The sequence below is a fragment of the Tympanuchus pallidicinctus genome, unplaced genomic scaffold, assembly GCF_026119805.1.
Source record: "Tympanuchus pallidicinctus isolate F22 unplaced genomic scaffold, pur_lepc_1.0 scaffold5, whole genome shotgun sequence".
NCBI classification, from domain to species: domain Eukaryota; kingdom Metazoa; phylum Chordata; class Aves; order Galliformes; family Phasianidae; genus Tympanuchus; species Tympanuchus pallidicinctus.
In genome coordinates, this window is record NW_026294769.1 from 65,264,310 (window position 1) to 65,817,621 (window position 553,312).

Sequence of the window (553,312 nt, forward strand, 5' to 3'; positions counted from 1 at the left end):
GGAACTCATGGGGGCCAGATGAAAGACTTGAGGTTATTAATTTTTCTGTGCATGTCTCTCTCTCCTGTTCTGCACCTTCTTCTGGCAGCAGGTGAAACAACCCACTTCAGCAGCACTGAGCTCCACAGGCTGGCACTCAGTGCCTCAGCAAAGGAGACCCAAGCTGAGGAGTGGTTACCCAGCTGGCTGCATATGAGGCCTTTTCAGCTGCTGCAATGAGAGGATGTTCTCAGTTCTGAGAGCTCCTGGTGAGCACTGCAGGACCACTTAGTGCTATGGCAGTGATACAGACACCAAACCTCTCTTCTCTGCACACTCCTTCTCCCTCCAGCTCCTTTCAATAAGGAAACTGGAATTATTTCAAGCATTTCAATCTCTTTATTTCCAATCGCGTTGCTCATCTGTGATACAAAAGTCCAGTTTCCACAAGTAGTTACTTAGAACAAAAAACCTGAATGATTTATACATAAGCAATGACACATTTATAATGTGCAGTACAAGATGTGCAGTGTGGGGATGAGATTCAGCGCAGATCATGCCAAGACGTAAACAAGCATGAAAGACAGAGGCTAGCTGATGGTTACAGTTTGGTGAGGCAGTACCTGCAGCTGTCTCAAAGCACAGAAGAATGACAATTCTTAGCAGCTGTGCCTTTCTCATCCTCAGTCCCTTGTTTTAGCCGTGGTCCTTTTCCATATTCATAGAACAGTTCTGAATTCATCAAATATGAAGCTAGGCACGTGTGCTTCAACGACCTAAAGAAAAGGAACTGGTCAGGTTCATTGTTCATTTATGTCTTCTGCTCTGCCATTAACACAGCATACTTCATCTACCACCGAGCACCCAACCCCAGTGACCTGAACAAGGAAGGAGCATGGGCCACGCACAGAATGTAAAGCAAGCCCAGGGCTGTGGGAAGATGTTGGGCCTGGAGGTACAGTGTAAGAGTGGAGGAATGCTGACATACTCTGCTGTTTCTCCAGCCAGCACCAGCAGCTGGCAGATGGATACTGGGTGGGGTATGAGGGTAACACTGGAAAGCCTCCCTTAGATCCCAAAGTACATCTAGGAATCAGCAAGTTTTCTTAGCTAAGGTACAGACTAGATCAGATAGGGTTATGACTTCTTATTTACATATGAGATTACAACTATTTCATCTTCAAATGCTGCTAAGTTGCACTTAATCCTAACAGAAAAATCTCTCTACAAGCACAAACTTTCCTTATGTGTGAAACAGAGAAGCCTCCCAGGAAGCCCTGCTTCTTCAGAAGGCAGGCAAGGGAAGGAAATGAAGGGCCAGAGACTCAGACTTTCTGAACAGCTCTCAGCCCTTAGAATATTGCTAAGCTTGTTATTATTTCATTCTGCAACATCTCACAACTTCAGTTTTATCTCTCCCTTTCCTGAAAGCCCCCCAGCAACAGACCTGAAGATTAAACAGAAACAAGCTATTCCTCCAGTCTGTTCAAAACAGAAATCCTTCCTGTATTTTTCACCCTCTCTGATTTTTCTAGAAAAATACATTTACCATAAAGACACAAGGACTAATATGAAGATAGTTCACCAAGTACAGAAGTAACACAAGTTGTACAGAGCTCTAGGTTACACAGACTCAAAAAAATCCATTCTGCCCCACTCCTGTTAGGTAACAGATTTCTCACCTCTATTTTAGCTGGGTGTTCTTTTACAGAACATCTGAAAAGGGTAAAGACTGCTCCTTGGACATTCCTACCAAGCCCATCGTTTTGGATATTTACTTACAGATGATGCCACGTTCTAGAGTAGGCATGAGTATGGTATGCAGCTGCAGCATGAACCAAACTTAGTTTCCCTGAACAAGGCTACATTTAGAATTAGCAGATTAGAATATCTGATCAGAGCCTTTTTTTTTTTCCCCATCTAAAAATATAACTACAGGAATGAAGGGAGAGAAAAATAATTAGCAGTGAATAGCAGTTGAATAGTCTGAAAAGGCAGATTCAAGCTGCTGTAGAAACTGCTGTACCATTGGCTGTCACACGGACATTCCCCAGCATCCTGAAGTCCCTTTCAGCTGCTGCCTTCAGATGTAGACACTCTGCAGTTCAGCAGGGGCAGCAGAGCCAGAGCTGTATGACACAACAGGGAATTTGTTCTTACCTTTCTCGGTAGTTTTGTGTAGCGAACGTAATCCTCCAGGAACATGAGGGCAGCCACCACATCAGCAGGCATCTCTGGCATCTTCTGGCTAGTGTTAAACAAACATGAAGACCACCATCTTATCAACAGGTCAGTTACCTGTGTAACGCTCTACAAGAATGCCAAGCTTCAAATAATACTTCTTCCATGGTGTACTGTGTGATTTCATTACAAGAAGAGACACACTTCAATCTTACTCTCAAGTCAAACAATATTATTAGTTCAAGTGTACTTTACTAAAAAAAAAAAACAAAAAAAAAACAACAAAAAACAAACACACTCTGAAAAAGCCATGGGAACCCTTAATGGAGGTGATACATAAGGAAAAGTGAAACGTGGATACCTGGTGCACTGTTCCATCGTTGAACGAATGAACTGACCGATCAGAGTCAGAAACTGTTCTGTGTACCTGGAGTGGAACTGTTTCAACAAGGTGAGGAGCCCCAGAACTAAGGGAAGCCAGTCGATCTGATCAGCTGGCCGCCTGCACACCACTCCTGCACAGAAAAAAAACAATCCAAATCTGCATGTTTATAGAACAACCTACTGTTGGTGGCAGAGGCAAACATAAGTTATGTATTATCGTGAGATTTTCTTCTGTGCCACCTGTTCTGCTTGTCCACGCAAAAATCAAAAGCCAACATAGCAACCGTGTTTCTCTCGCAGTAAATGGCTTAGTGACATTCATTAAGGCATAGGATGGAATGGCAAAGTCAGCAATTTGGATGTTGTTTCCTACACCACTTTGTTTTGCTTCAGTAAGTCCTGGTTTCAGCTAGGATAGAATCACAGAATTGCTCAGGTTGGAAAAGACCTTCAAGATCATCAAGCCCGACTGCAACCTGACCATACTACCCTAACCCTAACAACCCTCTGCTAAATCACGTCCCTGAGCACCACATCCAAGTTTTTAAACACATCCAGGGAAGGTGACTCAACCACCTCCCTGGGGAGCCTATTCCAGTGCTTAACAACCTTTTGTGTAATGAAGTTTTTCCTGATATCCAACCTAAACCTCCCCGGCACAACGTGAGGCCATTTCCCCTCGTCCTGCCACTGTCACCATTGAGAAGAGACCAACCCCGCTCTCGCTGTAAGCACCTTTCAGATGGAGTCAATTTTCCTCCTAGTAGCTGCCATGGTGCTGTTGTGTATTTAGGATGAGAATAATATTAATAGCTCCAATGTTTCTTCGCTGCAGAGCAGTGCTTATACTGAGGCAAGGAGGTCTCAGCTTCTCATGCTGCCCTGCAGCAAGGAGCTGGGAGGCACAAAGGGCTGAGACAGGACAGAGCCAGAAGTGACCCGCATGGGCCAAAGGGACATCCCACACCATATGACACCATGCTGAACAAACAAGCTAGGGGTGAGCTGGCAAGTGATTTCACATAGGCTTTCATTAGATTTAGACAAACAGTAAGCAACTTATACAATACCTAAATTTTTGCTGTACTGAAGTTTGGGAAACTGTGAAATCAGAAACAGGAAGTTGACAGTGGGAAAATATGGCAGACGTTTTGTTGTGATGTAGATCTGAGGAGAGAGGAAAAAAAAAAAAAAGGCATAGGTTTTCCATAACATGTTCCCCTTCCATTAATAACATGTGAAACAGAAAAAAGCAAGTTACATCATAGAATCACAGAATCATAGAATCGCAAGGTTGGAAACGACCTGAAAATCATCTAATCCAACCACCCTCCCATTCCTATCAGTACCACAAGCACTAAACCATATCTTGTAGCTCCTCATCCAGGTGCCTCTTGAACACTGCCAGGGATGGTGACTCCACCACCTCCCTGGGCAGCCATTCCAGTGCCTGATCACCCTCTGAGAGAAGAAGTTTCTCCTAATGTCCAACCTAAATCTCCTCTGGTACAACTTCTGGCCGTTTCCTCAGGTCCTACTATTTGCCTGGGAGAAGAGGCCAGACCTTTTTGCACCACAACCTCCCTTCAGGAAGTTGCAGAGTGCAATGAGGTCTCCCCTGAGCCTCCTCTTCTCCAGGCTGAATAATCCCAGCTCCCTCAGCCGCTCCTCATAAGGTTTGTGCTCCAGACCCCTCACCAGTTTTGTTGCCCTTCTCTGGACACTTTCCAGGGCCTCAACATCTTTCCTGTAGTGAGGAGCCCAAAACTGGACACAGCACTCAAGGTGCGGCCTCACCAGAGCTGAGTAGAGGGGGGATGATCACCTCCCTGCTCCTGCTGGCCACACTATTTCTAATGCAGGCCAGGATGCCGTTGGCCCTCTTGGCCACCTGGGCACACTGCTGGCTCATGTTCAGCTGAGCATCAACCAACACCCCCAGCTCCTTCTCTTCTTCACACTCATCCAGCCACTCATCCCCAAGCCTGTAACGCTGCATGGGGTTGTTGTGGCCAAAGTGCAGTACCTGACACTTGGCCCTGTTGAACCTCATCCCATTCACCTCAGCCCAGCGATCCAGCCTGTCTAAATCCCTCTGAAGGGCCTCCCTGCCCTCAGGCAGATCAACACCACCTCCCAGCTTGGTGTCATCTGCAAACTACTATATCAAGCACTCAAATGTCAGCCTGACCTTATTTAATGGATTGTGAATGCCAGCTGCTTCCAGATAAGCTGTGATTTCATACAGAAGAGTGTTGTCTTCTTTAGGATAAGGCAGTGATGGATTCTGATAGTGTGCTTCTATATCGGCCAGTATGGCTCTGAAAGAGAAGGAAATTGATTGCATTAAATCTTTATTTGAACTATCCAGAAATAAACTTCACATGATGGCACATCTCATTAATACAGAACCCTTCATACACTCAAATCTGTAAATGGTTACAAGTAAGAGTAAACCACTTTTTATTTTTTTTTTAGATCTTTCTATAAATACATTTTTGTTTAAAAATTAACACCACTTTCATCATTCCAATTTATCATGCAAAAATGACCTCAAGTCTAGGTAAAACCAAGCACAATTGAAACCTGCTGTCCACTAACATGCTCATACAATTTCTAGCTGAGTTGCTTACATTAACTGAGTTAGTTACAGCAGCTGTACGTTGTGCAGGACATGCTCGAGGGACCTGGACAGGCTTTGGAGGCAAGATGCACAAACCTCATGAAGTTCAACAGTGGGGCAATTCTAAGCACAAATACAGACTGGGTGAAGAACAGACTGAGAGCAGCCCTATCGAGAAGGATTTAGGGGGGTTGTCACTGAGAAACTCAACGTAAGCCAGCAATGTCTGCTTGCAGCCCAAGAGGCCAATAGTATTCTGAGCTGCATCAAGAGCATGGCCATCAGAGCAAGAGAGGTGACTGCCCCTCTGCTCTGCTCTTGTGAGCACCATTTGTAGCACTGCATCCAGCTCTGGATGGACACAGACCTGCTGGAAGCAGCCTAGAGGAAGGCCAAGAGGATGATCTGAGCTGGAGCACCTCTCCTGTCTATGAGAAGAGGCTGAGGGAGATAAGATCTCCCTAGAGCCTTTTCTTGTCCAATCCTACAGCAGCTTTCTAGTACCTTAAGAGGTACAGAGCATCAAGTTAAAAAAAGGTAGATTTAGATTAGAAATTAGGACGAAGTTCTTTACATAGGGGGTGGTGAAGTACTGAAACAGCCTGCCCAGAGAAGTTGTTTATGTCCCAACCCTAGAGGTATTCATAGCCAAGTTAGATGGGGATCCGTGCAGCTTTGTCTGGTGGAAGGTGTTGCTACCTGGGGCAGAGTGGGTTGGAACTTGATGACCCCTGGGGGTTTCTTCCAGCCCAACTCAAACTTCTATTCTTAAAAAAAAAAAAGTTTTTTGGGGGTTCAAATTCAAATCCACCAAATCCAGTCAGACTCCATGTTTTACCACCATACAGATCTCAAGACCTGTTTAACTGACAACAATCTGAATAATTACACTGCAGCGAAACATGCAGCCCTTCAATACATTTTAGTTCTTACTTATTGAGGTTTTCCAACGCAGCAGCCAAATGCTTGGAGTCAAACCTGCAGGAGTAATTTAATTCATTGGTAATCTGCCGTCTTAAGATCTGCATCTGACCAACCTGTTTGTGCAAACAAGAAACAAATAAGCGGTGTGTCATAATGAATGCAGTGGGGAAGAAGAAATTAAAATAAAGGAAATCTTAAGGAGTAAGAAAATACAATTTGCAGTAAAATACATTACATGAAGTCCTCATTACACCTCATTCTTGTTCCCCTCGTCTTTTCTTATCAATAGCACAAATATTCATAGCACTTTGAAAAAGCATCGTAACAAAGGCAAGATTAACAAACAAGTTAGTGAGACAGCTTGTTTAAACCCTCAGCATGTTAGACTGCCTTCTGTGTGAACATGGCATGTTCAGGACACACTACTGCTCAAAACTTCAGCCTTAGCACATTCACTCTACACTGTAGGGAGTTTATGGGATTTAAGCTGTGTATATAATGGGAGCTCAGGAGCTCTCATGAATCCAGTCCTGCTTCATCTGTAAAGTTACAGACTTCTACCAACATAAAAACAACACTGTAAAATAAGCAGTCTAAGGTACATAACCAAAAGCTCAAGAGTGGATCCTATGCATCAATAAATAGCGTCAGCCTACCTTCATTATGGAGTCTAAATATGCTGTCCAGATCTTCTGAGTTTTTGCAATTGCTGCAGAGTAAACCTTGTTTGAATTTGCTAACAAAAAAAAAAAAAAAGAAAAGAAAAAAAAAGGGAAAAGAAGTAAATGAAAGTTTACAGAAACACCAGCTTTCTTCCATCTTAACTAGACAGCACTTACCTATAATTCCTTTGAGAGGACTGACAGCATTCATAAGTGCTTTTAACGTATCCTGGACTGTTCGGTCTCGTAATACATTTTTCTGAAACATACTGAGGAAATTCTAAATAAAAGAAAAGAAAGACAGGTAAAATCTCACACATGTGCTATGCTCAATGGTACAACCACATTTTCAACATCAGTCTTTCACTGCTAGAGGAGAAGCAAGAACTTCCACAGATGAAGAGTTCTGGAATCCTGTAGTCAGACCACTTGCTTTTCTGAATTACACTCATTAGTGTTAGGACAACTACAGATTCACCTCCTCAATACACATACCTGCTGCAGACAACCAGTTCAACTGTCAAGTAGAAACTCTTCATCAATGCTTTATTTACAGTCTTAAAATCTTTAACCAGGTTAGGACTAGATTTTTCAAAGGAAGACTTGCTTATGCTCGTGGGCACTATGGGCCACTGCATAGAACTGACACTGTATTTCCATCATAGTGGACTCAAACAGCCCGATCTTCTCGTTGATATCTAGATAGAAAAATAAAACCTGTCCTTAAAAGGTCAACTTCTGAGCACACAGAGGCCAAAACTGATGCTTGAGGGGCATTATGTAACACATAACCTCTACTAACTCCATTTACTCTAGAGCAACAAGTCTATCTGCAACTGATATTCTACCTTTGGGTTGGAAATCATTGAAGTCAAGTTGACTTTCAGAAGTCAATAGAACGTATACTTCACCAGCAAAGTCACTAAGCAGTAAGAGCAACGCGATCTTGAGAAATTAAAGTCCAAGGATTACCTGCAGCTCCTTCACAATCATAAAACACAGCAGCCTGTCTAAACCGTTGAGACCAAAGGTCCCCAAAGTATCCTGTATCTCTGAGAAGAGACGGCTGCTGGTTACTTCCTGATGAGTTTTGACATCGTACCAGGTGTTCATCTGGTCAATATAACACGTGGTTCTAAGGAAGAGGTGAAGAAATAGCATATTTCAGAACGAGCTGCAGACAGTTTTTGTGATGATCTGAGTAACGCGTTATCTTATTCAGGCAGGCACTCAGAGCTCTCTCTCTGCCAGGGTTCCTACATTGTTTTGCTCCTTTTACTAAAATCACAACTTTCCTATTCTACTACTTAAATGCACAAGGCAGATCAAGTAAATTTTAGATAAATTTTAGATAAATATGATGATACGTCAATCAAAAACCATTCGCTGTATATTTCCTTTGAATACAGTGGAATTGGACCAATTCAATGCAAACAGCTTTAATACAGCTTGTGATGCACAGTACTTACTTTGGGTCTGTGATCCTCAGGATTTCTCTACAAAGACGACCAATAAATGTTACAGATTCATCTACAGGTGTGAATTTTGGTATAGGAATATGAGTAGACTGGTATATGCTTTGCCAGTCCTGAATCTGAAAAATAAGTTTTAGTGCATTTTACAGTGTTACCATTGCACATTTTTCCTTCACTCTCAAAACTGTTTTAACTTCAAGTAGTACAACACAGAACAACGCTGTAGGTCACACACAGCAGAACTCTATGAAGAGAAGAAGGAGTCATGACAAAGGGTAAACAAGTTGTAGGTGTGAAGGCTGAGAAAACTACTTCCACTCCTACCAAAAATTTAATCTGCTTTTTTTTTTTTTTTAATGGTAAACTGTCCACTGTTTTGGTAGTTAAGTGAAAATCTCTTCACTCCTCTAGATGTGAAATGTCATAAGACCTGGCAACTACTGCATCTACCTGAGCCTGTGTGCAGATGGCTAACTACAAAGAACACCACTGCAATTCTGTAGTTATTTTCTGTTTCCTTTCAGGAAGAGAGGAAGGATATCTTTTGTCAGTGAGTGATATCAAAGATACCAAAGCACTCTTTTTGGGGCACTTTACTCTTCTGTATAAGAGTAAAGGATGCTGAAATAATTCAGAAAAAGCCAGGGGCAGCTCTTTTTTCATGACAGGTAACATATTTAAAGACAACTGAAAGGACTGTGCATGATGGACTGACTACAAGTGTTCTATCACTCAAAGTTCAATGTAAGAGCATTTATTGACTTTTTGTTCTCGACTACCACCTTTGTTCTTAGGAAGTTGTTGCACTCCTGTTCCACATTGTAGTTAATAATACGAGACACTTCCTCTTGCCAAATTTTTAAGCCATATATATTGACATAATCCTGGATGTATTCAAACGATCGATGGAATCCATCCATTGTTGCTGCCATTTCTTTCAGTTTAGGCATCAGTTCACTCGGCTAGGAAGGGAAGAAGATGATAAAAGTAAAACGGTGAACAAGTAGAACACAAAGAAAATATACAAGACTTCTAAATGCCTTTTTGAACCACAATCTCTCCATGTTTCACTATGCTCCAGCCAGAACTAAAAAAGCACTGGGAGATGTGTCACACATCGTCTGACATTTCAAATCGTTCTTCTTAGAAACAGGAGGAAAAATATTTTATAACTTCCCTTGCAGGACACTATTGATTGATTGATCTAGGATCGAGATTTAGCAATCTGGACAGGAACAAAACAAGGAGCCATAATCCTTATTTTACTTTTTGTATTCTTTACCTGGCACGTTGCCATGAATTACCACAAGGACAGAACTGTGAACTCACAATCCATAGGACCCTCAGCGCAGAACAGAAATAGGTCTTTGAATTCTGTGTACTCCTACTGGTCTATCGCTAATTTTAACATCAAATGAGGCATTAAGAAGTTCAGAAATTCACCTTTTTGCATGAAGGAATTCTATATAGAAACTTATTTCCTAGAAGGAAAAATTATTTTCCCAGCCAGGAAAGCTGGGATACAGGCAAAATCAAATCAAATCAAGCTGTTACACACCTTGGCTCTAGGATTGAAGATGAGTCCCCTGTGAAGAGCCAGAGCCACCCGTTTTACTAGCTCCTTCCTTATTCCATCCTCTAGTAACTGTTTTGGGTCCACCTAAATAGAAGAAACATTTTTTTTCTGAAAATCAGAAAGGTATCAAAAATATGAAGGGATATTTGGTTTACCAAGAAATACATTAAATATTGATTTTGTAATAGGGAAGCAGTGCTCACAGACACACTTTCCCACCAGCTGCATGTCCAGAGGACAAATACTTCAGGTGTAATAAACAGTTCCTTTAAGTTGAATAACAAATGTTTGTTGTTCCCATATGCAAGGTTTGTTAATGATCCATTAAGAATGCTGCACGATTATAAAAACCAGAATGTATTAAGCAGTGTATTGCTTCAAGAAGGGTTGCTTTTGGAGTCCTGAAAGATATAGGAAGAGCAGTAGTTGCCAATGGAAAAAGCAGCTCTTCAGAAAAGCCTGCAGTCATTTTTCCAATAGGAAAATAAAAAATCAAGTAAGGTTGAAGAACTTATTTACAAGGAGAACTGTAGCTTCTTAATGATCTTAAATAACACAGCTCTAATCTGGATGCCATGTCAAATATCTGCTTGAAAACGCAAGCTCATTTTTATTCCAGTTTCTGTTTCTTTATACCTTCTAAGCCTTGCCTAATACGCAGAACTCTATTTGTGCTACAGTGCTAACAGTCACCAAGTGACTTTTTCTTACTGAAATAACAGAACATTACCTTGATGATTCCAACTAACGTAGTTTTCATCATGAGGATGCCTTCAGTGAAAATTGAAATTGCGTGGGTTAGCTTGGCAACCTTTAATAGAAAAAGAGGATACAAGTTACTGAAGTGATTTAACAGATTTAGACAATGACTCCAGAAAGATACACACATTTTCCAGTTGTAGCTTCCCGCTGTAGATTAACATGACTTGCACTGACATACTTCCAACTGTTCATCTTGTTCTAGTCTTATAGTACAGTAATAATTTTTCTTTTAATTAGACTGATATAGCTATGTAACCAGTAGGAGAGAACAGGTGCTACTCAGAAGCTTTACAAAGATTATGGGAGATGTGACTTGCTGTATTATTGCATGTCTATAAACATCAAGTGTCTCCGAGCAGCCTATGGACACAGTTTGAAGTAGAGGTAAAACCTGTTGCCAGTAATGAATCCATTTCAATATTTCCACTGACAAAATACTGCAGCACACTCAGTTTTAAATTATTAGGTAGGCATCTTTATGCTCAGAGTTCAGAAAAGCCAGTCTTTTGCCTTTAAGACATTTGCAATGTAATATAGAGGCAACGCAGTTCCACAGAAGCCACAAGTGAGAAGCTTCCTTAAAATTAAAAGAATATTATGGAATACTGCCTCCTCCATCCCCACTCTCCCTTCCCCCAGTAAGCTTTCACTGAGTTTAATGTGCAAGTCTAAGTGCTTGGATCTGAACATCAGCTTAATTAGAGATCACAATCTGTTTAACTAACAAGTGAGTATTTTGAGAAAAACTGCTGGAAAAAGATGGCATTCTAACTGCCACTTGGAGAACTAAAGGATATATTATTTGGGAGAATTAGGGACCTATTCAGATTTTCCTGCTCCTCATAATCTTCTATCAAAGATGCCTACGTTTGCTCACCCTCCCAGACCAGTAACAGTGCAGAAGACATCACACAGCCACAGCCAGCACTGAACAACAGCAACTTCTTCATCTGATCAAACCAACACACCCTCAGTCTCTATTCATATTTGAAAAAGCTTAGCCCTGTGCTTTATTCAGTCTAACCTTCCCTTCTCCTGGAGCACACATTGCAAATTGTGAAAGCTCCATTTCAGACTTGTGCTGTTGGTCTGTTCAGTGCTCCCTGCCCCCAGGCCCAAAATCTTGATCCTTGTTTACAAACAGATTTAACTTTCCTCTCTTTTTCCACAAGATCAAAAATTAGACTTTTACAAACAGAAGGGAAGTTACTCATTTGTCCTCAGGAAAATTATGGTATTCACATTTAATAACACACATCCATTTTAATTCTTACTCCGCTGACACGCTCAATTCCACTTTTAAAAGCATAACCCTATGGGAGCAGTATCTATTCAAATTTAGGCTGAAGGCAGCTACCCAGGGGTACGATTTGTAGGAGTTCCCTACTGTAACTGCACCTCGTATCGCGGCCCCAGCTGAGCATAATCTCGTAGCTTGTCCTTATCAAGGCGAGTTGGCACTTCAATGATGTCGTGGGTCTGAAGCTTTATTATCTTGAGAAGGGAAGTAAACATGCTCTCTGGAATTATCTGTAGAACCTTCATAAAAAAAGAGAGATGAGACAAACAGTCATTATAAATAATCAGAAATGGTGGAAAAATGATTACAGAATGAGACGACGTCTGTCCAAACGCCTACCTTTCTTACATAGGAAACCAGCTCACCAGAATAATACTGTGATACACTGAGAAGATCAGGACTGTTTGCTTGATTGATACGGAGAAGCGGCAGGTCAAGAGCAGAGGCAAGCTAGAAACAAAATGAACATTTTAACTTCACATCTGCTTTCCTAATAAGAATTAGATGACTCAACTCTTTTGCCTGGGCTCTTCAGCTACAACTCTAAGTACTACATTCTTCCTAAGCAGCAGTGTTTTATTACAGTGTCACAAAGTTCAGTATTATGCCACATTCCTCACTTTATCATTGCAGAAGCTATTTTTTCCTGTGACTTTACTCTCCTCTCTCCCCTTCCCATGCTATTTCCCATTCTTAACTCCACAAACAATACTTTTATTTGATGCCAGATCTTCATTATGACACAAAAATGGCATAACCAATCTATCTTCAGTCTCCTCTGATACACATGCAGAAAAATCAATCTTTGGAAGTGATGTCTGCAGCAAGTAGCTGTAATGTATTGAGGCTGGATGATGAGGCTATTTTGTCTAGCAGCAGCAATGTTACTGGCTCTATAGAATAACGTAAATAACTCGGTTTCATCTCCAGTAAAACTAAACTTGAGTTAATTCAGTAATTTTACTCTAACAAAGCTGGATACAGAAAATAGTGGTAAAAGTGATTTAAACTATTTGTGACTTTATAGACTTAAAGCCTATTTAACAAACACTCTGATTGACTCACACTGTTAAAATACCTTCACATACCCTCATACTTACCTTTAGAAAAGTAGCTCTGAGTTTAGTTACCATAGATGGACTGACTCTTATGCTTTCCTGCATTATAGATGTAAAGCTGAGTAGGAAATAAAGAAAACAAATCAGCTCCTTCCCCTGAAACTATTTTCAACTCATTTGCCATTAGCAACAGTGTAATCCAGAAATGGCATAGGAGATCTGGGAAACTTCACTAAAAAAAGATTTTGGCCAGAAGAGCTACTGGCTAGAAAAAAAAATGTAAGGTGGGGGAGGTGGAGGTAAAGCCAATGACACTGGGGATGGAAAATGAAGTAGCAGCTTAGCAAAAGTGCACTATGGAGAAGAAGTTCTGTACGTTTTTTCTTTCTGTGTCTGTTTTTGGTTGAAAAGGGGAAACCTAGTCAGACCAAAGGGTGCAGATAGAAACTTAACATGACTGTTACAGTTAGACCAGGGTAGAAGCTTCACCTGCAGCTCAGAACATGGATAAGAGTTAACAGCCATGCCTGAGTAAGCCATGGTAAGAGTTAAATATATTCAACAACTCACATATTTTTTAAACTGGAGAGTTTAGCACAGAATAGTATCAGTTGGATGGGACCTATGAAGATCACTGAGTCTCACTGTGCCATAATGGTAAAAACATTCACACACGTTACTCCTTTGAAGTTCCACCACTGATGACTTGGAAGCAACGGCTCCTGCTGGGATACCTGTCAATCAGTTGCCAAGCGTAAGAAAGATCGCCCACTATCTGCATGGTGATCAAGACCTCTTCTTTAATGTTGATGGTTCGGATCATCTGATGCAGAAATTTGCGGGTGTCAGCCAGAAACTGGCAAACTTGTAGGTTAGTTTCCAGCTGGTGAAACTCTTGGACCTGTATTTACAAATAAAACAGCAACAAAAATTCCCTTTTCGGTCCATTCACCTTTACAGGCGGCCACAGAAACAAATGACTAACCTGACATCTCTTCAGATAGTGATACTGCACTACACTGGCCTATTTTAGAGGGTGTTCAGTAAGATATTTTGTGAAGTTAGTGCAGCAAATGTACTGGGATTCTGTTATAACCCAGAAAGAGAAACACGACGCCGTAACAAAATATGGTATTTTTATTTTGCCTTCAAAATTACCCTCTCTAGGTTGAAGTGAATTTCAGAATTTCTCATAAACTAATAAGCAATGCTGACAAATAACATTTGGGACTGAATTCATTTCTCCATTTCATCCAGATATCCCCATTAGTACACAGCTGCAGTTAGCACAATTTTTCATGCTGTATCTCTTATTTTACAATCATAAGGGAAGTTCTGTATGTACAAAACTGCAAAGATACACACACTTAACCTATTGTTAAAATGAAAATCTGCTTTGTAAATCATTGTTTGTATGTCTTTGCCATACCTCCTCCAGTGCCTGTATTAGCTGCACAGTTTTCCTGCCCGCTGCAGTGGAATCATCATAGTTAAGAGACATTATTTGCTTGGAGATTTCTCTGAACCAAGCCTGAAGATTTTCTATGCAAGAACAAGAAAAAAAATTAATCAAATCTTTCCATGGGTGGTAAAGAAGTAATGATGCAGGCAACTTGCTGGACAGTACCAAAAAAACTCCCAAACAATCCACCAAGATACCCCAACAAAACAAAACCAAGAAACTCTAATTGCTACACATAAGGGAGATTATTTACAAAGTCTTCATCTCACTTTTTACATTACTAGCCTTTCAATGCATAGACTTTTAAAGGAGCAAATGCTCAGGTGAATATTACAAAACAATTATAGAAACAAACTGGCATTACAAACATCTGTACAAAGAAGCCCTTTAAATCATGAATTCACATTTTATAAATGGCTTTATAAAGGCAATTGTCTTGTCAGTTGCAATTTGTGTGTTCTGGCTACAAGCAGCCCTTACACTGATGCTTTATGCAGTTTTTGTGATCAGACTAGACAGCAATCTAACATTTTTACATCACCAGAATCAAAAAAAAGAGATATTTCAAAAACACAGAGCGAGAAATTCAGAAAAACAGATCCATGCTTTTGAAGAGTTGGAGAAGCTCAGAAATTTGGTAGAGAAGTAAAAAGTAGGTTTGAAAAAAAGAATATTGATACAATAAAAATCCAGGTTACAGCTAGGAAAAGAATGCAAGGAAACCTTGAAGCATCACCACGTTTAATTGGTATGATCTTTCCACTCCTTTTTACGTAGAATACAATAACATGAACTCTATTACACGTGGAAAAGTGAAATGGTATTTCATAACCTTACCTGCCACCTCTAAACAAACTGATACAAAATGGACTGAAAAATACAGCCATGTAAATATTAGGAAGCTAAACGAGGCTTACATATGGCATATACACAGTAAACCTAAGCAACACAGCATGTAAGAGACCTCAGTGGAATCTGAGGCATGTCAAATATTTTGTATTATCAATATTAACCTCATCTATTTTCTTTCAGTATCAACTTAGAAATAAAAAGCACTTTTTTTTCCCCTCTCCCATCAGTTCAGTTTCCAGTCATTACCATTTTTCTCTACTCTTGTGAGAGGCTTGACTCCTGAAAAGACATCAGCAAGCTCAGTCATCCTTTCAGATCCCTCTTTTTTGTAATTCTCCCACTTTGTCTGTTTTTCTGACAACATTTGCTTGAACATCTATTGAAAACAAAGCATTTGCTTTATGAAACTGGCAAGATGACACACTAAAGAAAACAAAATAAGATTGCGAGGTCAGATGGAACTGACTTACAGGGAGTGCTGCATAACTTCAGGACCTTACCAGAATATTAAATACGAAATTAAAAGCACTGAGAAGTACAGCCAGTGAGATGAACGTAGTGTGACAGAAATAAACTGCATATGCACACACACAGATATTGTTGGCATTCAGCCAGTTATAGAACACCCTGCACCTTTTTTTTAATATTTACAGATATTACAAGACTCTGAGCTAACGTAGACTTATACCTCACATAGTCATCAGCCTACAAAGAGGCACTCTACTCCAAACAGCACGTAATTAAAGCTCAGCACACTCTTTGATATTTAACTTGTTCAAAGAATTAGCACTGCTCACTGTCCGGATGTTCGTGCAAAGTTCTCAGTAAATACTAAGACGCAGGGAAAGAATGAAAACTGCCAATTACTGAGGAGACTGAAGAAGTCATCAGTCATTTGCAGCTCTCTACAGAAAGCCCACAATTAAATGAAAAGAATCCATTCCTTCTAACTCTTCTGTGTAATAAATGTACAACTCTGCTCGACTCTTCACTTCTGTTGTGCTGTTAAAGGGAAAGCAGTGAAGAAGGCAGTAGCACATTACCTCTTTCAGAATGAATTCAAACTGAGCTGTATCCAGAAGAAGCTGGAATAGGACCTTGGGATTGTACTTTGAGTCTGTTAGAATCTGATCCTTTATCTGGCGGAGACGTTTGTTATTTGGATCACAAGCTAAAAAAGGAAGGACAGCAGAGTAAAGAATTTGGCCAAACTTTTCAGTCTTTGTAAGTAAATTTGTATTTAATTGTTTGAAAGCAAAACCATTTTGGTCTCATAGGCTTGTCCCCACTCATCCTGCATTTACAAGGATTTCATCAGCTTTGTACAGCCTGCATTTGAACTGTAAAGGTTTCTGGGGTGCTTCAGCTTCATTAACTCTTCTGCTGGCTTCTGCAAACCAAGTGTGAATTTAGCACTCCTTATTCAGAAGCCCATAGATCAGCATTTCTTAAGACTGTAATAGAAAATGCACGGAGATACAACACCTCTCACATCATAATATATGCACATTTACATCATTAATGATTTTGGGAGCACAACAGCAAAATAACAGCTCAACACAGCACTAAAAACAGCAGGTGACATTTTGCTGACTGCACACAGCAAACTTCTCTCAGGATGTGAGATGAAGCACCGGAATAGCAGGGTAGACAACTCTGAAATAACAGTCTGGCATTACCTGGTAATGAGGTCTTACCTGTGTCTGCAGTGTGAAGCATCAACCAACGGATTGCCACATTGCAGTCTCGCAGGCAATTCAGCAGTTTGGGGATATTGTCCAGCACCAGCTCTTCCCTCAGACAGCCCTCTTTGAGAAACTGTTGCACCTGAGTGTGCACTCGCTCAGTGACTGCAGCATACCTGTTTGCCTTAGAACATAAAGTGTTTACATCAATGTAATCCTGGTCTCTAAGGGAATGCACTATGTACATCAAGGCTGGGGCTTCTAAGAACTCAATGGGGATGAGACCAGAAAAGTGTTCTCATTCCTAATACAAGCTTAGGAAGCATCATCTAAAACTATCTTGCTGTGTGCCACATTACCAACAGAAACACAGATTCTAAAACAGTTACTAAAGAAAAACCAAACACTACAGTTAGCTTAAGATATGCTAATACTGAACAACACCTTGATGAGCACCAGCAACTATTCTGTCAAGTCACAACCTTGAAACTCTCAGGGGAAACAACCACAAAAGGAGGTGAAACAAGCAATGCTAGGAGGACCAGAGCTTGAGACTCTGAAGTATTCTTTACTTTGTTATATATAACAAGTTACTCAAAGTATTCTATTGGAATAAAATTCAAACAACTCTGTACATGAGAAAAAAAAAAAACACAGATATTTGAAATGATTACACAGACTGAAATCTTGCTAAAAATACTGAAACCTGGTTTATGTACCTGCTCTTTTACATTTGCAATATCCAGCGTGTAGTTGAGGGCAGTTTTAGCAGCTTTGTATGGCTCCCATGCTTCTGCTAGATTTACAGTGATTCCCATATAAATGCTAATAACCTAAGCAGAAAACAAGAAGTGTTAGAAAGTGATATGTTATAGGCATGAACAGCAGCTGGCCTTTTGATAGCCATGTTCTTTGCTGCAAAGTAAGAAGAAACGACATGAAGCAGAGTTTACTGGAGGCTTAGTCAGTTCAGAAAGCAATATGATGGTTCCTTCTATCATTATGTCTAATCCCTGTAAGAATTCTTCAGAAAAGGACCTAAGCAAACTGGCGGACACACTGAACATGAATCAGACTAATTGTACACTAGACTACGCCATTCAGATTGTGGCCAGTGGATTGAGGGAAGTGACCATTCCTCTCTTGTCAGCCTCGTGAGGTTCCATTTAGAGTAATGTGTCTGTATTTGAGCCCCTCAGTACATGATAGACATGGACAAACTAGAATGAATTCAGTGGAAGGCCACTAGGATGGAACTCACTATGGAAGGAGAGGCTGAGGGAGCTGGGTTTATTTGAGTTACACCTCTTAAACCTTCTTTCCTCTGACTGCAAGCTTCCACTGCTTAAATGGAAGTTATGTGTAAGACAGAGCCAGATTCTGATCAGAGATACAAAGGAAAAAGTCAAGAGGCAAACATCACAAGCTAAAAGAGAAATTCCAGTTGAACAAAATGAAGAAATTCCTCATAAGGAGAGTGATTAGGCACAGCCACAGGTGCTTGCAGACGCTGCAGAACCTTCTATTTAGGTACATTCAAAATGCTACTGGACAAGTCCAGGAATAAACTGATTTAAATCTGAAGTTAGCCCTGCTTTGAGAAGAAGGCTGGACTAGAAGATGCCCTCATGCACCTTCCACTCTACATTTTTCTACGAAGCACTCTACCACGATGGTATCAGATACAGCTGGTTTAAGCATTTACAACAATTATTGTTATATTTAAAGAGCAGCTTATCCTTGCTTATCCAGAAGGACTGACTCAGAGTGCCTCATTCAAATTAAGATTGCTTCAGAAAAGAATTGGAACAGATGCACAGAGAACACTCGTTTGGTGTTTTGTTCTTTCTTTTTTCAGAAAGCATACTGTACAAATTAAGTATACTGCTTCTATAACATTAAACCCAGAGAAAAACATTTAAAACAAAATTAAATTTTACCCAATTATCAGGGAAGTATTTATCCACTATCTCTCTCATTTTTGCTTGCTGTGTGTGAAGAATAGAAGCATCAAAATACAGTATCACATAGAGCATAGCAGCCTGAGTAGCCAGAGCAGTGCTGCGGTGTTCTGGTAATGGATATGCAGAAACCTGGGAATGGAGACCAAAAGAAAGCAGCACATAATATAATGCAACAAAAACCACTTGCAGTGGTTTAAAAAGTACTGCCAATCCATCAATACACATACAACATATAGCATACTACAAGATAAGGGGGATATGCAGGTAAGCTGGATGTGCTGATACATGCAGTGTATTTAGCAGACATATTTTACAGAATGTAGAATTTGACTGTGGAGATGTCTGCTAACTTTTACAGGTTACAATAATAAGCCAATATTTGGCATTCAGTTTTAGATCCCTCTTATCTCACAGAAACTTACCTGATTATAGATGTCGTCTGACCGCAAGCGGCCAACAACCATGCTGATGAACGTTTCACTTATGGGTACCCTGCTGAAGTAACTCTCAGGGTAGTTTGGAGGTCTTTTAGCTCCAGGTTGGCTTGAGTACCCAGTGCTCCGAAGCAACTTACAGATATCATCTAAATTGGAGTCAGCAGAGGATCGGGCAGCACTGTTTTACAAAAGGAACAAACGAAAACTGAGCTGTGTGACCTCATAGTCTCCCCCTTTCACTTCCCTTGGAGCTGCCAATCTTAATCTTACAACTTAATCTGAAAGTCTGCCAGTGGACTTCAAATCTCTTGCTCCAGTTTTGCAGTGAGACCCAATAACAATAGCTCATGCTATGAGCTCTGCTGATAACCAGTGAGCTCTGCAGAATTATCAGTCTAGCTGAATGATCAAACAAGTGCAAACACTTCCATTTATCTTAATGCAATGACTCAGTGAACCGAGTAAACCATATTACATTCTTTCTGCTGTGAGTACTTCTGAACACCAAACTAAGTTACCTGTATCTGTAATAGGAAACCAACATTCTTTCTCTGACTTCTCCTTCAATTTTCTGGTCAATGACCAGCAGCATGACTCCATACAGATAGAGTGCTTCACACTGATTGGGAAAAGCAGAATGAAGGACATACGATTTGAAGGATCATTAAAAGACAAACAAGTGCTGACAAACTAACAGAACGTCAACTACTCAGTCAATACAACGTGAGAAACAGCAGGCTGTACTTTTGGTTGTTGTCCTCCTCAAAGCAAGCCACAGCATTACAGTATTCTTGGAGAATTTTAATCTTTCTCTAGTTTTGCTTTTATCAATTCATTTTCTACTATTACAACATTTTTGAATACTTACTAAAAGTTGTTTTCCATCTTCATTAAGGAGCACAGTTTCTAATGTTTGCTGGATGTAAATTCCTTCATTGAGGTCATCTAAATATCTAAGAACCATGACAAAGAGTTGGTAATAGACTACTTTAGTCTCAAAATACATCTCCTCAGAACTCAATTGACCAAATTCCTCTGAAAGTCAACAGAGACAACAGAACACCTTGCAGCAGCACAAGCAGCAGCAAAGGACAAAATGAGAGTCTGGATGGAACTCTTAGAGCCAACCAGTTGGCAAAACACTCCTCTCATTTCTAAGTGACCTAGATTCCGTAACTTACAGCTCACATCCTCTTAATAATCATATGGGAGGGTAACAGCTTGAGAACCATGTACTGAGAAGAAAAAGCTCCTCCCCAAGTGCAAAATATAGCAGAAATATCATATTTTCAAGTAATCACAAAAATACCCCCTAGAAACATGTTAAATTTATGTCAACTGCAATTTAAAAGGTGGAGCTAGAAACAGAGACTGTTCATCTGGATGAAGAGTATTTCTGCTTAGTAAAGGGCTTTCCAGTAAAATTACATGTTATCATATGACCAATGTTTCCATACAAAACCAATAACAACAGCAAATCTTAGATTTAAGGTTCTCTGGATTTTTTTTCTTTTTACATGAACTTTTCCTATTGCATTTGCAGGCAGGCATAGCAAATTTAAGGCAACCCCACTGAAGAATTGAGTTAGGAAAATAATGACAATGAAATCTAAAAAAACAAAAACAAAAACAAACAAACAAACAACAAACCCACCAGGATCTGGCATATTGGTTTGCAAGACCACAAAAATCTAGTCTTCAAGAAACTCTGCATGCACTCATGATACTGTACCTGTTTAAATCTACGATGTATTTATGTACACTCTGAAAAGCTAGATAAAATCTTGTCAAAATTTCAATGTTGTTTTCACGAAATTCTTCATCTAAATCCAGTAGCTCTGGTTTTGCTTCCAGTTTGCCTTCACATGCCTCAGGCCCCTACAAAAAAGACAATTACATTTAGAGACAACGTTTGACTGTGCCCATAATGCTCTTCACTAGGACACAAAATACACAACTACCAGAATGACAGTTACAAGAAAACTAACCTTTCCTATTAAAACAAGAACTTGCAGTTTTACAAACTGCTTCATGATTGAAAACGTATTCCATGAGGAATTTTACACTTTTTTTTTTTAAACACAATCAATTTAGATATGATTTCTTCTATGCAGACAATGGAAAAAGACGATTAACACTTTGGGTAAAACTGATGTATCTGAAGCCATAGTGCAATCACTTTGAAAAGCAGCAGTGCTGCTTTGCTTCCTTAACATTCAAAAATCTTCTGGTTTCCACAATAGTTGTATTTCTTACCAATCATACCTATCTGCTTTTCAGTTTCCGAGTAATTTGTGTAAATAAAAATAATTAAGAAAAAAAAAATCTAACAAACACATCTAAAGGTATCTGTGAAATCATTTGTGCTTCAAGTTTCCAGCATCTGAGGCTCCCAGCCAGTGCCCAAAGTTTCAGCTCCTATCAGTTCTCCTCCTCCCCAATACTGCTGTACTACTAATATGAATTTCAAATGTACAAACCGGCTAAAATCAAACTACACTGCATCTGCAGCTCCTTCTAAATCATACCGGAGAATGATAGAGGGATTAAGCTTTTTGCAAGATGTAAGGAAAACAAGGACTTTGCATGCTCACTACTCTTCATTTGTTGATTCAGCACACATGACAATTTCAGCGAGCGAACAATCACAGTACTGTCCAACAGGAAAGCACGAAGCAGCCTTCACAGCTGCAGAGAACAAGCTACAGATAACCAAAGGAACATGGGCATACTGCCCACAGTACTGTTCCAGAAACCCAACCCACTGCACAGGCTCAGAACCTGGTAGTGAAAGCAACATTTGAAGTTACTGCAGGAATAACACCCAAGAAGAAAACCCACAACTCAAGTCTTATATGACCAGTGTTTGCCAAAACTCACAGGCCAGATGACTCATCATACATTCTGAAAGACTGTTCTTCTACATACAAACATAAAATTCCCTTCTAGTACTAAAACTCTATGCAGCATGGGTACTGGTTATTACTTCTATTCTGCCCAGGTGCCTGTGAACAGAGCACGTACCAGTCTCCTTCTGCTCACTGAAATTGAGTAAGATGAGGCTAAGTATGATCAAAACTATACAAAATGCAGGACGGTCCAAAACTGTTTTTGTGTTTGTATGCAAGCATATCCCAGTTACTATCTCAGTTTGGTAAATTTTTGGTAAGCATAAAGCAAACAGCAAGTCACAGAAGCAGTAAGGTTAGATAAGACCACAAAGGTTATCTACTTCAACCATCAACCCATCACCACTGCACCCACTAAACCACGTCTCTAGGTACCACATCTACCCTGTTCTTCAAAACCTCGAGGGACAGCAATCCCCCTACTGCCCTGTACAATACCTGACCATTCTTTCTGGGATAAATTCTCTCCTAGTACTCAACTCAAACCTTCATTGGTGCAACATCAGCCTATCAAAAACCACTCAGTCTATTACTGTTACCTGGGAGGATGACTCCCACCTCACCAGTCTCCTTTCAGGCACCTTTAGAGAACAATAAGGTCTCTCCTAATCCTCCTCTTCTACGATTGAAGAAACTCAGTTCCCCCCACTGCTCTCTACTAGATTTGTGCTCCAGACCCTTCATAGCTTCACTGTCCTTCTCTGGATGCAGTCCAGGACCTCAATGTCTTTTCTGCAGGGACTGAGCACAGTACTCGAGGTGAGGCCTCACCAGTGCTGAGTACAGAGGAACTGTAGCAATAACAAGTCACTGCAGTCACTTCTGAAGCACGTTAGTAATAAACACAATAGTCAGGAATCGGTTTGGTAAGCCTTACGTTCAGGACAACAATGCTTTACAGAGAAGTCTAACAACAGAAGAAAGGGGTTTACCTTAAAGTAACTGAAATCAAAGATGATATCTCCATACTTCTGTTGATCAGCCTTGTCCTTCAGCCTGAAAACCCCAGGGATAAATTCGGAAAGTCTTAAGAGCTCTGCAATGATAGCATTTCCACAGGAGACAATCCGAAGAATTGCCTGACCACAGAGGTTATTTTCAGCAAGAAAATCCACCATCGTGGAGCTGGATGTGAACACGCAGCACAAGTCCTGCTGCCTGTTTCTGACCACCCGCTTTTAGGTCGTTTGATGAAGAAATCCTAATGAGAAAACGGGCTGCTCCATCAACAGCACCTGCAGAAACAGAACCAGGCACATTCAACTCCCGAGGGACACTGCCTAGGGGGCGTGTGAAGGGTCAGCGATGGGATTAAATGTTCTCAGCAGTCTTTTCCAAGCTGAATGACTCTACAATACTTCTGAATCTACGCAGATTTTTAAGCGCACACCTACATCTTTCACAGAGCCACAGAACTGTAGGTTCTGGAAAGGACTTTCAGAGAACATCGAGTCCGGTCCCTGCAAAGCAGGCCAATAAACTGCAAATGCAGCATTTAAAGCGCTTGGTAAAACCAAAAGCACCGCGTTCCTCCCCAGCACGCGCACGGTGCTCGACGCGCTCCCCGTCGCCGGCCGCCGCTGCGAACGCAGCGCGGGGCGCTCCGAGCCACAGCCCCACACGCCCAGCCGTGCCGCCAGGCCCTGGGCTCCGCCGCCGCCCGAGGCCCGGCTCTCTCTCACCGCCTCAACCCAACCGCGAGCCCCAGCGACGCGCCTGCTCACCGCGCCCCGCCGCGAGGCAGCGAGGAGAGCTCGGAGGGCCGCCCGAAGGGAGCGGCGGCGGCAGCAGGTGAGCGCAGGCGGCGGTACGGCTCTGCGGTACGGCTCGGCCCCATCACGTGACGGCGCCGTCGGCAAAGGCGCGGGATGATGAGGCGGTTCCGCCGGTCGCCCCGCCCCGCTGCCTCTGTCGGGCCTCGGCGGCGGGGACGAGGTGAGCTGCCGGGGCGGCGCGGGGGGCCTGGCCGCCCGGTTTGGGGACGGGGGGGTGAAGGGAAGGGCTGGGAAGCGGGGCTGGCTGCCGCTTCTCTCGGGCGCTGTGTGAGGCACCCTGTGGTACGCGGTCAGCCGTGCGTCCGGGGCAGCGCTGCTGCCGGAGGTCGGCGCTCACGGGGTCGTACGGTTGGAAGGGAGCTCTGGAGACCATCCGGTCCAACCCCCTGCTAAAGCAAGCTCATACAGTAGCTTGCACAACGAAACCTCCTGATGGGTTTTCAGTGTGTCCACAAAAAGAGATTCTACAACCCCTCTGGGCAGCCCGCGCCAGTGCTCTGTCACCCTCACAGTAACAGAGTTTTTGTGCGTGTGTGTTCTATGAAACTCTCTGTGTTCCAGTTTGTGCCTGTTGCCCCGTGCCCTGTCAGTGGGCACTGTTGAAAAGCACCTGGGATATTCGCCTTCGTCTCTGCTGCTGGTTTTGGAGGTTGAAACGCAGGGAAATTGGGTCATTTGCTCACGTGTCAAGTCACAGAGTATGAGGTGTAACTTCAGGTTTCTGCTTAGCAATCCAATCTGGACTATACCTACCCTGTGAAGACAGGCTGAGGGAGCTGGGCTTGTTCAGCCTGGAGAACAGAAGGCTGCAAGGAGACCTCGTTACAGCCTTCCTGTATTTAAAAGGTGATTAAACAGGAGGGGAATCAACTTCTTACTCTGGTAGACAGAGATAGGACGAGGGGGAACGGTTTTAAGCTCAAGGAAGGAAGGTTTAGATTGGATGTCAGAGGAGGTGTTTGCAGTAGGAGTGGTGAGGTGTTGGCACAGGCTGCTCAGAGAGGCTGTGGATGCTCCAGCCCTGGAGGTCTTCAAGACCAGGTTGGGTCGGGCCCTCAGCAGCCTGATCTAGTGCCAGATATGGAAGATGGAGGTTGGTTGCCCTGCCTGTGGCAGGGGGTTGGAACTTGATGATCCTTAGGGTCTCTTCCTTCCCAAGCCATTCTATGATTCTGTGACTCTATGACTATTGGATGTTTTTTTTTTTCTGTCAAAAAAAAACCAACTGCCTTTCTACTCTCACTTGGTCTCTTTTTCAGATAAGTTTGCCTCATTATACTTTCCAGAAGTGAGGTGTAAACAGCAACAACAGAGTTGTCTGAGTGTACTTAAATTGCCTTCCAAAAGTCGATTTGAGACGTCTACGCAGTGGTATATCTAGCAATGTGAATGACAGCTGCAGTTCCCATATAGTTTGGTCAGTGCTTCCATAAATATGAAGAGAATGTAGAGGCCTGTTTAATTTTTCACTTCTTTGTTGTTTTTTTGTTTGTTTGTTTGGTTTTTTTTTTTCTTCTTTTTTTTTCAGATTCTTGTATTTCAGGGCTAACCTGTGAAATTTCCCAAGCGAACAGCAAGTTCGCTCAATTAGTGAGATTTACCATGTTTGGGAAGTGAATTTGATTCTTGCCATTAGCTCTGATGCACTAAATGTGCCCAGAAGGATAAAGCTGCTAACATGATTTTGTGGGGCTATTTAACCGCGTATAAAGTTTGGATCATAGGGGTTTTTACAAACAGTTTCAATATGATGGCAAACAACTACTTAAAAAAAAAAAGTTAACCGTAACAGCTTAAAGCATTCATTATTAAATATTAAGAGCATTTCTGATTTAACTTTCAAAGAGGTCTGTAAGGGACTTTTTGCATGTCACCTGCTGTCAATTTGACAGTCTCTAAAGATCTCTGAAGACAACAATTGCTGTCTTTTGACAGGGAGAGCATGAGCTGAGCCAGCTGGAGCAAGTGTTGAAGCCTTCTGCCTCCTGTCTGGCAAGATGCTTGTTTAGAAAGGAGAGAGGGGAAATCAGTCATATGTAATGTAAAGTTCAAGGTGTGCTGAATGTGATCTATCAGTATTAATTAAAAGTTATTGTATACCCATGACCTAAAAACAGGGTCATAAATGATAGTCTTGAGTAGCCAAGCACATTTTTGAAGCAGAAAAAAAGAAAAAGATGCGGAAGAAAACATTGGAAGAGAAGACAAAGTGACAGCGGGTGTTCAGGTCTTATAATCTGCATGATCATGAGGAAGATGGCAATGTTGTTCACGTTAGGATGAGTGCAAGAGTTAGTTATGGAATCTCAGAGTAAGTAGTAGAGGGAGATGCAAGTATAAAAAGCTTGGGCAAAGCTTTGTCCTTTCTATTTTGACATTTTGCATATTTCTGTTGGATTTTGGCCTTTCAAAGGCTATTGTTTATACAGCAGCTCATCCTCTTGTCATTTTGTGTACCATTTTGATAAAATTTCTACTATAAATCAATTTTTGTTATGGATTCTTTTCTCTCCCTACTCCCCAATATGATCTCAGAGTAATTGTTGAAAATCCTAGTTATTATTTATATAAACTAATGGAGTATTTCTGTCTGTACAAGACTTTCTTTTATAAATAATTCAGTGTTTGAAGCTTAGCAGAATTTCTTATCTCCTGGAACATAAAGTATAAAACTATACACAAAATCCTTGTTTCTTAGAAAACCTACATATTATCCAAGCAAGTATGGTAAAGCACAGAGAAGAAAGAGCAGAAGCTGAAATGTTTGGGATGAAACCACCAGCTGATGTGAACATTGCAGACAAGGATAGTGTAAGGAAACCCACTTGAAAGTTTTGCTCACAGCAGAGGAAAAGCAGTTAATCTCAGGTTATGGGTCTGTACCAGAGAGGACAGTGGTAAAAAGACAAACATGATTCTTCTGTGACCCAGCGCTGTGCCAGTGGAACATTGGTTCTAACAACAAAGTTCGTGACAACTTTGGGGAAAGAGGCACCACTAGTTAGGTGGGCTTTATTTCAGAATTAGGCAAGATGATTTATTGTTAAACACATTGGTAGAGCAGGTGCCCTTTTTTTTATTTTTTCCAAGCAATAGCTGTTGTAACAAGCTTGTAGTTGGAGAGGCTGAATTTGATGTGAGAAGTCACAGTTCTTGTTAGCCTAGCTGATAATGTGTCTAGAATACAGGCAAACTTTTGGGCACATGGACTTTTTTTGGATCTGAAATTGAGCAGTAACTTTCAAGCTAACATCATCTATGAGGTTTTGAGGTATAGAAATAAGCAGCTGACAACTGCAAGTTGCTTTTTGTGGTGTAGCTGAACTTAACATTGAATAAGAAGGAAATAAAAAACTTCTGGTGAATTGAAGTACCACTTACACTTAGGACAAGGGGAATGGTTTTAAACTGAGACAGGAGAGGTTGAGGTTAGATATTAGGAGGAAGTTTTTCACACAGAGGGTGGTGAGGCACTGGAACAGGTTGCCCAAGCAGGCTGTGGATGCCCCATCCCTGGAGGCATTTAAGGCCAGGCTGGATGTGGCTCTGGGCAGCCTGGTCTGCTGGTTGGCGACCCTGCACAGAGCAAGGGGGTTGAAACTAGATGGCCACTGTGGTCCTTTTCAAGCCAGGCCATTCTGTGATTCATCCCTGCTCTCTGGTGTTTCAGTGGTCCTTTTAACAGTGCTTAATGGTTAGCTATCTGCAATTTGGTTTTCTCTCACAAATTCTTTGGGTGTAAACTGTATTCAAAATGTTTTGTCTCTTATTTCTAGAGTAACAAGTCCAAGATGCAGAGGGGTACAAGAATCTCATTCAGCTCTGTGAATTCCTCTCTCTCATCTCTGAGAAACTGTCAGTCTTACATAAATACTGGAATGGATATTGCTACCCACGTTGCCCTTGACCTGGTGGAAAATTTCAGTAAGTAATTCCCCTGAGTATATTCTTTTGTATTGCATCCTGAATTAATCCTGGGCCCGCATACTTTGATTTATTTATAATCATCTGTCTTCATTGTGGGATTTGTTGTTCTTCTGGTTTTACAGTGTTTTCATTCCAGTCACCTAATTGTCTTCAATAACAAATTTGATGAAAATAGAAATACCAAGCAAACATTGTTTCAGCTTTTGTAACACCCAAGACTAATTACATTCCAATGCTCCTTATCTTACTACTTTGTAAAAACTTCAATATTGCTGAACAAGATGTAGAAGACCTCTTAGGGTGAATAAAATGAACTTTCTTTCTAATACAACCTCTTTGTGTGTGTTTTATTTAATGTTCAGGGCAAGACTTTAAAAATGCTAATAATTCTGAGTGCAGAGCTTGAGACACTTGTTAAAGGATGCGATTTTTTAAGATGCTGTTTGTTTCCCTGCTGAGAAACAGGCTCTTCAAGGGTGCTTCAATTTGGGCATGTACCAAGAGGAGTACCTTAAATCTCTCATCTCTTCTAACAGTCTTGTCATTGCTATTTCACAGTAGCAGATGCAGTGCAAAGCTACTTTTCAAAGACCAATATTGTCTTTGAATACCTCCTGTTTCTCTCGTTAGATTTATGATAATGTCTTCACTGGGGAGAAAGAGGAAAAAAAAGGTAAAACCTTAAAGCTCCCAATCTCAAAAACCTTTAATCATGGTTGTAGTGTGAGTCCTCAAAGAAAATAATAGTCATTCATTAAAATCTTTCACTCAACTGAGCCAAGGTTTACGTACAGTCAGAATGAATGCTTCTTTGTCTAGTGTGAGAGTTCTCTCTCCTCTTGCCTTTTTATCCATATTGCTATCAGAGGCAATTGATGTGCTGTTTCCAAATGGGAACTTGGCTTAACAGTCAGCTGGGGATTCCCTTTGCAGTAAAACGGGTATAGCCAGTTCTGTCTCTCTCTGCTTGTGCAGCCACCTTCTCTCCTACTTTGCCTTAAGCTTCAGTATCCATTGCATTCACATTTGGAGGGGTGAAGGGCAACTTAAGCTTCACAGTGCAGGTTTGCTCTGAAGGTCTGTGCATTACACTCCTAGTAAATTTCAATTGTCTTTCTCTGTCATGCATTTCCCACGTGTGAGTCCTCAATTACAGCCTTGAAGTTATGTTGCCCACTTCATTCAGGAACCAGAAGGGCTTTACTTAATACATTGTCTAGAGGTAAAATTATTCTTGATGCAATTAGTGTGGTCATTGTTACTGTTGAATTAGATCGTGCGACTGGAAAACAGCTTCTAGATTGTAACAATTTTATTTTAGCAGGGGAAGCATCCTGTAGAATCTAGGATTGCAAGGTTATAGGGTTATAAAATAAGTCCTCCTAACGTTTTGATGTTGTTGAACATAGTCCATCCCATTCTCTACAGTAAAGCTACTACAGACTTGTATTTGAAGTTTAAAGACTGTATAGTTTGAATATGGCCTGGTGTTAGGATGTTAATTTTTCACTTACAGTGATTGTGGTCTTCACTCCTTTTCTTAGCTGATTTATGTGCATGTGAACATGGAACAAGCAAATAAGCAAAGCTCCCTCGCTTCTCTTTTACAAGGTTTGATTTTTACTCCCTTGACTTTGGGAAGTCATCTTCATCTCCTCTTCTTGGGCTTCATTTCCTTTTGTTTATACAGTGCCATCAGGAAATACACAAAGTTGCTGTGGTATGACATACTTTTAGTAAATACACACTGTGGTATTTCGGATATTTTTTGGTTGTGGTTTTTTTTTTTTTTTATGGTTTTAAGTTAGCATCATCTGGTCTGGTAAACTTGCTGTTAAGCTCTTGTGTTCAGCTGATTAACATGTGACAAGCTCTATCTCCATAAAACTGTAACCCTCCTACCCTGCTTAGCCTTCTTATTTTGAGGCAAAGTATTCATTTAATTTTGAAACGGCTTTTGATAATATATTTCTGCATTCTTGTTCCTCTCCTGTTTGCAGTTCGATTTCCAGCTTCTGACACGTTCATTGCTAGGCTCCGTAGTAGCAAAGAATTCTGTTGTGATTATTGTTTTATTTTAGAAGCATTGCTGCTGCAAAGGTATCTTGTTCCTTTGGAACTTCACCTTACACGGCTACTTTTTGGGAGTAGCGCTGGGCAAAAATTGTCTTAGGAAGGACATGAGAGAAGTTGGATTTAGATGTGAAGGCAGGCAGAGTTTGTGCAGTAAGTGCTGCCTGTTTCTTCTCTTAACTGCTACTATCCAAGAGCCTGATTCTGAAATCATTTAGTGGTAAGCATACTTACTAAATAAAACACAGTAATGTTTGCTGGACTGGCCTGTGTTTAATGAAGGGGCCTCCCATAAGTGCACCAGCTAGTAAATTAGGTTGTTTTGATTTGTTTTGTTTTTTCAGGTCTAACTGGATCTCTTTTCTCTCCTAGATTATAGTAGTGGATTTGCTTTGGCGTTGTATTTGAGATGATCTGTAGGGAGCAAACACAACAATCTTCACACCCCCTCCCCCTAAAAAAAAATAAAAATTGAAGGATGATTCATGAGCCTTCAGAGCTCTAGAAGAAAAAATAATATAAAGAAGAAATATAAATTAGCGAGCATAAATTTTCTTGGACATATTTTAAGTGTTTACATCTTATGCCAATTTGAAGAGTGTTTCCCTGTTAAGTAAAAGTATCTTTCTGCATTTTAACCCTGTCGGGCTGGAGAATGCTATTTACCTCCTGACATGCTTATTGAGAAAGCATAACGAGAATTCTTCTGAAGAATGTAGAAAGAAAAACTTGGTGTTTCAGAACATCTGTATGCGCGTGAGTTACAAAGCAGCCACCACTGCTCAGGTGGAGTGAAAATCAAAGCTCACTAGGGGGCAGGCGAAGATAGGAAGTAAGCAGCACTGCCATTAACATTTCAAAAAGCACTGAAAAGAAATTCTCTTCTTTACCTCTCTGTTGATTTGGCCATGATCCTTGAGCAGCCTCAAGCCCTCTCCAGTTAAACCATCCAGAGAACAAAGAACCCTTCTTACAGTGGCTATGGAAGCTATAAACCCGCTCAGAACAATTGTGAACTTAAGCTATTTAAACAGATGGTGGTAGTGTTAGGTGGAACAAAGGAGTAAATCTGCTTCTTAGCTCATGAAGCCCACGGGGTTGCTGATAGGAAGAGATGCCAACTTGGGGGCAAGAATTGACTCAGGATATTCCAAGATTTATAGTAGCCTTGTAACCTACAGTAACCTTTCTTCAGAGGACCTCAGATGTTTTGCAAGCACAGACAAAGCCTCTCAGCTATTCGGGAGGTAAACTGTAGTCCCAGGGATTAGTCTGCCACTGTTGAAATGAAAATCTTTTGGGTGAATAAAGACTGCTGTGTAGACTGCTTAATAATCCAGAAGGGAGAAAGTTTTCCTCTAGCTAATTTAAAAGAGCAGGAAAAAACAACTGGAAAATATAGAGGAGTTTTGAGTTGGATGTCAGGGACATCAGATTAAAATTGCTTACTCATGGATAAAGACAATAGGATTTTAATGCCTTTATGTTGACATGTGCTTTGAAAGTTTCAGAACAAAATCAGGCACTGGGTTTACATTTGAATAGAAATTTCCTTTGGAGAATTCCACCTATTGAATGAACTTATCTTTTTTCTTAGCATCATATTTCCCTTAAGGAAGCTGCCATCTTCCTTCCTACTGACTCACTTCAGTCCTTCTGAAATGGATTTTATCTGTAACTGGATGAAGGTGGCATGGCTGCAAGCCAGTGTACATACTGATGCTATGTTGCTGTAGTTGAACTTAGTCTCAAAGATGTAATAAAAGCTGCAATAAATATCAGTGTGAGAAATCTAGAAAAAGAGGGAATCAGTTTAACTGATAGAAATAACAGCTGAAATGACTTTGAAGATATAAAGATTTGTATCATTTCATCATGTTTCTACATTTTGAACTGTGAGACAGCATGTACCAGTTAATCTAATCCTCTGCATACTGGGATGTGTTAATTTTCCTTCTTTCTGCAAAATAAGAACCCTAATAAAAACAATGTTTACCCGTTCCACAGGAATATTGGAAGGATTTAATATCCCAAATTTCTAAGCAGTTTCAGTCATCTCATTTGTGTGATTGTCTTGACATTTGCTTGCAGTCCACAGTCGTAAGTTTAAGGGGATTTCTGTCCATTTAATCATTTAAATTGTCTAAAAATCATAGTTTTCTCCTTTTTTCAAAAATAGCCTTGTGTTATGCAAGTGTTTTAAAATGTTGCTACATAAAAGGCCATGTAAGCAGTGAAACAAGCTGCACAGACTCGGTTTGAGTGTGTCCTTTCTGTACTCAAAATACTTTTGGTTGTTCTGTGGTCCAGTCCAGCACAAGACCAAAGGAAAGAAATTTCCTTCAAATTTCAGAGGAATCTGCGCATTTTAAAGCTTAAGCACATTCTCATATCCTTTGGGAATTTGAAGGTAGCATTATTTGCATTTGCAACTGATTTCTGTCAAAATCATCTAAGCTCTGTAATTTACGTATTTTAAAATTTAACCTCAATCTGTTGTTTGAGCTGTCTGTATGTGACTGTGATTGAAAAAAGCCCCCTCTTAACACCTCTGCACACAACAGCTATTTGCACTGCTTGATGCACTTCTGTAAATGGCTGAACTGTCTTTACCTGAACTCAAAATCTTCTCTAGAGGTAGAAAGGGCATCCATGTGAAACACTGGATATAAGCAAATATAAGGATATAAGTAGAAGTCTTTTTCTCTGTTTTTTTTTTTTTTTTTTTTTTTAATTGGTATAACATGCCATACGTATTGTGTGATGTGCTGATCATGATATGAATGCTGTGCATGACAAATGAATGATAAGTGCATGACAAAGACAGACATCCATTCCCAGTTCTGCTCGGAGGATTTGGGTGTGAATTCTGCCAGTTTGCTGAGAATGGTGTTTTATTTGTCTCTTTGAAAGCAGGAGAACTTTCTCAATAATATGGGACTATGAAGTACACAGAGTTGTAGGTATCAGAAGAAAGAGGACTAATTCATCATCATCTCCTGGCTTCCTGCCCAGCACTTGGCTATCTAAACGGATAATTGAGGGGTAATTGCTTTTGTCTCTGGTCTGGAGCCAAAGCCATGTGGAGCTGAAAGGAATGGCCAAAACAAATTGGGAAATAATTGGAGGGACAGGAGAGTATGCTAACTATGGATAAGATGATAAATATAGATAAGCATAAAGTGTCTAAAAAGCATTTTAAAGCATTAGCACATAGGGCTTTGCCTAATTATATGAATGGGTTTTCAAGTGGACAGCAAGGTAGTTCCTTAATGTCTAGAACTTTCTTCCAACTACACATTGCATTCGCACTGGAAAACGCTGAGGCCCTGGACTGTAGAATAAGTGGGTGCAAAGCAGTTATTCCACCTCAACTCTAATTTACTTAACAGGAAAAAAATGAGCTACTTCTTTTTTTTCACTCAAAAACCTGCTTTAAAATGTCATGGCCAGCTGCTCATATGGCTGCCTGCCATCTGTCTAACACAGCAGTGATCTTCCTGTCGCAACGTCAGCATCTACGTGAGAGCTCCTCACCCCCATCCTCTCTGCTCTCTTTCTCCACACTCTGAAGGATTTTTCTGCTCGCTGCTCTGTACAGGGCAGCCCCGTGGGACTTCCAGAGTGTTACTGATAGTACGCTGTGGCATGTGCCCTGGATTAAGTTAGCCCTTTGCAGCTCTGGCTCTTCCTTCCTGCTTGTCTGCTCTGTTTCCTATTGCATAACCTGCTCCTTCTGCCAGAACAGCTTCCCTCAGTCCTGGCTGCTCATCCCATTTCTCTGTTTCCCTTTGCTGTCTCTGTACACCCTGTGGGTTATGGCCTCCTTTTACTGACTGCTTTCTATTCACCAAATGGCTTGGGATCTGCTTGTGTCTCGATTCCCGTTAAATACTAGTCTGAAAGTAGTTGGTAAAGTAGGATCTTTTAAATGTAGGTTTAGGTCTGTGAGATTTCCTACAGCACTTCAGTTTCTCTTGCTGCTGTCTTCAAGTGGAGTTAAACAGGAATCACTCCAAATGTTGCAGACTCTTGTTGGAGCAGGAAGAAGTGTAGAGAATACAGATGTACAGGTCAGCCTAGCATTGTAAAATTATTGGCAGCCTTTTAATAGGTAGTTGATTCACAAAGTTCTATAGAACATTCACTATTTTTACATGCAGTGTCTTGCTAAAGATGATGCAGCAACCTATAACAGAATGACCTGAAGATCAGAAGTTCATTCATCTTCATTCATCACTGAGAGCAGGGATCATTTCTGTGGAGATTTCTGTCTTAGACCTGAAACTTCTGCTTGGAATAGTGCAAATTCCATAATAAAGATGGAATGCCTGCCTGTGTTTAATTTGATAACAGTTTGGTTCAGCTGTTTCCTTTGTCCTTTTTATTTTCTAGCTTGTTTTCCATTGAAAATTCACATGCAGTGACTCCTGCAGTGTCATAACACAAGTCTTAACACAGGAGAAGTTCTTATGTACGAAGTGACCGTGATGTGATTGTGCTGGGATCCAGAAGTGATCCCACTGAAATTTGTGCTCCTAAAATTCTCATGCTCTGTTAGTTTCCACAGTGATAGAGATAATTCATAAAAATAAGCAAACCAAAGTACGTGGCCTTAGAAAAGGCTACAGTTTATTGACTAGAATGGCACTTTGCAATCTGCTTGATTAGAAGGCGACGTGAAGGTCTGCTGAGTGAGGAAATGAGCAAGACTAAACTTTGACTTGTTACCCTACCTGTCCTTGGCCTGGGAAGATAAGCTGTGATATGGTGTTTTCTCCTACATGCTACCATTGCATATAAACGGTACTTTTGTCAGACTGCTGTCTTCCTGTGGCCTTACAATGGACAAAACTTTGGTCTGGGTTCTAGGGACTGCGCATGAGGAATCGGGTCTTGTTTTTCTCTTGCAAACTGCCATACATGCACATACATCTGTTGAGATACTCCTGGGAAGGAAATAGCAAACAGTTTTATATACTCTGCAGGAACAGTCCATTACATCTTTATGGATGCGGAGCAGCAATCTTACCTGGATTTGAAATCCCCAAGAGTGCGCCTCAGTCTGTCAGAATTTACTTTGTCTTTAGGCTAGAGTAAATTCCGAGGAAGGGCTGTGGGATGTTTTTTTCTTCGTGGAGATCGCAGCTGCAGTCTGTCAAAGTCCATGCTGGAGATTAATGGCTTTTCACTGGCAGTTGCTTACAAAAAAAACTTTTCTAGCTCTGTGAAAAAGTGTGGTAGGAAATGGAGACTCGTGATCCATTAACTTGAGCAACCTTCAGTGTGAGCCACTACCAGAGGCTTTGTTGGAAGCTGTAAGAGTTCCCCCAGTGTAGAAAGCCGTTCCTTGGGGAAGTTTCTGACCCTGCACATTTATCTTCCAGAAGCTGTTTGTCAATGGGTCTGCTTGATTGTTACACCTGTGTCTGTGGTACTAATTGGGAGCAAGAATAGTGTGGGCACTGAATAGACTTTTTTCCTCTTGGGAAGGTTTTTTTCCCCTGTTGTTTAAGGTATAATTGTATTTTTGGGGTATTTGAGATAAAATGCTTCAGATTCCCTTTCTCAAGAATACTGTGCAGTTTTTCTTTCCTTCAAATCTTCCTCTTGAAATTCATCCTTTAGGAAATAGGTGTCCTGTGTTACATTGTGCTTTGCGGATTGTTTTATCTGTATATAACCTTTCAAATAGCAGTAAGGAAGATGCATGTGTTTTCTTGAAGTTAAATGGCATCACATATTGAAGTATTTCTTCTTCAAGCAATTTTATTATTTGGAAACTGAAGGGATGGCTGGGGTTTTGTACAGTAAGATAAAAAAAAATACATTTTTATGCATTGTGCTCTTCAATCAATGCTCTGAGAAGATAATATGGGTTTGTTTTTTTTTTTCTTTTTAACTTACTTTTGTGCCTCAGTAATTGCAATGGAAAAATGACTTCTAGCAGAAGGTGCTGAGCAGGCTGATGAGCCCATTGCTAGAATACAGTTTTGTTCTGACGGCTGACCTTCAGAGAAGCTGTGTGAAAATTGTGAATTTGGAAATACACCTTGTTCCAAAATCTGGAAAAATATGATTTGTAATGGGAGATTTGAGCTATTTTGTATTTACCCTAAATCCACCCTGACCATCTTACAGGGTGGGAAGAAATATACAGGCTTGTTGTTATTTCCTGGCTGAAATTTTGACTGTAAAAAGAACGCAGTGCAGTGAGGGGAAGGTGGCTGTGTTAAGCAGTGTGCTCCTGTCTCATTACCTCTTTTTGCCTATTCCGTACTCTAGAAGCTGAATGCATCCACCTATCTTTGTCTCTCAACTTTTTCTCGAAGGAAAAACAAACCCATTAGGTGGCAGCAAAGGCTTTCCCAAGCCCTTCCCGTTACTCATTCACCTGCTGTAGTCAGCAGCAGCTCTGCAGAACCTCATTCCTTCAATGGGTTTAGAGGTGTTGGTGCTGTATCATCATGCTCTTGTGTTTGGTAATACTAAAATATAAATGGAGGATGAAGGTTAACAGTAGGGAGAGAGAATTACTACTATCAGATCATAGACTTTTTAAAGCTGAAGCTGTTTGAGACCAACATGTATTACCAGTCTGATTTCCTACGCAGCATAGATCTGTGCACTTCATCCAGTTATTCTTGCCCGAAGCTGGTACGCTGTGGCTGAACTGGTGAGCATTGTTCAGAGTGAAATCCAATCTCAGTTTAAAGCATCTGTCCTCAATGCATTCCCGTGGAGCTGTGTAACACTGGCAGCTTGCACTTGAGCAGAAGGTCTTGCTTGGGACAGTCTTGTTTTTGTCAGAAAACCACAATTTTTAATTTTCAGGTTTCAGCAGGTGGTTTTCCCATGGGGTCCGTTTTCAGGTACATACATATATGTATGTGTGTGTTTGTATCTTTTTCATATGAATTTCCTAACAAAGTGAGTAGTTTTCTCCCCCAAAGGTCACAATGAGTTTGGAGTTACCTGCTTGGTTACCTCATGTACCCGTAGTCACTATAAATTTCTGTGTCTTAGACCCCGTAAATTTTCAGGAGTTTGCAAGATAGATCATAAGTAGGATTTAAATGCTGTGTAGACCTTTTTGCAGACCCACTGCTCACCAGTGATGTTAACCTTGAGAGAATGAGCAAGCTTACGGCTGTAAGTTATATGCTTGAAATTGCTGGGTGAGGTTCTTTGGCCTCTACTATGCATGAGATCAGAATAGATGATCCTAATGGTCTTTTTCAGCTTCAAGATACTATGAAATACTGCAGAGGTCTTGTGTGGGCTCCTTAGCACAAAGATAAATCAACTTCTTTGAACAAAAGCCAGAGAGGAATATTTTATCTGAATAATTTACTGTATGAAAATATTCTCTGTAGTATATTAATCTGTCATTTTCTTATCGTCATATTTCTGCCACAGAAAAATGGCAATAAGGAAATACAGCTACATTCTGATTAAATGTAGAGGCATACGCATATACAGAAAAAAGTGTGGGCTTTGAAAAACCCACTCTGAAAGCTTTAATTTTTATCAGTTTGAATAGATCAGAATTTTATTTTCAGTGATCTAATTGTCTGCCTAATTAACTAGGCAGGGAGGAAGAACTCATGAAAGTTTAAACATATAATACATGTGTGGTTGTCAACATTCAACATTCAGGATTAAGTAAATAAATAAATTATATATTTTTGTTCTTAATTCTTTTATTAGGGGAAAGGTTTATCTAAGTTAAAAGTAAGCTGATGTGCTTACTTTTACTTAAGAGGTGCTGATGTGTTCTTAGTGTTCGGTCAGGGCGCTAAGGAAGCCCTGCCATAGACATGAGCATTCTGAAACCATCATCCTGATCCCCTACCAAGAGTCTGTGGGCACTAACCTCTGTTTTTCTTTTTTTGTTTTCCTTTCTTTTCTTTCCTTTCTGCTCATCTTTTCAAGAATTCAAGGACTTGTGGCTGTAATTTACAGCCTTACTCTTCTGATGTTCAGAAATAATTTTTCTATCAGTGCAGGTAGAATTAATTAGGAGGTTTTCTAATACTTTCATCTAAAAATAATTTATAAAAGAAAACTTAAAATTTAACTCTGACTCAAATCCAGGTTCTGTGACATATTTCCAATTACACCAGTGTTATACAGCATACTGACATTCTAGTGAAGAATGATTACAATATGCACTAATTTGAAGAATTTAAATGGGAATGTGTGCTTCATCCAGTCAGAATCACACACAAGACTTACATTTTTCTTACAATTGTTGTCAGTGAATGCCCATCTGAAAAATGTCAGCCTTTGTAGGACGGGCAGAAATTGTTTGCCTGAACTGTAGGTTTAGAATATTTTTAATTGTAATTGTGATAGATTTTTGTTTCCCTTCTTGTGCTTTCATTTCTCTCAAGAAGAACAAGGAGCTCGTAGTAGCATTATATGAAAGAGGCAAAACAACTGTGATGCAGGTGTGATTTTGCTGAGGCCTTAAAGCTAGGAACAGCTGTGCTCTCTAGACTGGTGTTGCCACTGTGTGGCCTTGGACATGTCATTCAAGTTCACCAGGCATCCGTTTATCTTTTTAAAGAGACATGTCAGGAGTGTTTTGAGATGTATTAATGTTTGAATATAGCATATTCCCATGTAGATATTCCCTTCCGTTGTTTCTTATGTCTTGTATGCTTGTGAAAATAATGTTGCAAGAATCTAGAATTTCAGTTGTGTGTGATGGGAGTAGGTGGTTGGGAAAGGTGAGAGCTAAGTGGCCACCAAAAAATTATGTTTGTAAGGAGAAAAAGGAAGCAGAAGCCAACAGCCTAGCAAATAAGAAGTACCATATTTTCAATATTCACAGAATCACAGAAACACCAATGTTGGAAAAAACCAACAAGATCATCCAGTCCAACCATCCACGTATCACCAATAGTTCTCACCAAAAAAAAAAAACAAACCAAACCAAACAAAAAAAAAAAAAAAACGAACAAAAAAAACCACTTTTGCATCTCTGAAGCATGCATATGAGATTAAGTGAAGATTTGCACTTAGATTAGTTTTTTGAGTGGATCCTTCAGACATGTCTGTGGGTGGATAGCCTGACTTTTTATTAGTGGGTCAATAAATAATACAATGTGAAGAGACAAAATGATTTACTGATTCAAAAATACGCTGCTGCTAAGGGAAAAAAAACAACAGCAACCAAAAAAACAACCACTGAAGCCCATGGTCCAGGAAAAAGGCAGTTGAAGTGAAAGACAATCTATCTTATCTCTGCGTATGTTGTTGTACTCTAGTTGATAGAGAAACTTCTAATTCTACGTTATCTTTGTTTCAGTTTTCAGCCACTGAACTATAGTTTTGTTTGCTTACCAGAGCCCATTATGTTAAGAAATCTTCAGGATGGTTGTGGGAGGTCACGAGCAAGACACCTTTAGCATCACTTACTGAAACTAGCCACGTTAAGCTGTTTTTGTCGGTCTTGATGTAAGTTATGCTTTCCAGCCTCTGAGTAATCTGTGTTGCTCTTTCTTTTAAATACCGAAAGAGCTTATTAAAGAAAAATGCAATTAGCAGGATTTAGTCTTGTTGATCTAGAAAGACCCTAAATTATACAGCATGTGCCATATAAAGATAAGAACACATTTGCAAAGTTGTCAGCAAATTTGTACAGGGAGCAATCCCTGTACCTCTTCTGATGTCATTCATCATGGGCATTGTGAAGCACAACTTTCTGTGCAGGACACACAGCAGTAGCCAGACAGTCTGCTGTCATTCACGCTGTTGACCAGACGTTATTTTAGCCAGCGTTTATGTTCGTTCCCAAATTGTGCAGTACACAGCAGTTAGTATTCATGACAAGTGAGCTTATGTCTTACTTTTGTTGTTGGTTCAGGTTTTTGTGTGTATTAACGGACCTTTATTCCAATAATGCCAGTAAGAAAGAGGCCATAAACCATTATACAGGAGGACGTGAGAAAGCAGGAGGTGACCCCAAGGATTGCGATGACCAGAAAGATATCTCTAGCTAGTGAAGGAATCTGAAGCAGGCTAGTGAAAAAGAGCAGAAATGGGGAAACGGGTTGCAGAGGAGCAAGCAGTAAATAAATGTATCATGAAGGAGAAGAGAGGTAAGAAATAAGAAAGCCACAGCAGAAGGTTTAAGCAGGACAGTACACTGATTGCACTTGAAATGACAAAAGATTTTGAAATGCTTTCCTCGTGAAGTTTCTCATGTAAGCAACTTCTGTAGTTTCCATAAAGCTCTTATGATTTTGCAAAATAGGAAGAGTAGTCTGGCATATAAATTGTAGGAGAACAGGTTCATATAGCTAAAATGAATCACGGAATGGCTGAGTTGGAAAGGGCTTCTGGAGGTCCTCTGGGTCAACCCCTGCTCAAGCAGAGACACCCAGAGCAGGGTGCCCAGGACCATGTCCATTCAGCTCTTGAATGAGAACACACATTTGTCTTTTTATGAGTCCGAATTGGACTCACTGAGGATGTATAGATGTGTAAATCGCGTTGATTTTCTGACACTATCAACAAATGCTATGGTGTTCTGCAATAGCATGTGCTATAGCATTCAATAGGAAATGACAATCTCAAAGCGCTCCATAAATTACATATAATGAACTTTCTTATTAAAAAAGGCTTAACAAAAGGAGCCAGCTGGCTTAAGGAGAAGGTGGCAGATAAAAAGAACACAACTCAAAGAAGCGTTCACACATTAAGGAAGTATTTTAACAGGCTTTCCCCAGACTGTAAGTGGGAATGGAATTATACATTGCATGTAAATGTCAAGTGACAATAATATCTTGTGAGTTAAATCAACCTTGTAAACTCTTTCCTATTTTTTTAAGCAGATGAATAAAGTTTAACTTGTGATTTCCTTACTAATCATCTTAGTAAGCAGTGGGTGAGTAGACTTTTTCTATATGGGTAGATTAATGTGACATTTCCACAAGACTTTTTCTTTAAAGTTTATTACTTGTGGGTGTGAATCTAATTCACAGCTGCTTTTTGAGTGAGTTAGGTATGCCATCACTCATTGAAATTCTGTATTTCTTCAGTACTTTTAGATTCATCTTTTATCTGTTATTTATGGGAGCTGTACGGTCTGCCCCAGTGTCTCAAGGTAATCTGTTATTTAAAAATGAAAACTTCTCTTTCACTGAACATACCTACTTCAGTGCACAGGTTTGGCCCAGTCACTTTCATAGAAGACCAAATTAAAATTAAAATTCAAAAGTTTATTAATATAAGGGCAAGTGGAACTTCTCAGAACTAGTACATTTCAGCCACACAAATCTCAAGGATAGTGATACTGTTCTGGATTTAATTATTTTGTAAGCACAATCTCTCATAGCTATGTGACAGTTTTCCAATTCTGTTTAAGTACCGAACAGAGGGAGCCTTCCTGTATCTGATTACTGAACATTTCCACAGTCAGTCTCAATTTATATTCTTATTAAAAACAAAACAAAAGGAAAAAAAAAACAAACACCCAAACCACACCCCTTTAAATGCCACTAGGCTCTACAAAGTCATTTCTCTATCAACTAACAGGGTTGCTTAAAGAAAATACTGAGAGATCATGATCTGCAGTGTACTTTAAGCCACAGAACAAATTCCTGTTTCAAGATCATTGTGCCTGTGTTAGAGACCTGGCCGATACAGAATTGTGTTGCTCTTTTTTGCACAGAGATGTGTGCTTTCCTTCTGTTAACAAAGCAGCAGGTCCTCATAGCAGGAGAAATTCTTGTATGAAGTTGGTGAAAAATGAATTTCTAGCAGTGGAAGGATTTTGCTTTGTCACTTACCAGTATGCAAGCAACAGAATGAATGCCACATACCTGTGATTCATGCCAGAAAAGGGAGATCTGCCAGAAGAGATTCACAGAAGAGGTTTAAAGCAAAGGAAGCCTGCTAAGAGGCAAAATGAATCGCTGGTTTTCGTTATGCATAGCATTTGTGACCATACTTTGCCTTTGCCTTTTCTATGTAAGAAGATTAGGTTGTGGGTTGTTTTTTAGGTGGTTTGTTTTTCTTTCTTGTTCAAGTCATGTTGAGACTCTCAAAGCCCTAGCTTTGATGTTGCCGCATGGTGCTTCAAGGGTACCGTATCATGTGTGACGCATGCTGAATTGGACGGTGTTGGGAACATCTCTTGACCTTTGCTTATGTGAGGCTGGTGTTCTAGGCTTCTGTAGTTCAACCTCCTTGGTGTCCTACTATCAACAGAAACAAGAAAATACCCAAAGCATGTGAATCTATCGATGCAACAGCTAGCTTTGGAGAGGGTACTGGTTTCTATTTCAATCAACCTTCCCAAGAAACAGTAGTTTCTCAAATTCTAACAGATTGGTGTTTCTGATATTAAAAATAAACCCTTCTACTTACAACTGATTATGAAACTGATTCATCTCTTGTTTATTCCAGTGTGTGTGCAGACCAGCATCAGCTCTGTGGTAAGATGTATTACCACACTGTCCATAACGCCAGCCAGATTTTTCTAAATATTTTGAGCATACAACTTCTTTGTTTTTCCACCTTGCACCACTTGCTGCTAGGGTAAGGCTGGTCCCTGCTGGGTAACTGCAGTGTTCACTCTTGCAGTGTCTGGGACCACTGATAAACTTATTTGGCTTCTCAACTCAGTAGTGCCAGAGGTTGTTGAAGCAGAAGAACTTAGAATGGGAGACTGTGTGGGCTCAGGGGAAAAAAATAGTCATGTTTGAAAGTCTCTAATCAAAATATTTGACATTTAAAAGGCAGACATTTTGGCATTTCTCCTCCCCCAGCTGTTTCACTTTAGGTCAATAATGTTAAAATTTTAGTGCTGGAAGAGCATTCATTTGTGTCTGCATGACGCTGTTGCAGTTGGTTGTGGACACTTAGCTTGAATTTTGAGTTCTTTTTGTATGGTAACTATGGGCACAAACCAAGCTGAAGTAAGGCAATGCTGAATTGTCTGTCTTGAAGTGAAGAGTTCCCCTGAAATGAAGGATTTTCTTTGTTTTACTTTCCTGTATGATATCTTCTGTAACTTTTATTCCTGCCCACTGCTCTTTGAGCTTTGCCTGTATTAGAAAGCACAGCTCTGAGATTTAGCAGAACCAGTTTGTTGACTCTCTCATACTTCTTTCTGTGTCCCAGCCCTATTTTCTAGCCAAGCCATTGACGTTGCATCGTGTGACTACAATTTCTTGTGGTGCCACAAGGAGCGTGTCGCATCTGTGCAATTAGATTTTGAAACTGATGTATCTGCACCGGACTCGGATGTTATTGAGCCCAGAACTAAGATAGTGGCATTTACTGAAACATGTTTGATTTAATAAGCTCTGATGAGGGCTTGCTAGTTTATGCTCAGAGCTAAGGTGCCTCCAGTTCTGCACAGAATGCAGTGTATCTGAGAATTTTGAAAGGCGTGGGTGAAAAAGGTTTGTTTTCCTATCTTTGCTGCTTGTTGTTTCTCATTTCCTCCCATTTCCACAAAACTCAGTTTAGGATGGAAGTCTAAGAAACTATTACATTTAGTTTAATGGAAGATGCAGCTTGAATGAGCTTCTCTGATTTGAGAGCTATAATATTAATTAACAGAAGCCAAGTTTATTTTTTGAAGATCCTTATGGTATTGTTTACAGTTGGATAATAAGAAATCTACTTTTTATTAGAGACAGATTTGCACTTCACCTAAAATACTTTCACTTGTGCAATTTAAGAGAAGAATCAGTTATTCACAACAGAAAGCATTAACTGTTGACTGGTAAAGAAAAAAGGGGGGATTCTATCAGTGGGACTGGCAGTGTGCAAGCATAAATTCTGTGTTAATATAGAGGAAATTGTGCTTCTTAAAAGAAAAATCCAATATGTTGGAAATGAAGAAAATGATCTTGTTGATATTCCTTTACAGGGGGAGTGTTGGATGCAGCAGCTTGTGAACTTTTTCTGGAAATTGAAAATACTCTTACAAGTCTTGAAATAAAATTGTCTATTTTTAAGTAGCAGTTTCAGAAAGTGTTCTGAGGGATCAAAAAAGAGCAAGTAAGGGGCATCGTAGAATAACAAGAGTTGGAAGGGACCCATAAGGATCATGGAGTCCGACTCCTATTTCCAGAAGAGAAATTTTTGTCCCAGTTTTTATCTTGCCAATATCAAATTTAGAATGGAGAAATTGGGTAGAAGGACAGCAGTGGACTCTGGTTTTCAGTCTTCTCAGGTGTCCCATCTCTGGTTCTCAGGAAGGCTGGGTCAGCAGTAAGCAGCTCTGGGCTTTGAGCTCTGCGGTCTGATGCAGACGTGCCCACGCCTCCACAGGCAAGCAGCTGGTTAGTCATAGGAAAATCCTTTCCCACTCTAATTATTAGTGAATGTTGTTTTCAGCCTCAATTTCAACGTATGTTGAAATCCACTGAGAACAGAAGGGTGTATATATATAGTTAGGAAAATAGAAGATTTTAGAAAACTTTATTTTGTGATGGTTTGGGCTGAGATTTCTGTGTGAAGATAACAAATAAGTACACATTGTATTTGCTTAGAAAAAAACAGGTGTGGTTCCTTTATGTATTTCTTGGCAAACAAGTGGCTTAGGAGTTTATCCCCTCTCCAAGCTCCACTGTGCCACAGTTTGCCACTTCTCAAGTGTGCTGGTAGAGCTGTTTGCATATCTGCAATTTAAATTCAGTTACAGGAATACTGTTGTTTTGGGGGGGGCTTGCTTTTGTTGTTGATCTTTTGTTCTGGGGAGGACATAATACTATTTTTGTCTTGAATTGCTTTGTTGACTGAATTTATTGTATGACTGTGTGAAAAGTTATATTGTCCCAGCCGAGAGAAACCTGGATCTCCTTCAGAGATCCCTGCCAATCTCAGCCATTCTGATACCAGAAAACTGATACAAGACTATGAAAGAGCTTGAGATGCATCTCCAAACTCCTGTGTCTCATAAATGCTTTATCCTCCTTTCAGTGCTCCTATCTACTAGCTAGACTGTCTTTGTTAACTTTAAATTGGTTTTCTGCCAAACCACATAGATGCTAGTTGGTAAAATAAAGATTAATGTCACCATGTCTGTGGAATTTAGTAGGGAGTGTATCATAGAATTCAAAGAAGATCCTGAGTTGGAAGGGACCCACAAAGATCATTTGAGTCCAACTCCTGCCTACACATAGGACCACTCAGCATTTAAGTCCTATGTCTGAGCGCATGGTCCAAATGCTTCTTGAGCTCCACAGGCTTGGTGCTGTCACCACTGCCCTGGGGAGCTGTTGCAGTGCCTGACCACCCTCTGGTGGGTGACCTTTTCCTAACGCCCAACCTTTCCGCCCGTTCCTTTGGGTCCTAAAGAGGTGCTGGTCAGGACCAAAATAACCTGCTGACTTCATGGGCTTTAGTATATTGTCAAGCAAGCATCCATTTTCATTTGAGTAAGTGTTCTTGTACTGCCTGCCTTTGTGTCTTGGTACCATATGTGTGGCATCCAGTGTAGAGGTTACAATAGTACAAAATATGTATGTATGATACAAGGACTTCTGTTTCTCTCCCACAGCAAACTATGTTTACCTTGTGGAAGATGTCTTTTTATTATTTGTGTCTCTCAGTCTAAGTTAAACTCTATTTTATAGTTTAACTATATAGTTAGTTTAAATTGGATTTTATACAATAAAGTATGTCAGCTCATGTTGGAGTGTTTGCTAAATCAAACTCTCTGTGAGAACCCTGTTTGTTTTATTAGGTATTACCACAGGGTCAATAGGAGTTAGGAGGTGTTGTCCTTTCTTATCTGTGTGGATACTGTGGCAGAAATATTCAGTAAGATAAATCTTCATTACTGCTCTCAAGTCTGAACTGCATCATTATGACTTTTTGGCCTTCCCCTCATAATCTTTAAGAAAAGTAAGCACTGTAAGGAAGTAACTTTCAGAAGGACTGCTGGCCTAGTTATACTGGCAATAGGGTTTAAGGAGTTTCATGTTGAACACAAGTTTCATGATTACTTTATTGCAGAATAGTGTAGCAAGTTCTTCTTAAAAGTGCTTAGTGATACTGGGTGCCTCAGCATCCCTGTGCCCATTCCGAAATGACTCTTTTCAGAACGTGTGCAACGCCCACTCCCTGAAAATGCTGGCCTCTTGAGGTGCTTCAAACTGGGCATTCAGAAAGGAGACATCATGCGTGGTCCATTTCTGTGAAAATTCTGACTCTGCAGTGTAATGTGTTTGGGTGTCATTTCCATGGGACTGGCAGGAAACTCCTGGGTCACTGAATCTTGTCACTTCCCATTTCAGACAGTCACAGCCTACAGGGAAATGACTTGTAACACAGGATGAGTTTTCCTGTCAGGAGCAGTTTGTAATTTAACAGATCCTATTGGCTCATCTTACAGATTATAAAGAAAAGAAAATTAATCAGAGAATACTGGAATACTGGCTAATTGAAGAGGTTGTTTTTTCTTTTTCCCTCCAGTCATTTGCTAAATAAAATAAATGTTTCAATCCAGACTGGAAACCAGTGCCCTTTCCTCTGCAAAATAAAACCTCTGAAGACTTGATTTAGGTAAAAGCAAAATGCTTGATTGCTTGATGATCTGAAGCCAAATACTGTAATTTGATTTGAAGTCTACAACAAAAGCCAAATAGAAAATAATGTGAAGTTTTAGGAACCATTCACAGCTGATAGTTCAGCTGGAACCATGGGCACTGTCTGACGGTTTTCTTTTGCTGGTCTCCCCTTGCAGTTACTAGTAGTCCTGTCTCCCATGCACCTCCCATGTATAAGTCTGTAAGATCACTCTTACACCATCAGTTTGTAGCTGTGTGTGAAAGCTTTCTGTGCAAGTGGAATGGCTTCACCAGAGAGCAGTGAGGGAAATGCAGCTTGAAATACACTGCAGCCCAGTTAAGGCATTTCCTGAGAATCTGGAGCTGTCTTTAGGACTGATTTCAGCTGTAAGTAGCTTCTGACTGTTCAGTGACAGGAAATTTTGCAATTACTGGCTTGAGTTCCCTTTACTTCACCAGTTATCATTCCTTCTCTGGTTGTTGGCATTGTGATCAGCAGTATTTTTTTCTTCTCTTACTAAAAGCAGTGGTTAGTTCCCTATCCAAAGGTCTTCATTGACACTGCCTGGACTTTCCAGTTTCAACTGTTTATTTGGTTTTCACATGAGGACACCTACATTCAGGAGATTAAATTAGTTTTCTCTGGCCTTTTGCTGTTCTTGTGTCTTGCTTCTAAATTCTGTGTTGGTTTTGTTGTTGTTGTTGTTTTTTCCATTTTCGGTACCATTTTTCTGTATTAATAAATAAAAGGTGTTACAGGTTAGAGGGGTGAGGCTTAGAGTAGAAATCTTCAATGAGAGTTTTCTGAGGTCTGTGTACCTGGAGGGGAAAAATCGAAGAATCACCCACAGTGCTGTAGAAACAGCCTCTTGTTTAAGTTCCTGTTGGTCTATGTGGTCTGGAATACCAAGGCAGGATTCGAGAACGTACAGACAGAGGAGAGAATTATGACTGTGGTGTCCTGCATAGGATCTAGAAAGTAGGGGCACATCTGTCTACTGTCTTCTCCAAGCATTTTGTGCATCTGTTTAGAAAGATTCACAAAGTGTAGGTTGGTTGATTTCGTTTCCAGATGTATTATCCAAGTTGAGTTATCAGTTTGGATACAAGAGTGAGGGGAGGAGGGGCAGGGAGTGTCTTTGCACTTTTCTGTTTTGAAAATGAAATAGTTGCTAAAACAACAACAAAAATGCTTAGCTGTATCCTGAATTGAGCATGCACATTCTCCTCCAGAAGATGAAACTAAATCATGAAGCTCTAGAGCCTGTATTCCTCTGCTGTCAGCAGTTACTTGAAGCCTGCTGGCAAAGCATGTGCTTTTTCTTGCTGCTGGTGCACATGAAGACTATTGCTATCATTGTTGGCTCAAGTGACAGATGTCTGTGTTATGTATGTTTTAAAAGTCTGAAATCTATAGGCAATGGTTTACCATTCTTCCTTTGCCTTGTACAGTGGCAGAGCCTGATGGTAAAAACATTGCATAGCCTTAAAATTAAAAAGAGCCTAATATGAAGTGCAAGAGATAGAATTCACAGTGTCTTGCTATATGGCAAAAAAAAAAGGCAATGATGGTTCCTTCTAATGGAATACAGGCACTATGGAGCAATAGCAAGTCACAGAGAAGGAAAACCCCTTCCAGTGATAGCTCAAGAGGAGCATGATCTCTACCCAGAGAGTTGCTGCTTCCTCAGCTGCTAACCCTTTAATGAAGGTGAGGAGATTTGGATCCAGGCACCAACCCTTCTGGTTACTCAGGTGCTTTGTTTGCACCTGCTGCCTGGCTTAGCTACACCTTCTCACCTGGTGCTCAACCACTGGCCCAGGCTGTGACCTGGCAATTCTGTTCCATCTGTTTTGTTTAAAATTGACAGCTTTGGTTTTTGTTAGCCAATAGCATAAAGAGATGAATGTTGATTCTGCCATTAATTCATTCTATGTGTCCCTAGCTATTCATTTTAAGTACTGCTATATTTTGAGGCTTGGAGCAGTCCTATAATTTCATGGTATTCTGTTTTGCATTTTGTATAGTCTGCTTGGAAAAGAATGATTATTTGAATTGGTATGCGTTGGCTGTAGGACAGCTCTTGTACCATAAACCAGCAAATAATTATGTTGTTAGTAGCATTTGCACAAAAAATTGATAGCTGTGAAAAATCTTTAGCAATTTTGCTAAGTTGTGGATGCATACCTGGAAATAAAATGAACAATAAATATGAATTCAGGTGTAAGTTTGGGGTGAAATATTGTCATTTTAGGCAAGTGTTAATATAGGAAGTGTAAAAATAGTCCTGACTTGACTACCCTGTTATTGTAACTTCTGTTTCAGCACCTTGAGTTCATGGTGTGTAACTGCCCTGATTGATTACAGTTTGAATCAGCAGTGAGGCACCTGAGCATAACCAGTTTGATCTCTTACTAGGAAAGAGAAATGGAACTCTTGCTGGTCTTTACGTTTTGTTACCCAATTTTCAGGGAGACTTTTCAGCTTAATAGCACTTAAATTCATAATTGTGAGATGTGGATATTCAGCCAGCTAATTTTAATGTGATGCATATGGGCCTTTGAAAAATAAAAATTACAGCTTTGAACTGGGCTTTCTGTGAGTAAAAGATGTAATATTGCAGAATGTGTAATCTCTGGGCGGTGAGGGTAAGCACTTGTAGAGAAATGCTTACTGAACTCAACGTGTTTAGCCTAGATAGCAAGGAGATTTAACTACAGTATGCAACTTTGATGGTATGTTGTGGCAGTAGCTATAAGTATATGCAGAGAGTTTAGAATGCATTCCTTAGATATAAATTAGAAACAAGATTAGAATAAAGTTTGATTAGATAACACAGTGGCCCTGTTCCAGCACTTGCAGAGCATTTGATTTTGATGTTGAGCTGGGCTGGCTTGTGGAGTGAGAGGTCTGAGTGCTTTGGAGAGCTAGCTGGCTTTGCAGCTGGAGTCTGGCTGGAGGGTGCTCAGCAGATAACGCTGTCCCTGTCTGATGGAAGAAGGAACGTGCCTTGAGTCTCTTTGCCAGGAATCTCCACTGCCCTCCTGACAACTGAAACAAAAGTAGCAGGGGGGCTTGCAGAGTGAGCAGTGGGCAATGCCATCTGAATCTTTCAGAACCTAATATCAACACTAAAGTTTGATTCTTCTTGTAGTGCTTATAGTGCATTAGTTGTGTTAACGGATTGGTGGAATTCGGGACAGTGAGTTGTGGGGGTGGTAATCAGGATAGATAGTGAAATCTTTCCTAATTTCTTATTTCCTGTTAAGGCCAAGTCAGCTGGGGTGTTCTGACTGATCTATGGCAGTATCTGTCATAAAGAAACATTGAACGTGCTGGGATTCCTGCCATGGTGAACTGTAAAACCTTGCATCCTCATAAAGAAACCCAAAGCTTCTCATCAGATATATGTAAGGTCTGTTCTGCGTTAGCTTCTTACTAGGATGCCAGAGAGATCTTAGCTCACCAGGGGAGTGAGCTAGGAGCAGAGGAACTGTGTGCATAGGGTAACTGCAGTGTCCAGTATAGGATTGCAGCTGTTTTCTAAAGTCAAACAGAACAACCTGTAATGTAAGTTTTCTTTTAAATCTCCTTCAGGAGCTGGGCACATGAGTAGCTGGCAACAAGGTGGGAGACTTCCTCCTAGCTCTCAATAACTAGAGCTATTGTTTGATCTGCAGGTAGAAAACGTTCTCCAGTATCTGTCAAAGATCAGAAGTAGGGGATGGACATCACTGATGTATATACAGTTCATCAGACTCACCTGTCCATATGTAGTACCTTCAAGGGCAAGCTGTCAGCATGTGTTACTGACAGAAACATTCAGAGTTTTCACAGTACATATAACATATGTACCTTCATATGCATGAAAGATCAAGAGCATAGAGATGACTGTGAACATCACTGAGACTTAAAGCAGGCTGGCAGATGGGCAGAACCGTCAGGACATAAAGAACGTAGGGTAGAATGTCTTTGCAGATAACGTCCCTCTTGCCTGAGCTGTGTTCCATCTCTTTGTGCTTTATTTTAATGCATTTCTCAAGTGCAGTAAGATCAATTGAAGTGTTATTATTCTTTGTCTAAAACTATTTGAGCTTAGGAGAGACGGCTTTATTATACTCTTGGTGTTTAACAATGCACTTTTCTTCCCCTAAGAAAATGATTTAGGCCACTGTAGTTTCTTTATGTCATGGATATGATTCATTTTGGCCATGGGAGGAGAATGACAGTTACTTGCTGCACAGACCTTTCCTGTGATTCATGGAGTGCCATTTATGTCAGCCTTGAAGGAGACACTTCATATGCATCCTAGCAGGAAGGAAAAAGAGCCTGAACACAGTTACCAGATAGGATATGGAAGTTGAGTGGGAGGGAAGGGAGAGGGGAGAGGGAAATGTTGCACGGATGCCAAAATTCTGTGTTATCCATTTACCTACTTAATGGAAAATGGATATGTACCAAGTTTATGTATAATTAAGGGAAACATCGTAACTGTAATTGCCATGTTCACAAAATAGTACGGCTTATTATATAACTTTTTTGGGTAAGTGTATCTTGACACTCTTCCTGCCATCTCTGGGATCCATCACTGTTTCATACAGTGTGCATGCAGTTCCTAGCCCTGAATGTTGCAGCTAAGCTGGGATGGCCATGGACAGTGCTTTGTCTTAGCTTTGTGCTCTGAGAGATTTTTGTGCTCCAACATGCAAATGCAGTTAGCAACTTGAGAAAGGCACTAGCTTGCCAAATAGGAAATGATCTTCCTTTATTTGCACACACATGCACAAAATTTAAAGAGCTATACTGTGATTTTCTTCCTAAAAATAACAGTGCTGATTGGCTCTTAAGCTGCTCGTAAAGGAGAATTCTCCACTAAATGGCTTTTCCTAATGCTGCATGAGGACTGTGGGCTCTATTGCATCTTCCAGCTGCATCTCATGGTTTTCTTTATACCTGGAAAGTGCAGATAAGAATAAATGAGGGCAGGAGAATTAGAAATCTATATATCCTAATTCCTGAAGGCAGAAATGTAGTTAATTTCCTGAACAGGTTAGGGGCTTGTGGCTGTTTGTCCTCTGCTGCTGGCATCACCTGTGTCAGAAGGCAGTGCTGTGCCTGTGGCACCTGCAGTGAGTCTTTGTCCAGCTGAGGAGATGCACAGCAGCGTCAGAATGGGAAAGCAGCGGTGTAGTTCGAGATGAAAGGAGTGACAATAGGGACAATAAAGAAGAGAATAGAAGTGGATGAGAATTGCTAAGCACATGTTCTGTGTGTTCATTGATTTTTCCCTGGCAATTAAAATGTTACTGTCTGATTCACCGGTGTTACTCAGTTTTCCCTTATGGCTTGGCTTATAAAATGCTGTCTCAATTTTGATTTCATGTTAGCTGTGTTTATTGGGGACAATAGGGTCTAGCTATAGCTGTGGACTATACCACACTGAAAGGGCATCTAAGTTTCTTGTGAATTTTTCTGAAGCAATGTGATGAGTCATGAAATACAACTTTTGCAGAAAATATCCTGATTGCCTAATGACTAGGTGTTGGTAGCTGAAATTACACACACTCTCTCTGGTTCACATGAAACCTGGGAAGTGTCCTTCTGAGTAAGCTGTTTGTTCAAGTTACCCAAGAAATGTCAAGGTTTACGGTTGCAAAATAGGAAAGAAGTATGTGTTGGAGGAGCTTAGAAACACCTGCTGTGCCTTGTGGCATTAACAGCACCATCTGTAAAGAAAAAATGCCTCCTGAAATGTGTACAGCTGATCATCCATGTGCAACATGCTTTGTTTTGCAGATGATGAAGAGGATGTTAGAAGTATGGAAAATGTCATGTTAGAGTATGCTGCACTGGACAGAGAGCTTAATCATTACATGAGAGCGTTTGAAGAAACGGTAGATCAGGTAAACTATCAACTTCTGTAAAGGTTACTAAACTATGTCCTTATTTAAGTATTGTCCTGATACAAATTCTACATCAAAGTGCTATAGCGGGAAAAATAGGCCCTTGAACAGTATAAAATACTGAGGTCAGCAGTCTAGCTGTTCCCCCCTAATGACACATCTGTGTGCTGCTGCTTTCCACACTACTGCAGCAAGGACAGCACAGGGGGAGCAGCGCTGCGGCACTCAGCGTGGCTGTAGGTGCTGCCATGGCTCTAGTGGTGGCAGCTCCGTGCTGTGAGGAAGATGGAGGTGGCACAGTGAGGGAGGTGGCCCATTTCAGGGACTACTAAGCGGCTGTGGCAGCAGAGGGACTGACGATGCCTGGTTTCCACAGTCTTTTGGCCCACGTGGGTTTGCAGATGCTTAGTAAGGGTGAGCTTGTTAATTGTTCTCCCAGTTTGCCGCCTGAACCCTCGTTTTTGCAAGAGCCGAAGCATGTCAGTGTTTTCAGTGGTTTCCAGCTCAGTGCACGGCAGTTGCACAAGAGGTGCTATGAACCCAGGGGTGCTTGCGCAAGCTCCTCTCCAGCGAGCTGCGCTCATCAGCGGATGCCGCGGCCCAGAGGAGGCCCGGGCCCGCCGCCTCCGCTCGCCACAGCCGCAAGGGGGCGCCATGGCCACGGCAGCGCAGGTACAGAGGCAGATCCACGCATGCAGAGAGCGTGTTTCACTTCTGCCTGATGCCTGAGGGCAGGAAGGCCCCCCAGAGGGACCTGCATAGGCTGGATCGATGGGACCAGGCCAACTGGATGAAGTTCAGCAAGCTCTAGTGCCAGGTCCTGCTCTTCGGTCACTACAACCCCAGGCAATGCCATGGTCCTGTGGCAGAGTGGCTGGAAAGGATTTGAGAGCGCTGGTTGACAGCTGGCTGCACGTGGGCCAGCAGTGTGCCTGGGTGGCCAACAGCATCCCTGGCTTGTATCAGCAATAGTGTGGCCAGCAGGAGCAGGGAGGTGATTGTCCTTGTGTACTCTGTGCTGGTGAGCTGCACCTGGAGTGTTCAGCTTTGGTTCCCCCACTACAAGACAGACACAAAGGCCTTGCAATGTGTCCAGAGAAGGGCAGTGAAGCTGTGAGGGATCTGAAGCACAATCTTATGGGAAGTGGCTGAGGGAACTGGGATTGTTCAGTCATAGAAGAGGAGGCTCGTGGAGACCTTATTACTCTCTACAACTCCATGAAAGCAGGCTGTGGCGAGGTGAGTCTCAGCCTCTTCTCCCAGGTGACAGTGGTGGGACAAGCAGGAAAGGCCTCAAGTTGCACCAGAGGATGTTCATGTTGAGTGTTTCTTCTCAGAAGGAGTGGTGAAGCATTGAAATGTACTGCCCAGGGAAGTCTCTGGGGGTGTTCAACAACCGTGTAGATGTAGCACTGAGGGACGTGGTTTAGTGGCATGGTAATGATGGGCTGATAGTTGTACTAGGTGATGTTAGTGGTCTTTTCCAACCTTAATGATTCTGTGATTCATGAGGGGAAGTTTAAGCTGGACATTAGGAAAAGTTTTTGTGCTGTGTGTACAGTCAGGTACTAGAATGGGCTTCCTAGCATGGTGGTTGATCCCGCATGGCTGTCAGTGTTCAGGAGGCACTGGGATACTGCCCACAGTAGTGTGCTTTGAGTTTTGGTTAGCTCTGAAGTGGTCACATTGTTGTGTTGGAGGAGCTCTGAATGACCCTTCCAACTGAACTGTTCTAATCTACCTCTACCATACCCTATCCTATCTCAATGCTTGGAGAACTCATCTTTCAAAGTAACCCATTTTGATTCTGCTAATAGACGCTCGGGTATCAATTCTACAGGGACTTCTCTGGAGGAAGCAGAAGCATGTCCCTAACTTCCCTTCAAGAAATCTGTGCTTCAAAGCATTAAGGCACTGGAGCATGTCGTTTGTTTGTTAGTTTTCTTGCTCTTTTTAAAACGAAAGGAGGAGAGAAAAGCTATGCAGCCTTGCACTCGTTCTGTTCTGAGAAATGGCTGAATATTTTCTTTTGTAGGAAGGTTTTCTTTTAAGTTTTAAGCATCCTGAGTCAGATGCTTGGCTGAAAAATAACCATTCAAATAATCAAATATTACATGTTCAAAAGGAGCTGGAAAGTGTGTCTACATCAGCAAATGTTGAACAGCATACTCACTGTATGCCTTTAGTCATGTAGCCTTTAAATATGTATTTCAACGTGCGTCACCTTAGCTGCAGTCCTCCTAGCTTATATTTCTTAAGAATGGGACAGTTAAGAATTGTTCCCTTTTATTGGAAGTATTAATGATTCTTAAAGCTTTCCTAATAAAACATAGCATAGTCCTCACATCGTTAGAGATTAATGGTGTATAACTGAAACATGGTAGGTTTATATTTTAATTGTAAACTGTTAACTAATTGATGTGTTGTTGTTGAAACACTATAGTAAGAATTTTCAGTAATCTCATGTTAGGATTATAAAGATGAGGAGTATAAAGACCTGTCCCTTAACTAGCAAAGCGCTCAAACCCTGCTTACTTGACAGGCATTTGCTCACAGTCCTCAAGTTATCCATGGGCTGAAATGCTTGCTGCAGCAGCAGTAACGTGGGCCATGTAGGTCAATGATACACGCATGACTTTTATGTCATCATCAAATTGCACTCTTGTAAAAATAAATAAATAAAAATCCTGGAAGGTTGATTTTCTTTTTTCTTTTTTCTTTTTTCTTTTTTTCCTCCCTCATTTAGTTCATTCATATTGTGTCATAGATCCTTGCTTGCTAAAACAAGCTCCTGTCCTGTTTGTTCATTCCTAAGACTTTAAATGTGCAGCTCCAAGACATTTAGCACATGTAAGGGTCTGTGTGGATTACAAAGCCAGTGAGGGTTGATCTCAGCCTCTAGCCACACTTCTCCTATCTCTGGGCGCTACTTCACTGGGAATTTTCTGTACTTTCCACTGGCAGTACACTGAGCAAACCTTTTGAGTGTAAAGAGAAACAAATGTGTATAATGTAAAACAATATATATGGAGTAGAACAAATATAGGAATTGTTCTCTAAATAGTAAAAGCCTGTGCTTTGTGCTGGAGGACAGCTGTATGCAATGCCTTCAGAACTGTACAGTTATTTCCAGTTAGCTGTCAGAAACCAATTTCAAATTTACTTTTGGGAAACAAAGACACTGTTGCTGAATTTAGGGCAGCACCTGGAGGTAGTGTAGAAAGGGCTGGGTTTAAAATAGCCTCTGCTGGCTTGCTCCCTGGTGCCATCTGAACTCCTTGCCTGAGGGCATTCTGCGGGAAGCTGCAGCAGGTCATTGGGTTTCATAACCTGACTGCTTTTTGTATACTGTCTTAACAGTATTTGTCTCAAACTGGAAAACGTGCTTTATCTAATTACTCTGTGAGTTTGTCTGCTGTCATTTTATCAGATCTGTAGTTTCTTCAGGCAGCTGTGAATCTGGAAGTGTTTTACCTTCTAATCACCTGCTTGTAGTTCATGTCCAACTGGAAGTTAGAAAGGTAAGGAGACAGCATCAGTTAAAATCCCAGATTTATTATTTCATTATGCATACGTTTAAATGACTGTCAAGCAGATACTGCACAAAAGAAGTATGTCATGTAAATGACAAATGGGGATATGGCTGCATGTTCTTGAAAGCTGAGTTTTTGTTGGTTTGTACTGCAGTCGGTAGAATGCAGAAGGTGAAACATATCAGCATCTTCTGGTTGAATCAGCAGCCCGCTGAGTAAGAAATGAGCAATTGAATCGCAGTGTTTCCAACAATAGGCTGTGGGAAACCCTTGGTCTGTGGAAACTCCCTGTGCCACTGGATTTTCTTGTACCTGTGGAATGATTGGACTCCTACTGCTGCTGCCTTTTTGAGTTTTAACAAATATATTTTTAAAAAGTTACCTAAGGTTTGGGTCCTTTCCAAGCATAGTCAGGACAGTACTCATATTTTTCATGTAGCAACAGCTGCAAGAGAAAGACGGATGGGGCTGGAGTATATCTTGCTGACTGCTTTATGTGTGGGAGTGCACCAGAGTGATTGGGACCAAGGCTGACTTAGCCATCTCAAGTGTTCCCTACCCTGGGAGAGCTCCCAGGTGCTCAGTGCCAGCATATTGTGCCTGCTCCCTCGTTGCTTTCTAGGTTAGAAAGGGTGTTGGCTGCGGGCTCCCACTGCTCACTCTTCTTTTCAAGCATTTGACTCTTTGAGGGGTTTCAAGAGCTGGGGTAAATTTTCTGAACTTCCCCGATTTCTCTAAGTGAATCACAAGGTATTCTAGATCTGTTTAGAAAACAGGGAAGACTTAACTAGTTCTCCTAATGTAGCATTATTCCTGCCTCTCTTTTCTTCTGCACTCCCATCTCTCATCATCATCATCATTAAATTTGGCAGGAAAAGAGAATCTGGCATTTTTTTGCCTTCTGCAAAGGAGAGGAGCATTGATTTTGGTGGTGGCATTGCTAGCAAGGTTCACAGAAGTACAAGGTTGGAAACGACCTGCAAGATCATCTAGTCCAACCACCCTCCCATTCCTATCAGGTTGACTTAGTTCTTCTTACTATAAGTTTCTGCTTTGCCAAACAAGCATTTGTCTTGCTTGTATTGTATTTTCCTTTTGCTAAATCTCAGTGCACATTTGAAATCTAAACCTGAGTGATGTGGAAGGAAAACATAAGAGATGTGTTTAAGAAAAGTTTTAAGGGTCATACTTAAGGAATGGCTGAGAACAGGAAGAGAAAGATAGAAGGGTAGAGGGTGTGGGCTTGGGAAGTCTCGAATTCGTGTAGAGGGATCACTAAGTGGCTGACTGAAAGAACACTCAAAAAGCTGTGGTATTAAGTTAGGGGAAAAAAAGGAGGAGAATATTAGAAGCTTTGTTGATGCTTTGGTTTTATCCCTTCTTTCACAGCTTTCCCATGCTGTTTTAGGTCAGTGTCATGTATATCAGCCTGTCAGCGGCTGCTGATGTATGTCATCTTTGCTTTGATTGCCCTTCATGGAAACCAATGTGAGCACTTGAGCTCAGTTTGTTAATCAAGGATGACTATGGTTTGAACATAGGAACTGAATTAAACATGTTGGTTTTTTGTGTTTTTGTTTTCCTGGCTTTTGTCTGTAAGGGAGCATACAGCTTGCATAGGTGTGAATCTTGCACAAGAGTTGAAGTCTGGGTGCTCCATTCAGCCCTATGTGATGTTATGTTTTTTCAAGTGTTCAGTCTTCCCTTGACAAAGACAAGCAGTGTTTTGTCTCTACGAAATAGGCAGGAAGTACTCTCAACTCTTAACATTTATTTTGTATTTTTGGTAATAGTTCCCTTTTAGAGCAGTAACTTCTTTGCAGGGAATGGAGGAGATGCTTGCTCGCTTTGTCCGTATTGTAGAGCAGATCACTTTGTATAGGGATCTGTGGTCTACATGGCCCAGAGCGTATGGGTTTTAATCCTGCAGAGCTTTAATTGCCTTCAGTGATGCAGGCCGTCTTCGTTCTGAGAAGCAGCTTCTAATTGATTTAAGTACATGTGTAGAAAAGGAAAGAATCTTACGTAAAACTATACTGTATGGGAAAGTCCATGGGCTTTGTTTGACACAGAAACTGTTCAGAAGAATTCTGATTAGGACTCTTAGGACATAATAATTTTCTAATGACTAGGGCAGTCCTCTCTAGTCTGAGCAAAATGATAGAGATTTGAAAGTATCATCAGTGACACCAGCTGCCTATTAACAGGCCGGGCATCACATTGTTGCTTTGTCTTCTGTAGGGCTAAGAGGATGACTATGAAACCCTCATATATATAGATATAGATATATATAAGTTAATTCAGGACTCTAATGCACTGCACAGTGCTCAGCCATGTGATAGCCACTGAAGTGCTGCCACTGAGACTGTTTTTGACACTAAACTTCCTAGGGCCTCTCTGGATTTGACAGAGGCTCAAGAAGCAGCCTGGTTTGACACCGATGCTTTCTTAATGAGCACCTTGCTTTTCTTTTTCTTCTTGCTGCACTGTCATGATGACAGCACACTTCAGGGCAAATGCCACAGGTTATGTCTGTATCTGTATCTATGACCTTTACTATTCCAGCTGACTTCAGAGCATTTGTGCTGTTTGAAACGTGCAGTGCATCAATGTTTCTTAATTCACAAATATTATATGCTTGTCCTGACAATTTTGAGTTGCGCATTTCCTCCAAAAAGTCCTCTGCTGCACAGATGCTGCTGAGAAAGATGTCTCTGAAGTCTGATCCCATGCAAAAAGCTTTGCTGAAATGGAGAAATCTTCTTTGAGCTGGTAGGAAAAGTAAAAAGAGGTCTTGCAGTCCTTCTCTATGTTTATTCTGACTGTCATTGTAGAAGCCAATGAGTCTGTCTTGAAGTGCACTTGTAGTATACTGAACTGCACCATCGGCAGCAACAGGTCAATCCTTTGGTGAAAAATGCTTTTCTCCCATCAAGCAAATAGATTTCTGGGGAATTTCTTTCAAATTTCTTATGAAATCTTTTATAACACTGGATGGCTTTTATTTTGGTACACTGGACGCTAATTAAAATTGTTCTTTGCTGCTGCTTGTTGACTTGCTGTCTACTAAGGAAGCCATTTCAGTCTATCTTATGGAAGCTTATAGACGTTCATAGAAGAAACTAAGAGCATTGTGCCAAATCCTTCTCATGACTCGGACAGGCCAACAAGAAGGAAACAGTATGTGACTGTAGTTGTGCCTCCTCATAGGTATAATGCCGTAAGGCTTAATAAATCTTTTGCAGACACACTTAATCCTGGCACTTCATGGCTTTGGAATTCTTTATCATTTTTAAGTTTATTCTTTGCAATTCCTTTGATGTAGTTTTATAATCAATAGCGCAGTGCTTGTAGTCTCCAAACAGCGGTTCAGACAGTATTGCCCTATTGTAGCTGTGTACTTAATTCCTGCAGAAACTGGGACAAACATGCATTTCAACACATTCCTAGTGTTTACTTTTTAATATTTGCTTTACCTTTTGTGTCTCTCTCTATGTGTTGGGCTAAGCATTTGATAGAAGCCGATTTTTTATTTCCCAAGAGTTGGTAATTCATGTGTATAGTTCATTACAATATTACGCTGAGAGTCCACATTTAATAAGCCGCAGTAGAAATACTTGTCTAGTAAGCAGTATATAAAGCAGTAGGAGTAGTGTTCTTTGATTTATGTGGGTTATACAGCACATCTTCAGTAGTGTCTCGTAACAAGCATAAAAACATGCCCTGCTTTTTGGAGTCTTAACCCTGGAAGCCCTTGTGCATGAACATCTGTATGTTTGACTTCTCTGTGGTGACATTTGTCAAGCTAAACATGTTCTTAAATATTTGCAGTGTCAACTCTGTATTGCTGAAATGTGTCTTGGCTTCATGGGTAGGGGTGAAGCAGCAGGGCCAAAGCTGGTTGCAGAGTGAGGATTTGGGTGAAAAGAAGTGCTCCTCATGTGGAGCTGGGACCTCTGTAGATGGGGTAGCAGCAGCGAGAGTGGTTAGAACAAATCTGCAAAAGAAATCCTCAGGACTCCATCTTAATTTGAAATCTATATTTGCCATGATGGGCAGTGGTTTTGTCCTGTAGGTAGCAAACTAGCCTGGGATGAAGGAAGGCTGGATACTGTTTTCAGGTCTGCTGAGAGCTTATGTGGTTGACCATGACAAATTGCTTTGCTCTGTGCCATGGGCTACGGTCCTGTGTTCATTAATGCCACTTTTGTGCAGTACCAAACTACCTGATAGAGAGTTTTCATCAAGTAAGGCAGATCACAAAATACCACACTCTGCTGGCTGCGTGCTCCTTGCAGAAGGACGGACGCTACCTGGTGGGCATAATTCAGTGCAAAATTAGAATTGGCAGAGTGAGTTGTGCTTCATCAGTGCATCAAGCAGCTGTGGTGTTTTTGATCTTGTTCTACACATACTGAAACTGGATTTACTATCTAGCCCAACCACGATCTCTGTTTCCACATCTGTGAAATGTGAACGGTATCTCAGTCTGTAAAGAGGGCTTTTTTTTTTTTTCTATCTGAAGATTTCAAAGTAATTTGTGTTTTGCTCTGTTATGATTTTATTTTAACGCTAGGGATTATAATTGGCAGTCTGAACTGTTTCTGGGATTCCAGAGGGTCAGAACAGAGAACAACTGAAAGTCCCTGTGGTTTGAATCCCTGCTTTTCTAGGCAATGTCTGTGTTTCAGAGGTAACATGAGTTAATGCTGTCTGGCTGAGCTTACTCTAGTGGAGGGAGATAAAATTATGAAATGTTCTGTTGGGTAGGTGTTGAGGTAGACAGCCAGTGCAAATTAAAAGGCCATCTTCATCTCCCATCAGGGATTATTATTTTTTGTTGTTGATGAAACCTATTGCTGGAAACAGTGGAGCCGTAGCTTCGGTTGATCAGCAGTGAAAACAGTCTTTCAAATTAACCACCTCATCTAGAAAGCTCCTGCTGACAGCACAAGGATTTAAATGCTGGGGCCACTGTTGAGGGGAATGCTAAGGGCTGAATGATTCCCAGCAGTGGGGGGTTTTGACTTGAAATTAATTTCTCCTGTTAATTGAACACACCCAATTTGATCAGTGTCTTTGGGGAGACAAGTTTGGAATGTTTTCCATAAAATGTCTCTCTCCAAATGTTCAGTATTGTTTTAATTAGTATAATTGTTTCCAGATAGTTTGTGCGTATTTTAATATTCCTCCTCCGAAGTTTAAATGTTAGACAACTCATTTAAAAACATGTGCTTTCTCCTCGTATGTTTTCCTGACCTTATCAATAAAAGTATTAAATTTCACAGATCTTCCCTCTGCTAAATTCTTAGCAGCTTTATGATAAATCACAGATGAAGCGTTGCTTACAGCATTAATAAATCACACTTTTTTTTGGTGCTGATATTACCGTGAATGGTTTTGTTTTTGTTAAAGAATGTCACTTAGATCTGTTAGAATTTGTTACTCTCGTTTGTAGCTTCCTCATAGCTTATGTTATTAGGGAGTTTGGTGAGTTATCCAATGCCGCTTAGCAGCAGGAGTGTACATGTAAGATACTACGTGTAGTTCACAGAATCACCAAGGTTGGAAAACACCTACAAGATCATTCAGTCCAACCATCCACCCATCACCAATAGCTCTCACTAAACCATGTCCCTCATCACAAAATCCAAACGTTCCTTGAACACCTCCAGGGTTGGTGACTCCGCCACCTCCCTGGGCAGCCCATCCCAGTGCCTGACCACTCTTTCAGAGAAATGGTTCAGAATGTACTGTACGCCTGTGACTTCGTAATATGCATTGTATTGAATGTTTATCCCTTAGAGAACTGCATATTTAACGCCTTTGCTACAGTGGGAAGAACGGAAGGTTTGTGGAGCATTTTGTTGTTCTCTTTAGTGTTGGGAGGTTAAAAGCAGCTTTGTGTGGTTGCTTTTATTTCACTAAATGATGACTTTCTCAGGATTTTCAGCGCTTGCGCTCAGCCTGTTCTGCAAATGTTGAACTGTCTTTCTTTCTCACCTTTCTCTTTACTCCTGTCGATGAGAGTTAGTGCTTGGAAAGGAAAAAAAGAAAGAGCATGACTTCTTTGTGGTTTGCTGCAGTATGCAACTCTGCCTACTTTAATGCCTATTAAAATTAGAAATATATACTGCTTAAAAGTGTGTATACATGTAATTATCTTTCCAGCTTGAGATAGATAGGTTTTAGGGAAGACCCAAATCCTGCCAGAAATCAATACCAGATGGCACAGTATCTCCCAAGTGTGGCCCTGCTGTTGATAACCTACTGTGGGTTACAAACACTACGCTTGATAATAAAGGTTGGCAAGCTGAACTAATTTCTGGGCTCTCATCTTATTTGGCTAAGTACATAACCTGAGCTGAAGCATTTATTTTACCCTTAGATTTGTGCATTAATGCTTAAGGATGTCTTAAAAGGCACTGTGCTCGAAACTTCCATGTAAAGTGTAATGTTCACATTAATGCTAACACACATTGCATCTGATAAATTCCAGAAACACACAGGAATGTGATATTACTGTTAATTCTGACTTTTTTTTCCCCATATGTTGTGCCTTACTGCATTGCCACTGCTTCAATATGAATATTTCACAGCGTTCGTTCAACTAGATGCTCATCCTTTGTTCAAAGCTGTTACTACGCTGTTTTTTCCCCAGCAGTCTGTGTAGGGCAAGGTGAGTTTACAAGGGTTTCTGGAAAGATGGCAGCTCTCGCAGGGCAATCTCACAGGGTGTGGTTTTGTGGTGTGTGGTAATTGTTGTAATGGTGATGTGTGGGCTGTGAATGAAATATTTCTCCATAGATATTTTTATGCTTACTTGAAGGTGATTAAGGGATACAGGCAAAGGCCAGCCTGTGCTAGGGGCAGTTTGGTCCAGTTCAGTAAAACAGTATTGAAACAGAGGGTTTCTGGACTCAGCTATTAAAATCCCTGCTGCACCAGCTTTACGCTCCCTAAAAAAAACCCACCTTTGCCATCACTGTTAAACTCTACTAAAGGAGTCACAGCCCTCCTCCTCACCGCCTCTTTACCCAGGAGTCATAGAATCACCTAGGTTAGAACAGACCTTCAGTATCACCAAGTGCAGCCATCATCCCATCACTAAACCGTGTGTAAACCATCACCCTTAGTGCCATCTCCCATATATCTCTAAGTACCTCCAGGGACACAGACTCCACCACTTCCCCGGGTATCCCATTGCAATGCTTGAACACCTTGGTGAAAAAATCCTTACCAGTGCCCAAGCTAAACCTGCTCTGGTGCAACTTGAGAGCATTACAGCATTACGTCCTGTCCCTTGACACCTGAGAAAAGAGTCCAACACCCTTCTTGCAGCAACATCCTTTCAGGTAGTTGTAGATTGCTGACCTCTCCCCTCAGCCTCCTCTGTACTGAAAAGCCTCAGTTTCCTCAGCTGCTTCTCATAATTTTTGCTTCCTGATCCCTTCACCAGCTTTACTACTGCTGTCTGCACAAGCAGCTTGAGTCTGCACTCAAGCAACTCGTCATCATTCTTATAGTGAGGAACCCAAAACTGAATGCAGTATTGGAGGTGTGGTCTCCGTGAGTACAGATGAACAAACCCTTCCCATGTCCTGCTTCCATGCTATTTCTGATGCAGGCCAAGATGCTACCGACCTTCTTGGCCACCTGTGCACACTGCTGGCTCATGTTCAGCCAGCTGTCGAGCTGTACCCCAGGTCTTTTTCTGCTGGGCAACTTTCCAGCCACTCTGCCCCACGTGTGTGCTGTTATGTCCCAAGTGCAGTACCCAATATAAAGACTTGTTGAATGTTACGTGATTGGACGTGGCATATTGATTATATTTGTTCTGTTGGGCAACTGCACTTCCTCTCTCCCTGCTTCCCCCCTTACAGCCTGAGGATTTAGAATCCTTTTCTTGTCCTCTTCTTTCAGCCAAAACTGGAGCTGGCTGTTACTAATCAGATGGCATGCGCTTGGAGAAGGCTTACAGAAGCATTGGCTCTTCCCCACCCACAGCAGTGCGTGATATCGCCTGGCAGACAAAATCCAACAGAACAGTAGAGATCCTGTTGAGCAACGTCTTACAAGAATCTGACCTACTAGTCAGATTTGCACAGTACTGTCCTAGTCAGTTATAGCGATGTATTCCTCTGCTAACGCTGTGTGAGTTAATTAGTCCTGAAGGTAACTAGTCATGCTCTTTAATCTACCACTTAAGTTTGCATATGCCTAGCCTCCTTCATCAGTCAGTCTTAAAAAGATATATACAGACAGATGCCATCAACCAGCTTTCTACACACAGCATAGAAAACTATAGTTTTAAAGTGTATTAGTGCCCCAAATGAGCCACAGTACTCATAAGTACTTTAAAGCGTTCTTTTCAGTGCTTTTAAGTCTGTTAATTTGTTAATTGAAGAACAATTTCTTATGGTAAGTAGAAAATCCAGATAAAGTAAAAAGCACCCAGAGGATCACAGGTGTGGCTTTACTTCTGTTCGAAGAGAAACTGTCAATTATTTCAGATAAGAGATGACTATAATAGCATTATGTACAGCCACGGATGGAACAGAAATGCTTATTCATTATGTGTCATATAAAAACAAAGGGCCCTTTAATGAAATTATCTAGCAGCAGCTTTTAAACCAGAAGAGGAAGTAACATTTTACACAGTGAATAATTAAATTGTGGAATTAATTACCACAGGATGTTATGGAGACCAGAAGCATCAAAGGGTTCAAAAATCCACTGGGCAAATTCATGGAAGAAAGAACCACTCACAGCCATTCGACACAAATACAGTCACAGACCTGGGAAACCCCTAATGTGCAGGTTGCAAGGAGTAGGGGAAATATATGTTGGGGAACAGCTGGATATCTTTTTATTCATCACTCTTGTTATACTCCTTCTCCAGGTTTTTGCAGCTGCCTCTGTTAATGATGAGAATGTGCTAGGTAGATCTTTGGTCTGATGCACTACTCACATCTTTCAGCAATAAAAATCAAACTAGGTAAAAAATACAGAACATACATGCACTACCACATTCTGAAATTGATGTTGGCTGGCTGGCTGCTTGGTTTTAGAGGAATAACATTTGCACTATTTGGGAACATAGTTCTATCTAAAAACTACCTTTCGCCTCCAAAATTGTAATAAATAGAACATTTTCAGGGTATCTAGTAATTTATCTTTGTGTTCTTGCTCTTACATTTGATGATTTAAAAAATGAGTAAATGAACATCTCCTGCTCAGGGCATTGTTACATAATTGAAAATTTCTTAATCTGAAAGCTCACTGCAAATCCGTGTCATATAAAACTACACAAACCATTTAATAATTAGGTAACAGCAGATAAAATCCTCCTTGAAGTTAGCATAGCTACACCCACTTGAACCAAAGGAAAGAGAAGCCTTCAGCTAGATCCTTGTCATGCAGCCAGTTTTCTCCCTTAATGCCCAAGAAAACTTAATAACTTGTTCAAAGTATTGAATCAGGTATGTAGCACTGATGAGAGAAGATGAACTACAGCCCTGGGTGAGTGTCTTACGGGGCCGCTTAGACGTGATGGAATTCCAACTTCAGTACCTGCTCTGATCTCAGGCACACCACATGGGATGAAATGTTTTCCTGAGCAGTTAGGATCCATACAGAGTAGGTTTTCTACTTATTTTAATGGATGACAATCTGAAAGTTTTAAGAACACTCTTTGATATTCTTGGATCAGTGAACATAAAAATGCCTTTTATATACTTATTAGCAGTGTTATACACTAGAAAGGTGATCCAACCAGGACTATAAATGTGATCAACAAAGTTCTGGCATGGTGGCATTTTACAGAAGAAAACTGGGAGCCCACAAAGCATGTTATTTATTTGTTTGTTTGTTTGTTTGTTTTCTAAAGAAAGTATTAAGTTGACTTTCAGAAAAAAATGTGTTTTTATACCTTTTCATTTGCTGAGAAAAGCTTGGGTCCACCATTTTGTGACTGTTTTGCAAGTAGCTTTTGCCTCCCTGCAAACTCCAGTTTCTCCGTGTCAGCCTGACCTCAGTGCCAGGGAAGGTTCTGGAACAGATCATCTTGAGTGACATCACTCAGCATGTGCAGGACGACCAGGGAATCAAGCTCAGCCAGTATAGGTAACGAAAAGCAGATCCTGTTTGACCAACCTCATCTCCTTCTATGATTGAGTGACCATCCAGGTGGATGAGGGAAAGGCTGTTGGTGTGGTCTACCTAGCCTCCAGCAAAGGCAAGGTGAGAATCAGCTTCTTCTCTCACATGCCTAGCAATAGGACTAGTGAGAATGGCTTTAAGTTGTGCCAGGGGAAGTTCAGGTTGGATGTTAAGAAAAGTTTCTTCTCTGAAAGAGTGGTCATGCGCTGGAACAGGCTGCCCAGGGTCGGTGAGTCACCGTAACTGAAAGTATTCATGAAACATTTAGATGTTGTACTGAGGAACAGGGTTTAGTGGGGAATATTGGTAGTAGGTGGGTGGTTGGACTGGACGATTTTGGAGGTTTTTTCCAACCTTGGTGATTCTGTGATTCTATTCTCTGATTCTGCAGTAAAGTGTTTTGCTAGGTACTGTCTGCCAGTTAGATTTATCGTAGGTGTTATCCTCTCAACAGAGCAATCCCACTGATTTTCAATCTACTGACTAGACCATTTGATTATATTCACCACTTTCCCTATGTCTGCCTAGCAGGTCATTTCATCACATAGAGCAATCAGGTTGATCAAGCACTATCTACTAATTGTAAGTCCATCTTGATTAATGCTGACTGACTTTTTGTTCTCTGCATGTTTGGAAGTGCATTCCAAAAGTATGTGGTACATAATCATTTCAGGGACTGAGGTGAGGCTAATCAGCTTATAGTTGCCCCAGTCCTTTCTCATGTCTTTTTGAAAGGCAGAGATAGCACTTGCTCTTCTCCTGTTGTCATAGAATCATAGAATCACGAGGTTGGAAAGGACCTACAAGATCATCTACTCTAACCATCCTCCCATTACCATCGCTACCACAAGCACTAAACCATGTCTCGTAGCTCCTCATCCAGACTCCTCTTGAACACTGCCAGCGATGGCTACTCCACCACCTCCCTGAGCAGCCATTCCAGTGCCTGACCACTCTCTGAGAAAAAAAGTTTTTCCTTATGTCATGGAACTGTCCTGATAGTTATGTTTTTTGTAGGTAACTGACAAGGCATCTTGGAGTCACATCAGCCAGTTCTCCCACAGTATTCTAGAGAAGGTGGCAACCCATGGCTTGGACAGCTACACTCTTTGCTGGGTGAAGAGCTGGCTGGAGGGCTGGGCCCAGAAAGTGGTGGTAAATGGAGTTAAATCCAGCTGTCGACTGAGCACAAGTGGTGTTCGCCAGGGGTTGGTACTGGGGTCTGACTTGTTTAATATCTTTAATGGTAACTTGGATGAGGGGATTGAGTGCACCCTCAGTAAGTTTGCACATGTCACCAAACTGTGTTGATCTGTGTGAGGGTAGGATGGCCCTACAGAGGGACCTGGACCAGCTGGATCATTGGGTTGAGGCCAGTGGAATGAAGTTCAACAAGACAAAGTGCCTGGTCCTGCACTTTGGCCACAAGCAACGCTAGGCAACCCTAGGCAACACTACAGGCTTTGGTCAGATTGGCTTGAAGTTTGTGTGGAGAAATGGCCTGGAGATGTTCATCAACTGTTGGCTAAATATGAGCCAGCAGTGTGCCCAGGTGGCCAAGAAGGCCAATGACATCCTGGCTCGTACCAGAAAGTGTTGTCAGCAGGAGTAGGGAGGTGATTATTCCTCCATATTCAGCACTGGTGAGGCCATGCTTCAAGTACTGACAGCGAAGCTGTTGAGGGGCCTTATTGCTGTCTGCAACTCCCTGAAAAGAGGTTGTGGTGAGGTAGATGTTGGCTTCTTCTCTTGCAATAGGACTAGCAGGAATGGCCTCAAGTTGCACCAGGGGACATTCAGGTGAGATGTTAGGAAAAATTTCTTTTCTGAAAATGTGATTAGGCACTTGAATGGACTTTCTAGGGAGATGGTTGAGTCATCATCCCTGGAGGTGTTCACAAATTGTTTAGAAGTTGTGCTAAGGAACATAGATGATAGGTGAATGGTTGGACTTAGATGTTCTTGGAAGTTTTTTCCAACTTCGGTTATTCTAAGATTCTTTTGTCACTTTCTGATGATTCTTGTCTAGCAGTATGGATTTGAATACATTTAGTGTTCTTCTTCAACTCATTCCTAACTTTTCTTCCATAGACTGCTCCTTCCCAACCAGTCCTGGTAGAACTGGAAATCTAGGAGGAATCATTGCCTCTGACGATTTAGGCAAAAATATGATGAGTACTTCAGCCTTTTCCAACACAGCGATCACTAGTCTGTGTACCTCATTCTTTAATTTCCCCACATTTCTTCTGATCTTACAGGATTTCTTCTTGCTGTCATCACTCGTTTTAACTGTAAAAAATACTTTAGGGTTTCCTGGCTTTGTCTTCAAGCATCAAAGCACTGCTTTTGTATTTCCTTTTGTTGCCTGTTCTTTTGCATTTCAGTTCATTAAGGAGCTCCTTGCCTGTGAGCCTTCTACTGAAATGCTTCGTCTTCTTTTACAACAGGATGATTTATTCCTGATTTGTCAGTAAGTTTTCTGTTAGAATTCAGCACCTACTGTTGGCATCTTTTGTGTCAGTTTCCCAGGAGTTTCAGCTAAACGATTCCTAACAGTTGGTAGGTTCAGTTGCTTAAAGTCCTGAAAGCACCTTCTGCTTGCTTTCTCAGTCTTTTTCTGGATCCTCAGTGCAATCAGTGTGTGGTCACTGCTCCCAAGCTAATACTGGTGGCCGCATTTGCCACTTGTTCTTCCCTGTTTATGCTTACTGGTTGAGTATTGACCTTGTTTGGTCTCTTTAGCATCTGTATTGAAAAGTTATCATCAGTGCAGTCTGGAAACATTGCCATGGTGCTCACATGGTTGAAATCTCCAAGGAGTACCAACTCCAATAAGTGGGTTATTTTAGATTATCCACTTCTTCCCATTGTTCATGTGGTCTGTAAAAGGTCCACAATGCCATGTGACCAGTACTGCTCTTGCCTTTGCTTTTGATGGTAAGATTCCTGGTGGATCTGTTTTACACTGGAACTCCGCGTGGACAATGAGATACTCTGTAAGAAAGTGCAGCTGCCCTTCTCACAACTTGTTCTTCTTGACCAGTCTTTATGACACTTTTCCAGTCATGCATGGTTTCCCATTTCATCTTTGTGATCCTGATCACAATCGCAACTCTGACTCTGCACGGACTTCCAGTTCTTCTTGTTCATTGCCCAAGCTTGATGCATTAGTTTCCAAACCTTGCCCAAGCTCTGTGCATTTGTATTCAGATTCTGGAGGTAAGGCTCTGCAAGCCCTCCCTTCCGAGTAGGAATGTGTAATTTTCCCTTCTAGGCTTTTCTCACACATTCTTTCTGCTCCATATGCACTGTCTCCTTACCTCTGGGCATAAGTACCCATCCCTCAGCGAATTTAATTTAAAGCCATCCCCACTAAGTGAGCAGATTTCTTCACAGAGGATTTTTTGTCAGGTGGCTTCCCTATCTTCATAGCCATCCTTCAAGGCATCAGTCTCCTGGCTACATCTGTTAGCCAAACTTCTCCCTTGACTAGAAGAGTTGAAGAAAGCAGGACTGGGATTTCCGCCATCCCATGTTTGCTCAGATCTCTGTGCTTCATTTGAGCTGCTTGGGATTTCCCTTGGCTGTGTTACTTCTGTTCTACAAAGATTAGCAGCAAGTGGCAAAATCTGGGAGACTGGATAAATGATGACAGTCTCTCTGCACTGTCGGTGACCTTGGCTCTGGATGAGGAGCACACCTGCCTGGATAGCAGGGCTGAATTCATCTGTCTCACGTGGGGGATAATCAACAGTCACTAACACGGCTGCATTTCAGTGCTCAGAATAATCCAAAGACTTGAGATACCCACTCAGTATTTGCTCCCAAAACACCCAGTGCTTTTCCAAACTGTGAGGCGCAGCTGGAGAAGGAAACAGCTTTATTCCTGTTACCCGAAGTCACTGGCATCCAGCTTCTACACTCTGCTTGTTCCTGTTCTCTTCCTTCAGTCATACTTTCCTTCTTATCCTACTGGCCTCAACCTGGTGCCTTGGAGAAACTTCTTCAAGTCCGTTGTTCTCCCTCGCGTCAGCCCTGATGTGGCAGTGTTATCTCTGTGATTTCTTATTCTCCCCGCAGTCTGTCTGCCAAGTTTACTGCTTTGCTTCTGTATTCACTTCCCGATGGCAGGCTCCTTGCTGCTGGGGCTCCCCTGGTGGGCAGGAAACTGATGCAGGAGAGCTTTGCCCCTCCTGAGACTGTCACCTGGCAGCAAGCTGCTCGCACTGCCAGTTAGTTCTTTTGTTCCTGCTGTGTAGGGCCTTGTGATTGCTGGTACTGTCATGCATTGCTGCTTATTGCACTGCTGTTCAAAGCCAGAGCTGGGATCTGGGGATGAGTTAATTCTGCTGCTTTACGAATGGAATTAGCAGTTCTAGTTTAGGGGCAGACAAATTATTTATGATTGTTGATTTATGTAGGATTTATTTTCTGTGCTTTCCACAACAACCATGCAGTAAAGTAAATATATGTTATTTTTCTTCTATGAAGTATTTTTAGTAAATCCTCGGTGCCTGTTTTATTGAATGACTAATGAGTTTTGGTACATCTGTATTACATCTATACTGAGTCATTTTGTTTTGTAATGGTGCATTTAAATGTTAAAATCTCTTCAGAAATTAAGTATTGTAAAAGACTTTAACCTTTTGTTCTGAGGATTGGTTTGTGCTCGCATGATGTCACCACTAGCCTCTGCTATGGCAAAGAGCTCCTGTAAGCTGAAGGCTCTGGGAGTGGTGTATCACAAAAACATTTCTGTAAGCCATAAGTGAACCAGTATGTTTTTACACAGCCAAAATTTTGTTTTCTTGAATCAGATCTTCCCCTCTTGCTGTGTGATGTTGTCACATGTAACATTTCACAATTCTCTGTTGGACTCTTAGTTTTCCTAGGCCACTGCTCACCCAACACTTCTAAAATTTTTCCTTCTCTCCTCTCAGGCTGCCATTAATTCACATTTTGAAACTGGAATTTTGTTCATGGGGAAAGTTTTACCAACATCGTAAGCAGAATAGTTACATCAGTGTTCCCTGCTTTCTTGCTGTGAGTTGAGTGTTATGGTTTTTTCTGTTTGTTTTTCTTTTTTTTCTGTGTTTTATTTTATTGAACTCTCATATAGGACATGTAACCCAGAGTAACAATGAAAAAAAAAGATTTGTGCTGGATAACTGCTTGCATTTATTGCATGTGTCGCTCAGTTGAACAGCCTTCCTTGAATTCCTTTGTCATGTGCACTTCTTGAAATATTTCTTCCCTAGTCAGCAATCTTTCTTATATCAGCTCTTTATGCCCTTTCAGTCCTTGAACAAACACCTGTTACGCCAGGCTGGCATTATTTTGAAATACCTTACAAGCTTTCACTTGTGTTTGGTTATCCTGGATTTGTAATCTGTGCTTTTCCTGATGTGTGGTTTATATTGCATTGTTGCTTGTCTGCCAGGTCCGTCATTTACTTTGTGAGCACTTTAGAGCAGAGATCTGTTCATCACATCAGCTCTGTCTGAAGCCCATACAGTATTTTTAGAATCCAACGAGTGATTATCAATCATTGTGAAAGACCAAGGCTCCTTTATTCTGCTATCTATGAATACTGTTGGAGGCTTCTCATTGCCTTCTCCAAGCAAGAAATCAACACTCACAGGAAGAGTTGGTTTTGTACTTGCAAAAATGGGTTACATTATGATAAAATATTTGAAGTAGCATCCATCTGTCCCCCAACAACAACCAAACAAAAACTGCCTAGCTTTTGCCATTGAACAAGTGAGCTGGTACTGTGTGTTAGAAGAATTGGAGGTCTGTGCTGTAGGAACTCTGAAATGAATGTGATTGTGTTCTGTGAATCCTTGTATGTGAAATATTGAGAATAGGGTTTTCAGAAGTGCTTACGTGATTTAAGAATCTTTAAGAGGCAAAATGAGAGAGTGATTCTTCAGCTGAATAGTTAGGCAATAACCTGGGATGTGGGAGAGTCAGGTTCAAGTACTTGCTCCAATTACCTTTTAATTAGTTATACAAAGTGGAACGACTTCAAACAGGAGAGACCGAGATGTCTTACCCCTGAATACCTAATAGCCTATGGGCTGGGACAACTCACATGGGATGAGCAAAGATTTGAAAACGGGTCACTTACCTTACTGATGACTGTTTTAACCACTTAGATATTAAATCTGATAGCATGTGGGTCTTTCTCATCGTTGTTTGTGAGGAAGGATTTGGCTGGCTTAAGCATCTGACTCAAGGAGAGGGTTTGCGGTGGAGGCACCCATCCCCATTAAAGGAACAGGACTCCCTGTCCTACTGAGTTGCTCAGACATCTTTTTGCTTAGACAGGTGACTTTTTCAGTTGCTGCTTTTTGACACTTACTTTTCTTCATCTATTTTATAAAAAGTCCGAGTGCTTAATTTAGGGAGGGGATTGCATTAGATATCATTTTGTCTGAAGTTTACGTGCGGCAAATTCACATTTCTGCTACAACTTAGTCTTTTTGTGAATCTAATGATTTGCCATAAAGTAGGAGTTTATTATGATGCTGACAGACCAAACAGAAGGGCAAAGAAGGCTTTTAACAGAACTGATATATTAGACATAAAGGCTTTACACATTGTTAGAAATCTATTTACAGCTAAAGGAGGAAACCATGCTAATGTACTAATTACATCATCTTGAAAGACTTATAATTATCTCTGCAGGATTTCATGAGTCTGCATCCATTTGATTTGTCCTAATTCAGAGTCTTGTCATCCCCATCTGCAATCTCATACCCAGATTGAGCATGGAAATCTACACAAGCGTTCCTAATATGCAAATAGAGATCTGCAGTTCCACTTGAAAGCAGTAGCTTCTGAAGTGGGATTTTTAATTATTCCATTCTGAGTTAGTGACTGCAGAAGACTTTATTTTTTTTTTCTTCTGCTGGTGAGTTGAGTATTCTTCTCAGTTTTGTCACGTTTGTTATGTCTCAGTAGACGTCTCATTCTCTCTTCCATGTGAACAATGAAATGACTGACCAGCTAATGATCTATCTGTTTACTGATTGTAATCCATAACTTCCTCAGGGAGTTGTATGTCCTGTTCTTGGGCTCTTTTGCAAATAGTATCTTACATAACATTCCTCATTCCTCATCACTGGAGTCTGTCAAGATCTTAAAAACAATGGTAGGTATCAGCTGCCCTTTATTTCGTAGAGATGGTGTCTGCTGTCAAAACTAAGATTCCTTGGACAAGACAATATACTGGAAAGGTTAGTGGAGATGAGAAACTCATGAAGGAGGAGGTAGTATTATCATAAGACTGTTTATTGCATGGCAGAAGGCAGAAACAAAGAGGCACAATTATGATGCAAATTGATAAGAGTAAATGTCAAGTTACTCTGTCCAAAATTGCAAATGGTTGGCTGAGTTGTGGATGAAATCTGATTTATAGTGAATAATTATTTTTAAGTTGAATTCTAAGTGTTTTCAAGCCCCCATTGAAAAGTGAGATGCAATTATGTAAGGTTAGTTCTTTAAGATAAGTCATACTGTTTCACTTTCTATGTGTAGTGAGACGACTTGAGATGATGGTGCTGGAACAGGCTGCCCAGAGAGGCTGTGGATGCCCCGTCCCTGGAGGTGCTCAAGGCCAGGTTGGATGGGGCCCTGGGCAGCTGGTCTGGTATTAAACGGGGAGGTTGGAGGCCCTGCATGTGGCAGGGGGGTTGGAGCTTCATGATCCTTGAGGTCCCTTCCAACCCTGGCCATTCTGTGATTCTGTGATTCTGTGACTTCCACTGGTGGAAGTGTGCAGCAGTAGCACTCCCAAGACAAAACACTCTCAGATAACTGCACACTTGGAGGCTGCACTTGGAGAGCACATAATGTGATACGTTCCAGGTTCAGCATAAACTATTGGTGACACAGGTGAGCCCTGCATGGCAGAAGGCACAAACTCACTCCCTCTGCTTCCCAGCTGCTTTGCCAGTGACACAAGAATTTGGTGAGAATCTAATGTAGAAAGGAAGGATGGAGGCACCCCGTAATTAGTAATAAGAGAGGAATCAGTTTAATGTGTGATATACAGTGAATGAATCAGAGAAACGAAGGAAAAGTGAGTTTGATAGATATAAATGGGAAAGTGCAATACTGATAAATTGTGGTGAGTAGTGATGAGATCTTCAAAAGGCATGGTAAAAAAAAAAAAAAGGAAAAGCGTTGTAATAAGGCAAGAAGGATGAGTTCAAAACCCAGTATTATATACAAGAGTTTGGACTGTAAGTTCGAGGAAGAATTTGGAATGACAGGAGAGGCGTGATCAGGAGAGGTCTTTGGCCTCTGGGGAGACAAATTTGATAGCACTGCAGAAGCTGTGAAAGATTAAAAAACACATCTATTGAGTTTGAAGATAACAGAAAGGAAATTTGTGAATTTGTAAAAACTCTTCTGTGCTCTCTGTTCTATGCTCAGCTATCAGATTGCATCTCCTATCCATCTTACACTTAGATATTGCTGTCAGTAGTATTTATTTAATTAGAACTTATTACTGTATTCGCAAAATTTGAAGCTCCCTTTACTGCAGAGAGTAGTAAGGTATTTCAGCAAGCTGGTGTTGAGCTAAGATAAGGAACTCCATGTAATAATTTGTAATAAAATAGCTGTTCAGGTTTCATAACGCTTCTCTGTGGAGATATTCACAACTTTACTGGACGCCTTCCTTTGTGACCTATTGTAGGGAACCTGCTTTAGCAGGGGGGGTTGGACTCAATGATCTCTTGAGGTCCCTTCCAACCCCTACAATTCTGTGATTCTGTGATCTGTAAGCAGAGAGAAGTAGAAGAATTGCAGTTAAAAACATCATTATCTGTCTGATGTTATATGGCCTTCAGGAAGCCTGTAAGAACTGGGGAGACCTGTATAGTGAAGAGTATCTTAGCATTCCAGAGTGTCCTGTGCAACCTGTCACTCCTGTGTGTACTAGGAAAGCCCATGGTGTTTGCTAAGACAAGGAAAGAGAAGCAAGCTGTCAGCTGGAACTGGTAAATCAAGAAGGATAATAATGGAAATAAGACCTGGGATTTAGTGGCTAATTACTGTACGGAGGGCTGTCCCAATAGGAAACCAGATAGGAAAACATTATTAATGATTGAAGAATGTGATATGTGGAAAGGCTCAAGGGAGAGATTCATCTCTAAGGCATTCACAATAAAAGGCAAATAAAGGCAATTTGGCTCGAGGGCACAAACTAGGACTGTCATGTAAGCGAGGTACACCCACTTTTGCACCCATTGCAGGTACAGGGTAGGTGCTATCTGCTTATAAGTAAATCTAGGTACAGACTCTAGTTCACACTCAGCGATGTTTTTCTTTCTGGTTAGCGTGGCTCTGCACCATTGCTGAAATCAGTGTTAAAGGTAGAGCTGGCTCTGTTGGACTTACTGCCAATGTTGATCCTGATATTTATATGGATATATTAATTCAGTGAGTCTAGGCTGTAAGTGTCAAACAGGATATATGTTTTTCAACTTATGTGAATTCAAGTAAAGCATGAGTCTGTACTTAGAAATCTTGCTGCTGATTCCCACAGGTTTAAAGGTTATGTTCAATCTTACTGAAGAATGACAGCAAGACTAACGTTGCTGTTTTGTCGAGTGTGAAGAAGAAATGCCGTCAGTAAAAAACTTCTGAGGGACAAGAATTTAATCCTTGGAACAAAAAAGATTCAAAAGGAATAAAAAATGAAAAAATTCAGCTTGACTTTCACTGAAGGCATACTTGGGGAATGTGGGAAACACCTCTAGAAAATCAACAGATTTTAATAAACATAATGTATGCAGTTCTCCAAAGGATAAGTCACACTTTGTATTTAATCAAGGATCAGCTTCACAGGTGATATAAATCAACAGGATTTTGTAGGAGCTGATGAAGATAACACTGAATTGTGCTTGTTTTAGGATTTAGTCCTTTTCACACTATGGAAAACATGGATTTTAATGATCTCAACCAGGCAGCACCATGCAAGAGTAAACAAGTTGTTAATCTGAAATCACCTTAGGGCCTTTTTCTTCTCCCACTGAAATCAATGTCTAAATTCTCATCAGTTTGAATAGGACATTAAACGCACACACACAAAAAAAGGTAATATCCATGTTAATGTATTTTCTAAATATATGAATTAATCAGCAACTTGGTAAACTGGTTCAACAGCCCAATGCACTTGCTGAATCAACCTTGCTAAGAGAGATGCACCATCTGCCTCACAGTCTCTACCATGCTACTGGAAAGGCAGCATTTTTATAAATATAGTTATTTTTGTTATTAAAGGCCCTAATCTTTGCTCAGGCAAAATTGCTTAGAACAAGATGTTTTGTGTCTGTATTACACCTGCATGTAAACTCTTTTTGTGGCAGAGCATTAGGTAGGGAGGAAGTCAGTACAATTACGCTAGTGTTCAACTGTCTTAAGCCGTAATTCTTAGATGTGTTCATAAATATTTCCTAAATACTCTGGAATATTTTGTGTATTTATACATCACGTATTGAAAAAGCAGAGAGAAACAAGGTGAAGACAGAATTCCATTCTTCGTAATAAATATCTACTAACTTTCTTCACTTTAGTATCTTGGGAGAATCTCATTTGTAACACAATTATTGCTGTCTTTACAAGCCAGTTTTACAGTATTGGTAACAAATGGTTCCAGTACTGGTATTTAAATGCAATTCCCTTTCCTTGCTTCCTTTTACCCCTTTGTACTTTGCAAAGCAAGACACTGGGGGTCTTGGAGAGAAATGGAAAGATGTTCAGAGTCCTGTCTCTGCCATAGTAAGTAACAGGGTAATTTTGTACCTTTATCGGGTGCTCACTTTGATTCCATTCTGTATATTCAGTTCCTTTCCAAACAGGAGAAAGAATGTAAACAGAGTGGGCTGAAGGCCATTTCTAGGCTTACCAAAATGGCTCCCACATGTGATGACTTCTGAGGAGCTGGGGTTTGATATACCCCTGTATGCACAGCATAAGCCTACAGAATTTGTGCTTGCTTTCTTTATAAAGGTTAAACATCTCCAGCTGTGTTTGTAGTAGGGAAAAGGAACTGTGTTGAGAATGTACCTTAGCTGCAGCCACCGTATTGGCATGCTGCTTTTGAACCCCGGCAACTCTACTTCCCCTTTAGACTGTTATTTTGGCAGTTTGGGGCTATTTGAAACGTGCTGACAGCCATTTTCTGTTGTGCTGGCCCTGTTTAATAGGCACTATGTGTCATAAGTATGGGTCAACCCTCATAAATATGCCTCTCTTGGCATTTCACAACTGTCTGCGAAGGTGTTGCTCAACCAGAGTCCCGGCCCTGCAGCCATGGTGTGCAGAGGTGTTGAATCTCCTGGATCAGATGTGGGCCCTGAGGCGATCCTGACTGCAGCAGCCGTGTTCAAACAAGTGCTGATCCTGCTGCTGAATGATGATGTCCTTTTTGACTGCCTTTGCAGATGTTTCCAAGAGCTGCGTTTTATTTGTGCATCAACAAATGATCTGATGTTTGCTAAGGATTTGAATCCAGCCATTGAAGAATAATAAATGACTGTTTAGGTTAAGCTGAAATTTTGCAGCCTGATTCAGTTACAGTGGTGACTCACTTCGAGTTGGTTCTCACATGATTCACAAAGAGTAAGGGTGACTCAACCCACAAATTTACTTAGCTCCCATGTTATTTTCCCTCTCAGTGAAAAAAAATTGGTTGTAATAAATAATCACAGCAAACTTTGACTTGCCCCGAGGTAAAATAAGTGTGTGTGTTGAAAGCCTGCATATTTGTAATAAGAAATTATTTACTGAGGTAGGGATGAAATAATAGGACACATGGATCGTTAAACAAGAAATGTACAGCGCGTTTTTGTTTGATTCTCTTGCATAGCAGGTCTAAGTAAAGGAAGAATGATTATTCTTATCTAATGACAGTGTCCACCAAGGCTTTTCTGTCCATGTCCGTACTTACATAGCCAATAATTCTTGGCATTAGTTCTCTGAAGTAAATAATGTATGTCTGAATCCAGACATTTTTGAAGCTATACCAATTCAGAAAGTGCGAGTTACCCAAGCTATCCAAACTGGATCTTAGAAAGGTTTCATTGGCTGGTCACACAAAGTCCTGAACTACTTGACGTCACCTGTGTGAAAAATGCTGATGGTGTTCCAGTACAATATCAAATCTGCAGAGGTAAGACATTCTCTCCCAGCAGAAGCAATGAGACACTTGTTTTCTATTCAGAAGTCACAACTGCTATCAGTGTTCCATAAGCATATGCACAAACACATGGATGAAGTGTAAATGCAGTCTAAAGTACTATGAGTTTTGGGTTTAGAGTTAGTTGGAGGCTGTCAGCCTATACTTTTTTGGGTTGTCTCAAGAGGATATAAGCATCTAGGTAACCTCAGAGCTCTTAGCACTGTGTGAGTAATCACCCTCCCTTTCATAAGTGAAACAACAAAGAATCTGGAAAATGAAGAAATTCTGCCATGTCAGCTGACTTGATCATTAAAAAGGTCATTGGCAAACAGGATTGTTTCTTAGCCTCAGAAATACCTAGTGCCAATAATATCCGTAAATTAAACTTTAAAAGTCCATAGCTTAACGGGATTAAATTACAGGGAACAACTAATATGTGGCTTGAAGGAGAAAAATTGGAATTCTTTGAAAAGATAGCATCACTGTACAGGAAATGCCACCGTGGTTCAGGCGTGGCAAGAAATTTCAATGAAATGGCAAATTCCTCAGTACTAAGGGACCTAAAAATGACCCTGAGAAAGAGTACATAAGAGCAGCGATGAGATATAAGACATGCAGCTAAAGAACTTAGAGAGAAGGGTTCAAGAGAGACGAAAATGCTAGGGAATAACCATGGAGCATCACATGCTGAGACACTGTAGTGCATATCCAATGGGGCATTTTTGTGGCACACAGAATGCCACCCTTTTGTCACAAAGTTTGCCAAGTAGCCACAAGCTGTTGTAACGTTATTTATATGCGTGTATTATTTCGAACTTTCCCTCAATTAAAAGGGAAGGTAGAAGGATGGCTTTGTGCTCAAAGTAGAGGGCTGGGAATTATTCATTCTTAGTCCTGCCACAGTCTCCTTGTCCATCCTTAGGCTAAGCTATTCATCTCTTTGTGCCACAGTCTTACTATTTGTAAAATACAATTGATAGTATGTATGTCACAATGGATGTTTGAGGCTAAATTCTTTAATAGTTGCAAAATGCTTTGAGATCTAACACTGGGAAGAACAAATTACTTAACACTGTAATGCTGCATGCATGCTGTTATGCTAATTAGTGCCTTTTTAGGCACCGATCCCTTATTGTTTGTAGATTAATGCTTAAAACTGGTCCAGTTTTAGTCAGTGGTATGTCTGACATTTAAGTTCTTTACTATGAGAGTGGTGAGGTGCTGGAACAGGCTGCCCAGAGAGGCTGCGGATGCCCCGTCCCTAGAGGTGTTCAAGGCCAGGTTGGATGGGGCCCTGGGCAACCTGGTCTAGTATTAAATGTGGAGGTTGGTGGCCCTGCATGTGGCAGGGGGTTTGGAGATTTATGATCCTTGAGGTCCCTTCCAACCCTGGCCATTCTGTGATTCTGTGACCTAACTGGCTCTGGGACTGATCTCGAACAGAAGAATTCCTTTCCTTTTGACAGTGCTAATTGATGAAATAAAAATTCTCCAGACTGGCTCTTAGAATACCTGGAGTTTACAAATTTCTTAGGCTTGTGCAAGCCTAAGATTGTGCAAGATTGGCTAATGGATTTTTGGAGGCAGTCTAACTGTTTATGTATTTAACACACACGTTGTGCCAGTGAAAGAATCTACAAAAACAAGGCTCATTCCTGTGGATGTATGTTGACAGAAGTCAGAGAGCTGCTGTGGGCTGGCTCATTTCATAAGCATTGCCCGTTAAAACACAATAAGCTATTTCCATGAGCAAATGTTTCTTTTGATAAGTAAATCATGGCTGTGTTTCCTTGAACAGTGTATTTTTGGGGCTGTATTTCTCAGTATGTTTTCCTGTCAGAAATGCTGTTAGATCATGTATGGTGTACCATTAATGATCTTATATAACATGTCTGTTCTTCTTATTGCTGAGCTTCCATGTAAGTACTCATGTGGTTCATTGCTGCTTTGGGACTGTCATAGCAGATCCTTCTGCTTTTTCTTTTGCTGTAAACAAGCTGTTGTGACTGATACTTCTTTTCACCATATGTCCTTAACACTCCCAGTTCATAGTTATATGTCATTTCCAGGATGCTTTATAGGGTGTGTATGCCTCCACCCCATTTCAAAATCAATGTAACTCTCAATGGATTGACTAATGACTGCAAGGTGTTGCTTAGCATGCTGGTTTTGGCTGACAGTGCTGCATGAACAGCCATTTGCTTAACATGTCTTTTCATGGTTCCCATGTGAAGTAATTTTTACTGACAAATTGAACATACTGATGGCTTTAGGTTTGCTAGTGAGCATCTCTCTGATAGGCTCCTGAAATAAAAAAAATATGACCCCAGCTTGTTACCTTGAGTACTAACAGTTCTGTTCCATCCCTTTACCATATCCTGTATTTATATTGGCCTCCTTCATTTTGTTTTGCTGATCTCATCACTACCTCTGTCATGAATCTGTACATTAGGCAGTGGGTGGTGAGAACTAAAGAAAACTGGAATGTACCTGTAAGTGTGGTGTGCTGATGCAGTGTAAGATGTTGCAATTCTGCCCCACTCTGAGGAGCTAGGTTTGATGTCATGTTTTTTTTTTTTCCTTTTGTTGTCATGTGTTGTTGCATGAGACTGTTCTTAAACCTATTCATGGAGTAGGACATGCGGCACCAGAGAGAAATTGCTCATGCACAGCAAACGTATTTACTTGTTATTACAGTGGGTGGACATGCTTTATTATTCACCTACGACATGCAGACCTTCCAGAAGGTCTACCTGGCATTTCAGTAATAGCATGTGACAGTGCAGTATTGAGTGCGGTCAGGGATGGTGTCCCTGTTAATCATGTTAATGAAAGCAATCATCTGGAGGTGAACAGAAACTGAATTCAATCTTGTAAACACATGAAATAAGTTAAACTACAGGAAGGAGTGTTCTTCAACCATCTCTCTCATCTGACTACAGATTTCTACATTACGTGGTTGTCTGAGCCTGTGTCATGCATGCTGCATTGCTGGACTGTCTTTACTGCTTCACATACTGCTGATGGGAAAATAACTGGTATGAATGACAGTTTTTCCTTGGCAACTGGGGATCTGTTCATGTTGCCTTTAAGAACATGACATGCATTTACCTTCTAGGATCTGGCAGCGAGTTGTGTGACTCTAATTTGCAGGCACTGGGTCCCTTGAGGTTAGTGTAGATGCCTGCATGAACCTTTTTTTAGTCCCACAGTGGCAGGGCCAAAGTTTCTTTGCATACATACAGTGCGGCTTCTCAAACATCTGTCCTTTTTGCTAACATAATGGTGTAAGTTACAGTTCCTGCTTCCTGCTCTGCTCATGTGTGTTGAGTCCTTTAATTCTGGAAATTGGACTCAAGGGTATTACTGGAGACACTGCTTGATGAGCTTCTATACTGAAATCTTTCACGAGTCAAGAACTAGATATAAAGAGCCTGATCTAACAGTCTTGATGTGAAAAGTTAATCCCTATGGAGAAGAATAGTTAATTGACATTGTGACAAATAGACATATGTAATGAACATCCAGATTGTTTCTTTTTTTCTTTGTGTGAGTATTGGCAACTTGGAAACTTGTTTTTTTTCAGTATACACAGCTGGATCTTGTACATGTTATCTGGTCATAGTGCTCTCATTCTTGATGAGAGTAGTGACTGGGTATTATTTGTTCAGACATGGTAGTAGGGAGAGAACATCTGTACCGGCCTGAAGGAGCTGTGGCAGGAAGGAGTGTGTCTGCACTGTGTGCTGTCCAAATCAAATCATTATTTTATCATGTGTTGGATTTAAAATGTATTTTGATGTAGTAAATGCTTTCTGTGTTTGAATACAGCTGACAGCCAAGTTTCTTCTGCAGCTGAGTGCAGAACAATGTTAGTTTTGATTACGGTGGGTTCTCTTTTGCAGCAGTGCTGAGACAGACAAATCATTCGAGTGCATATGATTGCCCCATTGCCCGAGGCATAGGTTGGCTTTTTTTCTTTGCTGTCTTTGCCAAGTGTCAGAGGATGAGGCTGCCTGGTTTTATGCAGCGGTCTGAGCACCTGTGATGCTGCTGCTGGTCTTTCTTAGTGCTTATTGTACAGTGTCTGCCCCATTTGCAGCTGGGTGTTGTGGTTGGTGATCTTTTGTCTCCAAGCACCTTCGAAAACTGCAGACTATCACCTGGCTGTTTGTGTTTTTTTCTTATTCTTATCCTTGCCATAACTTGCACCTACCTGATATAAATGCACCAAACTATCTTTGCTCTTGAAAGAATACTAATAGTTGGTGGAATTCCTATTATAAAATGTATCCCATAGGGTTCCCTGCCTCTCTGTGAATGGTGGAACACATAATCAATTTAATTAAAGGCTCCTCAGTGGGCTCTATGCTGTCTGTCTGGTGAGGGGCAGGATTTAAGGTGTGCAGCTGGAGAAGAGCATAGATGGTATTACCTCTTTGTTTCAGATGGATGTATTTTGCCCTATGCTTTGTATAGGCTGGAGTAGAAATAATCTTTGGTTCAGAAAATGTTTATGATTACAGATTTGATAGATGCTGCCTTCTTTCAGAGGCTGTACTTCTGCTGGCCGTCAGTGCATAACATTGTCCCCAGCCCACCACTATAATTCATATGAAGACCTAGCAAAGGTACAGTGCCCTCAAATTTAACGTTGGCTTGAGAAGCAGAAGGGAAAACTCGTATTGTTTTTTAAGGAATTCCCAGAATACTTTTACATTCTTAGAGTAGCTTTTCGTTGCCTCTGTCATGACTTCCATTGTTATTTGCAGTCAAATTTTTCATTTATTCCAGAGGCAATTACTGTAAGGAAGTGCTTTTAAAGTAGCGATCTTTTTGCCTAACTGTATGGCTTAATGCTTGTTGTTCACATGGCACAAATAAATTGAGGTGGTTTCATTTTGTATTAGCTATCTGTACTGCATATTCTGCTGTTTTTACATCAGTCACCATATAGGTTATAAGCCTCTGAAGAGTTGATTGAAAAAAATGATGAGAAGGGAATTAAAGCAAGCAAAACTAGAGAATGTGCTTGCTTGCTCGCTTGCTTGCTTGCTTCCTTCCTTCCTTCCTTCCTGCATCCCTTCCTCCCTTCCTCCTTTCTTCTCTCCCTCCCTTCCTTCCTTCCTTCCTTCCTTCCTTCATCCCTTCCTCCCTTCCTTCCTTCCTTCCTTCCTTCATCCCTTCCTCCCTTCCTCTCTTCCTCCCCTTCCGTCTTCTCTCCCTCCATCCCTCCATCCCTCCTCCCTTCCTCTCTTCCTTCCTCTCTCTCTCTCTCTCTCTTCCCTTCTTTCTTTCCTTCTTCTTTCCTTCTTTCCTCCTTTCTTCCTTTCTTTTTAATTTCTATTTTTCAGCCATCTTTTTACCCTTTAGGACAGAGTTAGATTCTTTGTTACATTCACATGCAATGCTGTGCTGGTTGTTGTTGACCTTTGCCACCCACAGAGGTAACTTTGACCACAGAGGTTCAATTGTCCTTATTGTTAAAGTAAGATACGCTCTGCATACAGCATCTGAGTTAAATGACACTGGAAGACAGTCTATACATTTCATAGTTAGTTTTTCTTGGATAAATAATTACCAGCAGTTCATGGTTTCATAGCAGAACCCTAACTGGTGTCAAAGGGAGATTATGCTCACGAATTTGTTGGCAAACATTTGTGTATTGCCATGTGTGTCACAGCGAATAACAGCGTTCTGTCTCTTGTTCCTTACAGATAAAACAAGACAAACCAGAAAAGATACCAGATCTGAAATCACTAGTAAAAGAAAAATTTACTGCATTGGAGAGCATGAACAGTGACTCGGATTTGGAAAAAAATGAAAAATATATGTATTTTAAGGATCAACTTAAAGACATGAAAAAACAATGTAAGTCTTATTTTTTTTACAGATTATTGTTAAATGGTGACATATGTACTACATGTCTTAACGTATAGATCTGCCAGTTGTGGCTGAAGCTGAGGTGACTGTTCTGAATTGAAAACTTACTTAAACTGGTATCTGTGTAGCAGAAAGCTGATGTAGCTACCTAGGTAGTTTTAGTTAGAGTTGCAATTCCTGCCTTGCTTGGGTACAAGTACCATGGGAATCTCGTTTCACATCCCCTTTTGTAAGGTGGGCTTTTTCATCTGAAGACAGGGCTTTTTCTTTAATTGATGGGATCTTCTAAAAGGATTAGGTAAGCTGTTTTCTTTTGTCACTTAAACAAATTGCTCCTATTTCACAACTCGGATGTGTTGCAACTCTAAGAAGACCTTTGCTTTAATCAGAAGAACTATATTGTTGGAAAATGCTTACTGTGTGTTTTCTCAGGTTTACAACTTCTATGCACGCACTGTGTAATACTGCAGTGTATTAAAATATGTTTTTCTTAATTTCCATAGCTTCATCAAGTGTAAAAATTCTAAGTTATTTGTGCTTGAGTTACAGGAAGTGTTGGAGACTTAACAGCTCTAGTATTTATGCAATACAACCAAGTAGTATACTTTTATTGCCCTGCACAAATAGCAGCTATTAAAAAATCACTCAGATTACTGTTACTGGGAAAGTTCACGAGCTCTAACACTACTTGTGCTGTTCTTCACCAATCGTGGTTATGTTTTGAAATCATATTATTCTGCTTACTGTCCCTTGACCCCTGTACCTATTCCCTCCCACACCACATTTTGATTTCAACATAAACTGGTATCTCAGGAACTTCAGGAGCCATAGATTAATGATTTATAGCATTGGAAACCGATATTCTGGGTTCTCTCCTGTAGCTCTCCTTGCATTTTTTTTTTGGAGGCCACTGAAAACCCACTGAAACTAGCGGAAACAATTTTCCTGCTGACTTCACTGGACTTTCGATTACTTCCCTACAGAGATTTATGCAGTCTGAGGACATGCTTGACAAGGTGAATTTTGGATCTGATATCTCAACACTCACTAGAACTAGAGCTTGAGGGCTTAATACATTTGTTTCCCACCTTTATGTTTTTTCAGATTTTGAATTTGAGTATTAGCACTGATGTCTGAGTTTAATAGAACTCTGGGCATTACTTTAAGAATGAACATAGCAAGTCGCAGACCACAAAAAAAGTGTAATTTTCACTCCCTACATAACCATGCAATTATTACTGCCCTGCCATCATGTTGTAATTCCTAATTTCCAGGTGTTTGTAACTGGGAAGATAAAATCTTGATAACTGACTTTGGATTTACTTTCCAGTCTGTAATTGCCTGAGGAGGGGGTGTGTGCCCTAGTGATACAGTCAGTTCAGGCTGTGTGACTGAGCTGTAACTGGCAGACCCAATGAAAAATCCTCAAATTAAATAAGCACAGTAAGAATTATTCTTTTTTAAAAAATAAAAGAAACAAGGATATCATCAAACTACTACTGCCTGAAATCCAAATCTGTCTTATTAGCAACTTGGACTTCTGTTTTGATTGTGCATAGAGATCAAACAGTGGCCATCAGGATATGCCTGAAGATACTGCATGGACTGATGTTCTGTATTTTGTGAACTGTGTTAGGTACACAGACTGCTCATCAGCTTGGTCAGCTTAGGGTTAGTAGGATTTGTATTGGTTCTGATAAGGTAAAACCATCAGATTTTCTTCTGTTGCAGTCTTTAACGGGATTCAGAAGGTTGAATGGGAAAGAGTTCATTGATTTTCACAAAGTCTTGAATGTGGTACAGTATTCTTGTATTCAAAATAATAATCTTGGATTCAAGTAAATAATCTGGTTCAGCCCGCCCTCTCTTGAAATGGTAAACTAAATACTACCTCTGTCTGCAAAGAGAGATGAGTTAAATTTCTCAAAGTAAGCCCAATTGTACTGCCTTAAACATGCATTCAGTGCTGTCTCCTTTGCCTGAATAATCTCTTCATCCTCTGTAAAATTACTTTCTTCAAAAATGCTCCAGGAATGCTAACAGACATTCTTGAGTAATAATGGGTAACTGAAGATCAATGGAGTCTGCTTATGTTTACACATATAAATTTGCTTCCATATGAGGTAGTGTCCTGGAAGCAGGAGGACTGCTTGGTTTCTCTATTTCATGTAGTAATGCGATCTTCTTATGATTACCCTCCTCTTTTCTCCTTCCTTCTGTGAGTTTTCCCCACTCATGGCTAGCCTTTAAAAAGGCCTCAAATTCTAAACACAGAATTGACTATTCACAAACGTAAAAATTACAGATATTCACATCTTATAGGATCATGGCCACTGATTTTAACACCTCTGTGAGAGGCTAAACTGACTTGCGATTTCCATCTAGAGTAAAACGCCTCACTGATGGCCTTTACATAGTAAATCAGTATACTGATATGTGCAATAGAACACTGTCAGTGTTATCTAAGATACCACCTATGCCAAATAGAAGGCAGTGTTACTGTACAGAGTGAGCTCAGAGGCAGAAATGTCTGCATTGCAATACCAATTGAGCTGAAGGGCCTTGAAATCTGTAATGTTGGCTAGTTTCAATAAACTGCTGATTTACCTTGTAGCACCTCTGTTACGTGGTGCTTTTTGTTTTGTTTTTTCTAAAGAGAACATGAAGGTCACCCTGCTGAATTTTTAACATGATCCATGTCTTCATAAGGGTTCATCAATACAGATCTCATCATTAAGTTTATTATAGTGTGTCTGCAAACTCTGGGACACACTTTAAAACTACTTTTTGTGAGTTATGTATGTCAATATCTTCACCAACAGCTAACTGTTTAATATTTTCATTTCAACTTGAAGTTTTTCAGATTTGGGCTCAATTTCATGCATAATCCCTGACCCATTTAAAGCACTATGGGCACAAATGCAGTACAGTCCAGTTTTTACTCTTTCTTGGGATTTGGTTTTATTGCCAGCTCAGATGAAATATCAGAACAGCAACCAAGTTTTCTCAGATGAACTTTTGTGGAGTTTTCCTTTGTCCCAGCCTTTTCCACCTCGAAGGGGCAGAGGGGTAGGTACAAAAATAATTTACCTCCCGTGGTGAGTTACCTTTAATCCCTGCATGTCTTTTATGCAGGGTTTAACATTTGCATTCTGGAATAGCTGAACAGGGACATGTTGTGTTCTCACATCGTCTTGTTACTTGGAAATTAACTTGGCATAAGGATTTTAGGTACAATGTGGAGTGTGAAGCAGTTAAATATAACCTTGCTTTAACAGAAAAGAGAGCTAATGCATTTTCCATCTTGTTCTTGAGATTTGCTGCCACAGTAAATGAAAGGGGAAGGGAGCTGCCTGGTTGTTACCTGCCACCTGAGCAGTGACCTTTGCTTTGGAGGCAGCTCTAAGTCCCAGGAAGGGCAAAGGCACTGCATCACCTTCAGACTGTCCTCATCTCTAGGCAGTTCTGCAGGAAGGAGACCTCCACTTTAAACTCTGGCAGCAGCAGGTGATACCATGCCTTAGAGCAGTTTCTGTTCTCTTCAACTTTCAGACAGTTTGCAGGCAATCTGTGAGCCTTTATTGTACAGCTGCTTTAGCTGGAATTTGTGCAAAATGATGCAAAACCCCCACCTCTGATGGTATGTGTCAAAACACTGTCAGACATGTTTATGTGAACAAGTGATTTCTCTGAAGTCTCTTTCCAGAGTTGTGTTACATGCCTAAATGCCCACTTCTTATTTTTAAGGGAAAACAGTTTCATTCTTCTGCTCAAAGCTGATTAGACTGTAAGCAATAAAATACAAGTTTTGTATTTGTTGAGGTTTTGTTTATTATTTGTTTATTTGTTTTTTAACCATTTCTTGTGATTACGTTGTCTTTTCCAAATAATGCAGCATTTGTAAGCATATTTGCTCAATCTGGTAATAGGAGAAAAATTCAAAATGATGGCATGCATGGGTTCTACAAACTTTTTTTTCTGACCTTAACCTTACATGACTGATGCTCTCCTTAATGTAAGGGTCCCAGGTCTGCAGTGTGCTTAGTGATCTACTTTTCATTAAGTGAAACATTTAAGCAAATTCCTTAAGCTAAATTGCATAAATATATCCTTTGAAATGGGCGAAAGGGTGAAATTGCTGGCGTGTTTCACTTCCTTCTTGGAGCATGTAACCACAGAGCAGAACTTTACAGGACTGAACTTATAGGAACTAAGTCATGATTACTGTAGGAATTGTAACTTTGCATTAGTATCTTTTGTAAATTTAAAATCCCCCCTTGTGTTTAATGTTGCATTAGCAAGTCTTTTTATTTCATGCCAGTATACATATCAAAGGCATCTTCTGGCACAGAGTATGAGAATTTTGCCTTCACAAAATGAAAGTAAGTGCTGTCTTTAATCTGTATGTATCAGTTTAAGTTTCTGATACCCTGTGAAAAGAACTAATCAGAAGCTATAATCTTTACTCCTGTGACCCCAGCTGCCACTGTAGTATTTACTGAAGGTTATTTAGTTTCACATTCAGTGCACAAAGTGGGACAGGTTTCATAGCCCTGTTATAGTAGCTGGCAACATGCACTTTGGAACCCCTGCTAACCACCTCCTGCACAAATGCCCAACAGATGCATACTTTGTTAGCAGTCATTTTGTAGAAAGTGCTAAGATTTGGGTGAATGACAGTATTGCTGGCTATGCCAAGCAATTTAAGGAGAGAATTTGTCAAGTGCAAGGATACTTTTTTTAAGGGAACAAATCACTCTGAGACACAATATTGATTTTGGCAGCTATTTTGTCGTAGGAAACCAGTAATATAGTTCAGAAGGTAGCAACAGTGTGGTTGTAGTGCTCTTCTGTGCCCTTTCTACTAAGGAAACAGATTCTTGAGGCAGATTTTGCAAAGAAAATGTGTGTGTCATGATTTAACATTCTTCTAGGATGGGTTCATAAGATGGGTTCAGCAGATGTTTCCAGAGGAGAAGATTTCAATATTTAATGTTCAAGTAGACACCGTTATACGCCATTGATGCATGTATTTTAAAACCATGAATTTGCTGAGTGAAAATTATGTGAAAAATGTTACTTTTGATTCAGTTTGGGTTACAGAAAGACAACATTGTAAAAGATATTCTCTTTAAATTCCTAAAGCAGTCTTCTTAGAGACTTTAGGTAAAACTAAAAGTCCTCTATATGCTTTTAGTAGGATAAGAAGAAAAGCTGCAGCATGACACTGTGTGGTATAATGCATGATAATTTCATTCAAATAATCCTCACAACATCACAGTGAGGTAGGCAGGTTAATTTTTTTCCTTACCACGTAACAGAGGTGAAACTTGAGTAAATAGTCAGTTGTGTAAATGAATAAGTAAATAGAAACTTGAGTAAAAGTTACTTGTACAGAGTTGTTACTTGTACATCTCTATACTTTGCTTTTCATTTTTATTCTTACATGTATTGGCAGAAGATCAGCTAAATAATAAGATTAATTTATTTTTTATTTGTATTGTTAATAGAAAATAATCATTTAAGATCCCTTTACTAATTATAGTTGAGCAACTGCAGCACCCAAGTTGAAAATGCTGACTGAAGGTGGGATTGGTGTTATGACAGTTCAGTGCTGTGTGTGGGATATGCACTTGTCATTTATGTAAAGTTCCTTGTAGACAGCCTTTTAACTAGTAAAGAAATGAGAGCTGATGTAGGACTTCAGAAGGTAGCTTGCAGTTTAGGAGACCTCGGTTCAGTTCTTTGCTTTCTTACAGTCTTTGTATGAGTTCAGGTCATATAAGTTCAAAGCAGCATAGATTTCACTGGGAGTTTTGTGTCTAGAATCTTTGTGAGTCTGAACATTACATCTGTGTCTAAATTCAGTTACGTATATATTGTGTTTGTGGATTGTTTAAGGAGAGAGTCATGAGTGTGGATTGGCTCGGATCTATGCTGCTCAGGGCTGGTGCCCCATGGAGCAAAGTAGCCACTCTGCAAAATGTTCAGTTGCCATCTTTTGTAATGTGGCTCTCCTGTAGCACTAGATTATCATTATTATTTTTTCTGATTTTTCAGTTCAAAGAGCTGGAAATAATAACATAACTGTGTTTTAGCCTGCCAGAGTAAATTTTTCGTGGCGTGATGCTGAGGGAGCAAATTGCAGCCCTTGAGGAGTGATATGAAGATGTTTAGAGGCATTTGTGTGAATGACACCTGACTTTTGGATAGGGTTAGAGGAGCACCCTGAGTGAAGAGAGAGAAACTAGCAGGGACTCTCCTGTCAGGATATTTTTTTGGAAGGAACGAGGTGGCTCATTCAGGAAGGACCGGGAGTACAGTGCCCGGGAATGAAATGGAATGAGTTAGAGTGATGATGATTACATCTGACATGCAAACCTTCTGTTTCACTGAGCTATTGGAGAGAGAAACAAGCTGGAAAAACAAGATACTACAGCATTAGCAGTTATGGAGTACCTAAGATGAGTATCCAGACTTCAGAATTACCATCAAATGTTGGTATCCTTGACAGCATGCAAAAAGGGACTGTTTCTAGAGTGACTGACCAAAGTATGTGATTGACCAATTGTCTCTGGCATCAGACTCCTCCTCTCTGTGTTCAGTGTGCATTTAAATATATGTAAAGATGGAAACTACTGCAGAAGGAACTAGTGTCAAAACATCGCCCCTTTAGCCCTATGGTAAAAGCATGCAGCAGAGAGGGCTATCTAAATCAGGAGGAGGATCAGATGTAGGCTTTTCTTATTATAAATATCTGCCTTTCCAATCAGTGAACGCTTAAGGGTAAACTCTTCTTATCTCTGTGTCTCTCATCTGATCTGTAAACATATTTTTAAAAGATCTATGTTTCACTGCATTGCAAAAGTTCTGCAAGATGTAACTCTTGCTTTCAGATCAGCGCCAAAGTATATGAAATCTAGAAAGGAAATGGAGTGTTGCATAGAAATGATTTTTATTATTATTATACTCTTAGGGATAATACCATGTTTGGGTAATTTATTGTTATTGTCATCAGATAATTCTCTTTTAAGTGAGCACGTTGATGGCTACCAGCATGGTATTTTTACCGTTTGTAAGAACACAGATCAGGAAGGGAGGGAGCTTCTGGATGTTGATTCAGTTCCCTTGATGTTGCAGTCAATCACATCATCTAACAAAATGCAATCGATCACATCATCAAAATTTTTCTAAATTCTAGTGGAAAAGCAATAAAGAACCTTTGAACTTCACTCAGGTGGTGAGAAATATTTAGGGAAGGCAAATCTCTGGTGAAACTTATGCGCATTTGTTCTTCTGCCAGCACTGCATCATAGCTAGCTTATATAGATCTTCTCCCTTGGTGGTGTCCAGCTTAATTCAGTCAGTTCCTGTATTTCTTGACCGCATCATAATCCATTCCTGCAGCATGGAAACTTTTAAAAGCTTATGTCTTGTGACCATAAATGAGTTCATCAGAAATATTTTATAAATTACAGATGAGTAAGAAGCATAGAAATTGATCTCAAAGTTTGCCCACAGAATTCTGAAAACTTCAATAAAACTTCAATAAATGAATTATACTGTATGGAAAATCTGATTTCCCGTAATAAAACATAATCAATTTCACTTCTTTCATGGTCTAATAGCACATATTATTTTTATTGTAAAAATCTGGGCAATGAAAATGCAAAACTGCCTCTGTCATCTCACCACAATTTTTCTCACTGTTTTGTCTTTTGTATGTCATTCAGACAAATTTCAAGGACAGAGAATGGAGGACTTCCATGCTTGTGCCATGAGCTTACAGCTTAAACTTCAAGTGTGATCATGGAAAAGAAAGTGAATAACAACCCAAGGAGATGGAGGCAAACAGAAAGGGAAAAAAGCATCTTAAAGATTTTTGAGTTGAAAGGTTCTCTTTTGGTCATTAGGATATTGAGGAGGATATTGAGGAGGAAAACCATGGCCAGTAGAGATTTAAACTTACGGAACATTGTATTAATCACTCATTTATGATACTTATTATTTGTCTTACTCACAAAGAGATAGTAGTTTCCTTTGCCTTTCCTATGTGTTCATTTTAATCAGTATGCACAGAGATCAAAAGAAATTCTACAAGAATTCTCTCAAATAAAGCATTTGGATTGAATGCCAGCAGAAAAAGCATTTGAGGAAGAACAGGGAAGTAGATCTGAGATAATGCTGACTAAATAATAATTCATCATTTCATATCACATGCATAGTAACTTCAGAGTACTCCAGTTCAGAGAAAACAAAACACTTGGTGTTGTTATGGTTTGTGAAACTATTTGCCAAGTAGCTCTTCAGAGTCTTCTTCAGAAGAGCTGCAGGTTGAACTAGATCTTTGTTTCTTAAGCATCTGTGTAGCTTCTGAAGTCAATGGAATTTCCCTGATTTATACTTGAAACATACAGTAACATGCGAACTCGTAACGTGCAGGAAGATGAATAAACATCCTTTAATTCTTTATCAGAAGTTCGCGTGCATTGGCTGCCTACTGTAATTTTTTGTAACCTTATTGTTTCATTTCCTTAGGCTTAGACATCAGTGAAATCATGAAAAGCACGATTTCTTTCCATCTTGAATTTTATTCCATTAAGTTTATTGGAAATCTTCTTTACGCTACCCTAAATGTGCTAAACAAATTTAGCTGAAGAGAACTGGGGAAGCACAAAAAGATTGCAAAACCCATCTTCTAGGCTTGAGGACCTCAGGCTGACTGCCAGAGCCCTGAGCGAGGTGCCTCGACTCCCACGAGGAGAGTACATCTATGTGAAAACTTTGTTCAGTGAGGAATCTATTCTGTCAGCATAATGCACTTTACATCTCTATGTCAATCATAGTATTGCACATGATAGCTAAAAGTGTGCCAAGTATCAAGTAAAACAAAGGGAGTGAATTAAGGGCTTTAACCGTAAGACTGAGTGGATATACAGTGTAGATGGAGGGGAAGTGAACCGTGACTCTGATCTGCAGTTTGGGGAATTGCAGGTGCTCAAACACTTACTGACGTTGTCTGGGAGCTCAGGTGGTAGTTGTGTAGGGTAACCTATGATACACTGCTTTCAGTCACCATTAACACAAAGTCAGAGAAGACAAACGTCTTTGGTGGCATTTATACTTACTCTGTAGCAGGCTTAGAGTGTTTAGACATTCACTCACAACTGAGGAGAGGCTTGTCACCTTTCAGCTGTTATGAGCGCTCATTTGAAACACACCATCAGACTTTACACGTGTGGATAGGTTTATCATGTCTTAGCATCTCAAATATGGATGCAGATTTGTTGTGTTACTGGACTTGCTGTGAATGATTGCAGGATTAAAGGCAAGTTGCTTAACAGGTGTTCTAGCAGTCACCAAAAATACCTCATGAGGGAGAGAAGAGTCACCCAACGACAAAGCAGTCAGTGGTGCGGTGGTGGGAGTGCTTGTTTTATCTAATAGCATTTTGTCTGCAGCTGTTGCCAGGAAGTAAAGCAAATAATTAGAAAATTCACTCATGGGCTGTTAAATGCGAAGATGTCACTTTTGGCTTCTCTGGATCCTCCAGGATCCCCTGATGAAATTACAGGTGGCTTGGCAAGGATACCAGGAAAACATTGCTGTAGGCTTTCCCAGCCTCGTGCCTTCTATAGGTATTTGCTATTATTCATCAGAGTACGACTGCTGGATGGGATGGGCCTTACATCTGACATCATAGAGTTGCTCAAATGCTTTTAAGCAACCCCTTGGATTTAGGCTAGTCTGCAGAGGGCACTCTTCAACCCTTTGGCTTGCACAGTGTGTAGCTGGGAGAGTAAGGGGGCAAGGAAAACCAAGAGAAGGAAAGCATATGACTCTCCCATGTTTGGCTCACTCAGCAAGGAGCAGGAGGTTGGGCTTACTACATCTCCATTATCACCTTCTCTTTATCCACCTGGGTGGAGCTGTGCCTGCTTTCAAGAGCTAAGGGATTTACAGAGCAAAGCTGTATTCCTCATTACTGGGGTAGCTCTGGGCAAGAGCAGTAGTTTGAACATTAGATCCCTGGAGAATCTGAAAGAGATGTAGCAGATTTAGATGCTTTTGGACCTAGGGGGCCACTGAACAGGATTTTTCATCATTTTGAGCTTCAGTGTCTGTAGTTTGCTTCACTTCTTTGGATTTGGTCCAGCCTTAAGTATTCTCCCGCCTCTCTAATTGAATGTTTATGGGTCAACTCAAGACTTCATGGAATCGAAAGAAATCTTTCCAGGAAGACAATTTGTCAGGATCTATCTATAAACTTCTAGCCCAAACTAAGTAACTAGTTTACAGTCAGATAGGAAAACAGGAAAAATAAAATCTTGTGTATAGCAGCATGAAAGGCTTTATACAGAAAAGCTGAAGAGAGTTTTCTTTGAGATGAAAACTGTAAAAGCTTCCTGATTGCTTTATCAGCCTCTACAGTAAAAATAGTAATTACTGCAATTTAAGACTAATGAATAAATCACTGTATTAAAATGGGAACAAAAAAGTTTAACAAGCAATCATACGTAATCATTTGGCAGCTCTGTTATTAGTGTGGGCAGCGGTATTCACCTAACCTTTGCTGCAGCACCATTATTCGCTCACCTGCAACACAGATAAGTTCTCCCTTCCTGCTCTCCAGCTCAGTTTTGTTATGGCACGTCAGCTGTCTGCATAGCTGGGCTCACACTCCACAATTCCACAAATACCTGCCCATCTAAACAACACCGCTGTGCAGATAGCTGCAGCATGCGTGCCTTGTGGCTCTTGTCACATCGCGGCTGAGTCGCGGGCAGTTACATTCCAGCTCTGTTGTACTATCGTTACCACTTCCCTCATTTTACCCATCTGCTCCTCAGCCTGAATCTGCATCCTTCCTGGTTTTTCAGCAGTGCTTTCCCTTTCCACATGATGCCACAAAGGCTCCATCTCCCCTGTAGCTTCCTGCATGCTCGCTCCTCCTCAGTGCCATGTCACTCGTTACCCACGACTGTTGGATTCAGTTTCACTAGTGAGACCAGTCTTGTTTTGCCCTAAAAAACCATCTGCAGCGTAATTGTCTTCAAAGTGGTTCATTTGCATTAGTGTTTGATTACAGGGCTGCTGATAGGCCAGCATGCTTCAGGTCAGCTGTGTGCATGGTACAGGCGGTCATTCAGGGGAAAGCAGTGGCTGCTGACCGCTATTCGTACCACTGATGGTTTGCTTGCTGTTGCTTTACATTTTCCTTAAAGTTGGGTGAGTCATGAAGCCCAGTGTAGCAAAATTTAGTCATAAATGAAAGAGGAACATTTCCATACTCTTCATTTGGATTAATTCCTGTGCCTAATGGCTGTGTATATACCATAAACATTGTGAAGGAGCGGCCATGGAAACACTTGTTTTCTTGCATTGCTAAATTTACTCTGGGTTGAATATTAACACAGCGCCTGGCATTACTTTAAAAGCAAAAATAGCTAAAGTGTGACTCACTATGAGTCATTTACTGCTAGTCCTGCTATACTGCCTAGAGCTTGACATTGAACAAGTTGGCAGCCTGCGTTGCTACATTTTTTTCTAGGAACTTTGAACACATTTCATTCTTGTGAATTCTCTTGTGCAACGATATTAAACACAGCAGTGTGTTTATTTTGCTTCCAAAGTCGAATGAATCAGAAAATGGTGAAACAGAGAGTATTTTTCTTGGAGATTCTGGAAGAGCTGGGTTCTGAGAATTATTTTTTAGCTGCAATAACGAAGTGATTGCATGGATGCTAAAAGTTAATTACACTTTATCCAATTATGTAACGTGGATTTTAAACATGTTAATATTTTTTAAAATTTATTTATTTACATTTTCAGCAGAGACATATGTGAGATCGGAATAGAAAGTGCTTGAGAACGTGTTCCCTTTGGTTGGCAGAGGCTTTACGATGGGAAGTCAGTCGGCAATACAGGGCAGACAAAACGAGGCAACTGTGCTCCTATTGGCCTCTGTATTTAAAAGGCACACCCTAAATATGGTGCTTGGTGTCTGCCAGCGAGTAGCTTGCTGGCTGCCTGTGGGAATGCCTTGGAAAGATCACCTGATTTCAGTCAGATGGGAAGGGGTAATGAGAGAGGGCTGAAACCAAAAGCAATTTGCTGAGGCAACCATGTGATGATATCCTGAAATACACTGGCAGGGCTGAGTATCACTCCTCAGTATGCTAACATTTTGTCTCCAGCTGAATGTCATTTCTAACTGCAAGTCACTTCTTAGGACAACAGATTAAAAAAACTAAGCATCCTTTAATATTTTCCATATTTCTTTTTTACATTTCAAAATTATTTGCATGGCTTTTGAAGAGGAAGAAATTCATTGTAGAGAAATGTAATGCTTTCAGCATGTAACACTCTGCTCGTGTTCGGAGGAGTTACCAGAAAGCAAATTAAAATATCAATAAAGTAAGTTGAAAACATGTGGGCATGGTTTAAAAGCTTGCTATCTACCTCTTCCTTGAGCCACAGATGATGAAAATGGAGACTGTTCAGTACGTTTGTACATTTAATAATGCATGCTGCTACAGGATCTTTAAGCCTTTTCTCTATCTAATCTGTTAGAACATCTTCAAAAATGTCTCGCAGTGATTTCCCTATAAAAAATTCTCATTACAATGACTCAAAAGAGAAGTAATAATGGCTAATTAAGCTTAGCAGTGGCTTTGTTCTGATAAGCACTGTTCTGCATTATTTTAATGCGGATTTGTGAGTAAACTGCACTGAAGAGAATTCTTTAAGAGTTTAAATTGTTCAGTAAATTTAAGTAGAGTAAGATTAAAGATGTTTTTCTGTAATTTTTCTTGACTAACAGTCATAGCGTGCTGTTTTCCTAGAGTACAAAATAAGATTGTGTTATGTATCAGTGTAAAGAGGGACATGGTTTTGGGTTTTTCTTCTGTTACCTTTTTGACAGTGACCCCCAAATGACTGTTATTAAAATGGTTTCAGTAGTTACTCATGATATATGCTCTTTAGCAATCTCTTCAAAGCAACCGAATAGGCAGTGCCTCAGCCACACCTCCAGACATGCTATGCAGAATATAGACACGAGACTTTATGTTAGCAGTAAGACTGTGCCTTTTAAAAGACAGCTCTGTGTAGGAGGCTTTTCTGCTCTGAGGATCATCAGAAAGATTGAAGCTGCCTAAGGCATGATATCTCTTGGGCATCTCTGCACACACTGTGTAAGTGATGTCTCTATTAAGCTGAGCAATTTGTTCCCCTAACGTGTGTGTGTTTCTGTGCATGCGTTCACAATTGTCAACACAGAGTATGGGCAGGGCAGTGACGTGGAGTCTTTGTCTTTAGGACGTAACAGAAGATGATGTGTAGAGCTCAAGATTAGGCTCACAGGAGCAGGATAGTCTATCACTGAATGTGAACTTTATTATAGAGCGTTAACTGTTTTCCATAAATACGTAAGAAGGAGAGTGCTGAAATGAAACCAGTGTCCTGTTACATGTGGATCTTAAAGTGACAGGTGAATACTTTTGGTTCTCCAGTAACTTTTTGTAGAAGTGATGAATTCAAGGTGATTTTCTTTCACATTTTCAAGTGATAGAACAAATAAAACATGTTATTTAAACAGCAAGTCATATATACAGTGCTGAAAGAAATCATACCCACTCAGCCTCTACAGGCTGTGAGTATGCCCACCTTACTCCATTATCCTGGGTATTCAGGGGTGTTTGAAGTACAGTACAGGAACCAATATGACTGTGAGATGTCAATGGAAAAGTACTAACAAATTGTGTTTGATGGAAATATTAAGTTCCAGCATTTCCTTCAATGGCAGGATGAAGGCTTTTTTCCCTAGTCTTCCAACTGATTTTTTCAGGTATATCTAACCTGAAGAACTCTTACTCACATATAAGATATGGATGCCTAGAATATAATTCCTTATTGCTTTGTGAATATTATTTTTTTTAGGAAAATTTGATGTAAAACGTAGTATTTGCATGAGATATAGATGACAAGAAAAAAATGTTCTTTGTTCCACTGTTTTTTGTAACTGTACCTCTGTAGAATCAACCTTAGTGACTGAGGTTGTCCTAAGAACCTTTAATCTAAAATACAGCACTTTTTACTGTGCTGTGTCTGAAGCTGACTCACATGCATAGTCATACAGGATCCAGCAGCATCATTAGACTGACTGTTAATCACTGTCACATTTGAGAAGAACAGGCTGTATGTTCGGCTGCACATTTCTAAACAGCTGCCCAATTCTTTTTCAAAAGCCATTAGTCTAAAAGCAGATGTCACCGCTTCTGTTTTTTGTTCTTCCACATTTCTTAAAATTTATGGCAAGACTTTTGTATTAATGGTGACAGTTATGAGTGGACAAATTTCCCTGAAATTAACTGAAGATGAGTGACTGTTCACAGATACTTGCAATTGAAGAGATCTTCCAGTCATGAAATTCCTTACCCTTAGAGAAATTAAGCCACCGAAGGAAATGGGAGCAAGGAGAAACGCAATTCATTATGCACATTAGAAGCTCCTATTTTAAGATGTACCTAGCTTTTGTATTTCAGATTCAGAGCTAACTGTGTCAGTTGAAAAATTCAAGATTCTGAGAATTGGGTTCTTGCATCAGCATTGAAGTCCAGAAATCCCTGTTTAGGAATCTAAGGAATCATTTAGGAGCCATGCCTTTGGTTTCTATATAAACTCGGAGTATCACAGAATCATAGAATCATTGAAGTTGGAAAAGACCACTAAAGCATCATCTAGTGCAACTGTCAACTAATCCCCACCATGCTCACTAATCCATGTGAGCTAATAGCACTAATGTAGCACTAATCTCAGTGCTACATCTCAGTGTTTCTTGAACACCTCCAGGCACAGTGACTCCACCACCTCCCTGGTGGCAGCCTGTGCCAATGCCTCACTCTTTTGAAGAAGAAATTTTTCCTAAAATCCAACCTGAACCTCCCCTGACACAACTCGAGGCCATTACCTCTCATCCTATCTCTGGTTACCTGGGAAAAGAGGCCAACCCGATTTTGCTCTGGTTCCTTGACTGGGAAGCTTGGTTATCATCTTTATAAAGTTGCCCTCGGTATATCAGGGAAAGTCTGCATGCAGCTCAGTGTGAGTGTCTGCAAGCGTGTACAGACACATTGAGTTCCTCTGCCTGCCTTGTCTTTACATCTAGCCAGCACAGTGCCATGCAAATGTGGCTGTACAAATTCTGAATCAGCAGCAGTCTCCATCTGTTCACCCAAGGGAATGGGCGAAGGAGCTCTGTTTACACCTACCTATGTACATATGCCCTCAGATTCTTCAAAATTCTGGAGAATGACAAGCATAATTAGAACAATGTGCTAATACATTTTAAAGATGTCTCTACATGTGGATTCATTTGCTTTTACTGCTTGTTTCTTCTGAGCAGAGGTCAAGCCCCTGCTTGAGACGTCAGCATGATTAATGTGATACTGGGTATCTAACACAGCATCATTACTGTATTTTTAAGCTGATAAAAATAGGTAGCAGGATCAGAGAAGTGAACCTCTTGACATACCTTCTCTTCAAAGAGGAACAAAAGAAAAAAAGAGAAGAACATTCTGTATGTAGGATGCATGAAAATTAAACCAAAATTGTTTGAACAATGTTGTTTAAAGAAAAAGGTCATGATGTTTTCAGTTCAGGTATTGTCTTAGACCTTAGTAAAACACTGCAGAATGTGAATCAGTTGATGGTTATCTGTGATGAGCAGGTAAACAAAAGATTTATTTCCCAATGGCTTTTTCATATGATGGTGACAAACTCCATTGCACAACAATGGTCACATTCCAAAGTTGCAACCAGGTTCTGGAGGGCTTAATTTCACAACTGCTTACAGTGTCCTATTGCATTACAATGACCTTTCAATAAAGAAGAGAGATTGCTGGTTTGTTTTCTTGTTTTTCACTTAAAAACTGAATGGGATATAGTGCAGTGCCCTACTTCTACATAGCAAATCTTGTCTTGGACATTTTAAACTGTTTTCTAGTTCAGAAGCTTTTTAGGTTTTCTGTATTTTATTTAATCTTATGATGTCTAAATCTGCTTAGGGTTTGCATTTACAGTGGCAATGCAGTCAACTATTAAAAAAATCAGTATGTTTTGGTATAAAGAGGCAGACCTTAAAAGTATGTATTTTCTGGTATCTAATTACATTTCTGACAATCAATACAATCTGACATCATACAGTACAATTCTGACATCAATACAACAAAATCATTTATTGTTTCATTTTGTTGCTACTGTTTTTAAATCTACGTGAGATAAGCTCATGAATCCCTGATTTCTAAAATGATTTGTTGGAACAAATAACTACAAGGCAAAAATTAGATCGTATTAATATGGGAACAAATATGAAAAGTAATGTAATTACTTAATTCTTGGCTTTTACAATTGATTTTGTTCTCATTCATTACACAAAGACTTACTTTGGGGGTTGAATTTTAATAACATGAAGCAATCTGCTAGAAATACCCTCTTCTTAATGTGAAACAGTTATATATTCTTCAAAATAACTTCAGTGATAAATTGATGAAGACAGTATCCAATAATCAAAGGGAGCAAGCTGAAAAGGCTAGGGCTCAATTAAGAATGTTTTACTGTTGGTCCTAGAAAGGCCACTTAGAGAGAAGCCTGAAAGAAACTTGCTGTATCAAATCTATAAAGGACCAGGTAGATGGTTTCTTTAAAAAGTTGACTCTTGATTGTCTGTGGCTCAGTGGACTGTGAACATTACGTTTAGATCTGAGCAGGTAAAAGCAAATGGAGTATAGATTCTGAAGTTTGCTTAAAGCTTTTTCAAAATAACTGAATAGTAAGTCCATCCTCAGTTGCAGCCTTGCCCATTGTCTGCATTGTTTGTGTTGAGTGTGCTCAGAGACTTGGGGCTGACTGGGAGATGCTCTCAATGAAGAAAGCTTGAGGCTGCCAGCGCTGATCCCAGGCTGCGAGTCGTGTGGTCTGAGCCGATCAGATGTGAGTAGATCTGAATGCAGAACGACCGCAGCTCCCCAGCAGATCACATAACCTCTGCTGTTTGTAATCATAATTTGGATGCCATAATCCTGAGCTGTGGCTGTGCTGGCAGCTGTGACACCTAGAATGCTTTGCTTCCAAACTGCTTTTCATCTTTCATTACAGATGAAGGTCAAGAATTTTCCCCCAGATCCAGTGAGAATTAAATTGAATATATAGCACAAGCTTGTCAGTGGTCTGTATTGTTAGTATCAACAGATGTCTTCTCAAGAGTCCGTAGCTGAAATGAAATTCCTAGCTGGGAGGAAAAGTCTCATCCAGACAGAACATCTCCCCCATTTCCACCCAAGAAGGAAGCTTCCCATGGTGCCAGTAAGTCTGAGAGCAGAGTAAGCAATTAGCAAGAAAGAGCTTCAAAATTCCTAAGCAAGAAGCAAGGCTGCTGAGTAGAAACGCTTGGGATTTTTCAGCCTGATTAGCTCCACTGACAGAGAGATGATGTATGCTAATTACAGCTCCTTACCCTCCTTAGAAGAAGTTGCATAAAAGCGCACAACATCTCCATGTTGAAATGTAAGGCACTACAGCATTCCCCGCCTTCTCTGCAGTGCTTGGACCATCTGCACGATCCATTGACCAGCCTGGATGATGCATAGAAAGGTGTGCCTGTAAGCCGAACCATCAGAGGTTGTGGGTACAGGAATGAGAAAGTTTCTCATTAAGACATGTGGCTGAGTAATATAACCCCTGATAGTGTCTCTTTGGGTCAGTGAACCTCTGAGAGTGGATCATCAACACTGTGGTGCAGTATGTAGTCAGTGTTTGGTAATGCAGATCTCATCCAGATATAAAAGGTATAAAAGTTCTTCGTGAAAAATAACATCTCAATTTTAACAGGTGATGTTTTTGATTCTAATTTGTTTTATATGCCATAGCTTGAAATAATGGCATTTGATCTATAATAGGCAACATAGTGAATTCCGATGGTTCAGCATTGGAGGCAGAAGCAGAGATCAACACAGTATTTAAGTTAGATCTTTGTAAATACAGAAGTTTCGTCATGGGTAATGACTGTCACATATTTTCCAGGAATTATAATAAAAGGATGTTTTTGCACTATTTCTCAATGCGTTTTTTCAGGTGGTTCATGAAACTGATTATTTAAGGCTTAAAATAGAAAAAGCAGTCTTCAGGAGGAAAGTGGTTTAAAGTTATTCTCTTATAAAATAAACAACCGAAGACTTGAAAAACAATCTAGCTTGGAATGATGCATTCTGTTCCGCTTATTTTCTAGACAGTTCTATTCAAATTGATGGTAGTGTTGTAACACTGTAATGCAATTGCCTTATGGAAATTAATTCATAAACAATAATTATTTAATAATGGATGTTTCATACATGTAGCACTACAATTTAATCTGGAAAACCTTGCATACTGCTTGGACTTGGTTGTATGAGACATTACGGGAAATATGTGCCACAGCAAGCCCTTCACACTAACATAAAATATGCCAAGATTTTATGCAGGTCCTCAGTATTGAGGCAAATGCCATTCTTGATGTACATTAAACTTTCCCAAAAGTTCTGTAAATGTTTGATTTGGTTTTTCATTTCAACATTATTTCGGGTGAAAATGAATATTTACGTGGAAACAAATGACTGTAAACGTGGCAAAAATGCTAGAACGCTTTTTTTTAAATACGTGGAGAAGTTGCATCTTTTAACTGACTACAGTTTGAGTGAAGGGAGTTTCTTTTTCCCCAGATCCTGTTGTAGCCATTGACATTGACAGTCTTTGAACTTCTTAGCTTCTCTTCAAGAGCTGAGCTGGAATCTGTGGGGTTGCTCTCTCTCCGAAAGGTACCAGAAGTACAGAATGCTGATGCAGCAGTAAATATACAAATGGCTTGCTACTTCCAGATGAGGTACATGAAAGTTTATTTTCAGAAATAAGTATTTTAAGTTCTCTTCATAGGAACTACCAGAGAGCACTTGAAGTGCTGTTATTGAATTTGAACATATTGTCAACTAATCAAAGTTTGTACATAAACATTTGTGCATGCAAAATATATGATATAGGCTTCAACTCAGTGCCACTGCTGGATTTGGCTCAGCACTGTTATTCTTACAATGTGTGTCTTTTTTATTTATCAGTGTGGTGAATGTAAGCAGGAATTTTTCTCTTTTAGAAACCTTTTTGGGGTACCCTGTTTATTAGACCCTGTTACATGGTCTGTGTGCATTCATTTCTGTAACTCTGCACAACCCACTTGTGTCAAGCTGCATTCCCGCCATAGGATTTTCTGTTTTGAGCCCTGTCTCACTCCTTACAGTGCCTATAGCTCACTTCCTCATTGACAGCCTTGCAGTCTTTCCTTTTCTGGTCAGTGGCTGATGGATGGTGTTCTGCAGTTCTGCTGTAGTGTGGCAGTGCCATCTAACCAGATCCCATGCAAAGAAGATTCTCTGTTTGAAGAACAGCTTGGTACCAGAGCCCCCTCCAGATGTGCACTCTGGTTTGACCCCCTGAGGGTCTGGATGCCCACTGTCCCTATGCTGTATCACCAGATACATGCAGGGTCACACATCTGTGGGGAGTACGTGGGGAGGTAACCAAAGACAAGTCCTAAAGCCTGGCTTTTAAACCTTGCCTGCTGTTGAAGTAGAAACAACAGGAGGTGTTTCTTATTCTGTGATTCTACAAGGTGTGTTGTGGGTGGTTTCTGCTAATTCAGCTGTTAATCCAGCAAGTCTTTTAACTGCTATAGAAAGCCTACAGTAAATGCTGTCTAATCTGCACAGTAAATAAATCAAACTGCTTTGGTAGTGGAATAGTGACTACACTTGTTTAGGAAGGAAAACAGTGGATTCAGAAAAGTTAAGAAAATGAAACACAAAACCTTTGCTGCTACTTTTATTAAACTCGTGTTGTTGATTTACTTCTATGAACTAATTTTCCTTGAATTAGGTTTTGTGTTTAACTTCCTGTTCAGCATCAGTTATGTTTGTATGCTTTTCTTTGTAATTCATTTTGATTAAGCTGTGTTCTGATCAGCAGCTGTTTAGAGGTGGCATGGGGAGGCTGCCCAGCACAAGGCCCGTGTGCTAACAGAGTTCCTTTTGTTTCTAAGGCTTCAGATGGCCTTGGAAGTGCTTCTCTTTACCTAAGGCACCCCTTATTTTCTTTTTCTTAGTTTTCATTATTTTCAAGAGTATTCTTATTTTTCTACATTCCTTTTCCTTAGGATATTTTTAATCCTTGATCAGTATTTGGCTTTGTGGTGCTGCAGATGTAAGCACACAGCTGTCTCCCACAGATTCGGTCTTAAATACAGCAAATCTCCTGCTATCTGTACCTGTCCTGAAGTAGTGTTATCTGTTACATACTACAGGATAATGGTTGCAGCCATTCAGTGCAGCCACTAGAGATATCCACCCAGACCATGAGCAAGTACAGCCTGAATTTCTTCGTAAAATCTGGCTTATCCTTACATGATTTTGCAATCCTGAAGTCTGAATTTCAGCGAGCTGTTTTTCCTGTCTTAGCAGAAACTGAAAATTAGTTACATTTCCAGAAAGGACCGTGTAATCTTGTAGAATCTTGTATTTACAGAAAATGTCATAATAGAAGTCAGAATTTTTGCATCTTTATATTCAGTAGATACTTTGCAGTGCTATTACTCTTTTTGCTAAACCTGAATTTCATGACTCTTTAACCCTGCTTGTACAATAGTGTGACATACCAGAATCAATTGAAAGTGAAATTTCAAGATTTTCATTTCAGAATTTAAGGGCATGAATCTAAATCCATAGAGTGAGTTCTAGATCTGCAGGCATAGAAAGGTTGAAAGTAAATCGTAAAAGTCTACCTCACTTCAGCTGTTTAAACCAGAAGTCTCTGGAGCAGGTGAAAGCAGCAGTTTATGTATTCCGGTTTCCTGTCCTCACAGACAGAAGTGCTATTTTGGAAGGACAGAACCCCAAGCAAGGATCATTGTACCTCGGGAAAAAAAAAAAATCTCAACTTCCTCAGTTAGAGGTTCCTGTATAACCCTGAAGTCCTTCTGGTTGCCTCACAAAGAATGTGAGCGATATATTTAGGCACTTCAATTATGCATTTTCAGTTCTTTTTACATTACTCGCTTAGTGTTCACACTTCCAATAAAGATGTCTTCATTTCACTGCAGATGATCTCAGTGCATTCTAAGAAGTACGAAGCGACTCTTCCATGCCAACAGGTTGAGGTTATGCCCTGTCAGCTAAGACACTGAAAATGGAAATAGCAGTTCTCAGTCTGTTGTAAATGAGAAAGAAAACTGGTTAGCTTAAACTACTCTGAAGACCACTTTTTAAGACTGTGACTATGTTAGTCAAACTGAATACACTTTTATGACCATTTAGTCCTTTCTGTGGCCTAAATGTTATCTCATCACATGCTTAACAGCTGCCTTTTTGCTGGTCTCAATCTTCCACTTCTTAAGCATCTTCATCCTTGCCCTCGTGACACCTTATTAAGGCTAGGAGAAGCTTCAGGACAAAGTCCTGTCCTCCTCCACGTGTCTCTTCAAAACTGCTCTGCTGTACTGCATGGAGAGAACTCTAATCTAATTACGGGTGGGCAGATGGTGTGTTGGGATTGTTCTTCCCCATTGGCTGCAAAACCTGTGCATCCTATTATTTGTTACCCCGTCTTTGCTACCACCCCCAGACCAACCCACTTGTTTGTCTCCTCCACCTGGTTTGTCTTGCCTTTTAGACTGTGTGCTTTGGAGAAGAGATTGTCATTTTGCCTAATACCGTGCTGCTTGGACCAGGTTGGCATTCAGGTTCTGCAATATATGCATTATATAATTGTTAAACTTTTGCAGGGATGAAGAAAGTTTATATAAAAAGAAGCTAATTCTCTTCCAAGATGCACCACATTTAAACGATTTGTAGGCTTAACGATGAGCAGAAGCTTATATCACATACATCTAAATAGAGCTATTTTGGCAGACTCCCTGTGACAAGAGCCAGCTTTCTATGAATGCAATTTAATCAATGAACTGTATTTAGACCACTGAAATTTATTCAGTCTAAACAAATCCAGACTCCTTCATGACAAATGTTTAATCCTTCAAGATTGCATAACTGGGGGATTTAGGGATTAGTTAGCTTTGAAAACAGGTCAGGGAAAACATCTACATTTGATTAAAAGCTAATTAGGCAAGGAAATAAATAAAGTAGTATCAAAGGTTTAGAAAAAGTCTTTTGCAAAATGAATTTTATGTAACGGTACAAAGAATATTCTCTATTTATGTAAGAGATGTAAAGCCTTGTCACCCACTTTGTTTACACTGGTAGAATTCAAGGGAAACTTCACTAAACAATTGGTGCAAGTGGGAGCTGGGTGAGGAGATACGTTTTTCATTTCGTATTTGTGTGGCGTTTTGGAGTTACTAATGAACTTTATATAATTTTATAAAAGCCTCAGGATCACTATCAAGAGCTATGATTCTGAAATGATATCAGAAGTTGCAGTGAAAATGGGGTTGTAATCCTAGAAGTGGGATTATGGTAGGAAAAGCTTAGGAATGCCCGTATTAGGACCGGCTGAAGTCTGAACTCTTTCAACTACTATTCATTCAACTTCCTCACTTCACCTCCTTTGCCCTCTGAAAAAGACCATCTGCTTTCTAGGGCTGCCTGGCATCACAGAATGGCTTGTATTGCTGAGGTTATGCAGTCTCCATGTCTGGGTTTCTAAGAGTTTTGTGCTCTCGGACTATTGGAAAACTAAATTCCAAAAACATACAAGCATATGATAGCTGAAAGGCTCACTGTTTTGATGCACAGAGAAAGAGGTGCTGTCTCTCAGTGCACTGTGTAACTGTGTAAATTTTTACATTTCATTGTAACAAGAAGCAAAAACCACAAAAATATCTTCAGAACTGCAGCATGGACAACACGAAATGTGTTTGTTCCCATTAGCAGAAATTGCAGAGTACATTTTTTCACCTGTGTAATACTCTGAATGCTTTTCAGCTTAACATCAGCAAAGCTAAAATCCAGCATGGTGCTCAATCTGCGCTACTGAAGAATTTTGTTAAAACAAGCGAACAAAGCATTTTATCTTGGCTGCAGTGTCTCTATCTCCAAAATATCCACATGAAAAAAGAGCTTTCTCAGCCATTATAGAGTTTCTGTAAAATTAGTAGATATTGTGTAGTTCATTTGAATGCAATTTCTGCTACTTTGTCTTTTCTCTAGTGTATGTTCTCATACATTTGCCCTGAGTAACGACTGGGGAGGCTTAGGCTACTGGCGGGGTGTGTTATTACTTATTTCATTTTTTTAGCTTTCTAAAATTTCTCAGTTTTGAGGTGATATGAATGTAACTAAATAATTTGACCCTTCCTTAAAAAAGTCATTCTTGGAACACGTGCTTTATTTTATACCTGAAAAAGAGTTTTGGTAAATGACGGTTTATATTGCAGGCATTTAATATCCAGATGGCAGCTTTGTTACAGAAGCATTGAAAAGCATGCTTGTGGTTGTGCTGAACTTTCAAATTAGGTAAATTAATCATGGAAGATCCTGGCTGGCCCAGGAACAGAAAAAAGGAGAAAAAAAAACCCAGCAATGCATGAATATTTCACTTGTGATCCAAAGCTCAGCGTCAGTGTCCCTTACAACCCAATGGAAGTCATTATCTTCTTTGGTTCTGTAGAAGTTATTTCCTCTTTGTTCCCTGCTGTTTTCAAATCTCAATTTAGAAGCTATTATCTTCTATGCTCTGCTTCTTGGTTACCTCATTCTGTGTTAACCACCTGATCAGGTGTTTCTGTATACATCTATTTTATTATTCAACAGAGTACATGAATTTCTGATTCAGATGAGAAGCACAACTATCCAGCTGCCTTGTGGTTGTCTGAGGGTCCAGTGAGCAGCAAAACAAGTGGAATGCAAAGGTGGCCCTGGTTGCTCAGCTCCTCCATGAGCCATGCTGCCAGCACAAGAGCTGGATGCTTGTGCCTTTGTGAGGAATGGCTTTGTTCTGAGACTTATTGCGATTTTTGGAAAACTGTGGAGTCTGCACAGATCCAAGCTTTATAGTGTGTAGCGTTTCTTTATTTTATGATTCATTTGATAACTGGAATTTCTTTGTGCCTTAAATGTCATCTTTTGTCAGTGTGCTCGACAGAAATACCAAAAATAGCCAAAAGTAGGGCTTTTGTTTGTTGAACATATTAAAAAAAAAATTCTATGTATGGAAAATTTTGAAAATAATTGAGAGAACACTGGCAACTGGTTGGTCTGAAATTACATCCAACAATTGACTTGCAGTGTGTTCCTGTTTGCCTAACCACATGAAGCTGGTAGAATGGCACTTCCAGCTTCAAGAACACTGAGTCAGCTATAAGGCATTCCCTTCCTGTGAGGCCTATCTCCTGCCTCCCTAACCTGCAGTATTACAAGTCCTGAACACCTGCAGTCCCTTGTTGGTGCAGTAAGAGAAACTGGTGGTGATGGAGCCTCACCTTCACCACTCCTTCTGAAATCTGGGGTATCTGCTGCAGTGAGACTATTTTGTGCTCACAGAAGTTCCTTTCCCACAGCAACTCTTCACAAAATGATGGAGAAAGATGTACAGATCCCAGACAGTTTTCTCAAATTGTGAAATTGGAGACTTCTACTTTTTTCACCAAAACTCTCTTACCTTACTTTTAGCTTTAGTTGATAGTCACTTTCTAATGAATTTAATACAAGCATGTTCAGAGCCGCATCTGCTTTGCAGAACTTTTGTGTTAGCATCCTGCATGAGCTGGCAAGATCTACATGAAAGTGCAGAATACCAGAGAGGCAGCTAACTGCTGTTTAATGGAAAGGGCTAGAAGACATATTTTTCTGCTGTTGGTGATTTTATTTCAAAGTCTGTACTCAAAACTGAATTTAGAAAGTACCACAGAGAGTTAAGCTGCTCCACCTTTGTCTTTGGTTTCTGTAATTCACCGGTTGAAAGCAGTTTTTTCTCAAGATCCTTCAAATTTAGATTAATTGCAATCATTACGTTTAACCCTGACATTACGTTTACCCCTGGTGTAACTGTATGTATAAAAATGTAGATATTATAAAATATTTACTCATTCTGGACTATTTTTACAAAAGCCAACTGCTTGGTCTTTGATAGGGGCATTAAATCAGAGCAGCAGCGCTCCATTTTATTATGCAGTAATGTGTGCTTTTGATGTTGACTTTCATGCGCAGTTGTTGATGACCCAGATTTTGTTTTCAGCTTTCAGTTTCTGTAGAGTTCACTGCATCATCTAAGGCGAACCAACATAAAGGAATAACTGTTACATTAATGGGGGAAAATGAGACAGCAGACTGGCTTTTTTGGTTCTTCATATTCGAAAGACAAACAAATCAACACAAATGTGTTTGATACACAGAAGGACTCGTGCTAGAATCAACAACATGAATCACAGTCCCAAAGCCAAGCTGGAGCTGTCGCTGTTTCAGTATTGACTTGAACAGATACTTGTGTTTTATTGTCCTCTGAGAAATAAGGGAACACAATCACAGTGACAGGTCAGTCATAACTAAATGCTGTTTGAAACATAATAGTCATTTTACAGTCAACTTGTTATATTTGTTGCGTCACAAAGATTTATTGAAGAGATAAAAGTGGTTATGGAAAACACTGTCCAGTAACTATGGTAACAGTTATTTGATCTCACAGTAATTAGCTTAGCATTTGGTTGCACAATACTTTCACAATACCTCCTCGGTTAGTTCATTAAACAAATTAGCTTTTGTTTGTACTTTCATCATCTGTTGTCTTAAGATTAGTTTAAGTTCAAAAGAATTGAAAAATATATTTTCAAGCTGCTGTTGTGCATGACTAATTTATGCTGTACGAGAATTTTTGATGCTTTTATGCAGTAACATTGGGTAGATTTGTTCTGGAGATATTTTGTTGGTTTAAGTGAAAATCATTTACTGTATGGGTATAGCTGTACACACAGTGTTAGTATAGAAGCTTTGAGTAATAGCATGAACACAGACGTGCACATAACACAGAGTTCAGAGACTATCGTGAAGGCTGCACAGGCAAGCTGAAAAACTGAAAAATGTCTGAATTAGAAGTTGATTACTTTAGCTCCCCCCAGCCTCCCATCCTAAGCAATCAGATTGTCTTTACATTACATAGTCATGGTTTAATTTTATGCCTTGATTCTTAATCAGAATTTTGTATTCTTTACCTTGTTGGGAATAGGTTAGTGCCTTTTCCTTACTGCTGCTGTGGGCATTGCTTTCTGTCTATACGTTATTAAATATAATGATTTCCTTGTGTTAAACTCAAGACAGAAACAAAGAACAAAAAGCCAGTTTGTTGTTTATCAATGACCAATCGACCTTCTTCTTAATGCAGAGTTTGCTGCTCTGTTCTATTGTGCTTTATTTAGTGGCAATCATTACTGCAGTATCTGCAAGCATTAATGAAATTGTTTTTACATTACCCATATGAGAGGATTATTATTATTCCCACTTAACAGATGGAAAACTGAAATCCAGAGAGATAAACGTAAATGTTTTTGGTATCTTTAGAGAAGTCCAGGGCTTGGTTTATCAGAGCTGTTAAATGGCGTGCAGTTCCCACTGCCTTCAGCATTTATGCTAGCAGGGTGCAGTCTTACACCAGGTTTCATAGGTCATCTCAATTCTCTCCTTTTCTAAATTTGGAATAAGGAAACTCCCTTTCTAACTTTCCTTTCCCTTTCCCTTCCAGTCTTCTGTGTATGCCATCGCTGTCAGGCTGCTTTTGCCAGTCTTCCTCTTTCATTCCCAAGGCTTGTTTCTTCCTCCATTTGGATCAGAAGGGCACTTCCTCCCCGTAGTTGCCTTAGTTTAGGCAAAAGAATGATCATCTTTCTTCCTTCTTTCTGGACTCACATCTAGTCCAGATGAAACCTCAGTATTACTAAGGACAGTTTTTTTGGAGAGATAAGCAGATGTTAGGTTTTCAAATAGTTATTGATCTGTCAAGTGGACAGATTCTTACAAGAAAGAAAGAATGCTTACCCGACACAGAGATGATTTGAGCTTCACTTCAGGTCCCCATTTCAGCACAAAGAGACGTTGGAGCTGTCCAAAGAACAAACTATTAGAATGACGGAGATGAAACTGCATGATTTTCCTTAGCTTCTTTATGTTAATGCACTGATGCACTTTTTTTGACTGAAATTCAGCCAATCCATCTGTTTTAGTCCACGTGAGTAGCATTTAGCAAAATTATAAGCCTAATATTACTATATTACTAACACTACAATTTCTAACATCTTCTGAATTTCGCCTGTTTGCGCGTCATACAAAGAACAAGGAACACAAAATATCAATAATTTACCTTATTTGCTACTAGCTTTGTCAGGCAGCTTTAAATTAGGGCTTGAAGGAAAATTATAGATCTCTTTTTCTGTAATAATCACATAATCACAAAATTCTAGGTGTTGGAAGGGACCTGTGGAGATTGAGTCCAATCCCCTGCTGAAGCAGGTTCCTTACAGTAGTTACACAGGAAAGCATGCAGGTGGGTTTTGAGTGTGTCCGTAGAGACTCCACAACCCCTCTGGGCAGCTTGTTCCAGTCACCCACACAGTAAAGAAGTTCTTCCTTGTGTTTGTATGGAACTTCATAAGTGACAGAGCTGGTGTCCTTGGGCATTGGTCCGGCCAGAAGTAGAAAGCAAGCTCCATCTGTAATGAATGGCACATATGTTTCATAGTAATGAAAACTGAAATCTTACTTGTCAGCAGTTCTTGGCTTCTGAACTCAGAGGCTGAATTGCTGTCTTGGGTTTTGTTTTTGCTGGATGAGAAAAAGGATGAAATGAGCAGGGTTTAATAGAAAAGTAGTCTTTCATTTTTATAACTGAAACCAAACTGAAAAGAGACGTACGTGTAGGGATAAGGGGAGTCCAGGGAAGCGACCGGTATCTTCAAGTACAGAGATCTTTTTCTATTTTTGGAAGCAGAAAAGAGGAAGTAGTGAAATTTTTGTGACAAACAGAAGTCTCAACCTGTCTCCAAGGAGAGCTTGGTGAGCCAGTAAATCCAGTAGGTGGTATGGACTCAGTAATGAGAAGTGCATTAGGGGGAACTCAGAACACTTGGAACCTCATACAGAGCTTCCTGCTTGCAGGGGAGCTGCTCTCTGAATCCAGCCCTAATTGTGTCTGTGTGATTTCTCTGTTGCTAATGCAGTAGTTACCAATTTGGGTTGCAGGCTTCAAGCAGTGAAGGTGAGGTCCTTAGAAAACAAGCCTAAAGCTCATGAAGGTTAGCTTGCTGCTATTAGAGCTTAGTCTCCCAGACCACAGCCTGAAAACCTTTGACTCTGGGCTCTTTAATGAATGGGAACTAAGCTTTCAAATCCTAGAAGCCAGAAATGGCAACATAAAAACATTTCTTGAATGGCAGAGGTGTACAAGGCACTGCAAAAATAAACAGCATTTGAGTTTTATTATAAATAGTATTAAGCTATAGAGGAACTTTCAGAATTGAAAAAGTCTTCAATTGAAAAATCGAAAAAATGTTTTTTACAACATAATTATAATATATAAAAAAGACCAACATTGAGTCTAGTTGTCCAATTATTACTGTGAGATTTTTAATGGAAAGTTATGTCCTGTATTTGCTAATAACCTAAGGCTTGGCTGCTGACTTCCTTGCTGGGCAGACCACTGTTGGTCAAAGTGTTTACTTCTGAAAGAGCATTCACGGTTGAGATCATTCTCATACAGATGCTTTTGCTCGTGACTGTATTAGCCCAAAATGAAGGTTATATATTTATACGCTCAAGAGTATTCAGTTCCCCTGGGGAGTGTTTGTGTTTGGATCTTGACTTGAATACTGCAACTGTGGTGAGAGCTGAGTGCTGCAGTTGCTTGAGAAGTGATGGATTTGGAGGTGGAATGGGAGGGTGATAAGAGCTGCAGGAGTGGAAACCCTTTGTTTACGTAAATTAGAACAGAGTCTCACTTTGCTGCGTCCCCGTGAAGACTCATATTTATATGAGAAGTTGATTTCAGGAGATAAACAATCATGGATTTACTCGTACATCAAAGAGCCTTGTGTTTGGTACTTGCTGTTTTATCCTCTTAGGAACCTCAAAGGAAAATATCTAGGGAAAGTCTGATCACATCAGATGTTTTTTTTTTGCTCTGGATATGGAGATAATGTGTGGAAGTGCCTAATAAAAAATTTTCATTGAAAAACTTACATTCACGGTTACATTTTTCTGAGATTTGTTTGCACTTTAGTTCCTCTTTTCTTATTTTAAATTGCATTTCAAAAATATTTTCCTTTTGGATTGACTCCTTCAGAGTTGGATATTGAAAGATTCAATGTGGTGAACAGCATGGGGGGAACAATAAGAGCACAAATGATTTTGTTCATGTTGTAGTCATTTTCTTTGTCCTCAAAAAATTGGTTTTCAAGTTAGCTGTGAATTTGGACATCTGGAAGATTTTAACTTTCTCTTCTTGAGTTTTAAGGAAGTTTGTATTTATGTTGCCATGTCTTTCTAAGAAAAAAATAAATGTAACCCGAAGTTCACCCAAAATGTTGCCTTCTGTTAATTTTTGATTCTGTAGTCATAGAATCATAGAATGGCTTTGGTTGAAATGGACCAGTGATCATCTAGTTTCAACCCCCTGCTGTGTGCAGGGTCGCCAACCAGCAGACCAGGCTGCCCAGAGCCACATCCAACCTTGAATGCCTCCAGGGATGGGGCATCCACAGCCTCCTTGGGCAACCTGTTCCAGTGCCTCACCACCCTCTGTGTGAAAAACTTCCTCCTAATATCTAACCTCAACCCCCCCTGTCTCAGTTTAAAACCAGTGCCCTTTGTCATTCCCCCTCCTGTTCATACGCTCCCTTCAGGTGCTGGAAGGCCACAATGAGGTCTCCCCGCAGCCTTCTCTTCTCCAAGCTAAACAAGCCCAGCTCCCTCAACCTTTCCTCATAGGAGAGGTGCTCCAGCCCTCAGATCATCTCAGTGCCCTCCTCTGGACCTGTTCCAAGAGCTCCACATCCTTCCTGCACTGGGGGCCCCAGGTCTGGTCGCAGCACTGCAGATGGGGCCTCACAAGAGCCGAGTAGAGGGGGACGATCACCTCCCTCTCCCTGCTGGCCACCCCTTTTTTAGTGCAGCCCAGAACACAGTTGGCCTTCTTGGCTACAAGCTCACACTGCTGCCTCATGTCCAGCTTCTCGTCCACCAGGACCCCCAAGTCCTTCTCCGCAGGGCTGCTCTCAAGGGATTCTTCCTTCAGTCTGGCAGTAAGTCAGTCCACAACACAGTTTGTGATTCTGCAAAATATTTTGATCAAAGAGATATTTTCACCCCTTGATGGCTGTGAGTGTAGGTTATAGCTGAGAATATGTCCAGAACATGTGATCCTGAAAACTCTGTTAGGTATTATGCAGGTCGTCCAGCTGTAGCAGGTTGGAGATCTTGCCATGTGAAACACTGAAATATACTGCCTGTCATTTACATTCATGTAAATAACAAATAAATTAAAAAAGAAAATGAGATAATAATCGAACCAAAGGTATCAGATATTAAAATGTGATTTCATTTTCTATTCTGTAACCCTTATCTAATAGAAGAACTGGAAACTCAAATCTGCTCTTTGAACCTTGAGAAGAAGAAAAATCTGTAAATGCAGTTCCATAAATGTATATAACTCTTAGGGTCTAATTCACAGTGACAGGTCCCCGCTCCAAGCAGCTTACAGTACAAATACTTGGTGGAATGTGATGTGCAAGAGAAAATGCACATTGTTTGTTAATTCTGGAGTATTCGCTTTGGTGCATTTATATAGGATTAGCTATGGATTCTGTATCCACACTGTAGTGTGCATTTTCAGCTTCTTCTTACAGCACTGTTAATAAGCCTCTTATTTGAAGGAAAGCTGCTTAATTGAATTTTCTATAAGATGAATTTTTCTTCTCTTTTGTTTCCTTTGATCAGGAGCTCATCTGGGACTGCATGAGCAAAAAATTCCACATAGAACACCTTGCATATTTTGTGTGCTCCAAATAAATCCAGAAAGTAACAGATAGTAAACTTGCTTATTCCTTTCCAGCTGCACAGAATGATCAGAGAAGATTTCATCTCATTGAATGTCCTTGTGAGAAGCGTTACCTGCTTGTAATCAAACTCAACCTGTAGCATAGACTGTGGCTGGCTAGGTAATTGGCTGTTCAACATCACACACTGTGTACTCCACACTTGCTAGTCTTATTAGTCTCTTCCTTGTTAAGGCTCCCAAAATAGGAGTATAAGCATATTCCTGACACGAACAGCAAAACTGAATGTCCAGCTGTTGCACAATCGGGGAAACGTTTTTGTTGCCCTATAAACTGTAGAGTATGATAAGTGAAGCAAGGCACTAACCAGCATTCCTCGCTGTGCCACTTGCTCAGACTGTAGGTCCCTTACTTTGTACTCTGCCTTGGTTTCTTCAGTCTTTTCTTGTCTCCGTACTGGATGCCTCATTACAGGAGTGCAAGCTTATAGAGCAAACAGAAGTGAGTCGAGCTCTGAGTTCTGGAAGAGAGTGCTGAACATCAAAAACCAGTTAAATAATGCATGCTGCTTAGTCCTGATTTCATCACAGCTTTATCCTAATCCTGCTTTTTTCTCTGGTAGAATTACATGTTTATTCAAGCTATTGCCAGCTGAAAATGGCTTTGCGTCTTGCCAAGTACATCTGTGAAACAGTCTTTTGACAGCTGACTTGTCTGTTTCTAGAATCCTGGTTCTTAAACAGAAAGTGATGGAGTACTTGAACAATCTGAAGCCACTCCTCACTTACTAATAGCTGCAGATGAGGAAATATGAAATGCCCAGCCTGGAAAAAGGACGTCCCAGTAGGAAATTTCTTTTCTAAAAAATAGAAGGAAAGCCAAAAGATTATTGTCCCATTACTTAAAATGTAGATAAATACAGTAATGTGGAAGATTTGTCAATCTTTATCTACAAAGAGGAAAACTAAACAGAGATGCTGGTGTCCTACTGCACTTCTGATGAATGTTTTAAGTGTTACCCAAAAGACAAAAAGCTTGAAAGCTTGACAGTTAATTTCCTGCAGAGAAATGCAAGCACTGTTAAATGGAGAATTTTGCTTTGCATTTCAGTAAGACCAAGATTTCATCCATTTCAAGAAAAAAATAATAGAAGTTCGTTTTTTTTTTCCCAAGTTTGCTTGTCGATGGCATTTGGAGAAGTTCCAGGCCAAGTTTGGCTTCCCTCGGTGTTGTGTGCGAGGTGTGTTGGTTGTGCCTTCATTTCTTCACCCCTAGATGTAGGTTGCCCAGTCATCGCTTTTATGCCGAATGTCTAAAAGAACATTTGATTGTGGTTTATTGCTTTGGTGAATGAAGGACATTGCTGATACGTCGGAGGCTATTCTTTGTGCACCTCACCACGCTTCTGAGAGAGTGTGCAACAGGTACTGGCAGACAACTGTATGTCATCATCAACTGTTTTGAAATGCAGCATCCCTTAAGGCCGTATTCTGCTTCCCAGGTAGTTTAATAGGATGCCTTGTAGAGCCACTGCTTCAGAATTTAGAAAGGAGACTCATCAGTATGCTGGTGAAATTCAGATGTGTCTCTCTTTCCTCAGAAGAACCTGAAAGTTCAGCATCTCCTGTGAAGTAATGCTTGGATGATGCTGCCAGCTGGCTGGGTTCGAGCTACCTTCTTTTCAGCCTTGGGAAAACTCAAGTGCTACTTCTCATTAAAGGTCATTGATATAAGGAGGTTCATTCTGCCTTTGTCTCCCTGTTTATCCAGGCAGTGTGCTCACCAGTAACAAAGCAGAGCTAAAGATCTCAGAATCTCCCAGGACCACGCGCTTTTCACAGAAATCCCCATGTTGGATTGTTAGGACAGTTTTCTCACTGCCCAGTTTGTGCTGCTGATGGTTTATTTTGCCTGTATTTATGTTGGAACAGCAGCATGTACTTTACGTATCAGTGCTCACAGATGGGCTTTTCTGTTGCCTGTAATTTGTTTTGATTCAACAACGCAGCTGCTCACCAGTTTGCACACACCTTTAAATGTCTGGTTTCTTTTTGGATTCTTTATGCTGGCTTCTACTAGAGTAACAGCTTAACCTTAGTTGCATCATTACTTTTTGAAAGTTTACAGTGAAGCTGATTCTAGCTTGAGATCTCCTTTTCCGCTCTTCATACTGCTATCTATTACTCTCACATTAGTATAGCTAACACACAAAACCTTCTTTAGCTTTGTCCTTGGAGGCATATGTGCTCATGCTGCCTGCCACTTAGGCAGCCTTTTGTGATGTCTTCTTAAATCATCAGCTTGTTCACAGTTTCAGTGCCTTGAGACAGTTAGCATCAAATGCATTCAGTTGACAATTTAATCATGAAATGAGAGTCTCAAGTCCTAAAAAGCCCTAAAATAAAAGACTTTGGCACTGCCCTAAGCATGCTGTATTAATGTGTTTCTTTGAAAACTGGATTGGTTTCTCTTTAATTTACAATCTTGCAGCCTTAAAATTCCAACTGTTCTTGCAAACTGTTTGACCCCACACAGGGTACTTTCCATTGTATGTTACTGAACTTTTGCATAACACACATTTTATTTTCTAGCGGAATGTGGAATTTCCAAACTCTCTGAACTCCAAAGTATGACTTTTCAAAAACTGCTTTCATCAAACCTAAGGCCCATTTTAAACTCTTTGTTAGATAAGAACGCTGATGAGTTGAGCGTACAGCAAGCGCTCTCCCCAAGCGTTCATATGGAGCAAACTCTTTTCATATCTAATGAGATAACTCATGCAGCGTGATAACTGGATGCAGCAAAAATGTCTCACTTGGCTTCACATCTCTATGACATGCTAGGAGGCAGCTGCACTATGGTTTCTAAGTGAGGCAATATGTAGCAGGATCTAAAAATAATAACTGCGACTCCGTTCTGTCTTTAGCCTCAGATCCTATACTAAAGTGTCCAACTGAAACTGACAGGCATCTTCCAAACTATTGTCATGTGTAGGATTTTATTTTTCTCTTAAAGTATCTATCAGTAATTATTTACTATAAATAGCCACTAGAATCAAGCTGCTGGAACACTTAATGTGATTTTGATTATGTGCCTGCTGGAAAGGAGGCTTTAAATGAGAACAGCAGGAAGTGGTAATAAATCAAATGCGTGAAACTTAATGACAACAAAGTTTTGGCAGAAAACCTTTGATTCTCTTTCAAATGTAGAAACATTTCTCTATTAAGCCTTGAAAGAAAGAGAAGCTTGCTACACCCATGCTGGTTGTCTTTCTTTTGCCTGTGAAGTGATGCTTCTCAGAGCTGTGTTGTGCTGGCATCTTCCTAGCAGAGCCACGTGGCAGAGATCAGTGGCACTCGGATGGCTGACATGCTGAGGCTGCTTGTTTTAAAGACAATACAGCTCTGGGCTGAAATGTGTTTTCTATGTCTCTTTTTTCTTCTATTTGTGTAATATTCCACACAGCCAACGCATTTAAATCCTTCTGTACTGTGGATACTAATGCAGAATGCATGAACTGCCTCTGATGAAACTCTCTTCCTCTTGAATACCTATTCCACAGATGAAGAGACACAGAAAACCAAGACTTAATTCCACAGAAGTATTTCTGGGGGCACAACTCCCATAGGTGTCAGTGGAAGTTGCTCATGTCGTCTTTGTGAGTCTAGATTTAAGTGATCTTTCAGGATCTTTCAGAAACTGTGTCAGAAATGAACTTAGTTCTCTTCTATCAGAGGCTAATTCTTCTAAACAACATCTTTCCCTATTTTCCCTGATCAGTCTGTCTCTATCCACACCTTACATCAGAACTTGTGCTTGTTTCAGTAAACCCTTCTGCAAGCAGCCCTGGTGCACCATGGCTAAAGGAGTAAAGCCGTGCAGATGAAACTTAGCCCTAATGATCAGGGATGTAATTTTCAGAATTAGAGTGCCTGACCCCAGAAGGCTTTCAGAAAGCCTTTAAAGTATTTCTGCTCAGGTAGTGAACAAGCTGACATTGTTGAATTTCCTTAGTGTGAGAATGAGTTCAACAGACGTACTATTCAACCACAGAATTAGCGTGGTCTCCTGACCCATGGCACAAAATCTGAAATTGTTGTGGGTGGTAAAGACTTCATCAGATTTTGAAAAACTGAGTCTTTTTCTGTGCTGTACGAGAAGTCTTTTATTTCAAAAAACAACACAAATGAGGAGAAGATAAAATAAAGAACAGGAGTGACAAATTCCATCATAAAGGAGAATGAATTTGAGGTGATTTAGGGATCCATTCAGAAAAATGGGTGTAACATAGTAACTTGTACAGCAGGAGGAAAAGGATCATTTTACAAATGAGCAGAGAAGGTGAAGAGATGATAGACGAATTAGGTATCCTCTCCATGAATGCTGTATTCATCCTCGGGGATCTTATCTTCAAAGGGAAAGTAGTTGAAGTTCAGAGGGAGGCAGAAAAATTATTAAAGGCACAGAAAACTTGTTTGTATGATGAAATCTAGACTGAAGTGACTGAGGAGAGGCCTGTAAAATAATGAATTGTGCCAAGAAAAATGATTAGAGATTACTATTTATTCTTACCCCTTATTTCAGGTAGAGATAGTCTCTACATCGACTCTACATTAGACTCTACAGTATTGAAATAAATACTTTTTATAAAGTGTTTTTAAACCTGCAGAGTAGAAAACTCTTCCTCATTTTAAATCATATAATATCCCAAGTTTGGAGGGACCCATAAGAATCAATTGAGTCCAACAATGCAGCAGCTTAAAGCAATTGCATATAAAAAAATAATGTTTGAATATCACCTCAAATAAAAGCAAAAGGTATTCTGAAAACCCAGAAGCAAAACAGCAAAGATCAAATAAAAAGGAGTCTTATAAAAAAGGACGTTTTTTTTTTAAACACATAAGGACTTCAGTCATAAGTCTACCGTGCTAAGTAGCCAAATATTCAGACTGAAAAACTTCAACATTTATAAGTGAAAAGAAGAGTTCTGAAGTAATGCTAGCAAGTTTTGTTGATTCAGAAATCAACACATGCGTGAGTCTGGATTGCGTTTAAGAAAGCATCCACTTTATTGAAAGCAGATAATATTCAAAAAGAATTATTGGAAGACCATACTGCAAGGAAATTATTCATGACTATTGTTAACAACAGTACTGTAGGGAAAAAAATTCTTCTGTAGTGAATAGAGAAAAAACTGTAGCCATTGACAGCGAATAAAGATGACAGAAATAGATCTTGCTCAGCAAGGTGTGTATGCATGCAGTCATACATGGGGTGAGCTCGGTAACAGGGTAATGATCACCTCCAATTCAGCGATGATTTCTACACTGCTGACAAGTGTGCAGCTGGACACGGTTACAAAAGCGTTCGATGTCCTTTCAGTCCACAGAGCAGCAGGCTCAGGTGACACGCTGAGTCACAAGTTTTACAGGAAATCAGCAAGGAAATAAATGAACCTTTAACTGACGCTGTAGGTGTTTGCTGGATTAAGAGCACTGTTGGAGGATTAAAAAGAGAAAAATAACTGTGCTTTTTTAAACTAGGATGTGACTTACAAGTTATAAATAAGGGGAATTAAGTCAGTGTTTGGATTTCTGCTATGAAACCTGCAAATGCTGCATACATCTGTGGTGTAGAAATTCTGCAAACGAGGTCCATAGTGTACACAAGCAACGTGCTGTTGAAAAAAAGAACCAGAACTGTTTATATTCATATTTCCCTTTGTTGAAACGCAGGCCTCCTACCTGTATTTTGCAGTCTGCTTTCTTATTAAGCACATCTTGTATTGTCTGGACATTTTTCTTGAGTGATTGCTTTGTTGTTCCTATTGTGTTTATTTTCAAGTTTTTCCCCACCTACCAATCTGTTCCCATAGCTGTACTGTTCAGCTTTATGTATGCATTTATGCTCTTTGTAGGATTCAATTAAAAGGGGTATGCCATCAAAATGAGTACTGCATATGCATGTAATGAGAAATAGCACCTGCTCAGAATAACATACTGTCTAGATGCAGAAGATAGAATGAGAAGTTCAGCACTATTCCTCATTTCTGAATAGGAAAATCCCAAAGATTACACAAAAACTGTGATAATAGCCTGATCTCCTGAGTAATGAACTAGTCCTATACCACAAGACTGATGCATGCTTGGTGTGCTTCTTGAGAGAAATATTGATGGCCTCTGCTCATTGTGGTTTTAATTACTATTATTATTATTACTGTAACTGTGTGATGCTTGGAGGTGGAGAGGGTGGTGAGAAGGGCTCCTGTTTGTTTTTGTAAGTAATTGGTATTACACACTCTGAGTCCTACATTAAAATAATATTTTTAAAACAAGGTAGGTGGTGAACGGAAGGCCCAACTCTGAATTAACCAAGTGAAAACATCCTGAAAGAGATGAGTAGTGAGCACTGAGGATCACAGAAGTAATTTTTCAATTAAAGTCAACTCATTACATTGAAGAGTTTTTATTAAAATAGAGAAGGAAAGTGTGATCATGTGCTATTTACTCATTTTTAGCAGAAGTTTCATTAAGCAGACTTTATTTCATAATTACTTGGAAGTGAGGTTTCACATCCTTTCTGAGACTTTTGTAATGTGGGCTCCTTTTTATGTTATTATTATCTAGTAGACCCTTTTTTTTTCTAGCATTTTAGTGTACAAAAACTATTTGAATTAGGAATTATGTTTTGAAACAGAAAGATGATCTTCTATGGAAGCATAATGGAGGGTATCTGTAAAATTTTACATGGATGAAGATGAGCAAGTTACTGCTCTTCTAGACAAGTCTCTGCTTTTCTAACTTTATCCAACACTATTGATTGGATCACAGAATGGCTTGGGTTGGAAGGGACCTCACAGCCCAGCCAGTCCCAACTCCTACCACCAGCTCAGGCTGCCTAGGGTCCATCCAACCTGCCCTTGGGCACCTCCATGGATGGGCATCTGCAGCTTCTCTGGGCAGAGAAACAGCTTCTCTGGAGTTGGAAACAGGAAAACAATAAAGTAAATTTAATTCCTCAGCAGATTCATTCAGAGCTTATAGCAGATGATGAAGGTTCTTAAAGAAGTCCATTGCTCGTAGCATCCATGTTTACATGTTGTTGAATTTCCTCACCTTTGTCTAGTATTTTTTATTATCTATGCAGAAAATAGTTCATCTGCTACTCTTAAAAAAGAACAATGGTCATTATCACGGGTACTGCTGTGTTTGGATGGTGACTTGCTGATGACTTTACAGTTCTTTGCACCATAAATACACAGTGACTAGTTTTTATTTTATTATTACTGCATATATACCTTGCTTTGAATCAGTAGATTTTGAAGTGTGCTACCAAGAAAACCATCTCAAAGTCAGACACTGGAAGAGAGCCTTGTTTGTCAGAGGTCACCCCAGCAGTTCCTGCAGCCTCAGGAATACAGCCGAGTATCATGGAAGGCCTGTAAGGAAATGGATCTTTCCATACTTCTGGTTTTGATGACTGTAGTGAATGAGACATTGAGCCACACTCTTGAGTCATGATGACAGAATCATTAACAGTGATCTGTTACTGCACTCTTGACAATCTTGTGCTGCCAATGGTATCCCCTCCCTCCTCTTTTCTCTTTCTTTCTTTCTTTCTTTTTTTTTTTTTTTTTTTTGTAGGAATAAAAATATGTATTTATGAAACTATTTTGTTAGGCATACATGAACTTAGCTTCAGGAAAGAGTGATATTTGTTTCAATATGTAAGAAAGGTAGACTTGTAACTGCGCTATGATTCTTCACAAGATGGAAGTAAAGCATTTCAAAATTTGTAAACCAAAACCTAAAAATTAATTTTGTTTCTAGTCCAGTATACAAGAACTAATCTTGACAAATTCACATTCTGCAAGTAAAATAGTAAAATCATTTTTCATCATTTAAAGTGATCTAATATTACAGTGCTTCAGGTTTTTGTATTTTTTATTGCAGAAAAGCGAGACAAAAATACATTACAGAAAGAAAACGCAAATATTTTTCCTGGGGGGGAAAAAAAAGAAGTGTAGAACAAAGCTCTAAAAGAAGCTGAATAAACTAAAGCAGGGCAGAAAATAGGGCTAGAACTTAAATTATTGGCTTAATAAAAGCATGTAAGCTTACACAGAAGCTTTTAATATGAAAAGCTCCAAACAAAACCTGAGAGCATAGTTGTGAAACAGCTCGTGATGAAGTTATGTCCAAGGCATTTAGAACATCAAAACCATTAAATGGATCCTAAGCTATCCTCTTAAGAAATGATAGCCTTGTCGAAGTTAGATAGCTCTTCACATTCATCTATTCAATACGATTGTGAAATACTTGGACAGTAACGGGAACTGAGCACTGGAGGACTTCTATGTAGAGAATACAGCGCAACTGTTAGTAAGATTTATTTGATGTTATACATCACTGAGTTTTAGATGATTTTTAAAGGCACAGGAAGAAGGGAGAACTTGACCATATTTGTAGTTCTCTTTGCAGCAACAGAATAGATTTCTCTTGATGCCTTAGAGTTCTGTGACATGTAGAAATATGCTAAGAGAAAAATGAAATACTTTAAACAGTTAATATCTTGTTAATGAATATTCTTGATATGATGTTTCCCACTCTTTGAATTCCAAGATTTATGAAAATGTAATAAATGCTAGGTAGTATAACGAATCATCGTTTGGGAAGAAACATATGGAAAGGACTTCATGTTGGCTCCTTGGGGTGGGTGTCTTTCTAAGTGAACATACAAAAGCACTTAAGACTGTTTGGAAGAAGATTTATATGAATACTTCTTTAATTGCATGTTTTTCAAAAGAAGGACAAGGTACAAGTGGTGTCAAGGAGTTTTGTAGCAAGATGTTTTGGAAGAATATTGCACAATTCCTGCCCTTCAAGGTGGAAGTATTTAATCACACTTGCTGTTATGAAATATTCTGTTATTCAAGTCAAAACTGTGCATTTGAATGAATATGAGTGGAATTATATTTGGATGTGGCTAATAAAAGATTGTTTTTTAGTTTGATAATATCTTGAATAAAGATGCTTATTTGCTTAATCCGTGAGGTCAAAAGAATAAATTCTAAATGCCTGCAGAAACCACAGATACATTTATAAAGCTCAACATTTTAAAATTTCCCAGCTTTTTGATTTCACCTTCAGTAAAATTTTAAGGTTACATTAAAAATGTTATTATTTAAGAATATTCTCTATTAAAGAGTAAACAGCAAATAGAATTAGATTTGTCACAGTTTTGTTCAGAGTTTGTTTTCTGTTCTTCTGATGAGAAAGAAAGTGTTGGGCTCTGTAACGTTGTGCCTGGTGCTTTGAGTTTCATGTTTGCAATGTTTCTCTTTTACAATACCGTTTTCTTTTCCTACCATGCTAAAAGCATCTGTCTATTCAAGGTGGCTGTAGTGCATTTACTGCCTCCTGCCATCAGATACACGAGCAGCGTGCAACTGGTTGAAGTCTTGTCGTTGTGGTTATATGGTCATCAGAAACAAAAATAAAAACACATCCTTATGTCATAACGTTATACCTTGTAATTGGTGGGTCTTGTGCAATCCTTTCGGAGGGGATTTCCCTTTCTTTCCTGTAAACTGAAATCTTTCATGTAAGCACTGTGTAGACATACTCTTTTGTAAAACTGATCTTATCAGAATTATTCAGAGGTTCCCAGTTCTCTATAGGTGCTAAGAAGTATTTACCACGCTGGTATTTTAACTGGAAAAAGGAGATACTTTGAAAAAGAGGTTTTGGTTTTTTATGTCTTAATTTTTTTAATTATTATTATTATTTTTTTAATGGGACAAAAGCCATTGTATTTCCATGAAGGCAGTAAGCTGAGTAGCATATGTGGATTTAGACAACTCCCTCCTAGGGATGTGAGGGATCCCTTGTTAGTTTATTATCCACTATTGCAACAGTTTATAAACAGGCTGTAAGTATTTTGTAAGTTTTATTGATGTTGGAAAATGATTCATTGAAATGTCACAGAAATAGCCTTATAAAACTGCAGAAATATGTCTCATTGCTATGCCTTACTCCTCCCTTCTTGTCCACCTACCAACCTTCTGCCAGCCCACTACCTCACTTCGTAGATACTGTCATATCAGAAAGCACCAAAAGCCTCACCAGACTCGCAAGATGAAAATTCTAGCACTTATTGTTGGGCATTGCTAGAGCTGTCACTGGTTTTGTCATTTTTGGGGTCTTGGTTTTATGTATTGTTTTTGATCTCAAATCAGATCTAGATTTGAACAATTTTGTTCCACTGTAAGCAGTAAAGCACAGTGAAGCAGCTAGTTTGTCCACACCTCTTGAGAAGACACCCCCAGACCTGCTGTGAGGAATAGAAGAAAAGGATTTCCTTTTAGTGTGTTACTACTGGCCATTGAATTCAAGTAGAATGAAACAAAAGGATTGAAAAGCTAAAATTGTACTTAGCCCATATGGTTATTAGCTGCTTTGGAATGTGTAAGTATATGGTGTCCCCTACAACAAAGGGGGAGAAATATCAGCAAAAGCAGCAATTTATTGTTCTCTGTTTTGGCTAGCCACTACTGAGAGGCTTTCCCAGTGCTGAGGTTCTGGAATTTCAAGTTTAATCTCAGACAGAAGGAAGAAAGGAATTTGTAGAAACTCTCCTTTTGCAGCCTCAGATATTTTTCTTTGCTTCTCTTTCCAGACTTTCCTGTCATTCTTCATCCCTGCCTCTCTGCCTGTCACTCCCACCCCTTCTCCTTCAACCTGACTGTTGCCATATTTTTTTTATCTTCCCATCCTAATTCTTGCCCAACTCATCCTCCTTGTGCATTCCTACCACTTATCCGATCTGTTACCCAAAGCTTCCTCCCTTCTCCTTCACAGGAGAACTTTCAGACTTTTAGTACCTCATATAAAGTACCCCTTTTAGTGCCTCATGTAAAGTTTAGTACCTCTTCTTCATTTGAGTTGCCCTTTTCTAATTTGACTTCGTTGTCAAGGTGCAAAAACCAGAACTGCTCGCAGTACTCTGTGTGGGTGCACTGTGTTTTACACAGAGGCAGAAAGGCACCATTCCTTTTGTGACCAGCAGCTTGTTGCCTGTTTCACTGATGCTGTTTCATGATTGCTAGTGGCAAGTCCAAGGTCTCTCTTCTGGTTTGGAGCCGTGAGTTCTGAGGTCAGTACCATGCGGTTGCGGTTGGGTCTATTTTTGCCTGGATTAATCATATTACACTTACCTGCACTTAAGCTTTCCTGTTCCCTCTTTGACCACTTCTCTGAAGTTGTGATAGAGTTCCTCATCACCAAGGCAGCATTTGGCCATTCGGAAGCTGAGGGAGCTGGGCTAATTCAGCCTGCAGAAGAAAAGGCATCGAAGAGACCTCATGGTGGCCTTCCGAAAGTTAAAGAGAGCATGGGAAACAACTATTCACGTGGTCTGATAGTGATCTAATGACAAGGGTGGATGATTTTAAACTAGAAGAGAGTAGATTTAGAGTAGTTGTAAGGAAGACATTCTTTATGCAGAGGGTGGTGAGGTGCTGGCACAGGCTGCCCAGAGAAGTTGTGGATGCCTCACTTCATTAAAATATGAGCAAAATTATTTTTTTCCAAAGCTTTTAACATGCTTCGTTTTGTGTAGGGATGTCAGGTGTCAAATCCATGATGTTAATGTGTCCCTTGCATTGCCAAGTATCTGATACTGGGGATTCTTGAATTCATCAGTTGCAACACAGTTCTGCTAATCTTCGAAATTCTCACTGTGTGGCTTGGCCTAATTTCATCTCAGAACACAGTTGTACCACGTTTGCTGGATTTGTTATCAACACAAACAAAGCCAAAGTCAGGCATCTGGTTCAGGCAATTTCTGTTTGAACCCCTAAAATTTAACAGCATTATAGCATCTGAAATTTGCAGTCATTCTGCCCACAGTTTCTGTTTAAGTTTGTTCTGCGGGAGAGGCTGCCTTCTGCTGGGAAGTGATACAAAGGAGGAAAGGTACACAGTTTTGAGAACGTAATTTGTGAATCAAGTTACAGAGATAGAGTGAGGTTTGGTTAATTTAGATAAGGCATCATTCTCAAAAATGGTGCTGGTCTAAGGGAGGCCAAGAAATACCTGCAAAGCCATCTATTGCTTGAATTCAGAGTTTTAGAATGGCAGACTTTTGTGTTTGAATTTCAGAAAAGTGGCTTCCACGGTTCTGTCAATACAAATAGAATACACTTCTAATACTGCATTTAAGCCCCCTCCTTGTGTACCTGCAGGGTAAAATGCACAGCCAAGCTTCCCTCTCCCTCTCCACCGCTTCACCCACCCCAGCACGTCATTCTCCAAGGTGATTTATGACGGTATGCAGCCAAGAGAGCTCACTGGGGAGCTGCACGGAGACTGAGCCTTGTTTAAATCAAGTCTTAACTCCTGTTTGGCCTCTGCTGGCAGCTCTCCATGAACGGCAAAGCGAGATCACTGCGTGGCCTTGCTGAGCTTCGCCAGAAACAACTGGCAGGATGCAGAGAGCAGATCCTTGGAGAGAAAACCATTAAGAGCAAACAATGCTAAGACGTGTTGGGAACCAAAATATTTGAAAGCTAGGAAGTGCTTCAAACATTTTGAACCGTGCTTTTAGAAATATGGCAAGAATACTTAACTTCTTTGCAGTTTTCCCTTGAACTTTAGGAATGATCTTAAGCCCTCTGAGATCAGTAGTTTCTTTTAATCTTCTCTTGCATTGCAAAAATACTTTGTTAACTGTAACTGTTTCCTTTCAAAATTCTGTTTCGTTGTCAGGAACACTAGAATTTGTAACCTATTCCAGAAGATCTAGCTGTTAAGCCTTACTCTTTACTTCTCTTTGTAATTGGGAACAGCCTACCTTTCTGCTTTTGAGCCAAACTCTGTATTAATGCCCCAAACCTTTTTTCAGCACTATCACAAGGTTGGAACTTTTTATGATTCCTGTTTTACTTTGGGGAAATAATGTCTCAGAGAGACTGATTATTGAATAAGACAAAAACATTCTGCAGTATGGTTAGGAATGGAAGCCATAGTAGCCTGAATCACAGAGTCCGCTATTCAACCAAAAGCCCTTTTTGGAAGCATGAAATGTGGCTTCAGTGATTGGGTGAAATCAAAACTGTGTATGTTATGTGAATGTGTTTTCGGACATCTCCACTAGGTTTAGAGTTGTCATATCTAGCCTTTTTTTTTTTTTTCTCTGCTTATTTTGAAAATTGAACTATGGAAATTAATCTGATTTTTTTACTTGCCAGCTGCTGCAGCCTGCTCCTTAAAGTCTAGACAAATTTGGGTGAGTGTGAGGAGTAAAGTGTACAATATACGTTAGTATATTTCTAGCCCCAAAATACTAAGAAGCCAGATTTATTAGGTCAGCAGCTTCTGTCTTCTGGGAGAAAGGTAGATGTACTGAGGAAAGGTGCTTTAAAAGGTGCTTAAAATTGTTATTGGAAAAACACAAAAGCAAGTCTATTTCATTCTATCCAACTGCTTTACTGAAAAGATTTCTGGATGTCAAAAGCTACTTACGTATGCTTCATTTGAAATTTGTAGTTACATGCAGAATGTGAAGGTCAGGTCTATGTTTCTCAGAAGAAATCAAGATCTAATCAGTAGAAGAGCAAAGCTGACTGTGTAAACCTTGAATGCATTTGCCTTAGAGGATTTTGAACAGATTGACTAAACTGAAATGGCGTGTAAGACTTCATTACATCCTCAAAGAATACGGCTATTTTCATAGAGTCATAGGATCACCAAGGTTGGAAAAGACCCACAGGATCACCCACTCCAACCTTTCCAACAATTTTATATCCTTTGTGTTTATTTCTTGCCTAAAAATAAGCACAAAGGATTTGTTTTGTACATTAGAAAATGTGGACTTCTGGAAAGTAAAGGTATTTTGGTAGCAGACACTGTGTTCCTTCTGTGTAAATAATTGTATTTTATGTGGATAAAGAGTTTTGTTGGAAGGGTTTGTTTGAAGACAGGAAAAATAACAGAGGGTTACCTCAGAGCATATGGATTACTGATGTCCTCGTCTGATGGCCAGTTTAACATTCAGTTTCATTTATTGCATGAGGTAACAAGCAATGCTGCTTCTTAGACGTGATGGTGGTTCACTGTTACGGCAAGCACTGGCACAAACTCAGCCAGTGGTTACATGTGTGAGGTGTCCTGATTTCCTAGAAACAATGAGGCCCAAGCCAAAGGAATTATTTGTAATGACCACCTTGAGAATTAGGGTATTTCTGTTTGCCAGTTAAATGCTAAGCTGATTTTGAGATGTCTTTCTTCTATAGATTTCCTATTTATACATATGCTTTTCATTTCCTTATAGGCTCCCTATTTGTACACTTTTCTTTATGTTTTTCCTTTGTTATTCCTCGTTCTGTAGGTAGTTGTCCAAATCAGAATGGTAGATTCGGGGCTGAGCCCTTCTTGTACTTATCTTAGCATTGTGGTATGTGAAATGAGGTGGCAGAGACGGGTTGAGGTGCAGAAGCAAATGAAAAGAGGGAAGCTAGAAATGGGAGATGTAGGAACTGCAAATAGCAGTTGAAGTCATGTGAATAGTTGAGATCACTCACTGAAAAAGGTGTAGTGACAAAGACATGAATTGTCTCTGACACAGAAATATTGTACTAGCAGTGTTTTGTAAATATAATCTGTGGTTTTAAAAGAAAATAGGTCTAAAAGGTCCATCAAATGAAGCAGCCTAAAAGGAAAAAATGATTTAAGCTTTGGAATAAATAGCTTAAATAGTTAATACATATTGAATATGTAGAATGCAGAAAAGGGAGTTACAGAAAGGAAATAACTGAATAAATTTATCAACATGGTAAAAATGTTGAAAAGCTTGGCTGCTGAGTGTTTTCCACAGTCAGCTTCTAAGCAAGTATAGTTTAAGACAGTGAGCTTTTTTTTGTTCTTCTTCATTCTTTTCTTCATTGCAATGAGAACACAAAATCCGCACTTTATTTGAGATTTATGATAAAAGAGGGGTGTTCCATGGACTCTGTGAAGTCCGTTCAGGATTTAGGGCTTGATTGGGTCAGACTGAAAGCAGAGTTTTGGGAGACATTTGTAGATTTTGAAATACGTTCCTTAGAAACATCAGAAGACTGCATCATGTTGTAGAATGCCTTATGCTGAGTAAGGCACCTACCCATTTTGTGCAACAAATGAAAGCACCTTTAAGGACAGGATTTACAGCACATAGCAAGCTCAAGCAGTAGGATTATTGAAACACCTCTGTCACCTGGAGCACTAAATGGAGGTTTAACTGCCTCAGATGGGGGTACCTTGTTTGGGGTGCAGTGGGAGTGTTGTTCCTGGAGACCTTCATTTGTTAGTTTGGGTGTGGGTCCCTGCCTTCCTCTTCAAAAGAACAGGGGTGACAGGAGGAGACCAAGCAAAAGGCAATGTTGGGGCATGCAAGCTGAGCGTTGCCACTGGTACTGCTCTCAGGATATCGAGGACAGCTTTTTACATGAGACAGTGTGCATGCACACTAGGAATAACCCATTTCCCAGTTAAATGCCCCACTCTTGGAGCTGAAGATTGTGCTCTGGACTTTTGGCTGTCATTTTCAACTCCAGCTGCACTGTGGTGCAGTGTCAGTCAAAGACATCAGTGTCCCCTTTCATTTCCCTTAGTAGGGCTGCAGGCTACCCAAGAGTAGTTTATTTGTCTTTGTTATTGAAAGAAATAGCAGCACTATTGCTTTCTTCTCTTCCTGCCACATTTTGAAAGAATATTTTCTGCTGTCGTTTTGAAGGAAGGAGCTTTGAACTCCAGAGGAGCCTCCGATGTCCCAGTCTTTGGTGACAGGAAACTTTTCCTGAATAAGGCTCCAAGCTCCCAGATATGAGGGATTTGAAATGCTGTCAACAGCACGTGCTGTGTGATAACCTCAGCAAGTCATGGTTGGTAGGAGCTGCTTTGCTAGGAAGCTCCGGCACCAGAATCCTTCAGTGGCATTGCCTCTCCCAGTCCATGTGTACATGGTGAGGTAGAGACCCACGCTGCAATTTGTGCCCCCAGAAGTGACTCTCACTCAGTAATTTAGCAAAGCCTTATAAATGGTACTGCATGGCAAACCGGTGTGCCGTACATCTGATTGCAACAAATAGTAATTATAGGCATGCTTGAAGCAAGACTTTCATAAAACTGAATGAAAAGTATGATTCATCTCACAGAAGACCCACCCACCCATTTAGCCATTGACATGTCTGTTTTCTTCTTTTACTTCTTCTTTTTTTTAAGTTTCAAAGGGAAATAAGATGTCTGAAATGCAAGGCCTGCCTGAACATATTCCTCTTCGGTATTTAATTCAATTTGTAAAATAATATTTTGATTATAAGGTTTCCTAATTTCTGAAATGTTAATAACTTTCTGCCTTTCCACCCATCTATTTGTGTAATAATCGCAAGTATTGCTCAACGTATTAAATCTGATGTTGGCCCCTGATAAGGAAGTTTTCATCATTTTGAGTCATATTTGAGCATAAGTTGCTAATATTTTTAAGTACTCTATCTCAAACAGTTTGACAGATGACATTAGACCTGTGCACTGTCTCCAGATAGTTCATTTTCTTTTGGAAAGAAATGTGTGATGTTGTACTGCTTCCTAAGATTGCAGTTAGAGACTCACTTTTACATTATAACGCTCAACCCACTCTGAACGTTCAAGTGTCCAGTAACTAAATCTCTGTGATGCTGCACGTTAGAAAAGATGCCTGTGGCTGCCTGTGCCAGACAGGTTTGCAGGATGAAAGCAGAAGTGCAGTGGGGTGGTGCTTGTGCTGCTGGTTTATACCAGTTTCAGTGTGTCAGCTGCTCGATTTCTGTACCTTTTTCAGGGTTTCAGGTCAGTGTGGACACGCTTACCTGCAGGATTCAAATCGTATCCTCCAAATAAAGTTCCCTTGCATCTTCATCAGCATTTTTGGTGTTATTTCATATTTGTAATTGCCTTATTTGATTTTTCATGCTTGGATGTGCTTTGTCTAAGCGTTACTTAAATTCTAAACTTCATGTGCCCAACAGACTAGACAAAAGTCTTCTCAGGACATGAGCCATGACCGCAGCAGCATTGGGATAACAAGATGTCTTTTGAGCACAGTCTACAAGATAGCCCTCGTGGACCTTATTTCATCATCAGGATCATAATGTGCAGTAAGATTCCCTATTTAATAAAAACAAGAGGAGAAAAAAAGTTGTGCTTAAAAATTCAGACTTACAAAATTGAAAAGAGAGACAGATAGATATTGCAGGGTCAGTTGCTGTCATTATGCAGACAACAGAGTGCAGAATTATGTGGCAGCATGATTTGTTGTATATGGTCTGTACAGATTCCCAAATGCAGCCTGAGTTTACCAATTCCAGGTGATAGAAATCTGCAATTAGTCAAAGGTATTTTCTTGTCTCCAGAATGAACTCAGCTCTTGTGGAGACCTGATTAGCGTGTGCTGGAGACCTGTAATGAGGGAAAACTTAATTATTCAGATTCATCAGCATGCAAAGGTGTTGGATGATGCCACATAAGTCATGCTCGATCAGCATTCCAGAACATGTGCAACCCGGGTGTTTAATAGTGGTCGTGGTTTGCTGTAGGCATACACTTGAAGGTTAATGCTGAGATTTTCAGTAGTGCTTTCCATTTAGTGCAGAGATCTCCTTCTCCAGACAGCTTATTGCTAGTGCTGCTCTGAGAAGCTTCACTTTTTATACTGAACAGATTATTATTAACTGTGTGTGTAGTGCCATAAAATCACTACCTCTTCACTCTATAAAGACGTGTTCTCTGCCCCAGAATGCTTGCAGTCGAAGACAAGTGAGGCAAGACAGTGAGAAAGCCATAAAGGAAAAGGAGGGTGTGGTGTGAAACATGAAGCAGATAAGATACAAAAAAAGAACCTGACAGATAGACTCCTGCAGCAGGAGGTTGTGAGTGTGCTTTACCCTTGGGGACCTTCAGAGAGCTGCCACACCCGCTGATACACTGTGTGATTTTATGGATAAAAATCACCCACTTCCCTTCTGCTTGGGCAGTGCTGGCTAACTCAGTGGGCATCCCCGCTTCCCACAAAGTGTCCCTTTGCTCTGTGTGTCTGTATGTGCCATCCCTTAAAGGGAAGGGAGCCCTGTGAAACAAACTGGCTTTCCCTCGGCACCCCCTGTAACGACTTCTGTTGTGGAAACACCAGTAATCCCTGACCCAGTGCTAAACTAAAGCTAATAATGTACTTCTACCGATTAAAAGAAACTACTGAAATGCTCTGTAAGTACAAGCTGTGTGCACAGCTAATCTTTAGAAACAAACATGCTGCATGTACCCCATCTCTATCGCTCCGCCATCTGTTAGCTTCACACATCCATTATGTTTTGTCTTTAGTGAAGTGTTTCTTGGCTTTTCTAGACAAAGCTGTTTTTAAACTTAAGCAGCTTGGCAGCTGGGCACGTAACGTTGTGGCAATAAAACCTGTGAAGAAGAAGAGTGGATGGTGCATTTGACAGAGAAGTGAGATGTGTTCTCAGCCCAAAAGAAGCGTACCCCAAACTGGTCACAGAATTGAAAATAGCACTAAAGAGGTACAGGAAAACTGAAAGTTGGAAGGAAAAAAGCAAGCTACTTTTCTACTTCCGACCGAAATCTGAGGAATAATGAACCCAGCAGCTCCTCTTTTATGAAGCTCCATTTCTATCTCTATGAGTTTCCATTTCTATCCATCATGCTCTCTATCTGAGGAGCACTGGGCAAAATTTTCCTGTGTCTTATCAGTAAGATTCCCAGTGTACAACAAAGGGAATTCAGAAGTCTTCTGTGATTGTAGACAGCATTGCGGGGTCAGAGAGAGCTGAGGAAATGACCCTCTCCTCCTTTTGAAGAGCTCTTCCAACATCAACCTGTGCAGTCTATTACAGGAAAGTAGGCTATGGTCTTTGATGGTAAAAAATATGAATAGAAATACTAACCTACTATTCTGCCTTTGAAAAAAATAATGCCAGGTTTTAGCAAAGTGTGTTACTCTGACAGAAGCTGCTGCAGACACCTGCTTTAGCTTTTCTTGACCCAGAGGGTGGTGAGGCACTGGCCCAGGCTGCCCAAAGAGCTGTGGGAGGCCCATCCCGGGAGGCACTCACAGCCACGTTGGATGGGCCCTGGGCAGCCTGAGCTGGTGGGTGGCAGCCCTGCCCATGGTAGGAGGTTGGAACTGGATGGTCTTTAAGATTCCTTCCAACCCAAGCCATTCTATGACTGAATGATTTGTTTTCCATGGTTCTTCTAATTTCCTATATTCTAACGTTCTTGAGATGTCTGAGTGGTTCTTTGAGGAAAGATGTGTCAGGGAAGATGGTTAGAAACTCTGCAAACCTATGGATGCTGCTGAATCCAAGGAAAATGTGGAGAATTGGATGTTCCAGAAGGAACTTGTGGACTGCTGAAAACAGTGCATCTTAGGTGTTCCACAGGACCAGCAAGAGAGGTACTGAAGCAACCACATATACATGCAAAGTAAATAGTTTGCTCTGCCACTGCATTAGCAAGTAAACCACTTCAAACAACTCTCTCTACCTAGGGAAAATGTAGTAATAATAAGCAATAGTGTAAGTCTCCACTCCTTGCCCCAGAGGGTGTCTACTAATCCTTAGGAGCCTTTGCACTCTGCAGGCTTCCTTTTTCTACCCTCGTTTGTCACTGGAAAAGAATTTGTATGGGTCAGAGGCATAGTGCATGTAGACGGAAAACATTATTAAAGAAAAAATGAACAGTGCTCCAATGAATCCCTTTACAAGAAGTAAACACAAGCAGTTTATCTTCTTGAAGGGAAACAGAAGCTTGTAAAAAGAAGTTTGAAAGCCCTGATGCTTGTGAGGTGCTGGAGGTCTATCGCACTGCTACTTCTGAGAGGAAGCTGCATGCACTCGTGAGGGCTTTCATTTGTTTCAGTTTAAAGCACTCTGGCTCGAGATCTGCCTGTAGCTAATTAAAACAGAAAGCAGAGCGACATTAGTTATGCACTAGAGTGGGAGTCAGAAGATGTAAGCTCAGTTCCCAGCCCTGCTACCGACTTCCTGGGTGACCTTGGGTAAGCCTCTTGATGTAGATTTTCAAAAGACCTCTGGGCCAAATTTTCATATTGAAGTTTGATTTTCAAAGAAGCTCAATATCTAGTGATTTCCATGATGTTGATTACGGCCAGAATTTCGAGCGAGCTCAGCAACAAATATGCTGAGCTCATTTGTAAATTGAGCCCTTAATCTTTTGCTGCCTCAGTTTCCCATCTCTGACAGTGCCGGCAAAATATTTTCCTTGTCTGTCCTGATTGTTTGGGCTGTAGCTCCTCAATGCAAGAAATTGTCTTTTCATGAATGTGTATGGTGCGTTGTACAATCTTGTTTGATCTCTGTTATGGTTTTTAGGCATTACTGTAATGATTGTTACACCTGTGCTCTGCTTCAGAGAAGAAAAAAATTGCAATCAGAAAAAAGCATAATTATTCTCTTGTTTCTCAGTGAAGAGATGTACTAATTTATTTAGTTTGCTTGGCAGAACGTTGTCTGGAGAGCTGTATTTAACATTAGCATGTATATGTTAGCTGATTTCTTTTGTCCATGAAGGACAGACAACTTATCAGAGAGGCAGGTTAGATTAGTTTGGGATGATTTGATCTGCAAAGAAACATATTGACGGCCTCTGACTACCTTGTTATTCTTTTGTTGCTTACAATTGAATCGTTTCATAATTCACTGAAGAATATTTTCAGGTGGAATTCCTTGTGCCTTCCTACCCCCAGGCCAAACACCGTCACCCCCCTCGTTGTTACTGCTGCACCAACTCTGCACAGTTCCCACACCGCATGCGTGCTCTTGCAACATGTCTGAGCAATATAACATTCTCTGTTGGCAAAGGTATAGAGTGCTTCTTCACTTCATAAATACTGTTTGCTTCCCGGGACCCACTACAACCCATTCCTGAAATTCCAGATCAGCATTGTCAGTGATAATCGAGCTCCTGGTTGCAAGCCGTGTGCTGTGCAAGCCAGAGGCCGAATGTAGTAACCCAGGAATGCATGATTGCAAAGACTGTCACTTCCCAAGGAACTCTGCTTGCTGCTGAATGACTGCCCTGTCTGCATGCCTTTGGGTGTCACTAACACAGTGACTCTTTCCTGCTGTGTTTGTCATATAAGGGAGGACAGCACCTCAAGCAGCTGAAAGTTTTGAAGTGATCATTTCCTGTGCTGACAAAATGGGCATGCGACTCACTGCTGTTTTCCAGACTGCCCTGTACCCTCTTGTTAGTTACTTGTTGATCCAACTGTGTACCTTCTAGAGTGCCCTTTTGGCACTTGTATGTTTTCCTTTACATGAAACAGGATGCTGGAGCATCATCAGCCTTGCAGTGAGAAACCTGGCAGGACACCCCTAGAAAATCGATGGTTGTGGCAGTTCTTCAGTTTAAGGTTGTGTTTGGTCATGGGAGAGCTTCCTTGTGTTTTTCATCTCTGACTAGTATCTTCTGTTGCATTTTTTTTAAGTATGTTGTTCTATTATGATCTGTACTAAAAATCCTTTTCATCTTCTTAATCTAATGAAAGGTTTCCTAAATCGTGTTACGTGTTATACTGTTGGCATGCAAGGCATATCAAGGCACTACTCGATCCTGAAGAGCAGCCAGCAGAGCAGAGTTCAGAACTGGGGAAACAGTGCTTCTGTCCTTACTGGCTTTCCGCTCCTTCCTGCCCTATTTCCATGCATTTTCACTAGCTGTAGCCAAGCTTGTAGGAAAAGAGGAATTTGAACTACTTATACAAACAAGAGTCTCTAACACTGATCTAACGTAAATTCTGGGTTGCAGGGCTGTGCTTAATTTCTGATGTAAAAGAAGCATTGAAAAAAACAGACCACGCCTTATCTTCACAGCTTTGAAATGGTGACCCCTTAGAGTGACTCTTTCATTCCTTTTCATTTTCGTTCCTTAGCATTTTGAGATACAAAATCTTGATCTTTCTCGGCATACGTGCAGAGGCTGTGCGTGCTCCTGCCAGCACTGATGTGCCAACCAAAGAGTAGCAAGGGAAGTTAATAGTTCATTAGAAGAGCAACTACAATGTCACTCCATCCTGGTAATAAATATAAGATTGAAAAGGTGAGCGTAATATAAACTGCTTTGCTAGAAAGATGAGAACTGCACAGAGTTCCATGTGATTTAGTTATGTGCTCATCTTTTCATTGTTGCTATGGAGTGCAAGTGACACCCATAACTGCTGTCCCATCAGCTCAACACCTGCTTCCCCTACTCCGTCTGCTCTGCTTAGCTGTTCTTGCTGCTGCTGCTGTACATCTGTGCTCAAGTCCTCTCTCTCTTCCATTTCATGACCCTATTAAACCTGATCTGGGTGGGGAGTGTTGACATGAAGAGACCTTGAAGCCTTAAAAGACTTGGCCTCTTGCTTGTTCTTAGCTGAGCCCATCACAGTGTTCCCAGCACACTTGCCATAAAGCACAGCTGTTTCCAGATTCTTTATTTTCTGCACTATGCAAAAATGTTGAGGTGAAGTCTGAAACGTGTGTGTTGCTATATAAATGACTCCTGTAGCATGGTAATGCTTTTCTGACCATGTAGCATTAATGAAGGTGCACTCTTCCAGCTACTTTCCTGGCAAATAAGAATCTGCAGAAAGAAATTTGAAATAACTATTGATCAGGTTTAAAGTTAACTACTAATTGCCATCAGAAAGCACTAGGCTGCCGCAGTTATAATCCATAAATATTTATAGCTCTGCACTTTCGCATTGGATTTCTTCTACTGACTGCCATTCAAAGAAGCCTAATCTTACATCACAGGACAGGTTGTGAAAAGTAGCTGATCAGCTGTTCCTAACTGATGATAGTGTTATGTTTAGTCCCTCTGACATTGTTTTGAAAGATTCTGTATAAATTGGGATTAGCAACATTTTTTATTTTCTTCTAGGAAACAGCTTACTGAGTATTATTATTGTGAAGACCTGCTCAGTGTGCACAGCATGGTTTGTGCAGGATGTCTTAATACAACACATGCAATGTCTTTGCCTTAACCTCAATGAAAACCTCACCATATTATGGTTGAGCAATGGCAGATCTGTAAGTTCTTCTTAAGAAGTGGACTTTATTTCTTAACTTGTTTCAATATGATGTTAATTGATGACTTTTTCCCCCTTTTCTCATGTATCTCAGTTGCGTCATATTAAAAAAAAAAAAAAAAAGAAATAAAATACAAAAAACAAACAAACAAAAAAAAAGCCAGAAATTGAGCAGGCAGCTGTACCTTCTTGCCCATCCCAGAGGTCATTTCAGCAGGGGCATTCCAGACAGCACAAGGCTGCAGAATAACTAGTGCTTGCTCATGGTGATGCATAAAATAGAGAAGAAATTCATTTCTTCATAATGTAACTCCAGTAAGTTATGTGAGATATATACAGTGCTTCACTGCACATTGAATTGTAATCTCTTGAAGTTATATATTTGCAAATGAATTAAATACATTTTGAAGTGGCTAAGAGTTTTAGAAAACACTCTGAAGGACTGAGATGCATCACTAATAACAGAATTGCAAATGTTGCTCTAAGCATTCATTAATACTCATTCTGAAATAACATATCTTGCCTAACAGTTTCTTTTGAATATCTTGACATCCGGCTTTAGGGGATAGGAAAACAAATATTCACTTTTTCTTCCTTGTGCACTCACATCTTTCTTCATGAGCCAACTGTCTGTCCTTGAAAGAGGCAGCTCTGGCTCTCCAGCTTCCATAGGGTGAAAGGGGCCACAGAGTGGGTTGCCTGACCTGCAGCCTCCCCATTGCCTGTCAGTGAGGGGCTGCTCCTCCCCCTGCCCTCCCTGCAGTCTCAGGCAGCTCTAGGTCAGTGCCATTGTAACCCACCCCAAAATCATCAGGAGGAGGACTTGAAGAGACAGACTGATAATCAGAAAGATAATTTTATAGGGGAATTTCTGCTCATCATTTGGGTTTCTCTGCCCAGTGGCTCCTCACTTCGTTTCAACCCCTCTGGTATGATCCAGTGTTTCTGTTCACAGGAACATTTTCTAGCAGTAGCATGCTCTGTCAGGAAAGCTCTCACCAGTGCAGCTTTTCAGATGTGAATGACTGCAAGAATGCACAAATGATGCAATAGCAGGAGCAAAGTGATCTCCAATCATATAGGTTACAAGATTGTCCCCCTCTGCTATGTGCCCTTGTGAGGGAAGGACATGGAGCTGTTGGAGTGGGTCCAGAGGAGGCCGTGGAGATGATTAGAGGGCTGGAGCACCTCTCCTATGAAGGCGAAGGCTGGGCTACTTCAGCCTGGAGAAGAGAAAGGTCCAGGGAGACCTCGTTGGAGGAAGGAAGCTTGTAAGTAGGAGGAGGATCAACTTACATGGGCAGATAGTGATGGGATAAGGGGAAACAGTCTTAAACTAAAAATTAGGAGATTGAAGTTCAGTATTAGGAGGGAATTTTTCACTCAGGGGGAGGTGGAGCACTGGCACAGCTGTTGTGGATGCCCCATCCCTAGAGGTACTCAAGGCCAGTGTGGATGGGCTCCTGAGCATCCTGATCTGGCTAGGGGCAGCCAGTCCATGGCAGGGGGGACTGGGTGGGGGACTGGGTGGGCTTTGAGGTCCCTTCCAACCCAAGCCATTCTGTGATCCTAAGAATAGTGATGGATGAAGGTGCAATGGACAGGTGCAGGAGAGGCTCAAAGATCAGTTTCTGCTTGTGAGCTTATACATGGGGTATATTTGTCATGGAGTTTTTTGAGAGGATTTGAATTAAACTGAATTAAACTGATAGAACAGACTGTCTAAGGACTTGTATGTAAATAGATGTAGCTCTGAGCTGCTGTTAATAGCTGATAGTATCCTCTCAGCTCTCTTGTCCAGCCTTAACAGTGCCTTTCTTGAGTCCACTGTGGAAGTGGATTAGGGTAAACAGCCAAAAGGCACTCCTTGTGCAGGATAGGAGCAGGGAATTACTGCCAAGTAGCTAATGCATTCTAAATTCACACCCTAGCTTATTTTGCAACAGCTTCCCTGTGTAGGCAAGCCCTACATGTTCATTTCATTTGATGGTTAGCATTGCATCAGTGACATTCCAGATTCTGACCACAATGTTAGTAATGGAAAGTGGTTCATCTTCTAATGAAATGGTCTTTTTCTTTTTTTTTCTGGTTGCAGCTTTTGCAACTTTTTCTTTCATGTGTCTGGGGTGAATTTCTTCATTTTTTAAATGAGCATGATATTCTCCTTCTAATCTCTGATATGCCAAATGATGCTCTCTAAGCATGGAAATTACCTTTTTACAGATTCTGGATGAAGCAGTGATTGTTAAGCCTTTTATATTCCAAAGAGAAGGTGAAAACCCAAAATAATAAATATGTCCATTTCATTTATTTGTAATTTAGTAGTTTGTGTCTGTTTATTTTCTCCTATAAGATATCCCAGTGTTTCTCTTGCTATGCTCTTTCTGTGGCATCTCCAAACTTGTGCTCTGTAGTCATATGCCTGGCATTATTTCGTTCAGACTTAGAGTTTCCTGGTCATTTGAGGAATTTGTTTATTGGTTGGGTTTATTTTCAGCAAGCCTTTGGTGTTTAACTTGCTTATTAAGTTTGCACGTCATTGTGGGTGATGATAGTTAAGATGGAAGAATATGGCCTTCTTAGATTTTCCAGAAATAGTGGCTCCTCTGAGCTTACTGATGAGCCCTCATGACATCTTTTTAGGTAAGCTTCATCTCTCCCAGGAGCTCCTTCAGATCTGGTCCGGACTGTAGGGATGAGGAAACTGCTGTTTGAAATGTCAGCCACGGACTTTGAAGTGTGGATTTCTCATGTTAGTATGCAATAACAAAGTAAGCAAGAAAGCTTCCTCTCTCTGTTTGCCTACCAAACTGTTCCAGTTGCACAATTTACAAAGATGCACTTTCTGTTCACATTTCTAGGTATGCAGCTCCGCTGCGTGCAGTCTGAATTTCCCAAAATATGAAGGCAAACTTGATGTCTTACTTCTCACCCTGAGTAATATATGAGTTGAAGGTTTCACAAGACAACTCTCTGGTGTTGCTGTTGTATTTTTCCTAGGTGGGTTTTGTAGTCACATTCTATTCATTAATGGGTTACACAGTAATTTTTATCTGACTTGAAGTGTTGTTACATCTCCTTCACTTAATTTCTGTAACCGAGTGTCCCAAAATACTTCCATCAAATCAGTCTGCCCTCATTATAAGGCTGTTCTGGAAAACTGACATCAACCAGCTCTACCCTGCAGTGAAAGGATGAAATGGGAACAGTATTTCCATAAGGAATAGTGTATTTTAAAAGGAGTGTAGCTTAGGGGGACAAAATATTGTAAAATATGCATGTGCTGTGAATTTGATGGTGTTTAAAAGGAGTTTTTAGAGGATAGGTGCTTTGCACAGGATATTGTCCTTTCCTTCCCCACTCTTATTATGTAGAGGAACTAACAATTTGCTACTTCATTCATCTAATTTGCTCCTCACACCCCCAGGAAAATTGGAATGGCTTATATTCACAAGATTGTCACTTTATATCAGATTTACCAAGTCTGTGTCTATATAATTCTTGCACAAGGATGTTAAAACAGGGCATATACATAAAGGAACTGTGAGTAAATTTACAGCAAATTGCTTGGCCTGGGCAGGAACAAGTAGATTTGCAGTTGCAAGCTGGAGCAATATGTTAGAGGCCACCTTCCTTAGATCAACACATGTATTGCAACACCAGCAAGTAATCAAATTGTAATGTACTTTAATGCAAAGCCTAGTTTGCCTTGGTTGGCAAATTAAACTATCTCTCGCCTCTAGCTAAAGCAGGCAGCCTTTGAACTTTTTGACTGCAGCTGTAGCTTGCACACCTTATTTTCCCTTTAAAAATCAAATTAAACTATAACCTGCAGCCTCTGTGGTAAGTTTCAAGGAAAATTAAATTGTTGCTAACCTTTCTAGCAAAGATAACTGTCTCTAATCAAGCTGAAAAGTCCAGTCCCAAATTCCCCACTCCAAGTTCAGACAAATTCATTGGAGGAAAACTCCAGGGGCTATTAAGTGCAAAGTTATTACCTCTGACTCAGGAAGTCCTTGGGCACAAATAGCTAGAGGCTGGGAAATTTTATCAGGAATGCATTACTCTGTGTTTCCCCTCTTCTTTCATTCTTCCTGCAGCATTTACTGTGGATCTATCCGGGACTTCGAACACTGGGCAGCTGCTCTGGTTCTGGCTCTGAAGGCAGCTCAGGCTCTCAGCACTGGCAGGCACCATCCCACTCTTCAGCACGGCCCCGAGTGATCTCAGCAGTGTGCTCTTTTCCCTCCTTTTGACTTGTCCCTGGCCCCTTTAACATTGTGCTAGCAGTGGCCCAGGTCCAATCACTGTCCCTTTTCACCCTTGGGTGTGACGTCCTTCACCTTTCTCCCTCTCAGTATTTTCTTTGTCCTGCTGGCAGGAACACTTGGCTCTTGATTTACCCGCACAACATTCATGTTTTTCTTGGAGCACTCAGAGATAGGACTTTTCCCAGCCTGGATGAGCTGCTGTTATTTCTATAGAGTCAGCAGTACAATAGACCCTCTTGGGAGCCAGGACCATGTCTGGCTACTGGCTCAGCCTCACAAAGCCTCAGTCCTGAGTGCTTAACATTGCTCTTTGATTCCCAGGATTGGCGTCTGACTGATGGCAGGTGAGAAGGCAGAACACTGCAGCACGAAAGGAGAGAAATCAATTAAGTTGACATTGCAACACGTGCTTTCTCGTGTCCAGGTTATGGCAATCTTCCTCGCCTTAGAGAAATGGGAATTGGGTAGAAGACATTGTTGGCCTGGGAAGCACTGAGCAGGCAGTGGTGTGTCTGTCACAGAAGTGGAAATGACAGCAGAGAGACGTTTTCCTCTCTTTGGTTTTAGTATGTATACTCCCCATGCTAAATATAACCCTCAGTACAGCAGCTAAGATCTCTGCCCTGTAGCTTTCTCATTCTTAAAAGTTGTCTTAAACATTCCCAGTCTCTCAGCAGACTCGGTAAGAAGTGAGCTAGGGCATATTAGTCACGTTTTTATCAAGAGATGAAAGTGATAGAGATATAAAGTACTACCCGCTTTTAATTAAAATGGAATAAGTCAAAAACAGTTGGCAGTTGCAAAATTCATTATGGTGTGTTACCAAAAATAGATGTCTTCATGAGAATGCAGTTTTGTTACAACAGTGGGCACTAATTAGCAGTAAACATAATTGCTGAGATAGCCAGATAGAAAACGTGTTACTAACACTTGCAATAGATGTCAATTGGCTGGAAAAGAAGACTGGAAACTCTTAAGTCTTAAAATGCAATGTGTTAGAGCATCAAAACAGATCCATTGGAGTTCTGTTGCTTAAGGCAACATTCGAATTTCAGGAACAATAACTTAGTGTTTTCTGCATCTGGTGTTAATTTGCAAGGAATACCCGGTTTTAGAAAAATATAACCTGACTTAGCTGAAATATGTACGACCTGGTGTTCTGTTACTATTTCTTCTTTCCATAGAGAAGCCCTACTTTGAAACTTTTGTAATTTCATTTGGTAAAATTCCCTTTGACCTTCAGAAAAAACATCTTCCAGAGTGAGTTTGTGGGCATAGATCTGTGGTTGATAGCATCCTGCCATCCGGTTTGGGATGTATGCATGTCCGTTCTTTTTGTGTCATCTCTGCAGATTTTACTGGAACTGAAAAAGTTATTTTCCTCTCTCCTTCTGTAATCTCAAACACCAAGCAATAACAACTAATCTGTGGGTGTTTTATCTGACTTATCCTAATTTGCAATTGACATGTTTGAGGTATGGCTTACATAATCCCAGTCTTACATATTTATTATTAAAAATATTAGCGGTTTATGAAAAGGAAATGCCTTAATAATTCCTTTGTGCTGTGATAACCTCTTGAAGGCAGGACCCTGCTCTGGTAGACAGTTCACAGTCATTGCAAATAAAGACCAAACAAGAAGTGTTCAGGACCTGCTCGAAGCAAGAGGACAGAATCCATGACGGTTCATATATCCCACCTACCAGAAATGGGTCTTGGCTGACCCAATCTCAGCCATTAACTATGAGGCTTCTAAATCACCTCCGAAGCCAGTAAGAGAGAGAAGTAAACTCACACTGTGATTTATCCCATATAATTGGAAGACTTCAGACATTCCATGTAGAGTGAAGCTTGGTATCTAAATATTATTGATTTAAAAAATCAGTCATCCCTTGTAATCAATCACCTGCCCTAGATCTTGCTGCACTGCTGCATTCTAGCTTCATTGGCTGGCACTGTGCTGGTCTGCTGTGTGCTGAGTTCCTGAGTTGAAGCCAAGTACAACATACTGAAATGCATGCTTCCAGATGTTTCTAGCAGGAAAGATTGGAGCTGCAGGATGTCAAAATTTGCAAATGCATGAATTTAAGGAAATTCTGAAGCTCCTATTCTTTGTTAGTGTGAGTCACGGGAAAATAATCAGTGTGGTATTTACAGAAACCAGCCCCTGCAGAAGCTCACACCTACTGATAATCTGGCATATTCTTTAGCCTTACTAACCGAGATTTCATAAAATCATAGGATCACAGAATGGGCTGGGTTGGAAGGGACCTCAAAGCCCACACAGTCCCAACCCTCTGCCCTGGGCTGGTTGCCCCCACCAGCTCAGGCTGCCAAGGTCCCATCCAACTTGGCCTTGAGTACTTCCAGGGATGGGACAACCAAGCCCCTTTGGGCAGCTGTGCCAGTGCCTCACCTCCCTCTCAGTAAAGGATTTCCTCCTAACATCTGATCTAAATCTCCCCTCTTACCTGAATGCTTGACAAACTCCTGTCATGAAATGCAGAGTGGGGCGAGTTCTGCTAGGGAGGAAGGAAGGAGAAATGTGCAGGCTGTGGGGAATGATGGTTGCAGCGTTGATGTCAAAGCATTCAGAGCAAAGCTGGGCCTGCTTGCCTGGCAGCCTGCTCTGTTTAGACTGGGTGTGAGAGACTGCATTTGCTTCCAGGGTGATGTCTTCTGTTATCATGCGGAAGGTGATGGTACTACACAGGCATGCAGGGCTGACCATAAGTTAGGAAACACCAGTCCTTAACAGATGTGGAGGGCTGAATACCAGGGATGCAAAGATCAGCTGATAGCATGTGGTAGCAGCTGCAGCAAAGGGAACCAGAGCTGAGGCTTTGTAGAAGGCAAATCATAACTAAGACCCTCTCTGTGCTGTTGTGTTTCTCAGTGCCCCGCTGGCAGGCAAAGCCAACACAGGGCCCTGAATGAAGTCATCCCCTGCAAACACTGTGCTCCTGCATTGCTCCCACATTTTTTATGATAAGAGTAATGTAGCACTGGAATGGGTTGCCCAGAGAGGTGATGGACATCCTGTCCATGGAGACACCCAACATCAGGCTAGCCAGGGCTCTAAGCAGCCTGCTTTAGCTGTAGATGTCCCTGTTCGTTGCAGGAGATTTGGACTAGATGGCCTTTGAGGGTCCCTTCCAATTCAAATGATTCTGTAATTGCAAACTAGCTAATGCAGTCAAGAGAAAAACGTTCTGTTCAAGCTGGCTACCTTGGGAGGATGCTACAGGGAACTGCTGCAAAATACTGCAGGCTCACCCCAAAAGATTGGAAAATTATGGCAGGTGTTCAGTTTGCTTTTATTAGCAGGTTGAAGATAGCCAAGTATATTGGACTAAAATCCTAAGTTCATAATAACTAAGTTCATAATAACTGAACGAAGTTAGGAAAAGATAAAACAGTGCTAGACCTTTATTAAGGCTACATTTAGCAGTAAGGAATCCTCCTCACCTGCTCTGTGTCTCACTCTTGGTTCTGACTGATGGGTTTCTGCACAACACTTGGCTGCTGTGTCCTGAGTGTGTGGTCACAGCTCACCTCGGTGCTCTGACACAGGGGAACCTGCAGCTCCTCTGGCTCTGGGGTATTTCCCCGTCTGTCTGCCCTTCACTTGCAGGTACTGATCCACCAGCTTATTTCAGTAACTTTTCTGCTGCCTATCTTAAATAACAAATCCCTGGCTTTTGTTTTTCAATTGTAGTCTCATTAAAATACAGTGGCATCACTTTACAAATTATGTTTTATGATAAATAGCACGAATTGCATGTAATTGCCCAGTTATGACATTCAAGCACAAACTGATCTTGAGTGCTGGACTGCCATGTCTATAAAAGCTCCCCCTCACCCTGTGTTAGATTTTGGGTGCATGTCTGCAGGCTGTTGGTTTACTGTGAACTTGAACAGGGAGAACAAAAGACTTTGAGTATATTCAGGCCAGCTTGCTTTCCTTTCCAGCTCTCCTTTCTAGCAATGGCTATAAATAGCTACTAAAAAAAAATAAGTGGTTGCCATTTAAAAAAGGTAAAAAGCTACACATTTTGTAACAGATGCTGTAGTAGAGTATTTTTGCTTTATCTTGTTCAGGGGGTGCATACAGAAACAGGCTGTGGCATCTTAGATATCACTGTGAGATAACACAGGGCAAATACTAGATCTTATTTGCTTATTTTAGGTATTGGCTATCTAAATACTGAATGGAAATTGTCTTGTTTCCCATTATAGTTCGTCTTCAATCAGATAGCAACGATAATGACGACATCGAACAAATCGATGAAGATATAGCTGTGACTCAGAGTCAGATGAACTTCATTTGTCCCATTACACAGGTATGCTATCACGCTATCAGAGATTGGGAAAGAGCAATTTCATGTCCTTCATTGGGATGTTTATTGCAAATCCCTAGTACTTGTTAAAAAGCAGGCAAGTATTATCAGAGAGGAACGGCATTGCTTAGGGAAAAAAACAATCACACAAGTAGCAAGGCAGTTTCCTATGCAGGATCTGACTCCATAACTTCAGTGCAATGTCATGCATGAGTGGCAAGAAGACTTCCTGCTGTTTTACATGGGTTTTGTAAGAAGCACTTTCAGTGGACGTTCTCAGTTCCTTTACATCAAACCTGATTGATTACAGGCGGAAATGAAGAAGCCAGTTCGAAACAAAGTCTGTGGACATTCCTATGAAGAAGATGCCATTCTAAAATTCATCCAGACTCGAAAGCAGCAGAAGAAGAAAGTCTGGTAAGCTATCAGGAATGTGTGGAAAAGCTATTTGCTTTGCTGTGTAAGTGGAATTTTACTCCACTTGTTCTAGGAAATGTGTTTGGATTGGCAAGGCTACAGGAAGTAATACCTCAGCGTCTGCCCAAGTCAGTCTCCTCGTTAGTACAGTGCATGAAGGATTTTTTTCTTTAATGAAAACAATGTGCAAGGAAATATTCAGGAAATTTGTGGGGAAGTTACAGTTACTCATGGAACCTGCACAACAGAATAAAAGAGATTTTGTATAGCTGTGAACAGTAAAGAGAAATTTCAGCTTCATAAGGTTTGGTTGCTCATTGCATTCCCATTGCTTATTTAGGAAGCCTTAAGGTTAATGAAAAATTAAATGTCTCTGCTGTGCATCCTCTTCTGCAGTTAGGTTCCAATACAATTAACAACGAGAAGTATTAAAATTCAACCTTCTAGGTAGCACAGAATTTAAGAATGACCAGAAAGAACTGTATACTTTCTACTACAATGCAGTGAATTGATTTTTACTCTACAACACCAAAGCAGCTTGCTGCTTTCCATGTAGGATACATCTTCACAGAATCACAGAATGGCCAGGGTTGGAAGGGACCTCAAGGATCATGAATCTCCAACCCCCCTGCCACAGGCAGGGCCACCAACCTCCCCATTCAGTACTAGACCAGGCTGTTCAGGGCCCCATCCAACCTGGCCTTGAATACTTCCAGGGACGGGGCATCCACAACCTCTCTGGGCAGCCTGTTCCAGCACCTCACCACTCTCTCTGGAAAGAACTTCCCCCTGACATCCAACCTAAATCTTCCCTCCCTCAACTTAAAACCATTTCCCCTTGTCCTGCAGTTATCTACCCTTTCAAAGAGTAGATTCCCCTTCTGTTTGTAGGCTCCCTTTAGGTACTGAAAGGCAGCAATGAGGTCACCCCGCAGCCTTCTTTTCTCCAGGCTGAACAAGCCCAGCTCCCTCAGCCTGTCTTCGTAGGGGAGGTGCTCCAGTCCCCTGATCATCTTTGTGTCTCTCCTCTGGATCCTCTCCAACAGCTCCCTGTCCTTCTTGTACTGGGGGCTCCAGACCTGGACTCAGTACTCCAGGTGGGGCCTCACAAGAGCAGAGTAAAGGGGGACAATCACCTCCCTGTCACCCCTCTTCTGATGGAGCCCAGGACACCATTTGCATTTTGTTGAATGAAAACATGTAAAAGTTGAATTATTAAACCTGAAATTCTTCCTGATGTGTTTCAAATTTTGAATTGTTTTGACTTTTTGAAAAACCAAACAAGAGGAAGAGGAGCTCAAAAGCTCTTCAGAGAAAATTTAGAGGACATATTTTGTCATCCTTACCCATCATTACTGATGCGTTTTCATGCCAGATAACCAGAGTTTCATGCTTTTGTGTTGATGACCTCATGGAAACTTACAAGTTGTGGACTTTTAAATAAATGTGCAGTTGCTCAGGAAGATCTGTAGAGACTAGCAACCTGATTTCTCCACAGATAAAGCCACAGTTAGCTTACTTCCTCTATCTGTAGCTCTTGCATTTCTGTCAGACTGTACACACTGCCACATGGATACAAAGTGGGGCAGAACTTCTACTTCCTGACTGCAGGAAAGCACCGCTACAAAATCAGTCGTCCATTGTGATGGCTCTCAGTGGCTTTCTGTACTCTGGACACCACCTTGAAGAACAAGGAAGAAGCACCTTGTCTGAGCACCTTAGGAGGGATATAGAAAAAAGATAGAGAGCATGCAATATGCTGTGAATGACAACAAGCCAGCAACAGAAGAGACAGGAATGTGGCTAGAAGAATGAAGAAGAGTTGGGAAATAGCTCACAAGTTGAAGAGAAGAGAGTAAGAGTTCTGGAGGGTAAGAACAGGGCAGGAAAGTGCTCAGCAGCCTAAACCACTACACAAAATACCTCCTGACTCAGCAGGAGGCTCTCTGATTCCTCTGACTTACACTGTCCTCTGTGCAGTAAATAGCCCAGAGAACCCCACCGTCGTTGAATCTTTGTTACATCACATAAGCTTTGTCAAATCACTGCTTTATCCCAATAAGCCACATTGCTGCTTCTCTCTTCCAAGCAAAGAGAGATTTCCATCTGCAACAAATGGAAAAATGTTGTAGTAAAGACAGCTCTGGTGGATCTGAGAAATTTCATCGCTGCTGATAAAACTGATGGGGTTGTAGAGCTGAATTTTTATTTTCCATTTTAAGAAATTAATGCCTTAGAGGAAGTAGAGAGTAAAAAATATTATCGAAGCTGTAAAATGCCCAGCTTTAAAAGCAGCTTTATGCTCAAACTGAAGTTATTTGTGCAGTCTGAATCCTGGTGGATCTTAATCCTGAGTTTTGAGCTTGCACCCTTACCACTTGGACAGCAGTTATTGCAACATGCCAGAAAAGTAAGAACACAGCACTAACCAGGTTTCACTGTAACTAGATTGAGAAAGGTTGCCTGGTTTTCTCTGCCCAGTCTCACCGATCTGCTGTAATTTTAACCTTTCTCAAGAAAATGCTGTCAATCTTTGAAAAACCATAGTCTGCATCGTGGGAAGACAGACGTCAAACACCAAGTTCCTCATTCTGGAACCATCCTGTTTGTGTTACTCAACATTACCCAGCTTTATTCAAGTAGGAGTAGGTATCCTGAAAGAGCACAGTGCTGGCTAGGGGAGTCCTTTCTGTCTTTACTCATCAATCAAGGCCATTGCTCATTGCAGAGCTATAGAAGCAGCTGTCTTCTCACACATACTGTATGCAGTGTTTGAAACCACTGGATGTCCTTGGTGCATTTGCCAGTCCTTCAGCTGACACACACACACAGCCACTGGCTTTGTGCTGCTGGACTCAGCCACAGAAGACTTGTGGCAATTGTGATATATCTCAGTTTGCTCACTATTTTCCATTGCCTGGAAAGACACACTAACACTTCATGCTTACAGATAATGTTGGAAGCTTTCTAAGCACTAGTTATTCATTAATCTGTTAAGTTATTGCTCTTATAATAAATTGTGATAAATGGGAAAAATGAGGCACAGAGCAATTAAGTGACTTACCTATGACACACGCAGCAGGCAGCTGGCAAGTCTGGAATAAAAGCTATGAGTACTGAATGCAAATAGGTTCAGCACCTGAGACAAAAGTTATTCCTAAAGAGGAAAAAAAAAATCAGAAAAAATGTCATTTCTGATGACAGGTGCCATCTGTGAATGTTTGGGCCACTGCCTAATGGGAATGACCTCTGGACCCTGAATATTTTTCACCCTGTTGTCTTTCTCTGATTGTTTCAAGTAGTTGTAAGCCATTTTGTATCGGATCTTCGTTTAGAGGCTGTTCAGTTGACTCCATCTCTTCTTTCTCTGCTTCCTTAGTTCATAACAGGACAGGTAAATTTTCACACCAACTGGATGTTCCAGTGATTCACTAGTCAGCTTCTGCAAGCCTATATAATCTATTTATTTCCCTGTAAGTTAATTTCCCTATTTATCTATCAGTGAAGATTATACCACTCCACTGCAGAGTAATGGGGTAAGAGGTAATTACCTGCAGTTTACAGAGGACTTCAAAGAGAGAAAGCAACGTAGCAAGACTTGGGTGCAGCGTTACAATCATTGCTAATGCTGTGTGCAGGGAACAAGGGAGCAATCTACAGGTGAGAGGCTCCGTCTCTGCGTTCCTTCCTTCAGCTGTTGATTCCCACCCATTTAGATAAATGGATTTATTTTTCACCACAGAGAGCTGGTGAAGAGGAAAAGAGGTAACGGGGAGCTGACTGAGTGTGAATCCCAGATAAATGGAGTAAAGCAGCAGATGTTATGTAAAAACCTGTGTCTGACTAATACAACTCTTCTCACTTACTGGAGTCTCTCTCTTTTTTTCAACAGCTGCCCTAAAATTGGCTGTAGCCATGATGATGTAAAAGGATCAGATCTCGTGCCAGATGAAGCACTTAAAAGAGCGATTGACAGTCAGAATAAACAAAGCTGGTCAGCGCTGTAGGAATCGGCTGGAAGTGCCGTTGCCACAAAGAAAATTTGTTATTAGAGGTCTCATGAGATAAGCTGCTGATTGTAAGCAGGTTGTGTAACGGATTGTTATTTAAAGTGTTTCATTTGTAAGCAAAGTTGAAGGTCTCTGCTGTAACTGGAAACACTTTTTCATCCGCCAAATATGAGGAATTCTTGGTGTTTTTTTTCTCTTTCTTGAAATTCTAAATGTTGCGTTTGTTAAATAAAATGTGGCTTTCAGCCTTTAGCTTCCCTAGTCAGCCTGTTAATTTTTTCAGCCTATTAGAGGTGCGGATTCCACCAGCACTAAATTGTGAGTGCTTTGCTCAGTATTGCAGACAGTTGTTACTGTCTCTAACTGCTGGGAATACTGAGTAGGGCACTCCCACCAGGATGCACGTTGCTTAGCAGTGCTTCCCTGCTTCAGTGCAAACCACAGGAAACTTCATAGGAACAACAATTGCTACGCATCTGTACCTTGTATATGGACACACCACGTGACCACGCGCCTTAAAGGATCTTCGCCTTGTTCTTAAAGTTATCCAATGCTCTGCACTAACTTAGGCTTTTCTCATGTTATATAAACTTCATTTTCCTGTACATTTGGGTACAAATCCAGGAAAGGATGTAAGCTTTGTAACACTCAGTAGTTACTCCCTGGATCCATCTGCGGGTGTCTAGCAGGTAATACACTGGCTCTATGCATCGCAAATAACTGCTGGTAAAAAGAGCTGCCCTGGTGGTCAGGTGGCAATTTTCTTCTATCTGAAATTCAAAATACAGGATTCTTTGAGCTTTGGGAGCCTTAGTGAGTTAGGTTTCTCCTAAGTCATTTTTCTTAACGTACAAGCTGATGTTCAGTACAAAATGTAGCCAGGATACCCAAATGCTAAGCTTTTCATTCTGGGTTGCTGTTTGCTAACAGCTTTCCTTTATTAGACTATTATTAACCCCAATTGCACTTGTGTGCAAACCACTTCAAGCTGAAATTATTATTTTGTAATTGAAGAATATTAATCTGCAAGCTGATTTCGTAGCTAAAAAAGGGAACTGGGGCATTATTACTTGCACTGAGCTTTTGTATTCAAAACACTTCGTGAGAATTAGCTGAGTAATTTTCATAATGTGATCTAACCCCAAAGGTCTATCTTCTCAAAACTCCGTAGTGATCAGGAGTGCTTCTGCCTGTAAGCCCAATTGAAATACTGGAAAGAGATTTGAGAGCAGTTGAGCACTACGCACTTTTTTGTCCACTTAGGTGTGAAAATCAATTCTCTTTTAAGACATCTCAGATCAAAGACTGTTCAGGAGAGAGGTAATTGATTTTCAGAGAAGTGATAGAGTTAAATACCACAAGAGAGGAGGTTAACTATTGTTTGTCTCAAAAGCGGTAATGGTGGTGGTGGAGGGATCCCTATGTTGTAGCTTTGTCTTTCATCTCTAAGTTTGTGGTTAAGTTTTCTCTGTCATCATTTATAGGCAGAACACTCAGAAACAGAAACCTGTGTGAAACTCATGTTGGTTCAACAATCTCTGCAGGGGTGCAGTAGTGTTGTCCTCGTGGATCTAAATCAGTCCTTACCAGTAATCAGGCTACCAAGTCTTCAGATGCAGAGATGTAGCTACACATTCAATGGCTGCAGTTTCTCACCTCAAATGTGGTTCACGTGGGTGTCTGGATGTTTCAGATAATATATAACATTATAAATGCTAAATTATGCCAGAGCAATTCATACCATTAAGCTGGTGCCATGATGATGGCAAAATACCTGATCTTTCTTTCCTCCTTTGCTGCTGCCTCGTTGGGGTGGCTGTTCTTACTGACAGCTCATTGCTGCTTCATTGGGTTTTGTGTCACAGCTGCGACCTCGCTGTTCCCACATGTCCTATGTCCTGCCTAAACTCTGCTCTGGATAGAAGTAGCTTGCAAGGGTTAAAGAATAAAAATAAGTGTCTGTGATGAATAGGCTGATCAGTGTGACTCACAGAAGTGGAAAGAACAGCAGTTGAAGCTCGAATCTTAATCTGTTTTGGCTATAAGATATCGTATGTAAACAGGCATATGTTAACAGTTCACAGAGTAATTTGTGTCTCATTGCTTGACGTCAGAAATTTTGCAATATTTAAGGAAAGAAACTCATAGGTGAGGCTTTTTTCTGTTCCATGAGGAGTCTTTTACAGATGCAGCAAACCTAGGTGGAGTTGGTGAAGATGTGACACTGAAACCTGGTGAGAATCTGTCTCTGCCAGAGAAGAGAAGTTCCATATAGTATTTTGATTAAAGAAACGTCTAATCAAACAAATAAAAGGCAGTAGGGATCCGTATACAACAGTGCTCAGCGGTGCCCTGGGGCATGAGACATTAGCACAGCTCTCACTGGAACAGATCTTAAAAGCAGACACTCCCTCTGTCTTCCAATCAGTGGAGCCACAAAGTGTAAAAGAAGAACTAATCAGGCAGGCATCTCATGGAAGATTTAGCACACTTGTGCTAAAAGGAGCATGCACTGCTCTGAATCAAGGGTACATTCATCATTACTGCTCCTGAGCTGTGATCTTATTCATTCTAGAAGAATCACAAAGACTGGGCTAAGTCAGTGCTCCCTTGAGAAACACGCGGAGCAAGAGCAGGGGCTGGAGGAAGTGAGATCGATGACTCAACACCAAGGCCAACACACTGCCTTATTTTAGACAATGTCCCCTTGGATATACTCATGTTTCCTCATGAGTGGCTGCTGACAAAGGTCTTACCTACCTGTGGTCACAAGCACCTCATGACGTTTTTCTCAAGAATAGCTCCAGCACTGTGGCTGAAACCAGTGCAGAATTCACCGTGGAACAAGATTAACTTTCACTGTGGCTTCAAGTGAGCGTTAATCTCCAGCTTCCCTAGAAATCTCCCTGTATGGATCGGAGGTGCAGCGTGGCCCTACTGACAGGGCTCTGTTACATAGTAAAGATGCACCTGGGAAACATGTTTCCTGGAGTGGGAAATTCCTCCTTTTCCTTGCTGCAGCCAAAGCATTAAATCAAGGGCACCTCATCACAGCTACAGCGAAACGTCGGTCATCCAGTTTTTTTGACACAGTTCTGACTGCAAACAGTGATTCCAAATCTTCCATAAATAACATTCTGTTTTCTGGTCCCAGAGGTCTCACTGCTCATACATGTCATTTAAACACGTGGCACGCTCACAGCAGTGTCCAGAGGGAAATTCTGTGTGTGTATGCCAGTGGGTTGTAGGCTGCTGGCCAGCAACTGAGAGAAGGAAGAATATCCCATTGATTGCTGAGCAGGTGAAGTGCTGGGATGCGTGCAAGTCGGGCAGTGGTACCCATGGATGTGCTCAGCCTTCTCCTGCTCGAGTAAGCTCAGCAGCATAACAGGACTTATGTACAACTTATGTACAAAGGCATGCGTTTTATTGTTTCTAAACACTGCATACAAGGTAGCAGTGGGGTGGAGGAGGCTGTGCCTCGCACGGTTCTTCTGCATTTAGTCCAGACTCGAGGACAGAGCTTGAAAGCACGCACATGAATTGAATTGCATGGGAAGCTTACCAAAGGAAGTGTTTGCTTGTAAACTCGGCATGAATAGGATCCTCTCTGACCGCAGGGGAAGCGGAGAGCAGCTCATTCACTGCCCGCTTGTGCAATCGGCTTCTGAAGTAAGAACAGGGTTTGAGGTTTAAGACCTGAACCTCCACACATCTCCAAGCAACAGAAGCAGCTTTCATACTCTTTGGTCTGAAAAGGGACAAAGTCAGGAGGTGCTGCTCATGAGACTCCTTGGGTTTGATAACAACGGGCTTGTCAAAAGGGAATTACGTAGCTATCCCAGCAACAGCAGCCCTCAGACAGGCTTCTGGGAGGGCTCGAGGGGAAACATCTGAACACCAGCACACTGCAGTCCCTTTGATGTCACTGCGCTCGTGTCATGTGTTTGATATCTCAGCACTGAATCCAGCACTGAATGTCACAGAGCATAAGGCTGATTGTAGCATTACTATGGGTGTGATTCCTGCCACAGAATGGGAGCTTTAGTTCTCTATCACTGGAGCACAGGTTTTGGAGCCTTTTCTGTGCTGGGGGATTCTATACAGCAACTCTGCAGCAGACCATATGTTGGCTGCTGGGTTTGCACTGCTGGCGTTAAATCCAGCAGTTGTGTAAATGTCATTAGAGGTCTTGAAATAGCTCGTAATGTAATAGTATTTATTTTTCTGATAGTTTAATATTTGCCTGATAGTTTAATATTTTCTCAAGTACTGGTGTGCTATGCATCTTCCAATATCTAAAACAATGACTTATTAATTTCTTCCCATAGCAAGCAGCCAGTTTATTTATAACTGGCCCAATCCAACAGAGTCACTCTGCATATCCCACGAGACACACTGTCAGAGTAACTGGACCTGTCCCAGGCACTGGGGAAGTGGGGAGATGGTTACACAATTCCCATTGCCACTGGCTGCTCCAGTTACAGAGATAAAGGGTCAGAGAAGTGGAGCAGTGCAGACAGATAACTCTGTGAGCATCACAGGGCGAGCAGCTGAGCTCGCAGTGGAAGCACTGCTGAGCCTGAGACAGATGTTGGAATGCCATGGGAGAAGATTTCCTTAAATAACACAGGAATGAAATGGCAATGCCCAAAGTTCCCTTAGGGAGCACTTCAAATTGCTATAGGACTTGGGAGGTGCTCTTCACAAACCTCTCCTGTTTTCTGCATGGGTTCACAACAAAATTCAGCTCGTGCACCAGCACTGGCAGAAGTGGCCAAGGGGAGATGAGTTTCAGCCCTCTGAGAAGTACCAATGTGCACTCAGCAACCAGCCAGCCCCGCTATCCCCTGCTTTGTTATTTTTCATTCTGGGGATCAGATAAAATTAGAAAAGACAGAAGCCCCAAGCAGGGAATCACTTCTCCCTTTAGACTAGATATCGGGAAGAAATTCTTTACTGTGGTAGCGGTGAGACACTGGAACAGGTTGCCCAGAGAAGTTGTGAATGCCCTCTCCCTAGAAGCATTCAAGGCCAGGCTGGATTGGGCTGGGAGCAACCTGGTCTAGAGGGAGGTGTCAATGCCTGTAGCAGGGAGTTGCAACGAAATGATCTCAAAGGTCACTTCCCACCCAACCATTCTATGATTCTGATTCTTGTTGCACTCTGCAGCATGTTGGAAGGAATTTGGTGATGGTGAGTCCATATGTGGACCTTTCATTGCGATCCATACCTAAACAATAAGAATGACAATAGGGTACAGAACATTATTTGGTCACAACTAACTTTGCTACTACATGTTTATTCATTACATTAATGCCATGAGTACACAAAAGCATTTTGAAGGAGGAGGGAGCTGGGCTGGTTCAGCCTTGAGAAGAGAAAGATCCAGGAAGATCTTGCGGCCTTCTGGTACTTGAGGGGAGCTTAAAAGCAGGAGGGAGGCTGACCTCTTACAAGGTCAGGTAGTGATAGGACAAGGGGGAATGGCGTCAGATGAAAATCATGGAACCACCAAGGTCAGAAAAGCCCACAGGCCCCTTGCCCCGTGCTACAAAGATGGCGGCTGCAGCCCGCGGAGCAGAACCGGGCACGGCCCATCTCAGCAACAGCCGGACCGTCAGTGCGCCATCAGTGCTGTGCGGGCTGGAGCCGGGGCATGGGGAGCACAGTGCTGGCTCAAGTGAAAGCACATCCCTGTGTGCTTGTCAGTATGTTGGCTCAACACGGGGCTCTGGACAGCAAAGAATACGCAACTGTGCTTTCTGGCTCCATAAAGGGCTTTGAGAATAGGTTTCAAGATTGCCAAGAGAATCGATTTATGTTTGTGACACCATTTTCAGCTGATAAAAACACATGGCCTGCAAGTGTTCAAATGGAATGCATAGAGTTGCAATCAAAGATTGAGCTAAAAGATCTGCTCAGTTTCAGAATCCCTGCTACCAGAGAGAAATATCTGTCCCTTCTCAATCACGCCTTGTTTATGTAACCGCTGTTTGGCACATTTGTGAATGGTTATCAAGGATGGGTAGCACTTTGTGAAGATGTACTTTGTGAAGTACACAAAGAACAAAATTTCATCCAGAATCTCTGATGAACACCTTGAGAGCTCACTGAGAACTGCAGCCACTGCCATCAAACCAGCCTGGTGTGTTAGCTTCACAAAAGCAGGGTCACATATCCCACCAGTTTTATGCTTTTGTTCCTCTCTTTCTTTCAAAATGCTTTAAGACAAATATTAAAAACTAAAATGTTTTTTAGTTATATATTAATGATATTGTATATTTTACAAGGGATGTTCTGAAAGTAATGCCTTCTGTTTTACAGCGTTGGGCCATAACATGAGAGGCGGATGTTGGTGGTACAGCAGTAGAGGTGGATCCTTCCCACCAATACTCTGTTCCATGTTGTTGCTGTGCGGCAGATTGCAGCAGAGGGGCAGAATGGCATCTGACATGGAAGTGCATATGAACCAAAAGTGTCACTGAACAACTCCATGCACAAAAAATGGCACCTACTGTTGTACGCTGACACTTGCTGAATGTTTCTGGAGAGCAAACACTGGGTGTGAGCACAGTGGGGCAGTGAGTGGTGGTTCAGCAGTGGTGACAACAGGTCACTTTGCTGGTGCAGATTGGGCATGGAGGCTCTTGTTTACTGCTGGTGAGGATGCACAGCTAGTGGTGGTGATTGTGCTGAAAAAATGTGCTCTGTAGCTGAGAATTTGCTCTATCAAACAGTGTTATTGTGCTCTTCGTAGGTGTTGTAGCTTCCGTGGAAATAAATAGGAGGCATGAATTCTGTAGCAACTTACGTGTATGCAGCCAAAGGCAATTCCTCCTCACTCACTGCGGCCCAGGCAAGCCAAAGGGTTCCAGTCCAACCATCGGCCCACCCCCACCATGCCCACTAACCATGTTGCTCTGCCACATCCACACGCTTCTTCAACACCTGCAGGGACGGGAGTCCCCGCCCCCCGGCAGGCTGAGCCACTGCATGACCAAAAGAAAGGGACAGCGGGGCACAGCTGGGCGCCCATCTCGGGACACCTGTACAGAAGTACCGACGGGACGCAGCCTTCCAGGAGGAGCAACACGAAGCAGAAAGGCTGACGGGTCCGTGCGTTCTTTGCCTATAAGGGGAACAAAATACAACGGCGCGTTCCGAGCTGCGGTGAATCGCTCAGAAAAAATCTGCACACGTTCTCCGAATTGTTTGTTAAAGGGGGAAAAAAAAAAGAAAAGGCGAAGAACGGAAAATGCAGCCCCTGGGATATCCCTTTATGGCATATGCATTTTATGTTTAAACGCATTAATGGCTCTGCTATGCCGTGACTCAGCCAGCAGCACAGTTTCATACGTTTCTTAAAATACACGGCGAACGCTGACGGCGGAGCCGGGGCTGGAGGGGACGGGCGGGCAACCCGCGGCACGCGGAAGCCTCAGCGCCGACCTCCTGGAAGCGGGCGCCGGTGTGAACACAAAAGCCGGCCGTGCTTCCTCCTGAAGCGCTAACGCTGCAGCTCCCCGCGCGTTTTTCTGTTTGCTGCCCGTTTCTCTATCGCTTTCCTCCCACTCGGCGGCTCCCCCCCCACAGCCGCTCCGGGAGCGGCCCCTCGCTGGCTGCCGAGTTTCACGCGGGGCTGAGCGAGCCAAGGAGCCTCGTGGCGACGGAGCCGGGCTCCGCGTTTCGCTTTTATGCGTCGGAGCACCGCGCGGGGTCGGGGTCGACCGGGTGCGGCGGGCGCTGAGGGAGCATCGCACCGAGAGGCTCGGGGGCACGGCGGGGCGGGCGGAGAGCGGGGCGGGGAGGAGCGGGGCCGGGCCGAGCTCCCTCCTCCCACTTCCCCGTGCGTCAGGGGCCGGGAGGAGGAGGAGAAACCATCTTTTTTTTTTTTTTTTTTTTTTTTTTTTTTAAAGCCTCCAACTACTTTAGCGCGGAGTCGGCAGCAGATGGTGGATACGGCCCGGGGCTGCGGCGGGGACAGCGAGGGGATGCGCCAGCCGCGCTCCGCCCGCCCTTAGCCCCCGGCCCCGCTTCTTCTTCTTCTTCTTCTTCTTCTTCTTCTTCTCCTGCTCCTCCTCTTCTTCCTCTCTCCGCGCCGCTCCGCTCCGCGCCCCCCATGAGCCGCCCCGCGCCGCCGCCGCCCCGCCGCGCCGCCGCGCTCCTCCTGCCGGCAGCCCGCTGCCGCAGCGCCCCGGCCAAGCGGCTCCCGCCGCTGCACGACGGCCCCGCAGAGGAGTCTCCGGCCGCCAAGTGCCCGCGCCTGGCCGAGTGCCCCGGCGGAACCCCGGACTGCCTGAGCGCCCCCGGATCGCCCTGCGCGCCCGCCTCGCCCGCGGCCGGCGGAGGGGCGGCGGGGAATGTGGGCACGGCGGGGCCCAGCCTGATCGCCTCCTATCTGCTGCTGCCGCTGGCCGAGCGCGAGCAGGTGTCCCGAGCGCTGAGCGTCAGCTCCGGCAGGGAGCTCCGCTGCAAGGTGAGCGCTGGGCGTCCCGGGGCGGGTCGGAGGGCGGCGGGGGCTCGGAGGGGCTCCGAAATGGGACGAAACGCTTTGGGGCGGTTTGTGGGTTCCGTTGGTTTGGCTTTTGCTCCCCGTCGTCCGTGCGGAACGAGCGGCGGAGCCGCGGGGAGGGTCTCGGTGCCGCTCCGAGTGGAGCACGGAGCCCTGGCGCTCCTCCATCCCCGGCATTGTTTGGAAAGAGTCGCTGGACGCGATTCCGCTCCCGACGGCCTCGAGGACGAACGTTGTGCTCATTTCCTCTGCACAGGTGTTCCCTCTCAAACACTACCAGGACAAGATCCGGCCCTACGTCCAGCTGCCCTCGCACCGCAACATCACCGGTGTGGTGGAGGTGATCCTCGGAGACACCAAGGCCTACGTCTTCTTCGAGAAGGACTTTGGGGACATGCACTCCTACGTGCGGAGCTGTAAGAGGCTGAGGGAGGAGGAGGCCGCCCGGCTTTTCCGGCAGATCGTGGCGGCCGTCGCTCACTGCCACCAGTCGGCCATCGTGCTTGGAGACCTCAAGCTCAGGAAATTTGTCTTCTCCAATGAAGAGAGGTGAGCGGCTGTCACCGGGCGGGGAGTGGGGCAGCCTCATTCAGAAGGGCAAAGAGCATCCTTAGGGCGGGGTGGGTCCGTGCCCCATGTGTGCAGTGGGGCACCCAGGGGCTGCGGTTGGGTGTTGGCTGAGGGAACGAAGGGAGCTCTCCATCAGCCTCCACTCCTCCAGCACAAGTTGAGTGAGATCCACTGGTAGTCATGGGGCAGCGGTTGGGTCTTGGTGGTGATGGATGAGTTATAGGGCCAAACGGATGAAGGGATGGGATGTGGAGGGAACAAGGACAGCACAGTGCTGCTCGGCATCTCCGTGCTGGTGGTGGTGCTTCTGCTGCTCTGTGGATGTGGGCATGCATGGCATGGAGGGCGGCACATGGTTAAATGTCCCGTGGGGGGGGAAAAGTGGTAGAACTTGACCTAAAGCCTGAGTTATAGCAAGGTGCTTCCAGCTTCCCCCATCTGCTGGCACGCTGTTGGGATGAGCTTCTAAATTTAGACCAGGGAAAGCATTCAGTGTCTCCCCGGAGAGCTGGCTGCTCTGTGCCCCGTGCTGCACGTGGCAGAGCTTGGAGTGTGGTGTCAGCCCCAGGAACTGACCATGAGTGGCCGCTGTGCTGTAGGAAGCTCAAAAACTGGGTACAGGCTGCAGCGGGGTCGTGCTTAATGTGATGAAACAGAAGAAACCGCTGTCTGGCTTTCTTTTTTAACTGCTTCTATGGGATATCGGTTATGAAGGTGATAAGACAACGAACCAGTACTGCACCTCTTAAACAGAAACAGCCCTATGTTGACATGCAAAGAAAGTAATTCCTTTGAAGGAAACTATTGCAGCTTTTCCCGCCCCTAGTGAGATGAAACATTTGTTGAAATGTTACATTGCACATAGCCTGGCTCGTTTGGAAATTGGTGTTGCACAGGCGAGTGTCATGTGCATTGCGTTTGGCAAGAAGAGGGTTAAGCAATGGCAGGCGGGCGCTGGGGCTCACCAGCACAGGTGCAGTTTCAGTGCTCCCGCGGCCAATCCCGGGCCCACGGTTCGCATTGAGTCACATTTTCCGTTTACAGAACCGATGGGTATTTTGCATTGCAGCGGGAGGTCACGCCGAGGACAGGCTGCAGTTAGCACATCCCTGCGGCACGTGAGCGGTGGCTGCTGGTGGGAAGCTCCCGGTTCGCCACCACGGGGACCGGGGCACCACCTGGAAAGGCAAAAGGGAGAAAATAGGGATTGAGGAAGCTGGAGAGCACGGAGAGTGCAGAACAACCGGGCTTTGTGTTGTGAAAATGAATGCTGGGACGGCAGCAGGAACCTCGCTGCCATTCCTCGAGAGCCCGGCACTTGCTGACGTCCCAGCAAACAACAACAATATGCACGTAGCTACACTTGGGTCTGGGGTAAGCATCCCCGGTGCAAATTAGGAAGTTGTTGCCTCTCCTTTGCTAATGCGTGGAATGGAGTGGTGATTGCTGCACGGAGCTGTTGGTCTTGCTGCCCTTTGTCTCTAACCCAAGGCTTCCACCCGTTGCCCCCCGCAGGACGCAGCTGAGGCTGGAGAGCCTGGAGGACACGCACATCATCAAGGGCGAGGACGACGCGCTGTCGGATAAACATGGCTGTCCCGCCTACGTCAGCCCTGAGATCCTCAACACAACGGGGACGTACTCGGGGAAGTCAGCCGACGTGTGGAGCTTGGGAGTGATGCTCTACACCCTGCTGGTGGGACGCTATCCCTTCCACGACTCGGACCCTAGCACTCTGTTTTCCAAAATCCGCCGCGGACAGTTCTGTATTCCTGACCACGTCTCCCCCAAAGCCCGATGCCTCATCCGCAGCCTCCTGCGGCGGGAGCCCTCTGAAAGACTCACAGCCCCAGAGATCCTGCTCCATCCCTGGTTCGAGGCGGTCCTGGAGCCAGGATATACAGACCAGGAGACAGGGACTTCCGATCAAATCGTTCCAGAATACCATGGAGACAATGACGATATCAGTTCCTTCTTCTGCTAACCCTGAAATCTCATGAACCTCGTCATTCTCACCTCTGGCATCTCCGTAGGGTTTCATTATTTTATTTTTATTTTTCCACGTTATAGACTCAAAGCATCTTAAAGTGCCAGTATGGTCAGAAAAGTGACCTTGTTTCAGATAAACGTCGACCCACAGATCTCTGCGTGATCTCCCTGCCGGCAGCTCAGTCCTGCTGCCCGGAGGAACCACATGGCTCTGCTCCTGCCTCCTGTGACCTCTGCCCTTTCCCACTGCATTTTGGCTGCAGAGCCTTATTGCTGGCAATGTGGAGAGAGGCAGAGCCAGCCCTCGGCTTCCCCATTTGCCCCAGGTTGTATGGACAGAGATTTACAGCGGGTGAGGGGCACAGGACATATCTCTAACTGAGCAAATCTGACAAATTAGGGTTTTTTTATTTTCTTTGTTTGTTTTTAAAGTTGGGGGAGTTGACTTGGTGTCTTGCAAAGCAGTTTTCTGACTGTAAGTGCACTTTAGAGAGGGAAGGAGGTCTTCATCAGCACATCAGCTGCCTGCTGGTTGCTCCAGTCAGTTGTATTTCCATAGGGATGAAGCTGTAAGATCCTCCCATAAGAGAGGTCCCTGCTGCAATTGCTGTCAGGACCTTTCTGACACGGGGGGAAGGGGGAGTAGCTGATCTCCAGCTGGATCCCCTCTGATGCCATTCGCTCAATGCAAAATCGTTTTAAATAGCCTTCAGCCTCGAGTTACCGCAGCGTGTCCTGTGCGACTTCATGCCCTCAGCAGGCTGGTCAGGCAGCAAGTCTCAGCTCCCAGTGCCAAAATGTATCTGTTTTCCCAAACGTAACACTATCAGGAGGGCACCTTGCCTTGGACAGCGATAAGGGGCATCTTGTACAGTATATGTAAACATGTTCATGTCTTCCTACAGGCTCAATTCTTCTTCCCCCCCTTGCTCCTAGAAAGTCAGTCTTAAGAATAAAATCTCCGTACGCCCTTAAGTTGATTATTCAGGTATGTTGTTGGCCTGTGGCTATGTGTTTGTTGTTGTTTTTTTTTCCACCCCCCCCCTTGAATTTTGTTCTTTTGTTTTGCATGATTATTCATAGTCTTTCCAATGTGCGTGGATAACAAATAGACCTAAATCATTAGCTTCCCAGGTTGGGGGTAAGCAAAGCTTAGCCCTGCCTCAGATTCCTCTGTTCCACACCTTTGTGCCCAGTGGCTCACACAGAAGTGGCCGTTTGCGTTAGGGAGAGCGCAGTGCCCAGTGGATGTGAGGTGGGCGATGGGGTCATCCCTGGGGTGGTCTGGTGTTGAGCCGCTGGTGCACTGCAGGAATACCATGTATACCTCATGGACTGTGTGCTTTGTGCATACCTTACATGTGGGGGGTTGTTTTGTTGTCGTTGGGCTTTTTTATGTTTCGTTCCATTGTTCTTTGTCCTAATAAGAGGTGTCAAAGAGCAATTTAATGTGAATTATTGTTGGCAATACTAACTTGACAGAATCATGAGCATTAAGAGCAGGGCACTACAGCTCTCCGTTGCACTAAACCTCTCATGATTGCTTGACATTTGTATCTGTGATACAGTTTAACCCTTCTATGAAAAAGAACGGTGAATTTGTATATATTGGTAGAAAAATCTGCTAGAAAAGCTGGAAACACTATGTCCAACTTGTAAATATGTAGATATCTGTGGAAACCTGGATGATAAAGTCTGACTTGTAGAAAGTTTTAATAAACTTGGTTTCATAATATTTGCTCCCATTCCTGGTGGTCTCTCAGGGTGAACGTTGGGCTTTGCCTCAAATGGTGGGGTTTGGCCTCAAAGCACCTCAGCTCGTGGCCATTGCCTGCAGGTGGCCCATCACCCCCTGGTTGGAGGTGAGAGGGGACTGGGGAGGTGGAAAGGGCATGGCTCCCCCAAGAGCTATATGGGACAGGGCGTCCTGTTTGGTAAGGATGGGGAAGATAAGTGACTGCTTCGGAAGAGTCAGCCTGATTTAGCTGTTGGATTTCTGCTGCCCAACTTAAGTCACCCTGCTGCCTTTCAGCCTATGCATTCTTTTATAACTGGATGCAGATGGCAGCAAAAGGTTGTCCTCCTGCACTTGCCTGCCTGGCTATGGGATGTGCAAACCAGTGAAAATTGGGTCTCAGGTGTCTCCAAAGGAGCAGCTCTGAGAGCTGCTGGAAGACTGGAGGTGGGCTCTGCTGCTGCCGGCGGAAGCACAGAAGCTGCCCTGTGCTCTTGTTAAAAATGAGCTGAAAGCTGACAGAGCTGCTGTGCTTTGTGGCTGGGAGCGAGGCATATAAATAGCAGCAGTATCAAGGTTAGAGAATGTGCTTTCCTGAAAGAGCTCGAGCCACTCTTGTAATCCACCCTGAGCAGTGAGATCATCGCTTGCAAGTACAGAGGAGGAGGAAGAGAAGCTCGGTTTTTATTTATACTTTGCCTCATGCTTAACTTTGTCCTTTTTCTTGAAATCTGTTCACCAGAGCAACTGCTTCCTGGCAGGTCTTGGAGCCAGGGTGGCTTTGAGAAAGGCTCTGCTCTTAGAAAGTGAGCTGAGAGCAAGGTGAGGGGATGGGAGCTGGTCAGTGACGAAGAGCGGTGCGATGGCTGTAATTAGGTGCCTTGCCTCCCACTCTGACAAACCAGCAATCTGTGCAGTAAGCATATTTTCTTGGAGCTCTCTGAGTGAATGTCAGACACCAAAATATCTCAAGTTACTTGACTGATGTTATTCTTGCAAAAGTTGTAAAAATACATGCACAGCATCGCCCAGCTGATTGAATTACCGCTGCCCTGCCATACCTTCAGCCTTGGATCTGAGCCCTGATGCATCTGCTTAGAACAACAGCAGGAGGTTCATAGGTTCATGCTTCAGTGAAGCTTTGACAATGTCTAAAGCATACGTATAAATATATATATACTTTTTTTTGCCTGCAGTGAAGTCACCCTCAGTAGGTGAATGAATAGGTCACCCCATGACTTTATTTCACAGGAGTGACACTGTAGAGCAATTAAAATAAATGGCAAATGGTAGTAACATCTGCAAACAACCTCTGTGTTGCTTTAGGGATTATAATGCAACATCCGTTTGTATAGCAGAATAAATTGCTATTGCTTTGTAACCTCGTCGTTTGTATCATTGTATACAAAGTTTCTGAGCATGTTGAAAGACTAGCATATTAAGTGATTAAACTCCGGTGGTGGGTGTGAGAACTTTGATTTATGCAATGCATACATTTCTTCCCGAGTCATAATTTGTCTATTTTTAAATGGTCCCTTTTGACAAGGGTTGCAGGAATCTCTTGTTTATTTCTCAGCACTGCTCACCATTTTGTACTGAAGTTGAAAGAAGTTGCTGCCCTCTCCGGAAGGTGCTGGGATGAGTAGTCATCCATCTGCTGCTGGAAACAACTGAAAGTTGTGGTTTTTCCACGACATCCTGGGCTCCTCCAGCTGCCTCCCTTATCTCCCAGATACATATTTTTATCAACACTGAATTGATACTTCAGCTGCTTTTTATCCCTCCGTTCGATAATTTTTCAAGCAATAGAGCAGAGTGTAAGCCAGCTTCCTCCTGGAGCGCCAGGTGAAGCAGCCAGCTCAGCGTGCTCAGACTGAAGGTCAGCATCTCCTTGCCAAATGGGTGACGCTGCCGAGCGTATGGGCAGTTCGTTATGAAGCACTGGTTGAGTTCCAGTTCCACCGATGCAAACAACGACCCTCATTTTAGGACACCTTGAAATCGGTCTAAGACACTCCTCCATCAGTTATTTATGAAGAAAAGGAAAAAAAAAAAGCCAAACACTCTTACAAAGATACGTAGAGAGATTCACTGCAGTTGGCTGAATCACAAAGGCTGAGCAGTGCTACTCTCAGCTCTGTGTTAATGGATTGAGGGCAGGCCCCAGAGATAGCTTTAAACACACAAATTATTCAATCAGCGCTGAGTGCACTCTGTCAAGCAAATCTCTTCAGATTATCTCTTTATACAAAAGCAGATTTTTTGTTCATTTTTTTTTCGTGCTACTGCATTCTGTCTGGATGAAAAAAGCCATTTAGCTTTAGTTCTCTTTAAACCAGAAGAGGGGAGATGTAGGTTAGATGTTGAGAATAAATTCTTTACTCAGAAGGCGGTGAGGCACTGGCACAGCTGCACAAAGAGCTGTGGGTCCCCCATCCCTGGAGGAGCTCAAGGCCAAGCTGGATGGGCCCTGGGCAGTCTGAGCTGGTGGGTGGCAGCCCTGCTCACAGCTGGGACTGGGGCTGCATGGCTCTAAGATCCCTTCTAACCCAAATCATTCTGTGATTCTAGGGTTCTGGCACTGCACAGGTTTGGCAGCATGAAGAAATATCCCGTGCAAATGCTTCTTACGAACACAGTGTTTCCCTACAGAGCACTGAGAAGAATAGCCTGACATACAACCATGTTCTGAATTAATCTCTTGCAAAAATGTCTTTGTTAAATGCAACATCTCTCAGAACTATTGTTGGTGAAAGTACCGTGAAATTTGCAACAGTTCTTACGCTATATTCCTCTGTAACTTGCAAAATCCCACTCTCTGAGTGAAACCCGGGATCCATATTGCAGCCAGGATCCATTTTTGTTACAACAAAACTACAAATCCTTTAGGATATGAGTTCCCAGCTGGAACTTTTTTTTTTTCTATTATGAACCTGGCTATTTAGAAAATGCCTTAAAGAGAACTCATTAGTTTTCATTGCACTGTATGCATTTAACCAGCTAAACAAGCTAATGTGCAGCACTTCGTTTCCTAATTTGGCTTTGAAGCCGTCGCAGCAGAAGTATCAATTACATTCTGTTCAAATGCAAACATTAACATAACTGTATGAAGCAATCATGTTTCTAACAACAGCAAGCGCTGCCCAGAGGACCAAAATAAATAAAATTCATAGAGCAAGAGGTAACGCTTTTCTTTATGGCGAGATTAGAGCTGGCCAGCGTTGGTTTGTTTTCCTCTCCGGGGACGGGGAGCAGAGCCTGTGTGGCTGCCGGGGCCAACCTGGCCCCATAATGCAGCTATCAGCAGCTCAGCCAGGGCACAGCCTCGTCACTGTGGGTGTGGATTTCTGCATGCAACTCCCGCTGTTATTAATGGTTAATTAACATGCAATTTGCAGAAAGAGATGAAACTCGGACCTCGGTGGCGCACCATGAGCGCTCACGCAGGCTTATCGTTTGGAGAAATATCAGGGTGACACAAAGGGTGGATGGCAGAAAATAAGTGCGGCGTGAATCAGCTGCCCCTTGTTTATCTCACGGCGCTGCGGTGGGAAAACATTCACCTCCAGCCACTGCAGCCTCCAGCCAACAACAAAAGTCGCGTTTGATAAATTATTAGAGGAGATGTTCTCAGTGGCTTTGCTTAGATTTTACTCCTCTTGCGCAAATTGCAGATTAGGAAAGCATTAAGTAACAACAGTGTGGCTAAAGTATTACACATCGCCCTGGCTATTAGCCAGAGAATGTAGCATGCAAAAGCTGACATTGCCTAAGAAATCAAATATAGCTCTGGTCAGCACAGAAAATGACTCTTCCCTACTACCAAAGGTAGTTGCTCAGTTTCTGTTGTGTCACCCAGTGTCTTGCAGCAGAAAACTGTTCATTCCGGGGCTTTCTTTTTCTTTTTCTTTTCTTAACTTCCAGGTAGTGACAAAGCCACAAACATTTAGATGAATCACAGAAACCATAAATGTAATTGAGTGTAAAGCCATTGTTGGGCCTTGTGATGATATCCCCATCCAGTCTCAACTTGTCAGAGTTGTATTCTTACAGAGCTTTATATACTGCAAGGTTTCTTTGCCATGCCATCAACTGGGGGCAAAGTACTGACATAATCATGGAATCATAGAATAAAGTGGGGCAGAAGCACTGGCATAATTTGGGACAGAAGCCTGCACACTGCTCTCTAGCCCAGTCACAATGACTTTGCTGTGAAAGGCCTGGTGTGAGTAACTGCTTCCCCCAGTGAGTAAATACAGCAAGGTAAAGCTCGCCATGTTCACCCCTGATCCTTAGTGACAAAGCAGAGGCACAACAGCACCCGAGCTCCAGGTGAAAGCGTGAAACCCACCCTGGTCCGTGTGTGGACTGTTACCTGAGCAGCATGGTGATGAATCCTTTCCCCTCCACACCAATATATGTGCACAAACTGCCTGTGTCTGTAAGGCCAGAAGGCCCACTTGTCCCCTGGAAGCACTGGCAGATGCCTTTCAAGCTCCCCCTGTGATGTCCTTGCTGTGGCACTGGGACAGCATGGCTCACTTATGTCCAACATGGCGGTTAGCCATCTTCCAAGGACCTTCCTTTGATAAAGGGTCTTTGACTGTCTGTTCTTTCAGGTCTCAAGATCCTGCAGCGATGAGCTCCAGAGCAGAATGCCACTACTGGCCTTTTCTTGGAAAGAGAATATTCTCAAAAACACAAGAAAATGACAGGAACTCCTGCAGAGAACCAGCTGGCCTGTGTCCATGGGAGGTCTCCCTGGGAGATGGCTGTGGAGCCTGGGGTGGTGGACGCCTGGCAGAAAGGCTTAATCAGCAAGCTCGTGGGATTTTGTATCACAGGTCTTGTGATCCTTAATATGTGAGAGCCCTGTCTGCCAAAGTTAATGATCTCCAGGAGATTTCCAGTTCTCATGGGAGGAAGAAAGAGCCAGTGCTCAGTCCTCGTTGTTGAGGGATTTAAAAGGATGTGTCCTGTGCACCCTTTGGACTGTTCTCCACATGTCACCAGTGTCCCGACCAGATGCTCTGTGCTGTACAGGCATGCTTGAGCGGCTGCCTCATTACAGCAGGCAGAGCTTTGTCCTTTTATCTGAGCAGCTGGCAAAACAATAAATTAAAAAATAAGGCCAAGTCAGCAAATAGCTTTCTTTCCACATACACGAGGTTAGAGGAACTGCTCCCCCTCCTCCAGAATGATTTCCTGACTTAGTAACATTTTTCTCAATCTTCTCTTCTTCTTTTTCTTCGGGTGTGTGAGGAAAAGCAGGACGTGTGTCTCGGCCGGAGGGGAGGACCTCGCCACACCACGATGTGGCCCAGCCGGCTTGTGACCGTGTGCTGACCGCAGCCATGGCCCTGGAAGGCCTCTCCCCATCGTGGAGCGAGGACTGTGCCACTGCACCACGGGGAGAGGGTCTCAGCACATCAAGGATGGGCCCCTGACCGTGAGGGAACCCCTCCCTGTGCTGTGTGATGGTTGCGTGGATGTGCTTGCAGGCATGTTGATAGTATGGTCCACACTGGGTCGTCTTGGAGCCAGGACTTCTATGCTAGAGGGGGCCGTGCTGGAGGTACATCTCACTTCAGTTCAGTGCTGCGTGTGGTTTGGAGTCCTTCAGCTGCTGCCCTTGGGCAGGGCTGTCCTCATGGGGCTCAGTGGGCGAGCAGGGACCGGGCCGGCCCGTGATGCACATCCTGCTCACGCATGTGGGCATGAGTCAGAGCCTGAGAGGAAGAGGCCTCGCCCAGCGCAGAGCGGTGCCGGGCACTGGGTGAGGTGCTGACAGAGGTGGCCACCTGTCACTGCTGGCAGCACTGCACCTGCAGCATGGGGACGGGGTTCGGAGTCAGGGTTTTAACACATGTGCTACGGGATAGGTTTGTAGAGATGTTTTAGGGATGCATGCCTTGGAGTTGGAGGTGCTGCTCAGGGCTCTCAGAGTCATTTGTAGAACCATAAGGGTTTAAAAGACCACTGAGATCATCTGGTTAAACTGTCCACCTACCACCAATATTGCCAGCTAACATTACCCTAAGTACCACATCTCCATGTTTCTTGAACACCTCCAGGGACAGTGACTTCAGCACCTCCCTGGGCAGCCTGTTCCAAAGCCTCACTACACTTTCTGAGAAGAAATTTCTCCTAATATCCAACCTGAACCTACCTGGCATAACTTAAGACCATTACCTCTCATTCTATTGCTGTTACGTGGGAGAAGAGGCCAACCCCCACCTCACCACAACCTCCTTTCATGGGAGTTGCAGAGAGTGATAAGTTCCCCCCTGAGACTCCTCTACTCCAGACTAAAGTTGTTGTGCCTAAAGTGCAGGACCCAAAACTTGATCTTGTTGAATTTCATCCCACTGGCCTCAGCCCAGCAGTCCAACATATCCAGATCCATCTGTTGGGCCTTCCTGACCCGAGGCAGAGCAACATTTCCTCCCACCTTGGTGTTACCTGCAAATGTACTGAGGGAGCACTCAATTTGCTCATCCAGGTCATCAATAAAGATATTAAACAGGATGGGCCCCAGTGGTGATCCCAGTAGTGGGGAACACCATTTATGACCACTCATAAACATCCCAAGCTTCCTCCTGCAGCGCTAGTGTGTGCTGGTCCCCACCCATAACAGGTAGAAACCTCTGGAAAAGTGATGCAGTCTTCACTTCTCTTCTTCCCTTTGGCTTGGCCTCCGTCTTGCTATTTTCTGCAACCATCAGCTGCTCTTTACCCAGGTGCTAATCTTGCTGGGGCACTGGAACAGCTGAGATGGCCCCGACAGCCGCCCGCTGCCTTCCCAGGAAACAGGTGTACAGATATTTTGACCCCTGTGAATGTTTGTGTTTGATTATTTCTGGAAATATACCACGGTGGCCTTAGTGCAATTTCTCCAGAAACGAGATTCATCTTTGCTAGGAAGCTGTCATATGTCTCAAGCAAAGGTCAAGCTGAATAGTTTTGGAAAGCGCTCCAGCTGCAAGGGGCTCCAGTGCCATGTGAGTGGAAGCGTGTCTGTGGCTTGGCAAGTAATCAGAAAGCCCCAAATGTCCACTGCGCTTCTCAGAGTCAATGGGATGACACACAGGGAGTAATGCTGGGTAGGACTGCAGCCAGTGGTAGACAGACTGCAGCCTCGCAGCTGTGGCTTTAAAAGGGCAATTGATTCATTTGGAAATAACTAGCACGTGTGGCTTCATAATAGGCAGGAGAACTTAGTCTCCTCACATGCCAAAGTACAGTAGGGCAGTGAGATTTTTCCAGTGCCCACCACATCATACAGCCAGCAAGACACTGCAGCAGTGCTCCTTCCTTAGGTATGTCTGCAGGCTCCAAATGTGTAGCCCTCAAAAACAAAGGGAGAAATCCTTCAGTTAAAGCCCTCATAGGGAGGGGTTAAGTTCGGGAAGCAATCAAACAAAACAAAATAAAGTATGCAGCTAATGATCCAGGCTGCTGCAGCAGTTCAAAGTAAGGCTAAATAAATATCATTCTTAGTAAATGTTCTAGAAAGACACCAGAGCACCCTTCTCCAAGGAGCTGGATTTTCCCTTTATAGGCCAGATGAGGATGCTCCTTGCAACACAGACATGCAGCACAAGCCCTCTGAAGCAATCTCATATCATAGAATCATAGAATCATTAGGACTGGAAATGACCTCGAAGGCCATCTAGTCCAACCATCAACCCACTCCCACCATGCCCACTAAACCACGTCCCTCAGTGCCACATCTCCACTTTTCTTGAACACCTTCAGGGACGATGACTCCGCCACGTCCCTGGGCAGCCTGTGCCAATGCATCACCTCTCTTTTTATCCCAGTTGCCCCTCCTTTGCTAGGAGAGCGTCAAAAAGCGCTCCTGTGGGTCCTACCCCACTGGTGCAAGTTAGAAAGGCTTCACTCAAACCAGATGTTGCTGTTGCTGAATAGCAGGGAGCTGCCATGAAGCCCTGGCAGCCTGTCCATGTCCTCTGTATATACAAGCCAGGACCCATTCATAGGGCATCTGGTCCTGCAGATGCCATGACAGATCTTTGGGGTATATGAGGAAATTACTCTGGCATGAACTATAGCGCAACCATACTAAGAATGCATTCAGGGGTTCTTCTCTGACATAAATTATAACACAACCATTGTCACCTGGAGCAAACCCAGTCTCCTCCTGCCAACCAGCTGCACTACCATCCTGCTTGCTGCCTGCTGGGTCAAACCTAGAGATCCAAACTCTTTTCTCTCTGTGGACACAGAGCATCAACTCAGGGAGAATTTTCCCAGTGCATGCAACATTCCTGTGTAAATCAATGGGAACTGCAGAGTCTGGCCTGAAGTCAGGATTTCAGGATTTGACCCAATTTAACCTTGGCATAAATAGTTGCCCAACTCAATTTTTTTTTTTTTTTTTTTTTTTGAAGCTCAACAATTAACTTTCAAAACAGCTTTAAAGAAAAAAAAAGGCTTGAGTTCAGAAGTGCTGTGCTAGCCAGCAATGCTTTGTTAAAGTTACTTCCACTATTATGGTATTTGTTGGCATCAGCACTTTCTGTAAGTAAAGTGCCGCCCTGGGCTCTCCATCGAGGGCAGAGCTGTTTGAGCCCAGGGCCGAAGTCTGACTCTTCCCATATTCAGTACCCAGGCGTGGTAGTTCCTGTTATCAAATTCAGCCATCAGGATTTGGGTTTTTTTACTCACTGCAGCAAAACTCAGCCACGTGCAAAATGCAAGCCTTGCTCGCTGCTCACATCCATGGATCCTGGTGGCAAAGCTTTAACAGTAAGGCTCTGGGGGGAAATGGAAGACAAGAAGATGTAGGTGGTCATTACAATCTTGCATAGGGTTGAGCATGGCCCAAGGACTTACCTCTCTCTGCCCCTTCTGGTTTCCATGCAGTGAGCAAGGTCCTGCTTCTCCAGCTCCTTCCAATTGGCTCCTTCACAGGGCTGATGCAGATGAAAAGCTTTTATTCCCCTTGCCTTCCACCCACAACAAAAGGCATCATCTCAACCTTAAAAATTTTATTGTTTTAATTACTCCACTTTACTTAGGAGTTCACTATTCCATTACTTGTTAATACATTTAATAGAGCACAGGGGATGCCAGCACCTTCCAAGCCTGATGTCTCATTTCACCCCGATGCTCACTAGTAATCCTGCACTGAGCAGCCCCATGGCTTTGGACCCAGCCCAGCAGCACTGCCACAAACCAAGGTCTGGCTCTGGTGGCCGCTGCTACAATGGGAGGATAAGCATCAGAAGTCACTGCTGATCCTGCTGTGCCTGTTGGGCTAATCCAAGTGTATTTCTAGGGAGGGGAAAAACTGGTTTTATTACCTCTAGGGCAAATAAGCGCATCATTTCTTTTGGGTTTAGAATAGAATTGGCAGAATGGCCACTCGCAGGTTGTTAACCTGGAGTGGGTTTTAATAAATACTTAAAAGTGCTTTTGCTCAGTTGTGATTACAAACTTTATTCCGTCATGGAAGATGAATATAAAAAAAAAGCAGTTTTTGAGATTTAGACATAGGGTCTCAATTTCTTTCCCCACAAACATTATCCTCAAGGTTTGGCTCCAGACTTTCAGCCCTTCCAGCTATGTAACACCCTTCCAGGCTCTCCAGCCATGCCTTCCTTCACAAAGAACTGCAAAAATGAGAGCAAATGGTGATTTCAGCAACAGCAAAAAATCTCAGCATTTTCCAGATGCTGGAAATCCTTTACTTTTAGCCTTTTACTTCCCTGCTCCTGCTCTGCCTGTGACTCAGTCACAACGCAGCAGCGTAACTCTTGGCGCACCACCTCTCTCCAAATATTACAACTGTTGGGCAAACAGATTGCTCACTGCTCCCCATGCGCAGCTGAATGGATTACAATGTAGATTAGGATCAGGATTGCCTTCCTAAATGTTCTCAGCCTCAAAACAGGTGTAAGGCGAAAACACGTGAGGGAAATTATTTGCCACTGGAGAACCTCTCCGGGAGGAATTGTTGGATAAATACTAGCTGGAGATTGGGATCAGCAGCTGCCGAGCTGGGCTTTTCCCACTGGAGGCAGCTTGGGAGCTGTGTTATGGGATGCAGGCCCATGCAAAGCAATAACGCCGTTGCATGCGTGCGCTGTGGTAATTGCCCATGCACTCACATGCTGCGTCCTGGGAGATCCTGGTTAAATGGCAAATAACAAAGGAATGGGAAAAGAGCTGCCCCTGTCTTTTGCAGGAGAAGCAGGCAAAATAGGGCACTCACAGCTGGAGGACGAATTATAGAATGGAATGAAAAGCAGTGCGGCATCCGCAGGATTGATGCATCTGTGCAGCCTTTTGTTGACATAATCCAGCGTTTGCTGAGGCACAGGACAAGCCACAGGTCCAATGGCAACGTGTGCTATTGGCATCTTTGTTACAGAGAATTACCTCTAGCCCAAATGTGCGATAGATCAGTTTAGATTCTTTCCTTCAATGCATCTATGCTGGCTTCAGGTTGGGGCCAGCATGCATTTCTTGCCTGCTTTTTTCAGCTGGATAGACTTAAGCAAATGGAGATCATGTGACTTGCCAAAACCACCCAGTGAGTCACTGGTGCAGCCTAGATTAGATCTCAGGAGCTTTCTAGCTTTGATCTAGCCACAAGACCACATGGCCTCTTTCTATAGTCTTTGATGAAAGGCTACATAAACACACAGAAGGGAGTTTACTAAATTTTTGGGAGGTTCGAGTGTTGCCCCTGAGGCAGGCAAAATTGGAACGGGCTACAAACGGGCGCTTTGTGTGTATGTGCTGGAATAAAGAGAGAAAAGTACACATCTAGAGAGCTGTGAGGAGAGCCCTGCAGAGAACAAGATGCTCAGGAGGCTGTGCCATACCTGCCATCTGGGCCTTTCCACAAGAGCTGCTTACCTTATACAGAGAGCTCATTGCGTCATCCTGCAGAAAGTATAAACACATTAAGCAATGTTATTCTCTAAAACATCAACACATGAGCTACTTACAATGGACTAAAAAGTCATTGTTGCTTTGAGGATATATTTGTCCCAAGTGATTCATAACAATCTGTGGCACTGAGGCTACGAAGACTTCTAAAGGATGCCTCCACTTCCAGGCAAGTATCCACGGAAACAAGCCCACAAGTTTGCTTTGTTTGCTTCTTTTTACCTAGGATAACCTTTTAAGCTACTTTGCAGGCAGCCAAGCTCCCCGGACAAAGTCAGTGTTGATCCCCTGAGAGCGCTCGTCTCTGCTCTCTGTACCTGCTGCCCAGGACTCAGAGCAGCTCAGGTACTCTCTGCTCTCAGAATGGGCCCTGTGGTTGGGCAAGGTCTGTCCTCTGCCCTGGGAAAGCTCACAACCACTCAGATCACTACGTTTAACTTTGTAAATTGCTTTTCTTTTCTTATTTTTTTTCTTGCTCTGACCCCACTGTCCCTCCAAACTCAGCTCTGACTTGCAGGGAGACCTTCTGAAATATTCTGGATCCCGTGAAACCTCCACAGCCACCTGGCACCCAGCCCTCAGCTCTCAGAGAGCCACGTCACGAGGGTGAAGCAGCGTGTGTGTCTGTGTCAACACATAACAAAGCACATTGTGCGTACCCTGAGCTCAGGAACTAATACGTGCTCTGGCAGGAAGACAGCTGTACCAGCAAGAGCACAGGGTCATAAGCAAAGGCAATATTATCTCCTAGGGGACTAATAAAGACAAAAGACAAAGCAACTGTTTACTGTACTACTGAGAAGGCTGTGTGGGACAGTGCACTGGGGAACACAGCAGCTAGTGTCACACGGATGTTAAGCACAGGTAAATGTTCAACCCAAAAAGCATACAGAAACTCAACCTCAACTCTACCTAGCTGTCCTGGGCAATGAGACAAGAGTGTAACAGGCTCACCAGAGAGACTGCCTGAATTCCTCCTCTCCTGCTGCTCTTAACTCATCTTGTCTTCTTGATTTGAATACCTCTAACAGCATGACCACCAGTTTGGGCCGCCTGTTAATGCTGGTTGTAGAGGTGCAGGGTCAGCCCCTGGGATCTCTGTGCTTCTGCACCAGGACTGGGAACTGTATGTCTGCCAAGCTCTGCAAGCCTGTACTGCATTAGTGCCCCATACCAGCAGGAAATGTCCTCCTTCTGGTACTGTAAGCCACGAGATGTGATTTATGGAGTGAAGTTCTAATTAATAAAACTGGAAATGAGATACTGATGGGCAGCTGTGAAAAGACCACCTCGCTGCACAAGAGAACAGTGCATTCAGTCCTCCAGTCACCTCTTCATGGCTCAGAGGAGGAAACCCCACCAGGATTTTTAATCAGTGCACTGTTAGTTTGGTCACTTCACTCAGCCAACAGCAGCTCCCTGGAGCTGAAAAAAACAAAATAGAGGCTTGTTCCTTAGACTGTGCACAGCTCTGGGTAACCCAAAAGAGAGCCTCCTTTTTGCTGAATTGGAAGGACTAATCTCTGAAAATTAGGAGTTGCTGTTGTACCACAGATCATAATCAAATTAGATTTATCTCATCATGTAGATTAGAACACTAATTGCCAGCCTATGCATGCAGTGCGCACACACATCTGTGAACATAAACACACATCTCTGTACTCAGGAGTGCACACAAGGTTGAACCCAAATTCCAAATGGAGAGGATGTTGCTACCTGGTGTGGAGAGGAGGGTCTCCACGGTTGCAGTGCTGGACAAACACTGCTTCATCATCATCTTTGACTGCTTCAGACATCTGGGTTTGTCCATAAAGATGGTATCTGGGAGGTAGAGGATTGGGCAGAGCTTGTGGTGGAGGAACAACAGTTAAGCCATAGACAAGTGCATGGCCTGGTAGGAGTGGAAGAGATTGCGCTGGAGATTGGGTTCCTGCCAGTGAAACTTTAGTAGCCGAGGGGCAAGCTAAATCCTTGTGACCTTGTGGTCAAATTTCTAGCCACAGCTTCTGCAAGAGAGAATCCAAGTGGTGCCCTTGCTGAAGTCAGCAGACCTGAGAAACATGTATCATTGTCAGAATCCCAAGCACAGGCTGACAAACTTCGTCACTTCTTGGAGACAGAGGCTGGTGCATCACATTACTTCACTGTGACTGATGGAACTGAGACCTCTGCGGAGCAGCAGAGAGCACCGTCCTGGGGACACAGATCACCGACTTTTTTTAGTTATGACATGACTGAAGGCGTGCTCACCATACCGAGGGTGGGCTAAATGCACTCTCCCACGTCAGGGTCATTACAACGCCTTGCCAATGCTGTTCTTTGGTGTTCCCACTTCATACAAATTAATGGTACCACAACTGTTTGGTTGGTTTTTTTTTTGTGATCTCCTTGCGTCTCAGTTTTGTGTATATATGTGTATGTGTGTGTCTACATGCACAAATTTAAAGCTGGCACAGTTGGCTGGAAACATAAATGTAAAATAAGAAGTGTAAATGAAAACTGGAGCTTAGCCGAGAATACTCTGCTGGATGGAGATGGAGATGGAAAATAGATCTGTAGGGTAAGAAACAGCCTGTTTAGAAAAAGATGTAGAAAGAAGAATATAACTCAAAGAAGCAATGTATAAAGCAGGGAAGACAAGAGGAAACGGAATGGCAATGATTATAAACTACAAGCTAAAACAATGCAAGGGATTGATAAAAGGAAGCCAAAGGATTAATAGACTATCAACTGCCAGTTGAGTTAAAGAAATGTAGAAAGCATTCCAAAAATCCTGTTAGGAACAATGCTGCCTGCTGTCCCAAACACATCCCCATGGCAGCATAGGCCAATTGCTAAATGCAGATGGTAAAATCATAAACAGTGGTGCAAAAAGGCAGAAATGTTCAATAGCTATTTCTCCTCTGCATTTGGAAGTGAGCAGGATATTCATCCCATATGATGTTGCGGATGGAGTAAAGCGTTTACCATCTGGAACAAAGGAGGATGTGAGGCAGCATCTGCTAAAATTAAATGTTTTTCACATCATCTGGCCTGGCTATCTTTGTGTCTTAAAGGAACCAGCTAAAGCACTTGGTGAAGTTTTATATTTACAAATCGGGAAATTCCAAAGACATGGGAGAGTGCCAGGGCTGATCTGGGACTTCAAAAGCCTCAGTGGGACACTCCAGGGAGCAATCAGCTGCTTAGCAGGGCAGCATCCCTTGACAGACCAGACGTTAAGTCAGGCCTCCAACAATAAGGAATTAGAGGCTAAAAATAAAAGCAGCACTAATCAGCTGGGTTTCGTGGAAGGTAAGTCTCATTAGATAAACCTGTTGTCTATTTTTTCAGACAAGATTAGAGATCTGGTTGACACAGTACTCTTGGCTTTCTCCACCACATGACAGCTTGATTAATGAGCTCACATTATGCAGGATGAATAGGGCACACATCACCTGGATTAAGGCTTGGCTGAATGACAGATGTGAAAATTGTAGCTATTGATGGGGAAACAGCAACAGGCCAAAAATGTTCAACAGGGTAAAGCCAGGCACACGGAGCTCAGTGCTTCTGTAGCTGCATTCTCAGTAGCTCACCCTTCTCTGTTCTACAGTAGAGGGTTTGAGAGCCCAGCATTGCACGTGTGCCTTGGCAAGGTCTGTCTCATCTGTTTGCAAAGTACTGGGATGTATCTGCACAGTTACTTCCACTAATCAGGTGGAAAAGCAGGGAGGCGACGAAGATGGGCTGATATTTCAGGAAGCTGTGAGAAATGATGGACGATGAGAAATCAACTGCTGTCCTCAGGGGCAGCCTCCACACGCAATGCCATACTTCTGGCCTGACAAACCCACTGAGGCCAGCAAGCAAATCAGTAGCAGAGCTGGGAAGAGAGCTCAGCAGTCACTGGCTCTGGGCCTGACCCAGGCTGACTCACTTATCTTACACATGTTGCATCTTTTCCATGCAAGGAGCAGGCACTGACATCAGCAGAGCCCAGAACTCCTCCCGCTGGCCAGCATGGGCTCTTTCTTCCCAGCCAAAGCTCTGACTTCCACCGTCATAGCACTGGAGCAGCACCTCATAAAGCAGACAAACAGACACTGCTGAATAGAACTCTGATAGAAGGTGGAAGACGTAAGTTCTTGTATGCTCATTTTTGCATATAGAAACGATTGTATGCATGTATGATACATTTGCTCCTACTTTATCACTTCATGGTCCCTTCTGACAACTTCACTCTTCAGGAATTGGACTCAGTGCTTATGGGTTCCATCCAACTTGGGATAATCTATGATTCACAGGTAGGTCAAATTGTAGGTACTGCACAGTAGGAAGAAGACAGGTAAGGAAAACTTCTTTATGTGCATTCTTATTTGTTCCCACACTTGGCACAGGAAAGAGCTGGTGTCTTGAAGCTGCTTTAGTGCTGGGGCTGCTGGTAGAGCCTTGACCTGAAAAGAGGGCAAAATGATCTTTACAGGAAAGGGAAGAGTGAAACAAGGTAAACTAACTGGTTGGAAAACATTTTATATCCTCTGGAAACCAATAAGATTCATTTCATTTCCTCTGCAGTGCCTCTGCTTGATGTGGGATTGCTGCCAACTATGACATCTCCCCTAGGATCAACAACACAGAGACCAGGGATAACCGACAGCTGGACTCATTTGGGCCTTCCTTTCAGGAAACAAATTACACTGTGATTAATGAGCAAAGCAGAGGGCAGAAAGCAAGGCTTTGGGGGTGCTCCAGGAAAAGGCTGGGCTCCTATGCCTGTCCCTTTGGCCATTCCCCACCCATGTGGGGAATCGAGGTTGTTCCCCACTGCTGTAGTGGTGCACTGGAGACAGAGAAGGAACAGGAGTGTGGAAGGAAACTGATCCCCTCTCTGTGCAGGGGTCCCTGGGCAGGGAGCTAAACCTACAGTTGTATGGGGCAGGCAGGGTAGGCAAGAGCCCAGTCTGGCTGCAGAGCTGTAATAATTTGTTCCGGGGCTGTTTTCATCTGGAACAACCCTTTCTGAGCTATAATTACACTCAGTCACCCCAGAAAATCAGCAGAAACTCTAATCCTTTTAGCTGTGTGAGTACAATGAGAACAGGCACACAGCCAGTACACTGCTGCTGCCAATCCTGCAAGCACACCGCACTGCAAGCACCGAGCCCCCAACTATCTCCTATGGCTAGCTCCTTTTTGGAGACCTCAGCATGCAGCCATGCAATCATAGAATCATTGAATTATGGAGTCATAGAATCAGTAAGACTGAAAAAGACCTCTAAGATCATCTAGTCCAACCCATCACCACAATGGCCACTAAACCATGTCCCTCAGTGTCACACCCACATGTTTCTTGAAAACCTAGGTTCCACCATCATATGCACAACCAGAGTGAGAGGAGATGGTGTTGGGATGGGATTGCCTGCAGAAGATCCTGCAGGTCGGGCCCTGCATGTAGCTGTAGCATCCTGGAGCAGCGTGAGGCTTCCCCCAGTCACCAGGAAACCCCAGGTGGGGTGGACAGGGTCAGAAGGCCTTACTGGCCCCATGCCAAGGACCAAAGCGCTTGCTGAGGTGTACCAATACCTCATTTGTTTATTTGCCACACCCGTGGGTGAGGAAAACTGTATTGTTCCTGGTTATCTTGAGATCAATGCCAACCAGCATGACATGAGGGGCAGACAAAAGCATTATGCACAAAGGAAAAAAATTACCCTGGACTCAGTTCAGAAGGATAGGGGAGGAGATCCCTCTGCTCTACCTGCTTTTGCTGGGACAAAGCTGCACACGTCACCTTGATGCTCAGTGAGAAGGTGACAGTGCTGCCATGCTTTTTACTGCTCCGGAGCACCCAGGAAACACCACTTGCCTTTCTGGTGGATCTGCATAGCTTCGGAATTCACCTGCCCCTGGACATCCCCTAAGAGAGAAGAATTTACTCATTTTCCCAGAAGATATTTAATGGGAGAAGATTGCAGCTCCTTGTTGAGATGAGCACTGCTTCACCTCTTTGGAGTTCCAGTGGATATGCCTCCACTATACAGACTGATTGCAAATCTGCCTCCCTACCCTCAGGTGCCTATTTCACCATTTCCTAGAAGCACCCCACTGCAGTCATTGGCATCGTGCTGCACCTGGAACTGAAAGTTCAACAGAATCAAAGCGTATCTCTCAGTGGTGGTTGCTGATGGAGATCACTGAAGCAGGTGCTGACTCACATTCAGATTCTAGGAAGAGCTGAAGCAAAGTTTCAAGAGCACCAGAGCAGAACTCAGATGAGAGGAAACTTCTCCTGGTGAAAAAGCAGCAGGATTCAGAGCCTTGTGGGGAGACAAAAGATGAGATTAGGGCCGACAGCATCACAGCTGCAGCAGAAGGCTCACAGGGATGTGAGCTCTGCAGCTGGGATCAGGAATTTTGCAGGAGAAGAATCATGCATCAGTGTGGAGGATGTTGTGATGCTCTTGTGAGACCATGTACGGGCTGACAGTGGTGACAGCGGTGCTGAGCTGTGAGCACATCAGTGCAGGAGGTGCTACAAACAGGCTGTGTAGTTTTTCCAAATTGCTTGGTGCTGCTTTTTCTTTTCTTTTTTTCTTTTTTTTTTGTCACAAAGAAAAAATTCAATAATTTTCAAAGAGCATGACAAAAAGAAACAAACACTTTTTTTTTTTTTTTTGGTATGAAATATATTTTGCAATCTGAATATATATCTAATGCTTATAGAAAAATACCATTCTTATACAGCCATGAGTCAGGCATAGTTCAGTCTGGTTGATCCCAACAGATTCAACATTAATTTAGGTTTGTGCTGCTGAACGTTTGGTGCTCTCTGCTTTGGCCTGCATTAACCACAAGTTCCTCCAGGCACCAACACATCTTCATGGCTCAGTCAGTGTCACGGGCTGCCCATTGCACGGAAATAGCTGCAGGAGTGAGTTGAGGAGCTGGGGTGAGTTGTGCATCCTGTGCGGAGCTCTGGCACCTGGACGCAGCCTATGGGTCACACTGTCCCAGCCATGGAAGCTGCATGCCTGGAGAACACCAACGTGGAGCAAGGGCACATATCTACGGCATGGAAAGGGATGCAGAATGGGGCTGGCTGGCTCCAGGCTGCAGAAGTCAGACTGTATTTACGTGATGCTGCCTACGAGCTCCCAAGCCCCAGTTCTTGGCAGCTACAGCCTGATTTGTCTAGACTACATCTGAACTCAAGCTGGCTCCTGGCCAGCACAAACGAATCTCTCAACACTATGCTTCCCACATGTCCAATCTTGGGATTAGCATGGGCAGAGAGAGCTCCCATCTATCTGCAGCAGCCAAAGCAGTTGGATTTGCTAGAACACTTATCTCCCAAACTCTTTGACACATCTTATTTTGTATTTGCAGCTCGTGCAAGGGTCTCTGTCCTTGACTGGAGTTCCTTGGAGATACTGCAAAATAAATACTAACAATTTGCACTATAAATATATATGTTTTCTATCAGTTGAGCCAAAAGTGGATGAAGTCCATGGACAGCTTTCATCGATTTTACAGTGGGACATTTACTTTTGTTCAGAATAATTAAAAAAAAAATAACATCATACGGTTGTATGAAGCATACGGTTCATACGGTTAGTATATGAAGCAACACACATTCCTGGGCCCTGGTACACAGTCATCCATGCTATTTAATAGTGCAAATGTTCCATTGTGAAGTTCTGGCTGGCACTAACTAGCAGGCTCCCAGCAGCCTGCAGCTCCCAGGCAGGGCTGTCTTGCAGTCTACAAAGGCTGTTCAGCTCACAGTGGGCAGGTTGGGTACAGCTTTGTTATGATGGATAAGGGAATTAACTGTATGGACGTGGTGTTCCGCACCAGCTCACCTCAGGGCCAGAAATGGTCCCGGGCAAATTTATTTCTTACCAGTATAGACATAGCCTTTGGTTGTGACCACTCATTTAAGTGTGTGTAAACAGGTAATTAGGATTGCACAATTGTTGCTTGAAATAATTTAGTATGCCAGATCTTTACAAGAGAGTGGGTGCTCAGCACCCAATATGCAACATCTTTTAAGAAAGCAGCAGTAATTGTGTGTAATAAGCACTTGAAAACCTGGCCCCAGGGGTCTATATAGAAGGCTGGCAGAATTCAAGAGGAGTAGTTGACTTGGCTATTTCCATGGTGGTTTGGGTTGAGTTTTTGTTTGTTTTATCTTTATGACAGGTTTTGAAATTTGTGGCTTATTGTGGATGGCCAGATGGATGCAAGAGTAAAGAAGACTGTCTACTCAACATTTTCACAGAGAAAACTGCCGAGCTGGAATGTGAAGTCTGTGTAAGTCCAGGAGGGAAAAAGAACAGGAATGGTCAAAAACGAAGTCCTGCGGCTATTGGAACATCATCAGTTCTGGCTTCTGGAGGCCTGGTCCACCAAATTACAACCATGGAAGAAGGTGTTTTTAAAGTAATTATTTAAATAGTGTTAATTAGCTCTATAAAAATGAAAAAAAATGAAAAAGCTTTTTTTTTTTTCTTTTCTTTTTTTTTTCCCATTGAGGATCATAATAGGATTTATTTCTATGAGAAAAAATAAGGCTTTTTCATATTTCTTTAGCTTATTAAATTACCTCATGTTCTTTTAACCCACATTAGATTAATAGCAAGGGAAATTTCAAATACAACTTGATGTGATTTAATGTTTTCCCTTCATCAGCCTGATTACTGAGACCACATTCCTCAAACTCTTTCCTGCCGTGCCGATCATTCAGCACAGCCCCCGGACTGGGATAAATCCTGGATTACAGTGAGATTCTGTCAGACTCATGACCCTGCTTACAGCTGCAGCCACTCTTGCTGGGCTTTTGGCCCCTTTTATTGGGAGTTGTGGTGTTTGTGTCAAATTTTTGACACTGTTCTTCAGTTGCAGTTGGTTCTATTGTAAGTGGGCGGAAAAAGTCGAGAGCTTTCTGATTCAGGTTATCTGTTTGCAAAATGAATGCACGCTAAAACTGCATGCTAATTAGTCATGCAAAAAAAGAATATATGTACAGTATACAGATAGAGACATTCCCCCTCCTTGTAGGATCTCCAAACCTCTTGAAAATGTAACAAATAGTTCCCAGAGGTCACTTTATCTCCTCCTGAACTGCAGCCAGTGCTGGAGTGATCTGTGGCAAATATTTAACATTCCAGAGAGACAATTTAGGCTAGGAAGTGGAAAGGAAAGCCTTGTTCAATTGAAACTAGACGGAGATTTCAGATAGGCAGGATGTAAATACCTAAATTGTGTTTCGATTAATTACTCTGAGGTAGTCATAAGCTTGGTCACCTTTTATAAACAGTCATAAGAGGAAAGGAAAACTATAGAAAGGGAATTTCAAAATCATCCTTCACAAACATGAATGAGTTAAACAATATCTGATAAGAAGGCAGTGTCTTGGGTTTTATTTTCAAAACATCCCATGTGTAAATGAGTAATGCAACGTTCAACTCTTGAGCAAGTGGCCATGTACATAACAAGCTGTTTACTCAAGATACTTCCATCAAACACAATCAGGTTGCCTAACTAAGTTTGCAAGCAAATTTTACAAGACCCCCATTGCAACAGGTACTGACTGCAAAGACCTCACACAAAAGGCTAAGAAAGGATTAAAGCTAAATGTGACACTGATAGTGAGCATTGACGTACAGAAATGTTATCTCTGGGAAAACAGGAGCTGGTGACAGTCGGGCTGCTGGAAAATAAAGCCTGTCAGGGAGCCAGCAAGTGTAATGCTGGAGGGGAAACCTGCCAGTCAGGGGAAAAGTGAGAGAGGGGAAAGGTTTAGTGGGAGATTTTGTCCTCTTCTGAGATGCTTCACAGCACACAGCCTGGAGCAATTTGATTTGATTTGACTGCTTGAGGCAATGTGCCCTGGAAGTACATGTGCTCTGCAAGAGCACACACCATTTGCTTTTAAAGCTACATCTGATAAACGAGACCCACAATGAAACGTACCATTTTATCTCAGAAAAAAAAACTGCATAAAGGTGAACAGTAATCAGGAGGAGGTTCATATACTATTATTATTCTGAAAACGATTACTCTTCAGTACTGGAAATCTAAAAAACCTGCATATTTCAGTTCTCTGTCTTTCCAGGTTTTGGCACAGGAGCTATCAGTTTCTGTTAGTCAGACATTATACCCCAAGACCAGTGATGAGTGGCAGTCCTCAGGGATTGGTGCTGGGACTGTTGCCCCTCTGCTCTGCTCCTGTGAGACCCCATCTGGAGCACTGCATCCTGTTCTGGGGCCCCCAACACAAGAAGGACGTGGAGTTTTTGGAGCAGGTCCTGAGGAGGCCACAAAGATGATCAGAGGGCTAGAGTACCTCCTCTGTGAGGACAGGCTGAGAGAGCTGGGGCTCTTCAGCCCTACAGCAGCCTTCTGGTACCTGAACGGGATACTAGAACTGAACTATAGAAAGGTGGGGAGGGAATTTTTTAGAAGGACATATTAGCGACAGAACAAGGAGAAATGTTTTTAAACTGGAAGAGGGTAGATTTAGATTAGATATTAGGAAGAAGTTCTTTACTGTGAGGGTAGCGAGACACTGGAACACATTGCCCAGTGAGGTTGTAGATGCCCCCTCCCTTGAATCATTCAAGGCCAGGAAGCTTTGACATACTCTCCTGCATCATTTCCCTCTAGACTCCTTGACAAAGTAACCTTCCTTTGGGCAGCATTAAGATCAACTAAATGTTTAAAATGAGGAATTTTAAAGTTTATTTTTAAGTTTAAAGTGAGAAGAAGGAAGAGATAGAATCATGACCACTTTCTAAATCTTGGAATATATCTGGAACAAATATCAAATAAATATTTGAAATCCCAAAGGATGGGCAGCAGACAACATGTAATACTTCAAAGCAACTAATGTGGAATCAAACTTTCATTTTACAATATGGTAAAAGATTTATGGGATGAAGTTCCATCTCAGCTTTTATCTTGATAAAGTTCCTCTGACAGCCAAATATTGTCCAGATTAGTTACTGATATAGTAGTTAGCAAAAGAACTTGTACTTGGAAAGTATTAGTTTAACTGTGAGTTAATCACTCCCAGTATGGAAACTGTAGCTAGTGGAGTTCTGCCAGGGTTTGTCCTGGGTCACACTCTTCTAGAATGACTTGAGTAGTGACAAAGCTGCACATATGCTATTAGTCATGGTCAGAATTCAAAATGATTGAGAATTATAGAAATGGGCTGAAAAAGGAAGGGTACAGTGATGCAGGTGCAAAATGCTACGTGTGTGCAGAAATAGAGTAACTAGACAGATCTGGGACAGGGAACAGTTGTTTAGCCAGCAGTTCTCTTTCGAGAAGACTCTAGGTTTATAGTAGATCACATGCTGAACATGAATCAGCTGTGTCATGGGATTGTGAAAGAGACAAACATTGTATTGGGTTCTGGTAAGAGGAATGCATCTTGCAAGATAGATGAAGTCATCCTTCTCCACTTATCATTGGTGAGGCCATGGTTGGTGCATTATGTTGAGGCTGGGGCAGTTCAGTAAAAATATGAGCCAACTGGGGAGAAACCAGAAGGGGGCAGTGGGAAAGATCAGTGATGTGAAAAGCACTACTTTGTCATGCTGATACTGGAGAAATTGCAGTCAGCTTAGACAAGACTAAGGGAGAACACAGGAGCATTCTCTAAACGCAGAAGGGCTACTTATTATTTTTTAAATTTAGAATGTGCCATGGAAAAAAAAAATAGTGGCTTACATTTTATCAGGAAAATCCAGATTATTCATTGGGAAAAAAAAATCTGATGATGAAAGACAATGAAGCACTGGAATCAATTGATATGGTAAAGCTTGAAGGAAAAGTAGTGCAAGTGCGCCGGGAATTACATAGATACAACGTTTTTATTTTATTTTATTTTATTTTATTTTATTTTATTTTATTTTATTTTATTTTATCTTTTTAAAGACTCTTGTTTTTAAACAAGAAAGATCATCTTTAGAGATCCATTTTTTTTTCCCAGAGTATGGGACAGCATGTTTTAGGTAACTCAGTATTATCACACAGCTGCAGCTGAGGTTGGAAGGGACCTCTTGAAATGGTCCAGCCCACTCTGCTATTCAAAATGGATACATCCAGAGAAGGTTACTCTGGGCCACAACCAGTTTTACTTTGCTCTGAGAAATCTATTCCAGTGTTTGAGCATCCTCACATTGGAAACTGACCATCCTTTTCACATGTGACCTTTCACTGGATTCATTCCTGCATGGTAAATGTACCTGGCACTGGACACAGCATTCCAGATGTGTTTCACTAGGGCTGAGCAGAGGGGAAGGATCAACTTGTGATGACATTCCGTCATACAGATCATCAATGAAAATCTTACTGGTGCCCATTACCAACTGCTGAGGAACACCACTAGTGACTGTCCTGCAGCTAGGTTTGTGCTACTAACTGCAACCAGTCAAGCCTAGTAATTCAGTCAGCTTTCAGCCCACCTCACTATCCAGTTATCTAGTCTGTATTTCATCAGTTTGCCTACAAGGATGTTGTGGGAGACAACATTGAGAACTTGCTAACGTCAAGACAAACAACATCCTCTGCTCTCTGTTCACCCACCAGGTCACTCACCATATTGTAGAAGACTGCTGCACTAATTAAGCACAACTTGTCCTTCACAGATCTATGCTGTCTGCTCCCAGTCATCTTCTTGCCATTCAGATATTTGGAAATGGTTTCCAAGGCTGTTTGTTCTGTTTGTTTCTCAGGGAGAGAGGTGACTTCCCTGAGACTGAGGTGAATCTCACTAGCTTGCGGTTTCTCAGCTCCTTCTTGCCCTTCCTGAAGATAGTATCAGCATTTGCTTTCTTGTAGTTGTCAGGAACCTCCCCAGTTGCCACAATCTTTCAGAGATAATCTAGACTGACCTCACACAGATATCGGCCAGCTCCTACAGTACTGATGGGTGCACCATACCATGTCCCATGGACTCGCATAAGTTGTTTAAATTTCCTTTGGCCATAGGGTTCCTGAAGGTAGGTCTAACCAGTGAGGACCAAGGTGAAGAAAACATCAAGTTTCTTGGCCTTTTGCACTTCCTTTTTGTTAGGTACGCTAGCCCACACATGGGTGTGTGTGCATTTTTTATGGATGCATCCACAGTCTTCCTTTTGCTGATGATGTACCTTCAGAAACCAGTCCAGGTTTGTAGTCCAGATTGTGATCCAGCTTTTTGTCTTGCTCCCACTTTTCAGGATCCTATGCTCCATCATCTCATGGTCATGGCAGCCAGGACTTCCCTGTCCCTTGACATGCTGGACCGGTCTCCTTGTTTGTAAGCATGAGGTCTTTCACCACATAAAGGTGTGTCAGTGGGGGGAAACTGCCATGTGGAGATGTTCAGGAAACAAAATTGTTTCCCAACTCTGGTCTGAAGAATAATGGAGCTAGGGTATAGATCTCCTTATTTTCATCCCATCAGTCTGCTCTGCTCATCTTCTACTGCATCTAGACAGGACTTACTTCTGGATTCATTTTGCTATCAGGAATGCAGGCAGGGCTGGGCAGGTATCTGTGTTAAACTAGCTCACTACAGCCAATCTGAACCACATTTCCCCAAATCCTCTTGATGGAGTACGCAAAAAGAATTATCAGAAATGTCTTCTGGGGCTACAAGAGATGGTAAAATATCTGGAGAAATGGTAGGGATGGGATGTATGAGGGAGAAAGAAAAAAAAAAAAGAAGAATGGAAAATAAAAAAAAATAGGCACGGCAAGAAAATCTGTACGTAAAACATCACTATGGGAGCCAGAAAGGCTGATTCAAATTATTCTTTTACTACTGATCTGAAATACAGCTTTAGATGTACCTTAACTCCTGCCTTTTCTTTGGATTGTTCTTTCCTCCTCCAGCTGCAGATATACTGAGGACAGCATAGGTAAGAGGAAGGGCTTACCCAAGGAAGATCTACCTCTGCTTCCATGCTGCCAAGCCTGCACCTATCATGTGAGACCAGCTGTTATGTGGCTGTGCAGCTCTCTTCCTTGTCTGCCTCAAAGAGATATGTAAGCTTCTGTGGTGCAGGAACTTTTCCTCATTCTTGTAATAACGTTGTGACCTTAGGACCCAGAGATAATCAGACTGAACAGTGGATTTCCACTGCAGAGGAACAGGTTTGGTCCATCTTCCCCACGCCTGGCAATGGCCATGAGTTCAGTGCTGTGGTGGCTCTTCTTTTCTGACTCAGTGAAAGGGAGGATGTTTGTGAGACTGGAAATGAATGGGGTGAGCTGGAAGATATGGAGGTTACTTTGATAGGGAAATACAATAGATTGGTTTATTTTTCCTGTTTCCAGAGAAATATTTTCTTTTCTTTTAGGATAGATTATTCTTCCACATAGATAGGGGCACTTCACATGAGCTCATCCAGCATTTGTCAGGTTGTTCTGAGCTATAATCACAGGAATAATAAAAAAAAAATGACAGAACCCCCTTGTTCTGCAAACAAAACATGCAAAATAAAACCTATGTGAAATGTAAGGGAGAAGAGGACAGGCAAAGTTATCACCTGCTGTAGTCAAATGGCAAAGCCCCAAGAAGGGATATGGCTTACACTTAAACAAAGGAGCATTACCTTTTGCCCTTGCTGGAAGTGAATCAGCTGCAAATATCACCTGCAATTGATTGTTAACCCGGAAAAACAAATGACACAATCTTTGCAGAAGGGCATGTGCAAGGCACTGGAGACCAGTAACAAAACAAAGAAGAGATCAGCAGTCTGCTTGCAGAGAGAAACTCTCTGAAGACCACAGAAGCCTCTGAAGCACATTTTTTGGGTATGGAGTATCTCTGGAGGCAGGCAAATAAAACTTGGCTTGCCCTGAAGTTAATGAAAGTATTGCCACTGGCTAATTTCCTGGGGAGCAGGCTGGGAACTGCACTGCAGCCTCTAAACTGGGATTATACAAACTGCAACAGTACTTACTGGCCTTGGCATGTGAATAAACAGCAGGAACAAGTTTCTATGCCATGAGCAATGGAGAAATATTTACCTCCCCGAAAAGTCAATATTTTAGCACAAACAGGATCGAGAGACTTTATGATGGTATTTTGTTTGTAAGCAAACTTCAAAGCTTTTTATGAGTTAGTTTTTTAGCTACTATTATTTACATTTTTAATGCAAAAATATTTCCCAGAAGACTGAATGGGAAGAGTTTATGGCCCCAGCAAACAAAGTGACACACAGCACTTCAGTGCTGGCTGGGCAGTGGGAGTGAGCATGCTGGATGCTGGGCCAAGCCTTTTCTAAAGGAGATGTTCAAAGTGATGTCTTCAGCCTGGGTTTCTGGCTCTTTCTAAGCGACATGTTGTGCAAATAGTCCACAGATTAATGAGATCTTTTCAGTGCTCCCCACTTACGAGAACTGTGCATTGACTCAAAGTTTAGGTGGCTGTCTTTTGAAATCCTGGCCAAATCAGTCTTTCACTGTATTCCTCTAAGGGAATATTTCTGAGAGTTATTTTAAGGTTCTCAATCTTCCTGTCAAACAATTTGGGGGATTAGAGGTGAGTGACCTTAGGCACAGAGGGAATGAGGCCAGGTACCCACCTTCAGCTAGAGAGTGTTCCTACAGCCTATGGATACACTGCTCTATGTTCTTCATAGCTCCTGCATTTAAGCAGTAATTCAGTACTCTCACCTCTTCTCATTGACAGTACAGGAAGATGAGGTAACCATTTTTCTAGTTTACTGAAGTACCAAAATCTGAGCAGTGAAGTGCCTGACCTGATGCTACTTGACAGGACAAAGACCGAAGTCTTATCCTTAGTGGTCCTTTAAAACCTACTGTGCAGATTCCCTGCTCAGCTCCATAAAACTGCTGAGAGACAAATATCAAGCTTTGCTCCCTCCAAATTCCTTAATGAAAACTTACACTTTAATTTTGAAATGCTGTAAGAATACGGATCCTGGCATACGCTTCATACCCATCTCTATGGCTCTAAATAGATAGTTTAAATAAAAGATGAGCAACGAAACTGTAAGGTCATGGAAAGATCTTTAAACATGCAGAAGTGTGGAGTCTGCAGTTTTTTCCTCTACCCCACAAATTATTAATTTCCTGCTTTGATGACTTTAAGCATAAACGTAATGTTAGTGTGGCCTTTCTGGTTCTCTTTGTCCCATAGATTCCAGAGGAGGAAAAAAATGCCATAATTTGCATCACTTCGCTGCATGTGAAAAGAGAGATTTCTCTCACATAGTGCTTCAGAACTGCCCCACTTAAAATCATCCTGATAACACTGCCTAAGAAATTACAGCTGAATAGTCATTGCTTCTGCTGCTATACTCTGCCCTGTGGATGGCTAACATGACAAAGAAGCCAGGGTTTCCTGGAGTATCTCAGTGGTCAGGATGCTGGCAGATAGTTCAGGCACAGAGGGGTTTAATTTTGTTTCTATTCAGTGACCTTACATAAATCATTTCCCACCCTCTGAAAGTGCTTTGAAAATGATGGCTGACAAGTGGTATATAAGAGCTTAGTGTTTTAGCAGGGCCTGGTAGTCATTTCAACACAGCCATTTTGTAATCAGAGAGACAATGGTTTATACTGGTGCCAATGCATTTCATTATAGGGCCCTCCAGTACTGTGTCATTCCCAGTGGCATGGCTCACTGCTGTGCCATGAACACCTCAATGCTTTCCCAGTATCCTGAGCTCCTCATGTCTGCATTACTTGCTGAGACTGATAACTCCAGCCCGAAAGGAAAGCTAATACAGTGGACAAGCACAGTTGTAGGTTCTCCTCACCAAAGGAAAGTGTGCAGCATTGGGGGACAGCAGGCAATTAGAGAAAGGGAATATGAGGTTGGATTTCAGGAGAAAGCTTCCTGACAGTGAGATTTGGAGCAAGAAGTTCATGCAACAGGGACTCAAACCACAGGGAAATTCCTGATTTGTTTCTGAATTTCAGATCAGCAGAAACTCTTGCTGGGAAGAGAGTGAAAATGAAGCACTTGACATTCAGAGGAGACCCCACATCTTGGGAAAGGGATGCCTCAGGAAATATGTACTCCTTACCTATGCTCCTCTGCTTGCAGAGAAAATCCAGTATCTTCTACTTCAGCCACTTCAAGTTTTGATAACTTCTGAATACTTTTTGGTCTCTTTTTAATGCTGTGGTTGCACTCTGGAAAAGAGAGAGCTCAGCCAGGCTGTTATGTTGGGAATCAGCTGGGGCATAAGTGAGATTTATATTTTGCTTTCTCACTGTGTCTCAGAAGTGACAGCATTTTCACTATAAAGTGTCCAGTTGTTTCTTAATCTGTATCTCTGTCTGCCATCCTTTCTGTTCTTTTTCCTCTTCTATCTTCTTCAATCCTGAGGCTTTTTATTTTGAAAGAATTACTCAGACTGGAGAGGTTGCTTGCAGAATTCCAGCTGTAGGACAGAAAGATGTGACTGAATAGATGTGCCTGTACAGCTCCATTGCATTGAGCATTGGCTGGCCACAGAAAACGTGTATCACTAATTACCATCTGAAGGCTGCTCTCTGCTCTAAGAGAAATGGCAGTTTTCCAGTGGAAAGCTGTCTATATGCAAATCACTACTTCTGTTGTCTTAGAGACCAGATTAAATGGGTATAGGGGACATCCCTCTGAAGGACGTTTCTCTGTTTCAGTATCAGAAGACACAGAGCTGACTACAAAGAGTGCTGACCCGCTACATCTCTTGTCCCTGTTCTGCAGAGAATAAGCAAATACGTGTTTTGGAGCTATTTTACACCAGTGCCCACTACGTTGCATCACATTGCTGGAAAGGATGGGAAACGGTAGAAAAGAGGATTTTCCCACATCCTGCCTACCTCTTTCACACTTGAATTCTCTCTGATGTTGCTCATTGTTTTAGACAGGTTCCTGAGATCCATGGACTAGTCTTTTTACACTGCCTGATCTCACACAGAGACTATCATCTAATCTTGTAAAGTGTTTTGAAACACTGCTCATGTAAAAGGTGATGTGATGGCCCTAATAGTCTCTTTTCATTGCATGCATTTCAGCTCCACGCTTTGATTGACTGCAGCTCTCTGCAGTTTGAGTGCTCCTTTTCAGAATACCTGGAGGCATAACAGGTATCTCAGGGTTACCAGTGAAAAACTCCCCGTGTGCTAAGAAAACATGCTTGGATCTAGGTATTCTACAAAGCCTTTGAGTCTCTTTGTGTTCCTCTACCATGCAGCCTCAAAAAGGCAAATTGTTGGCCCTGTGAGATACAAGTTCTGTTTAACCAAATGGGAAGCCAACATTGCTTTTATTTGCATTGAGTACCTCGCATTCGAAAAAAATTTTCTGAGAGAGTGGTCAGACACTGGAAAGGGCTGCCCAGGGAGGTGGTGGAGTCACCGACCCTGGAGGTGTTCGATAAATGCTTAGATGTTGTACTGAGAAACACGGTTTAATGAGAACTACTAGCGATAGACAGGTGGATGGTTGGACTGTATGATCTTAGAGGTCTCTTCCAACCTTAGTGATTCTATGATCCCACAGTCTGAAAGCGAAGAAGAGATTTGTAGTCTCAGAAGGAGTGAGGTGAGATTCAAGCAGATGTTAGATTATTGTCACCTATATATAGAGGTGTACTATGGAGGATCAAAATTTAGCTTATGTACCACATAGTATTGTACAAGTTGGCCCAGCTACATTGGTTTTAGTTCCATTTTCCACATCTGCTTTGCTGTGAATACCAATTTGAGCAGTATTCCTTCAGGCCTAATTTCTATAAATAATTTTGTCTTATTCATTAATATTTTTTATTTTCATTTTTGCAGTGCATGGAAGCTTTGTGGAGAGAGCTTTTTGAAGGCCTTTTTCTGGTGTTCTTTTACACTCAAATGTTGATACTTCTCTCCTTTCCCAAGGAATAGACACTTTCAGAGAATGCAGTTCAAAAGCCTTGTTTAACAGTGTGCCAAATACACAAAGCCCTACTAATTTCATCTGGATTTCAAGTGACTTGAAAGAAACCAGGAACAAATCTGGTCCATTTTGCAGTGCTGAGGCTCAACTCCAGGAGAATGTAACAGCTTAACTACAACATAACATGAGAAGGAACAGGAACCCACACAGTTCTTCTGACGATGGTGCCCCTGTTCTGATGGCCCAGGGAAAGTCTGTGGGTTACACCATGTGTTCCTTGTACACGGGAGGAACAGCATGGACCAAACAACCCCATGGGTTCAACATATCTAGCAGCAGTGGTGGCTTCTATGCCAATATAGGAATGGGGCCCATCACTTGGCACTGCAGATTCTACTTGAAAGGGTTTTTTACGGTAGCTGGGAATACTGAAAGATGCCCTTGTCCCTGGATAGACACCCACAGGTCTCCTCTGTCTGCATTCGAGGTTGTGCGGTGGATCCTTAGGGCCTGGGCCAGGAAAGCTCCCTAGGTGTGGGGAAAAAGAGCTCTATGTCTGAAGCACAGCTCTGCGAGGCTGCTTAGGTGGGTTAAACCCCATGTTCTTATGTGCACTGTGAGACACCCCTCAGATGGTCCTCCTCAGGGTGCTGCAGAGATGACACACGCTAGAATGCAGGTGCAGTAAAAACTGCAGAACTGAGTCCAGATGAAAATGGAGAAAGAATGAGGCGACCTTGGTAGAAAATGGATGGAAAATTATATGTTCCTTCATACCTTCCAGGCATGTCATGGCTGTTCACTTTAAAAGTAAAGAAAACAGCTCAGCAAAATACAAAAGAAAAAAAAGCCACGGCTCTTACAGATTTGTCTCCCTTTTTTTGCTGAGTTTGCACATTTCGCTTCTACAGGAGGAATAACAGCTGCAATCTTTCCTCATCACAATTGCAAAGAAATGATCATCCTCTTTTGCTGCATTTCCTAACTCCCCCAGTTCCTCTTTCAGGTTTATGCCTTTTCTGTATGATGTTCTCTTGGTGGCATGGAAATTAATTGAAATGAGTGTGACTAAGAGGGGAAGACCCAATAATGTCAGGATTTCAGTAGTAGCTCCTGAATTGCGTAAGTACTATTTTTACTGCGATTGCAGACAATCTCATGAATCATTGCAAATGTACACAGCAAAACACAGGCTGTTTCTTCCCAAAGGCTGGGCCTGAGTGGTTAAAGCTTGTGCATCCACAGTGCATGGGTGCTAATAATAACTGCTGAGTTTAGACAGCGCCGTGAGCTGGTGTCACTCAAAAACATGATGGGGCCTGATCTACGGAGGTGTAGTGAAACCACAGCACTTGGAGAAACAAATCTCCTGCAGGCAATTACTTGGACTTCCTGCAAAATACCTCACCCCCACAGACCATAAAGAATGTCACTGCCAGAATTCTAGAGGCAAAAAAAATCCAAATCCTCACCTGCTATACTAGTCCTTTCCTTCCTTTGTCAGTACATTATTTGTCTTCCTCTTGCCTTCAAGGCCAGCTACAACTCTCTGAGGCCCCTATTTGAGGCAATTGCTGTAGTCCATGTACTACTTGTCTGATTTTCCTGCGGAGGCATTCAACTTTCTTCTGGCTGCCGTCTGTAACGGGAACTTCTTCCTGAGCTGATATCAGCTCATTGTTCACTGCCCATCTGCAGAGTTATCAACCTTGGCTATTCCTTCAGAAAGAATGGAAACAGTAAGAGAGAGAGGAAAAGTCATCCTCTTACTGCATTGTGGCAAGCAGTAACCCTTATTAAATTTCTCTGTAATCTCTATTGCTATGTGTGCTTGCTTCCCTCTGCTCTGCAGTCCTTTCCTTCTTTCAGTCTGAACAAGATGGGAGTTTCATCCTGGTGTGCGTTTTCATTCACATTGACCTTGAGATGGCATATTTCATTTTGGGAGAGGCAGTACTAAGCAATGTGGCTGCATGAGTATCTCTAATGCCTCATGGAGAAGGCTTCCTGCGCTTCCAGTCTCAGGTCCTCTTGGGCCTCTTGGCCCTATGGCCACATTACATGACCCTTACTTACCACATCTTAGTCTCCACGCTGTCTGCACTGCCAGGATGCATCATGGCAATTTGATGACTGCAGTGCATTACGGAGACAGACTCCAGCCAGGGAGTCTAGCTCATGCAGCAGGAAGCATACGTGGGGCTAGTAAATGATGGGGACTGGGAAACAGAAATGACATTGACCAAGACAGATAGGCATGGAGATTCACTTTCATACAAAGGCCACACTTGGTACTTACCACATTACCCTAAGTGTTGTGTAGGCATTAATGGGGTCAGGACTCAGAAAATACAGGGTGAGAAGAGAGCATGTGTCCATTCTCCAGTCAAAAGGTGGGAATCAGTGACTCAGTGGTGAGGGATGGAGGAATGTCATTCTTGCGCCATTTATACGGCTGCCAGAATGCAGCTCAGAAGATGAGATTGCTCCAGGTCAGTTTTACAATGTTGCTGTCCTCCTCCAGGCATTTGTGAAGCATAAAGGGTGTATGCTAAGAACATTGCAGATGGAGAACGTGTTTCCATTGAGATGCATATTTACAGATTGCTGTTGCTCTTAAACTGGATTGGTTTCCTGTTTTTCATCTGGCAGCTCTGTCTCTGCATGGCCAGGTGTGCTGCTCTTCTGCTGCTTGATTGCTTTTCTGTTGAAGAGCAGAAGAAGGAAAGTCTCTGAAGATCCTTAAATTTGAAGGTTAAACCATGTTGCAAATTGCTTCTCCTAACCCTGTTATTAGGATTAACAGCGAGAGTTACCCATAAATCATGACATTGTTATTTTTTCTACAGAAGATATATAGCTGTGTTTATGGAGTTTAAGAGGCTATACAGGCTCTGTGAGCATGCTTCCCCAGCCAGAAGCAAGAGACGCTTGAATATGAATTGAAGGAGGATGTTTTATTACTAATGTACATCTACTTGTGAAAATACTGTACAACAACGTTGTAAAATATTCTGCTTCTAAGAAGTGCTTGCATAGCCAGAAGGGACAGAAAATATTTTATATCTATGTATGAAGTAGAAATATGATAACGACAGTGCAATATAGATGTGCATATATATGTACTGTAATGTGTAACTGTCCTGGTCTCAAAGCATATGACATACAGTGAATAAAACACCAACTTCTGGATTAGAGAGCTAGGGCTCTGGGACTACTTGTTCATTGATATGTATTGAGGCAGCGTCTGATATGATACATACATTCAGTAATATTTCTCCAGCCACGAATCTTCTGCTCTCCTCTATACATCTGCTTGAAACATTTACATCTTAGTAGTTTTGAAAGAAGCTCAGGTTTTTAAATTCCATTCAAATAGAAGCTGCAGATCTCTTTCACTCTTTCCTCCACGGCTTGTTGTCCCTGAAAGCTGGGTAAAGATGTCACACAAATGGATGTGTGATGCTGAGGAATAGAATGGAAAAATACAAGTGCTGTTTCAGTGCTTTCAGAAATGAGTGTCTCAAAAACCCAGTGAGGCATTGCTGCAGCAGGGAGATCGATGAGGGTTTGAAAAAATCCCCCTTGTGGAACCTGCATGAGTTTGGTTCCTTTGCTGGTCACTGCAAGTTTCTTGAAATTGCTGTGTTAATGAATCCCCAAAATATTAACAACAGTGAAGCTGTAAGGAACAATAGACCTTAACGGCAACATACATCAACATTCACAGTATATTCCTTCTTGGATCCCTGATAAATTAGCTAGTTAGCTACTCCTTATCTAAATCTTCTCCAATGCTAATTATAGCAGCCTGGTCTTTGTTGGGACTAGGGATTTTGTGGTAGGAACTATGCAAGGACAAATCAGTGGAAACCAAAGACTTAGCAGTGCAATTAAAAGCCATCTGCTCCTGTTCCTCCTCCAAAACAGCCTGTCAAAGAAAGGTACAGGCTGGGGAATCAGCCACCCGGACTGAGTCAGCCGGAAAGGATTTAAGCCGGAGCTGGGATTAAAACTCATGTCCTTAAAAATGGTGTCAGAGGGTCACTGGGGAGTGGACCCATGCCTGGGAGAGCGGGGAGCGGGTGGGCGCCGGTGGGGAGGGAGGGTTGTCTGGCAGCTCCAGTGAATCACCCTGCTTGTCCTTTGTTGTCCCGCTCAGCAGCCAGCTGGGACATTCAGCCATTTTCTCTGAGGTGATTTGACAAGATCATGGTGCAAGGAGGGCAGGCTGCCTGCCAGGAGCTGGAGATCTCACTCTGCAGATGCTGGTCGCAGGCCCTCTCCTGCGGGCAGATGGCCACTTGACGCTGGCAGCTGTGTCACCGTCCCATGCCTGACAGTGCTTCATCTCAGCTGCAGCACTTGGCTCACTTCTCTATTGCCTGCCCCACGGCTACGGTGCCTTGCCATGCTGATGGACTGCAGCCACATCAGTCTGTCCTTGAAAATATTTACCACTGTCCTTTCTCCCTGAAAATATGTGCCCGGTAACCTGTGTGGCAATCAAGGCTGCTTCTCTTATCAAGATAGTAGCACATCCCTGCTTTCATTAATCATACTGCCCGCAGCCATTCACCACGGTGGCTGCTGTGTACACGGTGGGTAAATGGTTCTCCTCCCCCTACCACTCACACTGATGTCACAGTGGGCTGCTCCTGCACACCATGAAATGCCTCCTGTGGTGTGCCCATGGGCTCTCACCACCTGACAAGAGTACCCAGGCATTTACTGGCTTTGTGTGGATCTCCATGTGCTGCTTGGGGCAGAGCCTCAGGGAGGCTGCAGGCTCTCTGAGGTGGTTGTGCTGGATGGTTTGCTGAAGAAATTCAGTGAGAGAGCAGGAGTGCAAGAGCACAAAGGCTGGAGGACACATGCAACCTCTCAAGGTGGAGCCCAGTGCATTGCAATGTAATTGCAATGGGTGGGGGAATTTGACTTGTAGGTTATATCTCTGCCTGTCTACTGTAAAGTCTTTAGTGGGACAGCGGAGCACCACAGAGGCCTTTACATAGTAGTGCTCGGGGGGATATTTTCTCTCTCATTTCTCTTGTTGATAAAGCAAACTGTTCTTAGGATGCTGAGAAGAGAAGCGTCTTGTTTCTTTGCCTGCACAGCTCATTGTTAAATTCTATTTGCTGGAGAAGCAAATTTCTCATGCTGGATGAAATCCATCTCTACATCAAGGTGCAGGGGAGCGTCTCACCGTTTTGCTAAGCTGGCACCCAAGGTTGAATGACCTGCTTGATGAATATTAAAAACGACTTTCTAAAATGCTGCCTATTGACTTTCATGAAAGAATTTACATCTCTGAATTTAAGGTGGGTCTGTGATACTGAATGTATTAGGGATGATGATACAAGCCTAGAAGTTCACAAAATGAGAAAGAGCATGAGAGACCATCACTTATTTTAATGTATTTAATTTGTGGCATGGCAATATATTCCATTATGACCAGTCATAGTCCATATAAGTTAGAAATCCTCTGGGGAAAAGATAAATCAGGTGAGCTCTTAGTTAAAATAACCTGAGCGGGACATCCACAAATTGATGTGAGTGGTAATTCCTGAGGAACATAGCAAAAGAAAAACTTGAAGTTCTCATATTCTGAGTAGTTCCTTGGTATCAGTTCCAAACTGGTATCACCACCATGAAGACAGCAGGGAACAGAGAGGACTAGAGAAAAAGCTGAAATACCTTGGACCAGCACTGAAAAGTTCATCTGTCCTCACTGACGTATACTGTCAGGACTCTACTGTGGTGTGTCCTATCACACCACCTCCTACTTGAATGTGAAAAAATAGGTTTCAACAGACAGCCTCTTTCTTCATGGGACATTACTCCATTTCAGTGGCTTTATATCACCATGTACTCTAGAATTTCAGAAATGTTCAGGGTGACAAGTGATGACTGCCTGCAGCTGATTTTAGATAGGTAGGAAGACAGCAAGCAGCTCTTTATGTTTACCTTTTCTCCTGATACACTCCTGGGTGTGGGGAAGTAGTAGGATTGCCTTTTTCCTGAAGCATCCTTACAAGAATCAGGCAGCAGGCTGCCTTCCCATGACACATACAGGTTACAACAGGGTTTGTCGGTTATGTCACACAGTGTGATGTGGTGTGGTAACACAGTGTGACAGCAAGACAAAACGCAAGACCCTGTGTCAGAGGTCTGCTTTCAAAACATAGCCTGCTCTTTACAATCCCATGGTGCAAGAAGTTCTTCATCCAGATGTCACACATTCTCTTGTTGGTCTTCCCATCCATTAGGTTTGTGTCTCTAGAGCTTATTTGCCATGGATGAATAGCAACTCTGGAGAAGTAGAAAGACGTAAGGCAAAGATTCCACCCTCCAACATCTGTGTTGCTTTAACAAGGACAGAAGCACACTATTACCTCTGAACATTTTCTTGGGCATTTCTGAAAGCACTGCTGGTCCCAGTATTGTTTCTCTAAACTCACAGGATGTTGACAAGGAGCACAGGCCAATACCTAACACTTAGAAAAAAGATACCCTCAAGGTCACCAAGGAGTATAGCACTAGTTGTGATTTTTATGCTGCTCTGGTGATGGCCCCCAGCTCTGTCCTGAAGTTATTTACCTATGAGGGTAAATAAGACTGTGGTGTTAATTACAGTGCCTCAGGAAATAAGATAATTGTGTAATATGTTAAGGAATAGTACCCTCAATCCAATAACCACTCTCCATTTCATTTTTGTTACCTTTTCCAGGCAGAATCCAACACTCAAGTTTGTGTGTGACATATAGAATATAATGATGCCATTAACCTAATTGTGTTGAGTGAATACTTGCATTTATATCAACACATTTAATGAATGTAATACTTTATTTACCTTTCTCTAATGACCGCATTTGTAGCCACTCCACTGCTTGCAAGAATGGCAGCAAGATCAATGTTGCTTCTACTTACACAAACACAAGGAGTGCAGAAATGTGCTGAGCTGATGTAAGCAGTTCACTCAAGGCCCACATGGGAAGGAGAAGGATGGACATATGCTTGAAAGAAGGGTATAGACAGTTGCTTGTGGGCATTGGCATTTCGGCTAGGAATGTCTCAATTGCTTCATTAATTCTACTCAGGCATTTCTGGGCATCTCTGTGGAGAAAACAGACTGTGATTTGTTCCTTTCTTACTGAGGTTCATAAGGTAGGCATACCTGCGTCCCTACATGATCCACAGTCCCTCCTGCCCATTCTTGTCACCTAGGGCTTGAGCCGAAAGGCCTTTCCCTTGAAAGTTCAGCCTCTCCTGTAGTTAAAACACTCATCCAGACCGTGGTACAAATGAGCTCTAGTCCTTTCTCTACCAGAAGAGGCCTGACCCTGCATCTCCACCCTGGTTATCCCAAACAGCAGACTACAGGGTGTCTCGAGGCGGGATGCTCTCCACCTTGCTGCTGCATCTGGTCCGTGCAACATGGGGGTGGGTGACCACAGGGCTAGGGAGCAAATCTCATCCTGCAGGCAGGGATCATAGCGTTCCCTGACAGGGTGCTGAGCTTCCAGCACGAAACCGCCCTGTTTGGAGCCGATGCAAACGCACTGCCCGGGCCCGAAGTCAGTGCAGAGCGGTGCCTGACACATGGTGGCAGTGCGGAGCTGGCTCGGCGGCGCGGAGCCCCAGGGCAGGCCGCGGGGGGCCTCAGCACAGCAGCTGGGCGTGCTGGCCCTCAGGCTGCAGGAGGGCCGGTGGAGAGCAGCGCTCCCGTTTGGACTCTCAGGGAAGCCAGAGGAAAAGCCCAAGTGCCCTGGTCATGACCAGGCTCCCTCAAGTCGAGGCTTTAGTAAGAAAGGCTGGATTAAGCGGATGAACCGAATTCCTGATGTACAGATTAGGCTTGTTTACCTTCCTAAACATACAGAGGACTATCAGGTGTACTGCCCTCCTGTCAAACATAAAGGTGCTGGTGATTCTGTATTCCTAACAGCTTATTTGAGCTAACTGCCAGCCTGACCATAGAATGGAGTCATCTGAGTTGGAAGGGACTCAAAAGTAGGGCGTCTGGCCCAACTCCCTGCCATGAACAGGGTCACCTACAGCTAGAGGAGCTGCTCAAAGCCTGGTGCAGACTGACCTTGAATGTCTCTAAGGTCAGAGCATCCACCACCATCTCTCTTTGTCAACCTGTGCCACTGCCACATCACCCTTATGGTAAGAATCTTCTTCCTTCCAGTCTAAATCTTCCCTCTTTTGGTTTGAAACCATTTCCCCTTGTCCTATCACAACAGACCCTGCTAGAGAGTCTGTGCCCTTATTTTTATATCCCCCCTATAGATACTGAAAGGCTGTGAAAAGGTGTGCCCAGAGCCTTCTCCAGACTGAACAACCCCAGCTCTCTCAGCCTGTCTTTCTAAGAGAGGTGTTCCATCCCTCAGACCACTTTTGTGACCCTCCTCTGGATGTGCTCCAACAGGTCTACATCTCTCTTGTACTGAGGACTCCACATCTGGACTCAGTACTCCAGGTGAGGCCTCACCAGTGCAGTGTAGAAGGGCAGGATCACCTCTCTTGATTTGCTGGTCATGCTTCTTTTTATGCAGCCCAGCAAGATGTTTGGCTTTCTGGGCTGTGAGGATGCCTTGCTGGCTCACGTCCAGCTTGTTATTCACCAATGGATGACAGAGGTGACTGGACAGAAATTTTACTTTTCTGGAGCCACTCTTGGGTGGCAGTTGATAATGCTTAATGAGCCCCAGGACCTCCAGGGACTGAGCAAAGGCATCCAAAGTGCTAAAGTTTCTCTGGTAAATGCACTATGGAAGCTCTTCTGTGATGTGAGCAATAAATGACCCTTTTGAGAGCAAATGACGTTGGGCTTTCTGTTGTGGTGCTTGACCTTTTCACATTAAGGACACTTGGGATCCATAGTTGCCAGAAGGAAGTTGGGACATACAGCTTCTGCTAGAACTTCTGGAAAGACATATGTAGGACTATGAAAGAGATAAACAAAAACATTTGCTGAAGAAGCATCTTGAGAATGACTTGAAATAACACCAGGTAGAGTGGTAGGTTGGTTCAGTTGTTGGCTCAGGTTTTGGTTACAGATGTCAGGAGATAGCCACTTAAAAATTTATGAATAGAAGATTTATTTTGGGAACAGCTTATCCTCTTTGGGACGGAAGAATGGAGGGTTTTTTTTTTGTTTTTTTGTTTTTTTTTTCCCTACACTAAACATGGCAGAAAATATTAAAAATTAAGTATATTTAAAACCTTCTTTTTTGCCAATCGAGTTAAAAGAGCTTGTACTTCTGGTGCTTGTAAAAGCACCAGATTCTTTAATCATCAGGGAATCTAAGAAAGTAGCCAATTAGTAGGATAACAGGTGGGTTGCTTTTTTAAAACAGACTCAGTTTATGCCTGTCATACAGAAAAAATCCAGACAAAAATAGTTTAGTGAAAGCTTTTGTGCCAGTGTGCCTAAGATGGGATGTCATGGTATCAATTCTGTAAGATGTGGAAATGTGAAGAGAAGTACAGTTCTGAACCAGAATACATTAATCTCAATGATGTCTCTAGGGCGGAATATCTCTCTAACCTTTCAAATCCTGCAGTGTGAAACAATGCTCTTCTATGAAACCTCCCCAAAATGCTCCCACCAACTAATTTCTTAGGGATTCCTGTACAGAGATCAGGTCATACGTCCTCGGGAAAATGAGACTTTATGCTGGTTTAAATCTAGCAGACTAGAGCTCCAGTCTTCCTAACTGCCTAATCCTCTCCATTTTACAGTTTGAAAAGGAGAAAAAGAAATCTGTGAGCATAAAAGAGAAGCAGCAACGGTATATTTTAAACACTTTGGCAAGGGTTGCTACCAACCTTAGCACTACCCAGTTATCACTTTTACTGTGGTTTGAATTTGAACTCCAGGCAGAGAATTAGCTTAATGCAGGCACACCTGAATCCTTCTACCCAGGGGTGAATTTTAGCCTGTATAATTTTATTATTCCTTTGACTATCGCAATCAGGGACATTTGCATAGAGGGCATACTTTGAAGAGGTTATTACTGAGCACTCATCATTGCTTAAATCCTCAGATCTTTTTCATGTAGCTATAGAGAGAACACTTTCATAAGCTTGATGACTATTCTGGCCATTTTTCATTTCCAAGGAAACAAATAAGAATGAATTTGAAGAGCTGATTAGCCTATGAGCTAATTTATGGATTTTTCACAGACTAATACTTTTGAGCCTCTTGCATGGAACTGATTTTTGTTTGGAGTAAGATTCTAGTCAATAGAAACAGGGTTTTTAAAGTAGTTTAGCACTGGCTGCAGTGTTCCCCCTAAGTTTAATGGGAGATTTGCTGCTAGTTTTCATGAAAACAACAGTGAGGGCTCTGAGGGCTCTTGAAAATCTCATTTTTCTTCTTGCTGAGCTCAGTGTGTTCACACAGGAGATTTACGTAAATCTCTTTTTATGAAAGAACAGACCATGTTCCATCACCAGTTGACACTAAGATGTTTGATGGTAAAATCTAGGCCATGGGAAATACTTTGTACTAAGTAGGGGAAGAGGGAAATGCAGTGGATGTGGAAAAGTCTGAATTCTTCAATTTCTGCAGCTAAATTTATGTAGAAGTGCCCTAGGGCTGATGTATGGGGTGTGTCACAGCCTCTGCTTGCAGCAGTACTGAACATGATTCTCATATTTGTGTATATTTAGATGCACAGATGGATTCAAGGACATCCTTACCAGACAGCTAAGACCAGACCTTCTATAAAATGCATTTAGAGAAAACTTGTTGGTGTTGTCTGGAAGGTGACAAGTGAATATTGCACACACAGGTCGTGCAGTTCTGGTACATGAGAATCTCTTGAATCAGAAGTGTGAATCCAAGAATCATAACTACATGATTTAGTAGTCCCTTCCCCTTCCCCTTCCCCTTCCCCTTCCCCTTCCCCTTCCCCTTCCCCTTCCCCTTCCCCTTCCCCTTCCCCTTCCCCTTCCCCTTCCCCTTCCCCTTCTCTTTTCTTACATTTATTTATTAATTTTCTGTTTTGCTTTCTTGTTTCAGTGAGAAAAGGCTGGTTTGGGAGCTTCACTTCAAGAACAACTCCTGACTGGCAATCCTGGGAGTTGGTTAGGTGTGTCTTTCCGACATGGAATCAGACTGAAATGTCTCATTTAAAACATCTCATATTCAATTAATTTCTGCTGAACATAGAACCTCACCCAGTAAAACCTTGCCTAGTTCCCTGGCAGACTGCCTTGCTTTTGAGATCTTTCTGCCTCTGTGATCAGTGAGTGAACAGTGGGTTGTCCACCTAAATTTTTTCTCAAGCAAATAGTTATGGTATCCAAACCTGGAGGGCATTTTAGACCTCCCTTTCCCTGGAGTTTTTACCAGTCTTGCTTTCTGGGGGATACTAGCAAAGGGAGCAATCATGGACCCATTGTATTGTTCTTTGCTCTTGAGCCTTATTTTGAATGTTATGAGTATAATAGAATCTCTAGAAAGCTGTGCATATTGCCCAGTGGCTGTGAGAAAAGCAGTCCTGGATGGCCTGAAGTAGTTTGGCCCCCACTTTGCCATCTGCAAAATAGGGAAACTAATTATTTACCAGCCTGTGAGCCTGATGCAAGATGACCCTCTCCAGTGTGCTTTATTCAGATAAAGCACTGTGGTCTGGCTGGCAGCTTGCTGTCTCAGTACAACCCTGGGGTTCTGTTTCCCCCTTTATCTCATCTTGCACATGGACAGCTCTTGGAGACTGACACAGCAGCAGCTACTGCTTCTAATTCCAGTGGCAGCATTTTGCTCAGCTGGCAATGGTGTTAGCTTTTTCCTTTGGTTTGTCATAGCAGGCCCGGGGGGGGTGTGTGTGTGTGTGTAATTTGTGTTCATTTGCCTGGCTAAAGGTAATACAATATATCTGAAGCCTGCAAATGTTAGGAGCCTCAAAAAATGAGGGACAAAGGGACAACAGGATGCATTATTTTTAAAATGAATGACAAGTGGTGCAAAGGCAACATCCTTCATGGTTTTTGGTTTCCTTAAGCATCCTGGTCCATTGCAACCACAAATTATAACAAGGAAAATGAAGCATGGTTAGCCAAATGGATAAATTGATGCTTTGAATCTAGCACAGGATACGTCTGATTATCTTTTGCAACATAACTGATAGGGTTTTCTCTATTTATGGCTGAGCAGCTCAGTGATCTTGCAGGAAATTGCTTCCTGTACACACTGTTCTTAATAGATTTTTAAATTCATGGCTGCTCTAGGAAAGTGGATTATAATGCAAGAGATTATGCATTTTTTCCCCAGCTTTTAAGGAACAGCCTTAATGATGGTTATTGTTGATGAGGGCATTACAGACCATTCGTGTAGCAGCCACCTTGAATAGCTTAGTGTTGAAAGCTTTAATTTTCCATTTAATAATAGTGAAACTAGTTAATACTAATTTTATACAAACACTTCCTAAGCTTCTTAGAAAGCATGCAGTCATGGATTTAGTCAGTGCCATGGGGGAATGCCATACATCATGAGCTCAAATAAACCCAACAACCAGAGCTATTAGAGTTATGTGTAATATTTTACATCCCGCCTCAGATCCACTTTGTGAGGCCTCTGATTCACGGGCAAGGATGACTTACCCAGAGCTGGCTCTGTGATTCCTGCTGCCGGCTGTCTGCCCCACCTCTCTCTCGGAAGTTTTCATTCGTGCTACAAAGGTGGCTCAGCTGCTTGGGAGGCAGCTGTTGAGACAGCACGGTTTGCACACCAGCAATATTAATAGAAAAGCTGGCACCGGCTTTGGCTCTCTTTCATACACCCAGCTGTAATTTGCAATGATTCAATTCCTGCCACACAAGCAGCTGAGGTGTCTCGAAGCAGGGGCAGGGCTCCGAGGTGAAGATGGGAACCCCTTCGGCCATCCCCAACCATTCCTATTCATCAGCCAGATACCCACAGCTGAGGTTTGTAAATCTGCATGGCAGTGCCTGCCTGCATTCAGCCAACTCTTTTCTCAGGCGGACTTCCCACTGTGTCCCACAAGGATTCTGTGGTCTTTCTGCATCCCGTCAGGATTTTTTGGGGGACGAGGCACTTCTGCCTTTGGGGACAAGGACCACATAGAATGCTGGAGCCCTATGAGGGATGAAATGCACTGGTGCAGAACCAGAGCCCTACGTATGTATTGTTGAAACTTGCTTTTGAGGTTTCTGTGGTAACTTCTTCAAAAGCAAATGTCGGACGGTAATACTGGGTTGGGGATTTCACAAGTCACTCTTACCTAAGGTGCCCAGTCAAGCAGCAGAGTCAATGCTGTGTTATTTAAACAGCTTACATGGGACACACCGGAGTGTTGCTGGTTCACGGGAAAGCCTCTCCTCCCATGGTCATCTTCCTGCGGGTGCCAAGAACCAACACCCAAGACTGCCTCACTGCTGAAAATCTCTTGCATTTTTTCCCCACAAGTCACTCACAGGCTGATGATCTTTTGTGAACAACTTGTACTTTCCACGTGCATTTGGCCTCAACAGCAGGATGGAGCAATTGCCTTCCGTCAGACAATAACTCAAGTCTACTTTTAGAAAAGGAGCTCTTGTTTTTCATCAGACATCCTCTCCATCTATTTTCACATGCCATTGAGGGTGATTTTTTGAGAAGTGTGACTGATGTCCTAAATATGCCTTTCGGATCAAGAACAGAAACTTGAGGAGGCCAGGCTCATGTTCAGTGCTGGCAACCAGCCCTGTTGGCCCTGGTTACTGCCCACCCCAGGGTATGTGTGACTTTGGGCAGCATCCTCCCATGGATGTGCAGCATCCATCTCTGAGCCCTCCAGCCCAAGCCATTGGGATGCTTTGAGGTGGGATGTGCAAGGAGAGAGGGGTGTCTGGCAGTGGACTTTTTCTCAGGTTGTTGCTGAGGGCGGTGACAACCAGGATGCTGATCATAGACTTAGAGGAGAAGGCACTCTTCTCTGCTCCTTTGCACTTCTTGGCTTGGAAGCAGGACACATGCAAAACCCTACCAGAAACTGCCGTCAATTTATTTATTTATTTTTGCTGCAGGAAGCAGATCAGTCCTAGTTGCATATTCAGTAGTAATTTGCATGGTTTTGGTTAGTTACACAAGATATGTGGAGTTTCTCTTCCCTCAACTTGACTGTCTTGCGTAACTAGTCAGCATAGTGTGAATTGTCAGTGTGAATTGTCAGCCCTACAATCAGGACTACCAACTGCAGTTTGCCCTGACAAAGGAGACAGCAGAAACACAGGGGAGGCTGAGAACAGGCAACACAAATAATTAAGCAAGGACAGACTTCCCTCAGGAAGAAACTGAAAAGAATAGGATTACTTTGTTAGAGAGCAGATGACTAAGAGCTATACAAATTAATGAATGGGATAGAGAAAGTCAGGGGGGTGTTCCTGTTTACCCTCTTGAGCTATAAAAGAACAAGGCAACATTCAATTAAAGGGGAAGCAAAAAGTATCAGGTGACAAAACCCACTTTGCTTAGGTTAGGATTGAGTAGCATTTGAGCAATCTGTCTCACCACCCAGTGTGGAGGGAGCCTCAAGGACTGCGCTGAGGAGGGTGCAGTTTCTAGGCACTTATGCAATTGAATCCCTCATTTTTTTACTTTTTCTTCTTTTTTTTTTTTTTAAAGCAGTACTTATTCAAATGGAAAATGAGGGTAAAAATAAGAGATGGAACATGTTTGAAATTATTAAGATTTCTTTTTCCAGCTGCTAGTTTCATGAATGCAAGGTCAAAATTTCCTTTGTGGACTAATTTATAATGTTTAGCATCATTCTTTGCTGATTTCAGCAGCCTTCTTCTATCACTATATAGCTACTTAAGATGACTTTTTCCATTGTGTTAATTTCCTGCTATTAGCCTCCTAGTATGAGATGTCTGATTATTGGCTCACGCTCACAGCAGGTATAAGTATTTCCATTACAGAGAAAACTGTAGTTTCAGACCAGAAGATGTACAAACACAACAAAAAGCTGATAAGCGCTGTACAGACTCTATTGCAAAGGTCTAGTAAACATAACACAAGAGACAAAGAATGACAAAAATTGAAAAGCACCCAACATCTTTGTTAATATTATGATCATACAGAGTCACAGACTGAACTGGAACTGTATGAGGTACTTAGAGGTTGTGGCCCAGTTAGCTAAAATGGTACTGAAAAATCATCTGAAATGCTGGGGAACATGTCAGGTTTGCAGTAACAAATTTATCTTAGATGTAGCAGATGATATGAAGGCTCTCTACTGTCTGAATCAACTAGAACTTGAATTTTTTAAGCTGTTTTACAGTGATCAGATCACAAACGTGATCTGATGCCTAAAGGCTCTAATTAGGAAGGGGAATACAAAATGAGCTGCTCAGCTTATTGAGATGATGCTCAACTACCAGAGTAAATATGGGTGAGGTGGAAACGAACTGATTACTGACTACATGGGAAGATAAAGGACTTGGCTGGGCTGGACCAGTGCCTAAACAAGCCTTCTTAATGAGAGAGGGGGAAGTTTTCCTTGCTTGTGTAGTGGTCACATACTGACATATAATCACAGCAGAAACTCGCCATGTGCTTGCAGGACTCTTAGACTGTTCTTCCAGGCTTAGAAATCATGCCCCAAGTCAGTTACGAGTAGCATCATGACTCAGTAGATACTGAACTGTTTGGTTTAATATTTAGAACAGGAGAATGTCACTTCCCTGCTTTATAACAGGGAAGTGCTCAAGAACTGCTGTGTGAAGGGCTTTGTCCTGTAAGATGTTGCATACCCAGCATACCTGTCCTAGCAAGGTCAGTGAAGACATACCTTCGTGCTGAGTTGAGCATGTGTTTAAGTGCCTTGCAGGATTACCACCAGCACATACAGCCCAGGGTCAAAGCTAGGAGGTTTCTGCTGCTTCCTCTACCAATCCCTCAAGTTTAAAAATGTACAGATTAAAAATGTTAAGGGAAGAAAAACTTTATTCAAACAGTTCTAAATAAGAATATGTCTTATAATGAATATTAGTAGCCAGTATCAAGCTTTGCAAAATTATAAAGCAGGAAACCATGCTATAGTCTGAAAAATCCTGACATCGGTAGGGAATGAAGAGCCAGATAAGAATGTCAGTGGTATATTCTCTCCCTACACTCACAGTGAGGTTATAAAGAAGCAGATATTTGGCCTAAGAAGCTTAAGAATGTATTTTAAGAGATGTTGCCTAAATTTTGAAATGTTACAAGTTCCTTGGCTTTCAGAGATGCTGATCCTAATGTTTTGGGTTTTGTTTTTTTTCTTTTTTTTTCTGGAAGGTAGGGCATGTTTTGTATTATTTAGGGTAAGAAAGGTCACACAGAAGATCTCATCTGGCTTCTTGAAATGGGCCATGTTGTTTAACTTACTAATTAATTCGGCTGAAGAATTCTCCTTTGTGTAATCCGACATGGCTGTGCTCAACTGTATGTGAATGTTTTTTCAGTTCCTCAATGCCTACAGTCAACAGGACTGATTCTCTTGGTAAGAGAAAAAACAAGGAAGATACTTTTTCATTTTCTAACCTAAGTCCTTTAAATAAACTCTTTCAACTATTCTTTACTTTCTATGGCTTCTCTGCCCAGGTCTCTGTGCCCCATCCTTGCTGTAAAGCCCACAGAAAGCAAATGAAACACTCCAGTTATCACTGGACTTTGCCTTAACTGAATCCAGAAGAAAGCATACCAGGAAGTATTTTCAGGAAACAGGTGAAATTGGAATGGAAAGGTAACTTGGAGTAGATGACCACAAAGATTTCAGTCATTGTTTGCTGAGAAGGTTACTGTTTTTGGTCAGGACAAAGACTTGGTGGATTATATGCCTATTTTCTACTGTTTATAGATAAATCGTGCTAATTAATTCATCCTTCAAAACCACAAATCATTTATAAATACATTTAAATATAGATTTTTTTTTTCTACCCATGTTCAAATGAGCAGCAATCTCATTTGTTGATCTGACTACTATTGCTTCTAAGTGTTTCCCTTGTGTATCTCATACTATAGTTCCAAAATTACTTGCATGTTATTCACATGTGGAGTAGATCATCTCGAGTGTGATCACACAACATGCATGGGACAACCAGAGGATCAGGCCCAGCCAGCATGAGTTTATAAAAGGCAGATCCTACTTGACCAACCTGATCTCCTTCTATGATTGAATGACTCGCCTGGTGGATGAGGGAAAGGCAATGGATGTAATCTACCTAGACTTTAGTAAAGCATTGATGCTGTCTCCCACAGTATTCTCCTGGAGAAGCTGGAAGACTGTGCAGAGGATCTGGGGGTGTTTGTGGATGCTCTGCTGAACACGAGCCAGCAGTGTGCCCAGGTGTCCAAGAAGGCCATCAGCATCCTGGCTTGTAGCAGTGCTTGAAGCAGTGTAGCCAGCATCACTGGGGAATGATTGTCCCTCTGTATTTGGCACTCAGAAATAGAGGTGAGGTGTTGGCAGAGGCTGCCTAGAGAGGTTGTGGAGTCATTATCCATTGAGGTGTTAAGAAATGTGTGGATGTGGCACATAGGGACGTGGTTAATGGGCATGGTGAGGATGGGTAGATGGTTGGAGTTGATGATTCTAGAGGTCTTTTCCAAACTGAACTATGGTTTTGTATGTAAGCTCAACTTAATTTTCTAACAGATCTGCTGCTTGAATCAGAAGAACTTTTGCCATGAAAATGAAAGTACAGTCCATAGTAATGACCAAAGAAAAGCATCATGCCACATTGTGAGATTTATTCCTCCCCATTGAAAAATCTGTGTGTCTTTGATGATCCATGGCTCAGAAATTCAGTATAACAAATATTTTAGTGTGCACACCAGAGATTTCAATATGTACCTGAATTTGATGCCAGCTCAGACTTTATTGGTACAAGCAATGCACACAAACAGATGTATGTCTCAGCATTTTTGGTGATCTATTTTTTGAATGCTTGAAATTCACAGCAAGTTGCCCCATCTTCTACTGCATGTTTAAAAATCAAGACTTACCAGTACAAAAAAGAGATATCAACAGCAATCTATTTTGCAGTATACAGGTCCTGTAACTAAGACACATTCATTGCTACTGAGATTAGATTCACAGAGTGGTGGTCTGCCTTGTCACTGCTTTGCTTACTGGTCACAAAACTCTAGGTTCTACATTAAATTTGTTTATTATTTTTCAGTTGTGCATATTGCACTGCAGTGTAGCTACTCCAGGAGCAGACACACAAAGGGAACTTTTTTTGCTTTGTTTTGTTGTTTGTTTGTTTTCTCTTTGCCTGTGTGGACATTTCAGGACTACTGTTATCATTTACAAACATTGTTCGGTATTAATCTGAATCTCTCATTGAAGCTTAGCTCTTGAGAGCATCATCCATGCTGTGTACGAAGGGAGGCACCTCAGTGCATGCAGGCTGATGACCCTGCATGAAAGCACTTAAGCTGAGGAATATAAGCACAAGCATGAGATGTCCTTGATTCCAATTGCAGGATTTAGTCTTGGGGATTTGTGACTAAGCCATTGCTGCTTGTGTGATTGAAAATGTATAACATTTTCAACATAGGGTAGACATCTAATCAACAGTGAATTTTTTGTATTAGATCTATGAGAAGAAGGACTTGGGGTGAAATTGTTTTTAACTCTCCACAGAATGAACCTGAGGTGATTAGAGAAGTCCTCAGCATTTGACTTTTGAGTAGTGAGGTGGAAGTGAAGGTGAAGGAGTCCCACACATGAGGGCTGGCTGCCCGTCATGCAGACGACCCAAAAATGTAGCAAGGTGACCAGTAATGTCACATATGATGAAAGCAAAGATGCTGTAATGAATTCTGAGCATTTTGCTTATCTGGAATGTTTCTCGGAGCTGTAGTAACTTATTGCAGCCTACAGTAACAAACTGCTGTTTTCTGAGGAAATGTGACCTTGTGCAATCCACTTCTAACAGAAAATGCATTCAAAGTTGAAACAGTGCAGACTTCCCATGCACCCAGGAAGCCTCTCTTGTAGCCCAGTGAATGTTAGAAGACTCAGTAATTTCTTGACTTCTTGGCATCTCATGTAAATGAATGATGGGGACTTCAAAAATTGATCTGTCTTTGCAGTATGCAGGACTGCTTCTTGAAATCCAGCTCCTGCCAGCTGCATTCATAAAAGAATAAGAGAATCAAGACATGCAAACAAAATGATAGGAATGATTTTCAGTCTCTTGATATTGAAGCAGAAAGAAGCTTCAGCCTGAGGATCATGTTTTAGCCTACCATAGGTAGCTGACTCCTTTAAACTCCATTAAGTGAACAGTTGCATCATTGAAGCATTTAAACTCTCCAGTTTATATCAGGCTTCTTCTGTACTAAGCAAAAGAGTTCATGCTAATAAGAAGCAGTCTTTAATTTGAATTAAATCGAACAAGAGCAAGAGATGACAGGGCTGGAGAAAGAAAATGGAGCCCCATGAAGATAAAGGTCATGCAGTAAATCAATTTCTGAGCCAGAACCAGAATCAAGCTGCTTGGTGTGCTGGACCAGACCACTCTCGGCTTTTTGTGGCAAATAGCAGGATGGAAAGGAGAGTTCAAAAAAGTCCGTGAAATAAAGAAAAGAGCACTCATCTCTTTCACTAAAGCCACCAGCAGTGATTCTTGAGAGTTTTTCTCTAAATAGTAAAGTACTTCCTTCATTTGTAAGGAAAAAAGGAAAAACAAAGCATTTACAATTTTTTTTAGCCTGGTGTTGAGAATATTACAGTTTCAAAGTATGTGTAAATCAGCAGAAGAGCACAAGATGGCAATGCTTCTGTTCACCAGCTATTTGCTCTGAAAATCAGCAGACTTCGCAGTTTCTGATGGCAAAAGTGTTGCAATGGTCCGAGGCTGTTTCATTTCTCTGTGAAATACCTCTGAGGTCCTTTGGGCTAACTCCTTGTGTGATCTTGGACATCATATTACCCAACTTTCAGGCACCCTGATGTCTCGTGTCATCCTCAGCCCTGCATTATGCACCCAGACTTCCTTCTCAGGGAAAGCTCAGGACTGCTAACTAACACAGGATTTATAGAACCCCACAAGCTGAGCAGGGTGCTCTCATTTGTCTGGTAGGGAAACATGACAGTGAGATCCCTTAAATGGATATCTTTCTCCAGATAGTTCTGATGTAGACTGTAAGTGATGGCAGTCACTTCTACTGATAGGACATGTCAGCACAGTTCTTTCCCACTGTAGAGAGGAACATGTCATCTCACTGGTAGATTAGTTAGGTGTATCATTTGGGAGTCAAGACATCTGTTTTCAGATTCCTCCACCTCCTGAGTTGCTGGAAAAAAGGACTGAATGTAGATATTCCCCTTGCTGGGGCGATGATCTTAGCGTAGCTTAAAATGGGATAAGGGTAAGCATAAATCAGTTCTCACCAGTGCTCTTCTGTGTGAGGCCTGGCCATGAAACCACATACAGATGGGCATGTGTAGAGTATACTTAGAATATATTTATTGGTTTGGGACCTTGGAGACAAAGGGGAGAATATCTAGGTTCAATGTTGCCCGTACAGGATTTTGATGTTCATTAAGATGGTATCAAAATGTTTGAAAGTGTCAGAAGCAAGAGATTGCTTCTGAATCAGAGATTCATAGAATGGCTTGGTTTGGAAGGGACCTTCAAAGATCACCTACTTCATTTAGTTCCAACTCTGCTGTGGGCAGAGTTGTCATCTACTAGATCAGGTTCTACAGGCATGAACCTTGATGTCTTCAGCTTTAAATGTCATCTGAGCAGGGATTTTGACAGTCTTAGCAATATTAAGATGCTTAAGTTCTTCTGAAAGTTGGTCTTCTTTTGAGTCACACTCTCCTTATCTAGTACTGCCACTGTTTTAGTTCACCTTGACATTACTAAATGGTGGTAAGGGTCTCTTTCAGTACCAGCACACCCTGAGAGACAGAACGTTACTGTCATAATATGAAGTTTAAAAAGCTAGCTTTTTTCTCTTTTTTTTTTTTTTCTATGATGTTAGCTGAAAGCTAAAACCGTATTTCAAAGCCTGACTTGCTAGTTATATCATAATGCTCTTCTAATAGAGAAAAGTAGTTGTGCATATGGCAGGACAGCTGTGTTCTCTGCATTGAGATCTATTTCTTTTCACATCACAGAAATAGGCTGGACTGAGAAGTTCCCTTAACTTTGTTTGCTTCAGAAGTATAATGTATGTCTATGGGCTACAGACATCAGTAAAATGCATGAGCACTGTCTTCTTCCTTTTAGGGCAAGAAAGCTGATGTGTGTATAGAAATATAATGTGTGCAGTTGCCCTTCAGGGGCACAGGCAGGCAGTTGTCTTTCCATTGCTCTCTGCTTTGCACAGTTCTTTGCAGTTGTAGCAGAAGGGATTTACACAATACCTTAGCTCTGTGGTTCCATGTTATAAACAGTAGAACCTGGTCCATGGCACTGGCAAGTTCACTCCACAACCCATGTGGAGTGAAATGAAGTTGAAGAAGTGATTACTCTCCATAGGGAGTTACTAATAAAATGTAGGGTGTAATAGAAAGGGAGCGAGTAGAGGAATGCAGTCTTTGAAGAGGTTAATGACCCATGTACCCTACAGGTGAACAGTTCTGCAAAGTGGAGTGATGTTCTAGCCAAGATGTTGTCTCATGCCTCTGCTATTGTAGAATAATATCAGTTTATGGTCCTGTGTGAATTCAAGAGCTTAGAAACCAGTGTCTCTACTGATTCAATAAATAGAAATGTCAAACTGCTGAGATACAACAAGGGGTTTGCAAACATAGTGGAGGCAGCCCCTTTATGGAAGGAGCGCCTGTCCCACTAGGTGTGATGTTAGTCAAAAAGCAGTAAGAGCACAGCCTCTGAGACTATACATGCAGAAATGCTGCTGAGCTAGGTATTGCTTAGGACTTTTCACTAATTAAGATTTATAGTACTCAGAGCCGATACTTCTGAGAGACAACCTGGTGATGTCTGCTCTAATCTGGCCCACAGAGGCTGGGGTCATGGAGAAGCTGGAAATGTTTTTCCAGCAAAGAGTCCAGCCATTTTTAATCTGATAGAATAAAACTTACCAAAATTGTGTTTGATTACCCAAGCCCTTTTACTGCAGGAAGCACTAGGATATGCTAGGGAAACTGCTGGTCATCATTTCATGCCTATATTCTTGTCCAATGGATATACCTTTTCCTTAAACCACACAAAGAAAACTCCACGCTTGTGGGAATGAATATGCAAATTCAAACTGTCCACAAAAATCTCTCATTCTGTTTCCTTTTTATTTTTCCTAAAAAAAGAAAGTTTCTGCTTCTTGCAATGCTAACTGCAGCATTCAGCTGATTTGATGCAGTTAGTCCTGATTTACATCCATATGAATGAGTAAAGAATCAGGCTCTGGTTGAGAAATATGTATTTCCGTGGTACCACATTCTGTGGTACCACAAGAGTCCTTAATTCCCTGATCCTAGCCCTGGAATGCAAGGAAGACTCAAAGTTTGGCAAAGGTTGTAGCCAGATGCAGTGTACGTCTGTGTTCACACCCTCCCTAATTATTACTCTTAAAAATAATAATAAAATGCAAATAACTTACACCTGGTAAAGCTGGAAAAGCAAAGAAAAGCAGTAAGGAACCCGGGGGTTGTGGGAGTGTTATTATTATTTTTAATCAGACGAATACACACCTGACTAAAGTTCCTCAAACATTGACTGCTATTACTTTGGTATCCACAGTTAATACGTTGAGGTAATGTCCTTTGGTTGCTTTATTTAATTGAACAGATGACAGGGGGTGGAGGAAGCTATGCATGGAAACATGCTAGAGATAGAAGAATTCCCACCCACGCAGCAGGCATGTACTGTAATAATGGAATAATTATGTGCAGTTTGTTTATAGCTGTTTTCCTCTAGCATTGATGCCTTGGGCTAGAAGTGAAGCAGGATGGGTCCTGCAATCAGTTTTCACAATCATCTTTTTGCTGTGATTTCTATTTTATTCCCATTAGGAAGCAAAGCACATCTAGAGCAAATGCAGAGGCTTCAGCTCTTCAGGATACTGCGGATTTGCTTGAATTTGGGTGGGCTTTTTATGTGTGACTGATTTGGATTTGTCCCATGACCTTTGAACCTCAAAATCTATAACGATGGTTCTCACTCCACACTCCCAGTCTGCCTGGAGTTGCTTGGAGCTGGATCTGTCTCGGAGAGAGACATTTGCCAGACCCTCAAATAATGAGTACTGGCCTGTGGATAAAAACTGAAGCCAGATGGCTTCGTGTGGTGGAGATGGCTAAGTAACTGTTACTGCAATGGACCGTGCGGTGGGGATTCGTTCTTCTCTTTGAAGCAGGTTAGGAATTGTTCTTGTGAATTCTTCCTGCCACTTGTTAATAAAATTAATCAAGTCCTGGTTTTTGCGTTTCAGCATACACTTTCAAAGTGCTGGTGGTAAAATGCTGATGATTTTCCTCCTGCTGCCCCTCTAAATTTGTCAAAGGCGGTTATAGGCTTCATGCAGCATTTCATGTTCAATTGAGCTGCAGTCTGCCGTGCTTGTAGACATGGCCTTTCATTTCCACTGGCATTTGAGGAAACATTTCCAGACAAGCAGAGTGTCCACATGATGCACATTATCTTTCCCTCACAGAAAGCTGCATGCCAGGCCCATGCAGTCAAGAAGAGAAATGGGAAGTATTCACAGATTAACTGCAGGGAGGTCAATAAACTGACACTGGGCTGGGAAACAACTGGAAAACTCCCAGGATAGTTCTTGACATGACAACCACACCTGCTGTATCAGATCGGTCACACAGGTTGTGAACTTTGGCAGTAAATGGCTTATTTCATGTGCATCTGTGCAGCACGTGATGCATTGAAGGTCTTGGATTGAGCTTTAGGGAATGTAGCTATATCTTGGAAACTCAGAGAAACCTGAAGATAAACTAATGAAATGTCCTCAGCCTATTTATATGCAGAATAGACAAGAATGTGTATACCACATGCTGGCTTTGAAAAAGCCTTGGAAACTCAATAGAGCTGTTATTTAAAGGGTTAGAGAAATAGTAATCATGAGCTGACAATGAACAATAGAACAGGCAGCTGTTAGCACCACCTTACATGCGGCAGACATGCCCCTTTCCTGAGGATGTTACGAGCTAAAATGATATTTTAATCAGCTAAAACTGTTGAAGGAATTGTGGAAAAACATGATTTTGCTATCAAAACTGTTCTAACCAGGCTAGAATAAAAAATAAGTGTTGCTACATAAAAAGTCATAGGTTGCATTAAAAAAAAGAGCAGTTTTGGAATGTATGTTTTCTAGTCATCCTGCTGATGTTGCCTTAGCTTCACTGGGAGCTTGCTTAAGAGGTGGGGCAATGGAAATCTTTCAGGGTTGCAGGTAGATGGTAGCCCCCCACCAAGCACATACCTGTTCCATGGAGTGCTGCTCATGTCGAGCAGCAGGAGCAAAGGAAGCAATGGCATGCTGTCTGCTTTGGCTCTCACTGGAGATTTTGATGGAAGGGGCCAGCTCTTTGTGATAAGCAATCTTTCTGCTGAAATGCAGTTGCTATGCCTCATCGTTCTCTGCCTTGGATCCCATTATAAGTAAGGCCATGTGGTCATTAACAGCGGTCTTCTCTTCTTATTCTTACTGAACATATAGGAACTTACCTAAAGGCAAATGAGTGAATCAATAATAAACATCAAGATGTGGTGGGCTAGCAGAGATTTAGGAACTAGCAGTTCTCTGTTTGACTTGCTATCAATGATTTACCATGGGGCCGTGGGTAAGTCACTTCATATTTCTATGACTCAGTTTCTCTCTCTGAAACAACTGTCTCCTGATCTCACTGGGTTAGTTTTAAAGCTTAATTTACTTATATTTTATAGCACTTTGAAGATGAGAACTGCAGTATATTATGGGAAACATTGGGAGTCATAAAAGAAAGAGTTGGTGTTGCAAGAGGAGGTATGATAATGAAGCCGAAAGTCAGAGGCTTAATGCCTCAGTTCTTTGCTGAATCAAAGCATAAGACTGCAAGTTCTTTGAAACAGACTCTCCTCAATTAGAGGGCTGCTCTGAGCTGAACTTAATAGCGCTACGACATAGCTGGGGCCTCTGAGCCCTTCTGTAATAAATGATTAGGAACTTAAGCTCAAAGATGGCTCCAGCTGCAGGACTGCAACAGATCCCTATGGGGTCTATCTCTTTCTCTCACGGCTCTTAGGTTTTTTATTATCTTCAAATCTCTGTATCTTAGTGGTTGTTCCATTCTCCAGGTCATTAAAGCATTGTTCCTGCTATAAATAAAGAAGATGAAATTACAGGGTACTTATAATGCACGCTAGCTAGGAAGCTGAATGGGCATGAAAGGGCTTCCTGGTTTCCTTCCAATTCAAAATGTTATTGAGTTACTGTGTAATCAGATAAATGAGTTGTTAATCAAAGTGATGTCAGCTTGGGACATACTATAGAAAAATGATTCCGTTGTAATCAGAACTGTATAATTAAGCAATGAGGCATGACAGGACTTGAATTATAGTGCGATAATTTTCACCTCAGTGCAACTGATGAGGCCGTGGCTGTCTGCCATCCAAGTACCCAAGTGTGTCTTGCTGTTCAACAACCCCAGAGCTGAAACATCTAAGGCAAACTAAAGCAAAAATCATTCTTTCATCCTCCCCCTGCTCCAGGGTGAAGAATTTCTGTGATCAGCTGGGTCACGCTGAGCTTAGTGCATCTGGGAGCAAGTTTGTCTACGTGTCTGACTACTGTTAGAATATTCATGGCACAAAAGCATTTTGCTTAATACGAGTTTAACGTGATAGTGGGGAATGGGATCCTTTCAAAGGCCTAATGATTTGATCTATAATTACTATTAATTAAACTTCAGCAAAAAGCTTAATGTTGAAGAACAGGCCCACAAAAATGGTCCCAACTTAGTGATGCTTAGAGTTTTCAAGACTGAAGACCCTTTTCCCTTCCAATCTGGGAAATTTAAATGAGGAATAAAACATTCAAAATTCTCTCTTTATTCCCACACTACCCTTGGGACAGAGAGAAAATTAGATAGAGTTAAAGGAAGAGTTTTAAGGAAGCATTAGAATAGTGTGGGCTTTGGCAACCTCTGCCATGAACGATGGAGAAAGCAGCCTGGGAATTAAAACTACTTTTTCAACTCCCTACTTCATATGTAGCAGTAACCAAATCCTACAGTTGTAGCCTGGACAGAACTCCCACTGAAAGCACTGGATGTTTGAGTCAACCGACCATAGTTTGTTCCACAGACTCAGTTTGGAGGTGAAAATGCTAGGGTTGCAAAGTTCCCCTTTGTAACGGAAGGGAAAAAAACATCATGTAAGAAAAATAAAACCATGCCACCTCATTTTTCCCCACTCAGTCCTGGCTGAGCTGAGGGGGTGGGGAATATTATGCAATTCACTCTTTCCCTCAGCAAATTCTCTCCTATCACGTCACTTTCAGGCCTTGCTCTTTGTGGGCAGGGCTCACACCATTTCTTTACTACTGGAGTTTGTGGGGGAGCAGTCCACCTGGGCAACACTCAGTGGGGTTCACAATCCCTAGGGCTGTGGAGAAAAAATGTCATGCCCAAATAAACGTTCTTCTGTGCAGATGGCAAGGAACTGAGTCAGGGGAGGGCCAGATTGGGTATTAGGAAAAGGTTCTTCAGTGGTGGGCATGGAACAGGCTCCAAAGGGCTGGAGTGAGTTCAAGAAGGGTTTGGACAACTGTCTCATAAATATGATATTTGAATTTTGGGTGGTCCTCTGTGGAACCAGGAGTTTGACTCAATGACCCTTGTGGGTTTCTTCCAACTTGGGATATTCTATGACTGTATAATTCTAAAACATTTTTGCACCTTCTCTTCCAAAATATCTCTTGCAACAATGGTGCATGCAGCCTCGTGGGAACCTTTATCTTCTCAGATGCGGAGGAGGGCTGGTCTGCCCCAGTGCTGGCAGGCATGCAGTACCTGTGCCACGCTTGGATTCTGGTTGGTGGCTACAAAAGCTTTTAGGAACTTCAGTCAAGACTGATGAAGCACATCATTCTTCCTGCGTCACCTCTGTTAAAAAAATGTGCTCTTGGCAATACTGTCAGGAAACCCGTCCTGAGACTAGATGCATACAAAGTGAAGCTTCCCTTCTGACAAACAAAATAAAAATATCCTGATCTTGGCTACAATAGCAAAAATGCTCCTGGCTTAGTAAAATTATGTCATTGAAAGAAGCGTTCCTGTGTCTGCTGATGTACCTGTAAATCAGTTCAAGTGAACAGCCCTTTGAAACTCATTTCAGCTGATATATATGCTCTTGAGGATGAATGAACTTTTGAGCTGCTAGCACTGCCATCCCTCATAAGTCAAATCTCTTCTCCAGATACTTGAATCCCACAATGATAGTAAAAATGAAGAGTTTACAAGATACATAAGCATCAATTTTTTGCGAGCTTTCACCTTGGAAGGCAAGCAGCGTCCTTGGGTTGGATGCTTGTCAGATGAGTGCAGTTGTGATAAAGGATGAGAGGTTGTTTTTTTTTTTTTACTCTTTCCCTTCAGCACTGGTGGGAAGGGCTGGCCTGAGAGATTCTCCTTTAATTAAAGATGTAGAAAGTGGGTAGCTATGATACAAGCTTCTCTGACTTACATTTGCTTTATATTCATGTTGCTTAGAATGTGGCCACTAGAGAAGTTTTAGTTATGACATGCTCAGAGTCCTGCTTGCCTGCCTGCCTTCCCCATAGTAGGGAAACCAGCAAATCTGGGAGGGAAACCTGAAACTTCTGTGGACTGACAGCCTGGGTAGGAGCAATGTGTTTTGAGCAGGATGTACTGAAAGCTTTTGTGTCCCTACTGGTTACTGTTCCTGATATCTGTTGACAAAAGGAACCAGTGAAACTGAGGATGATAGATCCGTAAGTGGCGCAGGAGGAGGATGTTTTTGTAACAGTGTCTGACACGTGGGAATTTCTGCCACATGATGTTCTTGAAATAAAAAGATTTCCAGGACTCCAATAGCTTACGAATCTATCTGCAGTATTGGAACAGAAGTGCACTGATCTTCACTGGATCAGATGTTAGATATAAAGCCAACATATGTTGCTGATATTTTAATCCACACTTGGATTTGCACGGGCAGCCCATAGCTAAGCAGCCCACCAGCAGCTTGGTTGGCTCTGACAGTTTTGTTCTGAAGGCTGGTTCTTGCACCTGCGTTAACTGCCTGCTACGTGCAGATGTGCTGTGCTTCTGCTGTGTGGGACCTGGGGTGAGGTACAGGGACTGGTGAGCTGAGCACCCCCTGGGGGATCTATCCACTGCTCTCCAGACAATCCTTCTCATCTGCTGCTTCTTTGGCGTTTCCATACATGACTGCCTGTCCTGGTTTGCTGCAAATACCAGGGTTTATCAGTAGGACTGGAAGAGGAGCAATGGCTCTTCTGTCACAAGAGGAATACCTTGGGGCCTGTGTAACAGCAACATTTGCCAGATGACACTGCTAGCAGAGGGCAACATCATAGCTACCTAATTCAGCTGAAGGCATGTGTTTTACACTGGGATAAGGAAAAGCATATCCACACATTGTAGTATAACTGAGGTGGTAGAGATATCCTACAGTTGTAATGCTTAGAGGAAAGCAGACCTGAGTTCTCTGTCTGGACTGAATTCCTGGTAGGAAAGCACTCAGCTAATGACATGAATACAAGTCACGACCTTGAGTTTCTTTTTCCCCTGGACTTTCACTGAATGCAGGATAGGCATGGACTCCTTTTTGTCTGTGCAAGGCACATTGCTGTGACAGGGAAATGACTTGCGTGGTTTAGCTTTTCCATTCAGATAAGGTTACTGAATAACTGAGTGCTTGAAGTTCACAAAATCCACTTTTGTTAAAAAATTTAGCACTGCCACCTACAGGAAAGTAGCAGGAAGCTCCGCGGCTGTCCCGCAGCCCCCTCTGAATTGCTTTCTCATCGACATCAAAGGGAGATCTGCATGCACAGATAAATGCACAGTACCTGAGAGAACAGAACTTTGGCCAGAAACCACCGTCTTTGATAACTATAGCTATTGCCTTTTGATTTTAAGAAAATCCTTTTTTTTTTTTTTTTTTTTTTTTTTTTTTTTTTTTTTTTTTTTCGTCCCCAAGAGCAACTGTGCATTGCGTACAAGCTTTGGTCCAACTCTGAGTGGAAGTGATGGCAGCTTTCCTTTGAGTAGGATCCCATCCCTAATGGCTTTCATGTATGCCAGTGAAAACTCTTTACATTGCATGCTAAAGCTCTTTAAACGCTCTTGAATAGATAGACAGATTAGATTATTTAGCACCATACAGTGCAGCATAAGTGGTGCTGGTGAGTCACTAAATGGCATTCTTCCTTCTGACTCAGTTCAGAGTCAGTGCCCGAGCATGTTGCTATGGGGCTCTGTGTTGTTGGAGGTGCTCTTTTGCAGATGAGAAGCAAAACCCAATGTCCTGATCCACTCTTCTTGCTACAGAGTCCGTTTGTCTGTGAGCTACTTGGTTGAATTTTATATAAGTGTTTGCCTTTAGAACAAGTTATTCTTCACTTCCACTAAAAAACTATTGTTCTCATTGCCAGGAGGAACCGGGGTTTGAGCTATCTGGAACAAAATGTTTTAAAAACAAGAATGGGTTATTGCAAATACACTGTGGGGTTTTAAACCTTAATATTGAGGGAAAACTTACATGGATACTTACTGCACATTAATATTTAGTGTTCTGGTTTTGTTTACCACTTCAATGACTGTTTTCAATTACTGTTGCCTGCATGAAATTGTGGCTGCATATGCAGGAGAATTGACTTAGAAGATGAATGCTCTGTTTTACAGCCATTTTCAACGTTTCAGACTTTTTTTTTTAGTTTCCTGTCTTTAAGGCACAGTGTGCATGGAGCGTAAGAGACTCTTGTCTAAGCCCCAGCTGTCTTCCTGGTCCAAAGATTTCATTGCAGCTCTTTCTCAACAGTGCAGGGAGAAGAGTTTCACCTGGCTCTTTCATCTCCTGGCCAATGTCCTAATCTCCAGACTATAAATTACATGACTCTCTTGCAAGAAAATTTTCTCAAAACTTGCTGCCTTTACAAGAACATTTAAGTTTTGAAATCTCACGTTGTGGAAAACTGTCCTGACCAGCTCCAGTATGCAGCCAAATTTGCCTAACAAATCACAGAAGCAGCCCTGAGATGTCCATAAGACTCTTTCCACAGAGAAGAACAGATCAGGAAAAATTCATTTGTGTCCTGGGGCAGCCACATTCTCTTGATAATACCACAAAATCCCTTCTCAAGGAGATTAGTAGTTCCCTATATCTCTTCCCCAAAATAAATCCAGGGAGTGCTGAGCTTGTCAGCAAGGAAATGGCCTTACTTCAGATCAGCCATAGGTATGATACCATCTGCTCCCTTGCGTCTTTTTGAAGGATTCCAATCTTGGAGAAAATATTTTAAATCTATCAAAGGAGATCACAAGAGATTATTTTAGGTTTGGGCTGTTGCAAGTGAGATTATTTATTCCTGTCCAGTATAGGCTACTGAGATGGAGAAGGTTCCTTAGAGACACGTCCCACAGGTGAGTGGTGGCAGCGGCTTCTTGGCAGAAAATGCTTGTTTGATGGTACAGCATATCTGTCTGGCCTGGTGTCTGCCTTTGTCTCTTGTAACATTTGTAAGAACTCAGTATGACAACCCACCTGAATTGCCTTATTTTATCTGTAATCAGTTCTTCATTTCGCAAATTCTTATGTGGTTCCAAAGGAAAACAGATTTGAAAAAACAAAACCAATGTTAAAATAATGCTTCATTTGGGACAAGCATCTTAATCATCTATCTGCCTGTACTTTGATTATTGTCTGTAACTCCAGCTAGTATCTATAAATGGTTAGATAAGAAATCCAGAGTATTTGTAAACCCAGTCTTTTTATTAAGAATCATTCTATCAAAGCAGAAGACAATGAAATGCTAGATCCTGAAGTTAACTTGAAGAAACTCTCTATAAAGGGGAAAGCTGTGTTTGAGACTGAGTTCTCTGGTAGTTTTTGTGAAATTCACAGCAGTTGGAGGAAATATTTCCTTATTGCTTCTGACTGTCAACTCAGCTGTGTAGATGCTTTCTTAGAACCTAATTGTTTTCATATGAACTTGAGGGGGGGCAGAGCTATTGAAACTATTTCAATTGTCTGAGGAAACATTCAGAAATTCCAAAGGAAAGTTTTACTGCTAGGTCACATAGCCAATAATACTTACCTCCTGAAAGTCCTCTTGCTTAAGCACCCCATGTAGCAGGCCAATTACTGCCAAGCAAAGAAAGGAGACAGACGTATTTTAATGCCACAGATATGCCATGCAAAGATTAACTTGGATGTATTGTATAAAGGCACAATAACAGCACATTTTTCAAACAACAAAAAATATTTTTGAACACCTTACTGGAGGCTGTCCTTGTGATAAATGAAAGGAGCTGAGAGGAAAGCAATATTCTGTGTTTCCAAGCAGCAGAGCAGATTTGGGACCAAGGGAGTTAGAGAAATGAGCCTGTACACAAGTGAGGAGTCCAATGGAGGTGTCCAGCCTCAAGGTTACCTGCAGCCCCATTCATTGTCCTCAGAGCCTTTATGGCCAGGTGTGTTTGTGTTGTGCTAAATCAGAAACAGAGCTAGACAAAAGTAGTCCTGGGGAGATGTGGCTGAGCTGGATTTATACCATGTTAAATGAGAACGGAGTTTGGCCATGAAATTTGTGGCTTATGTGTGGCACAGACCACAAGTAATAAAAAATACTCTAGTGCCTTCATCTGAGTTATTTCTGATTTACACCCAACGACATGAGGCATTCTTGATATTTATATCCTGGCAAATGAAAGCACTCTGGGGTATGAGATCAGGAAGTGAAATCCATCACTTCTACAAGATCAAGCCTAAAATTGCTCCTGTTCAGTATTTTGGTGCAAATTTTCTCCCACTCTATGTTGACTGTGAATTATTCAGGGAAGAAGGCATAAAGATGGTGCAGAACAGCTATGTGGTTACTAGACTGAAGTTTGTTCACTCTTTATGAGGGGAGGAAAGGCAGTGAGTGTGAGATGACTCACATTCATATCTCCAACACATCAGGCTTAGCTGCTCTGAAAAGCAATCTGCAAATGATCCTTCCCTATGTGCAAATTCTACCCCCTGTCTGCAAACACCTGCTGGTGACTTCAGCTGTATATTGGGATGCAAGATTTACATCTACAGACTGTACCACAAGAAGTAGTGAGCATTAAAAAAAGTCTGCCTCCTGTGCAAGAGCTCACATACCTATTCCTGTAATATCTAGACTTCATTTTGCCTCACTGGTTTTAATTGGGACTCTCTTGGATAGATGTAGACACTAGTGAGGGATACAGTCAGATGAATGAGATGTTAATCTAGGAAAAAGGAAAGTACAGGAGGGAATAACAGCATCTGTTCGTCCATGACTGGGAGAAACAAGGTCAAGAGCACGTGTATGAGCCTCTGAACATGCTGGTAGCCATAGCACTGCCATTGTATCATGCTTTTGTTCCTCATTCCCTTTCACTGGGGATATCCATAAGAGCTGTGCCATCAAAAACCCATGGTGGCAGCTCTGCACTGAGGGCTGATAGCCTCGAATCCTCTCTCTGGAGCTGAAAAGCCTTTCTATCAAACTATTGCTGCTGCAGGCTTGCCTCTGTGGTTCAGGAATACATCTCCAAATCAGAGATGTGGTGCAGTTTCTTGGTGAATTTGGGGGCTGGGGACAATCTGCTCACCCATCATCAGAGCTAATGTTAGAAAGAGGGTGCAGATCTGGGAATGGAGCCTAATCGTCCCAGGAAGAGAATGAAAGGGTTCTACATGAATGCAAGTCTGTTGCTTTTTAGAAGAGGGAATTACAGTGCCCTAACAGAAAAGAAAAAGAGTTCTCACAGTTTTTTTCCACAATTGTTATGAGTAATGTTTCCAGTCGCTTGTTTTGTGTTGTGCATAATGAAGTATAAATACTGCGTGGAATGCTTTGTCATAGAAAAATATTTGTTAATAGCAGATTTGCAATCATCATCTCCTCTTTGATTTGAGCAGGTTTTTTCTTCTCAGAAGGTTCTTTCAGGCTGCTGAGCAGTGACTGATGTGTGCTTATTTCAGTTGAGTCATCAGTATCATTAATATTATCTTATTTACCAATGTTTGTCATTTTATAGCGTTTAACTGGTTGGGTGACTCATCTCAGAGAGAAATGAGAACATGAATATAACAGGCTTTTTTTCCTTCTTCCCCTTTGGCTTAGGCTAGGAACCGAGAATGACCTTTGAGGTGCAGCCTGACTCATGCAGTTATCATATTTACCTCTGCTGTTGTGAGATTAATAATTACAAACATCCCTGCACACAAGGGAAAAAAGCTCAGGCTTCTGTCCACACTTTCGCTTGCCTTTTCCTATCTCACATGGAGGGGGCATCTTCAGCATGTTGAAGAGAAAGGCGGGTACAGGGTGCCTCCCTGTCGTGCACCAGAGCAAAAGGAGCGGCAGAGGTGGATGGGGCTGGGAGGGAGCAGAGGAGGAAGGCTCCTGTGAGCAGCCATCCCACTGGCCCTGTGTGAACTTGGGGAAATTTGCTCAGGGCAGCACTGACACATTTGCATTTGCTTTTCAGCTCAAGTGTGGGAACAGCCATAGGAGAAGCTCAGCCAAACCTGCTTCTTCACAACTAGAAACAACCTTTTTCCTCTTTGTATCCGTGTGCTATTAATGACCGCAGCATGCTGCTTGCATCACACTCACCCACAGAACCCCGGGGCAATGTGGGCCCTCCTGGAACAGGCACTGCAGAAGCAGCATGGGAGCACCACAGCTTGGTCCCATTGCTCCCCAGCTCCTCCTCCTGTGAGGGACACTGAAACAAAAGACTGAGAAAAGGGCTTAAACTCCTAAAAATCTAGTGAGAAGGGAGATGAGCAAATCCTTGCTGCCTCCAAGAAATATTGTGAAAAGGGGTTTGCTAATGGACTCCGTAGCATCTCCTACCTGGTGACACTTCTCTCCTTCAGTCTGCTCACATCTATGCAGTCCCTTTAGATGAGGGCTGAGACAAAGAAAAGCTGAAGAAAAGCTGATGACCCCAGAAACCTGGTGCATTAAGCAGGGGAATATTCAGAGTCAGTGCATCTGACATGCAGCTGCCTATGGCTCATTAGTCAGCATGGCTGAGAACAGCGGTGGGTGGCAAATCCCAGCTCCAGAAGCCTTAATTCAAACACCTCCCTATAGTACTGAGCCTACTGGGAAATCCTTGTCCTGAAATGAGGGAGGTGAGTGGTGGCGGCAAGAATGAGGATGGGAAATGTGTATCCTTTCTAACTTTTGAGTGGGATTCTCATTTTTCTGTTCTCTGACAGGCTTTGAGGGTAATACCAGCTGCCTTGTGACAGCACATCTACTATGGAGAAGGTGTTCTCCCATGAGCTGCAAGTCATACTTCCATGAAAAGCATCCTAAATCTCACAGAACACACTGTTATGTGGGCATGGCACCCTTATTTTCCTTCACAGCAGAAAGTGAAGCTACACTTGCTGGATAAGGAAGGAAAGGAAGGAAATCAAATAGCAATGATTTTATGTAGAAGTGACCCAAGATTAAAGCCCAGGTTGGCAAGCTCCCAAACTATTGGGCTACCTCAGCATCCATACCTGTGTTTCAAAGCAAGTGTTTCAGTGTATAATTTTTGGGGGGCAGAAACAGGGCTTTTCATTTTAGCCAGGAGAAGAAATAATTCAGCTTTCAGCCTCCCACTTATTGACTGAGGGTGTTAATCATTAGACTGCTGCTTTGGAAAAAAAGAATCAGGTGCTGCAGCTTCCCCTGGGGGCTGATCCTGCCCATGAATGAACAGTGACTGAACACCTGGATTCTGGCTTTGGGCATGAATTTGCCTGAAATTGCTCAGCTTACCCCAAAACCCAGCATTTTATCAGGTGTTGGGTCATGACCTGAGATGCCCATGTGGCCGCTGAACAGAGATGTTCATGTTCACAACTTAGAACTGAGCTTACAGGTATTTCTAATGAGGGTGCTCGACCTAGAATAAACACAGCATGCTGAAAATCATGCTGGGGGACTATTGCAAAGTGAGGTTTAGACAGCAACTTCCCTGTCTCTTAGCAGAGTGCTCTGAACCCAGAGACCTTCACTTCAGAATCCTTCTCTAGAAGTAGTCATAAGTCTTTGTAAACCTTTGTCCTGTGGATTATTGCAACATGTAAGTTAAGTGACAGCACCGTGGGTCCCGAGCCTTTTATCATGTGGCTGCACCCTGCTGCTCTGCTCTCTAGAGGAAGCTGTGGATAAGGGGTTCTTTCCTATCAGTGCTACCTTACACATCTGTGTCTTTATGGGGCTGCCATCTTAAAGAGATTTCTCTCTAATGCCCTTGTCAAGGGGTAGCAACTAGGCAGAGATAAGTAATTGTGGTCCTGGCGTTGCTAAATGTAATCCTGGAATAAAACTGCTGTTTTGTCCCAGCAGAGCTATAACTTCCGCCTCTTTAAAATTTTGCCACCCAGGCAAAAGGGTTTGATGAGCCCAAACATTGGTGCACCATAATCATAACACAGATAATTATAACTGTCTACAAACCTACTTTCTTGGGAAAACATAGGAAGAAGAAAGGGTAGAAATTTTTTTTATCTACTTTGGGCACTTTTCAAAACTGCCTGCCAAAAACTTTCCATATTACTCAGTGTTGCTTCATGCATGTACAGTCATTTTCATGTTTTATCAAAATTCACTGAAAGCTACATGATAAACTGACTCATTAGTAACTGCTTGGATAATTTTATTTTCACCCGGTTCAAATCTGGATCTATTGCAGAACTGGAGTTGCTTATTAGAGCCTGAGCTGTTGCTCCCCTTTTATTATCATGTGGGAAACAAAATTGCATGCTTAGATTGAGAGGGCACAACTCATGGCTTGCACAGCGACCCAGGCCTGTGCTGGGCTGGCTGCCTGCAGACCTGCCTGGCTGGCTGCAAGTGCTGGTTGTGATTGTAGAATAAAAGAAGGGTTGGATGGGACCTCAAAGACAATCTGTTTCCAACAACCCCACCGTGGGCAGGGTTGCCAACCACTAAATCAGGCCCAGGGCCTCATCCAACCTGGCACTGAACACTTCCAGAGATGGGGCATGAGCCATGGGCGATGGGCCATGGGGGCAGGTGTTTTGGCTGAATCCAGTCTTGGCTGGAAGATGTCAAGGCAGGGATAGATGAGGAGGGCACTGGCTTTTCCTCTGTCCTGCCCTGCATATGAAGCAGATTGATGCAGAGGACACGATGCTGCTGTCAGTGCTTCTCATCACCTGCCATCTCAGAAAGGAAGAGAGAAAATAAGGAATTCCAAGAGCCTGTGCTTCAGATACTTAAGCCTTTGGCTTTTCCTTTGCATGCAGTCAAGGATCCATCTATGCTGGAAGCTTTTTACCACAAGTTGATTGAGTTCAGCTCAAAACGAATGTTTGCCAGGGTCTATTCAAGGGGCCAGTTTTCAGAACTGTGTTGTTCCTTTCCATATGCTCACTCCTCTCCATTGGTTTTCACCTAGTTCATTCCACAATAGTGCCAGTAATCAATCACAAACCCTAATTATTTTAATCTACCTCCTTCTCTGACTTATTAAAGCCTAATTAGTTTATAACAACACAGAGGCTGGAAGTAATTTGGAAACTCAGAAGAAAAAAAGCCAGCAACAATTGAACTGCAATAATGAGGCTTCAGAAGAGCCCGACTCCACAGCTGTGTTCACGCTGCCAGTTTTTAGGAAACCTGGATGCAACTGCCTGAAGGGCATAAGGAAAGGGCAGAGGTGTTGCTCTGGGGCAGGTTGAACAGCTTGGTGCTAAAGGATGCTACAGACTCTCCTCGGTGCTTCCATGTGCTGGTGATGCACCGTGGTGCAGCTGCATTTCTTGGTCTGTTGAAGGTGTATCATAATGGTGCACTGTGGCCAGGATGCTTGAGGTCTTGGTTAAGCACCTGTAGCACCTGCAGATGTTGGTGGGTAGAGAAAATGATGAAGCAAGATTATTAGTTACGAGTTAAGGTGTGGTAAGAGAGAACTGCTGAGTAGTTCCTGTGACTGTGCTAGAGAAAAGAACTGAGTGCACAGATGTTATTTGGCTGTCTGCCTGTTGGTAAACCCAAGGATTCTCAAAAGTAGTGATACTGCTAAACCGATTTGAGAAATGCTTATTGAAGCCAGAGAGTCCTACAGTAGTAGTATTACAAGGAGAGTTAAAGCCCAGATAGAAACACAGTGGTAGGGATAACTCCTTTCTGTCCCACCAGGAGCCTGCCTCCTGCAGAGGCAGGTTTCTAGGATCAGAGGGACTGCTGGCTGTCAGTGACAGCAGCACTGGCATGTTGAACACAGCTGGCATTTAGCTTTTCACTGTGAGCTGAGTGTCTGGCATAGTGCACGTTGCATATTTGAGTACTAAAACAGAAGCAGAAATGTTTGCATCTCAAAAGTATTTAGATTTCTGATGCTGCACACAGTAGTTGGATGAAGATCCCTGATTCCTTAGTCATAATGATCTAGCCAGCCTTGCAGTAGAGCCCGTGAGTATTGCAATCTGGCAGCTGGTGTGGGCTCCTGTTGCTAATTTAAACAAAGGGAATTCAGAACAAAGTTCAAATTCGTAGAGTTTTGCTAAACTCTGCACTCGAAGGGGCAGTGACTGTTTTTTGTAACAGCTTGCAGTTTCTTGCAACCCTGATGCTGTAAAATAAATACAAATGAATCATAGAGAGACTCAAAGGGGTATGGGAAACATAAACAATGCAAGCAGTAGCAACATGTGGCTGACTCATCCCCTGTGTTATCATCCAGATGCTATTACAGACTTCAGTTTCTCTTGCAGAATATCTCTGTTTAGTAGGCAAAGTTGAAGAGTTGGAGTTTTTTTCCTCTCAGTGTCACTGACTTCATTTTTCTTCAGAAGCTGGTGCCTGTATTCCGGGAATGGAGTGGCCAGCATTGGTGGGGTAAGGTCTCAAGCACACCAGCGATGCCAATCTCCTGCTTTGGCAGTTCTCAGCGATGTGGATATCCCCTTCACTGCCTGTACTTGGAAGTTGGGGAAATCTTCCAAAGAAAACAAGTGCTGCATGACCTTTCTGTGCATATCACGAAGATGCATCTAATCTACAAAAACTTTCTAGGAATGACAAGGCTCTGCCTGAATGGCTGTGCTAGTGTAAGTATTTTCTGCATCCACAGTGCAGCAGGATTTACACAGAGTAGCTTCTGATTGCTGCTCCTTCAAATATAACCCAAGCGTAGACAAAACCATACTGAATCCCCCTCAAAAGAGTTACACATCCCTGTATTGGGACAGAAAAACAACCTGATGTACAGGACAGTGCTCTAAGTATATTTTTTCTTGCAGTTCCAGGGCAAGTGTTGTAAGCCAAACCGTAACCTGTTTCTCATTTCACATTCCCACCCAACTCTTCTGACTGTTAAAGTAGCTTGAAAACAAGCCAGGCTCAGCCTGCCCTTTCACATGTGTTAGGCAAACCCACAAACAACAACTGCGCTAAAACTTGCCTGGAACAAGTTGATTAACACGGCCCAATGAGACCTGACATACAACTAGAAAAACAGGAAAATATTTTAGCATTTTGGAATCGTTATAAGAAGAATTCTCTTTTTCTTCCCCACCTCCCTCCCCCAGGGATTAACATCAGTGAAATGCATTATTTTTCAAAAGCACCAAGTGAGGTGGGGAGATGAAGGCCATGGTGGAGTGTCCCAGCTGGCTCAGCATCTGCCCGCTCTCCCTGTCTGGGCTGCATGAGGGGCTCTTCCAGAGAGTGACTCAGAGCATCTAATTTAGCCTCTTCTGGAGAGAATTCAGAGGTGTCTGCCTCTTTGATGAGTGAATTAAAAGACTGAGGGCAATGACTGGTTAATCTTAGGGGAATTCATACCACACACAGAGTGCTAGAGGCACTTTAATAATGGGACTTGGAACCCTTGGCTCCTGATAACCGGACTCTGTTCACTTCTGCCAAGGTGAGCATCCAACAGTAAAGCACCCCAAATCATTAACATCCCTAGCACAGACCTGCACCCAGCTGACTCAGAGCTGTTCTGGCAGGAGCACCAGGTTTTCCTTCAACAATCCCAGCTCAGAATACTTTATAGTCATAGAATAACCCAAGTTGGAAAGGGCCCACAAGGATCATTGAGTCCAGCTCCTGTCTCCATGACCACCCAAAACTTCAGACCTATGTCTGAAAATGGTGTCCAAACATTCCTTGAACTCCGGCAGCTTGGGGCTGTGACCACCACCCTTGGTAAAGAACCTTTTCCTAACACTCACCTGACCTAATAGTTTCATGTGTTTCTTACATTGTGACAGCCAAACCTGCACCCAGTGCTTGAGTCGAGGCTGCACAGCACAGAGCACAATGAAACAATCGCTCCCCTTGCCTGGTGGCCATGCTGGCCCTGATGATGCCTGGGTATGATTGGCCCTTTGGGCTGACAGGGCATGTACTCAACTTGCCATCAATCAGAACTTTCAGATCTCTTTCTACGGATGAGCTCTCCAGCCTCTTGGCCCCCAGTGCGTACATATAGCCAGGATTATGAAGAATCCAGACTTATTTTTGTTAAACTTTGTGTGGTTGGTGATTGCCTAGCTCTCCAGTTTGTCAAGATCTCTCTCAAGGCCTCTCTAACCTTGAAGGAAATAACAGGTCCCCCCAATTTAATGTAATTCACTAACTTAGTATACCTCCAATTTCTTTATCCAAATCATTGATGATTCTCATTAAAGAGAACTGACCTTAAAATAGAGCCCTGCAAATTCCCATCTGAATGGCCCACCAACCCCTTGTAACCTCTTTTACTATAACTCTTTGAACTTGACCCGTCAGCCAACTGTTCACCCACTGTATTCTGCTTTTGTCTAGCTGTATGCTGGACAATTTGTTCAGAAGGATATTGTGAGAAATAGTATCAAAAGCTTTTCTGAAATCCAAAGGTTATGTCAGCTGGATTTCTTTGGGCATCTAGGTGGGTAACCTTGTCAAAAAAGGAGATTAAGTTAAATAAATTGGATTCTACTCTCTGAAGTCGTGTTGACTGTGACCGATGACTACATTCTTTCAGATGTTTTTCAACAACTCCCAGAATGATTTTTTCCGTAATTTTACTGGGCACTGAGGAGAGACTGATGGGCCTGTAATTACTTCTTTCTTGCCCTTCTTGGGCTAAATTTTTGCTAGCTTTCAGTCTCCAGATTCCCAAGACTTAGAAATTACGTGAGAAGTCTTGCAATGACATCAGCCAAATTCTTTGAGTACCCTGGGATGATTCCCATCAGACCCATCAGGCCCCACAGACTTACACGCATCCAACTGGAGCAGCACATCCCTCACAAGATTAGCATTGGCCCAGAACTTATAGTTACTGCTGTCTTGGTCTTCCTACTCAGGGTCCCAGAGCACATCATCGGTGTTGAAGGCAGAGGCAAAGAAAGTACTGAAAATCTCTGCTTTTGCTTTCCATGTACAAACTCACTCATCACATGAAATGATGCATTGATTTTAGTATCATCCTGTCAGCTCCAGCCTTGGCTTTGGCTCTAGAGTAGTCACTGGGAATATTGCCTACGAGAAAAGGTTTGTATCCATGTCTGGCTCCAGACTAGAGTATAGTTTATAGGTCAACATCTTCCTGGGCTTGCATAAACATTCTCTTCTTCTGACTCAGACATCAAATATAAGCATTTCAGCAGCTATCTTCCCTTTTTCTGAAAGTAATACTTTCCATATTCAAAGATGGGACTGCAAGAACAGGCTTTGATTGAAATTTAACTGCTTACTTCTTTCCATGCAGCAGCCTGAGCCAAAGAGTGAGTAGTGGGATCCCCAGGGCCTGCCCTTGGCCAGAGAAACTTGATACCAAGGAATCATTTTGCTCAGCTGTACTTTTTAATTTTTATTTTTCAACAGCAGAGGGAGCTCAAATTCTGCTTGAATCCCAAATAACAGCGAAAGTACAATTTGCTGAAATTCTATTTTAACCAGAAGGAAAAAAAACCCCACCATACTTGTGGGGTGTTTCTTACAAAACTGCATTTTTTTCCCCCAGTGTGCCATAGGAAGACAATTAGAGCATGTAAAACATAATACAGTAATTAACATGAACAGTTGTGTAATAGGAACATTGCCTGCGTGGTTCTTGTTAGCTGTTAAATGTGTGTATTTAATGTTTCTATTTTAATGGAAGAAGGTCCCAAGCAGTTTTAACATCTATCTGCTGAATTCAGTACCCATCAAGGTCAGAACTTGGAAAGAGCTGAAATCACTGCTGCTTGGGTGGAAAGTAATACTTGGAAATGTTGAAACAAAAAATCCCTGAACTCAGCTGTCCAGAGGTGTCTTTGAGTTGAAGGTATTTAGCAGTGTAGAGCTCCTGTGTTCTCAGAGTGCCACACAAGTGCTTTTTAATCCGCATCACATCCCCACATTTCTGTAGGAGGATGAGCACTATCAGGATCCATTTGGTGAAGGAGATATCTTCACACGTGGAGGGCAGTGACTTGTGCAAGATCACGCTGTCAGGAAAAGATGGCTAGATATGATCTTGCTTCTTGGTGTTTCCCTCAGAAAGACTTGTGCAGTTGTAAGCTCTTTCATCCAGGATCCAAAATCCATTCTTAATTGCTTCCCCATCATCCCTTGAGATTCCACAGCCCTCAGATCTCTGCACAGGCAAGTGGGGAGGCTTGGTGGGGTCTGGCAGAGGATGACAGGGATAATTAATGGGTTTTGAATGGGTGCAGTTTTGGGAAAGATAGGAGTGTGTTAATCTTCCTCCCCAGTTCTGCTCTAGTGGGGAACCCTGTGGGAACACAAAGATTTTGCTTTGCCTAACGTCACTGGATGTAACATGGAATATTGTCCCATATCCTAAGTAGCTGCCCTCTGATTTGGAAATTTTCACATGAACTGAGCAGTCTCCAGTTATACAGAGTTATGGCTGTTCAGGCTCTGTGGGCAAGGTGCGTCTGCTGCCATTCACACAGCAGGGAATCAACTAATCTACAGAGCAAAGAAAAAACAGAGTAGTCCCCTGTGTCAAGCAAAACTCATGGTCTTCTTTTTCATATATTTCTGTTATTTCTTAACCTACTGCATCCTATTCAATGTCTTTCGTGGTAACAGACTTTCTTTGTGTAGGCTCTGAGGATCTGAGACAAACAGTGCTGATGCAGACTGCAGAGGGAGAAATTAAACTGGCTGGTCGGGAATGCAAAGACAAAGATAAAACCTTTGCTTTCAACAGTGCTGTTCACCATCTCCTAAACAAATATTCTACTGTCAATTAACAGGAACCGACATTTCATAGATAATCTAAATATAGGCCCTTTTCTTTGGCTAGAGCTGGCCCGGCTTTTAACTTAGGAAAATCACCTTGGCATTTCCAGGAGTCCTACCTGTGTAAAAGAATTTATAATAAACCTACAGGTGAGCAAAGAAATGGTAGTGGGAGCAGGGAAAAGATATGAAATGTCGATGAGGAATCAAGAATTAGTAACAAAAATACAGATACAGAAAACATGGCTAGGGAAAGAGTGAGAGATAGGAGCTAATAGGAGCCAGTGTCTGCTGTCAAGAGACTGAACAGAGAAAGCTAAAGCTGGATGACCATCCACGTGGCCATGCAATGAACCTTCAGCCAGGGGCATGTCCCAGAAAGACGAAAGACGAAAGAGGGAAGAGCCCTACAGTCCCAGAGCGGGGTCAGCAGGTGCCAGCCAGCAGTGAGAAGTGCCTGCCACGGCATGGGATCATGGTACGTGCGCCCTTCCTGCTCCCGGCAGGAACTGTGTCCTTACATGCATTGCCGCACGCAACCTCCCTATCACAAATAATGAATGCCAGACTGCCGTCTGTGCATGGGTAATGGTGCCTCCCCACCACTTCAAAGTCTATGTGTTTCACTACTTTTTTTTGACCGTGATGTTGAAAGAGATGGTTTTTCTCCTCTAAAAACCGCAGCCACTGAGAAGTTAATGAAGGGCGCTGTTTTTGAAACTCCCGGGGGGCTGATGCTCCCTCTTCCAGCTTTGCTGTGACTTTTGCTTGGGAACCAAGTGCTGGACTGGATCCTTACTGCTGATTAACACTCATAACCGCAAGCACAAGTGGCTGAGAAAGTGCAATGGAGGAGTCAGCATCTTATGTTGAATTGGCACAAGAGGAAGACACCATCCGCACTGCGTCTTTGTGTGTGTAGCTGCTTGGTGGTGTAAGGCAGTAGGAGATGCTGATGCTTTATCCCTTGGGCCTGATATCCATGCATTTGTCTGTATACTCTCTGTGCTACCTCAAGCTTTTTTAAAAAGACTAGTGAACTTGGGAGATAATGGAGAAACATTCTTGCATTGCATTTTTCTCATCTGTGTAATACTGCTGACAAATGGCTAGGTCCTTTCTGTGCCAAAGCACTGAGACAGCAGCTAAGAGAGGTCACAAAAGGGAGTGGGAATTGGCTGAGACAAGTGCTTTCTGTTCCTTGTGTAATGGTGGGGAAGCTTTAGGTCCATTGAGTCTTGTAATAAGTAAAATAAATAAGAGAAACTGAATAAAAGAATGAGGAAAGGAGGAGTGCTCACTGATAAGGGACAGAAAGAGAGCCCAGAGGGTTGTGCTGAAGAACATCTTGCACACAGTGGGCAAGGGCTTGAGGAGGAGCAGAAGTAAAGAGCTGTAGTCCCAAGGGGGTGTCGTCCCTGCACTGTCACTGTGCCTGACTCCTCCAAGAGTGGAACTTGCTGCCACCTCCTGCACCCCAGGCTGGTTTCCCCGGGTGCTGACTGCCAACTTGGGAGGAGCGGGAGCCCCGGAGCCACAGGGAATATGGTACCTCCCTTGTGTGTGTGTGGTCTCCCCTACACAAGCCTGGCCCCAGAGGCATTTGTGGAAAAGGGCAGTCCTTGCTAGGACATGTTTCTGCTTCTTTATCAGTTGCTGTGGTAGTTGCCAGTTGCTTTATTGTGAGCAGATGCCGTTTGCTCATCTTATTGACTTGAGATTACATACAGCTGCACCGTGGAAAGGGAGCCTCAATTATCTTACCTGCAAAGGCTATTTAAATGAAAAATTTCAAACTCCCCTTTATCCTCCCATAACGCTATTTAATTTATAATTGAGACCTAGATTCAGAGAGCTTTTAAAACATGCTTATAGGTAGTGGTGAACTGAGATTTGGGCAAAACTGATCCTCCCTTAGAATTGTTTTGCTGCTACATGCCTTGCATGCATCAGACAAAGTAGTATTACAGTACACCTGATGCTTCTGAGCTGGCTGCTGCAGAAGAAGTAATGTACTTCTTTTTGATTAACTTCTTCAGGTCTATTAACTACCCACCTCAAGTCATATTGCTATCATTGAAATAACACTTTGAAAATATGGGACTGCAGAGAATGGTTCCCTATTAATTTAAGAGATACTTTATTGCTAAAGTCAGAGTGCAAATCTGACTCACCACTTTTTTTAATAAAGTGAGCTATTTGGGGGGTGAAATATGCAAGCAAAGTAGAGTTTAACTTATCCAGAAGAACATAGTTTCTTATGAAGTGCTGGTACACCTGGTTTATTATTTGCATAAGTTAAAGATTTTAATAAGAACGGTTCAGACTGAAGTCATCAGTGCTATAACCACATCTACGTTCTTTGATTTTTTTTTTTATAAAAGAGAGGATTTTGGGCAGGCAAGGGAGGCAATACCACCTAACTTTCTGTATTTGATTCAAAGGTCTCTAGGACAGCAGCCTTGGCACTCAGCGGACGGCACCAAACTCTTCCAGAGAGTAGTTCAGGAAATATGAAATAGGTTTCTTCTTTGGGAAGGCTAGGGCTTATACATGGGTTGTGTCCTGAAGTTACTCTAAAAAACCCCATTTGCCTTTTGTGTAAATCACAGAATCACAGAATTGTAGGGGTTGGAAGGGACCTCCAGAGATCATCGAGTCCAACCCCCCTGCCAAAGCAGGTTCCCTACAGCAGGTCGCGCAGGTCGGCATCCAGGCAGGTCTTGAACATCTCCAGAGAAGGAGACTCCACCACCTCCCTGGGCAGCCTGTTTCAGTGCTCTGTCACCTCACTGTAAAGAAGTTCTTGTGTACATTTGTGCGGAACTTCCTATGCTGCAGTTTCCAGCCGTTTCCCCTTGTCCTGTCTCCACTCACCACTGAAAACAGTCTGGCCTCGCCATTCTGCCCCCCACATCTTAGATATTTATAGACCTGGATCAGGTCCCCTCTCCGTCTTCTTTTCTCAAGGCTGAACAGACCCAGCTCACTTAGCCTTTCTTCATAGGGGAAATGCTCTGGGCCCTTCACCATCTTCGTGGCTCTCTGGTGGACGCAGATATAGGCTGAAAAACCCTGAAAATACATACATAATGAATTTTATTTTTTTTTTAACCACTCAATTTTCATATATATTGAACTTATCTATTCTCACAGTCTTTTGTTTTAACTTTTAGTCAGGATGATACAGTTCAGCTCAGTGGGAGAAGTTGTGCTAGCAATGATAATGGGAGGAGGGTTGGACTAGATGATCCTGTTAGTCCTTCCCAACCTTGTGATTCTATGATTTTATAAGCCCTTCCACTGTTAGTGCTTATACCATCAGAAGATATTCCTCTTAATCAAGCCTTTTATTGGACACTGTGGCAATGCTTTCTGTAAGGTAATGTTCATGCTGAAGTAGTCTTCTCAGAGATTTGTTATGATATGAAATTCTGTCCAGTGGAAAAGCTGAAAACAAAAATGTTGAACTACTGCTCCAAGAAAATTTTAATCTACTCTGTTGCAAAAGCAGTTCTCCCCTCACATTCATATTCCAGACAATGGGTTTATGCATCACTAAAATGTCAAAGGACACAGCATTTCTGGTACTTATAAGAAGAATTACCAACATTACTGGTAAATGGGAAACGCTTGTGTTTAAGCTGCAATGTGCTTAGCAGTGTGCAAGATGTATACAGAAACAGCCTCGAGGGACCTGACAAATGAAAAATAGTAGGAGGAGATTAACACAAAGGCTTATGCAAAGGATAAGCAAGGAAAGTATTAGCTTCTAATTTCTCCCTAGAGTATACCCAGACATTTCAAAGGAATTCTTACCTGTAGTTGGTAAACAGATAAATCCTTTTCATCTTCTTGTTTATGAAAGGGCAAAGAAGGCTTGCTGGAGTAGCTTGGCAAAATTACAAGGACTCAGATCCTTGGCCCACTATGAGGCTACCCTTCTTATTGTGTGGATCAGACCGGTGCTCGGCATGCATGGGGGAAAATACATGACAGATTGAGGCCTGCTGCAAGCATTTCAGGGATTAGCACAGACCTTGATAAAATAACCATGATTACAGCATATGTAGAGTTCTTGGTTTTCAAGTGCCATGTGCTAGGAAATATATCTATTTCCACAGACCAGAGTGAAGGAGAAGATTTGCAAAAGGTCACAATATGAAGCTACAGGAGATTTCTAGGATAAGGAAATCTCTGCCTTTAAATACACCACTGCAAATTTATTAGCATCACTTAGAGGTTGGTTGCTGCAATGGTAACAAAAAAATGACCTGAGCAACTCTATGGGCAGGCTGCAATGAAGAGCAAACAAGACTTAGTAATCATAAATGTTCTTTCAGCGTAACTATGCAACAGACGCAGGAGAACAGTCATCATATTTGGAACTTATCATCCAGTGGACAGTGAGATGGTGTCATAAAACTCAAGAAAATCAAACAGCTTGTTTGGAGTGGAAAATCACCCCTAAAAACTGAGAAGATCAGCAGAAGAAATTACTACCAGGCTCCTTTGTGGGAATTCAGCTGCTCTGGTTCCTCAGGTAGATGTGAAGATGGGGCTTCTGTTGCTAGTATGGAAATCATAAAATATCTGCCATGGGGAAGAGGAAATGTTTCTGTGATGCATTTCTGCTCTGTTGGTCCAGAAATAGTAATGTCCCATCACCTGGTAGCTCCACATCCCCTGAGGCTCCTGATGTCTGCTCCCTCCCTCAGCTCCTTCCAGGTCTTCACACAGGAACAAGAGTGTAAGGCCAGAGTTGCTAAGTTGCTAAGACTGCTTTTTTTCTTCTTTTTTCCAGAAGTGAAGGAGAGTAATGGTCCTTTTGACTATGGCCTGTCATGACTGGCAGCAGCCTACCAACTGCTATCAGCACTGGCCAGGAAGCCCATGAGAGGCCAGGGCTGAGGCACTCCCAGCTCTGCACCTGATTTCCAAAGTCTTGAGCTAATTCAATATCTGAAAATACATTTTTTTTTCACTTTTTTTTTTTTCTATAGCCAATATTTCTAGATAAAAATACTGCAGAGTCTGTTAACATTCCTATCTCTTACTGTAACGAATAATTGCCATTACACAAAGAGCCAGGTATCAAGAACCACACCAGGACCTAGATGGGTCAAATCATCATTGATAGAGAGAGCTGCTTATGGACAGAAGCCAAACACGCACTCCTTAAGTGGGCCCATCTTTTGTTCTCTTTCATATCATCAAAGCTGGAGATGTTCAGCATCTACAATGACACATCCCAGACTAGAATACAGCTGTCAATGTGAAACACATTTCTCCATTACGATGATCTTATTTCTTGGATGTGATCTTGTGAAACAGAGGAAGACACCAAACTGCCAGGTAGACCACCTAATCTCCACTCAGACATTAGCACTGGCAGTGTAATTAGGGAAATTAAATGCTAAATCTTCCTTCTGCTGTATATTGCAAGTAACAAGATCTTCATCTAAAATACCAAATGATATTCCTCCCCATACACTGAAAACCTACCAGAATGATCTTACAATCCCATCTGACCTAGGGCTGCCACTATTCCTGCATTATACAAAGGGTATTTTGCTTTGCAGCAGCTATAAAATAAGCTCCAGAATTTCACAAGCTGAGGCTTGTGGGAATCCCCTAGTTTAAGGCTTGTGTGTTTTATAGCATTACTGCATTTGCAGAACTGTGAATATCACCTCTTCCACAAGTTCTCCTTCCCTGTCTTACATGTGAGCAGCATCTGGCCTCAAAATCTCTTTAAGTAGATTATATCATTTGGAAAAAATGCCTCTACAGACAACACTGTGACAAGAGGGAATACCCTACTCCTTTTGATAAACTAATCTCTGTAATTTCCTATTGATTTTTCTAATTAGGATGATGTTTTGAATCTTTTCTTTTGCTCCATCATATTTAACTCAATCCATTTCCGCTTAAGAACGAGTTTTCTTCCTCAGCAGTTTAAAAGAAATGTTAGCTTTTATTTTATGCTTACATATTTGCAAGCAAACTTTGAAACAGATTTGAAATAAACTGGGAACACCAATACACCTGAGTAAAAAATTAAGATCTTTTAAAATCAATTGACAGAGGAACTACTTTCAAACCAAACTTTTCCCCAGTGCTTTTACCAAGGTCCTAAACTTCTGAAATGAAGATTGAATTTAAACCCCAAGATTTGCTTTTGTTTTGATATGTAGTCAAAGCTTTCCTTAATGTAAAGTTCAGAATTAATTAATTTTGTGCCAAGCTTTACTCACCGACTCTGTAATCTGGATACTATGATAGTGTTTACAGGTTGTAAAATAATAGGAAAATAGCCTTCAAAAGAGCTCCTCTTAGACCCTAATACACACTGCTCTTTCTTTGCTTTATCTCTTCAGCTGATTTTTTCTTCCTTATAATTTCAATCTGTTGCTTGAGTGGCTTTTTTAAAAATACTGAATTAAATCTGTGAGTCTGTTAAGCATGATGTAAATGGAGACCTCATAATGAACTCCAGCAAGTGGGGCAGATGCCAGAAACTTCCACAGATGGTGAAATCTGAATCCAGTACTGCCTTAGGAACCAGGCTTGTTTGCTCTGTGCTTGATTCCCACTGATGTCCAGAGGATGGTGCTACTTGTCTTTTTAAGAATTTCTTGCTTGAGTAAGAACTGCTGAAAACCTCTTGTCCTATGGCACTGTCCCCTTGGAATTTTCTGTTTGTCAAAACCAGCTGGAAGCCCCTTTCCCAGAAATAAAAAGTGCTGATGGGATCACCAAAATACTGATGTGTGTCTGGTCTAATTAGGGAAAGATGGGTCTGGGTGCAGCATTTGTAATAAAATTCAAATGGGGAAATACCGTTGTAGTGGATATTTTGATTCAATATGATTCCTGTGGGACAAGATCCTTGCAACGATGTATTTTCTGCAGCTCACTGCAGTCCTTCTGGTAGCAAGGGATAGCACCATGCCGTGCAAGCCTGGTCTGAACGCATTTGGTCTTGACCACTAAACAGTATTGAGATCTGTTCCCTAAAATGTAGGATGGCGAGATGTAAAACTTGCTAATGACACGTATGGGATTTTTAGGGAAAGTACACATAAATAATTTTTTTTTAGTGAAAAGCCGTTTCTTTCACAAAATAATAATAAAAAAACCATTTAATTTTGGTAAAAACTGCAGTTGTAGCAGCTTTGACAGCTTGTTTAGATTTGCCTTCACACTAGATGCAATGTGTGGAGTGAGGAAAAGAGCAAGCCGGAATTGTGCTCCTCCTGGAATCCTGAATTGGAGCATCAGCTATCATTAAACTGCTTGTACGACTGCACAACTGCCACGTTTTTCTCAGTTTGAGCCAGTCCTATGGAAAAAGAGAGCAAGTGGCACTGCTGACATGCTATTTCCATCCTGAAGTCTATTCTCACAGAAGTGTGAGGCTGTCAAATCTGAAAGCTGCTCATGTCTCTGGCACCTCCTACTCTTTCTCCAGCCAGAACTTGTGAGACAGCTCAGAGATACCCTTGAATCATAGAACTGTTTGAGTTCGAAGGGACCTTTAAAGGCCCTTTGATCCAACTCCCCTGCAATGGACAGGGACATCTATAGCTAGATCAGGGTGCTCAGAGCCCTGTCCAGCCTGATCTTGAATGTCTGCAAGGGGGTCACCCCCATAGCTCCCTTGGAGGAGGGAAGGGGTCTGTCTGGCAGCACTTGTGTCTGAGACAGTCATTAAGCAAAACCCAGGACTAAAAGCAGTCCAGCCCAAGCCTGGTGGGAGGCAGGGCTGTCTGTGGGCCCATGGAGCTGTTGTGGGAAGCAGGTGTAGTGATGGTATATGACTGGTTTCCCCATCCCTGCCTGCCTGGCCTGGCAGCCTTATGCTTCTGCAGAATAATTTTGGACTTGGTATCAGATGATCAGCTCCTTTTACACTGTCTAATAGTGATAGGATAAGGGGGAATGGCTTTAAACTAAAAGAAGGAAGATCAGGTTAGATGTTAGTAAGAAATTCTTTACTCAGAGGACAGTGAGGCACTGACACAGGTTGCCCAAAGAAGCCGTGGGTGTCCCATCCCTGGAGGTGTTCAAGGTCAGGTTGAATGGGGCAGCCTGGGCTGGTGGTTGGACAACCTGTCCATGGCAGGGGGTTGGGACTGGATGAGCCTTAAGGTTTCCTTCAATATAAGACATTCTGTGATTCTATGTTACAGTTCTGCATTAATTCCTCTGAGCTGGAAGCTTGACAGCTGCATTTTATGTTCTTTTCTTTCATCCTCATATCATTTCCCTGGAAATCAGTAGGAGCCGCCAAGCTATCCTCAGATGTCATGGGATCAGAGTTAAACTCAGCTGTTGCATCCCACTGTGTTCCTGCACATGGTTTTCTCTTTTCCTCTGATTTCACGAACATATGTAAATAATTAACTTACAAATTATACAAGCTTATCACACTACATCCCAACAGATGGAGAAACACCATTAAGTTGATTTGCTCATGCAGCCACATGCTAAATGCAGACTCAGAAAAAAAAAAAACAACAAGGAAATGAGAAGTTGCTGCTCCTAATGGCTTGTAACTGATTGCAAGGCTGCTACTGCTGCAGGTGGTGTTACAGCCTGTTTACTATAATCTTAACTTTGACCCACCCACTGTACTCTTTTCCCTGTCAAATAGCAGTTGTGAAAGTTTATTTTCTATTGCAGTAAGGGGGAGATGTGGTTAGAGCATGCAGCAGAACCATGCATAGCCTAGCTGGTACATGTTACTCTAGCAACAGCCCAGATATGTGGTCTTGTCTTGCTTCTGGCAGCTGTATTAGAAGCGCTCTGTTGAGAATGGCTAGACTGCTTGACATCTTGAGCTGGAGAACTTGTATACTAGCCTTGCTGAATCCACTGTTTTTATTTGGAAATTGTGCTAAAACATCATGTCAGCATCATGCAGTAGTGCACAGTGACTTCTTACTTGCTGCCTCTTGTATCATCTGCAAACTAGCCACAGCAGAGCACAGCTCCGGTGAACTTGCTGTGCCTCTTAGTGTGAGTGCAGAAGTTACTTTGAAACTGATACTGCAGCTGAATTGCTCCAGAAATTTCTTAACACAGAGTTAGGGATGAAGCAAACACCAATGGAATCAGTTGGTACCCTTTGCCTTCATGGTGGCCCTTGAGCCAGACCTAAGGATCTTCCTATAGTTGACCACATCTGCAGCTCTGAGCTTGCGTTCAGTGCTGTTTATTTTGTGTAATTGGTTTTGTTCTGGAGACAAGGATAAATTTGTCTTACAGAGAAAATATGTGCCTTAATACTTATGAAAATTTTCCTTCCCTTCCCTTGTGCATCACAAGGTTCAGCTTCTCTGCTCTCTGTTTCCTGCTGGAGTGGTCAATTTAGTCACAATCTCTACAGAAGGCAGTGATGTAGTGTAGAGGCAGGAGATATAATGGGCCTCTAAAAGGGATTTCTATGTGTGTATGTGAGCAGTATGTGAAGTCTGTGGCTGTTTCTGGACAGGCAAAAACTGCTTGCTAAGTCCATTTGCTAAGCTCTTTACTTCTGCTGCTGACTGAAAGTCAAGTCAAGGAGGGAGTTTCACTGCTTTGGAGACAGCTTCAGTATTCATAAAAAGTCTTTGGTTGGGATTTTGAATCCATCCATAGTTTAAGCCTCTGGGCTACTCTCTTTTTATCTCTCCAAGGCTTTTCCTACGTGTTTTCACTCTGACTGCCTGTGAAAAATATGTGACAGTATTTACTTTCTCATCTCTCTGTACAGAAATCTTAAACGGATGTTACTGGATTCCTACCTGATACCTTAGTCCTAATTTACCCAAAGACTTGCTGTTTCCAGTGGCCTTTACTTGCTCATACTTCTCTAACTCTACTTTTGTACTCATTTGACATAAATTTCCCTGTGTTTCCTCCAAAACTCTTTTCTGACAACAAAGCTACAGTAGTTTATATTCCCCTACTGAATCCTAGAATCTTAGAATACCCTGAGTTGGAAGGGATCAACAAGGATCATGGAGTCCAACTACTGGCTCCACACAGGACCACCTCAAACACAAATGCTATATCTGAGAGTACTGGCCAAATGCCCCATGAACTCAGGCAGCTCTGGTCTGCGCCCAGTGCCCTGAGGAGCCCATTCCATGCACACAATCCTCTGGTAAAGAACCATTTTCTAATATCTAGCTCAACAGCATTCCCTCGGATCCCATTGTTTTCACCAGAGAAGAGCTCAGCCCTCTGCTCCCTGTGAGGAGCTGCAGCAACCATGAGATCTCCCCTCAGCTCCTCTGCTCTGGGATGAGCAAATCGAGGGGCCTCAGCTGCTCCTCATTCATTCTGCCAGGAGTTTGTGCAGCCCACATCCCACTCCCTGTGCTGGGAACACTGCCTGTGCCCTGGTACAGGTCTAATACTGCCCACACCCAAAGTACACTTCTAGTGCCAAATCAAGTGAACAGTTAGGCTTGGCCTATTTGAAGTGCAATAGCTTCAATTTAGCTTTATGACTGAGGGCTGTGCTTTTTGCTGGTAATTAGTATGCTAAGTGCTGTGCTGAAATGCCACTGAAATACCAGTTGTTGCTGGGGATCTCTGCTTGGCTTTTGTCTGTCGGATGTTAATGAGGTAATGTGAGCACCTAGCATCCTGTGCTGGACCCTGTTATTCCTTCCTGTTCAGCAGCATATCCCATAGTGGCCCATTTGTTCAATGCCTGTTTTTTGCTGTTACTACTCAAGTTGCTCTGTCGTTACTCTGTGCAATCGGGATAGTGACCTTATTGAGACGTATTCCAGGCAATATTTTCAATATAAATATTTATGGGAAGAACTTTCAACTATTGTCTAGGAGCACAAATCCTACTGAATGTCAGTGTGATTCATATTCCTACAGTATATGTTATTGTAAAATACAGTTCTGTGCATTAAATAATGACACAAAAAAAAAAAAAAAAAAGAAAGAAAAAAAGGAAAAAAAAAAGAAAAAAAAAGACTATTGCTGTGGTTCAAGTAGATGATGAACTAATATAAACCCCCTGTAAAAATATCTTCACCCCCAGCCGGGGCTGGGGGTGTTTAGAGGAGAATAAAATAGATTTTGAATTCTAAATTCTGAAGTTGCAAAGCAGTGTTTTGAAAAGAAAAAATGTATTATTATTCCTAGGCTTTATTCAGTACAAAGCCCTACTGCTTTTGAGACTTTTCTAAAGCTTTCTCTTTAGTGCAAGATGCTACTACTTTTTTAAGCCTTTAAGCTTTCCTTTCAAATGGTTTCATGATTGCCATATTCTAACTAGGAAATGTTTGCAAATAATAAAAAAAATAAGATATGCATGATGGTTGCTCACAGCACCTGCATTCGCAGCAGAAGGCTGGGAGAGAAGGGGAGAAAGAAAGGAAAAAGTATTTTTCCTGACTCACTGTTTGAATAATAAAACGTTCTTTAATAGGATCATATTATAGAATTATAATTCTAACCTTTTCAAAGGGTTTCCGTCATTGCAGATCTTGCAGCTGTTGCAATTATAGTACAGCATAAACATTTTGCTGGGGAGTTTGATTTAATTCTATGATGACTTTTAGTAAGGTCAGTGCTATGGTACAGCCAGTTGCTCTAATTACAGTTTTGTTTTTGATGCTGGGCTTGACTGATCTTATGTGAAGTCTCTTATATTCTGCACCGGTTTTAGAGGCAACATTCACTGCTAAGAGACAACAATAGATGCATTTAAAAGAGTGTGGCCAGCAGGTCAAGGGAGGTGATCCTCCCCCACTACTCTGCCCTGGTGAGGCCATATTTAAACTACTGTGTCCAGTTCTGTGATCCCCAGTTCAAAAAAGACAGGGATCTCCTAGAAGGAATCCAGCAGAGAACCACAAAGATAATAAAGGGCCTGGAGCACCTCCAGTATGAGGAAAGGCTGAGTAACCTGAGTCTGGGGAAAAGAAGACTGAGAGGGGATCTGAAAAATATTTTTGAATATCTTTATATATAGGGAGGTGGGAAGCAAATGGATGAGGCTCTTCTCAGGGGTGTGTAGCAATAGGACAAGGAATAATGGCCTAAAACTTGTACATAGGAAGTTCCATACTGACATGCGGAAGAACAGCTATACATTAGGAATGATGGAGCTGGAATAGGCTGTCCAGAGAGGTTGTGGAGTCTTCATAAATAGAGATATTCAGGACCCACCTGGACACCTATCTGTGTGACCTACTCTAAGGTACCTGGTTTAACAGAGGGGTTGAACTTGATGATCTCTTGAGTTCCCTTCCAACTCATGATTCTGTGAAATCCAGGATCCAGTTGTCTCTCTGGAAGACCCTGCTTGCTTGCTGCAGTTTTTTCTCTCTGTTTTGTTGCCCTGGTAGGTAAGTTGTCATGTTACTAATCAGGGTTACAGAATCACACAGAATCACAGAATCGCAAGGTTGGAAATGACCTGCAAGATCATCTAGTCCAACCACCCTCCCATTCCTATTAGTACCACAAGCTACTAAACCATATCTCGTAGGTTGTTGTGCTGAAGGTAAGAATATTATGCTGCTCAACTCAATTGCTTATCTCATCTGCTGCCTCCTTCCTGCACTGTGCCAGATGCAATTGCTTGAAGGATCTGGGTCAGCAGCTGAGTTTTGTATCAAGGGGTAACAAAGCTGAAGAGAGGTTATGGCTCTGTCCTGTTCATGGGTGAGGACAGGCCCAGTGTCTGGTAGGAGTCAGCTCTGTGAATCCTAATGCCTCAAGAGTGAGATTTTGACAGATCTCTGCTGGCATACTGGCATGGTTATGTGCTTTGAGTCCTTGAATCTTCCCCTCTGTCTCATAACTTCTTTGCAACACTACCCACTGCCCTACTAGAAGCAGAAAATATTTGTTAGGAGCAAGTTGTGATAGAACTTTTTCTTTTCTGTATAATTACAAAATTTGATGGCATTCCAAGCAGTACAAGCAAGATTCCTAATGCGTCAGTATAGACTATGTGTTCTAGAGGCACTGCGAAGAAGAGCTTGTGGGGAAGAAAGGGATCCAGAGTATGTAGGTGCTGGGACATGTCATGCTGCATTTTCTTCATGTCATGTCTCCTCACTATGTGTCCTGTGCTTGGAAGTGCTAATGGAGGGAGGCAAACATTTCCCTTAGCATGTATTTCTCATCTGTTCTTCCCTTCCCTAGCAGAAAATCCCTGTGAAAGTCATCCAGTTGCCCTATCATCAAATGTTGTGTCTCAGTGTTACAGTTACTTCTTTCTCCTCAAGGACTGTACTCTATGGTATGTTTCCTAGGTGTTCCTCCACAACATGGTGTCTTGTTTTAAAGGTCAGTCAATCAGTCAATTGGTCCTCTGATTTTCCCTCAGGAGGCTCTTTCAATCTTGTGCTACAGAAAGCAGCATTAGAATTTTTTCTCCAATAGTCAGCAACGTTTTTTCTTTGTTAAGCCAGGAAACAGCATTGTGCTATGGGAGAGGTATTGCAATGGACAAGAAGGAAAAGGTGAAATGAGGGGGAAAAAAATAAAGTAGTGAGAGAGAAAAAGAGCATGAAGGAAGCGATACCGATAATTTTCTGAACATCTGGGACATGGTAGAATTAAGTAATTTATCTTTCTTTCCAACATCCCCCACTTCTCATAGCAGCAGGTAGGAAGAAGATGTTCTCCAATTAAAAAAGGAAATTAGAAATCTACTGATGTTCTTTTCTGGCACTTAAAAATTCTGAAGTGTGGACAAGGAAAAGGGAAATGGGTTAATCACCAGGGCTGGCATTTCTGAAGGTACCTAAAGAACTTTGGCACTGAACTTTCCCTAAAGCCCTGGCAGAGCAGAGTGGCAAGCTGCATAAGCTCTTCTTGAAAATCCTCTTCTTAAGGAGTGTATTAAAGCCGAGGTGGAAAGCAGAAGGCAAATGCAGTGGTACAGATATCCATGCAGTGATTAGTCCTGATGTTGGCAGAACTAATAATCAATCATTTGTTCTGCAGCTTTGTCTATGAGCTGACTGTCTGTATCATGTCCTCAATGAGCAAACACGAGGAAAATAAGGTCCCAAGAAACTTGCTGAAATGTTTTATTCATTGCATTAATTTTTACTTGATTTTTTTTCCCTTGGCAATGCAACACTTAAGATATGGTTATAAGTAGTGTGTGGAGTGGAGCCAAGAAGCTGTCCCTAAAATTTACAGCAGAGTTGAACTAAACCCACTGTGCCATTTGGAAAACTGCCACTTACACTCAGATAGGTTTGCTCTGTGGTAAAAACCTTTTACTTCCTAATGATTGAATTGTCCTTTTGGGTTTACACTGAAGCTATACACAGTGCTATTCAGTACTGCAAGTGTATGGCAGGCAGGAGATAGAACCAAGCAATTTCAAGAAATATGAAGTACTGTGGCCTTTTGTATAAAATGAATCTGTGAGCAGTGTTTGCCTCATAGAAGCTGGTTCTGCCCTTCATGTTTAGATGCCTGTTTCTGTTCAGGGAGTGTACAAATCTTCAGAAATGCTTAAAAGATCAAGAGGAGAATTACTGTTTGAAAACTATAGCAATTGGTACTAGGTAATGCTGTTGCTTCCCTCTGCATTAGATATCAGCTTCAGAACAACTATGCTTAATAGCTCCCCACGGGTAGGACAGCTTTGAAAACCAAGCAGCATGGCTCTGTAGTGTCAGAATTCCTGGTGGGTCTCAAGGATGTGGCTGTTTCAGCTGGGACTGTGGGGACTAGAGAGCTTTTTTATCTGAAGAAATGTGAAGTCACTAAATACTCTTTCTCTTTACTGTTGTTTGATCCATACTCTGTATCCCTCTCCTATTAAACTGCCACACATGCTAGGATGTCTTAAAAGCTACTGTACATGGAGATAAGACAAATGGGCATGACCAACCTAGATATTCCTGACAACCTGGGTTGGGTGATAAGTGACTGGAGATGGAAGGCTGGCAGATTATTTCTCTGAGCAGCTGTTGAGTCATGGGATGAGTTTTACAGTTCCCTATGCTACAAACATTTGCCTTTTTGCTTGTCTTGTTTGTGCCCTAATTCTTGATGATTTCTCCTTCACACAAGCAGGTAGGAGAATCCACTGAGCCTTACTGGTAAAAGTCTTTTCTAATTCAGTACATATTTCCCATATTTACATGGTTTTCTGGTGACTCAGACTTCTTCCAGAATAGGACTGCGCTTCTAAAACTTCACACGTTGCTCTGTACAGAGATGTAGAACTTTCCTGTGGATACAAATCATAGAATCATAGAATCATGAAGTTTGGAAAAGATCACTAAGATCATCTAGTCCAACTGTCAACCCATCACCACTATGTTCTCTAAACCATGCCCATCAGTGCCATACCTCTAGGGATGGTGATTCCACCGCCTCCCTCGGCAGCCTGTTCCGATACCTCAACATTCTTTCAGAGAAGAAATTTTTCATAATATCTGAACTGAACCTCCTCTGGTGTATCTGGAGGCCATTACTTCTCATCCTATCACTAGCTATCTGGGAAAAGAGGCCACTGCCTACCTCACTACGATCTCTTTTCGGTTAGTTGTGGAAAGTTCCACAATTTTACAGTTCACCATTCTGTAGTGAACACAGGGCGGCTGAGTCACAGCACTAACAAAGTCAGTCCTTGGTTTTGGTTGTGTGGATCAAGTGCCTCTTTCAGAACTAATCCATAGTCAAGTAAGGCAAAGCATAGGGATGAGTTTTTATTTTCTTTAGCAATTAACTCAATTCTCTTCATGTTCCAGACAAACAATATCCCCACTGTTTTTTGACTGTAAGCATTACACATGTGGCATGGCAAAATTAACCCCTGAGCAACAAAGGATCAGAATACAGAGTGTTGTTTGTTAAACGAAGGTCTGGACATGACAAAATATGTTCTTGTGTTTTTTGGTGATTGTGTAATTTTACTTTGAAGCTATCATAATGGACCTATAAAGGTGAATGCATTTTTGTGTTCAAAAAAAAAGCCCTGGTTATGGCTGAATCAAGCAAAAATCCAGCCCAGAGTATTTTAACCTTTAAAAAATGTCCAAATTTGAAGAAAATGATTCTTCATTTTAATACTGACTTCATTTTAATAGCGTATACCTTGTGTATATGTTACTTTACCTTGATGGACTATGTGGCCTCTTAAAGTCCTTTTTGTCCCTGCTTTCTCTTAGTCTGATGAAGAAGTACCATGAAACATGAGAAGACCTGAGCATTGTGTGTATACTTTATCTCTGTTTTGTCCTGTGTGGCCTTTCCTTTAAGGTCTCATTCTTCCCTTTCTTTTTTTTTTCTTTTTTTTTTTTTTTTTTCTATACACAGACTTTCTCTTGGAAAAAAAAAGGAGGAAATCTTTTTCAAGTATGTCCTGAATGTCTGTACCATTCCCTCTCTTCTCTCACTAATTGAACTTGAAATGGCTGGTGAGAAAAGGCAGAAGACATTAGATCAGCAGGTCTCACACTTCAGTGCGCTGCTCTTATCTGAAAGAGAGTGAAGTGAGAGAGGGATTCATGTTCAGAGATGATGAATCTGATCTGGAAATATCATTTTGGTGTTTTGCAGGTCATGCCACAGAAAAGTCTAAAAAATGAGTTGATCAAATAGATGAGTTTTCTTCACAGCGAAAGAGCCTCTAAGCGAGAGTTTTTAGAGGTGTGTTGAAGGCCCTAGGGAAGAGTTCAGTAAATTAAATATTGACATCTCTGTTCATTAGTTGGCACTCACACTTTGCCACACTTAGTGATGTGCAAAGCTGGAACCTGTTGTGCTTGGTGCTGTAACAGAGAAAGGAAGAGTGAAAACTCTTTGCAAAGACCTCGAAGGTGTAGTGACTAAGGACCGTGCAAATGAGCCTGCAGTTTTGGGAGCAAGGAGCTCCCAAAATGAAGGAATAAGGGAAAGTAAGAACAGCTTTTATTTATTAAAATGAACTGATTGGATATATTGGTGGGGTGCATGGTGAGGGTTTATTTCAAAAGGTAATCATCCTTCTGTACTCAGCACTGGTGAAGCCGCACCTTGAGTACTGTGTTCAATTTTGGGCCCCTCAGTACAAAAAAGACATTGAGACCCTAGAAAGTGTCCAGAGAAGGGCACCAAAACTGGTGAGGGGTCTGGAGCACAAGTCTTATGAGGAGGGGCTGAGGGAGCTGGGATTGCTCAGTCTGGAGAAGAGGAGGCTCAGGGGAGATCTTATTGCTCTCTGCAACTTCCTGAAGGGAGGCTGTGATGAGGAGTGTTTTGGCCTCTTCTACCAGGCAACAAACAGGACCCGAGAAATGGCTGCAAGTTGTACCAGAAGAGGTTTAGGTTAGACACGAGGAAGAACTTTTTCTCTCAGAGAGTGGTCAGGCACTGGAATGGCTGCCCAGGGAGGTGGTGGAGTCGCCATCCCTGGCAGTGTTCAAGAGGCGTCTGGAAGAGGAGCTATGAGATATGGTTTAGTGCTTGTGGTAGCAGTGGTAATGGGAGGACAGTTGGACTAGATGATCTTGCAGGTCATTTCCAACCTTGTGATTCTATGATTCTATGAAAAGATGGAAGGAGATGTGATGGGACAGAGTTTTTGGTTAGAGAGAGCTTAGCAGGATGAAAGTTCTCTTGCTACTTTGATGTTGCAGCAAACACTTTTTAGTTCTAGAAGTAAGCAATTTCTCTTGTCCCAGAGGTGGGGATAACTAAGTAAGTGGAAACCAGAGGCTGATGTGCAGATAACACTGCACATTGCAGCATATCTGGTAATCATGAGCTCTTCATATAGGGGGAAGCAGTTTTTCAGTGATGTTTGGTGAATCTTGAGAAGGATAATTGCACGGTGTGAAGGGAAGCAAGAAGTTCTGAGGCGGGCAGAGAGACCAAAGTACACATCTCCTGCACTATGGGAGGGAAAGATATTTCACCTGAAAAAGAAGGGCGACGTGTGAGAAATCTTTGTAGTCAGCTTGTGAGAACTGGAATAGGAAAAAGCTATGTGATCAGATGGAGAAATCGGTCTGTGATAAGGCCTCTGAATGTGCCACAGCAAGAAAAGACTATAAAGATGAAAAGAAAACAGTAACCAAAGACATTAAAGAGAACAGGGTGCTGGAAACTCACAGCATAGGTATCTTTACAGGTGTTTCCACTGAAGGAAGAGTGATGGGAATCTTTAAAAGATAACATGCTGACATCTTGCTGGAAGAGAGAAGTTGCTATACATACTCTGTGGACTATGGAGGAACCATTGCTTAGGCAGATGTGAACTGGAAAGGGCAGATAATTTGTATTTTATAGCTGGTGGTGCTATACCCAGAGTCTGAGTCTCCAGGGATTTTGAAGCACAGGATACACTCTTTGGCATGAATGAATTATAAAATATTTCAGGTAGTTATCAGTAGTGACACATGACCTCACGGTCTCCTTATAGTGAGTAAGGAGAGGCTAATGAGCCCATGTGTCTGCGTGATGGGTTGCTGTTGTTTCTTCCAGTGTAAATCATCCCGTTTTTTTATTACTTCCACTGCTGCTTTTGCCTGGTCTCTTAGCTCTGTTTTGTTCCCCTAGGCTTCAGTGCTGTTGTCTGCATCATTTTCTCTCAGCAGCAGATTTTGCCACTAAGCAGTTCCCAAAATCAAAATCCATAACCCTTCTGGGGAAGGGGTGGGAGTAGAAAGTCAGATACAATATGTGCATTTAAAGGCTATGGTAGTATGTGAGAAAACTTCCTGACAAAGCTACATCAGAAGAAGCAAAGTCAGGAGGCTACAAACTGGCATTTCTCCCATGCCAAGAATCTTGCTAGCAAGTCGCAGGTGGTCACAGCAGGAACATGGGGAGAGCATGATTATGATGGGATGTGGTGATAGCTTGTGTGCACTTGCACATTTTCCTTGCTTGTTTTTTCCAGCAGTTCTTAAAATATTTTAGACAGCTTTCTATTTTGTTCAGGTAGAGTGCAAATTGGGAATTACCAGAGTGCAAAGCCCATTTTGATTGCTTGACTGTGCTTTACCCTCCTACTGTCCTTTCCTTTGAACTTGGTCTAATACCCCCAGGGGATGCTGGCCTTGCTGCTGTTATCCTTTGTCATGGCACAGACCCACTGAGGTGACTCATGAGGATATTCAGTGAAGATCACTGATCTGAGAGTGCTCCCTTCAAATAGCAAACACTCCAAACTACTGGCTTGCTTCTGCTCAGGAAGAGAAAAAAAAAAAAAAGATATGTTTAATATGAGAAATCATTAAGTAGGCCACTTATTGGAAGGTACTTGTTTCCCATTGGAGTTGGTCATCTGAAAAAGAGGCCTTGGTGTGTGCTGGGCAGAAATTTCTCCAGTTGCTCTGTAGGATATTCCATCAGGGGAGGGAGGAAACTCCTTCAGCTCCACATATGGAGATTCAGAAGCGTGAAATGAAGGAAAGACATATCGTCTTGAATGCAATGTATCCACAAAGGTTTAATAGAGCAGAAACCTTGAAGTACTTGTTCTGTGAAGAAAGTGCAACATCATGTGTGGATCCTTGCACAGTCTTCTGGCATGCTTACTTGGGATGAGAAGCATCCTGTAACCTATATTACTGCTCATAAAAGTGACCAAATTTCATCTTCAAGAGCCTTTTTAGTGGTTTTGGCCAGAAAAAGGAGGAAATTTGCCTCTATACTCCTCTGTACTCCTGCAGGGACTGGTTCTCCAAACTGATGTGAAAGTGGAGTTGTGAGGTGGAGGTGATTTCCTCCAAAATCTGTGCCTCTGTGTCTGCTCACCAGAGTATGGCTAGGAAAGACTCTTGGTTGACGTGTGCTGTTTTGTGAAGGAAAGGAGTGAGCTGTTGGATTGGTCCTAACCCGATCCTACGCAGCTGAGTGCTAGGTTATGTTGTAGAGAGACTCTAACCATTGAGTAGCAACCAGCAGGGCCAAGTGAGGTGAGGAAACCTGGCAAAACTTTGATCCTTTATGGAGACCTTACTGGATTTCCTAAGTTCTTTTGAAATATCCATCAGATTTCCCAGTATCTAAAAATATACCAGCCCACTTCATGACTGAGTAATAAAATAATGTTCCTTAGGGTTGATTTCCAACACCAGCTAAGTCAGGGTACCAGATTATATCCAACCTGGGCCCCATAAAACTGAGATACGAGGCATCCACATTTCTACTGCTCAGGTTTGTGGCTGAACTGCACTTCTGAAAATGAAGCCAAGCTAAACTAAAAAAGAAAAGCAACCAAACCTTCAGCAACTCTTAAAATATCTTCACATTAATCTCATTGCACTCAATTTCTTCAGAAGCTAATGAGGTTAGTATCCTCAAGGAGTATTGTGATACCTCATAGTGGCAATGCTCTGAGATTCTTAAATGGAAAATGCTAGAGAAATGGTCACTTATGTGGTTTTTCTGAAAGAGGGGAACAAAGAGGAAAATTACAGTGTAAGTGTGCCCTGACAGGGATAGGAAGTAATCCTTCAATGTGTAATGATTGAGCTGCCAGATATGGTGTAGAAATGCTTATTAGCAATACATTTCAAAAGACCTCTCGTTTAAATTGCTTTGCATTATGAAGAACTCGGTAAGCTGTTAAATGAATGAAGAATATTCTGCACAGGCCTCACTAATTATGCCTAACTGTAAGTTTTAACTGAGCAAGAAGCTCCATCTGCTTCAACAATACGATTTATGGTAGTGTAGCCTGGCATCCTCCGAATGCCTCAGAACAGTGAACTGCAGTAGCATATGTAAATATTCCCTAATTATGCGCAGCAATAGGAATTCACAGATGGGTAACACAGCCATCTACCAAAGACCTGCTACCTATAAATCCTCTCTGAAACAGTCTTGCATTGCAATGGATTCTGGTACATTTGGGAACGGATTGTAAGGATTTCATTATCTAAATTGGGTTTCAGGCATGGGTGGGCTTGAGCTTGCTTTTACAGGAGGATGTATTGCAGATGATGGCTTGAAGAACCGAACAGCACTGCAAAATACTGCTGCTGCCCTATTGCTGCAAAGCAATGTTTGTTTTGTGGTGATGGAAATAGGAATTTACTCAGATGCAATAGCACTGTGTTTCGATAAAGAAGCCAATTAAATGGGCCAATTTCTTTCTCCTGTAATAAGAAGAAATACCAATGAGTTTAGCATTCAGTTGGCTGTCAGATATTCTTGAGATAATTAGGGGTGAGTGCAGAAGTCGGGTTAACATCCGTGAATCTGAGCAGCCAGCTTATCCAGTGAATATACAGTAGTGAAACTGAAATTCAGAGCCCTTCTGAATTAAAGCCTTCTCAGTAGTCTTTACTTCAGAGACTGTTATCATTTAGTCTGACTAAATCTATTATTTGAATAATTTCACTGCAAATATACAGCAGCATGCAAAGTATTTAGTTTTTTTTTTCTTTTTTTCTTTCTTTCTTTTTTTTTTTTTTTTTCCCCAGTGTAGCCTTAAGAATCTCAGTACTTTGGAAAATCCTGGTGCTTAGAATAAAAATCTAAAATGCGAAGAGTTCTAAGAGGAAAGCCCAAATTCTGAAAGGATTTGGAAAATCCATGACCTTAGAAAAGTTCATGAAAGATTAGAATTATTTTCCAGCAGCAACACAGCACTGAATTTATATACAGGTAATCTTGTTACTGCTTGAATTTGAAAGAGATGGCCCTATTGACTATGTAAAGAGTTGATATTAAAGATTTAAAATAAAGATACAACCTCCATTCCTCTCTTTTTCTTTTGAAGAATGATAAGGAGATGAGCTTAGGATTTCAATGATCTAGTGAGTATGAAAGAAAACTTTAATAAGGAGGATATTTTGTTCTTAAGTGCAATAAAGAATCTTTGTCCTGGTGATATGACGTAGGAGCATTTTCAGAGCAGCTGCCAGTGGATGCCTGTTCAGCTGGGACTATGGCATTTTAGAAATGGGTTAGCATGATCCTTGATGTCTGAATTGCTTATCCCTGTTTGAACTTTATTATAATATACCATGTCCCATGGCAATGAGTTGTATAATTTAATTATTGCTTTGTGTGTGTTTCTCTGGGGTGGAAAACTTTTTTTTTTAATTCTGAAACGATCACCTGGTAACATTGGTAGGTGATACTAAATTTTGTATTGTGAAAAACAGTGGGTGGTCATTAATTTTTTCTCCTCTTCACACCAACTGTGATGGTATAGATGTATATTCTACTTTATCCTCAGTGGTTTCCTTCATAAGTTGAAGAATCTAATTGATTTCTACATGGAGCTTCATTGTGAGAATAAATCAGATTCTGTGGATGTTGAGTGGGAGCCATCAAACCACTCTCTACATTTGGCCCTTTCAAATGAGGAAGAAAGTCAAGTCAGCTTCTTCCACCCCATGTAGAACTTTTAAAATATGTTGTGCCTTTGCAGCTTCGAAGACAGACAACTTGTATTTTCAGGAATTAACCTGATCACACACAGGGCAGTGCCCTGACTCTCAGAAAGGACAAATCACCCCCAGCCCAGCCTGGAAAACAGGCTTGTTTCCCTGGGCTTGTTTCCTAAACCTTCACTGTAGTAGGGATTATTACAATATAAATAAGAAGGGCTAAACTCTGCCAGTATATTTTTCCCAGAGGATATTAAATTTCTTCCATGGCAGTCAGGGGATGTGTTATAATGCCTACAGTGTCTGCTTCTTAGTGTTTTGGAAACCAGTGTTAAACTTACATTAACCAAGGGTAAGTGATGCTTCTTTACGCCAGTCAGCAAATCAGTAGCACAGGGAGGCAAAGGCCTAAATTTTAGCTAGTGTCTTTGATGCAGAGAAATTTACTTCTGCTACTCATGTTTGTTATTTTCCTGAAATTAGGAGTAATCAGTTTGGTGCTTTGTTGTCAGAGAAGAACAGCCTTTGATTTACAATGATGGCACAACATGATCAGGAAGAAAACCACAGTCGTATAGTAAGTTGCTTTATTGAAACAGAGAAAAATAAAATGAGGCAGTATTTCAGTATTACTTTGTTGTTTTTGTTTCAGTTGACAGTCTCAGGTGATCCTTTCTTCTTAGATTTCATGGGCATTTTTAAATACATCAAAGCAACCCTCTATGGAGATCAGATTTTTTTTAAGCCAATTTGACATGGCTTGACTTTTATGTATTACAAATATCCTTTTTTCCTCTTTCTTATATGCTGGAGATTACATTCTAAAGGAGCAGTTTCTACCTGAAGCTTGGTTATGAAATGCGAAGTGTTTGATTAATGTTAGCAAATGACCAAAGATTAACTCCATCTTAAAATGCTCTGAGGAACTCCAAGTACGATGCAAAGCACCATAAAGTTAACCCATATTAGGAGGCTCTCTTTCACTTGGCTCTTTTTCTATAGTCAGGGCCCTGAATTGCCCTCTGGTCCAGCGGAATTTCAGCAGCTGATTTAAATCACTTTCTGGAAGGATCTGCATAGACTAAACTGGGAGCTTAGGAAGACCACTTTGAGTACCCCACCAGGTGTGATGGCTCTCAGTTCACCAAAGGATAAATAATTTGTTCCCTGAGCAGGCTGGTTGTGAATATGTGTTAGTAGCACTAAATTAGTTGGAGGCAGAGAACATACAGCCTTGGAGGATGAAGCAGCCTTTCCAAGCTTCTGGGAAGTTCTTTCAGTTTGGGTTTGATAGTTACCACTGTGAGAAAATTTTGTGAAATGCATGTGGAGGGCAGTGGCCAGAAATCATATAGAACTGAGCGTGTTGCTCTGTGTGATTGAGACAGTGTCAGTTTCACCTTAAGCCTTCTGCCTTAGAGGTCACTTCTGTGTGGCTTCCTGTTCTTTGGCAGTAACGACCTGTGCTCATGCTATTATGCACTCTGATGTCTAAAACAGAGTAGCCATGCTCAAACTGAGCACTCTGAGCTCACTCAGCTCTGGGTCCAAGCCTTGCTGTTTACCATCCACCTGAGATTTCTTGCACTAGCATTACCTTTCCATTACTAGCTGTGAGCATGGGAGACCAGAGGATTATAACTAAAATATTCTTGGTCCACCAGCCTCACCCTTTCACCCCTTTCACTGTTCTGGTGCTTTCATGTATATATTTTTTCTACAACAGATGCCTTTTCACCTGTAAGAAAAAAAGTGAGTAGTGGCCTAATGTATCTCTCATTTCAATGAATTCATCACAGAATGATGAGTGTTCAGGACATTTAGGATCCTTTCAAAGGCATTAATAATGGAATTTGATAAGATAGTAACATTTGCAAACATGGTTAGGGATTTGGCTGCTCACTAAACCAAAAGGTCAGTTAAAAGTCCTGGGAACAATTTTACTTGGAGGTTTAGCTCAGCTCTTGCTCTGGCATGTAGCTGTTCTAAAAAGGCTGTGGTACAGCAATAGGAGGAATTATGAAGGAAAAGGGTTCATCCTTCCTTGTTTGCTTTCCTGCGTATTCCTGTTTCCATGACCCATCATTATGGCACTCCACAGAGATACTGATTTTCTATAACATCAAGAGGCACAATTTCTCTGCTTTCCCTCTTCTGGAAATAGCACCTTTTTAACATGAAAAGTAAGCCCTCACATTTGATTACAGCAGTAGTAGGAAGTGTGTGATCAAACATTTACATGACTCTACCTCTTGGTTACATAAAAGAAAATGAATGTAATTTTCACCTACGTACTTTTATCTTTTCGTGAGTGAAACCTCTTGTAAACCAAATAAGCCAGAAGACAAACTGCAACATACCAAGGTGAGAGAGAAAAACAACCTCAATATTTTCAGAGTAATGTGTTCAATTTGAATACATTTAAAACTTAGTGATACATATAATTAGTGCTGGTTTCCGTGGTTACAGAGTCAAAGATACAGAAGTTGCAACTCTGTTTCTTGCTATTGGAAAGTCTACTTAAATCAGAAATGGAATGGATCCAGGCGGCAAATATACATATGCTGGAATTGGCACCACCCATCTTGTTCCTAATCTGTTAGGCCAACTGTACTAAGTTAAAATGCTAATTAATGTATTTACTAGGTCAGAAAGTAAACATCACTGAAGAGGAAAGAAGAAGCATTGTATGCCTTTAAAACCCACAAGAGAAATACCCCCATTATATTTAGCTATGTCTTCATCTTTGGCTATATAATTATCAAATGGATAGAAATGGCAAGCTGGTAAAGGTTCTTAGAGGTTGGATCATTTGGATCCTGGCTCACTTAGGGTAGCTGAGTCATGCTGGAAGATTTCCATTCCAGATGCTCTTAATCATAGAATCATAGAATCCTTAGAGTTGGAACAGACTTTTAAAGGTCATCTAGTCCAGCTCCCCTGCAATGAACGGGAACACCACAGCTAGATTAGGCTGCCCAGGGCCTGATTCAGTCTCTCCTTGAAAGTCCCCAGGGTTGAGGTATCAACCAGATCACTAGGCAATCTGTTCCAGAGCCTCACCACGCTCACTGTAAAAGATTTTTTTCCTTTTACCCAATCTAAATCTCTCCTCTTTAAGCTTGAAGCCATTTCCCTTTGTTCTGTCACCACAGACCCTGCTATGTCTTGTTAATCTCATATCTCTTGTTAATTTGTTTGGATTTTCATCTCCTGCTTGTTTTATTCTGCTGATGTGTCTTCTCTAAAATTGGTGGATGGCCCCTCAAAGAAAGGGATGTTTTTTCTCCCTTTGTTTGTAACACACCTGGCACCTGGAGTTTTAATCCAGTGGTGGCACTATAAAACAAATGTATTCATTTTTCTCTACTAACCACATTCATTAGTCTATTATTCGTATCGAGGAATATAGCAGATGAGAGCAAAAATGGAAATACCTGTATCATGGAAAATGGTGCAGTTTTGAAACCTGTTACAAACTGGTATGAAAATAACAACTCTGAAATTTCTAGTGGAGTGGAAGTTTGCAATGTATGACAGCGAGTTACTTGAGAGACTGTTTCAATAGAATAAATACATCTTGATTCTTGAATATTTTTAGTCAGTTTATTTCATAATATGAAGATCTGAAAACATTGTGAGACAAATGGGATTATTGCAGTTTGAGGTTTAACTGGATTATTTTACCTTGTCAAAATCACTTTTGTTGTGGTGGTTGAAAACAGTATTTCCCCAAAGAAAACTCAGGATTATAGAAAACTGTATATTCCAAAACTTCCCTGTGCAGAAATCTTTAACCTGATATTTTAGGTTGTAGTTTTAACTCTTCTCCCCAGCATATCTCACACACCCTTAGTGCTTTGCTTCATGGATAGGCCAGTAGCATATTATTGTCACCAGAAGCAAGGATGACAGCAACAAACTGTCTCAGAAAGGTGTATTTTGTTCTGTCTCCTGCCATTACCTACCAGGCAAGGATACAATTCCCACATCCATTCATGTGTCCTCAGTTGTGCCAACTGGTGTACCAAAAAAGGCAAGTACTCATAGCATGTACAGGAAATGTTTATATTTCAGTGCTAGCAAGCAAAGAAAAAAACCAAAAGCCTTCAGGGACTACAAAAAACCTGCAAAGACCAGAATTTTTCTACTGTACATAATGGGCAAAGTTTAAAGAAAAATAGCTTTGAACTGGAATCATTTCAGGACTTTTTGCATAATTATTAAATAATTTAATGCACAATACCACTCATAATCATAAAATGTCTTGGTGTTGCAACTAAAAGTAAACTTTGATTTTCGGAATATGTAATTATGTGATAAATGAGCAGTTAGCCAGTCCCTTATTTTTGTTCTGTTTTCTCTTTGTGCAGTTGTTTAAATGCAATAAGCACCACATTGTACCATGTGAACTGTCAGCAATCGATTTGTTTAGCTCCATTAAATAAACTCACTGAAGTTTCCCCAGACTCACTGTGTCTTCCTCCAAAAAGCACTTCTGTTAAACACAGATAACACTTTATAATATGTATATTTTTTTTTCAGATTAATCCCTAGTACTTAAAATGTTATTTTATCTTACATGTTATCTTTAGTGATTTTTTTTTTTTTTTAAAAAGAATACTACTGTCCTTGCAAGGAACACCAGCTTTTCTGATGGAGTCTTGCTGAGGAAATGGTTCTGGGGCTCTGTCATTCCTGGGATTAATAGATGTTTGAATTTTGGCAACATTCTGTGCTGATGGTAAAAATGACAATTCTTTGCATGAATCACTGTGGGTTTTTTCCACCAATAGTCAGTAGTTTACTGTAACAAAGTGTAAACAAAAGCATGAAAAATAAAATGCACACTGATCATATTTTAGAACAGATAGAAGTTGTGGGCTAATGATACTTTATAATTCCCTCGAAAACAGTCATTCTGAAAAGTTGCCCTATGTTGTTTTCTTGAATTGCTGGTCACAAACATGACAGTGCTTGATGCTTTGAAAGCGTGATTACAGGTATTGATTTAGTGTCATTACCACGATAACTGATTTGTAGCTTGAGGTGGAGCATACAGGAGATCATTGAGAAATGAACCTAAATATGGGAAGCCTGTTGCTTGCTCATGCTACAGGAAAGGGGAACTCAATCTAGCAGGGAGCAACGGGCAGAAAAATCTATTTTTAAAAGTACGTTTACATTTCTCTGTATTTCCATGGTGAGCCCTCAGCCCAGCCATGCTATTGAGAAGGCTCTGCCATCAGCATATATTTCGATAATGGTATTTTGGACTGATACTTTTTGATTTCAGTAAAATTATGCCAGTATTGAAAGGCACAGGCAGATTGAGCTATTTATCATATTTGTATTACATTGCCTTGCAAAAAATATTTGTAAATATTCTGGAAATAACACTTATGGAGATAGTTTAAAACAGTCCAAATGAGAACTTTAAAATATAACAGCAGATAATTTAATTTTTTTTTCTGCAGCTGTTACATTCAAGCCTTTAAAAACATTTAAAAACATATTCAGCCCTCCCTAACTTTTTGTTTTTGTTTTTATTTTTTATTGTTTTTTTAAATGTGCATGTTTATGTTATGTTGCCAAATAAACAGCAGAAATGTTACATACAGCTCCAATGTAGGAGGCAGCTTTTCAGCTAGTTGTTATATTTTAAATAACAAAATCAAAATGATTATCTACGATATTTTTAATCTCCCTAAATTAAACTAAGATTTCTATGGAAAATCGTGTACTTTTCAAAAATGTATAAGTTTTAACCTAAAGCAAAGTGTCCTCTAATTATGTTTATAATGAAAGAGGTATCACTTTATTAACTACAGAGGTTCAGAAAACACTATAACTAGCCCAATGACAACAGCAGCTGAGGAGAATCCATTTTGCATCACCTTTTTTTTTTTTTTTTTTTAATAGAGGTGAAATATAAGACATTTGCACAACTAGGCACTAGTTTTTTATTTGAATTTTTATCTTTTCATTTTTTTTCTGATTCTTCAGCACAGAAAACGAAAGTACTTCAGATTCCTCCAAGGACTCAGATGTCACCCATTAAATGTAGCTCTGATAAAGCAGTAGCATAATGAACACAGCACAGACATCCTGTGGCACCAGCTAGCCTTGAATTCTCTCAAACATCATGAGGCTTTTCCATTTGTGTCTCTGTCTTGGCACAGCTGCTTTGAGGGACATTTACATCTTCCTGCTCCAAATCCTTCTTCCTTTAGCCAAATCTTTTAATCATAATGGTTAAAAAAATTGTTAAGCTCCCTTAATTTGCTCCTATGCAGCACAAAATTTATTTATTTATTTTTTAAAATGGAGAAATATGGAGCTAATGTACTTCAGCTTGAGGAAGAGGAAAATGAAGAGTTGAGGAAATTGCTGTGAAGATATGAGGTTACCAAAATTGCAGAGCATCTATCTTGCTAAAGGTCTCAACGTGGCAAAAGACTTCAGACAATCTTGTTTTTACTGGGATTACCAAAATGCTTGAGCTGAGAGAGGTAATTGCATTTCTAAGCTCACATTCAAAGGAAATTCAATCCAGGACTCAATATGTAGAAAGCATGCTGTTAGAAACTGGGCAAACACTCTAAGCAGTGCCATTTCTATACTAAGGTAAGGCATGGTCAAATAGGTGAAATGAAAGCACTTTTTCTAAAGTAGACTTTGTTAATAAAGCAAAAGAAAAGATTTTCCTTTTTTGAGGAGGGTTAATTTTCAGGATGTGAGTGTAGTGGTTTCATTAGAAATAAACAAAACAATGAATATGGCTAATTTCTTTTTTAGTGAAAATACCTCAGAACTAGCAGAAGTGGAATAAATCTGAAATGTTGTTGAAATCTTGAATAAGTATGCTGAAGGCATTTTACAGCTAGTCCCGGGTAGGTGTGTGCTTTGCCTTAATGCAATAATTTTTATGGCATGAGCAGAAGCAAATTCTACAGGCTGGATGGCACCATTCAAGCAAATGTGTTTTTGGAGTGATGAATGGTCCACGGGAAACAAGAGGCAGGAATTCTTAGGGCCTTAATCTCAGTTGTTAACAAACAGCATTTACTAAAAGTTAAAGATGTTTTTTTATTTCTACCCTGACTCATACCCACATAATATCTTTTTTTTTTTAATTGGCAAATATGAGTTTGTGAAGAAGTTGATTCTATCTCCACTGGACTTCTAGCATCCATGTGGACAACAAAGAAGTAATACTCATACCATAGATTTTCTCCTACCAGAAGCAACCCTCCAGGGTATTTCTGAGAGTGCGCTTAACCTCTTCAGGGTGTTCTTTCATTTCTTATGCCCGAGGTGAAGCAACTTAGTGCTTTACACATTCTACAAGTAAACTGTGTTAAATATAATAAAGGACAATTAGAAAAATTGGAAAATAATAAAGAGAACACTCTTTCCTGACTTGATATTTTATCTATATATTTCTAAGAATAACAACAAACTGGGTGATGTTCTCAGATATCCAGATGACGTCTTTCAAGGTGCATTGTGGCTGGGTTGAAAAGAGAACTGAAGCTTTTTAACATTATCTTCCAGATGTCCTTACAGGGTTGTCAGTGTCAGTTTATGTTCACTCTACACAGACTACACAGACTACACATGATTTCATGCAGTGCTGCATAGGAACTCTTACAGGCCAGACTCTCAGTTTTGCGCAAACTTGGAAGTAATTTGACTGATGACAGTCTCTGGCATAAAGCAACTGGAAATGAATTCATACAATCTGAGATTTATGAGAGCAAAGTGGAAGGAGAAACAGGCTCCCCAGCATGGAATTTGTCCTTTGGTGAAATAATCTGTAGCTAAATCAGAAGTTTCAGATTGAACGTGGGTTTTCATTTTTTTAAATTGTAATTTGAAGATTTGCAGCAGCACAAAGATCCTTTTAAAAAAACAAACTGACTCAAATCCTGTGTGAAGGTCTGTAGTAATTAGTCCAGTACCTGCTGTGGTGAGACCACAATGAGCCTGCCAATGTAGTCTGGCAATTAAAGCTCTTTTAACAGTGGGAACTCAACTTCACATGAACTGCTAGGGGCTACAGGGAAAAAAGTAATCCAGCCGTTGTTCTTAAACTCAGCTAGCCCCTTGCAGCTGGAGTTTAGAAAGAGGAAGAACAGAAATGGAGGGGGAAGTTTTCTCTAAAGTGGTGGGCAAAGTTACTTTAAAGTAAGCACCAATAACAGCAGTACAAGTACCTAATGGGAAGCAGTGTCTCCTACTTTGTTTTAGGAAGAAATGGAAACTGTTTTGGTTTTAAGGAATGCAGGGAAAGGCATTGGCTCCTCAGCTCACTCTCTTTTTCTGCACAGAAGCAGAAAGCAGAAGAGGTGAACCATGGTTTGCTATAAATTAATACAGAGGAGGAGAGAAAGAATTAGAACAGCAAATCATAGTCTAAAATCAGGACAGCTGCTTTTTTGGCCTTTTAGCCTGAAGGCAGACTATGGAATGGAGTGCTTGTTACTGCCTTCTGATGACATAATGAACCAGGACAATATAAATAATGATGATGATTATTATTTTTCTAAAGTAGATTGAATATTCCACCAGCTTTGGAACCATAATGGTTTTGATAATGGCTGGGGCTTGCAAAAAGAGTGGTTAGTGAGTTATTTTTTGAAAGGACTATATTAATGCAAATGCAAATGCAAATAAAAAAAATCCACCCCATATTACTGAAGCCTGATCTCTTCCCTCCATTTTCTTTTATTTGTGTGGAAACCAAAGAATTACAGTTTAAACTGTGATCCATATGACTATGACCAGGTTCTCTCCAGAAGGTAACAACTCTATCTGCTTGAACATACTGCCTCTTGTTCTTTCTGAGCCACATAACAAGTGATTTGTGTATCTGTCATGCAAAATGAAAAAGCTTTGTTAGGGAAAGTAGAGAAACTGAAAAACTCTGGTGTCTCACTAGCTGGGCAAGTGATCCTAAATGGCAGCTTGTAGCATCACTGCCACAGTAGGGTCAAGGAAAAACTATCTACATCTGTAAGAAAATGCAAAGCACCTACTGTCAACACTTGGGGTTCTGAAGCATGAAGATGCTTGAATTTGAGATGCGTTACATATACCTTGTACCTAGTGTTCTCTTAGGTGCACTGTGCTCTCTGCACTTCCAAGTAGAGCAATAATGCTTCAGTTGTTTATTTTAAATAAAAAATTTCAATTCTCCCTCAGGTCTCTTCTTTGAAACATTATTGTAGTCTCTTTGTTGCCTACTACATCTAAACTTTTGCTTAGCATGCAGAAATTCTGTTAAGGGGAAATGGACAACTAGCGTAAATAGGAGCTGCATTCTGTCATTACACATCCCAATCCAATGGGTGAACATACTTTTGAGTCCTTAGAGTCCTATTGACCTCAGGGACCCCATGCCTATGTGTTTCTGGATTAAGTCCTTCCACCAAGCCTTGCTGAATTGTGGTTAAGTATCTCTACTCTGAAGGATTTATGCTCTGAGGTTTTATTTAAAGTAGTTTTGCTGTTCACAGTTTCTTTAGTGAGAAATAGAAATGCTGGCAGCCAATTAATTAGATTGGCATCTGTTGCCCTTTCTTTTAGAGATGGGAGTGTAGGCAAGAAGACATCAGGGTATGTAGCTGGTATAACTTCTTTCCAAAAAGGGGAGGAACAGACACAGAGCATTTTAAATAACCCGCAGAATCACGGAACTGTTAAGGTTGGAAAAAACCACTAAGATCATCTAGTCCAAACAAAAACAAATCTCCACCATGCACACTAAAACATGTCAGTCAGTGCCACATCTGCACATTTCTTGAACACTTCAGTGACGATGACTCCACCACCTCCTTGAGCAGCCTGTGCCAGTGCCCAACCACTCTCTCAGAGAACAATTTTTTCCTAATATCCAGCCTGAACCTCCCCTGGCACAACTCGAGACCATTCCCTCTCATACTTCTTCATAGAGGGTGGAACCATAAGTGACAATGCAGGAATACTAATCCCATTCTTGTGGGAGAGAGAGAGGGAGAATGGGAGCTCTTTGGCAGCTTTTTCCCTATGAAGAAAGGCTGAGTGAGCTGGGTCTGTTTAGCCTTGAGAAAAGAAGACTGAGAGAGGACCTGATGCAGGTCTGTAAGTATCTAAGGTGTGGGGGGCAGAGTGGTGACGCCAGACTCTTTTCAGTGGTGAATGGAGACAGGACAAGGGGAAACTGCAGCATAGGAAGTTCCGCACAAATGTACACAAGAACTTCTTTACAGTGAGGTGACGGAGCACTGGAACAGGCTGCCCAGGGAGGTGGTGGAGTCTCCTTCTCTGGAGATGTTCAAGACCTGCCTGGATGCCTACCTGTGCGACCTGCTGTAGGGAACCTGGTGTAGGTAACTCGATGATCTCTGGAGGTCCCTTCCAACCCCTACGATTCTGTGATTCTGTGATTCTTTGCGCACGGATTTAACAATGTCTGCATAAGCTTCTGCTTGAAGAGAGAGAAGCAAAACTTGGATGTTGTGACACACATAGCCATGTTCCCATTTGTTGTGGCAGGGAATAGCCACTGACTGACTTAAGGCTGTTTCTTGCCTCTGTTGGATGGATAGGTTAACTACTGAAAGAAAGATTAATCTGTTTGGTCTGGAAATTGGAAACAGCCTTTAACTGCTATAAAAGCCTGTTTCTAAATGAGCTTTGTAATGATTTTCATTAGCATCTGACAATTAAATGAGGACTAGGTATTTTCCCATCAGACATCTGAATAAGCATATTCTGAATTCATAATTTGGCCTTCATTTGAAAAAGGTTCATAATGCCAACTCTGCTCCATTCATTCTGTCAGTTTGCTTCTTGCTGGAAAATAAAGGAAAAAGGATTGGGAAGTGAAAGAAAAATAGGATATCAGGAGAAATTTCTTCAGGTTAGAACCACAGATGAGGTAAGAAATTTAGAGTCCACTCTGAATAACAAAATTGAATGCACTGGCATTCAGTTCAAACCTCCTACAGATACAGACTGGTCTCTAATATCCCAACATATCTACAGTTTCACTGAGAGAATCCAGAACCACACATTTATGTCCTTTCAGTCCTTCTGGTCATCAGTCCCCTTTGTTTCTCTTTGTGGTCTTCTGTATCCTGATCTAGTAGTTATTACTGGATTAATCTTTACATCTGAAACTACCAGGAACAAACAAAGAGGATTTTTGGAGGTTGGACAGAAAACTGTTTGGCTACACGGAACTCATGGGTTTTATTGGTTTGAATCTGTGCTCAGAAACTTAACCCTACTTCTTGCTGCTGTGGGTAGAGAACTACTGAGTATCTCATGATGAATCTCTCTTGCTCAGGCTATTTTGTTTCTCGTAAAGAATTAAGTATCCCCTGCAGCATGGTCTTGAATTATCTTTTCCCAGCCATTTACTTTCCTTCTTCTCTGGTCTAGAGGATAATTTTCTCTTGAAGTGTAATAAGCTCATCAAAAGAAATACTTGTCTGTGAATGCTTAACAGGCTAGTGATAAGAGATCCCTTTGGGTTCAATGTTTTTTTTTTTAAGCTGGGCATAAAATAACCTATTGTTTACAGGTCTCATTCCATTATTCAGAACTCTAAGCTACTAGAGGAAGAGGCTTTTTAACAGCATGTCTTCTTTGAAGGTAACTGGGAGACAGCCTGTAGGAAATGACTCAAGGCTGCTGTCTGGACTATAGGCTTGAGTTAAACCTCCAAAAGCACCATGAAACCAGAGCTGAAGTGGTTTAGTCCACAGATTAATGAGGACCCTGAGACATTTACTCCTAGAAAGGTCTGAAGATGTGAGAGGCTGTGCTCTTTGAGAGCCAAGTTACGATAGGGTGCTTCAGGTTCCTAAACTGCTCTGGGTACAGTGTTAAGAATAGAAAGGACAAAAGCAATTTTCTAAATGTTATGTCCCTCAAATTGTGAAAGCACAAACCCCCTGTTGGTTCAGATTATTCTCTGAATTCTCAGATTATTCTAAGAAGCTCCTGTGCTTCCTAATGTCAAAATGGCAGAGGAAAAAATAAAAATTAAAACGGAAGTTCGCAAAGGAATCTTCATGCTGCTGTGTTATTAGGATATGATTCCACTCTCTTGTGTTCATTATTGCTTCCATACTGTTACTCCTGATCTACTGACTATGGAAATAAGAATACGAACCAAACCTGCTGCAGTTTGCTTGACCTTCCTTGGAGAAAATCACAGCACTGTGGGTTTTTATGTGTGTTCTTTTTTTCTTTTAATGTGCATTGAATAAGAAGAAATCCTAGAGCTGGGATTTAGGTGACAGGTCATCCTCACCCTTGGATCTGCAGTTGGATAGAAGCACTGCTGTGTGCGTGGCATGAATGAAGTTGCTTGCTGCTGGAGGAAGAGAGTGAGATCTGAAGTGAAAAAACCCTCCCTGAAAACTTGACAGTAGGTTTTGTATATGCAAGCCAATGGTGCTATTTAAATAAAAACATAGAATGACAGATGCAGATAAATAAATATATAATTTAATGGCTGTAGCTATATTTAGCCTAAAACTCATAGAATCGCAGAATATCCTGAGCTAGAAGGGACCCACAAGAATCTTGGAGCCCAACTCTTGGCTTCACATTGCACCAACCTAAACCAAACCTTGTGTCTGAGAGTGTTGCCCCAATGTTCCCTGAACTCCAGCAGCTTGGGGTTGTGCCCACTGCCCTGCAGAGCCTGTTCCATGCCCACTGTCCTCTGGCACAGAACCTTTTCCTAATCACCAACCTAACCTTCCAATCTGAGGCTGCCCGAGCACAGAGAAGAGTGCAGTGCTGGGTCTGATGCCTTCAACTTGCTATCAACCAGAGCCCCCAGGCCCCTTTCCATGGGCCTGCTCACCAGCCTGTCATCCCCCAGTCTGTATGCATAGCCAGGTTTGTCCCATCCTAGGTGTAAAATACAGCAAGGCTTTTGTTGATTTTCTTGTGGTTGGTGATTGCCTATTGCTCCAATTTGTCAAGATCTCTCTGACATGCCTCTCTTCTCTGGGGGAGTCAGTTGCTCCTCCCTATTTCCTAAAAAAACCCAAAGAACTACTTTTGCTTGAATTTTTGCAGAACTGAGCCCTTGGGATGTGAGCCCTTTGAAACAAGAATTCCTTCTTTGTACCTCAGTTGTCATGCCTGGCTATGGTGTAACAAAAATAATTATTGAGATGGCATCAGTTGGGCTCTTCACCTGACATTTACTGTTTGCTGTCTCTTTGAAAAGGTGGGGAAACCAGATAGACTGAGCTCTGTAAGTTCATCAGTTTGTTGCTTATCAGGATGGAAAGAGTGTAACTAACTCATCAGCAAGATAAAACTCTTTCATATATATCTTGATGGAATGCTGCAGGTGACAGTTGCCTTTGAGCATATGTCAAGGTCAGACAAGCTTCAGTGCCACTGATATCCGTACACTGTTTCCTTACAACTTCCCAGCTCTTCCACGTTTTCTTTTGTTGCATTCATTGTGCCTACTCAGATACTAGTAAACTCACAGGGACTTTTGCAGCTTTTCATTATGTCTTCTTTTACCCATGCAAAGCCAAGAATTTGTGGTTTTTTTAGGTCTTGCAAATGGTATAAACCAAATTAAATTGTTTAAGAAAGCCATTACTACTGTCTTCTTATCAAAGTACACCAAACATTTTGCACAACACAAGTAGTTTTATGTACTAAATTCTTAGTACAAAATAGCTTTGCTAGACAGCAATAAAACTTTCCTTTTATTACTTCTTTTTGATTTACTTCTGTACTCAGCAAGAAAAGCATCTATTTCCATTTCAGCTCAGCATACCACCAAGCATTCTGGGAATATAGTTATGGAGTTCAGCATAAATATGAATCTTCGACTAACAGTACAAAGCTGTGGCTATTAAAGGGCTGTCTGAGCCTTCCTCCTGGCATAGAGAAGTGCAAGCAGCCACACCATGTGCAGCAACTGCAGACTGAAGCTTAGATTTTTCCATTTGAAATCAGATTTCATCTTGGAAAACTACCACTGAAATGTAGGACAATGGTAAGAAATCAGTATTTCCAAAAAACAGGTTTTAGGCAGAAACAAGAACAGGGACTGTGATATTTCTGGAAGGTGCCTGAAAGTCTGAACACATTACAGCTTCATTCAGTCACTGCTATTTGCAGTTTCAGAAAACAGCCTTAGGAAAACGTAATTATTACACTTCTTAGATTGTTTCCATAAGATACATGGATTGTCCTCCAGCCTAGCTCTCTGCTGTTCAGGGTCTGAAATATATGGTATTGCAAGTTACAGACATAGGGAATATCTTGTAAGCTTGTACTCTTCACTTATTTTGAGAAGGATATCTCTGAGGTGTGACCCTATACAGCTGATGGTGTTTCTCTTCTCAGAACAGAGTTAATATGTTCCCTTGGGAAATTTCTGTCCAGTGGAGATCACACACCTTTGGTAATCACTTGGATGCTCTGTTTGAGCCTTACATGCTCTGTTCACATACTTTTAACTTCTTCTGTTAACATATACCATGCAGAACACAGGATTTAAAATTTCCCCTTTCACCTCTTGCCCAGGCGTTGTTTTGTTTTCCTGTTTATTTCTTCCACTCTTATTTTTACCAGTGAAGACTGTTGCTGATCAAGTCTGATCCTTCCGCAACTCTGCCACACCTCAGGACTATAAAACTGAGTGCTATGCTCAAATTCAGTTTATTTATTTATTTTAAAGTGAGCTACTAAAAAGAGCCATCCTGGGATATACGCAGCATCGATCTTTCCCTCACACTTCTAGCATTTATGTAGCTTGCCTTGTTTTATCTTCAAGCAAACTCAATGAGATTTGAATAAGAACAACAAAAACATCAACTCCATATATTTATCCCTTTTCCATAAAGGACACTGGTTACCATCTTTATTACCGTCTAAAAGCTTCCAGGAGTGGTCTTATTTTGTAAGACTTCTCTCCAGCAAAGTGAGAGTTATCCACGAGTAGTTTATGTTCCAAGCTTTTTTGGACAACACTCTCAGAAATGTTATAGTTATATATAAATTTATAGTAATGGTTGTGGCTTTGAATTCCCTGTACTTAAAATCCTGGATCATACTTAATTTTTCAGTTCTGTGAAGTGACAGGTCACATTTATATCTTTCAGTCTCTGAGAATTTCTGTTCTATTAAAGTTCAGACAATACAACCTAAGCTTGGTATGTCCCATAATGATCTCTCTGTGGGCTGGACCTTACTTTGTTGAGGTACTTGCACTATAATCACTGGAGATATTCATGTCAGTAAAACAAGCAAAATTTGACTCCTAGGACTGAAATGAACATCAGTCAAATATACAAGACTTGGTTTAATAGAATTATCTTATGGCTTACTTCTTTATTATTAATTCTCTATCAAATTTAATATCTTGAAATATTTGAAAAATAACCAGTAGTATTGTGGGTATCAAGGAGAAATGGATAATGCTTTAATTATCTGGTGTCATAAAGCCAAATCTTCAGGTACCACATATGAACACCTTTTGTTCATTCCTACTAACTCTGAATCTTATCCAGTAGTCATACATTCTGACTACTTGACAACTCTATCCAGCACATCTTATACTCTGATGGGCCTTATGGCTAAACTAACAGTGAATTTATCATTTATCCACGTCAGAAAGCCTCTTCTGATTATCTAGTAAGAACTCTTGCATTTCTCAGGTTATATCTTGTCAAATATTCATACCTGCTTCAAGCTGTCTTTCACAGTAGTCACTAAAATGCCACTTGTTTCATGTCTTTGCTTGAGAGCAGAGGTAAGATAAAATAAACCTTATGTTGTGATGCAGTTCCCTTGCAGTCACCTTCATTTCACACCTTTCACACCTGGCTACAATTTGTGAAATACAGTTCTATATTAATATTAGACAATCCCAAACCAAAAAAGCAGAATTTAGTCGCAAGAAAGGTTTTACTTGCTGATGGCACTTTTTTTTTTCTTTTTTTTCTTTTTTTTTTTTTTTTTTTTTTTTTTGCTTTGCTCCAGTTATACGTAACACAACATCCAAATCAGAAGTGCTAAGTTTAACTTATGTGTAATATGTGTAAAATACTTATGTAAGGACTGAGAGCTAGACTCCATCCTCCATGGAGGAGAATCTTTGCAGAAACCATAGAATAGAATCATTAATGTTAGAAAAGACCACTAAGATTGTGGTCTTTTCCACCACCCATCAACCTAGCATCACCATACCACAAAACCATGTCCCTCAGTGCCACATCTACACATGTCTTGAACTCTTCCAGGGTTGGTGACTCCACCACCTCCCTAGACAGCCTTTTCCAGTGCCTGACCACTTTTCCAGACAAGAAATTTTTCCTGATATCCAAACTGAACTTTCCCTTCTGCAACTTAAAACCATTATTTCTTGAATGTCACAGATAAGAAGAGCATTTACTGACAAATTTCAGGGCTTTCATGGAGCACTTGCTCAAACTGATGCTTCAACATCTTGAAGGTCGGGAGATATTTTACAGCTTGTGTGGAACTTGGTAATCATGTGGGAACATGTGTGAGCAAGTGCCACCTGGACACGGAGGTGACCCAGTTGACCCTGCGTGATTATGAAGTTCAGCTGGAAGTTGTGCTAGTAAAACTTGGTGATGCATGAGTCAGGGCTTTAGGAAAGGAAAGATAAGGAGGAATCACCGTATGAAACAGGAAGGAAAAGACGCTTTATCTTTGTCTCAGAAACTCATGGTACAACTTTTCATTAGATGCTGAGGCTTCTGATGAGACAGCATCTGATCCAATTTTAAAGGCATTCCAGGTGGCGCCAGGTTTTGTTGGCCATGATCAGTGTGAATAATGCACCGGAACAGGCTGTCCAGGAAAGTAGTGGGGTGACTGTCCATGGGGGCTCTCAAGAAATGTGTAAACAAGGAACTGAGGGACATGATGTAGTGGGTGTGGTGGTGATGGGTTGATGTTTGGACTACATGAGCTTAGCCTTTTCCAGCCTTAGTGATTCTATGATTCTGTTTGTACTGCTTGGAGGCAAGCAGCCTCTGGGATTCAGTTATTGCCAAAGATACCAGGAAGGTCCAATTGGGCTCTCCATTTCTGCAAGCTGTAAGAGTTACACAGAAATGATGCCTTGCTGAAGAGTAATAGCCTGACTGCTATTACATTGCCAGAAGAACTGCTTTATGCATATGGTATTGCCTCTTGTGTTTTTGCACTTCAGGCAAACACAAGTTTGCCACCAGCGGAACAATGTGAGGCAATGCACGTTGTGCTGTCTTTGTCACCCAGATTACAGTGTGTGCTGGAGAAACAACGATGAGGAGCATTGTAAATGTGGTAGAGCTCACAACAAGGAAATCCAATCTGGTGTTGATGATGAGCTGATATGAAAGCTCCCAACTGATTCCTTGCACTGTACTTGTTCACACTTGAATTCCACCCTCCTGTGTAAGCTGTGGGCGGCAGTGAGCTCAGCTGGGGCAACTGCATTTGTAAAATAAACAACCCTCAGGAAGACGTCAGGGGAGAAAGAGAAAATTGTGGTTTGCTCGGAGTTAGCAGGCAGCTGAGCAATGAGAGAGAGATTTCTCACGCTGCAAGTTGCCAAACATTCTGTTCCGTGTTCATCCCTTTTTCTGGGCAAGATAGGGCTCACAGTGTCCATTTCTGCTCCTGTACCAGGCAGGGAATTTTTTTCTCACTAATTCTTAGGAACTTGTTGGTTTCTCTTGACCCTGCTCCTGTTCTTTCCCTGAGGAGGACTGAGGCTACTTCTCTTTTTTCCCTTCCTTCTCTCCCAATAGGGATCCCAGAGACATTACTGAGTTACCGAGAACAATTCCAGTTCTTATGGAAAGAGATTGCCTTGAAATGCAGCAAATATCAAGCAGGTGACAAACCTGTTCAGGAATAGAAATGCCTTTTCTCCAAGCTCAGTTTATGCTCATGGAACCCTGCAAAAGATGTGAGTTGCTCTGCCAGCTGGTGCTGCGTGGCAGAGCACTGCACACAGCCGTGTTCCCTTCCCTCCATATCAGAGATAAATTCTCTCATTCACTGTATGCATTATTTAGATCTTTTGCCAAGCCCTGCTCTGTCTGGTTCTTGTTCCAGAAAACGTTTTGTTGTTGATGTTATCTGACTCCTATCACTGGAGGAAAACCAGGAGTGGATTCTTTCTCTGTTATTTCAGTTACTATCTTAATCTGAATGGTTCAAATATTGACTTCTAACCATTTGTTTAATTCCTTTGACTGACCAGTAAACAGGAGTGGGCAGTGTTTTTGGGACAGCCCTTAGCTGCAATGAGCACAGCATATTTCTTAGGTTGGAACTGTGTTGTTCTCATATTTATGGCTTTCATGCTGCTTGCAAAATGACACTCCCAGAGCTACTAATTTCCCTGGAGTAAGCTGTGGTGGTGTGAAGTCTTTCCTTTGATTTAGTTCACACAGTCATGTGAAGCTTTTAAGAGGAGAAAAGAGCAGTACCAGCTCCTCCTCCATGACTGTCCATCTCCACTGGCTTCCACCATTCCATTCTGCCACAGACAGTTCTGTGCTGGTAGATGCTAACTGCAGTGTTGCCTCCTCCTTCGTTTTTGTCACTTCTCATCTGCAGGAGTGCTCGCAAAAATGGTGTGGCTATTATGAATCAGGGGAAGAAGATATGCAGAGCCTTCATGTTAAATAACACACAACAGAAGACTCTACATTTGAACACATGATCTTCAAAGTTAACTTTCTTTTACTTGCAGCACTCATTTGATAACAACTTAACTATGCATAAACAAATTATTTGAATGAGTATGCATTTAACAAAGATAACAAAAAATGTTTACAGGCCAAGTATCCCTAAAATACAACAAGAACAACAGTGTTAAAAGGCAACTGTGTCTTCACCTGAACCATTTGATCCTCTTGTATCAATGAATGTGTTTGATCACACAGAGAGAGAGCTCATGTGTAACTAACATAGAATCATAGAATGGTTTGGATTGGCTGGGACCTTGAAGATGTAGTTCCAATCCCCTGCTATATGCAGGGATATCTCTCTCTAGACCAGGTTGCTCAAAGCTCCATTCAGCCTGGACTTGAATGCTTCCAGGGAGGAGCATCCACAACCTCACCGGGCAACCTGTTCCAGTGTCTCACAACCTTCACAGTAAAGAATTTCTTCCTTATACCTAGTCCAGACATCTTTTCCCTTCTGTAGCAGTCTCAACCTTCTGATGTTAAACAGGTACCTGCTGTTAACACTTAAAATGGAAGAGAGGCCTTGAAGAAGGATTGGAAAATGGACAGTCTGCCACAGCATTAAGTCCAACAGGAAAACCCTGAGCTCTTCTCCTGGGATGGAGTAATGTGAGACACTGGGAGGTGAGTGGCTGGAGTGTAGCTCAGTAGGAAGGATCTGGGTGTGCTTGTGGCAGCTGGCTCCAAGTAAGACAGCAGTGTGCCCTGGCAGCCAAGGGACAAACTGCGTTTTGAGGTGCATTGAACATAGCATAACCATCCAGTCAAAAGATGTGATTCTGCCACTATCTTTAGCACTGGTGTGGCCTCTTCTTTAATATTGTGTACAGTTCTATACTCTACTGCATAAAAAGAATAGTAAGGTCCTTGAAAGTCTTCAGAGGAAAACAACAAGGCTGGTAACAGGGCTGGTAGGCATGTCCTGTGAGGAGAGGCTGTGGGCATTGGGTTTTCCATCTGGAGAAAAGGAGGCAGAGAGGTGACTTCACTTTTCCCTGCAGCTTCCTGAGGAGGAGAGACATAGAGAGAGGTGCTGGGCTCTGCTGCTGACCATTAATGCCATGGTGTGTGGGAATAGCACAAAGCTGTCAGGGGAGGGTCAAACTTGACACCAGGAACAGTTTATTCACTGTGAGAGTGGTCAGACACTAGACTCCTTTCCTAGTGAAGTGACTGGTTCTCCATGGCTGTCAATGTTCAACAGGTATTTGGACAATGCCCTCAATAATATGCTTCAAATTTTGTTTCGTCCTCAAGTGGTCCTACAATTGGACTTGATCTTTGAAGGTCCTTTCCAATGAACTATTCCATTCCATTCCATTCCATTCCATTCCATTCCATTCCATTCCATTCCATTCCATTCCATTCCATTCCATTCTTCCCAGATGTCTTGGATGTCTTTGCACAGTTTGGAGGATTTATGGACATACTGCAAAAGCCTGAGAACATTATAGAATCATAGAATGGCTTGGGTTGGAAGGGACCTCAAGGATCACCAAGCTTCAATCCCCCTGCCTCTGCATGTCTGTGATAAGATCCTCTTCTTGACATTGCAGACCAAGGGAATGAATCTTGCTGAATTCTTATCTTTTACCAATCTGTTTACCTAACTTATCACTGAGAAGTTTGCATGTTAATTCCTAAATGACTGGAGAATGTCCAGCTGCCTGTGTGTTTATTCTTACAAGATTTCCCTCCATGCAAATTAAGTATAATTGAATAACCATCAGATGTAGGACCCTGGGGGCTGGAGAAGCTGAGATGCTACGCTGAAGAGACAGAGGAAAAGGTCATTGCTGAGCCAAGGGCTTCTCTCCTAGTCCACGTGATTTAAAAGATACAGTTTTTGCAGCTATAGAGAGGAGAATGGAAACCAAGGTCACCCTGAGGGTGGAATCACGACCAGTTTTCTGAACTGTTGTTACCACTGATCTGGATATTTTAGACAGAGCCCCTCTGAAACAAGTAACATTTTGGATATCTTGATATTCCATATAACTGAAGTAATACAGTAACATGGCTTACTTAAGAGCATTGGTGTTTAAATCCTGATAATCAGTTCTGTTATTTCAACTTTAATAACATGCCAAAAAAATTTTCAATTTTCAAGTTCTAACATCCTATTCTAGCATCCCATAAGTTAATCTCATGTTTTATTCTTTGAAAGAGACACAGAAGAAAAAAGTGATATAAACAGAGAAGTCTGTTATCACTCTCTGGTTTTGATCTGCTCTTTTTATAGTCTGAAGTGGGATCAGATATCAAAGAATGTTTGGATGGCAGAAAATTTTGCTGTTGCAGACTGATTTGGATAATGCAATTTTTTCTTGTCTCCTGAGTTTAATGCTTTAGAAGAGTCATGAAACTGCTGTTAACAGTGACCGGGTTGAACTGCAGGATACAAAATCCTGCTGTGGATCAGTTTGCATGTTGACTAAATATCTGGGCTTTTTTATGTCATCTTTCTTAATCTTTCCTTTGCAAATTATTCCTGTTATTTACAGAAACACTACCTAGACTTCAGCCTTTAGAAGCAAGGATGGAGCTGAAGTAATACTGGTCTTTAATTCAGTATTTGTTGGATTTTACTATCAGTAATGTTCCATAAGCATTTACACAATGGGATGAATGCAGGTAAACTGGCACATTTAGTGAAGATTTTGCTTCTAGTTAATTGTAGGAGGGAATAGATGAACATTAGTGACAGAGGTAGTGGGTGGATGGCTCTGTGTAATGCTGGAAATATACTTAGCTAATTGCGTATCCACCTGTGGCTGTGCAGATGGCAATATCTCCACTACAGCTGTAATGTTCACCACAGCCCCTCTATCCCCAGCAGAAGCAGCTGTAACCTTCAGAGAGAGGCAGATGTGAACAGCTTGAGCCGGTCTCACTTCTGGAGCCCAAATTACTGGTTGCTGTCTGCATATTCTCATGCTGAAGTTTCACATCGTGCTCCGAGGCTTGCAATGTGTTTGTAGCTGCAATAGGCAGCAGCATAGCAGCAGCTAAAATATTTAACCCAGATGAGCTGTTGATCCTAAATGAACAGCATTGAGGCAGCACAGGACAGTCAGCATCTGTGGTGATGTGAGGTCCTTTCAGTCCTTTGCTTCTTCTCTTGTCCTGTGTATTCATATGAATATGGAGATTTATCAGAGGTAAGGGAAGGAAAAGCTACAAGTTTTTATTCTGCATATTTCTAATATGTACCTTTAAAGCCTTGGTAATTTGTGTCTTCCACCAAAAAGCACTAGCACTTATGACTGTGTGATTACTGGACTCAGCTGATTCTGAACATATAGGCATTCTGAATTATTTGATCTGATCTGGAAATGTGATTTTAGTTTCTCCTGAATGAAGTGCTGGAGCGTTTTTTTTTTTTTTTTTATTTTTTTTTATTTTGTAGTTTAAAAAAGTGGGCAGAAAAGCCTTACTTGAAGAATAGTAAAAATGTGCATCTCCTTCAAGTCCCATGTTTGTCTTCTCAGCATCATTCTGCCCTAGGACTTTAACTGCAATTTCTTGGTCCTTGTTCATTTTGAAAGAAAACACAAGTGAGCAGAACCATTCAACCACAATAATTCAGCCTTTCCAGCAATGCATGGAAATGCTGAAGTGCTGAATTTTGAGGAAAAACACTTAGTTAATCTGTACAGAAGACCTGTTTTTTCTTATGAGGAAAATCAAGCAGTGGAGAAGCTTCCCCAAATGTTGTATACAGTTACCATCATTGGAGGTTTTTAACACCCAGCTGGATAAAACTCTGAACAATCCATTCTCATCTATTCTCAAAGTTGATCCTGATTTGAGCTAGAAGTTGGACTAGGGATGCCCTAAAGTCCAAGCTATCTTGTATTATCTTATGATAATGTGATTCTGGTACATTTTTTTTACTGTGTGAAGTAGATAAATTTCAAGGCAGAACCAATTCTAGGTCTCGGTACCACTATCAGAAAAATGTGAAGTCACAGTAGAGCCACTACGCCTTCCTGTTTTCCATCAGCAGTTTAGACAGCCTGGAGAATAGAAGCTGTTTATTGGTTCCCAGCCACATTACAAACAATGCAGATGTTACTACAGAGAATTCATGAGAATACAGGAGAGGAAGAGAGCAACGAAGTTTCTAACCGTTTACCTCTGTTAGTGAAGGCAGCCATGACATGTTAGACATGCTGTCTTCAAAATCGATTAATATTTTACTGCTGTTACTCTTATTGCAAAACTGTTACAGAATCTATATTTTCCATCCATTAGAAAATTTCTAGTTTATAGCTTAAGTTTATTCCGTAGCTGTTTACACCCTTTTGTTCTACTAGCATCTTTTCCCTGTGGTTCAAATAGCTCTTCTGATGCTTGTTTTCTGGATGTGTTTGTTGAAAGAAATCCTATCCATTTCAGTTTTCATCTGGAAATTAAACAAACCACTCTTCCCCAATCTTCACATTCCTCTCATCCTGCAGTCTGATTTAATTGACCTGAGGCTGGATTACCAGTACAGTGAATATTGCTCCAGATGAGATCTCTCTAATATCTTGTACAATACAAAATTAATATTTACCCATCTCCATAGGAAATACTTCAGCTAATGTGCACTGTCACTGCTTGTGTTTGCGTTTCATGGCAACCATGGCTTCTTCGGCTGCAACTACTTTTGCAAACAACTTGTAACTGATAATTCATCTCTCCATGCATGATTGTCTCAATTTGTATGATACTTTGATTTTTTAACTGGCTTGATAGCATCCTCCATCTTTGTGTTGTCAGTGTCTCCTTGTTTCAGTCCTTATAAACAGTTGCGTGGCTCCTTTTCTGAAGAACAGTGCCTTTGTAGGATGCCTTTCTCCAGCCATGAAGTTCTCCTTTTCACTACAAATATTTCCACTTTCGCTGAGTCCTTACATATAACTGTGGGTTCTTTCACTAATCTCCATCTTCACAAGTTTAAAATGTAATTTCTTGTGGCGTGCGGCTTATAGTTCTTTGCTGAAGTTGAGATGGGTGAAAACTACTGCATTTTCCATAAGAAATTGTTTATTGGAAATCTTGGGCTTGGCTGGCACAATATGTCTTTCTTTATTTTTCTCTGAAACCCTGATGTTGCTGGAGGGAAGCCCAGCAGCTGTTGGACTGTACACTGCACAACAACAGAGAGCACAAAGCCAAGAATGAAAAGCCTTGTGATTGATTAATACCACAGGAGGGAATTCACTAGGTACCTTGCACTTACCTAACTTGGGCTATGTACAAGATGCACTGTTAACACCCCTGTCTTTCCAAAATATACCTTGTCATTAGCAACCATTCAATGACTGATGGGCATTGATTTTAAACTGATTGATGGATAACTTCTAGCTCTTCCTGCTAGAAACAGTGTCAAGCAGCACTCCTGCTTGATGACAAGAATAACAGCCTACAGGCAGATGAAGCACATGCAGATGAAATCAGACTCCTTTCGGAAGGACATCAGATGTGCAATTTATGTATAATAATTTCTGGGATTGCAACCCATTCCCTCACATTGCTTCCTGTGAAGGGACAGAGTAAGGTGCCGTTAGAGCATCAAGGCTTGCAGGAAAATAATGATGCAGGGCTGGAGGTAGCAGAACTTTCTACTGCATCAATTTTTCCAAAGGATAACAAAAGAAATGAGTCTTCTAATGAAAGAAATGATTTCTCCCAAAGGCAAAGGTGTCTGTTCTGTGTGGTACTTGCTTTTGCTGTACTTTCACATTATTCTCTGCCAAGTCAAGCCTGCATTAGCGGTCAGAGCTGGTGAAGAAACTCCTTGGCTTGTACAAAGGAGCAGTTCTAGCTGCTGCATGACACTTCACTTAATCGTCAGGTCTTGTACAAATTGACATGATAGTGCTGTACTTACTTGGGTTCTGTGATTAAAATCCCATTAGGGACCTGATCAGTGATTTCTGAGAAGTTCAAGTGCAGTGTTAGGAGTTTCTTTAGCTGTAGAGACTCCCTTGATGTCTGGTTTGCTTTTTGACTCAATATTTCCCTCATCTACTGCAAATGCCCAAAAGTAGGTTGGATTCTCCCTTTAATGGGAAATCCCAAGGGAGTTAGCCAGAAACTGACGGTTTGAGACTATGAGCATATGCTTAATGCTGTTTTCAAAATTGCTGCAGGTGTTTTCCAATAATACTCAACACTATTGAGACAAAAAGTAGACTTTTATCTGGTTTTGTTGCTGTTGCAGAACGGAGAACTCTGGGTATTTTGTCTTTCAAAAAAAAAAGGTGGGTTTTTTTGCAAAACTGGACAATTGAAAACTTTTTCCTAAAAATGTTACATTTCCATTCAAAGCCCAAATAACTTTCACCAAAAAAAAAAAAAAAAAAAAAAAGTGCAGTAGTGACTCTGAACCACCATTTACACTCTAAAATAAGTGTATCTTAAGTAACTATCTAAAAAACAGCTATGTGAGTTTACAGAGAACATGAAGAAGGATGAAGAAGGCTGATTGGAGGCTTGTCCCTTGTCTCCATGCACACAGTGTTCATGCTGTGTGATGTTGCTGTGCCTGTACAGCAGGACCTCCATGCTCAGAGACTGATGCCATCATGTCCAGATGGTGCTGCTACCCTGATGTGGATGTGGCAAATGTGCTGCACTGCCTGTCTCCTGGTATGCGTTTTGGAGATGAAGCTGTACTGGGGAGGGGAAAGGAGTGGTTGTGGGGCTACAGCTTCTCACAGCCTCTAATATTCTGTCAACAAAGACGTGGTAGATTCAGGTCTTTACCATGATGACATAAGAGGAACTACAATGACATGACAACCATGACGGAATGATTGTGTGTGCTGTACTCTGTGTTTCTAGCAGAAGAACTGAAAACCACAGTTTTAATATTTTTATTTATTTCCCCCAGGAGCAACCTTTAACTAGAATTTAATGAGCTCCCAGCAGTTGGCATCAGTAGGAGTAAAACGCTCACACAGCTCCCTACACCAATTACTTTGAACAGGGTGACAGTGGGGGCACTTGTTATCAAGAGTTTCATGAAAACATTTCAGATCCCTTGCTTTACAGATTCTGAGATAAGATACTCAGTTTTACAATGGAAAAATTTTCTGAGATTATAGATTCCACATAGAGTTTGGAGTTCTCTTTGTTTTTCTAACCAGATAATGGGTTTTAGGCTTATTAATATTGAAATAGTGGTCATGGTGGATTGGTAACAAAATGATTCTGTGCTTGAAGGGGCAGAAAAAAAATTCTCATTAGGAAGGAGTTTTTGTTGCATCTAAATTGTGTTATAGAATGGTGATGTTGCTGTTATATTTTAGTCATAACCTGATATTAATAAAAAAATAAATAAATAAATAAAAGGAAATGGCTCTATTTGCTCATTCTTGGAAGAGAATATAAATAATTATATTATTAGAAAAAAAATACATAAACCTCATGTGTGGTGTAGGGAACTATTTAAAATATGAAGTAGAAAATCCAGCCCAAATCAATAACAATCTTTTAAATATCACCCAATATAAATATTTACATGTGTTTATACGTGTATGTAGGTGATTTTTTTCTGTAATCAGAACTCCTGAATGATGAAAAATGTTTAGAAGTCAAGCATTATTACACTTAAGAAACAAGCGTACAAGTTTCTAGAGAGAAAGCCAGACTACTTATGCACAGCTTGTATCCCATCTATGTACAGTCTGATTGCACATAAATAGTAAATATTGTTTTATGGCCCTATTGAAATTTTAGATCTGAAATTGCCTTACCAAGCAGTGTGGTTCAATTGAAACAAGTCTATAGAATCAAATGCTGGATGCCAAGGACCTGCTGTCCACCCTGTATGTTCTTCAGAGTGAAGAGGTTGTTTTGGACCAGCTCCAGCCTGTTCCCAGGGAGTGAATGCCCACAGGAAGTTGGATCACATTAACTGCACTCTTATAGGATGCTTCCACTTCAGTTTCATCAGGAGCCAATATTATGAGCTGTGTAACAGCTCTACTTTGTAAGTGAAAGCAAAGAAATAGGAGTATTTGGAGATTGAATTCTGATTGAAATAGAAATTCTGTATATACCTCATTTTGACATCAAGACTATTGATTTGACTAAGACTGAAGGGTCACGTCTGAAGTAGATTTTTCTTGCCACTAGTTTTAATGTTAATGACAGCAGAATATGTGTGTTTGCCCAAAGAAAGTTGAATAGGTCTGAAGGATGACTTTCCTTAGATTGCAGTGAAACCATCCACTTGAATCTTTGTTATTCATAGAAGAGAAATAATTCTTGCCAAATAATATTTGATATTCAAACACTGAAGATTTGGTTATATTGTAACTCACAGAATTCCAGGATGGTTGAGGCTAGCAGGGACCTCTGTGCCCATCTGCCCAATCTCTGTTCAAGCAGGGATACCCAGAGCAGGGGCCTAGGGCCACCTCCTCTCTTCAACCCTAACTGATAAGCTCTCAGCCAAACTCACTGTCCATCCCCAGACAGAACTCCATGCACTCTAACTGCTCTCTCAACACCCTCTCGTCATCTTCCTGGTCTGCCCTTCCTAAAGAGCCTGCATCCATCCATTGCAGTGCTCCAGTCACGCAACCATCCCACCACTTCTCTGTGGTTTTGATCAAATCATAGCCCTGGAACTGCACATAGATCTCTAGTTCATCATAATTCCCCACTGTGTGCACTAGTGCACTTGCACTTCAGACAGGCACCTCAGCATGCTGATTTCTCAGAATACATGACATTTTTTCCCCATGATGGATTCCTGCAGGTATTTCCTTGTTTACATGCAAATGTTTAAGCTCTGTTTTGTTGATTTTGTTTTCCTTTTCATTCACATTGTCTCAGACCCATTACTTATTAATTCTGTTCCTCACTTCCTCACAGAGCTGCTGGAAACTCCCTTTTCTGTTGTTAGTTTAAGGCTATTCTTACCAACTCAGTCATTCTGCTGGCAGATACCTTTGTCCTGTTTAGTGAGGGAGTTTCCACCTCTCCCAAGCTGACAGTAATTCTCGAACAGGGTCCCAAAAAAGTAGAAACCAAATCCTCATTGCCAGCATCAGCTGCATAACCAACTGTTGACACGTAGCATCAGTCCCATTTCCTCACACCCTTTCTCCTTAATGACAAGATTGAAAACGTCAGCAGAGTTCCCCATGCCATAAACACCCCCAGAGCTCTGCAACCATGACTATATTCTCCAGATGGTCCCTGGCAGTATCATTGGTGCCGTGTAGAACAGCAGCAGTAATAGATGGCAATTTGGCTGTTTCCACATTGTTGCGCATCTAATGTAGAATGTGCCCTATGGAATGTCACCACTGCAACTGAGAATATTTATGCTGGTCTGAACTGAGAGGAGGACTCATTCATTGTGCCATATTTCAAAGCACAAATCCTGATCTGAATAAATCAAAGACTTTATTACATTTTTGCCGTAAACCAAGAACAAATTTGTGGGCTTTAATAAATCCTGGATGAGTTTTTGAAATAAAATAACTTGCATTCTATCACTTTGCCTGGTATAATCTTTATGCATGTTTGGACAAAGTATGCATTATTTTAGAAACTAATTTTCTCAGTTGTATACAGGAAAGGATTAAAAAATAATACATAAACGAAAGAAAATAGAATACAAGCAAAATGTGCTAGAAATATAGTTGTTTAACTCCATCTAGCTGATAAGCTGAAAACTCATGCAAAGGTGGAAAGTGCAGAGAGAAATCAATTTCTTTTTAAAGGCAATTATTTACTTATTTACCCAGCAGAGATCATAAAATCATGTTCCCTGTTATGTTAGCATGAAACACACTTGGATTCTAAGGGTAGGTTTGGACCTATGCCCCACAAGAGAATTTTCAAAGCACACATGTGATTTCCCCAGCTCATTCTGACTTTCTGTGGAAATGCCTTGTGATCTTGGAAGCCCTTTCACAAGGAAATTCTGCTTGTTGACTGCTTGAACAGCACCAGTTGGATCAAGGAGAATGTAGACTTCAGTACTCTTTTGCACTTTCTTACACCCTGCTATGAAGACAGTTAGGTGTGGTGAACCACCAGTTTTGTAGCGTGGGTTTGTTTGTAGTTCTGTTGTGTGTCCTGTTTACTGTGCTTAATGTGTAGTGAGACGATTTCACAACTCATGCTGGATTAAGGCCCAGGCCAAAGTTCATCTCCACTTGAAAACTGTTTTTTCTTCCCCTTGCTAAATAAAAAGGAGGAAAGAGGAGAGGAGAGGAGAGGAGAGGAGAGGAGAGGAGAGGAGAGGAGAGGAGAGGAGAGGAGAGGAGAGGAGAGGAGAGGAGAGGAGAGGAGAGGAGAAAAAAAGGAAGAAAAAGCCTATCTGTGGTACTGATAGCCTGACTGGCATAAGCTGAAGCCCCTGTTAAAATTTCAGATTCCTGTTCAGGTGCACAAGTGGGAACAAAGTCTGAGTGCTGTTTTACCATCCATTTATCTCACTGTATCACCAGCAGCCTGACACTACAAACTATCAAGCTGGGGGTGAAATTTCTCTCTTGCTCTTGCTAGAACATATAAAAGGTGTAAAAGATTAAATCTATATGAGACTGTTTTTAGAGTGCCCTTACAACCATGTATTTGGTGTGGGTTGAAAGAGTGGATGAGCAATAGGAAAGTATTCTTCAGAAGGCAGCAGGTTGCTACCACTGAGACAAGCCTGAATTTAAGTTGAAAGTGCGCAACAAGACTTTCAAGTGTCTGGAGTAACCCCTGGTCTATAGAATGAAAAGGTGATGTAATCTTCACTTATCTTGGTCCATAAAATTCATGTTGAAGGGTCTTTAGAATGAGCTACACATTCAAGACAAGAGGTACCAGTGGATGACACTTTATATTTCTCCTGGCATGCACCCTTACTCTTCTGCATTAAAAGATACAGTGTCTGTGTACCTAACTGCAAACCACTTGCAAATCAAAGTGAGTGTGGAGGCAAGAAGTATGCAGAAAGAAGTGTAACTGTAAGAGATTCCATTAGAAGACAAGAAAAGAAGGATTAAGGAGAGCAGGAACAAGCGTAGCTCTGGCTTTCTCTATGTGGGGAATGAAGAATGATCTGTAACTTCTGTAACTTAGCATAATGGTGCCATGATTCTTGTTCAAAACATTCAGTGATACAAGGACAGGAGCAATGACTCTTCCACACAATTATACATCTGTTATCCGGCAGCAGATCCCATCTTTTCCTTCCAGTGTCAGCTGTATCTGTGGCTTCAGTTCTGAAAGATGTTTTAGAAAAAGTTGTGTTCTTTCTCTGACTGGGGAGGTGCCTTGTTCCAGGACATCTTTGTCAGAACTGTTCATTTTCTTCAGTTACCAGTAGTTACAGCAGAAGTTCAGTGTAGATAATCAAATGAGGAATAACCATAATAACAAAAACAGTGAACCATACTGGGCTTTCCTTTCTCTTTCCTTGTGCTGTGTACCTCAGCAATAATGACCAAGGTTATTGAAAGGTATGAGAAGGAACCTCTAGAAGCATGTTGAAGAAGCTTCTTTTACCTGCACTTCTTTCTTCCTTCTGGACCTCCAGGCAATGTGACTACTCTACTGATGCCCAAACATCTGACTGATGTCAAAGACTCAACAACTGGGAAATGGACTTCCAGTTATGCTATGACCAAAATTATTGGCATTTTGTATGTAAGGGTGATTTGGGTTTGCTTTTCTTTTTAATTTGGTGAATTTCTCCTTTCTGCATTGTAATTAACTTGATGGTTTGTTCCTAACTTCACAATTCACTGAGCTGGCTTAATCAATATGGTAGAATGAACACCAGGTCATGCTGAAAAGGATGTACTGGAGGTGAAACTCTAGAATTTAATTGCTGGAAAAAGTGCTGCACCACAGAGAGATGGGGAGAAAAGTGCTTTTAACAAAGAGAAGACTGCATTCTCGTCTCTGGGATCTCTTTGGCTTAAAGCTGTGGTACTCCAAGGAGCTGCATTCATAAGTTTCTCACTATTTAAAAGCACCTTCTAGTTGTACACCTTTGAAAAGTTTGTTGGAGAAAGAAACTAGCTTACCAATTTCTGACTTAGGAATGAATATTGACCTTGATGAGGAAGTGTTGGGGTTTCAGATTGGGTGGCAGCTGTGTAATTTGCAAACAGACTACAGAGAGCCCGAGAAACCACCACCTGCCCATGGCTGCAGATTGCTGCATCTTCCCAGGTCAGGACTGCTGCTGCTAGCATCTCTCTGCCAAAGAAGAGTGGATTTGAGTGCATGGATTTAACCCATCCATCATCAACAGTAGGACAAACTCTTTTTGGAAGTACCAGTGAGGCCAACTTCTTTCAGGAAGAATACAAGAAAAGAAATAAAAAATAAAAATGAAAAGCATAACTGTTCATTCTCTAGTCTCACTATTCATTGTATTGGAACTGGCCCAGCTTTCTGCCCTTATCATCTAGTCTCCTTAGCCAACAACTCTAGGTCCTTTTTTCCTCCTGAAAAGCTTTTTGGTGCACCATGCTGTATGTTCCTAAGGTCTGCAACCACCAGGAGGAAGGAATTAGCTGCATGATGCAAAGAGCTTGCTCATTTCCTTGTGAATGTCTACAAAAAGCAAAGTGAAATTTTTCACTAGGCCTCTTGGTTTAATTTCTTATTTTCCTCTTCCCTGTTCAGTTAGGACAGGAAGTAGTTTAAAATTCTTACCAGTACACAGTAGTTAGTCATGTCAAGGTATATTTTAGTATATCTTTTGAAGTTTTTCTAAATTATTATGTATCACTCAATGAGTTACAAATTGCATTCCAATGCACTTCTTCTGTACCTGATGCTCAATGAAAAGTTATGAGCAAATGAACAAAAAAATGCATGTCATCCTATATATGGTTAGAGTAACTGATTTTTTTTTTTTCATTGGAGCTCTTCATCTACTTCTTGGCCTTAGAAAATAATAATAAAATGCTCTATCTATGTTTTGGCTGAAGGATACCTGCTTCTTGAATAAATGATCTCTGGAGAATCTTAGCACAGAGTTGTGATCAATCTTCCCCACACATTAAATAATTTCCATACAAGGCATTCAGGAACTTTGCATAAAAACCTTTTTGAAGTAATTATCAACAGCTAAGTATTCACATGCGCACACACATGCTGCAAGAGCTGCTCACTGCATCAAGAAATGAATTACTATTTCTAATTACTTCTAGTAGTCAATTACTTCTAGTTATTACATTGAGTAATAAATTGCTACTTCTAATTATGCTGTGGTACAGTCAAAGTAGTTAGAAATGCAATTTGCATGGTTGTTTACATCACAAACATGTTTAAGTAATTATGCTCCCTTAATTATATGGAATGGTCGATGTTAAATAACATAACATGCTTTGCAGCTTCATCTGCAGTGTCATTTGTTTCCCTTCTATGATGGTTGGTCTTCGGAACACTGGGGGATAGATGCTGTGTGTCACTGGGGTAGAGGTATTTTTATTTGAAGACTACAAGAATTGCTGAGCATCTGCTTCTTGACAGGCATTTCTCAGAATGTGCACTGTGTTGTTAAACTTACGTTACAGATCTGGCTTCTCAGCCTACGTATATTTCATCTGTTTGGAGACACTGACCAAACCCTGTTGTTTTTAATTAAGGTCTTGTTTCCCACTTCCCATGCTCTTTGCCAGCATGATGGACTTCCCTTGCCCAAATGCTGTGTCTGAGTACTCTCACCTCAGCTAAATTATTTATGAATTCCTAAACAATTTGTAGAATCATAGAATGGTTTGGGTTGGAAGAGATCTTTAAGATCACCTAGTTCCAACCCCCTGCTATAGGCAGGGACACCTCCCACTAGATCATGTTGCTCAAAGCCACATCCAGCCTGGCCTTGAATGCTTCCAGGGAGAGGGCATTCACAACTTCACTGGGCAACCTGTTCCAGTGTCTCACCATCATCACAGTAAAGACTTTCTTCCTAATATCTAGTCTAAATCTACTCTCTTCTGGTTTAAAGCCGTTTCCACTCAACCTTTTGCTACCTGCCCTTCCAAAAATTCCCTCCCCAGCTTTCTTGTAGGCCCCCTTCAAGTACTGGAAGACTTCCATGAGGTTCCCCCGGACCCTTCTCTTCTCCAGGTTGAAGAGCAGCAGCTTTCTCTTCACGTGATGCTCCAGCCCTCTGACCATCTTCGTGGCCTTCCTCTGGACCTGCTCCAACAGCTCCACATTCTTCTCCAGAACTGGACGCAGTACTCAAGATGACGTCTTGTGAGAGGAGAGCAGAGGGGCCGAATCACCTCCCTCAACCTGTTGGTCATGCTTCTCTTTATACAATCCAGGATACAGTTGACTTTCTAGGCTGCAAGCACACATTGCTGGACCATGCTATGTCTTTCACCAGCTGACACTCCCAAATCCTTCTGCTCTCAAGCTATTCTCTGTCCAGCCTGTATCTGTACTTGGGATTGCCCTGACTAAGCTGCAGACCTTGCATTGTCCTTGTTAAGCTTCATGAGATTGGCATGGGCCCACCTCTCATGCCTGTCCAAGTCCCTCTGGATGGAATCCCTTCCCTCTAGTGTGCCAACAGCTCCACTAAGAATGAGTGAATGAAGGAAATGTGAGTACATGATTTCTGTCCAGAAAGATACCCATTAGCAGCCTGCTGTGGTTAAAATTGCAGACAGGAATTCATAGTGAAGGATGTATTAACTTTCCAGGTAGTCTTTATGGAGTGGTGTGCCACTCAGCTCTTCAACCTTCCATGTTTATGTGTCATGCATTTTAACTTGGGGTTGGCTTGCACTAGAAAGGAACAGAAGATCATATAGAGGAGGAAAGCAATTATCTTCTTGAAGGGAGCAAATGTACTTCTTTAGAAGTCTGGCAGGATAACTAGAACCCATGTTCCTCCTCAGGCCTTATTTCTTTATCTATTTTCATGGGAGTTTGAAGGGAATCAAAAGTTGAAGGACTTTGTCTTCTCCTGTGTCTCACATACTTATTTTCTTTAGTTCCCCATCTTCTATCTCAATTTCTAGTAATACTTGATGACATTAGAACAGATTGTGTGGGGAAAATGCTCTGCCTCAGTGGAAGTGGACAGCCAGCCATCAAGGAAGAGCAGAACAGGCAGAAAAAAAATAAACTACAGAGACTCAAAAAATATTGCTTGTCATTCACATGTCCTTGGAGGGGGAAAGAATACAGGAAATTTTGAACACAAAAAATGCATTGTTGTTAAACATCATTTTTCAAATTTTTATGTGGGGCTCCAGCGGGATCTAAAGTAAAGGAGTCGGAAAGTTCACTCACCACCTATACACACAATGGATTTGGAAGAGTGGGTTTTGCTGTCTGTGGAGTCCCCAGCCAACACAAGCAGTTTCTTCCAGGTAGATTCTGTTTCAGAATAAAGATGTGATTTTTTGGGGAAAGCATTATGGCTACATTGATAGGAAGAGAGATTTAAAGGAGAAAGCAGTGCTGGACATGAGTACTGCTAGAACATGGTCCCACTGTGTGGGTGAATGTGGAGGGGAGTGTGATGGTGATATTACTGGGAGTGTGATAGAGGTAAAACTCAAACATAGCATTTAGTAACTTCAGACAGCAAAACTAAAATCTTCATCTTAGAGGACACACCACAGCTGTCAAACACTATCTAAATTATGTTTAACAAACATTTCTTGCCTCTGAGAGGAGTTGGTTCTGGATCAGCTAGCATCAGTAAAGATTCAGACTTTGATTTCCACTGGAAAAGGGCATTGTCCTACAGTCAAACCCTGCAAATGCTGCCAGGGAGCCTGCAGGATTGAGCCGTGCATGGGCTCTGTGCTTACTATGTAGCACTGTAATGGAGCTGTAATGCAGAAAGAACCGAAATGATGTTAACAGTCAGCCTTGCTAAATTACTGTTTTGTTCTGCCATTTATGCATTGTGGGACTCAAATTCTAATCAAGGTGTTTGACTCAAGAAGCCAGGATAAAAAGGAAAATAAGTGGCTATAAGATTGTGACTACTGTACTCCCAAGAGGGGAATGGAGAGCTGTAATTCAGCTAATTATCATAACTAATTAGCTGCATTCAAAAGAGAAAAATCAGAAAGGCTAGATCACTGCCTCCAACTGTTAATAATGGCTTACTGAATTGTGGTACATGAGACCATAGAGACCACTATTACCACCAATGATGATGCGTTCCCAACACACAAAAAAATAATTCAGTGTTGGATTTTCAGAGTGCTTTGGTATGCAGCATGAAAGTACATGCCATTCCTGAAGAGAAAAATGATGAAGTTCCCACCATGGACTCAGCAAGCTTGGACCACCATAAAGTGTTCAGACAGTCATGTGCATGGAGAAGGCTCTCCTGGACCACTTCTGGTGGATGAACTGTGCATAACTCTATGCTCTTTAGGCTAAATTCTTAGAGTGATTTAAAGTACCTCATATTGTTGACTCCTGTGAAATGGGCAGCTGAAAAAGTGGAATTCAGGAGATATAAAAAGTCAGTAGGGCACAACCCCACGCACGTGCGCCCAGAAACATGAGGTAGTAGAGTGGCATGCAGGCTGTGTTTTGACGAAATCACTTGGAGAATAACCAAGCCACTTGGAATCAAGGGACAATCTGAGCTGAGACAATGACATCAATATGGATCCATCTCAGATAAATGAAGTTCTTACTAACCCAGCTGTGACTATAAGGGTGGCCAATTCAGGAGAAATTTCAGTGCAAGGGAAAAGTCTTTTAATGAGATCGACTTAACACAGCTGGGGCTGGTTGTGTAAGGGATTTGACTGGTGCACCTGGATTCCTATAGAATTGGATAATTGTTTTATATGGATTTCAGAAGGGTCCTGGAAGACTTCTGAGGTTACACAAGTTGCATGACTATAATGTATCTTAGTAAGCTGCATATGTGCCTGCCCACCTGCACAGGATCAAGAGCCTTCTGCTGTCACAGTGCTGTGGGGAGAGGGCACTGGCTATTGCTGGGGGGCACACAGAAATTGGCAGTGGATCACAGTACTCTGAAAATTTTGAGGTGATTTTAGCCATCAGTCTGATTTCACATTAATTCTGTAGCATCATGTGAAACATAGTTATATACAGTTATTTTTAAAATCCAAATATACACTGTTTGAGTGTTTTTGTTTGGCTAATGTCGATCAACTTGTGACAAATTACTCATTCATCAAAACAACACAGCAATGAAAAAAACAAAAACACCCACAACAGCCCTGGACACAAATTCAACTTCTGGAACATTGCAAAAATGACTACTCACTGTAATTAAGTAAATGGAGTTTCATAAAGTATTAAGTTGACCTGAGGTCATAATGAGGCATGCTTAGATCCCTCACAGCTCTATCTCAAAAGAATTCTGGCAAAATTTCACACTGGCTGGTGTGACTACACTCTCTGATGTTTAGATCTATCTACATTTCTGATGTTCTGGTCCTTATTGTCTAGAATTAATTTATGGTGGTGCATAATTTCTAGCCTCATGAAGTGTTAAGATAGGGAGGCATATGTATAGTTATGCTTTTACATAAGAAAGCTGAATCAGAAGTGCCTGCCAGCCCCTTAATGTTATTTCCTTAATCTTGAGCAGCTGTTACTGGAGATATAGGGCCACAGAAACAAAATGGTGAACTTCAAACACTCCGTAGCTCTGTGCCAGAAGACCTCATGGTTGTCACTCCAGCACAGTCACATCTATGAACAGTCTAGGAATAATTTTAATGCTAGTAACAACTGGTCATTCCACAGCTTCTCAATAGTGTATAGCAGGACCCCTGAATCATATGAGTGAATGGGATGGTGTTCAAGGTATTGATGTTTTGTGGTTTCATTCATATAGGATGAGAAGTAATGGCCTTAAGTTGCTCCAGGGGAGATTCATGTGGTTAGAAAACGTCTATTACCATAAGCAAGATCATAGTCTATATTCAGTGTTAAATTTATTAAATTATAGAGATTTACTCATTTATCGAATTTTGCAGAAATACAAGAGAAGTAATTTTTTCTGGAGTTTCTTGGCTAAACAATACCGAAATCAGAACTGTACTTCTCTGTGAAATTTTGTGAAAATGTCTTATGCTTCTTTCCATTGCAGAAGCACCTGGTGAATATCATTAACATCTTGATCTTTTAGCACCAAAACAGATAGGGAGTTATGTTGGCTCTCTGTAAGGGCAGAAACATTCAGCATGGTGTGGATTACTGCAAAACGGCTCATTTATGGGGGTCTTTTAGGAAATGTTTATTCTCACATGCAGAGTGAAATGCAAGCTGAGAGTGATGGAGACTCCTTTGTTCCTGCACTTTGCAGACTGAAGGAGAGTGTGTCTGGTGGTATTGATTCATCTTGCACTTACAAAGAGAGTATCACAAGCCTTCAAAACTTGTCTGTGGAAGCTGCTGAGGATAAGAAAGATTTCCATACTGAAGTGATGTGATGTATGAAAACCTCTGAGGAGTGACTGTAGAGGTGAAAACCACTCCCTGCTTTGGATTCACGGTCAGAGTGGAATGCTCTCATATCACCCATGGTGCCTGTGGGCTGCTGCAAAGGAGCACTCCTATGAAAGCTTCAAGTCTATTTTGCCTTGAACTAAAACTGTGCCAGACACAAGCCTGCAGGCAGAGAATTATGCTGAGGGAAAGGAGATAAAAAGCTGGATGAGACCTGGAGAGGGGCTTTGCAGGACTTGTTGGAGGATGGAGATAGGAGTTAATATGCATAAACAGATACTATACTTTCTCCAGAAAAAAATATTGTGTGCATGCCTTTTTCACAACTGTATGAAAGTTTGAGCCCTGACCAGGACTCCATCTCTTCCATGTGAAATGGTTCTGATGCAGTAGTGCCACAATTTATAGTCCTCCACTGCCTCATCAGTTAATAATGAATGCACTGATCCAACCCAATTTCAGTTCAGGAATTCAGACCAACTCCTTGTTAACTCAGGATGAGAAAAAGTTGTAAGGATGGGTGATATTCACCTTCTGGTCTATTCACTAGTTTTCCATTTGTGAAGTTCAGTCAAATTTCCACAGGGCTGCTCTCCATAGAGGAGATGATGGACAGATGAACACAGCAAGCAGCTGCCTGGAAGGGCCAGTGAACTACGTGTTGATCCCAAGGTGTCCAAATTCAATGAAAAAAAAGCAGATCTTTTGTCCAAATGGATTATAAAGATCAGGAGACGTTCCTGGCTTTCTGCAATCTTCTCCGCAAAGATTGATTGGTGTCCATCTTGGACAACCCACATAATATGATAAAAGAGAAGAAAACAAAGATGTCCTCCATGTCCTTATGTGCCTGTATACAATACCTCTAACCCTCTACACAGGACCTGCAATCATTAGAATCATCGCCTTCAGTAAGTTTGCAGATAATACCAAGATGGGAGGAAGTGTTGGTCTGTGTGAGGCTAAGAAGGTCCTACAAAGGGATCTAGACAGGCTGGATTGCTGGGCTAAGGTCACTGGGATGAAGTTCAACAAGACCAAGTACCCGATCCTGCAATTCAGTCACAACAACCCCATGCAGTGCTAGAGGACAGAATGGCTAGAAAGCTTAATGCTGAAAAGAATCTGGGGGTATTAGTTGACATGTGGTACATGCAGTGTGCCCTGGTAGCCAAGAAGGCCAATGGCATCCTGGCTCGTATCAGAAATAGGGCTGTCAGTAGGAGCAGGGAGGTGATACGTCTTTGTGGTTCTATGACCCTTTGATTCTGTGATTAAAGCTGGAAAATATAATCTAGTCCAATGGTCAACCTGTCATCAGCGAGCCCACTAACCCATGTCCCTCAGTGCCACATCTACATGTTTCTCAAACAGCTCTAGAGACAGTGACTCCATCACCTCCCTATGTAGCCTGTTCCAGTGCATTACAACTCTTTCTCAACTAAAGCCTAGCTCTACTATTTCTCTCCCTCCCACCCATCTGACAAGCGTGGTGAAGCTGGTCAGGACTTATAACCAGCTGTAAAAGATATGACCATGAGGAAGCACCTTCAAGGGTCCTGCTGAGTAAGTTCTCAAGTAAGGGGATTGCCTTTTCCCTCTCAAAACACCCTTCTGCTGTCCTGCATGGTGGTGGTGCAGAGCTCACTAGGACATTTCTTCCATTGCATGCAGAAGAGGTTGCAATGCTGTCTCCACCCTAACTGGCTGCATATCATATTGTGCATGTTGGACATTTTGGTGTAATCTGCATCACTTTGTTTTTTTTTTTTAAGGGAAATATCCTTGCATTAAATGCAAGCATGAGCTGTGAAGACAGAAACCAGGATAGTGGCTGTAACAGGGAAGGGGAAAAGTAACAGTGAGGAAGTGTTAAAGATTTGAGATTATAATTGGGAAAACAAAAAAAGCTGTGCTGCTTGCACAGGAAAGCAAAATTAGTCAGCAAATGGGAGGGAGCTGGCAAAGCTGCCTTTTGGCTGGTGCTGTCTATGCTAGTCCTAGGTAACCATCTGCTGAGCTGACAGACCCGGCTGGGCTTTTTTTGTTTGGGTTTTATATTATTTGTTTTTCTGTTCTTTTAAAATTGATTTACCGAAGGAAATAAAATTACCTTCAGCTTCAAAAGAAAAACATCTGAAGGATAACTGATGCTGCACACGTGGGATGTCCTTCCTGGAGGCCTGGCTGCCTAGCACCAGTATGACTGCAGCACAGCTCCTTGGACTCTCTCCCTCTCCATGACTGCCTGCCAAGAGCAAATTAAAGGATCCACTGGCCAACAAGCTGTGTGTTCAAGTACTTCCCCAGTTACTGGCATGTTTTAGATCTTCTTGTGTTCAAAAAATGTGTAGGTGTGGTGTAGAGGGACAAGGTTTAGTGGGAAATACTAGTGGTAAGTGGGAAGTTGGACTAAATGATATTAGAGGTCTTTTCCAACCTTAATTATTCTATGATTTTTTATACTGATTAACAAGCCTTTATGTTTCTCTAATTTCATTCCTTCTGTATGTACTGCAGTTGTTTCCTTCACAGCATTTCTGTTTTACTATTTACTGTTTTGCAAGGATTTTCTCAACCCCCTTCTTTTAACGTGAATTTGCTTTGATTAATGTGGAAACAAGTTTGCATCACAAGCGTGGAAAGACAGAAGTGACTTAAGGAACCAACTCTGAGCCTAAAAGCTGCATCCAATTAAAATAAGAAGCAAAAAGGTTGGCCTGGAAAAATATCTGCAAAATGGCCATATAATATAGATAGCCTGGGGGAAATCCAGGCGCTCAGAGTTGTGATGAAAATGCCAAGCTTCCAAAGTGCTGTCTTGTCTCAGCCAAAGTGCACTATCCCTTTCTGAGCAATGTCTCTGGATGCAGCTAATGAGGCAGAGGTGCTTTCGTCATATTTATTAGCTTAATATGATCTTATCAAGTGTCTCTGTCAGTCACCACTCTGCATTTGAAGTACAGCTGTGCTGCAACTGCTCACTTCATCTGCTAGCACCTGGGTGTTAATCACAGACAGGGAGCCCATACGGCAGGACAGAAGCCAATTTTGTTCAATGTGAAAAGAGAGAAAGCAAGATTAAATAACCTCATTTGAAAGCACAGCCCACAGGTTCCCTGCTTGAGCTACTAATAATGGTTCAAATGACTGAAACTGAAGTAATTATCAAAATGTAATTAGTTTATGCTGTTAGTGCATTATGTTTGTTTCTGGCACCTCTCTTGGCTCGGAGCATTCTAAGCTCACTATCACACAAAGGCTTCACTTGTGATTAAGACATGGAACTGATATTCTGGGAAACCAGGTTTGGTTCCTGGCTATAGAATAACATTTCTGTGTGGTTTGCTTGGGCTTATCACTTCCTGTGCGTCAGTTCCTCATCAGTGAATGGAGACAGAAATGCACCCTTTTGTCTGGCTGCTTGATCTATTCAAACTAAAAGCTCTTTTGGTCATAGATTGTTTTTTAATGTGTTTATATAGTATAAGATAATGAGGACTTGATCATGTTTGAACAACAAAGTGCAATCTGATAGACCACTGTGTTGATAAATTAGCCCAGAGAGAATTTTTTGCTGGCTGCTCATCACACAGTAGAGGAAGAAACATTGACTATTTTTTTTAACCGATATTATGATGTGTAATGTTCTCTAGAGGACAAAACATTATAAAAGCACAGAAGGAGGCTGCTGGGGGGCCTAGCAGATAATTTCTTAATGATATTTGTGAGGAAGCAGTGCCTAAGAATAAAATAAAAATAGAGCCCATTTTTTTCCCACCGCACTACATGCTCACTAAGTCACATTAAGATTCAGAAATGGAAGAAAGCAGTCGACAGCATCTCCCCCGAAGACAGTGATTGATGCGTGTGGCTGCTGTGGCATGCAGTGTTGGTGGTTTGGCTGGCAATGCACACTCGGTGCAGTTCCCCCAGCATGAGCCACTGAGGTCTCGACTAAGGGAAAGAGCATACAGCATGCAGCATGTGCTTCATTGTCAGGGGTTTCAGTGGGGCCTTGAGCATATACCTGAGTTACTGATGTGGTTGGGCTTCCTTCCTGAATGAAGGCTGTTTCCCTATCATGGGCTTTTATGCACTCCTTGGCTTCCCTTCTGAAGAAAAGCATAGTGAACTTCTCTTGTTCGAGTCACTGCAAGGACCTTGTCCTGACAGGGCTTGGCATCCTCAGCATTTCCATGTGCCCTAAGATCCCACTGGCATTCCTGCAGTTGCACGACACAAAAGATGTTACCTTGCTGGGCTGCAACCCAGCCTTCCCAATCCTTTAGAGCACAAATGTATGTTAAAGCTTTTGATTTTATGGTACAATACCTATGTGGGTAACACAAAGCAGTCCTTTCCCATCTGCTTTTTAGTGGTATAGGTACTGTGTACAGCCTGTGTGAGCATGATGTGTGTATCTTCAAATCTGGGAGTCTCCAGTCTTCCTGCAAGGTCTTCTGGTGCTGAAGTGGTGTGAAATCTGGTATAAATTAACTGCCTTCTCTTTTTGTTGTAGATGGAACTACTCATATTTACCAAATGGATTTAAAAAAATAAAAATAAAAATAAAAATAACTTTAAGCAAAATGAAAGTGCTTGCATGAGAAATCTCTATTTTTGCTTTGTTATTTTTGACAAAGGCCATTGGTAATAAATTTCTATTTAATTACAGTTCCATTCTGTTGGTAGGGAGAACATTTCATGAAATATTGATTTCTTTCTGCAAAATTATAGTCATGGTACATTTTGAAGCAAAAATGTTTTATTTGAAGTTTCCTATGAAATTTAAATAGGATTTTGGTTGTCTCACACTAGGCTTTCCTCATACTTCTTTACTTTGCTATGAATATTTACCCATCTCTGTGCATGTGAATATACTCAAAGTATCTCTTACCTGGTTTTAAATATCTGGAATAAAACCTAATGGTTAAGAAAAAATGCTGAATTAGTAATATAGTAGTGGTGCAGTAATTTGCAAGTAATTTGATCTTTAGCCTATCCATGAATATAGTTTTATTAAAAAAATGTATGGTTTTGTTTCACTCAAGGAGCACAGAAAATATATTTGCTGCACAAAATACACAGCTAACACCAGAGCTTCTACTGAAGAATGTCTTGAATTTGCAGATCTACATTTTCTTGCAAGTCAGGATGTAAAGTCTTGGAAAATGGGTACTTATAAATATTATAAATATGTGATCCGCTACACTCATTGGAGGAGATCCACTAATGTGTATACTGGGGAAAATGACATTACAGAAGTGCTCCCCTTACAGGACAAGGTGGGATAGCCCAGCTGTGTCAGGGGAGGTTCAGATTGGGTATGAAGAAAAGCTTCTCCAAAACAAGTGGTCTGGCACAGGAACAGGCTGCTGCCCAGGGACGTGGTGGAGTCTCCATCCTTGGAGGTATTCAAGAAATACGAAGATGCGGTACCTAGGGACACGTTTTAGAGAGCAAAATTGGTGGTAGGTGAACACGTGGACTAGACGATCTTAGAGGTCTTTTCCAGCCTTAATGGTTCCATGATTCTGTGATGTCTATTAGCTGCCCAAGGACCTTTCTGCCTGGACCTCTGTGTGCTCCCATGTTAGATCCCTGTGTTTCCATGTCCTTTCCCTAAGTCTGTCAAAATGTACCCAGTATCAGAGTTGGGCTGGGGGAGCATTGGGTCTCTTACACATTTGAAAACATCAGATGGGCTGTGGCAATGGATGTACCTCTTCCATACTTCTGATGAAATGCCCATGGGAATCCAATACCTCCCCTTCCCAAAGTGGGACATTAGTAAAGCTCAGCTGATCCCCAGTATCTGGGGTCTGGAAATTAGGCTAAATTCAGCAGCAAAGCAAAAGTGCCTTGAATTTGGAAGTAAAGTAAGTAGCAAATTTTGGTCTGCTTTGCTGCAAAGACAAATAAGTAGTTTTAGATTCTATCATGCAATGACATCCACATCTAACAGCAGTAATGGAAGAAGAGACTGTTAATGCTAATCTAATTTACTCTGTTTTTATTGAAATGCTATATAATAATTTCACTTACCTATAGCTACAGCTTGCATATAGATGGCCTTGTTTTTTAATGCAGAACATTGGTGCTCCAATAGAATTTCTAATGAATAAAAATCTACATGCTGGCATGATCTATAAATAAGAGGTACAGTCCAGCAGCAGAACCTAGAAACAGCTCATAACTCTGGAGAGTAAACAGTTGCTGAATGCTAGCATGAAATGAAATGTTATTAAGCTATAATATTCAGAGAGGAATCCAAGACACAAAATTCACATTCCATCCTCCGAGGTTCAAAAAAATTTTATTTGGTTGTGGGATTTTGGCCTGGCACAACATAAAAGAAAAAAAAATGGAATTGACTGGTTTCAGCTCCAGTTCTGGGAAGCCCTTTGAATTTAGAGACATCAGTACAATGTTTCATAAAGTATGTCATCCTCATAATGGAGCCAGCAAATAAAATGGCATTTTGAGTGTAGATTAATGGAAAGTACAGGAGTAAGAATCCGGGGCTGAAGAGTGGCTGCAAGGAGATTGCAGGAGTCAGGTGAGCATGTGAACCTCTTTCTCTCTTTTCTCATAAAGTGCACCCTTCAGAAACACTAAGAGGAAATTTGTTGCTTCACATATTCAGCTCTACACTCAGACTATGCCTTGAGATCATCATACATGATCACAACATGACACTGGGAAAAACAAAACACAAATAGAAGTGTTTTGCAGGCTCATTCTGCATCAGGTCACTGTCTCTCACCTAGTATCTCACCCCACCAAGGTTCCAGTGTAAACAGAAGAAAAGAGCTCTATTTTCCTGCTGCACTCCTTTCAGATGGAAGTTACACTATCTAATTAGTGCCCACTTCAAAAACTGGATTTCCTGAATTATTAATTGGCCTGGTGGTATGGGGCAAGTTCTGCAGAGCCTCAGGTATTCTCTAAATTCCACTGGAAAAGTCTGACTAAAAAGAAGCAGAAAAATATGAAAACTTTGCTAAATTTAGGTTTATGTAATATACCTAAATATTTAGATCACTCTGAAGGATGCTGTCAAATTAGTGACCTGGTTTTGGATAGGATAGATTAAGTTTTCTTCCCTGCAGCTGGTATGGTGCTGTGTTTTTGATTTAGATACCGGTGTCTGGTTGTTGCATTGCAGTGCTAACACTGAGTTAAGGACATTTCAGTAAGGACATTACAGGCCCTGCCTATAAGTAGCTGGGGAGCGGAGGGGGCAGAATCAGGACAGCTTACCCAAACTGTCCAAAAGGATATCCCATACCACAGGGCATCATGTGGAACTATGAAATGGGAGGAGTTGGCAAGAAGGGGCTATCACTACCTGTGGACTGACTGGCATCAGTCAGTGGGCAGTGAGCCATTGTACTGCACATCACTTGCTTTGTTTCTTCTTTTTGTTGTTTTTCCTTTTCCCATTCCCTTTCTCCTTCTCCTTCTCCTTCCACTTTACCTTCTCCTTTCCTTTTTACCTTCTCCTTTCCCTTCCCCTTTTTCTTCCTTCTCCTTTCCCTCTCCCTTTTTCTTCCTCCTTTCCTTCCCCTTTCCTTTCCATTTTACTTCCCCTTTCCCTTTTTCCCCTTTTCTTTCCTATTAAACTATCCTTTTCATAACTCATGAGTTTTTTCACTTTTCAGTTTTCTTTCCCATTTCACAGAGAGGGCTTTGCAGAGCTGAGCTGCCTGCTGCATGCCGGGTTAAACCACAGCAGGTGGAATTAGTGGTAGCTGCATTACTCTTTCAAAGGACTCCAAAAGAGAGCAGATCCATATAGACTTGATGAGAATAGTCAAGGTCTCTCTCTTCTATCTGTTTACAAAAGTTCTGCTTTCCTCAGCTGGTCATATGAAATCTAACAATGTTCACCCAGGGTTGTCTAAGAATGTTAATGGTGAAGATCTTTTATTCCCCCAATTTGCTCAAAGTTACATATGAGAATCGAGAAGAAATTGTGGAAAATGTTCAACTACCAGTGCCATTTTGTGATGTTTTATAGGCCATCAAAAATAAAATGACAGATGGCTATCAGTGGCTATCAGACATTAGTGTGATGTAGATTGCTTGGTATTTTCACATATTCCTGATGGGTAAATTTTCTCTAAAGTAGCTGCTGCTTTTGCATGTATCGCAGACTGTTGATCAGAGTGAGCACAAACTCTTTGTTTTTTCTACTAGAGAACAAGAGAGTGTGATAAATGAATCAGAACATATTTGCATTTTCCTGTGCACCACTCCTGTATGAATATTTTGCTTTCCTAAACTTAACTTTTGCGTGTAACTGATTGCTGCTATGCACATAGCAAAACTGTATCTTTATAGAAAAATCATCTAAAGGTACTTTTAATGTTCCTTGAACAGGGATTCAGCACTGTACAGATGGAGATTATGAATATATGCAAAAAGAAGTAGCTGGAGTTGAGCTTCCTATGAGTCACTCAGAGTTCATGATTCTCTATCATGAGAGAAGATGGAAAAGGCAGCCTCTACTATATATTGAAGACACATCTCTCTATTGAATATTGGCAAATGGGGATGTTGAGGCAAATAGGGATATTGAGGCAAAAGGTTAAGGAGGCAATGTTTGTAATTAGTATCTTTTCTTAACACCTACACACTGGGATGTGTCCCATAAAATCAAGCTTGTATTTGCTGTACCAAACACAGTAAAAAAGGATAAGGAACCAAAACAAACTGAGGATGGATGTGAGATAGTGACATCCCATAGACTTTGTTCCCTGAGGAAAGAGTCCTTCAGAGGCTGTGGAGCAATAAGCCACCTACTTAGTCCAGAAGGGAAAAGAAGAAACTAGAGGAGTGGCTGAGCTGAGAAGTGAGCAGTGACTTTCTGACCTTGTAGTCCTTCCCTCTTTTCTAGACCCTGAGGTGTGATTTCTCTTCTTGCATGAAGGGCCTAGGAGTATTCCTGCCCATGAAAAAAACAAAAGCCACTTTTCTTACACTTCATTCTAACAGATGTAAGACTTACGTTCCTGTCTTAGTTCTCTTAGTTCTTGCTTGTTCTGAAGAAAGAGAGTTCTGAGGGTGGAAACCAGATCCAGATAAGACACATATCGATACCTACCTGTAGATGTCTATGGTCAGAGTATATGCAGTGAAGGTCAACTCAGTGCACTCAGAATAAGTTAGAAAGTGATTTGCCTTTGGGTTGCAGGAAATTAGGTAACAGGTGCACAGGGAAACTGCAGATGAGTCTTTTCTGTTGTACGATTTAGCCTTGATGACAATTAGATGGGTGACCTGGAGGGTGAAAGAGGAAAAAGGAAAGTTTCTCATTTTTAGTTATTAAAGCATGTTGGTCAAGAGAATTAAATGTTATGGAATGTTGCAGTCAAAGTGATTTCCATTTGTTAATCACTGATTTATTTTATTCTACTGTCAGTTCAGTACCTAATATTGAAATGGTTCAAAAAGCGCCAAGCTAGAGGGGAAATTTAGACTGGTTGTAAGGAAGAAAGTTTTCACAGAAAGGGTGGTGAGACACTGGAACAGGTTGCTAGGGAGGTTGTGGATGTTCTGTCCCTGGAGACATTCAAGGTCAGGCTGGATGGGGCTCTGAGCAATCTGATCTAGCTGTAGATGTCCCTGTTCATTGCAAGGGAGTTGGACTAGATGACCTTTAAGGATTCCTTTCAACACAAGCAATTCTGTGTTTCTATGATTATGTGATAATTTGCATTTTCCAGGAACACAAAGCCCTTTTTAATTTCACCAGACAGTTATGAGAAGGGATAGTCTGCCTCAGGATCTCTAATTTTTATAGGGTAATGGTTTGCTGTAATGCTGCATAAATTTAGTTTGATGTATATAATTGAAAAGATGCAGTTTCTTGATCCATGAGACTAAATCATTACATATGACAGCTCCCCACCTTTCATCCCTTCTCATTTTCACAGCATTTCTTCTGTATTACAGAATGTTAAATTGGGTTTCAGCAGTGGGCAAACTACAATTCATTCTATCTACAGTCATCTGTACCTCTGCCTTTTTTAGATGAGAGGTTTATCTGCCTTGCAATCAGTGTCTTTTATATCTCTGAGCTGAACTTGGTGAGATCTATTCTAAGTGACTAAGAGAGAATTTTATTAATCAAGATGTACCAAAGCCCATGATACAATCAATAAAAGAACACATTTTTCCCTTGGATGACCACAGCTCCTACAGATCTCTCAGCATGGTTAGCCTTAAAAGATTGAAATGATTGTCTCTGTTAATGGGTTGGTATGAGCAAAAATATTCTATAAGAGAGTTTGTCAGGCATGCCTGGTGCTTTGCTTTTCTTGCGTTACAAAACCTTCTTTAGGTCGGAGCAACACACATTAAGTATTAGGGTTTTATAGGATTTCTCCAGCCTTCACTCTGGTTCCGACACACTCTCCCTGTCTGCCTGAGTCCACTGGGGCCAAATGACAGGGGAAAATCTAAGAGATATGTTGTAAGAGAGCAGTTAGGTAGTATGGGAATTGTCACAAATGTCAAGGCTCAAATCACCAAAATACTTCAGTTACATACTTCTCATGTTGTAGGATATGGGGGCTTTTGAGACTGTATAGTAAAAATTCCCAAAAGGAAGATCCTGTACTTTTGATGATTCCTGTGGGAACTTCACATTTAACACCCCCAGGCAAAATTCAGCACATGGAAGGCCTAGGGCTTTTTCCTTCTCTTCCTATTTTCTGCAGTGTAATGTTCAAAAGTCTTGGACCCAAGATTGCTCTGAAAGTAATGCCTTCTGTTTATTTCCATGGAAGCTACAACACATACAAAGAGCAGAAGAATACTGTTTGATAGAGCAAAGTCTCAGCTACAAAGCAGTATTTTTCAATACAGTAACTACCATTAGCTATGCATCTTTGCCAGCAATGAACAAGAGTCTATATAATGTGCTCATAAAAATCTGCCCCAAGGGAAGTGACTGGTCATCTCACTGTGCCCATATCCACTGTTTGGTCTCCATAAACAAACATGGACAGCAAATGTCCATGAATGTCAATGGACACCACTTATTTCTCACGGAGAAATTCAATTCCACACCTTTGCTTCATATGCACATCCATGTCAGACACCATTTTGCCATACTGCCCTTTTGCTGTCGTCTGTTGCATGCAAACAAAATGGAACAGGACATTGGAAGGTTCAGCCTCTGCTGTCATATCACTAACATCCACCTCTGATGTCATTGGCCAACATAATGAAATAGAAAGCATTACTTTTCAGAGCAACCCTGATCACTCTGGACGTTCTAGACATACTCTTTCACAGCTGGAGTTCAAATCAGTGTCCTAAAGTTTCTTTGAAAGTTATTGTTTTAAGCTTCGTAAAGTATAAATTATGCTGTAGTTTTATCTCTGTCTTTTATCCTCCAAATGGAGAGAATGACATCACCAAGAATTTTTCTAAAAGCTTCTATTTGTGTCATTGCTGTCATCTTCATAACTGTTCCTTTGCTCGGGTCCAGTTGCAAATAGCAATTGTGGAACAGTGGTGAGGAGGATCAGCCCACTAGAACAGTTGGAAGAACTCAGTTCTGAGATTACTAATAGGTTTAACTGGCCCAGGACCACAAAACCTTTTGAAAGGTATAAGATGAAGGGAACTTTCAGCAAAAGCATCATGGTCTCAGGCTATGCCTGAGGGCAGTTCACAGCAAATTCAGCCAAGGCCATGTACTGGCACCAATGGGATGAATCAGCTTGAAGAATTGCAAAAGGCCTTGATGAATTCAACCTCATCATTAAAGGGGAACTGGAAACAGCGACAATTTTTCTTGGAGGTACTTCAGTGTTTTGTCCTTCTTTTATCTCATTGAGATATGATGTATACACCCTTTGCTTTCCAAATGTGACTCAGATGTAGAAGACAACCAGATACTCCATCAATTGAGCTGGCATTTTCCCATGTTTATGGAGGATGTGGAGCTCATTTTGTTCCTTGCTAACTAGCTCATCAGGCTTGTAAAGAAGAAAGATATCTTCCTCTTGTCACTAGCTATCAAGGCTAACATAACAGAGCCTTGGTCTCTGGTCTGTGTGAGAGTGATCATCCTCACTGCCTCATTCACAGCTGGAAGCACTCAAACACTCTATGGATGAGTCTGGAAAGAAATCTCTACTGAGTATAATGCATCTCTTCATCTCCAGGCCTTGTGTTTCCATTCTATCTTTTCCACATATGCTCAACCAGGATCTCTGCTTGCAGCCACCCCAGTAAACCCATCCAGACCTCATTCAGTTGACCTAGATGACCTAGATGGCCTAGATGAAGGGATTGAGTGTACCCTCAGTAAGTTTGCAGATGACACCAAGCTGGGAAGTAGTGTCAATCTGCCTGAGGGTAGGGAGGCCCTTCAGAGTGATCTAGATAAGCTGGATTGCTGGGCTGAGGTGAATGGGATGAGGTTCAACAAGGCCAAGTGCTGGATCTTGCATTTTGGCCGCAACAACCCCATGCAGCGCTACAGGCTTGGGGATGAGTGGCTGGATGTCTGTGAAGAGGAAAGGCTGGTTGATGCTCAGCTGAACATGAGCCAGCAGTGTGCCCAGGTGGCCAGGAGAGCCAACAGCATCCTGGCCTGCATTAGAAATAGTGTGGCCAGCAGGAGCAGGGAGGTGATCATCCCCCTCTACTCAGCACTGGTGAGGCCGCACCTCGAGTACTGTGTGCAGTTTTGGGCCCCTCAGTACAAAAAAGACATTGAGACCCTGGAAAGTGTCCAGAGAAGGGCAACAAAACTGGTGAGGGGTCTGGAGCACAAGTCTTATGAGGAGCAGCTGAGAGAGCTGGGATTGCTCAGTCTGGAGAAGAGGAGGCTCAGGGGAGATCTTATTGCTCTCTACAACTTCCTGAAGGGAGGCTGTGATGAGGAGTGGTTTGGTCTCTTCTCCCAGACAGTGAACAGGACCAGAAGAAAAGGCCGCAAGTTGTACCAGAGGAGGTTTATGTTAGACACGAGGAAGAACTTTTTTTCTCAGAGAGTGGTCAGGCATTGGAATGGCTGCCCAGGGAGGTGGTGGAGTCGCCATCCCTGGCAGTGTTCAAGAGGCGTCTGGATGAGGAGCTACGAGATATGGTTTAGTGCTTGTGGTAGCAATGGTAATGAGAGGACGGTTGGACTAGATGATCTTGCAGGTCATTTCCAACCTTGTGATTCTATGATTCAGTTAATCCATTTGGGGCAGGTTCAGATCCCTGCTCCATGGTAGCTCTAGGAAATTTTCTCATGTGTACCCTGTTGTGTCTGCCTGGCTGTTTAATGAATATACTGCTTCTCTTGAGCCTCTTAGTGGAAAGTACATAAAGGTGTCATATGTCTTAGAGCGCAGAGGCAACCATGCAGTGTTTAAGTAATTTCATATTTGCTCTCAGTGACTCAGCTTGGAAGTGCTGCAGTCTAAGAGGCAGGAGCCTTCCCAGCCCAGCAGAAACCATCCATCCAGCCCACTATGGAATTACACCATGGCATTGTGCACCATGGAACTATCCAATTCGAGTGAGCTGGAGTAACCTCTGCCCATCTGTTAGCTGTGCTCTGGTGAACTGAAGGACTCCACTTTCCCCTCCAGGAAGTATAATTCAATGAGGACTTTTCATTAACTGACATTAATCATAAGAAATAAAAAGACTATGTGGTTACTCTTTCAATTTAGATACTGCTTGAACAGAATAAAGATTTTCTGAAAACCTCACTAAAATAGATGCAATATCAGTCGTGGGACATCTATTATTTAATGACACAAAGGAGTTTTTCTTTTTCTCTCTATTTCTCATTTACTGCAACTGAAGAGAAATCCTGGGAGTTCAGTTCTGCTCATACTTTAAACTGCCATGAAATCCCTGATTATTATTTATGTTAAAAATGAATGTCATATTTCTTTTTCAGTAAATATTTCAAGCGCTATATGAAATTTTAGAAGTCTGACTCTTCTGTGTGTAGCCGGTTAATAGTCTTAAGGGCAGAGGTGAGCAAGGAGAGAAAAGGCTGAGTATGAATGGGTCATAAGTTTGACTGGAAAAGAGGGACCAACTGTGAGAAGTGGTCTTGACTGAAACTTGAAATTTCTTCAAAGGGATGAAATTTTCCTGATGGAAATGTTAGAAGATCTCATTTTTACTAGTTTGTTTATTGGAAACAGCTTGGTCAGCATTTGTATTTTATATTTAGTAGCTAAAAAATTCCTCTTGATGTCAAGAACCTTGACTAAAATTGAAGGGAATTATAAGTTTGCTTTTAACTTGCTTTTTGAGTTAGAGAAGAAAACTGATTTTGAATTACCTCCTGTTAATGTTTAAGTTAAATTTTAAAGCATATCTTGAACTTGTCTGTGCTTGCCTTCATGAAAAAGTTAAAGGGAATTTTTAATAAAGTACCGTGTAATTCGTACTCTCATTGTGACTGCCTAGTCTTCCTCAGAATATAGGAATAATGTTGGATAGCATGACTATACACATTCAAATATGCTAGACAGCTACAAGGAATTATGAATTTTTATCTAAACAGGGACTTACCTAGGAAGAAAGGGACAGAGTCAGGAAACAGGGTCAGAGGAGGAAAAATAGGTCAAAGGAGCAGTAGTATCACCCTCAGCACTGTGCATTATATCACACAAGGATAAACAGCTGGCTGACTGTGTAGGTTCTCCTGTCCTTCTACAACATGGATGTGGATATTCTAGAACTATAACAAAACTTTTCATCTCTAATTAATTATAATTCAGTAACCTCTGTGCAATAGAGGACACTGTACAAACAATTTGCAGGCTGTATCTCCTAGGCTTCAAGTGCTCCAGACAGACAATTTCACAAGTGTGTTCAGTGATCTATTATTTCCTGCTATTTTCTGCCCTAATGTTGCCTGGAGACAGATTTCTCATGCATATTTACTCATGTACCTGGGGTCATGGCTTTGAAGTCTACCTGTAGTATTTTATGGCATAAAAGGTATGTCCTGTTTAGAGTTTTATCTCCTGCACACGATTGTGAAATAGTAAGAAATGTCTCAAAAAAATGGAGTTGTAAGGTATGGATGTATATTAAAAATACACCCCTAAGTATTTATTCATCCATAAAGGTACTATACCAGGTGATCTTAACTTGTATTTCTTTTCTTCATCACAAGCATCCCACTCTATGTTTTTCAACATAGAGTGGGAAGATTTTCCTTGTGATTCATCAGCATTTTACACTGTAATCAAGTTGATAGAAGCTTTTGCAGTTATTCATATGGAAAAGTAACTTACTCCATTAATATTGTTTTCCAAGGCAATGGGACCAGTGGTAGTGTAAATAATTTTATGCAGTAAGAGATCAAAGTCTGGACCTACATTTCATCTAGTTTCATCTCCTTCTATTGTTTTTTATCATTACTTTATTATTTTCCTTCCTTGCACTGTGGATGTGTGGTCTTTTTTTTTTTTTTGGTGGGAAATATTAATGTATTTCATCTGAAGATGTTATTTGCCACAGACACATGTGAGTTGAATTCTTTATCAGTAGTGAACCGCACAGTGTATCTTGCCCAGGTTCATTGCCTCATTTGGTGATACTTGATTAGTTTTCTCAATAGACGTCAATGTGATAATTTTTTAACTTGATTTCCTTGGTTTCTAATGGCATGGCATTTTATGAGAAAGGCCTGATTATGTAGCAAGACTTTCAAATTTTTGTTCCTGAAAAGGTCAGTTCTATCTATTTTCAGTATCTGAGGAATTCCACAAAATAACTTACCCAGCAGAGGAACTTTACAAATAAGTTCTTTATTGTAAGAATTGTGCATTCGTTACAATCCATATTCCATTCTTATGATGGAGTTATCTCGTTCCAGTTTTAACTGGGAAACAAATTGAATTAGTCCTTTATTCTTCTTGTGCAGAAATGCTCTGGACCTTTACTGTCTTCTATAATCTCCTGGTGCTAAGTATCACAGAATCACAGAATCACAGAATCACAGAATCACCTGGGTTGGAAGGGACCTCAAGGATCATGTAGTTCCAACCCCCCTGCCTAGCAGGGCCACCAAACATCCACTGCATGCACAATTGAAGCGAGGTGGGAACTGGTTTCCTCTACCAGGTAACAATGATAGGATGAGAGGTAATGGCCTCAAGTTGTGCTGGGAAAGGTTCACTTTGGATATTATGAAAAATTTCTTCTCAGAAAGAGTGGTGAGGCGCGCTGATAAGCTTCCCAGAGAAGTGGTGAACTCACCATCCCTGGAGGTGTTCAAGAAATGTATAGATGTGGCACTGAGGGAAATAGTTCAGTGAGAATGGTGGTGATGGGCTGATGGTTGGACTAGGTATCTTAGATGTCTTTTGCCAATTTTAATGATTCCATGATTCCGTGATTCTATGCTGGGCCACTGGAACAAAAAAATAAGGCAAAACTGGAGACCCAAGTTTCAGTGAGTGTTGGCAGTGGTGTTCTTATTGCCATTGCTTTTTTTTTTTTTTTTGCTGGCAAGCATTAAAGGAAGAAAAATGGCTAATAATACTCAGTGTTTTGATTTTCTTAGATCAAGGACTTGTTTTCCAAAGGATGGATAAGAAGGGGAATACCTGGAATGGTAATATCTTGAGTTATTAGTAAATTAAGAAATGTTCATGCTGTCTTTTCTCTTTGTCTCCATGATTTAGCAAGTGACTATACAGACGTGGTCTTGCTAATATTCTTGTATGAACTGTACACACTTCCCATGAATAATCCTGTCTAGAGGTCATTTTCTCTGGCAAACGCTCACATGGAAAACATGAGGCTGATTATTCTCAAATCTCATGGGAAAAAATAGAGGCAGACTTTTATCTACTGAAAGGAAAAAACTGTGGAGTTTCCTATATCAGATATGACTTGTGCTTTCAATGATACCTTGACAAACAAAATGACCCAAAGAACTGAAATGATATAATAGATATAAGTTTAATTTGGGGTCTGTGTAATATTCTATTTTTAAGAGCTTCCCTAAGGGGGAAGTCATTCTGTGGTGCTGTATTCGACATGAAACACCTTGGCAGGAAGACAGAATACTTCGAAGAATATTGGAGGGCAAAATACTAACACGTGAGAGGTGGCTCTTTTATGCTTCCTGCTGTGCTGGAGCATGCAGTCTGAGCAAATGTCTTGTGACTTGATGACTTCTCAGTATAATGCTTTGCGTTTTCTCAGGTCTTTCATGAAAATGTTCTGGGCTGTAAGATACTGGCTGTGATCTTCCCTTAAATCCCCCAGCCCAGGATATCCCGCTAGATTTCCCTGTCTGATCTTGTTGTCTCCCTATGAGAAATTCCTACAGAAAAAAAAGGTCTCTGTATGGCTTCCTCTTCAGTAATTGAAGGTGACGAAGGTGTAATTTAGCTCTGACAATTCAAAACAAAGAAAGAAAGAACAAAACACACACACACAAAAACAAACAACCAAAACAAAATAGGCAACACCTTCATAGAATTCATTTAATCCTGTATTAAATGAATCACATCACAGTTCTGAGGAACAGAAGAAAACCTACAAAGCCTTGCAAATCAGAAATGGATCAGCATAGACTCTATGATCAATGTGCAGCACGTGTGAGTGCACCGAGACTCCATCCTTTGATAATAATGAACATGCACATATGGTAGAATAGAGCACGCATCCTTAATGTGATGTGAAACATACACCCAATCTAGAAAAGAATATGATGTCTTTATCTTGTTATTTATATAGTTTTAAAAAATGGTGAAACTGCAAGTTTTAGCCTCAACTGCAGCTTTTTCAAGTGGGCTTCTTGCATTACTCCCTAGATCTATCCTGTCCTGCTCTAAGAGTCTATTTCCAAGGTGAAACTTGGATGTTTTTCAGGGAGTAATTTGTACCAGGAACCACCTCTGAAATACAACAGTAGATGAGAAGGGATGCAGTTTGGATCCTTCCATCCTCCATAATATCACAGTGCTGTTGCAATGGAATTTGCACCCTCAGCCCACTGTGCTTACCATGGAACTGATGATATAGACTCTGCTTTGTGCCATACGACTACTGTGTAGACAGCCTTTGTTTTGAAGAAGAAAGAGAAATCATGTTTAAAGCAGAAGAAACCTGTGGCTAAGAACTGCGTGGTGTGGTTCTGCCTGTTTTTTCCCTCCAACGATTTAGTTCTTAACAATACACACACAAGCCTGTCCACACCAGTTAGATCAGTGTAATACCACTCACAGGAGACAAAGCAGAGCAAGGGGGAGAGCTGAGCTGCTGGTAAAGCAGCTGGTAGCTCCAGCATGGACTCCAAGCCCAACCCAGAGGGTGGTTGATGCTAAAAATAAATGACCCACCGACAATGAGCCCAAGGCTAAAGAGAAATGTGTTTGAGCGACATTCATTCAAGCCCAATGGGTAGAGAAACACAGCCCTGCATGCCAGAGGGCTGCATGGTGTCCAAACACATACCTGACTTACATTAGTAGAACTGTCACTCTGCAGCCCTGGCTCTGGCATAATTATTACTGGAAGAGGGTAAACTTGTATCAGACTATTCTTGAATTTGTAAAGCTTAAGCTTGTATGAAGGAGAAGTGGCATGACCTGCCATGGTTCGATAGCAAGTGGAGAAATAATTCAGTGTAATGAATACAATTCAAGCACAAGCTCAGGTTTTGGACGTTATTGCCAGCCTTAGCCTCATTGCAATGTCTCTCTAGTGCAACTTTGTCCTCTCTCAAGTCTCAAGCCTGTAGGAAAGATCTCAGTCATGTTCATTTCCAGTATAACTTTGAGCTTTTCTTTTGGTGTCTTTGTACTTCTAAAATCCCAGAACAGTTCTAACATGCGACCTACCTAACTCACAGTCAGGAGAAAACACTTCAGCTCTTCTCTTCTGTGAAGTTTAGTTTTGTTCTCCCCTAGTCTGTTAGTCTATTAATGTAAAAAATTAATTATTCTGGCTACAAGTATCTGCTTCACTTTTTATGACTATAAAATCACAGAAGCAATCAGCAAGGAATATAAATCTATTTCAGATATTTGTTGATATAAAATTCAAATATCTGTTTATATTCCTTTAGTAACTATGTATATTTAATTTAACATTGATCTTCAGAGCATCTGCAAATACATATCAATAAGGCTAGATTTAGTTTGTCTTCAGGCAAAATATAACCTTTCTCTCATTGCATTAGCAGCCATATATATGTCAGGAGCCAGTAGTATCCTTTTTAAGATCTAGATCAGCAGAGCAGTTGTATGGATTAGTTAGTAAAAAGGAATGAAAGCAGATTGTATTTGTCAAATGATTTATTTTCTAATGCAGTTTTGCTTGTCAGGCTTTGGTTGCTTTGCTGTCGGGTCATTTTCTTACAACAAGTGGTTATGCTGAATGACATCATTAAATTATGAATAGTATTGCCTTAATTTTTACAGTATTTTCATATGCTGAGCTATACAAATACATTACAACTTTCCTTTCTTTCCCTGAGATCTAATGTTCTGAAATTGAATGATAACAGAAACCATTGGGTTAAGACTATTGTATGGAATAGGGAGCTATTGAAATTGGTACTGCTTCAGGCAGTGATCAATTTGAATTTTTAATGAACAGATGAGATGTGAATAAAATTTGTTGCCCTTTGTCCAAATCATGTCCAAGTTTGGAACTAAAACTCCACCAAGAAAATTCCTCAAACAAAAAGAATGTTTGTATCATGGCCCGACTTCTCAGACCTTTAACTCTTTGCTATCTCCAGTAATGAAGATGACATCAACTCTTGCATAAATGGGTAACTAATGTGTAATACTTTCTCTTGATGGCACTACAGTTATTTCCAAGTCCTATAGGCTTTTTGTTGATGCCTGGTAACACAATTTAATGTATTGAATGTGACAGCGTGGGAAAATGTTGCATTATTTGACTGTTATCTTTTTGTCAAGAAAACTGCAAGCTTATTCATGCCTTGTGTATACACTGCAGTTAACAAAATAGCTGCCTTGAAAAAAAGATAATTATTGGCTCATTTTCTTGTTGTTATTTTTAGAATAGCACTTTCTATTCCATGTTTTTCCACTGATTAATTTCCATTCTAATACATACACAGAACTCTTTTATTTCTGCCACTGTGGTAAACATAGTTCCAGCTCCCATTAATAGAATTATTGTCTCGACTTTGCTTACTAGGAAACAGTGAGACAAATTACACCTCAGCATTCTCACTGACACTTATGACACAGCATGGCTGAAATCTGGTTAAGTGCTGCTATTAAAAATCCAGTTGCTGGTCTGATGCAACTTCTGGAATGTTAGTTTAAGCTCTTGGCTATAAAAATGTGTATTTGATATAAGTGTACTGAAATCCTTTGTGTTTATAGCAAACCTGAGCTATAGCCATTCTGTAGGCTGTTCAATTGACATATCACATCTGACTTGCCTATCCCCCTTTATTTAAAGCTATTTAAGGTTAATTCAAGAGCAACTGCACTCACCTAGCCAGCATTTCAACAGTTAAAGATTAGGAAATTAGTTGCAAAAAATCCACATACTTTGCTGTAACATCGTCCATTCTTTTAAGTATACTAGAACATGATCTTGTAAAACAAAGTGAAAATCTGCAGCAAAACCCAACTACCGAGAGCTGTAAGCCTACCTGCCTTTCTGGTGACAACCACAGGCCAAATCACTCCTGGCATTAATACTGGAAGTAATTTGTATGAAGGCCTAGAGATCCTAGTAAGGGATCAAGACCTTATCATGCCAGTCAAAGAGCAAACCAAACAGGCCAGTTAGCCAAGGAATTTGCTATTAGACTTGATCACTCTGGTGTACATACTACATACTATGCATAGTTTGTCTGTATCACGTAAAGAGAGATAGAGTGGAAAGGATAATAGAATGTAAAACCATCATGTTGAATATGTGAGGCAGCAGACAAAATACAAAAGTGCCCTTAACTATGGCTGGGTTGCTTTACAAGCACCTTGTCTGAAGAGCCGTTCAGAAAATGAAAATATTAAGGTTTTGCAGCTTATTACGAGGAGTTCTTCTCTGGATGATGGGCAGCCTGGGAGGAAGACGCTGGTGCTTGAGCATAAATTGGATTAATGGGCAGTGAAGGCTGGCCTTTTTGGCACTGCAGAGACAGGAGCTGACAGCTTGAGAGCAGAAGAATTAAATTAAGACAAGTTTAAATTAAATAACTGTTTAAAGCAGCAGCAGAGGATCTTGTTCATTCACAGATGCTTTTATATATGCTCTCTCCTTATAACAGAATATTTGAGCTGCTATGCAGCTACAGATTGCTGTAATTGTTACTCAACAAAATGGTCTTCTGCCTGCTGCATACCTGGCCACAGGTATAAACTGTCTGGCTGAGGAGAGAATTGGTCTCAGGCATTTTGAGCACGGGGCATGGAAAGGAAGCATTCCTTATCTCTGTGACTTTTTCCAGCTCTAGGTGATAGAGTTTTTATGTTATATTGACAAGTTCTTTACCAAAACTACTCACATCTTTGTAGGATTCTCCTTCTTTACCAGTCCACTGTTAACTCTCCCCAGCAAACTGTCAAGAAAAAACTTTCTGTCAAGAAAAAAAGTTCTCACAACTACATTAGAACTTCTTATTCATCCAGCTATCTGGAAATACGTATCTATTCTGGAAAATGCATAGTCATGCACCAATTCTCATCAACAACAGGGTAGCTGTGGTATATACTGTCATTTGGGAGCACACTGAAGATGTAAGCCTGTGTTAAGCCAAACTGGAACTAGATTAAAGCTAGCATGGGTATGCCCACATGACCCAAATTCTGTTTTTCAAGTACGGCAGAGCTTTCTGTACTACTGAAGAAAAGCAATGGGGTACATTAGAACTACCTTCAAGGGCCAGTTCCCTTTTACATTCTTCATGGAGAATAAGGGAGGCAAACTGCAGACTAACTGCATGAGTGAAATCAGTGTGTTTCAATACATACAGCCATAAGTTTCACCCTAAAAGAAGCTCAGGAAGACCTCCCTGTGCAGTGTGTGGGTGGTTGCAGCTGGTATAGGCATTGCAACTGCTGGCAAGTGGGGCTTCACTTGAACTTCTTCAAATACAGGTTAATGGTGGGATAGAAAGGATTACTCACACATATAGATTGAATACTAGAGCTCCTGCTTTGCCATGGTTCTTATTTCAGTTCCCAGAGTGGGACCATGCAGTATGGAGAATTTGTGAGACAGTCACAGACTCTAAAAAATTTCCCTATAGCTCCTGTAGATCTTAACCTTCCAAAAGCTGCTTTTGGTTCTCTGTGTGATTATTGGCAGATGGAATATGGGGACTCACATGAGAGTGTCAGGTTAAATGAGTCCCCATTGAACAAAAAGATTGTTGGTTTTCTCCATCTTTTTGTATGTCAGACATTAAATAGTTAATATAATGCTTTCTGGAATAAAAATATCATCAGCAAAAAACCCCATTCTCTATGTAATCAGCCTCAATGAAACTGCTTTCAGCAGTGACCCTTTCCAAACACAACGAAATTTCTCAGAGACCCTGTTGTTTTTGAATGATCTCCTGTTGGTTTATTATTATTTTTAATGCAAACAATACAAGTTCCTAGGGATAGTGTTAAAATCAGCATGAAATGCTTTCATAAATACAAATGAAATTTATGAAATGTTTTCATCAACACAAATAAAAACACTAGTTAATGTAAAAAATGTTACTTTCCTAAATGGTCTGGAATAAAACATGATCCTATTAAAAAAAAAAAAAAAAAAAAAAAGCATCTGTGCCCTATCCCCTCTGTCTGGACAAAACACTCCACAATAGGAGGAAAAATTTAATCTCTGGCCCAGCTCATTAGAAGTCATGAGCACATGCAAATAGATTTGGATAGCATCACATTTGTGTAAGTTGATGTGGAACAGAAAGTTTTCATTAAGAGGGGCTCATCTTTCACGACTGTGAGTACTTAATATCTACGTAATGTAGTCACTGTTGCTTTTTTAACCCATAGAAAGAATATGTAAATTTAAGGAGAAAATTGTCTGACGTAGTCCTGATTTCTACTTCAGCATGAAATGGATGGAGTGAAAGAGGCTTGGGTGACATGCATGTGAGTTCATGTGTAACCATCAGGTAAAATATGTCTACATTTGATCAGCTGCTCAGTTGTTCCCCACTTATCTTTATTACATGTTCCTCTTCATAAAGTGCGAGATAGCTCAGCCCTTTCTTCCTTAGGGGCTAAAATACCTCAGATGCAGTGTAGGTTATTACTAAGGAGGGAAACATATTGGGGCAGTTTTTACAAAACAATGGATTTACATCTACTTCTGATCCTAAAGTTCGTGAACCATAGCCCCATATCTGGTTGGTAACACAGGGTCTGTTTGTACTCTGTTAGATTCAGCTGAGGTTTGGTGCATAGGTTTAATCCTTGCTCTGAATGTGTCAGACAGGGAAGTTTGAATATGAATTTCTCACATAAATTATTTTCTATATATGGATTTCAAACTCCACTGCTGATTCAAGTGGACTGCATACACAGAAAGGAGTGAGGGAATTCATTTAAGAACCTGTAGCTGAGAGCAATGCAAGTGCACATTCAAGCAAGTTACGCTAGAGTCCCTTATTGTATCCGGCTGATGTTACCAATGGAGTCTAGATTATGATTTTTCTCATCTTAGAGTAGATGTTTACCTTTGGTCAGACAAATTTTACTCAGGATCCACTGACTGTATTGATTGCATTTCCATTGAGTATGATGGGAAATGGCTAGCCCACACATTGACACCAGCACTGGATATGTGGAGTCAGAAGAGAGGAACTTCATCCTAACATCTCAATTAAGAGATAGAATATTGGTTAGTTTATTATATCAAAGAATGGGAATTTGAGATGAATAATGTGAAGATAATTCACCTCCGGAATCCCATGTCCAGGTCTCCACACACAAAGATATTTAAGAGATTCTATGTGGAGAAGGCACTGGATATGTTAGAAGAATAGGTGGGTGCAATTCAGATTCCAGATGAATCCACTATTTTTGGGCAATTTTTTTTCAAATAATTTCCTTTAAAAGATGTGTCTTAAGGAAAAAAAAAATACGTCTTAAGGATATCTGTCTTTCTGTAAGTGGGTGACATATTTCAGAAACTAACCCAAAGAAGTTTAGGATGTTTATTACATTATGACCAACTGCTCTATTATTATATATTCTTGCAATTATTATGCTGCACCAAATCTTCCTTTTCTCATGCAATCATATCCCTTAGTATACGTATCAACAAGAACTGTTGATTAAAAACTAGAGAAGACTTGCAAGTGCTAATAGCACGTGATGAAATTGGTTTATAATGTCAGCAATTTGCTTCTTAAGAATTCTTTATTATCAGATCTTGGTAAACATAGGCAAGTTGTGGTAAGTTGTTGACACTAAAGCAGGATTTCTAGAAAGCAACAGTGTGCAATTAATAGGATCCTAAGAAGCTATCCTGCAACACCAGGAACATATCTCCCATTCTGACAGAAAAGCACCACTACTGTTTTCAAGGAAGTGTTCTATAAAATGATACAAATAGGAAAGGAACATTTAGAAATATCAGAGTTTTGCTAGAGTTATAATTGTAAATGAGAAAAAAAAACACACTAGTGTACTCAAGAACAATGTTCTTTGTCTGACTGAACCAACTTCAACAGAAATAAATCACATTTTTTTTCCGTATCGCACCAAGATTTAATGCACTGAAATATTCTTTTTTTTTTGTTGCAAAAAGAACAGAAGAAGGTTTGCCTGACCTTTTGAAAAGTCACTGATCCTCTACAATATTCTTAAATTCATATTAACATGTTGCCCTAAGGGCACGAATGTACCACAGGGACTCCTTTGAACTGCTTTAGGGACAGTTTGAGATGAAGAGTCATTTTCTCCAATTGGAGTAATTTAAAATACAGATGATCAGACAAAAGAAACCTTCTGTTAAAAACTGTCCCGGAAACTTACATTTCAGGATGATCTAAGTGATGTTTCAAGTGACTAAGTGATCTTGTCAGTAAACCATAAAACCTCTTTTTAATTGAAAAGAAGAATGCTGAGGTTTGATTAAAGTATCTAGTTAATGAGTGAGTAGCTGCAAGTGAGATGACAGCCCAATAAACACAGCAGCTGTTCCAAAAGTAACATTTCTGATGACTGATTACCAAAATCTTTCTGCCAAGAAGCTTATTTATAATGTCCAGCTTAGAACTATTTGCTGTGGGAAATAAGGAAAACCCTCTAAGTCGACTGATGGTATATCATTCACAGCTTTGTTCTCTTTATTCTTCATTCTGAAATAAAGATTTCTCAACTACATTTCATAGAATCATAGAATGGCCTGGGTTGAAAAGGACCACAGTGATCATCTAGTTTCAACCTCCTCTGCTATGTGCAGGGTCTCCAACCAGCAGACCAGGCTGCCCAGAGCCACATCCAGCCTGGCCTTGAATGCCTCCAGGGATGGGGCATCCACAGCCTCCTTGGGCAACCTGTTCCAGTGCCTCACCACCCTGTGTGAAAAACTTCCTCCTAATATCTAACCTAAACCTCCCTTGTCTCATTTTAAAACCATTTCCCCTTGTCCTGTCACTATCAACTCACGTAAACAGCTGTTCCCCCTCCTGTTTTTATGCTCTTGTCAAGTACTGGAAGGCCACAATGAGGTCTCTCCGGAGCCTTCTCTTCTCTAAACTAAACAATCCCAGTTCCCTCAACCTTTCCTCATAGGAGAGGTGCTCCAGCCCTCTGATCATCTTAGTGGCCCTTATTATATTTGCAACTTCTTGAAATTATTTCAGCTATCACAAAATCAAAACATGACTTACTAGGGGACATTGTTAATTGTGTAGGAAATGCACAGGAGTACATATACTTGATAGACACAAAAGACTACTCCACCAAACTAACAGTTGTTTCCAGTTCTCCTAGATACCTCCAGCATTAAGGGACCACTCTTAAATACAAAAAAATCTGAATGCAGGGTCTACATGGTGATAGCCATACTGACATACTTTCAGTATTACAGATACAAAAAAAAAAATTGTATGAAGAGCTCATTAGATATGATTTGAAAGGTTCTTGGAAGAGCACATCATGATCATAGATGCTGATCTAGCTACACTTTTTGGAGGAAAGATGTTTTGTCTCAAAATCTAAAATAGAAAAGAAATATTTCACTGTGGTTTTTCTCATGCTCATTCAGTAGAGTCATTTCAACACTTAACTAAAAATCTAAACATGTATTTTTCATTTTTTGTTAACATAGTATAGCAGAATAAAACATTTTGTAGTGGTCATTCCACTATAGAACGAAATCTTGGATGTACGTTTTCTTATATAAACTGAACTGCTTTATTTCAGAAAAGCATTTTTGAAATGCTGGCATTCTGATTGAAATTGTTTCTGTATGTTACTTCACAGTGTGATACCAAAAAGGAAGATCACAACTACAGAAGAGTAACAAAGATAATGGAAAACTTCACTTGGTGCAATACACTGATTTACTTCACATTGTTTCGGGATGTTTCTTCCACATCTGCAGCCTACGTATGAATGGGCAATCATGCAGTTAGGAGATTCTAGTTCTTATATACAGAGACTAGGATTCATGACCTCTGTAGGTTTTTTTCTTACTGAAAACAGATCTTTTAAACTCTAGATTTTGTTCAGCAGATTTAGAGCAAATGGTAATAGTGGGAGTTCTCTATGATTTGTATGCAGACCAGATCAAAGTTTATTAAGGTGATAAAATTTTTGGATTCAATCACAAAATCACAGAATTGTAGGGGTTGGAAGGGACCTCCAGATATCATTGTGTCCAACCCCCCTGCCAAAGCAGGTTCCCTACAGCAGGTCGCACAGGTAGGCATCCAGGCAGGTCTTGAACATCTCCAGAGAAGGAGACTCCACCACCTCCCTGGGCAGCCTGTTCCAGTGCTCCGTCACCTCACTGTAAAGAAGTTCTTGCGCACATTTGTGCAGAACTTCCTATGCTGCAGTTTCCGGCCGTTTCCCCTTGTCCTGTCTCCACACTGCTGAAAAGAGTCCGGCCTCGCCATTCTGCCCCCCACACCTTAGATATTTATAGCCCTGGATCAGGTCTCTTCTCAGTCTTCTTTTCTCAAGGCTGAACAGACCCAGTTCACTCAGCCTTTCTTCATAGGAGAGATGCTCCAGGCCCTTCACCATCTTTGTGGCCCTCCGCTGGACTCTTTTTCAATTCAATAAATCACTGCTTCGTAGAACTATTAATCTTAGCATACTCAAGAAAGCATGCCATTCTGAATGCAACCTAAATGTTGCACGAGAACTAATTTAAGGCAAATAAAGTGAGAGGCAGTCTATAAGAGTGATCACAGTATGGTTAGATATTCCACCAGGCAAAGACAGACACAGCCAAGGCCAAGTACATTCAGTTTCAAGAATCTGACTTATGTAAGAATGAGGCAATTAGTCGAACAAATAAACAAGAAACTAAATAAAAGTCTACCAAGAAAAACACCTTCAAACAGTCTGATATCTGTTGAAGAGTATTTTTAGAAGTTCAGGTTGAACTCTCAGACACAAATCAAAAAGTCTGACTGGAGTGCTGAATAGCTGCATAGGAAATGTAAGGAGGCTCTCTCATTGAAAAGATCAGTATTTAAAAATGATAAATCTAACCAAATGAACAGAAAAGAGTAGCTATGGAATGTCAGAAGAAAGAAGTAAATCAAGAGAACTAAAAAAATGAATTTGAAAAGCACATTGCAAATGATGCTTAAACTGAGATCTTTGTGTTATAAAACAGAACAGCAGTTTGGAAATTAGTGAGCTTGCCTGATGACCAGGGTGCAAAAGGGCACTGAAAACTGATAAGGCTAAGGCAGAGAATCTTGATAAACTATTTAATTTGGTCTCAATTGTGAAAGATGCTGGGGAATTTTCTGTACACAACGATTCTTGATAGCAGATAAATCAGAGCAGACACACTTATTTTAGCTAGATGTAAGAAGTACTAGACCAAACAGAACTACTAATCTTTTCAGTTTTATGCTTATTCACAGGGGAAAGTCTTATCACCAGAAAGATGACTGAGTCAGAAGGAAAGAAGAATGAAGATCATGGAGTGCTCAGCCTGCTGGGAAGGTGTCTGCAGAGCTTATCTTCCTCACCAGCCTGTTGCTTCTCTAAAAGGTTTTCAGCAAGCACATGAGTGAAGGGAAACCAGAAAATTGGATTTTCAGAAGACCTTCAACAAGATTCAGTTGTAAAACCTTATTAAAATCATAAAGTTCCGATGAAATTTGAGAGAAAGTCCCCATACGGATTCCATGTTGGTTAAAGTGTAAGTAGTGCAGAGCACAAATTCATAGGTGTTTTTTTTCTGGTAACCAAAAGCTGCATCAACAATGAGAAATTGTCCTGAGCAGGGCTTCACATAACTGAATGGTAAAAATGTTGATAGATGAGCTTTGGTGTAGATAAATCTAAGGCAATATTTCCAGAGAAAAGCAATCTAAGCCAACTTTGCATAGTGCTGAACTCAGATTTTAAAAAAGAAAAAAAACTAAAGGCAGAATTTCTACCCCCCTAAATTCTGCAGCACTAGAAATAGGGAGCACTTGTCCTTTTTTCTTGTGTTTCAGGATTTTAAGGAATTACTAACACCCGAAAGAAGAACAGTTTAAAAAGTAGACAGGTGGATAAGGGAGAAAAGATGCTAAGTGCTCTTCAGGAAACTGGGGGAAAACCTTGAGCTATAAAAATGTAAAATGTCAATGAGTGCATTAAATATACTCATTTAATTACACATTGTCTCTAGAATATATCCACTAAGGCCCTGCTTGATGGACAGAAAATCTGTTATGTGGTGTCTCTTCATGTTCTCTCTCTCTCTTTTATCTGGGAGTTAAATTATGTAATTACTGACCACTTCAAAAGCTAAGCTTCCTGAATAATTCATGCAACACAGCAACAAGAGGCAAGGTTAGTGCAGCCTGTGGATATCTCTACATATCAAAACACAGGCGTAGAATTCTAATAAATAAAAGGGTGGTATTGTATCTCAAAGAACAACAGAGGAAGATAAAATACACAGCTGGAAAAGAGGTGAAGAATTTAAAAAAAAAAAAAAAAGCACAAACGACAGCTTTGACCAGAGATTACTATTCTCTTAAGGCTTTGCTGCCACAGTGATTGGTAAAAAACCAACAAGAATAATTATTTTCAAGTAGTCTCACATAATTTTTAATTGGTTGACATGGCTAAGTCCTTGACAGAATAATGAATTAAAGCCAAAAGCAATCTTTATCTGTCAGCTTGATTGTACATCCTTAACAGCGAAGTGCTGGAGTTTTAGAAATACATCAAAAATTGTACTCTGAGTAAAAGCTCCGGCTTTTTTTTTTTTTTTCCTTTCTCCTCAAACTTAAAACTGTGAACTCAACTGCTGCAGATCTGGTGCTTCTACTATAAAAATGCAGGGTGCTTAGCAACAATGGAATGTTCTCGAATGCGAGATGTGTAAACCCATTCAATTCTTTGCTTCCATATCTAAACATTCCAGTCTTAAAAGTCACACAGAACCTTGCTTCTCTTCTGCTACAACCAATGGCACCGTCTCACAATGGTATAAGGTATAGATCTCAACTACTTTGTATTCATAACACAGAAGTAAAAATACACCATCACAAATTACAAGAAGAATCAGCAAATACTTACACAACACTTCTACATTTAATATTAAGAAATGGTAATATTAAGGATATCCTTAGGTGGTATAGTTCTTTCCTCCCAATTTTATATTACCTCTCGAGAATTACACCATTAGTATGTAGAGAACAGCTTGAGGAAAAACTAGAGAACAAAACTGCTTTAAAGCTATATACAGATGGAGCACTAGGTTGCTTTACCTTAAATTTGTTGCAACATTCATGGACTCTGCAGTCTGATAGTCCTATGAAGTAGTTAAATGGATATAAAACCTAAATGAGCAGAAAGAGGCTTCCAGATGCTTCCCCAAGATGCATGTGCTTATGACAACTAATACAGAGTACTGGAAACCAAAAGGGAGCCATGAATATTTTTGTCTATTTGCGTTTTAGCAAACAAAACAGATTTTGCACTTGAGCATGCAAATCACTGTGAACATGCCAGCATCACAAAATCACATAATTGTAGGGATTTAAGGGGACCTCTAGAGATCACTGAACCCAGTCCTCCTACTACAGCAGGTTCTCCACAGTACATCACACAGGTAGGCACCCAGAGAGGTTTTGAATGCTTTGAGAGGAGATTCTACAACCTCTGCTGACAGTCTGTTCCAGTGCTCCCTCACTCTAGCTGTAAAGAAGTACTTTCATGTATTAGTGTGGAATCTCCTGTGTTCCATTTTCTGCCCATTGCCCCTTGTTCTCTTGCTGCACATCACCAAAAAGAGTCCACCCACATCCATTTGATTACAGCACTTTAGTAATTTATAAATAGTGATAAGATCCCCTCTAAGTTTCCTCTTCTCCAGACTGAACAGCCCCAGGTCTCTCAGCCTTCCTCATAAGGGAGATACTGCTGGACCCTCATCATCTTTTGTCCCTTCAACGGTTTCTCTTTAGAAGCGCCCTTTATTTTTCGAACTGGGGAGCCCAGAACTGGACAAAGTATTCCAGATGTGGCCTCATCAGGGAGGAGTAGAGGGAGAAGAGAACCTCCATCAAACTGCTGGCCACACTTATTTAAGAGCATCCATGGGTACCATTGGCTTCTTAACCACAAGGACACACTGCTGGCTCATGTCCATCCTGCTGTCTACCAAGACATCCAGGTTGTTCTCTGTAAAGCTGCTCTTCTGTAGTGATACATACATGCATCTGCACTATCTGCTCCCTGTCAACATCTACTGAAGCTCAAAATTCCTGTTCTCGCACCAAATCTTTCTGTTGGGCCAGGTCTCACAACATGAAAGATCGGTTTTACTTCTTCACAGTCCACTGATGCAAGTGAGATAAAAAATCTGTTACTTGGAACTTTATGGATGCTCAAGATAGCAACAAGCCTTTGTGCTCAATCTAGTTTATGAAAGTTGCTTCTACAAAGTTACAGTTTGCTTTGCCACCCTGTGTGGGCAAATCAGGATGTTGAAGACAGAAGAAGCTGTCTAATGAGGTACTGTCTCTACATTTTAACTAGAGATATGTTAGACTGTTATACCATATTAGAACTTCGGAGCTGCATCACCTGGGCTATGCACAGTCTTCTAGCCAATTCTGTATGGACAAGGACTCAGAGACTCTGCAAACTGGTTATTGACTCTCAGTCGTGTAGATGTTGCTTACAGCCAAGAAAGGAAAAAAAGTTATTGGTCTGCTTTTGTCATGGGAGAGATCATATGCAAAACTTAATGGAAAAGTAAATTTTCCATTAAGCCTCTGGCTCTGCAATCTCTTCAGAGACTTTGCAGGCAAGCAAAGAAGACATGCCAGCTCTTATCTCATCTTTAAAACTCTTCCATGCAAACTCTTCTCAGCATCCTTGTATGTGAAGGGCTTGTATACGCAGGTGTGAGGTGCTGGCAGTGTGCCCAGAGGAGCTGTGGGTGCCCCATCCCTGAAAGCATTCAAAGCCAGGCTGAATGGGGCCCTGGCAGCCTGATCTGGTGGGTGCTAGTCCTGCCTTTGGCAGGAGGTTGGAACTGGATGATCTTTAAGGTCCCTTCCTAAGCCATTTTAGTTTTGATAATTTAAAGAGAGAGGAGAAAACAAACAGGAGCCAGATGCATGAGCTCAAAGCTTGCCTTGGGACTCCAGACTCCAGATCTTTCATGACTTGAGAGACACCTAATAGAAATGCTGGTTGTGAAGAGAAAGCTCATAAGATCTCAGCTCACATTCTACACTTTCTTCCTTTTCATGTCTTTAACGACATTGTTTGGGTGTTTTCTAGGAAGAGACAATCGCTTTTTTAAGCTGAAAAGTCATGCATGAATGTCAGGAGAACAAGTCTAAGAGCTATGTCATGAGAATTTAACACTGATATTAGACTTAAACTCTGAATCCAGAATTTAACACTGATATTAGACTAAAATTACTTTTCTTCTTGTAACTAAGGAACAAAAGAGTAATCCACAACAGTTTTAGAAATGAAGAAATTGTTAACTATACCAGTATTCCTACTAGGCCTACTTAAACTTTGGTGAGGTGTATTGTAAATATTCTGAAGTTAGTGTTGCATTCATGATACTCCAAGATTTCTGCAAAGATAAATGGAAAAACAAAGCAGTGTTATTGACAGGTTTGTTTCATTTTCATGGTCTGCTAAAATGTGGACCTCCAGGTATAAGTCTTCATTGATTTTAATTAGGTTTTTTTGTTTTGTTTTATTTTGTTTTGTTTTGTTTTGTTTTGTTTTTATAGGCAGCAATGAGCTAAGTAATCACATCAGTACTGAATACCTGATCAGCATGTTACACTGCAGTCAGAGTTCAGATTTATCAGTGTCTATGCGCAAAATATTAGCCTGGGGCACAAATGTCAGACTGTAATGGGGAACATCTAAGGAAAATAAAAGCTCTTTTCTGTCATGCCTTTAACCTGTCACTCACAGGAAAAAGCAAGATTTCCCTCTGCTTCAAGTCATTACAGTGAATCTTCTGCCACATCCTTGGCAGGCTCTTTTAGCCCTTTCAAAAATAAGATAAGCAATAAAGCAGCTGTTGCTGCAGGTCTCTTCTAGCAGAATTCAGATTTCCAGTGATGGTTTGAAGAGCCTTTTCCCCACCAGATTCCCTCGGTTATGTGTTTGATCTTTTACTTCTCCTCCCTATACTAAACATAAAGGAGGAAATGCTTCATTTACCTTTACTGCTGTTCTCTTTCCTGCTTTGTTTGAGAAGAAGTGGAATTTTTCCTTTAGCAAGCAGACTGGGTCAGGACCATGGAGCCTGGTTTCTTCATGTGGAGCTGAACACGTACAGGAGTTCAGTATTGGGTAGGAAGAAGCTAAAAGGTTTGTTCAGATTTCTGTAATTCCCACTGCCAAAATCAGGTCCTGTCCTGTCTGCCCAGAGCCATTATTACTGTAGCTACAGGATGTTCTCTGCCTCCACGTATTCCCTTTTACTTCTTGTTTTGGGAGCTCCAGAGGCACCATGCACTGAATGCCAAGCTGGCTGTTGCAGCACCCAAGGAAGCTGGGGTAGAGCTCAGAGGTGCCGCAGCTCCAGCCAACTCTCAGACTCCTTAGAGCTGTCAGCACAGAAGCTGATAATGTTTCTTATCTTCTCTGATATCTTCTCTTCCCAGAGACAGGGCAGCTCTTACATATGGGCTCATCACAGCTAGATCTGAACGTAGGAAAAATAAAAGCTCTGAAAGCATTGCCTGTATTTGGGCTGAGCAGGAGGGTGCTGGTAAGCTGGTGAAGGCACATGGGAAAGTAAGCAGTGAAGCCTCATGCTGGAAATCTTCTCTCCTCTACAGGCTGTCAGTTAGGACTCTTTGCTTCTTATAGAGCAGAGCTGTCACTCTGCCTTACAGATTACGTTCACCAAAATTTTGCCTTCTTGTTTTTTCTTTATAAATTTTTATAGTTACTGGATTTCTTCAGTGATGTTATTCAGAACTTTCCTTACATAGACACTTTTTCTGTGCTAATTTGTCCACACAAGAGGCTCCAAGTAGGTACTCAATGTAACGTGGATCTATGAAACACTACCAATTAAAGGGTCAGCCGATGTGCAGATATTTTTGTCTTATCTCTTGAAAGAGCTCTTCTCAGAGGTTATCCTGGCTCCCTCTGTTCAAGCAGTTTGAGCTACCTGCCAGTCTCCTTTCTCATATCCCATCCCAGCCAACACATGCAACTTTAATAAGCTCTGGGTTTGGGATATTCGGGATATGATACTTGTACATCCCTTCCAGAACTCCTGTGAGCTATTTGGGCTTGTGGATGAAAATGAAAGGCACCATTTACCTAAAGACCCTGTAAATGTGTCTATTCAGATTAAATTACACTACCTATCCTGATTAGATTTACTCATGCCTATTACAGCCACCCTTCTAGACCTCTAGATATTTTCTAGGAAATATATGAATCTCTGAACATTTCAGGATAGGTGTATTCAAACTGGTGTATTTGACACTACCGCTGTCCAGAATTCTTGAAGTAAGTGTAGCTATATAATATTTAAATACTTAACTAAAATTAGAGATAACATTTTCAGTGGATAAGTACTTTCTATAAAATACAACTAATCAAAAGCACTGTGAACTCGCCTTTGTGTAGTGAACGGGATCAGCAAATCTCACTGCACTTGACATTTTTTTCTTGTTTAAATATTAATTTTATATAAAATAATATTTTTTCTTCAGCCAGATATTCTCCAAAAGGTTCATTTAGTCTGGAAAAGAGGATGGTCAGGGGAGACCTTATCATTCTCTACAATTCTCTGAAAGGATGTTGTAGTGAGATGAAGGTTGGCCTCTTCCTCCAGGTAACAGAGATAAGACCAGAGATAATGGCCTTAAGTTGTGCCAGAGGAGGTTCAGGTTGTATTTAAAAAAAATTTTCTCTGAGAAGGAGTCACTGGGAGCTGGAATGGGCTGACCAGGGAGGTGGTGGCGTCACCGTCCCTGGAGGTGTTCAAGAAATGTGGAACTGTGGGACATGGTTTAGTGGGTATGTTAGTGTAGATGGTTGGACTAGACTATCTTAGTAGTCATTCCAACCTTAACGATTCTATGATTCTATACCAAGGGTTTTCTTTTATTTCATTTGAATCAAAATCCAGAGAAAAATAGCTCTTTTCTCTCTTTTGACTGAGATTGAGTTACAATGCATAGTACTCAGAGATGTTCGTATGCTTTCACTTGGTATCATGTAGGATCACATTCTTCAGTGTGTTTGAACTTGCAAGTCTTGGTTGATCATCTTATTTTCAAGTACTAAAGCATTCAAGGTTTCATGACACTGACTGCTCTCACTACTTTTGCTTTCCACAGTGGATTTCGTTTGATAACACTTCTTCAGTATACTGTGTTTCTATTTTCCCAATGACTCATATTTCACTCGGCACAAAAAGTCTTCCCACACTGTCTGTATGGGCTGTCAAAAGCTATCATTTGTCTCCACTTATACATGCAGCATAACTTTTGATGGCCTTTAATTTTAAAGGTCTGCATGAAGTTTTGTGACAACTGCAAAAAAACCCCATGTATTTAATGTTATTTTCTTGGTAGGTTAAGCCTTGCTTTCACAACCTGATAGAACTTTTTATGGTCTTGAGCCAGAAGCCTGTCTCCAGGGAGATAACAATAATCCAAACTAATTCAAAAAGTTCAATCCTAGAGAAAGTCACTGCATTTTCATTTGTACAGCAAAGCTATATCAGTAATTAATTATCGTAGTCTAAATTCAGATATATTTTGGAAAGTTCTGACTGTAATCTAATTCCTTTGTATAATTTAACTTCTCCCTGTTTCATACAATGCCTACTTCCATTTCAGTCATTGATACTCTGAGACTCTGAGACTCAAGGAGATTAAGCATGACCCTCTCCCCAGCACTTATAAAACTATGCTTAGAAGAGGGATCCCTAAATAGGAAAACAGTTATCATGGGAGGAATTATATACTCATCATTGATTGACTACCTGATGTAATTTTAGTCAAGTCCGCATTAATAAAAGGACTTTGTGCAGTTCCTTCCCAGGTGATTGGTAGCTGTACCACATTTCTGTTTATAGTTTTTGATTGAAAAATCAATCCTAGATACTCTGCATTTTGGCAGAAAATAACAAAATGTGCTAAGAATGATCTTGTTGCCCTCTGGTTTTAGCAGCAGTAACATCTTGCACACTCTAAGCCAGCTGTAGGAGTTGCATTCTCCTGTAGTGGATATCAGGATGTTCAGAGCCTACTGCCTTCCCAGACTTTTTTTTTCTTGCTGTCTCCACTGGCTGCCAGGCACATTGGCCATGCCAGCCTTACCACTACTGATGTTCCAGTGTCTATGTGCAATTTTTCAAGTGCTGCACATCACCCATCTAATACTGACATTCCTATGTGAGATATCTGATGCTTCAGATTCATAGAATCACAGAATCTTTAAGGTTGGAAAGACGAATAAGATCATCTAGTCCAACCATCAACTGTGACTTCTGTAGACCATGTCCCTTCAGTGCCACATCTCCTCTTTTCTTGAACCATCCCACCAGGGATGGTGACTCCACTACCTCCTGGGCAGCCTGTTCTAATACCTCACCACTTGTTCTGAGAATGAATTTTTCCAAACATCCAAACTGAGCCTACCCTCTCATAGGGTAACTTAAGGCCATTACCTCTCATCCTATTGCTGTTACCTGGGAGAAGAAGCCTATAACCTCCTTCAAGGAGTTGTACAGAGAGAGAAAATCTCCCCTGAGCCTCTTCTTCTCCAGACTGAACAATCCCTCTTTCCTCAGCCACTTCCTGTAGGACTTGTGCTTCAGACCCTTCACAGCTTCACTGTCCTCTGGACGTGCTTCATGGCCTCAAAGACTTTCTTGTAGTGAGGATTTCTTGTCATACAGCTTCATGAAACTGAAAGCATTCAACAGCAGGAAAAATAATTTCATTAAAGTTTGCATCTATTTTCATCATTCCTCCACAGACCAAAATGGAAATTTAATGATTCTGTACATGAACAGCCATGTGAGGTCCTCAATAGTATCAGCAGGCTAAGAAATGGATCTGAGAAATAACTGTATTTCAAAATAATTATGACATATAATTATCAATATATATAATGAGCTGTTTTTGTGCAAGGCCTGGTTATCTGACTAGTCCTACTGTTTGTGTGTATCGAGCATTTCCTAGATGCCTGTAACTACTGTGACTCAAAGGGCAGAGAAAAATAAAATGTCTGTTTAAGAGCATAGCCACTCCAGACCCTAATGGGTCTATGAGAGCCCTTGGCAGGCACATCTATCCTGTGCTGAGAACACCAAAAACGAGCGCGGATGACAAGAATGGATTTAGCTGCCAGCTACATTTTACAAGACCATTCATTCCTGCAAACACCTAAGACTTGTAACATGGTTTCCAGCTGTGCAAAGTAATTAATTATAATAGAACACAAATAACAATCTGTCACTCCTTACTCACAGTAATTTTCACTTTCTAAAACCCATGTGTTCTTATTTTGTGCGGTTGCTGCAAATGATGTTTAATATCCAACAGTGAGATTTAGATGAACAAACAAAACAAGCAAGCAAGCCATTTAATTAAAGAGGTAGTAAATGCTGATGTGCCATACAGAATTCAGAATTTTAGGACTTCTCAGTCTGTGCCTGTGAGCAGAAATATCCAGGTGCCTCTGGCCGCTTTGCAGAGAATCATAGAATCATAGAATTATTTGAATTAGAAGGGATGCTTAAAGTTCATCTAGTCCAACTCCCCTACAATGAACGGATACATCTACAGCTACAGCAGGTTGCTCAGAGTCCTGTCCAGCCTGACCTTTGATGTCTCCAATGACGGAGCATCCACCACCTCTGTGGGCAACCTGTTTCAGTGCCTCACCACCCTCACTGTAAAAACCTTCTTCCTTACAGCCAGTCTAAATCTCCCCTCTTCTAGTTTAAAACTATTTCTTCTTGTCCATTTAACAACAGATCCTCTTAAAGAGTCTGTCTCATTTCTTATAGCTTGTCTTTAGATACTGAAAGGCTGCACTCAGGTTTCCCTTCAGCCTTCCCTTCTCCAGACTGAACAGCCCCAGCTCTCACAGCCTGTCTTCATAGGAAAGGTGTTCAATCTCTTGGATTTTTGTGGCCCTCCTCTGAGTGCTTTTCAACAGGTCTGTCTCTCCTGTAATGAGGACACAGTTCTGGACACAGTTCACCAGCTGAGGACTCACCAGCACAGAGCAGAGGGGCAGGATCACCTCCCTCACCTTGCTGGCCACACTTATTTTGATGCAGCCCCAATATGTTTGGCTTTCTGGGCTGTGAGGGCATACTGCTTGGAGAATATGCCCTACAGAATTACTGAAGGAACTGGGGCTGCTTAGTCTGGGGAAAGGAGGCTGAGGGGAGACCTTATTGCTCTATTCCAATATCTGAAAGGTGCTTACAGTGAGAGCTGGGTTGGTCTCTTCTCACTGGTGACAGGACGAGAGGAAATGGCCTCAAGTTGTGCCAGGGTAAGTTTAGGTTGGATATCAGGAAAAATTTCTTTGCAGAAGGATTGGTAAGTACTGGAATAGGCTCCCCAAGGAGGTGGTTGAGTCACCATCTCTGGATGTGTTTGAAAACCGTTTGGATGCAGTGCTCAAAGACATGATTTAGTGGAGGGTTGTTAGAGTTAGTATAGTATGGTTAAGTTTCATGGTTGAACTCAGTGATCTTTCAGGTCTTTTGCGACCTGAGCAATTCTATGATTCTGTGATTGCTGGCTCATGTCCAGCTTGCCATCCACCAGTAGCCCCACGTTCTTTTTGACACAGTTGCGCTTAATCCTTTCATCCCCCAGCTTGTACTGACAGTGGGAGTTGCCCTGACCCTGGGCACAAGACCTGGCACTTCAATTTGTTGAATCTAATGAGGTTTTCCTGTGAGAGAAATAGCAAGGGAGCCCAATACAGTGCTGTGTAGGAAAGCCTGGAAAACATATTTGGACTTAAAGGTCTTCCAGCAAAAACTCTTCTCTGAGCACCAGTGCACAGTGTGAGGAGTTCTAGAGGTGCCCTCTTGTACCTGCTGCTGGCACAACACAGGAGCTTACTACAAGGGAAGGAAAGGACCCTTTGCAGGGGTGGAGGGTCACCAGACTCATGAAGAGCTCTCCTCTGCCAGGCACAGCCACTGTCTCTCAGCAGTTTTCTAACCCATTTCTTTGTAATGCCAGCAGGATCAGGAAATCCACAGCTCACAGTAGTGGATAGAGAGGAGAAAAAAACAACAGCAAAAAATCTCATCCCCTCCAAGCTTGCAGGAGGTATTTGAGAATGTGAAGTGAATGTGACACAAAAGACAACTTAAAGCAGAGGGAAGACAAGTAAAGTCAAGATTTATGATTACACCAAGAGGGGTCAGAGAGGTACAAGCCTCAGGCATTATGGTTCTGTGTAAAGAATATGGATTGGTCTGAGAAATATCATGAAAGTACAATAAAGCAAAGAAAAGTAAAAAGAAAAAAAAACAAGCACCAAATTGGTCATCAAATATTAGAGTCTGGATCTGTGTTCAGTTTACCATGGCTGAGCAGCACAGCATCTCACAGCAGGCTTATTGCCATGTTTCCGACATAAGGGAGCTGCAGCAAATCTTCTGATTTCCCAGATCTATTTTTCTCTGTATTGTTTTAACAAACAGGAGATGATTATATGTTTCACTGAGCCAGGAAGCAGACTTCCACTTTCTGATGAGGTCCCCACTGCTTCAGCTCTTCCTTTCACACTGACATCTTATCCAGCAGTCTCTGGGAGCCCTGCTGTGAATCTACAAACTCTTCTCTTTGGGCGCTTTCCTGTGTAATTTTTGTTATTTTAAGTTTAGAATAACTGAACTCAAATGCCTCTTCCCTCAGTGGTGCATCTCCCTGCTGTTGCAGAAAATGTAATCTTTAAAGGTTGCACCAAACTTTGGAGCACAACTGAATTAAAAAAAAATCAATCCACCTCTAAAGAAATTAGGACCAAGGCAAAAGGGATCATTCTGAGCAGAACAGTTTCTAGAAGTCAGGAAGAAATCAAGGTCATATGTGTGAAATAATCTACTGAAGGTGATGGTAAAATGATTATCAGCTAAACTTTTGGGAAAGTTGGATTTAAAACTGGGAACTGATATCTTTTTTTCTCTGAGTAGAATCTTACTGAGACTTTTTAATAATCCAAAGTAACTCCTCCGAAAGCCTGTCATTCTCACTTGAGGATCTCCCATGCAACTTTACATAAAATGCTATCAGGACCTTACGTGATTTCCCTTGTTTGTTGTCCTTCATGTTTTCAGATTAAACCCTGAAGGTCTCCTTTTGACAAGAACCTTTTGAGTTAATTGTATGTGCCCTTAGGATTTATTTTCAGTTCCAAAACATGAAAGAGATCACTCTTGTTGACTGTTTCTTCCAGGAGTATATAATACTTTGCTGTGTGCAAAGGGATGGAGACCACTATTCCCACATTTCTAAAAATTGGAATATTTTGTTTCTGTCTACTAAAGTGTACTTTTACTCTCATTTTTGGCATCACAAGTGAATGTGATCCGAAGAGCATTTACCTTCACCTTCTTTTTAACGAGACTCATACACAGTTGCAGTACTCTTATTTACAGATTTATTGAGGAATTCTCATTTTCCTGTTTGCATTTGATTCCTGGTTGGGGTGTGAACCTCATTCAGTTGTTACATGGTTGTATGGAGTGAATCCAACCTACAGACCCTCTTTATCTTTGCATTTTTTAAATGCCAGAAAGGCATGTAGTCATGCCCTTCTTTATATCAAAGTACCTTATGCCAGGGTTTTTTTTTTTCTTATTTTTTTGATTCCCATAACTCATCAATAAGAGTGTATATATATATATATATTTTTTTTTTCTCTTTTTTTTTTTAAAAAAAAGCAGATTGATTATAAAATTCCTTTTCTGATTCCATGTCAGGTTATCTGGAAGATGTGATTATCAGAGTATAGTAATTGCTGTAGCACATATATTTTAACCGTGTGTGGTTCTGTTCAACTCACCCTTTTCTTGGGTTTCTTGTTTCTTAATTGAGGATAAATCTTTCTGTACATGCAGAGTAAGTGGTGTCTTCTGATGCTACTCAGCACATTATCCCTGGGTTTTAGAATCTTCATATTGGACTAACCAATGATTACTACTTGTTTTCTGATACCATATAAAACTTGCTGAAAACAGGGATATACTCTAAAAACTAAGTTTCTCTAACACATTGTCAGAATGGTGAACACTGGCAAGAAGAATGCAGAGCTGATTCACTTCCAGTTGTACTTCTAGAGTAGCTGAGATACACACAAAGCAACCCAGAGCACTGTTTTTTATGTACAGCACATCCATTGCCTCTGGGAACAGCACAATCTTGACAGGTCTTTTAGTACCATCACCATGCAAAGCCAAACCTAGCTGGGTGTTCATACTGTACACACATTCCCTTTTTTTGAAGTTAGATTTGGTACACAGCTAGGCATTAATGTGCCAAAAACAAAGCAATGTGATGATTCCTGCTAGAACTGCCAGTTTTTGCACTGCTGTGAACACTAATAGCATTTCTAGTGCCTGTGGAAACATTTCTACTTTATTCAAGTCTGTAGCTGAGAAAAGTGGTATGCTTGAGGGGCCTGTTCACATAAGATATCTGCAAGGGCTCTCTGCTCTACTCAATTAATATCTCCTTTATTTTCTGTGCCTTCAGAGTTCATAGCCATCAAAGACTGAAAACATAAATTTAGTATTCTAATTAACACTGAAAAAAGATGGGGAAAAAAATCTCTCCATATTTCTGGCTTTTTGTCTCCCTTCTTCCAAATCATGCCATAGCACTTCTTCTGCCTTTGTCACTGCGTAGAATTCAATTTGAGACACAGAGATCAAAGCAGGGTAGAGCAAACTGTCCATTTCTAGGTACTGCACTTGATCTGTGATGGTTATGGCTGCAGGTTTGCCATTTCCCAGAATGTGACTGTTCCAGTTAGTTCATATCATGTGAGAGGGTGATAGAAGACTTGGCATGATCTGAGCTCTACTGTTCAGGAGGATGATTTCTTACAATTTGGACATTCATCATCATTTCAGGTTCTAGTCCCCTGTAAAAACTCAGTAATGATTTAAGAGCTGACCTTACCTGACTACAGTAACATACTCTTTCAGGTGCCCAAATTACTGCTCAGGCATGTAAAATTATGCAGATCTGCTTTGTAGCTGAAGTCACTCATTTATATGAAAACTTATTTAATTTATCCTGATATCCCCAATACTGAGCCAAAATGGGATGATACTCATTTCACCACAATGATAGAGAATAATGCTTCTCTCTTTTCCAACATCCACTTAACCTGGACAGCACCAGGAGCTTTGGCACAGTTAAAAAAAAAAAAAAAAAAGCACTTAATAAAGCAAAGCAATAAGGAGAGACTGTATTTGTGTTGTTAATATTAGCATGGATCATACTTTCAAGACTTATGAAGGAAAACAGAAATGCACCTGGATAAACACTGCCCTTTAAATGTCAGGACAGTGTGTATGCATGTGTATGTGTCTATTTATCAAGGTTTAAATTTTAATTCTCTGATGTTTTCTCTTAACTGTGGATTTCAGATGAGGCTTTTGATAGTAAACTCACCTCATGGTTACCTGCTAGAAATTATTCCAAATCAACTAGTTGAGCACTTAAATGTTTTGGGTTCTTCCAGGTTTTTGTCCACCTCACACTTAAAATCAGTTAGACATTTTTTTGGAGGAACTTTAGACTGATACATCTCTTTGGGATTTACATCTGAGTTTTGTGTTGATAAAAACGTCCTCACTACTTCAGCATCTAATGTGAACTTTTGCCAGCTTCTCTCACAGCTTCAGATATAAGATAGCTTCATAAATTTTTGCTTCATAAATTTTTGTCCATTTATCTTAAAGCTTTCTTAAGCTCATGGTTGTTATGCAACAGACCTTACACGATGCTCTTTGGAGTCTGCTGAGTTCTTCTGCACAATGGTATTTCCAGGTCTGGAGTATGGTTAAGGAACAAACACTGCAGGTGGGCATACTCTGTAATCCCAAGCATCAGATTGAAGATTTCAGAGCACTACAGGCTCTACAGTCCCCACAACTAATCATTACTAGCTGGTAAGACTGTCAGACCAACAGCTGGCTTTTCACAGTTTTCTATGAAGAAAAAAAGTCCATTTTCTTCTGTCAAACAGAATTCTTTTCCTTAAAGTTGAGTACTTGACATCACAACCAGGAAAATGCCTCATTGATAGTCAATCTGATGCTTTAGAGCTTGAAAACCTTGTTGAGATCTCTCACAGATCAAGAGAACGTGGGCAGGGAGGTGTTTGATGATGAAATTGCTCAATTGTATGTATGTACCACCAAAGAAATTTTTGCTTCAACTCTGCAGGATAATCACAGAATCAAAGGATTAATTAGGCTAGAAGGGGAATTTTAGATTCACCTTCTATAAGCATTTGCTCAAACAGGGTTATCTAGAGCACACTGAGTAGAACCATGCTAAGAGATTTTGAATATCATGTTTCTTCAGATGGAGATTGCATAATAAATGAACTAAAACCAGAATAAGAACATTGGACCAGGATCTCACTCCTTCCTCTTCTCGCAGATCTACAAGACAGCAAAAGAATGAAGAGATTTTCTCTTTAGATTCATCAAGATTAAATAAGTTTCTTCATTTTCTGACTTACAAACTGCCATTTATGAAAGTTATCTGTTTCAGCATTGGGAAAAAATGTTTTCTGCATATAAATCTGTATGGATGCATAAAGTTGTCAAGTGTTTCAGAATCTTTTGGGACAAGAGATGCTATATAAATGTAAAATACTCAGTTATTATTTATTATTACTGTACACATGGTAAGCACTCTTGAGATTATCTGTTTGTTGCAGTTATGATGGCATTATGTGACATGTCTTACCACAGTACACAAATATTTATTTCTCATGAATCAGATGAACCTTCATCCTTCAGTTTTCCTTTTGCACATTGCACATCAGGAAGTGTACCTATCCCTTTTCTTTTCTATCCTTATTTTGTAAGGTTTTTGGAAATAGCATTCTCAGAGAAATTCATATGTTTTCTGTTTTCTTTCAGTTCTGTTTAAAGTAATGCCAAAAAAACCTATTGATTCCAAATAGCAGACTTCTCCTGGATTTGGCTTGGAGACCCACACTGATACACAGGCTTCTTGCAAAAGAAAGGAATAAGGGTTTGCAAAGAAACAATAGGTATTTTTTAATTATTATTTAGGAAAGGAGCAAACGTGATATCTGCTGAGTTTTGTCATCCTTGGTATACATTAAGCAGTCAGTCCAGTTGCCTGCATGTACAGGCCACAATGGAAACCTCAGCCATACTAGTTTATGTTCTCATCCCTCTAACAGATCAGTGTAAACAGATCAGGAGAAGACCTTCCACTTGCTCAACCTTACCTACATGTGAAGCAGCTAATGGTAAAAATTACCATTGTTCTACCATAAACTCACCCTCAGTCTTCCCCTCAGTTAATTTTCAATTTTTTGTGTTACTTTAAAAATATCTCTAAAATTACTGCTTTTCTTATCTAATAGTGCAAGTCTACAGCCCATTACAGCACAGGTATAATGCCTGAAATCTCACGGGATTAAAATGTTAAGCTCTTTGCCTGGGCATTGCTCTGACAATGAAATCTTGTGCCAGCACCTGTAGAAAACAATACTGTAGTTGGTATTCTCAGTCCAATCCAGAGGAAGTGATGAAAAGGAATAAGATGTCCAAAACAATTTAAGATGTGGTCATTAACAAGTTGCAGTGATAGATTATAGTCTTTTTGATTGGAAACGATAATTTTTATGATTTCTAGAACTACAGGCAAAAAGCAACCATCTCCTGATTTTGCCTTTCTTCAGTAAGTTTTGCACTTCTGTTTATTTTAAAAGCACTAAAAACCTCCATTCTACTTAATATCTTTCTTCTGCAATTTTCAAAAAAATCAGGCAAGGTAGAAAATTGGTTCTCTTCCAAGTAGTTGGAGATGTTCAGATTTTGTGGCAATATAAATACCAAGATAGAACAGGTTTTATATCTGGCAGACTGCTGACTGGTACAAAAACAAAGAAACCCAAACCCTAAAAAGCAATATTTCACAGTGTATACATAAGGGCTGTTGGTAAGCTCTCCCTTCCTTCCTTCCTTCCTTCCTTCCTCCCTTCCTTCCTTCCTCCCTTCCACCCTTCTTCCATTCCTCCATTCCTTCCCTCCTTCCTCCCCTCTCTCTTACTAGATTCCTTTTAAAAGACTGCAGTCTGTAAACTTCTCAAAAGCTTTCTGCAGAAGTTTCTCTGTCAGAAAATGCTGTCTTACTTAATTCAGAAAATTTCCTGAGAATTTATTGTTTCACAAGTTTTGATTTTGTAAATAATTCAAAGAAACCATTCAGAAGTTGCAAGACTATGACATTTTTTAGTAAGCAGGACTACATTTTTATTTTTAAACAAGATTTCCATTATATAATATAACGTAAGCATGAAATGTGTTTAGATCTCGTTTAGAAATTTCAGATTTCGAATAAAAAAGGAAATATAATTCCTGTGCAGGTCAGTAGTATCCTCTTATTCTTTTGAAGAGATGTTTCTAAGGAGGAAGAAGATTTTTATCCACAAAACATGAAACTTAATTTGACAATACTAAATTCACTCATCTTATTTAAAGTGAAATGTCAGACCATCACTTTTTAGCACTGCATTTTAGATCATGCTGCAGTTTTATCCATCTGTTGGTGAGTTCTTTACAATATTTAAGGAGAAATCTTCCCATCAGTTGAAGGACAGTAATGATAAATTATCTCAGTCTCAGTGTGAAATTTTAGGAGAAGTAGGCCTGAAAATACAATTTTAAGTAGCTGAGCTCAGAGCAATTCCACAGATGAAATTTTCTGAACTGACATTTTCTGAACAAAGAAGGTGCCTTTGTTTCTTGTCATCATCCTAGAAGCATTACTCAGCTGAGATGTTACTATTCCCACAGTGAATTTTCATGACATTTAGTGAATGCAGATGTCATTATTATGGCATGAGATTCCGCATGTATCATTTTTATATGCATCTGATTGGTGCGGTTCCAGTGAAGAAAATACGTAAACATGAAAACAAAGAATGAAATTTGGATAATAAGCATTGGTGGGTGGGAATGGGCTGTAACAAATCCTATGTACATTGTTCTGTTTGCTTTATTTTGCAGATCAGAAATGCCTGTATCTCCTCTACAGTAAGCTCATGCTAACTACACTCCAATGGAGATGGGCTACATGGACTGATGGGAAGGGTAAGTGAAGGGATATGTGACCAGAATAAGCTGACTGTAGCTCAGTGTAAGGAAAAAATTTGCTTTTCTTAGATAAATTAAATGTTGCATATCAGCCAAGATGGCTTTTTGCTTGGGAAGCGTAAACCGTGGTCCCATCAGTACTATAGTCTAGAACAGTCAAGGTGCAAGCCCTCCAAAGTATTCCTTGGAAGTACTGAAAATCTTCACGCATAGCAGCTGGCTGCTATGTCCCAGTATGTTCTGCGTGCACTTAATGAGGCAGTACTCTTTGTCTCTTTATGTCATGTGTATTATAAAACATAAGCATTAGTGTCTATGCTTCACCCATGTTCTCAGGAAGAATAGAACAGCCATGATGGAGAACATATTAGGAAATTGAAAGGGTACTTAATATTTGTGTAATTACAATAATTCATTTGAAGGGTGCATTCTTGTCATTCTCTTTACACATGCTGGCACAGGCCCTAAAAGTTTGAAGAGATGCATAATTATTTGAGGGTTAATATTGTTTGTGAATACTGAGGGGAATCCATTTATTTTCAGTAGAACTTGCCCAAAAAGGAGTGGAGTGCTGTGAGGTGCCAGATCAGTCTGTCACAGCCTGATCTGTGTTTGTGTTCAAGAGGAATCCTCCAACACTAGATGTAAACAACATCTGTCATTTCACTAGGAATAATACACAAAAATTCAGGCCAGTTACTCTGTAGCTGCTCGAGGCCACAGCTCTTCTGATTGCCAGCCAATAAACTAGTTAAGGTTTATTAATGTGTTTTTTAGTTCTTAATGGCTTTCTGATTTGCCCTCTTTGCAAATTAGACCTTGACCTGTGGAGCCTGATCTCTTTAAGGGAAGGCTGCAGCAAAAACATGATCCATCTACTCATGTGAAAAGCTTGAAATATGTGGTGATTGGGGTTTGCTTTTGTATGGTATTATGTATACTAAATAATCTCGTGTCTTGTGTGTGAAAAGCACTCTGTCATTCTCCATCAGCTTCATGCTTTATAGAAAGTATGAGAGCGAGGAAAAACATAACTACATAGTCCTTTTATGTTGATTAAAAGCCCTCTCAGAATGAAATTCCATTCCTTGTTCCTCATGCTAAGCCATCTTCTTATTCTGATTTTAAACTTTCATGCTTCCTCGCACAGTGGAAAATAATTGCATTGAAAATCTGTAAAGAAATTCTCTAAAATGAAAGGGACATACAGCTATCTGGAATTGCTGCTGAACAGATAATTGCACATTCTTCTAAAAAGGGCTTGGCTACAGTATCATTTAAATGGAATTAGAATTTTAAACACATTTATGTTCTTATTTTTGTACTATAGATTTTTAAGGAACTTCAGTTAAATACCACAATGAAGGCTAGCTATACAAATTGCCTTAAGTCATATAACAGAATCATGGTATAGCTTATGTTGGAGAGGACCTTAAAGGCCACCTATTACCAACCACTTCCATGGGTTCATTTTAGCTCACCAGCTCAGGCTGCCCAGGGCCCCCTCCAACATGGCCTTGAACACTTCCAGGGATGGAGTACCCACAGCTGCTCTGAGCATCCTGTGCCTGTACCTCACTACTTCTGAGTAAAGATTTTTTTCCTAAAATCTAACATAAATCTTCCCTCTTCAAGCTTAAAGCCATTCCCCTTGTCCTTTCACTATTAGACGATGTAAAGTCACTCTCCCTTCTGCTTATAAGCTCCTTTCAAGTACTGGAAGGCTAAAACAAGCTCTCCCCAAAGCCTTCTCTTCTCCATTTCACTCACTTTCACAAGAGAGGTGCTCCAGCCCTCAGATCATCTTTGTGGCCCTCCTCTGGACCTGCTCCAAGAGCTCCACATCCTTCTTACGTTGGGGGCCGTAGAACCAGACTGCATGCAGTACTCCAGATGTGGCCTCACGAGGGCAGAGTAAAGGGAGAATCTACATAGTTGATAGCAATATTGATAGAAAACACGCTATTGAGACTGTCAGTGTAACGGGATTTCCAGTTTTTATTACAGCTCGAAGATGAAATCACATCAAATAGCTTCGTAACTTTTAATATATAAGAAATAGAAAAGCCCACAATTGACCAAACTTAGTGGGCAGTGCAGCAGGAGCCCGGCACACAGAGATATTCCAAAAAAAAAAAAAGACCTTTTTTTTGCAATTTTTTTCCATGTTTCTCCTCGTGCTGATTATTGTGCCTGTCTCTGCACTGTCTCTGAGCAGTGATAACTCATTCTGAAATCACTCCCAGCATTTGACTGCCGTACCTCAGACCTGTTCGCAAGTGATCAAGAAAGCTCTGCTTCATCAGCTTACCTGGATTGGACTGTTCAGTCTATATGATAATACTTGAATGTGTCACTTTCTCTGGGTCTCGTTGAGATGATAATTTGACCATCTTCTTGTTGTATTAAGATCTCAGCCTGCGGGACCATTAACTTTCTGAAGCTCAATGCTGTCTGGCTTTTTTTTGTCTTCTGAAATTACTTGTAGGATCCGCTTAGTCTCTCTGCTGTCAGTTTCAATGAGATCAACTATATTCTGGTTATGAAAGCCCAAACTAGAAATCTCAGCACTCTTTGAGCCTGAAAAGCACAGCTGAAAATCAGACCTTACCACTTAAATAACTATTTCAGCTTATTTACTTGCTACCAAGAATGTCATAACCCTGGAAAAATCTCACTATAATCATTGATTTTTACTATTCACTTTCTAGCCTTTTTTTTTCCAAAATTACAAGTGTTAATTCAAAGCATATTTATTAGTTCTTGAAACTTTGTGCAGCTGATATGTGGTTGGCTGTTTGCCTTTTGTCTAAAAAAATCATCTTGCCAGCTCATTTGTGAAATCGCATCAACCTGACACAAGGTCTGAGATGCTCAGTCCCAATTTGAGTGCTCTAATTCATGAACTGCAAGAGCATGTGAAGTCAGCATGTATTTGGGGCATGACACTGGGCTTTTGGCTAAGGCGAAGAACAGAAATGACAGCAAGGAAGGAAGGTCAGTGAAACTACTGCCTGGTGCAGTTGGGGCTTTAATTAAGAAAAGAAGAAAAGTTGAAGAAGTATCTTGGTGTTTTGATCTCTCTTTTTCAGGAGTTCAACTGCTAAGGTTTTAGTGCTGCAAAACCTTCTGTATTTTCCTATCAGGTTTTCCCTAATGCTTACTCATGATGTATGAAATGACCTACAGATCAATGCGTGGATATAATTTGGATTTCAGGTTTATCAAATTGCTGACACTGGATGATTGAGGAAGCCAATCTGCTCTCTGCTTTGTTTTTTACTTTTTTTTTTTTTAATCTATATTTTTTAATGAGATCACTTTTGCTAATTCTGCTGACAGCTGTATTGGGCCTCTCAGGAACACTGCAAAGAGTAGACTGTCAGAGAGGATGGAAACTCCTTACACTTACGTGCATTCACATCTATTTTTAATATAGCAGAATTGCAGCTATGTCTGGAGGGGTCTGTTGTTGGCAGCGGACACAGATGATTTGGGGTAGCCTCTGCCATTGATAGATGCATTTTCTAAATTCCAAATTTCTTACAATTAAATATAGTACAGAAACAAAGTACTGCATTCTAATTTTGCACACGATGAGCTCAGGTTCACTGCAGTTATATAATTTACCCAAGCAGCTCTGTGGCAGAGATAGTAATGTTACTAGCCCAAGTCACAGGGATTTCATTAGTAGATTAATTACATGTGACTTCATGACTTCAGTTTATTTAAGACATTCTCAATTTTGAGGTGTTTTACTGCAAGAGCTATTGAAATGCAATTGCCTGTTTGAGTAGTCTGGGCCTCAGGAACCATTTGATTTTGAATTCCAGCCTTGATTTTCAGCTCCTATTTGTCTCTTTTCTTCTTCCAGATCATCACTTACACTTTGTATTTGCCTCACAGCAACACTGAAGATGAGAGGAGGGGGAAATGTCATAGAAGTTACTCATGTTAATATGCTTTCTGCCATATGTTTAAGAAAAATATCCTATTTGATGTTCTCTGAGGAACACTCTTGAATATTTTGCAGTGGATTTTTACAATATATATACAGTGCTAAAGTCAGTCTAATCCTGCCAGCAAGTCTGGGGAAATAGATAGTTTCTTCCTTCAAGAATACATTTACAATCTTTAAAATTATACTCTATCCAGTGAAACATCTCTGCCCTGAGACCTTGGAAACTTTTATTGTACATGCATGGCTAGCGGCCTGCGATGTAAAGGATGGCAGAGACTTAGTTTATGAGACTGTTAAAACTACTCCCTTGATTTTCCCTGTGGTAAACATGACATCAGAATTTCCAAGCAGTTTGCAATGGTACAAAGCTAAATGTCTCTTCAAGTACAACATAGTCCAGTTCCTTGTGTATTCACAGCATTTGAGGAGTATATCAGTACATCTGCTGGATTTGTTTAGAAGCTTTTCCAAAACTGAAAATCTTTGTAAAAATCCTTTATAGATATACTTTTAATAAGCCACTTCCTAGCAAATGCTGCATACATCCTGAGCATCTGTCAATTTTACCCGTACCTCTGAGTGAAACATGACATTTAATTCTTGTGCATGTGCACACAGATTCAATTCCAGTCCCATTCACCCTAAGTGCTAAACAAAAACAAAACAAAACAAAACGAAAACACCTATAGTGTACTTCAGACTGAGGGAAGGAGTTAATATGAAGAGTGGAAATGACATGGTAGCTATAGTTTTTTTCATCATAATTTTTCTGTAAAAGAATGTTAAATGTGTATAACTATGTATCAAGTAATTTCTACCCAATTATTTATTGTTAGTAGTAGCATAGGTCTTTAATTCTTTTCCAGTTTTACATCTATCATACTTCCATGTGACAGGTTAAATATGTGATTTATGGATTATAAAAAATAACTGGTAAATATATTTAACTGTTTCAGGTCCTATTCAAGTGCTGCAAGTTTGCCTTTTACTAGCATGGATAGCCCTGACCAGTAACTGTTGTCCAAAAGTGAGAGGGGGTTGCAAACTTAATTTTGAAGGAGTGACTCCTGATTCCTATTTTCCTAATATCCAGGGCACAACAGTGTTAAGAAAATGCCTGAAGGTGCTAGCAGGTTAGAAAGTAACCTGGAATGGAGAAGGATAGTTAATAATCTTCATGAGGAAATCTCACTGATTCTAAGAATTTGAAAATGTGGAATAAGAGATTATTTTTGCCATGTTTTCCATAGCGTGAGAAAATGAAATGGATAATTCATACGTGGAGTACAAAGAATGTTGTTAAGAGCATAGATTAGGACTTGATCTCAAAATCTCAAGTGACTGATTGTCTTCAGGCAACTCTGGAACTTTATTTTTCTTCTGGGATTCTTCTCCATACTATCACAAATTTGAGAACTATCATTTTTTCGGTTTCCCTCAGCCTCACCCCAACTCAGCCTGTGCAGTTTAGGACAGGAGACACCAGCTCAAGAAAGTGGATGTTTCCCAGTTGATATAGAATCATAGAATTGCCAAGGTTGGAAAAGACCTCTAAGATCATCCAGTCCAGCCATCCACAACCATCCACATATTCACACTTTCTTTAGAGATGCTCAAAGCCACCCAAGAGAATTCCCAGTTCTTATTTTCCAAAACCCATTCTCTAACCCTTAATCAGAGACAATCATATGTCTTTTTTTACATCAGCCAATCTGTCCTTAAAAATCATCTCAAACGATGCTTCCTCTCACTTTCTCCATGCTTTTCTCCACAGCTAAGGTAACATTTGACAAATGACAGGAAGGAATCCTGGAAATACTGTGCTGTACACAGTACAGTACAGGCCTTAAAAGTGAAGTCAAAGTTGATGGTGTGCAGAACCAGAGGTTTACATCTGTGCATGGTTTTGTGGATTTGCTAACTGTTCTCTTTACTATATCCCTGTGAATTTTATTGACTTCTGACATAAGCAATCCTTTCCTGTCCTTCTTAGATGTAGAGGAATTTCTTCCCTGTCTTTAACCATAAATACATTATTTTTAATGAAAGTGAGTTGAGTAAGCAATGTCCATTTTGGTTATAGAACCCTGACCTAAATCAGAATGAGCAATAATGTAGACTTCCAGGCTTGCAGTATTCAAATGCTGATGGCTTTCTTCCATTCTTTCCAGCCTTATTCTTTATGACAATTAATTAATCTTAGTCTTAACAATAACATTACAAACTCTGCCCAGAACTAACTGTGAATGACAGAATTCAAGGGATGTCTGCAGCATCATCCCTTGTAATATTGCATCCTTTCTGATTGGCAAGGTTTTGGCTGAGATAATTTTCTTCATGGAGGAATGGTGTGATCCTGAGTATTGATTTTTGATGAAAATGGTAGTGTTGAGACATCAGTGTTTTAGTTACTACAGAGCAGTGAAGCTCAGAGCCAGGATCTTTTCTACTTCTCACACTACCAGTGAGGAGCTGGGGGTGCACAAAGGTCTACGAGGGGACACAGCCAGGACAGCTGATCCAGACTGATCAGAGGGATATCTCATACCATATGGCATCACGCTCAGCAATGATACTGTGGTAAAGGAGGGGGAATTGGAGACTTTTGTTCTGATGGCATTTGTCTTCCTGAGAAACCATTACGCATGATGAACCCTGCATTCATGGAAGTGGCTGAACACCTGCCTACCAATGGGAAGCAGCAAATTAATTCCTTGTTTTTCTTTTTGCATTCAGCTTTTGCTTTACCCACTGAACTGCTTCTATCTCAACCCACAAGTTCTCACACTTTACCTTTCAAGAGCTCTCTCCCATCCCACCTGGGGAGAGAGAGAGAGAATGGCTGTGTGGCGCTGAGTTAATGCTGAGTTAGATCAAAACACTGACAAAGGATTACAGTCTTGCTCCTGTTTCTAACTGCTTATAAAACTGATCTTATCCTCAGCCCTGTGGCCTGATCTATGTACTGATTATAACTTTGCTCATCCTAGCACTGAAATACTTGCAGAATCCAAGAATAAGTGAACTTCAACCCTTACTGCTCCCAGCAAAATCCTTGTCGTAACTCTAATTGTATCTCAGTTACCCTTAAGAGTGATATGCCTCTAACACTGTGCTTCACCTCAGCCTTGATACACCAGACTGCATCCCAGTAGTCATTTGTGGAAGATCAGAGAATGCAAATCAGCTTGTGGTTTAAACTGGCAGCCAGCTAAGCACCACACAGCCAGTCACTCACTCTTCACAGATGGGATGAGAGAGAAATGGAAGCAGAATATGTACATATATCCATATACATATATGAAACGCAACTACTTGCCATGCACTGACTGAAGCTTAGATACAACTGACTGCCAACCAACACCTTGCTAAAAAGGCAACATCTCACCACCCACAAATTATTACTCAGTTAATCTCTGAGCATTACCTTCCCTTTGCCAAATCTCCACAACTCTATGACCTTTCACATGATGTCAGGTGGTATGGGAATATCCCCTGGCTTAATTTAGGCCAGCTGTTCTGCTGTTATGCCACAGTGGCAGTGGCTCTTCCCTGTGGAGCATCCTGTCCCAGCCTGGAGCATGCTCTTATCACTCAAAAACAACAAAACCTAGGTGTGATGGTAACATTGCCTCATCTGAAAATAGGACAGCCAACAAAATTGACCAGAAGAGCTGTGATACTTTTATAGATCTGCTTATAAAGGGCTAAGAAATCATGCAAAACTTTAGGCCTCCTACAGTCTCCTGTTCTCCCTCCTACACTTATTATGCTTTAATTGCAATTTAATTATGTCTTCTTGTATTCATCTACAGGCATTAAAAAAAAAAAAGACTTTGTAATTCTTGAACAGAGGTTCAGAGAACTCCCATGGGTTTAAAAAGGTTCCAGAAAAAGCAGAAATTACAGTGAATTTTTTAACTTGTCATAAAAATATCATTACAATTCCTATGCATAACATTAGGATGTTAATTGATTGTACTGTTTCCAGGAGAGTTGACCTCCTAATCCTGGAAGAACAGCAGATACTGTTCTCACTCAGAGCAACTTCATTAAGTATGAGATTCAATGTACATTAAGACGCCTACTTTTGGATACCTGAAAGGTGTAATTTAGCAAATGCATGCATTCTGTCTGAACAACTGTTATGGTCAGTGCAGATGTAGTGAATCTAGGCAGTAAAGAGCTCCAGGTAATCATCTGGCTCACTAATGTGTGCTTCATCAGAGAGAACCAAATCACTCCAAAACCACCACTGACTGGGATAATTAATGGCTTGATTCATGTTGCTAAAAATAGGATTTACCTGTCACTTGAGATGAAGTAAGGCATTTTGCCTGTCTCCCATGCCCTGTAGGTCTTAACTATACAGGAGCATTAGGAATGGCAGTAGGTATCAGTATCTAGTGAGTAGACTTCTAGCTTAGTTTTGTACTAATAGACAAGAGACTATAAGAGATGTTTCTATTATTTTAGCACCAAGAAATCTGTCTGTAGCTGCCATACCATCTACATGTCATTGAAATCCTACTAAGAATTACAGGTGTGATCGGGAGTAACATGAAATTACAACCATCTGAGATTGTCTCACTATTTAATGAATGGTTTTTATCCCATTTTAATGAGTCATAATTCTCCACTGCTGGCACAGTGATTTTGCTGTCATTTTCTGTGAATTCTGAAGACATTGGTAGTTATGTCATCCTCCCTGGGTATAGGATAAAATGCTTTGCTGGAAGCAGTATAAAAACATGAACTTATGCTACCAGGCTGGATCTCTGAAGAAAGTAACACTACACTTAGTAGACTAAGATACCAAACTAAGTTCAGATCAAGCTACCTTTGGCTTCTTTTTTTTTTAATACAATCACAAATTTTGCCCAAACGTGAGAAAACAAAAAAAATTTCTAACTTTCAGAGCTTTTTTTATCTGTTGTGAATTCTGTTGCTCCTAAAATCTAAGTTTTGAAGTTACCCTTTATTTCAGTATAAAGTTGGGCTAAATGTCCTCCTGACTACTGTTAGAACCAAAGCATGAAGTACTGTTCTGTAAGGAAGGCCTTTGAATACAGAGAATAGCTATGGACCACACTGAACACAGTGCAGCATGTCTAAAATGGCACTGTGCACTTCTGTGTAGATACTTGAACCACAACCTTAATCACTTGCATTCTCCTTCAGTTGTTATATTTCTTTTCTAGCTGAAGAACACTATGCAGTGAAACCTAAAAAGTTATATTTGAGTTTTTCCTGTTGAGCAGATGTAGATCATCCCTCTAGTTTCCATTGCAGACCGTACTAATGTTGAACCCCTTTATAGGTTTTCACGATCTTCAACATGAGTGTTTCCAAGGAAAGAGGAGAAAAAGATTATTCAGTAAATTTCAAAACGTGTTGTTTTCTGCGGTAGGCAGATTTTGACTGTTAAGTCCACCTAACTCTGTAAAGGAATAGGATAGCTCATAGTGTTATTATAAATCGTTATCAAGCATGTCAGGCTAAGCCTGAATAATTTTGGAGGTCATGCAATAGCAGCTGCTGCAGAAAGCAAATAATATCAGGCTTTTTTGGAAGCTAGACTAAGTCAGTGAATGCTCATGGCACACAGAAGCACATTCACCTTGGCTCCAGCCTGCTCACCTGAAGTAACACAGTGCATTGGAGCATGTTAATACAGATGTGCTTCAGGGTGCGCTAATTCCTCCTCTCCTTTTCATTCCCTTGGCACAAAGCAGCATCAGTGGGAAAGGACATTGGGGAAAAACCTTAAATGAGCCAAAGCTAAAGTGGTTCAGAGCTGCTGGATCCCCTCAGATTTGCTGAAGGAAAAGAGTATTACAGGAAAGTAATGCAAAGTAGTGAAAATGGAATAGCAGAGGAAATAAAAGGCAAGGATCATAAGGAAGTTGGAATCAGGGAGCAGTAAAGAGGATATATGAAGCTTGTGGAAGGATAATGAAGCTCGTGGAAGGATAAAGTACTCTGCAAAGAAAATAGAAAAGGAATAGTAAGTGGGGACAGGGATGAACTCCAACACTGAGTTCATCAGACAGGTCAGAGTATCTCCCTTGAAAGCCTCCTTTTAGAATCTCTTTGAATCATTGATCAAATTTAATACAACAATACAGGGCAGCAAGACACAAAAACAAAACACTGACCTGGAATCAGTGGATTTAGCCTTCTTAAAGGCAAGATAAAAGGTTTTACAGAGATACCTGAGTCACAAAGTCAGTAAAGCCATTAATAACCATAAATTCAAGCTAAGAAAATAGCTATTGCTTCTGAGCAGGAATAATCATGATGGAAAAAAAACTCCATTAAAAATAAAGCCTGCTACTTTTGGTATCTAGTGAGACAACCTCTATACAATACTAGTCCCATACTGAATTGAAGGCTATCCTTCTGGAGAGAAGGATCTCCTTAAGGAGATTCATAGATACTGAGACAGGAGCACCTCAGTGTAATGGAGGTTAAACCTTGATGTTTCCATGTGGGAGTCTACATGTGCTGGTAGTTTCCCATTACAGTGGTGAGTTAGACTTGGATGTGCCTTCCTGGGTGACATAGGAACCCAACTACCAGAGATATGTTAGAACTATATAGGATTGCCAGTTGTGACAAAAGATGTAAAAGAACTGTACTCTCAGAAATATTCTGATGGTACTATCAACCTATGGTTAGCCCACTGAACTCAGCCATTATCCTGTTAACTGATGAGACTGAAGGTAATCTGCCAGTGCTTTAGAGAGAAGTGAATTCCCCTTTGGGTTCTCCTAACTAGAATGATCTGGAGTTTGAATCAGTTACCTACACACTGATTTCTGATGCCATTTGTGAGGCTCTAAGATATCCAATGAGAAGATTAAGGATGTATTTCTGGCCAGACATCTTTTTGCCCAAGAACATTTATTTCTGATTAGATGATCTGTATATGTAACAATTGTCTAAGAGTTAATACCTGCTGAGGAAAGATAAGATTATATGGGACCAAAACAGCAGAGTCATGATTGTATCTGACTTGTTGATAAAGGTTATAAATAAATTTTAGAGAGAATCAGCATGAAACTTGATGGAAAAGATAGCTCCTGATTGTTTGGTTATATTTATGTGAGTATAAATTTGTAGAACAGTTTGATTTCATCCTAAAATACGAGGTTCAAAGAGTGCTGAAAAACTGGGATGTACTTTTCTTCCCCCTTTCCAGCCAAAGCCAGATGATTCAAAGCTTTCATACAAGATGAACTTCTTTAGCAGGGCAAAGAGATATTTGGGGTGGTTCTAGTTTCCATAATATTTAGGGATAAATCAACCACAGGAGTTATACCTTAAGGGAAGAAGGCCACTGGAAGTATTTCTATTCATTTATCCCAAACAAGCTCACCAGTGTATATTCGACATTTCTATCCCTCACCCTCTGCTCTGAAGTATCTCCAAATTATTTTGCTTATCTTCTTCCTTTTCTATGCATTTTGGTTGTTACTGATGTGGATGTTACTACCAGTGAAAATGAATTCTGTAGTGGTAGATCTGTAGCACTTATCTCTCCCCCTTGTTAATTTCAGAGTTGACCTGTGGACCCTGTGGAGAAGGACCTGGGGGTCTTGATAGATGAAAAACTTAACATCAGCCAGTAGTGTGCCCTTGCGGCTCTGAAGGCAAATGGGATCCTGGGCTCCATCAGAAGAGGGGTGGCCAGCAGGGACAGGGAGGTGATTGTCCCCCTCTACTCTGCTCTTGTGAGGCCCCATCTGGAGTACTGAGTCCAGGTCTGGAGCCCCCAATACAAGAAGGACACGGAGCTGTTGGATAGAGTCCAGAGGAAAGTCACAAAGATGATCAGGGGACTGGAGCACCTCCCCTATGAAGACAGGCTGAGGGAGCTGGGCTTGTTCAGCCTGGAGAAAAGAAGGCTGCAGGGTGACCTCATTGCTGCCTTTCAGTACCTAAAGGGAGCCTACAAACAGAAGGGGAATCTACTCTTTGAAAGGGTAGATAACTGCAGGACAAGGGGAAATGGTTTTAAATTGAGGGAGGGGGGATTTAGGTTGGATGTCAGGGGGAAGTTCTTTACAGAGAGAGTGGTGAGGTGCTGGAATAGGCTGCCCAGAGAGGTTGTGGATGCCCCATCCCTGGAAATGTTCTGGATTTCATAATCAAATCAAGCGGTGGGCAGGCAGTAAGGAGGCTCCAGGGGATCTTGGTAAGGATGCTTAGGGATGAACTACAAATTAATAGTGGTGGGGTAAGAGGTACTAAGGCTTTGTGCTACTGGAGTTTCAGACAAGGTAGCAGAAGGCAATGATGTTCTGTCCTGGTGAAAACCTAGGAAATATTTTGATGCATAAGAGTGTCACCAAGCTTTTTACTGAGAGACACCCAAACACCAACTAAGCTTCTCTAAATGTGTCTGTGCTTTTCTGTTTTGTCTACGCTTTTCCATTTTGTCTCCTACTTAAATCACAGACATGTTCAGTCATTTTTAATTTCAATTTTTTTTTTTATCAACTGTTGCAGAATTTTAGGCAAGTCGAAATCTGAGTTTCAGAATATTTCATTAAACCTTGATAGCTTAAAGGTCCTAAGCATTCAAGTACTTTTACATGTCTTGGTATATGCACCAGTGCAGGCCATCTGTATTACTGACATCTGGTGAGCCTCGATGACACAAAATTAGGAAAGCAAAACAGAAAACTCAGTCATTCTCTGCTATCTGCTCTAGGCCCAACAAATACGGGACTTAAAATAAATCTGAGCTGTTAATCAAAGCTCCGTACACATGCTCATCTGTCATCATCTTGATAGTAAAACCCCTGCTGCTAACAGCATGCAGAGATGCAATTATTTGTTTTATGACTAGAAACATTAGCGAACACAACTAGATGCACAAAACAAATAAAAGGACAAGCCAGACACTGACAAATAATTAATAGATGCAGATGACCTTCTGCTCACAATTAAAAATCTAACATTCAAAGCACTAAAATCACCCAGCCTATCAGAATCTGGAAAAGCATGATGTTATAAAATCTACCAGACCAATCAGGTTATTTTACCATGCCTTTGGAATTAGAACAGAAAGACAAACACAATTTATATTCTGATCAAACAGGCTTGTATGAGATAATCAAAGACAATCTGAAATGGTCCATCTCAAATCTTTGAGCTGAGCTAGTACTGTGAAAACCATCTGACAACTCCATCTTCTTTTATTGTAATTTTTTGTAGAGAAGGAAGGAGAGGGAAAGAGAGCCATTAAACACTGCCACGTGACAAAGCAATAACCTGTAGAAAGTTATTGAGATAGTATAATAAAAATCTGATATTAATCCCTCCTGAAAAGTCTACAGTAATACAGGACTAGCATGCCTGAAAATCTGTCAGTCAAGACTCATCATCACCGAAAGCTCTAAGAGACATTGTAGGGATGTAAAATTAGTAAACATCTATGTTTTTCAGATCTGAAAGAACCAGCTAATAGGTCCTCCTAAGGAAGAGGTGGATGCTTTATAAATTACCTTGTGATAGATGAAAAAGGGAAAAAAAAAAGATGGGGGATACCTAGCCAGAATGCTCCTGCGGTGGCTGTGAAATATTAGATTCTGTAGTGTGCTTCCTGACAAAGGACATTCCAATGGGGTTATCAGCTGTGCCACTTCACCAAGACCTGGTAAGAGATGAGAGCTCCCTGCTTGACAACCAGCCAATAACTGAATCAGTGTGATGTGCAGTACAGCGAGACAGAACTCTTACTGTGTGTGCAGACAGAAAACAAACAAATAAAAACATAAGTGCAAAGGGATTTTTGTCAGTTAAGACATTGCCTGAATTACTTATCTTAGTTAAAACCAAGATGTGATTGATATGCTTTTAACTTTCTGATACAATAGCTCATGCAGACCACTTGAGAGCCAATCCTTATACTTTGGAAATGACTGTCATAAGAAGTGTAGACAACAAATCAAAATGTTGGTGGGTTTTTTCATTTTTATTTTTGAGAAAATAATCATATTTCTATACTGCACAGATTAAAAGTCTGGACTTAAAGCATAAAACAGCATTTTCCAATTTATGAAGAATTTCTATTTCTTTTTTCAATTTATAGCAGATTCATTACCTTCAATAATGCTCTTGGTTTCTAGCATAGTAACTGAAAGCCAAATTTGACCCAGAGACTTCAACATTTCTTTTAAATCTAAATTTATAATAGAATGCAAAAACTTCTTAATGATGAATAGTTTTGTTGCTAGGCAGTCTGGCCCTGATGGGATGTTAAAGTTTGATTTACTCTGCTGAACCATGACCTCTTTCTCTGACAACTCATTTTTTATGATTATTTATTTATATTACAGAAGCACGTACAGACTTTGGAGGTGACAGGGCTCTTCTGTGCTATTAGGAACTGTCCAAACATCCATAAAGAAAACCTCTTTATTTTGAAGAGATCACTATTTATGCAGTGGGCACAGCTTTTGGGGGAGCACAGTGAAATGGAGGAGTGAATTTTAGCTGCACTGAATTGCATTTCCTGGTGTACTGTGCACTTTGCTCTGTGGGGAAGGAATGCAGGCAGAGGCTGATAGCATCATAGAAACATAGAATCATTAAGGTTGGAAAAGACCAATAAGATCATCCGGTCCAACCATTAATCTATCACCACCATGCCTGCTAAACCATGTCCCTCAGTGCCACATCTACATGTTTCTTGAACATCTTCAGGGTTGGTGACTCCCCAACGTCCCTGGGCAGCCTGTTCCAGTGTCTGACCACTCTTCCTGAGTTGAAATTTTTCCTAATATCCAACTTAGAAGCTATTCATTGGACAGAGACTTAACAAATTGGAAGGAACTTGAAATCAGAGTTTTGATCAGATTCTACTAAGAAAGCCTACTGACGATGAAAGATTCTGGTCTCTCCTTTTCACTGTGCTGTACACCTGTTATTGTGTGTACAGCAGGATTACTAAAATTAGCTAAACATGTTAAATTTTGCTAGTTTAGGCTAAGTAGCCTGAAAGTTATTGACAGAGAGAAAACAAGAATACCAACATCCACCCATACTTAGTAGCGAGGAGATGATGGTAGCCTTCTCTCCTTCACAACATAGGCATAGTTGTTCCCCCATTATGGTCTGTCATGAACATTAATGACAAGGAGACAAGGCCAGAGAATCACAACCACATCATCTGTAAGTTTTGAGGCTCCTGCCTCGTGTAATGGCCTGACAGTGATTTACTACAAACCAGCTTATGAGTTACTAGAGAGCAGGGAAGGGTGAAGGAAGAAAAAACAGCTGTGTGATATTTATTTTGAGAACAGAGTAAGCATGCAAATATTGATTTTATAAACTGGTACAAACCAAGAAGGTCCTATTTATAGTTCTGAAAACCACATGAGCTCACTAAGGTGCTATGAAACCATTACACCTAAGGTATTCATGTTTTGTTAGCAGAACAGCATTGCCTCATATCCCAAATGAGCTGCACTGCAAATGGCATATGAAAATGGATTGCTGGGTTTATGCCTGGCTTACCGGGCTGTGCAGGCAGTGCTGCTCTGCCATGAGTGCCTGAGGAAGCATGGAAGTGTTCAGGTCTCGTATAGCCCACACCAGCTTTTTGCAACATGGCCCTGAGGTGCAGAGTGGCAGAAAATAGATCTTCATCCACCCATGTTAGCCATGAAGTGATGCCTGAAAAGGTGATTCTGACAAAGTAAATCAGGAACAGCAAATTTCTCTTACTTTTAAGTGGAGTCTCATGCATCTATATTAAATTCATGCTTATAATATCCTATCCTGTCTGTGGGCAAGATTGAGAAGAGTCTGATTCCATCTTCTGTACTGCTTCCCAGCAATTATTTATGTACACTGATGTGATTCTAGATTATATGAGTGGATTTGGATCAAAGGACCTTTTAAATAAAAAATGATAAATGTTTGGAGAGTGTTTTGATTTGTGTTAGACTGCTCTTTGTTTGGGAAATAGGTCCTTCTATTAAAAAAAAAAAAAGAAGTGCTAAAATTTTGCTGTGCTGAATGTCAGTGTACTCAGGAAGTGTTTTGAACTGACTTCTGGGTACACGTTCTCTGTGTTATAAAAGAACAAATACTATATGATCTCTTAACTCTTTTTGAACGCGTAATCTGGCCACAAAGTTTTATTTCAAAGTTCCCAAAACATTGGATAACAAGCTTTCTGGTGTTTTTGTTCTGTTCTGTTTGTTTGTTGCTGTTGTTATTTTTCATTTCCCTCTGTCTTTCTCTGTAGATGTTCAATACTTGTTTGGCAATGTAATACTAATACAAAACAGTAAAACTGAAATAATATGAGAAAGTTGTTCCCACATTATTCATAACTGAAGAAAGAATGGACAATTATTTAGGAGCATTTTCTTGCACATCTTCTCTAGTCTTTGCAAGCTCTTGTAGTACCAACACAGCTAGAGTTGAACCATATCAGCCAACTGCACAATGGAGAGTTGGATGCTTTATCCAAGTTAGCTGTTAGGCTCCTTCAAGCTCCAGCAGGGAGGAAGAAACATGTCCAAAATGTGCGTGGCTTCACCTGTCCTATCTGCTACTTTTAAAGGAGATGGATTCCATTCCAAAGGTACACACCTGTCTCCATGATTGAACACACTCATCTGACTGACCTTTGGACAGCTGAAAATTAAGCATGACAAAATCTCTTTTCAAACTGTGTGTATATATTCATGAGTAATGGATCCACTCTCTTCAAGCTTGTGTTGTTGAATGTGGTTGTTTTACCACCTATTAACCCTTGTAATTGTAAGGAAGCATATCTGAAACAGCACTGAAAATTGCAGGATTAGCTGAGTAAGGTTTTCCTCTTCATTTTGATAATATTTCACAGTCTTTGAAACACAGTTCTTCTTTAAGACAGAAAAGGTGAGTGGTCTGCATGAATATCTGCTGCTCCAAGGCTGTGACAGATTTTCTATAAACATGATTAAATCTTTGGCTCAGTGTATTCTCATAATGGCATTGCTTGGACAATCTTGGCACAGATGTCCATACTTCAAGAAGATGGGTACCCAACTGGGACAACACATTTTCTTCTGCTGCTGAATGCAAAATCCCATAGTCATTTATTGTTCTTGTTGTAGGATTAGTGGGTAATGGATGCTGACATTTGAAAAGAAATCATGTAGTCAGAAAGAATGTGCTGTTCTTCCAGAGATTAGATCCATAAGCCTGAAATATGAAAAGTTTAAACAAGCAGGACCAACTTCAGTCACATATCTTGCTGTAGAAACAAATCTGGTTTCTAGTTCTTCCCCAGTTTCATTTGTGCTTGTTCCATATAACATAATGAATAAAATATTGAATCATTTTTGATAGTGGAAAAATCCATGATGTGCTGCTATTCATTGAAGAGTGGCATACTTGTCTCACAAGTGTCTCACACTTGTTTCCAGATATATTTTCTTGATATTGCCCTAAATGAAGAAACAGGTATGGTACTGCGAGAGGGAATCAGGCATCACATCTGATCCTTTCAGCAAATATACAAAAATTTTTTGGGTGGGAAGTCATCACCTGAACAACAGCTCTGTCTTGCTGGCAGCAGTGGTACAGATATGCCTGCACTTCAAGTACTGGGGAAGGTTGTAAGGTTATTCATAAATGATGGGAGAAGTTCAGCCATCTCCCATCCTAATGCTGGATGTTCAGGGAGCCTATAGGAGTAGAGAGCAGCTGCAGCACAGTGGAGATCCTCTGTATATTATCACACCTTTGTTCTTTTGTTTAACATGCAACAAAGCTGTGTGAGGCAAATGTATCTGGTAGATTGAATTTCTCCTTAACCTCACTTGCAGGGACCATGTCAAGGATTAAATCTGCACTCTAGAGAGTGGCAGATGCAAATGAGTACTGCCAGCTCACTCAGCTCACCAAGGGCAGTGCAGACACACCAGTGCAATGCAAAACAGAGGTTAATAAGTGCTGTTAAAAGGAAAGAGTATATTAGCCAGGCTGACAGTCAGTTTTGGCATGCGAGCTGGCTTATGGTTCTTGCTGTGGTCTAGAGGGCATTGCAGACTCATGCCAACTTGTAAAGTCATGTGGATATATCCCATGCTGCTTCTCTGCTGGAATGGTGCAGCAACCAGTTGTGCGGCCATTCCTGAGGGATTTGGAGTTGAAAGGGAGCAGCCAGTGCTTGGCAGGCGGGAAGGTCGAGGTAGTGGATAATTAAATTCCTTGTAGGTTTTCCCTTCATGATAATGCTAAATCCAGGGATAAGTTGCCCTGGCAACAGCTCTGGCTACTGTTCTTCCCACCCTTGCCTTTATGCCTGTGATTAAATGTACTTCAGTATGTAAAACACCAGCTGAGGCTGGTGGATTTATTTATTTCTTTCACAGAAAATGATGCCCATATTAATTGATAATACAATGCACTTTCATTTCTGACTGAATAATAAAACAACACATTCACTCTTCTGAGCTCTGTCTTTAACCAACAACATATATTATTCATTGTTTCAAAATGTAATAAAGATACATACTTAATATCTGCTTCCCAATTAAACTTTATGACTGGAGGTTGACTATGGTTATATTTTTTGGCTGTGCTTTTTAATTTTCTTCTAATGCTTCCCTGGGCATTCAAAAGGCAGCTTCAAGCATAAACATGTTGAGTGTTAAAATAGTGTAGTATATTTTATGGTCAAAATGTTATTACACAGATTTGTGGAACTATCAAGTGCGTGACTGAAGTTAGGCACTGAACCTCCTTCATCTGATTTCTGAAGTAGGCTTCAGTGACCACAGCTTCAGATGAAACCAATGGCACCAGAGATAAGTGGTCTGTTTTTTGTTTTGTTCTGTTTGAGGATTGGTGACAATTGGCTGGTTGAAAACCGTGGATTCTTGATACCTCTGCAGAGCCAGTCACGTTAATTATTATTATTGATCACATTGTGTATTTACTGCAGACACCTCAGGCGTGAGATGTGCTACCACGGATTTATGTGCTTTGCTTTAGTTAGCTCAGATAATAGGTTAGCTTCTTAATAAAAATGATAATTTTGGTCACAGGTGCTGCTTCTTGGATGCAGGCAGGCAAACTGATTAAAGTGGTTTCCCCAGTGTGGGCTCGTGCAGATGTTTTTACTGTCTCCATTTTGTTTTCCTTGTGGTTATGTTAGTTGCAGACAAGACACTTGTCACATCACTGTTAGTTTGTGTGGCTAAGACCCTGGAGATAGAGGACATCCTTTGGCCAGCAGGCAGGGAACAGCAAGTAGCCAATGGCTATGGGTGGTTGGGGCATGAAGAAAATTGTTTTATTTAGCACATGTGCTGTCCTTCAAATTGCAGACATACTGTTCTGCATACAGTGAAGTGAGATGGAGAAATGACAATCTACATAATTGTTGGATATTTTCCTTGCCTATAGCCAGCAAGGACTTTTTGTATCCATTATACAAACCAGGGGATATGCTGGAAGAAAGACAAATGCAGATACTGCATGCTGTAATGAGTAAGGATTCCTGAATAATTAAATGGAGGGAATGCCAGTTTTACAAAGGTGAAACTCAAGTAAGGAAACATCTACTGGTCAATTCAGGTGGAAATGCTGGTGTTATTGTTAAGCAGTGAAAGAGAGATGTCCAAAGTCCTGATGTTAAGCACTCCACTTTGCTCAACATGTTCTGAACACTTTCTTGTGCTTTTCCTCCAACATAAGAAGATGGGAAAGAGCTGTTCTTAAGCATCATACTCCTAGCGGTCATTATTTAGGTGTCTGAGTCATTCACTGGAGGAATTTCTCTTTCTCCTGTGGCTATAAGGAAAATCTATGGAAATCTGCATCAAAACTTTCAGCTTAGTAAAGGTATGTGGTATACAGCCTTCCTTTTCTAGCTCTTGAAATTCTCCCAGACAAATAGGAATGGGAGGAACTCAATTTGCAGTACACCTGCTATTTTCATATCTCTAAAACAAAAAAAGTAGAAAACATTTCTAAAGACGCAGCTGTTTGACTGAACTAGACAGCTATGAGATAACATCCCTGTGGCTGGCTAGCAGCCCTGACTGTAATGCAATTGAGTGTCTAAATGAAGATCTCCAGCAGGTTAAAGAGAAAAGATGTTCCTGTCAGCAATTCTATGCCAAAAACAATACAGAAATATTCTTAAGTAAAAAGAAAACAGGACCATGCTCTTTCTTTCAACCTAGATTGCTCCAAAAGTAATGCCTCTTATTTCTTTCCATGGCAAATACAATAGTTAAGAAGAGCACAAAAACAGTTTGATAGAACAAATTCTCAGTTACAAAATACTATTTTTCAGCACTGACCCCACCAGTAGCTATGGATCTTTGACAGCAATGAACAAGAGTTAAACACACCACCCACCACCCCACTGTGCTCACATCCACTGCTTGATCTTCATAAATATTCAGAAAGTGATGATGAATGTCACAGGGTGCCATTTTTTTCCATATAGATGAATTTAATGAGTCCACCTTTTTTTCATACGTACTTCCATGTCAGCTGCCATTCTGTCAGACGGCCCCTCTGCTGCCATCTGTCACACAGCATCATATGTGGGATATTGGTGGGAAGGTTCAATCTCTACTGCCATACCACCAACATCTGCCTTTGATCTCATGGGTGAACATAATAAAACAGGAGACGTTACTTTCGGAGCAGCCACTGTAGAATGGCAGTAAGAAATTCGAATTTAGGTTTAAATAGACTTCTTACTATGGTAGAACACAGATCTGTAATTAGTGGGTATGGACATGAATGTATGGAGATACAACCAAGATAGAGTTCACGAAGATTCTGAAAAAAGGAAACTCTGAAATATCTCCCATGTAAAAGGGAAAAAAAAGCATTCTGGAAATGACATGTGCTGCCTTGATAAAAGTAGTAGATTTTTGTTTTCTGAATCACTAATTTTCTTCCTAAGGAGGGAGCAGAACGATGAACTTCGAATTCTCCTTGCTAGAGGAGCAGCCAGTTTTCTATGGAAAGAGGCAATTTCCAGAGGGAGTTGAATTAATAACAAAACTGATAAAAATGAGAACTCAGCATAAAATTGAAGCATTTTGAGAATGAGATGGATGAAAATTTCAAGAGATACAGGGAGAGGAAAATCTTTGACTAGTGTTATCCCAGTAACAGGGAGATTGAAAAACATTGAGAATCTGAAAATTTTTCTTTGTCAGAATGTAATAAGAATTTGGTCATTTATAAAGCCTGATAAGTAGGTCTGTGTGACTGAAAATTAGAGGAAAAGCACAGTGGAATATTGAAAGGCAACAGCTACTTCCAAAGCTCACTTGAAAGTTCCCAGACCATTCACAACTTGGCAGTCTCTGCAACAGATCACCAAGCCAAGGCAGTGTGCAGAATGACTAAAATCTCCTTTTACAGCAAGGGAGGAGCTGCACTAACATTTAGGCAGGAGACTGCACTGAGGTATGTTTGAGCTCTTGTACTGAAACAGATGTTCTTCACTTTTATGTTTTAACAGATATTTAACAGATATTTTCCTAACTCAAAAAGCTTCATATCTGATCTGGAGGGACACCATTCTAACAGATTTAGAGAAACAGATCACAAAACTGAAGGACATGGATTGTGTAGGTACAGTGATTTTTGCCTGGTTATGCTTACAAGCAAAATAGAACTAAGATCAATGGAGTAAGATAGAAACTTGGTGTCTTAAAACTTTTTGTTTCACATGTGTGAAAACAAGAGTTGAGGAGTTGAGTTGAAGAGTTAAAGAGTTGAGGAGAAAGTGATCAACATGTTGAAGAATTATAATTGAAAATGGCTGCTGAACTGGATGGTTCAAAACCCTTTTCTGAAAGAGAAATAGAAGGCTTTGCCATCTACAAAACCAAATCAGAACTGTCAGAAGCTTGGATCACAGGGAAAGTGAAAGGATTATATAAAAACCTCCTTAACTTTCTACTCTGAGCAGGACCCCACACTTCTCCTTGACTATTTGTGCAGATTTCCCATCCTCCAGCTGGTCTCAGCAGGAGATGAGGCAACCTGACATAGGGAAGTGACATCCTCTGTGGCAGAACCCAGTGTTGGCTGAGTCGGGGGATTTAAATTGCTTGGCTTAATTATAGGGAGTGATATTTACTGGTAAATGTGAGGTAATAAACACCTTTTGCAGGTGTTTAAAATGCAGGGTGTGGGTGGGAGTGAAGGTCCCCGGGTAAACATATGATATGTTTTTAAGTATATTTCTCACTTGAAGTGATTTATTCATGCAAGAGTTGGCTGGAGCAGAGCTTGTAGTTGTAAACAAAGAGAATGATAAAGTGGGGAAAATCTTTATCATTGGAAAGTGGACTCCAAATTTCAACTCCACAATTAGTCAACTCTTATTTTTTATTGAAGTAAAAAAAAATATCAGGAATTTATTAAAAGTAGTTGATGCTGATGCTTCTGTCAATCTCAACTAAGACAGGATATTTTGATTTAAAAATGGAGCACAATGGAATCTGCATTGCATATAATACTGGAACTGATTTACAAACTTTTAAGTGTTGGTATGTAATGTAAATGGAAGATGTGTTTCCATTAATGAAGATATAACTTCAGTAGAATCCTGCACTTTTGGCCCTTCACTGTACAGATCTTTTGTCAATGATATATAAAAAGCATAAATTTGATCAAGCTGCTCCACATAATGATGAAGAAGTCAGGACACAGTAACAAAACTACTTGCAAATGGATGCAAGCAAGTACCTTGCACTTCAGTGCCAATAAGTGTAGTCTATCAGTATTTCTGTAGATTCTACCCTAATGAAAAAATAATAAGAGTAAGAATCTACCAGTACAATTTATTAAGAGCTTTGATGAAGTTTTTACTGCAGAAATCTCTAGCATCAAGACTTCAGTCATTTTCTAAAACCAATATTTTGCTCAGACAGAGTTAATCCAAGAAAATGTTAGTTTTTGTCATGTAGTTGTTAAATTAAACATTGCAATGTTTCCTTTTGGCTTCATAATTTATGAATCCGGTCTTTAAAACTTAGCACAGTAACTCCATGGGATAACTAAATTTCACACATAATCTTATTCATAAAATATATGCAACTCTTGCAAAAATTATTCTTAAATGAAACCTTCTGAAATGCTGCTGTTTGCCTCACACATTTCTGCCTTACTGAAACAGCTATGATTTAAAATGCCCATGGAGCCTTCAAAATTACACTCTTAATTCTCCCTCTTGACAATGAGTAAGCCACATGATGAATAGCTGAATTACCAGCTTTTAGAAGCTGCTTTCTTTCTCCGTTACTTTTGCTTAGTGCAGATTCTTCAAGAACCAAAGAAGTAGGTGGTCAGCAGAGGACTATCAGTAGGATAGATCCAGGTGTCAAGTGATGACAGAAGGGCAGAAAGAGCATGGAATGGGGCAGCCAGATAACCTTATTTACTTTCTATACATATGCTGAGCTGTTACTCCTGATGTTTTCTTTCAGGGAATCAAAGGCATTGGAGGGCCCAGTACAGCGTCTGAGTTTAGTAATCTGAGTTTAGAGGATCATACTTTAATAGAGGAGGAAAGAAGAGGTAGAGCTAAGAAGAAGCAGCTGATTTTTTTCAGAGTGCTTGGTTCTAGTTTCTGAGATGTTTGCATACATATTACATTTTTGGACTTTGCCATACAGTCATCTCAGAGCTTGATTCAGAATTCACTATGAAAACACTAGTACTGTAAGGTCTCTGGAGCAGAAATTCATTTCTGGAAACCTAGAATATCTGCATTGTCTAATATCACAGGAAAATTGAGTTGGAGGCATTCACAACACAGAACGAACATACAAAATATTTCTTCTTGTAATATACTTTTATTGCAGTTACATTCTGTGGTTCCTGAATCCTTCTTTCGCTTTTTCCCCTCATAGCAGTGTCAGTTTTTTCTCAGTGTGGTTCTTAGCAGAGGTTATAGAATCACAGAATCACAGAATTGTAGGGGTTGGAAGGGACCTCCAGAGATCATTGAGTCCAACACCCCTGCCAAAGCAGTTCCCTACACCAGGTAGGTAGGCTGTTAAAAGAAGTTTAGTGCAAAAATCAGCATCTAATATCTTCCTAAGATTTAACTGGGAAACAAACTGAGGCATGCTGCTTTTTCTCCAAGCTGTTAGGCAGAGAAAAATACATGCTGCTGTCTTGGAGCTGCAATCTCTCTGTTTCAGTTGAGTTTGTATTGCTTTGGTGTTATGAAGAAAAATAGCTGGGTTCTATGATAAACTCTTCTTGTTTGCTGCCTGGGCCATTGTTAACTATCAAAACTACAGTGCACCTTTCCAACTGTGACCTAGTTGTGTTGTCTACAAGCTGAGGGGAGGAAATGTTACAGGAGTGGTATTGACACTTTCAAATATCTACAGCGCATCTTCTATGTAGTTTCCACAGGTCTGTATGGGCTTCTTTAAGTGATGCTTAATCCACTAAAATTTTTTCTTTCCTTTTTTTCAGACAGTTGAAACCTACCCTCCAAGGCTGTTAGTTCAACTAATGACAACTGTCCAGCTATTAGTGGACTCTCAGTGTCTCACACAGAATCACAGAATCACAGAATGGCCAGGGTTTGAAGGGACCTCAAGGATCATGAATCTCCAACCCCCCTGCCACATTCAGGGCCACAAACCTCCACGTTTAATACTAGACCAGGTTGCCCAGGGCCCCATCCAACCTGGCCTTGAACACCTCCAGGGACGGGGGATCCACAGCCTCTCTGGGCAGCCTGTTCCAGCACCTCACCACTCTCTCTGGAAAGAACTTCCCCCTGACATCCAACCTAAATCTTCCCTCCTTCAACTTAAAACCATTTCCCCTTGTCCTGCTGTTATCTACCCTTTCAAAGAGTCTCAATAAATATGTCTTAAATTGAAGTTTACAACTGAAAAGTATCTGGCATTACAATTCTTGTGCAAGTTTTTTGTCCTTCAATTTTAATACTGGACACTTTGTGTTAGAGCACAAGGAAACTATCTGTGAGCATCAACTGCCCACCCTCATTGCTGTATGGTGCACTGAAAGCAGCCAGACTGCCCACTTGCCTGCAGGTACCTGAAGAGGTGAGATATACTGTATCAGTACAAATGATGTCTGCTCCATGTATGTTCACCAATGTGAGAGTGGTCAAGACAATTCATCTGGTTTACAGTTCACTCTGTTCTACCCTGAAGGCCCTTTAGGAACCATCTCCAAGCCCTTCAGAAGTTCTTAAGAGAAGTGCTAAACTTCTACATTCAGAAGTTAAGGAAACATCTGGGGTTTGAGCTTGATGATCTTTAAGGTCTCTTCAAGCCTAAGCCATTTCATGATTCAATGGTTAAATAATGCTGAAAAAATATTATCTTCGCCACAGTCCAAAACTCGGAAGATGGCAGATTATGAGGTGGTTTGCTGCCCCACTTTAATTCGAGAACATGGCCTCCAGCATAGGGGGATTGTCATAACAAATGTTAATGAACTTTCCAAATACTTTAATATGCTTGCACTCACTATTTAATGGGTAAGTTTTTGGAATGTTATAGTGTTGCCATTTTTTCTCTGTATAGAGACGCTCCTCACTTTGTTTTTCTTTTACAAAACTTCCTACACTTGGGCATTAGGCCCTTGATGAGCTTCTTCAGGAAGTTTAAATTCTTATTCCTTTATTAGTAGTCTCAAATGCTAGTTTCAATCTCTGAGATAATTAATTTCGTTTACAAGCACAGCCATCCTTTTTGTTTTTCTCTTCAGACACATCTTTGTGCTTTTCACTCTTCTTTCCCTCTGCATTTACACTCCCTCATGAGCTCCTTCTCTAGAAAACATCGTTTCCGCTATTTGGATGAAAACTGTCCCATCTGGGTACGCTTTTTATGCCTCAAAATGACAATTGTGCATCACAAAGGGAAAAGCTTCCTTCTTTTTCCTTTACATTAGCTCTCCAATCATTTAGTGAAATCCCTATTCTATCCTCTCCCTCTTCTGCTATGAATGAGTAGTCTGCAATACTGCAGAGGTTACTTTCACAAAAGTCATCCTCACTCTTTGTTCTCAAGCTTATATGTTCCTCTTTGTCTGAATGTAGACCAGATCTGGTAACCCTAGGGCCTTAAAGTAGCATTATTTTTTTCTCATGCTCCTTTTGTATATCATTACTTAGGAGATATTGCTACTGCTGCATCTGCTTTACTGGACCTCATTTTTTTGGTACCCTGAGGCACTTTTGTACAGTTCAGACATACTCCTTGCATCACTACAGACATGAACAAAACATTTTATTGTCACCATTTGGCCAGTCAGGAACCACAGTGCACTGCTTGCTCAAGCAGGGATAACAAGACCATCAATCATAATGAAAGACAACAGCGAAGATAAGGGCATGCAATTAATAAAATTACTTCCGTTTTACATAGAGCAAAATCTCATGGCATACACTACTACAAAAATATTGTTGTAGTTAACTGATTAACCTCTTCCAATATAGCAGGTTTTATGAACAGCAATAATACAAGGATTTTGAAGTGAGGACTGTGAAAGAGGGCAAGCTCCTCGAGTCAACCTCATAGCCAGAAGAACTGAACACCTTCTGTGTCAGAGTCCACTTTGCTCCATCAGGGTCCTGTGATGTCCATATTCCTAGCCCAGCAGGAAGGAGAGAGCTGTCACCTACTGAAATGTTTCTGTGACTTTCCAAGCCAATGTTCTCTGTATCTTCTCTGGCCAGGAAGAGAAGAGAGTGACCTTCATCTTCTTTCAGGTAGCTGTAGAGAGTAGAGGTCCTCCTAATCTGGAAGTAAGCTTCCTGACAATAGGTCATGGTGAGTTCATCATTCTTTTGCAGGTATGTAACTGATATATTTTTTTAACTATTGAGGCTTTTCCATTTTACAAAATCATTAGAGGTGCCTTCTGCAAATCCCTTCAAGATTGCCAGATGACTAATCCCTTCATATCATTGCTAAGTGCTCTTCTTTTACCTGAAGGCTGTTTTGTGGATTAAAGGGTTCTTTGCATCTTCCCACTACCCTCAGATGGATGCCTAATGCTTATTTAATACAGAAAGTGAGTTCAGGAGTGACTGTAGAAAAATCATAGTCAGGCTGACAGTTATGGCCCCTGTAACAGCCACAAAGGGAATGAGGCATACATAACTGACTGATTGTTATACATAGAAAATCTTGGGCCATCATAGATCATTGGTCTGCAGTTCCACTCTCATTTTTCACTAGTAATTGTTAGTGTTATTTGACATTCCATCTTCCAATTTGCTGTGATAATGGACTCAAGGCTGACAAAGTGATGAAATACAGCTTATCTCGGTTTTATTTGTGCTCTGAATAAAACACTGGCGGACACGAATGTCTTTCATGGAAAGTACTGATGCACTCCATGATTGTTCAGTATCTTTGCTCTTCAGAGGGTTGATTCTGTGAACCAGGTTTTTAATATATGCTACTTCTGAAATGATAACAAATTTTCTAATTTACTTGCTGTTTGGTTGTATGTACAGTTTACTGTGCAGAAAACCTTTTGTCTTCATAGTGTAGACAGTTGATCAAATCTGAAACCTTTTGAGTCTCAAATGTTCCTTTGATGTTTACCTTTGTGATTCCTGCATATTTTTTGTACTGATAGTTGAGATAGGATCAGCTGGTATTCACGGACTGCATCTGATCTGGGTTAGGCCATGACATTCACATTGACAGTGGGATTTAGTGCAAATCTGCTGATGACACCAAGCTGTGGGGTACAGTCTACATGTTGGAAGGATGGGATGACATCCAGAAGGACCTAAACAGGCCTGAGCAGGGGCCCAAGAGAACATTATGAGGTTCAACAAACCCGAGTGTGAAGTCTTGCACCTGTGTTGAGGCACTATCCACTATCAGTACAAGCTAAGGGATGAAAAGATTGAACATAGCCCTGCTGAGAAAGACCTGGAGGTACTGGTGGATGGGAAGCTGGACATAAACCAGCAGTGTGCCTTTGCAGCCCAGAAAGTAAACTGTATTCTGGGCTTCATCAAAAGTAGCATGGTCAGCAGAGTGAGGGAAGTTATCCTGCCTCTCTGCTTGGTGTTGGTGAGGCTTCATATGGAGTACTGTGTCCAGATATGGAATAATCAATACAGGAAAGACATAGGCTGGCTGGAGTGCATCAAGAGAAGGGCCACAAAAATGACCTGAAGGCATGGATTACCTCTCCTGCAAGGATAGGCTGAGAGAGCTGATGCTGTTCAACTTGGAAAAGAGAAAGCTCCTAGGTGACCCGATAGTGGCATTTCAGTATCTAAAGGGGAGTTACAGGAAAGGACGGACTCTTTAGGAGGATCTGTTGTGATAGAACAAGGAGAAATGGTTTCAAGCTCAAAGAGCATAGGTTTAGGTTACATACAAGGAAAAAGTCTTTTACAGTGAGGGTAGTGAGGCACTGGAACAGGTTGTCCAGTGATGTGGTTGATGCTCCATCCTGAAGACTTTCAAGGTGAGGCTGGACCAGGCACTGGGGAACATGATCTAGCTTTGGTGTCTCTGTTCATTGCAGGGGAGTTGGACTAGATGGCCTTCAGAGATGCCTTTCAACTCTAAGGATTCTACAATTCTAAGATTTTCCACATTACTGGACAAGAGAAACCAAATTACCATATTCAGCTGCATAAACGGATAGTGGAGATCCCAACTTTGCTTCTACTTTACATTGCGGAAAAAATATCTGGCCAAATGCTTGAGAAACATAGTCCAAACAATGGGAAATTAATATATTATCAATTTTTCTGGGAAGTCTTCTGATATTCCACCAAACAAAAGATTTCTGTTCAGAGTTCCCTTGTAAAAGACAATGTAGAGTGTATTAATTTGGTTTATTGTAAAAAGTTGTCTTAAACTATAAATCATAATATTGTATTTGTACCTGGGATGTATCTAGCTGGTTTCTATTATGCCTTGATCAATCTACAGTGGTGGAACACTGAGTAATGCTGCACATATGGTGTGAGTTGATGTCTTGATTATACTTTTACACCAAATTACTAAGCTGCAAGAAGCCAAATGCTCACAAACTTTTGATAAAAAGCGACAATTGCTCAGAAAATGAACCTTCTAGATATCTCAATTTTTTTGTTGTTGTTTTTGAATTGTTTTTGAGGCTTCTTCCATGTTTCTGTATTTATTTATTTTGTTGTTGCTGTTGCTGCCCTGACTCCTTTGTTATCTGTAAATCTGAAGAGATTTGTCAGTGGTGAGAACACAGACCTAATTTTGTGTGAAGTGGAGATACTCAGCTATGCTGTAATGAAAGAGATTTCACAAAGAGCAGTAAAGGAGTGAATTCCTCTACTTTGTCATCTTTCTACCTGCATCTCTCAGAAGCATGTTTTGTTTTTATGTGGATAAGTCAGTTCTGTGAGACTGACATAACTTCTGAAAATTTAGACTAAGTGGAAAAAAGTTATAATGAAAGAATTGTTTATCCCTAATGAGAGAAGAAATAAGCACTTTTTTCTTCTGTAATACTGTGAATTCATTCCAGATATGCCAGAGATAGAACTGTAATAAATACAGCTTTAAAGGGTGGTTGCATATCATTTATTGCATGTGCTTCACTGGATTTATTTATTTATTTATTAAATGTTGGGAGTTACAGATGGGAGTTACAGATTGCAAAAATTTCAGTCACAAAAACAACTATATCCAGTCCAGAGAGCTTTATGGAAAGTTTTTATTCTACTTGCTTTTTTTTTTTCTTTTTTTTTTCTTTTTCTTCTTTTTTTAACTTATTATCCCTTTGGAGAACTAGAATAGAACTTCCTTCCAGCATTCACAGCTGCTTTTCCTCAATTTTAGTTGAACACAATGTATAAATTTATACCATACTGCCTATGCACTGGTAAAGTTTAAATGACTTCATCTGTCCTTTTCCAGACACAAATACACAGTGCAATTATTTCCCCATTGAACCAAATTATCATTTCATGTCACAAAGATATATAAAATTTGTTTTAATGTTGAATGGTTGATACTGCATTTCCTTAAAGTGCATTTTGCTTATTCATTCATCAATGTGTTTACTGACTACTCATTAAGATAGAATTTCTCCTCATCTTTGTTAAACATGTTCCAACAATTCCCAGGGAAGCCTCCTGGAGGTGTACTTGGACAGCTCTAGTTGTGCACCCTCTATTGACAAAAAAATGTGTTAGGCTGATGGGAATATTGGCTTAATGTGAGCTGTAAATTCAGCCACTGCACTGCCAAAAGTGTGAAATGCTCAGAGCTTTCAGACAGCTATTGATGAACTATTTCCTTAGGATGGAAATTAAATCTCTGTAGGCTCCCACTCTCTTACCAAGACAAAAACTTCACTCTAGCTAACAGTATTTGTTTAAGAGTTGTGCTTAGTTTGACAGTTTAGGAAGGAAGCAACTGAGGTACACAGCAGCCTGCCCCAGTGTTTCTGATCAAACTCCACAGCAGCTCTTGCTCCAGGATAGAGAAATAGCTAAAGGACTTTTAGCATGGAGACAAGAAGCAGTTCACCACTGAAGACAAGTCTTGCATTCGCACTGTGGTAGCTTCTGATCTAGTCAATGCTGACTACCATACTTTGTGGAAAACTTCCCATTTCTTGTTAAATATCAGAAGTAAATTAAGAGAGCTATATGGCAGTGGGCAGAAAAGGGGTGCCTGGATGCATGTCAAAATCATGAAAATCCAAAAAATGTATGTGTGAATAGCACTGGGAGCAGGGAAAACATCCAAGGAAAGCATAAAATACATGGAGAAGCATTTAAGCATGGAAGGATAACTTTTTATTGGATTGAGAATTTCCAAAAAAGAGAAAACAATAATATTATAGAAGTGTGACAAATACTTCACCGTCATTGAAAGCTCAAAAAGACCCAGTTAATTTCCTGGACAATGTTTGGAAAATTGAATGAAAGTTTTCCCTAGTTGTTTTCATCCTAATCAGGTGTCAAACACACAGCTCTGTTGTTCACCCTGAATATGGACCATGTATGTTTGTTCTTTATCACCAACCCTGTACTGGTGATAAGTCTTCTCATTCTGGCTCCAAAGGCTCTGCGTCTATTGGAAGAAAAATGGACATAGGGAGTCGGGGGAGAAGTACTATTGCAACTGTTCAGTCCCCTAGCACAAAATATTCCTTATAGGCTGTTCAGAAAAGGTTTGTTCTCCACAAACATTTAAAATCAAGGGCTGAAATGTGACCATCTGAATAGCTGTAATTTCCCACCACAAATCTATGTTTTTCATTTTTATCCACACAGGAGACAATTTCGGAGCTGTTGCAATCACTAGCTTTTATATTCCAAATGTAAGACTCCAAATCTCAGAACAGAAAGCATTAGCTTGGAAGTAAAACTCTATTCTTTTTCTTTTAGACTTAGGATTTTATAGCTCTTGGTATGCAGCTTTAATTAAGAGCAAGTAATCTCCACAAACACTGCTTCACCTAAATCGGGTAGTTTGATTAATGATTGGGAAAGACTTCAAGAGAAAGTGAGAAGTTCATCTTGGGTAAATTACCTTGAATCACACCTGAGCTTTTCCAGTTATAATCTAAACTTCCCCAGTTTGAATAAATTCTGATCAAGACTATGAATCGTGTGAAACTGAAATGAACTGAAATGCCTTTAAATATCAGGATACAGTAGAAGCAGTGCACTGCTCTCATTTTCTGGAGAATGTTCTTGGTTTTTGGAGGTTTAAACTGCAGTGGTATTTCTCCCAGTTCTAATTCCTGGTGGTCAAAGTCTGGTTTTCTTCAATTGCTATCAAAATTTTGAGTGTTCAGAACTCATCAGACAGGTTCCTTCAGACCCCGAGATTCCTAAAATGTTTCAATTTGTCCTCTAGTTTTTTATTCTTTCATTTAAAATGGATTCATTGCATTTTGCTGGAGTGCAGATTGGCAAAGCTAATTGTGAGCTACAAAAAAGAGAAGAAATGGAAATGTGAATGATTCAGAGGATTATTAATTGTATCCCTCAGAGCAAAAAAGAAAAGAGACTATAAGAGATGGAATGTTCAGGAGGACATGATTTTGATCAATGGCTTGTGTTGATTTATTTTGGTAGAAAAAAAGAGGTCTTGCTTACTGTGCTGAAAGCAAAAGTTCTGCAGGGAACATGTAGAAACTGATTGTTGACATAAATATTATTTTATGAAAATTCAAAGAACAAGAAGTGGCCAGTCTTAATTTATTGATTAAGATCTAACAATCCTAATTTTGACTCTGGGACTTTTTTACTTGCAGTGAAGGAGAACACCTTGGAGCACACATTTAGAGCCAATCCATAACAAAATGGGTTGCTTCTTGTACTCATATCTGAGGCTTATAATATTTTGGCTGCTCATGCCTGGTAGAGACCATGGATCAGCTATCACTGATCTTGCTATTATATATGCATAATTTACTCTAGGGAAGATAAGAATGGGTGGAAGCAATTTTATCTTCTCTTGGAACAAAAAATCCCTCACATCCACTCTGCCAATGCAGTTTGCACTGATAACAGGATTTTACTTTTCTGAAGATGTAAGGGGAGTCATCCAGGCAAAAATCCTTGAGAGATTAAGTGGCCCTCACTTGTAATCAGAGTAATCAGAAGAATAGAGATTCTCCAGACTTTTCACAAAGCCAGCTAGAGAATTTGGCTCAGTCTGTGAAGAATGTTAGAAGATGGGTGTGAACTTGAAATATTCACTGAGGAATCTTAAAACTGCTTTTCCAGTGTTTGGTACATGGTGTAGTTTTTGACGTACACTAGAGAAATATTAAGGCCTGTCTAAATACCACTGAAGAATTATTGCTCTGGAATGGGTGTTACGACTCTCTACAAATCCCTGAAAGAATTTTGTAATGAGTTGGGAGTCGGCCTCTTCTCCCAGGTAACAGCGATAGGATGAGAGGTGATAGCTTTGCGTTGCACTAGGAGAGGTTCAGATTGGATATTAAGAATAAAATTAACCTCAGAAATAGTGGTGAGGTATTGGAACAGGCTGCCTAGGGAGGTGGTAGAGTCACAATCCCTAGGGGTGTTCAAGAAACATGGAGATGTGGCCCTGAGCGATGTTGTTTAGTGGGCAGTATTGGTGGTAGGCAGATAGTTGCAATAGATGGTCACAGAGGTCCTTTTCAGACCTTCATGATTCCATGATTCTATGAACACTTACCAGAGTACGTGCTATTGTGGCTATGGCTGTTTGACTCCAGCAAAGGTGATGAAAAGAAGTAGGCCAAAGAAAGACAGTTTGGTGTCTATCACATATTCGAAAAGTTAAAAGCAATCCCGCAAGAATTTGCATGGGTGTTAAGACATCCAGTATGTTTTTCTTGGACTCAGAGGATAATTTAGGTTGGAAGGGATCTGTGCAGAAACTCTAGATTAACCTTCTGCTCAAAGTCGGACCAGCTGTATCCATTTGTTGAGTGGAAATCTAAGATGCCACTACTAATGTAGAGTACTGTTGAAACTATGAGTTGTTTGGTTTGTTTTTCAGTATTAGTGCATCTTCCTGAAATGGTTTTTGTTGGTTAATAAGCTGCTGAAAGTCAGACAAGCATTCAGCATTCAGACAACTGGAGCCTAGAATAATTCTCCCCAAATCTCCTTTCACAGGAGATTTATGGAGTCCTGTGTTTTGACTAAGATGACATATGGTACAAAGGTAAAGATAATGGCATAACCTTCATTTTCTTGGCAACATGAAGAGGTACAACACCTGCATGCTTATTGGCTTCCTTCTTCTACTGATTTTGGAAACATCACCTTTTCTCAGACTCTGTGGTTTTTATGAGGTCAAATGCACTGCATGAGTACTGCATTCAGTCGCTCTGAATTCTGGTTTTCTAGGAGTTTGCACATACAGAAAAAGGAAAAATAAACCCAAGAAAAAGTTGTAGTCCTCAATTTTATAAATCGCTTGCTTTTAGGTGGGCTTAAGTTCTAGAGAAGAAAGAGAAAGGTTATTCTTATGTTATCATATCATTTTGCCCAGCTTACACTTCAATTCAAATCACAAAGAGTTTTAAATCACAATTTCATCACGTATTTTACCTGCAGATGCTCACAAAATATGCAGAAGTGAGCTGACAGCAAGTGTAAATGTCTGAGTGCACATGTAACACTGGAGGAGAAAAGGAATGCAACTTAATCTTATATGAAATGGGAACAAAAATCCAGTCCCTGAAACCACTTTTATCCAGTACAGGACTCCCAAGACTCCTGATAGAGGTAGGTACATTGAATCCAAGAAATTCATTCAATCACTTGTGTCTGCTTTAGATGTATAATTGGTCTTCTTTTTTTTTTTTTTTTTTTTTTTTTTTGGGGGGGGGGGGAGGGGGAAGGAGTAACATATCAGTCTTTTTTTTAACAGATATTGCTCATAATTTCTGATAGTCTTAATGGTCAAAGTAGCACATCCTCCTGATCTTCACTGCCAGAAAACAGTCTCCCTGCTAATAGCCACCACATTGACTTTCAGACCATCATTCTGCATGGAGAAACTCCAGAGTATCAGATACAACTTAATTTCCCCTTCCCCTTCCCTTTCTCTTTCCCTTCCACTTTCCCTCCCCTCCCCTCCCCTTCCTTCCCCTTCCCTTCCCTATTTCCTACACATGCATCTTTTAGCTTTCTCTAAAGAACCTAGGAGATAGATTCTCTGAGGAACACCTCAACTTAAGAACACCTGTTTCATATGCTTTCACTTAGTGTGTTCTGATGTGAAGTTAATTAAATTTCCTGAAGGAGATCCTTTCATTTGCATGCATGTCTTCTTTCAGAAATTCAAAGCCAGTGAGCAGATGTAGTAGAAACAGTAGTATTTGTAGGAAGTTACACAATACATAATAGATTTCTAATTTGTTTAACAAGAAAGGTTGTATTTTTCACTCTAGTGTCATCGTTGCTTTCTGCACTGTAGCTCCAGTATGCAGGATTAATCATTTCATTCTGCAAATAATTTCATTATGATTTACCCTATAAAATGTCTGTTGTCTCCAAGAAGCAGAATTGAGTCAAACAGTGCAATTCTCCTGTGATTTTGTACCGCAAATGTGCCATTAGTTTGCCTTCCTTTTGCCCTCAGTTTTGAAGAACTTTTCTGATTGCACTAGGAAGCCATTCTGCTGGTTTACAGCCACAAATATGTCTGTGAGATGGTAAGACTGCAACAGACAACTGAGAAAGCAGGGAGTGCAGACCCCAGGACACCCATAGGACATTTCTAATGCTATGCATGGCTCTACTTTTCTACTTTTTTATTCAGACATTGAGGGAAACTGAAATTTTTGTTACTGGTAAAATTTTTCCAGAGTCAAATGAACTTGGAGCTGGAGAACCGGGAAGGGCAGAGATAAAGATTTGCCATACTTTCATTTTGATGTGTAGGCCCCATCTCTCCTCCAGCTCCCCCATACGAGATGGGAGCCATGAGCAGCTGGAGGGATATCACAGTACTGCCAGGCCACCCTGCTTTGACCTGTCAATACAGGCAGTCCTGTTCTGCTTCTGGCTTGCTCACATTGCCTCCCGGTTCCACAATTCACAGAATCATTAAGGCTGGAAAAAAACACTGAGTTCATCACCAACATGCCCAGTGATCCATGCTCCTAAGTTCCACATCTCTACATTTATTGAACAACCCAGGGATAGTGACTCCACCACCTCCTTTGGCAGCCTGTTCTAATACTTCACAATCTAGTGCTAATTCACCAGGACCTAACCTGGTGCTTGGTATGTCCTTCCCTCCTCTTCTTTGCATCTTCCTCTTTACTGTCTTTCAACATAAACAATTACGTATGTCAGACTTCTTAAAGGTCAAAGCCATTTATGGTGTCTTTATTCCACCTGTCAGTGCTACCTGAAATGTGACGTGTTTATTCTGGCCCCTGAAATCACTCTCTCTGTTAACCTGCTGAGCAAAGGGATTTTTCTACCTGAACAGGAGGATACACATAAGTCTTTGAAGGCCAAAACCTTCACAGAAATCAAAGCAGAACAATACAATCAAGAACTCAATAGGCAGGAAACCAATGTGGCTTCATTTAAACTTTAACTACTGCTCATCTTTGTTTTTGTTGGTTTTTTTTTTGTTTGTTTGTTTGATGTTGTTGTTGTTGTTTTTAATTATTTTTTACTCTATTTTCATCCTGTAACCTTTTCGAGGTCTGACTTAATTGCTGGGAAACAAACATAATAGAAGTTATTTCGCAACACTAGGGCACAAATGCCTACATGCAGCATTATGGGTGCAACAGAAAACTGCAATCAGAGGCATTGCGTAAAGATATTAAGAGCATATTTCTCTTAGGAATATTTTTGAAGAATGTATAGTAAGTGTGACAAGTGTGGTAATAACAATACTGTCAAGCTGGGCTCAGTGCAGTAATAGTGTTACTCTGTCCGTCTGAATCTCATGTAAGCTTGCAAGACCATTTTGTTATTCTTGCCTTGCAACACTCTAATGAAATCAGCAGCAAACAAATCCCATAATTTTTCTGGGACTTTAGTCTTCATTAAAAACATATAACAAGGTTAATTACAAAGTTTTCAGTTTTTAATATTGCTGTTTACTTTTAGATACAATACCAGGGTTTGGAAATCTACTGTCCAATTAAACTGCTTATGCAAATCTGTGGCAGGTTCTTGATTGCCTCATTAGAGCTTAAGAGTAGTTGTTTAATTTGGCTTAGATTATTTTTTTTTTCTTAACACCTTATGTCATTAAATCCAAATTTCATACCCAACTGCTCATACATTAGGAAATGAGGTGGAGGTGTGACCATAGAATGTGGGCAGTGAGGAAAAGCAGGGACCCATTTCTGTGACTGATGTCAATCAGCATTACCTGTAATTATGCCATAGTCATTAGACTTTACACTGAAGCAAACAAGCACAGAATGAGAATGCGGTCCATGAACATCACAATAAATTGGTCTATATGCAATTCATCTTAAACCAGTGCAAGTAACTAAGATAGTGACTGTCTCCTGATCTGTGATAGTTGAGTGAAGCAACATCTGGTGAATTTGTACACATTATGTACTCATCATGTCTGTGTGCATGAGACTCACACGATCTGTGTTAAGCAGATAGATAACATCATTTCTTCTCCTTTGGGGCCTGCCTTTCTCCATTTGCTTTATGGATAATTTGCACACTTTATGTTGGACACAGTGAAGTTAGACACCTTCAGAAGTTAATAGTTTCCAATAGAAAAGTGAATACCTTCCTTTTCGTGCCTGAAGGTGTGACTGAAGGTCATTTGCATCGTATTACACAAAATGCCAGATGATCAGTGCTACTACTGCCCTCTAGCAGGGCACATAGCAGGAGTGAAGAACCAAATAGTTGGTCCAAATTTATACCCAGTTCAAAGTGCTCAGCAGCCATTGCTCTATCCTTCTTCACTTATTTCCCAACAGTATCATGAGCTGATTTTTCCTATTTCCTCACGTTTTAACTTAAGATGCAGTTAAAACATGAGAGGCTGATCTTGATTGCCTTTTGATTTTTTTTAATTCTTGTAATTTCTAGGTTTCCTACATGACCTTAAGGTCTAGAAACTTTCTCTATTTAACAAGTAAAAAAAAAAAAAAAGAAATTCTCATGTAATTGTGGGATGCTGGGAGCTGGAGTTAGAGGGAAAGTACTCTATACTGGTACAGCTGTGACATAATTAGGAAAGTCACCAACTAAGCTTACAGCAGCACAGTGTTCCTCTTGGCCTTCCTCAGCTCTGGGCAAGAAAACTCAGCTGCACTGATCCTGAAATTGCTCACATTCCTTGGCTTTATATGGTCCAAGAGCTGGAGCCCTGTGGCCAGCCCCCTTTCTCTATCTTGCAGCTGCAATTAGAGAAAGTAAAAGCTGTGTTGTGGTACCCCCGGGAGAGAAGATACTCATTGCTGTGCCCTCTCTACAATTGCATGTGGGCCCAATGATCTAAGGCATTACTTAGTGGCAAAATTCTGTGTATAATGAAGCGAGAAGTTTTAATTGCAATCTCTGTTGTGGGTTAACCCTGATAGGCCATTAAACACCCCAAAGCTGCTCACTTATTTCTCCCTCTACTGCAATACATTGGAGGAAGAGAAAAGGGGGAGCAAAACATGAGGAAAATTGTGAATCAAGATAAAATAGAAGTTCAAGAAGAAAAAAGCGGAAGAAGAAGAAAACAGAACAAAACAATAACAGAAAGAATTTCACAAGTCATGTCAAAAGAACCAATCACCATCCCCAATGGGCAGCTTGATGCCCAGATAGCTCCCAAGCAAAAGATGGTATATCTCCTGAAACTCCCTCCTCTCCACTTTACTGCAGAACACAATGTTAGATGGCATAGAATAGATCCTTGGCTAGTTTGAATTATCTGCCTGGTTATTTGTGCTCTCGGCACTTTGCATTCCTTCAGTGTGTTCATAGAGGGGGAAAGTGAGAGGGCCTTGGCATTGCGCAAAATGTTCAGTAACAGCTAAAACATTGGTGTGATATCAGCATTGCTGTGGTCATAAATCTAAACCACAGCTTCATATGAGCTGCTATAAAGAAAATTAACTCCAACCCAGATGGGCCTGGTACAGCACTCTTAGAAAAGAAAAGGTTAATGCTGAACTCTATTAGGAAACATTGTCAGTGATTCCAACAGAATTTACTAACTATTCATTATTCTGCTCCATCAGTATTTTTTCTCTGTGAAATAGGAAAGGATTTGAATAAAAGAAAAGTCAAAGTAAACCCTCATCCTCTTGGGACAAAATGTTCCTGCCATTTTCCTACTCTTACACTTCAAAGCAAGAGTTTCAGGAGTACCTACAGAACTGAGTCTTATGAACCACAAGCATACGTAACGGTATCCAACATAAAGTGAGTCAGAAGAAAGTAATCCAGGAATATCAGTCACAATTATGCCAGGCGAGGGGAGTCAGACCAGTGCTTGGTGCAATGCATCACTGTGAATAACCCACAGCCAGTTTCAGAAGTAAACTTGTCACTCCAGGCTCTGCTTGCAGACATGATTGAACACGAGCTGGTACTGCTGGGTTTTTGTGCTTTGGCTGGGTCTTATTCCCCTAGAGATCCAAAGATTTTTGACAGCAATTGTTGAATTTGGATTGGTACCTTTGTTTCCCATTACCTGTCAAAGTGAGCATTGCACTTGCAGTCTTACCTTGATCTTCACTCTCAAGACATGGCTGCCCAGTATGTGAGCAGATGGATTTTGTGTTGTTCAGTTTTCAATTGTGTGGTCTTCTTCAGCAAGGCATTTTTTCCAGGATATTCCCTTGAGGTTTTGTTGAAAGCTTTTAAAGGATAAAAGCTGAATGGAGGAGAAATGTGAACATTTCTGAGAAGAAAGTGTGTTGGGTTTTATACACGTGTGTTTGAGCACACATATCTGTAAAAGTTACATTTGCTGCCAATGATGCTGCACACCAGCTGGGAGATTTGGCCCCTGTGGTAGTCCTGGGAACTGCTCATAGTGCCATCACAGAACTGAAGAACTGAATGCTGGTTAGATTTGATGCATATTGACACATGGCTGAAGTTCACAGCCTCCTCTCTTCCCATTTGGAACTCTGAGGATCCCTACTTCACTATCTCCTTCAGATGTGAATAACCTTTTTTTGGGATTATAAGGCAGTGAATGGATATTCTCCTAGCTCAAAGTTGAGTTGCTCTCATCAGAGTTGCGACTGAATCAGGGCCTTGCAAAGCAGTCTGTAAGTGGTAGGGGCATTTCTCATACCAGTCGTGAAAATCTTTGTTTTTTGCTTTTTATTGTATGTAGTATTATGGGAGCTCTGCAATATGCAATGACAATAGGAGCAGTTGTTACCAAGTTCACTGCACAAGCTGTGCAGTGTCAAGAGTCAAGATGCCACAGATGTTTCTTTGCATGAAAACCTTTAATTCTTTTTGGTAGTAATTTTGATATTTATAATAGTAATTACATCACAGAGAAATCTGGGCTTCATGGAGTATCCATAAAAGAGCAATTCTGAGTGCAGACACTAAATTCCTCTTGCCTGTCCTCAGGGCTGCACTTACTGCATCTACACATGGCTGTGGCTTCCTTCATTCTGTGATGTGTAAGAAATCCTCAGCTAGATCCACACTCATAAAAATGTCTGTTCAAAGCCCTGCATCTGTTATTGAGGACAGAAATGGTATTTACTGCTTTTCTTACATGTAAAAACTTTTCCTTCTGTGCACAGTAAGTGATTGCTCCCTCTCTTTCTAAAGAGCATAGGCAACATTTTTGTTACTTATAAGTGTTTCTTATAGTAAACAGCTCTAGGACTAATAAAACTTTCAAGGACCATCGTGGCGAGATTTCTGTTACAATGCAGATAGCGCGTGAGATGCCAAAAACAAATGCTGTGAAAGTCGCAGAGAAGAATCAGTTTAGCAGAGAAGCTGGAAAAAGACAGCAGTGAAAGTAAATGGAAAGAAATGTCTCAACACACATTTGCCAGAAGCCCAATTTCTGTGGTATGGACCAAAATCACTGCTGACATTTTCGGTAATGCAGTTTCTTCTAATTCACTTAAAGTCATCATCTGCACTCTGACCCCATCCACTTTATTCCCTGGGTGTATCAAACTGACCTCACGAGTCTGCAGGACCCAGATGTTCTCCTTCAGAATGATCTTCCTGGAAAGGCTGGGGCAGTGTGGTACATACGGATCTGGGGCCATCCATTTACCACTCTAACAGCAAAACCCCGACAGAGAAAAAGCAACTGTATGTATGGATTTTGCCCTCTGGCTTTTTTTTCTAGCACGAAGTCTTGCTTAAACTTTGTTATGAATGTCTGCAGCAATACTTAATGCTTTAAGGCTATGACTTTTGCTGTTGTGGCTGGATCTATATGTGGTGCAGGCCTACATAGTTCTTGTGGAATCAGAGGAACGATCCTGATTTGCACCAAGTCAGAGAAACTGGAGCTTACACTGAAAATCAGAATAAAAGTCTTGTATAGAATGTAGCACTGGGTAATGAGGCAAGGACTGCAGCCAAGGATTTCGGACGTGTATTTATGAGCCTTAGAGCCACATTTCTCATTGCTAGGAAAATAATACCCATTCTGTCTCTTGTTAATGTAATTATCCTCTCTTTCATTAGAATTAGAAAGTCAAGGCACATTCAGAAACTGCTGTTCTGGTGTTTTGTACAGTTGAAAAAGGAGAAGGCTTACAAGAAATTTTGTGGTCCAGATTGTGTGTTTCCTTTGTCTTTTGAACAGGTTCAATTACCTGTCCTCTTCTACAAAATCATTGACCCATAAGTGTGAATAATTTGTTTTGCCTCAGAAAATTTCAGCTGGCATTAGGTCTGACTAAGAGAAATTGTTGTTTCAGCAATAATCTCTATCGATGTGCTGTGTATTAAGCAATAAGTGGCTGCTGAAATTGATTAATCATCAAAGTGGAGATGAGATTTTAAGGCAGTTTCAAATTCTACTCATTGCACTCACTTTTTTTTTTATTAAATATCCCCTTGTGGTGGTATTATGCTACAAGATGAATAAAACTTTTTTTCTTTTATCAGACTTCTCTGTGTCATACTTTATTTTCTAAACATTTGGAATGTTTGAAAATGCCTGATACAGGCAACTCCATTTCCAAGCCTTCACTGAGGAAGGAGAAAAGGATAACCTTGTCTTCTAAAATGCATTTGTCTGTAGTTTCTGGCATGACAGCACAGATTTTTTTTTCCCACTTTGTAATCTACTGGACAAGGAGAATTGCCAGAGCAGGTCAGATCCAAGGTTGATGCAGGCCAGCCTTCTGCAGCTGGCAGTAGACAGCACCAGCTGCTTCAAAGGAGGGGACAAGAAGTTTCACAGCTAGTGGCAATTTGAAAAGTAGCCTTTTGAGAAATTTCCTCCTGACTTCCTGACTTCTGTTTTTTTTTTTTTTTTTTTTTTTTTCTCTCCATCTTTCCTTTGGATTTGCTACTATAATTCTGGCTATTCTTAATACCGATATGAAATCTTGAGCCTTTTTGATTCCCACAAAGATCTTGGCCTTGATGATATGCCAAAAGCTTTCATAGGCAAATTGAAATTGCTGTGAAACGTGGTATGCTTGAGTCAGTAGAGAACTTTCAGCCTCGGCAAGTATGTTGTGTACTGACAGCCTGTGTTATCAGTGCTAGCAAGTTATCAGTCTGCAAGCTTTAAGCCACAGTAGTTGTTATTTCCTTGTTTTTCCTTCCTCTTTTTACCTGCTTGAGCTGCATCTACTTCAGGGCATGTTTGTCTCCTGTATGTGGCTTTTACAGCTCTTGGTTTGCTAGGGATGTTGGCTATTTGTCAAAGGAAAACATGCATTAATTTCTAATGTAAGCTACTTCAAGGGGAGCTGAATGCTTTCTTCATTTGTTCTAGCCTTTGTTTGATTTAATGTGAGTGGAACAACAAAAAGAAGAACAAAACTAACACTTCTGCACATAAAACTTGTCACTGTGCAACTTGCAAACCATGTAGACTGAAGTACAAAGTTTTCTGACTCTCCAAAGAATTGATGAACCTGGAGGAGCTGTGAGACAATGAAGTTGAGATATTTTCATGGTTATGTGTTGTGCTTCAGGCCTCCAGTCCCCACACCCACCAGGGTTTCTTACTTATCCCTAACTATTAATGATCATGAAAACAAGGTAATTTGATTGTATAAGAGTGTTCTATGCTGACAAACTCTTTCCACTGAATTTCCTGAAGCAGCTCCCATAGAAGGTGTGAGACAACATCATGGATGTATTGGTTGGAGAATAGGAGTTTCCTGCTTTCCTTGTATCTGATCTCTGAACTTTCCAAACATACAGACCAAGGCTTTGAAGTGCCACTAAACTTGACATCAGTTTCTTTTTTCACTCGAAGTCCTTCTGCTGATCTTAAAAGCAATAGGCTTCATGTTTAGACAAATCTCACCCTGTTTATTATCTCTTTGTATGAGATTAAATAGTTTTGCAAAAGAGACTGAAAGGAAAAGCATGGTTTTCTTTAACTTTTTTTAAAATCTCAGTCATCAGGGATGCTGCTAGAGACTGAAAAAGGCTTGCTCAGCAGTTTGTAGAATTTTTTACTGTGTTGTTTTGTTATTTCACTTTGGCTAGAAAGCCATTTTGATTGTATCCTGTTAATTCCCCAGAAAGGCATTTGATGAGCTACAGGGGATGAAGGCCAATCCCTAAATCTTATTAGTCTGGCCATTAAGAAATCAATTTTCAAATCTCTGTGCTTCTGAATGTATGGCTACAAGTTCAGTTCTAGAAGCATCCAAGATCCCAGAGCATTTATGCAGATAGAGAAGTTTGTAACAATTTCTGCAGTGCAACTTGTCACTGTGTTTAATTTTGCTACAGTCCTAATGGCTGAATGAATGTGGTGCAAGAATGGGTAAACACATGCAGTAAGTATGTATAATGTCTGTTTGTTGGAAGGGAAGGACACCTGCATGTATCTAACCAAATTTGAAGACTTCTGAATTTTAAAGTCCCATGGGGCAACAGTGCTCTAGCTGAGCTTTAAAGCCAACTTTCAGGCTATATTGAGAATCAAGGTCAATTGATGCCAGCATTTTCACTACATCTTCAAATCCAGCACAAGTCAAAGTAGGGGCATGGTCCTGTACAACTGAAGAGCTTAGGCTGCTCCGAAAGTAATGCCTCCTATTCATTTCCATGAAAGTTATAACAGATACAAAGAGCACAAGAACGCTATTTGATAGAGTGAATTCTCAGCTACAAAATGTAGTATTTTTTTTAACACAGTCACCACCATTAGCTATGCATTTTTGCTAGTGGTTAACAAGAGCCTTCATGCCACTCTTGTAAAAGTCTGCCCCAGTGGAGGTGACCAACTCTCTCTGTTACCACTATTGTAATGCACCACCCACTGCTAAATTATTCTCACATCCACTGTCTCCATTAATGTTCAGCAAGTGTTAAGGGGTGCAATTTGTTCTTTATGGAGGAATTAAATTACAGAACTTTGCTTCACGTGCGCTTCCATGTCAAATGCCATTTTAACAAACTGCACATCAACAAAGTGTAATGGAATATTGGTAGGAAGCCTCTACTGCCATACTGCCAGCATCCACTTCTGACATTGTAGGCCAATATCATAAAATAGAAGGCATTACTTTTGGAGCAGCCCTCATAATTGAGATTGGTTTTGCTCACTGTCAGTAGCCTGGCAATGATATATGTCGGCTGAGATTGGACTAGGAGACACTACTCTCAGAATCATGGCAGTTCTGTTGTCTAAAAGAGGGTTTTTTATTCATATTTGTGTCATAGTTTTCTGTTTTCACACTGCTACTTTGTCAAGCAATAGCTTTGCTGTGCCGGTTTATCAAGTCTTCATGGTTTTTGTGCTAATCAGTTTTTGTCAGAAAATACATTTCTTTTCATCTTGGGCAAATAATTCCTTTGGCAAAAATAAATACCATTCCTTTGCTATCGTTTATCTGCCTGGTATTTATTATCAGTATACAGCAGCACCACCTCAGGAATTTTCAAAAGCAGAACTTATGATAAGAAGAAAATATGACAGCTAATTTTTCTTGTTGGTTACCTTTAGTTCTCTTCTTGTTCTTCCTATCCTCCAGTGAGGACAGTAACCTTTCTCTGCCTAAGCCCATGGGTCTTTGCGTATGCTGATCAGGGCTGATGTACTTGTAGCACTTTCTGTTCAGGTAGAGACATGGAAAGCCTGGGTGCCAGTCAGTACTTCAGCAAAACTGCACAAGGAAGTATAGGTGGAGCCAAAATTTGCAGGAGAAGAGGGAAATTGTTTTGCTGGATATCATGAACATTTTGAACCTCTTCTCTGACAATACAGTTTTGCCCCTCAGGTCCCATTGCTTGAAGCATTCAAGTGCTGGGTTCTATTTTAGATGAACTGGATGATGGGATTCCTTCCATTAACTTTCATGGAAGAGTAACTTCTTCACAGTTCAGTAGATCATGTTAAGCCTGGAGGAACTAAAGAGAGCCAACCTGAATTTTCAGGGAGGAGAAATGATGTGAAGGGATCGATTAGGAAAATTCTTACGTCCCAAACTTATTTCATTTCTCTTTTCCCTCTGTTTTATAGTATTAAGGCTCTGCACAGTGCTTTATCAGTCTCTTTGGCAGAGCTCTCTCATTTGTAGTTATCTGACTCTGCTTCATTTTTATGCCCATATCGTTGGTTTATTGGATTGGACAGCTGACTACAAGCCATCCAGGGAGACTGTCGGCAGTAGAATATTGCATTACCAAAGTGAAAAGAAAATCAGCTTCTGTACATTTGATGCTATTTGCTGAACTAAACAGAAACATCCTGAGATATTTCCCAGGAGCAGACAATTTTTTACTGAAATAAAGCCATGCTATCTACAGGCAACTGGACATTGCTAAACTAATGCCCCCAGCATCATATAAACTCACATAAAAATGAGTTACAGAGGTATGAAGCAGCTGGAATATGGCATAGCTAAATCTAGTTTACATCCCAGCTCAGGATCTGGCTTTGCCGATGGAAGGCAGCATTAGCATAAACCCAAAGGGAACCCTATGGGCGGATTCTGGGGGTCTTGGATTAACCACAGGTTAATGGTTCTTCTAACAGCAGTTAACTCTCAAATGCACTCTAGACTCTCATCTTATAGTGAGCAGGTAATATGAGTTTGCAAACAAGAAAGTAAACCACATCCTGTGCTGCTTTAAAAGAGGAGCAGCCTGCAGGGAGAGGGATGTGATTGCATCCCTCCACTCTGTCCTCTTAAAGTCCCATCTGGAGTAACGTGTCCAGGCCTGGGGCTCTCAGAGTAAGAAGGCCTTAGACCTGGTGGCATGGAAAGCCGTGAAGATGATCAGAGAGCTGGAGAACCTTTCCTACACAGAAAGGTTGAAAGAGCTGGGGCTGTTCGATCTACAAAAGAGAAAGGTAGACCATGTACCTGTAGAACCTAAAAGAAGAATACAAGAAAGACGGGGAGGGACTCACTCTGTCAGGGAGTGTTGTGATAAGACAAAGAGTAGTGGCTTTAAACTAAAACTGGGTAGATTTAATTCAGACATTAGGAAGAAAGTCATTTTCACGGTGGTGATGAGACACCAACACAGACTGCTCAAAGAAGCTGTGGATGCCCCATCCCTGGAGGTGTTCAAGCCAGGATGATGAGGCTGTGGGAAGCCTGAGCTGGTGGAAGATGAACCTGTCCATGGCAGATGGGGAGGGGTTGAACTTGATGGCCTTTAAGGTGTCTTCCGACCCAAAACATTCTAGAGTAACAAATGTTCAATGGGTCTGAATCAAGTGAGTCAAAACGCAACTCATTTGTATCCAGTCTTGGGTAGAAATCTGAGCTGAATGTGGCAATTATAAACTTAACTGAAGCAGCCCTCCCTACTTCTAAATCCTTGCCCAATCTAAATATTATTTACTGGTGCAAAATTAATTTCATGCGTGGAGGAAAACTGTCGACACTTTCTAATGAGGGGGACCCACCTGCTAAACAAAGCAACACAACACATCAAACTGACATTGCTTTTCTAAACTGTGTCATCTTCCTGTATTTAAACAATCAGCCACATGTTCACTGTGAAAATAAACTGGTCCTGTACAACACTGAAAATCAGCCCCTGATGGTTGGAATTGGTGGGGAAGCAGATGAATCAATAACAACTTCATTGCTTTGATCCCTGCAAGATTCTTTTATTATACTGACAGAAATATGAAGCAGAAGGGTGCAGGGTGGTAGTCAGATAGACTGATGTTAGAATGTGTAACTAGGAATAATGGGATATAAATTGAGCAGAGAGACCCTCTTAACACTAATATCTTGTGCTGCTGAGTCTCCCCTAGGACAGGAAGCAACAGTTAGCTGATTAAATGAGTCATTTAAAATGATTGGAAAAAATCGTTGGAAAATATACTGCAGGGAACAATTGCAGAGACAGACTAGCAGATATTTCTCTTCGTTGTCTGTTATTATCTGCATTCATATTTTTAGTGATGTTCAAAAAATGGAAGTGAGTTAAATGGAGGTTGTGCCTTTCTGTTGCCCAGCTACATAGGCTGAAAAAAAACAGTTTTGATTTCTTTACAGCATTACTTAAGTAAAGAACATTGACCTTTTCTTTAAAAAGGAGAAGAGGCACATTTATAAACTGAAAAGGTGAGGAATTGCCACCATGTCAGTTTAAACTCAGGCAGGAAGATCAAACATTGAATTTCAGTGCTATGACAGGAAGACCCCTTAGACACCTCCAGCAGTAATGTATGTTTAATCAAGGGGAAACTTTTTTTTTTGTACAAGTGCTTGGAATCTCTAATTCATTTTGAGCAATATTTATTAAAATCCTGGCTAAGGAGCTTGTCTTGCTGTTCTTTGTTTTCCTGTTTTCAAGTATACATAGAAGAATTTATTTTTTTTTTTTTAATTTGCATTGCTTTCTGCATTAAGTATTGGACCTTTCTGGTGATGGGAAGTCATCTCTACATGCAAACATAACTGGATTTCTAGCCACTTGATACAGTCTGCTATGCTGCTAGAATGGCTTACATGGTGTGAATATACTTAATAATCCTTGGGATCTTGGGCAGCTTGATCTGGTGGGTAGCCACCCTGCCCGTGGCACAGGGTTGGAACTTGGAGATCTCTAAGGTCTCCTCCAGCCTAAGCCATTCTGTGTTTCTATGATTCTATGATAATTGCGGCACTTTGAGTTTTCAGTGATTTAAATGCAAGAGAATGTTTCCACACTTGAAATAAGTGGAATAGTTATTAACTTCCATTAGTTTCAAGACTTGAGTCAGGAGAAAGACAATCAATGCCCCTCTTTTCCCCATCACTTTGCCAGGGACCTCAGATTGCCTCGCTGAAATTTTCATTGCTATGCAGAACAGCAGAGATATTATTTGGGTACAGAGAGGCTTGGAATCATCCAGAATTTCAGAAACCTACAATCTCCAAGTAAGTTTGCTCTCTTCATGGCCCTGAGCCTCTTGCTCTGCCCAGTTCTAATTCTGACTGTCTCCTGGGCCTGCACTATCAACTGTTGACATCCATCCATCTTCTTGAGAAAGAACGCCAGGTACAGATTTGGTGATTGAATGACCAGAAATTTCTTCATTTGATTTAATTTCAGAATCAGACAAAGCATGTTGGACTTGGCAATAAGGTGCCCTTTCTTACAGGATAGACATTGTTGTCACTGTTCTAGTCAGAAAGCATACTTTTTTGGTTTTATTTTCTTCTGAAGGACAAACAAGCTGAGTGTGTGCATGTGTATGTATAATCGGATATATGTAGGTCACTCTGAAAGTAATGCCTCCTATTACTTCTGTGGAAGCTGCAACAGATACAAAAAGCACAAGAATACTATTTGATAGAGCAAATTCTCAGCTACAGAAAGGTTATTTTTCAGTGTAGTCACCACTATTAGCTGTGCTTTTTCCCCTGTGATAACAGGATCCTGCATACTGCACTTGTTAAAATCTGAACCAGTGGAGGTGACCCAGTATAAGTCACCATTGCTGAAATTCACCACTCACTTCCTTGCTGTTTGGTCTCCATCAGTGTTTAGCAAGGGTGGATGAATGTCAATGGGTGCTATTTTTTCTGCATGGAGGAATTCAGTTCCACATCTTTGCTTCATACACACTTCCATGTCAGTTGCCATGCTGTCAGACTGCCCTTCTGCTGCTGTCTGCTGTACAGCAATAACATGTAAAGCAATATTGGTGAGAAGATTCAACTTCTGCTGCCATACTACCAACATCTGTCTGACACCATGGGCAAAGCATTCATTTTGATGTAGCCCTTGTACTTATATCTACATACATGAAATTGCTAGTCTGTCTGCATGCATACACAAGGTTTATGAAATAGAAGGCAGATGTCAGTGGGAGATCAAAGATATTTAGACTAATTTTAAGCCTAAAAGCTTTAGCAGTGTCCTTTATCTCTGGATAAAGAAGGTGATTCAAATGAAATGCTTCTAATAATTCCACTCTTTCTAAGCCTAGGTGGACATTGACATTTTTCAGATGACTGAAGAGAGCTCCTGTTCATATATGGGCCTGATTATTTATGGCAGAGGAGCAGTGCAGAAAGTACAACTCTAGACCCAAATGAAACCGTTTTATGCCAGGCTCTGCACAACCCTATTTTCCATCAGCTTGGATGGCCTTTGGAGCCAAAGCTATTTCCTGCTGTGTATCAAACAGAGCTGCTTCCCATCTGGGAAACTCACTGGGGGCCCCTCACTGCTGCTGGGCTGCAGAAGCATTAAGAAACCCCCCAGTGGCATAGACTGAAATGTTGCTTAGAGACATCACTAGCTTAAATTCCTCTTATGCTGCTAATCCTCTGGGATTTTAGGGATAGCCAAGTGTTGATACTTTGCCACCTTTAAAAATGTGTGTGCAGTAGATAGGCACCAGCTGTGGGAGAAATGTAGCCAGTGTTGGGCTTCTCCACTACCTCCTCCTTGCAGTCCTCAGATAATGGTGCCCACAACTCTTCCTTCTCTCCCCAAAGCAAAAGTCTAGGATCATGATTCCTGCTCCCCTGCACCACACCACTCCCATCTCTCCCTCCCTGGTTTCAACTAATCCTCATTTTGTTGGATGAAAAGAAGCAATGCTAGTTGTTTCTTACACAGTGTGCTCTGAAATGGCCATGCATCAAATGAGATCCCTGACATGTAGCCTTGGACAGCAGGCAAGCTGCTATTTACAGGTCCCTGCTTGATGGCCATGTCTTGTTATTCAGAACCAGGTCACCAAAGGTAGAATAACCCAGAAAAAATCCAGACACTCACTCTTGATCACAATGCCCAGGAGCCACTTTTAACTGATGTTGTGTGTGGTTTGATTTGGCCACTACTGTCAGATCGCAAAGGATCTCAGAGTGTTCCAGATGTAAATTACACTCCACAAACTTGTCCTTTTTGTGATGGAGAGTCTTCCTTGCATACTACAAAACCAATTAAAAAGCAGTCTTTGTTTAAGATGAATGTAATTTTTCTTTTAAAGCAACAGGGAAAGGATGCCCATGTGCTGCCAATCAAAACTGTACAGAGGAAGCCACACCATTTTCTTCCTTTTTTTTTCATGTTTTGTTAATAGTGAGCCAAATTATTTTATTTATGAACCTCTAAGAACTGTGTCCTCAAGAGAGCATTAAGTGACCTACTACGTCATCATGATATATGTTATATCTGATCATAAATGTGTTTTGATACTTCAAAAGCAACGGTGCTGATCTTCAATAAATAAATGTTTAAACTCAGAACAGCTACAGTACTGCACAGGCTCATTTGAGTACCCTAATCATGGTGCAATAAATAGTTGAAAATGTAGAACTGATTTCTGGATAAATGATAATCATGTTGCAAGAGAAGGTGAATGACTCCATCAGTTCTTTTGAATTGAATCACAGAATCACAGAATCCTTAAGGTTGGAAAAGACCGCTGAGATCATCCAGCCAGCCATCAGCTCATTCCCTCCATGCCCACTAAACAATGTTCCTCATTGCCACTGGGGAATCTGCACGTTTCTTAGAGACCTCCAGGGACAGTGACTCCACCACCTCTCCAGGCAGCCTGTGCCAATGCTTCACTAGTCTTTACAAGAGGAGATATTGCCTAATATCCTACTTGAACCTCCCTGGTACAATGTAAAGCTATCATCTTTCATCCTATCACTGGTTACCCAGGAAAAAAGCCAACCCCCCACCTCACTACAACATCCTTTCAGATCATTATAGAGAACGAAACAATTAGAGCCAGGTACAACCAGGTCAAAGTAACTGACTGTGGGAATCAGGTTGAGGGACTACTTTTAACAGAAAACCAAACCCTTGGGATTGAAACAGACCAGAGACTGGGTTTCTGCAGCCACAAGGCAATAGCTGCCCCTATGCTGATACATTTGGCACCTGGAGGTGATGTGCTGGGGGCAGACTCAGCACGGTGCTTGGAGAAAGCAGGAGTGCTGGGGCTCCTGCTGGTTGCATCCCCTTTATTTCCTCATTCCCCAGAATCTTGTGCCCATTTGCAGCTGACAGTAAAGAGGAGAATGAGGGCCTTTTCTCCAGTTGATGGCACATACAGGTCCTATCTCCTCATTACATGTGTTGGTTTATATAATTGTCAGGCTGTTTCCTTAAGCCCAGCTGTAGTTTTTGACTCAGTTCCATCAGTGACAGCTGGTAAGAAAGTGATTTCTTGCTGTATTTAAATTAAATATTTTGATGGCTTAGCTTTTCATTGGAGGTTCATTTCTTACTAAGTTGTTTTGGGTTAGTGTTGTTAAAAAGAAGAAAATAAGTTTAGCTTTTTCTATAGATGTGCATTAATACTGGGGAAAGGCATGAGGATGATATGTCTGCTATAAAGCTGCTTTGCATTAAGCCCCATGTATATTGCACCAGTATAACTTTAGCACTCTGGAACAGTTTGCAAACTTATTTATTTTTGTATGAAGCTGTTATAATTCACAGCACAAGAAGTAAAGAAGCAGCACTGGAAAGAATCTTGCCTGGGATGAGCATGAAAGGGTTTTCTGTCAACCTATTCTTAAGAGTGTTCAGAATAGTACTGTTACAGATTTTGAGAAATGGTACTGGATGCACTTCTGAGACAAATGGTCATGACATGGTGACAGTGATGGATGAGGATATGTGGTCTGGCTTACCTGGAGATATTTCTTGCTACTGCAGGACTACTGCTGCTCTGCAAGCTGGATACTGGGACCTGTAGTACACATAAAGCAGGAGTTAAAACATACGAGCTTTTGTAATTTCAATGAGGATAAGAGAGCTGTGGGTAAGCAACTGAATTTTCTTTAGCAGAAGGGGTAACACAGCATTTTGCATCTGAAACCCTGATGCCTCTGCTCTTTCTACATGCATGTGATCACACTGCAGAGGCTGATGCCACTAAGCTTCTTATAGTTATTGAATAATAGAATAATTAACATAGGAAAAAACCTCCAGGATCACTAAATCTGACAATTGACCCATCCCCACTACGCCCACTAAGCCATGTCCCTCAGTACCACATCTCCTTGTCTCTTGAACGCCTCCAGGGTTGGTGACTCCACCACCTCCCTGTGCAGCCTGTTCCAGTGTATGAGCACTCTTTCAGAGAAGAAGGTTTTTATAATATTCAACTGATTCTTTGAGTATCAATGCACAAACGTTCCAATGCTTTATTTTCCAGTGAGACACTGCACTGAACCTGGATGCACGCACTATGCATGGTCTGTGGATGGCTTCAACTGGCCTCATGGCAATGGGGATTGTAGATAAGCAGTACTTTTGTCTTGCTGCATTGCAGTACCACAATGAAGGGGTCTTATTCTCATACAGGACTTGGTAGAAAGGGCCAATATGTGGCATTTACAGAGCAGCTACAACACAGCTTTGCATGCTCTTAGACCTAGGCCCCAATGCTGAGGAGTGTGAGATGAGACCTGACAGTGTGTGCATCACATACCTCTCAACTCAGGGGCATTTCTGTTGACTGCTGTACACTGGGCTCAGTTGGTCTAAAGAGGCTCTAGTGCACTCTTTCACACGTAGGCTATCAGATGACCTTCCTACCCACTGCAAACCTGGGCATCCCACACTAGGTGGCCATGGTAGAGAAGGGGTTGTAGCAGATGGAGTCCCTTCCAATCTCAGCCACTCTGATTCAGTGAAGACAAAACAAACTCCAAAGGTTGATCTTCATTGCTGCCCAATCTGTCTGATGGTTATGGATGAATCCCAAACAATCTCCTCTTGTAGAAGAAAGCGTCCTCTGCTCCAGAGGGAGCCGCATGGCTCTGCATATCACCAGTGATGACATAATGAAGAGAAACCTGGAAGACTTAACTCTTATCTAGTGATGGTTTGCTTGCTCAGGCAGATATATAGCAGGTTGCTGTGGTGGTGCCTCCAGTTGAGAAATGCATGCTGCAGCCTGCTAGACAAGCACAGCTACCTGCAACCTATCACTGAAAGAGGAAGGTGATGCATTCATCTTTTAATAGTGCTTTAAGTTAGGGTGTGAGCCAATTTTCATCATTTCATTTTCATTTTATGTTTTTATTTGCCTTTTCTTATTTCATTCTGAATGAGGAAATGGCTCATGATTCCCAGAGGCAGTTCTCCCGCCTTGAAAATATAACCCGAAACATTAAAAAAAACCCTTCTGTTTTAGCCCCTCTAGACCTCAGGCATAAACACTTTTCATTTGGTGCCCAACTAATTAGCTGGCTGAAAGATGTTATTAGTTAAGCTAATAACTGCTACACCTTTGCAACTGACCTTGAACTAATTTTAATGCAGATATTTTAAAGATGAAAATAATTATTTCTGATTCTTTTTATTAGAAAAAAGTTATTAATATATTAATATTCTTTCCTTGTTTCAGGTGATAAGTGTGAACACAGACACGTGAATGGTCATTGACTATTTGCAGTAGGAGAAAATTACTGTGTTTCAGTGTGGAGTAGGTTGAGAAAATGGAGTCTATCACTCGATGTAAATCTCTTTTGGGTTAAATTTCTCTTCCAGTTTTTGATAACAAAGTACATCCAAATTTAAGTACATTTTGCCTTCTTCTACTCAAGCCAGTAGTTGCTGGTAGGCTTTGGATGTACAGAGCTGGCAGAATAAAATATGATAAAGAATTCTGTTACAAGTGCAGAAATAGTGAAAGACACCTCCAACAAAGTATGTGGTTTTGCCTTTCATCATCACTTTCTGCATCCAGAGGCATACGCATTTTTAATGCACCTTCTCTGGCAGAAGGAATGGCTCAACCTTGAAACAACTCCCTTCTGCAGATGGGGACACTGAACACACAGTCATTAACATGCTTCCCTAAACTTGCTGTGACCCGTTCTGCGTGGATGGCAGAGTGGGATTACTCCTCCTGGCAACTTCAAGTAAAAGACAGCAGTAAATGACTTCTTTCAGCTCTGGAGCTGAGGGACCTTCCTTCTGATCCTCGTGCTCTTGGGGTTATTACACAGATGTGATTTATGCAGTAATTAAATCTGCAAAATATAGTTAGGTGCCTGAATGCCTTTTAAAATGGTATTTAAAATATGAGTCCTTGAGGCCTGATATTCAAGAGACATCAACACCCATCTGTTGCCACAAGAAGCCAATGGGACAAACAGTGCATGGCCTGGAGCCAGCACGCTCAGCACCGAGTGGAAGCAAGCCCGGAATAGCCTTCTCACAATACACAACTATCTATTTCACACTAATTTGTAAGACTTTGAAGCAGGTGGATAGTGTGGGACAGTCTATCCTCATGCTGAATAGCACCCTGAAAATTATTGCTGTAGGTAGGCACTGCGGGACTGACAAGGCAAGTGCTCTTTTCTGAAGCCAGCATGCCAGCTTACTGATTATTTGCTGCGTTTGATCTGGCACATATCTTGTGTGACTCATTCTCTGCAGCTCCAGGAAACTGTGCTCTCTATAAGCATCTTAGAAGCTCGGTTGCTCTGTGTTAGGAAACAGAAGGAAATTCCTTCCTAATACACTTCATCAAAATGGTGGGCTAGATTTTCTTAAGACTTACATCAAGGGAAGTAAAATGCATGACAGTATGACCATGAAATTTAGTTTTCAGGCTGAGAGATAGTTCAACTATGTTGTACTGAAGAAGTGAAAGATTTCTAAATAAGCAGATGAGTAAATGACTGTACACTGGCTTGCTAGGACCTGGTCTTACTCCCCATCTTTTCCCTGAAATGAAGCAGAAATTCTGTTCTTGCCTTTAAAAATACAACTGGGTGCTATGCTGACTTTATTGCCCATATATTCTGTTAAATATACATGCTGACAGAGATAACACAGCAGTGCAGGAACTGAGACAGGGTAGACGGGCTCCTGGCATCAAACAAAACACAGCACCATAAAAATGGACCTCCCCTATACTGGGAGCATTGAGTTCTCATACGCCATTTATATATGCTCCTGGTGGACCTGGAGAGGCAAGAAAGCAAGCACATGAAAACCAGACTGATTATGAATGCCCCATATGCAGTCTATTCAAAGCAGTTATGTTCTAATATTTAAAAAATACTCATTTTGTAAGGTGAACCAGACAAATGGCTCTATGTTAGATTAACAGATGCATGTGAAAGAGCAGAAAGCAGATAGCCTCTTCCCTCTCTTTCTGAGGGATGCTGTGCTGGTGGAGATATTTAGGCCAAGCATATTCCCTGCATCTCTTTATTGTTAAATGTTTTCAAGCACTATTGATTTGGGTGTGGGACTGTTTTCAAGCATTACTGATTTGGGACACACTCGGCAGGGTGATATAGAACAGATGTCTGCAGTGGGACAGGCTCCATCCACTACCCTGTATATTTTGCCATATCACCATGGGTGGAGCACGTGTCTTCAGTTTCCTACTTCAGCTGAGCTCCTTCATGGAATTGCCTATCCCACTGTAGCACAGATGATTAGTGAGCAGCTTCTCTAAGAAAGCTCAGTGGAATATTTGGCAAGATGGGGGATTTAGTAAAATAGTTTCATGAATTTTCCCCTCTCCTGACTTTGTTTCTCAGCTGGTTTCTTTTGGTGGAGCAAAAGCCCCATCACACAGGGCTCATCCTCTTGCTGCTAGTCACCTGCCTGCAGACAATCTGACCTCTTCTCTCTCCAGCAGCAGTAACACTTCGAAAAATGATAGATCCCATGGCAAACCTTCACTTTAAGGAAAGCTTACAAACATCCTGTAGTAATGAGACCAGGGCAGTTTCGGGGAACAAAGAGAAGTGTGGGCATGGCTTCCCCAGAGTAGAGCTGGTGGGGCCAGCTTGTCACTGTCCCTGGAGGTGTTCAAGGAACATGGAGAGGGCACTAAAGGGCATGGTTTAGTGGTCTGGTGATGATGGGTTGACAGTTGGATCAAAGAGGTCTTTTCCAAACTTAATGATTCTGTGGTTCTATGATTCTGTCACATACAGAGCAATGCATGCAGAGAGGATTTCAGATTAACTCCCCACCACACGAGCCAACTAGAAATAGTGTCAGTATTCTGCATGTTAAATCTGAATTCCCTTCTCTCTTCTTTGCACGTCATGTTCTGATCAGTGCATCTTTGTTCTACCAGGCGACTGCTATTTTTAATTTATATAATAAAATCTGTTGTCTCCTTGGACCAGAAGTTTTTCTTTGAACAACATAGACATCAACTGCTATTGAAATGCATGACATTCATTTTCTATGTTTGTTCTCAGGAAATAAAGTGAGCAAATTTTTCCAATTTCTTCCTAATTTTTTTTTTTTTGCTAAGCTAACAGGCTATATTTTATCAGCCCCTGAGCTGTAAGAATCCACTCTTTTGAGAAACTTGAACAGAATTCTTCATTGAAAATATGGAAAAAAAGGAGCAGGATCTGTGTGTCTGCTTCTTAAAATGCCTTATTCCTTCTGTACAGCGATTTGCAGCAAAGCAGTCCCTAGAAAAGGGCAGTATGATTATACACATTTTACAGGTGGGGAAAATGAGGAAGGACATAGGGGTAAAGCTGAAACAGAGCTGAGCTGCTGGAAGCTCAAAAGCAGAACTCTGTCTTCTAGGGCACAGCCTCCTCCTGCTTGCAGGCAATGACATCTGGACATCAGATTTGGAGAAGCATTTCCACTGTGCTGTGTGAGAACACTGCTTTTCCAATGCTAGACACAGTAGGAGAGCACTCGGTGTCTGCATTATTCTCTCTATCTATGCAAGGAAACTGATCTGCCATTCTGCTTGATAAAGTAGAGAGCAAGTGTGGGAAAACTTACTCATGTCATGTAAAACCTTGTATTCCTTAGCTCTCTCCCTCGGAAAAGGAGCTTGGAAAACATCACTGAGATACCAGAGTACCTCACACACTTTAAACAGAAGTTCTCTCCCTTACAATATCTGTAGGAGTAAGCACATGAAGCTGTATGCTTACTTTTTGTAGAATCATAGTCACCCAGGTTGCAAAAGACCTTCAAGATCAGCAAGTCCAGCCATCAAACCAACCTATCAGGTCCCAACACTAAACCATGTCCCTTATTGCCATGTCCATACATCTTGTAAATACCTCCAGGGATATGGACTCCACCACTTCTCTGGGCAGGCCATTCCAATGCTTGATCACACTCTTCCTGAAGAAATTATTGCCAGTGTCCAATCTACACTTCCCCTGGTGCAACAGGAGACCATTTCTCACATCCTGTTTATAAGGACCCAGCAGTCTTGAGGTTTTGAAAAACTGACGTGGCAATGTGGCTGCTATGTAGCTGAAAGAGGGGATGAGAGGGCAAACATCTCAAAAGTCTGGCTTACAAATTTGTTTCACCTCTCCAGGCATCCTCTTCTCTTGTGCAGAACCTGATTATGAAAGGATCCTATGGCTGCAGTGAATTTCAGCCTATAAATATATTAATTTTTGTTTTGTGCATTCTGTGCATCATTGCAGTGCTTCAAATGTTGTCTCAGCATGTTGTTCATTACTGAATCACTGAGAACATGCAGGAAAAAGTATGTGGGCTGTGAAACATTTTGCTTTTGTAATGCTTGGCTTCAGTCTGTGCAATATTTAACTTCTACTCTACATTTGAAGCATATAGGTTGTAAAAGTGTTTGACGTGGGTGTCAAATCTGTTTGCCTAGTTAGAATAAATCCTATTTCACCTCTGCATCTGTCTTTTCCAGTCCAAAACTATGGGAAGATTTCTGTCAAAAAGAAGGGAAAGAGTTTTCTTCCTTCAGAAAATGACAGAATATCAATCTATTCTAAGGTCAAAACTGCAAGAACAAAAGAGGTCTTATTGTAATTTTGACAGATGTGTTATGTTTCTGGTGACAAAAAAAAATAATAATAAAATTCAGAAAGCCTTACTCTATTCCTTTCACAGAATATGTCTATATGTTGGAAAATATGCTAGTTGTGGGACTTTATTTTGTTATCTTTTTCATGCTAATATGTCAAACTACTTTTAAAAAACAAAACAAAACAAACAAACAAACAAACAAACAAACAAAAAACAAGGAGAATTAACATGTGATGCAGGTACCAGAATGTGTCTTTTAAGTATTGCTAACATAGCTAAATCAAGCTATATAAGTACATAGGTTACAACATATCTCCATTTATGCATGGGAATGTGAATAAGAGAACACTGTAAGTGATGTTGGCAGCAAATAAGAAGGTGGGAGATGAAAAATTATTGTCAGAATGCTGGCCAAGAGCCGTCTGTCCTTCTAGATGTCTTCATAATGAAAAACATGCTTCTGTATTTTATAATTCACGCTTTCCAAACCATCTTGGAAAGAAATAAAGCTGTCAAAATTTGTAAAATAGGTTTTATTTTCAAAAAATTCTGGTGTTTAGAGTCCCATCCCCAAAAGCCAAATAATTGGTGTCAGTTTAATCTTTAAAAATCTCTTATTTACTTGATTTCTGATTATATTTTTCATGTTTTTACGAGGCTTATCTAACAGATGCTTGAAACTCGCAGGCTTAACTGCGTGTCTGCAGGGAGAGTTCCTCGCTGCAGTTCCAGCAGTGCTCATATAGGGAGAAAAGGGGAATTTGTCTTGGCTTTAATCTGGACTGAGCTCCCTGAAGTCTCAAATTGAAGCTGGTTGCAAAATGGAGACACATTTTCATTAAAAAATTGGCAAGATAAAACTTGCCCTCATTTTTCACCCTCCCTCCCCACTCCTTGCCCTCACGTTTCAGGCAGTGGTAATGTCAACAGAGAATGTCAAACTGAGTAAATATTTACAGAGACTCACTACAAACGTTCTGACTGTTCGCTTTCAGAGTATGGAGGGGTGGATCTACATAGGAACTCCAAAAGATACGAAAATAACTCCTGTTTTCACAGATAAGAGCGAATATCAATGATCAGCTCCAATACTTAAGTTAATACTGACTTTGGCCAGCTACAGTTAATACAATTTTGAACTTCATAATACTGGAGAGATCATTGCTTTCTTTCAAAAAATTGTATATTTTTTCTTTATTTAAAGCCAAATCTCCATGAAAACATAGAGTAGGGTCACAGAAGCTTCAAACAAAAAGTGATAATAAAGCATCACACTTAAACGAGGTCATCTTTCATGAAGAATGAGTAACTACAACTGTATTTAGTACTGACCTGACTGCACATGTTGAAGAGATTGTCGTTGCTTTCAATGAGAAACACTAGTCCGAGGGTAAGAGCTTTTGGAAATCCTATTCTGGTTATAGGGGCAGCTTCTCACCCTCTCATATTCTCTTATAGGGGAGGTTTCACCAAGCCTCTCCTCCTTGCACCCTTATCACTTAGGTGAAAGAGATTTTCTCCTGCCTGAGATTCCAAAGTCACTCTAGGGCTGAACAGACCTGAATGTGTGAGAAAGATGAGAAGCATGTCAGCTGGAATAGTCCAAATGACCTCTGCTCCCATAACTGTGAGGGTTAGGAGAGGAATAGAAGTGTTAAATCACCCGAACTCTGTTATCCACTTGGTTATGAACTCTAATAGTATCTTTGATCGTGGAGTTTTATTGTCTCTGTACTGAAAACTTTTCATGTGAGCTCAGTTAGCAAAAGTGAAGTCCTCACTGGGCTAACTAGAATCTTCTGGGACACAGCCTATAATTCCTAATTAGTGTCAGAGGAATTGGTACATGACAACTGAGGTCATAGGCTATTTCCAAGAGGTTTTTGCATAGCAATGGAAATTAATTTTTCAGTGATGCATGGAATGACTGCCAGCCCCTGGTAATCAAGGAGAGTTTAATAGCTGAAATGTCAGATATCCGAATAGAGCAGATATGACTAGATCTGACCTTAAATAACCTTCCTCCATAGGGCTATACTGCGAAATCTTAAAAAGAAAAGTTATTTATACAGAATTTCTTTTCTTTCTCACTGATTCCCAAATCAAATGCAGCAGTAGAGGATCAAGTGCTAGCCTGAGGTTATTTTCTTGGTTGAGGGCTCAGGCATTAGGCATTGATGAACTCAACATGCAGTGTCAGGATTAACCATGGTTATTTCTGTTGTCATATGAGGGACGAATTATGTTTTCAGTGACACCTGTCCAGTTACTTTTTCTTCAGGAGATAAACTTAGCTGGATCTGGCAGGAGATTAGTGAGCAAACCAGTGATAAATCTACAGGAACAAACAGGAACATTCTTCTTTTTTTCTTGGAGCTGCAGTGGGTCTAGCAGGTTGAAAGCAGGGAAAAACATCAAACTTTTGCTTTCATCTCTGCAGCTTACAAAAACAACCTTTAATGCAACACTGGAGGTGTCAAAATAGGAAGATGCTATTTTTCCTAAATCACTTTCCTAAAAGGAGCTGCAGAAATTATTCATATTTATTTTGCTATAAGTGAGAGTCACAAGAACTTTGTCCGTGAGGGGAAAGCAGAAATCAGAAAGCAGAAATCAGAAGGAGGTATCTTTGTACAATTTTAGGGTTCGTGCAGACTGAGGTCCCTGAGTAAAATGTACCAACTCCTTGATTGAGCATTTATCTCACTAGTTCGAGTACTAGCTACAAACGAGCTACAGCAGTGTGTGGGTTCACATGGGTTAACTTCCTCTGTCTACCTTCCATAACCTCCTGGAAAGTTACAGTGGATTCGGCCTTGCTGCCACCAAGCTCTTCTAATTCTGTTGCTAGGGCACATAAAACAGTGTGGTGCCTGCCCTTTGCTGTGTTTCTTGCCACTAAAGGCTGGCATCTTCATGTTTCTTCCACGAGATTTGGAGATCAATGGAAAGGCAGAATTGCTGGCCCTCCAAATTCAAAGTCAAGTACCATAGGAGGTGTTACAAATAAAACAAATGGGACATTCTTTTTTTTTCTTCTCCCCTTCCCTCCCTTCCCCTCCCCTTCCTTCCCCTCCCCTTTCCTTCCTTTCCAGAGCCTTGTACTAGAGATAATTTTTCCATTTCTCTAATTATGTCAACTTTGAAATAAGTAAGTTTACTTTCATTTTTTTATTGTTTTTTATTTTTTAAGAGAATGTACATATATTTTCTCTTGGATTTTGCTGTAGTTGGAAGATAATGTTGTAAGGCTGATGAATAACTGAAGATAGTGTGTTTTAGCTTTCTTTAGCTTTCATTTGGTGCTGTTTCTTTGGTAGACACTTTTTGAAAGCCTTGTTCAAAGTAAAGCACAGCTCTCTTTTAACTTTGAATCAAATCCTTCCATACAGTACTTCTGGATAAGTCACGATGGAATTTAAAGAGGAATTTTGTTCTGCTATGCCAGATTTGAGTCTTCTAGTCTTCTTTGCCTTCCTTAGGCAAGAAGTTGCACAGTGAAATAATAGTTCTGGTACCAGTAGGGTTATTTTTTCTTGGAAGCATTCTGAATAAATGATTCATATTCCATTGCCATTTTCACCACACGTATCTCTATCTCTCTTGCATTTATTTTCCTATAAATCATTGTATATTTGTGGATGTCCTTCGCCCCTCCCCCTCCTCCCCCAATACTGGCTTGCATTCTTGCGCTCCTTTATGCAACTACTGTGCAAAGGAGAAAGTTCGACTGGGAGAATCCTTGCTAATATTACCCAACCCTAGATCAAAGACACATTCAGTGACACAAAGAGAGATCAAATTCAAAACTACACTAAAAACAAACAAACAAACAAAAAACATGTATTTATTTCCATTTTGTTATTTGGATTGGAAGCTTTAGCATGGTGTAGAGTGCAGAAACACATAGGTCAAATAAAGATTGGAAGTACATAGAGATAATAGAAAAGACTGCTGAATGTAATTGCTAAAAGTTTCACTTCGGAACATATGAAGCTTTATCTCCCCTCTGGATGCCAATAAAGCACTATTATATTAGCACTATTAGTAGTGCCAATAAAGCACTAGTAGGGAATAGTAGACCTGAGGTTGGAGGTATTGGTAAAGCCCATCTGCCAAGTCAAGGATGGCTTCTGTCTTCTTCTGAATATGAGTTCCTGTCAGAAACTGAATTGATGGACTGGATCACAGTTTCTCTTTTCCTATTCTGACATGAAGAAAATAACTGCAGATATTTATATTTTGGAAAAATATACACTTACGATCTTGGAAAATTTCTTTTTAAATGAACTAAAGAGAGCTTGTCTTTGGAACCCAAGCACTAAAGTAAAGGGAAGATGAACAACATGCCATGAACTAGCAAAGGAAGTAAGTTAACTTAATGACACCACTGGCTCTTTAATTATGCAAATAAATGATCTTCTCCCTTTCAGTGTTTGTAAAAATGAGCTCACTACATTCAGATTTTAAGTAGCATATCCATAAATTAAAGTTTAATGCCTCTGTACAGAGGCTTTCCCAGATAATTCAAAAACCTATCTCTTCGAGGTCATTGAGACTGTCATTGTGACTAGACAAATTTTATGTTCAGTTTAATAGCAGAGCTGGAGGATATGTGCCGTGCTGAGAGAGCTCTCAAACTTTGTTAAGATCTGTGTAAATATCTGATTTTAATTTTTTATTCTTTCCCCTTTATACATTGATATGATGGGTTTAAACCCAAGCAATGTTACCTGATGCCTTCTTGTTCTTATGAAGCCAGTATTGATCAGTGTCATTCCTCTGACTTCATTATTGTTGCAGTGGTACATACTGCCTGCAGATCTTGTCCTGATAGTGTGGGGGCCAAGGCAAATCCTTTACAAACTGAGCTGAGCACTTTTTATTTGAGTCTTCTGTTTTCTCTTTTTCTCATATAGTTATCTATTAATTCTATATAGATCATGGAGCTGAGGCAACTCTTAAAGGTCTGGACTGCTCTGTTCAGCATGATCAAAATCTCTCTGCCAGTCATAGGTAATCCACTTCAGAGTGGGCAGCAATGCATCAGCGGAGCAATTCCCCAAGTTCTGTTGGGACTCTTCAAGCTTCAAGAAACTGGGGATCCTGCTGGACTTGGAAAGGCCTGGGAAAACATACATCATGTTTAGAATCTGAAAGGGGAAAAGCATATTCAAACATAAATATTTGTTTCTGCACCCTGTTCCAAACATTCTGCACAGTGCACAGGGATTTACTTGCTCTGCTCCTATCAAATATATATTAATGGAAGTTGCATAGATAAATCCCTAAGCTTCTCTAGGAACAGCTCTTCTGTATTTATTATTCCTCTTGAATTTCGATGCCCCTCGAAGATTAAGCAACTTCAGGTTTTATTTTTCTTTACTAAGAGTTTGAGAAAGTCCTGATAACATCTTGGGAATGCAATTAGTGTGATAAAGACCATGTTCTTTATTGGACTGCTCACATCAACTGCATATTGAGTCCTCAGTCTGTGCTGATGCAATATTGACATCAGTGGCTGTCTGCAACTCTCTAAGAAGGAAGAGAACTTTGTGAGAAAGAGTTCTTGTACGTATTTTTCATGTACTGGTATGAATTCTCTTGTGAAACGCAAATTGAATCATAGAAAAAATGAAGTAGACTGCACAATGTCATTAGCTCTAAGACTGTCAAAGGCTAGTGAGGTTAACAGCTGTTTTCTCCAGATACTGGCCCAAAATTCCCCTTTAGCTCTTCATGTGGTAATTAATTCTTAGTTCTGCTCATTTGATGAAATTCTGATGGAAAAAAACAAAAAACAAAAAAACCCGACCCCAAATGACAAAAACCTCCCTCCCCTGCCCTTCCCTCCCCCCCCCCCAAAAAAAAAAAAACAAAAAACAACTACCAAAACAAAAGAAAACAAACAAACAAATAAAAAACAACAGTCAGGTTTTTTTTGCCTTCTAACCGGTGTGATGGTCTTGACGGAGTTACCCTTCAAATTAACAGTTTGCTTGTAATAGCTGGGAGGTTGGGAACAGCCTTTACACTGCCTTAACATTGACTGTGCTCAGTCTTCCTTTCCATCTGTTGCAGTGTAGACACAATGTCTATGAGCTGTCTGACTGATTTAGTTATTTATTGCTTCAGTATTTTGCTAAACATGAAGAAATATTTCTGCTGTTCATTTTCTTTATTCTTTTGCAGTCTCAAACTTTAATATCAGTTTTCACATCTTTGTAAAATATTTCTTTAATTCCTCCTTGTTTTCTGGTAATGCTGATAAAAGATGTATGGTCCTTGCTGTTCATAAAGACAAACCAGATGGTGTAAATGATCTCTCTAACTTATTAACCTATGTATATGTAGGCTGAAGATGGATGTTAAAGATAAGTCACGCTATGCCCCTTTTCCTGTGTCTCCTGTTTAACTTGCTGGGGAAAATGTCACCATTATCTGAATGAAATCACACAACACTTCTCACATGATTGTCACAGCTCATTTTACCACTTTCCTTCTGAGAGCAAGAAATAGTGTCTCCAGAGCAATCTCTTGAAAACAAAGTTTTGTTTGTTTGTCAAAAGACGTGTCACACTGAGCACAGTAGGTAAAAGCAATGAAGACTTGTTGGTGATTCTTTCATACAATCTGTAGATTTTATTTTAGATAGTAGACTAAGTCCTTATAAATATATAGGACTTGGGGTCAGATAACTTCCTTTAAATTGACAGGTCCCTTCTCTAATAGAATCTGCCTAACTGGAAACACTGTGGCCTGGAAGTGACATCTACACTGCTAAGTGTATCTACTCTGGGAAAGCAAACTATCTTCCCAGGTCAGATGGTGCAAGTTGCTTCAGGCTCCATTTCTTTAAGCCCCATAGGTTTTTATTTCAACTCTCTCTCTAAAGTGGGGACCCTTGAAGAAGCAACAGATTAATTCAGGTGTACTGGAGATGTTTGATTTTGTGGACATCAGCTCACAACAAGGATCATGAAGGCTCTGTCATCTTGGGCATGGTGCTGTGTCTGCCTAAACCCCTAAACTGCATAGAAAAGTAGTTTCAAACCCAAACTGTTGTGCGGAGTCATTTGAAATGACTTATCCCCTAGGAATCCACTTGCTCAAGAATTGCTGCACCATTTTGCATTTTTCAGGTAAGACACTATTGAGGATGCTGCGTGTTCTCTTGAATCATTACTGCTGGCAAAGATGCACAAGAAAGGAAGATCTTAGTGTGAGCTCTCAGACTCAAAGTAGAGTTTGCATGGAGAGTTGTACAATATTTATAAATCCAACGTGTTTGATCTGTGAATCACTGAGTAACAGCAAACACAGAGCTATATCATGCCATATTTTTTCAAAGCAAAGCCATATTCTCTAGTGTAAAATATCCTAAAATATGTTTCAAATTCTTTTTATTAGTGTTGCTGCTCATAAAATGAAAAGTGCAGGAATAGAACATGTTCTGTTCAAATCAACAGAAAGCAAGAGCACGCTGAAGTTGGCCATATAATAAAGAAGCAGTGTAGGATTTTGTTCGGTTCCTTACAAAGATATACACACCAAGAATTTCTTTCTTTATTTTTTTCTCAGTTGTGATGTAAATCAAAAGTAATTCTTCATCTGTTGATACAGTCATGCTTAGCTATGTTTAACAAAAAAAGAGGCCAGCACTTTTGTATGAAAATGAATGATCTTAGAAAAAATGTCAAGTGTGGAAATCTCCTCGTACAAATTCCAAGCATTAATAAAGAGATACCAAATACTTCCTGCCTGTTTTAGCAGGTCACAAGCTCACAGGAAATGACAGCCCAAATTATATTAAAGGGTCTCTACTATTTTTAGAGAAAGATATGTGAGATTTCAGCAAGCCCTGAATTTACTGACCTTCTCTTCAAATTTGATCTAATTCATTACCTTCAGAAAAGCCTTTTGGCACTCTCTCAATAATTATTTTTTTTTCTGCACAGTTAAGTTCTGAACTAGTATTCAGATCTCTGAAGAAATGTCTGAAGAGAAGAGTCTTATAAACATTTTTTTTTTTTCCAAAAGAATAGAGCTGATGTCTGAAATAGATCTGTGAGGGGATTTTCTATGATTCCTTTTTAGATGCTTTCATAGGATCTTTTCATGACTTTTTCCTCTCAAGTATTCAATTGTAGGCAAGATTAATATAGCACTAGAACACGTGATCACTGTTCTACTATAGGAACAGGTTTTTGTTCTAGTGTCTTCATAAGCTGTTTGTGATGTGTGAATAGTTTTGTTTGTTTGTTTATTCACAGAATCCCAGAATCGCCATAGCTGGCAGGGATCTCTCGGTCCGTCTGGCCCAACACCTGGTCATGCAGGAAGACCCAGAGCAGGGTTCCAAGGACTACACCCAGGCGGCTTTTGAATATCTCACTAAAGGAAAACTTCTGGTGGTTTTTATTATTTTGTTTTGTTGTATTTTTTTTTCCCTGGATACATCATAGTGAGTCCTTGGTGCTCCATGTCTTGCCTTTATTCACAAAATGAGTTTAAAGATTCCTTGAATGACCACCTGTAGAGAAAGACATTCTCAGTTTGGCTGCCTTGGAGAGCACAGATCTCAATCGCAGCTGATGGAGTTTGGCATTTTTCTAATGACAAATACACACTCCAGTCATTAAAAGATGAACTATAGTGTCATGGTTTCAGCAGGAACAAAGTTGATTTTTCACTCATAGTGTCTTGTATGATGCTTTAGGAGAAAGCACAGCAGTGTTTCAGTTGTTGCTGAGCAGTACTGCACAGAGTCGGGGAAGTTTTCCAGTTTATTGTACTGTCCTGCCAGTGAGGAGGGCTGCAGGGGCACAAGGAGCTGGGTGGGGGCAGAACCAGGACAGCTGAGCAATACTGGCCAGAGGGATATTCCATACCACATGGCATCATCCAAAACAAACAAACAAACACACAAACAAACAAACAACAACAACAACAAAACCCTGAAAACAGTGGGGAGTTGGTTTGGCGGGCTGCAGCTGCTTGGAGACTGGCTGGACATCAGTTGGTGGGTGGTGAGCAATTAATTGTGCATCATTTGTTTTGAATATATATACACATATATAATTAAAACATCCTATTTTCCTCTTCCTTTTTCTGTCCCAGTAAATAGTTTTTATTTCAACTCACGAGTTCTACTTTGTACTCTTTTTTCAGTTCTCTCCTTCATCCCACTGGAAAGGTGGGGAGTGAGTGAACGGCTGCATGGTGCTGAGCTACCTGCCAGCTTAAACCACAACATCTACTTATCCTCTCATTTTCTAGCAACCACATATTATGACTAAGACATCCAAGCAGTTTGTTGCTAGAATATCACTAAGGTCACAAAGTTCCAATGAAATCTGTTCATTTTTCATATCTGAAAAATTGGAGACATCTAAGCTGCTGCTTACAGAGTATCTTTTTACTGCCTGAGATACTCTCAGTAAACCAGCACACTGGCTGATAAGACAGTCTTACTGCCACTCTGTCTCATGTAGATGTGTGAAAGAGATGTAAGAATGACAGAAATGCCTCCCACATCTCACACTGCTGGGCTGGGAAAGGGTTTGATGGAGTGGCTTGTTGTGGTAATAAGCAGTCTCTATGTGAAGGTGAAAAGCCTGACAGAAGAAAGTGAGGTTTCTCCATGCTTCCCTAAAGTCCATTGATACATTCTAGAATTAGACTGTTCTTTTTTCTGAGTGCCTATCTTAACTAATTTTGGACACCATTTGATTGTGATGGTCTGGAATAGGTGTATAACTCTGACAAAGATTAAAAAAAAAAAAAAAAAAAAAAAAAAGGAAAGATAATATAAGGAAAGATAATATAGTTTTTTGCTTTGATGTGTGTATATGCTTGTATAATTTTAAGTAATAAAGCATTTAGTATTAATGTTGTGTGCTGCATGAGAAGGAAGATCATATAACCCACATGTACCTGTAATCTTAGTGACAAATTGTGCTGTATTATGAGAAGTTTGCACCTGCCATTGAATGAATCTTAGATTGGAAGACCTTTATAGACATATTGAAAGCAAACAAGTATTATTCAGCCTTCCCTAGAGCTAAGTGAAGGGAACCACATGAAGATCATGTACTATAATTGTATCAGAAAACGAGAGAAGCTGCAGAGGAGAAAATCTGCAGAAAACTAGAGAAACAGTTATAAGTAGATCCCTGAGGAAAAACAGCAAGATAAAACTTTTAGGGAATGTAAAAAGTAGGTTTGGAAATTGTGAACAAAAGAGCTGCATCCTGTCATTCATTTCTGCCTATTTAGAGAAAGTGAGCACTATTGATTCTTTACAAAGAGACAGTTATATCAAAGACTGTTTCTGTTTCACACTCAGCATTTCTTTTTCTTAAAATGGAAATATTTGCATTTTTCCACAACAACTTTGGTTGAACAACAACAATATTTAAGCCTTAAGGAAAAGCACTGAAGTGACCTGGTGGAGACTATTCTCTTTTTTTTAAATAGTGCAGAGCTGTATTTTTTTTTTTCTTGTGTGTGTGTCTACTGCTTATTTACTGCAAAGAGCACTACTACCACAATTGCTCAATTCAGCCTTCTGATAAACGAGGGCTGGGATCTTGTGGGGATGTTTTAAAAGAGCAGCTCCTGCAGCTAATAATTTTTTATATTTCAAGCTTCTGTGGAATGACTGAAGTACTTGGCAACCAGCACAATGGATTTATAACCAGGCTTACCTTAAATCACTTCTTTTCACATAGATACCACTTTTAGGTAATTACATGCCTCTTATTTCATTGCATATCTATTCTCTAGGAGGCAAGCTATGCTATTTGATTTACTTTGGTAGCACTTAAACAGTGCTGATCAGGTTTTATTCCCGATGCATAATATATAGACTAAGTGGGGCAGAGAAGAGCAGACATCTTTTTTTCTAGTTATGAATCTCCTCAAACAATATGGTTCAAAAGGTCAAGTTGAACATGAATGTTATTGAGTACATAGAGAGAACCTGAAAAACAAGTAATAGGAGAAAAACCATGAAGATCTAATCAATATAGTTAATGGAGCATTCAGCACACTCTTCAGGAAGCAGCAGGAGCTCAATCCAGCTCACTCAATATAGGTGTTCAAGTGCCAACTTAAGCAGTATTTGTTAGCCTCATAGAGCTGCCTCAGATAACAACAGTATGTCAGATAGCTCTGGACACCTTTGTTATGCAACCAACCTGAGCTTCAGCTGAACCGCTGCATGTTGTATTGACAAGGAATTTGATTCTGCTCTCCATTGATAAGCATTTTGTATGATTTCAGATATCATTCTTCTTCTGTCAGATCTCTATTTACCATCCCAAAAGGAGACAGGCCTCCCATAACTCTTCTACACATCTACCATCCCCATGCTGCTATCTCAGGCAGTCTAAGCATGTCCTATAACTTTACACCTCTGCCTGTCAAACTGCGTCTATTAGTATACATGTCGTAACCTCACTTTAGGTATCCCAACTCCTGCTCACCTCAGCGACAAATTAGAAGCCTGATGCCATCATTGATGAAGGCCTATATCTAAATTCCTCCACCCTGGCATATGGTTTATATGGAACTGACTGGGGTGGGGGAAAGGAGGAGTACTCCAATGAGTCTTGTGAAGATCAGAGCAATTATCAAGTTGTACAGCTACTCTCCAAAAAGAAAGCAATGACAGTTGATTCACTGTAATGGCATTTAAACAACACTGATTAGGTTTCATTCCTAGTGTGTGGACAAAGCAAAGCAATGCATTATGATTGCATTATGTATTGTTTCATTCCTTCCTCTTCTTCTTTTTTTTTTTTTTTTTTTTTTTTTTGAATTTTTTGAATCTTCAAGCTGCAAGAAAGCTCATGATCTTACCATGATAAGAACTAAAGAAATGTCATGCTCTATTCCTATAAAGACTGGTACCACTAAAATTTATTACAAAAGTCATGTTGTGGAGAGGTCCAGATTATCATTTCATCTGTGTTAGCATCTAGCACCAGGAATTGGACTGGTAGAAAGAAAGAAGATGGGCAGTGCAATTTCTGAGCTTGTATCGGGGGCCTTCCTCAAATGTGTGTGGAAAATTCTGGCTACATTGGTGGTTTATTGTAGGCCTGACCATGGAATAAAAAGAAGCCGTGCTTTAAAATTCAAGGCAGTTAATAATGAATACATTACTGGAAAAACAATAATACAGGATAGTGTGCTGTTTACTTCTTGTAGCCATTTAAAACCAAAAAAGCACAGTCCTAGACAAATAAGGGACAGAAAAAAATGGTACCAACCATTGTCATTAATACCATTCATTAATACCAATCTGAAGGGTGGGCAACATATCCTCCCACTGGAATAGAAAGGAAAAATGCTCTTTTGAACCACACAAAGAAACATTGCAGAAACTAACAGGACTTTCCTGAGAGGTGCTCGAGGTGTGAAGACACCGCTCTTTGAAGCTGATTTTTCCATTTGGTGTATTTAAAGTTCAATAAAATATTCTTATTGATTTGAGGATATGGTATTTTCCGAATACTAATGAGAGAAGGTGGCTAGTAAACCCTCCAGAGGTTTGAGCTGCCTGACGCTGATTAAGGCTGACACTGTCAGAACACTGTCAGTGTTGCTCTGCCTGGCTGCCCACTGTGGCATGCATTTAAAGATCGGGTCTTAGATTAATTAGTTAATTTTAATTGTACTCATATTAATTTCAATTAACCTATCAGACACAGGAAAGGCAAAGGCAAATTTTTGTTCTAGTTCTAAAAATATCTTTATAGATGAATCATTGAGTGTTTAGGAGAGGATATTTCTTCAGCATCAGTCTTCCTGGTCATAAACTGGCCTCAAAAAAGGAAATGACATTTCAATAGAATGAGGCTCAAATACATCCTGACTCACTTCCAGGTGATTTTTTGTTGTTGTTCATTTCTTTACTTCCATTGCAAATAAAATCATGGGAATAGAATATATGATTTAAGAGCTTAAATCTTGTTTTCATAAATTGGTTTTGGCACAGAAGGGGAAAAAAAGCAATGAATCTCAGTGAAACTTCGAGTCCAGAGAAGACTGCCTTAGATGAAGATGTACGAGCACCTCTGTACCTCTGAAGTTATTTGTCTAAGTCATTATGTGATATTTGGAAAAGATTTGCCTGACCTCAGTGCTTGCTCCTCCCTGCACTGAAATCTGTATACAGTGCCCTGCAATATGCAGTGATGCAGTGAAACAATCCAGACAGTTCCCAGCGTCTGAGAATATATCTCCTTGTCTTATATTTTATAAAATATATTTTATAAAATTACACTATATTTTACACTATATTTATACTATATATATATTATATATATATTATATATAAATTATTTACACTATATTTTATAGTGTACCATGGTCTGTGGAACAATGTCAGCAGACAAGGTCTGCTTTTAGGGTCTCTTTAGCAGGGTCTGTTGTGATAGGAAAACAGGAAATGGTTTCAAACTAAAAGAGAAGAGATTTATGTTGGTTGTAAGCAAGAAGTTCTTTACAATAAGGATGATGAATGAGGCAATGGAACAGGTTGCTCAGAGAGGGGTTGAATGCTTCTTCCTTGTAAACATTCAAGGTCAGGCTGGATGGGGCTATGAGCAACCCAATCTAACTGTAGGTGTCCCCATTAATTGCAGGGGAGTTGGACTAAATTTGTTGGCCTTATGTTGCATCAGAGTATGTTCAGGTTGGATATTAGGAAACACTTCTTTACACAAAAGTTTGTTAAGCACCCCAAGGAGGCAGTTGAGTCACCATCCCTGGATGTTTCAAAAAACTGTTTGGATGTGGTGCTCAGGAACATGATTTAGCAGAGGGTTGTCAGAGTTAGGGTAATATGGTTAGGTCATGATTGGACTTGATGATCTTTAAGGTCTTTTCTAACCTGTGTGATTCTATGATTCTATGACTAGATGGACAGTAAGGATCCCTTCCAACTCAAATGATTCTATGGTTCTATGATTCTGTGCTCTTCTCTGTGGAAAGACAGGTAGGTGTGAAAATAACGTTAGTGTTCAGCTAACATTTCTTTAGTACTATAAAAAGATATCCTAGGATTACACCCAGTCCTCTTTAATATCTTGTTATGCTGGTTACTGATATATTTAATCCTGCATTTTGCATGCATAATTTATCGCTGGAAATCCCATAGTAAATTATGTTGTTAATATCCCGTGTATGGAGAAAATCACTCCTAGAGGTGCTGAATACCATGACCTTCCAGGTAAAGAATATCTAGCTTTCATTCTGCCCTAACTCCATTGACTTCCATAGAATTAAGCCAGCAAAACTGAAGTTTAGTTCATTAATAGTGACCAAACTATAGAGCTTAGAGTTATTGGATTTATATTCAGTGGTACAGTTGCAGTTTTCTCTGGATAGGATATGCAGAGAAAGCATCCATTTGTGCTGACAAAGATTAGTCTTCTTGCTGATAAGTAGATAAATAAACTAAAAAAATGCATAATTTTTTTGCCTGACAAGTAAACCTTGCAAAATGCATTAAATTAATTCACTTACATAGAGTTTATTCTATAAATGGTTCCAGAACTCAAAACGTTGCACAGAGCCACTAGAGGGTGTTTGTAAGATTGGTCTTTATCTCTGGTTGATTGATGAGAAGGAGATGTTTAGATGTTTTAACTGTATCTTCAGATGGTTGTTCAAACTACTAAGGAGAAAGTCTTTTTCTTGACTGCTTATAAATTTGTTACGTTAATTTCATTTTCATGTTTCTCTCTTGGAATTTGAAACAAAGGTGTAATGTATAAAAAATGAAAGGTAGAAGCTGCAGTGTAGAAACATATCTGAGAGCACAGCAGCTGGAAAATACAAGCTCTCAGGGTCCTGCACGGTCCTTGAGGAAAGCTGAAAATGATGTCCTCAGTCCCAGGGTGTATTGGACTTACCATATCCTAGCCATTGGCAGATAAACCTGTGAGTCTCAGGACCAATTTCATGGAATCATATAATCATTAAGGTTGGAAAAACCGCTAAGATCATCTAGTGCAACCATCAACCCATCCCAACCATGCCCATTAACCATATTCTTCAGTGTCACATCTGCATGTTTCCTGAACATCTCCAGGGATGATGTCTCCACCACCTCCCTGGGCAGCTTGTGCCAATACCTCACCACTCTTTCCGAGAAGATATTTTTCCTAATTTCCAACCTGAACCTCTCCTGGCGCCATTACTTCACATCCTATTGCTATTACCTGGAATTTTATTCACATGTGCCACCAGTAATGAGTATTGACAAAATACAGTATTTGCAATTGTTCATACTGCATCACTTTTTCAGAAATCATACCTGTTAGAAAAGTAGGACTGTGTGCCATTTACATCTCTCAAAACCCCACAGCTCTAAGCTTTCTATTGAACCAGTGTAACTCCTGTGTAAATTTTTTCCTCAATTGAAATGAGTTTAGTTAAATACTGAGGAACTTAAGGTATTGATAAGGATGAATTGCTTCCCATACCTCCTCTGATGGATTCATGTGAGCACAAATACATCAGAATAGAGAGAAGCCTGAACAGAATATGAGCTGGCTCTGGATGCTTTCCATCAGAACAAGGGCATACACATTCAGGGCATGGTATCTCACGGAGAGGCAAGCTGCCATATAGGCCAACATCCTGGGAAATGGGCCAAAGACCACAGCTTGATCAGAAGAGGGTCACTGTAGCCAGTAGTACCACCAAAAGAGACCACTGACAGCACCTCCATAGAGCACTGACAGCTTTTTCTTTGTTGAACACACTCTGGAGATTCTGAATTGCTTCTGAGCTCTGCAGATTCCCTTGAACAAATAACTTTTTTAGGGGTGCTGCCTAATCCACAGAGATAAAGCAACCCAGAAAAACAGAGTGGGTTGAAAGGGTAAATGAGCTTTTCTGAGCCCTGTATAAGGTACCTCTGGGGCTGTAATTTGGATGTCAACTGAAGGTTAGGTTTTTAGTAGCTAAGACTTTCAAAGAAACAAATTAAACTACAGCAAACTGGTCTGAAAGCTTTTCCCAAAGCTTACTTTCAATTTATTTATTTAGTCCCCTCTCTTCTTTCCACTTATCATTGTGTCAGGTTTAATAGGGGCCAAGAATAACACATCAGAAACAGTGCTGGCAATCTGATTGAGATGTGATGAGCTCCTGGCTACTTTACCTCCACAATGAAATACGTAAACAATATATATATGTTGCATGAGTGCTTTGACCATAAATAGCTTCAGGTGCAGTAATGTAATACAAAGCTGGAAGCTACCATATGCTCACAGAAACAGCCAGCAAAAGCAAACAAATAAACAAATAAAAACCTCTGCATTTTGAAGTATGTAACCATGCAGTGGAAAAAGGCTTAAAGCAACTCTCAGACTGTCTCTCTGAAAAGCAAATGATAAATGTTTTACATGTCTTAACTAGAAAAATGCTATTCCTGTAATCTATTTTTCATCTACTTATTTCCCATTCATCTTATTGTATAATATTAGAAGGAAAAAAATCCCACTGAAATCTAAATGTCTAGTGATAAACTATTTAATTTAGAAAAAAAAAAAAAGTAATTATTCTCTTGATTTTTTTCTTTAAAAATATTGTTTGCTTAGAATGCCTTTTTCTATTACATTGTTAGCACAAACATTATGAAATAATGAGAAATTTAGAGGGCTAAAGTATTTTTCACTTACATTCAGTAAACTTATCATCTTTAAAATAAAATAAGGCACCGCTGAGGGTGAGATCGTATAATAAGGTTAATGAGTAAAGAGATAACACATAACTGCTATCATCACACTCAGCAGCTCCAAATTACAAAATAGGAGAAACAGATGCTTTGGAATGCAGCCGAGGAGTTGATCAGTAGAAGCTGATTATCTATTAACGAGAAGTTTTTAGTAGCGTACCCTGGTGTAAAAATCACCAGACTCCATTCAGGCAGCCATCAGTTGTATATGAACCACTTGATTGATGTACAAAATTCAAAACAGATTCTCCCCAGTGCCCTATGGGTTGTCATGCTCTGATGCTCTCCTCTTTGTTTATGTTAGTGGAACAGGATTTTCAATAAGTAAATAAGTGTATTTAATTAAACTCGCTGCTGGGCTCTGTGGTGAAGATGAAGCCCCATTTTTCAGAAGTACAATTTGGCTGAAACTCTTTGTTTACTCCTCTGGTTTTCTTTCATAGACCCTGTCCCACAGAGCCTGATCTTGCACCAGAAGTCGCCTTTGACTTTGGCAGCATCGGGTCCAACCCCCAGATTTCTCTCAAAGTCTGCACAATTAACAGGGTTGTGTAGAGGGTTCTGCTGGGGAGCAATTTGCACTGGGATTCAGCCAGCTGCTCTGCTCCTGCCCATCTTGGAAGTTTCCACAATGACTGGGGATAGGTGTTTTGATAGGTGTTTTTGTTGGTTTTTTTAGAGACAAATACTTCCCCTTTCAAAGTGTTTTGAGACTGAAGAGTGCAAAAGGCCGACAGAAAATCCTTGATGTGACAAATCGTTAAACAGTTTTATAAGAACTTGTATTGTGGTTAGAGCAAGAACAAAAGCTCCTCATTTCTACTTCAAGGTCCTACATGTGGGCAGGATGCTGCAGAAAGAATTGGAAGGTACTGGTTAAACATGGTGAGGTATTGGAACAGGCTGTCCAGTGGAGTCACCATCCCTGGAGGCTTTCAAGAAAAGTGTAGATGTGAAACTGAGGGACATGGTCTAGAGTGGTCAAAGACATTGGTTGATGTTTGGACTAGATGATCTTTTTGGTCTTTCCAACCTTAACCATTCTATGATTCTACAAACTAAAAAAGAATAAAAAACAGGGTCAAGGCAGAAGCCTGTAATATATTTCCCTCCAATCAAACAAAGACCTTCTATCTTTTCTTAAAGTGGAAGCAAGTTTATTATTAATGTTATTTCACCTCAGTATATTTTTCATCCTATTTTTTTTTGTCATTGTCACAGTTGTTTTCCTGAATGGGAATAGAGCAGTTGCTGATATGCTCTGCAGCACTCACAGTAAGCCTCGGCATGATTTGTGGCTTTATTTATTGAAGAACCGATATTAATAGTTTACATTTATTAGTGGCTGCATGCCCTTCACTGCAGCATGCGTTTGCAATTTAATGCTGCCATGTATCAACGGTATTTGCATGTTTGGTGTTTTATTAGCCACTAGCAGTGCTCATGCATTTTATTTAGATCATCCTGTAACTTTTCCAGCTGTTTGCGGGTCTGTGTGTAGGAAACTCTCAGTGTGCCAGTACTGTTCCCACATTTCCAACAATTCAGAAGCTGCAAAGGCCATGCTCATTTTTGAGGAAGATCTGTCCCTCATCCTATCTGGTAACAGGACTAATAGGGTTAGGAACACTTTGCTGAATATGATCTTTTCGCTTGTGGCATCATTAATCAACAGAGAAAGCAATTTAAGGGAATGCTGGGTTCTACATTGGCTGTTTTGGCTGTTTGGGTTTTTTTGTTCTTTTGTTTTTTTCCAAAGGTTTGATGTGGAAGGGGGCTGAGAAACCAGTTAACTGAAATTATTGGGATATTCATGAAGAGCTGCTTCTCCTGCAATAGTCTCAGTGACAGATAATTCAGTATTTGAGAAATCTTCTTGCTTGTGGATACTTCTTTGCTTTTAAACAACAGAAGAGATTCTCGGCCAGCAGCATTCCATATGAGTAGTACTTAGCATATGGCCAAGGGAAAAAGAAAAGCCACTTCTAGCCATGTCCATGCCTACGCTCTGTTAATATGCATAGGAGCAACGGCTCTGTTTCTACAGAAAACAGACATTTTCCCTAAATAAATAAACGTACCAACAGCACATCCTCTCATAGTGCAACAGCCCTGCTTCCACAGAAATGGATAAAAGCATCTCCAAAGGATAGATATTGTCTTTCTTAGAGTACAACAAAAGTACTGAGCTTAACATTAGCATCAGCTCACTTCTTGAGTTACTGCTTTCCATTAGAGCTGTGGGGACTCTGAAAGCTGCTTAAGGATTACTGAGCTGAACTGGAGGAAATGTGCTGAATATTACTTGCAAAGCAGTCTTCAAATTAAATTACCCAAGTTGCTGTTTGCTTTGTTTTTTATTTAATCACCTTGCAGCCTTGTTTACAAACCTCCATGCAAATGGCGTGTTGAAACATGGTTATTTATGAACAGAACAAATCATCCCAACCTTCCACTTATTTCATATAAAACTGAATATTGTTTTACATACTGAATGCATTCTCTACTGCCAGGTGCTAAGTTGTCATGAGATTGTCTGACAAGACTTAAGATTGTGGTGATTTTTTTTTGAAATTCCATAGGGAAAATTAATTTTACCTGGTTTTGGGGCTCTGTAGGATTCACTTTTTTAAGTTTTACCAAAACCTCTGTGAATTGCATTTATAAATTGAAAAGCTGAAAGACTTTCATTGACCTCTGGCTCTTGAGAGATTCTCTTACGCAAAAATAGTGTGATCTTAATGAGAAAAACATAACATTTGGCAATTTCTGAAACCTTGTGGATCTACAGCAAAGCTTTTGATGTTTTCTTTTATGCAGACCAGATTTTGCCCCATGTTCATCATATTCTGCAGTGCAGTTATAAAGATGGCAAAAGGTCAGTTGTGAGTACATCTATAGATGCTTTTGGTGCTGAATGGGCACAGTATGCATTTGAATGTGACATTTAGTTCTTCAAATTTTTGACTGAAATCTAAGACGGGAAGGAACTGAAATCTTGCATTCCCCTTCCCTCCCCTCCCCTCTCCCCTCCCCTCGTCCCTCCCCTCCTTTCCCCTCTCCCCTCCTCTCCCCTCCCCTTTTACCTCTCCCTCTCCCTCTCCCTTCCTCTTCCCTTCTCTTTTTCTCCCTTTTTTTTTAACCTCAGACCTAGATAGATTCACCATCTACATGATTCACTCTTGAATGGAGGACCTGAATAGAGATAAATAGTCTCATTTCACAGATTAGGGCATAAATAAAAGACTTAATAGTCATAAAACCATTAAGCTTTGTGAAAGGTTTGATTTAAATGTGATGTTTCTGTGTTACAAATATGACAAAATATCAGCAGAGGTTTATAAAAAACCCCAGTCATTGAAGTTATTCTCAGGTACCTCTCTTATCTCAGAAGTGTTTCCTATTTAACAACCAATTTAAACATCATTTAATCTGGTGTAGGAAAATGAACCACCATAGAAATGATGATATTGCTGGGGAAAAAATCTATTGCTAACATCAGCTAGGCAAGAAAACTGGTATCAGTCCTTAGCACAACTGTTGCCTAGGGGAACAGAGATTTTTCAGCTTTATATGTGAACTTTTTAAATAAAATTACACACAACTAAAATAAATGTGCATTGTCTTATGTGGAAGACAGAAGACTGGCATTTGTTTTGGAAAAACTCAAAATTTATTGCAAATGGATTAGGCTGATTTGCCCATACAGGATCTTGCATTCATGACAATGACAGATCTTCAGTGTGATCTTATTAATCTCTGCTGTGAAATAGACAGGACAATTTGAAGTTGATCTTAAAAGTTCCATGGGTGAAAGCAATAACACTGTGGAAAGATAGTAATGCAGAACACGTTCCTCAATTTTATACAAGTTGCCTCAAGTCAACATTATAACTGAGTGTAATTCGCTGCGAGTGCGTATGGAAAATGAAGAATAAAGTGAGTGTATCTTCATTTGTGCGTATATATTATAGGAGTCTACATTTTTTTAACCTGTACAAGATTTTGAGTAGATTGGATGAGGGGTCGGAACTAGATGACCTTTAAGGTCCCATCCAACTTAACAGTTCTATGATTCTATGATCTGCAGCACAAAACTGTCAAAAAAGAGTAGAAGTTCCACAAGTGTCCAAAAGAAGAGGACTTCCATGTTCTGACTCCAGGATACATATGAACTAGCCCAGCCCTCTTAAGTGCTGCACACAACTTGGGAAGCTCCTATCATGCCCAGAGCCAGGAAGAAAGAAAGCACAAAATGAAACATCTAAGTCTAAATTGCTTCACTTTTCTTTAATGGGGAGATAGTACAATTGCTTTTGATCTTTAAGTTCTAAAGACATTTGTGAAGCTTTAAAGAGAGAATCCTAGATGATGGCCTGCTGAATGACTTTATTTTGAGTGAAAGATTCATACTCTAAATTCATAGCCTACACAGAATCGTTCTTCTGAATTTTTCATAAAAGGTGAAGCATAATAATTTTATTTTTCCAATCTTTTTAAAGTGCATTTTCATCTGGTAGAGAAGTTTTTTTTTTTTTTTTTTAAGAGATTTATGAGTAAAATTACCTCATTTATACAGTCTGCATTGGAGGACATGTTCAAGTTGTCAAGGAAAAGTCCTTATCTGTTACTGGTGGCTAGGGCACAGCCTAGACTGCAGTACCTCCTGCACTGGCTTTTACAAGAAACCAGTCATTTGGTTTGCAGGTCAAGTGAGCATGAATGTGTACACACTGAATAGTTAATATCCTCCCCACATTGCAAGCTGAGCATCCTCTTGTGTGTTGCCGAAAATATATTAAAAGAAACATTCTCCACCTAGGTCTCTTGTGATCTGGTCTACCTCAAACAGACCTGACCAAGATAGTCAAAATATGAAGAAAACTAAGCCTCTCTTGTGATTCAAAATGAATAGAGATCAGCAAATTGGAGGAATTTTCTTATAAGTTTATAGTCATTATGGTAAAATCAAAAATATTTTGTTTGGAGAGCTCAGAATTATTCTAGAAGAATTCCCATGTTTGAGATGGCTTACATTTTGCATTTTTCAGTATGATGTTTCATTTTTAGGAATTGAAAACAGTTTTGTTTTGTTTTCAAAGATTAAGCTTTGATCTGGCTCTGGCAATATTCCAGACTGATTCAGGTGTGATCCCATAGTGCAGTGCCCAGTATGGTTTTCACGGAAGTTTTCTTGTGGGAGTTACCACAGTTATCACAGTATTCCCAAGGGAAGTTATAATACATTCTCAGTTGTTCAAGATTGGTAAAACAAGCAAGCAAACAAAAACAAACCAAACCAAATAAACAAACAAACACACAAATTGGATCATCCAGCAGTTATAAGGAAGGAGATGAAGAAGGAAATTTGTGATTTTGCAGCCATGGGGAAGGAGTTGACTGATGAATAAGCTGCATAGCTCCTTGGCTTTGAGTAACTTGATCTAGTGGAAAATGCCCCTGCTCACAGCAGGGGGTTGGACTAGATGATCCTTAAAGTCCCTTCCAACCCAAATTACTCTGTGAGTCTTTGATTCTGTGATTCCCTAGCTAGATTGGATGAGTCCAATGTGCAGCCCGACAAGGTTAGAAATCTAACATGCACACAGTATTATTAGTGCTTCAGATCTTAAGTTGCTGATGCTAGCACCTTTTTTTTTTTTTTTATTGCTAAAGCTTATTACCAGAAAAAGTTGTTCAAGAAGTTCTAAGACTAAGCCCAAGATATACTTAAAAGGTTTACTTCATTTTCTATTCTTAAAAGACCATGAAGTGTGTAAATGAACACACACACACATTTTAAAAAAAGGTTTTGTTCAGCATAACCATTTCTAAAACTTGAGTAGAGTATGATGCCTGAGGAAATCTACAGTCATGGGTTATATTATCTGAAGATACATTTCCACTGAAGTCTCATTTATTTTAAGTCCTAATATAAAATAATGAGTATTTGTTTAAAGTCGACTCAAGATCAGAACTTATCTCCCAAGGGATATGTGTAATTTTGGTGATAATGAGAAAAGACTTTCTTCCTCTGGAGTGAACTCTACTGGATTTAGTGCTGCATTAGTGTGTTGAGCATCTAAACAGTGCTTATTGGTAATTTAGCTTCTCTTCATCAGAGCACTAGGGTGTTTCTTTTCTTAAGTATGCAAGTAGTCACAGTGATTGATTTCAATAGGGCTACTCAGGAAATCCAGATGAAAATTATTTCTGCTTATTTCACAGATCTAATACTTCTGATTTTAGAGGAATAAGCTTTTCTGAAAATTGGATTTTAAGACCACAATAATAATTCTAGGTTCTATCCATGGATCTCAAAGCATTACATAAAGATTAGTACTAATGGAATCAATACTGGGAAAATATAGCTGCTCATCAAAATTAATCTTATGAGGACAAATTATATCATTTATCTTTGGCTTAAACTTGCAAATCTATAGTGGATCTCTTGGATGCTTAATACACTGTATATCTAAAAATACTTTCAGTATACTGTTTCCTAAATTGTAGCAGTAGGCAAGGAAAAACTTTGAGGTTATAGTTTTTGTTCTAGTTGAACAACTCATGCTGTATCTACCAAGGTGTTTTTATCCTGAATGACAACAGTCCTGGCAGGGGTTGCCTGTACAGGGTGCAGTCTTGCAGATGGAGTGGAGGATAAACTGGTAAACCGCATGTAAGTCATTCAAATTTGCTTCATACTGTGGGAATTGAATGTTGTTTCTACATCAGAACAAAATAAGAATTTTGTTAATTTCATGGCCTCTGTTACCATTTGGATCCTTTATTAGAACTAATAGTTCTTTTCAGGGGCCTTTCTACTTTACTGGGGTACTCTGATAAGTTTTCATTGCTAATCGCCTAGATAAATCTTACCCAACAACACATACTCAGTATATGAGTAAAGTAATATGTATGTATATATATATATATATCCATAAAGATTAGGTAAATGGAGTAAATTATAAGCACAAAGACTGAAGCTCCTGTCTGTCCAGCCATCTGAAAAACTTCTGGGCCTTCAGTTAAAGGCAAACTAGATGTAATAAATATCTTTACAAATCAGAAACTACTTGATGTTGGATAACAACTAGCTTTTGGTGCAGGATAGAATAGAGAATTAAGGGAGAAGTTAAATAATTAAAAACATACATATATAAGCTAATAACAACTTATGTGTCGCCAGCATTGGAAATACATGTCACATATATTGCAAGAGTATCCCGTGCAAATTAAAAAGACAATTCGTGCCTCGGAGTGCGTGAAGAAGGTATTGAGGAAGATTGGGCATCTCCCCTCCATACTCTTTGTTTAACAAAGACTCTGAAGAAGATCACCAGATCAGTATGAACAAGAAGGCTGTTGAGACATCTTGGAGAGGACAGGATTGACACCAGATAACAAACAAATTAACGAGTAATTAACAAACGTAAACCTTCTGATAAGACTGTGAACTTGGAGTACCCAGCTAGTGGGGAAACAGGGGAGGAGGAAACGAAGAGGAGGGGAAAAAGCAGAGTATAAAAACTGTCATGTTGTGTCCATAGGTGCTCCTGCTTGCGGGACCCTGCCATTGCAATGGCAAATAAAATCTGCTTTTATGAGAGATACTGTCCTGACAAAAATTATTTGGACAGTTCCAACAATACTCACTGCATGAAAGAAAACAACAAACTGGAGAGGACCCAGTGGGTGGCTGCCATGTTGTGTAGGGGCCTGGTGAACATAATGTACAAAAAGAGATTTGGGGAGCTGAGTTTGGACAGCCCAAATAACAGAAGAGGATCTAATTGTTTTTTTCCTATGTATGAGTGGTTACAGAAAAGATGAAGCCAGAATCTTGTGAGGGATTCACATAAAAAAAAAGCCCAGAGGCAATGAACAAAAGTTTCAGCAATGGCTGATTAGATTAAAGATTAAAAAAAAAAAAAAAATTAAAAAAAAAAAAGGAAAAACGAAGAGAAAAAGAGAAGAAAAAAAAAAAAAGAATAAAAGTAGAAAGAAGAAGAAAAAAGTAAAGCATAAAATAAAGAAAAAAAGTAGAATGCAAACAGAAATTTGATGAATTTGTTTCCTTGGAGATATTCAAACTGGCTGGACAAATCTCTTTGCAACTTAGCTCAGAAGTCAGCGTTGCTCTGAGTGGAGGGTAAACCAGGATGACTTTTCACCCACCTTGAATCATTCAGTGACTCATTGATTCTGCAGTGAGCAGTTAAAGAACTGCAAATTAGGAGAGGTTTTGGTGATAAGATCTTCAGTATGACAGCAAAGCCCGTATGGAAGTAGGACTTAGGACAGAAATGGCTTTTATAATTCACTTCCCAGTCTGCATCCCTTGACAAACAAGTAATAGTCCCATGTTTCTTATGCTGATTCTTTCTCCTGGCTCCATGTATCCATTCAGAATTCAATATCTTTTGCTTTTGGACCCCAGGAGTGCATTGCTGTGGAGGAAGTCAGGTTTTGAATTCAGACTGACTGAACAGTTCAGTGTGAGGACATTCATCTGCCTCTGAAAGAGCCATAAATTGTGATGGTGACAGTGATGGAAACTGAGCTACATAACTGGAATAAAACATGGTGCTCTTTGGAATGAGAGTGGAAGGAGGCAGCACAGATCACCATGTGACGTAAAGCAGCTGTGCCACACAACTAAAAGCAGAGTGACTCACTGATAGGTAGAGGTGGAATTGCAGTTTTACATTTAATACCTAAAGCTTTCATGGAGCAGTACGAGAGAAATCCTACTCTAAAACATGAAAATTCTTAGCTCTGTAGTAAAAAGCATAATGAAATTCTAAATCTGAGCTGTGCCTTAAAGTCACTGGTGGCAAGGAATTAAGACCAACAAAACCAACAACGAAAGAAAATCTCACAGTGACCTTTCTCTTGCAGCCTGTTTCTTCAGAGCTGCAGGGTGATTTGCAGCCACCTGAAAAACTTATGTAATGAGGGTGGCATAAAGACTCCATTTAATATTGTTGTGAAGCAGCAGGGGAGAGAAAGCTGCAGCTGCAAATGAACCTGTTCTTTCCTCTAGTGAAAGTTTTGGTCCAAAGATCAATACACTGAGACTACGAATTAATTGCAATTATGCTAATATAATATAGAAGGATTAATGCCAGTAAATAAATAGGAAAAAAAAAATTAGGTTTTGGTTCCCTAATAGGATGCCTTTATCCATCTGGACACACACACTAGAATTTTAGAGGCAGAAAGAAGAAATTTATGTTTAGCTTCTCATTTGAATGTGAGGTTGAAAGACTGATAAAAGCTGCCTGAAGATGGGATGCTGTAAGCTGTGATGGCTGGAGCTAACCAGCCTTTTACTGTGTACAAAACACAAGTAAGAAGTAGCAGTATTAAAAAACGTGGGTTTTTTTTTCTTTGTTTTTTTTTTTTTCTTTTTTTCCACAATACCCAGAAACATTTCTCTGGTGCAGGGTCAGCTGAAACAGAATTAAATAACAGGACTCAAAATTAGTCGACAAAATAAGTCTTGTCAAACCAACCTGATTTTATTATTTCAATAGAATGCCTTTCTGATAAAGGTAATTTTGCTAAGAGGCAATGTATATATATACACAACGTATACACAATATGTGTATACACAATTATACACAATATGAATAAGGTATATATTACAAGGGACAAAATTCAGTTACCTAACAACCTAAAAGAGATTGTCAAAAGCAGATTTGGAGATGTCACTAGAGCTTTTCATTGTGAACTGACAAACCTGTCTGAACTGTTGAACGTTTTAACGGATCTTCTGAATACCATAAATATAAACTACTAATAAAAAACATATATCAGCAACAGAACAGTTCACAGAATATAAATGATGATCAGATAATCATATAAATACATTGGTTTACTTGTTTCATTCAAGTAAAAGATGATTCAATGCAATTAAATTTGAAACTTAGGATGAGAAACACAGACATTTCATAAATGTTCTAATAACATTTCCTTCAATTAAATGACTCTGAAAATGTGCTAGAGGTTATGGTATGAAATTCAGTATCAATTTCTGAATGTGTTCTCTAGCTACAAGAAAAGGATAAATGTGATCTTTGAATATATGAACAGTGTAAAGTAGTACATGGAAGTGAATCATCTTTGTCTGTAGTACTGGTTGTGTTGATACTGATTTTTTTTTTTTATTCTGAATGTTTGCATTATTTGAGGGAAGCTGGATTGTATGCAAAAAACTAGCCTCAAAACAGTGACACAAAAACTTGCAGGAATGACACGTGTAACAGGACTGGAGAAGGCTTGTTGAAAGGTGACTTGATCACAGAGTGCACAGAGAATAACAGAACTTAAATATTTGTTTAATGCCTCAAGGGGAAGGATAATGATGAAATCACAGAATCACAGAATCACAGAATTGTAGGGGTTGGAAGGGACCTCCAGAGATCATCGAGTCCAACCCCCTGCCAAAGCAGGTTCCCTACAGCAGGTCGCACAGGTAGGCATCCAGGCAGGTCTTGAACATCTCCAGAGAAGGAGACTCCACCACCTCCCTGGGCAGCCTGTTCCAGTGCTCCGTCACCTCACTGTAAAGAAGTTCTTGCGCACATTTGTGTGGAACTTCCTATGCTGCAGTTTCTGTCTGTTTCCCCTTGTCCTGTCTCCATTCACCACTGAAAACAGTCCGGCCTCGCCATTCTGCCCCCCACACCTTAGATATTTATAGCCCTGGATCGGTCCCCTCTCAGCCTTCTTTTCTCAAGGCTGAACAGACCCAGATCACTCAGCCTTTCTTCATAGGAGAGATGCTCCAGGCCCTTCACCATCTTTGTGGCCCTCCACTGGACTCTTTCCAAGAGATCCCTCTCTTTTTTGTACTGGGGAGCCCAGAACTGCACGCAGTACTCCAGATGAGGCCTCACCAGGGCAGAGTAGAGGGTGAGGATCACCTCCCTCGACCTGCTGGCCACGCTCTTTTTAATGCACTCCAGGATGCCATTGGCCCTCTTGGCCACAAGGGCACACTGCTGGCTCATGGCCAACCTGTCATCCACCAGGACACCCAGGTCCCTCTCTGCAGAGCTCATTATGAGAGAGAATGAGAGAGAAATGAGAAATAACATAATAAAATAATTTCTTTGGGGAACAAAGAAAGCACTGGGACACATCACTGCAGCAGTGGTGACTATGTCTCATAGGGTCACTGAATCGGGGCTGGATGACCTTTGGGAAAATTTGTGTTAATCAAAGCCAAATTATGAAGCTCAGTATAAGGTTAATAAAGAGAAATCTATTCCAAAAGAGACAGAAAAGAAGGCTGGTTGCCAAAATATACACAGACGTAGTTGAATAGAGAATCTTCCTCTCATGTTGAGACTGAAGTACTTGGTATATTTAGTTTAGGGAAGTTTTAAGTAGAAAAATATAAGAGATTTTATTGGAGTTTGGAAAACCTTCTGTGAATATGAACTGCTCATGGGTAAGTGCAGGCTTGAGATAGGAGAAAAGTCTTAAATTGTTAGAGTAATAAGGTCCTGAAACATGTCTTCTGTGCTAGAGTAATAGTGTCGTTCTGAGGAAGATATTTAGTTTAGGACAATTTTGTGATAAAACAGCCCACAATAATGGATGCTGTACTTTACCATGGGAGTTCTTGTCACATATATGTTCTAATGAAGAATAAAATGGATGATCTGATGGATCTTTTTGCCTTTACACTCTGCATGTTAGTACAATGGAATGTTTCCTGTGCACGTATTCCTTGACATAAACAACTGTCTATGGTATTGTTTTCTGTCCATTTTCATCAGGACATGAGGATCCTTTTGGTAATCTTTCCTTCCTGTCTGTTCTTGAGGACATGAGAGCCCAGAAAATCCCATGGTCTGAGAGTCAGCATTGATAAATTCTGCAGTGGTTCTGAAAACTTTAAAAACTGCCCTAAAAGTACACACATGGGAAGTGTTAATGTAAAAACCCTGATTATCAAGAGATTTTAAAGAGAGTTGGACATACGCAAGTATCTTTAAATTTCTATGTTTATCTGAATGGTACAAGTCTTTGATATCAAATAATAAAACTGATTAGTAAATAAATATTTTGAATAAATATCATGAATTCTTCTTGATTTTTCAAGACTCAAAATATCTACAGAAACTGATCTTATGTTTTGACATTTGTATAGAAACTCTCATTTGAAATCAGAAACCCAGAGACTGCTATAGATAGTAGCAATAAAATACATACATTTTCCCCCATCATTTAAAGAGTCAATCCATATTTTAACCTAGTCCTTAATTCAGTTAAATTATTTCCCTGGCATTTTCAGGAAAAAAAAAAAAAAAAAAAAGGCCCTCTCAATACACATCTGTCCGATTTTGTCAGTGACACAGATACAAGATGCATCTTCTGTAAGACTTTAATGCTCCTTTTGCTACTTGGAGGTCTAATTTAACACCAATGGCTTCTCAAATGTCATTTTGAAAATATGCTCTAGCTTACTAATGATGAGTAAGTACGATTGGGGGTAAGCCATCAATGCAGCAATACCCATTAGCTTGACTGAGCCAATTAACACACATATATGCAAAAATTTATACTAGCCTGTGCCTCAAATAAGAGACTTTCAGAATTTATTTCCTATACTTCAAGCTTTTAAATTGTTTGAAGTAGTGTATTTTACAACTACAATCATCCCTAAAACTAAAACTGTTTCACTGAAATGTAGACAGAACAGAAAAACACCATTCTGTGGCTTTAGAAACACAAAAAGATTCTTTCATTAACCTTTTGAGCTGGCCAGGGAGCTGTCTAAAGGCTTTGGGCAGAGAACACATTTTAATGGGCCGATAAGGCAGAAACAGGTGATAATGAGGGTATGACAATGAATACAGAACTCTTGTAAAGAACTGTGAAGATTGTATCTCAGAACAGAAAATGCTGAAAATCTGTTTTGCACATATTTAGAAACTCTACAGTTCATGTGGATTTTCCTTCATCCCACAGTATCTTAGTTTTAATTATAATGAACTACATTTCTAATGTCCTGACAGTCTCACAAAGTCAAACCTGCAAACAGAAAGCTGAAACAATAGTGAGAACTCTTTTTTTTTTCTTTCTTTATTTTTTCCCCTTCAGCACTGGTTCTAAAGCCCAGACATGTAATTTAAACACTCTGTGTAACTGTTTCTATCTTAATTGTCTCATCCTTTTGCTAGCTGATTTGTTCTGTTGACTCAGGCTAAAGGCTAAGGCTAAAAATGTTTGCATAAAACCAAAGCTGAATCTTTTGAATATTGAACCAGATATGAAGGCAATGTACAGACATACAGAGTACACAGACTTTATTTTGTTAGAAAATGTCTTAGGTTTTAACCTGCCACAGCAACACTATGAAGAAGGTACAGAGAAACTTTGATTTTGAAGAGAATACTCAGATTCACAGAGATTTCAAGTTTCTGAATTCCAGTTAAAGCTGGTTATATTTAAGAACCCAAATATATTGGAAAGTTAGGAGCTGAAAGACTTGTGTACAAGAACTTTCCAGAGGAATACAAGTTCTCAACCTATGCCTCCCAAGAGACACCTCGTACCTTATACCACATAACTAATCCAAAGACAGGGAGCTGCTGGAGAGGGTCCAGAGGAGAGCCACAAAGATGAGCGGGGGTTGGAGCACCTCCCCTATGAAGACAGGCTGAGGGAGCTGGGCTTGTTCAGCCTGGAGAAAAGTAAGCTGAGGGCGGACCTCATTGCAGCCTTTCAATACCTAAAGGGAGCCTACAAACAGAAGGGGAATCAACTCTTTGAAAGGGTAGATAACTGCAGGACAAGGGAAATGGTTTTAAATTGAGGGAGGGAAGATTTGGGTTGGATGTCAGGGGGAAATTTTTTACAGAGAGAGTGGTGAGGTGCTGGAACAGGCTGCCCAGAGAGGCTGTGGATGCCCCGTCCCTGGAGGTGTTCAAGGCCAGGTTGGATGGGGCCCTGGGCAGCTGGTCTGGTATTAAATGGGGAGGTTGGTGGCCCTGCCTGTGGCAGGGGGGTTGGAGATTCATGATCCTTGAGGTCCCTTCCAACCCAGGCCATTCTGTGATTCTGTGATTCTGTGAATTTATTTCTCTTTTGCTTCTGCTAGTAGTATTAGAAAATTGTGCTTAATGTGGTCAGTCTTCAAAAGTCTTCTTTGACTAAAATTAATTAGACATCACAGCATCCTCAGAATAACTTACTGTTCTCTGTTTATTAGCTAGTAAACTGAAAGGAGAACTGAAATTATTTTCCCAAAGCCCCACATCAAGTCAAGATGAGAACTTGTATTTCCACATTCTCAATTTTGTGCTATAACAGTCTGATTATATTGCCAGTAGTTTATCACCTTGCCAGTGCAGTATTGCTCCCCTAGGACTCCTTCTTCCTAATAGTGGTTAACTTTCAGACCATGTTAAATGCTCAGTAGAAAGGTGGATGATAGGGATTGGCTTGAACTGTTACTCTCAATTTTTACAGTTTTTAAAGATAACATTAATTTTTCTATTCTGTGCATGCCTAGAGCTAGGCACCATTATACACCAAATTAAGGTAGAGTTGCTAAGTACAATAAGGCTGAGTCAAATCAACTGAAGAACTGCTTGTTGAACATCCCTGAAAACTTAGAAACTTTTATTTAACTTTCTGAAGGTGGGCATCAAGAACTTACATATTGAGTTTAGCCTGTTCCAGTTCCTCACCAGCTTCTGAGTCAAGAATTTTTTCTTAACATCTAACCTGAATCTCTCCTCTTTTAGTTTAAAGCCATTCCTCCTTGGAGGGTTGGACTAGATCTTAAAGGTCCCTTCCAACCCAAACCATTCTATGATTCCATGATTTTATGATTCTATGATTCTATGATTCTACGATTCTATGATTCTATGATTCTATCACTATCTGCCTGTGCAAAAAGTCATTCTTTCTCCTGATTATAAGCTCCCAAGTACAGGAAGGCCACAGTGAAGTCTCCCAGGAGCCTTCTCCTCCCCAAACTAAACCAGCCCATCTTCCTCAGCCTGTCTTCATAGAGGAGGTGCTCCAGACCTCTGATCATTTTCATGGCCCTCCTCTAAACCCACTTCAACAGCTCCACATCTTTCTTGTGCTAGTGGCCCCAGGATTGGACGCAGTACTCCAGATGGGGCCTCATGAAGGCAGATCAGTGGGGGACAATCACCTCCCTCTCCCTGCTGATCATCACTCTGTTGATTCAGACTGGGATATCATTGGCCTTCCAGGCTGCAAGTGCATACTGCTGGCTCATGTCCAGCTTTTTGTCCATCAGGACTCTCAAGGCCTTCTTGGCAGAGCTGCTCCCTAGGAGTTCAACTCCCAGACCACATCATATCCAGGATTGCCCCTAGCCAAATGCAACACCTTGTACTTGGCCTTATCTAACCTTGTTATATTCTCGTGGGCCCATTTTTCAAGCCTGGCCAAGTCCTGGATTGTGCCCCTTCCCTTCTACTTTTTTGACTGCACCACACAGCTTAGTGTCATCAGCAAACTTGCTGAAGTTACACTCAGTGCCACTGTCTATGTCATTGATAAAGATGTTGAAGAGCACCAGTTCCAAGATGAACTCCTGGAGGACACCACTCATCACTGGCCTCCACCTGGATGATGAACATTGACCGCAACTTTCTGCTTATGGCTATTCAACCAATTCCTTATCCACTATATGATCTACCTTTCAAATTCATGTCTCTCCAACCTGGATAGAAGAATGTGATGTGGGACCATGTCAGTGGCTTTGTAGAAGTCACCAGATATATGACATCAGTTTCTCTTCCTTTGTTTATTGATGCTGTCACTCCATCATATATCACCAGATCCATCAGACATGATTTGCCCTTGCTGAAACTGCACAGGCTTAACACGGGTTCCAGAAGGAGTAGTGCAGAGAGATTTTCTTTTCCTTTATTCCTGGAATAAAGCCTACTTATTTTGACTATGATACCTAACCAAAACCAGCCCAGTAGAGAACACTGGATCACATATTTGCACATAAGTCATTGCACATAACACCTTTTCCATTACTGCAGGGATGGCATAGGCTCAAGTAGAGGAGATACTATGTATAACCCTGCTTTCTTCATCACCACCTTGAAAGCAAAATTAAAATTGCCTCCAGCTATAAGCACAGTGCTGAGAACAGTCCTGTAACTACAGTGATGTCATGGTCCTTTGCAGTGTGAATAGAATCAGTTGCAGGCACAAATTAATATATCTCCTCTGAATGAGGAGTAAGGCAGGGATACAGTGAAGAAGAATGTGAAAGTTCTAAGGATGCTTTTAGTTTTCAAAGCTTCTTCTTACTCAGAAGATGGCTGGTGAACTCTTTGCATCCGTCATTACAGAAATGACTTCTCCCATTACATTACTGAAATACTGGACAAAAAGAATAATCCAGCTAGTTAAAGGTACTTATCTGTGTCCCAGGTTTTAAGTAATCTTGCACACATCAATTTTTACCTTTTTTCTCAGCGTCTGTTAATACGACCTGATTAGATATGAAGGCTTCAAATTCAGTGATTTAGACACGCCAGCATTTTAAATGAAATCAGTAGAAGCACTTCTCTTTTCATCTTACTTACTGTCAGATCTAAATAGACGTGGCTGGATATTGCAGGAAAGTGAACATCCAGATAATATTTTGTATCTGGAAGTTTCGTTCTAAGGCTCTTTTTTATTCAGTGAAGTATAAGAATTAGATTTTTGACTTGTCATGGCCTATCAAGATATGTCACGCTAAATTTCCAGCTAATCTAAATCAGTATAGTTCCATGTTACCCAAGGACCAAGGCTGACTTTTACAAATGGAGAATCTGCCCTGCTGCCTTTTCAGGACTTTCAATAAGTTGCTTATGAAAGAGCTCCTAAACAATAATTATTCACTGGAATTGAAAAGTAACTTCAAACATAAAATAAATTGGCCAGAATAGGAATCTCTCTGCATTTCCTTGGTGAACACAGTGCAAAATTCATCTTTTTTTTGGGGAAACCTGCCTTAGCCAGAAACATCTGATATATGCCTCTGTAGGGCAGCAGAATCATTGTTCAAATCCAATAGCTGGAAGATCAGGACATTCTTCTGGGTGCTGGGAGGTGTGGATTCCATTTCAATGCACTAAAGACGTCTGTTATGCGCAACAGGGTTCTTTTTAGCTTCAGACTGACCAAGGTGTCCTATAGCCCCAGCAGTGTTTCCCCATGACGTGGCCAGCTGGATAAGACAGCTGTTTGGACAGATTCCTGAGTGATCCCAGTATAGCCTATGGACTGGTTTTGGTGTGCTCAATTAAAATTGCTCAGTATGTTATGGTTGACTTACAGCAAAAATGAAAACTTATATTCTTTCACTGGGCTGCTGGAGCATTTTACAAAAAAATAAAAAAATCAAGATTATCTTATGCTTTGCCAAGATATTTGGCAACTCTGCTTGCAGCAGCTTTTGTTCTCAATGGACTAACCAGAAGTGCACAGCACCTACTAATGCCTAAGCTCATTCATTCTTGCTGTTGGCTTTTTCTTTCCAACCTCTCCTTCAAGATCATTCCAACAATGTTTCCCCTCCAAAAACATGAGCTTACTGTTCTTAAAATTAACACAGCTGTAGCAGAACTAAGACAATTCGAATAAGCAGGTTTCTCACTTGCAAACTAACATTTCCTTCCACTACCAAGTCACTGAAGTGAATCAATAAATTTTGACCTCTACTACCACAAATATTTTGTTATTAACCCAACCACATTTATTATGACTATTTAAAAACCAAGCACACATTTATCTGAATCCAGTAGTACTTTCTGCTTTTTTTGAATTCCAGTGTGGAGAAAAAAAAATAAAAGAGACTGATCTTAAACTCAGAAAATTCTATCACTGAGGAAAAAAATATTTCATGAAGGGCTACCTGGTAAATGCTATATATCTTTGTTCTGCTTTTTTGTCCACACCTCATGCTCAAGTCACTTATATATCTATTTCTGTAGATGACTACAACTTTTCTTCACTTCTTGTTTTTGATGTCTTACTACAAGGTGACAGTAAAAATTCTCTTAAAAATCTGAAACCTGTCCCAAGTATGATCTTTCTTTATATTCAGTAACAAAAACACCCCTGCTATGACACCTGTCATCTAGACATTCATCACTGTCAGTTTGGGATTCCAAAAAGGTTTTCATTTCCTTTGAAACACTGCCCCTCTCACTTTTGGAGTGAACCTTTGCCATGAGAGGCCAGCATGGGCTACTGACACCTTCACAGCCATCACAGATCAAAATTGTAAATATTTTTTTGTGAATATTGAATAAAATACTGCAGCCCTATCTTGAAGCTCTACCTCCCTCAGAGAAATTCCATTGATCTTTCAAAAAGTGAAGAGCCAAATCCTCATCTTGAGTAAATCAAGAGATCTATCATCTCAACAGGAGTTACTAGATGGAATTTTGTCGCCTGCAATATGCAGGTCAGACTAGAAAGGTCTAACAGGCTTTTTTACCTTGAAGCTCATATACCTATTGAGCCATCTCAATGGAATCACCTGAAATGGCATCAGTTAAAGTTCTGATCAATTACTTCCATTGTTTCTTTCTTTTCATTTATTTCCTTCTTTTCTTTCTTTCTTCTTTTTCTTTCCTCCCTCCCTTCTTTCCTTTCTTGTTTTCTTCCTTCCTTCCTTCTGGTAAAGAAATGTTTTATATAGCAATAACTCAATTTAGTAACCTAATTTTTCCTCCTTTCTGGTGGAAAAGATGAAAGCTCCCCATACTAAGATGCACTAAGTTTAATTATTCCTCAGAGATCATTAGGTTTTTGAAAGGGAAAAGGAAGAGATAAATGAAAAGGTCACCAATTTATCCTGAATTTTCTCTTGTGCATGCACACAGTGTGCTTAACACCTTCTGCCTAACTCTCGTATACTCAGTTTATTATCTTACACACATTTTTTTTTTCAGCATTTCTTTTATTCACATTATAATTTATTTTCCTCAGTTACAAAACTCCATGATCTTGAAATGGTCGATAATGGGATACTTAGATTTATTTTTAACATGTTTAAATTGTTTCAAGTGCACTGAGAATGCTGAATCAAGTGGTCCTGGAGTAATAGAGTTATTAGCAACAAATGTGGAAGAAAATTCTTCAGTCTGTTACTTTTTACCTTACTGCGTAAGGTACCTCAAGAGACAAATGCACACACACACACAGAAAGTAAATACAATGGAATAAAAATTGAAGGGAAAATTTAAAAATACAATTTCAAGTAAACAATTTATGCGAATTTTGCAATTGTTCCTGAAATATATAGCACAAATTCAGTAAAGTCAGAGCTAAATGTTAAAGAAGCACAAGATTTAGAAATGCACAGTTAAGGCATCCAGGCAACCTTAATATGTGTCAGTGCAATAAGATCAATATATATTATAATCAGTCTACTTTGGTTTTGGTCTCAGCTCATATAAATCAAACCTTTCAGTCCCATGGAGATATTTTTGTCCTTTTTTCTCATTTCATATTGTCATTCTAAGGTAAAATTATTTTCATACTTTATCTGTAGAAAGTCTGATTCACAATGTTTTAAAATTGTTTGGAGAAAGTAAAATAATTCGCTGAGCCTAAAGAGCAAAAGAATAGTCACTGAAACAAGACAGTGAACAGAGCAAAGAACATTTAATGTAAAGGAGTGAATACATGACAGTCTGCATTGATCAACTTCCCTTTGTCTTTCATCTGCATTATATGACACAAACCAAACATCTTTAGGGAAGCTGGTTAGAAATAATCTAAATATCTTCATAATCATCCAGAAATTATTAAATTAATTCACAGTGTAGAAAGAATGTATTAAATTTTAAATTTGACTTCTTACTTAAAAAGTTATGAAGGGGCTGAGATTTAGGTAGCTTGCAATTTTACAGAATCAAGGTAAATAATTAAATATTACAAAACAGTCTCTGGGAAACATTGCCTACATTTTAAGCAGAAAAGGGAAAGAAAGTTTGAATATATTAAAAGGCAGGGGCCAAGATTTATGCCTTCACTAACAGAAAGAGTAAACATTGCCATAATCAGATAAACCTTTATTATCTATAAGCGTTAAAAATAGGAGACACACATCCATTATATTTTAATGTTTATAATTCTATTTTTAATAATTATTGGCCTATTTCACCTTTAGTCAGACAATTCTTGTCTTGTGCTTACAATCATAGAATAGTTTAGGTTCAGATCATCAAGCCCAATCATCCACCAAACTACCATGTCCTCCACTAAACCATGTTCCCAAACACCACATCAGTACTTTTCCTAAATACCTCCGGGGTTGGCAGCTCCACCACTCTGCACAGCCTGTTCCAAGACCTTTGTTGAATTTGACACATTTGGACATACCCCATCAATCTCTTCTATCCAGATCCTCTACAATGCTTTTCTGCCCCCGAGCAGATCAGTACTCTCATCCAACTTCGTTTCATGTGAAAACATAATAAGGATACATTCAATTCCTTCATCAATTTATCAATTTTGATAAAAATATTAAATAAAACTGAGCCCCAAAACTGAGCTTTGGTAATGCCATTTGTTACTGGCTGCTAGCTGGATTTACCTCCATTGAAGATGACCCTTGAGGCCTAGTCATACAGCCAGGTTTTTGCCCAATGCAAAAACAGTACATTCATCCAAGATATAAGCAGAAAGGGAAAGCTGTTGGAAACAACATTCACATTTCCTTTTATCCACTAAGTGGGTCATGTCATAAAAGATCAGGCAAGTCAGGCAAAATTTGCCTTTCATAAACCTGTGCTGGCTGGTTTTGGTCACCTGATTGTCCTCTATGTGCTGTGAGGTGGTACTCAAGATGATCTGCTCCATGATCTTCCCTGGCACCAAGGTCAGACTGACAGATCTGTAATTCCCTGGATCCTTCCTCCTGCCTTTCTTGTAGATGGGAGTCACATTTGCTAATCTGTCAACCGGGATCTCCCTGGTTAAACAGGACTGCTGGTAAATTGTTAAAAGTGATTTGGCAAGCACTTCTGCCCACTTTTTCAGCAGCCTGTCTGGCTCCATAGATCTGTGTGTGTTCAAGTTGTGTTTAGTGACCCACTGTCTCTATTGCCACTACTAAAACACACCATCCACTGCTTCGCTGTGCTCACATCCACTATTTGATCTCTAGAAAAATTCAGTGAGAGTCAAGGAGTGCCATTTTCTTCTGCATGGAGGAATTCAATCACATCCCTTTATTTGATACGCACTTCCATGTCAGATGCCATGTTGTCAGTCTGGCCCTCTGCCATCTGTTGCACAGCAACAAAATTTTAATGGAATACCGGTGGGCAGGTTCAACCTCTACTGTCATACAACTACTATCTGCTTCTAACATTGTGGATCAGGCATAATAAAATAGGAGACATTACTTTCAGAGCAGCCCTCATATATATATTACATATTCTATGATGCAAATATTTTACCAGATAGAGTGATGATTCTTCTTTTTAAGTAAATTTTGGCATAAATAAGTTGGTACCAAATATGTTATCTAGTATGAATAAATTTTCTCAGTATTTACATTGCTGATTAGACGTCAGTGTTCTTATTAGAAAGCATGAGATTTCTTTCTTTCCAGGACTAAAAAAGAAATGCAAAGATTTGCATCATTAATCTCAACACTGTAAACATATTTTTTTCTCAAAACACGTATTTATGTAGAATGCCACAGTTTGTTTCCAGGACTTGTTCTAATTCTCTGACTGAGTTAAGCCTTTCACCCTTGTGAGTTAACCTTAAGCAAGTGAACTCACAAGTTACAGTACTCAATAACTGTATTCTCTTTTGTGATCAATTGTGTCAGTTCTTTGGTCGAAACAAAAGAAACTGCTCAAAATAGGACAACTTAGAACACAGCTATTCCAGCCTTGCCCTTCCCTCCTTTCCATTTCCCTACAATTCCTAGTATTTTATTGAGAAATATATCCCCTCTGGCCTGAAAACCTATTTTCCGTGTCATGTGGTTTGCAGGTGTGCTGAAAATAAATTGGTTTAAAAAACAAACAAACAAACAAAATCATCAATAGCATAGTCAAGCATCCCTTCCTATTTTAATTTAGAGGTTCTTTTTAATTTTTGATAAGTTTACTGCTGTTCCTGGTCTTTTGAACCACAGTGCCACTAGTAAAGACAAATGTTATTTGCATTAAAATAATATTAAGAATAAACAAACAATGCATAAAATGACCTTTAAAAAAAAAATCCTTGTCAGGCATCAAACAGTATAATGCTGGAAATTCATTTTAAAACACCATTTTTCCCATACCTTAAAGAATCTCTCTGTGGAAATAGTATGCAAACATGCATTTTTCATGTATAGTTCTTCATTTTCCATCTGTGTCACAATACTAAGACAACATTTAACTCTGGATAGAGCTGAAAAGAAATCTCTTTTTAGTTGCAATTCAACTGTAATCATCTGTCATGTAAAATAACTGTGAGATAGGACTTCTTATGATCTGAGTGAACAGTTTTGCTATTAATACTATAATGATTCACGCTCATACAGTCCTGTAAATTCCCAGTGATCCACTAAACAATCAGTAGGCATGAGTTTGTAGTTTCAAAGGTGGTAACTAGCAAAACTTGGGTTCATAATTCTGCACGAGCCCAGAAGAAACCTTCTTTTCAAAGCCCAGAAATACAATTTCACATGATGTAGTGCTTAGACACCTCTGTTGCAACCAGATACCTGACCATAATGTGACATAAGAATGAAGACCTGTTATTTTCCCCAAACACCTACAATCACTGGAGACCCCTCACAGACTTCACCATCTTCCCTGTTGAAGGAAAAACTTCCAGAAAATCTCCTGAGACTGGGATTGTTTGGTGGAAAATAGGAATATACTGTCTTCCTTTGTTAATTCTAAGAGATGCAAACACAGCAAGAGCTATTATTTTATTAATTCTTATACTCAAATATTTAAGTAGAGGAACTGTTTTATCTTGCAAAAGTCATTATCTTCTCAATAGATAAATTTTAGATATCTAATGTTGCCTGGTGACAATTGCCCCAAAGGGCTTAACCTAAAGGACAGTTTGGCATGCCAGACAGAAGTTATAACATCAGTTAAGAACTTCAGCTTTGACACTGAAATAACCTTGGAAAGTCACCTTACCTATCAGTTTGTTTCCTCACCTACCTGCTATCTTTAAAGGTTTCTGGTTTCTGTCCGAGAGTGATATGTCAAAGCCATAGTTCAGTGCAACCTTAGTCTTAGGTGGGTCCAAAAAGGCCCATTATCATTCCACTTACCATTTACTACCACTACGGCATTCAGTACAAACTATGTGCCCATAAATATGAAAGCCAGTACTTTCACAGTAGATTTGACATTACCTCAACAGAAACATTTCAGCAACCCATAAGCCGGACATATTGAGAAATCCAAGGCATCCTGAACTTTGAATGTCATCGTCTGCACAGGAAAGTGATTCAAGTTTAAATTATCTTTAATTTCTTACATTGTTTCACTTTCATCTGCTACAAAAAAAAAACAAAAAAAAAACAAACAAAAAAAACCAACCACTGCATCTGAGAGTGCATGCTACATGGCAAGATAGTAATGACCTACTCACAGTGAGAGCAGGGCTGGTCTCTTCTCACTGGTGATGGGAGACAGGACAAGGGGAAATAGCCTCAAGTTGTGCCAGGGGAGGTTTGGGTTGGATATCAGGAAAAACTTCTTTACAGAAAAGGTTGTTAAGCACTGGAATAGGCTCCTCAGGGAGGTGGTTGAGTCACCATCCCTGAATGTGTTTAAAAATCCATTTGGATGTGGTGCTCAGGGACATGATTTAGTGGAGGGTTGTTAGGGTAGTATGGTCAGGTTGTGGTTGGACTTGATGATCTTTAAGGTCTTTTCCAACCTGAGCAATTCTATGATTCTATGATTCTAATATCTTTGTGAAGGGCTCTGGGTTTGCCTTTGGTAATGTCAACAATACTTCACTGGAAGCCTCTCCCATTTTGCCCTGTCTTGACCTTGGCACTTACCTAGTTGAGCTTGTGTGCCTCAGACAACTTCTACAAAAATTCCACAATGTATCATTGTGGAAGATAAGAAGGTCAGGAAAGAGGTAACATTCTGAATAACTGAACTAATAAAAATTTGTTGTGGGTACACACCTGCTCTCTCATTTAAATCTAATGAAAGTTATCACTACTGAGTAGAAATGTGCCTTGAATACACCCTTCGTATAATAAAATAGATTTGCCTATATTGGTGCTCACCGAGTGGGACAAGACATGCTTGTTACATTTATTTGTGCTGTTGCCTGGGTTTGTATCCATCATGATCACTTCCTCACAGTTGGTATCCTCTAGTGAACTGCAAATGCTACTTACGATCATTGACAGCATCTCTTCTTTGAAAAGCTTCCTGTGTTTGGGTGCCAGCTTCCTTTTGTTGTTGTTGAAGCTTACTTTGCTCCCACCTCCCTCATGCTGACTATGTAGACAGACACATCTGTTTTTGCTTATTGTACCTCTCATGTCATCTGTGTTGTGCTGCACATTTTCTTTTCCTGGCTACCTCCCAGCCTTTGTGTTTAAAAGGGGAGCCAAACAGAACCTGGTTGCATTGAGCCAATTACCTCCCTGTCTTGGGGACGCAACTGGGAGCTCAGCTGCAGAGTACGGAACAGTGTATAATCCTGAGAAATGTCACCCATTCTTTAGGGCAAAAGCAATTGCCAGTACAACGAGTAACTGTTTTAGCAAACACTAGAATATTCTAGAAACATTTTCTTTACTGACTTTTCCCAGTTCCTGACATGCAGAGTAAAAAGATAAATTCCTATTAAAATTATTCAGGTCTCTTCAGCTGGCTGTCAGTGAAATTAGCTCAGTGCCTGTCTAAAGCATGAATGTATTAACTTTAGGCTGGAGAATTTCCTAGTGTTAAAGAAACAAAAAACAGTGTCATGCTATTTGGGGGGATATTTATCTTCCAGAATTGTTCACCACACAATGATTTTCCCCCTTACTCAGAATGTGTGTTAAAAATGGAATGATACTTTAGGCTGTTACTCCTTTAAGGTTCACAGATTTGCAGAATTGAGCCTGTTTTGCACACAGGTGGCTCTCTGCAAAGATGATGGGGATAATGGCACCCACCCAGCTTGTCAGCCAAATGTGCACTAGGGTGAGAGCAGATGCTATAGGTCAGAGGGGAGAAAAGGAGAGGGCCCTCAAGTGACACACAGTGCTGGGTTCTGTTCCTGTTGTGATGCATATGTGGCACCTGCTTCTATGACTTCTCCCTGGGAGGTGAAAAGGTCCTACTTAGCCGTGCTGTGTCCTACCACCCAGGCACTGTGCCCTAACGTGTCAGACAGATCATGTCAGTGTTGCTATGCATTGCTTCAAAATTTGCTTCTTCCAGGCAAAGGGGATGAGATTTGACTGCTTTGTAGAAAAAAAATGTTCCATGCACAGAAGGAAAAGTAGAACAATATCCCACACGCTACTCACTCTTTTTCAGGCAGCACCAGTGGCATATTTCAAGCACATCCTTGTGAAAAATAGCTAGGCCAAAATATGCCTATTATATAGACGATCTGATGCACAAATGCACAAGTTAAAAACATTAAAAAGACTGATGTCAAAGAGTGCAAGGTAAAAATTAATCTGGTCAATTTTTATACTGCAGGTGTATTTTATATGTATTTGAAATGGATTACTAACTGCTTAATAGGGCTTAGCAGCCTGCTACAGGTTTGAACACTTACAATTATGCCAGGAAGATAAAATATGGAGTCTTAAACTCTGATTACAGCTGTAACCAGCTGGATCTGTAGCTGTATAAAGCAAATGAATTCTTGTTTCTCATCTCCAGTTTGTGGTGTGTGCACCAACCGTGTGTGCATGCATTTGACCACATTAGTGTCTAAAGAAAGTGGAGTTTTTTTCCATTCATTTCTGGCAACATATCCAGGTAGATGTCTGGGTTAAGCATTTATCTGGGACACCTGCAACATCTTATTCAATTGTGCCAACAAAAAGAAAATATGACGGTCACAAAAGGGATCTAATGGACTAATATGAAAACTTCACATAAAACCAAGTTATTTCAGATTTCAAGCAGTTTGAGTCTTCTAATATTTGATCAACTTCCTTATGAATGACTTTCTACCGAAAAATGGCTTGAAATGCTGATGTTCTCAGAGGTTATGTTCGTAACTTCCTATCCATAATATCTTACTTTCATTATGTGTGATCCACAACAAACTACATTTGCATAGTGGACATAAGTCAGGAGAAAAGGCTTGCTAAAACACAAACATGAAAATCTGTGCAGACGTACTCCAGAGATACAACAGCTAACAGCAATACAAATAAGTTTAGGTTTCACACAAGGTTCAAATATCAGGTTTCACACAGTTCTGCCACTGTGGCTGTACCCAGGGAAAAGGGAGGAAAAGACGCAGTGCACATGATTTTAAGTTCAAGACAGATATTCTAATTATAATAGTGAACAAACTGCAGGAAAATACACCACACTTCCTCAAGCACTAAGAAATTACTCTGGAATTTATCATTAGAATCAAATAGTGCAGGTACAAGTAATAAAAATGATGTTTTCAGAGTGAATGCTTTTTCCTGTTAGGTATTTACAGCATCTGCACAACATTAATCCCAGTCTATTGACAGGGTCCACTCTACATTAAAATCAGCAGCTTGGCAATTAGAAAAAAAAAATTGCTGTGTTGGCTTGCAAGGAAAATGTAATTTGTGAAGCTCTCAAGGTTTCAGTCCATGAGTTTTGTTCTAAATGTGCTGCCTCCAACACTTTGAATCTTCAGATGAAAACAAAGTGCTCCTCTAATGTGACATGTCATTTTGCATAGTGTTCTGTTGGGTCCATTGCTCTTTTTACTGTCTTTCTTGGAATAATACCAGTGCCTGCTTCAGATTTGGAAGATTAGCATTAACAGGATAGAAAAGAAGAGGGCAGCTGTTCCATGATGGCATTTAGATAGCTGATCTGTCTGCTGCCTAATCCATGTATCATCTACATATCCAGTCAGCATGAGGCAACCTAGTAAAGGAGTTTATCGCAGAAAAGCCCTTTAAATCTAGGCATGTCCAGTTATCATCTTCCACAGATAGAGAAAAATTCCTTTTGTGTAATTTCTCTAGCCACACTTACAGCTTTTCTCAACCTCTTGCTAAAATGCAGTGTCCACCCTCATGTTTAATGCATTCTATAATAGTAAATCCTTAGGATTGAGAGGAGAAGAACAGGCTTTTCCTGTTAAATATCCACACATTGGGGTATTTATTTATGGTGAGACAGGTTCTTGTGAGATTCTCTTCTTGTGATAGTCACAATAAATGTGATGCCAAATTGTGATAGCTGTGAAAGGTTCCCTATGGAATCAAGAGCTCAAATTCTATTAATTTTAGTTGGATCTGTAAACCTCAAGAGCCCTTTGTAATCTCAGTCTATCTGTTATGAATTTATCATGGAGTCTGCTAACTCTTCTTTATCAGTATTGCCAAAAGTAATCAAGTTCTCTAGACAAAAAGCTTGTTGTAATCAAATAATGCTCAAATCTTGTTTTGGTGCTTTTGTTGTTGTTGTTCTGTTTGTCTTAATTAAACAATTTCAATAGAAAACTTCAGCAGTCGTAGGGGAAAGCTGAAAACAGGTCTAAAGTCAAAGAGCATAAACAAGATGATTTAGAGCAAAGTAAAGGTCAGAAATGAAACAGAATGATGGGAGTTTTGACTCAAGTGGTAAATTCTTAATTATACAACAGGTTTCCAGGAGAGGAGACTGAAGGCTATTATCATTTCTCTCCATTCAGTGCTTCAAATCCTGTGGCAGCTCCACATTCCCATGACTTATATCTGTTCAGAATATAGAATTTCACCTGCAGAGAAAGGATGTAACCTGCATTGACTGAAGCACAGGCTCGCACACAGGCATCACTCATTCCTTCTTAACTCCTTGCAGCCTTTTTGCTAAATTGCTGCACTTCAGATACCTGTATGCCTCTCATAAAATCCCCAGCCCTCCTCTTTTTTATTACTTAATTAAAGGAAAGAATATACTAATGAATAATAATTATGAGCCTAAAGAGTAAGAATTGTGCTTTCCTTTCTGTAATGATTCGTTTACTTGCAGCATGCTATTCAGCTATTGCACGGCTTTATACACAGGGCTCCTGGCATGGAAAAGCCTGGGTAAACAAGGCAAACAAATCTGGGCTTCATGCTGTGCAGAAACCAGCTTGTTTGTATTGGTATGCTTAGTAGATATTTTCTTTAAAGCATCCCTTTGGTTTAACAAGATATAAAATTCTATGTATTATGACATTCTCCTCACATTCCTTATGTTTTGTTAAATTTTCAGAAGTTTTTTGAATAATGCATGATATTGTATGAAGCACAGAGTAAATTTTTTAATCAATGAGTATGAAATTAGAGATAAACACAAGATAAAAACGCCTTTTCAGTCAGGTACCCCACATTCCCTGTCAGAAAACGTGTTTTGTTCTTTTTCTCACTCCAATCAGCTGCACATCCTGTTCTGTTTTCTATGCAGTAAGCACTGGGAATTTTATCATTGCATTTCTGGGAATGAATTGGAATTTATTCTTCATACAAAAATTGAGTTTTTCTATGTTTTTTTATAGTATTTAAGTTAGATCTCTTTTGGATGTGCCTCTACAAATGGCATTTCACATAACTCATTCTATAGAAAGGTGTCCACTCTTTCATTGATATTAACATCTTTCAAATGTAATCTGAAACTGCTATTTATGGCTCAGAAATCTGTGGGAGTTTTGGTTCTACACAGTGAGATCTGTTAAATAATTAAATCTTAAAATGATTTTCAGAGAGGCCTTTTTGAATCACATCTGTTACTTCTTGTAGGAAATTTCCCTAGCAGATGTTACTTTTTTTTCCTCATTTCTTTCAGGGTGCTAATGACATCTTAATCTTACTCCAGTTAACAATAATAAAACAAATCTCCATCACAGACTTGTCAAGCTGCAGAAAGAAAACTGCTCCAAGAGGCCAGAAGCAATAGATGCTTTGTACCAGCTTTGGGCAGCAGTCCCACACTCCTGGCAGCCTCCCACTTCTCCAGAAATCTTGCCCTTCTGTTTCCATCTTTCCCCTTCTCCTTCCCCATTGGAGGGTTGCCATTTTGTAAAGCATTGTGCCTCACACTTTCACAGGCTGCCCTGGAACTTACAGACAGGAACAGACACCCTTTCAGGTTTACCTGGAAGTGCACCAGAACAGGAAGCCACCATTTTTAACAGCATTTGGAGATTCATGATCCTCGAGGTCTCTTCCAACCCAGACCATTCTGTGATTCTGTGTGTGATACAGACCGGGAGAAGAACTCATTGAGAGCAGCCCTGTAGAGAAAGATCTGGGAGATCTGCTGGATGAAAAGCTGGACATGAACCAGCAGTGTGCACTTGCAGCCTGGAAGGCCAACAGTAGGCTGTATCAACAGAGAGGTGGCCATCAGGAAGAGAGAGGTAATTGTTCCCCTCTGTTCTGCCCTCATTAAACCCCATTTGGAGTACTGTTTCCAGTCTTGGGGCCCCCAACACAAGAAAGATTTGGAGCTGTTGGGGGAGGTCCGGAGGAGGGCCATGAAGATGATCAGAGAGCTGAAGCATCTCTCCTGTGAAGACAGAATGAGGGAGATGGGCTTTATTTAGCTTGCAGAAGAGAAGGCTCCCGGGAGACCTCATTGTAGCCTTCTGGTACTTGGAAGCTTATAATCTGAAGGAGAGAAGACTTATTACAAGGGCAGGTAGTGATAGGACTAGGGGAAATGGCTTTAAACCAGAAGAGAAGAGACTTAGTTTAGTTGTTAGGAAAAAATTATTGACTAATAGGTTGATGCACTGGCACAGGTTACCCAGAGAAGCTTTGCATGCCCCATTCCTGGAGGCATTCAGGGCCAGGTTGGATGGGGCCCTGAGCAGCCTGAGCTGGTGGCTGGCTGGTTCCTTTCCAACCTATTCTATGATTCTATTTTTCTTAGAACCCTGTCTGTGTATATGGAAAGCCACAATGAAATGCCATCTTCAGAAGAACATGCATGGGTGTGCAACAAGGAAAAGCCTCCAAGGGATTTCTGGGAAAGACCCCAGAAAGCAGAATAACCAGCCAATCAGCCTTTGAATCATAAAACATATTTTAAGGAAGTTTCATGCAGAGAGGACAGGTGGTAGAGGGGAATTCCTTTCCCCACTGCTCTGGTGTTATGCCCAGCAACCTACTGTGGGGTATGGCCTGGTGCTGTATGAGTTCACTCTGACTTCTACAACCCAGGTCCCTCCCCAAACTGCTGGGATGCTGCCTTTTCAGCCAGTCCCATCTGCTCTACAGTGCATCCTATTTCTTCCCAAATTCTTCTCCTATGCTTGCTCTTGTCTTGCTTCCCCGGCTGGCCTCACACTGCAAGGCCTATCGCTGTCCTCATGGCAATCCCAAAAATCACAACCTTGAAGCACCAGGGCCACAGAGACATTGCTAATGTGAGATCCTGTGGAAAAACAAGGAGGAGGATGGACTAGGTTTTTGTTTTGGAACCAGCCTAAGACAAGTGGCTTCAATTTCAGGCTTCATTGCAAATTTCTGGCACATCTTCCAGTGTCCTTCTGGCTCCCATGACATCTTTACAGGTTGTCACTGGGAGCAATGGGAAGTGTGTTCTTTTTTCATTGGTATGTGTTTATAAGGACTATTTCTCCCAATAGGCACAGCACCTGTAAGTACTTACATGAGGAAAAGCAGGTGTCTAATTCAGGCCTGTATTTCCCTCTGGGCCCACGTGCCAAAACTTTTTGTGAACAAAATGTGCCAGTTTACTTGATGAAGGCTGTCTCCTTGCACCTGACAGCAGTATGGTGAAGGTCCCTGTTGCCACTGATCTTTTCTTATTCTCTTATTTACAGGCCATTCATCTTTCATCTAACACTTGGAATGAATAGACACTGGAGACCTCCAGTTCTTGATAGGGAAAGTTTCTGGTTTTTTTGCCAAATCTCAGCATTCATTTCTGTATTTCTGCAACAGTCCTGAATCCATCTCTACTGTTTTATTCTGTGCTGCTGTAGTAAACACCAGAGGCTTTAGGGTTTGCATAAGCAACAAAGTAGTATAAAAAATATTTTTGTAGTGAACATCAGTGAAGCACCGTAGTAAAAAACATTTTCTGCTTCATGTTAAAGACAATCCTTCCTTGATTTTATGGCAGTCTCATCCACTCTCAAATAAACACTTTTTGTATCAAGAAATGATTATATATTATTTTTAAATTTGTATCAGGAGATAAAAGAATCCAGTACACCAAACAAAAAATAGCCTTTCTATCAGTAGTAGAAGGGCTGCAGCTCAGTTTGTCTGATAAGGATGGCAAAGCTGCCAATTGTAACGTAATTTTACCGTGAAGAGGGCAACTTCTGTTTGAACTCTACATGTTAAGGTTTCATTCAATACTGCAGGTTTAAACTGTGGAAGCTGTGGGAAGGGAGAATTAGCATTCTTTAAGAGACACCGAAAATAGAAGAAACTGGCATACGAAAAAATCCAAGAAGAACTTTTTGACCTTATTTCCGTTCTCTCTAATGGATGAGATGAAAAATTAGTTTAATTTATTGAGTTTAAGCAAAGGGGTGAAAGTAATTGTTGAAACAAAAACTGTCATCAGTTCTAGTAGAACAGAGTGTCTGCTCAAGATGGATTTAAAATACAGATGATGAGATGATGGGAAAATCTGAGCAACAAATTATCAAATCAAAGGCTATGAAGACATTGGGAAAGTGAGTTAATCATTACAAGTTGAGGCTATTACAGAGGAGATCAGAAGATAACATGGTCAGATGATAGGGAAAATGTCTCTCTTCTCACCTCATTCTTGGCTATTTTGAACAGAAATTGGTAGAGCTACTTAGTGTAATTAAACTTCTCAAAGTAATTGAACAGGGTAATGCACAGTAGGAACCTCAGGGCAGTTGCTAAATTACTTCCAGTAACACCTGTTAGTGCCATATTCTTGTGGGACTAAGTGTCTCAAGGGACAGGATCTTTCCTTTTCCTCAGAGCCCAACTGCAGTCCAAGGATTACTGTCAGAAGACTGGTATCTTTGAATTAAGCAGAACTCTGAGCAATTTGGAACTGGATTATGTTTCAAGAATAATGTTTTTATGAAAAGCTTTATTTAGAAAGAATAGACTTATACATCTTTCTCAATTTCAGATATTTCCATATCCTCCATTTCATCCTTTATTTTTTTTCTGCTCTAGATCTTGTTACAATTATGTATAAGTATAGAAATGGCTCAGTACAAAACCTTGGATGACACACATTTTTTTTCACCTAGCTATTCCCTTTTCCGACATCAGTCTACAAACCTGAAGCAATTTTTCCTTTTTTTTTTTTTTTTTTTTTGTGGCCTATTTTCCATTCTCTGAGCAGCCATTTAAACAATAATCATCCTGTTTCTCTTTTCCTTTTCAGCAAGAAAGTATTCTTTACTTTCTGTCCAGATAAGAAGCCAAATACAACATGATAGTGAAAGATGAGAGAGTTTGTCTTGTAATACCGCATTTCTATTATTTATGAGGTTACATCTGGAGTACTGTGCCCAGTCTGGGCTTCTCAGTTGAAGAAACACTGGGAACTTCTAGAGCGTATTCCATGGAGGGTCACAAAGATGACCAGAGGCCTGAAGCATCTTCCTTTTGAGAAAGGCTGAGAGATATGGAAGTGTTCAGCATGGAGAAGAGAAGGCTGAGAGGAAATCTTACCAATGCTTATAAATATCTAATGGAGGAGTCAAGTGGGTGAGGACAGGCTCTGTTCAGTGGTGCCAGCAACAGGACAGGGAACAATGGGCACAAATGGAAACACAAGAAGTTCTATCTGAACGTGGGAAATAACTTCTTTATTTTGAGGACTACAGAGCACTGAAACAAACTGCCCAGAGAGATTGTAGAGTCTTCTTTGGAGATACTAAAAAATCTGGATGCTTTCCTGTGTAACCTGCTCAAGGGAACCAGCTTTTGTAGAGATCTGCACTAGATGATCATCAGAGGTCCTTTCCAACCCCTACAATCCTACAACACAGAGCATACCCTAAATTGTGGGTTTTTCTTCCAGCCTGGTCCTCCTGCCCTTGTGCCTCCGTGCTGTGTGGCCAAATCATGTCTACATGGGCAGGATTTGTAGAATTTCCTTCTGTGGGACCTCTGCATATCTGACCATACTGGTAAATGGCCCATCTTATGATCATCTATGATCTGAAATCTAGAAGTTAGCAAGGTACTTGCAGTGGCAATGATAGAAAGATGGAGGACACAAAAACCACTTCAATAAAAACCATATAGAGCATGAAAATATTTGTACAAGTTTTCCAGATGATACTGTCTCTTTTTTATTTATTTATTTCTTTATTTAAATTATGAATATCCACAGTTTAATTAGGAAGGAGAAAATATTACTGACAATGAAGTCTATAATATCTGTCCTGCACTTACAGGCACATCACTTTCTAAAGGTACCTTTGTGTGGCTGCATTAAATTGCAAAGAAGGGGCCTAGCAGAATTAGGCTAGCTCTTACGTGTTTATTAAGATAAGCTTGTTGCTAAAAATTACCTCCTGGTGAATAATAATGCAGTACTGTGTATGAAATAATTGAGAAGCTATTCAAATTTTTAATCTCCAAGGTTACTATAAGATACAGGCTGTTTTTGAAGCTTTTCTAACCTGCTAGAACTCACTGAAAATGCTGAAAGAAGTGAGTAAAGGAAAATGGATGTCCTCAATGTGTTTAAGCAGTAAACAAAAGACTGGTTGAAGGTCTTGATAACAGACTTCAGAAATATTGTTGGTCAGAGGTTAAATCCTCACCTGGAGTAGAAGTGGCTGAAAGATAGTTGATGAAATAGAAATAGGTAACAAGTTTTTCAGAGGAAGAAAAGATTAATAGTGAGTCGCCCTATGACTGAGCATTAGGAACTACTAGTATGTCGTGAAATATGCATACAGTTGACCTGGAGGAAGGGTGAATGGGGAGCAGTAGCTGCACAGCAATTGTGCAATTATTTTAGATAATCAGAAGGATATAGGGGAAGCATAAACATTTTCAAGACTCCTTAGATCAGAAGTGATTAGCTGATAAAACATTAAACTGTGAATCAGGAGGTACTGATTCCAGTGTGTAACTAGAGAAAAAGAATGTGTGGAAGTATTCCAGTTAAAGCCATCAGTATACTATGTTTTGTTTTTGTGTTTTTTTTTTTTTTTTTTTTTTTTTTTTAATTATTTGTACAATTAGGCTTGTTTTGAGGAAAAAATTTAGAAGCATGATTTAGCATTCATATTTAATTTCTGGTTAATTCAAAGTCTCACAGTACACAAGGAGATAACTTGGTGATGCAAATGCAAACTTAGTTTGTAGATATTCTGCCCCTCATTTGGATTTTGCTTTGTATTAGCTTCACAAAAACATGTCCAAGTCATCAGACAACTTATATTAATGTTTTGTGTTGTGTACAGTGCTCGTTACATTTTTTGTAGGAAACTTTCCACAGCCTTATTTTCGAATCTGATTTTGGAAAAGTTAAAAAGTCTCCACTTGTGCTAGTGAGACAGAGATAAGGAAGTAGCAAATGCAGTCTTTGATGGTACTGCATGAGCAATTTCTAGCATAGAGTGTGTGTGTGTGTGTGTCTCAGGAGGCATCTAAAGTCTTGCATTCGTCTTTGGTCACCTAGAAATACTCATTTTTGCAGAAAGGGTTTTTCATTTTTCAGCAAGGGTTTTTAGCATGAATTACTGGAATACGTCTGTACTGTTGCAGAACATAGAGAACATAGACTTGAGAGTTGTCTTAGAACCATTCATCTGATTCACTGTGTGGCTTCTTGAATGCATGCACACTCTGAAAAAGGAGAGGGGTCGTTTGCCATTTTAAAAGCTGTGATATTTTCTATTAGCTGAAGTGTATTGAAACCAGAGTTTTAGAATAGACCAGAAGTTCGTTTGACTAGCTCACAAAAATAAGAGAAGGGATACAATTGCCATCTGTAAGTGTAGAAGAAAGGCAAATGCTGGAACGATAAAGAACTATTAAAACTACTGGTATGTGTCATCATGAAAACTAATAAGATGTGACTAAATTTAAGAATTCAGGTTCCTGGCAGGCAGAACAGTAGTGTTCTGGACTATACTTTTGGGATGGGTAACAGAACAGAATCTTGTTCTCCTTCATTTGAAGTGGTTTATTTTATCTTCATGCTGTTGTTGGTCTTGTGCCAGAAATTGAACACAGTGGGGAAATTTCAGCTTTTACAACAGCCACTGGAGACATGTATTGAGAGATACATTACCAGAAAGACAAAAAAATTAGAGGAAACAAATTCTGTTCTGTCATTTAGCATCAGATTGCAGAGCAGGTAGATCCTGCTGTTTCTCATTTCCTAGTGTGTAGTTCTCTGATACTTAGATATTTCAGGTACTCAGAGAAAGCCTTAGGTAACTTGGCAAAAGGTCAAAGGAATAGTTTTTCAAATATTCATATAGAAGCTGTGAAGCTTCCTACAAGAAGTCTAAAATCTTTGTAACTTCCTAAGGATTTGGTAATTTGGATATTAATAGTAGCTGCAATTTAAGAGACAAATTAGAGCTCATCTCTAGCATATGTACTAAGAAAAATGAGACTGTACTGGCATTTCAATAGGTCTGAAGTGTCACTATGTTTAAAATCTTATTTGGGAATACAGCTCAGTATAAGTTAAAGGCAGCTCTGGGAAGCAGTACAAAAGTTTGGAACAACCAGAGGGTAGTCAGGGACTTTTGGAGCAGAGATCCTGAAAGCAGATGCTGTCATCAAGGGAAGTTTTAAAAAATGTATAAACTTACACTAGAGAGACAAAATAAAATTGAATAAAATCTCTTACTTTAGACTTTCCACTTCCCATGTCTCCTCCTTTGTTGTTTTTTTTTTTTTTTTTTTTTTTTTTTTTGTGCATTTATCTTCTACTTTTTTCTTCAGCCTCCTCAATTTAACCTCTCTTTCTCTTCCAGTCCTCCTAAGATGCAAATACTCTGCTCCTGTCACGAGGTCTGTGCTAGATGTATTGTTTTGCCTATGTCAAGTCTAAATAGGTGAAGATATTTACCTTCTCCTCCTCTAAGTGTGAAATCATTTATGTAGGAGTGGATGTCAAAACAAAGCCTCACTACTAAACTGGTTTCTCAGAGAATGGCAGTTTTTTCTCTTAACATGCTTATGAAAGATGATCTGCACAAACATTCAAAAATTGCTGTCTTTTGTGGCTGTTGGACAACACTACAAGAAATTAGAGTTGGATGCTCTGAGTAGAACTTGCTCAAGGCTTGTGCTCTCATTAAGGACATATGTCCTCTTAATTGATCACCTTCTTCTGGTCCCTGCCACAACAATTTGTCAGAGACCTTTGGAGAAATATGGGTGTGGGAATTAAAATGATAACATTTTTCTCCTTTCAGTCCAGAAAGTTTTTTTTTTTTTTTTTTCCAGAAAAACCATGCTCTCAGTTCTTTATTTATTGCCTTGATTAATTAAAAATCTTTTAAGGCTTATTAAGTATAGAAGAGAGGCTCGTAAAGGAACATAAGAAATGGCACTTCAAACTTTTTGTGAGGTAGAACTTGAAAACTAAGGAGGGCTGAAAAATCACAGTGTCAACAGAGTGGAAGAATTATTCTGACAAACAGAAGTCTGTGTGCCCAATTCTTTCAATCTGTTTATTTATTGCTGATATTCATACACAGTAAAGTAGTTTCATATCACTGCTGCCTAGTCATTTTTCTTTGGGAACGTATGAATCACAGTGACTTTTGCTGAACCATTTAAATGGGGGCTTGCTGCAGCATGTTGTCATGGGTCTGCATTGCAGTGCATTACTGTGAGATTTCGGGTAGGTTATGGTACACAATGATACTATGTGGGCTCTTTTCACCCCAGCATATTTCTTCTAATGAAAACAATTAAAATACAGATCCTTGTAAAATAAAAGCCTTGCATTTCTACTGAGATGTTGGTAATGATCACTTTAATGTACTGTACTGGAGCTAGTAAACCCTGGTTTTGTTTTTCATCTGTTTTGTGTAGCACAATTCATCACTTGACCTGTCTACTACTTCTTATGTTGATTTTGCAGCTTAATACAACTTCTCCCTTTATCAGTGTCCTTGAACTGATAAACTGGCTTGTTTACAATGAAGGAATGATTCCTGTTCTATTGTAGTCGCTAATTCTCTGCTCTTGAAGTTGACATCAATTCCTTCATGCTAGTAAATGAGGTACATAAAAATCTCTAAGATATCCTGCAACATTTCTACAACTGGCCATGCTAAAAGTTCTTCCAAAAGATCAGTCTCAGACCATAAGAATCCTGTACATAGGAATCTTTGTTGTCTTTTAAATAATGTCAATATATATATATATTTAATGATATCATAGAATCATAGAATCGTACAATCATACAATCATACAATCATAGAATGGCTTGGGTTGAAAAGGTCCACAATGGCCATCTAGTTTCAACCCCCGTGCTGTGTGCAGGGTCGCCAACCAGCAGACCAGGCTGCCCAGAGCCACATCCAGCCTGGCCTTGAATGCCTCCAGGGATGGGGCATCCACAACTTCCTTGGGCAACCTGTTCCAGTGCCTCAGTACCCTGTGTGTGAAAAACTTCCTCCTAACATCTAACCTAAATCCCTCTTGTCTCAGTTTAAAACCATTTCCCCTTGTCCTATCACTATTCACCCTTGCATATAGTCATTCTCTCTCCTGTTTATATGTTCCTTTCAAATGTTGGAAGGCCAAAATGAGGTTTCCCCAGAGCCTTCTATTTTCCTAGCTAAACAAGCCCAGTTCCCTCAGCTCCAGATGGGGCCTCACAAGAGCTGAATAGAGGGGAACAATCACCTCCTTCTCCCAGCTGGCCACCTTTTTTTTAATGCAGCCCAGAACACAGTTGGTCTTCGGGCTGCAAGCGCAATCAAATCATCCAGATCTGGTAATTATTTATGTGAGCAACTGAAATGCACTCTGGCCTTCCAAAACTTTACAGATTCCCATAAATTTCTTTCTGCATCTCTGTGTTTATGACATTCACCTTCATTGACTTATTCAGTTGACTGACTCTCTTCAGTCCATACTGTTGAAAAAACTCCACAAAATTACTGTAGGTCAGTAGGTGGCAAGCTGCAATTTCTTGTCCTCCATCATTTTATTCTTTTCTTCTCCATGTTTAATCTCAGTAAATACTCTTCCATTTGATAGCAAACCCATGGATATATAACCACTGAGTCCTAGAATGGCAGAGGTTGGCAGGGACCTCTGGGTTCATCTGGTCCAACCCCTCCTCAAGCAGAGACACCCTGAGCATGGTAACCAGGACCATGTACAAGTGGCTTTTGAAGCTTTCCAAGAAGACTCTATAGCCTCTGGGCAACCTGTACCAGTGCTCACTCACCTGCACATAAAGAAATGTCTTGCAGTGTTCAGATGGAACCTGGTGTTGAGTTTATCATCAAGTTCCTCATTACAGTTCCTCATTTCACTCTCACCGCTTCTTGGTCTGTAAAGATTTTTCTTATCTCTGTCTATACAGCTTGTAATACTAGCTTCTTGTTTCCAATAGAAAGTTGTTTTTTTTCCACCAAAAACATGATTACTCACAGATTAAGATAAGAAGGCATCAGTCCCTTCCATAAGAAACACATAATCTGGTGAATGCCTGGCTGTGATTAGTGATGATGGGGGCTTCAGGGCTAGAGAAGGAAGCTGAAAAAAACGTAAACTGGATGGAGACTTGCACATAGGTTTGTATCTGCCCATCATTTGTCATATGGAAATTTTCTTTACTGGGGTTGCAGAAGAGTGTAGGGCAAGGGGAGACTGTGCTTAGGCACAGTGTAAGGAAGCTATGGAATGCTTATTGGAGAAAAGGATTGGTGAGCAGCGATGGTGGGAATATGTGGAGCAAAGGGTGCATTTGATATCAGTGGAGCTGATAGGCAAAAGTCTAAACAGTAATGCATCTTGGGGGAGAGAGCATGTCCCTGTAACTACAGCAGTGGAGAAAAGGGAGCTAATGGAAAAGCATTATCTCTTCTAAGATACCAGCCATGTGCAACTAGTTCTTGAAGTACATATGCTTTTAATACACCACAGACAGTGCTACAGCCTATTCCCTCTACCTGCTCCAAGCATGTATTGTGTGAAGTGATGCTTTTGGAAATTGGGGGGCTCTTGTCCTTTTTGCACAACCTCTAGATCTGTCTATGTCCAGACCTCTAGCAAGAGTGCATGCTAGTGGAATTCTGGCACTTTTCTTATTCCTGTTACAGAGACATCTGATTCTTAAGAAAAATAATCCTTGTAGGCTGTTAGATTTGATGGCACACTGACTGCTATTCCTGTAAGGTGATAAATATACTCCTGCAGTAAAGATGGGCACCACTTCAGTCCTAGGAAAGTCCTCAGGGTTTGACATTTCTAACCATTAGGAAATACAGTTTGAAAGCATGCTGAACTGGATAATACCTCAGGTACATTGAATTTGCCATTTTCCTATAGAATGTTCATATTTCAAGGCATAATTTCCCTTTTATTGTTTGTAAAATTTGTCTTTTTTTTTCCTTCATTTTTAATCCTCAGAAGAGAAAAGTTTACTAAAGGGCATGAAGTGCATTCTTGTGTACAGCAGTCAAAGACACAAGGACAGGCCAGAATACTTTTCAAAAAATAAGGATGCATTTATCATCTATATTGCAGCTGGTCACGTAAATTCTTTGCCCATCTGTAGCCTTTGGGGTGTATTTTTAAGTGCAGCCAGATGAATACATGCGTCAGCCTTTTCCTGCTGATGGATCACTTTTGTTTTCAGCATGTATAAAAGTTTAAGGAACATCATGGACAATTGCTCCGGTTAATTATAAAAAGTGTCCTCAAAACTTTTTCATAAACTACTTGTTTTGCCGTGAATGATCTCCTGAATCACAGTGCCTTGTTTCTGCTCTTTGACTGAATGACTGTCAAGGGAGAAATACAAGCAAAAAGCAAGAGAGTAATGAATAAATGTGGAACAGATACATATGAAAAATCGTAACTGATGCAAATATCCATGAATGGCTACAGGCATTATGACGTATATTTGTAGCTGAATGAATCTGAATAAATATTTACAAGCAGCTACTTTTCTTAGCAATTAGTTAGCTCAACCCTTTAACCTCTTGAGGAAAGAGGTGAACCAAAGCAGAGACCTCCTGAAGAGAGATTTCATGCCAGCTTGAGATGGTTTCAGGAGGCTTTTGAATAACACACATGCCATTGCGCCGTAAGAAGAAACCAGATGTGTGCTTTGTGTCTCCGATCTGAAGAGAGTTGTTCTGCTCTGTAAATCATATATCCTGGCAGAAAGCAGAATGATATCTAGAAATAAGCAGTTTCAGAAGGAAAATAATAGTGCTTCAGAAGTTTAACTTACATATCAATTGTTCAGTAGCCAAGCATAAAGCTACAGAATGAATGATGACTCAGGGTTTTACCTGCAATATGCCTTAGGAAAGCTGGAATCATACTGCAGTAATTTCTTTAATGGAAGAAAGATGGTGCTATTATAAAATGTGTCAGATAACAAAATCTTATTGGGGGATGGAGGAGCAAGAAACAACACGCAACCAAATTACTTGACTTTGCATAAGGAATTGTTGGCTCATATTATGAATTCATAAATATAAAATTGCAGGAGGTCAATCTACTTGTCATTATATCAAATAAAACCAGTTATTGAAAAAAGGAAAAGCTTTGAGAATCACCTTCTTCAGATCATGGGAGAAACAGAACCATGTGAGATGGTACACACTGCATTCTTTTTTTTCTTCCTGTATGTGTGTGCTAATGATTTTAAGAATTTTGAATGCATAAAACCAAAATTTCAGTATTAAACAAAGCTGGCAAGTAATTTATCAACTGTGGAAAAAATAGTTGTCTTCAATGCAAAGGAATCTTTCTGCAGTCTACAACAATAACACAACCATTGGGTCTGATAAAGCTACCTAACTTTCTTAAGCCCATACCGTAAAATAATCTAATAAGATATTTACATTATTAATCTGCCTATTCTCACAATTAATTTTGACAGAATTGTCTGAAATGTACGTAGTTTTTTCTTACTCCTTAATTTCTGTATCTATCGGCATCTTTTTTTTTTATATGTGTACATACATAGGCACAAGCAATATGTGAATGCATCACCATCTCAATACATTTCTTCCTTTAGAAAAGTATAACTTGTTTCATTTTATAACACTGGCTTGTAACCTCTTGCCTTATTGTGGATTACATTGTGTAATCCTAGCTAACGATGGCAAATTTAACTCAGTAAGACCACTTTTATTCAATAAGACTGTTTCCCATCTTCTTCACACTAAAGTTGTGCACAAACTATCCCAAGATTTAGAAAAGAAAAAAAGAAGGAAAGAAAGAAGGAGGAGAGAGCAAAAATGGTTCTGGATGTTAAAACAGATGTTCCTATGGATATATGAATTCAGAAAGGCTTAACATTCTTCAGCAACAATTGTTGAAATGAAATTGTGAAAACATAGAAGCAGGACAGAGTTAAATCTGGTTGGTGGGGTTCCCCATGGTTCAGTACTGGACCCATTCTGTCAATTACTTTAATCAATTTTCTTGATGAGAGTAATGAGTGTACCCTCAGAAATGCTGCAGATAACACCAAGTTAGACAGGACTGCTGATTTGCTTGAAGGTAGGAAGGCTCTGCAGAGGATCTGGGTTGTTAGGCTGCAGCTAATCAAGTCACATGCAACAAAGCTATAAGTTAGATTCTGCACTTGGATTGTAACAACCCCATGCAGTAATACAGATCGGCAAAATGTGGATAAAAATTTGCCCAGCAGAAAAGGACCTGGGGGTGCAGATCAACAGGCAGCAGAATGTGAGCCAGCAGTGTGCTCAGATGGCCTAGGAGGCCAATGGTATCCTGGCCTGCATCAGAAATTGTGAGGCCAGCAGGACTGGAAAGTGACAGTACCCTGGTACACAGCACTGGTGAGACTGCAGCTTGAATGTGCTGTTCAGTTTCGGGATCCTCACTACAAGAATACTGAATTGTTCAAGCGTGTGCAGAGAATATCAATGAAACTGATGAAGAGACATGAAAAAGGGACACATGAGGAGAAGCTAATGGAACTGAGGTTTTTTAGTCTGGAGAAAAGGAGACTTGGGGGTGAAAGAAGGTTGCAGCAAAGAGTGTATCAGTCTTTTTTCTTGGGTGATAAGTGATATGATAAGGTAACAACCTCAAGCTTTGCCAGGGGAAGCTTAGGCTAGATATCAGAATGAATTCAGAGAAAGAATGCTTAGGCATTGGAATTGGTTGCCCCATGGTAGAGTTTCCATCCTTGGAAGTATTTAATAGAGGTGTGGATTTGGCGCTTTGGGGCATGGTTTAGCCATAGACTTGGTAGTTAGGTGATTATCCAAAGGGTATTTTCCAAACAAAATGGTTTTATTATTCTGTGTCATATATGTCTGTATACATGATTTTTGGAAGAAGGATCTGATCATAGAGTCTGCTTTCAGCAAGTTTGTTGATGATACAAAGCTGGGAAGTGTAGCTGACACACCAGAAGGCTGTGCTGCCATTCAGTGAGACCTGAATGGCTGGAGGGTTGGGCAGAGAGGAACCTGATGAGATTCAACAAGAACAAGTGTAGAGTCCTGCACCCAGGGAGGAATAACCACACCCATCAGTTGTACCTACTGGAAAGCAACTGTACAGAGAAGGGCCTGTGTGTACTAGTGGACAACATGTTGACTATGAGCCAGCAGTGTTCCATTGTAGGCAAGAAGGCGAATGCAGTAAGTTCAGCAATAAACACTTGCAAATAAGAGTTAATACCTTCTAGGTAAAGGCCACCAAATCTGATCATCATTACAGGTCAGCAAATTGCTTCTTCATCACTAATATAGAGTGAAAAGCTTCAAAGCTTCATTATCCTCTCAGGCGAGAATGAGTTGTAGTTGTTTGATTCTTTGCTCCCTCAAGTCTGTGTATAGGAAGAGTGGAAGATGTGAATGACAGAAAGGTTAATGACTGAGAATAGATGGTCCTTTAAAGCTTTCAGCTATTAGCATGCTTTCAAACTTTCTATCATGCTTCAGATGAATGATTCAGGATTTTTTTTAGCCGTAGTCACAAAAGCCAGGCTTCTTTTGTGATGCTTGATGACTCTCACATAAAAACTCTAAGCATTTCTGTAAACATGTATTTTTCTTGCAGTTCTTCTCTCTACTAGGGTGTTTTTCCAACTGTGTTGTAGAGAACATCAAAGGGAACTGAGACTCAATGTTATACCAGGCTGTCAGCCAATTGTGTGATGCCAGCATTTCAGTGTCTGGGAGATGGATGGCAAACTGCTGACCCTTTTCTAAAATGGCACCAGCAACAGGAGGACCAGACCTGGCTACATGTGTTTTCAAATTTTTTCTTTTTACAAAACAGCAGGACCAGAGGTGGATGGAGACCAAAGGCACTGTTACACCCAAGTTGCTCTTCTTGCAATTTGCCATAGAGATGGAAGCGTTCCAGAGTAACCTTCTTTCCAGACTACCAACAGACATAGCAGAAATTGGTGGAGGAGAAAAGCAAAACACAGAAATAATGCCATAGCAAGATTGGTGCTGGTGCAGAATCTCAGTGAGTTACTGGATGGAATTGATTGACACTCCAAGGGCATGCTTTAAAAGATAGATATGTATGTAGCTTCACTTCTTCATAAACAGCTTCCTGCTTCAATTGGGAGGAATAGTTAAAGTTACAGTAATTTCAGATATTATATATGAAAATAAAACGGAACCACAATCTTGATTGTGGCTGCCTGTTTCTTTGTGTATGTAGGTGTTTCTGCTGCTGATGCCATGGTGAGATAAAACACCAAAACTGGTCAACATGTGAGAGAGACACATAGACAAATCCAAAAGTCAAAATAGAACACCGTAGTGTGTACCCAAATGGTTCCTTCTGTTATCTTCTTTCTCAGGCCATATTTATTTGCTGTGTACATATCACTCTTCAGACTTCTCCAGAATTTGTATTCCCCATGATAATTTGTTAATCCTCTGTTCTTCCAAACTTGAGAAACTTAATTTATAACTATGAACATGAACTGCGTGTTATGTAGATTTATTTTTAGTATATACAGTGGAAGAATATCTATAAGGATTAACACAGCAAAGTAGGAGTCATCTATGGCGGATATTGTGGTGGTGTGAAAACAGATCCTGGCTCTTTGCTCAAAAATGCTGAGATTGCTGATCTGTTTGTCTTCTTCTGTTAGAAGACAAATAGTGGTTAAGGTGTCAAAATCAGTAAGCCAAACACACTGTAGCTACAATATATAGTTTCTTCTCCCTCCACTAATCATTTTTTTCTGAAAGTAAGACTCCAACTAATGCATGCTGATTAGCTAAATTTGTAATTTCACTACAAATAAAAAAATTGGAAGGCAACAGAATTTTTTCCAAACAATTAATGTAGTTTGGAGTGATTTACATAGCATTACTAAATGATGTGAATCTTGGGTCAAAGGAGTGTCATGCCTCACCCAGAAATAATCACAGTACTTGTGTAAATGACTGTGAGTGGGCTTTAGAGGTTGTACCTAAACAGTGGATCAAAGTCACCTCTGTTTGGACAACATAAAAAGACTCCAAACAGCTGAATGTTCACTTCCTCAGAATATGAGAATAAACTAGGAAAGTTTGTAGAACAACATATTTATAGGTGTTAACTATATTCAGCTTTATTCTCAGAACATTCAGATATGAAAAACTGTTGAGAAAACATTGCTCTTGAAAACTCATTGTTAATTTAGTAATTGTTCTGTGTCAACTTGAATCCACTGTAATTAGATTGGGTTACACTCTGAGAAAGAGGAGATGATCTGACCTAAAATACTGGTGTTGTGCAAAGCCTGGCAATAATGCTCTCAGCTGAACAAAGACCTGACTCAATCCTCCTATGATACCAGCAATTCTCAGGTGTTTTCTGCTTCTCTCACATTTTAACTGCTGTGAGACTTAAATATGGGAATACCTAGACTGCTGTCGCAAGCAGATTATGTTTTCAATGTAGACAAAATAAAACAGGCAGTAGGAGGGATATTCTTGCTGTGTGTGTCCAAGAAGACATCATCATTAGCTCTAAGATTTCTGAACTCCTCTTCAGTTGTAGTTGTAGCAGAGTTGATGCTGCTCTATTTGTTTTCTAAAGTAGAAGAACAATATATTTGAAGCATGTTTCTTTTTTATATAATGGCAAGTTTGAGAAAACACCCACAGTCATCAGGTAATTACTGCAGTAAAAATTAAGGAGACACTAAAGCACAGTATCTTAGACTGAAAATAGCACTCTAAGTGTCTGAGTAATATAACATTAAATATTAACTTAGAGTTATGTTACAAGACTAAATGTAGAACGCGGAACAATTAATTATTCTTTTTTGTATGAATCTCTTTCAACATTGAAAAAGCAACAGAAGCTTAGAGAATACTAAGTATATTTACATCACAAAGAAGGAAGTGTCTGGTAAAGACAAAAAATAAGTTCATTAAATCTAACAACAGTATTAAGCTCTACTTTTGTGATAATGTTCATGGAGAGCTTAAAGCTCTAATTGGAGAATGAAAATGTGATAACAATGAGTCAGCATGGGTTTGGGGGGAAGAAATTGTGACAAACAATTCTGATTACAGTTTTAAATGGAATGACGATTGGCTTACAAATAGGAAAACCCGGTAGACATTTTATAGATGGATTTTTAGGAAGGCTTTCAAAAAGGTTTCACATGATGAATTACTACACAAAGCCTTCTAAATATGGATTAGGTGATGAATACTTAAGTTGGCTGAAGGACTGCTTAGAAGATGAAAATAGGGGAAATAAAATTATGCTTTGTTCAATAAAACTAGGGTCATTCATGGAATTCCTTCAAGTGGTTTCAGCAGGATACAAATCCAGTCTGTCATGTGAAGCAGAGGCTCAGAGGATCTGCACTGACCTCCGCTTACTTTTGTATTGATACTACAGATGATGCTACAACATGAGGGAGATATATTTTCAAATAACTGATATGAATCTGCTTTAATACCATGGGATGGATTATAATTCAAAGAATCATACAACTGTTTGTTTTGGAAGGGACCCTTAAAAACCGTTTAGTCCAACTTCCCTGCAATAAACAGGGACACCTACAGCTCAGTCAGGTGCTCAGAGCCCTGTCCAGACTGACCTTGAATGTCTCTGGAGACATGGCATTCACCACCTCTTTGGGCAACCTGGTCCACTATTTCACCACCCTTATTGTAAATAGCTTCTTCCTTATATCCAATTTAAATGTCCTCTCTTTTAGTTTGAAACCATTTCTTCTTGTTCTGCCACAAGATCCTGCTAAAGAGTCTATCCCCTTCTTTCTTATAGCCCCCCTTTAGATATTGAAAGGCCGCTATCAGGTCACCTCAGAGCCATATCTTCTCCAGGCTGGACAATCCCAGCTTTCTCAATCTGTAATGCAAGGGGCTCTGAAGCAGACACAGAAAAACAGGTACAGAGGCTTTGAGCCAGTAAGCTCAGCACAGAACCATGGTGATAGAGCTGTAATGTATTGGGCTCTGGACTTATCTGGTAGCCAACTTGTTTGACCTCAGAGTGATTCATCTTTTACCAAACTGACTTTCTGGGTGAACTGAGTGGCCTCAGAGGAAGATTCTGCAGCTTAACGTACCAGATCCATGTCTGGTGTCAATTAATAGCACCTTTCAATGTAACAGCACTCTTTTATATCAATTTGTACCAAGAGTGCATGGAGAGGAAATAACTTATGACAACAAATAAACTCATACAAATAGAGCCAGGAATCCAAATCTGTCATAAATGGACAATTCACATAAGGATTGTACAGCAGTATTTTAGGAAAACTGTATTGCTCTTCATTTAAAGATTAAAGATTAGGTTCTCATTCTTCAATTACATCTCTCTGGGAAAAAATGGTCACTGAATCTTGGTCTGGTACGCAGAAGAAAGATGAGAACTTTAAAACACTTGATCTAAAATCCTTATAAATAAATGGTTACATTCCAATACAGCTAAGAAAACTAATTCACATAGAAATGAAACAATATGCCCCATAGAGTTCGGAGCAGAGTTCGGAATAATCTTAGGTAGCCTACCTTGTTCACTGCTCTAATTAGAAAATGACATTAAGTTAAAAACGATGAATTCAAGGTTGATATAGACACAAAAATGATAGTAGCAGTATGTACATTTGGCATATAATGCCTTCTTCAAAGTGCAGGTTAGCCTGTGAGAACTGGTATGAATTTAATTTGTGGGAGAGCATTTTAGTGATGGTATGATGCATTTGAGCTCCCTAAGAACTGGTGCAAATTTTGAAGTTTTGAAGACAAGTGAAAGAAATAATCCAGATTTTCACTCTGGTCTGTTCCATAGTTCCTACATAGATATAGGAAGAAACTGTCTAACTGTCTTTGCCTTTCCGAACTTACATTTTGAATTATGACAAAAATCAAGGGAAATGTAAAGAAATGTAAAATTATCATGCTTTTTCTTAAGTAGTTCTGTGCATATCAGTATGCCATGGGTCTTATGCAGGCTTTTTGAAAAGGAGTTAATTGTGCCTAAAATCTGTATTGTAGTTAATCTTGTTATGTGCTTTGTTCAGTTACTTAATTAAAGGAACTGTGTAGTTTGGGCATAACAAACAAACAAACAAACAAAAAACCCTCACACAAAAAAAAAACGAACAAAAAAAAAACCCACAAAAAACCAAGTTGCAGTCTATTAAAATGGTTAATGTTTCAGATAGACTTTTTTGAAATCAGAAATTCAGTATTTCCCAAAATACAAAGCAAGGATCTGAGGGAGTAGAGATGAGTGGAGGATGGGCAGGTAAGCAACATGCAAGCTCAGGAAGATTTAGGGAAAAATCTGACTGTAACATCAAAATATACAGATTTCAATACAAAATGGGAAAATGTGAACAAATAAGTTTTGGTTTTTTTTTACAGAGAAAAATAATCTGGAAAATACTGACAGAGTATGTATCAATGGAATACCACTTTATTTAAATCAAATAATAGTTAACAACAGTGGCAATGCTGAAGTTTTTTCAGTGAACACAGTTAATATGTTTGATCTAAAGAGCAAAGACTCAAGACCATAGATAGAGAGCTCCAGATTTTACATCCTCATGGAAGACTCAACTGTTTAAAACATAGATCAAGCCCCTATGAAGAGCTGCCTTTTCAGAGAAATGCTATTTAGACATACATACATCTCTTCAGGTATTAATGGTAATAGAAAGATGCCTTTCATACAAGAAGAGCAACATCACAAGAGCTTCATTCCAATGACAATCAAACTGATCACAAGTTTAGGAAAAAAATATGGTTCAGCATTAGGTGACTGGAGAGACTATGTTTGGAGATATCCAGAACTGAGCTGGCCAAGATCATCAGCAACCTGATCTAACTTTCAAGGAAGTCCTGATTTGAGAAAGACTGATGTTAGAAGGGACTTCTTTTTATGAGTCTTTGACATCTTTTTTGGGAAAGTGGTAAAAAGCATACCAACATCTGATTCAGTTAAGAAGAAAGTGGTAATAAAAGCTTTCGTAGGGTAATTTTTGGCTGAAAATTGTGCTCAGGATTGTAAATGTCAAATGTATTTTCAGTATGTATTCTTTGGGAGTGGGTGGCTGCAGTCATCTTTCTGTTCTCTTTTTATTTGACGTTGATGGATTATGCCTTACAATATGATCAGTAAATAGTAAAATCTACCTTTTAAAGCTTTTGGGAAATTTAATGTTTTCTTTATATATGGTGATTTTCAGTGGAATGATAGTTATATCATTGCCTTGCAGTAATGAGGCATTGAGATGAGCCATGGGTAATGCTACCAGCAGCAAAATCCCGGTGATGCTGTGAATGCAAGAACTGAATAATGAACTGGCAATGAAAACATAATACTCCACAGCCATTGGCATGTCTTCCACAGTATGTTCATCTGTAATAGATAAGGCAGTATATATTTCAGTTTCCACTTTTAAATGATCATTCCCTATTTTCCAGTCTTCTTCCTCCTCAGAAGTCTTACCCCATAAATTCAAAATCATATTTGAGTAATCACCTTGGTTTAAATGAAGAGAATGCTGAGCATTAAATACCGAAAATGAAGTTTTTCAAGTCAAATGGCTATGGAATTATCTATAAGACTGCAATGTTTGAATCCTCACAGACATGAACTTCAACAGAATATCTTGCCAAACTGCAGTTGCAATGAAAGTTTTCAATGTTGTTCAATTTTCACCACCTACTAATAAATATAATGCAACACTGTACACTGACTTTGCAAAGCCATTTGATGGAACAGATTGTAATCAGCTGTAGGGATTTACTTGAAAAGTGTAGCAAACTAAAAGTGTAAGAGGCAATGCACAGACTCCTCTCTGTAGATTTTGCACAGATTGAAAGGGAATACAGGCAACATTCAAATGTTTCTTTATTGTCATGCATATTAAAAACCCAGGGTAAAACTTTGCATTTTTATGACTCTGCACATAGACAGTATTATTCTTCATCCAAATGTATGATATGAAAGCTTGTCTGCATCAGTCATTTTGAAATAATTGTTTTAATTTGGGGCTGTGGATGAAAGTGAACACAAGGCTGGTGTCATCTCCTAGCAGACATTCTTTCCAACAATTTTCCTTTTTCCAGCTTGACAAATAACAAATGCCTGGTGGTAGCTTTAAATTTAAAATTCATTGCCAACCAGCTGATAAGAAACATATCAAATATTGGATTTCACTGTATAAATAAGCATATCAAGAAGAACAAAGAAGATTCCAATGACTTTCATTTGTTGTACTGCCTCAGTTATCAAATTTCCCACTAATCATAACTTTCCTTTCTGTCATGTCTCTGACAGCTTTACGTATCATATTTATTTATCATACACCTCTGTTTATCAAAATTCTGTTTATAACATCTCTCATGTGGAGGAATGATATTTTGCATACACAAATGCAGCTGGTATTAGAGATTTTGACCTGGAGTTCTGTCTTTTTTAAGGCACAGATTTATAGGATAAAGGAAAATTGTCACTGTCTGCAAACAAGAACAAAATGCCTGTGCTTACTCTGAGAGATTATGAGTAAGGATGGGAGAGTCTGTGTGCTCAGATGCAGTGTGCTTAAAAATCCTTTTTAGTGTGTGCCAGGGAGCTGAGAAGCTAACAAAGGAATTTTGTTGCCCACACAGAAGAGATGCTGAGTTTGAAAACAAAATTTGGGCTTTGATTTTTAGGACTGCTATATGTTACTAGTAGAATTAGCTGCATCTTTGTGCCTTGCTTTGGTTTCTCAGAACTCTCATGTTTTGTACTTTCATTTCTGTTAGAATGACCTCCCCAGTCATTCCCAGTCTTAGATGTGGTTCACAAGAGATTATCCACTGTAGTTGTCAACAGAGCAACTGCTTTTGGATTTCTGTGACTTTATAGGCAATGACCCATCAGCACTTTATAAAAAGCTCAGCACTTAACTTTTAATAGTAGAAACAAGACAAGTAAAACAGTTAAGGAAAAAGGATTTAAAAGCAAAAGTTGCTACACAGGTTTGATTTACCTTGGCTGATTTCAGGAAGCCAACTGAAGGACACATTTTATAAGCTCCTGTTTCTCAGTTTTCTCCAAAATCTTCTCCTGAAGCAGAGTGCACCCTTTCAGTCTTCTCAGTCTTTTGAATCCCCTCTTCCTCTGCCCTGTCACATGTGAATGTATGAACACAGCTACGGACTGAGTCATTCTTAGGAGAAATAACCTGCTTATTTGTGAACTCTATTCACTCTAAACAACAAGATTATAGGTGCCCTACAATACAATAAAACCCATAAATTCTGCAAAAAACAGCTCTAGGTAGACAAGGTCAATAGATATACACAGCAAGGTCATCAGAAGGCAGCAGTGAGGCGCTACTGGACAGCATGATATGCAGTGCAGAATTCATATTGACAGAGTAAAAATTTTAGTTATGAAACAGTTCAATTATTTTTCTAAAATGCATATCGGATTCAATGTAATCAATCATTTCTCAACTAAATGACTCATTTTCATCTATTCTTTGTGGTTGGAATTGCACTTTCAAAAGAAAGTTAGGTTTCTGGAGGCAATGGAAATGAATGAGAAACAGATACCTTTTTCCTTTGACTTTTTGAAAATATGGCTGTAAACACCATTAGAATTAAAAAAAAAAAAAAACAAAAAAAAAACATTTAGAATTACTATGTCAAAGAAAATTAAAACTTTGGAAACTACCATCCATGCTTAAAAATGAAAAGTTCTAAACTTAAAAACAGGTAATCTAGAAAGCTTAAAATAAGAAGTGTCTGACAGAGCTGTCTTCTTGCTCTCAGGGTCTCAAAGTGTTACAGACACTTCTCATCTCTCCTAGGTAAAATCTCCAGTTATAAACAATAAGATGTGGTGTTTGAAGTGTAAGATGTCTCTAATGTCTACAGACAAGCCCTGCTTATACAGCTTTGCAAAACCAGGAGATGAAAGCAATTTTGCTTGTGAAGACAGGAAAGGGACTTCGTGGAGAACTTCAGGGAGTTCCTACTTGGCAATGAGGCTGCATGGCAGCAAGTGTGACACTGACAGCATGGAGGGGTAAGCCACAATACATGAAATCATCAACATCTCCACTCTTGTAGACAAGACAGTGAAGTGATGAAAAGCATCATTTCTTAACATTTCCTCCAAAAGTTTATACTTAGTAACTCAGCATTCTCAGAGATCTGTTCTATTGCAGAGAAGTGCCCTTGCATTGCCCACAAGTGGTATTCAGTCTGAGGAAAGAACACCAGTTCTATTTTTGTGACACATTTTAGTAGAATTTCTGCAGTGGTGAATTATTTACATGATGACCACTGAAAGCAATAGTAGATGTCTTATTACATTTTTGTAGAGGTAGATCTGAGTCAGTATTAAATTTTAGTGATTCTGGATCAGACCTGAACACAAGCTGAAAAAGAAGATTCTAGCAAACAGGGATTTACTGCTACCCAGAGAAGATTCCTGAGGCAACTCATTCTGTTTGGGGCTATCTGCAAATCTGACTGTGGCTCCACACTGAACATGAAATCCTCATTTTTATATACCATTTTTTAGCACTACAGCTTGTGGAAGACCTAGTTATATGTTCTGGGACTCACTGTTTTCAAGTGGATCATGACATGGCTGGCACGTCTACAGCCTAAAGTATGGAACAATGATATTACCTATAGTAATTGCATTGAAAAACTTGTTTCATTCTTTTAAACACTACTTGCTACTTATTAAAGAAAAATACTCATTTGAGTAGGCCATGGTATACTTTCAGTTTCCCAATTCTAGGTTTTAGTTATGGGCTGTTCTGTCATTAGTTAGCTTGTAAATACTTATCTCCCAAATTTATTCTCAGCATTTTTCCAGTTATTTTCTTTTTGCTTTGAGTATGATATCTAATAATCAAAGCCTTTTTTTTTGTTCTTAAAGGTGTCTTAAATTCATCATAATTTTTTGAGACAAAAGAAACTTCCTTTCTTTGTCTTGCCTTTCTCTTGCTCGAGATAATTGCTGATCAAACAAATTTGAAGGAGCTGTCTGTTGCAACAAATAAACTCTATCTTTGTAGTGATTTTCTTTATTTTCTTACTACTTTATTTAATAATTTTCTGCTCATTCTAGATGCTTTAATACCATAGCAAACAAATTGCAGCTTATAATGAACTTCTTTTGCATGATAATTACTTTTTATGAATAAGAAAAACACAGATGTACTGATCTGCTGCAGAGGAGAGGCGAGTAAAAATCAGAGAGTGAGAAGCTCATGCTCCTCTTTGATCTAACTTTTATGGCACGTGCATCCACTTAAACAGGTCACTAAGCTGAGAATCAAGGCTTATTCAGAATTAGACACTACTTGGAAAACTGAAGGCATGTCTCCAAAACAGTAGGAAGTTCAGCATGCTCAAGTGCAAGATACTGAACTTCAGAAGGGAGACTGAACTGAACAAATACAAAACAGACAGAAAGCTACTGGGTAATAATTCATCAAATAAGGCCCTGGGAGAAAAAAAAAATGGGGTGGAAGGTAAATACAACAAGCTGTCATGCTATTGCTAACAAGTTGAACATCATGCTGAGATATATAAGCAGAAGGAATTACAGCCTGCTGGTCATGTGAAGCAAACTTTTTGCACTTTTCCATGTTCGTAAGAATATCTGGAGTAGCATGTCCAGCTTTGGGCATTGTGCCACAAGGAAGATGCAAACAAATTTAAAAGATGATGGCAATGTGAACAGCTCGAGGTCTAAAATTCATGAGCTGAGAGAAAAAGACAAAGTAACTGGGGAAGATTAACAAAAGGAAAATAGTGGACAGAAGTTAGGGTGACATGGGGGAAAGCCGTGGAGCAAAGAGGGGCCCCAAAAAGATGGTCGATATTCAAGGGCCATCTCCTCCAAACTCAGAAACAGTGCATCCCAAGAAAAAGGAAGGCAGGCAAGAATACCAGGAGCCTTCCATAGATCTACAAGGAGCTCCTGGACTTATCTAAGCTCAAAAAGAAAGTCTATAGGGAGTGGAAGCAGGAACAGGTTACCTGGGAGGACAACAAAGAAGCTATTTGAGCCAGGGATCAGGTTATGAAAGCTAAAAGCCAAACAGAATTAAATCTAACCAGGGACATTGAATGGGAAAAAGAAGAAATTCTACAGGTGTATCAGAGATAAAAAGAAGGCCAGATAGGATGTGGGCCTCCTCCCAAAGGAAACTGGAGGCCTGGTCATGAAGGATATAGAGAAGGCTGAAGTGCTCAATGACTTCTTTGCCTCAGCCTTCACCAGCAACAGCACTAGCCACACTGCCCAAGTTGCAGAAAGCAATAGTAAGAACTTGAGGAAGGTAGATCAACCTGGTGTAAGTGAAGATCAGGTTCAAAACTGTCTAAAGATCCTGAAGGTGTTAGAGTCCATGAGAGCCGTTGAGATCCATCCATGGGTTCTGAGGGATGGTGGATGAAGTTGCCAAGCCACTATCTGTCATATCTGAAAGGTCATGACAGTCTGGTAAAGTTCCCACAGATGGGAAGAGGGGAAACATAACTCCATTTTCAAGAAGGGAAAAAAAGAGGATTGAAGGAACTACAGGCCAATCAGTCTCAACTCTGTGTCTGGCAAGATCATGGAGCAGATCCTCCTGAAGGCCCTGCTAAGGCACATGGAAAATAAAGATGAGGTGATTGGTAGTAACCAACATGGTTTCACCAAGAGTAAATCATGTCTGACAACTGTGATGGACTTTTATGATAGACTTACAGCATCAGTGGATAAAGGAAGTGTTTGACACTGTCCCACACGACATCTTGGTCAATGAGCTGGAGAAAAAATGGATTTGATGGATGGACCACTTGCTGAATAAGGACTTGACTGAATAGTAGCACTAAGAGTTGCAGCCAGTGGCTCAGTGTTCTTAAAGGTGTCTTAAATTCATCATAATTTCTTGAGACAAAAGAAACTTCCTTTCTTTTTTGTCCACTTTTCTCAGTGGACACTGGTGATGAGCATTCCTCAGGGGTCATTGTTGGGACTGGTGTTATTTGTAGGTGACAAGGACAGTGGGATTGAGTGCACCCTCAGCAAGTTTGCAGACAACACCAAGATGAGTGGTGCAGTTGACACGCTAGAAGAAAGGAATGCCATCCAGAGTTACATAGACAGGCTTGAGAAGTGGGCCCATGCCAACATCACGAAGTTCAACAAGGTGAAATGCAAGATCCTGCATCTGGGTTGGCGCAATCCCAAACACAGATACAGATTGGACAGAAATTGGCTTGAGAGCAGGGAGAAGGGTTTGGGAATGTGGACTGATGAAAGACTCAACGTGAGGTGGCAATATGCACTTGCAGCCCAGAAGGCCAACTGTATCCTGGATTGCATCAAGAGAAGTGTTACCAGCAGATTAGGGGAGATGTTTCTGCCCCTCTACTCATGAGACCCCACCTGGAGTATTGTGTCCAGTTCTGGGGCCCCCAACACAAGAATGACATGGAGTTTTTGGAGCAAGTCCAGAGGAGGGCCATGAAGATAATCAGAGAGCTGGAACACCTCCCCTTTGAGGACAGGATGAGAGAGCTGGGGCTCTTCAGCCTTAGAACAAAAGGCTCCGAGGAGACAGGAAAGCTGGGGAGGGACTTTTTAGAAGGTCATGTAGTGATAGGCTGAGGGGAAATGTTTTTAAATGGAAGAGGGTAGATTTAGACTAGATTTTAGGAAGAGATTCTTTACTGCGAGGGTAGTGAGACACTGGAACAGGTTGCCCTGTGAGGTTGTGGATGCCCCCTCCCTGGAAGCAATCAAGGCCAGGCTGGATGGGGCTTTGAGCAACCTGGTCTAGAGGGAGATGTCCCTGCCTATAGCAGGGGGTTAGAACTAGATGATCTCAATGGTCATTTGCAACCCTAATTATTCTATGATTCTAAGAATGTATGATTTGAGTCTTGGAAAATGCAGTAAGGGAGAAAATCATCCATTTTCCATGTCCAAGTTTAGTGGGGCAAAAAGTTGTTGGCTTAAATTGTAGAAAACAAGTTACATTTTGAAAAAATCTTTCCAAGAAAGAAAAGATGGTAAGAAGAGGGAGGCAATGGGACTGGTAATCTTTGAGAATTACATAGGAAAACAAACGACAATTAACGTACATAAAGCTGCACTATGTGGAGCAATGGCTGGCCTGGGCTGCCTTCAGAGTCCCTTCTTGCCCCAGTTTCACCTACAGTTTTGTGAAGATTCAGGGGCTGGAATACATGCAGTTGTGAGGAGCAAATGAGATGCTCCTTTAAGATCAAGGACAAAGTTTTATTAGCTTTGACGATGATGCATGATTTTATGCCATTTTCCCCGGGAGATCGTATAAAATACAACCACATAACTACGAGTACATCTTAAAGGCTACCCATTGGGATTACTGTGATGTATTTTACAGGCTTAAACTAAAAGCTATGCAAAGAGACTGCTGACAGTGCTGTCTAGTGACCCAGCCTAAAGGGAACAGGCCCAAGACTGAGCCAGCTTATCAGGGAAAAGGAATCTTTTTAAAAGTAGAACATCTTAGTTGGACAAAGTGTATTTTCTAAGTTCCTACCCAAACCTTCATCACTTTTGATACAGTTTATAGATTTTGCTTTCATTGCAAACTGAGCATACATCACCTATTAAGTGATAGATTTTGTGGCTGGCTGTGGCTGTGGTTTTAGCTTTTTTGCAGGCAGTGTTCTTAAGTGTTTGCTAGCTCACTTGTTTTCCCAAATGCTGAAGAATATAGGTGATATGCTTGCTCTGTCACACTGGAAAGTATAAGATATCACTTGTGAATGATGATCAAGAGAGAATGTGTCTGTTACTGCACAGAAGTGCCTGGAGAAAGCTTGCATTTAAACTGAAGGGCTTGAGAACAGCAAAAGGAGAACAGCAGTCTTGTATGACATTGCTTTACTATTTTCCTTTTGTGAGTTATTTTCTTGTCCAACATGGATAACAACTGCACAAAGGCTCTCATCAGACAAACTTTTCCTGAGGATCATCCCTAGAAATGACCCATATTGATTTGTAACTGGTGGATGAGTTGGGCAGTTCACCTGCAACCACCACCAGTTCAGCTGTTGCTGTGTTGCCTTCACAGTGCAATGCAGTATTCACTGCTACTGGAAGTGGCACTCTCTCATTTTTAAAAGTCTGCCTATAGGATTCGGATGGGGAAGCAACCTCTGCAGCATGAAATGGAGCTGGCCACAGTTTTCTCTTTGTGAATCTAAGCAGCATGGCTTATCGTCAAAACACGGAGCCCATGTCCAAATTGCCTATTGGAAATATCCTTGGCAATGGTTATCTTCTGAGATGTACTTGAGTGTAGTCTGGGCAGTACTGCTTGGCAAGGGCCAATACCATGCAAGGGATGATTCTAACAGCTCTGCAGAACGGATGATTGCTGGCCAGTGCCAGACTCTGAGCCTTGACCCCATTTTACTTATGGATGTGGCCTAAGAGAAGATCTGATAATAAAATGATGTCATGTACAGCAGGCCTGGTTAAAGCCATGTGGGAACTATTTTCAAGGAACAAAATTGCTGCCTGTGGAGGACAACATATGTGGTTTTCAAAAGATAAACGCTTAGTTTTTTAGACAGTGACACCAGGAATGGCACATAGTGGGGCATCACTTCACTGTTCACTTTTGGTGAAGAGAAATATTGGAAGCAAGTCAAACATTTAGAAAATAAGTAAGCCAAATCATGTCTCTGACTGAACTCATGGTGTGGCTGCACAAACCCCTACACCTATAGAGGGCAGGCACCTGATCTGCATGACTGGTTCAAGTCTGGGACTTCACCTTCCAGTGGAAATGCACATTTAGGTGAGTTTAAGGCAGTCATGAAAGTGAAGTCTCAAAAAAGTTCAATGCTGTTATTTCACTCAAGATCTAGTTATCTTGGCTACAGCAAGAGAATAGCCACATATATGATAACATATAATCATTATTTTTTTAATATCTAAGCACGAAAACCATGAGATTGGCATGATAAATGAAAGTAGCCTTATATTTAAATGCATGCGTAACTAATAACATTTCATGTGGAAATTATGTTAATAATTATATTTTATATACAACTATAAAATGAAAAATATAAATATCACAATCAGTGCTCTAACATCCATTTATGCCCTGTCTTGTTTTCGAACTGAATTTTTGGAATGTCCTTTTAAAACATCAAGGATTGCTGGGGCCTTCTATTTGTTGGTAGAGGGCTTGGTAAGCTCATGCATCTATTTTATTAAAATAATTGATCAAATAAAAAATGGAATGTGGCACTATGAGAGATATTAGCCAGCTAATTAATAAGGAAAAAGCTTCAATCCTTTGCTCCCAAGGTGTAATTGGCATGCTAGATTTTTGCACTGCAGATTTGCCTATGCTTTCTGGCTTAAGCAGGCAAAGTAACAGAAATTATTACAAGTATCATATATGTGCTTTCAATTCTTTTGCCTGTGTGCATTTCTCACCAATACTGGGAGACTGCTTTGCTATGTCACAGACCTGCTACCTTTTATCCTGCTTTTAAATCAACATGTGCTCTAAATCCAGTTTGGCCAGTAGACTCTTATTGCCTGCCAGGGCATGCGGTTATATCCTGAAAGACGAACAAAATACAGCACAGTTATTTTAAATGACAATAAAGAAAAAATGGTTGGCTTTGGTTTTGGATTTCTGCCAGATCTTCTAGTGCCTTCGTCTCCTTCTTCTTGCAAGATGGTAAAACATGGCATGTGGAAGGAAGAAAAGTATTTGTCAAAGCAATACAAAAAACTGTTAATAATGCACCTCAGGAGAGTTGAAATAGAAGTAACTGGATATTTATCATTGTAAATGAAGCCTACTGCAGAATTCAACATTGGTAATTTCCTTGTAAAGTTGAATAAATATTATAGCGCTTAGACCCGAATATGTAATAGTTCATGAAAGTACAGAGAAGAAAGAAGGTCTCTAGTCAAAAATTCTTCTGGTGTGTCACAAGGTGAATCAAAAGAAATTCATTTTTTTTAATATTCAACTTGAAAAGGTCTTCATGAAATTTAAGCTATACTGATAAATTCACGGTGCCAGCAGGTCTATCACGATAGCTCAAATATTCCACAGTGTCATAGTTATAACAGGATATTTAAGTTTTCTTAATGTCTATATATAAACAAACAAACAAAAAACACAAAAGAAAACACACAAAAAAGCCACCACAGCACCATTGCCAGTGGTGCAGATAGCTCATGGAGCAAAGGTATGCAGTGAGCAGCAGTGGGTCAGGGCTGTATAGAGGACCCAGGCCCATCTGCACAGGAAGATGATCCTATCTCTGAACTATTAACAATCTGCAGATTTTGATGTACAGTCCATCAAATGGATGCAGACCTAACAAATAACCTAATTCCTCTAAGTCACAGACGAGACAAAGTTTCATCCAGCAAGATATTTTGTCACTTTTCTGGCTGAACATAAAAGTTCTTTGGATTTCATTTTCAGGACTGGTGAACCTGGCACTTTTCATGAGCAAACTGATCTGATGAGAAGTAGAGAGCTGAGATGCCCTGTAACTTATTCACATCATCTTGAGATGATAGAAATATTATATGACACAGGCTGACAAGAGATACCAAATAGAAAACTGTGCTTCTGACACTGCATTTTCCTTGGAAATTTGCAACTTGTACACGGTTTATAATCACGTACTGCTGATAAATTTCTTGGTATTATTGATGTATTGGAAGGTAAGGGCAAAATACTATTGTTTATTTTCACTGTTTTTCTGTAGTTAGTAAGTAGCGCCATTAGTTTTATTCCAAAAGAAAGTGAAGGGCCTTATTCACTGCTTTCACTTGGTTATAAAACTGATAAACAATAAATCAACTGTTACTGTTGTAGCATGTTAGAACTTGCACTATGTGCCAGTGTTTCTATATTTGTGGTGTTATGAAAAGAGTTGATTGATACTGGCTGAGGCATGAGTTTGAGTACTGATCAACACAACTGGCAGTGGTCTTAGCAAACCAAGACCCTGCTTGTTGCTGAGACTTTCGGAAACAGTGCAGGAGGGGAGACTTCTGAACTTTGCTCTGAAAGAGGGTAAGTTGTTCAGAGCATGTTCATGAAGCCCTTCTAATCAAAACTAGGATGTGAGTAGTGAATTTAATTAGAAACAGAGAACATCCCAGCATTTTGCTTCAAGAGAATAGTCAGGTCCCTTAGGAAGAAATCTGCTCATGTCCTCTGAAGCTACTGAGCAACCTCAGTGGGAAGAGAATCCAAGTACGGCAGACCAGATAGTCATTGGGCAGGTAGAGTGAACATCAAGTAGAGTCTGTAGTGAGGAACATGGAGGAGCCAGCTACCTCCCATAGAAGACAGAAAAAAACATTCTTAGGACCACACATTCCTGATAAATGGTGATGCAGTTAATTTATTGAAACCAGAACTTGCAGTGGGTTGGGAAACAGTATGCTCAAATGTTCAGTGTTTATATTGTGTTGGATTTTGTTGCTTTGAGTTTTCTTGACTTAAAAATATACGTTTTATAACTTTTGTTATATAAAACCTAGTAGTTCTCAGATGAATTAACCCTATTAGTGAGAAGAAAGGGTATGTGCATTTAAAAGCCTTCTGATCTCCTTTGGAATCTAAATCTAAGGGACAGGCTTAAGTTTATTCATCTCACTGCTGTGACTGATTTGGGTTCTTGTCATACAGATGTATTGAACACAGACAGAAGCTGACATCATGAAAAACAAAGGGCAGTGGACAAAGTAAGAAAAATCCCTGAAAGGTCGAGAAACTGAGACCAAGTGATGTACACAAATGAAGCAGGGAGTGCAGAAGGGCTACTGTGGAGGGAAGAAAAGATAAGTGCATACAGCAAAGCCATAAGCCAGTAAAAGTAATCTTTGTGGTAGCATCCTAAATTTCTCTGAAGTGGGAAAAAATTGTATTCATGAAGACCAGTGAAAAATGGTGGGCCAGACTAGAAATATTGAGCTTAAATTGCATCTTAGTTTGATAGCAGGATGCCTTCCTATTGGTCAGGAGAGTGAAGCCCTGACAAAAGATTGCCTGTGGAGGTTATGAGGTCACTGTCGCCCAGAAGAGATTAGGGAAACATTCTCCAGGAATAAAAAGATGTATTTGATCCTGATTAAGGATGGGGTAGAGCAGGACAGACTACCTGACCTCCTGCAGCTCTCTGATTTTGTGATTGCAGCACAGGAGGATAAGAGCTTGGATGGAAAGATGGGGCTAGGTGGTTAGATAAGAAAAGGTGAATTTTTTCTCCAGTATGAAATCTTAGTTATATAACTAACATATCGGTGATGCTGAGACTGTAGTATCCCTTCTGAACTCCAGCAAGGATGAAATCATGAGAGTGATAGGATGGGAAATGCCCATTCCAAAATCCCCAGCTGGGGAGTTTCTAGATTTGAATAGGAGAAGAATCTGAACTGTAATCATCAATCAGGCATGCAGGAGAAGACAGCAAGATACAGCAACAGTAAGTGAGAAAAAGAGAAATTCCAGGGTTTTAAGCTGGCAGAGAGAATAGGAAAAAGATAAAGAGGAGTAGTCAAGGTGTTGGTGGGGGAGAATATCACAAACTGGGGAGGTGAGCACAGTGGTAAGAAAGGGAGAGACTATAGGGAAGTGAAGGTGACCAAATCCTCTGTTCTTCATAGGAAAAAAAGAAGAAAAAGGGTAGAGTAAGAAAGAAGGATATATTCTCAGCAACTCCATTTTTAAAGGCTTCTTCTTGTAGTATCAGTCTTCACTGAGACTGCTTGGACAGAGCTCTTACTGAAAAAAGTACATTATAATCTGACCCATGAAAGGTTGAGTTAACAGACTGCTCAGAAAGGCAGCTACAAAAATTATTTTTTATCAGAAGGTAGAAAGTGTTGTTCTGTGTTTCAAGTGATACAGGCTCCTGTAAAATCAGATCTAAAGCAGTTGTTTATGATATAGGATACAATCATCAAATCTGGAATTGGACTGAAGTTCTTATCCTAATAAGCCTGTTCCTATTGGAAAGACACTCAGTTTGCTTCTCTAGAAGCCTGTGAAGTTGAAGAAATCATGTGATAATATGCATTCATGAGGATCTGCCCTGCAGATCTGTCATGGGGCAGTTAAATGGACATATTTAAACCAGCCATGTGCAAGCTCAGCATTTAATCTTTGCTACAGTTCTGCTGGAATTACCTCCAGATGCATTTGTGTTTTTTTTTTCTTTTTCCTAGGAGTTCTAGTGAGAAGAAATTTCTACCTGTTCTCATCACACTGTGCACAATTTAATGCATACACTTGTAGGAGAAACTTTTCAGAGTCTTTGTTCAAATACAAAGACTAAATGAATTTGTAGGATGCAAACAGGTGCCTGCTGACTGCATTGGCCCTGTGGCATGCTCTGCATAGTTGGAATCCTTCATGCAGCACTGCTGGAGTAAAGGAGCTCTGTGTGAGCACAAGGTTGCTTGAAGGACAAAGTCCTAATTCTGAGACAGCTAAAGCAGGCTTTTAAATTCTTTCTGGCACACTAAGCAGATTGTGCAGGGTAGGGAAGGCTATGTGGGCTGTTGTTTTTGTTCTTTTAAATGAAGATTTTGAACTCCATAATTCTCTGAGAAAACTGTTTATCATTGCATAGGACTGATTGCAAACATGGAATTACACAATCCTAGAGTCATTAAGGTTGGAAAAGATCTCTAAGGTCATCTAGTCCAACAATCCACCTACCACCAATGCGTCCCCATGTACCACCTCTACACATTTCTTGTACATCTCCAGGGACAGTGACTCAAACCATGCACGTGCAAAATCCTTTTTTTGTCCATGATTGGAAGAATTCCATGGCTTTTCTACCTCTGCAAGCCTGGCTGTAGGTAACACAAAAAGGACAAAATGAACGTTTCCCCTTCTTCAGTCTCCCAAGATATTCTTCAGAGATGCATACGTTTTGCAAGGAACTCTCCACTTCTGTTTATACACAGCAGTGAAACGGGAATTACTGTAAGAATCTTTCTCCTGGGTAATTTGTCCTTAGCCTTTTGTTAGGTTGTTAGGCAAAGCATGTTGTTTTGCACTGTCTAGATAATTGTTGATGTTGGAAGTATGGGAAATGAGATGTACTGAAAACATGAAGGAACTCCTATGAAATGTTTAGTTCTCCTATACATACTTCAAAGAAAGAAAATACATGCTAAGTAGATCTGGCCTATGGAGTGGAATCAAATGGAGAATCATTAGGCATCTCTGGCAAAAACTTGCTGAGTTCCTAACTGGATGGAGAATCTATACCACTGCTGTTACAGTTCCAGTGGTAACCTCACACTGTGCAGCCTGGGGCACATCAGTAGCATGCTGACTGTGTTTGTGTTCCTGAATTACTAGTGGCAGAAAGTGACCTTGAAGGTGGAACCCCAACTACTTTCTCACTCTTTGACTTTGTTTTGGAGGTTGCTTCTTCTGACTATCACCAAAGCAAAGATTGCGTTCTGTGACACAATCTCAAAAACATGAGACATGACATCCATATTCTAGGTGCCGTGCTGCAATACATTAGTCTGGTGGACTGCTACATACCCTCGTAGTTGTCATTTGAGACACTTCTAATAGAAAAAGCGAACTAAAGTTTCATTCCATCTTATTGTCAAAGGGACACCACAGACACGTGAGACAGGCAGCCAAATGCCATGCAATGGGCACATGGCCAGTAGGGGTAGGCTTTAGTTCAGTCCTATTGAAGGTGCTACTTTTTTTAGAAACAAACTGCACCTTGTCTGGAACAATCTTTCCTTGACAGTACAGACATAGCTGGTAGCTTGGGCATGACACTCTCCTACCTAATTCAGATGCCTTTTACACAGGAATTGTCTCAGGTCTACCTTACAAAGATGATGAACAGAGAAATTCAAGCCTGTGGCTATCCTTATGTTCAAGCCAACTTTGCTACACTGTCTATTATGACTTTGTTCCTTAATACTTCCTGTTATGAGATTGTGGTTTTAATTGTTAAGTTCACCAAATTGCTCAGGAGGAAGTCTTACCGTCCAGTATCCTAAAAGTTTCAGCCACTGTGGTTGCATTATGCTGTTCATTTTCCAAAAGTCTGGTGGTGGAAAAGATTGTTTGTATCTGCTTTGAAAAAGAGAAGTTGTAGGGAAATGGAGTAGGAAGAGTTTTATTTAACTTTCAGTGAAAGGATCATGTTTTAAGAGGGAATGATATACAGGAAAAATTTCTGGCTGCAAATCAAATTTTTGATCACTAGAGGAAACAAATTCAGAAACCGAATGCAGACAGGGTCAAAATGTAATTGTTTTGTTTTTAGAAATAATAATTTATGTAAAGAATTACAGTATAAATTATGTTTATGCAGTGAACTGTTATATGATTACTTACAATAGGAGACTTGATTAGACGGCTCAGAATGGCCCTTCTTAGTATTTGTATTTTCCATTATTTCTTTGCTTTGTTTTATATTATTAAAATTGTATCTTTGTAGCCTTTGTAGCCAAACAACTTCATCCATCCAGGGTCAGGATGGACCAGGCTTTGTGAGCTACCTGATCTAGTTGTAGATGACCTTCAAAGGTCCCTTCCAACTGAAAATATTCTCTGCTTCTCTAATTCTGTGATTCTTAAATAGTTCAGATATTCTAGCAAAGTAATCACTCCCCAAGAAATAAGGTTTTCTTATTTTACTCTCAAAAGTACATTTAACTGGAAAATTCCTTTCATTGCTTTTTGGTAATTTCTGTTTCAACAAGGAAAAACAACATAGAATCCTGGTTTAGCTCTACATTTTCATACCGTTTGAAATCAAACTGCAACTTTGCATTCCATTGTATAAGCATCACCAAATACTGTGTTTTCCTTGCAACTTGCATTTTTAAAGGGAATTAACTTGCAGGGCCGCAGCTTGAGAAACAGACTTGTAGCAAAATCATGATGGATTCTGTTTAATGAAGTTCAAGGAGCTCAGAATCACAGATCTAAATGGCACTGAATAAAAAGAGAAACATTAACAAGTGTTTCAATCAATTCAGTGTCTTACATGTATGCAAATGAAAGAAAGATAGAAGGGCAAACCTTCTTTCCCCGCCTCTTCTGGAACAGTACTGTATAGTAATACAGCTCTAGAGTGGCAGCCTTTTTAGCTGCTCACCCCTTTTTTGAAACCAATTTTGTTTCACCATTAGGAATATTAATTGAAGGAGATCAAAGAGGTCTTTAAAGGTCAACTAAATGGTGTTTTGCTTTGCTCGCCCTCTCGCATGGCCTTAGGCTTATGGGACTTGAGCAAGGACCACGTCACCCTGAGCTCCATAGCACTGATGCACCAGTCCTGCTTTATGCTACACCTTTCTGCATTCAAAAGTTGATGCTGATACTGCCACTTCAAAGGCTCCATTTCGCTTCAGGGGATTCTATCTTTAAAGCACTCAACATCAGTGGGAGGATTTTCACGTCATGTCACATCCTACTTTTGAAGTTTCTTGTTAATAGGGGTCGCCTTTGAAGACTTGCTGCTCCTGAGAAGTTCTTCTCCCAGTACTTCTTGTCGCTGGGACGTCTCTCACAAGATCTTTTTCATATCCCTCCAGAGGATTTTCTGCTTTAGGAACGTCCCTCAAGAGCTCTCTACTGCTTAGGTCTAGGACCTAGAGGAGTTCATATCCTTTAACGAGGCCCTGATTGTGGGCCAGATCATGCAACCTCTAACCAGCATTGAGCTCACTGTAACTAACTCACCTGATTAAGATGGGTGTGATCTGGACAAAGCTTTATTTTAAGAGCAGATTTCGTCCTTCTCTGATTACACAAGTCAAGATAAAATTCTTAACTATTGCAAAAAATGAGGATTCATTGCTTGCTACAGTTAGCATTTTAATTAGAGATGGTCAATTCTGTTTCTGTGAAATTAGAACCTGTGTTTAAATCCTGAACCTTTTTGGAAGAAAATCACTTTTTGGTTTCTTTCCTCTCAATATTGCACTTTCTTTCCTAGACTGGAAAATACCTTACCAGGCCTTACTGGAAAAATAAATAAATAAATAGATAGATAAGTAAATAAACATTTGAAAGCCTCTTCTGATGAGATTTGCAAACTCAGCTGGTCCACATAAGAAGCCAAACTACACAGCACTTGTATGAACTAAGTTTCTCAGCTGTTTAGTTTATCCATGTGACCTAGTCGATATGAACACTGTCAGATGAATCATTTCAGGATGTTGGTGTGTGATTTTAGAGTCTATTCTAGTTCCTAGATATATTTTAGTTTACTGGATAAACTTCAAGCAAGTCTTTTTTAAAAAAATGAAATCAAATTTTTTTTTCCTGAAAGTTTGGGATACACAAGCAAAAGGCAAACAAGGATTTTATAATATTTTAATATGTATGTGTATTGCATAAGTTGATAACAATAGCAGTATTCTTCTAATTGCTTTTGACTTAGGAATGTGTTTTTAGCATTCTTTATAGTCAGATGTCTTTCTCGTTGCATGTATCTTTGTTTCCTTAATGGAGGACCTTAATAAAGTACCTTGACTAAGATCTGAATCAATTTCATGAGTGCAAAGGATCTAGAAAGAGAACTTAGAGAAGCAGGGAAGAAAGGCAGAGTTGGCTGAAATGTGTTTTGAAGTACCCAAGAGGAGAAAGAGAATGAGGGCAAAGCAGTAACTCGAATTACTGAAAGTAAAGGTGTGTGGTATTGCTTCAGATAAAGGGCTTAGAGGTAGTAACTGAGAAAAACTTTTTGGCAAGGGAGAAACAAACATATCCCCCCGAACTGGAAACAAACAAACAAAAGCCACCAAAAAGAGCAGAATAAAACCAAACCAAGAAAGACAACAGGCAAGTAGAAAAGCTTAAAAAAATGGAGCCAAGAAGGCTGAGACAAACAAACAGTGGACTTCTGAAGGAGGCTGAAAATTTGATGTGAAATTTCTTTTTAAAAATAAAATCACTCTAAAATCCTGCATTGTTGGCATGTCATGAAGTGAATTATGTGTAATAATTGATAATATGAAATTAACAGTATACTCTTTTACACAGATTTTCATACATTCAAGTTTTTGATAGAGCAATCATGCTGTCACTACTACCTGTAATGGCATGTCAAGAAAGTCTTTATTTTATAATTTTTACTTAAGGTAAAAAAGATCTGTAGAGAGCTCTTCAAGGTTTAATGGTGATTTTTTGAAAAGTAATAGGATGGTTTGAACAAGAAATAGTGAGATGTTTCACCCAGTAGTACAGTGGTACCAGCTGGATCACTCTGTAAAAAGTGCTCCTGGCAAAGAAGGATACTAAGAATCAAAACTCAATTAATTTATTTAAAAATTGAATAAAAGCAATATAAGACAGTTTGAATACCATTTTATATTGTGTTTTGAAACAGGTGCTTGTTTAAATAAAGTACTTGTTTTCATAAAACTTCCTTTTTTTTTTTTCTGGAGAATCATTTCATTAAAAGATTCCAGCAATGTGCAGTCATGGCCGTTTCCCAAGGCTAAAAAAAGCCTTTAGTTTATTCATAATATGATTGCTAATCTGACCAGCGCTCATGCTGTCTCATCCTCTGACAGTCAAGTTTATGATGAAGTATGATTCTCCATTTTAATCGGGTTTGTTTAATATCGCTCACTTAAATTCTCAAATGCAATCTTCCAGCTCTGCCTTCAAAGACACTGTTTTCATCAGTAATGTCAACTGTTAACTAAAAATCAATAAAATTCTTTGCTTGTCGCACTCTTTCTGAAATCAAGACTCTTTAAATCACAAATTACTCACATACGCATTGTATGCAATAAATGAAGTTTTCCTCTTATAATGAGAGATTATCGTGATAAATATCAAACATGACTTTGAATGAAATGCAGAGCCATATGAGGCACGCTTAGCAGGCAATACCATCTTGAGTAATGTCAGAATCATTTCAGGATCTAGGAAAGAGAAGATAATTTGGAGCAGAAATAGCTATTTAAAAATAAAATTCACCAAACCATAAACAAACAAACAAAAAATAAATAAAGCTGCATCCAAGAACGGTTCCTCACAATGTTATCTAAAGTAATAAAATTCACTTGCTTTAAGCATCTATTAACCATAGTACAAAATATGGCCCAATTTACATAACTATTTAGCAGAATGTAAAATTTGGGTGATGTAAAGTGATTGCTAATTAGGCAGCTCATCTCAGTGGCAGTAAGCTTTACTGTTCTCCCTGATTTATTTTTTTTTTGCAAGTAATCAGTATTTCCATACAAGATTTGGGATGGCAGGAACTAGCTGGCACTTCACAGAATCACAGAATGACAGAATGACAGCATGACAGAATCACAGAATGGCCTGGGTTGGAAGGGACCTCAAGGATCATGAATCTCCAACCCCCCTGCCACATGCAGGGCCACCAACCACCACATTCAATACTAGACCAGGCTGCCCAGGGCCCCATCCAACCTGGCCTCGAACACCTCCAGGGACGGGGCATCCACAACCTCTCTGGGCAGCCTGTTCCAGCACCTCACCACTCTCTCTGTAAAGAACTTCCCCCTGACATCCAACCTAAATCTCCCCTCCCTCAATTTAAAACCATTTCCCCTTGTCCTTCTACCCTTTCAAAGAATTGATTCCCCTCCTGTTTGTAGGCTCCCTTTAGGTACTGAAAGGCAGCAATCTGGTCACCCTGCAGCCTTCTTTTCTCCAGGCTGAACAAGCCCAGCTTCCTCAGTCTGTCTTCATAGGGGAGGTGCTCCAGTCCCCTGATCATCTTTGTGGCTTTCCTCTGGACTCTATCCAACAGCTCCCTGTATTTCTTGTACTGGGGGCTCCAGACCTGGACTCAGTACTCCAGATGGGGCCTCACAAGAGCAGAGTAGAGGGGGACAGTCACCTACCTGTCCATGCTGGCCACTCCTCTTTTGATGGAGCCCAGGACACCATTTGCCTTCTGAGCCACAAGGGCACACTGCTGGCTCATATTAAGCTTTTCATCCATCAGGACCCCAAGTCCTTCTCCGCAGGGCTGCTCTCAAGGACTGCTCCTTGCAGTCTGTATGGATGCCTGGGATTCCTCTGGCCCAAGTGCAAAACTCTGCACTCTGCCGTGCTGAACCTCATCAGGTTCACCTGGGCCCACCTTTCTAGCCTGTCGAGGTCCCTCTGAATGGCATCCCTTCTTTCTACCACTTCTCCCCTTGTTTCTCATCTCTGTCAGGCCGTTATTAATATGAATCGTAGAGGGCATGGTTCATGTGTGCCAGCTCCTACAGATGAGGCTGAGAAGATCTTAGGAGTTACAGGTTGCATTTTTTTGAAGTGGTATGCTCCCATGAAGATTTATGAATGTGCTACTAGCGGAAAACTTACCCATCTCCTCAGTGCCCAAGGAGGTGTGTGAATTTCTAAGATATTGACTAGACTTGGACATAATAGTGACAGTGGATAATAATTTGGATAGTGACAGGAGAAGAGGAAATGGTTTTAAACCAAGACATAGGAGGTTTAGGTTAGATATTAGGAGGAAGTTTTTCACACAGAGGGTGGTGAGGCACTGGAACAGGCTGCCCAAGGAGGCTGTGGATGCCCCATCCCTGGAGGCATTCAAGGCCAGGCTGGATGTGGCTCTGGGCAGCCTGGTCTGCTGGTTGGCGACCCTGCACATAGCAGGGGGGGTAAAACTAGATGATCATTGTGGTCCTTTTCAATCCAGGCCATTCTGTGACTATGATTCTATGATTCTATGATAAGACTGGAACACAGTGTTGTTTGCTCTCTTGCAGCTTCCTTAGGTTGTATTTACCTTCGCTTCATTCAAACAGTGTTATAAAACATCCCACAGCATTAACACTGCTGTGATGTGTTACAGCCACTTGGCACCTCCTGGTTTTGGTGGAGAAAACATCCTAATCCTTGCATTTCATAAGGACCAACCACACTATGGCACAGTCTGGTACTACTGGGAATTCTCTGCACAGGTAAATTGGTAAAAAAAAAAAAAGCTATTTTGCACAGATATTATTTTTTTGTTATTTTTGTTACCTTTCTTCCCCCCCTTGATTTGGGCTTTGCATCTCCAAAAACGTTTTAGGTCACATGCTAACGTTTTCATTTTAATTTCTTTGAAGATAACACAATTAGTGTATCGAGCTACCTAAGGGGTGATTAGGAGCAAATAATGGCTCTCAGTTATTGTTTCTCACTCAGGCAAACAATGCTGCATTGTTTACAGTTCATTGTTGTTTTGAAGGTTATCTCAGTGATCACAAAGGCAAAAGATTGTTCTCTTTTGTTTTGAAGTGAAAAGCTGAGATTTTGGACTACAGACAAAATGGCAGAAAACCATTACTTTTTAGCAGAAAATGTAACACACTGCCAAATTGCTTTAGGTTTACACAAATCACTTGCTGTCTAGCACCACAAGAATAAATGACAGTGCAGGGACTGGATCTTAAATTTTTCATGCCAATTTCTGGCTAACTTTTTTAGACTGATTTCTTAAATTATCCTTAGCTTTGGCTATAGTTTTACAGTCATCACTTGGAAACTACTGTAAAGACAGTAAACACACATTACAAATTCTTCAAAGAGAAAGAACGTTAATATTTATCTTAAAAAGTAATCATTGGGAAGTTTTTATATTAGAGGAAAAAAAATGAAACAATTTCTCTTCACTAATAGCAGAGTAATATTACTGTTTTAGAGAAGGAATATTGCAAACACCATAAATCAGTTTATCTTAAATCTCTGCATTCTGTATATGATCCAGTCTCTAATATGTGGAGATGAGTTTTGCTTTAAAAGACACTGTCCAACCAAAAGTTGCTCTCTGTCAAGATCAGTAGGAGATCTTTGAATTACTGATAATTTAGAACTTAACGTTGATTATAAGTGTGTTAGAACTGAAGTTCTGTCCCCAGTGTTTGAGTCAAGCCCAGAGTATATTCCATTCTTGGGCAAGTGTACTGACACGAGCAAAATGTCATCAATCAACTATTTACTTAAGGTAAAGTCTTTTGCATAGTCTTTTTGTTATACCCATTCAAAGAAATGTCATGAAGAGTATAAAGCATGGATTCTTGTGCTTAAGAGTGGAGAATAATCTTAAGGACCCCCTAAATCAAAATTCTGTAGAGATATGTGATGCATTTTCATCACATCGTTTCTGAATCACAGACTCTCATGATGGCTGAGGTTGACAGGGACGTCTGAATCCATCTGGTCCCTCCCTGCTCCATCCAGTAGTGACACCCAGAGCAAAGTGCCCAGGCCCATATCCATGCACCATTTTGAGATCCCCCAAGAGAACTTCACAACATCTCTGGACAACCTGTGCCAATGCTCAGTCAGATATTCACTTACATTTCAGTTGCTTTTGTTCTTTCAGCAGTGTGACAGCTGCTTCCAAACACTTCGGGGGTAAACAATGATGCAGATGTGAATGGTATACAGAGACATATTCTCATCATGGTGCACCAAGCAACTGATAAGGGAAATGCGAAGGAAAGCTTACAAAAATGAATGCAGATGTTTGTTCACAGTGGGAACAGGTCTGATTTCTGCCAGAATTCTCTTCGCTGCTTTTTTGTTACCCACACCTGTCTTATTCTCTTCACAAGGCAAAGAAAACAAAACCTATGTCCTGATGAAAATTATAGCCTCACAACAGCAAGATAATAAAAGTATAAAAAGATGGGATAAATAGAGCATGCCAGGTCACTGAGGTGACACAAAGTTAGTGCCATGATTACGGTATTGTGAATTGTTTATCTTTAGTCACACTGTGATTCAGTGAAAGGTCTCTAAATAAACAGTAGGACAAAATTGTTTTTGCCCTGTCCCCTTCATTTCCTTTCTTGCTGTTGTGAGAATAAACCATGTGATCTAAGTGTATTTCTGATAACTATAATTAACATCTCAAGCTTTTCTGTAAAAAGAATAAACAGAATTAAACAATATATTTTTGAAAGGGAAGTGTCATGCAGCCAACAAAAAAATCCTTGCAGCTGATTGTAATGAAAGTTACTGTCCCGCTATCATGCAGCACTTAAGGGATCTTCCTTAGGGATGAATGATAAAAATCCCTGCCCAAAGATCACAGTGTAGATATGTATTAACTGGTAAGATGTAAGCAGGATGAGCACTGAGTGCCTGCAGCAAGACAGTGCATGATGGATATTGATGAACAAAGAGAGAAACCATCACAGATCTGCTCATGAATGTGGACACGGTGAGGAAGTTTCACTGTCTCAAAGAGCTGAGATGCCCCTTTTAAAAGCTAGGAGCATCTCACATGGTGCCTTCCAGGTGACACTAATAATGTTTGTTTTGTTATGTGGTGCACCTGTGGCATTGCAGGCAGTGTCTGCTTGTTGCTGCAGTGTGGAGCTTCAGGTTGTGTGCTTGGTTCTGTAATTATTCCTTCACACTCCATTTCTGGTTAATAAATAAAGCACAGGGATGTTTTTGTGGTGTGTTGAGTAGATGTGTGCCTCCTTGCAGTAGCCATGGAAGCAGTTGGGAAGCATACCTCTCTGCTGGTGTATGAGTAAATGATGAAGCTGTTATAACAGTGCCTATCAGAAAGGAGAGAATAAACTGTATCTGAGGGCCATGTAAGGAAGAGTTTACACACATCATTCTCATCTGATGTGTCTTTGTGGCTTCCCATAGTCACCAGCTTGGACTGCCACACCAGTATCATTCGTATTTCCCACCATTTCCTTTCTGCCGTTTCTCTTTCACTCCATCTCTCCATCTACTTATGATTTCCAAGCAGTTTTCACGAGGACACTTTTTGATACCCCAGATCATCTCCACTGTCCTTCTTCTCATTGTTGAAGGCCACATGCTGTATCCAGACGTGTAACACCAGGCTGTTGTTCAAGGAGCCAGTGCTTCCCTGTGCCTTTCTGCACGTTTCCTGTCTCTTCCTGCCTCTGACTGCTGCAGGGCATAATGAATTGATGGTTTAAAAAATCCTGTCCTCAGTGACTTTAAGACCTCTTTCCTGCATATATAAAACAAAGGAGGTTTTAACAATGGAGAAACTAATGCTGCAATAATTTATTAAAAGCAGTACAACACTGAGTCACCAGTAAAAGCATGCAAATAAGCTGAACGCTTGCTTCCTCAGAATCTGCACCCCAGAGCTTTTTTGCCATTTCCCCACAGAACATCTGAGCACATGCTTGTTTCTGGGAGGGCTTTTTCCCCCTTAGCTTTCTTTGCCCCTGGTGAGCAGCTTGCTCCTGCTGGCTGAAGGAGCTCCTGGGTGACTCATGTCTCTTTTGTTCATGCTGATGCGTTTGCTCCTCTGCTGGTCATGTCCTATAGCTGTCACCCAGCCTCCTGCTGAAATATCTCTCTGTAGGTAAATGAGGGTGGCAAAGGCAAGGCGAGGGAGAAACACTTTAGTGGGAGAAATGCTGTAGTGGTTGACTCAACTTTCTTGCTTCCCCCACACAATTTGAAAGGCAAAATCTGCCACCCAGCTGTCTTTGCCATGTCACGCTACATCTGATACTCCCAGCTCCAAGATCTCACACAGTGAACAGCAACTCTCACATCTACTGATGAGTGTCACATCCTCTGCATTACCTCTCCCAGAGGCACCAGTATCTGGTGTCTTAAATCTCCTAGGCTGCTTGCAGCACCAGTGTCTCTTGCAGAGCTTGCCTGGCATCCCAGCCACGTGTCTACTAATGTTTGCTTCACTCTCATCCAAGTATGGAGATTAAAGGCACCTCAGAATAAGCTCCTCCTTAGATACTTCTTTCTTTTTGCCCCAGTATGCTGTATCCTATGGTAAGTGAAATAGCCTAGTGGGTCAAACCCTAATTTGTACTGAGCTTTCTGTGGGCCTGAGCTGCTGTAGGCCAGCATGCTCTGATCTTTCAGCTCCAATTCCACAGATCAGGGATCTGGCTATTCAAATCAGGATATAGGAAACCAGGGGTAAGGAAGGACAGGTTCATATGCAACTCTTGCCCTAATCTGCAGCTGAGGTGTGAGCGGTGTGTGGATCTTGGTTAAAAAGTCTCCCCAGGTTGCTATCAGCCTCTGATTTATTGACTGCTAATCATATGACACGGCTTGATTTCGCTATCCGTAATATCAAAGTTTAAATGGCTTCCAAACCAAAGCAGTCCTGCGTGAGCTTACAGTAACATCCATGCAAATGAACTGACTTGTTCTCACCTTTCCTCTGCTTCCCCAGGTAGTAGAAGAGCTCTTTCTCCCATGAGCTTTGGAATGGCAATGCCAATGAACCTTATGAGTTGTACTCTGCCATAATTAATAGCAGTATTCCAGCTTATACACGTTCTACATCTGCCTTACAGTTCTTCACAGATGAGCGAGGAAACACCTAAGCTGCTTCTTAACAAATATCTTTGTTTCTAGTGCAACTATAGGCAGAGGCATCATTAGTAGAATTCAGTAATCATGTTACACAGCTGTGTTATTAGATAATGCTTTAAAGTAGACTCAAGATGGGTAACCCCATAGGCACACAGCCCAAGCAGGCTTGGCTCACACAGTGTTGTCCTGTGATAGGCATAGGGAATCCCCATGCAAAAGTCCTTGTAATTTGAGGCCATCTGAGCAATTCTTACAGGATGGGGGAGAGATGCATCCCCCTCTTCAACAATATGGCTGCACAGGAAAGGTGTGCGTACTGCATTGTGACACTGAAAGCAGCCCTTCATTGGAAATGCTGGGCTTTGATTTACTGCTGTTTACCATTCTTTTGTGTTCTGAAAGTGGAAACCAACCAAAGTGCTGAGTGAGTTGTGTGGCACACCAAATCCTTCTGGCGTGGATCATTTCTCAGAGCTGAACTTGGCCTCTCTTTCCCCTTCTGCTATTGGTACCACTTTACTGAAGATATTGCCTGCTGGGCCTGCAGCTAATTTGTGCTCTCACAGAAGAAGTGTTCCACAGTGTGCTAAAAACAGAGGCAAAACTCCAAAAAACCAGTCAGAAGGCAAAGCCTGATTTCTGATTAACGAAAATACTCTCTGTTCTGAACACCACTAGAGACAAATGTGTCCCTCCTCACAGTGGGGCATATACAGAGGCACTAAAATGTGCTCAGAAACTCAGAAATTTGGCTCTGTTTAAGTGAGTAACTGTCACTGAAATCAATGGGAATAAGTTGTGTAATTATCACTGAAGATCAGGGCCATTGAAAGCAAAGCAATTTCAAGAAACCATCCACTGTAACTTTAAAATGGTGCTTTATTTTAAACTGTAGATAATACTCCATTACAATAGCATACTGCAGTCCTTGGAGAACTTTTAAAGTATCCACTTTAGGGAAGAACTGCTTTAATTCCAGTGTGCAGGGATCATTTGGGCAGTCCTTGCCTACATCCCTGTGTTCTCTGGTGAATCATTTAGGTCTTTTTGTCACTGTTCCAACCTGAAAAGTGGGAGAAGGTGCCATAGACCAAGGCACCAGGGAGTGCTCAGACACTGTGATGATGATGACAATGAGAAAAGGGCATTTTAAGCATCTGGATAAATCACAGCTTAGATACTACAGGAGAGCAAGCACGGCACTTGTGCCAGGTAGTATTCGTATACCAGCCTCTCTGGTATCCCATTCTTTCCTACTGGAAGTTTAGCTCAGGGATTCATGTTCCTATCACCAATCTTTCCCAGTTTACTGGCCTGTTTCTGAGGAATTATTAAAACTTCTAACTCAAGACCACTCAATATATCGACACACAGATTTCTCGATTCTGTATTCTGTTTAACATCTCTTTCCAAAAGACTATTTCCATTTACTGCTAGCTTCCCCTATTAAATTTATTAATTAGTGAGGATCAAGCCAAGCTGGGGGCAGAGAAACAGAGGGAGCACATAGATTTCTTATTGAGCTGCCTTGTCTTTTAACCTGCTTATAATGTTAGTCATCCTGTGCATGAGTTGGGGAAATGTTCCTCCAGCTCTGATAATGATAGACTACGATATACTTAAAAACTATTTAAAATGGTGAAGTCTGATACCAAAGAGCAGAGCAGAACTCAGTTAACTATCATCTCTTCCACTGTTCAACACAGTGTGTGAGTACTGTGTCTTAAAGAAGAAAGACCACTGCAAGCTTTGTCTATAAATGGTTTCCCTTTCTGCACCCTACCCACCCTGACCACCTCTTGCAGTGAGTGTGGTGCTTCTGTCACCATGGTGTTCCTCACCTAATCTCATCCTGTGTCTGTGTGAGGTTTGCAAATTGTTGGCTCAGAAAACCGAGCTGAAAATTTCTTGCTATTTTTGCATGGGTGCAGACGCCTCTTCTACAGTGTGCAGAAATGGGAATTCAAAACAAGTCCTGAGAGCCACACTCCAGCCTGCATGCCTGGGCCTGCTGCTACAGGCTGCTGTTTGGCTAGCAGCACTAATCAATCAGCCTTCGGGAGTGGACAGAAAGTATTTTCAGCCAGCAGGCTGAGCCATAAAATCTAAAACTCAGCAAGAGTTGCTTCTAAATAGTGTGAAACAAACTAGTGAAAATTAATCCTGTGTATCTGCAGGGGCTTTTAGGTTAGATTCATTTTTAAGATAGAAAACAAAGGACTATTTCAGCAGCAGTCACAAAGGGTTTTTCACTTTGACTTATCACTTGAAAGTGTTTTTGGGTGAAAAAATGAAAGGTTTAAAAGAAAGAAAAAATAAAAGAAGAGGGGACATAAAAAGAAAGAAGGAAAGAAAGAAGAGAAGGGAGGGAGGGAGAGAGGAAGGAAAGAAGGAATCTAGAATTGCAGCAAAAGAGGGCTTTGAGGCAGTGTGTCAGTATGAGGGAGATTATGTCCCTCATAAATGACAGGTGTTTATTTAATAGCTTTCAAGTGAATTTAAGATTCAGCTCCATGCTATTATTAAGCAAGTGCTAAGGGAAAGAAGAAAGCAGTCATGCACACGTCTGCGTCAGCAAGGTTGTGGATGCCCCATCCCTGGAGGGATTCAAGGCCAGGCTGAATGTGGCTCTGAGCAGCTTGGTCTACTGGCTGGCAACCCTGCACATGGCAGGGGAGTTGAAACTAGATGATCTTTAAGGTCTTTTTCAACCCAGTCCACTCTATTACTCTTATGATTCTATAATTTCCCAACCTTCTGAAATCTTTTAAGCTAAGCAGTGTCCAAGAAAGAAAGGAAAGAAAGGCCTGGAGAGAAAGCATCTTTGCATTGGTATTCTTTCTTCTATCAGCATCAGCAGTGGCTGAAATGTTGCTCTACAACAGAAATAAAGATGAAAGAGTCAGGGAAGAATTTGAGGGAAAATAAATGCATCTCCTTGTTCCTCTCCCTTCCTGTCCTCAGAGGATTTTGATTAGGCTGCTGTCTGACAAGCCTGAAGGAAAGACCTCTGTTGCTCATCTCAGTCTTATGGACTTGTGCCAAGCTTCTGGTCATATTTATACTGACTTGTCCCTGGCAGAATAGAAAAAAAAGTCCTATTTTTAGCAAACACAAAGATCTAGCATATGGCCTGCAGTCTATCATCCTGAGCCCTGAATGCCACATTGTATAAGAGGAACAGGGTTATTCAGGATCATTGCCTGTACAGGAGGATCTCCAAGGACAATCTCCATGGTATCAGTTTGTCAAGAGGTGATGCTCTTTCTTCCGAGTCCATGCATCATCTTGCTTAATGACAGTAAAATCTTCCACATGAAGCAAATATTGTGGTCCTTACTACTTTTGGTCAGGTTTCTAAATTTACAGCATCTGTGACAGTGGCTAAGATTTTTCAGAAGGATGTCTGTGTTAATAGTATATTATGTCCATATCTTCCAAAAAACTGGCTATGCAGTATGTGCGTGTCTTTTGAAAATCTGGTCATGTTCATGAAGCCTTACTGTGAATTCCCTGGTCAACCAGCCAAGCATATGAGATGCCTTAAGAAAATGTTGACCACAAGGTGATCTGCCTTTTTAAATACTTTAACTATGTGCTTTGATATTCTCTGCCACTGCTTGAATATATTACCCAGAAAATATGCACAGTGGAAATCCATTGGTTATTACTGCTCTAAAATTGTAGTATTATCATGCAGAAGCACAGAGAAAAGCATATTTTGATTTAAATCTTTAACTACAAGGATATAGCAGAGTATATCCATGATGTGGGTTCTAGTTAATGCCTGTAGATGGCATTGCTGTGGTCTGCTCAGAAAATAAAGTGTGATGTTTAGTTGTACTGAAATGTTAATTCCAGATCTATATCCCTTCTATTTTGACCTGATTTTTTTTCCCTAGTAGGCCCAATTTTCCATGATTCATCAACATATAGTGTTTGGATATGACACTAGACCAATATCTTCAGACTAGTATCACTGTAGAATTTCTAGATGGAATCTGGTTGTTCAAGACGAAATGTCATGTAGACTCAGCGTTCGGTGTAGTTATTTGAGATTCTGCTGTCCTCAAATTAGATGATGCTGTCACATCCCCTGTCATACTGTCTCAAACTTCACCTACTCCTAAGATAGCCACAATATGAATTTTTCTCTGGAAGTGTCCACCAATTCTGAAGATAGTCTAAGGTGTCAAGTTTGGATAAAAGATGTCTTCAATACAAAGCTCTGTATACTTTCAGTGCAATGCTTAGATGAGGCACGTCTCTCGATGAAAGAAATCTCTTGCCATATTAGCCCTCCAAACTGAGTTGGAGGCATCTTGAGATATTTTTGGGCAAAAGCTTCCCCAAAATTGCCTAGCTTGGTGAGAATATTATGATAAATGAATATTCATAAATATTTGCTAAGAAATTTTGCATTCCTAAGGGAAGGGTGTCATTAAGCAGTTCTTGTTTTTATGTTAATCGTTGCTTCCTTTACAGCATGTGCTCTTCTTTCTGTGTTAGGGAAAGAAACATCCATATTTAGTCACAGTATGTGCCTTTACCCATCTCTTTCAACCATATCTATGATGTTACCTAGCTTTCAGTTAGGGTGAGTTCATCTTAATAAAAATAACATAAAAATTCAAATTTTCACAAGATGTGAAATTACACTTCATTTTTTCCATACAAAAACTGTTACAGTCCCTGAATTTCCTAAATATGCTTTTGCTTGTTTGGTTTGTTGCTTTTGTCTTTGTTTTTGCTTTCATTAGAAGTGAATTCTTTTTCTCTTTGCAGGCTCTGGCAACTTCTCTGTTTCCTTCTTCATTTCTTATATGGACGTGTGCAATCCTATTCTATCTACAACTTTTCTGAGTAAACCTCAGACAAATAATTTGTCTGCTTGCAGACAGTGCTCCCCAACAACTTTATTCTTTATCCATTCTAAAAGGCTTCTGCCTCATCTGTAGCAGTAATCTCCTGAATAAATTCCTTACGTACCAAAAATAGCCCCAAAGTTGTTTCTACTGATTGTAACCTGCTGAATTAGAATTTTATGGTGGTTCAGGAGCAACTATGCCACATCTGCAATATAGAACAAGGGAAGGTCTGAGTCTGGGAAACTTAGAGCTTTCCCAAAATGAGCCATCCCCACTTTTAAGTCAGTGCTTGAGGCCTACACATTGCTTGTGTATACAGTAATAGTGACACACTGGCTTGAATCTGCTGTATTGTATGTACAGTATACAACTGCACACACTGTCCTATTTTCAGCTGGAGTAGGGTTAACTTTCATCCTAGTAGCCAGTATGGTGTTGTATCTTAGATTTACGATAAGAATAATATTGACAACACACTGATGTTTTAGCATCTATATTATATTCGTAACATCCTTGAAAACTGAAGGATGAAAACAGTAAGCCTGCCTGATTTTCTTCCCTTCCATTCCTGACTTCTGAGAATTGCTAGCACTTGAAAACAGGTCCAAAAGAAGATAGAAGACTGGCACTGTAAAGCAGGAGTGTCTAGTGCAGTGGAGATTACTGCAATGTAACGTTAGCATTAGAAATAAGAGAAGAGCAGCTTAACAATTTTTCTGCATGAGGGCAGTTCTAAAAATTGATCTGAGATGGGTAGGCTAATAGATTGGCAGACCTGCCATTATACAGTCTGAAAAGGGTTTCAGATGTTAACACCTGACTTTCAGAGATCTCACAATCATAGAATCACAGAATGGTTTGGATTGGAAGGGACATGAAAGGTCATCCGCTTCCACTTCCAAACCCACGGACAGGATTGCCAACCACCAGATCAGGCTGCCCAGGACCCCATCCATCCTGGCACTGAGCGCCTCCAGGGATGAGGCATCCACAAATGTTTAATTCTGATTAACATTGGAGATGTTTACTGAGAATTTATGATCAGAAAAATATAGCATCTATTAGAGATGGAGATGCTCCTAAAAAGCTGCATTGTCCTCAAGTGAGATGCATCTAAATAAAGTATGGGTCCAATCAAAGGACCTCTTGGTAATCACATCTGCTCTGAGCTTGGTGGTTAAGGCCTCTCTGTAATTCAAGATGTTTTCAAACTTCTCCTTTGCAAACTCTACACTCATTCTTAGTTCCCTCATTGGCCTGATGCTGCCTTTGAGCAACAGCCAATGCTGTTTTCTTCCTTCTTTTGTCTGACTCTTCAGCAAACTCTCATTATCCCTCCTTGATTTCCACAGACCTTGAAAGGGAACTGGATGGCAAGTATTTATTGTGGATGCCCATCATGGGGCCCGTCGGTTCTGCCAGCTATTCCCATGCCCCTTTGATGTTGTTGAAATCTAATTCCTTGTGCAGTGGGGGCTCTGCACCCCAGAGCACATTGTGCATCCCAGAGAGCAACAAGCCCTGATTGTGCTGCCAGTCAAAGCACAGCAGAGATGCTGCTGAGGCTGATAATGGGAGCTACAAAGGTAGCTGAGATTACAGGCTAGGGAGAGGAGGGAGGGAAAGACAGACAAACCATATTGGAGTTCAGTGGGGGAGAAGAATAGCCAAGCTCTATTGGAGGACAGAGGAAAAGAAAAGGAGTTTCCATAGAGGAGGTGGAAAAGGAATGGTGTTTTATCAGTTGAATAAAGGGCTGGGATTTTTCTTTGAGCGCTGACAGACCTTCTGTTTTTTGAACTGGTTCATTGGCTTCCAGCCCAACATTTATACTCCAAGGCAAGCTACTGCTTGCAGTTCTTTTGAGACAGAGGGAGCACGTTAAAAATGCTGACATTTTTAGAGATTATCAGCTGACTTCAGTAAGGTAAAAATTAAGAATTTGTATATTTTTTTCTCGCTTCCCCCCCCCACCCCCCCTTTCTTTGTTACCCCTGTGTTTTTAACCACCTGCATTTAGTTAGCTAAAATCAAAACCTTCTTTTTCCCTATTTTAGAAGTTTCCAGCTGGGGAAGGGACTTTGAACAGGGGCAAGGCCACGAGCCTATCCAGGGATGAGTGAACTGAGGGATTATGAAGAGGTTACTGATTAGCTGGAGGACATATTTAGAAAAAAATGAGATGAGAAATTCATTGAAAGTGAATTTTTAAAAATAAATTTAGTGGACTTTTAGCTTTTCGTTGTATTTTTTTTTTTCCATGAAATGTATCTGTTATATAGTATGTTTTTACGTAACTATATGCCACTAACTAATTGTACTATGAATATTTATGTTGACCAATCCATTCAATTTTTCTGTTCAGTTTTCCCAAGAGCAACAAACACCATATTTTGTAATTAAAAGTAACCTGAGCAGTAAAACTGGGCTTCAGATTTAAACATCTGTATTTTGGTAGTGGCAGGACTTGAGATTTTCTTATCAACATGTAATAGGTCTGAGAATGTAGCAGTGAGCTACAATTGTGCACACACAAAGAGCAAAGGGAAAAATGCCCTCTTCAATGAGATTTAAGTAATTTGTTTCAATAAAATGAAAAAGGAAGCAATGTTTGAAAGGCAGGTAGGAAAGAGTTGGAGGGAAAGAAAGTCATTTGGATATCCAAGTTTCATTTTCAGTTCTTAGCTGATTCATGATGTGCTAAAAATCACTGCACACACCTCACATGTCTGTATCCCTGCACTTTCTAGGTCCTTGGCAATGCATCCTCAGTTTGACTCTCCACTCCCTAGATCTAAATCCATGAAGGCAAATACCAGTGTCACTGTGGATCTCTAGTAACAAAATGTGGTGCAGATATTAATGGGATGGATAATCACTTGTGTTCCAATTTTTACTGTACATTACATGCAATATTCATATAGTCCCTCCACAGGTTATTCTTTGATACATCCTGTTGTCCTTGTTCTTCAGACTCCTTTCAGCTCTGAATTTGGAAATCACATAGCACAGGTAAAGGGATGTGACAACATGAATAATAAATTCTGAAGATATAAAAGGGCACGCTGAGCAAACGTGCACATTTTCTTTCTTTGCATATACTTTCTTTATGCTACGTACTTCAGACTGAGCAAATATTATAACAGAAGTTGTTGGATAACTTATCCCATTAAAAAAAAAAAAAAAAAAGATATGTATGAAATATTGTATCCACTCATTTTTAAATCTATATTTGATCTGCATTCTGAATATTGACTTTTCCAACATTTGCTAGATGAACAATCAGGTCAAAATCTCCTTATTGCCACTATGTTGTGCTGAAATGATCTGTAATGCCATGACAGAATTTGTTTATGACATAAATATTTGCATCTCCATTTTCATGGAGCATTCCTGTTGTGCCACCTGGCATGAAAAATTAACTCTTCTTATTCCTTAAAACAATGATCTCTGCTTATCATGGCCCTGTCCAACATGAAACATACTTGCAGTTGGACTTGTCGTGATGACACATTTCCCTAAAATAAGCAAAATTTAACCACTTTGAAACCACTCTGTTGAGACCTCTGCTGTTCCCTGGAATGCTTTTGTTATGATGTGCTTACTAGTAATTGTTTTGTTTTAAACAGTGACATATTGGATTAAAAATGGAAAAAAGAAAAAGAAAAAAAAAAGAAAATATCAAATGAATTTATTTATATACGCTCTTCTTTTTAGTTTTACTGTGTTAATTTCAGTATTGTCCTTTAACTTGCATCTTCACAGTGCCTGCTCTGACAGGTCAGCCCTTGCAAATGATGGTAAACCAGACCTGAGATTAACATCTAGCCACTTAATAGTCTGAACAGCAATAAATACTGTCTACTAACTGCATATGAATTAGTGGCACTATTGAACTAATAAGATGTGGGATTTCTTGGAGATATACCATTGCACAGCAATGTTTTCACTGATAAATACGTTTTCACTTTTCAATGAAATACAGTTATTTGAACTCCTTGTGCTTATTTTGTTAAGCAATTACATCACCAAACTGGTCTCTTCACTCCAAAAACTGCCAAAAAAATCCACATTATTCGTAAAACAGTGACAGAATGATGTGCGACTTTATGGTCCTTAGAAAGGATATACTAACCTGATCTCCTATGACAAGATGAAGGAAAAGCTGTAGCGGTTATTTACTTTCTTTTTAGTGAAGTGCTTGAGGCCATCTACAACATTCTCCTGCAGAAACTGGCTGCTCCTGGTGTGCATGGGGTATGTAGAGCTTGTTCTGTGGAGAACTGCCTGGATGGCCAGGCCCAAAGGGTCATCATGAATTATGTCTGTCTGGAGCCGGTAACCCACGGTGACCCCCAGGGCTCAGTCTTGGGGCCAGTTCTCTTTGGCACTTTTAGTAATGATCCAGATGAAGAGATTTAGTGCACCCTCACACACAGTATCGACTTTTGAAGGCTGGAAAGCTTTGTAGTGCATCTGGATACAGCGATGGGCTGAGTCCAGTTGTATGACATTCAACAAGGCTAAGTGCTGCATGGTTTAAAATTTGCTCTGATCTCTCTGTGAACCTAAAAAATTCATAATGAACTAAAATTTTGGATTGGACCTTTTTTTCATCTCTCTTGTGATAATATGGTGTAATTATTATTTTTTTTCCCAAATATTGTTTGTGAATGATGAATCCTGTATACTGTAAAGGGAAACTGTAAGTTGTGTTTCTGTTTTTGCTATAGTAGGAGACTATTTATTTCTTCCACCCACGTGAGAGGGGTTGTGCACCAGAAGCCTGTCCTGGACAAGACTTGATTTCATGAAAAGGGATTACCCACAAAACAGCACAGCTGCCATCAGCCTGACAATTCACAAAGGATCATCTCCTAGTGTCTCAGAAGAGTGTCTTTCCACCTGTGATGTGGCTTATGTTACCTACAGCTTCTGGACAGAAAATGAGATAAGTGAGAGAAAGACTTCAAAGCCATGTGGTCTTCTGTGGAGAAAATACAGTTGTGAGAAAAAATTATCTGCAGCTTCTCCTTCTCAAAAGAAGTTTCAAAATTTTTGGTCAGCAAGAACAAAAACTACCAATGAATTAAGAACTACTGGTGCAGAAACCATGAGCATGTCTGACTCATGCACAGGCCTTTCCATTCTGATCCACAAGGATACCTCCCTCTTTGAGCTCTTTGAAACAGGACTTTTAGTGTTGTATCATGTTTTGATCTTGTCATACCTCACATGAGAAATTCTTACTCTTTTTTTTCCCTCTTTTGTCCCAGATATCTTTAAACAAATAGAAATCGTGATTTGACTGCTGATACCTGCCCCTCTTTGCCTCCTGAAAGGTTATGCCTTTCACCTTTTTTCCTTTGGCCAGGTGGCACATTTTTCAATCTTAAGGATCTCCTGTAGTTAACTGAGCAACACTGCCTTTGTTTAGGAACATTATTATATTTTGAGGATTTGCAGCTTTGCTTAGTAATGCACTGCAATGCCTTCTGATTCAGAAGTTATCTGAGGACATGCTTAGAGCTCTGTGACCTCACAGATTTTATATGACCAGGCTCTTCACTATTGTTTATTCATGTGAACAATTGAGTGGAGATCTATGTGCCTAAAACGAGGTCTCTGTTGAAGGATGTAGCTAAAAGAGTCTTACAGAGTAGTGTAACTTTAGTATGTTTGACTGGCTAGCCTTGGTAATGCCTTTTTTTTTTTTTTTTTTTTTATTTCTACTAAAGGTTAAGGTAGATATTAACGAAAGATTAAATAGAATATTAAAAAAAAAAGAATTTTTAAAAAATGTGGAAAATTAGCAAGCTGGAAACATAAACTTGTATATTTTCAATAAGTTGTGATTCTTCATTCTGTGGGGTGTAAAATTGTCCCTGAATAAGAAATACAATAGCCTAAACTGAGTCTTTTAAAGGAGAAACATATGCCCCGTTATCATTTACACATTCAGGCATCTTATTAGATTGCAGACATTTATCTTTTGTCATAATTCAGCAGAAAATTCTATTTGCAATAGAAAATTAATTTTCTTAATTATGGCCTCCTACAGACATTCTAATGATTTGTTGTCAACATAAATTATCAAGAGGTGTTACACTGTGCAAAATTAAAATTTAACATGTAATCATATTTTATGGAAAATACAGAATCTTCTTGTATCCTTTACCTCTGTGTCCCTCTAAGAGACTTTCATTTGTTTGATATATAGCAGCAGAGGGAAGATACTCGCTTTTATTATTTTACTTTCAGGTACCACTGTTCTTGCTTATTAACACTTCAAATGAAATTCTAATGCTTTTTCTCAATTTATTTATGCATTGCCAGGTCATGCCAGATCCTAAATAGATTTAGCTCTTACAGAACTCAGGATGTATTTAAGGATTTAATCTACTGACATTTTTATTTGGCAGAATATTTCCATTGCTTTTCACTGATAGTCTCTAAAGAAAATGTAATCCAAATATAATTAATGATTAAAGAACTTTTCATTTGAAAGGCAAAAACTTTTACTACTAAGAAAAGAAACTATGCCAGCAATTTGGCAAAGTATTTGATTAGTTTTTTAAGTAATGAGCTAGACAGCTGAGGAATGCAGTGGAGCCCTCTTTAGTGACGTGTTTTAAGTCTGATGATAGAGTAAACATGTGGGAATAATGATATGGATGGATCTGAAAAGCAAAAGGCTTATCTAGATGATAATTTTGCCCATTTAGCATTCTTTACAGTCCAGTGCTCTTAGTGAGTTCATGAAGGAGAATTACCTAGCCAATGTCCTAGAGAATGTGAACTAAGTATGGATCAGGGAAACAAACCAAAATATTTTTCCATCTTATAACTGTATGGTGCACCTAGTGTTGAATATGATCTCAGCTGAAGGAAAATTCTGAAAATATTAATCAAGGTGGTGACATCAGAGGATATTATGAATGTCTTGTACTCGGTTTAGATAAACTAAAAAGGGAGAGAGTGGTGGAGGGACCTTTGGCTGTGGATGAACCAACATGAGCACTATGTTTTGTTGCACATTAAAGGCTGAAAACCTGGAAGACTTGAACGAATGGGTGACATAGGAAAGAATGAAAAATTATTGTAAAAAAACTAATGGAACATATGATTCAAATTTGATTGCCAAATAATAGAAAGCTTTAGTAAGAATTGATCCTACTTTGTTATAGGTGTCATTCTCATCCTGACATAGGAGGAAGATACAGATCCTGAGCCAAGGACCAGCTGGAAAATAGTTTGCACCATAATGAAATATTCATGGATCATGATAACATACAGTTCTCTTTGCTAATTTTTATATTGCAAGCAGTAAAGCTATTTAAAAACAAAAGTCACAGCTGATGAGTTTCAATCCTTAACTTAGTTTCTTTTAATTAAAAGCTCAATAGACAAAAAGCTACACTAAGTTTATCTCCGGACTAATGGAGCACAACATTTCACTTGTTAGAAGTAGATCAGACAACTACAAAATAACAATGATAATTAAAAATACAAAAGTTAAAAAAGAAGCAAGTTTTCTGGAAGATTTTTGGCATTCATATCAATATGACATGGTGAAACCTTTGCATATTTTCTGTAGAGCCTGAGCCAAACTCTTCATCAGTGCTTAAACCTAGTAACAAATCTGTCTTCACGGCTTGTACCTCATTTGACATTGGCTGCACTGATCGTGAGGAACTGGGTGGAATAAATCAGTGTGTTTCCACTAGTACTGAAGAATAAAAATTAAAATCTGCACAACTTTGATTCAGTGAAAAAGTGGGGCAGTGAAGCATTTCTAATTTCCCAGACAGGGTACACTTTAGTCTGTGTTACTGTTCTTGCTACTGCCCAGAATGTAACACTTCAGACCCATTGGCTTGGTCCTGATAGAGATCTGTTTCAACCTCAAGTGATTTTGTTTTGCCAACTTTATGATTCAGCTCAAGCCAGAACTACTTTTTTGTTGTTTTTCTTCTTCTTCTTTTTTTTTTTTTTTTAACATACAAAAGTTATTTTTTCCACACAAACTTTTATATGTATATATATATATTAGAAGCTCTACAGTTCTCTTTGTTAACTCCAGCAGCGTTCCCATGTAATTGCACAGGTTTGACAAGCCCCTCCAACCTTCTTCTCTGCTCTTTTATTACTATTTGCATTATGGTAAGAAGCTCCCATCAATAGCTATGAGCTGTTAGTGACTGCACGGAATACTAAAACAAAAAGTAACCCCATTCTCAGGTGTACTATTTGAAAGCCAGGCTGAGTATTGCAAGAGATCTGAGGCCATTTTTCTTAACAGAATTCTTACCTAGCTCAGTGCTCATAAAACGTCTGTTGTCCTTATTCCCTTCCTCCTCCATTTTCATAATAGTGATACTAGTCTCTTGTGTTACAGTGTTAAAAACAAAGTATTATACCTGCTTAGGTCCGTAATATTATAAAATTTGCCTTAATTCCATCTCTTTTTATCACTCTTTCCAATCTGGTAAATCCTTTCTGAAATGACACTAGAAAGTCAGAAAGTACACGGGACACATAATGTGGCAATTTTCTTTGTAAAATCAAATGCTCCACAACTGTCTTTCAAATCTCAGGAGCTATTTTCATAAAATCTTGTGCTAAAATTAGTGTTTATATTCAAAAGACACAAATGTTACTGTCCTTTAGAGGTCAGACAGTAAATATAAGCAAGTGTACACAAACAGCATAGAAAGCACGTCTTTATTGTGGAGATGATGGAGCACTGGCATGGGTTGCCAGAGATGCTATACAGTTTGCTCCTTGAAGATCTCCAAAAACCACTGGGACGTGGCCTTGGGCTCCCAGGAAAGTTGTTTTCAGCAAAGTCTGGGTTTCCCCTCTAGCACAAGGCAAAATTGCTCTGAATCATTACTAACAAGGGAAAGTAAATAATTCCTTGTTGAATATCTCATTTTTGTATTACAGAGCACATGAAGAATCCACATTTTATTCGTCAAGGAAACACAAACAGTAAATACTGAAGACAGTTAGTCCTTTTTGCTTTTTATGGACCAATTACAAAGAACTAACTGTAAGTATTTGTCCCACTAAGATTGCAGCTGAGCTGCTTAATGATAGAGACCATGCAACCATGATGTGCAGTGACCCGAAGGACACAGTGTATGCTGTTTCCTATTTTCTTGGGTGGAAATAACCCAGGTAATTAGAGAAAGGATTGGAATAAACCTCTGCTGAGTGAACAGAGACCAGATAATTAAGAGTGGCTTTCTGGAGAGTGTTATACTTTGGGGCAAGCAACCACTAAAAAGTAGAGGTTGTAAATGGGATTTTGTGTCCTTCTCCAAGTGGAAGGTGAGATACTTGCAGTGGGACTGAGAAGGACCTGTGTTGTATTTCACATCCTGAAATAGTTCTGTTCATGATCTTCCTCATCTATACTATCATCCAATGATAATTTAATATCCTTCTGTAGAGCTTCTTCCTGGCTGCCTTGGGACACATTAGTACTTGCCTTATTAATTATTTTTCTAGCAAAGGGAGAGAAAATGCCCCCCAAGCCAAACTGAACTGATGCTGGAGAAAGTATCTTATCCACCACAGACACATTTTCTGGGGCGTTTACTTGAGCACTCTGAGTCCCTCCATCCTTTCATGCCTAACAGGCTTATGAAGCTGTTTGGATAGGGCTCCCTCTGTGGCTCAATTATTGCTTCAGTAAATTTTCAGGTAATGCTGCCTCCCTCTGAGTTTGGAAACATGAAAATATTAATTACTCATTCGTGAGGTAAACAAACTGTTTTCATTTTATTCATTGCAAATTTGCCACCCAAACATTTCTATTTCAGTTGTCTTTTAGTGTTTCATTCTGGCTTGGGAAATAATTGGTAGGTTGGCAGAGTTGAAGATGACTCATAAGAACCAAGAATTATTTTTGTTATGTATTTTTCTCCCCAGTATAAATATTTCTACTTTTTTTTTTCACAAGTTTGCTTACTGGGAGCACCTCCCCAGTTGCTCAGTCAATACTAAAGGCACATACAATACACCCCACCTTACAGATAATGGTAATAATAAAAAAGTGACATTTCATCTATTTATTTTAATGCCTGTGATGCAAAACTTGCTGATGACATCCAAGGTGTCTTGCAGTGATAAGGCGATACTATTTGCTCATATTTTGAAGGAAAAAATTCTATTTTCAATTTAAATATTTACAGTGAGTGCATTCATCAGGACAGCTGCTTTCTACAGAGAAGCACAGCTGGAATTATGTGCTTGCATTTTGTATAATTTATTTTACATTTTTCAGACCGTAATTTGGGAACAGAATGCTAATTTCAGTCTTAGTTTTCAGGAGATTGAAGGGAGAAGCCTGTAGGATGCATGGTGCCCTTGACCAGCATCACATTCCTAGTGAGCAAATCACTTGGGCAGAAATGCTGTTTTAGGATTTCAGGCTCAAAGGAAGGGGATTTTTAACCCTCAGGTTTCCTTGAAAACAAGGTAACTAAAGCTACCTCAACAATGTTTCTTCAAAGAACGTAGCTAAATTTTTCTTCAAGACTATATCTTCCAGTGTTAACTGGTCAGATCAGAGAGAAAGAGTAGATTAATCACTTCACCATACTGATACATAGAAAAGTATTTCTGTGCTTCAAATAAACAGAACCTTCTCAGAATAGATAAGAGTGAGTAAAGGAGATGAGTAGGAACAGATGCCTCCTAGATTTCGGGTCGCTGGGTGTGCTCAGCCCAGAGCAAAGGAGCTGAGGGGAGGCCTGATGGCGGCTGCAGCTCCTCACAGGGAGCGGAGGGGATCCCTGGGCAGTGGGCACAGCCCTGAGATGCTGGAGTTCTAGAGGAATCCGAACAACACTCTCAAACACAGGGTTTGAATTTTGTAATTACCCATTTACTCTTGGAACCAGGAGTTGGTCTCAATGGACCCTGTGGATCTCTTTTGATGTAGGGTATTTTCTGATTCTGTTATTTTAATGCATGGCACCTTAGAAGGGTGCTGCTAGAGGAATCCTCATTTTCTTGGCTAGAGGGTGGTGTCTTAAGGAAGAAGAGTGCCTAAAAAAGTGAGAAACATTTGCCTCCATTACAGGCCTCTTACTGAGGAAAGATATAAATGAGGTTGGTATTGGTACAGCCCCAAGTTGACTGAGATGTTGATAATTAGTGAAAGGTTAAAGGAGGAATTGAAATAGGGAGTCAGTCTGCTGAATAGGTCCAAGAAACATAGGGAATGAACAGAAGAAACCAAGAAACTTAATCATAACTTACTGAAATAAATTGGCAAACCAAAGAGCTGGAGGAGGTAACTGCAAATAACTGGAAGCATAAGAGCATCTGCGGATGGTTGGTGCCTTTTTCTGAGTGGGATTGCTATTTCAAACATACTGCAAGCTTAAAATTTAACCCTAATCAATTGGTATCCTTTCACCAAACCAGATGCTCTAGGACAGGGTTGGAAATGGGGAACACTTCTCAAACTTTATCACAGAAACAGCATCAGTTACACAATAACTTATAAACCAGGATCTGAGTTCTACTGCAGGTAATGCAGAATGATTGTGACTTGAGGCCCACTCAAATAAGATGTCCCTAGCAGTTTGTTTTATATTCTCACAGTATTCATTCTTTCAAAAAGAAATGTGTACCTGCCTTTGCTGAGTTTTATTAAATATATATCAGTATTGATATCTGAATTGCCTTCATTAGATTTCAGAGTGAACAGGCTCCTGTGGTGAAGGAACCTCCAGGGGAGGTTCAGTTTGGATGTTAGGAAAAATTTCTTCTTAGAAACAGTGGTGAGTTAGTGGAACGGGTTGGCTGGGGATGTGGTGGTGAACAGCATCCCTAGAGGTGTTCAAGAAACAGGGAGATGTGTTACTGAGGGACATGGTGGTGATGGACTGGGTTGCACTAGATGTTCTTAGTGATCTTTTCCAAACACAATGATTCTGTGATTCTATGAAAGCAACTCAGACCTCACAGAGTGGTTGTCTTCACTGATCATAAATTCACACTCACTTTGTTGCAGAGCTTACTCTTGGTTAGCATTTAGAAAATAATCTTTTCAACCATAAATGTTAAGGAATGGTATACAAATTTTCCACACTGATTTTTAAGCACCTAAATAGAAAAGCAGGAGCTAAGAATTTGAAGTTTGTTCTGCTCCCACCCATTTGTACTAAATTAGAAACCATCTCTGATTTAATTTAATTAATACGCCATTTGCAACATGTAAATTCTGGAGAACCAAATCGGTCTGGAGAAAATCATTACATTATTTTCCCAGTGGGATGCAGTCTTTTTTTAACTAGTCTACCAGCTGTGGGTCAGTCAGCTCATTCCTTTAAAAACCTGGAAGTGGTGTGCAATAAGGCAGATACTGTTGGCAGACTAGCTTCTTCTGTTAGTCTGTTGATGCTGCAGTTTTGTGCACATTCAACATCAGTCTGGAATTTAGAAATAAAAAAGCACTTACATAAACTTGATGAAACAAGTGCTAGTCTGTGGCAGTTTGGAACAGATAGCAGAAGAATAATGCTAGCAGAGCAGAGAGTATTCTTTAAGATTACTGATAAAAGCACTCATTGTAAGCATCTGTTTCAGTCTCACTTCTAAAAAGGTATTTCTATTTGATTCTCAGAGAAATATTAGATGATATCTTTGTAAATAAAAGGTTAATTATTTTTTTTTCCATATCAAAGCACTTTTACAACTGTGGTTCTTTCTTCACTCTATCTTTGTCAGTGAGTTGACAAGTAAGACAGCAATCAAATGTGACTGAAATATCTATCTCTATGCCTTATTAGTGTCCTATCAATAAAGACTTTTCATGAGGGAAGTCAGTCATTCCTTCGTTTTAGCTCTTTTTCAACAGCCAAAGCTTCCTTTTGGTTTGCTAATGTGACAACTCTCTCTGTAGCACAACATCCATCTGCAGCACACTTTTTAGTCTGGCAGATTAATAAGTTAATAAATGTTTGGAGGAAATAAAGTCCAGGACTCATACTGGGAGTAGTTTTCTGAATGTTTCAGCATCACAGAGCTCACTAAGTTGTGTGATTTGGTTGTTTACATAAAAAAAATCTGATGTTACCATTGTCCTTGTTTGCAATAATGCATATCGCAGCTATGGGTTTTACAAGGGTTTTCAAAACTCTTTCTTTGTTTTGAGCAGGTTGGAATGAAACAACTTCCAGTGAGATGGTTTTCTTATGCACTGAGCACGTGAATCAGGATTGTTCTAAAATCTGTGCTCTCTTTAGAGTTTGATCTAAACAAGTGCTGGGGAGCTCTCTGATTTCCTTATTAACATATCAGATATCTAAACGGGTCTCAGTGTTTGGTTGTAGTTCAGCCAGAAAACAGAAGTTCTGTAGAGTCTTCGAGTGTCATCTGAAAGTGTCATGCAGTAACTTTATATGCAGCTCCCTATATTTTCACCTTGTGGAGCTATTTTTTCCCCTCTTTTTTCTTTTTCCCCCAAAGTTAAAGACATATTTTTTGGTCAATCAGAACCACAACCTCTCAAATCTGGTGTTTGTGTATTTTTCATTTGCATGCATGATAGCTAGAAAAAATATCAAATGGCTGTTTTATTACACAGGGCCCTGAATTTGGTTGGTTCTCCCCACTTGTAAACCATCCATCGTCAGAGCAGGAACAAAGCAAACCCATGAAACAATTAATAACTGTTAATTCACCTCATTATTGACCTAACCGAAATCCCGTTCAAGGCAATGAAAAGATTGCCAGGGATCTGGTGGGTATTAGGTACGGGCCTAAGGTTTATGAAAACCTTTCCACTTTCTTTTTACAATAAACACAGAAGACTTGCTTATGCCATGGTGGTGGGGGGGGGGAGGGGAGTACAGAAAGTGTTTAAGAGGAAAATTTCATTTGCAACTTCAAAGCTGTCAGTAATGTCCTACTCTGTCAATTCAATTTTATATATGAAACTTTTCACTCAGCTCACTGAATACAATTGTACTTCACAGTGGGATCTCCCTATAGACAAATGCTTGGAAACATTCAGCTCTACATTGGAAAGACTCACAGGAAAATAATACCTCTGATTACTCCACGGTCCCTAGGAGGGAACAACAGAGCTATAGGCTGAACACATGGCAGTGGCAGGGGGAGATGCCAAAAGAAAAGATCAAGTGTTTAGTGGCATGGTAGCATTTAAAATTAGACTCAAGAAAGGTTTCATGAGCACACAAAACCACTCTCAAGTTATCTTGATTGCTCAGGGGTGGGCAAAACTAAGGAAAATTTCAAAAATGGATATCCAGCTTAGAAAAGACATATTTATCCTGAGGCTGGAACATCTGCAGTATCCCTGGTCTAATTGTCCAACCCAAAGTGTTCCCATTCTTACCCATTCAGTACTTGCATTTGTGACCAGTAAATTCAATCAGTGAATGTAATTGCTTTTGCTTTGAGTCATTCAGAGAAGCAACACTTTCCCCAGATGGAGAAATGAACTACCAGGTGTGCTCTTACCTCAGTGTCTACCTGCACTACATCTTCCATCAGCAAAGGGACAGCAGGTAGCGAAAAGCTTCTGGTGTTGCAAGTGAACAGTTTGAGTTCACAGTATAGTAGCTATTGCTTTGCAGTCTGTCACAGCCATTAGTACCTCAAGGTAATGTCAGAGTTGCCACAGAATGGGCATCCTAGTTGCTGGGGCCTCCAACTTGCAGGGTGACTGTTCCTTGATCAGAAGAAATACCCAGTGATTGTAGCAACCGCTGTTTGATTTTATGGGGTTTTGCACTGAAGCAAGGAATATTTACTCAGCTCAGTTTGGAAAGCTTCAATAATCACCATGAGATTTAATTTCTGTGTGCATGGAAGCGTAGCGTGCGATGCCTGCTTCAAAAAATGGCATTCAGAGCAAAGCCTCACTTATCTGGGTTCTTTGTAATCAAAAACAGAAACCTCCCAAACAGAAGGGTTTTTTACTCCGCTTTAGAAGACTGCTTATGGTGACATAAAGGAAGCTATTTGTGATGCTTATGATTTTTATTACGCTCAAAACTGAGTTTCACAGGTCCTCTTTGAAACTGCAACTTGTCTTTTTGTTACAAGAGGATCTGTAAGGTAATACTAGAACCAGGAATTTAAACGCCCTTAAAAGCTTCATTATCGTATCTTCTTAGTGTGCCCCACATAAAAGGTAGGATGAATTATTTGACTCTGTGATTAGGAGTGTCAAGATTGGATATCTGCAGTAAATGGTATTTATCTGGTCTAGGAGAAAGATGCACCCTCAGCTATAGAGTTCACCCACCCTCAGCTATAGAATTCATATACCTCTCTCATTAGCTTTAGTTGCAGTGTGATGCACTCGTGGTTGTGACTGTGATGTTATTTTCCTGCACTTCTCTGCCAACTTCCCAAACATTACGAGGGGGGGGGGCATCTGGCCATTGTCAGTGCTGCTTCCAGCTCTTCCTTTTCTGATCACCAAGTGGACTTTCTATGGAGCTGACCAAGCTCCCCCTACCATTGGTCCTTTGTCCCTTCTCAAAAGAAGCTGAAAACGAAGATACCTGCAGATTTCCACTGTCATCTATTTTGATCTGGCTGAATTAGATCTTCAGCTTGTATCATGGGTCTGTGACAGATTTGATGTCCTGAATGTAAAATACAATAGAAATTTAATGACTGTGGTCTTTAATCTTCAACAAAAATAGTTAAAGCAACGAGTTTTACATTACATTTACATTATGGTTTTTTACATTGCATTTACATTATAATTTGGAAAGACTATATGAGCTTTCTCAAGGTAAACCATGGTAGATCAGTTAATGATCTGGTCATGCCATGAGACTCTAGTTGAAAAATTGCATTATTATTACTTTGCATGTGTTTTAGAAGAAAGCTTTGAATGTTCTGCTTCAAATATCTCTATTTCTTAAGCTAATACCCCTCCTAGAATCCAGAAACAAAGTTTTGATCTTACAAAATTGTTAGAGAAAGTTTAAGCTACTCTGCAGCTTGTACATACGAAGGAAAATCCTCAAGTCCAATATATATGTATTCACATACATTTCCACTGGCTTCAAATAAATCTCATACAGTTGTAAGGACCAGAGCCACAACTGAAATTAAAGTTTACACAGCACATTTCACTGTTCTGAGCAGTTACTGTCATTTCAGATAAGTTAACCTTTGCAATCATTAAGTGGGAGTTAGCATCAAAAGTATGCAATTAGTTTAGTGGATGTTCATTAACATTTTATTTAGAATATTTTTCTAAGAAATGTTTTTTTTTCTTCAGATTTGCTCAGAAAGTATTGTATGCAGTCTTGACATATTAGAAAGATGAATATTAAAGTATGTAAGACTTAGCTAAGTAAGCCTGCTCCCTCCTCTCACATGCATGCATTTACCATAGCACAAACCCAATGTTTATACTGCCTTTGCTATTTCTGTGAGAGAAATCTCAGAGCCTTTCAGGGTAGATGGGTAATTTTCAGATTTGGTCTTGGAAGAGTAGAGTCTTGGAAGAGCTTCCCCAGGTAGCTCTCCTCATCAATGCCAAGCTCATTGAAGGCACCTTTCTTTGGCTCAGTGATCTCTAGATGGAATTATTCTCTCACCTTGGTGCACTTTCTGAGTAACAGAATAGGTAGCATAAAGCTAAGTACAATAATATGAGCTGCACAGTAAATGCAAATGCTCTTTCTCCAATAGTATGTAAGTATATATACATAATTTGTTTGGTTTTTTTGTTGTTATTGTTGTTTTGGTTTTGGTTTTTTTCTGAGGAATGCTGCTTTCTGAGAATGAAATATATAAAGTAGTGGCAAAAAAAAGTGCTTTTTGATAAAAGAAAGAGAAATTACTCATTGAACTCTCATTTCAAATGTCACTCGTGGTTATTTTTATACTAAGATACAGATATAGCAGCTTGATCTATATTCTAGTTGCAGTAATTAAAGTTAATGCAGAAAGAAAAGTAAACATTGTCTTCTCACTGCTAAACTGGTGCTATGTGAATTAAATTTAAATGCGTCACTTTACAGTAAAGAATAGAATTGTGTATAAGCACTGGATTACTTCTGATGCTAATTTTTCATAGCTGTTAAAGGATTTGACAGTAAAAATCCCCTTTGAGGAATTCAGGAGTTTTACAATAAGAGCTTACAGTTGGCTGACACCAATTCCACTTGATACCAGTAGGCAAAGAAACTAATCTGCTTTATTTCATGCTATCTGGTCTCTATTGTGCCCTGTTTTTAGGGCTCCAGTTTCTTTCACAGTGCCACTAACTGTGACTAGTGTGCCATTCATTGCGTGTAACTATGTCTGCCAGAATGCCTGGGTAACATATCAGAATGATATATAGAGCTGTGACAACCACCTTGATGCAGAGAGACAGCACAAAGTTAATTCCCCAGAAGAGTGGCACAGTTAACATTCTGAACATTATTTTAGGTTCTTATTAAGAGGAAACTTATTAAATTTAACCCAAGTACTAGATAATGGAGTGGTTTAGACTCTCCCATCTTTTCTGCAAAGTACCTTCAACATTGCCTCATTTTATTGCTCTGGTAATCTACCATTCTTCAGTAAGAAAACCAGCTCTGGTAAGCTCCTGAATAGTCTTCAGATATTTTTCTTACAAAACATATGACATGCTTGTGACCTGTGAGAAATTCAGAGGGAGAGAGATACTACATAATATTCTGACTGGAATTAAAAAAAAAAGCCATTTCCTCAGTGCTTTAATCACAACCTTATATGCCATAACCCTTTCATCTTTCATCCAGGGATGTTGGAATCATGATGATGGTCAACTCACAGTGATGATAACTATCTTTCCTCACTACATAGCAGATGTGCCTACTGCTCTTTCCATTCTCTACATCACTTGCCTCCTTCCACTTCATTATCAGTGCCTCTTCCTCGGTGTCAAACTTAACTCCTACTCTCCTCTTTGGAATTTTCATGTAGCCCGGATCTGCTTTTGACCTGCTATTTGTTTATCCTGTTTTTCAAATAAATTTGCACCTTACCTAATTTTTTTTCTGCTATGCTTCTTCTTATGTGTCAAACTATTTCACTTCTCATTTTGTATTTTTTAAAGCACTCCCTAAAACAAACTCCTATCTCAAGAATCATGGACATTTGGAGACCTCATGAGTAAAAATCCTTTTTCTTCTCACTGATAAATTAAAAAGGAAAATAATTACTGTTATAGATACTGTTTTTGCAATAAGAAGATATTTAATACAGATATGATATTCTCTTCAGTATCTTTCATTATTTGTCATTCCAGCAGCAGTTAAAAGTGACATGCTCTGCTTCTTTATGTTGATATATAGACTAGAGTGTTTCTTTTCTTCCTATTATCTTCCCAGAGAGATCTGCTCAGACATGCTGATGCATCATCTTGGACTGATGTTAGCCGTAAAACCTGCACCATACTTCACTACATCATGTACTTGTACCCAGTATGTACTACAGTGTCAGAGAACACTGAGAGAAAGAAAAGAGTTCACAAGAATGCCCCCAGGGAACTTGGGTTTGTTAGAGGAGGAATGAAGCCTGAGGTTATAACACAGGTATTGGGACAGGCTCCATGATATTTAAACTCAAGGCGTTTTGTTTTTTTACTTAAAATCAGACACACGTGTAAAGACCAAATTCTTTGTTTTCAAGATAGAGGAAAAGAAGGAAATTAAGCAACTTTAATGCAATGAGTGTTGAAAATGCTGGCCCAAGGATGGGTAAACGTAGCACTACTGAGGCCACACCTGGTGTGCTGTGTCCAGTTTAAGCTCATCAGTATGGGACATGGGGCTACTGGATAAATGCTCATGAAGGGGCACAAAGAATATGAAAGGACTGGAGCACCTGTGCTGTGAGGGAAGGCTAAGACAGCTGAGACTCTCAACCTGGAAGAAAGGAGGCTCGGGGATCTTATCAGTGTGCCTAAATATGTGAGGGAGGATGCAGTGATCATGGAGCCATGCTCTAGGACCCCTGGGCAGCCTGCTCTAAGGTCCCTTGCTTGAGCAGGGATTTGGACCATATGTGATCCAAAGACCCCTTTCAATCCCAATGATTCTGGGATTCTGTGATGCTAGGATTCTCTGATACTCCTTTGATAGATGTTAGTGAGGTCCTTTAAATGTGGCCTTTATTTTCAGATAGATGGCATCTCTATTTATTGGAGGACCTGATTTTCTGATGGCTGAATGAATCAAGTGAGGCAGATATTTGCAGCGTCTCTTCTAAGCTATGTGGTAGCATTAATTAAAAAAAAAAAAAAAAAAAAAAAAAAAAAGAAAGAAAGAAAAAAGAAAAAAAGAAAAAGAAAAAGCTGTAGATTGTTTTCCTGCAGAAGGAAGTACTGTTTCATTTCTCATGCGCACCCACCCTCCACTACATCTACAAAAGCTCCATGTGTAACAACGCTCACTGCATAGTGGTTGCTTTGTAATTTAAGTACTCAAGAAAACTATTCTTGAATGCCAATCTAATCTATTGGGTAAACAATAAAGAACAGCCTTAAATAAGAAGGAAAGAAGAATGCTATTATAATAGAATTGTGAAAGGAAAGGGTTTTGCATTTCTTTATTAACTCCTGATGTCATTGTTTTTCATAAAGTTTCTTGACAAAGAGTTACAATAGTTCTTGGTAAGAGGAGAAATGGAAAGAAAATGTTCTGTGTGGTTATGATAATTATAATCCAACCAGACAGCTTTGTGCAGAAAGCAGTTCTTTGTGTTGTTTTGCTGGAGAGAAAGAGGACCATTTGAACTTATCTCATGACTTTGGGCTTCGGTTTTATTTTAACAAAGTGCACTATTGTTTAAGAACTGTTGCAGTTCCTGTGAAAACGAGGTGGGCTGAGTTATCACAGCAGTGTGTGCAGTACAATTCTGCTGACTTTTTGTGTGCATGCAGAGAGGCCTCCATCTGCTGCAAGGGCAGTCATGGTAGTTCTCTTAACTTGTCCCTCTATCAGTGTAAGAGCCCTCTTCTTGGCTAATCTACTAATGAATTAATGAACGTTATTTCACCCGCTGGGCTTGCATTAAAGGCAAATTACTAACAATTCAAACTTTATGATGAGTTCCTTCCTTTCAGAGTCTAGGGCATACAGTGTGTTTTCCTATGGTGAATTCATCTCCCTAGCTCTGGGAGTCACTATGCAGTTCTGGCAGCACTCACATACCATTTACACACAATAACAGTGGAAGAGGAAAATGCCCCATTTAAAGAAACTGTGAAATATTCAAAGTCATCAATTAGAAATGTCTGTGATGTAGAACTGTCCTCTGAAACATCGTAAGTCATTTAGTGTGTACTAGAAAAGACATCTTAAGGAGGCATTTTTTGTACTGCTTTTACAGGCAAACTTCAATGCAAATTAATTCTAATCATGTTTTATGGTATAAGACAGAGCTTGTTATAGAAGATAGGCTGATGGTTTAATTTAGGGCAAGAGTAATCAAATGGATCTGACTGATTTTTATGTCTTTTGAAAGTATAATGGATAGAATGTGCATGTGGTAATGTAGTAAAAAAGTTGACAATATGCTTAATTTTTAAAGTGTATCTTTGAGACAAACATACGTAGCACTAAATCACAGTTTACTTCAGGGAACCTGACCATAAATACTTAATGATGAAACAGAGGTTTTATCTTTCTTTTCCCCCTCATCTGAAATTAATGACTCAATATTAGGAATAAATTCTTTACTGTGAGGGTGGTGAGATACTGGAACAGGTTGCCCGGTGAGGCTGTGGATGCCCCCTCCCTAGAAGCATTCAAGGCTGGGCTGGATGAGGCTGTGAGCAACCTGCTCTAGAGGGAGATATCCCTGCCTATGGCAGGGGATTAGAACTAAATGATAAAGATCCCTTCCATTCCAAACCATTCTATGATTCTGTGATTCTGTGTTCTATAGAATATATAGCTATATATATAGCTCTGATTGTTATAGCTCTGACTGCAATTTTGGCAGTGTCAGGGACAAGTCTCTGTTTTTTATTATGTGACCCATGTTTTTTATGTAACCTTGTTTTTTATTATATGACCCATAAGACTATGGGTTGTGAACAAAATCAGTGTGGGATATTAGGGAAAGGAGGGAATTACTAACTACCAAAGACATTTTTAAAGTGGAATTGTGTTTCCTTGCTCATTGCCTGCTAAGTAATTGCAGGGTAGAGACTCCTTTTCCATTCATGCTTCTTTAAAACTCTTAGGTGTCATACTTTAACTAAAGAACCTTCTCTCATTCCATAGGTCAATCTACTATTCCTAGCCCATCTTTTTCCTGCTTTGGAAGACATCACAATGAATGATTGCCCTGCTGCTCATCACTCTTGAATGTTCAGAGTGGAAGAGGCTCATGGAGATGTGCCGTCCATCAGACATTTGATGCTGTATTCATCAATGATGGCTGTAGCTGATAAAGTGTTGTGTAGCTACTGAAAAAAGAGATAAAATTCAGGGGATGAATGGTGTGTATGTCACCCACAGCATCATAATCAAAACTTATAGGGCTTAAGGGGATGACAAGACATTCTCACTGATGTGCCATGGAGTTGATGGGTTACTGTTTATGTTAGTGTGTCTCCTGTCTGTGTGTTTTCTTCCAGATTTGATGACTTATTGGGTTCAGTGTCAGATCAAGGAAGCTTTATTTTCTAGGCATAGGCTCACAAGAATAGCAGATTTCCTTCAAGTTCTTTGAGCATGAGATCATTTGATGTATCAGAGAAGTTTATTTGCTGGTGTTTTGCTATTGTTTTTCCCTCCACACAATCAGCGTCTACTGTGCTCAGCTTACTCAGCACTATGCCACTACAAAGTTGACTTAAATGACTATTTCTGCCCTGAGAAACTCAGCTCCCCATCTGTCTGCTGGAACAGGCTTTGATCATTTGTTTGCTGGACACAAAAGGTACTATGTAAAATACGTGATGTGTTTTATCGTCTGTAGGTTCTTATCTTGGCCCTGACGCTGCTGTGTGTGAGTGCCTCCCACTACTGCCTTAAGCAAGGTGCTAATCTGAATCCTCTGTGTGAGGTTCAGCCATCCTCTCCATTTATATGCAGCACAGTGCTTAGTTTCAGGAAAGGCACAGCTAAATTTGCATGTTAGGATTATGTGTGTGCTGTGCTTTTACACTGTACTGCTGATTTGACTAATGAGTGTTCTTTCTGCTCCTTCAAAGCCCTTTCTGTGCCACAGAGTGTAATGCACAGGGCAGATTAGAGGTGTGAGGAAGGTCACTGCAGATCCCCAGTCAATTCTGTTTACCATGGACCTTGATTTCAGAAGCATACGTAGCACTTTTCACATTGAGCACACAGAGCCAGATGGGCAGCACAGCACTGACAGCGCACAAAAATAACTGAACAGTGGCTACCAGTCAAGAAGAAGAGGCAAACACCTGCTTTTTCATATGTCTTAAGACAGCAGTGGTCCCACATTCATCTCCACTGTGTTTCTAAGCCACAGAGCAGGCAGGAGGTGAACGAAAGGAAAAGGGAGAATGATGAAGCATGTGGATAATGTTGGAAAGCTCTTAATGAATTACTGTTGTAGCCATATCCCAGCTGCAAAATGAGATGTTGTTAGCATGAACAATGCTTGAACTAGAGTTCATTGTGCTCCTACACTCAGACTGTTCAGTTTCATGCAAAACAGGTGGGAACTAAGAGCAAAGCCACGTATGAGTTGGAATTGGTTCTCATAGAATTAGTGGGGCCTATAAGAAAAAGGTTAAAGAAAGCTGGACAGCAGCCAAAATGAAAATGAGGGGTAAAGTCAGATCAAACAAATTGTTCAATTCTGACAAATTTTTGGGTCAAGTAGATTTTTTTAAATTTGTTTACTCCAAAGGAAATATCCATTTTTAAGCTGTTTAAGCTGCTGTTGATCTCTTTGTATTTTTTGCTTTGCTTTGTTACTTTGCCTTACTCAAATGAAAAAGTTTTTGTTTTGTTTCAAAACAAAAACTCACAAAGTTGAAATTTGAGAAGAACAGAAGAAAAGTATATCAGCTTTTCAGAAACAGTTCGTTTAGAAAACAATGAAATTAAGATAATGCTTCTAAGAAACAGCTTCTGATTGCATCTGCTAGGAGTGTCAGTGCACAGGACAGAAAATCTGTTTAACAATGCTGGTAGAAATGCATATGCCTCTAATCTGCTTTCTTTTGGCATGATTGGAATTACTGCGCTGCTGTGCTGTGTCTTGGGCAGCTGCCTAGCATCTTTGATGGTTCTAGCTCTAGAAAAAAAATGGTTCTTCCAGGTTCTTCCTTTGGAGAATAGATATGCTTACAAGGAAGACACTCACCAGAAAACTTCTGTTTAGTGAAATGTCAGCACTGGACCAAGATTGCTTCATGGGAACAGATCAAATGTTTGTTATGCAACAAACATTCCTCATAAAAGTAACAACTGAAAGAGAACAAAACAGAAGTTTGCATGGGCATTAAGAAATGCCCAGAGCAGCTGTGCATGCTCCATTACTGGAGGCATCCAAAGCCAGATTGAATGGGGCCCAGGGCAAACTGATTCTGGTGTCTGATTTAGTGGTTGCCAACCCCGCCTAAGGCAGAAGATTGGAATGAAATGATTTTCAAGGTCCCTTCCAACCCAAGACATTCTGTGATTTTTATTTGGGAAACCTTAATTCATTTCCCTTCTGCAAATAAACCAGTCTTTACTAATATATATGTTGACTTTTTTTTCCCCAGAACTTCATCACTACAGGACAAATCATGCTCTGTTAATGATCAGCTTGTCAATATCTTGCATGATCCCCCATGCTCAGTGGATAGGATATTCTTAGTTGTTGAGAAATAACTCAGAGCCAGGAAGCTTGACAGAGAATTCCAGCTGCTCAGTACAATGTAAGCCTCTGTATAACACAGCAAATTCCCACCAACTCTTGACACTTGCTCCTGCTCCTTCCCAGCTCCTGCTAAATATGAGTCAGACCTTGATGTGAGGACAGAATTATTAATTCATCTCTGCATCAGTATGGTATCTGAATACTGCACAAACATTAATTAGTCAGACCATTAACTTCCATAAAATATCTGTGACGTGAAGACAGATCGTTATCCTGGTTTTACAGGTACAAGAACATTTCAAATAAAACTTCCTCTGATTTTCATCAGAGTGAAATGTTCTATGCACACTTGGGTAGCTCAGTCCCTTGCCTTGTAAGAGCAAGAGCTCAGCTCTTCTGCATTGCTGGCTGAAAACAAGTGTGGCAGTGGGCAGCACTGATGTGGCAGTGTGGCAGCAATGGTCTGGGAATATCCTACCATGTGCACCAAATGAGGCTAATGAGAGGACAGGTTGCCCTGACCAATTTGAGTGTCTTCTCATAGAATCACAGAATCATAGAATCATTAAGGTTGGAAAAGACATTTGAGATCTAGTCAAATTGTCAAACTGTCCACCTACCACCAATATTTCCCACTAAACCATGTCCCTCCATATGTCATCTATCCTTCTCTTACAAACCTGCAGGCTTCACCACTTTATGAGAATTTTTTTCTTTACATTAAACCTGAACCTCCCCTATCTCAGCTTAAGGACATCATCTCTTGTCCTATTGCTGTAATCCGTCAGAAGAGGCCAACTCCTTTTTAACCTCAACCTTCTTTGAAGGAATGGTAGAGAGTGACAAGGTCTCCCAGAGCCTCCTCTTTTCCAGACTGAACAATTCCAGTTCCCTTAGCTGCTCCCCATAAGATTTGTTCTCCAGACCCTTCACAGCTTCGTTGCCCTCCTCTGAACATGTTCCAGGGTCTTGATGTCTTTCTTGTAGTGAGGAGACCAAAACTGAACACACTACTTGAGGTATGGCCTCAACTATGCCAAGAACAGGGGGAAGATCACCTCCCTGTTCCTGATGGCTGCAATATCTCTGATAGAAGCCAGGATGACACGGACCTTGGTCACTTGTGGTCACTTGTGCACACTTGGTCACTTGGCTGATATTCAGCCAGTTGTCAGATAATACCCCCAGTTCCTTTTCCTGTGTGCAGCTTTCCAGCCACTCTGCCCCAAGCCCATAGCGATGCATGGGGTTGTTGTGACCAAAGTGACATGGCACTGGTCATACACTGGCCTCAGCACATCAGTAAAGATGTTAAACATGGCCAGCCCCAACAATGACTTTTCACAGATCCTACTTGTGCCTTGCACATCCTTCTGGCTCTTCTCACCCATCCTTTTCTTCTGCTTCTGCACTTCAGTCTCCATGAGGTGCTGTCTCTGATGTCCCACAGCCAGTTTGTAGCTTATTATAGCCCTTGACTTTGATGGATATTATCATAGTCCCTGATTGTGCAGCCTACACCAGCCATGATGAGGAAGGAATGAGGTGATACTTAGGGCTTGGGAAGCACACAGTGCAGCTATTACAAGACTGTGTACATGTTTTTTTTAAATAAAAAAAATATCAGAGTCTCAGTTCCTGAATGATTGGAGAAATAGTACAGTGAGTGCAGAGCAGAATAGATCAGGTAAACAAAAACTAATACTTACTGTATAGTAATAGTGTCCTGGAGCAAAGAGAGATGAGATGGTTCCATGTATACCTGTCAGCAGCTTTCAGAGGATATTGAGAAAAAAGGAAAATATCTTCTTTGTTGAAGATCTTATAAGTCAGATTCTGAATAGGAGCACTGTCATCATGGCTGGAGATAAGCTATAAAGATGTTTATGTGAAGGAAATAGAGGTTAACCCTTCCTGAGAAAGTAGTACTGAGGACTCCTGAGAAGGACGAGCATAGCTGGGAGAATGAAATTGTATTGAACTACAGCTGCTGTGATAAAAAAGAAATGTGAAAGACAAATGAATTTCTCTAATTTCTCTGAAGTGCTTTGTTCTGTCTCAGACAGAATCTTTTCTTATGCATATTTGGGTTAAACGCCTTTATTTCTTTTTGTTTTGCACTATGCAAAAGTTTGTCTTTATAATTCTGTACACACAAGCAGCATTTTTAAAAGATGTTCTGTGGTAAAAATTGCATGATTCAAAGTTAGAGATGACTCCTTAGCTTAAGACTTAGAATACAGTCCTGCAAATGTTTCCGTTCTTGTTTGATACTAGTGAGTTACTCTTGAATAACTTGCCCAGGGTTACCCAATAATGATACTTCCACAGCATAAGAAAGTGTTTCAAGTGAGCTTGTAGGAATGGAATGAGCAGAATTCCATTGGGAATAACTTTCTAAAAAGCATGCAGGCAAATATTCACGGTGAGAGATTTACTGCACATCCTTAAGCCTTTTTTTTTCCTTAAGGCAAATCTCTGTTTTTTGTAGAATAAGATCATGGCAGCAGCAGCAGTAGCTGTGCAGTGAATGGCCAGAAGCAGACTGTTATTGCTGTAATTCTGCCTGATCTTTAAATGCACTTGAAATATTTAGAATTTTTCATAAATTTTATTTGATCGTCTGTTCAAACACCAGCAGCACATAGCATCCAATTTATGATGTAGCTTCTGCTTTTGATTAAATCACATGGAAACACACAGCTTTGTGAATTTTCTGATGGTCTGAGATACATGGGAATTTGCAGAAGTGGAAGTCCTATTTTCACATAAAAGACAGGAATTGCTGTACCTGCGTAAGACGTAGCCCGAATCACTGGTCAATATCCAAGTGTAGCAGGGTTGTTTTTCAGGAAGATGAATTGGCATGAGCAACGATATAAATTCTTATTATGAAAAACAAACAACAAAAAAAGCCCCACACACTAAAACATCATAGAAATGAACAACAGTGTGAAATTCCTTTGCTCCTGAGTCCCTGGGCTTCTTTTTTCAGGGAGCTCTTGGCTCAAGAAACACTGTCCCATTTCTCATTCTGGTTATGGTGCTATGACTTTCCCCCTCAAGTGCATATATGCTACAAATCAGAATCCTAGCCCATGTTTCTGCAGCCAGGAAGATGGCCATGGTTAGGTGTCCTCAGTTAAATGATTCTGGGTACTGATTGTCTGCAGCTGTTTAACTTCAGGGAAAGGTTTAATTGCTCGAGTCTGAAAGATGTGCATGGCAAACTCATCAATTCCACGAGGTCTGTATTTGTCTTTGGGTCAGCACCTTCGATGGCAGCCATTAAAATCTTTCCACATAACTATATGGCCAGGAACAAATTTCAATGACTGAATGAAGATAAACGACCCGATCCATCTAAACTTCTGGAGTCAGCAATTCAAGACTGGGGAAACCGTCATGCTGTCACGTTTCTGGTAGTTACATCTGCTTAGGACAAAAACCGCTGTAAGGCCAACACTTCATATTTTAACACTGCAGATTCACTACCTTGCAAACATCAGGAAAACAGAGGCAAATGAGATTAAAAAAGGTAAAAGCATAGCTGCATCCTTGCCTCTAAAAAGCCCTGTCAAGATTTAAAGAATAGTTATCTTTCTGCAGCTTATGATCACCCTTCCCCTGCTTATTTCCATCCCATTAGCTTCAATACTATAATAAGTCTGTGATGCCATGAATGTTTAACTGAACCTCTTTCACTGTGCCCCATTATCCTCACAGTATTTTTCAGACTGTGAAATGGTGATGAAGGTTGTCTCTGCAAGACCCTTGCTGTTGGATGAGAAGCTGTGGCCAATTAGAACAAAGTATGAATTCATGCTGTTGTCCCAAAATTCTGCAAAGGGATGCAGTGGGTTGATTTTTTTTTTCCAGTAAATTTAAGGCCACGTCACATTTTGTTATTTTTTTTACTGCATTGTTCCTGGTCATATCTGCATCTGTTTCTGCAGTGGATCTAATGTTGTGTCTGCTCCCACAGCAGGAATGGTTGCATGGCAATGACCAGTTCAGATCAAATCTGTATTGCTGGCTGATCCATCAGTGCATAGATTTGATACCAATATCTATGGAACCACTATCAAAGCATCAGCTTTCCTGTATAAACCTTTAAACAAATGGCATAAAATGTGAAGGTCTGTTATTTATGCTTCTGTTCCTGAGGGATGCTGGGGATTCAAGGATCCCTCTGGATTTTCATTTCTAGTTATAATGTCTAGAGACCAGGAATATGGATATGATCAAATATCCTGTAATCAGGATTACTTCCCAATCTGTGCAAGCTACATGCAGTACGTTTCTGCTAGCCACTGGTCCTGCAGTTACGGACACCAGCCCATTTTGTTGATTTAGGTGGCATTTTCTGATTCACTTATAAATTTGCCTCATTCAGTTCTCTATGTCTGTAGTGAAAATGTGATTGCTGGCATCACGTATGGGCTTAGCTACAAAAAAGAATTCTTTACTCTGTTAAGACACTTCTACTTTTAATAACAGTCTCTGCAAGTCCCTCCCCTTGGGATATTTGCTTGCGCTGGCCCAGTGCAGCACAAACATGCTGAGGCACATCAGAGAAATCGTCTTGACCAGCAGAGTAACAAAAACAACTTCCCTGCAAAAATAATCTGATTTTATATTTCCATCTAGAAAAGGTCTCTATAATAATGCTTGTTCTGTTTTCCTTTGATAGCACGGATTCATAACTCTCTTTTCCCGTTTCTCTCTGCCTGTGTGACATTTCAGGCATTCAGCTTCTTTGACAGAGGTGCAAACTGACATTTCACATGCTCTGCTGCAATCTATCCCTCTCTCTTTGGCAGAAGTGAAGAACTGGTCGATTTGACAACTTTGTGTTGCTTATGCAGCCCCACAGCTCCTTTAGTTCAACTACAGCATTTATTAGGGCTTGCATGTGTTGTATTATGATTATTTTTGTCACCAAGAAGAGCTTCTGCTTGATAGACAGTTTGCCTTCTTCAACAACATGATTGGTTTAAAGACTCAAAGGAATCCTAACGTATAGTAAGAAATATTATTTTTCCTTAGATCTGTTAATATAGTTTGGGCACGCAGAGCAGCTTAGGGGTGAAAAATCTCTTTATGAGAGAAATTTTTTGTCTGTAAGAATGAGATTCACAGAAGTGAGTGCTTTGGCCAGGGCATTACCTATGAGTATCAGCGAGATATGGTACAACACACTTTAATTCTGTTATTTTTCAGGCACTTAAGCCCATTCTTTCTAGAACAGAAGTGGCAAGGAGATCTTTCATACAAAATCAGAATGTAAGGGCACCGAGAGAGCAGGTGGAATTCCTAAATTCAGGTCTCTGCTTTGTCCCTTAGAATTATCACTGTGAATCATCTATTCCTTTGTGCATACCTGATAACATAGGTAAGTCGTCTTGGTGATCAGATGGTGAAGCAGGTCTGCTCTCTTCACTTGTGAACATCCAGACTACCAGATGATAGAAATTTTTGTCCTGTCATTTAAGAAACTCCCTAAAATGGAGATATCTGACATTTCTACTTCTTCTGATAGCTCATAGCTGTAAACACTACAGTATCTTTAAAATAATCTACCTGAGTTTCAATCCTATGGAGGCATGGACATTCTGCCATATTATATGTTTGACTAAAGATTTTTTTCTTTCTATGCAGATGATGCTTGAAGTATGTGAAACGGCGCCAGAAAATGCAACAAACTTGTGGATGCAATTACTAAAACAGTGTTTTACAACTTACTGCTTCTCATGTGTGACAGAGCACTGCTCTTGTGCTGGGCACCCAGGAGCAGAGCATGACTTTGAGGAAAATAAATGGACACCCTCTTCTCATTCCAGGTTGGATGGGGCCTTGGGCAGCCTGGTCTAGTATAAGATATGGAGGTTGGTATACTTGTGGCAGGGGGGTTGGAACTTGATGATCCTTGACATCCCTTCCAACCCAAGCCATTCTATGATTCTAACTCTATGTTGCCAGCAGGTGTGAGCACATTTGACCAGGAAAGTTTTGTCCTGCTTAATGAGAAAGAAAAAGATTGTCAAGTCAGGAATACAGAGGCTTGAAAACTCCTGGAATTCTACTGGTTGTCTGCCTGCAGGAAATTTAATGTATAAGCAGCACAGACTTTTTAAAGAGTTTTCCTAATTTAGGACTGCGTTGTGGAACAGAATGTTAAGCTCTGAGCTGTGTTTATGGAATTTGAGGCAAATTCGAGTCTTGATGGAAAGGGATGAGAATGGCTAATGTAATTTGAAAACTGCTTACACAGAAATTAAAGTTTTTTTCTTGCCTGTTCCCTGCTGCTGTTACCAAACCCCAGAAAGGTGCTTTTTAACAATAAGGACTGCAATGCATTTCATATATGTTAACAGTATCCCAGGGGGTAGTGAGATGTTGCTGTGCTCTAAGTAATAAGATACGTATTGGAATGAAAAGAAGAGAGATGTAATTACTTAAGCAAACAGTTCAGTAGCTGGAAAATTCATCTGTCATTCAGCCCATCACCGAGCCCTGTCCCCCAGCTGAGATAAAGTTGCATATTTCTGTTGCCTTGAATGGAATAAATCTGGTTCATTACAGCTGTGGATTTGGCCTTTTACATGATGCTTTGGACTGTTAGTCAGTAAGCAGAAATGAGTATCTAAAGGGAGGATGAGTGTTGAAAGTTGACTGGAGCAAGTTTTAACCAAATGTATGTAGAACAAAAAATGGTCTTTTTACTAAGTTAGGCACCAATGATGCATGGATCTTGTGGCAGCTCCTAGGAACAGAGCTGTAAATCTCATTCTCTCTGAGTTTCAAGAAATACAATATCTGATCGATAAACTGACCAAACACTGATTATTTGTAGTGGAAAATTGCCTCCTTGGCTACAAAAATTGCGGAGCAAAGGTTGTTTCCAATTTAAGGAGGCCCTTTATTATATGTGTAGCCCAAAAAATCAGATCAATCTGCTATCCCTAAAATCAAGGAGCTGCATCTGGCCTAGAAACACTGAGACATAAAACTAGGTCCGTCTTCACTAGACCTGCATACATTTAGCCATGATAAGATGCATTACTTAGAGATTAATAATCATTAGACTGTTTGAGAGTGATAGACAAGTGTTTATGTGCCAAATGTAGGCAGAATATTTTTATTCAAATTCCTCCCTCCCTAAAAGACAAAAGTATCTCTATACTCTGTAGTATCTACAGAGTACTTAAACATGGTTCTTTGTTATTTTAATGGTGATGATGATAGTAAAGTTGACAATGGTACAGCTCTTGAAGTTCATTTGCCCAGTTTCAGAGAGGAAATTGTATCCAGGATCATTCAAAGCTTTATCAAATGAAGAAGCTGTAAAATAAAAATTACTTCCTGCCACAGTTCTAATAAACGTCCCCTTCCTGCATCTCCTACCCTCCATGTATAACATTCCCCCTGTAGGTTCATAATGATGATTTAATCTCCTTCCCTGTTGCTTTATGGGAGCCAGTAGCTGGAACTCTATTTAGATTGATTGTTCTTCACTTGTTATTAACAAGTGGCAAATTAATGGAGATGAACAAAAATGAAAGATGTGATTCAAATTTGGCTTCCTCTGCACCACAGGGTTTTGATTTCAGACAGTTTATTCTCAATTTGAGGACAATGACAGAGAAGCGATAACATTCTGGGTGTGTTAAGATTCAGCATGAGAGCTGATAAAGTGTATCATGACCTTTTTGGTTCAGATTTAATTATGCCCCAGCACAGCTCTTTATTCTTCCCTGCTGATACTCCTCCAGCCTCTTCTCCCTTCACTTGGAAAACTACACAGAGGCAGGCCAGATTGCACTGAATGGTGCTATAATTATTCCTTATTTGCCAATTGTAGTTTTCGCAATTTTTCTGTAACAGTTGCATCAGAAAATTTCTGTGCTGTTAGTAGAATAGCCTGGACGTATTGGTTTAAACTGAAATATAAAGCGTTCAATTTTCCTGCAGGATGGTGCAAATTTTCCTGCAAAAGTTCTTTGATTGTGGCAGGGACTTGAAGGAGCTCTGCTCCTGATCTTACCCTTGGTGCAATGGGTAGATGCCAAGAAATGCATGTCTCAGCTAATGTCCTTTCAAAATAAGAGGCAAAGCCTCATGTGAGGCTGCAGGATCAGCCCCAGGACAGCCTTCCAGATCCAATGTGCTTACGCAGGAAACAAGGGCAATACCAAGCATGTCTGTCTTTGGCTTTTGGCAGACATCATTGAATGGAGCTGGGATTGTTGTCTGGAGAAGAGGAGCTCAGGGGAGACCTCGTTGCTCTCTACAACTTCCTGAAGGGAGGTTGTGATGAAAAAGGGTCTGGCCTCTTCTCCCAGGCAAATAGTAGGACCCGAGGAAACGGCCAGAAGTTGTACCAGGGGAGATTTAGGTTGGGCATTAGGAGAAACTTTTTTTCTCAGAGCGTGGTCAGGCACTGGAATGGCTGCCCAGGGAGGTGGTGGAGGCGCCGTCCCTGGCAGTGTTCAAGAAGCACCTGGATGAGGAGCTACGAGATATGGTTTAGTGTTTGTGGTACAATAGGAACAGGAGAGTGGTTGGACTAGATGATCTTGCAGGTCATTTCCCACCTTGCAATTCTATGATTCTATGATTCTACATACAGCTGAGGTTAGCCACATATCCAAATAACTGCTGATGACCACTTAGGTAAGAAGAAGCTGAGGACTGTCTAGGAGACTCTACAGTGTTTTCTATAATAGTAATTATTTTTGCTGCAAAATACTGCATTCTTTGTACTGCATTCTTTGTACTGCATTCTAAAATGTGGCCCCTATCCAAAAGAATGCTGTACCAATTTTAGGCTTGACATTCTGCTTAGAAAAAAAGCTTAGTGAAAGTTTTCAGTTTTCAGTTCTCCAATTGTTCTTGAAAGGCATATTGCAGTCTGATTGAGTACTTCACATATCAGAGTGTTGTGATTGAAATGGGATGGGCCTCTGCCTTTCATTAGGATGTAGTAGGAGGCAATGCAACATTAGGATTTCATATTTGCCTTTGGCAGGAATTTCCCTATTGTTGCAGCCATTGCTCCTTTACCCACAAATGTGAAAGCTGCTCCTGTTTTTTAGGAATAAAGTGAGGCCAATGAAATCCTAGATGTCATAATGTTTGGAGATATTATTCCAATTCTCACCCCAATTTAAGCCTCTCAAGAGTTTTCACACAAGTGCTAGCAAAGAGGATACACAAGAATAAAAATCCTTGAAAGAAGACTCTGTATTTAGAAAAAAAAAAAAAAAAAAAAAAAAGCATAAAAGTGATAGCTAGAGAAGCTGCTCATCTCGGTCCTATCTCACTTTAGACATAAACACATAATTCACAAGCTCTTCTTAGAGGGTAATAATTATGACGTGGAACATGTTAGAATGCCTTTAATCTAATGAAAGGTTTCTAGCACTGGACTAAGGAGAAGGTTTTTTACTATAACGGTCGTGAAGCACAGGAACAGGTTGGCCAGAGTGGTGGTGGATACTCCATCATTAGAGACATTCAAGGTCAGGCTGAACCAGGCTCTAGCTGTAAATTGTGCCTGTTCATTGCAGAGGGCTTGGACTAAATGACCTTTAAGAGTCTCTTCCAACTCAAACAATTCTATGATTCTATGCTTCTATAATTTCAACATTTCCAGGGTCTTTGTAATTGAGATCCTACTGAGAATTAAAACCATGTCATAAATCATTAGATGAGGAAAACGAGATACAATTCAAGTAGCAAGTAAACATTACTATCTTGCTTATGGCAAACAAGGATAAATTTGCAGGAAGCAATCTGCTTCAGAATATCAAAAGGTTCAGGAAACCTACTTTGTAATCACTGTTTCTGGAGCAAAAGACAGAGATGTCAGATTCAAGAAAAAAAAATGTACTCAGATATTTCAGTTATCCCCAAAATTACTTTTTTGGCTCTCAGAACTGATTGATTAAAATGAATCTATGGGTACACTTTATGTAGGAGATAAGAAAATTCAAATGTTTATTGGTTATACAGAATTAACAGTAATATATCTATTACTGTTAATAATTAATATTTAACTTCATCAAGTTAGAGCTGCATGCATGGAATTCAGTAACTACCCAAGAGACTGGGATTTAAAAGGCAAATGCAATTCAGTTCTGATAGACATATTATCAATATTATATGGAAATATATGTATACATTACTGCAATGGGCTCTAAAGTAACTACTGTCATCACAAGGAGATCACGGAGTCACTTTCTTTAGTTTGCTGGTGGTCATTATACAAGCAGAAAGTTACCAGCTACTGGGAACAGGGAATAAAGCATGAAAATTTATAATGTCACTGTGTTGTGCCTTATATGTGACTTTTTCTGCCCCTACCTCAAAATCAGTTCTGTAAAGCCTCAGAGAAGAACTGCAAAAAGAGAAAAGACAAATTACGTCTACTGTGAGAAGCAGGAGTGACTTTGATCTGAGGGGAGACCACATGCTCCAGAGTCTTTTAATCTGAAAATAAGAAACCCAATGGGTTGTATCTGTTTAGTCTTTATAGCACTGAGAAGGCAAGGGAAGGTTACAGAGATGACTAAATGATCATTCGTAAGTAATTGTAACCTGAGTGCTAAAGGCCATCAAGAAGGCTGTTGTTTGAAAATAAACAAAGTATACATTAGAAGAAGCATTTGCACTTCGGCTTTTTCTTTTTGTTCCTGGCTATGATGAAAGGAAAGATGGGGTAGAGAGCTGGATCTTAGGATACAGGTAATACAGACGATCTTTAATTGTTCTTTAGTTACTTATGCTCGCTCTCTTCAAGTAGGTAAATCTCTCAGTATATCAAAGAGGTGATTACTGTACAGTCTTAAGGCAATTCAGCACTTACATTCCTTTAAGCATGCAGCATGCACGAACTTATCTCCAAACCTAATGAACAGTCCTGAGTTGTTTTCACTTGCTTTATTAAACAAACACATAAAGCCAGATGATGCACCTGGATAGGAAGAATGGGAGTGTATCACCAGGCTCCGCATTAAACTTCAATGACAAAATTAAATGTGTATCAAATTAACCCCAGAGTATGCACTTCTGAGGAAATATATATATATATATGGAGAGAGAGATCTTATCATGTACCACAGAATAATGTGAGTACTGCTTTTTTTTCCCATGAGCAATGTCAGGCCATTATATACATATTATATATGGCACATATATATGTATAATATAAATATATACATATTATACATTATATACATATGATTTTAGAGCTCCTTTTACCTAAATCTGAAAAAAGGACTTTTGTTTGAAATGTCATTATTTCTTTTCTTCTCTCTTATTTTTCCTTTTGTTTGCTTTATGAGTAGGTTCTGTAGAGCCCTTAACATGACACTTAAAGAGCAGATGTCTGAACCAGATAAATCTTCTGTAATTGTGCATTAATGGAAAAAATAAAAAATATACATGAGTTTTACTGCAGATTTGTCAGGGAAATTGTGACAGGATTTCTTGTCTCAGTAACTTGATACCAGATTTATATTGCTTAATTCTTTTCCCTTCTCTTAACATTAGACTTAATTGTATATATGAGAAACTCAGTTCCTTTGCTAACAATGAATGGACTACAAGCACACAGGATTAGGTAGATAGCATGACTCAAGTTTTCTTGGAAGCAGTGACAATGTTGTGCTGGGAACAAGAAAAACTTTGGCAGCAGAGAGCTGGTGATCTCTGCCTGGGCTTTCCTGCAGCAGAGAGGCAATTCTTGCGCAGACCCATCCATGGGCAGAAGTACACCTGCTGCATTGTAGGCCTTAGTAGAAGAATGGCTTTGAAAGCTCAGTGGAGCTATGTTTCCAGCAGTTTGCAAAGGGTTTGTTTCCATTGTTTGCAAAGGGATTCTCTTTCAACAGTGTTCATGCAATTGCCCCCCTCAGCAGCATCCGTCTGGCTTGAGCCTGCACAAAAGAGCTCATGAAGGTCACATTCTCATAGGATCTCAACTGTGTGAGGTGAGAGTCCAAGGGAAGCAGCAAGGATGATCAGAGATCTGGGAAACAAGACACGAAAAGCTGTGGTCCTTTAGCCTAAGAAAGATTAAGAAGGTACATGACATCCCCTATCAAAGGATGCTGCCATGGTGGAAGGGTTTGATCTGCAGCCAGTGCTCAAGAACTGCTTTGCTGTGGAGGATAGGGAAGACCTGGAGGAGCAAGGGGCAGGTACACTGCACAGCTCTCTTCTTGGAAATTTTTAAGAACAAATTTGGCCAGTGCAGCTATTTTCCCTCGTTTACAGGCAGCAGACTTTGTGCCTCTTTCTCTCAGGCTGCCATCACTGGAAAGGAGGACAGTGTCAGAAGAGCATGCTCTGGTGGGCCCTGAGCTGGAACTGCATCCTTTCAGAAATACCCTGCTATCATGGAGCTCCCAACAGCTACTGCTCCTTCAGTAAATGTCCCCCTGCTGTGGTGTGGGCCCTCCCTGGGCTGTGGGGTGGAGATCTGCTCCACTTTGCTCTCCATAGGTAGACGTTCTCAATGTGTGAAAGGAGAGCTCTTCATGCCTTGGGCAGGGAGATGAAGCCCAATCTCTCGTGGTCTCATGGTGAAGGTTCCTGGTGAGGAACATGGATGTCATGCCCCAGACAGCTAGGAGAGGAGCAGGAGTTCTCCTACAGAGCATGAGCCCTTTCTGAGATTTTGGTTGACTGGCAGGGCAGTCATAGAGATGGGGGAGGAGGGTTGGTTGGTTGCATGGAGGGCTGGTTGGTTATTTGTGCTGCACACACTTCATTTACACTCAGAACAACAGGGCCTTACTTCCAACAGGGACTTAAGTCCATTCAGTTGTCCTCCTCTACATTCTGTATGGTTGTTTAATCCAGACACTGCTTAGCCAGCTTCTGCACACCAAATTTAATGACAAGGGAGAAATCACCCTGATGAAATGTGTACACAGTTCCCCATACTACATCACATATTTTAAATCACACACTCTGCCAACCATGCTTAGAGTGAAAAGTAATTCAGTTCACGAACACTCTCCTTGATTTGAATAGGGGATATACAAGCTATTGCCTGTTTACGAGTCCTCCAAACTCCTGCCAATGGCTTCTGTTCATAGTTCGTTTTTATGGTGCACCAGGAGTATATTTAAACTTGCCAACACATCCTAAAACATAAAATCCCTGTTTCTTCGTTGTTTGCAATTTTGTTAGCCTCCAGTTTTGTGCAGTCTGAAACTTTCTATGCTTTATCTTTACATAGACTGAATTTCATCAAATTTATTTATATATGTGATTAGAAGATTATAATCTTGACTTATTTTTGCAGGATGCACTGATGGCATAAATGACATTTACAGTAGTCCAGCCAAACTAATAACACAACTATGTTCTGTATATAAGAACAATAGAAGATGAATTCCCATGTCAGAGAGATTGTGTTTTTTTTGTTTTTTTTTTTTTTTTTTTTTTGTTTAGTTTTGTTCTGCATTTTCAGCTGCTAGTCTGTCTAATGGTGTCCTTAGTGAATGTTTCTATGTTAAGGACCACATCTCAATTAACCTGCACGTTTTTCAAGTGGAAACAGAAAAAGAAGTGTACAAAAAAATCGTCTATTAAGAATTTACAGTGAACTGTTGCAATTTATTGCCAGCCTCTGAAATGGACCAGAGAAATCACTGCATTTTGAAACGAAGCAAAAACTATCCATAATTTTTTTCTCTCCTTGTTGAAATGGAAGATAAAACTGGCTATATCCTAGATAAACAGGAATGAGTTGTTCTACAGCCTCAGAATGTTTTTATCTGTGTAGGGACAAAGTACTGTATCGTTTTGTCATTATATTCATAGTCCTTCCCATTTTGAACATATGGCTGTATATCTTTATAGACTCTTGATGGCATAGGCTCTTTAACCTATGATGTGCCAAATATCTAACATGATCCTTCCGAGATGCAGCCAGATCTCCTCCTGCCAGGCCTTTATAGAGCTGCATGGCTAAAGCACAAGGTAAAATTTGCTCCAGCAGAATATACTGAGGTCTGCTTGATGGAAGCTGACACTCGAAGATGAAAAGAGCACCTTAAAATCAGAAACCAGAATTTCACTAAACAGGTTTAGAACATCTCAGAAGTAAATCTTTAATCTAAAAAGCTTAGCTGGAAGACGATAAATTTATGTTTTTGCAAAAAAGCTGCAGCCAGCCACATTGACTGAATTTGAGTTTGAACGTGGATCGCAGGAAGTCTGTTTTCAAAGAGTAACTTTACATCCAAACTTTGCAGCTGAGTTGGAAAGGACTGCTTCTATCTCAGACTCTGACGAACTGGACTCAAATCAAACATGAAACATGTTCATCGTATTTAACATAGAGCAGACAACCCTGTGCACATGCAGTGGAGACCACTTAAGTGGGATCAAACTGGAAGTTAGTGACTTTGTTAAGAAGTAAATAACCCATGAAACTGCATTAGTAATTTTTGTGCTTTCAAGTACAAAGTGCAAAAAGTAAGAAATAAGTTTTCCCTGACTATGGAATGGCTTTTTTTCACCAGTAGCAGTAACTTGCTGTACAGTTCCTTCTTGGTCATGGAAACCTACTCAGTAGAGACTTTCAGGACACTGGTCAGGTAAAATTCAGCCCTTGTTCTCTGAGATCCTAAGGAAAATCCCTTTTATGGGTGATAAGACACTGCTGCTCATTGTTATGTTATGTTATGCCCTAACTTCCCACACTACACTCAGTCTTCCTCACTTGCCCAAAAAACTAAGTGGTCCTTGTATTTAACAGGAGCTACATTATGTAATCACTTTCAAAGCCCTCTCTATTTCTGTAAAGTTAAGGCACAGGAGACAGTGAGGCGACATGAACAGGAAATGAGACTATAACAACGATTAAATATGACTTGAGGAAATTTCATAAGTCCTTGAAGAAACAATGGGGAAGATATTTATTAAGAAATTTGTTCAGCTCCATTCAGGTCGGGAAACAAAACCCAAACCTTAATGTTCCTATGGGAAAAAAGGCAAGAGAGCAAGTAGTTGTGGACTGAAATGAATGTCTGCTAGTGAGTGTAACACAAGTGGGCTAGCTGTGACTTACAAAGAATTCAGGGCAAAGGAAGCAAAAGGAAGACAAGGAGCTTATGTGCACTGGGCATATATACTCTGTTTCTGTGATCTTTCCTTCTGCATTATATATATATGCATATGTATTTCAAAGATGATGACTTTGTTTGGAAGTTTTGGTATTTTTAGCCTTACTGTCAGCTACTACTCAGTGCTAGGTTCTCAAGAACTAGTTATGGTTCTGGGAAAGTCTCCTGGGTGGCGCAAATGGTATGTGAACCTTGGGACTGCAATTTAGCATGTACATAGTGATGAATGAAGTAGTTTTTGACAAAAAAAAAAAAAAAATGCAGTCCAACATGCTATCCATTCCTCAGTATAGACCCTGAAGACCCTCCAATTATTCTGAATACAACTTGCTTCATAACTACAATGCCTTACTTCATGTTTAAATTGTGTTGTCATCATGTTTATGTCTGGGATTAAGTGAAAGAAAGGAAGAACCATCCATTAGAGTATATAACCTGCATGACAATGAAGCAGTGTCTAGGAATCATAGACAATAGACAATCCATTGAGTTGGACTTGATTCTTGTGGGGACTAAACTTCCAGCTCAGGATATTCTATGATTCTGTGAAAACTTGACCATTCCAGGTTATTTGTTATAGTCACAAGAGAAGCTTGGGTATCTGAGGAAGGGTTTGTGCCTATAGAACTGCTATTTCACTTGCATTCATATTGCTGATTTAATAAAAGTTTTAAGACACAATTAAACACAGTTAAACAGTGTTAAACACAGTTAAACACAGTTTTGGGCCGAGGTGAATGGGATGAGGTTCAACAAGGCCAACTGTCAGGTCTTGCACTTTGACCCCATGCAGCGTTATGGGCTTGGGAATGAGTGGCTGGATGACTGTGAAGAGGAAAGGGACCTGGGGGTGTTGGTTGATGCTCAGCTGAACATGAGCCAGCAGTGTGCCCAGGTGGCCAAGAGGGCCAGCGGCATCCTGGCCTGCAATAGAAATAGTGTGGCCAGCAGGAGCAGGGAGGTGATCATCCCCCCTCTACTCAGCTCTGGTGAGGCCACACCTTGAGTGCTGTGTCCAGTTTTGGGCCCCTCATTACAGGAAAGACGTTGAGGTCCTGGAGCGTGTCCAGAGAAGGGCAACAAAACTGGTGAGGGGTCTGGAGCACAAACCTTATGAGGAGCAGCTGAGGGAGCTGGGATTGTTCAGTCTGGAGAAGAGGAGCTCAGGGGAGACCTCATTGCACTCTGCAACTTCCTGAAGGGCGGCTGGGGTGAAGAGGGGTTTGGCCTCTTCTCCCAGGCAATGAACAGGACCCGAGGAAAAGGCCGCAAGTTGTACCAGAGGAGGTTTAGGTTAGACATGAGGAAAAACTTTTTCTCTCAGAGAGTTGTCAGGCACTGGAATGGCTGCCCAGGGAGGTGGTGGAGTCGCCATCCCTGGCAGTGTTCAAGAGGCGTCTGGATGACGTGCTGTGTGATGTGGTTTATTAGCTTGTGGTAGAAGTGGTAATGAGAAGACAGTTGGACTAGATGATCTTATAGGTCATCTCCAACCTTGTGATTCTATGATTCTAAATTGAAGTAACTACATTTTTGCACAAAAACAATAAATTCAAGTCAGATCTGATACTTACAGACTGATAACACTGGGAATCTCTCCCTGCAGAGCAGTATATGTAGCCTGTGTCTGAACCAGTTACCTTTTAGGGAAAAAATACTTACTGGGTTTTGTGTCCCTTATGTTTTTTTTTCCATCTGTATTTCTGCCTATAAAATATATCAAGTCAGATGTGGGCGCAACTACACATCCAGCTGTGTGACAGTGCATAATGACATGTAGCCAGTTGTAATTTCTTTTAAAACCCTCTGTGTTGAAAAATCTCTTGCAAGGCACCACCCAACAAGACAGAACACCAGTCCTATTTTGGCTAAGGTCTTTTCCATTCATTTCTGTTCCTGTTCATGCTGCACATCATTACAATTTCAAGAGGCAGTTCAAGCAAAATGATTAGATTCCCACTCCCACTTTCCTTCCCCCTCTCCTCTTCACTCCTTTAGCCTTTTTCTGGAACTGCAAGTCTTGTTCACCCTAAATAACATTACTTTTTTTTCTGTCAGTGTCTAAGGTTCAGGAAAGCAGAGCATTCTCCTTTCTCTATGAAAAAAACTCCTCTGTTACTGCTGATGAGTGAGGCACCATAGCAACCATACTCTGGAAAGCCAGCGCAAGGAGTGGATTCTCCCCTCTTTCCCACTGTTGCAAACTGGAGAGATACTCAACAGATTTTGCTAAGTGAGAGAAAAATCAAGCACCACATTCACTATTCAACACAGTTCATCGACTGCCTATTATGAGCTGAAAATACCATTATAGGAAGCATCAAGATGGCACAGGTACTAGTAATGAGAATCTGTGTTTCTCTATTATATTGGTTTTCAGATAACAAGGTGTAGTGAATGCAAAAGGTCTAACCCAGGCTGCCAAAGCGAAAGAAAAAAATATTTTTAAAAAGGGAAAAAAAGAAAAAAAAATCTGCCCTAAGTAGTTCATGTTCTTACTGAAGGCTATTAATGAAAAGGAAGAAAAAATAACAGTTGAAATGAAAGACGTGGAGGATCTGCTTGTCCTCATGCACATTCACTGTGTGCTGAAGCCTGTAACAATGAAGGGGAATGATAGAAGAGAGCAGTGTTGCCCTCCCTCAGACTGAATCTTTCACTGCAAAAGCATTTTTAAAGAATAACCAGAGTACAGTAATTAAAGCTGATTCGGTTTCTCAAAAGACTGCCTCAAGCTTTTGTGCTGTACCTTCAGAAATTCCACAGGGCTTTATTATTAATTGTGCTCCCCCTACACACTGTTCTCTTTGGGATGTTTCTGCTGTCACAGGTTCAGTATTTCTCACAGGCTCTGTACCTAACAGAGACACGTCAGGAAAGGGAAATGTTTTTCCAAGAGTTTTTCTCCTTTATCCTCACTCTCCTATATCTTGTTCCCCTGATAATTTTTTGTTGACTTGCTTTTAAATTTTATTGTACATTTTCCCTCTAAGGTTCTTTGGTGGAAATGAATGACATGAGGACTAGATCCTTTTCTTTCATCACCCTGAAATTGCATGTCAAATTCATCTGGGATCACTGTTACTGAATCTCCAAACAACTGGTCTCCCCCAGAAGCTTCTGGATTTACTCCTTATCCCAGTGGACGCAGCCATGAGTTCCTCTGGACATCAGGAGAGATAGATGCAGAATTTAAAGGCTGCTGATGGACAAGGGAATCTGAGTAAGGAAGCAATTTATGCTAGATCAGTGTTTCATTTCTCTTGTAGCCAAGAGAGAGAGGACAGAAAAGAAAGAGATTCCAAACTGCAAATTGAGTCTGTGGAGTTTTCTGATGTGTAAATCATTAGGACCTAGGAAGACATTGTGTTAAAATACCATTTAACACTTGCCATGACACTGTTCAAGGACAGCCCACAGATCTCACTGTACAGCTAGCAAATCTGCCATAGTGCTTCATGGATATAACCAAAGCAACCAAGGTAAAAAAAAAAAAAAATAGAAGGGGATGTAATTGTAGATTGTAAACCTTGACTTCTGAGGAAGAATTACTTAAATCAAAAGAAAAGAAAGTCCATTTGCACTCAGGTACATTGATTTGTCCATCGGATTGACCTGGTTGGTATCTGACTGCTTCAGCAGGACGTTTCCATTCACATGCAAAAAAATGAACTTGACTTATTATCGCCTGCTTGTCTTTGTTGGAGGATTCAGTGATTCTTTATATTCTGGACTTATTCACCTAAATGTAGGTAAGCACACAGAGGCATCCACCAGTGACCTGGTGATCTGTCGCCACTTTATGGTCAGTAAGACCTTTCTCTTTCACTTTACTTCAATTAAAGTAAATAACATGAAAAGATTATGTATCATTGCCCATTTGTTCCTATTAACTCCTCAGAGAAGTAAGGTGACCAGCTAAAATAAAAATGCTGCTTCATTTTCAAGAGGAGCAAAAGGGATGATCTGAGAAACCATGGGATGGTTAGTTCCACCCTATTCCCTGGAAAGATGATGGAGTAAAGAACCTTGGAAAACATTTCCAAACTGATTAATAATAGAAAGGCTACAGAGGGCCATCTACCTGGATTTATGATGGAGAAATCATACTGGACCAATCTGATTGTCTTCTATGATGAGATGACCATCTTAGAAGATGAGGAGAGAGCAAAAGATTCTCTCATTCTTGACTTTAGCAAGGACATGGAATCCTACAACATCCAGTCAGTCCCTCACTCCTCCTCAACACGACAGAGGATGGAAGAGATGGAAGATGGAAAAGGGAATCCGTGCTGTAGGCCTGGAGCCCCTCCTGCCCTCTTCTTCCTTAGGTTTGGGTCCTCTGCTGCTTCATGTTAGCTTACTAATGTTGAGTACCTTTTGAGGCACAGTGCCATCCTCCTCTCCCTCCTTCTGCAGAAAGCACAAGATCCAGTAGCCAGAAGGGCCTATGACAGTTCACCACAAGTAGCCTGCAAGTACTCAGCTGCTCTTGAAATGTAAATCATTTTTATTTGTTTGGAGGAAAATTTCTTTTCTCTCTAGTTTAAGTTAAATCTTTCAATGCAATTTTCATCTTCATAACAGAAGATGAGAAAACACTTACCCCTGCACAGTGCATTCTTACTCTTACATTTCTGTTGTTTGCAAAAGTATTTTAAAATTTCTCTTCTTTCCCTGTATACACTAGTAAAATAATCTATATTAATGCCAAGGCAAAGATGATGTTTTCTTTTCTTTCAGACAGTATCTTTTTCACTTACCAACCTGACAGTGATTGACCCAGATGAATCTGTAAAGTGAAGAGTGATGTGATATGCTTTAAAAATCCAGAGATAACCCACACCTTAAAATGGTGCTTGTTTTTGTTTATCTAAAATCAGCATGCAACCAGAGGACAGACTAATTTTGGGAACTGGCTTCTGAGTCTATCTTCAGGTCATTTGTTTTAGCTCAACTGTAGTGGAATTAAACCAAACCTCACATTAGCTGGAGACCCTGCACCCCTGAGTGTGTCTAATGACTAACAAAGTGGGCAGCAATGCCTTGGACTCTACTTGGCTATGAGTATGTGAAATATATATGCATCTATCTCTCTATATATTTTATTATATTATAATATAGTATATGTTTGTTTTAAATATGATTTTCAAATTATTAGGGTATAAGACCATGAGATGAGAAGTGTTTATCAGTCTAATTGGAATTGGCCAGGAAGGCACAGGGATGCATTAACACTGCATAGACATGACTGGGTTTGTGCACAGAATAACTATTTCTAAGTGAGAATAAAATTCAGAGATAAAAGTGAGTATCTGTGGGGCTAAGCAGAGTTCATTTTGAGGCCTGCTGGTGGCTCAGAAAGACACAACAAGAAACATATTCATTCCCACTGTGCTCAGGTAGTAAAAAGCTCCCTATGCTCCCAGAGCATGGTGGGATGGATCTCCAATTACAACCTCTAGACTCAAGTACTGAGAGTCACAACAAGGATGAAGTGCTGCCTGCCACTGCTTCAGCTGGTACAAACTGCAGGGGCCCATCTCATGGGTCGCTTCCCCTACACAAATTGCTGCCCCTTTCCCAGCTCCCCAGTGACTGTGGGGTCTTTTTCAGTGCCAGAGCTGAGCTGCTGTCTCACATTTCAACAGGGCTTGCTGACTCCTAACAGTCACTTAGACTAAAACAAAAATGAATTTGAAAGTGACAAGATAGCTTTAGACACATCAGTGAACCAGAAATAAGTGGAAAGGTCAGTAAAATATTCTTCAGTTGAATCAGAATGTCATTTACTAAAAAATACATGGAAATGGTTAATGCTTTGCAATTGCACAATATATTCTATTCAGAATGTATTCCTTGTCTCATTAGCACACTGAATAGGCATTTGAGGTAGGGATGTACCTGAAGACCCATTCTCAGCAAAAATAAAATAAAGCAAAAGTACTAACAAAAGTGTCCGAAAATTGAAAAACATGTAAGTCTTTTAAAGGTCCTTTTCTTTCTCCCCCTTTTTTTAACTTTAGATTGCAAACTTTTGGAGCAAAATCTTGCAAATTTTTTTTGTCCTAGAAGCATTCTTTATGGAGCAATGAAATGTGTTTTGAATGTGCACCAGGTGCCAGACTTTTCAGATCAGATCATTTCAATTACTACTGCATTTTCCCCTTTTACTTATTACAGCACGGACATCATTTGAACAGACAATATTTTATGAACTGACCCACTTAGAGACAATGTCATGCACTATTTGAAGCTGGTATTCTGACTTGGCACATACTTCCAAGCGTTGGTGTCTATTCTAACAGTTTTCTACATCTACTGAAATCACTTTGCAATGGAAGTGTGTGAGGAAAGCAAGATGAATGTGATAAAATGCCTCTATAACCTCAGCGCATAGCTCAGTGTACCATTGTACTCCATCCCTTCAAACAAAGTTAATGCTAATGGATCTAGGTGCTGTCAGACAAATTGGGAACAAGCAGACTGGAATGGTTTACTGCAAAATGACTAAATCAGGACATAGGTTTACTCTTTTTCTTGGTAGACCTTAAGTTTCATAGGGGTGTCCCATCCTTGCATCTCACCTTCCCAGTGGGAACATGGGGATCACAGCACAGACCTATTTTTGGTGTGATGACTGCAAAGCTTTTAAAAACAGCAGTAACAACAGGATTAGGAAAATCTCAATTAGGAAAGAGCAGGAGGTGTCTCTTCGGCAGGCACTTTCCACCTTGCAGGAACCAAGGGGTTCTTCTAAGAAATCTTTGGCTGCCTGGCTGTACATGCAACTGCTCTGATGTCTGAGGGTAACATTCAGACTGTCAGAAGCTCTGCTAAGACAGCACTTGAGATTCAAAAGATGCCCAAGCACTGAATCATGCTACAATTACAACAAGCTGCTGAGCTGTTCCAGAAAACACTGAGGTTTCAAACCATCAGTTTTTACATATTTGGAGTAAATTTAACTCTAAACGAGGTTGTTTATCTAACAGGCTGGAAAATCTAGTAGAAGCTGCCAATTTGTACAGATTTGCCACTAATAGGCTTCTCAGACATGGTGCACTCTACAGCTGTGTGGCCATTCATGTGATCCCTTGGTCAGTCACAGGGGATGGACATCAGGCCCACCACAGCCAGTCTCAAAATTGTGGTTAATTTTAAGAGTTGTAGTGCTAGCAAAATTGTTAGTATCCAGAACTGAGCTGTGCTAGGTCTGTCCAAAAACAGATTGAAAGTTGTCCCCGCTCCCAAAAACCAACATTTTTCATGTACTGAATGAAAAGTCACCATCTGGTGTGTATCTGGAAGCATACCAGAGGGGGACTAATATAGACAGAGACAGATCCTAGTGGATGAGTGTCACTAGTGAAAGGACACTACAGGCCTAGGCTGCATCACCGGAACAGATGAAAAATGTTATGAGACACAGATTATTAATTAATTCTTAATCTCTTTTATAGGTTCCCAAGAAAGTATGGAACTCTGAACACTAATATTTGCAGTGTGGTTACATCTGTAAATTCAATCCATCTAGCAGAGTCAGGAAGTTTGATTCTCTCCAAAACTTGGCTAGAAGGTAGCTCCACAGTCCATGAGTTCCTCAAGATGCATCCTGGTGGGATGGTAATAGTATCTCTTGAACTAATGACAGTGCTGAAAGTAAGACAAAATCATTTTTTCCTTCTTACAGTTTTCTCATTCAGTCATAGAACAGAACAATTTGCTAGTGATTAGAAATTTGCCCTTTGTACAGTTACTTCATAAACTTAAATATTGAATACAGTATTTAATATTGTTAATTAATATGTGATACTTGGATGAAAGCTTCATCCAAACTATTCTATACAGATGCAAGAAAAAAACTCTATAAAACAGGACTGGGAAAAGGAGATATCTCCCAGTTTGGACTATTTCCATGCCAAACTCCTGAGGCCTCAGGAAAGGATGCATTAACTTTGGCAAGGGTAATTGACAACTTCCTCTGCAAAATAGCATCCTCTTGAAAACAAAGAATGCTGCCTTATTCTACCTTTTGGCAGGATTATCCACCTAATCATGCTTTTCCAATGGCAGAGGAGAATGGGAAGAGGGGGATGATATCACCTTCATCCCTGAATACTTGACTAGAAGTCTAAGGTTTAACAATACCAGAAATTAAACCCAAAGCAAGCAATCAATTTATCAGTAACTACTGATAAGTACTTTATTGAACACAGGATTATTTCATGACCCAAGAAGTTACTGTATTGGGATCTATTTTTTGATAGTGTGATTAAACTTACTTGAAGTACAATAAGAATGGAAATTAAAAACAAACATTCTAGAGGTAGTGCTGTACCATTCCTCAGCACAATATTAAAAGCACTTGTATTCTTTTCAAAAGGGCATTAAATAAAATAGAAAATCTTCAGTTGTTTCCATGTAGATTATTTCTCTAAATTTGTTTTTGTGTTTCAGAACATCACATTCTTTTCCAGGTTTGTTAACCAAGCATGGTCAAAAAACAGAAAGCTGGATATAGCCCTATATAAGGCAAGAATACAAATAGAGTCAGCACTATGATAGGCAAACATTTCCACCAGCAGAGGTTTCATGCATCTGAAAGTAACCTGAGAACTGCAGACAAGACGTTTCTGGTTTCCCAAGATTCAGAGAGAGAAGAATTTCACAAAATTCTGGCCACTGAAAGAAGTGCATCCATATATGCACAAATAACCATAAGGTTATTTGTTTGCTTTATTTTTATACAAAGTATTTTCATATATGAGAGAGGAATGGATAATTTTATTCAAATTTCTGTGTGTGTGTGTGTGATGTATTTGAGGAGATTTAGAAATTGCAGTTTAGTCAATCCTGGTATTAGGCCTTAACTCTAAACAGATGCTAAGAGGAGCTTAAAGCTTTAATTTCATTGAGACTCAGGTTTTGTTCATTAGAAATACACATTAACTCCTGCAGTCTTAATAGAAATTTAGGAGTAAATTACCACGTTGCTTCAAAACTGCTGTAGTATAATCCTGCCAAGCTGCAAGCACTGCTTGTCCACAGCCTGGCAGCTCTGCTTCTCAGATTGCTTTGGACTTGTCCATTTTCTTTCCTGCTTAGCATCATTGCTTCCCTGACAGCCATTTGAATCTGCAGCTCCCATCATTCTGTCACCTCTCTAGCCAGACAGCAAGCATTAGTATTAGTCTCTGCACTGAAAGACTGATAGTGTGACATCTTATTTTCACTCTGTAAGGAATGCCTGGGAAAGGGTACTCACTGTCTTTCAGTGTCATCTTGATTGTTCTCTTAGGCTTTTCTGGAGAAGGAAAGGGGTTTTGATTCCCCTGTCAGGATTGTCTGAGGTCAGACAGAATCCTGGGTTAAGATCATGGGCATTCACCTGGGCTCTACCATGAAGATGAAATTTCAGCTTTCATTCTATTTTAAATGCTTTCAGGGAAACAGCATCTGAAGAATTTTCTCACCCCTCATAACCACTGGTTTGAAATCTGTGTTTTTTGAATAGATTCTTTATTGTACGTTTTCTCTGTGGTGGCTGAGTCTAAAGATTTTTTTGGTAGTTGACCAGAGAGGTCGTGAGCTACACAATGTGAAAATATGGGAATTACTAAAGTAAATCTGCAGACCTATTCTGTCTGCCACTGTATCTTGCAATGTGCTTATCCTTGGCTATGTAGACACTTTTCTCTGCAGCTCAGCCCTCCATTAATGGAATAATTGCAGAACTAGCGGCAATCCATTGGCTTGCCCTTAAAGAAAACCTTTAATTTCAGTCTTGACATTGAAATTGATGTCTTCTTGGGCCCTAATAAGATCATTTAAATACTTTACTTCATTTGCATCATATAAAATAACATGTTGAAAAATAATTCTTTTAGTTAATTAATTATTAAGGATTAATGATTTTAATCATTGAAAACCGGAGTATATGAATCCTGGAGGAAATGCTATGAGATGCAAAACCTCGAGAGCAGCCCCTCCTTACAAGAGGCATGATGAAGGGCATGCTGTAGGCCATGTGTGTCCAACCTTTTGGTTTGCCTGCCCAGCATTAAGCAAGGAGGAATTGACTTGGGTCACATCTTTTTAAATATTTTTTATTAAAAAAAAAAAAAGATGGCAACAAAAACATACAACTAGCAGATTGGACATCTGTGGTTTAGTTGGCATGGTGTTGATGGGTTCAAGTTGGGACTTGATAATCTTAAGATGTCTTTTCCAACCTTAATAGTTCTATAATTCTATGAATCCATGACTAACTTGTTTGCTAGTAATTCCAAAACTCCTCATACAAATTCTAAAAACTGTTTTTCATGGAAGTTAAACAGTTTATATGACAGAAGGCCAGGCAATACACAGTGAGGAATAGAAGAGTCAAAAAAGAAGCACCCTTTGAGTCCCATCTTAAAAACTCCTTCATACTTTACTAGCAAAGGTAATGCCAAGAGATAGGCAGTTTTTTGTGCTGCCCTGCTGTCTGTAACAGTAACCATCACAGTGCCACAGAAGCATGGTTTTCTGTCCCTGTCTATCACATCTAGAGCCTTTGCTGGTGAATTTAACTATTTAGGGCACTTCTGTGTACTGTGCTGATCTTGCTTTAGCAATTTTTTTTTTTTTTTTTTTTTCTCTCATAAAAGCAAGCACATCTGGCTATTTTACTGATTGCTTTTACCAGCAGGATGTGGGGCAGCCAGACAGAAGGCTGGAGAAGCCTCTGCTGAGAGGAGGCTCTAGGAGGGCTGGGAAAGTTGGGATCAGGACAAGTGATGCAGGAAATGTATCCAGGATTTTTTGATGCTTCTATTGAAAGGAATGTACAGTCTCCAAATCATTAGCCCTGTAAGGAACTACCTAGTTACCACTGAATGTTGCAATTTTCTTCCTATTTTTTGATTTTTGATTGCAAGAGCCTGTTGTTTAGAAATGCTTTTTACTACTGCATTCTAAAAGCGTTTAGTTTGGATGTTTTTATACATTTGTATTTTTGCCTGCAGCAGATTCCTATTACAGTCAGCTATAGTGTCCTGTTATTCAATAAAAACTTCTTTTGATAAAATAGTTTTTAGCATACTCTTCTAAATACAATTGCTTTAATTGCCTCTCCAACTGTTGAGACACTTTCAATACTCGTACAGAGCCTTGGAAACCCCTCTCTCTGACTCTCTTCCTTTCAACTTCCTGAACAGTTCTAGCGAGAAAAGCAACATTTTGGAAACCTTGCATTTTCAGAGATGCTTTTCAGACATGCTATGATGCTGTCACCTGGGACAGTCAGAGATGGTTTACAAAGGGGGTTAATGTACTCATATAGCTAAAAGAGAAGTAGAGATTGCTGGGGGGATCCACTGGGCACAACAGGCAGTAATGGATAAATTTTATTGTTCACTGGTGTTTTGCACCTTGAGAGGAGCCATATCCTGATTGGGTTTAGTTAAGAGAACCCAGAAACAACTGGGCCAAGGGCAGTGCTGTGCCAGATGACACTATTTCTTGCTCCTTGCAAGATCTTGCCAGAAGCTTTGAAGCAGTGTGGACAAAAGTGTCTGGAGATTAGAGGTTCTGTTTGTTGGGTTGTTATGTAATGCTTTCTCTAAATAAATAGCATTTTGTTTTGCTAAGCTGAATTATTATAGATTAAGTAAATCATGTTCTTTTCCCTGGGGAGAGGTGGCGTACCGGTGCTTGAAGTAAAACAAAGAGTGGCAATAAATTGTTAGAGACCTGTGGTCACAGAATTAATCCTAGAAGGAAACACCATTTTAGGAGTAATTTTTTAAAAAAAAGTCTTCAAATCTTGAATTCTGCATGGACTTTCATGGACTTTCATGAGGCCAGGCATCATCCCTTCAGTACTCCCCTTGCCAGACCCAACAGAGCTGGATGTAGGTCCAGTGCCACTTTGGCTTCAGTGGAGCTAGATTTAGCAAAAGTGAGCCATAAATTTGAAAGAAGATAATGATGGTATTTAATCAGGCTGAAAATTTGAACATGAGCAGAACTGTAAGTGCACGCACGGTTAGTCCACCAACCTCAGAGACTTGCCCAACTTTACCTACAGCTTTTACACTTAGGGAAAATGAGCTAACCAAGCATTTTTATTTCTACAATGTCATTCTGCTTTCCAGTTCAGTGAAAAGAAAACACCCTGACTTAACAGAGACTTCCCCAGAACAAACAATGCATAAAGCAACACAGGCCACATAGTGCATGGAAAATAATATTCTTTTATGCTCCACCTTGGGTTTCTCTTTTAAGCAATGATTGATGGGATTTTGACTGAAGTTCAGTGGCTTCATATCAGAGGCAGCAGCTCATAAAATCAGAGAGAAATTACGACCGTGTATTAGGGGTGTATTATTTAAAAACAAAGCCTGAAACATATTGGCTACCCCTTCATCAAACACACTCTCATGGGTATGCTTCTGTGATTGTTCCATTTTCTGAGTTGCACAAAACAATTTAAAGTTAAGCATAGCAGAGCTTATTCTGCTTAAGATATCAAGGGAATTTACATAATGACTAATTTAAAAGCACGCGCACAAATTAACTAAATTCACACGTAAAGGAATATGTTTCCAAAGTTAGCACATTTTTTTGCTGGCTGGGATTCAGTGGATAATTAAAAATCCTCAGCCCTCTTGCTGATCATCAATCCAGAAAAAGTGTAAGTAGGTTTATAGAACAAAAGGTAAAGGTTCTGCTCTTGGCACCCTGTCTAGACAAGGAGTTGACCTCACTTAAACTGGTGTAGTAGGGGACATCTCCTGGGATTTGAAATCTATGAAAGTGAAGAGGCTAATTGCTTTAGATCAGATCAGCGATGTCTGAATCAGTGTCCAATAGAAAATGCATCCGAAATTTGTATGTGCTTTGGGAATATTTTCAAAGAGAGAATAAAACCGAAGAGCCTAGGAAGGAAGGCTGTGTAAATTGGCTTCTGCAATTGCTGTTTTGTCCCTCTCTGTTGCTCAAGCCACCTTGTTCTATTGCTGTGCTCGAGCAAATTCTTCTACAGTTGTGTTGTGAGCCATATTGGAACTAACCCAGTCAAAAGATGTAATGTCTTTGCTTTTCCCTGGGGTTGTTTTCCAGCAAGATCAGTTCCTCAGTCTGACTCACTGTTGGACCACCACATCTTGCTTTGGCACAGCTCAAGAAATAATACTAGGAGAAGAAGCAATATGAAAGGAATAGGAGCATAATTATACTCTCACTGACTGTTTAATGCATCATTTGTGTAAACCCATTCTGATAAATATATTTACTCAGAAATGTGCTGTCTCCTTGTTTTTCAAGCTGACTGGTAACTACTGTAATAAATTGGTACAGAAATTAATTTTCCCCTTTTCCTCAGCCCAGATGTAAAGACCAATATGTTCAGCATAGTGCCAGGAAAAGAGAAAGAGAGACTTTAAAAATCTGTCCAAGTTACTTCAGATCTCAGCAGTTACCTGCATTACCTGCTTAATTTGATTAGACCATGGACAAGTTGGCTGTTATCAAATTATGCACTTTTCACTAATATTTTTATAATATTTCTTATTAGCACAGCATTGGTGTTTTTTTAGTATTAATTGTGTTCAGGTTAATTTTGAAAGATGTGTTTGTAAGAAGATATCTAAAATAATGTTATTTTGGTGTTCTTTCACTATCAGTCTGTTTCAAAATCGGTTGTGCAATATGTCTGTAAGGAAAAGAAATTGCTTATTACAAGGATTTGCACTCCTTGAAATTATTCTCTTCTGGATTTTGAGGTACATTTAACCCACTTGATGAAAACATAAGTCTTAGTATGCATGATCTATAGTACCACAGTGAAGATTAAATATGAATTGGAGAAGTAATAATGAAAAGTTTCATTTAGAAGGCCTGGATGATTTGATTCAGCAAAACACTGCAGCACCCAGTTTCAGCACAGGATACATTTTAATATCCTGAAAAGTAATTTATTGCACAAGGAGAGCTTTAAGGCAGTGTTTGTATATGTATATGTATATGTATATGAAAGCACTCTGCTGATTTCTGAAGTCTTGTAGCTATTACTGTTAAGTCTTGAAGAAATCTGGGTTATTGTTTCAGTCAGTGTTTCTTAAGATATTATTCTCCTTGGGTTAAATAGTTACAGGAAATCTAGTAGGTCTTGATTTTAGGCTACTAAACCCTCATTTTGTGGCATAAAATCCATTAATGTTGGATTGTGGATGAATTGAAATTTATAAGGTGTGCTTGTTCTAGGATTCTGAGGCTTTGATTCTTTCAGCAATGTATCTTCTGAGTTGCTGCCTTAATGTTTTTTCTTTAGAATTAATTCTTTGAAAGCCTGATCTTTACCTTGTGTTTACTCTGTGCATTCAAGTTCCTGCCTTATTCTCCTTCTGTCTCTAATAAGAAATTTTTCTTAAAGAGGGGGCTGCTTCCTTCATAAACAGAAGGCATTAGGATAAATGCCCACCCTTTAAGAAGTTAGACAGGCTCTGATTTCAGAAACTTGTTCTGTCAAAGACAGTGCAAATATTTGCTTCTGTAAACAGATATTAGAGTGCTTCCCTACCCAGTGAAGTGACAATAGAACATGATTCAAAAATCCACCCAATCCTCCTTTCAGGTTTTTTTGTGCTCTAATTGAATAGGAAACGGAGAGCAGCAGCTGCCTATGAAGCCATGCCAGCTCTCCATGCCAGCTGGGGTCTTCCTCTCTTTTACCCACTTTGCTACATCCTCCCTTTCTCTGCCCAAGATGCTGTCTTGGTTTGCATGCCCTGGGGAGGAGTTGTCTCATACGTCCTTGGATCATTTACAGTGTAGCTGGACCTTTCCACGAGCTGAAGTCTTTAAGGGATCTACACTGCATAGCCTGCTTGAACCATCAAACTGAGGTACTGAAATCTGAAAGCCTTTTTTTCCTTTGTGTTGTGAGCAGCCAGGGGAGGATGAGGAGCTCTAGGCTTTCCAGGCTTATTACACACGTAAATTGCGCTCTTGGCTGAATTGCCCTCTGTCTCCATTGACCACACAGGGAGCCTCATGAGACCTATGTCCTGCCTTAGGCATCTTACATCAGATGACTACAAATTGACTTTGTATGTTATCATGATTACTGATTTTTTTCCTCCTCAGCTTAATTTATAGCTTTAATCATTTCAGTTATTGTTTGTGTAGTTTCCATGACCCCTCTCTTTGATAGCAAGGTACAATTTTAGTTTTGTTACCTTGGCCATCCAGGCTAATTTTCTCATTCTAATAATTCACTCCAACTGAGCCTTCATCCACAGCTGCCAATCCACTTTGCAAGCTGCTCTCCACTACATCATCCAAGGCCCATGTGAAGCAGGAAGGGAATGTAAGACCAATATTGAGAATACACCACCAAAATTATCTACATCTAAGATGGAAAGTGATGTCTGTTAGATGAAAATACTTTGAAGCTTCAAATACACTGCTAAAAAACACTGGGGGAGTGAGGAGAAGTGGGCTTAAACAGAGATTGCTGAGAAAGTCAAGTCACAGTTAATCTGAGGAATTAGAATTAACCCTTCTTTGCTCATAAAAATGCTGCTGAAGCTTCAGAGGCCAAAGAGCCAGAATATTCCAAGTCTTGTTTGCTGGCTGAATAGCAAATAGTCTGCAGATAGGATTGCATTTGATGTCTCCTATGACAGTGCTTTTCCCAATTTCTATGTTGCTTGATGGTCCAAACCTGTATAAAATAATTTCCTCCATCTTTCTTAGCACAGTGGAGAATTACCCAGTTTCATACACTGGCCATTTTGGAATGAGTTTTTTCCGCATGTTTTAATTATTGCTTTCTGTACATAAGCTTGTACCTAGGCTTTTTCACGTCAAGAAGGCAAGCTGTACACATTGAAGCTATGCTGATATCAGGCACTGAGTGCTGGTCCTGAAGTTAGCGACTGTCAATACAGACCGCTGTTCGAAAACCCACAGAACAGCAAAGCTTAAAATGCTCAATATACAACTAACTAACAGGTGAACTATTAATTTGTTAGGGATCTAAGTCCAAAATGAATCCAGACTGTCTACTCCAAGAGGAACACACATTTGTGTTAGTTAGTTCTTTGGCAAAAGAGCCAAAAGAGTGGTTCTTCTTGAACTCTGTCACTTTACTATGCTTACTATGCTTGTGAAACAGGTGCAAATTTGTTCTGTTGAAAGTGACATGTGATTCATGTCATTACTTTCTGGGTAGGATGCATTCTAATATTTCTATCTGAGGTCCAACAATGGAAATTAGCTGCTTTGTTGTACAAATGAGCTTACATCCTTTACATTTTTTCACGCTTTGAAATATATTTGCAAAACTAAAAATTACCTACAACTCACTGTACATTTAAAAATATTTCCTATTTTCACCCACATTTGGTTAAAATTTTAAGATATATACATGTCTGTGTAAAGTAGATTTCTGCTGGAATAGAAGGCAAAAATAAACAAAAAACCACCGTGTTCGATGCAGCACATTATTTTTTTCTATGTTCCTGCGGATCATACTTTGTCTTTCATTTTTCTGTTATTTTTAGCAAATGTTCTCTGGCATATGGTTTCTAATTCAGTAACTATTAGAAGCACAGTTCTGTTCATATCAATCATTAACTACAGAAAAATATGTTAACCACCTTATTCTGATCACTACCAATTTTAGGGGCAGCATGGACTCTTCGCCATGTCTTGTCCCTTAGGTTCGTGAAAGAAAACCAAAATTCAGAGTAATGTACAACCTATGAATTTAAGACACTATAGTTCCACAGCTGGATTTTGCTCATAGTTTTAAAGTTCTCCTTTCCTGAGGTAATAGGTAAAGAAGGAAATCCACGTGAAGGACTTGCTTTATTTCTTCAAAGTTGTATCTGATGATTATAACGAGTACAGTAAATTTAAACTTTCCTCAAACCTACAGAGTTAGTGATTCAAAATGACTGACAGATTTTATTTTCTTATTATTAATTTTATTCTTTACTAAGTGTCAGTACCAGAAGAGGGTACTTTGCAATGGTCACTAGTTGCATGCTGTGATTTGCAGAGTTGCTTATCTGTAATGCCAGTGGGATGGATTTTAACAGCATTTCCTTTGGGGATTCTTTTATGTACTAACATTCTGGAAGTGTTCAAGAGAAGGGATCATTTTGAAATAGTGTTCTGTTTCAAAGATATACTTTAGAACTGCCAAAATGATATTTTGATATTTTAATATTTGTATGTTTTCAGTGATAATTTTTCTCCTTTTTTGATCGAAATACATCTTATGTTTTAGTATAAAGCAGCTGAAGTTGCAACAAAACATGCTTGCTTGAGGCTAGATGTCAACTTCAAGATGGGAAAGTTCTGTAGAGTAGAAGAGGTTAGAAGCTGGGGAAACTGGACAGGGATGCAATATTTTTAAAAAATATTTAATCCATGAAAAGGCAAAAAGTGTTTATCGTGGCATTTCTATATACTCAGTATTAAAGGAGAGCTGCAGTTTAATAAGATCTTAATTTCAACAACAAGCAATGATCTTTCCTCTTCTTCTTTCCTTCCAAAATTTACAGGAGCTAAATAAATCTAGAGCCTTTCTTTGAATATTTTAAAGATTTTTCTACTCCTGGACTGCCTGGATGCTTGCTTTTATTAATATTACATCCAACCTCTTCTCTTGAATTATACTTTTGTGGCAATACTTTAATTAAAGGAAGCTGAGAAATAGAAGAATTGGTCTTCTTCAAATCTTTAATGAAATAGACCTGGTTTTGATGCTATCATCTTGAGACTGGATGGTTTACTCTTCATGTTTCATTTTTATTGATTATAATGACTGTCCTGCAAGCATAACACTGATGAACATGAAGTGGAAAACAACTGCTATGATTTTTCATATGTAGATGTGTATAGTTTTCAGAGTCTTTAATAATGGGTAGCCAAATACATATTACTACTGTGTGATAAGAGAGCCACTTATTCTACTCAGGCTGCAACAGGCATCCGTACTAGTTCCTGTATGTCCTTGCTTGAGAGTAAAATGAAGGGAACATAAATATATCCGACAAAGTCATCAGGGATTAGAAAACAGAATCCAGCAATAAATATGGTAATTAGGCAATTTGAGACTTAAAGCTCAGAGTTCTTTGAAAATGCAATTTCAAGACTGAGAACCAGCACTGAAATTCTCACCATTAAGGAGAATTATGATAGAACTGAAACTTTTTAATGACATTTAAACATTTTTTATTGGAAATTTAATAACTTTTCTGCTCATGCTAGAAAAATTTTAATGATGAAGCTATGTGTAGAGAGTTTTCTATGCACACCACTCTGCCTTGTCCTGTCTAATCTCCAGCTGAATTTGGACTCCTCCACCATTCTTTCTATTGCATTATGATGATGGGGGACTGCTCAGTTAGCAATGAGAATGTAGAGCTTCTTGATTAAAAGTAATTTTGGACAGATAACACTGTAACTAATTTAATGGATCTGAAACTTCAAATAATGTTTTGCCATTTTACAGTATTTCATTCCACACTAATGTCTACATACATTTTTGTGGATGGTCATCATTATGATGACTCTAACAGAGCTAATAGTCTGGATTCCACAAGAGGGTGTTTCCTATTAAAAGATATA

At 40.5% G+C, this 553,312-nt stretch overlaps 3 protein-coding genes and 3 long non-coding RNA genes across 9 annotated transcripts; 4 read left to right on the plus strand and 2 right to left on the minus strand.

Annotated features, from left to right (window-relative positions):
* Positions 1 to 355: 355 nt before the first annotated feature.
* On the minus strand, positions 356 to 24,070 carry WASHC5 (WASH complex subunit 5). 2 transcript variants are annotated; one of them, XM_052704804.1, is made up of 29 exons: positions 23,958 to 24,068; positions 23,166 to 23,468; positions 21,057 to 21,202; positions 20,193 to 20,277; positions 19,843 to 19,943; positions 19,310 to 19,502; positions 18,864 to 19,016; positions 17,643 to 17,756; positions 16,936 to 17,107; positions 16,282 to 16,409; positions 15,485 to 15,614; positions 14,354 to 14,466; positions 13,659 to 13,825; positions 12,967 to 13,042; positions 12,206 to 12,316; positions 11,965 to 12,105; positions 10,535 to 10,615; positions 9,787 to 9,888; positions 9,011 to 9,190; positions 8,223 to 8,347; positions 7,726 to 7,888; positions 6,931 to 7,033; positions 6,748 to 6,827; positions 6,101 to 6,204; positions 4,736 to 4,865; positions 3,615 to 3,711; positions 2,522 to 2,675; positions 2,140 to 2,227; positions 356 to 755 (listed from the first exon to the last, which is right to left on the minus strand). In XM_052704804.1, exons 2-29 carry the CDS (start codon positions 23,349 to 23,351, stop codon positions 699 to 701), a joined length of 3,480 nt encoding a protein of 1,159 aa, XP_052560764.1. In that variant the 5' UTR covers positions 23,352 to 23,468; positions 23,958 to 24,068; the 3' UTR covers positions 356 to 698. The 2 variants fall into 2 exon arrangements, with proteins under 2 accessions (XP_052560764.1, XP_052560765.1); XM_052704805.1 differs by lacking the exons at positions 356 to 755; positions 2,140 to 2,227; positions 2,522 to 2,675 and adding an exon at positions 2,919 to 2,953 and having other exon boundaries at positions 23,958 to 24,070.
* A 14-nt stretch (positions 24,071 to 24,084) lies between these two features.
* Positions 24,085 to 151,703, plus strand: NSMCE2 (NSE2 (MMS21) homolog, SMC5-SMC6 complex SUMO ligase). 2 transcript variants are annotated; one of them, XM_052704861.1, is made up of 7 exons: positions 24,085 to 24,168; positions 27,785 to 27,932; positions 52,347 to 52,453; positions 84,061 to 84,214; positions 146,924 to 147,027; positions 147,335 to 147,441; positions 151,334 to 151,703. In XM_052704861.1, the coding sequence occupies exons 2-7, from the start codon at positions 27,800 to 27,802 to the stop codon at positions 151,446 to 151,448; spliced, it is 720 nt and encodes a 239-aa protein (XP_052560821.1). In that variant the 5' UTR covers positions 24,085 to 24,168; positions 27,785 to 27,799; the 3' UTR covers positions 151,449 to 151,703. The 2 variants fall into 2 exon arrangements, with proteins under 2 accessions (XP_052560821.1, XP_052560822.1); XM_052704862.1 differs by lacking the exon at positions 24,085 to 24,168 and adding an exon at positions 25,275 to 26,061.
* LOC128091579 (uncharacterized) lies at positions 26,069 to 486,139 on the plus strand. Its single transcript, XR_008211474.1, has 2 exons — positions 26,069 to 27,430; positions 485,966 to 486,139. It is a non-coding gene; the product is annotated as an uncharacterized LOC128091579 (long non-coding RNA).
* On the plus strand, positions 158,452 to 164,260 carry TRIB1 (tribbles pseudokinase 1). The gene is made up of 4 exons (XM_052704860.1): positions 158,452 to 158,566; positions 159,371 to 159,930; positions 160,223 to 160,515; positions 162,052 to 164,260. The coding sequence occupies exons 2-4, from the start codon at positions 159,574 to 159,576 to the stop codon at positions 162,518 to 162,520; spliced, it is 1,119 nt and encodes a 372-aa protein (XP_052560820.1). The 5' UTR covers positions 158,452 to 158,566; positions 159,371 to 159,573; the 3' UTR covers positions 162,521 to 164,260.
* LOC128091573 (uncharacterized) lies at positions 173,047 to 177,275 on the minus strand. Its single transcript, XR_008211467.1, has 3 exons — positions 176,900 to 177,275; positions 175,151 to 175,177; positions 173,047 to 173,898 (listed from the first exon to the last, which is right to left on the minus strand). It is a non-coding gene; the product is annotated as an uncharacterized LOC128091573 (long non-coding RNA).
* LOC128091572 (uncharacterized) lies at positions 179,142 to 183,661 on the plus strand. 2 transcript variants are annotated; one of them, XR_008211466.1, is made up of 3 exons: positions 179,142 to 179,302; positions 179,413 to 179,469; positions 183,368 to 183,661. It is a non-coding gene; the product is annotated as an uncharacterized LOC128091572 (long non-coding RNA). The 2 variants fall into 2 exon arrangements; XR_008211465.1 differs by lacking the exon at positions 179,413 to 179,469.
* Positions 486,140 to 553,312: the final 67,173 nt, after the last annotated feature.

Coding starts and splice junctions, on each gene's coding strand:
- WASHC5 (XM_052704804.1), bottom strand. CDS start 23,351: ATGGTGGATTTTCTTGCTGAAAATAACCTCTGTGGTCAGGCAATTCTT. Junction 19,944..20,192: donor AAGATGGAAAACAACTTTTA/GTAAGTATTCAA, acceptor TTTCCCAATCAG/TGTGAAGCACTCTATCTGTA. Junction 7,889..8,222: donor CTGAGGATCACAGACCCAAA/GTAAGTACTGTG, acceptor CCTCTTCCTTAG/AACCACGTGTTATATTGACC.
- TRIB1 (XM_052704860.1), top strand. CDS start 159,574: ATGAGCCGCCCCGCGCCGCCGCCGCCCCGCCGCGCCGCCGCGCTCCTC. Junction 159,931..160,222: donor GCAGGGAGCTCCGCTGCAAG/GTGAGCGCTGGG, acceptor TCCTCTGCACAG/GTGTTCCCTCTCAAACACTA. Junction 160,516..162,051: donor GTCTTCTCCAATGAAGAGAG/GTGAGCGGCTGT, acceptor TGCCCCCCGCAG/GACGCAGCTGAGGCTGGAGA.
- NSMCE2 (XM_052704861.1), top strand. CDS start 27,800: ATGCAGAGGGGTACAAGAATCTCATTCAGCTCTGTGAATTCCTCTCTC. Junction 27,933..52,346: donor TGACCTGGTGGAAAATTTCA/GTAAGTAATTCC, acceptor TTTGTTTTGCAG/ATGATGAAGAGGATGTTAGA. Junction 147,028..147,334: donor TCATTTGTCCCATTACACAG/GTATGCTATCAC, acceptor GATTGATTACAG/GCGGAAATGAAGAAGCCAGT.